The 576,716-nt window shown below is 38.6% G+C and overlaps 12 protein-coding genes and 1 non-coding gene across 17 annotated transcripts; 4 read left to right on the forward strand and 9 right to left on the reverse strand.

Annotated features, from left to right (window-relative positions):
- Positions 1 to 9,369: 9,369 nt before the first annotated feature.
- Positions 9,370 to 12,469, reverse strand: daw1 (dynein assembly factor with WDR repeat domains 1). The gene is made up of 13 exons (XM_020940474.2): positions 12,301 to 12,469; positions 12,055 to 12,127; positions 11,811 to 11,955; positions 11,484 to 11,539; positions 11,251 to 11,373; positions 11,064 to 11,163; positions 10,869 to 10,976; positions 10,600 to 10,706; positions 10,418 to 10,520; positions 10,156 to 10,270; positions 9,988 to 10,064; positions 9,588 to 9,750; positions 9,370 to 9,404 (listed from the first exon to the last, which is right to left on the reverse strand). The coding sequence occupies exons 1-13, from the start codon at positions 12,338 to 12,340 to the stop codon at positions 9,370 to 9,372; spliced, it is 1,245 nt and encodes a 414-aa protein (XP_020796133.2). The 5' UTR covers positions 12,341 to 12,469.
- A 1,822-nt stretch (positions 12,470 to 14,291) lies between these two features.
- slc19a3b (solute carrier family 19 member 3b) lies at positions 14,292 to 16,923 on the forward strand. The gene is made up of 8 exons (XM_020940573.1): positions 14,292 to 14,441; positions 14,558 to 14,737; positions 14,942 to 15,107; positions 15,179 to 15,413; positions 15,493 to 15,644; positions 15,937 to 16,129; positions 16,193 to 16,334; positions 16,783 to 16,923. The coding sequence occupies exons 1-8, from the start codon at positions 14,292 to 14,294 to the stop codon at positions 16,921 to 16,923; spliced, it is 1,359 nt and encodes a 452-aa protein (XP_020796232.1).
- Positions 16,924 to 17,388: 465 nt separating this feature from the next.
- slc19a3a (solute carrier family 19 member 3a) lies at positions 17,389 to 20,693 on the forward strand. Its single transcript, XM_020940575.2, has 7 exons — positions 17,389 to 17,544; positions 18,176 to 18,411; positions 19,034 to 19,487; positions 19,880 to 19,958; positions 20,020 to 20,212; positions 20,356 to 20,497; positions 20,577 to 20,693. The coding sequence occupies exons 1-7, from the start codon at positions 17,389 to 17,391 to the stop codon at positions 20,691 to 20,693; spliced, it is 1,377 nt and encodes a 458-aa protein (XP_020796234.2).
- Positions 20,694 to 20,816: 123 nt separating this feature from the next.
- agfg1a (ArfGAP with FG repeats 1a) lies at positions 20,817 to 34,718 on the reverse strand. Of its 3 annotated transcripts, XM_020940345.2 has the most exons (14): positions 34,429 to 34,718; positions 30,444 to 30,537; positions 28,117 to 28,232; positions 26,979 to 27,144; positions 26,481 to 26,643; positions 25,934 to 26,050; positions 24,991 to 25,062; positions 24,367 to 24,579; positions 23,895 to 24,054; positions 22,950 to 23,029; positions 22,727 to 22,831; positions 21,963 to 22,115; positions 21,776 to 21,867; positions 20,817 to 21,569 (listed from the first exon to the last, which is right to left on the reverse strand). In XM_020940345.2, the coding sequence occupies exons 1-14, from the start codon at positions 34,593 to 34,595 to the stop codon at positions 21,510 to 21,512; spliced, it is 1,758 nt and encodes a 585-aa protein (XP_020796004.1). In that variant the 5' UTR covers positions 34,596 to 34,718; the 3' UTR covers positions 20,817 to 21,509. The 3 variants fall into 3 exon arrangements, with proteins under 3 accessions (XP_020796004.1, XP_020796005.1, XP_020796006.1); XM_020940346.2 differs by lacking the exon at positions 24,991 to 25,062; XM_020940347.2 differs by lacking the exons at positions 24,367 to 24,579; positions 24,991 to 25,062.
- A 1,077-nt stretch (positions 34,719 to 35,795) lies between these two features.
- On the reverse strand, positions 35,796 to 37,694 carry mrpl44 (mitochondrial ribosomal protein L44). Its single transcript, XM_020940478.2, has 4 exons — positions 37,371 to 37,694; positions 36,463 to 36,931; positions 36,192 to 36,370; positions 35,796 to 36,093 (listed from the first exon to the last, which is right to left on the reverse strand). Exons 1-4 carry the CDS (start codon positions 37,544 to 37,546, stop codon positions 35,922 to 35,924), a joined length of 996 nt encoding a protein of 331 aa, XP_020796137.2. The 5' UTR covers positions 37,547 to 37,694; the 3' UTR covers positions 35,796 to 35,921.
- Positions 37,695 to 37,709: 15 nt separating this feature from the next.
- dnaaf1 (dynein axonemal assembly factor 1) lies at positions 37,710 to 40,093 on the forward strand. The gene is given in 3 exon segments (XM_020940576.2): positions 37,710 to 38,292; positions 38,295 to 38,663; positions 39,162 to 40,093. Coding segments are annotated over 3 exon segments (1,776 nt in total). The 5' UTR covers positions 37,710 to 37,724; the 3' UTR covers positions 40,001 to 40,093.
- A 97-nt stretch (positions 40,094 to 40,190) lies between these two features.
- mffa (mitochondrial fission factor a) lies at positions 40,191 to 43,779 on the reverse strand. Of its 2 annotated transcripts, XM_020940409.2 has the most exons (8): positions 43,570 to 43,779; positions 42,740 to 42,961; positions 42,369 to 42,538; positions 42,212 to 42,300; positions 41,726 to 41,893; positions 41,447 to 41,506; positions 41,233 to 41,317; positions 40,191 to 40,653 (listed from the first exon to the last, which is right to left on the reverse strand). In XM_020940409.2, exons 2-8 carry the CDS (start codon positions 42,954 to 42,956, stop codon positions 40,522 to 40,524), a joined length of 921 nt encoding a protein of 306 aa, XP_020796068.1. In that variant the 5' UTR covers positions 42,957 to 42,961; positions 43,570 to 43,779; the 3' UTR covers positions 40,191 to 40,521. The 2 variants fall into 2 exon arrangements, with proteins under 2 accessions (XP_020796068.1, XP_055003792.1); XM_055147817.1 differs by lacking the exons at positions 41,447 to 41,506; positions 41,726 to 41,893.
- Positions 43,780 to 44,424: 645 nt separating this feature from the next.
- On the forward strand, positions 44,425 to 131,987 carry megf6 (multiple EGF like domains 6). The gene is given in 39 exon segments (XM_055166957.1): positions 44,425 to 44,507; positions 45,364 to 45,498; positions 45,581 to 45,690; positions 46,288 to 46,392; positions 66,783 to 66,905; positions 77,883 to 78,005; positions 81,519 to 81,644; positions 82,564 to 82,686; positions 84,882 to 85,004; positions 85,532 to 85,669; positions 87,382 to 87,504; positions 88,640 to 88,762; positions 89,369 to 89,593; positions 90,106 to 90,234; positions 93,305 to 93,399; positions 93,401 to 93,434; positions 95,276 to 95,404; positions 101,855 to 101,989; positions 103,595 to 103,729; positions 105,514 to 105,639; positions 105,818 to 105,949; positions 106,032 to 106,160; positions 106,777 to 106,908; positions 107,002 to 107,130; positions 115,666 to 115,794; positions 116,869 to 116,997; positions 117,888 to 118,016; positions 118,122 to 118,250; positions 118,608 to 118,736; positions 118,817 to 118,945; positions 122,539 to 122,670; positions 122,754 to 122,882; positions 123,076 to 123,204; positions 124,539 to 124,667; positions 125,992 to 126,120; positions 127,050 to 127,178; positions 128,435 to 128,563; positions 129,074 to 129,202; positions 130,349 to 131,987. Coding segments are annotated over 39 exon segments (4,860 nt in total). The 3' UTR covers positions 130,435 to 131,987.
- LOC129407231 (EH domain-containing protein 2-like) lies at positions 96,124 to 100,023 on the reverse strand. The gene is made up of 6 exons (XM_055147805.1): positions 99,803 to 100,023; positions 99,550 to 99,726; positions 99,343 to 99,440; positions 98,150 to 98,562; positions 97,422 to 97,586; positions 96,124 to 96,684 (listed from the first exon to the last, which is right to left on the reverse strand). Exons 1-6 carry the CDS (start codon positions 100,021 to 100,023, stop codon positions 96,124 to 96,126), a joined length of 1,635 nt encoding a protein of 544 aa, XP_055003780.1.
- Positions 131,988 to 144,632: 12,645 nt separating the features above from the next.
- Positions 144,633 to 388,176, reverse strand: mecom (MDS1 and EVI1 complex locus). Of its 2 annotated transcripts, XM_055147905.1 has the most exons (18): positions 387,992 to 388,176; positions 304,971 to 305,317; positions 185,130 to 185,264; positions 173,095 to 173,197; positions 172,897 to 173,010; positions 171,540 to 171,651; positions 171,278 to 171,425; positions 170,205 to 170,385; positions 165,400 to 166,735; positions 165,197 to 165,284; positions 163,964 to 163,990; positions 158,144 to 158,310; positions 157,754 to 157,831; positions 154,534 to 154,703; positions 152,082 to 152,226; positions 147,779 to 148,024; positions 147,297 to 147,483; positions 144,633 to 146,552 (listed from the first exon to the last, which is right to left on the reverse strand). In XM_055147905.1, the coding sequence occupies exons 1-18, from the start codon at positions 388,026 to 388,028 to the stop codon at positions 146,418 to 146,420; spliced, it is 3,756 nt and encodes a 1,251-aa protein (XP_055003880.1). In that variant the 5' UTR covers positions 388,029 to 388,176; the 3' UTR covers positions 144,633 to 146,417. The 2 variants fall into 2 exon arrangements, with proteins under 2 accessions (XP_055003880.1, XP_055003881.1); XM_055147906.1 differs by lacking the exons at positions 304,971 to 305,317; positions 387,992 to 388,176 and adding an exon at positions 186,351 to 186,705 and having other exon boundaries at positions 165,197 to 165,287.
- A 13,962-nt stretch (positions 388,177 to 402,138) lies between these two features.
- LOC110174476 (sodium channel subunit beta-4-like) lies at positions 402,139 to 416,765 on the reverse strand. The gene is made up of 5 exons (XM_020940579.2): positions 416,672 to 416,765; positions 406,640 to 406,791; positions 406,016 to 406,235; positions 405,411 to 405,540; positions 402,139 to 402,229 (listed from the first exon to the last, which is right to left on the reverse strand). The coding sequence occupies exons 1-5, from the start codon at positions 416,763 to 416,765 to the stop codon at positions 402,139 to 402,141; spliced, it is 687 nt and encodes a 228-aa protein (XP_020796238.2).
- Positions 416,766 to 434,341: 17,576 nt separating this feature from the next.
- Positions 434,342 to 442,900, reverse strand: scn2b (sodium channel, voltage-gated, type II, beta). The gene is made up of 5 exons (XM_055166700.1): positions 442,895 to 442,900; positions 441,369 to 441,423; positions 437,627 to 437,790; positions 436,519 to 436,735; positions 434,342 to 434,538 (listed from the first exon to the last, which is right to left on the reverse strand). Exons 1-5 carry the CDS (start codon positions 442,898 to 442,900, stop codon positions 434,342 to 434,344), a joined length of 639 nt encoding a protein of 212 aa, XP_055022675.1.
- Positions 442,901 to 448,035: 5,135 nt separating this feature from the next.
- On the reverse strand, positions 448,036 to 448,109 carry trnat-agu (transfer RNA threonine (anticodon AGU)). Its single transcript has one exon. It is a non-coding gene; the product is annotated as a tRNA-Thr (tRNA).
- Positions 448,110 to 576,716: the final 128,607 nt, after the last annotated feature.

Genomic DNA, 576,716 nt, shown 5'->3' on the forward strand with positions numbered 1-576,716 from the left:
GTTGACCGGATAGTGGAGCTGGTCAGTTGCTTCAATAGTGATGTTGTATGTTGCCTCACCTTGAAATGGAGCAGACCATAACTCACAAGACCCGTTAGCTATGGAGAACATGTTCATTGGGGCACTTTTTATTGTACATGTAAAAGTGTCTGACTGATCAGGATCTTCAGGTTGGACATTTCCAATCATGCCTCCTTGAAAAGAACTCCCAAAGTACTTTACCTCAATGACAATATTTCTACCAATGGGAGGGTTGTCGTTTTCATCCAGAGTGTTAATTTGAAACATAGTTGTTGATGTCATTGCTGGAATGCCTGAATCTTTAGACGCCACCAAAACCTGATGAACTGAAATCTTCTCCCGATCAAGAGGCCTTGTTGTGAATAAAATTCCATCAGGAGTCAGTGAGAAAGCACTGTCCCTCAAAGGATTAACCAACCAGTATGTAAATGGGCCTTGGTTTGGTGGCAAATCAGAATCAATCGCAGTTAATTTTCCGACTAATGATCCTTGAGGTAGGTTTTCCTTTATGTCTGTCTCAGTAACAGTCAGTAGTGGTGCATTGTCATTCACATCACCAATTGTGACGATAACGTTGGTGGTCCCAGTAGCTGGTGGAAAGCCAAAGTCTGTAGCTGTTAAAGTGAGGTTATAAAGGGGCCATTGCTCCCGATCAAGAGGGGTATTGACCAAAATAATACCATTTGAAGGGTTGACAGAAAATGAAAAGTGGGTATTTCCATCTTGAATACTGTAAAATAAATTATTGAGTGGAGAGTCTTGGTCCAGAGCTGTAATTGTTGTCACATATGTCCCAACTGGACTGTCTTCAGTAATGTTCACAAAGTATTCCATGAAGGTGAATCTCGGTGCATCATTGGTATTGATCACACTGACTACAACCAAAGCCTCATCCACCTCTGTCCCAGTAATAACCCCAGGATTTTTGGCAAGAACCTTTAAAACAACGTTAGTGTTTCCTTGCTTTCTCAAACTGCCCATGGTGTAAATTTCTCCTGTGTTTTGATGGATGTCAAAGCCCAGGTATTTGTTTTGTCCAAACATCACATAAACCACTTCACCCTCTGGTCCCAGATCACCATCTGTGGCTTCAACTTTACCAACTCTGGTTCCAACTGGGACACTTTTGGGAACTGAAAAGTAGAATTCATTTTCTTTAAAACTTGGGATAAAATCATTAACATCAACTAATTGAATGGAAACATGGGCCAAGCTAAATAAGGAATGGCTACCAGGGTTTGCAGCCTTTATAGTTAAATCAAAAGTTGTCTGATGTTGTTCATAATCAAAAATATCCAAAGTAGTGATTGTTCCATTTCGAGAGTCAATTGCAAATTTGTCCACTTGACCAGCAGCTATAGAGTAGACAATTTGTCCATAGCTACCCAAATCTGCATCACTTGCATTCACAATGAGAACAACAGTTCCTTTTTCAGAGTTTTCGGGTAGAAAAGCAAAAAACTCTGAAACATCAAAGACTGGTTCATTGTCATTGACATCTATAACTTCTACTGATACATTCAACACAGAAGTTCTTGATTCCCAGCCTCCATCTTTGGCTGTAACCTGGAGTTCATAAAGTCTTTCATTTTCAAAGTCAAGCCTGTCTGTAAGAGTAATCAGTCCAGTCATTTTGCCTATAGAAAACGGAAAGTTATGTTTGTGGAGATAATACATAATATGTCCATTTGAACCAGTATCCCCATCCTCTGCTTGACATTTCCCGATGACAGATCCTTCAGGCAAGTCTTCAGGGACAGAGAATGATGTATGATTTTCTTGAAAGCTTGGAGAAAATATATTCTTGCCAGTAATTTCCAAAATTATGCTTGTTTCTGAAAATAATTGTGGAAGTCCATTATCTTTTGCTACGACTGACAAACTGAGGAAAGAATTAAGACTATGGGGCAAACTGTGAATTAATATGAGTTGTCCGTTGTTTGGGTGGATGTCAAAAAAATCTGTTCCATTACCTTGATTCAAAACATACTGAACATTTGTGCTACTGTTATTTTCATCCTGGTCTACAGCAGTAAACTGAAAGACTTCCATTCCTTCAGGCAGTTCATATGGTACTGCAATCAAAGACGGTAAAGGCAAAAATACTGGTGGATAGTAATTATGCTTCTGGACTCTGACAGCCACCGTAACATTGCTGTACAACGGAGCTTTGCCACAATCATATGCAATGACTTGAAAGGAATATTCAGTATTTTTCTGGCTCATGGGCTGTTTTGTAAAAATCTCCCCATTTGTCATATTGATCCAGAACTCTTCACTTGGTGGTTCTATAACATACAGAATTTGACCATTGAGTCCCAGATCAGCATCGGTTGCATCTACTTGTCCAACAAATACATTTGTGTCAATGGTTTCTGGAAAAGGTATTATATAGAGATGTTCAGAAAATACTGGACTATTGTCATTAACATCTGTAATACTTATAGTGACATCAGTGCTTGTACTCCATACAGAATCATTAGCACTCACTTTTATGTTGTAGTTATCTTGAAATTCCCTGTCCAGATATCCATTAACTGTGATATAGCCAGTTACAAAATCAATGTCAAATGGAAAATTACTACTTTTGTCAATTATCAAATAAGTAATCTCCGAATTGGCATTTTCATCGTCATCCACTGAGGTAACACGCAAGCAGGTGTGTCCAACAGGTGAATCTTCTGACACCTCAGCAAAAAAACCCTGTGTAAATCGTGGTGCGTTATCGTTTCTGTCCAAGACGGTAACTATGACCGTAGCTCTGTCCATATTATTTGGATTGTACCACTCCACAGCTTCAACAGTTAAATTGAATTCCGAGCTGTTCTCTCGATCTAAATATATTGTAGTGCTCAAGAAACCATTTTCAGGGTTGATCATAAAAAAGTAGCCAGAGTTTCCTTCTGTTATGTTGTACTGGACCATTCCATACAATTCCGAATCTGCATCAATGGCGAAAACATCACAAACTAAAGTCGGTGGAGAATTTTCAAAAACTTCACATGTGTATTCTATTTGCGTAAACTGTGGGATATTGTCATTGACATCAGTTATGTTAATGTAGATTTCTTCAAAGATTGAGAAAGGAGGAGAGCCAGAGTCTCGAGCTTCTATTAACAGGGTGAAGTCTTTTTTCATTTCAAAATCTAGGCTTTTTTGCAAAGTAAGAATGCCATATTGTTCATTCATTTGAAACACCTCCTCAGTGTTTCCTGATGCCAGATAAAACATAACAGGGTCAACTCTGGAACTGAAACCAGTGACCATTGCCACCACTGACCCCACCTGCTCGTCTTCAGGTAGGGAAGGACTGATAATGTCCACATGCATTACAGGAAAATCAGAGACATTTCGAAACCGAATCGTAATCGTAGTTGTGTCAAAATGTGGATTTTCCCCTGAATCTTCCACATGAATGTTTAGAGTTATTTCTTCAGTTGCTATAAGAGGAGCTGACATGAACACTGTTCCACGGTGAGCGTCAATGGAAAATGCATCTGTAACATGTTGATGTAAAGAATAACGAAGCTCTGCATTCATGTCCGTGTCTGCATCTTGTGCTGAGGCAACACAGACCACCGTGCCTGTAAATGCAAATGAGATAAATTGTTAATGATGTGGTTAAATAGGTTATCACCATTGTTAGTGTGCACTTTGAGAACCAATATTATGTAGCCATTCAACTAAACAAAAAGTTAATAAAACACATATCACTGTACCTGATTTTACAGTGTAAAAATCTGAAAAACCGAATCAGTTTGCAACAACTATGATGCTAAGTGTGCACTCCCTGTTTCTTAGGTAATATAAGGCTTTATATATAAATGCAGACAGTACACTGAGGACTTATTTTGACTTCTAGTAGTATAGAATATAATTTAAAAATGTTGACTAAAATTCTGCAGATGTTCTACAAAACATTTTCTAACCTTAAATTAATAGACAGGGCTTTGGAGAAAAAAGCAATAACAACAACAACAATAACAAAGAAAACAAAAACATCAGAAGAGCAATACACATTGTAGATTCTCTGTGTATGGAAATAGTAGATAGTAAAATGTCTAACCTTGTTCCAGCTCAGTGGGCATGTAGACCACATATGGACTGTTAACAAATTGGGGCCGGTTGTCATTAATGTCAGCGATCAGCACCGTCACCAGCACTGAGCTGGACAGAGGCTCTGTAGGATGCTGGTCTATGGCGATCACAGTAAGTCTGTACTCTGCCATAACCTCTCTGTCCAGGGCATCTGTGGTAAAGAGCTCCCCAGTTTCTTCTTCTATAGAAAAGGGCACATCTAGGCTCTCCACTGAATACCTGGTCAAGAAAAATAACTATATTCATTTCTAAGCTCATAGCCATAGCTTATTTGTTGACAAATGTATTATTTTATTGCAAAATATGTTTTAGGGTATTCCTTTGCAATGACCCCTATTGATTAAATACTATACACTTTTGCAGTGGGAGTCTACCACCTCCTTGTTTCCATAGATATTTTTGCTTTGAGTGGTTACCTCTCCACAGATCTGACCTGTAACTTGACCTGCCAGTGTCACCTGCTTATCACCATAGCGACAGATAGGTTTCATGTTATACTATGAAACATTTCAGGGAAAGCAGCAAGATCTCCATGGATATAAGCAGGTGGTGGATCCTCCACAAAAAAAAGCCACATTAGTTTTAAATGAGCATGACATTTAATTGACAAATCAAACATAGCTCACAACAGTGTGAACCATGAAATAGCATTAATACATATAACATACAGTAGATTTCTTTACCTTATCTTACCATTCTCGCCATCATCTTTGTCTGAGGCTGTGATTATGGCAAACACAGTTCCTTTTGCAGTGTCCTCGGACACAATAGTGTGGTAGGACTCTATAGTAAACTCTGGAGCATTATCATTTACATCATTCACTAACACATGTATAGTCAGAGTGCCAGTCAGAGGTGAGGTACCTTCAAATGAGAAGTTAAATTAGTGTTAAATTATGTGAGAAGAAAAAAAAAAAAAAAAAAACACAAACAGCTCAAGTATATTTAGTTGTAGTATTTACCTGAATCTACAGCAGTGATGATTATACTGTAGAAGGACTCTTTCTCTCTGTCTAAGCTGTTTGAAATCAGAAGCACCCCACTGGGGCCAATGGAAAACAGGTCTGTGTTACCTGCTTGTATAAAGTAAGTCAATTCACTGTTACGGCCTATATCCTCATCCAAGGCAGAAATCTAGTGACAAAACAGAAAGTCATTAATCACATGTTTAAAGGAGGACAAGAATGTGCAAACAATGGTAATTTGTTGGACAATCACAGAAACAAGACTATTAGTAGGGAAGGGATGGCAAATAAAACTCATTGCCATTCTACCAAGTCATGGAATCAATTGCAGACAAAAATAAATGAGTACTTACGTAAATACATAGTACATAGTAAACAAACATTTTGGTAAGCTTTCAAGTGGTGCACATAAAAATAAGTTCTCACTGTTATATGTTAATTTATATTAAATTCTTTAATGTAATAAAATAAATGCAAGATATATACTGTATATTAGTAACAGTATATATATATATAGCTGAAAAGTTACATAGTGCACCTTTATTATTATTATTATTATTACCCAAACTGTATATGCTTGCAATAAAGGGCCTATATTACACTATGCTCTGATCTATGTTATACTGTAATGTTGTTTCCTCATCAAAAATATACCTGGAGTTGGACCCTGCATATTTAGGCTGAGTTCTCCTCTCAAACAGAAAACACTCCACCTGGTGGTGTCTTGTGATAATAGAAGAAGTGCTCGATTGTGATTTAAAACTCCATACACCTCGACTAGTGCCATCTCTGAAATTGCCAATCTCCACTGAACAAAAGGTAAAGGGTATCTGTTAACTTCAAAGTGGAGCAGACCATTTTGAGCTTTGGAGATGTAGACTAACTAATTAAAAGAGTTGCTTCAAAATGTGTGAATGTAACAAAGTATCAACAAGCTCACAAGAATCAATTTTGTGTAATACCGGACTTTTAAGAACTGTCATTACCTCATATAGTAGTTGAGTTGTATTTCCATTCTCCATCACCTGCATAGTCACTATATTTGGTGAAAACACTGGTGTAAAGTCATTAACATCCAAAATTGTAATATTGAGCATAGTGGTTGCCTCCCTGGGCGGGTTTCCTTGATCCAAAGCTTTTAGAATGAACATGTAGTTTGATGTAATTTCTCTGTCAAGTTGAGCCATTACTGTGATGTCACCTTTGACTGAATCCACAACAAATGGGCCTGAATTATCAAAAGTGTACCTCACTTGTCCATTCTTTCCAATGTCCCGGTCATGAGCTTGTACTTGAAAGATACTTGTTCCTGGCACTACATCTTCCATAATATCAAGACTATAAGTACTTTGTGTGAAAACAGGCGTGTGGTCATTGGAATCTTCTACAATTATCGTGATGTCAATTGTGGAACTTAAGGGTGGAGTTCCTTGATCCACAGCTGTAACAGAAACTACAAACCTGTCTATGTTCTCTCGATCCACTTTTTCTTGAAGATAAATTGTCCCAGTGTGATTGTCAATGCTAAAAATGCCATCAGAACTATTTGTCAAGTAATACCAAACTTCTCCATTTAAGCCACTGTCTGGGTCTTGAGCATGTGCGATCATTACAGTAGCATTAAGGTCACTGTCCTCTGATATACTAACTGTAGGAGAGTAAGAAGCAAACCTCGGTGGATTGTCATTGATGTCTTCCACTGTTATGGTGACGAATGTGGTACTGGTGAATTGTAAAGATGGTGGTTGGGCACAGTCATTGGCAGTTATAGTCAGATTGTAAAAGGATAGTCTCTCTCGGTCCAAATCTGACTTCAGGCATAAATTTCCAGAAGGATTAATGAAGAATATTTCATTGTCATCTCTACTGAGAATTTTCAGGTTTAATTCTCCATTTGTACCTGTGAAAAAAGAGACAGGTACAATGCAGTTATTTGAAATATACAAATATACCACAGCAGTCATGCAAAGCAGAAATAAATAATTTTATTTATTTTTTTTTTAATTAAGCATTGCATTATATAGATTAAAGGAACAGTAGCCTGCACACATTTTTAGGGGGACTACTTGAGACTTGAAAACTAAAAGACTAAGCTATAATATAACCAAATTGGTCACATCCAGTGTTTTTGTAATTTGTAAAGAATAAATTAGTATTACAACTGTTATCAGTTAAAAGCTACATTTGATTTGGACATGTTTACCTTGTATCTGGAGACACAGATAGGTAACATTTATGAAATTTTAAATCAAAACATTACAATTTAATTCCCATTTTTACAGTGCATGTGAGTAATGGCATACACTTGTAATATCCATGGGTCCAGAATGATGAAAAATTAGGACTGCTGACTCAATTTATAAAACAATACTATATTATCTGAATGGGAAAAAGTCTTCAAAATTAAATTATGATTTTTGACTTGATGTTTTAAAAAGCAAAGCAAAATAGATAATAGCATGGTTAGCCTGATAATACCAGATATTTATGATAATTATGTTGTATCAATTTATAAAAACAGAACACATCTGCCATTATATATTTCAGGGTAATATGATTAATCCTAACCATGTGTGAAGACTGTGAATAACCAGACATCATTAGTATTTTCTTGGTAATAATATACAAAATGAACTCTGTATATAATTTACCATGCTATTAATGTGCTATGACATAGAGAAGTGTCATTGTTGTTTCAGTCATTGTATTCAAGACATACCCTCATCTTTATCAGACACATTCAGTGCAAGGAAACAGGCTCCAGTCCACATGTTTTCCTGGAGTGACAGTGAAATGGCCTCCTGGCTGAAGACAGGGGGATTATCATTGACATCCAGCACGTTAAAGTACACACGGATACTGGAGACCAAGTCGTGCCCTATCTGTGCCCCCACACTCAGGATGAATAAACTCTGTGTTTCAAAATCCAGGCCACGGGACAAAAGGAACTCCCCAGAGAGAGGGCTGAGAAGGAATAGGTTCTGGCCATCGTCCTCCAGCACTGAGAATGTGATAGGTGTGGGACTGGTCACTGGCAGCTCCAGTTTTCCCACTACAGTTCCTGACCAAGCAGAAGAAACAGGCAGCCAGGGTTAGTCAAATGCATTACCTGATAATTATTACTCTTCAAGTACATATTTATAAGTACTTAAGGGTTTAAAGAGACAATCAATAATTATGCACTGAATACGTAGACACCTTCCAAGACATCCAAAGCACTTTACATTACATAACATTTATTTTGAAGATATCAATGTTTCAGTGTTTATTTTGTTAACTACACCATTTTGTTGAACCTAAAGATATTCATAAAGTTCAGTATGATAAAATTCCAGGATAAATGATTACATTTTTGGATGGTCAAAAAGGCATTCATTACAGGACAAAGATGAGTGACCAAACCCCATGAATAAATTGCTCTGATGTGTTACGCTAGACTTTCTACAAAATGTAAAATGTTTAATTAGGACACATAACTTACCTGGTAATGTGTCTTCATTGATTGTAAATGAAAATATCTTTGGTGAGCTCAGTTTGTTCAGGGATGGTGGGTCCACAGGGTCACGCTCATACAGTGCAGTGGGGGAGTATGAGGAGGGAGGCTTGTGTCCTTGGGCAGGCTCTGAAAACCTCCCCATAGTGTTTGCATTCAGAAAGACAATCTGTGTAGAATACATCTTCAGAACAACATACCACAAATACATTAACAAACGAATAAATAAATAAAAACACACATACAGTACACATTTACACTTACCAGAAAGGTGTATTTAACATGTGTGTATCTCCGCCAATTTCTTAAAGACTCCATTGTCAATAGCAAATTTAGTTAAACTCCAACTACTATATAAGACTCTACAGGAAAAAGATTGCATCTTACTCCAACCACCTCTACAACCTTGTGGTCAGACTTGGGGTGTGAGCTAAGGGTGGGGCTAAACCTGGTGGACCATGGCAAGGGTAGTTTTCTGGGCACTGCAATAACACTTACACTTGTGTTTCAGATCCCCTCTTTGGTGAAGAGTAAAATATTTCACAAAAGTTACATTTGTTAGGTTCTTTATTTGAAACTATACTATCATTTTAGAAAGCATTTACACGACATCTGCATTTCATTATTACTTCTATAGTTTACAATTCAAAGCATCATAGAATTTCAGTTGTATAAAAAGTATTCAGTCAGAAAAAAAATACTGCAAGACATTTTTGTATTGACACATATGCCAGTTTATTAGCAAAACTATATTTTGCATATTTCCTGTTCCTTCAGTGGTTTGATGAGAGACTAGTACCAAATGCGACATGTGTTATCCTTGCTACCTGTAAAAGAGCATAGAACTTTATTGTAGTAAATATGCACACTAGGTATAGTTGAAAATCATGGATTCTTCTATCATTCTGCATTAACATAATGCCCAATGAGTCTGTGAAGAAGGTACCATAATAATGTGATTGATGCTGTGCTGTGCTTTGAACATTCCTATGTTTACTTCATGTGCGTACCTGTAATAATGGTGTCTCCCTCGTAGTTGAAAGCACAGGAGAATATCTCATCAGTGTGACCACTTAATATTTGAACACACTCTCCAGTCTTAATGTCCCATAGACGAGCCGTCCGATCAGAGCTGGCAGTCAGCAGTCGAGTACTTTGGGGGTTGAAGCAGACCTGCCAAAGCAAACCAAATCAGATAATAGATACATATACAACTAAGGATCAGTGCATTTCAAGCAATCGTTAATAAAAATGTGCTTGAGTAAGTTGACTGCAGTTTGGCAAAAAAATTAAAAAGTTTAAATGTAAATAGTATGTACCTATGCCATTTTATTAGACCTGACATGCTAAGGCTATGTTTTTACATGCACAAATGTCTCTAAAGGTCTTAGAGCATACCCATAAACTTACCTTGGAGATCTCACCCTCATGGCCCTTCAGGGTTAAAACATGTTCATGTGTTACTGCACTAAATACTTGCGCTGTGCCTGGGGCAAAAATGACATAACATTAACATTACATTTACGTTACTCACTCACTAACAATGCAATAATGGTGCATCAATGCAATAAGACTCACAATCTGCAGAGGCTGTAGCCACCAAGTGTCCAGTTAAATCAAAGCATGCATCCAGCAGCTCCTCTTTGTGTCCTTCTAGTGTGGCCACACATTTCCCACTGGATGCCTCCCACAACTGCAAAGACAAACAGGCCTGAGTGACATTTGAACATTCAATTTTTGTTTGCTTAATTTGAGGAAACAGGAAAGAGGAGTGAGTTAGATCATTTTTAATCATTGGTGTCATCTAACTGCAGACTTAGAACACAGTAGGATTGCTGACCTTGCAGGTATGGTCCATAGAGGCTGAAACAATAAGTGAGCAATCCCAGTTAAACTGCACATTGCTTATCTCCCCAAGATGACCGCGCAGAGTGTGGACAAGGCTTAGGGGAAGATGCAGATAACCATGTTATTTAGTAAAAGACCTTTTTGCCCTTATGCAATATGCTTTATGTGTCTGACCTTCCAGAAGGAACATCCCATATAGCCATTGCGTGGTCAAAGGAGCCAGTGATTAGCTGGCTTCCCACTGTATTAAAGCATAAACAAAGAATCTCTTCTTTATGAGCCTAAAACACAACGAAACGGAATGTAAGATGGAATACAACATGTTATCAAAAAAAATCTAGAACTGAGCAATTCAGAAGAGCCCAATATCACACAGTTCATCATCTTCATACATACAATAAAACAGTTAAACAGCGTTTGTATAAATAAAGTGTAATACTCACGGACAGTGTGGCCACCTCCTCACCACTCTCTACATCCCACAGTTTGGCAGTAGTATCCATGCTTCCTGTCGCCACTAACGTACTCTGAGGGTTGAATGCCAAGCAAATCTGCAACACACAAATTTGTCAAGAACTTGGTTTCTCCAACAGTGGTGAACGTGAACATCAAGGCAAAAATTACATACAAATACATACTATTTCTGCTGTATGTCCTCTAAATGTATGGAAACACTTGCCCGTCTCAGCACACCACAGTTTGCATGTTTTATCAAAAGAACTAGTGGCAATCTTGTCGCTGAAAGAGAGAAATTAAAAGTTGTACATATGGCTGACTGATTATTGTTTTATATTCACAGGTGGGAAAATACATCATGATGTTTACCCAAAAGGATTGTTGAAGGCAATCGCGTAGACCACACTTTGATGAGATTCTAGTGTAAGAAGGCATGTGCCAGACGCTGTGTCCCATACTCTACATGTTCTGTCATAGCTCCCTGTTATGAACCTGCAGAGAAACAAGAAAACATATAAATAATATATATCTCTAAAGACATGTAGAAAATGTAATGAAATGAAAATGAAATGAAAATTAATTCATTAGATTGGTGCACTTACTTCGATCCAGATTTGTTAAAAGCAACATTTGTCAGTGGTAGTAAGAAATTAATAACCTGTGGATGTGACATTAAATTCAGTTTGACATTTTTAAATATCTTTTCTGAAATTACAAATAGAGAAAATGAAAAAATAAATACCATTACAAATATGTCATTGTAATTAAGTCAATTTTTCAGGTATATGGATTTTTTGAGTCAAATTTTAAACATGCAATCAAGAAATTCTAATGTTCCTCATCATACGAATATTTTTATGCATACATTATACTGTTACACATTTGGCAGCACTACTTGTACTTGTAATTGAGTGCATTTTTATACACACCTTGACAAAGCAGAACTTGTGATGATTTTGCTGAGTTTTCTTCTGTTGAAGGCAGATGATCATTTCTTTAAGCAGATCAGCCCAGTGCTCTATGATCAAAGGCTCTGATTCTACTATCTCTGTCACCAGCTCATCTGGATCTGTCCTGCAAAGATATTTCATACATCGATGGTCACAGTCTACACATAAAAAGGAACCACAATAAACATAATAAAATTTGATTTAAAAAAATAAACTCACGCACTCTGTTGATAATTCCAGAAGGTCTATTGACTTTGTCCTTAGCTGTTCCCCTTTTTCATATTCTATTATAATACCTGTTTGAAGAAGAGTTTAAAATAAGTTAGCTTCCATATTGTGAAATGTGCATTACTGAAGCGTTGTTAGCCAATTGAAACTAGCTAAAAGTAGCTAAGGCCAGTGGCTGAAAGTACGTCATAACATTAAGGTGGTAATAATAATAATAATAATTGCATGGTGAATGATTTACCTGGTGGGTAATATCTGAGACAGAAGCGCTTTATTTTCATTTTGTCAAAGTTAGGTCCCCGCCACAGACAATGGTCTCCGCGGATCTCAGATCCCCGTCAACATTTAGTTGCTATAGAGATGACGCATGCGCAAAGGAATGTAAACAAAGACGAGTCTGAAGCACGCGCAACCCAGGAGTGCGTATACATGCACGTCAGTATACCGATTATGAGCCATATCCCGGTTATGGCAGTATTCGGGATACTGCGTATACATGCACCATGAAGAAACCGGGATACTCAACAAAAAAAAACAAAAAAAAAAAAAAAACGATCATAACCGGGATACTGATGTGCATGTATACGCACTGTCTATGGCGCAACCCTGGGTACAATACAATGGATCTTCCATGGGCCATAACTAGTAAGTATTTACATTTACGAATACATTTTTACCTCAAGTTTAATTACAAGAAATACATTAAGTAACGTTATGGTGTTGCTCACATGTTATTGTTATGGGGTCGCCAAAAATGTGGCATTAATCTACCCCTCTACTATCATGCATTTATTTATTTCAAATACATTCTTAAATTTAGAAGATCTGACCTGTAGTTTGGCTTGTAATGTCACCTGCGTGTCTCCAAGGCGATAGATGGACGATAGATAGGCCATACTGTGGAAAATCAAGCACATCGTAGGAGACAAGAGACAAGCAGGTGGCGTACCCAGGGGCAGCGCCAGACAGTTTTACTTTACATGTATAATTTTAACTTTTAACAATGGAGTGCACCCTTCATTGCCTACCATGTTTGCTTTGCTGTTTTAATGTAGTTAGCACTGTGTAATGAGTCACACTTTGTGGTTGCCACACTGAAAAATCTAATAAGTACAGCCACTTGGAAAAAAACAAAAAACAAAAAAAACAAGGAAACCGATCTGACTAAAATTTGACTAAAATGGACTGTCAATCTAAAGCTGAGCTTACAAGTAATTCCTCAGTGTAGTGTACATTAAATCCCTCTTTCATCTTACTAGGCACAGCAAGTTAAGTGTACTTAAGATTTCCTTCATAGAACTCATGTTGTGAAGCTGTGCCAACTAATCAGTCAGTTCCTCAAATCTGAAATATGTAGTAACCTTTACTTTAAGAGTAAGAGTAAGTTCATCTTACTTGGTAAAACCATGGAAACCAGTTGCCTTGAATTGAGCAAGTAATTGTTACTTATATACACATGTTACAGTAAAAATAGGTTCTGTTCTAAAATACCATTTAGATCTGCATCAGGTACACAAGGATTTGAATATTTATTAGTCTTTGAAAAAAAGGTAGCAAAACTTTTGTTCTGCTTAAGTTCAAAACACATAGTAACATGTGTAACAATAATAATAGCTTGGTCATTCCATGTCAACTCAACCAAGTAATCGAGCACAGACTGAATGAACAGAGGGAGTATAGAGTAGAGTATAGAGGGAATATCGTTAGGGAATGATTGGCAGCTGTAGGTTAAACAGGGAGGTGGCAAAAGAAGGATCTGAACAGACGGAAATGGAGCTGGACACTTGCCAATAATACGCCACTGTTGAAGTTACTCATCTCATTCAAGTTGACCTTAGTCTAAACACAAGTAATCTGCTTTTTTGCCCTGAAAGTAACTGATACTTTACCACAATCATTAAGATCCACAAATTCGTAGCTGTGAGTAAAGTAAATCAGCTGAATGCAAGTTAACCCTAGTGTGAGATTAATGTACAGTTAGTGTTAGATACAGTGCATTTGAACATTTTCAGTCGAGATTGCAAGGCCTATGTTTGGGGGGAGCATTCTAGAGGGTACTAGTGCCCCAAACCTTTTCCCCTTTCACCGCACCTGGGCTTCACTAGAAAATTGTCAAGAGGGCAAAGTCCTCTACTGCTGATAGGGTCGTAAATATTTGCTACTGAAACATAAGAAAACTCAACAGCTCTGACAGATAACCTGAGATTACCTGGACAGGTACAGGATCCAGGGATGAGTTGTTGGAACAAAGTAAAGTCCTCCACTTGGGCTTATCCTACTGCAATTTTGTGTCTCTATGGATTTTTTTGTTCCAGTAGAGTAGCAGAGCCCTTCTTGACACCATACCTGATTGGACCTTACAAGAATATTTCCGAAGAAGTGGTAAGTGGTAGGTCTACTCTCTAGAGGCGAGAAATGAATACCAACCCTAACAAAAAAAAAATAGGGTAATACGCCTTGAGTGTTAGAGGTTACCAGTGTTTGTCCTTGTTTTTCAGGTGACCAATTATCTGTTTCCCATATGGACATACTCATACTTGTGTTTCCTTTTCCCTGTATTTCTGCTGACCGACTTTTTAAAACACAAGCCTGTCATTGTAGTTCAAGGACTCTTCCTCGTCTCCAACTATGTGTTGCTCTGCTTTGTTCCAGGTTTAGCAGCAATGGTCTTTTTACAGGTGAGGTACTATTATTAAACTGTAAACTATTGTCAAACACACCAGTTAACACATTTATGTTCTTCGAAAATAAATAATTAAATAAATGTAATCAATAAATAAATCTATTCACATGTTTGTTTGTGTGTGCTAAACAATGCAATCATTTGTTTTTAGTATTGCAACACAATCATTTCTTACAACATCTTTCCAATTCATCCACAGGTTAACTATGCAGTGGTGACATCAACAGAAGTGGCTTATTTTTCATACATATACAGTGTAATACCCATTGAGAATTACCAAAGAGCAACGGGATACCTGCGTGGTGCTTTGCTGATTGGATACACATTTGGAGCATCTCTTGGCCAGTTGCTTGTCTCTGTGGCTGGTAGGCCAAAATATCTCAAATTAATGTTTTTCACTGCAAAAGGACCACAATTTCAATTTTGTGACAAACAGGTCTGGATTACTTCTACCTCAATGCCATCACCCTTGGACTAGAAATAGTGGCTTTTCTCATCTCTTTATGTTTGCCAATGCCCAAGACAAGTTTATTCTTCAAAGGGGGACAGGCCTCTCCGACAGAGAAAGACAGTGTGAGACACAGGGCTGAGATTCGGTGGTGTAGCAGAGAAAATATAACAAGAGCAGGCCGTTTACTTTTCCAAAGTTTTAAGGAGTGCTACTCTTCAAGGTAAGGCCTTATTCATGTAGTTGTATTAGTATACTACCTGCCATAATTGTGCTTTTGTTTTGTTTTGTTTTGCATATAGTAAGTTAATCTGCTGGTCACTGTGGTGGGCTTTGGCCACTGCAGGCTACATTCAGATTTTCAACTATGTCCAGTTAATGTGGAACCACATTGAGCCATCAGGAGCATCATCGACATACAACGGTGGTGTTGAGGCTGTCAGCTGTCTTGCAGGTAAATCTCAAAATGCACTCAAAATCTTTTTCTTTTTTATATTTTTTTTTAGCTGAAAAGATTCATATAAGTAATTATCTGATTTTCGGATGTATGGACATCCTGGTGATCTGCAGCACACAACAAAAACAGGATACAGAGTTAAGAAATGGTCGTAAAAAATTTTTCCACTGCACAATATATATAACTTTAAAAACGTAGGCATGACATGATAGACTCTTGCTAATATGCATAGGAGTAATAATGCACCAGCACAACGTGTATATTACTTATACTTGCTTCTCTTATCCAGGTGCAGCAGCTGCTTTCTGTGTGGGTCATGTTAAGGTGACCTGGGTAGTGTGGGGTGAGCTGACCCTAGGATTCTTCTCAGCTGCAGGGGCTGGGGCAATTTTTCTTATGGCACTGACCAGTAATATTTGGGCCTGCTATGCTGGTTATGTTCTTTTCAAATCATGCTACATGCTACTCATTACCATTGCTGTGTAAGTTGGAAAAATGTAAATCTCTGTTTTTACACTGTTCACAATTCCTAAATTAATTTTCAGATTTCAGATTGCATCAAACCTGTCCATGGAGTGTTACGCCCTGACGTTTGGCATCAACACATTTGTGGCCCTGTTGCTACAAACCATTGTGACTTTTATAGTTGTGGATGAAACTGCTTTGGGACTGGACATAGTCACACAGGTACCATTGTGTGCATTAGTGTATTTTAATTGAGTCTTTGTGAAAAGAAGAAAAGCTGCTAACTTGCTGGTAGTTGTTGTTGTAATATTGTTAATAATAGTGGTTAAAGAGTTAAAGACTGAAGAGTTAAATTAGTTTAGTCAGTGGCAATAGCAGCAAATAAGCGGTACTAGCAGCAAATAATATCTAATTTGCAGTCGTAACTGTTGATAAATCTCGTACTGAGCTCCAATACTCACATCAGTAGAGTGAGCAGAGAGAGACATCTAGTGGGCATACGCCTATCAATTTAGACTGAGTATGGTTCCACAATTCCATAAGATATTCTTCAAAAAACGTTTCAAATAAACATAGTAGGGAAAACATCACTGAAATGATCAATTTCCATCCACACTTGAAAACTAAAACTTTAATTATTAAAGCATTGATTTATAATGGTTCTTTGCAGTTCATTATCTATGGAAGCTACTACGCAGTCATCTCAGTGCTGTTCCTGATTCGAGGGATGCACACAGCCTGCACCTATCAAAACCATTCTGAAGAAAACGACTCTAGGAAGGTGACGGTGATCAACGAAGAGCAGTTTTAAGCATGGTCAATAAAGATAATATGATGATACGAAGACAAGTTATATTTTGTTTCATAGAGAAATGTGTACATTAATTTGTTTAGCATAAAATTACTATAATATAACTCAAAACGTAACCCAAACATTGAAAATCCCAAAACATATTGTGTTCTGTGTATGTCTAAAACTTTACTCTCACTTTAAAACTATTGATAATATTTTGAAAGTAATAAATATTAATAATATGCTAAGTTATTACTATTCACTGGGAAATAATTTTACTAAATTTCAGGAAAAGGGGCCTAGAATGTTTGAAAACATGATGATTATTTTGACCTTATTCCATGCCACGAGTGCAGCTGTCTGAACCATGATCAGAACTGGTTATTGATTGACTAATGGAATTTAACACAGGAAGGAAGACAAGTGTATGCAAACTAAACTCCTTTCGTGTTTGGGACAGGTTAAGAACTAATTGTGGTTTAGATGGAACTAGTTAGGCAATGGAAAAACTGGAAATCAGGTTGGAGGTATGCCACTATACTGTTGGGCATTTACGGATTTTTCAGCACTGTCAAGCCACTGGAGCCTTTTCTTATACCATTCTTGAGTGGTTTGGACAAGAATTTAACAGCAGAGCAGGTAATTACTATCAGAAATGAATTAAAACTTAAAGTATACTTTTCTGATTCAGGGTCTGTGACCAAACTTATCACCACGTAGAGGTAATTACCAGGAATGTTCTATAGTATGGCATTAAACTTCTCCATTCCCTATGGTGACAAGCAGGTAGCACCATCAGTCAAAGTTACAGGTTAGATCTGTGCAGAATACAGTAACAATGCATGTACAGGTGCTCTGTGGAGGTTGAAATCTCAGCAGAATGTGGCCCTTACTAGAAAAAATGGCAAGGTACAAACCTGAGGCACACAGACTGAAAATATTAAAAGTTCTTTATTGCATGGGGAGGGACGCCAAGATGTTTCGATAAGCTAGATGGTCTTTGTCAGGGCATAAAGGTGAAACAGGGCACACACTAAATACAATTACACTGGATAATGTGACATAGCCATGTGAACACAAGGAACACAGGTTTGTACGTTGTGTATTTCTGAGCAATAAAATCACTTGTAGGGATATAAATACTAGATAACCTTTATGCCATACTGTAAAATATTCTAAGCATTAACATCTCCACTGAGAAAAAAAACTGATGAACCCTTCATTAGGAAAGTTAAATGGTGAGATGTAATCCTTGTTCTGGTTATGCCAGGTAAACAATGAGATTCTCCCAGTCTGGACATACTCCTACATGTCCGTGCTGGTGCCAGTCTTCCTGCTCACAGATTGGTTGCGTTACAAGCCTGTGATTTTCTTCCAAAGTGTTGCTCTTTTTGTCGTAACTGCATTACTCTACTGGACCAAAAGTGTGCCCACCATGCAGACCACACAGTTCTTCTACGGGGTGGTGACGGCATGTGATGTGGCATATTTTTCATACATTTACAGGTATGGATGTCAAATTTTCTCCTAGTTTAGTGTTATAGGGATTCTTAGTAAGGTTTGTTCATGACATTTAAATTGTGCATAGTAACACAAGCCTTGTGTTGTAGCTCTCGACATAAACATCACAGGTTGAGCGGTCAGATCCATTGACCCACAGGTTGACTGGTGTGATTCCAGCTCCCACAGATGAATGCTGTCATTGTGTCCTTGGGCAAGACACTTAACCCACCTTGCCCACAGTGTCTGCGTACACTGATGTGTGAATGTGTGTGTGAATGGGTGAGTGGTTCCTTGTTGTAAAGCGCTTTGAGTGCCTTGAAGGTGGAAAAGCGCTATAGAAAAATGTGACCATTTACCATTTAGTAACTCATTGATGGTGGTGGTGACTGTAGTGGGGCATACTAACTGAACCATGGCTGCCATTCTGTGCCAATGTCTTATGTACCACCATTAAACACGCTATAAGATTCATACTGACAAAATGTGAAGTTTTTTGTAGTATGAACTATAAATGAGGGATTTGAACAACAAACTCAGCACAATCTATTCCAGAGTGTAAAATAACAGAAAAACATTGAATAGTCTAGGATACTTTAGATTTGATCAATTTTTTTTTTACTTGCAGTGTGATAGAAGTGAAGTGGTACAAGAAAGCCACCTCTTTCATCCGCAGCGTGCAGCTTTTAGGGTACACGGTGGGGGCGGTCCTGGGGCAGCTCTTGGTCAGTTTTAATCTGATGTCATTCATGAACATCCTGGTATTCACTATGATCCTTACTGCTCTGGCCATGGTTACGTCCTGCCTTCTACCAATGCCAAAAAAGAGCTTGTTCTTCCACCGTAAAAAACCTGATGATCGAGAGGATGTAATTGAGGACATAGATAGGGGGTCTACAAGAGAAATGCCAGGAGAAGATGTGAAAGAAAACAACTACACTGGAAAAGGAAGTCTTGGTAAAGTACTTTGGCTTGTGAAGAAAGATTTGGCTGAGTGCTACTCATCTAGAAACCTCCTCTTTTGGTCTATTTGGTGGGCTATGGCTACCTGTGGCTATAACCAGACAGTCAACTACGTGCAGGTCAGTTGATAAAAATTATAACTATAGGCCAACATATCAGTTAAAGATGCACTGTGTAACTTTTCTGTTTGAGACTATACCTGGAATGTTTCACAGTATGGCAATTCCGTAGAAAACAAGTAGGTGGCGACCAACTCACAGTACGAATGCATGTTTTTTGAAGCAATAAAAACATTTGTAATGAAATTAAAACTAGACATTTAAGGAGACAAGGAGTCCATGGAGACAAGCAAGCAGTGTATTCCCCACTAGAAAAGTTACACAGTGAGTGGACCTTTAACATTTTTTTTTAAATCATGTTTTATAATGTGTATAGTACCAAATTTTTATAGGATGGTATCAATAGAAGCTAAAAGGAAAAAGAACACATGTAACTTCCATTCTTATTTCAGGTGCTATGGGAACATGTTGAGCCCTCCCAGAACTCCAGCATCTACAATGGCGGAGTGGAAGCTGTCTCTAACCTCCTGAGTATGACTATAGCCCATAATATTTGTTTTATATTAAAACTTTACACATGCCTCCCCTGTAGGTGCAGTTACAGCATATGGTGTAGGCTTCACTGAGGTGAGATGGGAGCACTGGGGAGAGCTGGCTTTGGGTGGATTCTCTGGTCTGGGGTGCGCCTCCCTCTTTCTCATGTCCTTTATAGACAACATCTGGCTGTGTTACGCAGGATATGTGGTCTTCAAATGTATGTACATGATGCTGATAACAATAGCCATGTAAGTATTGAGTTATAGTAAGAAATAATGAATTATAGTGATTATTTAGGTATCAAATAAGAAAAAAAAAAAAAAAATCAATAACTTTATGACATTGCATGTATCAGATTGGCTACGTGACTGATTATAGTACGGGTGCTTAGGTTTCAGATTGCGGCTGGTCTGTCAATGGAGAGATACGCACTAGTGTTTGGAGTGAATACTTTTTCAGCATTGGTCCTGCAGACAATACTTGTGGCAGTGGTCGTTGACACTAATGGATTGGGTCTAAGCATCATTCCACAGGTGAATCTGCAATATTGTATTATTTTATAAAAAAAATATATTAAAGAACCTTTGGATTTGTTACATTTCTTTTTTTCAGTTTATAATATATGCAAGCTATTTTGCAGTCATTGCCATTGTTTTCACTCTACGAGGCCTTTATATCATATGGACATTCCGACGTGAAAGGCCAAGCTCTCAAGAGATCAGATTATAAAATTCTTTTACTCATTCAATCTGTGTACTGTAGTATTAAATTACTGACAACAGCACAATGCATATAAAGCTCTCTTTTTTTATAGAAAACAATGATACAAGATCTCACACATCAATGTAAATGAACAGTTTGGTCAACTTTTACTTAAAATTCATTTTAATATATATACTGTATATATATTTACACATTAACTTAAAATTTCATAATGAAAGTGGTTTTCAGTTCATAAGCAATTCCCGTTATCCACCTGAGTGTGGTTGGACTGTAGTTAAGAACCATACAATTCACAATGAAGGGAGTCACCTGCCCCTCCAAAGCAGTCTCACAGCTTTCACCTTTACAATAAGCAGTCTTTTTCTCAAGTGAGCACAGCTTTAAAAATTGTTTTTTTTTTTTTAACAAATACATTAACTGGCAGTTCCTGTTAGCTCTTAAGAGGCAAAAATCTTACCATTCTGGTTTGAATACAAATACTGATATGCACAAAGGATTTTTTCTTGCAAAATATGTACAGAAATGCAGCATAATGGATAGGATGTACTGTATGCAATAACTTAAAATTCAGCCTTTGAGATTATACATTGTGGCTCAGTGGAAGCCAGTTCACAGGTTAAATAGAGAGGAGGGGATCAACCTCTCCCTCAGCACACAACGTCACTTTGTCTTGTAGCCGTAGCCCCTTGCACACGCTCATGTCATAGAAAATACAAATCCTTACAAACATTGTTTTTTTAAAGCTACTCGTAAAACAAAACAGTGCAATAGGTGCAAGCGTGCCATTTTTGACCCTGTAGTGAAGCATGTCCGCGTGGGTCACTATAAGAAGGGATTTGTTGAGGAACCTCCAGCCGGATACTGCATAGATGGCCCAGCACCCTGAAGATGACAATGCAAAAAATGTCAAGTGACAAAAAGTATGTGGAGTTTAACGAAAACAAAATAGCTCTTTTAAGAGCTTTATAATGCTTTTCCATTAATCATGACCATACAGTGTTGTAGTTTGACTGCACCACGATTGAGTAATCCTGCATATGAAGCTTGACTTTAGGGGTTATGTCTTATGCATTTGCAAGGGTACTTACAAGGAATGGATTACTGGAAACCATTGGTCCAGCCATTGTCTGCCCAAAAGGAGTCATTACAGGCTTTGCTTGACCGAACCCTGGATATCCACCTAAAAATAAAAAAGGACATGTTAAACACTATTTTAAAAATGAAGCAATAAATGAGTGTGTGTACATAGTGTAGTAGATAGACATAAGTGCTAACCATTGGGCTGTTGTGGGTATGCGGGAGGCTGAGGAAAAGGAGCTTGACCAGGAAACTGTTGCTGAAAAGTCCCACTAAAACTGGTTGGGAGGTTGAAACCAGCAGCATTTCCAAATCCAGATGGCATACTCATGGACGCAGTGCCAAAAGAAGCTACAACACAGCACAAAAACTGTTAGCACCGAACAGCTGCTCTATGGATGTGATAATTGTGCTACAAAATGCAAACCAATGAAAATGCAAACCAACATCTGTTAGGTAAATGCCACACCATAAACATTACCAAATCATCTACAACCTCTTTAAGAACAGCACAAGTTACACATCAAGTGGGGTCAACATAATGCATCCAGATAAACAAATGCTGTTTATAAGTTTACAGTAGTAATGGGTTATATGTGCAGTTAGAAGTGGGAGATATTTTTGACAAAAAGTATGAAATACTGTTAGATTATCATCAGGATAATCTCATAAAATTATTGAGACATTTTTGCCGATATCACCCACCCCTATTTGCAGTTTGGTGTAAAATTGTTATATCTGAAAGCATTCATACAAAATGTATGCTTTTTGGGGGGCAGAGTACACCATGGACCTACCCAGGTGGGGTGGAACTGCCTGCCCCTGAAGAAACCCCATCAAGCCTGTCCAGTGTGCCAACAACAATGAGACAAATATAAAATAAAAATAACTGCTCAGCTGCTCAGTACTAGCATGTAGCTTTTGTCAGTACTAGCATCTAGCCTTTAGGATACTTGACATACCGGCTGCTGCCGCCACATTAGCTGCTCGACTGTTGCTCTGAAATGGGTTGGTGGGTGCTGCAGAAGGGCCAATGCCAGCAGCCACAAAAGGATTCGTTGATGGAGCTGTAGGATAATAGAAAGTTGAGAACAGAGGCTCACCCTGAGTACAAGTCATTCTATACACTAAATGCATTTTAGGATTTAAGTCATTACACATTTGAGAAAAAAATTGTTCACTAACCTCCAAATCCAGGAGCCACAGCGGGCATAGTCTGTGGTGGTTGTGCTGATGGTGCTCCACCGTCTGATGCAAACACACTGCTGCAGTAAAACAAACAGCAGTATGTAAGAGATAGCCATACAGACTGAATACTATGTATGTCAGAACTAGGGATGGGCACGATTAATTGATTAATCGATAACTGATCATTAAGAATTTCATCGATTACGTTCATTTTAATCAACAAACCGAATGTAGGTTGCTGTGCGTAGCGTGACCAAATGGGGGTCCGTACATGTAGCTCTCTGCACTCAGAAGGAGCGAGCAAACAGAAACATTCGGTCAGTCTGCAACGTACCGAATGCGTATTTAACGATGACTTGAATAAGAAATTCCATGCTTTCCGTTCTGGTCGGGACAAGTGTGAGGCCATGTGCACAGTGAACAAAGCAGCACATATTTTTCGGTGTCCAGTGGGAAAAAGTTTTGCCAGGTGAGAGTCGCGCAATGTCGATGACGAGTCCCCACTTCCCACCCCCCGTACAGTGTCCTGGTTTTGACAAACGCAAATCTGGTCACACTAACCTGTATTCCACAGAGTCATGTCTTTTAATCCAACAGAAATTGACCTCATCAGCGCACAAGAGCTGTAGTTTTATCTTCGCTTAGTTTATGCAAATTAGCGATGCGGTTTTAAGTTTCGTTTCTGTGAGAGTTGTGCAAAACAGAATTAAACACATTATAATCTCAAACGGATTGATGTGGCTCTAGAGTGGTTACGGTTTATATGTCGTAAAGTTGAATTTATTTATGCAGATTAGTAGTGCAAATAGTAATAATAATGATGATCATTTTAAAATAAAAACGTTAATGATTAATCGATAATCGATCATTAATTCTTCCGACGATCGATTAAGAAAATTTCATCGAATGCCCATCCCTAGTCAGAACACATTCAGAGCTCACCCATGTGAGGTGCTGGTGGTGTTGTAGACACTAGTGGGCGCCGAGGTGCTGAACACGGTGTCCAGTTCAGCCAAAGCAGCATAACGGTCTCCTCCAGTTGCAGGGACCTGGGCCACATGAGCTGTTGCTGCTGTGCTCGTTCCACTGGGAACACCACCTCCTAAAGAAAAAACACAGTCACAGATGGGAAAGTAAAGAGGGTCCCAAGGTGGCTGTCTTTTTCAACCTACTAAAATGACAATAGTTTAATAGTTAGAAATTTACATATCCAATAATAAAATATATGACCATTCATGTTTGAATTTTATATAAAGACTGAATAATACCCTCTCTTTTACACTGCTACTCTGAGGGACATTGTAGTTGACATATTTTGTCCATCTTTTCAATAGAACGAAAACAGAACTGAGAGAATTTGGAGTTGTGTTCTTCTATTGGCCATTTCTAAAACAGGCTAGGCAGGAGAGTTTACCTGGCTCCGTTTTGCCAGAGCTAAACATGTTATCCAGGTCAGCCAGCGCTGCGTATCTATCAGCAGGGGCACTACTCTGTGCAGCTTCTCTGCCAGCTCCTGTGGAGTTACTCTGGGAGGAGGAACTGAAGGATCCAAAGTCAGCACTACACGATTTGGGGAAGTTGTCAAAATTTGCAAAATTGGCATTTCCTAGTCCCCCTGAGGTGCTACCTGTGTAAAAAAGAGAAATTAAAAATCATAAAAGGGGGCATGACTTTTATGTCCTGAATAAAACAAAAAATAAATTTTGAGGGACAGAAGAAGCTGCGACCAAGAGTTAATAAGCAAAGGGCAGGCATACTGAGTACAGGCTACCCGTTTTAAAGAAGGTAACGCACGAAAGACTGATGACTGTTAGTCATAGGAAATTCACCAATTCACTGAGCCCAAACCAATTCTGAAATGCTCTGCAGCCTGCTAGTCTGTGCTTACACATGATTCTGATATTTAGATGGTTTAAATTATCACACAGCATTGTGAAGGAAAGCTGTAAATTTCAGGAGCTGACACAGCCACATGCCACACACAAACAGTGAGGAAACGTCCACTATACAGTGGGACAAAGCAAGAGGTACCACTTACTGTGTGCTGCCTGGAGAGGCAGTGCAGTACCAAACTCACCCATACTGCGACTGGATGAGAGCACAGTGAAGGCTGGCAGCCAAAATCAAAAGGGACAGAAAAAAATGAAGCAATGAGGCATCTCAGGTAAAGTGGACAGGCAAATGAAAAATGATTTACAAGCAGTGGTAAAGAAAATAGAAGGAACATTAATGCAAATGACTGGATTACACAGACAACAGTGGTTCTTAACTGGGTTGGGTTGTTCCTCTCAATGAACAAATGTCAGATTTTCAAGTTCAATTTTATTGCACAAATTAAAGAGTAATTTCACCCCAGTATCTTGGAGCCACTGATAAAGATAAGATGTGAGCTTTTAAAATACGATTTATTATAAATTCAGCTCAATGCATTATCCTCCAGAAAGGGGGCGCTCCATGCATGTCACAGAAGGGGGAGAAAGGACAGTTTGCTTTGAAAAGTGCAGACATCAAGAGCTTTAGCTGGATTCAGTGATAGGAAAGGCAAATGAGAAATACAGAAATATGGATTTTAGATAAAAAATTTAGGAAAACCATCCAGTAAACATATTTACAGACAAAATGTTGGAGAATATATGCTATTTAGTATAGGGCTGCAATTAACCTTTTTTTTAAAAGTTTTTTTTTCTATTGTGCCAAATATAGAGGCTTCTTAATAAATTTTAGTTAAACAACAATCCAAAAATATACATTCTTCTTGTGTATTTTTGGTTTTGTGTGGTAAAACCCGTTTTCCTAGCAAACCGTAATGCTATAGTCTATGCAGTTTGTGGTCCAGGCATTCATTTAAATAGTAACATAATAGTAGTAAATTATTTTTAGTAAATTACTGAGTCCGATTAATCATTGCAGCCCTAAACTTGAGAAAGCCATTGACTCATTCAAAGATGTTTCTTTACACTACAGCTGTTTGCAGATTATACCTGTATTTGTAGGTTGAAATGAAGCAGGGGCAGAAGGGAAACCACCTGATGAGGCAGCAGTGGTCCCAAATGTGTCAAAGTTAGCAAAGTCTGCATTTGCACTGGTGGTCTGAGGTGCTGGGGATGGATGGAGTGACAGAACAAAACACACAATCAGACAACAGGATAAACAATGAGGGGAAATGTCAGGCAGTCGCTGGCGACATATGACACAACTATGGAAAAACAACAAATATTTGGTCGTAAAAACTGAGAAATGGAATGAAATAGATGAGATACACAAATGCTATACTTATATGCTTATATCGCTGGAATGCCACAACGGGAAGTTTTTTGATTCTTTAAAGAGGAAATGAGAGGGCATTATACTGCATGGAGAAAGGAAAGCCTAATAGCCAGATGAGGATCTGGCATTCCTCTCCTGATAATTACACCAACAAGCTTTGCATTTGTGGTTGTAACACAAGCAAATGGAGTAGTATCCAGGTAGCAAAAAATCCCCCATGTATCATAATATGATCTCAGTATGACTGGAACAGTTTCTTACTTGTGTGACTGTTGAAATGTGCAAAGTTGGCAAAACTGGAATTGGCGCCAGCATTGATGTTTGGTGGTCCTGCAAAGATGTCTCCCCCCAGGTCGCTGAGAAGGTCAAACTTCTTCTCATGGAACTGCTGCGGATGGGATTGTCCACGGCTCACGACTGGTGACTGTTAAAACATTGATTTAGATGAGAAAACTCCAAAAGAATAAGCACAGACATTTCATAATCAATTCAAAACTCTTGGAAACGAGGAGGTCTGTTAGAATCATGCTGCTGATAGTGATGATGCATATTTGCTATATAAACATGGTTCCTAAGCCCTTTGTTACCAGCCAAGGGCGACAAATATTAATCCAATTAACATTTGCTGTATATTATATGATTATAACCAGGAAAAACAAGCTTGTGTGTCTGTCTATCCCAAAGAATTAACAAACTACCTGAATCACGCCTATTATGGGACTTAAAAACAGTGAAATATAAAGGAAGCATTTTGCTTACCTGGTTGGGTGGGGTATTCCTGTTGAGGTGTAGCGATGGCGCAGACTCTCCTAACAGTGTCTTGAGTGGTCTGACCTCTGGAGTACTGCTCGTGCTGCTGTTGGATGAGCCAGAGATGGAAGCATGGACTGAAGCAACAACCTTGGCCTGTTCTGGAGGTACCCACCTGGAAACCAAAACAAAAGGTCGATACCCAATGCAGATACCAAAACCACATCTTTATTTAGACAACATAAAAGAAAGTACTATGATTTAATGTTGAAAATCACATTCTGTTACAATGTGGCCTTGTATCTGTGAAATCTCTCATTCAACCAAGTTGGTTCTACAGTGGTCCATGGTCATATACTATGTGGTTTATGTGGTTTCATACTTGATCAGAAACAGCTCAAGATCATTCAAAAGCTATTCAGGAGGTTCATTTCTATTCTGTGAATGATACTTGCTGAAGTGAATATCTAGTTTTGATAATAGTTCGATTAGTATTCTACTCTCTCTTCTCTTCTCTAATACTTTTGATAAGCCTAGTTTGAGTTGAGGTTCATTTATTGCACATGTTGGAATTGACTTAAAAAATTTAAATGCAGACATAATCTCAACTTTGAAAGTTTACATTTCCAAATTACAACAATTCAGTATCATCTGGCAGACGTATGTCAGAGACCTCTAATTTGCTATATTAAATCTCTCAAAAATTTGCACCCTAAAATTGACCAATTATAGCAAAAAGAAAACACATATACAATTACTGCACTGTCAGACTATAAGTTTTAAGTAGAAAACCCCATGCAGCTGAGAATTTCTACAGCAAGTAGTGACAAGTCGAGGCAGAGACCAAAGCCATCTCCATTTTCGACTGCAAAATGAAAAGCTAAGAGTCACAGTACACAACATAATTATTTTGAACTTTAAGAGTATTCAAAAACACACCTTAAACAAGAATAGCTTATTTAAATTCTGTACAGTTTGTCTATGATGACCTACATTTAGAGAATAGTGTTTAGCTGCTTGAGGCTAAATGCTAGGAGCTGTGTGAGACATTCCAAGGCACAGGGGAAAAACAACAGCAGACAAAGCTACGCACACATGGCTGAAGCATCTCTTAGTTTGCACTGGGGGCTCCTCGAACAATGCTCACCATCTTTTCTTCTCATATTTCTCTTGAAGGAAGTCTTTCACTTTCTGTGGTTCTCTGAAGTCTGGTATGGATGAGGTTCTGTCGTCATACAGGCCCAGCCAAATCTGTTTACATACCTGAGAAGAAATCGTCATTCTGTCAGATCAGGAAAAATGTCAGTTCATTTATTTGTCAAATTGCTGTATATTTATTGTTAATATATCTGTAATTATCAATGAGACTTAAATTAAATTCATTAACTTCATTAAATTTCACAACATAAATACATTCGGACAATATATTTCACTATAGTGTCAAAACTGGCAGTATTATTCAATTACTGTTTTGGAGATAAAACATAATAATAACACTAGTCCTCCATCGTTTAGACAAAAACAAATAAAATGTGAAAAAAAGTGAACATAAACCTATTAAACTGGTGCACATGGGAAATGGTTTAGAAGAGGGCGTATCTGCATTATAGGTTACAGCGTTGCTCATAGACGAGTGGGAAGTTTCAGCTACTGCGGTCTTTGTGGTTAAATTGAAAGTCAACTTCACTTTTAACTTCTCAGTCCTCGCCTTTTCCAGTCTAGTCTGCATCTCTTTTCAGGTGTGAAATGGAAACATGAGCGCTGCAGAATTCATATAGCAGCTTTGGATGCATGCGGCAGTTTCAACCTTGAGTCTTTCCCGGTGCTGTTTCGACATTGCCACGGCTTATAATAGACTTTGCTTCCCAGGTGGCATTGCTCTATTCTGTGCTCCATTTACTAGAAACGGTTGAGTGATGCTTATAACAAAAATATGTGACTTCCTGTAATTATGATAAGAGACGAATAGTCAATATACTTATAAAAATAAAGGGCCCATATTACGCTATTTTCTGACCTATGTTGTAATGTTTCCTCAACAAAAAAAAACAAAACAAAACAAAACTGAAGTTGTCTTTTGTTTCATTCACACATGTTTAAACATGCATATTTAGGCTCAGTTCATCTCTCAAACAAAAAACAATTATACTTTATGATGTCATGTGACAATACAGGAAGTGCCCCACTGTGTTTTTAAACCCCATACACCTATACTAAATCATTTGGATAATTTCAGCCCTGTAATTTCCACAACTAAACAAAAGGTAAATGGTAGCTGTTAATTTGAAAACTACAGCTTCATGACAAGAAGTAACAGAGCTTTTTGAGTTTTAGAGATGTAGACAGAATAATAAAAAGGTTATTCAAACATGCGTGAATGAAACAAAACACAACTCCGGGTATGTTTTGGCAACAACAATCTAACGTGTCTTAAAGCTCCCAAGCGTGAAGTTTGTGTAATATGGGACCTTTAAATGAGACGTGATGCAGTTTGTGATTTCAGAATGTCAGAAATTATTTAGGTAACAATGGTTTCAGCAAACAACAAAATATCCTGGCTTTAATGGAAAAGAACTATAGTTTAGAAATGCATGGCATTCTTGTAATATACAAGCACATAAGTCCTGTGTTCAGGTCTCTGCACTGGCTCCTGCGGCTCAGAGAATGAACTTTAAAGTGGCTCTGCTTGTGGTCAAGTCTCTCCATGACCTAGCACCAAAGTACGTTACATCTCTGACATGTTAGTGCCATATGAACCATCTCGCACTCTGAGAACCTCAGGGACCTCAGACTCCTGCTGGTGCCCAGGGTCAAAACTAAAAACATGAAGAGTCAGTCTTTCAATTTTATGCAGCTAAAACCTGTAAGTCTTCCTGAACATGTGAAACAGGCCTCTACTCTGACCCTGTTTAACTCCAGACTCAAAACAGTTCTCTTTAGCTGAGCATATGATTGAAAGGTTTTCATTCCACACTTAATTTTATGATGATTATTTATGTTTTCATTTGTTTGTAATGTGATTTTAACATATTTCTTATTCTGTAAAGCAAACTGTGCTATACAAATAAACTTCCCTTGCCTAATTTGTTAGCAGTTGAACCTTTCAGACTTCTCTCAAATGCAATGCTCCTGAATATGTACTCTGAACAGAATCACGATTTGACAATGTGATCACATTTGTCAAACTCAGAGTATTAAGGGGTAAAATATGTGGTAAAATAAAACATAGGCTTGGTATCATTCGCATTTTTTTAGCATTCATTGCCAAAGTTTGAGTCATCTCCATCTGTCCATTTAATGAGATGTCACTATGTGTTAGGGAGAGCGCATGCAAATCCATACCCAATAGATTGTAGTCCACTTCACTCTCGCTGTCAGACAATCATTAACCAGTGTACAGTGTGTCTTGCCCAAAAACAGCACGAAGGCAAACATTTCACTTGTCAAAATTATATTGGAATAATGAGCACCCACCTCGTTGCCATGTTTCTGTAGGAACTCGATTTCAGATTGCGTGAAGGTCGTCATAGAGATGGACTTGACTCTGTGGGGTGGATTAAGTCCTCGTCTGTTGACAAAGAGGAGGAGAAGAGAGAGGTCAGTGTGGTGAGGGCAATGCGTGTGACAGTAGTGGGACATGATCATTTACCGCAATCAAATACACTGGCCTTCAACAGTGTAGATGATAAAAGACAAAAAAGACAGACAGAACTGTGAATAGTGATGGGTGCAGAAGTGTTGTCAGAGTACAAAAATTTCAAAGTCGATTTCAGTACTAAGGAATAAACTCAATACTCAATACTGATACTGCAATAATTATAACACTCTTCCTTTAGACAACAAAATGTGATTTTTAACAATAAATAGTATTGTTTTCATATTACCAAGTGTCTTATCTAGATCATTGTAAAGCTATTCAGGAAAGTTTCATTTCTGTCCTGTGAATCTGACTTTTTTAGTATCGATACTTGCTGAAATTAGTATTAAAAAAAGTGCTGAACAACATTTACAGTGGAACAAAACGTACAATAAGCAAAACAAACATAATCATAACAATAATAATAATAAAAAAAGAATAATAATAACAGCAAGTCGCCATTATTAGTTTTAATATTGAGTATCTGATTTTCAATACTTTTGACAAGCCTAGATGGGTGTAGTAATAGTAAGATTCATGAGCCAACACAAGTTATGCTGCTGGGGAGGGAAGTTCCCTGGGTTCAAAATGGCCGTCAATTGTAATAGGTCAAAGACAGCCTTCAGTGGTTTTTATATTAAGCTTGTAGAGTGCTTGACTGTTTATTCTTGATGTATGAGTAAGCAGAAACTAATGGTTGCAAGGTCGCAATGAATTTAGAATCAAGGTCAGTATTTATTTAGTCTACTTCATCTGTAATCAGTATTAATAGTCTATAAAAAGTTGTACTTTTCTCCCAAACACAAAAGGTCTTATTTCAACACATTTTGCCTTTCTGTAACCTTAAAAGCGCAACAACACAGTTAGCAAATATTTACTTATGCAAATTAGCAAACACATCAGAGCATGAGATCTTTGGAATCAGACATGGAAAATATGTTAGGATATTATATTACTACTTTTAGCTTTTGTTGGCACCTAAGAAAGAATACATTTAAAATAACATTTAAAATAATTACAAAAAAGAAAAGAAACATTCTGACATTTCCCAAGTTGAAAAATAGTCTTAAAAACATTGTGCTATTCAACAATGGGAAGCAAAAATGGCCCCATCAATTTGTTGTGGTAAAGTCATTTTAATATGTTTCAGCTTGTTTGGGAACCAACAGAACTCTATAGAACTCAAAGTATGTTGAACATATGGGTGCTGGTTTAAAGTGTAATACTAAACCTGCCTGCTAAATTATTCACCATTTCCCTGTACAAAACTTGTTCTTGTGTCCACCCACTCTTTACACTTTTGGCTTTTCTTTTTGTAAATAGGAACCATCATTCACATCATAAGTCATAAGTACAAGTTCTTTACATATTCGTTGTCAATTTCACTTGGGAGTAAGCTGTTTGAGTGGCCTGGGGCGGCTGCCCGATCTCATCCTTGTCACATAAAATCAAACTAGGTCAGGTAGGAAAACATCAACAGCCCCAAACATCTTTGAATGGAGCACTTCAAAACATGTGTCAAAATATGGGAAAAAATAAATAAATAAAATGTTTTGCACCTCAGGTCATTGGTTTTGAATAGGACATTTATTTGGTAAAACTGGGTATTATCTGCCTGTTCATGGACGACTGAGGGATTTTACACACATTTTGAGACAGATTGAATTTCTCTTTTTGTCATGCCTGTTCATGCGTTTGATTTATCTGAAGGAATCCATTGCTTAATTGTTTATTGGATTTTTTATTTTTTTTTTTTTTTTTAAAAGACTCTTTCCCTTCATGTTGTTATATTGTTGTAAGAATATGAAAACACATGCTAATTAAAATGTCTATAATCCAATAAATCAGTGGGATTTTAAATGCTGGAGCATGACAAAATATTAAGTTTGAATCTGACTCTGAGCTATATTATTATTGGCTATAATAATAATAATCCTTCATGCTGTCAAAAAGTCATGTCAATTGTAAAATCGTATTGCCCTTTCTCACATCACTATTCATTCATATTATGACATCTAAACTCTCCAGTAAACAATGGAAGAGCTATTTTGAGCTATCATCAATGCTTGTCAGCTCAGTACAGTCAGTGACAGTGACTTCCCATGTGAGCAGCTGACAGAGTGGAGTGACTTCCTGCCAGTAAGGAGTTCTCCTCACAGACACATTGTGAGCTGGGTTCCTCTTGGGAAAGCCTCCACCTTGATGAGGAATGTGTTTACATAGCAGATTCCAGCTCCACCCATTTAGCAACCACAACTATAAGTGCAGATTTTCTGTAATGACGTAGAGGACCTCTTATTGCCCCCCCCAAAAAAGACTTGTCCACAATTTGACAAAAAGTATAAACTATTTATCATCTATACATTTAATATATTAAACGGTTTGCTTTTTTGCAAGGAATTTCACATGCAATTGCAAATTATAAAATGCTGCAACCACCACAGTGTGAAAGTGTGAAATTAGAAAAGAAGTAAGCAAAATACAACAAAAAGTTGCATTTCAGTAGCAGAATGTTGAAAGAGACAATACTTTCATAATTTCCTTTTTGAGTCATGTTAAAAAAATCACATGTTGCTGATGTAGCTGCTGTGAGGCCATGGCACTTCCTGAGCTTACAATCACAACAGGTTTCCAGCGTAGATAATCCATAGACACTGGTACTACAAATCCTCACTTTAGCCAATGTCTCACCGATGTCATCCATGGATATGCTGAAAATAAACCTATAAAACATATGTTTATTCTAGTCTCTAACTGGATGAGTCCTAAAACTTTTTTTTTTTTTATTAAATATGAGTGATGGCCTAAATATGTCTGCAAAAGCAGGGCCAATTATAAGATTGTTTGCAGTAAGAGGTAAAACGTGAAAGTGATGCCAAGGTTTTCACTGATTAGCTTGTAGCTGCACAGCAAATAATTACCACATTTAAACCTAAAATGGAGTAATAACTAACCTGTGGAATGCATGCCCTTTGGTGTTAATAGTTGTGTAGATATGTTGAATCAATTTGAGCCTTTTTGTTTAGATAATGGTGTTCCTTTATCCCAAAGACATGTTTTATTTTATACGGCTGTACGTTTGCTGCCATCTGTTAATGCAAAGTCATTTTAATAGTGTCACTGTAAGTGCCATGAGGCCTGGTTTACAGTTTAATGGAGGGGGGGTTATCTTTAGGTGAACAAGGAATGCAATGCTTCACTAATCCTCAGTCCTGAGCTACATTATGCTTGATGATTACACAACTGCACTTCCAGAGATCAAGTAATAGCTATATAATGTTATCTAAGTGTTATGAGTTCAATTCTGATATCGTTTTGTTAAATTTGATAATGGCTTCTTAATTTTTTAACTTGTTGCATAGCAGACATTAGACTATTATTATAATTATTCATGGACTCTTGCAGCACTATATATTTGATACTCCTGGTTTATTGTGTTGGAGATAAAATCTTCATTTTAACAGCTACTAGAAGTATCAGTATGGGCAGGCACTTGGCTTATCTCAAGGCGAGTAGTAAGTGACAGTAAGTTGGTTCACTCTCTAGCACTGGGAGCTAAAGTTAGCCACTGACTGATCAGTAATAATTTCAATGCAGTTGACTCTAAAATCCTAATCTGCCCGCACACAATAATGCATGAAACAATGACACAACAGATTAAGACCACACTGACACAGATTGTGATAAGGATCCAACGTTAGCTAGCTCCCATATGCTAACTTGAGATGGTTGACGCACATTGCAGCGGTTGAAGGGTATCAAAACGTTGTGCCGTGTGCGCCATGTCTAAACTAAGGTCACTGAATAAATGAGAGTACTTACAGGATGCCAGAGCAGGAGGTGCACACGAACGAGCCCACAGTCATGTTGGCATAGGTTGGGCCCCGCTGATCGCAGTCAAAGCACTTTCTATTGGGAGGCAAACTCGTCATTTCTCTAAGCATCTTCAGGTGTTTCTCCTCCTGTTTTCGCTTCGCACTCGCCGCCATGGTTAAGATCTGTGTAGCACCAATAAATATACAGTAGGACCAGGTTTCAGAGGAAAGAGGGACTTGTGCTTTTTCACGCCTGCCGCCCGGCTGTGCAGAGAGGCTGGAGCTGTGGTGAGGGCGGCCTCGGGCGGCCTCGCGTCTTCTCGAACAAGGAGTTTGAGCACAGAGGCTCTGCCGAGGAGCGCAGGGGGCGAGATGGTGCGGACCACACACTTCCGCATTCGTTTTAATCCCGTTATGTGTGCTTTATTGATACCGGACTGGGTTACATGATTAATTAGATAATATCAAATATCAAAATCAAATATCAAAAACAAAATTGCAAACCTACCCTAACTGAACATTATAAAAGGCACTTTAGTAATGTGTGTTTGTGTTGCCATTTGTGTTTACAAGACCACATGCTATTTACAAATTATGAAATTCAGCCAAACAACTGCATTTAATGGCGCCTTAATGTTTGAAGAATTAATATCCATCTACAACTATCTTGACTCTAGTCATCGAAATCTCTTTGGCTGCTGTCAAGCGTTATCAATTTTTAACATAGACTGTATGGTTTCAAAGAAAACAGTGCCACTGTGTGGTTAATTGATAGTACTGCATTACTTTAAAATACTGTGCAGCAAGTGAATTTCCATATTAAATGACAGTCAATTAGGACATGGATAAGGTGGTGTCAGTGTCATTTTCAAAATTGAACCTCTTTAAATTCCGAGGGCCTATGTACTTTTTCTTAATTTATTTCTGCGTGTAAATTATCTAATAAAAGGGAGCTCTCAATCTCAATGACTTGTAAAACTGTCAAATAAAGCACTGAGAAGAATCAGTTAGGACCAGTTTGAACTACAAAACCAAAATAAAATAATAACCAAAAAATCCACAGAAAATGGACTGGACTTTTGCTTAATTACGAGTCCTAAAGCCTAATTTTTGGGGAGATATGCTTCATACATAGGAATTGTCAAGACCCAACAACTGCTCAATCTGCTGTCTATCAGATCATCCTCAGGGACACCAGTTATACTTATTCTTATATTTACCCTCTGACTTTAGAGCCTGTTCCCACTTAGAGTAGATCAGGCAGCAGAGCACAGCCATTTGTCTGTGCTCCAAAGTGTTCAGAAACAAATTCAGCATGAATTGAGTCATTTTAGTCAGACATTTTAGGAAAAATAGTAAATAGTAAAGTCCAAATGATTACCATGACATTTTTATTTTCTATTTACATCAGAAAATCCTTAAAGTATTTACACAGTGCATGGGAGGTATGGATTAAATATACCAAGAAGTCAGACAAAAACTGTTATAGAAAATAAAATCTTAATTGCTACTGATTGCCTGAACTGTTGTCTGCTGCTCTTTTTGAGGAGAGAAGTTAATAGGTTTCCGGTTTTCACTGAAGCCGTATATCTTCCTCAGAGCCACTCGAGCGGCCTCCTCTTCAGCTGCAGCTAACGTCTCTCCAGGACCCTGAGCCAAAAGCTTCTTCTCACTGAATCGATGAATAGAAATAAAAAAGTGCATTATGATCACAATAATATTTTGTCATACACATGAAAATGTGCATGTCTCAAAAAGGGAGACACATACCTGTACAAGCCAACAAAGTACAGAGGAAGGACTGTGCTGGCTCCTGCAGACCTAATCAGACGGGGCTCAGGAAGAGGAATATTTCTTTTTGTTAGCTCCTCTGTCAGAAGGCCCATAGGATTCACAACAGTCCATAAATCAAACAAGTCCCTTCCAATCATCTGAGTAACTAGGAAATCCTATAAACAGGGAAAGCAGTAACATGAGTCAATATTTAAAGCATACAAGTTTGTAAGTGTAAATAAATAGTGATTGTCATTGAAATACTTACCCTGAGAAAAAAGCCTGCACGTTCTGCACCGCTGCTCTCCTGTAGTGCTCCTATCACTGCCATGAAAGTAGAATAGAGGACCTCATCTGGAATAGGAAATTCTGCACTCATGGTGAGGTCTTCAATTCCTAGTCTTCTGGCAACGTAGGTGACAGTGCGTACACCAGTGAGATGATCTACAACACTCTGCACCCCTTCATTGGGCAGGCTGGGGAAGCTGGCCCTGCACCAGTCAGCGGCAAACACTTTGGCGAATGCTTCTCCTTTGGCACTAAGCTCAATATTATCTTCTAGCGTAAGAGCGGTCAACTCAGTGTCCACACCCAATCCTTGTCTTCTTTCACTCTCAGCCTTCAAATAACACGGATTGACAAAAGCCCTTTTAAGAAGCTCCAATGAGAAATTCTCATGAAGGCGGGTTTGGAAAGCATTGACCTCTGCATGGTAATCCCAGTTAGGCTTCTGTGAGCTGCAAGACAAAAAAAAAAAAAAAGTAAACACAACATACACTGATATTTACTGTTCATTATTTCACAATTCACATTATCTCTCTATTATTATCTCTCTACTGTAACTCTATTACTATTTTTAAATGTTTATATGCGTGTAACCATATAAAAATACTATTATGTATAAAATATAATGCAAATAAACAGAATATTCCTTGACAATGGTCTTCCTCTTAATAAAAAAATAGGAAAGCTCAACCCCAAACCTTTCGTGATGATGCTGATCTCGTAACTTTTATCTTTGGAGCCTTACTAAGTTCGATCACATTTGTCAAAGCAGAAATATAACATGAGTCCATGACAATATAAGAATAATATATGTAGACTGACAATAAAACCACTGTTTCATGCAGCAATGGCCTTGAAATGATCTCTCTGCTAAGTAGTCTGTTAGCATACCGTGGTTTAGGCGGCGGAGGTCCTTCAAGCCTTAGCTTTTTCGCCATCAGATATACATAAGCTTTCATCCATCGCTTTTTCCCTCTCACTTGGGTCAAAGTGACATTCCTGCACACATTTTGACAGTGGACTCCCAACGTTTGTGCAGCACGATTGAGCAAAAATCCTGTAGCCATGTTGCTCACTGACAACGGTGTGCAACAGCTAAAAGTGTCCGACTGGCAACAAGACCCCTAGGCGTTTAGTCCGAGTTGGGGTAACCATAGCAACAGGTAACAACTGAAACTAACGAACTCGGCTGACGGAAGTGTAAAAGACGCAAGGAATATTATTTAGCCTTTTACATTTAAGAAAATGGGAGACGAAATTGAAGTAAAACCTCAAACAGAAGAAGTGGATTTAAAATTACAATCTATTTCGGATCAAAATACAGCCAACCCGGCACAAAAGAACAATGAAGATAACACAGCAAAACAACAGCAAAGTATGAACCAAGAAAAGAAGAAGGAAGAATCTGGACCGCGGATCACCAAAAAATTCCTCAAGGATCATTGTAGGCAACACAAACTTTACTTCACACCTTACCTGAATGACACATTATACTTGCACTTCAAGGGCTTTTCAACCATTGAGAACTTGGAGGAATACACTGGACTGAAGTGTCTTTGGTTGCAGAGCAATGGTCTGCAACGCATTGAGAACTTGGATGCCCAGACTGACCTGCGCAGCCTCTTCCTTCAGCAGAACCTCATCTACAAATTGGAAAACCTGGATCACCTCAAGAAACTCTGCACTTTGAATGTTTCCAACAACTTCATTCAGACCATAGAGAACATCTCCTCTCTTCCAGACCTCAGCACGCTTCAGATAGCCCACAACAAGCTTGGATCTGTGAAGGACATAGATCACCTCAGTGAATGCCTGCCATCAGCATGCTGGACATGTCTCACAACTTGTTAAACGACCCTGAGATTCTCACAGTGCTGGAGACAATGCCAGATCTCAGAGTGTTGAATCTTATAGGGAATGAGGTTGTGAGGAAAATCCCAAATTATAGGAAGACCCTGATTGTGCGTTTGAAACATCTCACCTTTCTGGATGATCGTCCTGTATTTCCCAAGGACAGGGCTTGTGCTGAAGCTTGGGCGTCAGGGGGCTTGGAAGCAGAGCGCATGGAGAGGGAGCAGTGGGAGTCCAGAGAAAGGAGGAAAATTCAGGAAAGCTTGGATGGAATGGTGCTGATACGGCAGAGGGCCTTGGAGAGAAAACGCCAACGTGAGCAACAAGAAGCAGGTATGGTGTATTAAAATGACAGCTTGATAGGTTGATGGAAGCTGTTTCAGAAGGAGGGTTGTGATGTGTACTAGGGCTGAACGATTTAGGAAAAATATCTAACTGCGATTTTTTCTGACAAGCATTGCAATTTTAATAGGACTCTGTTTCTATTCACATTTTCAAATAAACACGTCCAGATGAACTGACAGTAGACTGAAATATGAAACTAATACAGGAATCACATTTACAGATCTAAACTACAGGGTTAGCAGTTTTTAGAGAATAAAACAGGATATTTTGTTGTTTGAGGAGGAATTTATAGTACTTTTTAAATTGCAGTTCTGATGTGATTGCGATTAATCTTGCTGACCTAGTGTGTACTGTATAAGGGGAGAATAAAGTAGGGGAGAAAAACAATATTTATGACTAGCTGATTGGTTGAGAGAAACAAAACACTGTGGGTAACTAGAGTAAAATAAATGGTCAATTAATTTAACAACATCTTATTTTTTTCAGGGGATACTCTTGATGATGTGGATGGAGAAGAGAACCCACATGAGAATCTGCCACTGAGCTCGGAGAAAAATGAAAAACTAGAGGCATTTGTGCAAGGCAGCCTGGACGCCCATGAAGAGTTTTTACAGAGTCAGGAAGACAACCAGCAAAACATGAAACAATCTGAAGCTGAAGATAAATTACAAGTAAGAATGGACATCAATGAAGACCAGATGGAGAACGATAGCAAAGGCCAGTTGGATAGCCTGATAGAAGAAGTGAACACTGAGAATTTGGCACAAAACGAAAAGTTGGACGCTGAAAAGTTGGAGACTGAAAAGTTAAAAGCCGAAAATGTCATCAAATGTCAGTCAATCAATATGGAAGGGGAAGGATATGAAGAGAAAAATGTGAAGATGCAGCCTCTTCAGACCAAGGACCATCACAGTAAATCTGATGGAGTTATGTCACTAAACCTCCCAGGGCATTTAGTCACAACAATGGAAAACATTGATGATCTTGAAACCATCCACCTTACCATGGACCAGCGACTGTCCATAGACGATCTGCCAGATTTGGAGGAAGCAGAGCCTGAAGATTTCATGGCAGCGTTCTCCTCCTCACAGCCTGTGTCCAAACCAAAAATAGTGATGCTGTCCGATACGGAGGATGAAAAGTTTGGACCAGTTGCCAGTTTTGAGCCGAGAAAAAAAGAATTGCTTGGTGAAACAAAGGAAAAAGCATTCCCACTACTGGAGTTGAAATGTGGAGACACGACTGAACCACTATTGTTGCAACCGAACATGGAACCAATGAAGCAAGCCCCTGCACCACCCTGTCTGATTGAAGAGCTGGACTGAACATTAGAAATTATATTAACTTACTAAAACACACAGTTTTAAGCTGTTTTAAATTAATCAATTAACACATATTTCTTACAACACGTGTGGTACATTGTTACTTCTTGTAGTCTTGATTTTTAATTTATAAATACAACAATTTAACATAAGATAAAAAAACCTAAATGAATTAACAGACAAGGCAACAGTGTTTGTGTTTGAGTTTACTAAATGGTATGACTTCCCCCATTAAACGTACAGTCCTGCAATAAATACATTTGTAGATAATCACATTGCAGCTCCATAACTGTAATAGGGTATATTGTATAGCTTTATTGTTCTTGTGACTAAGTTCTTCCTGAAGCGGAGTGTCTCAACGCAAATATTTACAATTCACACCTAGCCCAGAGCAAAGAATAGTATACATGTATAAAAAATAAAACAGGAATCAACAGAATAAACAAAAGGGAGTAAAAAAATAAAACTGTACATTTTAAATAAATTTGGATGTTTGGTGTGATACGGTCTGCTCACAAAGGGCATTAGCGCCGTAGCCACACCCAGGTATTGACGAGCCAGAAAGCAACTGTGATGGAGTACAGAATCATCTCTCTCTTCACGCGCTCCTTGTTCTCCTCTTCTAACAGCTGAAGTCTCCGGTTCAACTTGATGAGCTGTAAATAATAAATGTGTTTACTTAGACTTAGTTTTTGATTAGAATGCATATTAAAGTACAAACAAAGTAGTATAGTATCTTATTCTTTTCTGTTTTTTTTGTAGTTGTACTGCAATTGTCCTTGTCTATTTGATGTGTGTGTAGAGTACTTTGGCCAGCAGTAAAGTTTTTAAAGTGCTTTATAAATAAAGTTGGTATGGTATGAGATTGGACTAAACAACACTAGTATGGTCCATTTATGAGATTGATATCCAAACATGCAGCAATTTTCAATTAAAATGAACTCCAGAATTTGCGTTTTGTTCAGTTTGTAAAAGTACAATTTTCTCCACCAAGAATGTAGTGTTTTTGCATTGTAGCATGAATTTTATTTAGCGAATCAATTATTCTTAAATGCTCAGCTGATTGAACTGAAGTTAAAAAAAAAAATGCAGGTCTGGGCATCATTCTTTATTATTTTATCATTTTATTAGAATCCCCTTATGATGATGAAGGTTGAGACTTTCTGTCTTTTGTGATTCGTCAGTAGTTTTTTCATTAATTAAGATTCAATAGTTATTTTTGAGCAATAACTGACCTGTCTGCGTAGTGTTGCTGCATCCACCATAGTCAAGTCATCAGCACCGGTGTCAAAAGAAGCTTCGTAAGTGGACAATGCAAGCCTGAGAAAAAGCAAAGCAACAGGGGTTAAAATTTCATGTTCAACAAAAGCAATACTACTGAGAATTGGACTGAGACAAGAATGAAATGTAAGACAGGATCAGGGGTAGAATTAAGTCCGGGGAAGTTACCTGGAGTCATGCAGGGGGTTGGAGCCTGAAGCTGCACCCCCTCGCAGTAAAGGTGGTTGGCTGAAGAGGTGAGAGGAAGGGAAATACAGAGTGGGGAGAAGTGAAGACAGGACACTGGAAAATGCTTAGCGCTAATATAGTCCTACACTGTAAGACTTAATTTCTGATGACTCAAAGTTGGCTCTAAAACACAGCTGTCTCATAAATAATTAATCGTATACTAAAAAACAACCAGCCTGTGTTTGAGCTCTGTATAAATGTTGTGATTTGGAAAATCACCTGTGTGGGCTCTCATCCAGGACCTCCAGGACCTGCTGGTAGGCCCGGCGAGTAGTGGATTGGACGAAAGAAAGAACACCACTAGCGCTGTACATGTTGTGCTCTTCATCAGCCATGGTTAGAGGAGGGTTAGAAGGGTCAGTAGTAGCTGAGGAAGAGGAGGCTGGACTGCTTAGAAGCCATGGTTAAGAACAACCAGAGGAAGCCAAAAAAGTGAAAAAAGAAGAGGAGAAAAAGAGGGAGAGGAATAAGGAAACAAATTGCCCTCTGCTTTGAGGATAATTAACATTCAAATTAGAGTAATAAAATGTTTCTAAACAACACCAATGCAAATGAGTTATTTGGTTAATTTATTGCTTTCAATATTAGTCATGACAGGCTGTATTTGAAATCCTCTCCAGTCACAATGATGAGACACAAAACAGGTTTACAGAACACCAATGTGTGAATGAGTATAAAAGAGCACTTGTGCTTAATAATACTTACGCAGAGTCATTGTGTGTTAGTCCACCTGGGCGAATGGAGATGTTTTCACTCGCTGAACGCTCTCGTCTCATTCTTGCTTGAGGACGCATCTAAAAGAATAATGCAGTTTATCACGCTTATTCCATGAATGCATGTGTACCCTTGTATTATTACATACTGTGTCGTCAGTGTCTGGTGCTGCCCGCTGTTCATCCTCGAGGAAGTCTAGGGGTCTGTCACTCAGGGTGAGTACTCTGGGTGGAGTTTTTAGTGACAGGGTGTCAAATGGTGTAGACTGGATGAGGTCCAGGTCTCTGGTGCCAGGAAATGTTTTCTTACCGCTGTCTCCTGGATAATTAAACACATACATGTGAATTGTACTTTGAAATTCCAGTAAGGTACAAAAATTCTAAAATGAATTAATCTTATTATTTTTTGAAGAGACAAAAACAAGAGCAATGTCCTAAGTCCACAATAATAATCTCTAGATGAGTGAGCATATCACAGTTACGTAAGTTATGTGCAATAAAAGTATGACTTCTTGCCTACCAGTGACCACAATCCTATCTGGGACCTGCATGATGACACTGGGGTGGACATCCTGAGGCCCCAGGGTAATGGGGTCATCATGGGCTTGAGGAGCCACTTTGAGCATCTCTGGGACACGCATCCTTTGGCTGATTCCTTCAGTGTAGTCCAGGTCATACTGAATACGATTTATCTCCGCCATCTCTGTCGTGGGGGAAGGGAATGCTGCTCCGTTCATTTGGGCTGAAGAGAGTAATGACAAAATTAACAATAATTACATGAAATGCTGATTAAATAAACTTGAAGTGTTTTTCAGACATACTAGCTCAACATTCATGTTTGTAAACTAGACTACTGATTTTACTTCTACTCAAGGCAATGTTTGTGAATGTAAAAATCTTGTGATCATTTGGTCATAGGATGAGGATAGGGTCTTGTGACTTCAAAAAACACCACAAAAAAAAATGAACAAGACTCATCAACAACAACAGCAACAACAGCTTGTCTCAACTCTCACCACTAAATTCATTACAATTCCACACATTAGGCTACTTGTTTTGATCATTTTGGTTTTAACAGCATTCCTAAAACAAAAGTGAAACCAGTACGGAAGATACTGCAGATTACATGTTTTGATAAAAGTCAACGCAAACAATTCATTACAATTTCACACATTAGGCTACTTGTTTTGATCATTTTGGTTTTAACAGCATTCCTAAAAGAAAAGTGAAACCAGTACGGAAGATACTGCAGGTTACATGTTTTGATAAAAGTCAACGCAAACATTTGATACGCCATTTTAACCTTTTATAAACCACAAAACTGCGCGTTTATCTAGATGCGAATCTTACCGTTTGGGATGCTGTGGCTGCTCAGGGAAGAGATTATCTTTGAATTAAACGGTAACGGGAAGGTAAGGCGACCCAAGAATAATTAAGATATAACGGGGTAATAAATTATGAAGATAGAGCCGTCAAAGAGCTGCCAAAGAGCTAAACATATTCTGATGCCGATGCTGCCCTTTTTGCTTTCTTTCTCTGAACTCTAAACAGGAAGAGGGAAACCGTATACGGAAGTGACGTAACATGACGTAATTTGACGCGTTCAGTTAATTAAAAAAAAATAATAATAATAATAATAAATAAAATAAAATAAAATAAAATAAACAAAATAATAATTATAAGAAAATATCTGACAATGATCCACTTAAAATATACGTTATACAATATGCGTAAAAATACTACAGTGTTCCAAAATTATAATTACTTTCATGGTTGGATATCTTTTTCCAGCATATAAATGTCTTTCTATATTTTAATCTTATTTTTTGACATGTAGAGATTTTTTTATTTTTATTTTTTTTAATTAAAATTCATGATCTTGGTAGAAGGCATAGCCTATATGATTCTAAATTTGCTTGCGTTGCTTGTACCAGTAGCTTGCACACACTGGACGTGGCCGTGGGGGGCTTTGAGCTGGCCCTGGGTAACTGTGGGTGGGTGGTGCGTAAAACTCCAAGCCATTCAAAGTTTGGAGCGATGCAGTTTCCCGGCCAGAGCTTTTACGCACCACGTCTCCTCACAGGATATATCACTGCGCGTTGACTGTCTACTTTCAAGTGATGAATGGGGACCTAATTTACACAATGCTGTTTTTTGACGGACACTGACGAACTGCAACTTGCTGTATCCTTATCTTGTTAAAATATGATCCCACACTTTTCGATTTTGTGTGTGATGACTTTAGGCACTTTGCACGTCGTGTCATCTCTGGAGCTGCAGCCTGGCATGTAAGTAAACCAGTTTTATTTTGCTCTTTTATTTATTCGCGGCTATTCATGATACAATTTGAATGTGCTATGCTAAGTTGTCTAACATGTGAAAATCACTGCATTCATTTTGAATGTTTCCTAAGATCTGCCAATTTCTCATTAACTTTAGCGATTTTAACATTGTCCACTAGGCGTCGTTCTTTCAGATCTCATGCATCCATTTAGCAGTTCCCTTTTGGAATTAACATTAAATTACAATCATATTCAGACAATGGTTTTACATTTTCAGTGCATTTTCCACGGTAATAGAATTCACTTTACTCATTTCCACAGAGAGTACTTGCTCTAATTTACTCCAGGGTTCACTGTATTGAGTCCAGATGCTTGTAAAGAAGGATACCTGCGCTGACAACAAACAGGATGCAGACCCCAAATGCTGTGCAATTGAAAATGCCATGTTATAACACTAAAACATAAGCCAAGGCCTGCCCCAACCATAATGAATCTATACTGCATGCTAAATCATTTCCAATTAAATTAAAGGGCAAAGGCTGTACAATTGTTTCCTTTTAGCTCCATTATTTTTTCTAAATTATAATTGATGTGTGAAGTCATGGCATGGAAATATAAATTGCAAAAGCTGCCAAAAGGTTCTCAGTAGTCTGTCTTACAAAAATCAATACCATGACTAAGGACTGCCAGTGGCACAATGGGTTCAGTATTTGCCCTCTAACTGAAAAAAAAAATGTCACCCCAATACCAGATTCCCGTACATGAGCTGAACCCCCTGCCAAATCATGCTACTGCAACACAATGTTTTGAAGTGAAATTCACCAATACATTGTTATTATCTGCGATAAATGTGTTTGTGCAGGCCAAATGTATGTGCCGACCAGGAGGTGTCTATGGTGGGCACCCAGCAGCCTTGTGTTCAGGCTTATACCCGGTTGGTCAAAGTGTGGAAGCAGGGGTGCACTGGACATCAGTGGTGTGTGGGATACGAAAGGAGGTGAGATCAATATTCTATTGGTACTTTTATGCAAAATTATTGATTATGCTTTAAAATTTTGACTTAAACATGTCTTTTTCAGGACGATATACTACACAGGATATAGGCAGGTGTACAATATGAATGCCCACACAGTATATAAGTGTTGCCCTGGCTGGAACCGGAAGGGTGATGAAATGGGTTGCCTGCACAGTAAGTAATGTTACATAAAATGAGCCATGCATTCAGCAAATCTGTATCTAAACTATAGACTCCACCAGTAATGCCTGCCAGTAACAGTTTTGATGAGTATTAAAGCTGCACTGTGTTATGTTTCACATTGGTTGGGGGTCCATCACCTTGTTGTTTCTATGGGTAAGTCATTGTTCTGTCTGGAATGTTCCGTAGTACAACACTATAACAGTTCTACCATACCTTTATACAATAACAGGTGCTTTTATTGCTCAAAAAATACCTAGAAAAACAAGCACTCTACTGTCAGCGTGTAACTTGGTCTGGTTTGGTCTCCCTGAAGACAAAAAGTTTTAAAGCCATACTGTGAAACATTCCAGACAAAGCAATAACATCTCCTTGAAGAAAAGCATTTGACAGGCCCTCCACTAGGAAAAGTTACACAATGCGCTTTTAACAGTAAGAGTAAACAAAAACAAGCTTATAATTATTATTATTGATTACTTTTATTCAGTCACACGTGTTGACTATGAGCTATGCTACCACTACTGCTACTGTTACTACTGCTGCTACGACTACTGCTACCATTTAACTTGTACTTTTTTCTTTTTTTTGCAGGAGAATGTGACTCCCATACATGCTTCAATGGAGGACGCTGCACAGACAGTGGGGACCAGATCTGTCAATGTCCAGATGGGTTCAAAGGAGCACAATGCCAGTATGGTGAGTTTGCATTACAAGTCATTTTGCAAATTATATCAATCTGCCTTGCATTAAATTTGATTGACTTTAGTGCACTGGTTTAGACAACAATTGCCCCAAAGGAATGAACTGAATGTATATTCTTTGTAAAGATCTGCGTTTGGGCATTCATTGTTCAAAAGTAGAGTAGCCTTGCTGTTGTGGCTGGGCGAAGTTTCCCAGTGGGGGTCTTTGGGTTGTTAAAATGCTCTCTCCGGGGGAAACTCTGCTTTGAAGGCTGAAGTCACGAGAGTGTTGTGGCTAAGTATGCACTCTGTAAAACTATATGGTAATTAGGGCTACGGGCTGCGTTGACATCATATGGTAGGCATATAAAAGTTTGGTAAGATGCACGGGCTATATAGCTTCAATATGTTTCTGGAAAGACTTGAGACCAATGTTTTGTTTCTATATGTTTTAATTTAAATTATGGTGCGACATTATTGGCAATTTGTAGGGGTGTAAAAATATGGGGAAATTTGAGAATGAAAATGTTGGGAATCTAAATCAATGTAAGTCTGCTTTCTCTCTTTACTTTTGCCTGTTAGATCCAATGGTTGTAGTTTTAGTGGTAATGCAATGCTCAAAACACTTAAATCAAACAAAACAATTAAGTCGATGTAAGTATCCCCTGCTAATGATAGCCTTCCAAGAACGAGGGAGAAAAAAATCATAATATTGTCAACATAAAGCTTTTGTCACTATGGACTTACTCAGAGTGGGAAGTGGAATCAAAACTTTTCCTAAAAAAAAAAAAAAAAAAATGAGAATGAAAACGTTGGAAATCTAAGTGAATGTAAGTCTGCCTTTCCATTTTACCTTTGCCTGTTAGATCCAGTGTTTGAATTTGTAGTTGTAATTGATATAAATATTGATAATATTTATATTTAACTGATTAAAGTGTAAATGAGTAAATGTCACTGAGTACTACCTACGTCTGGAGAAGACATTTGGCACATAGGCCTTTGCATGCACTGTTTCAGAAGGAGCATCTAGCCAGGCCAAAGCTTTCTAAACAAGACTTTTCACAGGGACATGCTATTGTTTGTTAGTGGTAGCTCTGTCTCTTTCCTGGGAGTGTGTTTTGACATGGGCCTGTTTGGTTTTCACACATGGAGGTGGCTGATTGTGGAGGCATTGTACATGTGGATCTTTCATTGTTTGTCTGCTTCTCAGCTTTTCTCAGGGAGGGCTCGGATGCTTTTGGTAAAATGTTTTCCTTTCCTTATCTCTGGGGACGACTCTATCCTGTCTTCTCTGGCAGAGTCGTTACACAAGGAGATGTTGGATCAGCTTGCTTCTGTGTTAACTGTATTCAGCATAGGGATTGACTCAGGTAGTTGTAATTTATATTTAAGAGATTATGTTGTTATCTTATATTTGCAACATAGTCTTAAAACTTTGTCACATCACAAAATAGCTCAAATCAATAAACATATAGCTTTGTTTTGATTTTGTGGTAATTACTGAAGAATTATGTTTTCACTTTGATTAATGTACGTATTTAATAGTACTGTATGTAACTTTTCTGGTGGATACTTCTGCTACTTGGTGTGTTCATGCAGATGCTTTGCCTGGAATATCACCAAGTATGGCATAGTTATCTGTAGCTCTCCATGTAGACAAACAAATGGCATTACCAGGCCAAGTTACAGGTCTGATCTGTGGAGAGGCAAGCTTGCTCATGGGAAGTTTACATTGTGTACCTTTAAATTATTACTATTCTGTAGACAAACTTTGGCTACAATATTTAATACTTTGAAGAGAAAGAGATTGGGAATGAGATTGTATGGGAATTATGCCTTCTATCAAGAAAATCAAGATAGATTATTGTCAATTTTTGTTTTACCAGGCAAACCATTAGAATTTGAACTGAAAGCCTTTGTGCACTGCACTTTTTTCCACTCTGTACATTTCAAAGCTTTAATCATATGCATTTCCGGACATGTACATCTAGATATGAGACTACAGGCTTTAGCAGGTTCAATACCAAGATCCCGTGCCTTTGTTGTTTGAGCACTGGAAGCTATGGGTGTATTTTGCTTCATACAACAAAGGAGATGTTGCCATTACTAATGCAAACAACATGCTATTGTAAAGAATCCCGGTGCCGGCCCTCCCAGATGCTTCTCTCTCTCAAAGGCCGTGTGTCCAGTCCAGTTAGCTGAGGGTGACTTGAAGGTGTGGTTTATGTTATGCTATTATATTCTACTTGTTGCTATACCTTAGTTATGTTGTTAGTTTAAGACATCTATTTAAGTCTTGAATTTTTCCATATACCATCATTTAAAGACCTTATAATGCACAAAATTTACTCTTGTGAACTCTAAGCCATGTTATTATGGTGCTACCTCATCAAAACATGTCTGGAGTTATGTTTTGTTTCATTCACACATGTTTTATTATTAGTCTGTTTGCATCTCCAAATCTCATTCAATTCAAGTTAACCACTACCTTTTACCTTTTGTCAGTAGAGTTTCCAATTCTAGTCAATTCTAGAGCTGAAGTGATCCAAATGCTTTAATTGAAAGTGTATGGAGTTAAAAAACACAGTGGAGCACTTCCTGTATTCAAGGTTCCCACGGTCATGGAAATCCTGGAAAAGTCATGGAAATTGAAAATGTCATTTTCCATGCCTGGAAAAGTCATGAAATTTATTAAATTCAATGAAAATTTTGGAAAAGTCTTTTAGTATCTCCTTCACGCAACAGTGTTCTGTTATCATTAGGCTATTATGATTATTTCCGAATGTATGCACCTTTTGTTTAAAAGAGATGACAATAAATGCACTGACAGAATTTTGAATGTTAAAAAACTACAATACCAAACCACAAGGTGAGAGGAAAGGGTTAACATTTAATATTTAGCCCTTAAAGTGTGCTAAATTCCACACATGTAGGGTGCTGTTAAGTGATGGAAAATTCACTTTAGGTCATGAAAAAGTCATGGAAAAGTTTTGAAATTTTGTCACTGAAAAAGTGTGTGAACCCTGTATATTACCACATGACATCATAAGGTGGATCAGAGTGAAAAAAAAATTAAATATGCATTAATTAATGAGGTAATGCCTAAATTTAAAGGTGCATTATCAGAAAAGTTAAAGAGTTCACCTTTAATCTTTAAGATGCATTAGATAGAATTCGCATCATCAGCTTTGCAGAATCAATAAATTTTCTTAAATTTTCTTCATAATTATGTTCCATGTATATCTGGGAACAGCAGACTGGAGCTGGAATGCTGACTTCACCTGCTGTAGGACTGCAGTGGAAGCAGCTGGACTTGTAGTTTCCTCATGAAGATGTTTCACAAGGGTTCTTCTGATTTATGGTTCTGTTTCCCATGAGCTGCAGTTAGCTGTCACTCACACAGGTCAGGGCTCAGTAAATCTTCAGACATATGGATATACTTTTTAGACTCAGCTCAGTATGAAGTTGGGTTTACCCACTTAACTCGACTTCTATGGATGTCTGCTTAATGTATTAGGCTGTTGATTGCAAAATGCTTTTTAAGTCCATTATCTATGAATGCGTTTTAGTGCTTTTAGTAGTTAGTTAGTTATTTCATGGAGATCGATAAACTTAGGCTTGTCATGATAACACATTTTGAAGTGTGATATATTGCTGATGTAAATATAGATAATAAATGATAAAACTGAAACCAAGCCATAAAGCAGAATTATCTCCCAAAAATGACTCTAAATGTACAATATTGTTAAAAAATAAGAGCTGCAATAAATAAATAACAGAATGCAATAGTAGTTTGTATCTACAGTGAGTCAAAATTCAACCTTATATCTTGGAGAGTGTTTGTTCTGGTTGTCATTGAGGTGTGGGAGGTCAAATTTGGAAGGAGTTTGACTGGAAGGTCAAAATTAAGACCCAGCTGAAAACTTTTATTTTGAAATGTAGTTTTAGTGACAAATGATGGAGGAATTGTGGACTTGTGGGTGACCAAATTCACATATTTTGGGACTGCCCCAATATACGATGTTTCTGAATTGATTTTAAAGATGTTCTACAAAATATGTTGGCTGTAGACCTCTTGTTGGACCCAAAGATCTTTTTGGTAGATACATTTCCTGATGGTTTCTCTCATGATCAGTGTTTTCTGTTGCATCTTCAGGGACACCAAACACCAATCACTGATCACGGATATCAAAAATCAGACAAGTTTATACAGTGGAACTGTTCACGGCTCAGCTACAGCTAAAGGTGCCAACTTTTGAAAAGAAGTGGGGTCCAGTTATTGACTTTTTCAAATAAGACATTTATTCTCTAACATGCCTTATTATTTATTTATTTATTTTATCTATTTTTTTTTTTTCTAGAAAGAAGAAGTAAATATATAAATTGTGTGAGGGCCCAGTCTCAGGACACTGTTGATATGAACTGATTTGTGGCAATAAAAAAAAAAAATATATGAATAATAATAATAATTCAACCTTGTATTTTACCATATTATAGAAAAATAACCCAAATGTTCCCATAACGCACAAAAAAAGTATCCATGATAAATACTGACTCAAAAAAAAAGTATTGTTCCATCTATCATGTATTGAACAATAACTCGATTTAGTATTTATCCTGACAGGCATACGCTTAAGGCCATACTGCAGAATATTCCTGGCAAAGCAATAATATCTCCATGGAGACAAGTAGAGAAGTTACAAATGGGACCATTAAGGTTGGTTGTTCTAAATTGTCAGCCAACATTGTGTCAAAAGTCATAAATATTTTTTATTAGCACTTTTAATATGAATAGACCATTTTGAACATCTCCATGGAAACAAGTAGGTGGATGGACCCTCCACCAGCAATGGTACATAGTGCTTAATGGACAAACAAATGGACAAACTGGACTCTTCACATCTCCAATGAGCCTCAAGTTACTCCCTTGGTTTGATGACCACATATAAGCTGCATATTATGTTCCATTAGCTTTGTCCTTTTTGTAACGACAAGAACAGAACACTGGATATAAATTGCTAACTTTTCCACACCTCCCAGCTTTTTACAGCAAAAGAGACAGACGTACAGTATATGTTGAAAGCAGTGCTGAAAAATAGTTCCTACCCAGTCACGGCCGAAGCTTCTCCAAGTACCTCTCTTTCCCTTTCACCACTCAACATCGATCGCCCTCTTGCACACTTTTCTCTTTGGTATTCTCGACAACCCTTATACTATATGTGTCATGCGGCCACCTGCTTCCAATCTCCTATAGAGAACAGCGCTGGTGAGACTGTATGTCAGCTATTGAGATGGTGTTGACACTGCGAGGTCGTCAAGAGCTTGGATGCAGCCGGGACAAAGGAAAGCTGCTGATTTTATTGCTGTTTGGTGAACGCCTCACTGTCTCGCACTATTATGGCGCTGGGATAAGGCTCGATTTGGGTTAAATGGAGCCGTGGGTCTGCATGATATTAGGAAACGCACTACAGAGTGTGAGGACTGAAAGCATGTGGCGAAACTGCAAAAGATGCCTAGTTGTTTTCAAAGCACATTGGACCATGGTAATTATGGACAATGGAAGAGCATGAATGTTGTGTTAGGAGTTGTGTAATTGTACAGCTAACACATATAGAAGTAATAAATAGTAAATTGAATCTATCAAGCAATATAACAGACAAAACCAATACTTATTTGTGTAATAGTGCTTTTTTAGACTCTGTCAGGCACATTTCAGTTTTGTGCTCTTTAACTACAACAGATAACTCTTACACCACATTTATACGGACAAGGTGGGCGTTGTTTCCCTTTGTGTATTGCCCAAGGACAACTATTTCTACAGAATTTGAATCAGAAATAGGATTTGGATGTTAGCATTGTCAAGGATAGCCTTAGTTTTTCAGGCATTATGATATATTTTCTCATGTATTTTCCCATGTAGCTAAGGTTATGTTCTAGTCCATTGTTTCCCAAAGACTGGGTCGTGACCCTCATGTGGGTCGCAAGAGACTGATTTTGATTTGCCTTGTCACGATCTGCATGTAGGTCTGCAATATACAGTTTTGACATGTGAGAATGTGTGTGATTGTATGCTTATTCCTTTCACTACTAATATATATGTGAATTTGGATTTTCTGTGCTCACAAAAATGAAAACAAAGCACAGAAACAGACTGAATGCTGTGCCTCATAAGTGTGTTGAGCTCTTCTCCTTCTACAATGTTGAAATGTTAAGACATGTTTTGTGTAATTTCTAATCTTTTTGTTCTTATGTTATTGACTATTTTGTTCCAATATTGCTGATTCAATTGAATGTTGAAAAAAAATGGGCTACATTTAATGTCCAAATAGATGACTTATGGATACCTTTTATTGATGTTTCAATGACTGTTTTTTGTTGTTTAAAACTTGAGTAATGCTAAATGTTCAGAGAGACAGGATCACTCATTCAACAATAAAATAAATGGTCAAATCGATTTGTGAATAATGTCTATTGACTTGAGTCGCGAACTGTGACTTTAAAAATATAGGTCCCCCCCAAAATGGTCCAATCCCAAGTTACATCCATATCAGAGAGTCCTTTAAAAGACAACCTATATTTCCATTAATAGAACACAGAAGCAAAAAAAGAAGCAAATGTTCACTATTATAGACTATTCATAGTTTTTAGCTCTGCTCAAAGCATTATCAGTTCAAAGTTGTGTTCCATGCATTACCTTCTATCACACACCATAACTCAACGTCCATTAAATTCATGTGAAACAACTTCCAAATGTTATCCAAAATTGCTCTGTAATTCCCTTTTCTTTACAACTAAAAGATATTACCTTATTTGATCCTGAATGTTTTCCCCCTTTTGTTTTTCACGTTTATCATTTTAGTAGATTACTGATTGCGTGTGTGTATGTTAATTCAGTAGACCTTGGGCTATCTCCACCAGCCCCCCTCTGTCTTCCCTGGGCTCATGTCTGGACTGGGTGTCTCTACTTCCTTTTTAAATACAACACACCTGTTTTTGTCTATCACATGTAAACTGTGGTTCAATTCTTGTTTATATTGAGTTTTAGCAGCCATAACATAAACCCACTAACTTTTGTGATATAGTCAACAGCTGCAGCCTTGTGGAGTGAATATTCTTCAAAGCAGAGAGAGTGGGACTTGTTAGTGGTTGTAAGATACGGGAAAGAGGGGGCCCAACAGTAAAAGTTGCTGAGTTGGTGGTTCAGATGTGAAAACCTTGGGGCATTTGGTCTTGTGCCTGTTTGCTAGACACTTCGGCTCCATAATGACCAAGTTCCTTTTCAAAATATGCAAGGTATGGAGTTTGTCATTTAGATCATTCTTTGACTGTTGAAGGTCTCTGTGGTTAGTTTTTAAGAAATTATGTTTTTATATTTTTAACTATTTTAACTAGTTTGCTACGAAGAAACAACTTACAGATTTAGGCTTCATTTTGACCTTAGTACTCAAACTTATACATAAGAAGGTAACACCACTACACCAAGTTACAGATTTGGTCTGTGTAGAGGTGAGCCTGCTCACAGTAAGAATGCAAATCTTATCAAATCAAAAATCCAAGATAGTGTAGTGTAAGTATAATGCCTTATTCAAATCCAGATCCACTTTATTTCTATTGCACAGTTTACAAACTAAGCAGTTTCCAAAGTGCTGCACAGAGATTATAAAATTGAAAAGGTAAATTCAGAAAATTTGGTCATACCAGTCCTAAAGCAATAAAACCATTAAAATTAAAATTAAAGCGAAATCCATAAAAATCATGAAATAGCTGTAAATAAAAAAAAATAAAAAATAAAAAAAGACACAGAGGACCACACAACTCATGCAGTGTTAAAAGCCAGAGAATAAAAGTGGGTTTTAAGACGAGACTTAAAACACTCCACTGTTGGGACTGTTCGGACGTGGGGGGGCAGATCGTTCCAGAGCTCGGGGTCGGCCACAGAGAAGGCCCTGTCTCTCCTGATTTTAAGTCTTAAGCACCACAAGCTGAAACTGGCCCTCAGACGTCAAAGCACTCGTGGGATACGTACTGTGGGGCGAGTTCATTCAAAACTAAAAAAAAAACCTCAACTCTAAAATGAATTGGAACCAGTGCAACAATGCTAAATATACTATATACTAATATATTAATACACTTTAGAACATTCCAGTCAAAGTAATGGCATCTCAAGACAATTCAGTCCCACTGCCAACTTCAGTCACAGCGTGTGATTGGGTGGGCCAGGGCATCTGTTGTAAAAGTCCTACTGATATTGGGTAACTAGCGTGACCCTACCCTGACACACTTTCTGACCGAAAAAATAAAATAAAATAAAATACAACTCCATCCTTTTATTTTTGGTCAGGGATCCATAAGTGTTTTGGGCAAATGTTTGATTTGAGACAAGGGAGCTGATTATACTGCTACTTGACTGTCAATGCAATCACTCACTCAGCTTAAAAAATATCTAAAATTTCCAAGTAGCTCAGTCCATTGATGAAACTAGGTCAGAGAGTTCCTGCTAAGAGAAATACACCTGAACTCTTGAGTGACATTACTCTGTTAAACCACATCTCGGAGCAGGTTTTGCCAACACATGAAAGGCTCTCAATTACACTCAAGTATGGAGCATATAATAGAAGCCATATGCAGGTAATGGCAGCTGAGTCCAAGTTTATTTTGGTCTCATTAAAACGATTACTTTACCAAAACACAGTCCTGTTGGTGGAGTCTCAAGGTGTGAGTGCCATACATTTTTCTAGCTTGCACGGTGCAGGATTCAGCTTCTGGACAAAAGTACAGTTACTGACAATTGTACTTGGAAATACTTTGGGTATCTTTGGTATTGGTTATATAGCACTAGTTTTAATATATGTGATGAGTGCCCTAATGAACTTGCTTTTCATGAAAAGAAAGAAGTTAGAGAAATGTACTTAGTGCTATAATATTTCACTGTTCATTGTGGTTCACTACCATTTTTGTTGTTTTAATATAGTACTTGTATGCTCGTTCACCATTAAGATGCTCAGATGAAGATCTCATAGCCATTCATTCTGGAATAGTAACCTTATAGGGCACATAGGAGAAAAATGGGCATAAAGAAATTGAAAATCAGTATCAGTATCATCAGTTTAGATGTCTGTTGTTTTTCGGAGACAGTGCTATAAGAAGATAATCGGCAGTCCCAACCCAGCTTTGCTAAAAATACTAGTTTAATATGCTGATTATGATTGTTATTATGATATTTATGATTACTGTAAATAAATACAGTTACAATTTGCATGCATTTAATACATCTGACATCCTGTTGGGAGCTATAGCAAATAAGTTTTTAAATCTAAACCTTTGTCCAGTTTATTTCATTTAACCTTATTTTCTCAAAACAATATTATTGTCTGGATTCTCTTTTTTCTTACCACAGGAAAAAAGCAACAAAACTAAATGAAGTTGACCTAATAACAATAATAATGGAAGGATGAGTAAAAAATTTACTTGTGTAGAATTAAAGGGCACACATTACGCTACTTTCTGATCTATGTTATATAATGTTGTTGAGTTGTGTTTTGTTTAATTCTCACATGTTGAACTCACTCACCCTGCATATTTAGGTTAGTTAGTTCTTGTCTCAAACAGAAAACTCTCTGTTCCACCTTGTGATGTCATGTGGTAATACAGGAAGTGTTTGTGAACTCCAAACACCTTCACTAGAATCATTTGGATGATTTCAGCCCTGTAATTACTAATCTCTACTAAACATAAGATAAGAAACTAGCGCTTCATGACATCACAAGGGTGAACAGAGCATTTTGAGCTCTGGACATGTATTAAAGTTTTACTCAAACATGTGTGAATTAAACAAAACACAACTTGTATGTTTCCAATGAGGTGACAGCATTATAACATGACTAAAAGTTCACATGAGTAAATTTTGCACAATATAGGACCTTTAAACTTCTTTTACTATCCAGTTAGAATGACTATACCCAAACCGAGCCTTACCCGCTGACTCTTCCTGTTTTCATTTCTCACTGTTGCTTTCTGTATTGTGTTTTAAAGAAGGCTTCACAACCCACGACCCGCGGCTAAATGTCCTGACAACCTGCTGTTAATGCGAGGAGTAGTCCATGCTATCTGAGGAAGAAGCTCATTAGTCCGTAATGGCTGCCACATGTTAAGGACACTCATAGACTAAGCATGTCTCCATAAGGCTCCATTGTTTACCAGGTTAAATACTAGAGTCTGATGGGCCATGTGCTTGCAGAATTTACAGTAGCAAAGTTAAGGAAAATTTACTCTTCACTGAAATCTTGCTGGCTGTGCACATGGTTAAGACGTGTGGAAATGAGGTCAGCAGGGATCCCTTAGCTGAGTTTTGCAGGCTAATGCCACCACTGAGAATGGTATGTTAAGTAATGTAACACCCTCTTACAGACGTATATTAGTGTAAATTACTTCATTAGGCCATAGCCAAATTGTCTGTCCAAAACGTTAGCAGATTTGAGTGTTTTTAAATTGGCCCAGGTTTATTTTGTATTAACAGTTAAACACACAGACATTACTGGATTGAAAAGAGAGACAGATGCACAGAATGGCAGCCTGGATTGTGGGCTGGGCAATAAGACAAAAAATGAATCACAGTATTTATTTCAGAATTTGATTATTATCATTGTATCTAAAAACGAATAGAATATGAAAATTGTAGCTTCAGGAATATAAACATCCATACCTTTTAAGGTTTAATGTCTGCCAATAAACACAAACACATTTAATCCAAAGTCTGAACTCTGCTCAAAACCACATGCTTTTACTGAAGAAAAACTGGCTGTAGGCCCCATGATGAGTAAAAATACCCAAGCTGATTGACAATAAAAAATGACTGAACAGTGATTTTGATTAATTGCACATCCCTATTTTTCATTATAAAACACAGCCGTCTTATTATTATTATTATTATTATTATTATTATTATTATTACAATTTTATGTACATTTACACATGCCCGAATTACTATATTTACTGATCTGTTATAGTGTTTCCTCATCAAAAACATACTAAGAGTTGTATTTTGTTTCATTCACACATGCGGAACTCACAAACCCTGCATATTTAGGCTGTGTTCTTCTTCTTCTCAAACAGAAAACACTCGTCCCACCTTGTGATGTCATGTGGTAATACAGGAAGTGCTCCACTGTGTTTTAAACCCTGTATGCCTTCAATAGAATCATCTGGATAATTTCAACCCTGGAACTGCCCATCTCTACTGAACAAAAAGGTAAAAGGTAGCTAGTTAACATGAAAACTATCCATTCATGACATCACAAGGTGGAATAGAGAATTGTGAGGCTTTGGAGATGTACTAATAATGCAGGATTATTCAAATGTGTGAATGAAACAGAAATACAACTCCAGTTATGTTTTTGATTTTCTTTTTGACATTCTAAAATGGCTTAAAGCTCACAAGAGACAATTTTGCATAATATATGATCTTTAAACCTGATTTAGACCTGATTACTCGGAAAGCTAAATCTTTTCTTCGGTGGTACTTCGTGTGAAAAGTTTGAAAACCACTGCTATGCAGATGCAGGCATGTTTGAATTCCTGTCAAAACAACCACTCCATTTTTCAAGTCATCTATGGTTTTGTTTATGTTGAGTTTCAGTGGCATACATTAAATCACTAAAATCAGTTTTCATGACTGATCCTGATCAATCATTCACTCAAATTGTAAATCGTGGATATTCTTTCGAAACCTTCCAGAGTGTCTTCCCTTTGCAGATGCCAAGCATTTGCATAGTGCTGAACATAAGGCACATAACTCCACTCTGACATCTCTGTCCGTCTGCTCCAGCCATTCACTCTCCTTCTGTCTTTCGGAAACACATCACAGTTACTTTAGCAGATGTGCGAGGTAACTACTGGTCATATGCGAGTAAATACTGCACTGTGCAATATTTTGGTCATTTTTATTGTTTATTTCTATCTGCACAACATAATTTGGAAGAACATTTGAACAAACAGAACAATTAACAAACTATAAACAATAAACAGCAGATATAAATGATTTGAGGATGGAAGAAATTTTGTATTCCCCGCAGACCATCATCCATCACAAAACATCACAACAATTATACACAAGAAAACAATAACACCATTCATCAAGCTGAGAGCAATACAACCTTTGGGTAAGATTTCATTTTTAATCAACCCAATCTACAAAATATTGAAATTCAGGCATGTTTTTATCTTTGATTGCAAAAGTGACAGCTATTATTTAAGGGATTTGTGAATGGCTGGATTTCATCATTCTGCAATGTTCAATATGATGGATGGAACAATAATTTTTTGGATCAGTATTTATTGTGTGCACCTTTTCTTTGTACTAGTGGGAACATTTTGGCTATATTTTTGGCAATATGATAAGATTTGAGCTGAAGAAGGTTGATTTATGCACTAAAATTAAAACCAAATTACTTATGTGTTGTATTCAGCCATTTATTTATTGCAGCTCAACAATATTTAGAAATGTTGAGAGAAATGCTCATTTACATACTAGTAGTCAGTTGGTAAAGTTATAAAAAAAAAATGTGACCATTTACCATATTTTCAAATATTTTTATTGTGACAAGACTAAGGGCCTGTTTACACGAGAATGCTGGAGCGTAAAAACTACAAAATATTTTATTGGAAGTGCCTTTTGTTTAGACGGTGACTGCGTTTTTGGGGCTTAAAAAAGCAAAAACCTGAAACCACCCTCCAGAGTAGAAAAGTTGAATACACTCCACCGTAGCATTTCCGTCTACACTGCCCAAGACGCTAAACTCTGATCAGATCTGCTCACGCCGCATATGCGTTTACATCACATACATCACCACCTAGCCGCCTGGCATGCAATCAGATTCTACACACTTTTGCGTCACCATATGTATGCAGTTTTCCTCCCGAAAACGCTCGTCTAAACATGGAATAAAAACTGAAAATGTGACGCCACTTTTGCGTGTTCTGTTCAGACCGTCATCATATAAACGTTGCCTAATACAAAGATGTTGGTATATTCCCCATGCAGGTCAACTTGTTCCAATATGTTACATTTTGAACAGTATTATATATTTAAAAGTCATGATTGATAGGGTTTGATGAAATATATGTCCATTTACTCTTACGGAAACACTTGGAAAATGGTTTCTTAGCTGAAAGTTGATGGTCTGTTTCCTTCGTGTGACAGATACCCACTGAATTAGTTCACTGTGTACATTTTTGCTGCACAATTCACACTGGTTAACCGGACAATGAGCTCTGAACACAGTGGCGCAGTGGACTGTCAGAAAGCAGAGACTGGGTTCAATTCCCAGACTGAGCTTATATGTGGATTTCAGAAGTTTCCTCCAGGTGGTTTTCCCTTATTTCAAAATAAATGCAAGTTCGGTTTTTTTGCACAAGAATTTTCCAAGAATCATACATTTTTCAGTTAAAATATTGCCATACTACTACCGACAGCCTGGTCCTGGTGAGCTTGAACTGTATGGGGTCAAGTTGCTCTGAATTATATTTTCAGTATCATTTACATCTGCATTTCCTACTTGTTAATATTTCCTCCATAAGAGATCAATAATTGACTTGATTGATTTACCGCCTGTGGATTCCTAATAGCCTTTTAGGGACAGGAAAAAATGTACTGGCCTTCTGACATGTTTGAAAATGGACCTACTTTTTGTCAATAACGAGAACCGCAGAAACTGTACTTTGGCCTGTGGAAAACGCAAGGTCATCCAAGCTAATAATAATCTTTGTTTTCAATTTGAATTGCAATGTACCATATAAAACTGAATTAACTTATGCAACATTCATTGAGGTAGGTCATACGTGGAGTGTGATGTGAACTTTCATGCTGTATAGAGGAAAAGATGATTGATTGGCCAAAAGTCAAAAGGAGCCTTATTGCTTGGAATGAACTGAACTTCACCTCAAAATGATGTACTTGGATCACATATTCTTAACAGACAGATTTAGCCTGGAAACTATCACTCAGAAGTCCATATTCACAGACATGTCGAGAGCTTTCATCTTCTCCAAGGTTGTTTATTGTCCCTTATAGACAAGAGGCTAGGGTGATATTGCGCAGATCCAAGCTTATAAGCTATGTGTGCATGGATAGCGTTGTCCGTCTTGTGCAGGTCATGGTAACAGGTGAAGGAGTGGGCAGAAGTGGAGAGATGCGAGGGGAGTGCGGAGTGGTAGATGTAATGATGCATGGGCAGTTAATAAAGAAAAGAAACACTGAAGGTTATGCAGCTTATGTGAGAATGGACACATCTGGATATATTTACGACTCTGGTGGATGAAACAGGCTGTAGAGGTGCAGTTGGCAGTTGACATGTCATTAGGTTGTATTGTAAATGACCTTCCAAGCAGGTTAAAGATCCTATATTACACAACACAACTCCAGCATTTTTTTTTTTTTTTTTTTTATGTACCATCATATTCTACACTTTTTATCTTATTCTTCATAAAAACAGATAACTCTGTGGTTTAGATCTAGTCAAACGTGTGCTGAAAGAAACATGATTATTGTACTAGTGCAGTGTTTCCCAAACTTTTTTTCTGGGGACCTATATTTTAAGTCACAAATCTTCACGACATCAATAGACATTATTTGTAAATCACAAAATAAAGGTGCATTTGACCATTATTGAACATTAATAAGGATATTTTATTGTTGACTGAGTGATCGTGTCTCTCTGAACAAATAGTATTACGGTACAGTGGTCCCTCGTTTATCGCGGGGGTTACATTCTAAAAATAACCCCCAATAGGCGAAATCCGTAGTCTGCTTTATATTTTACAGTTATTATATATGTTTTAAGGCTGTAAAACCTCTGACCACACACTTTATACACTTTTCTCAGACAGAACAGTTACAACCCTTTTTGCATCCTTCTTAAAACTTATTTCTGCTATGACCTTATGTTATCTTCCTCCTTCTTTATGTAAAGAACAGAAGATTAATTTATTCCACAGAGTCCTGCATGGGTCCATTTTTGGAGACCCGCACCCGCCCAGTATACAAAAAGCATGCAAAATTGAAAACAAAACAGCTAGGCTGCGAAAGGTGAACCACGTTATAGTGAAGGACAACTGTACTCAAGTTTTAAACAATGGAAAACTGAACCAGCAATAAAAAGGATCAATAAATCACCTATTTGGACATTAAATGTAGCCCATTTCTTTTTCTTTTCAACATTCAGTTGAACCAGCAATATTGGAACAAAATAGTCAATAAAATAATTAAAAAAGACTATAAATTATACAAGACCTGTCTTAACATTTCACCATTTCTAATGAGATAAGTGGGCCTGTCTGCATTTTTGGAGTGATGTAGTGAAAAGTGAAATTTGAAAATCTCTTGCAACCCACCTGAGGGTCCCAAGGCAACCCAGTCTTTGGGAAACAATGTATTTGTGTGTCAGATATTTTTCCTAATCGTAAATCTCTAATATTTTTCCCTAGTTAGCCATAGCCAAAACATGTAAATAACAATAAATACAGGTCTATGTTTCATTTAATCTGAAGGGGTCATTTTCTAATCAGAGTAAATTAATCAAACACAGACAGAATGTAACAATAGGTGATGGTAAAATATTCCTGGAATGAGCATTTTTGTCTATAAAATGTCAAATAAAAACTTAAAAGCACCATAATGCAATTTTATTACTATCTTCAACATGTTTGGACTGACCCACACCCTGGGAGATACAACCGATGTCACGGTTGCACTCTTTTCCATTTCTACCCACTCTCTTGAATTTGGTGAAAATCAATTTGGCTGTATTACTTGAAGCAATGGTTTCTTGTTATTTACACATCCCAAAAGAACAATAATTGTCTTTGTTTTGTCTTACTATTTCACATATAATATATTATCAAATCCAGTGGGAGTCGTCGGCTGTTCATACACCATATTCCTGTAAGGCATTTATCCTTTCTGCTTCTTGTTATAAATCAGTCTTATGCTTATTAGATGATGTAGTGTTGCATAGAGACACCTGAAAGGGTCCATATGATGCTATTTTTTGATATGTTATAATGTTGTTTCCTCATCAAAAACATACCCCGAGATGTGTTTTGTTTCATTCATGCACATTTAACGCACAAACCCTGCATATTTAGGCTGAGTACTTCTCACAAACACTAATACAGGAAGTGCTCCACTAGAATCATTTAGATAATTTCAGCCCTGGAATTCTTTATCTCTTCTGAACTAAAGGTAAAAATGTATCTGTTAACTTGAAAATTACAGCTTCATGACATCACAAGGTGGAGCATTTTGAGCTTTGGAGATGTAGATAATAATAAAGGGTTACTCAAACATGTGTGAATGAAACATAACGTAACTGTAGGGATATTTTTGAGGAAGTAACAGCACAAAACTCACCAGAGTCAATTTTGCATAATATAGGACCTTTAAGGAATAAACTCTAGAAGAATCCTTATGGAATCTTGTACCATGAAGAATGTTGCGGATGTTTTTCCAGCTGCATGGAGATGGGAGGTACATTATAATCAGTACATCACAGACACCTTCTTTACTGCAGGAATTGTCTCTTGCTTTCTAAAGGGAAAAGTAAAGTGTTAATGCATCAGCTTAGTGCCCTGATGTTGATGCCTAGTGACCATAAGCTGATATGGAGAGTTCATTAGGGCAGTGGAGATCAGAGGGAAGAAGTGTAGGGGGCAGGGCACTGGGAGCAAAATCCTGTGACACCTTTTTATGAGTAAATGAAAAATACTAGTACAACCACGTCTCTGGTGAGTAACTATTTAAGTATATCAGTATTTCTACTCTGATGTTTACTGTATAGACATTAGTGAAGAGAAGAACATGGAGAGAGGTTGATGTGGCTGATGGTTATGCCGCTATGGGGTGGAGGTGGGTTTGCATGTATCAGAAGTTATTATTGGATTAGAGAGAGAATGATATAAATAAAGCAGCAAGGTTAGCAGGCATTGGCTGACAGTGACAGTCATGTGACAGCAGGTAAGGACACTTCATTTGCTGCTGTAGATGAGATGCCAAAGCCAACGTGACCTGCATTACCTTTGAAACCAAGTGTGGGTGTGGCCTGTGTCATGATTATGGCGACCCATCCTTAGTTTCTGAGGACATGTGGATTGTTCATCTAGTGTCTTTCTCTAACCTGTACATTCAGGTTGCTTGGTATCAGTACTGTTTGTTAACTTTACCCACAATAGTTTTGAATAATAGCTTTACAAATGCTTGTTTTTTACATCTTAAATCAAAACATCTTAAAACTCAAAACTGTACTCATACAGTTAGACAGGTAGAATCCATAGCAAAGGAGAAATTCAATTTTGTCAACTGGACAAAAGTCGATCAAAAACTTTTGTCCAGTTGACAGAATTGAATTTCTCCATTGCTGTGTACTCATATGGGATACACAGTGCACTGAAACATTATAAAAGGAGAATTCTCATTTGACAAAAGAGAGCTATGCAGCCACTGCCGGGGGTCCAGCATACAGTTGTTCACTACTCTATGATCATCTGGTCATGGTTGTATCTCTCCAATGTCTGATGGCCGTGATTGACAGGCGAATTAACCAATTGGGGGCATGCACGGTCCGAATCAAAACGAACATGACTTCTTATATGGAAAAAAAAAAGGAAAAAAATTATTAAAAACTCACAGAAGACTGAAATACATCATAGACTTCTGTAGAATCAATGAGTGAAGCACTAAAACTTTGTAATTTTACTTTGTTCAAAATTATGGCTGACCAATTACCTATTTTTTTCATATAGATATATATTATCTAGGTAAGTTAAAATTACTTAAATTAAGATAACTGTACTTTATTTGAGTAGATTCAACATGACAAGTAAAATTATCTGCCAATGGAATAAGTGTGTTTTTTTAAATTCAAGCAACATTAGATTTTGTTTTTTATTTAAAGTGCAAAAAGTTGTTTTTCTTATTTTAAGTGTAGCAAGATGTATTTTCATATTTTAAGTACATAAAGTCTTGTTCCACTGGCAAATAATTTTACTTGTCAAGTGAAATGTACTCAAATCATGATAAAACTTTCTTAATTCAGGCCAATTCATCATTGGCTAGATTTATTTATTTTTTTGCATTGCATTGCATTGCATCACTGGACTAAACAAATTATGGTACTGTCTGAATGTGGCTTGAGAAGTCATTCAGTTGACTTATGTTTGTCTTATCTAAAAAACATATTAGACTCTTCATATTGCCATAAATATTTGGCAAAAAGAAACAAAACTGCACAACTGAAGTCCTAATGGTTCTTGTTCTACCTTTAACCTTTGTTTAAATACCAAAACACCGGGAGGTTGGGGAAGACTTTGTGTTAAAATTCTATACTACTGTGATTAAAAAGCTTAGGGTGAAGTTGAAACTTAATTACAAGCCAAGTAATGACCAGATGCCTTTATTTATAGACTTACCGAGGTTTTATGGAGGCTATCACTGAAACTAGTGCTGTTCGGCATGCAACACATTCCTTGTTTTCCTCCTATCACCTATCCTTTTTCCACTAAGTTCTCCATGTGAAATCTCCAGGTGATTGCCAAAGCTGAGAGGTCCTATTAAATACTTTTTACAGATGGGGACAGAGCAGTGGAGTTCACTTTCATTTCCTCTGTTTCGTCCCCGATGATCAGGAAGTGCCAGCATAAGTGATTCATTTTGTGTTAAAATCTGTAGGGCTTTGTGGTCCACTGTGGCGATATCTGCATTTTATATCCTTAATCTGATATAGATAATAGTGTTCAAAGGGAAGTCTTAAATAATAATAGCATGGGAAAGAAACAGTTTGTGCCAAGGAAAGTAAGACAACACAGGCTTTAGATCGAGCTGAACTAATGTTGTTGAACTGCTGCTATGGACCAGTGATTCCCAACCATTTTGTCACAGTCTGAGTAAACCCCAACTCAGATAGTAGGTAAATAAATCAGTTTACTTTAATAGTAAGCTATATTATCAATTGTTACTGTTTTCTTGTCCAATATTTCGCAAAATTGAGCTTTAAGCCATGTTCAAATGTTGTTATCTCATCAAAAACATATCTAGTGTTGTTTTGTTTCATTCATAACAAAGCTCTGTTCCACCTTGTGATGTCATGAAGCAGTAGTTTCCAAGTATATGCTATAGTGCAATCCAAGTGCTACCTTTTGCCTTTTGTTCAGTAGAGATCTGCAATTTCAGGGATGAAATTATCCAAATGTTTCTATTGAAGGTGTATGCAGTTTAAAAACACAGTGGAGCACTTGGTGTATTACCATATGGCATCACAAGTGTTTTCAGTATGGGAAAAACACACTAAATATGCAGGGTTTGTCTGTTAATCATCTGTGAATGGAGCAAAACACAACTCCAGTTTCAGTTTTTGGAAGGATGTGAAATGAACTACAAGGAACATTTTGTATTCTTCTTTTAAAATGTGATGCCATTCCAAGTATTCCTTCTGGTAACTGCTTGCATACATGTGTACTACTGGTTAGGAAACACTGGACTGAACAGGTGTAATTATCATTAACAAAAAATATAGACTGAATGAAAATCAACACTTTATCAGGAACAACTTAAAGGTGCACTGTGTATCTTTTTGGTTGGGGGTCTGTCACCTGCTTGCTTCCATGGTAATGTCATGGTAATGTCATTGCTCTGCCTGGAATGTCCCACAGTATGGCATTAAACAGCTCTAGCTTACATTTATTCAATTATAATTGATTTTATAGCTAAAAAATATCTAGAAAAACATGCATTCAAATGATTTTCCTCATGGAGATGGTATTGCTTTGTCTGGAATGTTTCACGGTACAGCTTTAAACCTTCCTCATGGAGACCAAACCAGACCAGGTTAGACCAGAATGCCTGTTTTTCTAGGTATTAAATGTAAGGTAGAGCTGTTTAATGCCATACTGTGGAACATTCCAGGCAGAGCAATGGCATATTCATATAAACAAGCAGGTGATGGACTCCCAACCAAAAAGTTACATATTGCACCCTTAAGAAAATTTTAACAGTCGTGTCTACAACAACAATCGTATTTGTGTTTTTTCATACCACAAAAAATCTATAGACTTACCTTGTGAATGTGATATCCCTGGTTTCAATTCAAATATCCTGCACTTTCGCTTAAAGATTTTCACTATAATTTAAACTCGCAATGACAGATTGTGAGAATGGCGAGGGAGAGAGTGAAAGTACCCTCCCACACAATTCTCTCCTTTAAGATGTAAATAAAACTTCAGGACGGAACCCCGCGAGGATTAAGAAAGCGGAGCTCAAAAGAGTCAAATGTCCGCTGTCTTGTCGCACATGATTGAGCTGCTGTTTTGTGCACTGTGCATTGTGTTGGTTCAGTCGGCTCCATAATGCTTTTCTTTCAGATGTTAACGAATGTGAAGTGGACCAAGGCGGCTGTGAGGGCTACTGCTGTAACGTCATCGGGAGCTACTACTGCAAGTGTCCGGAGGGGAGCAGACTGGGCCCTGATGGCAAGTCTTGTCAAGGTAAGATGGCCGTACTGTAACATGCAGACTTGTCACAATAATTACTATATCAACTTCAATATAAGAAAGCGGGGGTCAATATTTATCATGTGTACATTTTCTTTGCACTAGGTAGATATTTATTATTTTTTGGCTCTAAGATAAGATAAGATTTATACTATAGAAAGTTCTGTGACATCTACTAAAGTGTTTCATTCTTCTGTTTGTTTATTGCAGCTCATGGTTTGAAAATATTGGACATTTTGTAGTTTTTGTGACTTGGGTGATTGTGTCAATGGTATGAATTAGTTTAAATATTATCGATTATTATTTATATTTACAGAAATATATTGAACTTCAGAATTTGTTATCGTGACAGGCCCATTAAAATTTCAGATAGTTAGTGCTTCTCATCTCAGCAATCCCAACCTTTGTGGTACAGCACAACAGTAAACGAAGCAGTCGACATGGATGTAAACAAAGCCATACATTTTATGTTGGCAACGATTCCCGAGATCAAGGATTTAAATCCGGAACAAGGAGAATGTTTGGTGAATTTTATTAAGGGGGAAGACGTTATTGTCCTTCTTCCTACGGGATTTGGCACATTACATACGTCACCACCACATAGCAGTGATTTGTTAAATAAAAAAAAGTACCTGCCTAATCTCAAGTGCACAAATCCTAATGCTGTGAGGTCACAAGGTTTCCACAAAGTGAAACCGGCTGATTAATCAGTCTATGTTCTCACTGGGTCTGAATAGGTTTACTCCAGGCATTCTCCTTTGTTGCATCAGCCTACAAAACTCACAGTTGGTGAATTCTCAAGCTAAGTATTTTCAGAGATCTCCTATCCCAGTACTAACCAGGCTTCTGAGTTGATACAAAATTTGGCATTCTCAAGGTGGTAGATAATCGATGTAATATTATTCTGAGTTTTTAGGGTCCTGGACAAAGTCCTCAGACACAACTCAACAGAACTAAGATTGTTTAAAGCTTCTCTGTGTAACTTTTTTGCTTGTCTCCATGGAGATGTTACAGCTTTGCCTGAATGTTCCACTGTGTTGCATTAAACTTATCTGCATTTTATTTAATTACATGTGTTTCTATTATTCAAAAATCCATTCAAAACATGCATTTTCACACATCAGGCTTATAACTTGACCAAGTGGCGCAACCTATATGTGTCCGTGAAGATAAATATAATTAATGTCATACTCACCACCGTGGAGACAAACAGGTGGCGTATCCTCCACTAGAAAAGTTACACAGTGCACATTTAATCTGAGATATCAAAAACATTTTTTACATTAGACGATCTTTGCTTCTTGTTTCCTCTTTAGTCACACCATTTTTAGTGGAAATGCTACAGGCTGCTCCCACACAAAGTACAGCATAGTGGGCTAAATTACTAGCTACAACATAAACTGCAGAAAATCCATTATGAAGAGACATGGTTTACATTAGACCCATTGTCCTCAAGTTTCAACAAACATCTTGAATACATTTTTCATTATCATAAACCTTTCTGTCTTACTCTTACAATAAAATCTCTGCCTTGGTTTGTTTACGTATTAATTTCTATTTAATCTATTTAATAAATCATACATGCTTTCTATATTAACAATAGAATTAGATCATAGCATGTGTTTTAGGGCTACATAATAAATCAGATTTCCCTCTTACAGTATAACATCAAAAATCTGGACACTAGGGCTGAAACGGGTTAATCACTTAATTGCAACTTATTGATTATTGGAATAATTGTCATCTTCTTTTAGTAATTGAATAATCGGTAACCCTGGACAGTACATAGACTCCAAATTATGCCATGTACTGAGGTTTTACTGAGAACTGATACTTGATATTGAATTTATACTTTGCAGCGAGATCACACTGGGGGTGTTCTACATGTATCTCTATTGACGGAATGTTCAGCAATTACCCTGGTGACACAATCCATACATGAGCAGACAGTAACAAATAGATTTAAAAACACCAAGAAAAAATCCATCCATCCATCCATTTTCTTCCGCTTATCCGGAGACGGGTCACGGGGGCAGCAGTCTAAGCAGGGACTCTCAGACTTCCCTCACCCCAGACACATCCTCCAGTTCCTCCGGGGGAACCCCAAGGTGTTCCCAGGCCAGCCGAAAGACATAGTCCCTCCAGCATGTCCTGGGTCTTCCCCGGGGCCTCCTTCCGGTGGGACATGTCCAGAACCATGCCCAAGAGGCATCCGGAACAGATGCCCGAGCCACCTCAGCTGGCTCCTCTCGATGTCAAGGAGCAGTGGCTCTACTCCGAGCTCTTCCCATGTGTCTTAGGGTTAAATCGAGAGCTTCGCCTTTTGGCTCAGCTCCCTCTTCACCAACGGTCCGCTACAGCGACCGCATCACTGCCGACGCTGCACCGATCCGCCTGTCAATCTCACGTTCCGTCCCCCCCTCACTCATGAACAAGACCCGAGATACTTGAACTCCTCCAATTGAGGCAAGGACTCTCCACCCACCCGGAGAGGGCAAGCCACCTTTTTCCAGTCGAGAACCATGGCCTTGGACTTAGAGCAGCTGATCTTCATCCCAGCCACTTCACACTCGGCTGCAAACCGCCCCAGTGCACATTGCAGGTCCTGGTTTGATGGAGCCAACAAGACAACATCATTTATGATTAATGAACAGTAGAGATGATCCTGTGGTCCCCAAACCGGACCCCCTCCGACCCCTGACTGCGCCTAGAAATTCTGTTCATAAATACAATGAGCAGAACTGGTGACAAAGGGCAGCCGTGGTGGAGTCCAACATGCACCGGGAACAGGTCTGACTCACAGCCGGCAATGTGAACAGGGACCGGACAGCCCTTAGCAAAGGGCCCCAGACCCCGTACTCCCAGAGCACCCCCCAGAGGACACCACGAGGGACATGGTCAAAAGCCTTCTCCAGATCCACAAAGCACATGTGGACTGGTTGGGCAAACTCCCATGAACCCTCGAGCAGCCGATGGAGAGTGTAGAGCTGGTCCAGTGTTCCACGGCCAGGACGAAAACCACACTGATCCAGGAAGAGCAGAAAGAATACAAAATGGATTTAAATAACACATGTTCAGGAGCCTGTGATCAATACGAGCGTTCATGGTCCTGTTTAGGTCTGATTTTCAACAAAAATGTGATAGTGACTGTAATTTTATGTGTTTATGTGTCTGCAAATCAGCTCACCTGTTGTATTTCTAACCAAGTCAGCTCTTTCTAGTCAGATTGAGTTAAAATAAAGCTCAGATATTAAGTCTAACTTGAGCATCAGGTGCAAAGTATCAATAGGTTTTATCACTTCTTGTGTATGTTTGCAGCATGCGGGAAGCACTAGTCCTTGCTTTGATCCAGATTTAGATGAATTAAGTTGCGATTTTGGCATTATAAATAGTATTTTTTGTTTAATTTCTCTGAGCATTTTGAATATTACAGTATTCTGTGCAGCCCCAATTTAAAGACTTTCAATAGGATCATAGCATGCATTTCCACAATTATATTAGTTTGGATTATATGTCAGAGAGGTTAGGATTTAGCTCAAGCCGGTCTGGGTCAGTAGAAATACCAGGCAGGCTGACTAAGCTAGCCTGTCTAGACTCTGTTGTAAAAAAGTGTTGTGCCAGTCCAAAAACAGTGCAGTCTCTTACAGCCATGTGTGGAGATAGTAGCAAACTCTGAGGTCCATTTGTTTTTGCAGAGCTACAGGTGCGAACAAGCTGCTGTGACCTTCAACCTCATAGACAGGAAATAGTCACTCTGTAATCATTTAGAGACTTACTGGGAAAGCAGCTGTCGGCTTCTTCCTAATGTGTGGTCAATATTTATGAGAAAACTGTTTTTTGTACACGTAAACAGTAAGCTCTTTTGAATTTAACGATAACTCATAAAATTGTGAAGTTACTCTGGTAAATGTCATTCTGTTATGTCATTTTGTGTTGACAAGTTCTGTTCATTTTTACTTCTTTCTTTCTTTCTTTTTCTTTTTTTTTTTTAACCAAACATTTAAAAACAGTTAATGCCATTTACTTCCCCAGCAGCTATCTTATCTTACTTTAGTCTTCACCACTTGTCAAAACCTGTTTCCAAAAAGGCAAACAGAGGTCCATCACGGGCATATTATTATATTACATGCTAATTTCACAGGTAAACAACATTGTCTGTTTACTGTACAAATTAAACATTTATTCATCTATAACTTATTGGGATGTAACAATAACCGAAGTATTGTGATATTGTATCGTCAAAGTTCTCACAATAATATCGTAGACCATCACTAATTACAAGTCTCTTGGCTTAAATTAAAAGTTATGGTACAGCAATAGCTAAAAAAGACAGAGGGAACTACATAGACCATCATTCTTTGCTCCATTTTAGTGCAGACTACAAGAAGAAATAACAGTTCTAAACACTTTTAAATCTTAGTTCTTTGGAACAAATATCGCAATAAATATCTTGAGAAGTATATTGTGAAAATATCGTACAAAGATTTGTATATTGTTACATCCCGAATCGTGAGCCTCCCCACCATATCATGAGCATTACCATGATATCGCAATATATATTGTACCGTGAGGTTCATACCATGATGATATCGTATCGTGAGACTTGGATATCATTACACAACTAATAACTTATGACTCAAAGTACTCATAAATGGCTGTAAATTGCAGTACTCCACACATACTATCAAATATTAAAAAAACAAAACAATTAAAGGCAGCAGCTCAAGTGTTTATCCACTGATCCAAAGGCTGGCAGTTCAAATCCTGCTTTCAACATAAATATCATTGGTTGAGTGGTTAGATTAACAGATTTACAGGTTAAGGTGTGATGCCAGCACCCACAGGTGATGAATGCCATTGTGGTGTCCTTTTGCAAGACACTTAACCCACCTTGCCCCCATTCTCTTTGCACACTGGTGTAAGAATGTGTGTATGAATGTGTGAGTGACTGGGTGAATGGTTATTTGATTAAATCACGTTGAGTAAGTGGAAAAGCGCTGTATAAAAATGTGACCATTAACCATTTAACCATAGACTGTGTATACTATTAAAATACTGTACACATAGTATTAAAATGAGAGTTTAAGATTAAGATATTCTGGAACAGACCATCTCATTACCTGATACCGTCTCATTATATGATTTATTGAAATTAATTGAACTACGAACGTCTTAAGATTAGAATCTTTTTTGGAGTGGAGTCCTGGTCCTAGAAGTGAAAATCTCTTGCCAGAGAGCACAGCAGCAGTATGCACTTGGTCGAGTGAGAAGCAAATTAACAACCCACCGTCAGGGGGGGGGGCAACACTCCTAAACCTCTGCACCACTTTATTTGGTTTCATAAACATTTCTTAGTTTTTATGAAGTCTGTGGTTGCACCTACCTTATTAGCAGACGTCACATTTTAATTTTACAATCATAGTGAAAAGGAAGATAAAAAGTATGACTATTCACAGGAACAAACACATTTTCAATCACCCTAAAAGATAAGAAACTTTCTGAATGTTAAAGTATTAAATTAAAATTAAAATGTTGAAACACTCCTAAACCTCTGCACCACTTTATTTGGTTTCATTAACATATCTTAGTTTTTATGAAGTCTGTGAGGGATGTCTAGTTTACAAAATGGCCCTTACTATTCTAATACGTTTTGACTGCTTGAGTGGACGTTTTTGTCAAAGAACAGAAACAAAGTCACCACATTTCAACCACAATAGTTTTTTATGGCCAAAGCAAACTCTTCATGTCATATCCTTTTAGTCTATTCCGTGATCCTGCCCGGCTCCCAAAGACCACCTGTTGATTGTCTGGCTGTTTGGCAAGGTACAGCCTGTATCTCTGTGCACACTCAGATGCTTGGTCAGCTCAGTTTATTGCAGAGACCTTCAGCCCTATGACCCCTGACACTGGCTTCACCTCAGCCAATGCTGCCCTTACTGCTACACAGACAACACTCAGGCTATTGTCTGCTCCGCTGAAATCCTTTCATGCAACAAATGAGTGTTAACTTTGACAAATCCTTTGCAAAAGTGTGGAAGAACAAAAGAGGCCAGACAGAAAGTGTAATACAAATAGTTTGTTTTGGATACAGATGCAGAGTGGATGGGGTAAGAATTCAACAAATGAAAATCAATTCTAATCTAAAAATATGCTTTGTATTTTGGAAGTAGCCATTGGATCTACAGTTGTCTAAAGGGGACAGTGGAGTAAAACTTCAAAAGCACTTTTTACTATCTCTGTATGGCCATGTATGTGACACAAACTGCACTCTCAAGACTACAACCACACAGGAGTTCATGCAAAAAAACTACAGGAAAGTAGGAAACAGGCCATTTATATGTAAAAGCAGATTAAAATCATGATTAACTCCCAAATCTTCAGCCATCTATGTCTACGCCTTCTCATTTCTGCAGTTTCTTATTCTCAATTCTTAACTAATTTAAATTGTGGCTGACTAATATGCCACTGGCTGACTGAAGGACTAAAGGCCATCAGCCCTAATAGTTATGAGGTCAGAGGGGTTGTTCCAGTGGATTTGCACAAGTGCCTTTCTTGATGTTGAAGTGAACCACCTGACACAAGCATTTAAGAAGTTGTAAAGTTGCATTAACCTACATACCATTCCAAAATGTTACTACCATTTAACAGTTTCTTTACATAATCTGTTATTTGACCATTCTTGATTTAAGACTCTTCATACTCAAAAATCCAAAAAAGACAGTGAATGATCTTTATCTTTGCCTTTCTAAACTGATCTTTGTCATCTACGTTCAGCTATATTCAAATAAACTGACCTTTTAGGACAATTTTGTGAACAGTTGTCATGTTGAAATCAGATCTAGCTTTTACTGATAACATTTTGGATTGCAGATTTATTCTTGATTAAAAAACACTGGATATACTTTATGAGTCTGCCAAGGGCTGCCAGTTCAATGCTGAAATTCATTTGGTTTAATCTAAAATGCCTCTCTTTGATATGAACCCTCACTACTTAAACCCCAGAACCTGCAGCCAATCTTCAATGCTAGTACAGCCTCTGATTGAATTCTGATGAACTCTGTCTGTTTATGCACTGGCAAACCAGATTCAGTTATAATTATAGCACATTTAAAAAAAAAAAAACAGCAAGGGCGCCGGCAACATATTTAAACAAATATTAAATAAGACTTAATGCTACATACATGTGGACAATAACAGTATTGTATTTGTTAACAGCAGACTGCAGTACAAGGTCTTTGCAATTAGTTGTTACAGCCCTATAATTATTGTTCATCTGGTACAACAACTCTGCTTTGTTACTCAGCCACACAAACACACAGCATTGTATTTGTAAATTTTCAGCCATTACCTGTAGGTGTAAAATGCTTTGACCTTCAGAAACCATAAGTGCTGGTTTTGCATGTAAACCAAACCACATGTTCCTAATGTTAGCCCAGTGTATTCTGCTCTGGCTCTGCACACTCACTTTGTCATCAGTACAGTGCAGTGAAACAGGCAGGACAAGCAGCTGATGCCTTGTCCAGATGTGCAGTTATAGGCTGTATTTGTCCTTGAGTAGAGCATGTTCAGGTATGCGAGGGGCTCCTGTCTGCAGAATACAACCTCTGCCCGGGAATTCACGGCAATATTCTGGAAACTAATTGATTGCGTGCACACTGCTTGGACTGCACGTTAAACCATTCATCATTCACTCCATTACATTATACTTGTAGATACTGGATGGTCCCCAGAGGTGTCCAGAGTGATTGTGTTGGCGTGAGGCTATTTATGGTCAAAATGGAAAGCAGAAAATAAATATGTATATCATTTCTCAGACAGCTAGAGTTGTAATGAACGTAATGAAAGTATTGTTACCCAGATATTGATAAAAGTACTGTATTTTCCAGACTATAAGTCACTCAGGAGTATAAGCCACACCAGCCAAAAAATGCGTAATGAAGAAGAAAAAACATGTATAAGTTGCACCGGACTATAAGTTGCACTTTTTTGGGAATTTGTATTTTATAAAATCAGAGACCAGAAACTGACATTTCATCTTGAAAGGCAAGTTACAGTCATAACAACAGAACAGAGAACAACAGGCTGAATAGACGTTAATATGTTAATGTAACATATGAACAGTTATTCAGATAATTATAGCATAAACCACATAACATACGTTTATCAAACCCCCAATCTCACTCCACATCACTAAATCCATTGAATTCTTCATCCTCTGTGTCACTTCTGAGCAACTCCGCGACCTCTGGAGGTAAACAGAGCGCCACTTCCCCTTCTGTGTAGCTGTTGTGAGACTCAGCATCAGTTCCAGTTAGAATTAGGCCTTTCTGAATCCAGACAGGAGGTTCTCACTGAAGTCCACGCTTTGCTGATCCATCCAATGACTTCCAGGAAAGTTGCATGGCGCACCCTCCCGCTTACTGTGAAGCTTGTTTTCTCCAGCCCCACTTTCTGCCTGTCCCTCACAAGTTTCTTGGTCACTCCAAACTTCCTTTCTGCTGCTCGATTACCATTTACAGCTGCATATTTCACTACTTGCAGAAGGACAGCAGCTTTTTCTGCAGGAGACATGTGCAACTGAGTGCGAAGTGAGAGTAGTACTGGAGTAATAGGAGCAGCAGATACTGGCACAGAAGCCTAGAGCGCTCTCTCGAGGCTGTCAGTGTGAAAATTTTAATATATAAATCGCAACAGAGTATAAGTCGCAGGACCACCCAAACCATGAAAAAAGTGCAACTTCTAGTCTGAAAAATACAGTAGTATCAAAAGTAGATACTCATTTGAAGTGCAGTAAAAAATAACATTAAATACACACTGTCAGACCTTACCTGAATAGTTTTAAAGATCCGGATCTATATAATAATTAGTTTAAGATCACATGTTATTATGACTAAATACTATTTGTGTTGAAAAAGATTCTATTTTATTATTTTATTATAGCTTTGTGGTATCAAAATTAAAGAAGAGAGCCCTTTCCTGGTTTCAAAATGTTTGCATCGTGACAATGCTAGATGCTACACTGAAAGTTATAAGATGCTTTAAATAGAAATTGAAGAAAGTAACTCTATAATTGTCTTCCCAGTTAAAGTGATGCTCCTTGTTGCACCAATCATTCCCATATGCCTCTAAATGAAAGATCATTGATTATACTTTGCACTTACAAGGTCTCAGCTAATGTTATCCCAACCTTAAAAACTTCATCCTCATGAGAGCCATTAAGTCACGATAACAATAGAAGGATTATGTTTGACCTTCTCTGCCTCCTCCTGACAGTGTACAGGTCCAGTCTTTCAAAAGAGAGTGGTTGCAGATACCTGATTAAAATGTGACATCACTGGTCTGCTAATTTTACAATCATTGTGAGAAGGAACATAAAAAGTATTTGCAGTCACCCTAAAAGATAAGAAACTCCCTGAATGTGAAAGTAGAGGTAATTTGAAATAAACATCATGTGGGAAAGTGACCCTTTATTCCTTTAAACTCACATTAATTTGTTTAATTTGGCACTTTTGTTAAGTTACCATATCCAACTGAACTATTTGTTATACAACCCAGTTTATTTATTTAATTATCACACATGCATTGTTAATGTAAATATACTTTATTTGTTAATTAATTTCAGTTACACATTCACAAACTTGCCTTGTTCTTCCACATGGTCTGGAGACTAAAGAGGGGGCATGTACCAGGTCAGCCATTTTTAAAACCTCTGGGGGAGGCTGTGGGCCAGACCATGTGGAGGGGAGAATTAGTTGGAGTTCCTTTTTTGTTTCATTGTTTGTGTATTTGGTTTATGTATTTTTGTGCTTATTTTACACACTGTTTAAAGGGACTTCGGCCTTCATAAAGTAACCAGCTAGATTTTGGTGTATTGCTACAGTTGAATCTGAATCATTATCTGTTGAAGGAAATGGTACTTACCTGGGGGCAGGTCCTTCCTGCCGAGGACTGTATAAAAGGTAGTGTGGTTTAATGAATTTGGGATGATGTTTGTGTAGTTCGGTAAACATGGTTGATGCATTGCATTTACTTTACATTACTTATTCTCTTAATTAGTTTGAACGGTTTATTTGTGACTAAGTTATTTCACATTTACAACTGAGGTCTGTTTTAATACGTTTTTGTCTGCTAAGACACATTTTTATTGTTAAGTCTGCCTCCTACTTGATGTGCCAGTTTCACCACACAACCAAATAAAAGGTTAGGTTTACAATAGGTGGAAGTGAAATGACCAACTTTGGCTTTTAATGTTACAATTTTTTTTAGTTCCTACGATTATAATTGCCATTGTTGCCACATCCCTAACATCTCATCAGTATCTGAAAAGACACAGTACTGAATTTGATACTGCAAGGAAGACAAAACACCCCTGCTTTTATACTCCACTAGAAAAGTTACACAGTACACCTTTAATTTAAGTGTGAACTAGTTCAATCTAGTTTTACATCAAAGTACTGAACATCATCATGCTACCCTTATGGGTCTGTACACATACATATTTCCAACTTGTCTGTGACTGAACTTTGTTTTAGAAGCCACTTCTTAAATCTGCTCCTTTAAATCACAAACAGTTGGATTGACTTTGCTCTTTCCAAAACAAGATGGGCAACAGAAAAAGACATAGCATATGGCATATTTACTACTAATTGCACGGTTATTATGAACAATGCGGTTCTGTTTTGGCTCAGTGAAAAGAATTAGGCAGCTATAAAAATTGATGGTAGCATTAAACAGAACACTGTAAATGTTTGTATGTGAATATAGTAAAAAATTCCCACAGCTGCCAGTGTATTGCTCCATTGCTAAGACAAAGCCTATTCCAGCATTTACTGGTCTTTCTGCTGAAGTGTGCTTGCTCCGTACACTAATTGACATTCCTAGTTGTCACTTTGATGTTTGCCGCTCATGGTTCTTGTAGATTTTACTGGAATTCTTTGGTGTAATAGAGGTCATGGGTGTTTGTTTCTGTAGATGTGGACGAATGCGAGGAGATGAATGGAGGATGCCAGCAGACCTGTGTCAACACCCCCGGCTCTTACCACTGCGAGTGCAGTGAGGGCTTCCGCATGCACACTGATGGACGCACTTGTATTGGTGAGTACTGCATTGATACAAGGAGATTTGTGTTGCCCATCTGCATGTTCTGAAATGTGTTATGTTGGTATATTGTATAAATCTGGCCCAATCCCATACAGTTGTGTACAGATAATATCCATGAGTTTCAAGATGAGGGCAATTTAGGACTTTTACCATAGTAATTAACAACTTTAGGACTATTGCCATAGTGATTAACAACTTAAAACTAAATATTATGTGTTTTGAATAGTAAAAAGCAGTTATTAATACCTCACTGGTAAAAAAGTTCTCAAAATGTTGCCTATCCATGAGTTTAAGGATGATGGCAATTTAGGACTGTTGTCAAAAACATGAGCACATTACCCCGATTTTAGCATTGTTGCACTGGTCCCAGTTCGTTTTAGAGTTGATTTTAAGATTTTATTGTTTGTTTCTAAAGCTTTGAATGGACTGGCCCCACAGTACATTTCGGACCTCATCCAAATTTACACACCACATGCATTTTGAGGTCCAAGGCCCAGCTCCAGCTCATGGTGCCTAAGAAGACTTAAAACCAGGGGGGACAGGGTCTTCTCTGTGACCTGCTCCAAACTCTGGAACAATCTATTTTAAGTCTCACCTCAAGACCCACTTTTATTCTCTGGCTTTTAACACCACATGTGTTGTTTGGTCCTCTGTGTCTTTTATTTATTTGATTTATTTTACTCATTCACTGCTTTTTATGGTTTTGCTTTTATTTTGATTTAACTGTTTTCTATTGTTTTAGGACTGGTATGACCAAACTTTAGCAATTGACCTTTTTAGTTGTCTTCATTTTATGATCTCTGTGGAGCACTTTGGAAAATTGCTTTGTTTGTAAAATGTGCTATAGAAATAAAGTGTAATAAATAAAATTTTGATTTGGATAGTTATTAACAATTTAAAAGAAAACATTTAAAACAAAAAGTTGCTTAAAACACAAGGCTGAAACTAATTAATACAGGCCGATATACATGGTGATATTGATATATATGTTGGTTATCTTTTTCCAGCTATTGTTCTTGTACTTGGTCATTGCAACATTGGAATGTCCCCACTGTGAAACAAAGAAAATAGAAGTATAAACCACATTATGCAAATACATTAAGCACTGATAGAACATTCCATGTAGCACAGTCATTTATAATGCTTGCTGCACTGCATATTTTTGTCTAGTCTGGGTTGTCCCAATTTTTATTTACTATTCAAACACTAGTAATGTTGTGTTTACAGCTATTTTCTTTTCCTACTAGCAGTGTCACCCCCGTGGTTTTACAAGCTGACCCCTGGCTCTTGACAACTTATAAAAGTACAACAACAGCGTATGAATGAGTGCGATAACACAGGAGACCTTACAGGAGGGATTTATTAAGGTGATTTAAACTAGGGAAACAATAGATGTCTGTGTCCTTTTAGTCCCTACAACATCTACTATAACATTCATCCTCTAGCATTCATCCTCTCTCTCCATTTTAAGTATCTTTGTCATATTTGAGCATGCATTCTTCTTACCCAGTCTTCTCCATATAGCGTCAGGTAGCATGGCAGCTAATTGGGTCTGTTTTGGTCATTACCGCTGAAAGCTGCCGGTCTCTCACTTTTACAGCCTGTCTGTGTCCTTGTGTCTGCGTTTAGAGCACCCACAAGGCACACCGCTGATATCCATATTTGGCACATCATTAAATCACAGGACTAATGGAATGGAAAGCTCATTACAAACTTACCAGGCGTACCACTGGGCCCGGCTTGTTATATCAATGTCAATTTTCCAGCTTTCCACAACTGCAAAGCTGCCATATAGATTTAAGGTGTGAAAACCACTTTATATTGCCAACATATCAAATTGTATTGGTTGTTATTAATCTTGTAATTAAATAGCTATTTTCTTTCTGGTTAGGTTATATTAAATTAGACAGCGCAGTATGTGAAAATGTCATTGAAAACTACGCTAAATGTCATCCCTAACAATACTGCTTTGTTAAAGGTGCAGCATGTAACTTTTCTGTTGGAGGTACATATCTTTTTTATTACTTTGTATTTCATCTTTTTATAACTTGAAAAAACATCTTTGTGATTGGGGTCTCAGTATGACTTAATGCCGTACTGTGGAACATCCCAGGCAAAACAATAGCATCTACATGGTGACATACAATCAGAACTTAAACAATTACAAGGCTGAATCAGATCTAACGTTGAGAACATCATGACTAAATGGGACCTTTTGAATTTCTTAAGTCTTTTAGTTCAATATGAAAAAGTGACATTCTTTGAAAGTCACTACTTTATACATGTTAACTTTTCTGCCCTACAAAAGCAGAATGCCGTAACATAATTTTTTGTCAAAAATGAGTTCATGTCATTTTGGGCAGATTTGAGACCTCCTTTATCATGTGAATAAATATTGTGAAAAATGTTGAGCTAAAATTAAGCTTTCACCCTTATTTGTCAGTTCCTGTACTCTGGCTTTGTTTCATGTGCCAAAAGTAAAGAGTCTTGCAAAGGCAAAAGGCAGTAACAGTGTATGTTTTGTTTGTGATTTAGTTAATAAATATATTTTATTTTAAAATCCAACCTCTCGCCTCCTTTTTGTTGCGACATTGGCACAGGGTCTTAAAACATTAAATAAATGCTCCTTTGTATTCAGTTATTATTATGTGAAAGTATTTGGTGTGTTTATTCATACTGCAAAGCAACTTGTCTGTAAAACTGTTTAACTGTGTAAGTGTTTACATTAGTGCAAATAGGAAATACGAAGCTCTTCTATATCATTTCAAACAAACACCACGATGACTTGTCCTTGGTGAGGTGTTCTTATAATGGATGGAAGTCTGGTGAAAATCAAGCAAATAATGATAATGTCAGTTACTGCCTTTTGCCTTTGCTTGACTCCTTATTTTTGGCCCAAGATACAAAGGCAGAGGAGAGGAACTGCCAAATAAGGGCCCAAGGTCAATATTGAGCTCAATATTTTTCGCATACAAATATTTCTTCATTATAGCAACTAGTCGTCAAATTTTGGGAGTCCTGCCTATTATACTTTTGTCTGGACAAAACTGAACCTTTGAAGTCATTTTTGTCAGTTTCATACTTTGGCGAGTTAAGGTCTTTTGCCTTTGTAGGGTAATATTGACTGTATAAAGAAGTGGATTAAGGGATTGCCAAATAGCGTTCGAATCCATTCAAGATTCTAGCGGTTATAGTGGTGAATTTAAAGCCAAGATCTTTATTAAGAATAGGAATTTATTAAAAAGGGTAGAATCATTTTAAGACCAAAATGCCAAGACTCACTGCAGCAGTTACAGTGAAAGGCGTGACAATATTCCAATTAGGTCAATGGGAGTGAGGGTCAGAAGGAGCCAGAAACCCCATGCTAACTTCCTATTTGGAAAGCAACTGCAAGTGCGTTAACTCTGTCTATTTAGAGAATGTATACAGTCTATGCTATTGACACATAATAACAGGAATTTCGCAGACATATACATGCTTCTTAACTGTCTGTATTTTTGTTTTTAGCACTGAATTCCTGCTCCGTCTTGAATGGCGGCTGTGAACACAAGTGCGTGGACTTGGGGAATAATCAGTACAAGTGCGAGTGCCGAAAGAACTACCAGCTGAAAAGAGATGGGCGCCACTGTGAATGTAAGTGAACAGATGTTTTCAGAATCTAAGAGCCGAGCCTGTCATTTGTCAAGCAGAGGATGAAGATATTACAATGTGGCTGCGGCAGTGCTGAGTGCTGGACATTTGAGAGATGATGAGGTGATTGTGTGTAACTGTATTTGGCTGTTCGGTCTCACATGCTCACAATAAGCAAGAATACTTTTTGTTTCTACTATCAAGGCTAGAAATAAAATGAAGATGGACGGGTGGGGCATCTGACGTAAAAATAGAGACATGGTTTGAAACAGGGATGATTATATTTGACCATAAATATTGGAATAGATAAAGTAGGCTATTGTCAACCTCAAAACTTGCATTTAAGTTTTGGTATCTAACTCTTATTTGTCACTTGTTACATTGCTTACTTTTTGATGTAAGCGTTTTTTTGCTACGTAGATTAAAGGACCACAGTGTAACTTTTCTGGTGGCTTTAAATGTATCTCCTCTAAAATAAGCATGTGGTAAGATTTCTAGTTTTCCAAGCAATTTTTGAGCAATAAACACACAATTAATAAAATAAATATAGACATATACTATAGATGTATTTAATGCCATACTGTGAAACATTTGACTCAAAACCTTTTCCAAATCCATATTCAAAGAAACTTTTATGCAGCAACTCGTGAGGTAGAATAAAAATAATAAAGACTGTTTAAATGTTTTCTTAGTATCATATTGAGCAAGTTCACAGTAGCTGCCATTCCAAACATTAAAATCCACTGTTCAAATTTATATGCAAAAATCCCAGCAGCGTACTTGAGTTACCTGCCAAAGCTGAAAAACACCCTTATTTGGCAGGCAGTGAAAAGCTGCTGTTAAGTGACCCTCCAACAACTCAGCACAAAGTTTAAACAATTTCCTTTGGAGCTAAACATGAGTTTGCATTTGTGTGTGCTAGTGAGGGACCCCTGCTCAGAGAGGAACGGAGGCTGTGCCCAAACCTGCCACTCGGATGAGGGGCGGATAGAGTGCAGCTGCAGACTTGGCTTCACCCTGGCCGCAGATGGCAAGAACTGCAATGGTGAGAAGGGATGGGCGATATATTGGTGTCAGTATTGATATGAGCTGATAATGATTGTGTTCTTTCTGATATCGGTATCGGCCAATGTCAGTATTCAATACCACCATTCAATATTGATATTTTTTGGCGCTTCCCCCATATATTAACCAAGCTCAGCAAGATGGATTCTCGCGATATTTATGAGTTCACAAACTTTCAAGAATCCATCTTGAGGTGCTCAAGATGGATTCTTGAAACACATTATATATATTATATATACAATATATGGCCTACACATAGCAAAACAAACATGGTGGTACAGGCGGACTGTGATGGTGCTTATAATGCCCTTAATGTGCAAATTTGTATTGCACAAACAGCAACATTTGTTTATCGGCAGCTTCCCTCTCCAGTATGACACCTGTTTTGGTTTTACCTGGTGCAAGTTGGATACATCATTTTGACAGGTATGGCGTGACTGGCTTAAAAGAAACTGGGGGGTGGCCACTTTGGGGTGGTTCACTCAGGGAGCTTGAGACATTTTGCTGCAAGTCCCTCCTTTTTCTAAACGCTTTCAGTGAGAGCCGTTCCAGATGGATAATTTGTAGAACTCAGTTTGGAGTGATGCGCTTATCAATCTGCCGTGAGCCAGGTTACTGGCTTCTGTGTGCCCATATGTCATTCTCAATTTGTCCTTTGTGCATTGAATGTGTCTTTCTGAAAAGATTAGTGAATAAAAATAGAAATAGAAAAGTGTTATATGGCATTTTAAATCATCATCACAACTAATTCCTTTATATCCAAGGTAAATACACTTTGTTATTATTTATACAAAAACGAAAAGTTAGTTTGATCTTTACTTGAACATAAGAAAAATCTGTGGTTCTTGTTATGGATTTTAAAAAACGAAATATTTGCATCTGCAAATATCCGTTATCATCCACAACAGTAAGCCAAATATCAGATATCGGTATTGGCTTTAAACATCCAAAACACCTCATGTCTAATGGTGAGAATAGAATGTGTCCAGACTGTTTTTTTTACAGTGTATAAAAATATTTCCTTCTCCTGTCTCCACTACCTTCTTTGCTTACCTCCCTTTAAAATGTGAGCCAAACATAAAGATAATTCTATTAATTCTGATGGTTGATTTTGGAAAGACTTCATCCCACCAGCTTCCCATGCTTCAGTGCAAAGAAATCTGAGAGCTGACAAAGCTTTCCTGTTTGGAAAGAGTTTTCAAGCATTGTTGGACATTTGTTTCATGTTTCCTACCAAATATTCCAAGTTCAATAGAATTAAAAGCAATGCAAACCTACTTATGATCTATGGTAAAACAATGTCCGTATTTTACACAACTTAATTATGCAGAAAATCACAGAAAATTACAATTATTTAGGTACGATTATGAATCATAGTGATTTATAACAATTTCATATTTTTCATGTACTAAGAAATAGTTTTTATATTATTATATTATATTATATATTATATTATATAAATGTTTTTTGTTTTGTTTTGTTTTATATTTTAAAAGTTGATGTAGCTAAGACTGTGCTCCAGGTTTTGTAAATTGAAGCAGTAATTGAATATTTGCTCAGCCTTTTTATTAGCCAAAAATACACATATGTATATTGTTACCTCATTTAAAACATATCCAGACTTGTATTCTGCATCATTCATGCTGCTCCTTCATAGACAGTCCTTTGTCTCTGAGCCTCACAAAACACTCAGTTGAAATTTCCTGGGACTGTGACGTCATAGATAGAAGCTCTGTGCTGTGTTTAAGTCCGTAAACCATCGCCACACTAATTTAAACTATTCATGCCATCAGATCTGGCTCCTGCGTGCTCACATGTCCAGACACGTTCCTTATTATTTAGTTAAAATGCTTTCTCTGTAGTACTTATCTCTGCTACCAATAGAGGGCAAGCTGCACCAAATCAGAATATATTGACCACTGAGGCTTTGAAATGTCGTTTGTTAATATTATTAATGCAAAATATGTGTTCTTTAACTTTTTACCTTCACTCATTTTATTATTTTTCTTATTTAATGAAACCGAACCCAAACACAGGTAAATTCCATGTGTGATATCCATGTGTCTTGCATATTTAGCTGTTGTCTACTGTATAATCTGAATCCTCTAAACACTATTAAGGGAGTTTACTCGTGTATTGACCCCACATGCGTCTTTGCTTTTGCCTGTCCTGCAGATGTGGACGAGTGCACCTCCGGCCGGGCGAAATGCTCTCATGGCTGCGTGAATATACCGGGCTCCTTCAGCTGCATGTGCAACCCTGGCTTTGAGCTCGGAGCTGACGGGAAACAATGTTATCGTGAGTAAAGACCTGATGGAGAGTTTATATGGAAAGAGTTATTAAATGTTTTTGTTGTTTGATTCAAAAAGTAATTTATGATGGGAAGGTCTGCTAAACTGCTACTGTGTCTGCAGATAATTGGCTCAAATACTAACGTAAGATTGAGTAGCTTTTGAAAAATGACGTGGCAAAGTGAAAAGACCTTAATGCATCTCAATTATAAACAATATTAATCCAAGAAACAATAAAAATGAATGATTATTCCAGTAGTGTAATAAAATATGATGTAGATTTTCCGTTGTTAGAAGAAAGCTTTTATCAATTTGACTTTTGATAAATCATAACGTGCCAGAAATTCTGCCAAAAACTTCAAAATGCAGCATAAACTACAGACTATTCCAAAAACTATGCAAACGACTGGAAAGGAAGAAAAATAATAGATCACCAGTTTGCACAATATGATAAAAACAAATTTGACTAATATATTGAGTAACATTTTGTTCCGCATATGATCCTTAATAGATAAATCCTACCTTCCTCTCCAGGCATTGAGATGGAGATTATAAACAGCTGTGAGAAGAACAATGGCGGTTGTTCTCATCACTGTGAACACACCACCAATGGGCCCCACTGCTCCTGCAACCAAGGCTTCCAGCTCGCAGAGGACCTCAAGACTTGCATTGGTAAAACCTACTATCACTTGCCAAACATGTATTTTAAAGGGACCTTATTATGCTATTTTCTGAGCCCTGGAATTGCCAATCTCTACTGACCCAAATGTAAAAAGTAGCTGTTAACTTGACAACTACCGCTTCACGACATCACAAGGTAGAACGAAGCATTTTGAGCTTCGGAGATATAGACAGACTAGTAATAAAGGATTGCTCAAATATGTGTGAATGAAACAAAACACAACTGTAAGTATGTTTTTGATAAGGTAACAAGATTATAACACAACTTAAAGCTCAAAAGAATCCATTTTGTGTAATATAAGACCTTTAAGTGACTGGTATCTGTAGACTGTTAATGGTTAATGGTATAACTTGGCAGAATAAGACAAATCAGCAATAACTAGTGACCAGTGATAGGCTTCTTTTAGGTGTAGGCCTGTCATGATAACAAATTTTGAAGCACGATATATTGCTACAGTGAAATTTAACAATAAATGATAATATTGAAACTACTTTAAACCACTGATGCAAAGTAGGATAAACCCAGTAAACCAATTTTTAAATAGACAGTATCATTAAAAGTCAATCTGCAATAATGGCAAATGAACCAGTAATTAGTTAATAAGGTCTTTATTCTTAGCCTGATTCATCAGCTGTTTTTTTTATTACTTAAAAAAAAAAAGTATATATATATAAATTGCTGCTATTTGGTTGTGACATATGTAATGTGCCGGTATATTAAGCTTTTCGCAAATCCCGTAGGAAGAAGGGCAGCAACGTCTTTCCCCTTGATAAAATTCACCAAACATTGTCTTTGTTCTGGCTTTAAATCCTCGATCTCTGGAATTGTTGCCAACACAGAAGTATGCTTCTTCACTGATTGGCTGCTGCATGGATTCCTGACCTAGTCACTGGAGAGAAATGAAATTGAGTGGAGGCACTAGGTGGCACCAGCCTGACAAATTTATTCTACCTTCTACGCTTAAATCTTATCACAATACAGAAAAATGGCAAAAATCTCCCTACTATTGCAAAGAAATAATATACACGATAAATAATGAGTCCCAAAAATGATTGGCCTGCTCTTTTCTCTTGGTGACATAAACAGTGGGAGTAATGGCTGCCATATATGTTTTTATTAGCTATGATAATCACAGAAAAAAGTGTAGATTGCTGGGTTTCAGATGACATCACAATAGACCAATAACATTTCTTTAACACCAGTAGGCCTGTCACGATAATTACTCTATCAACTTATAGTTTAATATATGAAAACTGGAAGAATATAGTGGGGTGAAATATTTATTGTGTGCATAGTGGAGAGTTTTCTGCCATTTTTAGTGTATTCAGTGTATTTTCAATGGCATAAAGTAGTTTTAATATTATGGTTTACTGTGGTATTCCTTTGTACCAATATATCATAGCTAAAAAATATCGTGACAGGCCTATAGAATTTGCCTCTAGCAAATTCTACCGTCTAGTCACTAATAGAAATTAATATTTGTGAATTTATTTTATGGATAATTCATGGCAACAGAAGTTCAATGTAATCAGTATGAAAAACTGTCTCTTGCTTTCCATCTGGGAGTATGACATCATCACATTTGAGACTCTGAAAAATATATCAATATGTTAATCAGCAATCAACATTTGGCAAATTTTGCATGCTATTTCCAAATCTGTTATGTTATTTCATGAAACCTGTTTTCTATTTTGCTCCTCAGACAGTGACGAGTGCTCCAGCGGGCAGGCCTGTTGCAGTCACTTCTGTAGGAACTACCCCGGTGGTTATGAATGCAGCTGCCGAGCGGGACACACTCTGAACCCAGATGGCTGTGGCTGCGATGGTAGGCCTTTGGGATTATTACCAGGATAACTGTGGTGACTGTGGACTGTGTTGTGGTGCAGTTACTGGTGAAACAAATGCCCAGAGCCCTGATTGCTCTGAAATGAGGCTTTTCAAGGTATTTTTAAGTTCAGCAAAAACAGGAATCCTCATGAGAACCACTAGTATATTAGGAAAGAACTACTGTGGTTACATCCAAAGAATTCATTTGCAGTTAAATAGTTGTGTAATTATCTGTACTATACTATGTTCTCAAGCTTATATGTTCATTGTGGCTCTTCCAAACCTGTTAAATGGAGCCTTTGTTTTATGCAAAAGAAAAGTGAAAAAAGAAAGTTAAATTGGGTTGTTTCTTAGTTCTTTTTTATATATTTTGGGACCACAGTGACCTTGGTAGATTTGATTAATATAAATAATAATAATTTTCTTGTGGATCCATAGTTAATCTAAGTCTAAGTGTCTCATAACCATATATTTAGTGTCTCACTCCTAGCTCTGATCTCAGAGCTCAGTGCATTATATTGTTGTGCCATGGAGCAAGACACTTTCTGTACTATTCTGTATTAATGTCATATGATTAAGTGACAGTGCACATTTACACCAGTCCTATTCAGCTTTGGCTACAGTAGTCTTTAGGTTTCTCAAAGACCAATGTAAAGTCATTACTATTATAGTAATTATGAAGTTACATTACTATGAATAATATAATGTGTAATACACTTTTGTTTATATTAAAAGTCAAATGATGGCTGCAGTTACAGTGTTTATGATAGGTTGGACAACACATTTCACCAAAACACAGTTAATCATCATACCTGTCTTTTCTCAATTTAGCCATTTTTTTAGGTTTAAATTTTGACTTCCTGGTTAGAAATCACACTAGGGAGTACACAGAAATTATATTTGATTAATAAAAACACAAGAAAACACCTTTATTTTGTTGAAAGTAACAGAAAAAAACTGATTATTGCATGTCAATTCTGCTGAATTCTCCCTTGTGTGATGTCACTTCCTGTAATTTTCAACTTTTCTTCACTATTTGCTTCTTGATATGTGTAAACATATAATTTATATTTACAACAGGTAGAAAATTAAGTAGTCATACGCACTGTAAATGTATGCATTTGTTTTTGCAGATGTTGATGAGTGTCTGACAGAGACCTCAGGATGTGAACATTACTGTGTCAACACTCTGGGCACGTACGAGTGCTTCTGTCGACAAGGCTTCCGCTTGGACCAGGACCAGCACTCCTGCATCTGTGGGTTTACTGTAGGAAACCAGTGTGAAGAACAATTAGTATCCTGTGAATGCAATAATTTAAAAATAAAAAAGTTAAAAATTTATTTGCAACCTTTCTGACAAGTGTTGCAATCATGATTAGATTTGTATGTTTTTAAACCAGGATTTTAGTTTATAACAATTTTAAGTCACAACTGTGTACACTTAATTAAGGCGCTGCGTAGGCCATTTTAATTTTTAATAATTTAATTTTAATTTTATTTTATTTTTGTAAATCCATTCAGATATGACAGTAGCGGTTGCACAAAATGCTCCCCAAGAAAAAAACAAGTTAAAGGGGCTGTACCTGCTTTTTTTTAAACATTATAAAGTAAAGTTTTTGCAGATAATAAATGGTAAAAGCAGCTCTTAGGCTCAAAATAAGACAAGATGATGACCAAACTCTGCTTATTGTACTTAATATTCAAGATGCTAAGCAAGTGTTATTAAAGAGAGGAATGACTTTGCACCACTGCTGTTTAAAATAAACCAGGTTTGACTGTAAGACTAAAAATAAGGTACAGCACCTTCAAAAGTGTGTGGATTTTACTTCATCTATATTCAGGACTATCTCTTTTGGTTTTAGCTCTTTATGCAGAACTGGATGAAGAAGAAGAGGATGAAGAGGAGGATGAGGGCCAGGTGCCAGCACTACCAGACCTACTGTTTCGAAATCCTCCCCGGCTCCTGCATTACACTGCGGCTTTACACACTGGATACAGCAATGACCAGAGCGACTACAGCGATGAAGAGGAGGAGAGAGAAGCCCAACGAGAACGACGCGGGGAACTGAGACTCAACAGCCAAATAGGTATAGACCAGAAATTCTCAAACAATACTGAATTTATTTAGTGGTCATAAGAATCAGGCTTGCTTGCTCTGCTTTAAAGTTACACTACGTCACCTTCTCGTCTTCCTGGAGATGTTATTGCACTGCCTAGAATATTGCGCAGTGTAAATTACAGGTCAGATCTGTGGAAAGGCAATCCCACTCACAATACTAATACATGTCTTTCAGACAAACAAAACAAAACCTGAAATAAAAGTAATACTGTGGAGCTTTCCAGGTAAAAGAATAGATCTTCCTGAAGACGAGCAAGTTGCAGACCCCCACAGGAAAAGTTATATATAGTTCACCTTTAAAGTTTGGACTAGTCTTGATTTAGATCTGTTCAGACCTGTAGTCCTGGTTTTACTTCTGCAGTCATGTTTTAGTACTTAGAAAAACGTATATTTCTGTTTCATTGCTTGACTGTAACATATATTTACTGCAGCCATAATAGTAAGCTAAATTAAAGTTTATGTGTGTGTACTTGTTTTCAGTTTGTCTCGAGGGCTCGTTTGGGGATGACTGCACTCTGAGCTGTGAAGATTGTCTGAATGGAGAATGCAGTGAGAACAAAGATCGATGTGACTGCTCTCCTGGCTGGACCGGGAGCATCTGTAATCAAAGTAAGTATGACCAATTCGAGGCAGAGGGACTGGCAACCAAATGAGACTCACATGAGGATAATTCTGCCTTAAGTTTGGATAATCAGTTCCAAACCAAAACATTAACAACCTGACCATCGTGTAGAATATGTTTGTAATTATGAAAATCCACTTTTGTGTTTACTAAAATCAATATTTGATTGATTTGAACATGTTTACCTCGTATGGGACAAAGATAGGTCATGTTTATACCATTTTAAATACAAAATCTACTTACTCTATTTTAATGTATGTATTTATATATTTAGTACTGTTAGACAATTCAGAACCTTTTGCATACAGTTTTGGGCCTGGCTACTCTTGGTGCTGTTAACAGAGACCCAGAGTAACTAAATCATGTTACCAGATTTTGTGCTATACTGCCACCTCTTGTGTTAAGCAGTAACTACTCCTTTCTTATCAAAAATGTTTCTTTCTTTTCATGCAGTCTTGTGGAGGTTGTTGTATTGTCAGACATTTCAAGACAAAAATATTTTATATTTCTTTGATATTACTATGTAGTCTTAGTTCTGATATTGGTCAAGTCCAGTTTTGTCCTATTTTTACTTCATGTTCAAATAAGTATCTTGTCCCCATACTAGTTTTAGAATCATTTAGTGTCAGACTAGGACAATAAACTGCATTACATGTATCTGTTAGTAGAATTCTTTCATAGCCCTGGTCATATTACAATATAAAGGAGTAAAATTACACATTTCTCATGACTATAATTTGTCATAGTTCTAACTTTCCTTGTAGATTTAAACAAGTCAGACTGAATTATGTTTGGGCCCATCCCTGTAATATATATTAACCCAGGGCCCTCATGCATACAGCAAGGTACTCAGGTTTTTCCCACTGGGCACATATTCTCCCAGATCCCTCCAGCAATGTGGTCCGGTCTGTGATGAGATAGCTCCCCACATGCGTGCATCCATCCTGGGGCCATGTATCAAAGCCTGTCAGCCTTCCCTGTGCGCGTCTGCCTTGTTTATGGTCCACCCAGCCCGTAGCATCAGGGGAACCAATCTGTCTTCTGATGGAGCCCGGCCAGAACCCCAAGCATGTGTAGAGCCCCTGGCCAAGGATGTCCACTGTCCACAAAGCAAGTCTACCCATTGTTCCCTTACACTGCTGTGATCTATGTGTCTGCCCTGGCTCGTAATCATAGTAAAAAGAGCCATGTGGGATGAGGCAATATGTCACCCAAATAAAGGCTATAGTAGTGGTAAGGTGGTACTGTTGAGATGCATGGCCTGAAGGGGGTGCTTGAACTAGGGAGCAGTCATCGTAGTTGTAGGTGAGAATGTAGGTAGAATGTCCCAAATACACATCGAATTTCAGATGATATTTGGTGGCGTGCAGTAATGTTGTTTGTCTACTTTATTACATTTCATAGTAGAGACAGGATATATAAACAAAAGCATGGATATCCTGTATGCATTCTGTTTCATGTTACCTCTGTACAGTGGTATAAAGTTGCGTTTTGCGTCACGTGTGAATGGACCTAATGTACATAATGTGTCTTTGGACTTTGACACCCCTTACAAGTACAAGTACAGGCTATTTATTGTATCTCTACATAAATGGAATGTGCATTAAGTGGTGTAGTGGGTTGTTTACTCACCAACAAGAGAGTAACTGATTCAAGTCTTGCTCAAAGTGGTGTTGTTGTTTCCTTGGCAAAAATGACAAAACCTACAAAAACAAATTCTCAACGCTGATGTCTATTAAGTAAAGGCATTAGATGAATGGTACAAAAGACTATGGATGTAACAATAAGCAAAATATCAAGACATCGTATTGTCAAAGTTCTCACAATAATATCGTGAACCATCACAATATATCGAATTATAAGTCTCTTTGCTTAAATTAAGAGTTATGGTGCAGCAATAGCTAAAAAAAGACAGAGGGAACTACATAGACCATGATCCTTTGCTCCATTTCAGTGTAGACTACAAGAAGAAATAACAGTTCTAAGCACTTTTAAGTCTTAGTTCTTTGGATTAAGTCTTGTCAAGGCATTTTAAGAGGAAAAAGTAGTATATTAACAGTTTTGTTAGCCTCCACAAAATATCACAATAAATATCGTATTGAGATATCGTGAAAATATCGGGCTGAGAGATTTGAATATTGTTACATCCCTAATCATGAGCCTCCCCATCATATCGTGAGCTTTCCTACGATATTGCAATAAATATCGTACCGTGAGGTTTATACCGTGACGATATTGTATCGTGAGACTTGGATATCATTACATTAAGTATTTATTAAAATGTGAAAACCATAAACAACTATAAACACTGTTAAATAGAGCTGCACAACATATTGCAATCGGATTGAAATCGCAATATGAGCTGGACCAGTAATTAAATGAGAAAAGTTGCAAGTATCTAGATAATAGAACGTCCTCTGCAAAGAACAAAATATATTTTTATAGATTTATTTTTGTAGCTGCAGTTTAGATCTCTACAAGAAACTGATGTATAAACTTTCTGATAGTTTTGTATTACTTCGTCAGTTCATATTTCAGTCTTCTCTCAAATATTAATACCACTGTAGAGAATCCTACTTTTTAAATATATGCTGTACAGCCCTGTTGCTAACATTATTGCCAATATCATTTTACAGAACTGCTATCTATTGTATTTGTTATAAAAACATAAAGAAAAATACTACAAAACCGCATGGGATTTGCTACTTTATTTTCCTTCTGTTAACTTTAAGCTGTCATGAGTGACGTGTGATGTAGAGGGAGTGCAGAGGCAGCCTAACACTTTAACAGATCTTAAACAGCCAGCTGGTTCCTGCCGTTCTCACTAACAAGGCCAAGAAGATTAGAAAAGCCAGCAGGGCACATGACAAAGAGGGAAAGCACAAGTGATGACGGATTCCTGACCTCCAGTGCACAACCCCGATTTAACATATAATTTGTCATCTCCAATTTGGGAGGATTTAAACTGATGTAATGTGCTATAGCAAAACACCACAATTGTTAAAGGGTCAGTAGGTCTTTCTATTGCAATTGCTTTTAATTCTAATGTCTTCGCAGCTTGCCCATTGGGGACTTATGGGAAGGCATGCAACAGTCTGTGCCGCTGTCAGAATGGAGGCTCGTGTGACCCTGTGACCGGGACGTGTGTCTGCCCCCCCCGGAGTTCAGGGCCAGTTCTGTGAAGACGGTGGGTCAATACATTCTTTACAGCTCCATACATGAACTCTTATTTGTAACCTGACAGCAACAATCAATGTCAAATGTGAAGTGAAATTTTCCACTGGCTGGCATCTGTGGAAATAATATAATAATAATAAAATTTTCCAGCAGGTTTCGATATTATTCATCTTTCCTTCTTAATGAAATTCATAGTTAGTGTGTTATTTTTGACATGTCAGTAATCAAATTTAATTACAGTGCATGACAATGTGTAATCTAAAATAAAAACACAGAGGATTTGATTTGAGGCTCAAAAGCTATCATAAAGTGAAGATGACCAAACTTGTAATGTAAAAAAAACTTATTGTGAAAAGTAAAAAACAGTCAAAAAGTCCAAGATACTCTGTTGGAATTAGAATAAAAGTCATTTAATAGTTACATGGGGCCACTTTTTACTTTTTCACAGCAGGTTTTTACATTACAAGCTTGGTCATCTTCAGTATATGTGTAATCTAAAATATTTGCTTTTGGCCCAAAACATTACATAGAGAATCTAAATTTTTCTATTGTTTTAATTAGTGCAGTCATGCGATTAAAAAAATTGAGAGATTAATTAATTATGATCTGTAATTAATTAATCAAATTAATCTCTTTTTAATCTCATCTAAAAATTGCTGAGAAAAGCCTTCAATTTTAGGTATTTTAATTTAAATTCATTATTACATTATTGTGACAGATCAAAAGACTGATATAGAACAAAAACAAAGTGACTTTATAAAGTCATTTATTGTTTAACAAATCTCTCCAAATTGGTTGTTGAGCCCAAGTCTCCATGAATAAGAAACTGTTTGCTGTAAAGTAGCAAAGACGAGGAAATCTGAACATAATAACTTTTGTCTACTTAAAGACAATAAAAAGTCCAGTCTTTCCTTAACCATATTAAAAATATTATTGATAGAGAAATGCTTTATATATGAGATCACTGGTTTTAGTCCTTGTTTTAGTCCTGGTTTAGACCTGCTTTAGTCCTACTTTAGTCCTAGTTTAGTCCTGGAATGGGTTAGTCCTGGTTTTAGTCCTGGTGTTAGTTCTGGTTTTAGTTCTGGTTTAGACCTGGTTTAGACCTGGTTTTAGTTCTGGTTTTAGTTCTGGTTTAGTCCTGGTTTAGTCCTGATTTAGACCTGGTTTAGTCCTGGTTTAGTCCTGACTGGGTTAGTCCCGGTTTTAGTCTTGGTGTTAGTTCTAGTTTAGAGTTGCACAGGAGGAAGCGCGGTTTACGCAGCGTACGCGAGAAAACGCAGTAACTACGGAAGGAAACGTGGTCCGCGCGTTCTCAGGTTAATGACGATGATGAAGGTGTGTGTTTGTGTTTTTGTGTGTTTGTGTGTGTTTGTGTGCGTGTCCCCTCATGTGGCAGGTCACTATAGGACAGTAGTGCAGACATCATGAGCCTATGCAGGTTGTTTTCACCGGTGACATTTAAGCTGTAGGCGATTTTATATTTGTTATTTTCTTTTATATTTCACGTCGGGAGAATAATTTCCAAGACACAAATGTGTTTTTACCTGTGCACTGCTGCCTCTGTTCTACTGGCTCTTCGACCTCGTCCATTGTGCGACTGATGCCGCCAACGTGAACATGATGTTTACATCGCAATTTATCCAGTTATTCATATAGTAATGAAACACAACACAATGATAAAAGACAACAATTTATTCTGCCTGAGTAAATCAACAATATGACTTACATTTTGATAAAACATAATTTTAACATTTGTAAGTGTACACTTTACAATAAAACTTACACAAACAGCATCTGTGTGAGTCAAAAATGTTCTCCAGACTTACTCAGAGTTGTTTCTGTTTGCAGGCTGTCCAAGAGGGTACTTTGGAAGACACTGCAATAGAAAGTGTAATTGCCCTAACAGTGGACATTGTCATCGGCTGCTGGGGGCGTGTCTCTGCTCTCCTGGTTTATACGGCCGCTTCTGTCATCTTCGTGAGTACAGTAGCCTACCAACTCAACGTTAAATGTATGTGCTCTTTAATTCCGAATAAGGTATTGTTTTAATCTTCAACAATTTTAATTATTGAGTTAGACTTAGTTCATAACATAATAATATATAATAATAATATTTCACTTTAGTAGCAAGGTCTAAAAAACATAATAGTAGTGCATTTTGTAACTTTTGGTTCACCACCTGCTTGTCACCATGACGATGTAATTTTTTTTGGAATCTTCCACATTGTGGTAATAAGTGTATCTGTCTGAATGGATACAATTAGGGGGACACAACCAGGTCAGGTTACAAGACAGATCTGTGGAAAGGCAACCTCACTCACAGTAAGAATGCATGTTTTACAGTAACACCTGTAACTGAATAAATAGATAGTTTAATGCAACATTATGTAACGTTCCAGAAAAAATTATAAGATCTCAGTGTAGAAAAACAGGTAGCAGACCCCCTACCAAAAAAGTTACAGAGTGCACATTTAAAATACACCAAAAGTTTGGGCTCACATGAAACTTTAGTTTTGTGAGCATTCTCAGGTATTCTTGCCTAATGCATCTGTATCTAAATCTGAGGGAGAAAGGGAGTATTTATACTTTGTTGTATATTTTTGAAAGTAAAAAAGTATATACACAAGTTAATCTATTGACTATTTACAAATTCTATACAAAATATGTAAAATGAACAGTTTTTTCAAGAGCATTTGTTACTCCTCCTGGCTTGGTGCGCTGATCTTCTTTGACGGGGGCACCAGGTGCGAAGGGAGCTCTCTGGGCAGGTAGTAGCCGTCCAGTTTCCCTTCTATGAGATGAACCGCTACTGCAAACTCCTCATTGTCCAACATCCCGTCCCCGTCCACGTCCGAGAGCCTCCAGATCTGAGCCAGCACTGAGTTGGGTAGCAGGGTACCCGTCATCCACTCTCGAACTTTAGTACCACTGAGTTTGCCTTCACTTGGGTTCAAATTGTAGAAGATCTCGTCATACTTTGGCTTGTACTTCTCTACCGCCCATTCGTCAAAGTCTTCGTCACTGCCCTCTTCTTCCCTGGGAATTTCCTTAAAGGGGTCTCGTCTGTAATGCTCTGGCTTAAACGTTCCCAGAAAATCGGCGTCTAGCACACCTGGGAGGGATTTCTTTGATAGCTCTTGTATTTTGAGCAGAGGGACCAGCTTGGCAATGTCGATGGTGAGAAGTTTGTCCAAGGAGGCCATCAGACTTGGTTTGAGGGTCTTGAACTTTGAAAAATCTTGGCCCAGAAGTTTCTCCTGAATTAGAAAAATCATTTGAAAAATTAGTATGGGAAACACACTTTATTGTAGAGCTGAGTGATTAAAATGTATTTGTGGTCTGAAAACACAAACCCCTGCACATTTAGGCTAAGTTATTCTATTAAACAGTGAACTCCATACACACCTTCTCTAGAGTAATTTGGATGATTTCAAGCCCTGGAATTGAAAGTTTCTACTGAACAAAAGGGGAAAGGTAGATGCTAACTTGAAAACTACCCCTTCATGACTTCATAAGGTGTAATAGAGCATTTTGAACTTTGGAGATGTAGACAGCCTAATAATGCTGAATTACTCAAATATGTGTGAATGAAACAACCCCAAGTATGTTTTTGAAGAAATAGCAGCACTAACATGGCTTAAAGTTCACAAGAGTCAATTTTCGTAATATAGGACCTTCAATGTAGCCCTATGCTTAAAAACAGGCCCTTTTTTCCACCATCTTCTATTGTTCAGCCTTTGTCAAGCTGTGAGTGACAAGTTGATTTAACCAATTACAGTGAAGTGTGAAGTCTCAGAAGAAGAAAATTGCTTTAGTTACCTCCTAAAACTATTTTTACATAAATCATTATAAAATCCAAATTGCAATCTAGGCTGAGAACTTGTCATATCTCCCACCTTTACTTGGTTTGTTATTTATGAATCATAAAAATAGATATGGTTTGTTATTGTGAGCAGATCAGAAACAGGTGGGGTTTCCAGAAATACATTTTCACCTGCATTTTGGTACAATCCGGGAAGTCTCCCGCTGGCACACGCTGTTGTTGCTGGATCTTGCGGAAGATTTCTGGAAGATCATAGATGAGGTTGTGCTTTTTGGTTTCTTTGCAGAAGATAGTGGGCATCTCCTTCTTCAGATGGCCAATAATGTGAGCATGAGCCTGTGTGGGAAGAGCAAATTAACATTCATGCACAGTTACAGCAGTTACACTATATGTGGCACTATATATATTTTTTGTAAACAATGTACCAAAGTAACATTTATGAAGTTATATGTTTCACTGACTAGTTTAGACTCTGATTCATATGATTAAACTTTTTGCCATTTATGCCATCATAGTATGAGTTTAAATATGTTCTCTGGATCTGTAGTCATTTCTAATGCTTAAAGGTACATCATGTAACATTTCTGGAGGAGGATCTGCCACCTGCCATGGTGTTTAACTTTTTATTTATTTTTCACTTATATAAGGGGTTTTTATCTCTCAAAATAACTTGAAAAACATGCATTAGCGCAAGCTGGATCGCCTTTTCATAGATCTTGCCTGCACCTGCTTGTCACCACGGCGAAGTGTATATATAATGAAACAAAGCGGTACCATCTATGGAGACAAACAGGGACAGGCCCCCTCCAGAAAAGCTGTATAATGAACCTTTAATTCAATTGCAATATTTAGTTTGTTTACAAATAATGTGACACCATCTTTAGTAACTACTTGCTTACCCTCACTAATCTGGCCCTTTTAACCAGATCATTCAGCTTCCTTAAGGCAGCATTGCGTGGCAGGTTCCTTATATCCGTGAGCAGATCCTCCTCCTCCAGCTCGATCAGCTCGTAGTGGTCACACTTCTGCCTGGGCTCAGACCAGAACGACCCGATGTACACCTTCAGAATCTCGGGGGTTTTGAACACTTTCCCCAGCGACCACATGAGGGCGCCATACACCCTCATCAGCTGCTGGGAATCCACTGTGTCTGCCTTGTTGAGCACCACCCGCAGTTTGTCCTCATGGCCACACAGAGCCCCAAAAGCCCGGGTTAGCTCATCCGAGAACTCCAGCTTGTGTGCGTCAAACAGCAGGATGATCCGGTCTACTCTCTCGGCGAACCAACGCAACACCGCCGGAAAGTCATAGCCTGCAGAGAGGGGGAGGAGGAGGGGGAGAAAGAAAGGATAACACAGGGTTTTCATTAGTGGCGTGTGTGTATTGTGGCAAGACTGCGCTGTCTCAAAGCCTGGAGGAATGTGTAAGATATCCCAGCGGCCCTTGTTGATGTTGAGCCACTTCAGTTACACCCATGGATTAATGGTGCTATTAAACACAGCATAGCCAGAGGTGACTGACTGCACGGATCCTCCCAACTTCATGCTCTTTCTGTGCTTCTGGCTGCTCAAGATTGCAATAATGATAATAAAGTTTGTTGACAAAACTTTATTTGATACAACAACATCTTATAGCTACTGTTAAGTGTCAAAAATTAATGTATAGTAGTTGTCATTGCAAAAGAAAATGTAAGGCTTTCATTTTGAATCTTGACAATAGAATTGATTCAGAATTCACTTGACAGAATTACATTTTCTTTTGCAGTTTATTGAGGGATTGCATGGACACCTATAGTAGTAAAATAATTACAAAGGCGCTTGTTCAGTATACTGTAAACCTCATGATATTTCGTATTAGTATGACATTGTTGACACTACCTAATCAGCCAAAGTACTAGTTTGTATACTTTCATACTCACTATAGGACAATGGTGTAAACTCATGAGTTTACAAATAACTGATCAAGATTTCCAGTGATAGCCTCCACAGCAAGAACATTTAGATGTCTTATGTAAGCTTGCAAACCAACAACAAAATAAGACATGACAAAAAGTAACATTTGCATAACAATAACAATTGATAACCCCACATACCTCGACTTAGTCTCCGCCTTGCAGCAGTTAATATCCCTGGTGTGTCTATAATACTGATATTTTCAAGCACCGGATTTGGCATTTGAACACACTGGAATCTGTAAAGAAAACAACAATAGTGCATGAAAACGTGCATGGCAATCAAAACATTCAAATAACTACTTTAATATTAACAGCTATAAAAGTACTGTGAGTTTTTGTTGGTACCTGTTCAAAAAAGTATTCCCAAAAGGATCCAAGTTTCGGAATGGTTTCTTGGGGTCCATCGTCAAAGCATTTCCCGGTATTATTCCCTCTACATCTCCATACATGAGCGCAGTGAAGCAATCTGTGGTTGGCTCTGGACCAACTCTGCCTCCTAAAAAGTCTTGTTCTATAAGATACCTATAACCACATAATAACTTTACCAAAATGTATAGATATATACATGAATATTACTGCAATTATGTAATTCAAGTACCTTATAAAAGTGGTCTTCCCTGTCGAGTACTGCCCCATCACTAGAATCATCGGCTTGTTGTCAAAATCTGCATCCTCATAGCTGGGCGAATGAAAATGATGGAACGAATAATGTTTTTCAATTGGCAGCAGTCTTTTGTAATACAGATTTTTCAGCTCCTCTGTCACCAAATTGACATCTCCGATAGTTTTTCGGTTGCTTCTTAGCCTGCGAAGTGACATGGTTCAAAGTGTATGAGCCAAAGATAAAGGGGGGACTATAGAGCTGCTCCGGCTGGCTCCCCTCTCCAAGCAAACTAAAAGATGGAGGAATGCACACAAGCGGTATTATCAGTTTTTCTTCTCACAGCTGTCGGAGTCGTGGTGCACGCTGGACATTAGGAGGGTGGGGAGGGTGTAACTAGAGCCTGCAGCTGTACCTAACTTGAAGACAGCGTCAGGCGGGACAGGGTGGAGTGGAGAGGCGATAGCTTTTGGGGCTGGAAGGGGAGAATCTTGGCAAAAGGTCCGAGCTTTGATGGAAGCTGAATTGGGAATCTGGCATTAGATTTATAGCACAACATCAGTCTATGCAAATAAGGGTGTTTTTCTTTAAAGTTACCGATTAGATAATGAAAGGCTGGGCGGCCGACGTCATTGAACCCTCTTTCTCTTCTGGATCAACTCTGTAACAATGCAGGGTTGCCAAAGCATGCTGTAGTCACACCCTTATGTTGCATCTTGTAACTTCAGTGAACATTCAGTGTGTCTTGCCTGCAGACACAACAACATGCACTCATCAGGCAAACTTTGAACTTCAGTACCCTATTATTGGAGACTACTTGAACTATTTTGTTACTTATACAGTATAAAGAGAGGAACAAGCAACAAGGAAGAGAGGTTTGAACACAGTTTTATGAACATGTTTTGGTCCATTCTAGTCCTGGTTTTGTTCTGGTGGAGTCCAGGCTGAGTTCTGGGTTCAGTCAGTTATGTGTATTTGTATGTGGTATATTTGCAACCTTAGATTTCGTTTGCTTGATGGTAGGCGGATACTTTTTATCATTTAAACAATCGCTGCTATTTGGTCATGACGTATGTAATGCGCTGCTAACAGGGTTAACTGGTATATTAAGCTTTTCCCAAATCCCATAGGAAGAAGGACAATAACGTCTTTCCCCCTTGATGAAATTCACCAAACATTCTCTGTATTCCGGCTTTAAATCCTCGATCTCGAGAATCGTTGACAACACTGAATATATGGCTCTTTGCTGATTGGCTGGTGCCCGAACTTGCACTTCCTGGCTTTTTGCAAACCGTCAATTGCATTTTGATTCCTGACCTAGTTGCTGGAAAGAAATGAAATTGAGTGCAGGCACTAGGTGGCACCAGCCTGGCTAGTTTAAATGTCTTTATTACACAAAATTGAGCTTTAGTGTTAGTTAGTAGAATGTTACCTCATTAAAAAATATACCGGTAGTTGTGTTTTGTTTTATTCACACATTTGAGTAACATTTTATTTCATTTTTCTACATGTCCATAGCTCAAAATGTTCTGTTTTACCTTGTAATGTCATCTTGTCATCATCTACTTTGTACCGTTTGATTAATAGAGTTCGGCAGTTCTGGGGCTGAAATTATCCAATTGATTCCAACGAAGGTGTATGGAATTCAAAAACACAGTGGAGTGTTTTCAGTTTGAAAGAAGAACACATTTTAAATATGCAGGATTAGTGCATTAAACAAAACACAACTCTGGGCAACAGCATAATATGGGCCCTTTAAAGCACACATTTGTAACCTTTCAGAATGTATATATCCTTACTTTTATGGACACAAGGAACCTAATGTTGATGTAACTGAGAAGAAGGGCTTGTCTCTCAGTAAACCTATAATATATTGAAGTAGTGGTGCAAGTATGTAATGATGTCATGCTTTTGTCCTCTTATAGATTCACTTCACTCAACTTCTCAGTGCTGCTCTTGTGTTCATAATTTTGCATTTTAAATAACAAAACCCACGTGACACAATCTCATGTCTAATGTTTGCTCCTTTTGTTTTCTTCCGGCTCCCAGCATGCCCCAGGTGGACTCACGGCCCAGGCTGCTCCAGAGAATGTGACTGTGTCCAAGAATATTCCAGCGGCTGTGACCCCAAAACTGGGCGCTGTGTCTGTAAGGCTGCATTCCACGGGGCACACTGCGAGAGAGGTACTGGAATCAGAACATGCATTGATTAATAGTTTTGTGGATTGTTTGTTGCTACCCCACTTAAAGGTCCAATGCCAACGTGTCTGCATAGATCTGTGTTCCCTGATCAAAAACATGACTGAAGTTTATTTGTGTATGTTTGAGTAATCCAGCATATTCAATCCCTCCCTTTGAGACCTCAACATGTTAGTATAAATGTTATACTTTATTTTACTTTCATCACCCGACTCATTCTGATCATGTTTGTGCTCCGGTTTCACTCAGCAAATAACCAATGGAACAGGCAAAAGCTCTATAGCAAAACATTTGAGAATACTAGTAAACAGCATATTCATCAGTGAAAAGGCAGATTTCTGATTTCATTCCAGCTAACTTACTCCATAGTTTCTTCTTTCTGGTTCTTTGTATAAAGTTACTTTATAATCCTAATAAAATAATTAGGGATGTAACAATATCATGATATCTTATCGTCAAAAGTCTCACAATAATACTGTGGGCTGTCACAGTATATCGAATTACAAGTTCCTTTTCTTAAATCCATTATTTTATAGTAGCAACATCTTATAAACATAGGGAACTACATATCCCATGACTCATTTCAGTGCAGACAACATGAAGAAATATGTTTTTTACTTGAATTCTTGGGATTATGACGGAAATAATTCACACTAAAATCTTGTCAAGGTATTTCAAAAGCAAAAAAGTGTCCCATGTACAATTATGTCAGCCTCTTCAAAATATTACAATAAATATCGTACTGTGAGATGCATATCCTGATAATATAGAGGTTCAGATATCGTTACATCCCTAAAAATAATTAGTTGCAACAAAACATTGACAAAACCATCACTTCTCAAACCGTTGGAGACCAGGAACCGTCAAGGACCCCTAACGGTCTCCAAAATGGCATAATAAAATTTAGAAGTTCAACAAGTATGTTCTCATAGTCTTTATTTAATGGGTCTAGTTCTTTCCATCAATGGCATTATAAACACATGGCCCAGAGAACCCCAGGACTACAGCTCTAGTCAGCATTAGTAGCTATTTTTATCCTGATTAAACAGATTCACTCAAGGAGATAGCAATTGGAGTGCTTGACCCCCTGCTGGCTTTCTGTATATAAGACAATTTTAAGTTAAACTGTGTATGTTAAAGATTATGCTCATTACTTTCTAGAACCTCCTTGAGATGAGTAATCAAACCCAAGTGTTTTCATTTCCTACAAGATTACGTCTAGTCTTGGTGACCACATATGATTTCCAAGTCGGCACACTTAATAGGTGGAGAGCCAAATCATTAAAGACAATTATCCTCTATCACCATGTTCATAAAATGTAAAACTATTTTAAAAAGCTTTGCAATAAACCAACCACTGTGCTTATAATCCATTTAGTCCATGGATGGGAAAGTCTCCAGGTTGACTTCACTTGGCTAAGGAAGCTAATGGTGTCTGGCCAGCTACTATTCAGTATACGCCAATTTTCTTTTCCCACAAACTTAGATTTCAGATTAAAATATTTCCATCTATTAACAAAAAATATGCAAACTTGTAATAAGTCATTTTTATAGAAGGTCTGGCTTTAGCATTTCTGTGTGTGTCTCTAGAATGTGAGTCAGGATTCTTTGGCCCTGGCTGTGAGACGAGATGTGAGTGTCCAGGAGGAGTGTCATGTGACCCCAGGACTGGACAGTGCACCCACACATGCCCTGCAGGTTTCCATGGAGACAAGTGTCAACATGGTGAGCAAAAAATCTCATAATAATTTGCAGTGAAGTAAAATATAGATGCATTATTTTGTGTGATATTTAGTCATTTTTAAGAGATTTAAGCAACTGTTAGGGTTGAAAGATATGATAAAAAATTTATCGCTCATAGAAACAGGTTTCAATATTACACTAAACATACTTCTACAAGACATAGTTTTAATAATTGCCGCAAAAAAGTCAAATTTCTTATTCCAAAGTCTGAACTCTTTTGCTTACATAGCCTTTCAAACCTACTCTTCTCCTCAAAATAATACAAAGTTACTCAAAACAAAAGTATGTAAAAGTAAAAAAAACAAAAGAATCAGTGGACTGCTTCAAAATGTTCATGTATTTCTTGTTACCTCAGGGGATTGAGTGCAAAATACCATTTCAAAATCCTTTCTTTGCTGCTCTCTTGTGGCTAAAACCTCCATTACAACCCCAGTGTTTCTCCATTGCAGTCCCAACATGACTTGGCAGCTTGTTTGCATTCTCCAGGTGTGAATGTGTGCCCTTTTTGATAATGCCATAGACAAAACGCACTGTTATTGATGACTTTGTGAAACTCTCCATGTTTGGCCCTACCTTATATTTGACATGTGAATCACCCATAATCCATTTCTCTATTGTTGATAATGCTATTGATGGATTTGGTGTCAGATGGCTATTGAAATGGCTTGCTCAAGTGCAGGTGCTGTGTGTATTATTAGATGCCTGTAAAAAGTGCATGTAGTTCCCCACTGCTCCAGCTATTTACTCTGGCCAGTTGATGCGAAGTTCATACTCGAGCTGTGACCTAAAATGATACTTGAAGGAGGTTAGCAGCTTGGGCTAAAATGGAGGCTCTGTGTAGCGTCTTTGCGGGGGACTAGATAAACATGGGTATAATGTGTCAGCCATCCAGGACTCGGCCCGCTGGGGTTGTCAAAGCACAATTCAGAAAGAGCACGTTTTTGGAGGGTTTGGGTTACAGACTGGTTCATGACAGGGCTGATTGACTTAAGTTACTACTGCCGAGACCACTGGCAGACATAGAATAAATAAACACAATTTGATGAGTATTGCTTCTGTTAAGTTTTGTAGCACTGTGCAATGCTGCTTTGGCCCTTGGGTTGTGAAGGTTGTCTGTACTGGCTGTTTCTCTACCACATTTTTAGAAGGTACATAGATAGGAGATCATTTAAGTTGACAATATAATGAATTATTGCACTCAATGTTGTTTTGAAGATAGGCAAAATTGTAACATTGGGTAAATAATTTATAGTAGTATAATCTCAAAATGCTGCAAAAATAGCAGAGATCATAATCTTTCAAACCAGGATTTAGTAAAAAAAACAAAAAAAACCCCCCCCCCTCAGATTATAGATTAATTATTGTGAATATCACCCACTCCTTGTGCAACCAATTCAGTTAACCTCTACTGTTTTTATTAGAATTAACAATTTTGTGTCACAATGTTATAATATCAAAAGTCACATTAGGATAGCCATTTAGAGAGATCATATATATATATAGTATAAAAAAAAAAAAAAAAATAACACTGACCACTAATGTACAGTGTAATACATTTTTTAACAATGGTGATTGCTTTGACTGAAGGTATACAATATTGTGAGCCCCCTCTATAAGGCTATAACAATAAGTAACCAACTATGAGGTTTGTATTTTTCTTAATAATACATAGGCAAAAATGTATTTCACAGAAAGGAACTATTAATCCTGAGTTATATTTTAGTGATTGGGTTAAGAGCAGATATTTGTGTTTTATATTTTTAAAGCTTGTAGTAATGGGTCCTATGGAGAGAACTGCCATCTGACCTGTAAGTGTGGAGGAGCACCATGTGACCCCAAAAGTGGACAGTGCATCTGCCCTGCTGGAAAGACTGGAATCTCCTGTCAGGAAGGTAGCAGAGCAAATATTATAAAAACATAAAATTCTCTGGTGGTTCATAGTTTTTGGACTTTCTGATGCAAAGAGTGGACAATAGCAAAACAAGTAATGACTTATCTGTACATCATTATAGAAATAGAAATGCAGTACAGTTAGTATTATAAGTAATCGATTTCATGTTTGGCCTATAGACTGCCCTGATGGATTCTGGGGTTTGAAGTGTACCTCAGTGTGCCCCTCCTGTCACAATGGAGCGTCCTGCAACAAAGTGACTGGAGCTTGTGACTGTACACCGGGCTTCACTGGGAATCACTGTCAGCATAGTATGTCATCCCATTGTCTTTGTTTGAAAAATAATAAAAGTCAAAGGAAGTATATTTTGTGTAATCTTACATGTGTGTTTAGAATGCCTCGATGGCTATTATGGACCAGGCTGCTTGTCCCAGTGCTCCTGTCCTCCTGATGTCAGCTGTGACCCCCAAACTGGACGTTGTGTCTGCCCCCCTGGAAGGAGAGGACATGACTGTACAGCGTGTAAGAGCATTTTATTACGTTATAACTTTGTGTGTCGTACTAATATTTGTACCTCCTGGATATTTGTCCCACTAAATGTGCTTTGGGAAATGATTCTTATTCTTTACATGGTTAAATTTTCCCAGTGTTGCAATCCTGGTTGAAATAATTCTTGTTTTTTGAGTTTTTATCTTGGAAAATAGTATATTCTTTATGCAAAACTGAGTAACAAAATTGGTATAATATTTTAAGGTTACACAAAATTGATTCTTTTGAACTTTAAGCCATGCTATAATGTTGTTACTTCATCAAAAACATATCTGGAGTTGTGTATTATTTCATTCACACATGTTTATTATTAGTCTGGCTACATTTTCAAAGCTCAAAATGCTCTATTCCAACTTGTGATATAATTTTAGGGGTATAGTTTTAAGGTTAACAGTTACCTTTTACTTTTAGTTCAGTAGAGATTGGCAATTCCAGAGCTGAAATCATCCAAATGCATCTAGTGATCTACCTTTCAATATATAAAACTATAATGTTTACAATTATTACAAATACATTTTTACTGTACCAGTATGAATATGTAAGTGAACCTTTGATGAAAAACAAAACAGCACTTTGTTTTTCTTTACAGCTTGTGAGTCTGGATATTGGGGCGAGGGCTGCCTCTCTAAATGTCAGTGTGGCGACAGCTCTTTGGGCTGTGACACAGTGACAGGTCAGTGTCTCTGTGAGGATGGATTCACTGGATGGCACTGTCAACAGAGTGAGTACTTCCAACATTATTAAATGAAAGCTGTCATCCCATTTCAAATCCACAGTGCCTTTGTGTAATATAATAATGTGTGTTTATTTTCAGAGTGTGTAAATGGCACTTATGGCCCAGGCTGTGCCCACCGGTGTCAGTGTGAGAATGCAGCTCTGTGTGACCATGTGAGTGGGGCTTGCACCTGCGCTCCTGGATACGCCGGGACACACTGTGAAAAAAGTAAGTTTAGTCAAATTTTGTGTTTCTTTTTCTTAAGAGTTTTGGATTAACATCAGTCACTAGCCAAACGTTGAAGATTTTATGTAGTTATAATAATAACAAACCAAAACATAACACTAAAACAGTCATAAACAACAAAAACCAAAAGAGCATAAACAGTAGAGATGGACAGATGTGGGTTTTTTCATGGCCAATGCTGACCAATTTTTTAGCAACCAATGGTTGATAAATTCTGCAGATTTATTATTTTAGATTTTTTTATGTGTCGTGTATGGATATAGCAGTAAAAGTAATTGGAATACTATTTTGAAGATCAAGTTGTACATTTCTTGCAAAATTAAAAGTAAAATAAAAAAAACACAAGTATATACTACATTTCCTTGTAATCTGATGACTTCTCTGTTGCGCTCCTTCAAGATTAACATATTTGGCTCCACTAGAGGGCAGTACAAGCCAGGTTATGTTTGAGCGTTTGTTTTCTGTCACTTACTTGCCATGATCTTAACTTAATGATTAACATAACACGCAATAACATTAAAAAGATTACAAAAAAGACTAAAAAAAAAAACCCAAAACAAAATCAGGCTAATTTTTATTGACACTGACCAATTTAGAGATTATTGGCAATATGTTACTCAGAAAAAGGCAAGCTGAACGTATCCGGAAACCTTGTCATTACAAAGTTATTCCTTCCTGATTTGTTGGGCATACCATCAGTCCGACTGTCTCAACAACGTAATGAATCCTGCTTTGATTATAGTCTTTTAGCTGAAGTGATCCTTTGTTATTGCAATGTCTAAGATTTACAGTAGTTAGCCAGGCGTCATAAATCACAACCGTGTCACTCTAGACGTGAGCTCTCCGTCCCTAGCCATAACAGTCTAATGGCCGCAGTCTCCCTGATTGGACATCGTCGTGGAAACCGGGCCATCACTCCTGTCCCCGACTTGTTTTCCGTAGGCGCTTTTTCTTAAAACAGAGGTGTCCTGTTTCTCCATCTTCTGCTGGGCCTCTTCCTCGAGGAGAAGTCAGGAAGCAGGCTCCTCTGTGAGAAGGTCCAGATCGCTCATGTTCATCAGGAATTCAAACGAAATGACTCCTACGAAGATAGATTGGTCTCATGTTGTATTCAAGAAAAATAGTTGGCCCTTCTTCGGTTATGGGATATGTTTGGAAAATCCTAAATCCTGAAGTAATTAGAATAAAAATGACAAATTTACCAGTATACCAATAATGTATTTTAAAATAGCTGTGTTTCAGTTTCATCATAAAAATGTGGAAATTAGTACAAAATGTTATGCCTTGGGTTACGCCTTCAAAGCAAAATAAACTAGAAATGATACCAGATTTTATTGTTCATCATAATACAGTTTTAACCTTTATTTGTAAAGGCCTAAACTGTGCAATATTTACTTATAATTTAAAGTACATGTATTTTCTTGTGTAAAGTTGGAATTATTAACTTTTAATTAGGGAGTTAGTTCGGAAAACACCATGAACTTTATCAATCAATTTTTATTTTTATTTAATAAAATTTTTTTGCTATAAACCGTTTAATATTTTCTCAACCTTTGTGGTAACCTTTTGCGTACTTAGTTTGTTTAACCGTGGTCAGTGATCAGTTGTGTTTTGATTCTGACATCCTTAAAACCTGACTAGAAGTTTTTTATTTTTCGTGATAGGAATTCAATAATTGACATTTATAAATATGAATAAGTTTTTAAATAATTTAGATACTACCGATGTTTGAATTTGTGCGCTTTACACCAGCGTTTGTCTTCATTGTGTGAGTTTGACAGTGTTTTGGTAATGTTCCCATTCGCCATCGACAAGTTGAAAAGCTATTGTTACATCGCCACTTTGTGAGGAAGGATTGTCCACAGTGATCCTGAAGGCCTTTGAGATGAATAGCTCAGTCTGGACTCACTTTGAAGATGGCATCAAACCATTTGCTCTTTCACAGCCGAAAAAGAACCACTGGTCTGATTGGCACCGGACATCCGTATCATTGCTCGTTTCTTGTTTAGTTCTTGTTGTGTTGTCCTTTTTACTTCATAGACTTGGAGCAGGAAGTTGTATTGGAGGTGGTTCTCTCATCCGCCCTGCTCTCTCCCTCTCCTCTCCCCGGTTGTGTGGTCCTTCTCCCTGCTTTATGGGCTGACAGCAGTGGCTCTTACACAAGCCGGGATCTGGAAATAATCCGTCTGTCTTAAAGTGCTCATTTAGAGGAGGGATGGGGTCTCTGGGCGATGCATGGCACAGCGTGTGTGGTGCTGCCGGCCTACATTCTCGGTGCCTACCTATAAACAAAGAGGAGGAGAAGACTCTGGACTTTAAACACAGACAGGCAGAGTGGTAATGGTACATGACTGATTATTAACTGTACTGGAGGGAATGAAAGGAGACATTGCACCCCCTGCTGGCATGAGTAAATATTATACTTCACGGTAACGCTTTATGATAACTACATCTTAATTAGCCTTAATTACGCAGACGTAATCCATAATGAACAAATGGCTTATTAAGAATGATTCATGATTCAATGGTTCAATAACTATTTAAACACTCTACCTCAGTCTGAATCATTCTAACGTGTATTGACTGAATTCCAATGGGATTTTGGCACTTTCATCAGGTTCTTGTTTGTAATGAAAAAAACTGTGAAAAGAAACTGTGAGATAATGGTTCAGTTATTCTAATTATATATTATATTTAATTATGATTTTAATTATTTTAATTTATTTCATTTAAAATGCATTCAAAATTCACACTGTGCTGAGGTGAATTTATAGGCCTGCTAAAACTATCTATGCTTGACACACATTTGAGCAGACGTCGTGTTAAAATAATAATAATATTTAGAAAATTGCATTATACCAAAGCATGCATGAGCTGACTACATTAAATACAAAGTGTATTTTTCATTGTTATTATGAGTTTTATGCTTTAATCAAGCAGTGAAATCAAACTGGATTTTTTTTTTTTTTCTATTGTCACAAGTTTACTGTCATTTTCAGACATAACATTGCTACTTACGTCTGTTTTTTAACATGTACAAATTTTGTTAACAATTTTATCCCCACTATCTTCTTTCCCAAGCTTGAGATAAACAAGTCTAAATCCCCCGATTGTTCCAACACAACAGCAAAACCATCTTGTTGCCATGACGTTTAGCAAATGCTTTAAAATCAACACCAGACAGTGAAGCACCACAGGCCCAGAGTACAGCTGCGTAATGACTTTACCCTGACTGGGCCAGCTTTAATAACAATGCAGTTTAACCACTAAAGAAGCAGGCAAGGAGCTGCCTGCTGTCAGCGTGGGAACACACAGATGACCAGGCCTCAAGATGGATACTCAAGACAGTCTAGTTTGAGTACACAAGCAACGTAGATGTACCATTGCTTTAATTAATCTTACTTATGCAGAAATAAAAATAGTGACATATTTTCTCAGCAAATATGTATTTCGTGAACAGGCTATTCAAATAACTGTCTCAGTACTACTCTTCAAGTTCCTAATTTATTCCCATGTATTTGAGCAAAAATTGTCTTGCCCCAGTACAGATATACTGTAGCCTTTGAGGTCAAAATACGGTAACTGTGTATTGCGTGCATTTAATTTGAAAGCATTTTATTGTTTTATTGTAATAATCAGGAAGTGCACGTTAGCATGCTAGTTGTTGTTAGCTTTACCGTCATGGGTTATAAACTTACCGTGGTGAATAATTAGTTTGGAATGGATAATGTAAGTGAGGAACAACTTTGGACCACTGCAAACTATTCAAAATGGAACTAGTTCAGTTTTTCAAATTTTAAGAAAGTAAAATCAGGTGCAGTGTGTCTTTAAATTTATCTTATTTATGTAGAAGTTATAAAGCAATACACCAAATACTTTCTTAAGTAACCGTAAAGCAAGAAATCATGCCCAAATTCTAGTATTTCTGAACACTTTTAGCACTTATTTATGGGTTTCAGATTCCTGTTATCTGCATCATTTTGAGGACTTTTCCCATCCACAAAGATTTAATGTTTTGTTTTAAATCATTTGTTAATTACTATGGCAGTGGTTCTAATTTTTCATCATTATCACATCCATGGATAGATCGTAGTTGGAAGAGTATCAACTATTACTGCAGGAAAATATCCATCAAGTAGCAGTATAGAAGAGTAAGTATAGTACAATTTCTTCACAAAAGTACTCAAGTAAATCTAACTTATGTACTACCCACCTCTGTTTTGAAAAGGGTAAAATAAGTAGACTGCATCATCATTTGAAGTTAGGAGGAGAACTGTGGGTTTTGCAAAAACAGCCAACCACCAAGTTACACATCGCCCTTACGCTTCAATTTGTGGCTTCCTTTGGTATCATGGTCCACTGATTTGCCCATAAAACAAAGACGTAGTGGATAAATGCAACGCTGAGATAATTAGGAGAGCACTTTTTACTATGCAGATGTCGGGCCCACTCCCAAAACAGCGCTCAATGGCTATATATTTTTGTGAATATTATTTGGAAATCAGAACACATGCTAATCATTGAAGACATCTGGCAGAGAAATGGCGTCATGGTGTACATATGGGATCTAGTCAACTGTCCGGTGACAAATTGAGCCATCAGAAATAGGGCAGTGACTAAACGGAGCAGTTCTTGCCTTGCGTAGTGAAGTCATGCATACAGACAATATTTACAGTCCACTTATGGAAAGGGCTCATTCATCTCGTGGGCTCTGGCTTGGTTCATGTGGACTGGGAAGCATTCTGTGTTTACTGAGCACCACTGTCAATGTATTTTGCATGCTCGCTGACATGTTTAGGAGTATGGGACAGGTATCGAGGGCCTCAGGAAGCGTGGAGTTGTGTATGAACCCTGCTTATCATCAAATTGTGTAGTAGTGAGTGAATAATGGTGTCATTGAAATGGAATAGTTAAGTATCTCAATTATTTATAATGTAATGTAATAATTCACTTTTTTCACCACTTTTTTGTTTTCATAGAGGTATTTGGTTTGTTTTGCCAGGAATTTAAAAACTACATATCAATAACTAGCTAAAGGTAAAATGCATAAGTATACTTAATTACATCTTTGTTACTATTTATAAAGTACTGTCAATGCATTTTTGTCTAAGGCTGTATTTTGCAGGTACTATATTATTAACCACTTTCTTACCATTAAAGTTGTGGGGATTACAAGAGATGTTTTGTACATACACTGAAATCTTAATAAGCCAGTTTGATAAATACCAACTAATAGCTAAGTAACAGCTTAGCATACCAATTATCACTTAGTAAGCAATTATTATGTGTTCCCTAAACTTAAGTCTCACCCATTTAAGGCATCTCCACTGAGTGAAGCAGGTGACGCCACCCAACCAAGTGACAGGTTTTCTCACAGCAAGATATATATATGTTTTAGTGGTGTTCCCAAATGTTCCATACTGTGGAACATTTCAGGCAAAGAAATATACCGTATTTTTTGGACTATAAGTTGCTCCAGAGTATAAGTCGCACCAGCCAAAAAATGTGTAATGAAGAAGAAAAAAATATATATGAGTCCGGACTACAAGCCACACTTTTGAGGGGAAATTTATTTTATAAAATCAGAGAACCAACATTTCATCTTGAAAGGCAAGTTATAGTAATAAGAGTAGAATAGAGAACGACAGTCTGTTAACGTCACATATGAACAGTTATTCAGATAACTACAGCATAAACAACATAACAACAAGTTTACTAAACTCTTGATCTCACTCCAAATCACAAAATCCATTGAAATCTTTATCCTCGGTGTCACTTCTGAGCAACTCCACCATCTCCAGAGGTAAACGGAGCGTCGCTTCCTCTTCTGCGTAGCTGTCATCAAACTCAGCATCAGTTCCAGTTAGAATTGTTCCGGCCTTTCTGAATCCTGGCAGGATGCTTTCAGTTGTCTTTATGTTTGTTTAAATTTTAAATTGTCAGTGATACAGAAGTAATGGTGCAATTGACTGACATGATACCAGACAGGACAGTGGCTCTTTCTCTTTCTTTTGTAGCCGATATGCGCAGTAGAGCGAAGTGACAGTGGTACAGGAGTACACAAGCCTAGAGCGCCCTCTTGCAACTGTCAGTCTGAAAATTTTAACGTATAAGTTGTAATGGAGTATAAGTCGCAGGAACTCCCAAACCATGAAAAAAGTACAGCTTATAGTCTGAAAAATAAGGTACATCTCCTTGGAGATGAAGAAAAGGGAGATGTTTCACCAAAAAACTTACATAGTTGTACTTTATAGAATGGTAGTACTACAAGTAGGCTTTCTAGTTTTGGGGTTTTTATTTTTTTGTAGTAGCAATAGTAGTTAATCTTCTTTTTTCATTATTTTGTTCAATACTGTTTTCACACCACCAGAGTGCTTCTTTCTCTAGAGCAAACCATTTACACTTGACTGGGAGACTTGCAGTACTACAAGACGTCCCATTGGCCACTTTCTGAAACCCTTGTTGCTATGGAACACGCCTGTATGACATACTGCTCAGTTGGTTTTCATTGCGTCTCAGAAAACCCCATAAAAGTCTATCTATTTAATCACTTTGTCATCACTTTCCATCTGTTCTTTATTTGCTTGTTTCTATCTTACACTGCGCAGCCCTGCCGTGCTTAAGTGTATCTTTCGGGAGGGCCAAATAACCAGTCTTGTTTCGGCATTTACAAGTGCGGCCTGTGGACCCAGCAGGTGCCCTAATTACCCACTCTTTGTGCAACCTCCACCCCACAACTCTACCGCCCCATGCCCCATGCTTTCTGCAGCTTTGAAGTGGCCCAGATCTTCCGCACATGTGGGCCCAGCGCAGACGAATGGGTAGATATAACCTTCAAGAGGCACTCCATTTCAAGATTCCATGACATAGAACAATTAAAATTTTTGTACTACAGTAAATAGGTTGAAGACTGTGGAGTAGACTCAAAAAGGGATCTGGAACTATGCCCGGTAAATTTAAAGCAACAGTACGCAACCTGTCAGGCATAAATAGATTAAAATATAAGCTTGTTCCTCAATTTGATTATTTATTGCATTTAAAAACTTGTATTCTTACATTGAACGGGCTTGCATCTCCACAAACCTGACTCTTACCTAGAGAATATTCTGAGATATGGTATTAACTTTAAATTTAATTTGCAATCATGCAGGTGACATGCCACATTCACAACCTGCTCCTTCACATTCAGGTACAGAGGCAAAGAACTCACTAGATAAAGAAATGTTTTTACACAATTACACACTAACTATATTTGTTGAACTCATACAATGCACATTTTCAATGGTAACTGTAAATTCAAAATTAAATATTACCTATGGCAGTTATGTTTATGCTAAATATCAAATAGTAATATGATTATTATTTTGCATGGGTAATAGGGCTTCAAGTTTAATCACAATCAAGTGGAAACTGCAACTTGAATGAACACAATTAGCAAAACAAAAATACTGCAGCTTTTGAACTACCATAATTTCCTCCACAAACCACAAAACATCACACAATATTATTCTGGATAAAAACTGCTAAGCTCATAGTTTAGATGTGTACAAGCGTGTTCTGAAATGTGATTCTTTATTAGTTTGTCAGTTCATATATGTCAGTTATCAAATCTTCTGGAAGACGAGTCCTATTATTAAAACAGAAATTGTAAATCCAATCGCAATGCATGTCAGAAAAATCACAATTACATATTTTTACCAATTTGTTCAGCTCTAGTGACGGGATGTCCTCTGATTATGTGGACATAGAGTAATACTTTATGAAAAATTCTAAAAATTAGTTGCGGGTAGGTTTAAATAAGTTTCAGTGTCTTCGTAACCCTAACCCTTAAAGGTCCTATATATTCAAAATTTACTCTTTTGAGCTTTTAGCCATGTTAGAACATTGTTACCTCATCAAAAACATACTTGGAGTTTTGTTTTGTTACTCAAACATATGAATGAATCACAAGTTTGAGTTTATTAATCTGTCTATATCTCCAAAGCTCAAAATGCTCTGTTCCACCTTGTGATGTCATGTAGTGGTAGTTTTCAAATTTACGTTTACCTTTTACCTTTAGTTCAGTAGAAATGGGCAATTCCAAGGCTGGAGTCATCCAAATGATTCTAGTGAAAGTGTAAGAATTTTCTTTTTTTTTCTTCCGTCTAAGAGAACTCATCCTACGCAGGGTTTGTGTGTTAAACATGTGTGAATGAAACAAAACAAAACTCCAGGTACAGTATATTTGTTATAACATAGATCAGAAAACTGTGTAATATAGCCGCTTTAACCTTTCTCTTTGTCTTTCTTCATTATATTGTGTATTTTTAGTGTGTTTTCATGTTATGTTATTAATTAAGTGTTAAGTAATCAATCAGTCAGACACCATTTTCAAATGCCGTCATGCAATCTGCCACAGTATTTCGGGCTGGCGGTGAGTCAGAGGAGTGAAAGGCCAGAGGATTATAAGCTTATTGGTGAGCCATAGCCTTCTTGATGCCAGTTCTGACCGTAGCCACGTTTTATCTGTGCCCGCAGTGTGCCCGGACGGCTTTTACGGTCTTGACTGTGGCCAGATGTGCGAGTGCAGGAACGGTGCCCGCTGCCACCACATCACAGGAGCCTGCCTGTGCACCGCGGGCTGGGCAGGACCACACTGCATTCAGGGTAATATAAGCGACATCATTAAAAGAGGGTGTGAGGGAGGTCTCTTTGAGCTATGCAGGCCATCTTGAGATCCTCTCCTGGAATACGCCTAGGATATGCGAATGATTAGGCTATCTCAGTAATCGGAGATGGGCAAATGGTGGGTACGAGACAGGGGTGCCCTCAAGCATATGGTTTAATTCATTTAAAGCGCATATAACAGATTAGACTTCACATTTTTATTAATACAGTTACTTAAGAACCATAATGTAAACAAAAGCCAAAACTTGTCTACCCTACCCTGTACTACAGATATAATTAAACTAACAAAAACAACACATTTATTTTGTTGACTTTGATTCAACTGTCAAAAAAATACCTTATTAAAGACAGTTTTCTGATTTTTACTGTCTTGAAAACATGAACAGCACAACTAGTTCATTTTAAATCGTCTGTAGAGGTCCAAAGTTAGTCCTCACTTACCTTAAGCACCCTAGTGATTAAGAGTGTTTCATAAATTTCAGAGGCCAGATCGCAATTTTGCTATCACAATAATGCCGACATCAACTAGCATGCTAACAACGCACTTCCTGATTCTCGTTAGAAAAACAGTCACATTCTTTATAATCTGATGCAGAAAGCACGCCACGATCTCATTTCTACCTTCTACCAGCTGCACAGAAAAAAAATCGTGTACATCCACATTAGCAAACAGAGAGAGCTTTTAGTAGCTAACCAATCCGCGTTCCCATGCAAAACTTTTTCTAGAGAATTTCATGCCGTTGTTTTAATGAATCCAATGAAATGCCCACTAAAACGGCTTACTCTGTCATTCTCCAGCCTTATTCGGGGCTCTCCTCTCGCCACAGATATTTTGTGGTCTCAACTTCCAAAGCCCAACCAGCCACCAGCGTGACTTAACGATGCATCTCTATCATTAGTGTATTTTCCCATTTTTCTCTGCAAATGTCAGATGGGTTCATTAGGAAAAGTTTACGAAGTTTTGCCGTGTCTAAAAATAATGCCATTTCTTTTAACTAAGCGCTATGCTATATTTGTGTGTGCTATAGTGAAAGTTTGTGTTGTGTGTGGTAGAATGTCCGGAGGGTCTTTTTGGGGAGCGGTGCAATCAAACCTGTGAATGTCAGAACGGAGCCAAGTGTGACCATGTGAGCGGCCAGTGCAGATGTGAGCCAGGCTGGACTGGAATCAGCTGTGCAGAGTGTGAGTAGCTTTTCACCTCCACAATCTCTTAGCAAACTGTTACATAACTTTTATTTAACTGGGAGACACTTTCACAGATAAATCATTTGTTGGTTTAGTCTACTTTGGTGCTTAGATCCTGGAAAGCTCTTATGTTGGGAAGGCCTATAGAGATTAGGAATAAAATTCATTCAGACTAATGTTAAATTTACTAATGCAGATTTTAAGAATGACTTAATAAATAAGTAAATAAATAAATGCTGAATTCAACATTCCGTAATAATGTTCTAACATGAATGCATTGATTCTGCTGCTTTGTGTGATTTAAAGCCGGAACAAAGAGAATGTTTGGTGAATTTTATCAAGGGGAAAGACGTTATTGCCCATCTTGGGAAAAGCTTAATATACCAGTTAGCCCTGTTAGCATTACATAAGTCACAACCAAATAGCAACGATTGGTTAAATGAAAAAAAAAGTATCTGCGTACCGTCGAGTGAACACATTCTAATGTTGTGAGGTCAGACGGTTTCTACAAAGTGAAACCGGCTGATGAATCAGGCTACAAAGCTGTAACTTCAGCTGCAACTTCTTCCAAAAAAAAAAAGGCACAGGGAATGTATTTATATTAATGGCTTGAGGTTAAAAACACAGACTGTTGATACTAGTACTACTTGATTTCAGAAAAAGAAACACAAAATCTTTCATTTTGACATATTGTTACACAACTGAACATAGTAAATGAAAGCAAAACAATTGTGGCAATGTGACGGGTCCTACTCAATACTGTGGCCACAAAGAAGCATAACAATATAAAAATTATGAAAATATGTTTTATTCAACCACAGTGTTGTAAGCAATAACTTTCACATAGTTTTTATTTTTGTTCCTAAATGTCTCTGTGTGTGGTTTAGCCTGTCCTTCAGGTCTCTATGGGGACCACTGCTCTGGCCAGTGTCTCTGTCAGAATGGAGGCTCCTGCGAATCTGTGAGTGGGCTCTGCTCCTGCCCACCCGGGTGGACTGGGGCGGCCTGCGAGCTTGGTCAGTCACACTCTATTACTACATATGATCTTTTATTACACTGCTGTTTTTACTATTTAAGGCCTACAAAGATCTCGAAAGTGTTTCTCTCTTGTTCTGTTGAAGAGTGTGAGGAGGGGTACTTTGGACTGAACTGCTCACAGACCTGCAGATGTGTAAACAGAGGGAGATGTGACAGGGTGACTGGAGCTTGTGCCTGTTTATCCGGATGGACTGGAGATCTTTGTCAAACAGGTGAACGCGGAACATAGATCTGGACATGTACAGGGGAAGGATAGTGAGAATGAATGCTAACATTCGGTTTGACAAGTAAGAGAAAGATGAAATACAGAAAAAGGTCTTTTCTAATTTTCTATTTTCTGATTCTAACTTTTAAATTGTGACATAGATTCAGTTATCATGAGTATATATTTTTTTGCATATAAAGTCAACAATCACCATATTAGCGACACTATCAAAACTATGTACTTATTTGTTTTCAAAAGAACTGCATAAAAAACACACCACTTGCATAGTGCAAAGCAAGCACATTATTCAAGATTAATTTGAATTGCAAATTTGCATCTAAAAAGAAAATGTGTCTCTTCATAGCTTGTTCTAAGGGCTTCTTTGGAGTGGCATGTGAACAGCGCTGTGACTGTGCTCGTAGTACCAGCTGCCACCACACGACAGGGCGCTGTGAGTGTGAGCCAGGCTGGAGGGGTGCCAGGTGTGACAAACGTAAGTATCTATGGATCAGGGGAAATCACAGGTCATTGTATGTGAAAAAATATTGAACATCGTTGTCGTATGCCCCTCAGCATGTCTCCCGGGGTGGTTTGGTCCTTCCTGTAGCCAGCAATGTCAGTGCCAGCGTGGAGTGTCCTGCCATCACCAGACCGGGAGCTGTGGGTGCCCCGCTGGATTTACAGGCCCAGGATGTGAGAAAAGTAAGATAAGAGTTTATTACTATATGTAGGATGGAATAGTAGAAATGTAGAAATAGTAGAAATAGGAAAATGTAAATGGAATAGTAGAAATACAAATATAGTCACATTAATAATAAAAGACTACACCAACATGTGTGAATGAAACAAAACACAACTTCTGGTATGTTTTTGATGAGGTAACAACATTACAACATGGCTTAAACCTCAAAAGAGTGAATTTTGTGTAATATTGGACCTTTAAAAATCATAATTGTATAATCTGATCTATAGTCATGCTTACTTTGTCCCATGGCCTTAAAATCTCTCTTGACTTTTAGTTTTTATTGCTAGAACTGTATACCTTCAAACACATTTTCACTGTGAGCAAGCTCGTCTATACACAGACCTAAACCAGATCGTCACCAGATGTGTCACATGAAATAGATAGGTTGAATTAGGACCCGTACTGTGGAACATTTCAGGTAATATAATCTATATGAAGACAAACAGGTGGCGGACACGTCTATCAGAAGATAGTAAACCCTTCCAGTTGCAAATAGCCTCATCTATTTGTGCTTGGTATGGGCAATGTGAGTGAAGTGCTTTGCTCAACAACACAAGACAAGGTTTGGTCTGGCAATTGTCTGATACTGATGCTTATTTGGCAATAGGTTTGAATCAAACATCAGCTACTAGTAAGTGGGAGTTGAAAAAAATCACAATAGGAAAAGATGATGATTCTGATCTGCATGGTAATTCCTTTCATGATAACAAATTTTGAAATGTGATATTTTGCTGAAATATAGAGGATAATATTGAACCCAAACCATAAAGCAGAATAATCCATGAAGAGTATTCTAAATGACATATATTGTTAAATATTGTGGAGCTGTATAAATAAATAGCAGAATGTAACACTTAAAAGTGCACTGTGTAAATTTTCTGGTGGAGGGTCCGTCACCTGCTTCTCTCCATGGAGATGTTGCCTAGATTGTTACAGTATGGCATTACACTTATTTATCGTGGCCATACCGTCTTGGCAAAGCCTGATCTCGTCAGATCTCAGAAGCTAAGCAAGGCCAGGTCTGGTTAGTACTTGGATGGGAGACCACAGGGTGCCACCATGGGGCACCAGTTGGAAAAACTGTCGTTGGTGTCCTTAGGCAAGACACTTCACCTACATTACCTAGTAAGAAAGTGGTGTGTGCATGACTGATGGTGGTAGTCAGATGGGCCGATGGTGTAGATTGGCAGCCTCACTCAGTCTGCCCCAGGGCAGCTGTGGCTACAGTAGTAGCTTACCACCACTGAGTGTTGAGTGAATGAATAATGAACTGTAAAGAGCTTTGAGTATCTTGAAAGGTGCTATATAAATGCAATGATTAATCTCTATGGAGACAGCAGTTGACGCCGTAGGGCCAAGTTATATGTCAATAAATGTTATTTAGTAACCAAACAATGCAATAACATCTCCATGGAGACAAGCATGTGGCAGAGCCTCCACCAGAAAAATGTGTATAATTTTAGTTCATAATTCAATCTATCAAACTCAAATTTTATCATATTGCAGAAAAATAACCCAAAATATCCCACTATTACAAAGAAGACGTACCACGATAAATATTGATCCCCAGAAAGCATTCTTTCATTTATATTGTGTTGAACTATAAGTCGATATAGTAATTACTGTGACATGCCTACATACATGTTTTCAAGAAATCAGTAGCAGTTATCCCACCCCTACCCATTACCTCCACTCTCCCTCTCACAGGAAGCTCCATCGTACCTTCCATTGCTTCGCTCCATGGCCTCTTCAGAGATCTGTCCACGGCCTCAGCTCTCCGCCCCTCTCCCCCTCCCTTCCTCTCTTCACACACTCCCCAGACATCTGATAAATGTTACACAGCGTCTGCCAAGCAAAACATTAGGCATTGTTTTTGTCTCCTCCACAGCGGATAAGGGCTTTTGCAAGGCAGACATGCATAATGACAGCCCCGTAATTACCTCTTTAGTCTGGAGCTCTGTGCTTATCTGTTCCCTTATGCCGCTAGCCTGTTTGCTGCTACAGTTGTTGTTGTGGTGTGGTGGACTCGAAATCCCAAGAACTAATCCCAACTAAGTACAATGTTTCATCTCCTGCCCTGTGACTGATGGTCCATGGGCTTCATTAGTTTTGGTGATGTACATTGGGTAAACAGACAGACTGTGTGAAAGAATGCCCTGGCTGATGGGAGTTTTGCAGAAGTCACCAGTCGTTAGTGAAAGTAGCAGCGTTTTCACAGAGGAATATTTGGAGGACTGGAGAGGCGAATGGGTGTTTTCTCATGGTTTGTGAAGGTATCATTGCCATCTTGATTGGCCTAAAGGGTGTAGACAGATTTTCTGGGCCTTGGGTAGAAACCATGCATGATTTTGAGGATTTTTCCCATTCAAAACAATATTTTGCTGTGAATTCTTTATAACTATGGCAGCTGTCCTAATTTCTCATTATTCTGAAACTCATGAATAGGAAATGCACATTGCACCCTTTTTGAGGGCTCTCTCCTGCATTGGGTCATGGGTAAACCAGTACCCTTTAAAGCCCCACACCAAAACCTCTGGCCTGGTTTAGTCTACATATTCGACTAATCTTATATTGGATTTACTCTGTACTGAGAACGTGGTTGTTATGTAGACTTTTCAAGTAGGACCAGGACAAAACTGTATGTAAAATAGTAGGAATGTAATGATATCCAAATCTCTTGGTACCATATTATGATGATATGCATCACACAGTACGATATTTATTGCAATATTTTGAAGAAGCTAATATAATAGTAGATGGGACACCTTTTTGCTTTTGAAATACCTTGACAAGATTTCGGTGTGGATTATTTCTGTCATAATCCCAAGAATTCAAGTAAAATCCATATCTTCATGTTGTGTGCTCTGCAATGAATCATGGGATATGTAGTTTCCGATGTTCATAAGCTATTGCTACTATAAAACCATACATTTAAGCAAAGGAACTTGTAATTCAATATATTGTGACAGCCCATGATATTAGTGTGAGACTTTTGATGATACGATATCACAATATTTCAGTTATTGGTACATCCCTATAAAACAGGCATTATGTTCACTAAGTACAGTTAAACACATTTAATACAACATCATACAATTTCCAACACAAATATTAGTACCGTAGTTTCTTTTATATTATCATGTGGCCTTATAGACTACTAGGTTTGCTCATGACAACTCTAAAACTTTTTTTTTTTTTCACCATTATAGATATTTGTTCATTTGAGTGTCTAGTTTTGACCCTAATGACATATGTGTTAAAGATCCTATATTCATATTGAGCAAAATCAACTCCTGTGAGCCAGAATGTACATACCCGGAGTTGACCTTTGTTTCATTCTTACATGTTTGAGTAACCTTTTATAGTTAGTCTACAGCTCCAAAGCTCAAAATGCTCTGATTCCACCTCATGATGTCATGAAGCAGTAATCTTCAAGTTAACCGTTTTTTTACATGTTTATTTATTATATAGATCAGAAACTTTGGGGCCCTTTACAACTATAGATAAAACAGAATGATATTTTGCTCTTAAAATAATCTTTTCTTTGTAGCTTGTCCTGACGGTATGTACGGCCAAAACTGCAGCCAGATCTGCAAGTGCTCCGGGGACCAGGAACAGTGCCATCCCGTGACCGGCAAGTGCAGCTGCCTACCTGGTTACCATGGGGCACGCTGCAACCTACGTACGAATTTTGTGCTTTTATTCATCCACATCCATTTCCTCCGCAGTATTCTCCTCACTTTCTACTTTGTCTCTTGTCTCCAGGATGTCGACCGGGCACTTTTGGACCCAACTGCAAATCACGGTGCAGCTGTGTGAATGGGGGGCGCTGTGACTTCAGAACCGGGGCCTGCCATTGTCTGCCTGGCTACATAGGAGCTAACTGCAGTTCAAGTAAGACAAGCATGCACCTGTCCCCACTCAATGTTTTTTGTCTGTCTGTTTTCTTTTCAAAATCAAGTGGCGCTTTCGACGTAGGCTCTTAAAACTGCAGATAAAAGTGAATTCTTAAAACCAGGCCCCATTCGCTTTTGACTTTTTGAGTATTGTATTTGACTGTGCGTTGAAGCTATGTTGACTTGTTTAGGTTGTCCAAACGGCTATTATGGGAAGGACTGTGCAAAGCTGTGCTCTTGTGGAGAGGGAGGACAGTGCCATCCGGTCACTGGGAAGTGTGTCTGTGCACCTGGTTGGATTGGTCCTTCCTGCCAACAAGGTAATGCCAAAGCTTTTATTGAAGAATTTAAAAGTAGAAGTGTTTAAAGGCATTGCACCTGTTTTTTAAAGTTTGAAAAATCTGAAAAGACAGAACTAGAAGTAACATTTTTAACTATTTGTAATGGTTCAAAGCTGTTTCTCTTTTAACCCTAATTCTTCAACACAATGAATTTATAAATGCTTTCACAATTCTCAGAAACCCGTGCTGAGGTTTGCCATAACAGTTATCATGATGATTTTTATTTTATTTTTGGTTAGTATTTTTCAGTAATTCAGTTTGCATAATTTACAGCATTTAAACACACAAATTATCTGACAATTTGTTTTCTTTTATTATCTGTAGACCTACTGGGGCAAGACACATTTTGCTCGAACACATGGGAAAAAATCCAGTACAGGGCCGTTAAATGCTAATATTGTCCATTGGCTTATTGTAAATGTCCATTTTGGTATTAAAAATATGTGTATGCATGGATTATATGTAGTCATTCAAATTATATAAGCCATCTAGCTATTATTAATGCTAACCTCTATCTACTATTTTGATTGGTCTTGAATAGTTTAATATTTAGCAGGAAACTGTTAGATGTTTTTCATAGTGTGTACATCATAAAAAATGTCCTTAGTTAATCAGGCCATTATTGCAAAAAACTAATACAATAAGCATGACAGTTTGGTCTACATCTGTTGAATATCATCACAATATTCAACATTTATTATCATCACACATGGTATCTCTTCACATTTTGCAATGGGAACTATCAGCCCTAACCTCAAAAGAAATAAAAAGTCAATACTACAATTTCCATAACAACCCTAATAACCAGGGTGTACTTATGTCTATTAAGAAACAACTGGCCCATTTCCTCTTTGTGAGTCCTCTGATGATCACAGCATGTTTTTCCAGGGAAACAGGGGCCAAGTGGGGTTGTCTAATCTTCTTTATCAACGGGGCTTTCCATTCTCGCCTATGCTGAAATCTTCTGCACATATTTGGATGCACCACTTTTAAAATTCCCCATGTTCAATGTTTACACAAAACGATCCATAAGTAGCCTGCACTGTGTTCCATGCTGCTGAATTTGGCTAAGAAGCAAATAAACAAACTGAAAAATCAAAGACATCTTGCTTTTTGTTTCCCCGATTCAAATTACCCATAGAAACATAATTATTCTTTTATATCTGCGCCAAACAAGACTAGCTTAGTATCTCTTAATGAAGTGTAGCTTGAATAAACAAGGCGGTTAGTGCGTATCAGGCAGTTTATTGACTGTCTGGTTTTGATGTGATTGTAATTGTGCAGTTTCTGATGCTCTCTCCATGTTTGCACAGCGTGTCCGAGGGGCCGATTTGGGCTTCAGTGCAGAAGCTCATGCAGCTGTAAGAATGGAGCGCCATGTGATCCCTTAGATGGCTCCTGCAAGTGTGGCCCGGGCTGGATGGGGTCACAGTGTCAAACAGGTGAGGAGGAGAAAATAAAAAAAAAAAAAAAACGTTTATTACAGCATGGCTACTGACATAAAATACACACCAACCAGCTTTTTTGGCTAGAATGGGCTTCCTCAGGTTGCAAACTGATTTTTTAAGCTTTGAAACATGTTTTAACACTGTTCCCTCACCCAAAACATACCTGACATTGTATTTCCCTTTATTCACTCTTGTTTCATTTACTCCGTTTATAGGGTCATTTGCTTTATGCCTCAGAAATCACTTTTTTCAGTTTTCCCTGATGTGTGACATTAAAAGTAGAAATCCTTTTCAGTCCATGAGCTTTCTCAGGTTGCAAATAGATTATTTTCATTAATACATGTGTGGGTGTGTGTTTTATAACATTCATACACACTTCATGGACCGCCTTAAATTGTATTTGTATCCTGTTAAAAACACATTTTAACATGTAAACTAAAGGTCGTGGTATTTTTTAGGTCCCTCTCTGTCATTGGAGGCACATATACTTGTATACCTGTGTACCTGAGGAAGGCCCACTTGCTGCCACGGCTTAAAAAAAAATAAAAAATCACGCTAAAAATGTGTCAGTTTTTGAATATGAATTGTGAGTTCATGTCAATAGCTATGTTGTAATAAAAAAAAATAAAAAAAAAAAAAACTATAAAGTTTGCTACATAGTTTTAACCAAAATGGAGAACTACATTCATGACTTGTTATGAGTGCTGTGCTTTTAATCATCTAACAGTGTAATCGTGGTGTACAATGGATATATTCATCCTCCTTAACCATTTTCATATGACACACTTTTTTCCGTTTACATTATGCCATTACATATTAAACAAAAAAGACGTTCAGTGACATTTTGGTCTATCATTTTCCATTTGCAAGTACAACTTTAGATTCCTTAACACTTTCAAACACACCAGCAATAAACTTACCACAACTTGAAAGTATCTAATGAAAGTGCTTGTTAAGTTCTTGATGTTGACCATGAAAATGTCTACAAAGTTTAGTTTACTCAAAGTTAAGAAAACATGTTTTTTTCTGCCTCTCTGAACAATATCATGAGATAAAATCAGATTTCCTTTCATTATACTTTACATGCGCTCAATCCAGCCATTAGCAGTTTATGATAGTTTCTTTAAAAAGTCACATTTGACATATGCCTTTTATTGCTGACAGATGCAATCAAGTAACATTCAGTGACTTGCTTTGTAGCGGTTTTAGCCAAAGCGTCTCCACATGGACCATATGCCCAATAAATTCTCGAGATTGCTACTAAGCTATGTTGAAACCACTGCTCAGAAATGTTGTGTTTGTGTATTTTTGTTTGCAGCCTGTCCAATGGGAAAGTATGGCCCGGGCTGTGCTCACGAGTGTCAATGTCTTCATAATGCAACATGTAACTCTGCAACAGGAGCCTGTAAATGTAGTGCGGGTTACTACGGCCATGCCTGTCAGCACAGTAAGTTAACAGTTCTATTACGTAACTGCACTAAGCGTTGAAATTAAAGGAGACATATTATGCTAAATGGACTTTTTGGGATTTTAAGCATGTTATAACATTATTTCCTCAGCCAAAACATATCTGGAGTTGTATTTAGCTTCATTCACGCTTATTTCATTAATGATGTTTACGAGGTCGTCTTGCTCTATGCCTCAGAAATCACTCCTTTTCAATTTTTCCTGATTTGTGATGTCAAAAGTAGAAATCCTGAGCAGTTTTCAAGTCCATAATTTGAGGCTACGTTTATATGATGAAGGTCTGAAGAGAAAGTGCAAAAGTGGCACCACATCTTCACTTTTTATTCCGCGTTAGTTGAGTGTTTTCAGGAGGAAATCTGCATGCATACGGTGTTGCAAAAGTGTGTGGAATTCGATTGGGTATGCATGCCAGGCAACTAGGTGGTGACGCTAGGTGATGATGTCTGTGACGTAAACGCGTACACAGCGTGAGCAGATCTGAACAGAGTTTTTTGTCTTGGGCAGTGTTGACGGAAACTCTACAGTGTGCGTGAGTGTATTCAAATTTTCCACTCTGGAGGGGGGTTTCAGATTTTTGCATTTTTAAGCCCCAAAAACGCCATCACCGTCTAAACAAAAGGCGCTTCTTATAAAATATTTAGTTTTTTACCTGCAAGCGTTCCCATGTAAACAGGTCTTAACACCACACTCATTTAGATAATTTCTGTTGGCCAATTGCCTTCTTTACAACTGCGTGCTGATATTAGCATTGATTGATTGAGTTGCTTAAATTATTAGCTTTTGTTTTTTCATGGTTCATCCCCATGCCAAATTCTAGTATAGGTAGACTGAAACGTACTTACTGACTTACTTGAAATGAGTCCTTTAACACCCAAAATCAAATGACACTGTTTCTTATGCATTTCTCAGGTTGTCCACCAGGGTTCTTTGGAGCAGACTGTGCTCAGACATGTGACTGCAGAGTGGGACAAATGTGTGACCACCAGACTGGGAAGTGTATATGTCCACCAGGCTACTATGGGCTGCTGTGTCAAAGACGTGAGTAAAACTAGACAATAGATTGAGTTCAAGTGACATGACAATATTCAAGAATCCCTTTAGTTTTAAACTGAGCTGGACCGGTCAGAATTCTATTGTGGATCTTCAGCACAAATAAACAAAATTATTTTCACAATAGATTTAGTGGTTACAGTAACAAGTGGTTACATAACTTAACCTCAAAGACTATTGTTGTCAGTTAAAAGGACTTCAAGTTTTTGGAAGCTTATCCCTTACAAATAATAATAGGTTCAACATTTGTGAATCATAAACTTGGACATTTTGTGTCAAAACAGTGGTCTCTTCATCTAAAATTATGAGTGATTGATTATATAGTACAGTTCTATAAAGTGAATGCAATTGTAACATTCTTTATGTTAATAATAAATAAAAATGTATGAATTACCATGGAATGCAACACATTGCTCAAATGAATAACACTTGGAAGATAAGAAATATTAAAGAAATGATTTGTAAATTTAGAACACAAATTTGCTAACCCCCCCTTTTTTTTTTTTTTTACTGGATATTGGGTTAACCAGGTCAGTCCAATATATGAACAAACTGAAAAAAAAAAAAAACCAATAACATAATAATACAGATAAAATATATCACATTTTCTATTCATGCTAGATTTATTAGATGTGTTTCCTTTAAAGTTAAACAGGCTGAGTATGCTGGTTTACCTGTAAAAGCTCTAACAGAACAGTGTGAGTGTAGTGCTGGCATTCAAACAGGCCAGTGCAGTAGGTGGGCAGGCAGGCGGCCGGGTACATGATGAGAGACAGGTGCTTCCTGACTGGTTAATGCATTCCTGTTACATCCCTGTGCCCTCCTCCTGCTCTGGGGCTCGCCGTCGCAGTAGGGGCACATAAATGGCCACTTCAGACCCAGCGGGAGAGATGAGGAGGCTGGGCAGGGCAGCAGCTGGGAGGCAGGCCTAGTTTAAGTGAGGAAGTCCGTGTCTGTCAAAGGGAATGGTCATTTTCTTATTACTGGATCAACCTCTCTGTGGTTTGATGCTTCCACTGAACTCATTATTATACATATTAAACAGAACTCAGTGAAATATTTTTCTTCTGGCTATGTCCATTAGCATCTAGACAAAAAGCTACATATTTATTCTTTATTTATTTATGGACACTAGCTGAAGAGAATTTTGTGGATACGTTTTGTCTATACATTTTTAACTATTGTTGGGTTTCAGATAACATCACTACATTCTATTATTTAATACATTATTTTTATTTATACAGGTTGTGAAGCGGGCACTTTTGGAGCTGGCTGCACAGAGTCATGTGACTGTGCAGGTGACGCCCTATGTGACCCCATATCAGGGCGCTGTCTCTGCCCTCCAGGACGGACAGGCCAGAGATGTGGAAAAGGTGGGTACTGACTTGACTCTCTTTACATTTAGTACATTAGCTGATATGCTGAGTAGAAATAGTTTGAGCACATGCACAGATATCAATAATAACACGTTAAAGTGCATTGTGTAACTTTTCTGCTGGAGGGTCTGTTACCTGTATACCGGTATGTAATTTCTCTGCCTGGAAAGTTACATAGTATGACATTAAAAAGCTACCTTACATTTATTCAATTACAGGTGGATATATAGCTTGAAAAATAATTACAAAAACAAGCATTTAGACTGTGGACAGAGTTACCTATTCATAGATCTGACCAGTAACTTGCTCTGGTTTGGTGTCCATGAAGATAGAAAGGTTTAATACCATACTGTGAAACATCCAAAGAAAGGATAGAGAAATGGATTTGACAGGCCCTCCACTACAAAAGTTTGCACAGTGCACCTTGTGAATACTATGTGAGTCCATCTGCCATTTACCTTTGAAAATATATGAAAGGATGAATTCATTCTATGTCTTTCTCTGCAGACTGCGGAGGAGCAAGGTTTGGGCCAGACTGCTCCCTGACGTGCCACTGTTCACAGGGGGCACAGTGTGATGGGTTGAGTGGGCGATGTCTGTGCCCACTTACCTGGCTGGGGCCAACCTGTAGTGAAGGTAACGTTATACCCAAATATCAGATATCCATTTATTATGATTGTTATTTTTATTTGTGCCAAAGTGATGAGATGGGACCATAGACTGTATAAAGTTCAAGTATAAGCGTTCGGCTCCACTGAAATGAAGCTCACTGAGGCTAGCAGTTATGGGGTGAATTTGTTCCATATTAGGAATGAGAATTGATTTATGGACAAAATAACAAAATAAAAACACCAGGAGAGTAGAGTGGATTAATTTGAACATTTTAAGACCAAACTGAAAAGCCTGACAGCAGCAATTACACATGTATATCCATTTATATGGACAGTCTACGGATGGGACAGTTAAAAAGTTACAGGTACATTTTGTAAGTTTTCTGTTGGAGGATTCGTCATCTGCTAGTCTCGTGAAAATGTTACTGATATGCCTATAGAATATTCCACAGTATGGTATAAACATATCTATCTTTAATTTATTTAAATATGCTCCTCTCCATGGAGATTGCTTAGTTTTATGCCATTTTGTGGAACATTCCAAGGAAGAGAACAGTTTCTCCATGGACAGTAGAAGGTTTCAGACTCTACACTTAAAAACTTACACAGTGTCCCTTCAGTTTATACAGATTATGTGGTGTGATTGTAAAGACACCAACATATTTGATCAAATATAAGGTCTTACATTTGTGAAGTTACCCACAATATTTCTCATGAAAATATAATTTAATGGATGGCCACTGCCTTACCATCTGAGAGCACTCATCACCAATGGCACTCTAGTGTTTGAAAACTTCAAATAAAACATCGCAAAAAACATTCCTCTCATCACATTCAACATGGATATCTTTTTTCCCTTCATACTTTAAGTACAGTCACAGATCCTGTCAGACAAGACCCGGGGCGTCAAACCTGAGGCAGCTTTAGTGAAACCCTGTCATGAAGTGTGAGAGGCAGAGGCCCATCACTGTCCGCCCCAATCGCCGCTCCTGCCTCCTGACACTTATTTTAATGTGAACACAGCATGGAGCCAGGCACGGGGCTGTCTCTACTTTACCCCCTCAAAGCACAGCCCGCGGGGGACTACATGCTCTTAACTTACCCAGGAACATTTGCTTTTCATTTCCAAATAGTGCTGATGTCTTCTTGTCTTTTTTTCCCCTCTTTTCAGCGCTGCCTCACCAACTCCCAGAGCAGCAGAGCCTCTCTGTGTCTCAAAGGAGGAAGAGGAGGAGGACAGGCAGCAAAAGCACATAAAATACAAGTCAGAATGGAAGGTTAGACAGCAGAACTCTGACACGAAGCATTCACATCCTCCGGGTAAAAAAAGGATGTCATAAATGGCAGACTTCTCACATGTCTAAGAGGGAGCCTCCACAGGGACTGGACAGTAGCGTTTACTGCACATGGGACTGGCACCAGAAGGACAGACGAAGACAAATCAACTTAAAAACTGAGATGTGTAAAGATGTAAACTGAATTTGAGTAGTATCTTCTTGTATGTAGTTGTAAAGTTGTGTTATTTATTGTAGTGTAAGAGATCAAAGCATAGTAATGCAAATAGAGAGCACATACTACGAAAACTGTGCACATAGAATGCAATTACTTACTTAAAAGTGCTCTATGTAACTTTTCTGGTGGTGGGTCTACTACCTCTTTCCATGGAGATAGTATTTTTTTGCCTAGAATGTTCCATGGTATGGCATTGAACTTATCAGTCTCAATAGAGTCGGTCAGGTCAGATCATCAATCAAACCAATCAATCAAACTTTATTTATGAAGCGCTTTTCATACAAAAATGTAACACAAAGTGCTTTACAGTGATTAAAAACAATCCTACATTTCCATCCACCCACCCACTTACCCAACCCCCACACCTGCCCGACTCCACACAACCAAACAACCTAGACACGCACACACACGCGCACACACACATAAAATCACCTATAGTAAAATGTGAGGCTGAATACAGGCGAACCAGTTGAGGAGGCACCATCAGAGGAGCCGTCTACATCAGGAGCAGAGAGACGTCCACCACCACCAGGAACCGCCACAGGGCCCAGGGGAAAGATGAGGCCCAAGCACCAACCCTCCACCAGGAGCCCACGGGACAGAACCCGGCAGCCACAGCCGACCTCCGCTCCTGATGCAGAGGGCTCCTACAGAGGAAACACTGGAAATCCTAAAAAAATATGCCTAAAATAAATAAATATAATAAAATGTGTACAATAGAAACAGGTAAAAGTATAAGAATTGCTGAAAAATCATGCTTCCAGTAAGAATGCATGCTGTTAAGGATTTCTTTAGCAATAAAAACATCCGTGATTGAATAAATGTATGATAAATAAGTTAAATACATACTGTAACATATTCCAGACAAGGCCATAATATCTCTATGGAAACAAGCAGATGGTGGACCACCTATCTGAAAAGTTACATAGTACACTTAAAAATCATTATTAGCTATTTATCCGCCATTATTTAAATGACTTTAAATGTATACTGGAAGCAAATAGATACATCAACCCTACAGTAAATGGGCAATATTTAAGCCATTGTCAAAAAACAAAACTAAATCAGTGTACGAGTTCGTGTACATTTAGAGCAGCTCCATAAATATCCTTGTTTTGATTTAACTACTGTATATATACATTTTACAGGATTAAGTGGCATTTTTGATAGCACAATGCAGCTAATCATCATCATCATAATAATAATAATTATAATAAGAATATCAGTCTTTTCTTTTTTGCATTATAGGGGTCTTGAAGTAGAAACTTTTTGGAGTACTGTACATCCAAGGTCTTGTATTATATTGACACCTTTGTGAATGTAACAACATCTATGAGTTACTTGGTCTTATGCTACCGTCCACTAGGCTGGTCGCAAACTCCTTCAAACTTGCATGTGTTGCACTTGTTTGTTAATAATGTAAATAATTCGGAAATATCTGACTTATGAAATATTGAAATGGTTTGCTTATGTTTTTGCTGCTTTACTTTACAGTACTATGAAGCAATTTTACTAGTTTACATAATACCACTTAAATTAACCAAAATACAGACAGATGTTTGATATTAGTAGAAATGAATTGTATTTATAACTATATTTTATCTCAGGTTGCATATCATTACAATAATTCAGTGGTGCTATTTTTGTTTGTATAGAATATTTGCCGTTCCTTATTTGTTTGATAAATGTTTGTGCTTACCAGGAGGCTGCAAATAAAACTATTAACAATGTATTGAGAAGTACATTTTGCATTTGTGAAATTATCAAGGATATTTAGCTTAGAATTAATTGTCTTTTATAATCTTTACCTTTCAGATTGCTTACTTTCATGTAGACATGTTTTCTCTATTTAAACATGTTTACCACAGCAACCCAGCCATACAGTAACTGAGAATAATCAGATAAACCAATAATTAGATTTGATTTTAGGTGTTGGTTTTTATTGGTAATACAGGAAGTGCTCCACAGCGGTTTTTAAACTGTACACTTACACAGAATTGCCCTTTATTGACATCACAAGGTGAAACAGAGCATTTTAAGCTCTAAAGATGCAGACAGACTAAAAATAAATAGTTACTTTAAACATATGTGAATGAAACAAACACAACTCCATGAATGTTTTTGAGGAGGACAATGTTCTAACATGACAAAGCTCACAAGAATCAGTTTTGTGTTCTATAGGACCTTTAACATTTTCATTTTCTTTCTTGCCTTTTCCACATTGGTTTGCACTTTTTTGCATATCTTCCATTGTCAAAACATATCCATTGTCTTGCCAGTTGGAAAAATCTTCCTATTGAACCACTGTTACCTATTTTCACTTCATTTTCAAAATATACTAAATAAAATGGGAAAAACTAGAAATCAAAAGAATACAACCATTTAATCACACACTGACCTTGAAAAGAGCTTAAATGGGACTTGTTTTTGCTCTGATGGTTGACAGACAGGAGCAGGACAGGAGTGAGGGGCCTGTCATGAAGACGTATTGGAGCGTGTGCGCGCGTGTGTGTGTGCGCATATATGTCTGTGTCGCCTTTTGTTGGCCGCCCCGGGTCAAGAGCCAGGGCCACGTGAGGTGTGTGACGCCCGCTGTCCTGCACCCATTTCTCAAGACCACTGGACCATTCCCTCCATCATCCATCGGTCAAAGGCATGTCTAAAAATGTAAAGTGGTTTTGGATAGTATCTATAGTTATGTAGTTATTTATATATGTGTAAGAAACATCAAATACCATGAATGTACCATGGGTTGAAGATGATCTACATAAACGTATTGCTTTGTTTGGAATGTTCCACTGTATAGCATTAAAGACGCTGTACAGATTTTTACTGTCTTAATGTGAAAAAAGTAGAACAAAATGGTTTGCAGTGGTCCGAAGTTATTTCTCACTTACCTTATGCATTTCAAGCATAAGGTATGTGAGACTAAATTGGAGTTTTGGTCCAACTAGTACGCCAACCATGCACTTCCAGATTATCGGACATTAAAATGCTTAATGAGATGCAGACAGTGCACAGCTGACTTATTTTGACCTCAAAAACTGTTTATACGATATACTTTATCCAGTGGTGGCGTTAGCAATTTTGGGGGCCCTAGGCGAACTTAAGCCCTCACTATAATCCACCGTTTTTCTGTTTTGTCATGTTTTTTATTGTTCTTGAAACATGCACCTCTCTATTTATTTGAATTATTGTGGATTGGAAATGTGTCTTATTAGTTAGGTCATCTACTACATAACCAGAATTGAAAGTAGTTTTTTTTTTTTTTTGCTAGTCCAGTTGCATTTTTGATTACATCCATTACATATGATTTATATTATTTTTCTTATGTTTATTGTTTAAAAGTAAACTACTCTCATTTAATGTTATATTGAGAAAATCAAATTTTTTCTAATTGGTTGGGGGCCCTCCAGGTTTGGGGGCCCTAGGCAGCCGCCTACTTCTGCCTAATGATAGCACCACCTCTGACTTTATTTCTACTGGGGACAATTCTGCTCAAATACATGAAAAAATGTGTTCTATATTATGCAAAATTGACTCTTTTGAGCTTTAAGCCATGTAAGACTGCTGTTATCACATCAAAAACATACCCGGAGTTGTGTTTTGTTTCATTCACACATGTCTGAGTAAACGTTATTAGTCTTTCTATATCTCCAAAGCTCAAAATGCTCTGTTCCACTTTGTGATGTCATGAAACGGCAGTTTTTCAGGATAACCTTTTACAATTAGTTCATTAGAGATTGGCAATTGCAGAGCTGAAAATATCCAAATGATTCTAGTGAAGGTGTGTGGACTTTCAAAACACAGTGGAGCACAAGGTGGAAGAGAGTGTTTTCAGTTTGAGAGAAGAACCCAGGGTGGATTAGCAGGATTGTTAAAGATGTGTGAATGTAACAACACACAACTCCAGGTATGTTTTTTATGAGGAAACAACATTATAACAGATCAGAAAATGGCACAATATGGGCCCTTTAAACTATGGCATTAAACTAGCCCGCTGTCCTGCTCCCATTTCTCAAAACCACTGGACCATTCCCCCCATCCTCCATCGGTCAAAGGCAGCCTGCTCTGGTCTGGCATCTGCAGACAGGTGCTTGGACCCTTCTTTCTCTCTCTCTTTTTTTCCTCTTTCTCTCCCTCCCGCTCTCTTCTCTGGTAGATCTGATGGATGGGGGGGCCACAGCAGCTCGCCCCGTTGTTGTGACAAGCGGCAGATGTTTTCCAATAATGTTTACGGCCCAAGCCTTCATCCCCGGACGGCATACACCTGTTTCCAGTCAAATGGGAGCTAAGAGGCAATCCATCCAGCCAGAGAGAGGGAGGGAGAGAGAAGGAGAGATAGAGGAGGAGGTGGGTGGTCAGTGCGCTGTTAACTGTAGAGGTGTGAACAACATATCCACTAATGTGTAGTTATTAGACAGCTGTGATGTGTAGTAGTGATAATCTGCTAATATTTACACAAGAGAGAGCTTTTTGGATGTGGCGAGGAGAGAGGCTAAATGTACTTATATCGCAACAAATTACAACAAAAAACAAGAAATAGACATATATAATTGCTATTTTTTATGATTCAATACACAAAATTATGGAATTTAAATGTTAAAGATCCTATCCTGTTATGAAAATTTGACTCTTACGAACTTTAAGCCATGTTATAATGCTGCTACCTCATCAAAAACATACCCAGAGTTGTGTTTTATTTCATTCACGCATGTTTCAGTAATCCTTTATTATTAGTCTGTCTGCATCTCCAAAGATCAAAATGCTCCACCTTGTGAAGCAGTAGTTTTCAAGTTAACAGCTACATAAATAGGCAATTCCAGGGCTGAAATTATCCAAATGAGTCTAGTGACGGTTTATGGAGTTTAAAAACACAGTGGAGCGCTCAGCCTAAATATGCAGGGTTTGTGAGTTAAACATGCGTGATTAAAACAAAACACAACCCTGAGTATGTTTTTGATGAGGAGCCATGTAATAGCCCTGACAGCAACTTAAGCAGTGTAAGAGGGACAGAGTTGAGTTGAGCCGATTTTTTGTGCAGACCCAAAGTGCATTTATTCCACAACCACAAAAAAAAAAAAAAAAGAAAAATATTTACAAAAAGTAGAAAAGTTAAAAACAAGAATACCCATAACCTGCACCCACACATAGCACCTCCTCTCGACACAGGTGAGGTTGGCTCCTTTTATAGGGAACCTTATGTAGAACCTCTCTTTATTGGGTGAGCTCATCTTAAACTAAAGGTAAGTACAGGTCATTTCAATTCAGTGTTTAAAAGTTAGCAGTATCAAAAACAGTGGCAAGACAAGACAAGGCAAGTTTATTTGTATAGCACAATTTGTACACAAAGTAATTCAAAGTGCTTTATAGAATAAGAAATATATTACATACATTTTTACCACAATAAAAACAAATCAAAACATAAATAACCATCATAAAATTAAAGATTAAAATAAAAAAATTTAAAAAGAGAGAGACATTAATTACATAAATTAAAGAGAAGAGTGCGGAATGAAAACCTTTCAGTCGTATGCACAGCTAAAGTGCTCAAATCTTCAATTACATCTTCAATTATATCTAAATACAAAAATATATATATCTTTATTAATCTAACAGTGTTTTATTAATTATATAAAAATACTACATAGAAAAGAGTTTAAATATCTGTACACCCGTCCTCCTAACAAAATGGTTGCCTGCCCCGGAACCTTCTTAAGGTTCTCTTGCTGCCTGAGGACTCTTTTAACTGGAACACCTGAGCAGACAACAAGAGGTACAACTTATTTTACTCACAGTTACTTAAATAAATGTACTTCTATTTGCTTGTTAAATTTTCTTTTACAGGCCACTTCACTCAAACATTTTGAATCAATTACTCAATAAACATTTTTAAAACTTTGCATTTTGTCCTTATATCACCTGGCTAGGCACTAGGCCCATAATGGACTAGCTGTATTACAAGTCATTATAACATAAATGAGAAAATAATGTAATATGTAAGTGTTAAGTTCTCTGGTGCCATCTTCAGACCTCCCCACTGAAAACACACTTGATACTTGATACACATAAACCTGGGTAATATTTTACTATACTTGCCGTATGCCTTATAGTGTAATGTATTTCGCAATCTTGTCAAGCCGTCTTTTTCTTTTCTTTTTTTTGGATCCAATTTACATACTTGGTGGTAATATACTTCCCTATGTATCCCTGACTCATCACATTCACATAATGGAAAGGAGGTCAGACTTAGACTTAGACAAACTTTATTGATCCACAAGGAAAATGACTTGGACACAGTAGCTCACACGTCACAATATATTATAACAAAGAGAAAACGTATAAATGATAATAATCAATTCTAAATTCTAGGTTGAAGTGTCTTGCCCAAGGACACAATGTTAATATGCACTGGTTGATTGCAATTTGGCAATGAGTGTCGAGACAGTATACAGTTTGACTTGAGAAGTGATTTATTGAGACGCAAAATGAGCAGAATATCATATTTGTAGGTTATAGAATTCCAACATGTTAAATCTGTGGTGTTTCTTGGCGTAGGCAGAGTGTACAAATGTCCAGGACCCCATGCCACGAGGGAGGCCACAACAGATGAACGTTCACTGCTTAGTCTCACTTTTGTACAGAATATGAATGGAACAGGCTGTGCTAATGCTTTGTTTTATTTTGGTGAAAAAAGATGATGAATAAATATGAAATAATAATCTTAAAATGTATTCTAGCACATGGTCCAGTCAGAGTACTGTATTCTGAAAACTTATAAACAGCTTTATATTTGTTTCACAGCATTTAATTATCACTGATCAGAGAAGGAAAAATCACACTTCCATGCACCAGTGTGATTTATAATGTTTTATATTTTTCTTAATAATTCTGTGAAGTTTAAAGCCTAAATTGTGATGAAGTAATGCCAGATATTTCTTAGATTTTTTAGTTTTTCAAATACCACCAAATGAAAAAATAACTGTAAAACTGTCCTCGAAATTAGTCTTGAGATTACATATTCTCTGTACATGTATTTAGTTACTTCCCAACTCTGAATATTGCCTATAATCAACTGAAAATATGGTAAAAACATCTCAATTTTGACAAACAGAGGGCCTCCTAAATATACTTCCCACAGCTATAGAAATAACCTTGTGTTAAATTTAAATAAAATCTGCAATCTTTTTCAGCTGTCTGGACACATGTAACATTTTGGAGCTCTGGTAATGATTTGGCTAAGTTATATTTACATTTTACTATAACCATAGACCAATTTCTGCTGATTTCTGCAAAACCTAAATCATGCTTTTGTTGCTTATCGCTGCAGAGTGAGAACAGCGCGGGGGTGAAATCGTCCATGAAGCTCCGATTTGGATCTGGGGTACTTTTTCACTGTAATTAAGCATACGCCACTCTTCGCCTACCGATTCTATCACCACTGTGTATCACTTGATCATTTGGACTCCACCTCCCAGAAGGCCACAGTGTTTTGAACTGGAGCTGACAAAGTTGTTAGCGCAGATAAAAGGATTGCAACACGTCCTGGTCCATTTGTTTGGCTTGGTGCTTGGATAAATAAATACTAAAAGTCGAGCCTAAGCAAAGATGGATATCGAGGAACTCTCCCACAGTTATTACTAAGTTGAAGGGTATTTTTGTTAGGTGAGGTAGGAATAAATGCCATGCAAAATTAGACGGTGGAGCTGAACCATCCTCCAGTAAAGACCCAATTCATAGACATAGTGAGCACATAGGAGTTAACTAGAAAACTACAGAATTGCATGACTTTTTCTTCAGTTTAGTTTAAAACTTAGGGCATTTTACATCACTAATTTTATTTTATTATGAGAAAAAAATCTAATAAAGCATTGCAAAAGTCACTGCCTGACAAGTCCAGAATGATATATCTCTGTATTTTAAATAGATACCAGCCAGACTCTCAATGTCACACCTCATCCAGATTCAGATACTGCTCAATCAGATTAGTTTATTTCAGTGATGCATGTAGACAGAAAAGATCACTGGTCACCCTTCATTTTGAACAAAACAAAATTTCTCTCACCTCAGATTAACACAGAAAACTGCAATGTTTTTCAGTTCCTTGTGATTTTTTCACTTTTTTCTCTTCACTTCACTTTTTTTCCCTAAAAGACATTAGCAAAATCTTCAAATTAAAAAAAACGTCTGCTTCCCACATGTCAACCAAGAAACAAAATACTAGCCAAAATTATTAAATGCTATCTGTCAACCTGCTAATTTAGACCAGCGTTTCTCAAACTTTCTTTCTGGGAACCCATATTTTAAAAGTCACAAACCTTTGTGATCCAAGTCAAGAGACATTATTAGTAATTCACAAAATAAAGGTGGATTTGACCATTATTGAACATTTCTGCTCAACCATTTGGTAGATCACATTTTGAGTCACTATATCTTATTAGGAAATGTGGGGGTGAGGTGAAAGGAGGATATTTTATTGTTGACTGAGTAATCGTGTCTCTCTGAACAGTTAGTATTACTCAAGTTTTAAACTATGAAAAACAGTCATTGAACCAGCAATTATAGGATCCATAAGTTGCCTATTTGGACATTAAATGTAGCCCATTTCTTTTTCTTTTCAACATTCAATTGAACTAGAAATATTGGAACAAAATAGTTAGAAATTATACAAAAGGTGACTTAACATTTCAGCCTTCATGCAGATCGTGACAAGGCGACCCAAAATTTTTTTCTTGCAACCCACCTGAGGGTCACGACCCAGTCTTTGGGAAACAATGATTTAGACCCATACTAAATACAGTTCTCTCCACTATATTACTATCAAGGCTCCAAGTCCAAAGATTGTGTTAGTGTTTTTTGTGTAATTATATTTGCTGACAGAAAGAAAGAATGAAAGAAAAGCTAAATACCTTTACATATACATTTCGATGTTAAGGTTCCAGTGGCTTGAAGGACATCTGTGTAATCCCTCAGTTTTAGAGTAAAGAAGTAACTTAAAGGTGGTGAAACATCTTCCCTCTAAAACATGTGTCATCCTGACAGAATTGTGTTTTATTTTGCAATATTAAGGTGGCCCACAGATATCTATGGTTCACTGTAATGGTCATGAAGTCTCCAAAGCTACTGTGTATTGCATTGTTTTAAAATTGGAATTATTAGCACATTGGATTTCAGGACTTAAACAGTAGCCTTCTCATAGTCTTTGGGCATTGAATGGGCTTCCGTACCACGCACCAATTATGACAGACAGATGTTATTCCATTTTTAACCACAAGGGGGACCTAAGTGTGACAGTGTGTGCAGACCAATCAGAGCAAAGTTCAGCTTGATTACAGTGGCCATATTATACTACTATGTGTGTGTATGTGTGTGAGTGTGTGTTATGTCTCCTGCTCTCTGTAGACATGCCGAGGGCCCATCCATAACACTAATGACCCATATCCTCCTGATGAAAAACTAACTATGTTTATTGAAACCACACGACAGCACAGACTTAAGAAAGACACACGGGAGGAGAGAGGCAGACTGATGCTCTTCTGGTGAGTCTCAAGTACAAACTACCAGGCCCACGCTGGGGTCTCAGCTTCCTGTTTATCCATCGGTTTCAGAGTGATGACAATCCTGCACCGTTGCCATAGCAATTAGCAATTCAAAACTAAATATTATTTCTTTTGTGTGGATAAAAGTTCTTATGATATCAACAGGAAGCTGCAACCCTTGACTAAGTGATGTTTTGAATGGTTTTGACCATTTTGTTTTGAAGTGTAATTGCTATGTAAGTGATATTTTTGCATACTAAAACACATCCTATCCATATCATTCATAGTAGCATTTGACTAGCAGGCAGCAGATTTTTACTGGCTATGTGACATTTTTTACGTATGCATGACTCTGAATCAGATTTTTTTCAATAATTGCAAGTAAATACAAGGCAGTGGGTGGAGCTGGGGGGTAGGTGAGGCACTCAAGCCTCATGCGCAGAGCAATTCAGGACAATGCAATGGATTTGTCAGTGGAAATACAACTTGTGTAAACTAATGATGCGTGAGCTGTTGTGGTTAAAACCTAATAACAGCCAGTTTTGCATAATAGGTTTAAAGAGCCCACATTACACTATTTTCTGATGTACTGTTTGTTACAATTTTGTTTGCTCATCAGAAACATACCAGAAGTAGTTTTGTTTCATAAACATATTCAACACACAAACCCTACATATTTAGGCTTCAGTTACAGTTCTTCTCTCTAACTGAAAACACTTTGTGATGTCATGTGCTAATACAGGAAGTGCAGCATTATATTTTCAAACTCCACATGATTTCACTCTTGTATCTCTTGGATAATTTCATCCATGGAATTGCTTATCTGAATACTATACCACTTCATGACATCAGACGGTGAAACAACACAATATGAGCTTTGGAGATGTAGACAGACTAATAATAGAGGGTGAGAATGAGACAAAGCATGACTCCAGGTATAATTTTTTATAACATATTCCAAACTGATGAAAAGCTCACACCTTTCAATTTAGCATAATATAAGACTTTTAAGGATTTATTTTATTATGTTTAATTATTAGCTATTGGCGTATTATTTTTAAATAATTTAATTATTGTCCACTTTTATTCTCTGGCTTTTAACACTGTATGAGTTGTGGGGTCCTCTGTCTTTTATTTATTTTACTTATATACTGCTATTTTATGATTTGTATGGATTTTGAATTTATTTTGATTTTACTGGTTTTATTTTTTTAGGACAGGTATGACCAAATTTTAGCAATTTACCTTTTTGTTGTCTTCATTTTATGATCTCCGTGTAGCACTTTGGAAACTGTGCTGTTTATAAAATGTGCTGTAGACATGAAGTGGATTTGGATTTGACTAATCCTATTGGGGCTTTGATCATTTCTTTTTAGGATTATGTTTTGATTCACAAAATGTCTCACTTTTTTTTTTTTTTACAACAGCTTTATCTGCTGTAAGTGATACATATTTGTTTGAAGCCCTTCCAGTCGAGTACATTGCTGATACAGAATAATATTGACATGATGATTGGTGCAGCTGCCATTACCTAACACACATTCATTCTTGTGCCAACTGTACCCACTCTCACTCCCTCCCCTCCTTATGCCCCAAAATGTCTCCCCGGACACCTCGAGTCAGCAGCTCTGCCAAGGCAATCAAAGAGAGAGGTGCCAGCTGCGATGCCACCCTCTGCCCTCAGAACGGGAGGGGCGTGATGTATGCTCTATACTGTACCAAGGCATTACACTCTGGATGGATGGGTGGGCGCATGGATGGATGGGTGGGTGCAAAGGTGGCACAAAGGAATGGGCTGGGCTGGTCAGAGCAGAGGAGGTGGTCGAGAACACTTGTATTGGGGCCTGTCCTGAAGCGGTGCCAGCCACACCATTAGTGCAATGATCAAAGCAACAGGACAGACATGGCCGCTTGGGGATAGGATATATTCCCTATGCAGTACTATGTATACCATATATTTAAATACAAGGTACAAAGGAAAATGTATGATGGGAGGTCCTCATACCAAGATGTGTCTTATGGTTTTTTCAATGGGAAATAGTATTTCATTAAGCAATTTTATTTGTCATTAACAAAAAATAAAGTGGCAATATTATCATCAATATCATATCATATTTATTATTTATTATTTTGATATTTATTTTGACAATAAAGTTTGTGACACCAGTTGGGAACAAAGACTAAAGGTTTACTTGACTGAGTTGAGCTGTGAGTTTTCCTGTGTTGCTTTATTCTCTTGGTTAACATGTTCCTGACTTAAGCTTTTGCTGAGGCTGAATGTGTGATTAACGACATTTATGAATGGTCAAAAATGGCTTTTGCCCATGTCCACTCTGTCTCTGACAAACAAAATGCGTCTGCGTAGGCTTAAATGAGTGTGCAATAAAACAGGTGGCTAAACTCCTGAACAGCGCGAGGACCACTCCATTATATGTGCATTATACGTCCAGGCTGCAGCAGCACTGGCTCCGCTGACCTCATCAAAGCTGGACGACCCTCCTGACCTCATCAACACCGCCTGACCCCCCATGACCTCATCAAAGCAGGACGCCCTGCCGAGCGCCCAGGGCTGACAACAGGCCCTAAGAAAACAGCCCATCCATTAGGGTGCCAAGACCACTGTAAACGCGGAGTGTCAGCCATCTTTACTGTCATGCCCAATCCAGCAGCCCCCTTAGAGCAGCCCGCTGGACAATGGGACATGCACAATGTCCGCCCACGTCGGCTGGCAGCGGGGTGAGGCGAGGGGGTGAGGGGGTCTGGTGAGGAGGCCTCCTGCATGATGGGACTGTTATTGAAGGTTTGAGCGATGAGCCAGGTCATCACATCTACCCACACACTGGCTCTGATTTAGATTTAGCTCTAATGTCATTTGGCCTGTTTGTACAACGCTTTCAGACCACTTACAGGCGCAGTCACTGATTCACTGACGCTACAGAGTAATAAAATACATATAAACAGTCTATTTTATGTTATTTTCGCACAAAATGGGAATACATGAAAGATGTGAATGTCCTTCTGAATTCATTTTTCTGGTCCAGCATTCAAGTACCATTGGCCTTTAATTCAGGCCTCTCATAACAACAATAACATACTGGAGGATTTCAACTATATCTGAAAAAGACCAGTATTGCCAAACAAATATAGTCAATACAAGTACAACTGACAAAAATATTACTAAAGTCCTCAAACCACTGTTAAATTTGAACACTTAAAATTAAGGTGTTTTCAAAAGAACTACAATAAACCTAATGGACTAAATCGCAGAAGACTTTCTCTAACTTATACAATTAAAATGGCAGAAAACCCTTCCTAAAACCATAAAAAAGTCCATACACCACAACTATTAACAAGTGATGTAGCTTATTAACTGGCAAAACATGGTTTGGCCATGAATAACCGTCCTATAGCTTCACAAATGCACAATGAGCTACAATGCAATACTTACGTTTAAAACTACATCATACATCTTTACATTTTTGATATTTAAAACCAATTCTCGAATGAATGGCTGGTTTGAAGATTACCATGGACCCACTGTCACACGAGCTGAGGAGCGTGGAGGAGTGGGGGTCCGGATGGAAGGGGGGGCCTCTGCAGAACTCTTATTGAGCGTTTGAGCGATGAGCCAGGTCATCACATCTCCAAACCTCATCCATCATGCCCCACAAACGGACACAAATACAGGGGACACATTCCTGCCTCCGCTCCCACTACCACATTCAGGCCCTGTCTCCAAGCATGTCCCCAGGCCCAGAGCCAGCCAAAAGCCCCCAGAGAAAAGAGCCGCAAAGGGGTTCACAGAGTGCCCAGCGCCGCTCCTGGGGGCCATGGGAGAGCCAGGCCCCTAACGCCAGGTGGTTCTCTGACTCCTGTCCCACACAACTGATCTTTGTGAGGCGTTCAGGCACCAAACGATTGGTGGCCAGCAGCGGAGCAGCGGGATTGAGAAGACACGAGACAAAGGCAATAATGGTTCATGGTCAAGTATTTACATAAAAAAATGGGTAAAAATCAAAGGCTTTAGGAAAATTATTATTATTATTATTATTAATTCATAAATTGTTTTCAAAGGTGCCCCACAAAGTTCAACTATAGTTCCGACTGAGTTTTTAATTTATGCTCCTTACATTTTAATGTAGAAGCTAAATTGATCTCATAGGTACTGCAGTGTGTGCTTTTAGCTAAAGGCCTAACCTATAAATGCTCTAAATGTGTTCCAACCTGGGAAATGCAATTCCAGTAAGTGTTCCGGTGTCTGAATAAAACTTTATCAGCTCATTCTACAAATAAAATGTATATGACAATAGCTATTTAATTTGAGACTCAAGAAAAAAAAAAAAAAATCGAATATAGAAATAAACGTGAAGCCAAGCACATGTAAGTCCACATTGTATTCTTTTATTATTTAGTTGTTCCTCCCACAGTACTGAATTGAAATGCATACAGTTACATTGTAGAAAGCATTAAAACAAAGTACCTCAACTTGCTGATTATGTTTTAAAATTGATTATAAACAAAATGAAAAAAAAAAAAAAAATCTGGTCCCTCAAAACGGGAGAATAAATGAACTTCTCATTGTTTGGCACAAAGGATTAACATGAACCCAACGTCACACGAGCAGACAACCGTAGAAAAGATCTGACTGACCAATCATGCGTCTATGAGCAAATTAGACCCGCTGCTTCATTCTTTATGTTTGTAATTTTTACAAATGATTCATAGGAAAACCTAAGTCATATCTATTTGTCAACCAGTTAGAAAGAATAAGAGTGAATTGTATGTTTAATACTATCTGGCACTCAAATGTATAATCTACAATCCCCATGTAGGTCTGGGAAAGGCCCAGGGAGGACATTGGCCTCCACCTGGGCTAAGAGCAGTGCTATTCAGTAAACAAACTACAGTTTGCCAAGAAATAAATACAATTCTCAACATACAACAGTAAATATTAACAACAACACCAACAAAAATGGAAACAAAATCATGATTGTCTAAAAATGAAAGACACACAAGCATGGAGAAGCTAACGACTAGCATTCAGGCTATTCAGTGGTACTGTTGGCCGACGACGATGAGTTCAAGGTTTTGAGAAAGATCTGTCTGTTACAAAACCTGCTCCATCACTGCCCATGGGGAAAGCAAAACAAACAGAATGGATCAACAAAAGCCTTCTTCTTTCCACTAGAGGCAGTCTTCCGTAGTGTGACAGCGCAGGGGGCACGAGGAGTGACAGCAGTGTGATGATTGTGCCCACACACGCAGCATGGCAAGGCACCACCAAACTGCTCTGCCCTGCTCCTCTGGAATCTTTACATGTCCAAGTCTGAGCACACAGACCTCTGCTGTTCACAATCAAATCAAATGAGTCTATGCAACATTCCAGAAACATAGAAAAGACATTCAGGAGAAACAAGGACATGTCATATTTACAATTAACATACAGTTTTCAGTTATGGGTTTCCATGTTTGTGTAGAAATCACATTGGAACTTTTATAGAAGAACTGTTGCTTGGAGGCTTGGATGTTACTTTATTCACACAACAAAACAAATAACCAATAAATTCTAGGAACATCCAGAGCCATGTTGTAAACTTTGTCACTAGTGAGAATAGCCTGGGTTTCACATCAGATTTACAGACCCCATTATTTTCCGTTTAAAAAGAGCTTTCATCCAATCCATTTTAAAATTGTCTGTTTAATGTATAGATTATATCAAATTGTGTGTCACTGTGTTCCGATATGGCATCCACTGACATGTAACATATAAGGGAATCATTAGGTTATTTTTTAATGCACAAACCTCCGCGGCTCAAACGTTTTTGCCTTTAAGACACATACAAACTAACAATAAAACAGGAGCACATCCATCTGTATGCCCGCCAGCTGCCCGTGCTGTGCAAAACAGACAAACTCAGCAGAATAAATACAGCTATTATTATTTCAGCTTCATTTTTTGACACAGAATCACAATCCCTTTCGCCAGGAGTCCGATTTGGGTGTGTTTATTTCACTCATAGGTGTGTCCGGGCTGTAGACCCTGTGTGGTCCGCAGTCACATGGGCCGTGGTTCTTCAGCAGTCACTTAGTAGACAATCAGGGGCCCACTTGCTCCAGTCTGGGACCCCAAAGTTCCTGTCTAAAGGTACAGGGGGGAGTTGTGGGGTTGGGTAGGCAGGGCGGGGGTCATCATACATGGCTGAGGGACTGGATAGCGCTGGACTCGGCAGCGGCACGGGCCAGGCTGTGCCACATGGAGGCGGGGCTGTGGGAGGATGGGTGCAGGGAGTCCTTGTCAGCCAGAGACAGCATCATGGCATAGGCCTGAGAGGGGGAATAAGAACAGGTGAATATAAACAGTATATGTAAGAAAAAATACAGTAAATTGAAAGTAATAAATAAAGTATAAAGCAGAGAAACAAAATGGCATAAGTGACATTCTGGTAATTTTAACATAGATAATAAACAATCCCCATTAATACACAAATTTGTCCTTAATCATGTAAGCTTTAAACCATGTTATAATGTTGTTATAATGTTGTTACCTCATCAAAAAGGTACCTGAAGTTGTTTAATTTTTTTGCTTCATTCACACGTTTCAGTGACCCTACATTTTTAGTCTTTTAGTCATCTCCAGAGCTGAAAATGCACTGTGTCAAGCCATAGTTTTCAAATTGACAGCTACCCTTTCCCATTTTTGTTCAGTAGAGATGCAATTTTAGAGCTGAAATGGTCCAAATGATTCTAGTGAAGGTATATGAAATTTAAAAACACAGTGGGGAACTTTCTCTATCACCACAAGTGTCCTGTCCGAGAGAAGAACTCAGAGTAAATATGCAGGATTTGTGTGTTAAACATATGTGAATAGAACAAAACACAACTCCAGATATGTTTGTGATGAGGAAACACAATTATAACATAGATCGGAAAATAACGTGATATGGGTCGTTTAAACTTGAACCGCCAATAATACATATTTGATCGAGATTGTTACATATCCCCCAAAATGTCACTTTCACTATGTACATTACTCTTCCTGTGTGTAAATGTATGTATGTATGTATGTACCTGAGACTTGGACTTCCTAAACAGGGGCTGCTTGACGGCCTCAGAGAGGGTCGGAGAGCTGAAGGAGCCTTCGTCCTCGTCTCCCTCACTCAGCTCGCTCTCCTCCAGCTTCCTCAGGTCAGAGAAGTGATGCATGTGCTCCAGAGCAGAGAACGCACTCTCACACTCCTCTGGCTCCTCTTTATACCTGCAGGACAACACAGGTATAAGCTACTGATCTACCTATATAACTTAGACTTAGACAAACTTTATTCATTTACAAGGGAAATTATGTGGACAAAGAAGCTCACACATCACAATATAATATAATAATTAAGAGAAACATAAATGGTAATAATAAATTCTAAATAAGTAGCAAAAATATCAAGAAATATAAATGTATATGTACAAATAAAAATTAAATAAAACATAAATAAGTAACAAAAATATCTCATCAGTATATAAGGTTTACATTAGTTTGTCACATGAAAAAAACTCTCTACCTCCGTGGTGAGGTTTTGCAGTTGAGGTTCAAGTCATCACTCTGACTGAAGTTCATTTCCTCCTGCGTGCCGTCATCACTGAGATTCCCGCGAGGTGATTGGCTGTCAGGTTTCCCAGGAGACTCTTTAGGCTCCTCGCCCTCGTCTTCCTCAGCACCAAGATCTTCAGCTTCCTCATCCTCGAGGTCATGTGACCCACGGCTGGACATCAGAGGCTTCTCTTCTTCGAATGGACCGCCATTCATCCTGCACAAAGTGGACATTGTTGGTCAGTACAAGATAATATTAAAAAAAATTGCATTAAAAATTATACATTATCACAATTATATTTTTTTGTCATAAAAACATAAATTGCTTTACAATATTCATTAAAATTCTGTCTGCATTGCAATATTTATGTATCTATTTTAATATCAAAATCCATTGTAAAATTTATTAAAGGTGCACTGAATGTTCCACAGTATGGCATTAAACATTAAACATCTGGCATTTACTCAATTAGGTGATTTAATTTCTCCAAAAAAAAAAAACAAAAACAAGCAAACAAAAAACTGCATATCTTGTCATTCCATTATCTCAAGTCAAGCTTAAAAGGCAAACTTTCAAAATGTGTACTTAAAGATGTATTGTGTAACTTTTCTAATGGAAGGTTCATCAAATACTTTTAGCCATAGACATGTTACTGCTTTGTCTGGAATGTTTCACAATATGGCATTAAACCTTTCTATCTTCATGGAGACCAAACCAGACAAAGTTACAGGACAGATCTGTGGAGAGGCAGCACTACTCACGGTCAGAATGCCTGTTTTTCTAGATATTTTTGAGGTATAAAACCACCCATAATTAAATAAATGTAAGGTTGAGGTGTTCAGTGTCATACTGTAGAACATTACAGGCATTTCAATGACATATCCACAGAAACAAGCAGGTGACGGACCCCCAACCAAAAAGTTACATAGTGTACCTTTAACAGAATCATGAAATAAAACCGAAACAAATGCATATATACTATGCATGTATGTTGAATATGGAAGTGGATATGAGGTTTGCAGCTGGGAGTGAGCAGAACAGGAATCCCGTTTGTCATCATGGCTCTTGAGGCCGTCTGGGCACCAAGGCTCAGCTCTGATTCTTGGAGCACTTAGCCGGAGTGCTCTGTCTCCCGCCTTGTTTATTTTCCTTCTATCTCAGATTCATCTAATAGGCAAAATATTTAGCTGACAGGCCCATTTGGTGCAGAATTATGAGAGCTCTGCCAACCGGCCCATTCCTCTCCCCTGTCAGTGAGAGCAGTGAGGCTATCCAAACGGCCTAATCTATCCCTGGCTTCTCCGCGCCACAGGAAACCCACTTTTGGTAAATCATCTGGAACCACATTAAGACTGATTCTCTAATTATGCTTTGGGTCATCTGTCGTCAGCTAAGAAAAATGTCACTTCTTGCACAAAGGCCTCAAAGATAGCATACAGAAATAGTGAGATGTAAGGGACAAAGTGGTCACAGGACTGCACCACATAATGAAACATGGAAATAAGTTGTATTAGTGCTTCAAATATTACATGTTAAACCTAATGCCCTCCCTGATTCAAATATTACATTTTAAACTGGATGCTCTCCCTGATTCGTCTCCTTTCTCTATTTGGATCTGGTCTGATTCATCAGCTGGTTTTACTTCGTAGAAACTGTCTGACCTCGCAGCGTTAGAATTCGTTCACTCAACGATAGGCGGGTACTTTTTTTCATTTAATCAATCGCTGCTATTTGGTCATGATGTACGTAATGCGCCATTAATGGGGTTAACTGGTATATTAAGATTTTCCCAAATCCCATAGAAAGGAGAGCAATAACGTCTTTCCCCTTGATAAAATTCACCAATGAAAAATTAAATTGAGCGGAGGCACTAGGTGGCACCAGCTAATGGCTCATTTGGAACAGGCAACAAAGGATTATACTTCGTCCCACTGTCCACCGCTAAATATTATCGGAGACATTGGAAGTGCATTTTGTTATTGTATCCTTAGGCAAGACACCACTTGCACTCACACTTTTGGAGTCTTGAATGTCACTATATAAATCCAATGCATTATCATGAACAACTGCAAAAATCCAGAAATAATGAAACTTATGTGTCAGGGACGATCCTAGTGTTGTTTACCAGACTGCCTAATCCAAATTAACAATGTTAATTACAGAATCTACTGCAAAATCTTCAAAGAAATTCATTAAAGCTGTTAAAAAATCAGTGATTTTTTTCAAAAACTACTCCCTGGACCCACTTCTTTGTGTTGTGATGCCGGCCTTTGGGGTACCCCTACACTCCAAGCTCTCTCATCTTCAAAAGTGTCAACAACCCAAATCAGCAACCCTATCAATCAAACAAATCCAAACAGCCATGGTGGGTAGAGTGTCTTGCCCAAGGACACAACGGAAGATTACCTCAAGTTCGTTCCGCGCGCTCTCATGTTTCATATTTGTTTCCCTTCTGTCTGCCGCTGATAATGTTGTATTCTCGCGGGGATGGGGAGCGCGGGTTGACAGAGTGCTGTTTGTGCTAAACCTAGGCCGAAGACAGGCTCCAGAGGCCGAGCGCGAGAGCTTGGGTGATTAAGAAAACAGATTCGCTAATTACGCTTTCAAACGTGGTAATTTGCTGGGGATAAAGTATCTATCAGGAGTCGTCAGGAGCCAGGCACTTTGAAAGGAAACACGGCACGACCCCTGACCCCTCCTCCTCTACCCTCTTCCTGTAAGGCACACATGTTGTTACCAGATGTGCTAAAGGCTAACTATGCTACTTCTTCTCGCCCTCTTTCTCGAGTTCTTCTCTCTCTTTCTCTCCTCATCATCAACAATCATACTTCGCAGTGTGCTAGATCTCTATCAGAAAATTGCCCCCCCATCACACCACTGGGAGGTACTCAAAACATATCCAAAACCTAAGCATCTCCGGAGTGGTATCAAAACTGGGACAAATTATTTAAATAATGTGTGTATAGTATTTACATAGGATTGGATTACTCTAAAACAATCTCACATTTTTATTTCTTTTTTTCCTTTTCACTCACATTAAATACTTTGGTTGTCAGCATAAATGTCTTTGTCCTATATAGACAAAAAAGTAATTAACTCTATAGTAACTAGTAGCAATAGTGATGGATGGATCGATATCTATCTGTATGTTCGTTTCAGAGTGGATTTTAAAATACTTTTATTTGTTTTTAAATGCCTAAATGGCCTTGCCCCACAATACCTTACTGACCTGCTGGTGCCACACTCTCCAATGCACTCCCTCAGATCTGCTGACCAGACTCTGCTTGTGGTTCCTCAGTCCAGGAGGAAGCTCAGAGGAGACAGAGCATTTTCTGTTGTTGGGCCTAAATTATGGAGAGTTGCCTATTCACTTAAGACGAGCTGACTCTCTTCTCTTAAATCACTTCTTAAACATACTATTTTTCTTTGGCTTTTAACTAGTTTTGAGGTCTTTTACTGTTCAATAATTGTTATATATATTTTTTTCATTGTATTATACTTATGTTTTTATCTTTGTGTACAGCACTTCGGTTTGTTGTTTTTAATAGAGCTTTATAAATAAACTGGATTTGGATATCAATACTGACAGAGGTATCAAAAAGTATTGATTCTTGTGCAAAAAATATGAGTGCTTAAAATGTCATAACAAAGAATTTACTTTTAAATGACCCCCCCCCCCCAAAAAAAAAAAAAAAAAAAGTCTTTATATTTTAGTTTATCTTTATATATATTTAATTTTTAGATCACTTCAAACAAGTGTGGGGCAAACATAATGATATCCTTGATACGCTATTTAAAAGGATTTATAGAAGAGGAGTTTTAATGCTTTTTAATACAAAACTCATGGTATGGGTATCAGATCAATATCGTATGGCCATAATGTTACTTGAAACACAAATCACTCAACACTATGTACAACACTATGTTCAACCTTCGCAATTCATTACTGGCAATATCTGAAATCATTTTATTCATCAAATAGCTGGTGTGACTTTGGCAGTAAAAGCAATTGACCAAATAGTGTGAGTATTTTCCACCTTTTTCAGCATCTGTGTTGTACTTGATGAACCCGGCTGGGTGGTTTGCTATGTAAAATCTAAATGGGCCATAAAAACTGACTTAGTATCTCACCATCCAGGCCCTGCGTCATGGTGCAAGAGTTCACTTCCCAGCCATACAAATGCTATTACCTGCTATTTACCGTAATGAGAGGTTTTTGGACTGCACATGTTTATTACTAGGGGCTATTAGAACAACACAACAGGAGGCTCACCCTTCCTCGGATGGGTCTGGAGAGGTCTGGTTGTGCCCAGCGTTGCTGATGAAGTTTCGGATCTCGTTGAAGTAGGAGTCCTCTTTGTCGTCCAATATGGCGCTTCCACTGTCCAGTTCAGACTGAGGGGAGGACATGGCAGTGCCTATGGGGGAGAGGGGACAGGGATACAATTGTTAGTTAAAGGGTTGGATTAACATTGGATTTATATATTCTTTCACGACTCCCAAAAGCACTTTACATTGTTTAATTGATTCACTTCATACTTACTGTATTTTTCGGACTATAAGGCACACTTAAAATCCTTAAATTTTCTGAAAAATCAACAGTGCGCCTTATGTATTAATTCTGGTTGTGCTTACTGACCTCGAACCTCGTAGTACATGGCACTCAAAAAATGTTTTAGTACTTTAGACTTTGGTAAGCTACGAAGCCGCACCGCTTGATGGATTGTCAGAGCATTTCGGCTACTGTAGTCAGGAGCCTCACGGAGTAAGAGCGAGCAAGCTGTTTTTTTCAGTGCTTATAGTTTATGCAAATTAGTCATATGGTTTTAAATTTCATTCCTGTAAAACACAGACAAATGTGCACAAAGCTGCATTAAACACATTATTACTCAATGTATATTTGAGCCCTCCTTGTTGGAAAAAAACAAACAAACTTAAATTACTTAAGTTACGCCACGATCTGCCAGTGGATTGTGGACGCCTAGGCTAAGGGATCAGTCTCAAGTGTCGTCTGTTTGTTTTGCTTAATGCACCATATTATTCGGTGCACCTTATGTACAAAAAAAGACAAGAGAGTTCAACATTATTGATAATGCTCCTTATAATCTGGTGCGCCTTATAGTCAGAAAAATACGGTAATTGTAATAAGATACTATTGTAGTCACAGCTGCCCTGGGGGAGACTCACAAAAGCAAGGCTGCCAATCTGTGTCATCAGACCCCTAATAACAACCAATCACTTGCTCACACACTCATAATAGGAAAGGTGGGTGAAGTGTCTTTCCCAAAGACACATCAACAGTATGCTATAGAGTCCCACTGTAGCGCCTGTGTGGTAATCCCAGTGCTCTCTATCCAAATTCTAACCAAGCCCAACCAGCTTCTGAGATCAGATGAGATAAGGCAGTATGGCCAGTTGAAATGACATTGAGAAGAATCTTTCCCTAAATGGTAGTCAAAAGTAGGGAGGATTCAGTGGACAATCTGAAAAAAAAGTAAAAATTATCTTTAATGAAAAATCTCACAAAATGCTCACTTGGCTTAATAAACTTCTAACATAAATTCATGTTTTTCATTTCTGAATTTTCGAGCTAGTCAGAAGATAAAAAGCTGAGTTGCATTTGGCTTGAGTCCATTTGTCAAATATCAAACATATCCATCAGGGAATGCTAATCATCAAAACTTCAAGAATTATTTTAGCTATTACAGAGATTTATTATCGGTGGAGTTAGGTTCTCTGATCCAGCATTACATCAAGCATTGCTAAGTGGATTCCATAAATACATTGTGAGGATCAGAATGTCACACAGTTATAAAGTGCAATTCCTCTACAGAAAATATTCCAATAGACAGTAATACTGGCCACTTTATGCCACTGACACAATAATGTAAAGCCTTTTCTAAAAAAAATAAAATAAACTGCAATCTAAATGCAATAAATACATTGAATGAAACACTTTAGTAGTTCGTTTGAATCTAAAATTAGTCATAGGAGATATTTGTTCAACCGTCTACGGCTCAAATCTTATCGCAGTACAGAAAAATAACAAAAAACTTCCCTACTAGTACAAAGAAAAAGTACCAAGCCCAAAATGATTGCTCCATCTAGGCCTGTCACGATAACAAATTTTGAAACATGATACATTTCTCCGGAGAGATATTGCGATAAAAGATAATACTGAAACTACTTTAAGCCGATGACTCAATAACAATAACGCAAGATAATCACAAGGTACCATTTTAAATTAGACAGTATCTTAAAAAGCCATGAGCTGCTACAAATAAATAACAGAATGAACCTATAAATAGTGATTGAAGTTACTTACTCAACCTGCAACAGCTCAAATCTTAATGTAATACAACAAAAATCCCCCAAATCTCCCTGTTTTTGAAAATAAATTTTACACATGATAAATATTGAGCCACAAAATATCAACCAATAAGGCAGAGAAAGTTACAGGTCATATCTATGGAGAGGCAGCCCCACTCACAGTCAGAATGCCTGTGTTTCTGAGCTATAAAACTACCTGTAATTTGATAAATGTAGATAAATCTAGGTGGAGCTGTTTAATGTCATACTGTGGAACATTCCAGGCAGAGCAGTGACATATCCATAGAAACAAGAACGTGACGGACCCCTATTCTTACATAGTGCACCTTGAATTCGCTATAGTAATTACAGCCATAGTAACAGACAGTAATTGTAGATCGAGCATTTCCTGGTACCTGAGAGGTTTCCGTTCTCGTGCTTCTTGAGGTGGCGGTCCAGGTTGGTCTGCTGGCCGAAGCAGCGGTCACACAGGGTACATTTGAAGGGCTTCTCTTTGTTGTGGATGTTACGGATGTGTCTCTGGAGGTTGGACGAGATGCTAAACGAGCGGTCACAGTACTTACACCTGCAAGCACAAGACAGTGAAGGATTTAATTTAAATTTTTATTTGGTAATGGGTTGTGCAGTTGGGGAATTTTGGGGGTTGTGGAAGAAAAAGTAATATTTCAATATTGATAGCGAAAGAGAAATTCAACTCTGTCAACTGGACAAAAGTTTTTTTTTTTTTTTTTTATCGTTTCACAGCTCATACAAGTTCCAGAATTGAAGAAGCAGTGAAACGTGTTTGATTAAAAAACTTCTGTCCACTTTTGTCCAAAGAAAAAAAAAAACATTATTATTGCTTTGTCTGGAATGTTTCACAGCAGAGGTGGGACCAAGTCTTTGTTTTGCAAGTCTCAAGTAAGTCTCAAGTCTTTAACCTCGAATCTGAGTCAAGTCCCAAGTTAAATACAGGCAAGTCCAAGTCAAGTCTCGAGTCACTGGCCCATAAGTCCAAGTCAAGTCCAAGTCGTCTGCTTTGAGCTTCAAGTCTTTTAAACCAAAATACCAAATATAGCTTAGATTTTTCGCCATTTATTTGACTTTTAAGATAAATTGTACTTAAAAAAAATCATAGTATATTTATATGTGAGTGTTTATAGAGTATATAAGAGTTGTAGAAATTAATTTTTCCTTTTTAAATGTCTTAACAAAATCTTAGTGTGAATCATTATGGTCAGAATAGAAAGAATTCAGAAGTCTTCTCAAGTCACAGGCTTCAAGTCCAAGTCAAGTCCCAAGTCACTGACCTCCAAGTCCAAGTCGAGTCCATTTTATCAAGTCAAGTCTCAAGTCCTAAAAATAGTGACTTGAGTCTGATTTGAGTCCCCACCTCTGTTTCACAATATGGCATTAAACCTTTCAATCTTCATGGAGACCAAATCAAAGCAAGTTACAGGTCAAATCTGTGGAAAAGAAACCCTGCTCACAGCCAGAATGCCTGTTTTTTCTATGTATTTTTGCGCTATAAAACCACCTATAATTGAATAAATGTACACTAGAACTGTTTCATGTCATACTGTCGAACATGCCAGACACATCCATTGAAACAAGTGGTGATGGACCCTCCAAGAGAAAGTTACATAGTGCACCTTTAATACATTTCCATAACATTTTATCAGTAAATACAAGGTACATGGACCATACAGAATACAAGCCCTACACCACTATAAAACTGTCCAACTTCACTCCAAAAGTGTTTGTTTGAAAGTTAGTCAGCCATTGCCACGTGCTGTCCCTCCCTTCTGACACTTACACAACGCAGCCTTACCAACAGCTAAGTGCCCTGGCAGCCGTACAATGTAATGAATGCGCCTGTGTGTTCTATAGGAAAAATAATGGTCCATATAACGCACTGTACATCCACTCGCAGACAGTCCCAGCAGTCCCCACGCAGCCTGGGCCCTTGTGATGGAGTAGCCTGTTTTAGGTAGACCAGCTCTGCCTCTTATCTGCAGCCAGAGCAATAAAAGTGCATTCTTCTCTCACTAAACAAGCACGCGAAATTAGAGCCCGCTGCCAAGTTTCTCCATGCAAAATTATACGAGAAGATTACATCGTTTCTTCTGCTGGAATTAGCTTGCACGTTTGGCCCTCCCTCAGGAACCCCCTTGGTTATCTCTACAAAAAATTACAATAAATAGGGTAGGTCTTTAATGGTATGCCAGGCCAGAGCTGGGGCAGTGGAGGTTGGGGTCTTCAGTTGGTCTCCCCTGTGGTCCTCAAACCTCCTGTATGGTCCAGCCAACATTCCATTGGCTTAGAGACTGCGAAGTGTGAGGGGACCAGCCAAGGTTTGTTCATAATCAAAATACGAGCAAATACAAGTGTGAGTTGGACATGCGCTCTATAGACTGCAAGTGCAAGTGCGATGTACAAAGAAGACCCCAAGGAGGGACCGGTGCCAAGTCCTCTAATACAAAGACAGTGATAATTCTTGCATGGAATATTGTTATAATGTTGTTTCTTCATCAAAAACATACCCGGAGTTGCGTTTTGTTTCACTCACACATGTCTAACAGACAAATCCTGCATATTTCTTCTCTTAAACAGAAAACACTCACCATGGGATGTCATGTGGTAATACTTGACATGCTACACTGTGTTTTTAAACTCCATATACCTTCACTAAAATCATCTGGATGACTTCAGACCTGGAATTACCAATCTTTACTGAACAAAAGGTAAAAGATAGCTGTTAAACTGAAGAGATGTAAATAGACTAATAATAAAGGATTACTCAGACATTGGTGAATGAAACAAAACACAACTCCAGGTATGTTCTGAAATGGTAACGACATTATAACATGGCTCAAAACTCGCTCAAGAGTGAATATGATGTAGTATAGGACCTGAATTCATACTGCAAATTGGTGGGGCATAATTTTACAGCTTACAGGGGTGCCCTAACGCAACCTTCAAACCAGTTTTTGTTGGCTCGCAGGCTTATTGCTGAATTGGCCTAAATGATCATGGGCAGCACTTAATACAGTTCTCCCACTCTAATTTCAATACCATCACATTAAATTGTTTGTAATATAGACCTAAAATTACTCGTATGGCATGCTAAATACAGAAAACAGAAACTTAATTTGTTTATTCACGCGTGTCAAGATGAACAATGAAAATAGAGAAAATTGTGCATGAAATTGAGAAAGGTTTTAGCGCCAGAGGGACAAAATCTGACAATTTTGGAAATATAAATACAGTTGGTGTCTTGTGTTTTCCGTAACTGTCCTGGTTTGGTCCATAGGAGAGCTAAGGCCACAGCTGTTGGACTGGACATCTGCCCGCTCCCCTCATCAGCCCCATCCCTCACCCCGCTTCCTCCCGTCCCCCTCCGCCCACCCACCCCTCTCCTGTCACCGCGGCGACGGACACCATTCCTCACCAACCAAATGACTTAATTATTCCAGCCTTTTACAGCATGAGAAAACATACACGAACTATGCGCTAACTGTGGACAGGATTTGCCTGGGAAAAGCTTCATGTACTGTGAACAGATGAGCTGGGTGGATGTACTATGGTATACAATATAATGATGGGAAAATGGTGATAAAGAATTGGGGCTGTTACCGATAGGGTTGCTCTCCTGTGTGTGTCCGGAGGTGGCGGGTCAGGTTGGCAGAGCGGGGGAAAATTTTGCCACAATATCTGCATAAAAACACAAAATAATATTGTTACGCTTCTTTGTAATGTATTTTTTTGAGATGACAAGGCAAAAGTTATGAAGAAATTTCTTTTTTTCAAGTCAAAATCATGCTTGATCATTTGAATCTAGATGTACGTAATCAAACATCCTGCAAAACAAGATCTTAGTTACATATGCATGGGCTACATATATATATATATATATATATATATATGTGGCCCCATATTGCAAATTGAACAAATTGAACCCCCACTAAATAGTGTCTTTCTTGTGTTTGCTGCAGTTTCAGAGCAGGAGAGTAGGTGGGGCTGTACCTGCAGGTGTAGCGCTCCTTGCCCTTTCGTAGCAGTGTCTCGGGGAGGGCAGTGGGCGGAGCTCTGAAATCAAACATGGAGGGGACAGAACGCAGCAGGTCACCAGTGTCCGGCTTTAAAGAACCGAACGTCTCCAACTTCTCCGCCATATTTTCAATCGCAGACATCTGAGGAGACAGAGACGCAAAGATATGTTATACCATTATAAAAAGAAATAAACCCAAAAAACAAGGCCAAACAAAACAACTTTATACAACATGCATACGACTTTAACAGCGTATTGTTGTTGGATTGTTGCTTTTTTTAGGGTCTTTTCTTTTTTAGATAAAGTGGGATTTTCTAATAAAACCAGCATAATTAGCATCATTAGCATAATTATTATCATCTGTTCCATTAAAGGCTTTGTGCTTGATTAGAGGCTCTTAAAAACTTGAAAAACAGAACGAGTTCATTTTAAAAGGATTGCAGTGGTCCACATGGATTCCTCGCTTTTCTAACTGATTTAAGCATCCAAATGATTCACCTCGAAACTTTTCATAGAGTCTAGATCGGAGTTTTGTCGCCACGCTAATGCTAACAACAACAACTTCCATTGGCACGGTTCGCTTGGGGCCACCTTGGAGTGAGGAGAGGGGTTTGGTACTATATCAGCTCATTTTGACTCTATAAGAACCACTTTTACAATTTATTTCTGCTGACATAGACAGAAAATATGTGCATCAGCCTGATTCATCAGCTGGTTTCACTTCATGGAAACCTTCTGACCTCACAACATTAGGATTTGTTCGCTCGACAGCAGGCAGGTACTTTTAAAAAAATTTTAACCAATCTCTGCTTTTTGGTCATGACGTATGTAATGCGTCGCTAACAGGACTAACTGGTATATTAAGCTTTTCCCAAATCCCGTAGGAAGAAGGGCAATAATGTCTTTCCCCTTGATAAAATTCACCAAATTCACTGGCTGGTGCCTGGACTCACACCGAACTCACATTACTTGGGTTCATAAAAACCGTCTAGTGTATTCTGATTCCTGACCTAATCGTTGGAGAGAAATGAAACTGAGCGGAGGCAGTAGGTGGCACCAGCCTGGTTATATATGTTTACCCCCTTTAAGACATTTAGGTCAATAAAAAAATAAGTGATACAGATAGAGAACGCTAGAATTCCAATTAAGGAATAACACATGTGATACATTTAATGAATTGTTGGATAATTTTGCACCCTCTTTTCCGATTACTCTGTTCTCCATTAAAGCCCTCAATACAAGTTGGATCGCAGCAGCCATAACTTACATTATGTTAAACAATTTACTTCCAAGTTTGAAAAGGGAAGATTTAATTGACCAAAATTAATGTTAATTATATGTCAGTTACCAACTTTGTCTCTCAACAATAACTTCTCAAACCATTCCTGTGAACACCCTCTCTCTCCCTTGATGATTAATTTAACTTTCAACTTTTAACTTTTAAGTGTCAAACATAGAGTAAACATACAATACAATGCAATACTAGACATAATCACACTTCTTTATTTGCCAGAGACCATGTAAAATTATGATCTATCTATCGATCTATCTATTTATCTATCTATCTGCAATCCAATCTACTAATGAACTTTTGCATACACTATACACAAAACTGCTCATGGCCTAAGACATGTCAATACCAGATCGACCCAGTGGTGGCCAAGTTTGATTCATCCCCTTTGGCGAAAATATATGGGTGAAGAATGTTTTCGTAATGTAACGTCGAGCATGTCTTTTTTCCCTTAACCAGTGCATGTGTAGCTATATGTGTAGGCTACGTGTGTGTGTGTGTATGCGTGCGTGTGTGTGTGTGTGGCAGAGGAGTGATTCATGTCCACTGGCGGGGCTGTAAACCATTCCGTGCACAATGCAGCCAGACAGCACATTCGTCAATATGAAAGATGTTGACATTACTGATCAAGGGCCAGACACGGGTAATAATGATATCGCTGCGCTGAGAGGGGCGGGACGGGACAGGGGAGGGGAGAGGGAGGAGGGGGGGGTGCAGTTAGGGGAGTGGAGGGGTGTGGAGAAACAGAGAAAGAGAGAGGGTGTCCCAGTAGACTTCTGCATTTTGTGTTCCTCTATAAAAGATTTGCATGGGTTTTGGATTTTGAAATGATGTAGCTTTACCCTTAGTATTCTTACAGCATTACTCGTATATTTTTGTACGCATAATCCATGAAACTGTTACTGCTACCTCCTGTAATCTGTCAATCACAGCCACCTTTGCCTCTGAGACAATCCCATTTCAAGCCACACCCTAATTTTAACGCAGCAGCCGAAAATATTCCTCTCCAACCTCTCAATCTCCTTCACGTGACCATAAAACCAATGTCTAGTCCTAAATGAATCATATTCTCTTATTTGTTGCATTTCTGATTTCTTACTTTATACAAAGTATATTCAAAGTATCTCACTCTGTCAACTTTTCTGGTTAATGTCTTTGCTAAAAATAAATAAATGCATAAATTAAAATCAGTTTTCTTTACCTCATCCTCTCCTCTTATTGGCCAGCTTCGGAAGTAAAGTAAACTCTTTCAAGAAGCAGAAAGTTTTAATTGTCTTCTACGACATAATAAACAAAATTAAAGTAAACCATGATAGGCTATAAAGCAAAAAAGCAAAAGAAAAAAAGCAACTTTGTCAGCTCAGCTCCCCTATTTCAACACAATTTACGACTCCCTCCAGTTTTAACCAATGAAACTTTCCATTATTTGTCCATACACTGAATTTCCACACCCATCTCTTATTCAAATTTCAACAACAAATCAATTGTGATCCAAGTCGTCCACTATAGCACCCTGACATTCCATCTCCGTCTGTCCAACATTTGAGAAATAGAGAAGGAGCATCTCATAAGACACGGGAGGAGAGAAGGGTGCGACTAGAGGAGAGAGGGATGAATAAAGAGTGGTGTAATGCATAGCGGCAGGTTAGGCTGTTAGGAGCTAGTGATTAGGATTGACGTGCGGAGTGTAAAGTTCTTGCAGAGGGAGGATGTGGAGTGTCAGGTCCGTTTGATTATGAATATGGCAATGCTGCACGCCATGAATCAAACGCGAGGCAGCTCCAAAGAGAGGAGGGGGAGAGAGAAAGCGAGGGAGGGGGAGGATGTAAGAAGAAGTGGTTACGGGAAAGAGGGAGAGAAAGGCTTTCATATTTCTCTTCGGTGTGCACTGTGAGTTTGGTTGAGGCGAGCGTTGAGTGAGGGGATAAATCTGGGGAGAGTTAGCGTGCTAAAGTTGTCAGGTGGATTGAGGGACTGATAAGATGCCTCAGTGGAACAATGGCTGCACACAAGTGGTGACATTTTGGATGGAGTTGGTTAGTAGTTATTTTACCTGTACCCCATGAGTATGTTTTAGAGGTAGACAGACAAGTTAGAAGTATGCAAAACAACTGTATTATAACGTGTGATATAAAAAAAAGTCATTAATTGTTGTTATATTGTTTATATTTCCTTAAGATTGTGCAATCAAATCAAATTTTTATCACGATTTCGATTTGTGTGTCAAACGATTTCCAAATTCATATAATCGAAATGAAACGATTAAAGCTTATCAAAGTTTATTCTGGGATATTTTTTATATAAGTATATTTATTTTATCTTTTAAATATAGAGATTGTAGAAGAGCTGGACTGGATTGGGTTCATGAATACATTTATGTTTTTCTATGTTTTATTTCATATTCAAAGTATATTTTATTCATTTTTGATTTATACATCGCAAAACTGTTCTAAAGGTTCATATTTGTAGCCTATATTTATTTTCAGTTTGAAACTTTTGCTTAAATTATCAATAACAAAATGTTTTTTTTGGGGTTTTTTTTTGAGAGAGAGAGAGACACATGCTGAATAAATGCATCGTGCGACTAAAAAATAATCTTTGAATAATCGTGATTTCAATATTGACCAAAATAATCATGATAATGATTTTTTTTCCATAATTGAGGAGCCCTATGTTTCCTTATATCTTACTCCAGATTTTTTTGTTTTTCACAACAGGCTGCTGACAAAAAAGATGTTCTCAATATATATATATATATTTTTCCTAAATATAATTTTACTTAAAAACATAAAAGTGTTATCCAATGTATTCTTAACAGAGCAGTCTTCTCAATAGCAAAATGTAAGCACGAAAATAAATATTATATATAAGTAAATTCACATCTTAAAAAAATTAAAATAAAAACTTCAAATTGCTTGTTTCTAAAATATGATAAATCATTTGGATTTGGTGACATTTTTGTTTTTTTCAATGAGTTTTAGTTACTTACTGTGCTCGATAGTTTTTTTTTTTTTTAAGCATTTAGTATAGACACAATTAGACCATAAACTGTATTGAGTATTATAACCTTAGCAGTAAAACTTGTGTATTTCCAGTGGAAGCCTCTCAAGGTGCTGTCAAACAATTAAGCACCCATAAAACCTCCAATGGCTTTTGTAGTTGAGCGGTAAATGATTTTTATATAAACTCTGGTCATTATTTATATGAATGTGGTTATCAGCCTGCTGCGGATCACACTTCAAAAACCCCTGTGTTTTTATGGGACGATGAATCAGGGTCATTATCCACTGTTTGCCCTGCACAATGTTACACTTAAACAATTTCAAGTCATTTTTCAAAGCTTTTATATAGCCTTTTGTAGAGGGACCCCCCACACCCGCGCTCGCCTCCCCTCTCTTCAGTCTCCCCCCCTCGGGCGCTGTGTCTGTGGACTTGCTTGTTGCTGTAGCGCCGCACTGGGACCGGCTGTTGATTGGCTATCTTCAGATGTCAGTGATGCTGCGAGGGCCTTAATTAGCGGGATGCATTCTCAATTGTTGATCTTTATCGGGAACCAGATGTTTGGAGGGGAGGAACCGGGCCCCCCATAACCCAGCCCAGAACCCCCCACACCCCCTCGCCAGTGTCCCAGAGAGACTGTTACCCCGGCGCTGATAGAAAGCAGCCCACCACTCGGCAGCTCCGCCATGCCCATTTGAAGGAGCGCATGGTTGTTCTACAAATAAGCAATGTTTAACGGTGGAGATAGACAAGATGAAGTAGGAGAAGTGGAAATCCCCATCAAAAGGCTTTTATGAGAAGGGAGCAGAGGATGTGGCCTAATTAGTCCCAAAACGGGTTGAAATCGAGCCAATCTAGACATCATTCACACTCACACAAGAATGGCATTCTTAAGATCACATTTCACTTTTCCCTAATTGTTTCAAAATCAAATCCAAGATAAAAAATTGATGTACATTTGTGGTTCTTTTTTCCATGTTTATGTAAGTTATATACCATTTTCTTATTAAATGTGACTTAAGACTTTTGCCAGAAATTATGTTTGCATGATCAGACTAAAACTAATCTTAAAATAATCAAAAATCACTTGTGAACTTTTACAGACTGTCCTTTCTCAAATTTGTGCAATGTTTATATATTTGAGTGCACACAGCACTACTGCACATTGAAATTAACCGTAACATTTTCAAAGCTTTCTTCCACTAAGCTAATGAAAATCTCATCATGCTGCTTTTTCTCAATGACGTCAATAAACAGCAGAAGTCATAGTGCTCAAAACTGGTGCATACAACCAGAATCGCTGAAGCCATGCAGAATTAAATGTATATGAATATATTTATACACTTCTGAACACATATAAACTGGACATTTCTCATCGACTCCAAATGATAGCTCTCTAGTTCACCATACAAGCCATGCGGATGGAAGGGTGGTGCCAGTTGATATCTTGCCCATGCATTATGTGGGATACAGGTACAAATTTGTGTCACAAAGAGGAACTTACCCAAGTCCTCTGATCTGGCAAACGAAACTGAGGGGAGGAGACAGAGGGACAGAGGAGGCAGTCAAGACCAGGAAGTAGCCAATGAATCAACACCTTCTGATTGGACACATGTGCATTTTTTGAGCAAAGGCTTGTGGTCCGCATTATTAACTCTAAATGAGCAATGAGCTAGCTATCTGCAGTATTATGGCGTTCAGGTTGCCTCTAATAGTTCCCAACACTTCCTAGTCTTTAATAAACTCATTATAACTGGCTATGAATGTGATTCCTCTATGTAACCTTAGCCGGTATAGCTTGGCAGTAAAAACCTCCTGCCAGGAAATAAAAAGCTGAATCACTAGTTAAAAAAAAAAAAAAAGTTTGTAGCCTACTTCTCGATTCCCCAAAACTGAGTCAAGAGAACCCCTATACAAAGAGAAGGGGCCCCAGTTCGGTCTGGTCTGCTCTGGCTGTTTCTGGGAATGATTTGTGTGTCCAGACATCATAAAGTCATAAAGATGGCCTAAGCACTCTGTTAGTGTTTCTACTGATAGGACACCTCATTAAGGCCTGTGGGATGGCCATGTGGCTGCTGCCGGCCCGGACCCATGCGGCAGTCTGGACAAGGGACATAAATCAGACAAATGAAACAGCCTGTAAAAACCAGACCTGAAACGACCAGAGAACGAAAGAACGAAAAAAAGAATGGTACGCTTGAGAAAGTGGTGTTTTCACTTTCCCGACGACCCGTTCTCACCCGCAGGCTAAGAGCGGACAAATGAACGTCAATGCAACACTTCATAGCACAGACACTTGAGCACACGCTACTTAGCTCAAAACACGACAGCCAACCCGGGGGCAGATACAAGGGGTTTAAAAGCGTATCATTTTTTATATTGCAATCATACACACATAACGTGAAGACATGCCACACTGTGCCCCTTTCTTGCTGCCACATCTGTTTTACATAGCGCCAATGGTCTTAACAGGCAAAGACCGGAGCCACATAGTAATACCCATTAATGCTGTATGGTCAACCCCGAAAAGCCATTTTGAGTTACTGCTCCCTATAGAGAGAAATGTGTAATATCTAGACTGGTTACGCTGTCGTAAAACTTATAACTATGGAACGGCCGGCGAATGTGGACAAGCAAGCCATAAAATTACAAAGTATACTCATTTTATATTCATATTAATCATAACTGTGCAAACATACTCAGTAATTGTGCAATCTCCCATAAGATAGAGGCTCACCTGGGGATGGAAGAGGAACCCTGGAGCTGGCCGCATGTACTTGTCCTTCAGCGTCTCAAATGGATCACTCATTCTCCTCTTCTCAACCCTGCTAATGGGACATTTCTATCAGCTCTTAACACACACTGAACTGCATATAGATTTCATGAGAGAAATTATGAACAATCACAAACAGGTGAGTGACTGTTGAGTTAAGGCCATACCTGTAGATTGGGTCCATGAAGAAGGGAGTGGGCCGGGCGTGCTGTAAAGAGGTGTCAGCTTTGGGGACCTCCAGCACGGACTTGCCTTCATCATAAATCTTCTTGGACTCTTCTTCTTTCCCACTGCGTCCTCGTGCCCGTGGTCCCAGGCTCAGGTCCAGAGGCTGGTCCTGGTTGTTCTGTGAGGACTCTGGTTTGGAGGGGACTAGCACCTCACACTTTTCCTCCTTACGCTTGGTTGTGAGGTCAAAAGGTGACTCTGTTTTCACCTTTTTGGAGTCTTCCCCAGGAGACTGGGGCTGACCTTTCAGGCCTGGAGGTTTGAGGTCTTTATCTTGGAATGGGTAAACTGGAGGAGAAAATCCAGGGAAGAAAGGCAGTGGGAACATTGAGGGGTAGGGCAGAGAGCCCACTTTCTTGTCTTGAAGGCCGGCTAGTCCCGTTGAACCAAAGTACTTCTCTGCAATAGAGGCAATAGCCTTAATAGAGTCATTGACAGCCCCTGTGACGGCTGTGTGCTCGTCCAGCGAGGAGGGCATCAAAGAGGGGCCCGGAAAGTCTTTAGCAGCACTGTTGCCCAGCAGTTTGGGGCTGTGGGAGCTTCCCTCACTGGCCTTACGTTTGGACACTTTACCATTCTCTCGCGCAGCCCCTCGCTCCCTCTCACTGTCCATGTCACTCTCCAGCTCAGAGCCCGATGTGCTCTCTAGGTCACTGCCACTGGGAGTGCTGACATCATCCAGATCGCTGCTCTCTGATTGGTCGCTTGGCTTGATTCGCTTTGAGGAGGTGTGAAAATCAGCAGCGGTCATCTGGGTACGAGGAGAGCCTCCGTCTTTACGCAGAGCCTTGAGCAGCTCTTGAGAATCTTGGACCCCAGGGCTAGAAGGGAGCAGCTCTGGCCCTGACCCCGGTGTGTGGTGCGGCTGTCGGACCGGGGAGGTGGTGGCCGGGATGAGAGGGGGCCGGTGGTACAGTCCAGAGGGGAACAGGCCAGGAAAACTGAAGGGAAACGCAGGAGCTGCAGGAAAGGTGAGCCCACCGTGGTGGCGGCTCGCACCAAAGTAGTCAGCCAGTCCAGCACTGCTGTGGCCCATGCCCAGGGCAGATTTGTCCAAACCAGGAGCACCAGGCAGGGGCATGCCCTGGGCAAACAAGCCCCCAGCAGTGAAATGGTTCTTCCCCTCACAGAAGCGCCGGTGCTTGTTGAGAGAGGATGTCGTGCTGAACATCTGCCCACAGTCTTTACACTTGATCTGCGTGCGGCAGTCTGCGTGCATGCGCTTGTGACGACACAGGTTAGAGAACTGTGTGTAGGACTTGTGACAGACCTCACCTGCACAAACATGAAGACAGAGGAGCAGTGTGTTAGTCCAGCGCATTCACAAATGAATGTCACATTATATTATAGGTTTATGTTCCACCATTAGTACAGATCAGCTAATCAGAGATACTAAAGGTTCCCATTTTTTGTCTAAACAGTGTCAGTTGTGCTCAGCAGAAGGAGCGCAAACTAATAGTGATTGTGTTGATCCGATTTGTGACCCAAATCTTTAACGGTTTGGTGGAAAACAGACCTATGACACAATAAAAACACTTGAGGCTAGAAAGGCAAATCACCGGAAATACAGCATATGAATGATGCATGTGTTCCCATCAGAAGTTTCCAAGCAAAATGGGAGTAGGTGTGTCCAGATCCTGGCATTGTCAGAGGAACTGTTTGGTTGACAGTGTGAGTCAGTGACTACCACTCATCACCTGCACATCAAACCCAATTCCCATGCATGTCCAGCCCCATTGTCCTCCCAGGGACGCTCCCAGGGACTTCGTAAACAATCACACACAGACACAGGGGACAAGGCGGCACATTCGCACTGAGAAACTGATAGACACACACAACACTGCAGACATAACCTTCCACACACACACATTCTCAGCCGCGCTCAGTACAATGGCGCTATTTTAAGTTTGCGAAGGAAGCCAAGTTGAATGAATCCTATCCTGGAGTCCGGTTCCCAGGGACAGGTCTCACGTCCTCTCCCCTCGGCTGTCCACCCCTCAGCCCCCTTCACCTTGTTCAGATAGCTGTCCCTCTGTCTCCCAACGTTAGTTCACCTTCCCACACCCAGCCCACCGTGTCTCTATGTGACCCTGCCTGACCCTGTCCCTTGTACCGTGGCACCAGACAAAGCTATGGCCATTATTTGTCTGTCAAAATTATCTAGTACCACCATTTCCGAATCACAAAGAGCAGTATAGAGGCCAAGTACATATTGTTTTCTCATGCTAGCTTGATCGACTATGCTAATAAAAGTCAAGAATGCATTGGAAGACGTCTCGGTTGTTGTTGTTATTGCACTATAAGCTCCAAGAGACATTTCGCAGATCGGATACAATACAGCTGACACATCAATGGTACTTTGATCATCTCCTAATGGTAGAAAGCGGTTCGAACCAGAGCACCATGATTGATTTCACTCACATTGTTATTAGATCTACAAAATGAGGATAAGGAAGTGGTTAGGATCTCGGTGTGATTACACTTCTGCATACTTTGGATGACTTCCAGACACAAGGTGCACAAAAAGCGATTTGAGGGAATGGGGAGGAAGAGCTAAGGGGGAAAGTGCAGAGAGCGCCAAATGTTGCAGCCAACTTTGGATGTTATGTTCTATAACATATACTGTAATGTTTAAGTTAATTGATACGAGTTGAATTTGTGGCTTTGGTGTGGTTGACGTAATCAGGGGAGAATGAAGACAAAGCATTTTGGAGTAAATAATGCATTCTTTTTGTTCCAATTGCACACTGTGGGGTATGAAACGTAGTAGTAGATTTATGAAACAGGTACATTACAACAGTACATTTTCATAGTATTTAGAGACGTCCAATTAGCTGTAAACATGTCAACAATATTTCAAGATAAATTATTAAACAGTGATCAATGTCTGTGAGTGTGTGTGAGCAGGTTCCATTACTGTGTACAATTCTGCAGCCTAAGGATACAAAATAAAGTCCATTATAATTGAAATCATTGTGACTCATCGTGGAGCCAAGTTGTGAATGAATAAATAAATAAACAAACAAATACGTTTTCTAATGTGGTGTGAACATTTTGAGATTCAAAATTCTAGCACACATCTGTAAGCCAAGAGAAGATTTGATAATTAATAAACTGTTTTGAATTTATTTCTTCCACAATACTGCAACTTGAGATTTGGATTGTAGAGTGCATTTGTGTGCTCGTCCAAAATCTGCAAATGAACAAATTGTGTTTTGAATTTTCATTTCCGACAATAATGCAATCCAAACATTGTCAATCATCGATCTCTCCCAGGCACCATGTTTCAGGCCTTCCCCTCTGTTTTTTTCACACCCCCATTAGCTGTTTTAAAACTTGCATATTTTCTGCTGATTACACCAAATGGACTCTTTTTGAATGTGCACACTGGAGAGGCCATGTGGTTGCCATTTGGGAGGAATGGTGCATCGTGCGGTGTAAGCTAGTATCTGCACTCATTTTCTATGTGTGTGAACGCTGCCAGCTTTCTCCCAGCTCTGAGTTAGCAGAGGTCAGGCGGAGACACAAGGGCGAAAGGTCGGGAGTGAAGGTCATAATGCTTTAGGCTGCGAGGTGGCGGAGGGGTCAGGGGTCGAAGTGTGTTTAGGACTTGAAGTTGGCGGTTAGCATAAGAAGACAAATCTGAAACTGTTAATGGTAGTGCAAAGTTTAGCAAAAGCAGGTCAGGGAAGGTCAATAAAATGGAAAGGTTTGCTTAAATTTCACGTGGGAGTGGGAGATTGACGTGCTAGCCTAAAGGCTAGAGATGCAGTTTCAGCAGTGGTGATGCTGATTCAGATGTGGCCTTTGTTTTGAAGAAATCGAGCTTCCAGTTGACACGTTGCAATAATACTAATCCCAAATGTCATTCTTATAGAGTGACCAGCCGTATGTCCCTACATTGCCTTGCAGGAGTTTCACAACTATCCCCGCAAAGAAGCAATCAACTTATTATGATGTCATAAGTCTGCGCCCTGTGTCAGAATGCTTGTTTTTATACAAACATTAAGGCGATAGTATAGGGCTGGGTTTAAGCATCAAATACATTAGTTTACCATGAGATAATTAAATTGAATTTTTACAATAAAATTATACCAAATGCCTAGGGATCCATCTCGAGATTTTGAGCTACTCTTGTCAGGATAGAGTCATAGAGTACATGCTCTGGATTCTTATATATTGCTTTTCCAGATGTCAAAGTTGCTTTACAGTTTTGTGCATTATTCATTCATTCTAGTCCGGTTGTGGTAAGATATCATTACAGCCACAGTCGCCCTGATGTGACTTAAGTGTCTTGCCTTAGGACACAACTAAAGTTTTGCCACCGGTGCTGCTACATGCTACATGTACATGCTACTTTGATTGATGGAGGGAAACCCACCCAGCCACAAGGAGTCCACGTAACCTCCAAACCAAAAGGCCTCATGTGGTCCTTAAATTAAACTGGGCACCTTCTAGTTACTGTGAGGCGTGAGCTCTGGCCACTAAGCCACTGTGCCTCTACAAACAAACAGTTACTTTTGAATGCAAATACTGTATGTCAGAATGAGCTCACATAACACAAACTTATGACATCATATATGTAGCTGTATTTCTTCAGGGATCAACCTGTTGACTTTACCACCCCCTGTAAAGCAACATGCACAATCAAGTCTACCACGTACAAGCTGAAATGGTTAATAGGTTCTACCATAGATTACATCAACATAGTGAAAGTATGGTTATGATTTGAGGTCAGACTTACATAGGTAGGGTCTTAGTGACTTACACATGAAGGGCTTGACACTGCTGTGGATGTGCTTGTGCTGCTTGAGGCCTGACGAAGTGGCGAAGGTCTTTCCGCACTCGGAGCAGGCGTGTGCCCGGGCGCCCACGTGCTGTGAGCGGATGTGCCTCTGCAGGTTACTGGGGTCTGTGAACACCTGCTGGGGGAGGGAGCGCACACACAGGACCAAAGTTACGATCAGGTAACATCAACTTAAGGGAGTGGCTATATGAAATGCAAAATAGACAAATAAGCTTGGTTGGCTTTGTTTTGTTGTGCAGCCAAACTACAACTGCTCCCACACAAATGAAGCAAAGCAATAAGATACATTTAAAAAAGTTAAAAACAACAAATGGTAAATCAGATGTTTAGTGTTTCAGGATGAATAAAGAAAAAAGCTGGGAAGAGGTTAAACAGCTAAGGATATTGAGGTTATCACAAAGTACTAAAAGTTCAATTATGAAACTAAGAAAAAGGCTCAATACTAGGCATCAATTTTGATTTGCAAATAATAATAATTACTTATAATAATAAGTAATAAATTGCTTTCTTTTCTTTATCTACACAGCATTTATACATGTTTAAGTAAGCATTCATTAATCATGTACTAATCATTTACTAATTTTCAACACAAAAATAGTTTCTTTAATATTATCATGTGATCTTCTCTAGCTCTGATAAAACTGTTCACAAAAGGTTCAGTTTTGTTTATTTTTTAGTAATTTCTTGTTCAGATGAGTATGTTGTTGCGATACTAGATTTAGTATTACTTAGTATCAGGTAATGATACTTGTAAAAACAATTTCAAATCAATGAGAATAAACTACATTAGAATTACCAAATCAAACAGCTGGAGGTAAATTGTTGTTAAAAAAAAAAAAAAAGACTAATATTTGGGGGTTTTATCTTGAGGTCTGCAATGTCCACATGTTCCACAAATAAGAGGGATCCCCCATCTACCTTGTACATTTCTACTGTCTGCAGCCTTGTGATTTACTCAGATGATAAATGCTTCCAGAAAATGTTTGGATCACATTGTGTCATGACTTTACCTTTGAGCAGTTTTCACATTCGTAGTGCTTGCCGCTGTCATGTGACATCTGATGGCGAATCAGGTTGGACTTCCAGTTGAAGGCCTTGGGGCACTGGTCACACTTGTACTCCCTCTCCTCAGAGTGGGACAGGATGTGGGCTTCCAGACTAGACACAAAACAAACAGGCTGTCAATTTTAGTCCATTTGTCCATTGTCACATCTCGTAATTCATTCAGCTGATGTCACTGAAGCTAAAACAAGTCGCAAAAAGATTCCATACCTCTGGATATCAGGGAAGGCCTGGTCGCACTCCTTGCACTCGTGAAACCCTTGGGACAGGTGCAGTGGTCGGAGGTCTTCAGGCTCCTGGGCTTTCAGATCATTGTCTCCTCCTGAGGGTTGGGTTAGACACAAATATAAAACCTGAACGGAGATTCTAATCATATAAATTTAAATTATAGTAGTGGACAAAAGCAGTTGCAGTTAAATCTCTGCTGCTGAAAATGCATAGTGCACTCGTGTTATTGGGCAGAAGATGATGCTCATTGTTTTTAATATGTATGTGCATGTGTATGTATTTATTTATTTATTTATTTATTTATTTATATACTATACATAAAATATAGTTAATCAATTTCAATTCAATACCAATTTAATGAAATGTGACTTTACTATTAGCTGAACCTAAGCCTGGGTGATAAAAATCTGATTGTGATCTCATCCGTGTGACTATCTGCTCTTTTGGTGAAACCATCATAATGTGATTCAACTTTTCTGCATAATGCAGCTGTCTGCTCAAACACAGACTTTCAGAGGAAGCAAATGAATCCGTGTATTATTTGTTCATTAATTTTTCAAAAAAAAAAAAAAAAAAAAAAAAAAGAACATTAAAAAACAACAATTTTCTTCATCATTTGTCTCCAAAACCAAAATGAAAACATGGATAACGTTTTTTTTTCTTTTTTTTTTTCCCAGTTTTTCGATTTTGTGTTTAAATAAATAATGGAAAAAGCGTTTCATCCAATTTTAACATGTACAGACTGAACCAGGTCCGAACCAGAACTAATCTTGGACTTGATAGAGAGAGGGAGAACCCCGAACCCACCGAGCAGGGTGTCTGCAAAGCATAATCGGGTGTAGGCTGCACTGGTCCTGTCGCCTGCGGTCACCGAACGGTCTACACGGGTGCAGCTCCGGAACTGTTTCGAAACTCAGTCCTGATTTAATTCTGGTTTAATTCTGATTTGACCTGGTGTAGTCCTGGTTTAGTCCTGTTTTAGTCCTCGTTCGGTCCTGTTTTAGTCCTACTTCAGTCCATATGTGACGCATCACAGTTTAAGTCACAAAAATGGGAAATGGCCATTATCTGTTTTCCCATTATTCATTTAAACACTAAATGGAAAAAAAATAAAATAAAATGATCCTTTTTTTAAAATTTTGGTTTTGGAGACAAATAATGAAGACATTTTTTTTTGTTTGTTTGTTTTCTTATTTTTGATTTTATTTTGAAAAAAAGAATGAACGAAAAAGTGTAAATAGAATCTAAATCATCATCTTCATTTTGCCGTATCACATGCCACGAATTGAGCCTTATTTTTATTTTTATTTTTTTATTACTGCCAATTTTTGAGCCATACCTGGGTTGAGGAAGGAGACCGGGGGCATCCCACACGGCTGCTTCTGGTGGTCCAAGAGCTGGGAGCGAGACTCAAAGTGCTGGTCGCAGTCCTCACAGCGATACTGCCTCTCCTCTGCACACAGATGAAGGAAGAATAGGTAAACATCAACATTAGCAGCTAGCATAACAATGAAACATCTCCATGAGGGAAACCAACCGTGGATATCTGGGGCCATACTGTCACATGAATACTCCTCAGCCTTCATGAAAAGTAACAGCTCCTCACCGGGGAAGATCTCGCGAGTGACTTTGTAGAAGATCTGCAAAACAAGAGAAATATGTTATGTTTGTGTTTATGCAAGTTTTGAATAGTGAGGCTTGTCCAAATATGCAAAATTGTAGACACATAAATCAATCGAGCTGTCAACGCTTTATTCAAATAGCAGAGGGGAGAGGAATCTGCACTGAAGGAAATGGTTCTTAGCAGATTGTCTACCATTTTTATGATCAAAAGTAACTCTTACCGATTTAATGTTTGTTCCTAGAACTGCACTATGGCTACCAATACTACTGATACTGATGCTACTACTATAATATCCAGCACTACAAGTACTATTACAACAATTATGTGTCTTACTACTTTATTTCTTCTATTTCTACAAATTACTTAAACAAAAATATACTACTACTGTTCATGCTATTATATTACAGTACTACAACTATTGCAACTACTACCATCATCACTACTACTGCTACTGCAACTACTATGCTTATTGCCAGGACTACAACTACTACAGTTAGGCTTATTACTACTTACTATTTTGAGTATTTCTAACAGAAATATACTACTTCTGTTGATGCTATTAAAGGAGTACTACTATAAGCATTGCAAATACTACTACTACTACCATCACTACCACATTTTTACTACTGCTAATACTGCTGCTACTGCTGCTACTACTTCTACTACTACTACTACTACTACTACTAATACTACTACTATTACTGCTGCTGCTACTACTACTACTACTTCTACTACTACTACTGTTACTGCTGCTGCTACTACTACTACTACTACTACTACTATTAATGCTACTGCTACTACTACTGCTACTACTACAACTACTAATACTAATACTACTGCTACTACTACTACTACTACTGAAAATAATTAAACTTAAAATTCTGAAGCTAATCAAAATGTGAAACCAAAACTTCCTCTTAAACAAATGACAACATATGTATTTTGAAAGTTCAGTTGTGTTGATGGATCAGCTGACAGAGCAGGGCATTGTGGGATTTCCCGGGCCCACACAATGGCCTTTCTCTGTGAAACAATCATGTCCGAGTTATTTCTGTCGATACAGCGCCTTCCTCCTGTGTGGACGTGATAGCAAATGCAAGGAATTTATTAGAAATGCAAAACGGAAGTGTTCTGGGAAAGGCACAGATGACAAGTATGCTGCGCTCATTGAGAGAATTCCTGGCCGGTATTCCCAAGAGCATTCCCAAATCTGGATGGAGGAATGTAGTGTACTCAAGTGGCGAGTCTATTATTTTAGTTTGAGTAACATTGTTCTGTAACTTGACAAATCATTATGAGCTATATTTGTCCTATAATGAGGTACAAACAGTCCTTGTGAAGAGTCTGTTGTTTGAGATGGGAGGTGTTACACAAGAAGTTAATTTATCAACAATGAAATCATTTTTGTTCTTTTCAATAAATGTACTTTTTAATTTTTTTTTATTTTACTGATAATTTATTGAGAAATCTCAGAAGATAATTTAATCATTTATGGATATTAGAGCTAATACAATGACACTAATTCCAGCTATCAGAAGTCAGTAAATTCTCATATTTTTGGTTGGTCTGAACCACAGTATGGCACATATACTGCCATTGTGCCCATGAGCAAGACACTTCACACACTTTGAATTTATTTCAGTGATTATGGTGGTCCAATGAGCAAAACGGTAGCCAAACCTCCCTCTACCCCAGGGCAACTGCGACCATAGAGGTGTGACAGGGGTAAAGGAATAAAAGTAATCAAAATGTAATGGGGCTTGGGTCAATCTTTTTTGGAGATTTTGTGACATTAAATCTTTAATCTGAAAGTATTTCTGCAAAATATAATACAATTTTTCACCTAATAACTCTAGGCATGTCTACTGAGTTAAAACAATAAAATTCAACTTTATTTAAACCTTCTATTTAAAAGGTCCTGTTTTGTAGCAGTGGAAACTTGATGGCTCCATAACGTCATGACTCACTGTATTGTGTTTGTGTTTTTCCTGTTGCTGTCACCCCTGTACAACACTGTATAATACTGTTGTCCTTTAGAGACAGTCTGTGTTTCTGTAACTGTTCCGCTTTATGTGGATGGTGCGGAGGATTGGGCTGAACAATTAATCACATTTCAGTTGAGATCAAGGTTAAGTCATTACTACTACTACAACTACTACTACTACTACTACTACTACTACTACTGCAACTACAACTGCTACTGCAACTACTACTACAACTACTACTACTACTACTACTACTACTACTACTACTACTACTACTACTACTACTACTGCAACTACAACTGCTACTGCAACTACTACTACAACTACTACTGCAACTATAAAGACTACTGCATTTTTTACTGCAACTATAACTGCTACAACTACAACTACTACTGCAACTGCAGCTACTACTACTACATCTACTACATCTACTACTGCAACTACAACTGCTGCAACTACAAATACTACTGCAATTACAACTACTACAGCAACTACAGCTACTACTACAACTACGGCTACTACTGCAACTACAACTACTACTACTGCAATTACAACTACTACTGCAACTACAACTACAACTACAGCTACTAATGCAACTACAACCAGTACTGTAACCACAACTAGTACTACTGCAATTACAACTGATACAACTACTACTACTGCAACTACAACTACTACTGCAACTACCACTGCTACAACTACTACTGCAACTACAACTACAACCACTACTGCAACAACTACTACAGCAACTACAACACTACTACTAGTGCTACTATTACAACTATAATTACTACTGCAACTATTACTGCTACTACTACTAGTACTACTTCTACTATGATTGCAACTACTACTACTACTACTACTACTACTACTACTGCTACTAAAACTATTTGAATTGAAGGTCAACAGCCAGTCAGTGGCCTGTTTGCAAAAGAATGTGGAGCAGAGTTCAGAAAAAAATGACATTTTTTTGTGTCAGCAATGATTAAAGTTATGTCTTGTTCATAATAATGGGAAGTTAGGATTGGAAAAAAAATAAAAAATCTGAAATTGTAATTAATCACCATAAGAAGAAAAATCACCCAAATATTGCCCAATCCTAATGGGGACACAAGCACATTTCTGAAAACTTTACAGTAGTCTAAATGAAAAGAATTCCTCAAATAAAACTGAAAATCCTGTAATACCTCTATTGCTGGCGCCCACATCATCGCACGGTTTTCAATTGTGCACCTAAGAAGCCTAAACCTGCAAGATTAACATTACAGTAGCATGCAATAAGCTAGCTGGTCTATGTTTTGGAAAATCTCGGCCTCCACTCTGCTAATTCCATGTAATAGCGTAATCCTGGAATGCCTTTATTGCCCCGTAGGCCGTATAATGAGAGCGGCGGTGCAGTTGTGTGGTCAGGCCCCAGCACACGAGCGGGCACGGGAGAATATGGAGGGGATTTCCAAACACGTTCCCCCAGGACTAGCTAGTGCGCATAAACATATACAAACAAACCAGGCTACGACTTAAGAGCTAGCTTTGATTACCGTGTCACTGCTAGCACACACACACACATATATATGCTCACATGCTCTGGCCAAAACAGTGGCTCAAAATAGCAAGTTAGTCTTTGGAGATAGCAGGCTGACCTCAGTCGTTACAAGGTCCGGTTTTATTGCGCGTAGAAAAACTGAAAACAGGACCTTGGGTTAATCTGAGTAGGAAGATATGTCTGGGTTTACATAAGGCAAATCTACTGCAAATATACAAATCTTTGGAGGGTAAAGGGTAGGGCTGGGTATCATTAAGAAGTTGCCGATACGATACAGACCTCGATACATAGGCCACGATACGATACATATCTTGATACAGTGCACTTCTGGTTCGATATGAAATATTTCTAATCGATTCGATGTGGTGCAATAAAAAATAACAGCTAAATGAGGTCTGTGACACTAAAAGTCTTTGTTAAACCACTTCTTGTGCAAGGTTAATATAAAAAACACCCATTTTAATCATCAAAACTGTGAAAATGCAAAATGTGTCACATAAACGAGTTTCCTTCCTCCAAACAAACAAACAACAAAAAATACTCTTGGTGATATATTAAACGATATATCAATAGTTCGATATTTTTGAGCAGACCTAGTAAAGGGTAAGATAAAGGTGCACTGAGTAACTTTTCCTGGTGGTGAGATGTCTCCATGGAGATGTTACCGTTTTGTCTGGAATGTTATCCAGTATGGCGTTTAATGCATCAATCTTGCAGGTATTTCACTGTAGGCGTTTGCTTTTTTTTGGTACAAATAGTGGGCTCGCCTCTCCACATCTGACCTATAATTTGACCTGGTGTTTGTCTCAACGGGGTCAGCCCTATGTTCCCACAGCTCTGTGTTCCCTCATTTCTAAGATTTTTCTTATTTCTAAGATTTTTCTCAAAATTAAACTCTAAATCAAGCCATTTTTATTGTATAATTATTGTATATATATATATATATATATATATATATATGTGCCATGACCTCTACATTACATCTTTAGTCAAATGCTACTGGATAATAGGTTCGGTGTAACTGATAACCAAACTGAGAGAAATGGGTTAAAATCTGATGCAAATTGATGATAAAAGGAGATGTGGGAACATAAGGCCTAATTAAAAAAATAAAATAAAGCAACCTTAGAAATGAGGGAAGATAAGGCTCAATGGAAAGATAAGTTGGATTCCATACTGCGGCACATTCTAGCAATAACATCTCCATGGAGACAACAAGTAGAACCCCATCAAAAAAGTTACCCAGTGCACCTTTAATTTTACATCAGTATTGTCATATTCTTTGAAAAGATATCCTTATACGCTTCATTTTGCATTATTTTTTAAGATTTTTTGGCTTCAAATTATGTGGATGCAAACAAAGAAAGATTTCGTTCGCATTTCAGGGCATACAAAACTCTTTTCCAATAGAACTTGCCCTATAACTGGCCCAATGACGTGTCACATGTACAAAATTCCCAACAAATTTACATAATAAAGAAACACACAAAGAAATAAATTAACACACACAATGATTTCACCTAAAATCTGGAGTTCTTTGTGTTTCAAGTTCTATTCTGTTTTGTGATGCACCATGGTGGTTCTTTACTCTTTACTCTATACAGTACATGCAAAGGACAAAAGGACACGTTAAAGCCTTTGATTCTACCTGTTTTGGATCGGACTAGCACAAAAAGGTCATGACCCCAGCCAGAGCGTTACCTTGACACCATTAGTTATTAGCAATGTAAACAAGGTCACACCCGATTGGCCAAGCCCTCCACTGCACACTGAAGCTCATTCCACAGGTATGACACTCACAGATATGGCCACTAGGTTACTCAGTATAGACATGTTATTTATTCTGATGTTTTTTGTTTTATTATTTATTTTTTGTGGTTTGATTTGACACCTGATTTACTTTACGGATTCAGGTGACAGGCTGTGGGATTTTTAGAGGAATTTGAACAAACAAAATAAGAGAAAAATATTAAATAAATATTGAATGACAGTCAGTTTCAGGTAACTGAACTTTTGGAGCCATTCCAATTCTAGATAAAACAGGATTATCTCAACACGTCAGTCAAGTGTCAAATCAATCAAATGAAAGTCCAAACACAAGTATGATTTAATGTTGTAACCTTAGGAGTATTATTTCACTCGTTCTTTGTGCAATGTAGTAATAAATAAATAAAAAATGTAAAAAAGCATTTAAAGTCACAGTATGTAACTCAAATTTTGTAGTATTTTGAGTCAAATAATAGTCTAAAATCAAACCATGTTTTTAATAATTTTGGTTGCATTTTTTGCGCTGAAAAACAGAAAATCATTAATCCTCACAATGGGCGGGCTTGCATCCTCACAAACCTGACTCCTTTTTGGCCTGCTCTTTTCCAGGCAAGTTTTTTTTTTATTTTTTTTATTTTTTTTTATTTGGCTATAATATTCCATAATGTGGCATCAAATATCTCTATTTTGATGCCATGAGGCTGATGCCACAGAATAAGGCTGGGTATCATTAAGAAGTTGGCGATATGATACATACCTCGATACATAGACCACAAAATGATACATATCTCGATACAGTAAGCTTTCGATTCGATATTATTCAATACGATGTTTGACAAATTTGATTCAGATTTGACACGATTCAATAAAAATAATTTCTAAATCATGGCTGTGATACTAAAAATCTTTGTTAAATAATTTCTTGTGCGAAGTTCATATGAAACACAAACATTTTAATCAAAACAGTGAATATGTCAAATGTGTAGCGCTGTAACAAAATAACTGAGTAAAATATAACAAAAAATACTCTTGGTGATATATTGATAAATCAGCCCATGATATCGATTCTGTATCATCAAATTAAGCGATATTTTTGATATTTTTGTACACCCCTAATGGAGAATGTATCAAAGTGTGGTTTTAATTTTCTGTTTCCATGGAATCAGGTGACACACCACCTCCAGAAAGTTACTTGGAAATAAATCTACAAATTGTGTGGCAAATATGAGCTTCTTTCATTCCAACTCTTTAACTTCTGATGCTTATACAGCAATTCGTATTTTCTTTTTTTACATATTTACAGCAATTTGGAGGTATTTGGAGCAATATATTAAGTCAGATGCCCTTCCTGGTTTGGCCTAAGGCTTTAACATCTAACCTTACGATCGTTTGTTTCCACATTTGGGTTTGTCATTCAAACAATCGGATAAATTGTTGAAAATCCCAGTTAATTACATGCACTTACAATAAACTCCCATATTTCCTTCACAATTGAATCTCACATCTGCAGTTAGCTCGCGTCTCAGTGCACATCATATTTTCCGCTGCAGAGAGGTTGTAATATGCTGCTTAACCTCTTTATCCCATTTAGACAGAAGGAGTCAATAGTGGTTAGCAGATTAGCGTCATCTCCTCTGCACTGTCTCATATGAAAAGCTCTCGAGGGCCCTTCCGGATGATGTTAATTACACGCGGAATCCATTTTGTCTTCAATTGAACAGGCAGAGTGGAGGGTGTCGTGGAGCTAATTGGCGCTAATTATCTCAACGACAAAACACAACGATGATTATGCGGGGATCAATGCGGCCGGCACTTAGACCGGGTTTGGAGAGGAGACGCAAACAGTGCACAGACAATGACGGGGGTGTAAAAGAGGTTAACATCATTGTTGTTGTCAATGAGTTTAAACTGTAAATTGGTTTTCAAGTAGCCTGATTACTACAATGGGAGCAGAAATACTAACAAGAACTGCATGATTGGATTATTAGTGTAAGTGTATTGATTCAGAATGGGAAACTGGATTGCTTTGAGCTGTTTTAAAGCACAATTAAATAATGGATTTCAATATAAAAATACATTAGACTAAGAATATGCTACCAAAACTTTCCCATTACTTAATTTTGGACTGCAACTGACTAAAAAAAGAGATTTTATTTGGGATTTCATTTTGAATAGTTGAAAATGCACCTAGTTTCTTGTTATAAAATACACTATAATGAGATATAAGCAAAAGGTTAGGGTCTATTTTATACACTACTACAACAAAATGTTTATGTTAATTGAAAATAAAAGTTTTAAGTAAATTGAATACTAATTTGACTAATTTGCATAAACAGTTATATTAAAAAACACAATATATTTAATGCAAGTTTGAATTTCATAGTGTTTTACAAAACATAAGCACTACAAACTAGATCTACCTTTTTTTTTTTGCACCCTCTGGTAACTCATTCACTCCTGCCCTCCCCTCTTTCTCTATCCCTCTCTCTCTTTCTCTCTTTTTCCCTTCCCTCTCACTCTCCCCTCTTGCAATCGCTCATAAACTTTTACGATAAACAGAACTGGGTCAGAAATAAGAGGTTATATTCTCGCACTAAACCCATGCTACGAAAAAAGTACCTCACAAGTGAACTGCGCTGCTTACAACTGGCTCTCCGAATAAATCACCAATAACGCCAGGGGCCAGAACCTAGCATTGGAACTGCGATATTTCTTTCCAATTTCTTACTTCTTAGCCTGATGTTGTGCAGAAGGTAGTTTTGGCCAGGCTGGTGTGATGGTGGGACACACGGAGAGGGGGGAGAGGTGGAGAGGAGGGAGGGCTGGGTATTATGTGTGGTTGGAGAGTAGCAATAAAAGGCGTTGGAAGCAGGTAGCGTGTATTTTAGCTTTGCACATTTGAATGAGGAGCACGGGGAGTCATCAGAACCGCAAAAAGTTATCTGGAACAAGTCTATGTAAAAGAGAATTACAGGTGTGCAGGATTGGTTGAGCAAATTTTGTAATAAATGTTTGATAATAAATATATTAAATGAAGGCTAATAGTATTTCTGATTAAAGCCAAGTCAGTAATAGTAGATGTAAAGTAGCAGCATGAGATACACGAGAGTCGTAGTGGTGTTGGTACTAGTAGTAGTGATACAAGTAGGATTGGTACAATGGTAGTGATACATGCAGTAGAATTAAAACTTGTGCAGTAGTAGCAGTAATAGTAAGATCATTCTATAATTCTAATGGAGTTGCAGTAGTGGTATTTGAAGTGCCATATCAGTACTTATTGTTTGTATTATTATTATTATTATTATTATTATTATTATTATTATTATTATTATTATTATTATTATTATTATATTATTTATTTATTTTCTTCAATTAAGTAAGGCCTTGACCATATTTTATTATATACTATACTATGAGGTACATTGGAAGTTTATTGTAGTGACTCAAGATGGAGAAGTAGTAGAAGTATTTGAAGTGCCATATCAGTACTTACTGTTTGTAGTTTTTTTTTTTTTTTTTTTTTCAATTAAGTAAGGCCCTGACCATTTTTTGTTATATACTATATTATGAAGTACATTGCAAGTTTATAGTAGTGACTCAAGAGGAAGAAAAAGTAGAAGAAGTGCACCTTCTTTACGTTTAATAGTAGAGTAGTAGTGTCAGTAAGTAAAAGTAGCTTAATAGTAGTAATTACTGCACTAGAAGTACTCAATATTTGTAGTTGTATGCACAGTCAACACTTGAGTAATGCCTTTACTATATTTTATTCTATTTGATACAGTACTTTTGGTGCTTACAAGTACATTCTTCTACTTCACTACTGCACTTAAAGCAATACACAATTTCACAGGCTCATGCAAGTCAACTCACATTTGTAAACTCAATAAAAAGTAACAAAAAATAAATAAAAATGTCTACAACTGGTGCAAGAGGCTGACTGATTTTGTCTTTCCAGGACCCCCCCCATTCGGTCCCGTTCACTGCAGAGCACAGACGGTCATTGTGGAGCATGTAGTCCGTGTGTGCTCCGGAAGGCTTGAGGACGCTACATATGCTGCTGTTGTGACAGTGTGAATGAGAGAGGAACAATCATCTCATCACAGTCATGTCCGAGCGCTATCTGAGGCATAGAGCGCCACCCGAGCAGAACCGAGGCGCTGACAGAGAATCGCACCCACAACCCCCGTCCCCCCTTCCTCCTCTATAACCACAATACAGACACAGCTACCGATGTGGAATTTATTAGGGAGGTTTTCTTATATGTTTGGAGGTTTTAAATCTGAAATGAGTAACAGCTACAACATAATTAGTCTTAGAAAAGCATGGAGATTTAACTCATAATGGTGAAATTGTTTAGTAAGAATGACTCAGCGACCTTTTTACCTACACCCCTTCATTCTTAATACATTGTTTGCTCATTAGTGTTTCTTCAGGCTTTTAAAAGGCTGTAAATTATATTATTATTATAAAGTGTTATCAAAATACCTTGACATTTATTATTAGGAACATATGAAGTTGCATTGAGGACATGTAAAACAAAAAGAAAGTATGATTCAGAGGCTTAAAATTGTAGATTTTTTTTTTTTTCTTTAAATGTGTTTATAAAGATGACATTCACACACATTTTGGCCATATGGATTGTTTTAAATCAGTTATAAGGTTATTCATGACTGCATATATAATCAGAATGTACACAGAGCATGCAACAATTTTTGGTAAATGAAATCATATTATTTCTATTTACCTAAACTGGACCAGGTAATTAAGTAGTAAGACATGCTGCTTTAATGATGCAAACCAGTTCTTCTTTGCATTTCTAAAATTGATTTTAAATAGGGATTTTATATCTTATTTCATACTTTGAGATAGTTCACAATTGTTTGGGTAAAAAAAAAAAGGGGAAAAAAAATCACACTTGTTGCATATTGCTCATAGATTGCATGCATCCACATCTGCAAACACACACTACATCAAAACTAAACTAAGAAAAAACTGGACTAAACCAGAACTAAACCAGGACTGAAAATGGAACTGAATCAGGACTAGACCAGGATCCAAACCAAAACAAGTGTAAACACAAGCATAGCATGTCTCAATATTTTCTAGCAACCACACTACCAATAATACAATCTTCCATCTTTCTCTTATACCTGAACGATAGGGGCCAGAAAACAACACTTGTAGCAAGCCCGGCAACCACTTTTTTTTTCTAGATACCATCAACCACTTCTTCTTCCTAATCACAGCCGCCATCTTCATAAAGACCCAACAGGTACAATCAAGATGGACCACCAGCGCGCGGAGACAAACAGCTAACTCACATCCTACTTGGGTCAGACTAGACTGCACGCGTCATTGTCGGATGAGCTGTATTTGCTTCCATGCATTTGTATAGGAGCCAGGTGAGGCGCATTCCTGGCGTGGCATCTGATTTTTTATGTGCAAGTGCGTGGAACTATCGGCGCGGTGGAGATGTGTGATCTAAGCCTGTGGTCTACGTGCACGGAACTACCAAAATAAAAGCAGTGTGGAGGTAGTGGAGCGATGTGAGGTGTGGGAGGGGCTACTTGGGGCGTGAGGGAGGGAACAGGGGACGAGGAGGGGAGGGGCTGTCTAATTATTCAAAGATGGGGTAGAGAATCTTTTTAAAGGGGAATTTAAAGGTGCATCGCAGAACTTTTCTTCCGTCAGCTGCTTGTCTCTGTTGAGATGTTATTGCTTTGCCTGGAAAGCTTCATGGTATCAAATTAAACACATCTATCTAGCATTTATTCATTACGGGTGTTTCTAAAGCTCAAAATACAATAATTCTCTTTGTGAATAGGCTTGCATCTCCACAGATCTAACCTGTAATGTAGCCTATAGTGGTCTCCCTAGAGATTGATAGGTTTAATAGGCAAATCAATAACATCTCTATGAAGACAAGCAGGTGACGGACCCCTGAATAGAAAAGTTGTGCAATGCAGCTGTAACTATTTTGAGAAATTCTTAATTTTTTTTTCTTCTAAAAACAGAATGAGCTATATACAAGTTGATACAATTTACATTTGTTTGAATCTGGAAACATTTTAGAGAGGTGTGAAAATGCACTGAGGTTTATAAGACATTTTATATTCTGAAATTTTGTAACAAATGAAAATCATTGTATAAACTGTGCATTATGTTCTGTTTTGAGACAAACTTAACAGAACAATTTTGTTAGATTTGTTAAAATTTGCTATCATTTTGACATATTTGGGATATTTCAACTCCAACATTTGATTTGGAGACAACATTTTTACCATTATGAGATAGAAAAATCTTAAATTTTGTTCAATTTTGTATACTTTTGTCATATTGATTGATGCGTGTGTTAAATCCAAGGGAGTGTCACAATTGTGTCCACTACAATAGGCCGAAATCTATCCAGCACACGAAATTACTCATCTGAAAAATTACTAATAAATCATTACAAAAATTTGCAATCAGAATCAGAGAATTTTAAAATCTGACCTAGATGTGTTTTTTAATAATTGTAACCCATAACACGAGCACTTTTAGAGGATTGTAAGAGTAGTAAAGTCAAGAGTTCAAGCACCACCTGAAGATGAGACAGCACAGAAATTCTCTTATATTTTTACATGTTTAATCTAAAGAAAAGTTCCTCGTCTTACCTGATCATCTATCTGGCACGCCGTCAGGTTGTGTTGCTCGGACACAGGGGTAAACTGGACGTGCTTGAGCCAGCTCCCGATATCAGGCTTGCTGGCATCCACGCAGAATTTTACATGGCCAGAGCTGTCCAAGATCTGCACCGAAGAAGAGCGAGAAAAGAAGAGAAGAAAGAAGAGAAAAAAAGAAAGAGAGAGAGAGGAGAGAAGAGTCTTTGATCAGTATCAGTCCAGGTAACTGTGTCCAAACAGTGACTACAGCGCATACCTCCCACTGAGAGTGAACACATGTTTGACACACGCAAGCAGAGAAAAAACATTATGTGAGGAGGAGTGTCTCTGGGATTTATGGGGATTTAGTGGAGACAATATGAAAAATTATTACCATGACCATATTTGTAAAACCTCTAAATGAAAACTAAATATGTAGAAATTGCAGGAAAATGTGTAAAATAATTCAAACCCAATTTAACAGCCATGTAACAGAAATAAAAAGGTACAATGAATAATTGAAAAACTATATATAAAAAAAATAAATGTGTAAAAAAATCTATTTTAAAAAGTGTTAAGTGTTAAAAATAGAAACACAAATAAAAGGCCTTTATAGTGGCCTCAACCATATAAATACAAAGACAATTAAAAGCTCAATAAACTGTTTAAAAAACGCACTGTAAAATTACAATAATAAGTAATAAAATGTGTATTTTGTCCCGTTGTTACAAAAGTGACATTTTTCAAAATAAACAAAAACAATTGTTGTATCAGCCATCTCAATTAATATGGATACGAATGACTTAAAATTCGTTTCTAAAAAAAAAAATCGTAATAATAATAATAATAATAATAATAATAATAATAATAATAATAATAATAATAATAATAATTTGAACTAAATTAAAATAAAATAAAAGCAGTTACAATATATAGTGATTGTTGACGAAACAATGTTTACACAAAACACTGTAAATTAAAAACAATAAAATAAAAGCTATAAAATTTCAATTCAGATAAATGGGCTACTTTAAAACGCATTATCAATGGATCACTTCAAACTGAAAACCAGGTTGTCGCTTTGTGCCTTTGTCCAACTTGTCACTGAATAAATATTTTGCCCGTTTTGATCCCTTTGTCCGGGCTCGTGCGCTTTTACGCAGATGAACATGAAAGTTGTTTGAGATCCGCAAATGTCGAGTTTTATTGGATTTATTTTTTTTATTCCCTTACCTTGGTGTTTTATTGTTGCACATCCGATCTCCTGGGTAAAAACACACTACGGTGCAAACTCCACGAAAACGTAAAAAGTCCCGGTTACAGCGTTTCTCTTGTCTTTCCCCCGAAGTTACGCACGGGACAGTTGTGTTCTCGTCCTGTCGTATCTTCCTCTCCTCGCTGTCCCGTGCGGTTAAATCCTCATAGACAGATAGCGCTCTAGTGCAGTAGCTGACCGTCGCTCTCTCAACTTTTCGCCGTGATGTGCCGCGCGTCTCCGCTCGGTCTCTTGTCACTGTCGTCCCGTCCAGGTGTCCTCCGCTCGTAGCCATTCAACTTAGTTCCCTTTGCGCTTCCTCCTCCTCCCTCCTCCTGCTGCTCGGGATGTGTCGTGTCCGTATGACAGCCGAGAGCTTCGCGAGGAGAGGAGGGAGGGGTGGGAGAGCGCGCGGAGGAGGAGGAGGAGGAGAAGGAGGAGGAGGGTAGCGCGCGCCACAGCAGTTCAAGCAACCCCTTATTGCATCTTCTTTTCGGTCTTCACTCCCGACTTTGTCTCGCAGCGAAACGAAACCCCATCCCACGAGCTAATAGAGATCCAGACTTAAACTGGACCTCATAGCGCCGGGTGCCCCCTCTCTCCGCCGCAGTAAATAGTGCAAGTGTCAAGGGGGGCTCCGGGGGTTGGAGAGGGTGAGAGTGGGGGTCAGCCAGAGGTCGGCGGGACGGGGTTTCTGTGCCATTATAGGGTGAAATACGCGCGAGCACGGATCGGGCGTCAAAAGCTTGATCCACAACTTTTACGCACGACTAGTTAAATTTTGTTGAACTAATACACACGCAGCAAACCTATTTCAACGTTCAAAATATTTTTTATTCTCAAATAGGTGCACTTTAAACGCGGTTGCAAGTGGTGTATTAACTAGAAGTCGATTATGAAAAATCGAAACATATTTTATTCAATATACAAGTAGCTAGATTTGCATTTTGAAATTACGTGGCGCTCCCATTCATCAAAAGCCTGACATGACAGAACGAACCGCCTAATTTATTGACTCCATAATTTGTGTTTGCGCATTCACTGATGGCGCACTAACTGCCAAAAATCCTGCTCAAAAGCACACATGTGCTTTTTTCTTATTTTTCCCCTTAGAGTGTTTTAACAAAAGTGTTGACTGCAAAGGTCAATAGCAAATTTGTCAGTCTTGAACTCCAAGAACAAACACTTGTACTGCGGATTGTTTGCCTTTCCTTCCTTCCATTTCAGCAGAATAAACCTTTTATTGGCCACTCTCGCTCTGGATCCAGGATAAAGACGCCCTCGTCCCTGTCAATACGCACTTTATTAGGCAGCTCATAAAGCCGGAGTGCGGCGTTTTCCCCTTGTTTGGCTGATGAGAGCAGATGATGATGGATAACGCTTTGTGACATTGACCTTCCATCCCAGATAATGGCCATTGTTTAACGAAAAGCGCCGGGCGAAATGTGCAGGAAGGACAGGAAAAATCATGTGTAAATAAGGCAGGACCCGGGCGCTCGTTCCCATCGTGTCGCGCTCCTTGTGAGAACCGCACTGAGACCCCGGTCCGGCCGCGCATTGATTTCCTGCCTCTCCTCGACTTGTCCATTGTTGGAAGCCTTTTTAATTTAGCCATAAATTGGGAAAGCTCAAGCCGAATGAGCTGTTCTATTTTCTTCCTGTCAGGATGAGGGATTTGTTTTATGATGCATTGTGTATTAAATACGAGTAATCTGGGAAAGTGATTGCTCCTCGGCCTCGCGGAGTCTGATGGAGGATCCCGATAGAGAGAGAGACAGACACGGGGTTCTGAAAAGGAGTGAATTTGTGAGAGAAAACCAGGATAAACACGCGGGTTTGTGGGTTGTGTCTCGCGGGGGGTGAAGTGGGCGACAGGAGCGCGCAAAGTGACCAGAGGCTGCGTGTGTTTCTTTGCCCTTCCAGAAGATGGCGCGCTCAACTGGAGCTCTCAGCTCTCAGCGCCTGCTTCACCTCACATGTCCAACAGAGCTGCTCTGGTTGTTATGTCAAAGTGCACACCTGTAACGTCGTAAAAATGTAACTCTTCAGACACAGTTTTATAGGCCTAGAATGTCATTTGGGCATTGGGAACTATTTATTATCTTGAACCAGAATATATATCCACATAAAAATGCTTCGTAATTGTACCTTAATGTTATACAGTAGACCTACTTAAATATGACTTCATTTTAATACATGTTTTCACCTATATATATTCACATCAAGAGATTGAATAAACCGGGACCAAATCTAGGAAATTTGACCCTTTTGACCTCTTCAAAATAATTTATACACGTACATACAAGCATAAAAGTGTCACATGAAAATACCGTTTAGTTATGAAGGCATGAACATTACGCACACACATAAAGCATTACAATTGAACTGGAACGAATGCGGGCTGTTTACTTGATACTACGAGTGTGATTTGCCAGGCTTGTTTCCCAAAGATATTTATTAGATGTGAGGCAAAGCAAATAACGTTGAGATGTGCGCAGATGAAACGCGTTTTATCTGAATTGTGCCACGCTGTTGTCATAATAATCACAACATGACGAACGCAGGCGTGAAAAATAGCTGTTTATCAACGAATTACAAACCAAACCAGCTTCGGGGCACGTTGGGCGAGACTATATCACCGCACTCTTGAGTTTCTTTCTTGTTTGGAGTAAAGTAGCGATGCTTTAAAGCGCTGTGAAATTCTTAAACCGCTTTTTTATCGCGTAAATAAATTTGCCCCGTGGCTGTCTTGTTTGTTTATGAAGATCACTCACGGGCATTGGAGGCAGTAGAGTGATTCTTAGCGTTAAATCTGGCCTATTTCTCTTTTGAATGAAGTCGAAGTATTGTTCTCTCTAGAAGTCATTTTGGATTTCGCTGCTCAGTCCCACGTGAAGCGCGATGGCACAGAAGGGGGGGATTCCCGAGTGGCAGCCGGAGAGGAGGCAGCCAGGGCGGGCGCATGGACTGGTGTACTGCAGGCCTGTGGAGCGGAGCGCATTCCAGTACATCCTCCCTCCTCAGCCAGAGAGCGAGGGAGAAGTGGAGGAGAGAGAAAGAAGCAAGACAAATTCGCGTAAAATAGTTTCTACGAGTTTACGCACGAAACCAGAATTACGCACCGCGATTAACGGAGAAAATATACACAAAACATAATATTAGCTAAATAAATTGTCAACTGCTCACTGGAAAGATTAGGATGCATTCACACTGATACAATCAACAAATTATAAAACTTATGAATACATCTGGACCATGAACTAAACCAGGACTGAATATTCACATCAACTTTGGACTAAAACTCGTCTATTTTTGGTTAATGTTAAAATGTTTGCTTAAAATGTTTCACTAAGTAAATACAATAGACTATAAAAGAAAATATCGACATGAGATTTTGTCTAATTTTAGCAACACCTATAGTACTAGTTCAGATGACTACCTTTTAAAACTTTTTACTGTTGTGAATCCTATCCAAATGCACTTCATGCTTTATAATTGCAGCCTTAAATACTTGTGTAGGCCTCTGAAATGGCTGTAGTTCTATAGAAAAGTAGGCAGTAGGTAGGCTCCAGCACAGCAGTGATACCAAGCAATCAGCATTGACTCCCAAGCAGAGGAAATGAAGGGGGAACATGTAAATACAAAATTTCCTCGCGTCTGGGAAGTGGGCCCGTTGTGCGCCCGGCGTGTTAATCTCCACCTCAGTAATTTGGTTCTGCGGGAGGAGACAGAATCCCCCGCTGCTGTGCCCTACACTTCATAAATCACTGCTTTATGTGGACAAGGTCAGCTCCCCCCCTCTCCTCCCTTCACCCCTCCCCTCCCTCCTCTCCCCCCTCCGCGCGCTCCTCCAGGCCCCTCCCACGTGACCAGACCCGGCCTCACTTCTAATTACTTTGGATTATTTTCATTTGCCGGAGGTCAGCCAGGCATTCCGACACACACACACACACACACACACACACGCACACACGCACACACACACACACACACACACACACACACACACACACACACACACACACTGGGAAGAATAGAGGAAAGAGAGAAAAAATGGAGAGATGATTTCTTGACAAATCCAAGGGCCCGTGAGGAGAAGGCCCTGTGTGTTATGCTGAGGTAGCGCTGTCTGTCTGTCACTGGGACTGGCACAGTGTCTGTATGACAGCAGGCTTCAGGCAGGGCCACTGCAGTTGAGTGATGGTAATGTCCACTGTCATGAATTTTAGCTGTGTATGTGATTTAAGATGTTATGGGTTACCTGTTTAATGATTGCATAGAGGTCTATAGAACGCAAGTGTCTCAAGTGTCTATCAAAAATTTGTCCATTTCTTTAGCTAGGAATGTCATAATCTTACATATAATTTAATGATTATTGATTTGTCTTGATGCCTTTAAATGTAACATTGCCACATAAACAAAAAAAAAAAAAAACTTTTTAATGTTCAGTTTCCTTTAAAATGTTTTACTGACCCAGAGCCAAATGTCACTAGATTAACATTTTGCAAAAATAAGCACTTCTTCATTTACATTATGTGCCAAATAAATTAAAAAATATATATTATTATAATTAATGCCTTAATTGAACTAGACGACATAGAAATTTAACACAACAAAACATTAAAGTTGAGGTACCTGATTTTCAAATGGTGAAAAATGAGGTATGTATTAATAGATAACTAGTCCCTTGCATTCACACATGAGTTTTCAGACACATGCATGAGTTTTCAGACAAATGCATGGGTTTTCAGACACATGCATACATTTTCAGGCACATGCATGAGTTTTCAGACACATGCATTAATTTTCAGATACATGCATGGGTTTTTGGACAGATACATAGCTTTAGAATTGCTTTTTGAGACAGAAAAGTGAAAAGGGGGGAACCAGCTCTCCTTCCAAAGCATCACATAGTGACTTTCATGGCTCATGGCTCAAGTTTGCAATAAATAAAATTTTATAATAAATGAAAACAGTGTCTACCATCTGATTTTGGTTACAAAGTTCTGCTTTTACGCTACACTAAAGTTTGCTCAGCAGTAACTTCCGCCATTTAAATAAATTGATGTCTTTAATGTCCAACATAAAACATTCTGAATGTGAGTGCAATGCCAGGCTACATTAAAGCATATTACAAAGTTCAAACTGATATTAGCAAATAATAATGCCAAATCTGCCTTTATGCTTTGTGAAAAACTAAAACTAGCCTGTGGAATGCGGCTGGAGTAGGTTATGGGGGTCACATCGGCAGGAGAGAGGTGCGAATAGCTTTAGATGTACACAATATACTACAGGACCACTCTTCCTCTGACTCACCCCACCAGGCCACACTGTATGCGGGCTATAGGGTACCATAAAACCCCCTGAAGGTCAAAGTTCACGTTTGTGAAGCATAAATTCAACGGGCACACAGCTCCTATGCCTCGCGGGACATCTTGGAAACTTCAACATCCCACTCCAAAAAAGAAAAAAAAGGTAGGTAATTAGAGCATGTTGAGGGGTTGCCACAGGGTGAACAAATTGGTTGGTAGATATCATCTTTAAAAGGCCGTTTTAAGTATGAGAGGCTAGAGGCTTAAAAACAAGGATAAGGATACGGAGACAATGCGCTCTTCATAGACTGTGTCCAATTGGAAGGCTAATATTTTAATGTAGGCGGATATCAGAGGTGGGCACATGCCGGAAAGAAAGGCTGTCATGTTAGATATGGTGAGGTATCACAGAGCAAACCGGAAATCAAAGCTGTGCAAATGCAATGAAGCAGGGGTAAAGGGGTCCTAGAAGATAATATTAGTACTTCAAAATACACGCACGTAAATGTAGATGTTGAATATCAGTAGAAAGTGTTTCATGTGTTATATTCTGCAATCTAAACAGAAACAAGTCATTTTATCTTGTACTGGAAAGATGCAAAGTAGTGGGAACTGGGGCGAGCACTGAGGTTTAACAAACAAAAATTGGAATCAAAGCTATTATAATCCTGAAAAAAATGAAAATACATTAATACTTATTGTCAATAAACCAATTTTTATTCACCGTCCACCATAAAAAGTGGTTCAGTCCACACAATTGAATTTGCATTTTGAAATATTGCCCGTTGGAGTGTCCTTGGGCAAAGCACTTTATGCCTTGTCTGTGTACTTCAAGATTTACCTTTAAGGCTTTAGCGATTACCACCAAAACTACTATTATTGCTACTACTTTTATCGCTTCAACAACTGCTACTAATACAACTACCACTACTATTACTTCTACAACTACTACTACTATTACTACTACTTCTATTGTATTATTACTACTAATTATAACTTTATCACTTCATCAAAGTTATCCAAGTTCCATTGTGCTATTCTAACTTTAATTGCTAATTTTTACCACCAAAATGTAAAAAAAAAGTAGGACGTACACAAAATACGTCAATACTTCAAAAGAACAATTGAGAAAAAGTATGTAAAGATTTAGCAAAGAACAGAAACACCACAGTGCTGATGTGTTGAGTTTGCGTTTATGGAGTGTTATGGGCCAGATGAAAGGAAAACTTACACCGTTTTTACCGAATATAAACCACATACGGACATGACAAGTGAAACGAATGGCCATTTCGCATCCAAAATTTACAAGTGGTCCACGCTGCAATGGGAGAAAGTGAGGAAATGTCTTTGAGTAAGTGCAAAGTGTAAGCAGATTGTCTAACACAGAACCCCCCCCTCCTCGCCACCCCCGTGCTCCCTCACCCCTCCCATACACTCCCCATAACCCCTCCCGCCTCCACCGGAATACATTGTACAGGTCTTCTTCGTGTTTGTGGCTGTGATTAAAGTCAGCATTAAGCAGGCAAACAACAAATCAGATGCAACTGCCTTAGACCGGGGAAAGGGCGGCCGCACAGCTCACACATAACCCAGTGTATTCTAAGTGAGGACCATTAAAGGCTTCACTGGTTTTCAGGAGCATCAAAGAGGCCCCAGTTAGAATGCATTAGACTTAACCAACCTGCGGGAGGACTGAATGCAGAGCTGGTTTACGCTCTGGCAGCTGAAATAAAACTGGTGAATTTTAATATAAATTTATGAGGCAAGAAAAAACTTGACGTGAACTGACATAATTCATAAAAAATAACAACAAAAAACAACAACAAAAGTTCAACAGTTAAGTTTGCTCAGATTCTGAAAGTTATTTTGCTCTTCATATATGTTTTAATTTAAAGTTTGGATGAGCACTATGTAACTTTTTCGGTTGGGGGTCCATCACCTGCTTGTTTCCATGGATATGTCATTGCTCTGTCTGGAATGTTCCGCAGTGTGACATTAAACAGCTCTACCTTACATTTACTCAATTAGAGCTGGTTTTATAGCTCAAAAATACCTAGAAAAGCTGGCGTTCACCTCTAAGCAGGGTCACCTCTCCATAGATCTGACCTGTAACTTGGTCTAATTTGGTCTCCATGAAGATAGAAAGGTTTAATGTGAAACATTTCATGCAAAGCAATAGCATCTAAATGAAGAAAAAACATTTGATGGACTCTCCACCAGAAAAGTTACGCAATGGGTTAACTAGCTATGTGGGCATTAATATCTGTATTGAAACTGTTTTATATTGTGTTCATCCAGCCTGTTAGAGGGCGCTACTCACAATAGTTTTAATATATTTAGCCGGTAGGTGGCCAAAAAGAAACAACTACCTTAATGAATGTCAGTCAGTCCATGATGTGTTTTGTAGTTAGATCTGAAACCATCTTCTCATTTCCAACCCTCTGAGTGGCAATATGAGTAAGTTTTTATGTTAAAAATGAATGCTGACAAGTATATTTGTAGCATTTTGTTGAAGTTTGTAACAATTTATAGATGTTATTTGAGATGTTCCAGTAGCGGTAATGGAGCCTATTTGAGTTATGTGTATTACTTCTCAGCTAACATTAACCGTTTAATTGTCTATATAGTGTAACTTTGATGTACACTGTTGATTTTACTGCTTTCTGAATACTTCTTTGTATTTTTGGATCATTGCAGTTTCACACTTTTTTGCATTAAATCCTGATCAAACACAACACCTGTTCCTTGGAGAAAATAATGCAAGGGCAAATTTAGCTGGCTGTGAATCTCAATTAGGACATGGGGTGACATTGGGTGCAAAGGTACAATATCCATGACCCCATTATTTTTTGTCCCTAATTATATATAAAAACTTAAAATGAAGCGAAATGACATTCTAAAATTGTGGTTCATAAAGATTCAGGGATATGTTAACAATTAAATTCTGTCTGCTGCGGTCATTAGTTACAACTAGCTGATTAGCCCAGGGTAAGATTTCAAACTGGATATATTATTTTTAAAAAGTCTATGGGGAAAATTAACAATAATTTTACTAGCATAACCCAAAAGGATGGAAAGACTGTTGAACTCAATTTTTGCCACAGCTGCCTTAGAACTAATGGAAACATGGATGCCAATCTCTGCCAATGGCCTTTCCAAACACCAATCACAACACTTTTATTGGTGAAGAGAGACTACAAAACCCTTTATACCTGTGTGACTTCTTGTGACTTGTAAAACCTCTATTTTATGTTTCAGAGTTTAAAGTTAACTCAAAGATTTTACAAGCAAGTAATTCATTAATGCATATGTTCCAAAATGCATGAACGATCTACATACTTATCTGCTGTTATCATTTCTTCATAGACCAGCTCTTGAGACTCAATAACACCTTTTCAGCTTTGCCCATTCCTACTATCCGCCTTGATTCGAGCCATCAGACATCTCCACGACTCTTGGTTCAATTCCCAACCCATCATTCCTTTGTCGCACACTTTTGGGTTAATATTCTAACCGTGAGGCAGCCGGCCAGGTTGAGATAAATCAGCTTTTATGATGGGCTGTTATGGTTTTTACGGCGCTGGGTAGAGACCGACTGATTTAGGGATCAATCACGCTCAGGTGTCTGCCCGGGGCCGAGCTGCCGCAGTGGGGATCGATTGGAGCCGGGGTCCCTTACACTGGAGGTCTGTCTGCTGGGAGATGATGGAGGTGAATGAGAGTGCTCCACAGACAGAGAGGAGATATATCTAAGGCTGCAGCGCTGGTGAGGAACTGTTGGACTATGACCGGACCATCTCTCTCTCCACGCACTCCTTTATTCTCCTGATGGCACTTTGGAAAATCTCATTGTCACACAACATTTAACAAAGACAAAAGTTGGAGAACGGCAGTGGTGGTGATGAGTGGGGTGACAGAGGAGAAGGTGCAGCGAGGTTGGGAGGTAGAAGTGGTTGACTGAAGTGGAAATTGGTTTAATGCAAAGATAATTACTTTACAATTTAAATGTGCAATGTGTAACTTTCCCGGTGGACGGTCCGTCATCTGCTTGTCTCATGTAATTCGCCTGGGATGTCCCACAGTATGGCAGTAAACTAATATATCTTGTATTTATTCATTTGCAGATTTTTATTTCTCAAAACTACCACATTCTTACTGTGACTGGGCCTACTTCTCCACAGATCTGACCTGTAATTTGGCCTAAAGATGTGGCCTACTTGTCTCCATGGAGAACATTTCAGGAAAAAAACAATAATGTTTGCATGGAGTCAAGCTTGCGGTGAACCCTTTACCAGAAAAGTTACACAGTGCATCTTTAAATAATTTCAACAACTAGAGAAGAGAGTTCCTAGGTATAATGTTTTCTGTATAGAGTTTGCATTAAATTCACACTTGGAAATACCAACATATTCATCAACCACTGTACCTTAATAGTGAGGACGCATCTTAATCGTCATCATTTTATAATAGAAACTTGTAACCATGGCCTACTGTTGCTGTGTCCTTGGGCAAAGTGTCTAACCTATAGAATAAGGGGTATGAAGCTTCTTGAACCTGACCCTTACCAGTTTGCTTATTGCAGCAAAAGGAGCACAGAGGTTATGATCTCGCAGTATGTACTATCACACTTGGACAGTACTAATGCACATGCAAGAATATTGTTTGTGTTTTCAGTTCAGCATTCAATACTGTCATCTCAGCTAAATAAATCAACACACTTGTACAACTGGGCATCAAACCCTCACTTTGCAATGTCAATTGTCGACTTTCTTACCAACAAGCCACAAAATACAAAACCACCTGTTCAACTGCCATTAAAACCAACACTGGAGTTCCACAGGGGTGTGTTACTTGGCCTCTTCCTGTATTCCCACTTCATGTCTGCAAAACAGACTCCATTTCCATCATTAACTTTGCAGATGACACTGCTGTTTCACCCACAACAGAGATGAGGATGCAGAGAGTGAATAATGCAAAGTGGGTAGAGCAATGGTCCCTCAACTCCAAGGTCTGAGTATCAATTCCCACTCGGACCAAGTTCTGCTATGTCCCGAGGCAAGACATTTCACCTGCACTGCATCATTATTATTTATTAACCAAGCAAACATGGCAGCAGCAGACCAAAGCCCAGTTGGTCACAGTCAAAGCATTAGTGTCACCCCCTCTCTCTCTTTGTGCCCACTCCCTGGATTCACTGTTTATGCACTTTCAACATCTCCCCTGGCCATCGGGACGGCTGCTTCCTCTGTGCTGTCAGCGCGCCCCGTCCCAAACAAAAGAGGCGGAGAGCGGACCCTCTGCGCTCAATCACAGGAAGTAGGTGCTGATTATGCTGCCCCAACAAGAAGCATTCCAATCCTGTTAACCAGCCACATAGCCAGTCGCAGCTCCAGAAATATTCACAGGTCACATGGACACCTTACACTTTAAATATACTCGGGTGTCTTGTCCATGGCTTCCTCCTAAGTCATTTGTAAAGAACCTGATATCTCCTCGCTGTAGGTAGATGTTTCAAAGACGTGATTTGTCTTCATTGGCTCTCACACTCATGCACTGCAGTGTAGAGAAAGCTTATAGAGAAAGTCAAGCTATATTAATTATGCTGGGTTGATTTCCTTAGTCATTAGTTGTCATTAGTTGTAATAATGTCCATTTACTAGTGCATAAAACCAATCCCAAAACTGCAATTACAAAACACGCAAATACTATCACCTTTTCATCTTTAAAGCCATAGTATGAACCTTTTATTCCTTAAAATAGCGTAAAATAAAACCATGTAATTTCTTTGTTGATTGGGCTATAATCTTCCACTGTAGGGCGTAAAACTGATCTATCTCCATGGAAAATGTTTCGAAGTATGGTTTATTTCAATGTCCTATTTCCATGGTCATGCAGTTGCCTTTCCGCCTTCTGAAAGTTTCATACTATCACTTTAAACACCTTTAAATACTTGCACAATAAGAGCTTAGACCACAGATAACGTTCTTTATCATAAAAAGAAATGGGAGTATCAAGGCATTGAAGTCAAACAAGTGCCAGATTTAAATGTGGGTAAGTAACTACTCTGACCTATCCCTGTATTTAACATCAGATATGAATAGAACTATTAGATCAACAAAATAGTCACAGAGAACAAAGCTTTTACAATAGGTAGGTCATTATCGGATAAAGAGGAGGTGAGTGCACGAAACCTATACCAATCCATTACGCAGTTATTGAGTCACCGGTATCAAAAGGTGGCTTTATCTTGAAGGGTAAATTATGATGAATACGTTTTGATTTTTAAAAATTAAACCAAAATGTGCAAATTCCACAAATAAATACCGCACATGGACTATGAGTTTAAATGAGAGTTAATTTCATAAAGTATTTTCATTCTTAACATGGCACTAGCTCCTGAAATTCTGAAATCTAACACGTATCCTGTCAATTAATCATTACACATCATAAAAGCAAGGTATGATGTGGCGACAAAGGAGAAAGTAACTAGACAGAATACTTTCATCTTAATAATACCAAACTGAATGATGTATTACTGTGCCTATTAAAAGCCTTAACTATAATCTGTAACCCATGCAGTCTGTAATGGTCCAGGGACATTCCACCTTCTTCACACCCTCACTTCTCTCTCCTATGACAAATGCCTCCACTCTCCACTTGTTTACGAGATGAAGAGCCCCTCTCATAATCAAGTACCCATAGTATGTACACAGCGCGGACATCTCAATACAACGCTGCGTATTATATTTCTGTTTGTTTGACAGTAATGCCGTCCCTCTCCTTCGCCATGACAGGAAGACCCTCATCCATCTCACTGGGGGGCACTAGCAGAGCCTGCAGCCCTCTCAAGTGCTAACACATATTAAGTAAATGAAGAGGCAGGAGAGACAGCTGTTAGATAAATTGACTCCTGAATGGTTGGAGGAGTGGAGGAGTGTTTACTGCGCTGGATGGTCCCTGTCTAAGTGTGTATATAATGGAGATAGAGATGGTTCAGTTGGAGTCAGGTCCTTCTGTGTCTCTGTTTCTCAAAATGTAAACAGTGGCTACATAAAGCTTTGTAAATTTAAAATATTATATGCTTTCAGTGTGGATGTCTAAGGCTATATTCAACCAAGGATATTGCATTTGGGAAGGAAAGATGAGTCGTTATTGTCACAGCTGGGAAATTTATCTTCTGCATTTGACCCATCCTTCAATCCTGATGGGAAAACCTGGAGCAGTGTAGTGCATGTAGACCCATCTTTAGATCTTGAGTTTGGTGTAGTCAGGGCTAACTTAGCTGGAGGATTTTACCTATTTTACATGTTTTGGGTAGCCAGGCTGGCGCCACTTAATGCCTCCGCTTAATTTAATTTCTCTCCAGTGACTGTCAGGAATGGGAATACACTAGATGGTTTGCAAGAACCCTGGAAGTTGTAGACTGTGCACGGGCCAATCAGTGAAGAGCTGTGAAGTCATGACGTCAAACTCAAGCGCCTGTCTAGTCCCTTTTGTGGTGCAGCACAACAGTAAACAAAGCGGTCAAGATGGATGTAGATGAAGCCATACATTCTGTGTTGGCAATGATTCCCGAGATTGAGGATTTAAAGCCGGAACAATGAGAATGTTTGGTGAATTTTATCAAAGGGGAAGATGTTATTGCCCTTCTTCCTACAGGATTTGGCACATTACATACGTCACGACCAAATAGCAGTGATTGGATAAATTTTAAATAAGTACCCGCCTACCATCCAGCAGACGAATCCTAATACTGCAAGGTCAGATGGTTTCCACAAAGTGAAACTGACTGATGAATCAGGCTAAGTTTTGGATTGACAGTTAGCAAAAAAAATTGAAAACTTCAGGCTGAATGAATATTAAAACAAAAAATTTTGATGCATAGATCTCAGCAGGTAAAGACATCACTGGAAACAACTCTGGGTAGTGAGTATCTTGCGCTCAGAAAGGTTCCAGGTTCGACTTCGGACCTGCGCAGTTTGCACGTTCTCCCATGCCTGGATGTTTCTTCTGGGCACTTTAGTTTCATAATAATCATAATTTAATAGAGCCTTTTTAATACTTGGTGGTGGTAAACTAATTCCATCGCTGCCCTGGTACGGTGAATTTGGGCCAACTGCAATGTTAAAAATCACTTTTAGTTATACTGAATGGCTTCTGTTGTGCAAGCACCGTAACAGCAGTGTCACTTTACACCTCGACCACTTTCTCCCATACACTGGTCTACTCTCATTCCTCTGTAACACCTCTCCTTCTGTCAGTTCCTCTTTTTTGCCACTCTCCCATTCTCCCCTTTAGTGATTATTGTCGTTCCCACTGTTGTACGAGAAAGCAACCACTACAGCTGGGAAGTGTACAAAAACACAAGCTGAGGGGGAGGAAGGTGGCTTGATTGGACAGAAAGAGGGGGGGTGGGTTCTTCCAGACCCCATACATACAGCCTTGCTCCGGGGCCCTTCTTGCGCTCAGCTCCGGGGGTTGCCTCTCCTTTAGGTGTACTCTGGTGTAATCTCGCTGCTGAATAGACGCAAGCTCTTAATAGAATCCCGTCGTCCGGCTGCCACTGCGAGAAACAAGAGCCGTAATGGATGGGTTCGGCTCTGGCCCCCCCCTCCTCCCTCCCCTCAGTGCTCGCTACCCCCTACCCACCATGACCCCTGCGTTGGTCAGAAGTAAGAGCTAAAGAAGCATTGTAGCCCCGGGCCTGATTGAATGGGGAGGGAGGGGGGAGCGGGTTGGTTGGCTGGTTGGTACTAAGACGGGGAGGCGGTGGTGGGGGGTTGGAGGTGCTGTAGCTGATAGACCAATTTCCCAGTACTGCAAGCGCCACGGACTTGATTGATGAGGGCCAGAGCTGCGGAGAGGAGGCCCATCACATGCGATCACATAAATACTTACTCAGCTCCAATTGGGTCCGACAAGCCTTAAGACAAGCTTCAGATATCGTCGCGCGAACGGAACAAAACGCTCTATTAATCTCGCGTAATTAACTTTTCCGAAGAGACAAAGTCCGACTTGGAAGCGCCAATCGGAAAATGCGCATTGTCTCCGAGCAAGATCTTTACCGGGCGATTTCGTTTGTGCAGGAAACAGCTTCATTAGTATTGGTTTAGGGGTCTAATAACCTCAATACGCAGCTTCCACTCTGCAACCCAGCCGTGCTCAGGAACCTTACAATGCAATATCCTGGCCATAATGTGCTCTGTTTGAAGTCGGGAGCAAGGGCCCATTGGAAAGGCTGCCACTAGTTAACTACTTTGACCCCCTCCGTAGAGTAGTGAAAGTCAGAGAGACCTGGAGAGCGCCGTGTTTTCATTGGAGGAAAGGTGGGGGTCTCATGGGAGTCAACTGGACCAGAGCCCTTTTTGTTTTAGAGCAACAGACCAAATGATGTGTGGTGGTGGGGTGTATTAAAGCGGCATACACATACATGTACAAGGGGAGAGTACATTGAAAGTCTGATCAGCATTCCTCGCTCAGCACGGCCCACCTGCAAGAAAACAGAGCCCCAAACAACCGCTGACAAAGGGCTACTGAAAGCAACATTAGAAGAGAAAGGGAAGGAGGAAAAGACTGTGAAAGAATTTGAATATGTGTTTGATGTATTGGTACGTTAAGCTGATAGTATTGTTGGTATTGACACATGGTGCAAGTTGTGATATAAACATTGACGCATGTAACTTAGACCTAGACAAACTTTATTGATCCACAAGAGAAATTACTTGGTCACAGTAACTTACACATGACAATATATGATAATAACAAAGAGTAAAAAAAAAACACTGCTGTCAAATAAAGCCAAATTCTAGAAATGTATATGCACAACTAAAAGAGGTCATGAGGACAAACAGTGCAAAGATGATACTTGACATGACAAGGGTGAGTTGTTCTACATTTGTATGGAGTATAGTATGAATGTAGTTCTGTATCTCTCACTGTTTGAGCGGAGCTGTAGGAGCCTGTGAATGAGCTCCTCAATAAATAAATTAAATAAATTGTCCTCACGTATTGTTACTTCAAAATATCAAATGAAAACAGAAAATGCACACCAAAGTACTTGTAGAGGTGTAAATGTAAAGGAACACACTGTCCAAAGTAAGAAAAAATCTAACGAAGGCTTTTTTTTGCCGAAACGTTATTGAAAAATAAAAAAAAATCTTTTGGACATTGGCCATGTGTTATGTGTGTGCTATGTATTTTTTCACTTTTACTTCAAAATATAATACATATAAATCATGCATAGGTGCTCTACCAGATGATTTTAAAGCACTACAAAGTTATTATTCACTTTCTTAAAGTCTTTGGAGCATCCTAATTACTCACCGCAGTGAGTTTATATGTGCTTTTCACAATATTCAGAGGTCAGGGCATAGATTTGCAGTCACAGGAATGCTAACAACAACTAGCATGCTAACAGTGCACCACCAATATGATATATAATTGTAAATGTCTCCAATATAACAGACATGCACAGCTGGGGCCTTGTTGTGGAAGTGAAGTGCAAAGTCTGAAGCTGAAATGAACAACAACAACAAAAAAATGTTTATCTTCTATAGAAAAATGACAAGATAAAGATTTTCAGCCATGAATGAGTAACACAGAGGTGGTTGCTTTCTGCTTTCCCTTTCCTCTGAACAGGTCATCCATTCACTCCACATTTATGGTTTCATGAATAACACAGCACCTCAGACAGGATGTGACACCAGTTTGTCCAGTGAGCCAGCAGTGGTCAAATAAAGAAGAACATACTAGACCACACGTATTCACTCACGTGTTTTAGATGGTCATTTCCTCCAACTGCAGCTGCAAGTCCACTCATTTCCTCTATGTTAATTAAGGGAAAAGAAGACACCACTTAGCCTGGTAAAGTTTGGTTGGACGTATGCGAACAGTACTCTAATAAAGTGTACCACAACTGCTAGTTAGGCTATTTAAATCTGCTATGTCAAGTGTGACTGCACAAGGCATTGCCATAACAACAGTTAAAAGTTTGTGTGGGATTTGTACCCTCTATTTTCTGGTTGGTAAGGAAAATCTTGCACCTGGAGTAAAACAACATTGGCCTTGTTCACATGCACACCAAAATCTGATTAAAATCCGATTTCTGGATCTTTAAAATTACATAAACATCATGCAAACTGCTCAATCTGATGTGCATACCTATAGGCTGATCTTAGAGAAATCTGATAGCTTTGCTTTTTCATCTTTGCTTAAAATTTGAGACGATCCTTTTTTTTTAAATAACTTAGAAATCATTACATTAAAGGTGCACTTTTTAGGTTGGGAGATGCTACTGGTTTGCCTATAATGTTCCAAAATATGGCATTAAACTTAAATATGATGCATTTATTCAGTTATGGGTGTTTTTATTACTCGAAAATGCTTTTAAAGGCATGCATTCTGTCTGAGTGGCCTCTTCACAGATCTCACCTGTAAATTAGCCTGGCCTCTATGGAGAAAGTTACATAGTGCACCTTTAAGGCAGATAGCAAATAGATCCCATCACACAAGCTAATCTAAGACGGCTAGACTGACTCTCTTTCAGACTTCAAGAAACACAAAATGAACCCTCGCAATCTATAGACAGACTTCCCTCATTTTAAGTCTATTGAACCCCAATTCAATTATTTTCCTGCAAATCCCTATAAGATCCCGGCTACGAAGACAGGTGGTATATCGGACCACACGCATATGAGAAGGACACAAGTGAAGGACACAAGAGGACAAGGGAGCGAGTGGAGTGGAAGAGTGATAGAGAGAAAAGGAAAGGGCAGGGGTCAAGTGCATCCAAACCACACACTTTGACTTACGTGTAGAGAAAGACAACAATGAGAGCCCAGATGACAAAACACCTCTTCATCTTTGTAAGGGCCAGGCTTCAGATAAACCAGTGAGGCAAAACCAGATCTGAAACAATGTTGGTAAACCTGGGGGCATCTTTTGCATTCCACAATTTTTTTTTTCTATATTGAATGTACCAGTAAACTGTGTAGATTAACAAGAAAAATAATGAAAGCGAAAATATTTAAAGCTGCACTATGGTTGGTGGTTGGCTATCTAATTGGTATAATATCTGGAATGTCCCACAGTATGGCATTAAACATTAGCCTGATTCGTCAACTGATTTCACTTTGTTGAAACCATCTGACCTCGCAGCATTAGGATTAGTTAGCTCGATGGTACATGAGTACTTTTTTATTTAAACAATTGCTGCTATTTGGTGGTGACTTATGTAATGTGCCACATCCCATAGGAAGAACATCTTTCCCCTTGATAAAATTCACCAAACATTCTCTTTGTTCCAGCTTTAAATCCTTGATCTCGGGAAGCGTTGCCAACACAGAATGTTTGGCTTCATCTACATCCATCTTGGCTGTTCACTGTTGTGCTGTACCACAAAAGGGACCTAGACAGGTGCTTGAGTTTGATGTCATGGCATCTCAGGTCTTCGCTGATTGTTCTTGCAAACCATCTAATAATTCCTGACCTAGTCCTTGGAGAGAAATAAAATTGAGCGGAGGAACTAGGTAGTGCCAGCCTGGCTAATTAAACATGTCACTGGTGAGACAAGAGGATGGCACCACCAAGACCATGTTACAGATCAAAGTAAGTCAAAGTAAGTCAATGTAAGAATGCATGTTTCTAAAAAAATAAAAATAATAATAATAACAACACCTGTAACTGAATAGATGCAAGATAGACTAACCAAAAACGTTACATTGCCCCTTTAAAGAAATATATTAAATCACTTTTCATGTAGATAACCAAATGTTAAAATAAGAACACAGATTTTAATGGATCACCAAAATCTGAATTAAATTTCTTTTTAAGCCCCAGAATTGCCAAATGAGATTTATTGGGTCTAATCTTCAGACCTCATGAACCTATTCAAAAGTTTTCCTTTGGTTCCACATGTCACAACTCTATAACATAATCCATACGTTTGCATTACACCCTGACTCACATCTACCAGTGCTGACAACTCCTCTGCAGTCATTGCCTAAGAATTACTTCATTACAGTTGGATAAAGTATGTCATCACTGTTCATTTTGCTTCATCAGAGAATCTTTGTAGGTTCATCCTCTTTAGCCTTCAATAGCAGCGTCTCAACACCTGAAGGTTGATTTTCTTTAACTTCAGCAGGATTGACCAGTTAAAGCTAAAATAAAATTAATCTGTGAATGTGGATCCAGTTTGAAGAAGTACTACTTGGCCTTGAAGATGGCTGTCATCAACCTGCCACCAAAGCACCCTTACTAAGAGTTTGGCCTCATGCACTGGCTCTGAGACTGCTCCAATAACATGCTAAAGTTTTATATCTTATTGAGAGTCCATGTAAAAGTACTAATGTGGATAATATTTGTCATCGCCACTTTGCCCGGAACAATATGGTCAATTTGCTGGGTCTCCAGACAGTGCCAAACACAGCAGGCTCCTTATGTTTTAGTGAGTACAAAACCTCTTAATGTGATAAGTTCATCCCTCATTCAACTGAGAACAAATTTAGAAATGTTTTGCTGAGATATTGCAGATAGTAGGGACAGCAAAACCAGTGATTTTTGTTTCAATCTGATACCAAGTAATACTATAATACTAAATATTGATATTGATATGGAATTAAAACGCGTTGGACTACTATTATACCCCTATACTATTAAAACAAATCATATGGCATGTATTTGCATTCCACCCAGCTTAAATAAATTGAATATATGCAGATAAACTAACATATAAACAATGAATTTCAAGAAAATTATGAAATAATCTTTTAAAACTGCATTTTAAAATACATTTTACATGTATATTTTTTGCATGCAGATCAATACTTTTCAGTACTTCAGTAAGTATCGATCCACACATCCCAAGCAGACAGGATGACACTAAATATTGCTGTCATCCATGAAGTAAAAATACCTAAAAGAATTTCCAAAAACACATAAAACATGACATTTCTAAGACCAATGTGGACAGACTAGACTAGACTAGTAAGAGCTTTAGGTGGATAACATGTGTCATCACTATCCATTTGAGTTCAACAGAGACTCTTTGTTGGAGTCCCATGTCGAGCCAAACCAACCAGTGTCCAGAAGTCAAGCTGATGCTAGCCCTCAGCAGCACGTTAAATGCTAAAAGAGGAAGAGGGAGTGAAGGGAGGTGAAATAAGACTGCCTTCTCGCTTAAGAAAAGGCCTCAGTGTTAATCAGAGATTTCCCAGAAGAACCAGAGTCATCGCCTTAAGCCAGAGAGAGAGAGAGAGAGTGGAGGGTACGGCCGCAGAGGTGAGGAAACGAGAGAGCACTTGAAGGAGAGATAGATGAAGAGAGGAAGGAGACGGGCGAGCGAACGAAGCAGGCCGCATTCCTGTGGCCACAGCTGCGGGAGCTGCAATCACTGAAATGCGGCGCTGTCTCTGAGCTGGCGATTTCTGGACTGCTTACAAATGAAATAAAACAGCACGACATGTCTGTTTTTCCAATCAAACAAGAGACTATAATCAACATGCTGGCCTCAACGCTACCCTCCTGTCCTCCCGAGCTTGCCCCATCCATCCATCCTCCTGTCTGGCCCACTGTCATTCCCACCACAGCGAGGATGACCCCTTCTATGTGTCTATATTTGCCCCTCTTTGTTGAGCAGTGGCCAGTCAGGGCAGGCATCCCAGACCCGGACCATCGATCACGGGGCTGACAGCGGGCCCCAGGCGGAGACGGCCCTGTTATTTGGACTCCGTGATGACTTCCTCAAACAGGGGCCCCTCCTTCTCGCAAGGGCCTGGCATGGCTGAGGTTTGGTTTGGAGCCTCTATACCTTCCATGTACTGTATGTCCACACACGAGAAAGCACAGCCGATTCTCTGGCCGCATGTTCAGGTCACGCTAGGGTGAGCAAGGCAGATCAGACTGGACTGGGCTAGGATGAGTGAGTGAGCGAAAACTTGTGGTTGTGGAAGTTCTAAGTAGGATTTTTAATGGGAGACAGCGGAGGAGAGATTGATGGTAAGAGGGATGCCCAAAAAAGGCACTACATGACAAGCAAAATGATCTATGATTGTCATTTCATAAGTGGATTTGCTGAAAGAAAAATAGTCATGTTGCTGTAAGTAAATGACATGTGTTGGTTCTCACTGAAGATTGGGTATCACAGCTGGTTGCATAAACCAAAGGTGGTACTTACAAGAACTCAGAGATGATTGTATGCTTATTATAATATTGTGCAACATGATCATCATAATTTTGAGCATGGTTTGTTCTATTAAGCTGTGTGGTGGCACAAGAGCATTACTAATACTACTAATCAGTCACCAAGAAGAGAGAAATTTGAAGTTGCGTGTTGCATGTACAAGTTTTTTAAGCTTTGTGAACTATTTATATAACTTTCCTTTAACTTTTGTTGGATCTAAATTTAATCTAATCTAGTTCAGGGTTAATGCTTTCTCACATAAAACACCATTTCCTTGTGACATTATAACTTTTTTCCTGAAATTACATCAGTCTTCCTTATTCTCGTTAAAAAAACATTCAGTTGTTCTGTATATTTAAAATCTCCAAAACTGCTCACAGAAACCCTTTTGGCAAAGCTTTAGGAGAAACCCGCCTAACAAAGGGTGCACACACTTGATTAGCACTGTCCGTGAGAACCGTGGAATCTTAACACATGGAATCACTCCTCATCTGCCTGCTCGGGCTACTGCTGTGCGGGGCCTGGACTTGCTCGCGCCCAAATCCTCTCTTTTCCCTTCCCCGTTTGTTCATATGCAAAATCCACCGAAAGAGGAGACACAAAGCATGGAAGATAGGGTTACAAACTGTCTTTACATCCACAGGTGCGAAACCACTAAACCCTTGAAAACATTGTCCGAAGCTCTCCGCCCAGTGCAACCACCTGTGGCATAACGGGTACAAGGGGATGGACTAACGATTAGGAAAATTCATGCATGCGTTGGTTTAAGAATAGAAAGACATAATAGTCAAGCTGGTAGTGAATATATCCATTCCTCTACTCTGTCTCAGCTGCTATCTCACATTGCATCACGCCACTCTGCACCCTCACACTAGCATTTGCCTTTGCTCTTTCCGCCGCGCTCTGGTTCAATAGCATCAAATGGTTCTGTTTTGGACAAAGGAGAGGAGGGAGTTGTGCCAGCTGCCCCATGAGGTCATTCCCACACGGGCTACAGAGTCTACCGGCGCTGGCTATGAACGTGGCCTTGACCCGGGCCTATTTAAAACAATCTCCTGGTTCTAAATGGGAGACACAAAGCAAATTGTCTTTAAGCGATTTGCTGCTAAAAGAATTAAATAGATAGAGCTACTTCAGAAGGCCCAAAAGGCGTAGGAACACTTCATACGCAGCCAAATGTTCATGAAGTTGCTGTAGAACATAGATAGAAGAAAGTAAGGATCTATTCATGCTTTTCAGGCAAAAGATTCCTTCCTAATTTGAGGGGTTTTGTTTGGACTTTTCACCATTTAAACGATATATTTTGATTATAATTTCACTTTGTCTACAACAATGAAGGATCGTTGCCATGACAAATGCCTCAAATCAGGGGGGAATCCTTCTGCCTGATATTCACGAGTAAATGGAGTCAAGAAAATTATACCATCTTTAACTAATCCAGATTTTCTTCAACAACAACAGCCAAACCTAACAAAATTACACGAGGTTAAGAATTATGTTTATAACAATGATAGGTTTTGCGAAGGTTTTGCAACCACAACACATAGAATTGTATGTAAAAAAATAAAAATAAAAAATCTGAATGGAAACAAACTCGAATATTAAACTGTTTAACACCATTAAAAAAAAAAGAAAATTTTTTCACTTTCCATCATATGATTGGATGCAAAAAATTCTGAATGGAAACCAATTTGAGTACTAAAGAAAATTGAAAAAAGGGAGTCCCACAAGGCTCCACCATAGGCCCCTTTTGTTTTACTTTCCGTCATATGCTTTTTAGATAATACATACCTCAGTCATCTTTCTACCACTAAATCTCAGATGTTTTCCATCCATCTATCTGTTCTCACTGCACCGCCACATTTGTCTTCACAGTTAGTGGGATGTTTAATATGATGAGTCCGCTGGGCAGCAGTAGGTCCCTGTCTTTCGCCATATCGTCCGTCATCACTCACGCCTATTGGTCCCCGGGGCTGTCACAGAGCTTGTAGAAAGGCACTAATTGGCAAATGGGGACAGCTTTCTCTTATTGTGAAAAACGTGCTGTCACTGAAATGTTTTATTTCAATGTGTATTTGAAATTTAATGCATTTAGGCTACATATGAGACTCATGCTGTGTTTGAATTAAGTGTAAGTGAGTATGCATGTGTCAATTTTCAGAACTAAGATGTGTAAATGTAAAAATAGTGAATGCTATGAATCATAAATGTTAGTATAGCAAATTAAATTGGAAGCCTTATATGCACACTATGTAACTTTTCTGGTGGATGGTGTATAAACTGTTTAAGAAGTTTCCATGGAGATGTGTTGCTTTGCCAGGGATTTTCCTCAGCATTAAATAGCTCATATTACAGTATTTTTACACTATTTTCTGATCTAATGTTGTTTCTTCATACCTAGAGTTGTGTTTTGTTTCATTCACACATGCTTAACACACAAACCCTGAGTTCTTTTCTCAAACAGAAAACAGCTTGTTTCCCCTTGTGATGTCATGTGGTGATACAGAAAATATTCCAATGTGTTTTTAAGCTTTATACATGTTCATTAGAATCATGTGGATAATTTCAACCCTGGAACTGCCAGCTCTACTGAACAAAAAATATCCAAAAACTTAATAAGATCAGCCATTTACCAGAGAGACAACAAGAATAAAGCTGTGATTTTATATTTTAATTTAATCTAATCTAATTTAATCATTGCATTTATATAGCACCATTCAAGATACCCAAAGCACTTTACAGTTCATTATTCATTCACTCAACACTCAGTGGAGGTAAGCTACTACTGTAGCCAGCTGCCCTGGGGCAAACTGACGGAAGCAAGGCTGCCAATCTACACCATCGGCCCCTCCGACCACCACCATCTCTCACACACACCACTTCCATACTAGGCAATGTGGGTGAATTGCCTTGCCTAAGGACACAATGTCAGTTTTTGCCACTGGTGCCCCACTGTGGTGCCTGGAATTCCCTGCGATCTCCTACTCATCTGTTTATTTTATTACTTATCATTCTATTTTATTTTGACTTGTACATTTACATTTATATAATATTTACATTTATATAATATATTTTGTCTTATTTGACACTCTCTTGCTCTTTTTTTCTACTTATTTAGAATTTATTATTACCACTTAAAGTTTCGCTCTTTGTTATTATATTATATTGTGATGTGTGAGTTACTGTGTCTAAATAATTTCCCTTGTGGATCAATAAAGTTTGTATAAGCCTAAGTCTATGTATTACCTTTTCAAAAGTTACATCCAAGCTTTTCTTTAAAAGAAATGACATGCACTGTTTCTAATATGAAAACTCACCAAACTCACTGCACATAATGAAGGCCACAGTTGATCCCACCTGTGTTCCCCTCCACTAGGTCACTAAGTACATATCTCTCTAAAGTAGTGTGAAGTGCAGGTGAATCACTGTCAAATATTGTCCCAGGATTTTCCTCCTCTTTTTGTGTCTGCTCCACTCAAACACTTTTTATCTCTCTGCATGAAGGCCCCTTTGTGCCCCACTCATATCTGAAGAGACTAGAAGAAAGCAGTCTGATGCATTCAACGGACAGAACAATGAAACTCCGTCCCCATCCGTGCCTTGTGTACATTCCACAAACTTGAACAATAACTTATCAGAGGTGAAAGCAGGAAGTGCAGAGGAATGATAGCTCCTCGGAATGAATGGGTAAGGAGTAGAATGTGTGGAGATAGGGGTAAAGGTGAGGAGGTCGTCTGTGTGTATTGGAGATCACTCATGTTTGCTTCCTCAAGGATGCTCTGATACAGAGGTCACAGAAGGGTTAGGGGTATTGAATGAAATTCTGTAGAAATGTTGTATTAGATCTGTTAGCTGACGTTCTCTTTAAAATGATGAAAATGTTGAAAGTTGGTGGAAAGTCCATCAGAGACATTGTATGGAAGTATGGCAACTTTAAAGGTACATTACATAAATTTATGGTGGTGCCACGACAACTGCCTCATTCCATAGAAAATAAAAGTTGGAACATTCTCCATGGGGAAATAGAAATGTGATATGCCATACTCTGGAATATTATAGCCAAAGAAACAAACAGGGCAAGACGTAACCTGATTCATGTGGAAACCGTCTGACCTTAGGATTTGTTTGCTCAACGGTAGGTGGGTACTTTTTTTTATTTAACCAATCTCTGCTATTTGGTGGTGACGTATATAATGCACCGGAATGCTCAGTGATGTCCAAGTAATTGCAGGCACAACAGCAAACAAAGCAGAGAGTGAACATGTCCGTCAATGATAATTTCTGCGAGATAAACTTCCGCATTAAAAGTGCAATTAAAAAATGCAAAGTTTATATTTGACAAAGGAAGTTCAAAGGAGGATAGCATATGCAGTCTGCTATCGCAACTCGGGTTGGTTCAGCTATTTGCTGATTGGCCGGTGTGCGGTCTACAACTTTTGGGGTTCTTGCAAACCGTCTAGTGTATTCCAATTCCTGACCTAGTCGCTGGAGAGAAATGAAATTGAGAGGAGGCACTAGGTGACGCCAGCCTGGCTAGACAAGACCCCCCTTCTGGCGAAATAAGAGTCGGGTTTGTGCAGATGCAAGCCCGCTCGTAAGTATGTTTTTCAGTGCAAACACAACCAAAATAAACAAAAAAAGACATTTCACTTTTATTTTAGGAAAAAGTTACATACTGTTGCTTTAAGATGAAATATGTATTTCTTTCACAAAGATAATATATAAAATATAAATGTGTACTATAAGTAGTTGAAAATCTGTTTTTGAATTTGATTGAAGATGCTGTGTACACAAGATTTTGCAGATTCCTATAGTGATTCAAACAAAGTCTGTCATATTTCTCTTCTTTGAAACACAATATGCTAAGTACGCCTGTTATTCCAAAATCAGATGGCTAAAATACGCAAGTTCAGGGACTGAATTTCAACTCATCACACGCTAGTAACAAAAAACTTGATGCTTTTATGCTAATCTTATTCAAATTGGTGGTTAGGTTAATTCAATTTCAATGATTGTCTGCACTAAACAAACATATGTACGCCATTTCAGACTTTCCTGAGAAAACCACACGTCTACAAACTTGGGCAATAAATCCACCAAACCCACACGCAACCTTATCTGAAAGTAGATCTTGTCAGCAAACTTGATAGTACAATTTAAGGCAGCGTCTGTTGGGTTGCAGTTCAAAAGAGATTAGGTATGCCCTGTTTAGTCATGCAGCTTTTGGGGCGGATTCAGCGGTGAGGGTGATCTGTCCGGAGGAAACAGGATCTGTGGTGAGCTGATCCAGATCTGAGAGCAACTCGTAAAACTGTCTGCCCTAATGGATCACCTCATCGGGACATAGGGCTGCGGCACACGTGTATGCATGTGGCCAGCCCGCTACACAGACATGTCCAGTCACACTTAAACAAATGTACATCAGATTAGGTTCAAACACTTGACTTTTAGCATGTGCACACTGTGTTTGCTTTGATTTTTAACTCAGCATTTTTCGTGTGTATTAAAATGTAAAATATCTGGTTAAAGGTGCTCTATGTAACTTTTCTGATGGAGGGTGTGTGTTCTTCTTTCCTTGACATTATTACATTGCCTTTATGATTCACAATACGAACATAAAATGTCTGTTTCAATGGAGACAAGCAGGCCAACCGAGGCACACACAAAGTTCTTTTCAAGGTAATTTTTCACAATAGAAACACCTATAATTGAATAAATGCAAGATAAGATTAAAATCAAACTGTGGACCTATCTGCAAAGCAATACTATTTCCATTTGACAAACAGAAGGCATTTAAATTATAGTATCTAGAAACCTAATTGTGTTGTGAAGTATCTCTAGGAAAAGAGGTACAGCACTTCACTGGATCATAAAAAAGTAAAAAATATAGCAGGGTTAAACTTGTATTCTTAACAGAAATTTACCCTTACTGAAAAATGTAAAAGTGGGCAAGGTACAAACCCAAGACACTCTGATGAGGACGATCTTTTGCTGGTCGAAACGCATTGGTGTCCCTTCATGTGGTAAAGGACTTTTAATATATTCAGTCGGAGCTCACTTTTACATTTTTCAGTAAGGGTAATTATCTGTTAAGTTCACCGTGTATTCCTTTGATTTTAGAAAAATAACTTTATTCTGAAAACGTCCAAATGAAAAAAGTAACTGTACCAGAAAACAGGTACTCAAAATTTGTATTCTGAATGTGTATTCTGTTACTACCCAAAATTGTATTTATCAGACTAATTATAAAGCCCTCTACCCCTTCACCTTCAGCATGTGCACACGTTCTCACCCTTTCATCACCACAGCTGTCCCGACCAGAGAACCAAGCCCAGACGCTCAGATCTAACTTTGTGAATCCATAATACCCAGCTTCATGTAAACAGTTTGCCCTAGCGTGTTCTATTTACATGTGTGCCTTGGTGCAAGCAGAGCAGCCATCAGTGCGTCTGTGATGTGGACTCGGACTCTCAGGAGAGCACACAAACGCACCATAACCCAGCCCCGAGCCTGACCCCTCCGTGTCACTCAATCCACCCCGCCATGTTTGCTTTCGTCATCATAAATATTAAATATGCGCATGGGTAAATATTTGGCTTTGGCGACCTCGAAGTGGTAAATGAATTAATGTATTCAGAAGGCCAGAGGAGTGGTGCAGGGGTGTCCACACTCACACTCGTGTTCTTGTTAGGGACTTCTTTGGTTTACGGTAAGAACTGTCAGTGTGGAAGCAGAGAGAGATGTAACTATGGACAGATGGCAACAAAATGCTTGTTTTAAGATGAGTTCAGTGTGTAATTGCAATGCCAATGTTGTACAGACAAAGGTAGAAGGAAAATGTGTGATACATCAATCATTCTATCAAGAGGTTGTTTATATGAAAATGGATTTTAAAGGTATTAGACAAAATTGGTTCTTGTGAGCTTGAAGCCATGGTATAATATTACATCATCAAAAACATACTTAGAGTTGTGTTTTGTTTCATTCACATATGTTTGAGTAATACTGGTTTATTAGGCTGTCTACATCTCCAAAGCTCAAAATGCTCTGTACCACCGTGTGATGTCATGTAGAGATAGTTAACAGCTACCTATTATCTTTTGCTCAGTCGAGATTGACAATTCCAGGGCTGAAATCATCCAAATGATTCTAATGAAGGTGTATGGAGTTTAAAAACACAGCGGAGTTTAGTGTTTTCTGTTTGAGAGAAGAATTCATCTTAAATATGCAGGGTTTGTGTGAATGAAACAAAACACAACTCCAGGTACTGTATGTTTTTGATGAGCAACAAAATAACATAGATCAGAAAATAAATAGTGCAATGTGGGCTCTTAAAGGATCCAATGTGTGCAATATGTGTACTGTTAGTGGCCTTTTAACATGCTCTTGAGTACCTTGGCTTTGGTATTTCATGTTTTAGAACTTAAAATAATGTAGAAAACACATTATTTTGCATAATATGTCCTCTTCTGCTTGAATTTGATGTTAGCACACCATCTGCTAATAGTTGTAATGAACACAACTTGACAACAGAACTGCTCAAATCAAAATCTGTGGAACACTGAAACAGAGTGATGTTTTAGGCTCAGAGTAAGATTACCTCATAGACAGAATTAATGAACCCCGAGTGAATAAAAAAATTGAGGTATGTTTGAAATGTGTTTTTTGTTTTTACAACTGGTCCCACAAAGAAACCAAACTTTAAATGACAACTATATTATTTAGATGTAAAGATAAACTTCAGACATGTCCAAATCAAAAGCTATAGACTTAGACAAAGTTAATTAATCCTTAAGGGAAATTATTTGGACACAGTAGCTCACACATCACAATATATTATAATAACAAAGATTAAAAAAAAATGTAATAATAATCCAAAATAAGTAGCAGAAATAACAAAAGACAGATGTAAAATAAGGCTCAGTAGTAGAAATATATCTCTCTATATCTCTCTCATACTTTGAGTGGTACGTAAGATGGCCTTCAACATTTAAATTTAACTTTGTGTTATGAAATATTTTGTTTTTAATGCAAGACTACTTTAAATTTTGGGTAGATTAGTCTGCAGAAACGTTTATGAGTACCTATCCGGCATCAGAACATCACATGTGTTTGAGCCGTGGTTATCTGAGTGATCAGTGTTCCTCTGTGTAAGTTGGGGGAGCAGGGCATCATGGGTAAACTGAGAAGATCTGGAGAAAGGCAATCCAAAGCTGACCCTGGCCTGTGTGTATAATTGTGCCCTCTGACCTGGTGGACATCCTAAATCACAAATCCAAACAGAGCGCCCCCCGGTGAAATACCCAGGGACACCGTTCTGCTCTGCTGCCTCTGGTTCTCAGGACACCCTCCCTCCTCTTTCTCCCTCTCTCCCCCCTCTTTCCATCTCTCCATCCCTCCATCCAAACCCTCCACCAGTATGGCCGCAGGCACCGAACTGACCTTTGGGGAGAGTAGATGAGTGATGGGTTCTCACTGCATATGATTGTTCACATGGATGGATGATCTCAGCATTTTTACCACACCGAGTCTAGACCTTGTAATATTTTGGTCATGTCAAACCGCAAATGTATGTAGTGTACTTTGAAACTGTCCACACATCTGTAATACCATTTGGAGCTGATACAATTTCAAATGATGGAATAATTGGACAATGAAAAGCTGACCTGCAGGATAGCACGTCTTTGTTGTTTTTACGTCATATAAAATTCAAGATAATTCATTCACATTGACGACACGTGCTTTGAATTAGTTCTTTAATCTTGGACTATTAATCCAGAAATAACAGTCTTTTCATAATTAGAAACGCTTGAGACTGCAGATACTGTTGGTTTGATGAAAAACAATATATTAGGTCAGTCAACAGTGTGTTACAGTGAATATTGTGAAAGCCAATAGATAATTATTTCATTTTTTCAAAAAATACTGTTCTGTTGCATTCACGGTGCGTTTACATTTGCACGTCGCACTATGACAAAATTTGGACTACACTGGGACTCAATCCAGAACTAAACCTGGACTAGACCAGGACTAATTCAGGGCTAAACCAGGACCAAACCAAGTCCACAAAACTAAACCAGTGTGAATGCGCTCAATACCGCAGAGGCACAGTTGACAAAATATTCCAAACCCAAAGTATTGGTATCAAATTCTCATCCATTGCTTTACTTTCTTTTAAGCCTGGATACGAGATGTTTGAACTTTATAATAAACAGTACAGTTATAATGCTTTACTTCTTGGTTTGAAATGAGTTCTAGTCTTTTCTGCAGAAGCAGTAGACACGTACATAAGTGCAGGTTTCTTTCTGTAATATCAAAATAAAACTATAGGACCTATAGTATTCTATTTTCTGATCTACAATATAAAGTTATAATGTCATTTCCTCATCAAAAACATATATGCATGAGGCGTTTTGTTTCATTCACACATGTTTAACACAAAAAACCTGCAAATTTAGGCTGAGTTCTTCTCTCAAACCTAAAACATCTTGTGGTAATACAGGAAGTGCTCCACTGTATTTTTAAACTCCATACACCTTCACTAGAATGATTTGAATGATTTCATCCCTGGAAATGGAAAAGGTAAAAGGTAAATATTAACTCAAAAACTACCATAACATCACAAAACCCAACTCTAGGTATGTTTTCGATGAGGTAACAACATTATAACATGTCTTAAAGCTCATAAGAATCTATTTTGTGTAATATAAATGCCTTTACTCCACCATTTGTATTGTATATATGAAAGACTGCCAAGACAAAGTATCCAAAACATGAGTTCCACTGAAGCCTAACCTTGACACACACAAAGCTTGGGGACACCGTGCCCTAGTTGCTCTACACCCTTGACAGTAGAGGATGGTATAGCTGGATGAGGAGGGATTTGAAAAGTTTGGGGTCTTAAGTAATGGACCTCCTGGGGTTGTGGACAAAGAAACCCCACAACAGAAAGATCCACTGCATCAAACCAGGAGGACATGAGGGGTTCAAAAAGCGCTCTCCCCCACGGCCCTTGAGCCTGGCATCCCTGTACCCATCCCAGCGGGAAATCGGCCCCTCGCACAGGCACACGGAGGATGAGCGGATGGGATGGGAAGAGGGACAATAGAGGGAAGCTCTGGAGGATAGTGAGAGAGGGAGAAGACATCGGGGTCTGAATACTTGGGGCATTGTACTGGGAGCGTCCATGTCACCAACTGATAATGGTCCGAGCAGCTGCCACAGAGGTCATGCAGTTTAAGGGTTAACCAATCACACACATTCCCATACTGGCGTTCTGGTTTCATTTGGGTCACTCTGCCTTAAGCGCTGTATGAATAATTAATATAGCGTATTCATCCACCATGGTATTTTTTTGTAGTACTGGTTTACTCACAGAACTGCAATATTATTTAAAGACAATGGAATTTTCAACACAAAATCATTTTAAGACTACTCAAAAAGGATCCAACTTTGTCCTTTTTAAGTATATTTTTTTCTGCTCAAATGGGGATGTAGTTTTGATACTAGTTTAAGTAGCGTATCAGTGGCTATCCATTCATTTCACCACTTTTATTTGGAGACTTATAAATCTGTTTATAGCCTTTTACTAGGAGAACATAAGTATGCGGTTAAGTCATTATTTAGTAAACAGACTTAACCCTAACCTCTTCTACATGGAACAGTGCCATTGTGTCCGTATGCAAAACGCTCAATGCACCTTGATTATACAAAGTACATTGGTAGTTGCTGGCTTTGTAATGCAATTGTAAATTGCATTACAAAAAGATAAATTAATGATTATACAGATGTTCTATACCTTATTTTTTCAAACCCAACTGGTTGAAGTAATGATTACTTGAAAGTAAGACATAAGCTTTCCCATTTCAAAGCTCCTGTTTGTGGTGGATTTTGAAGTGGCAAATTTGTTTGTGGCTCAGATTCCAGGAGAAAAGTACACTGTTACTCTTGGTGACAGGTGGGGTTCATAAATGCCACAGGTAACAGCTTTCAGGTCGCCAGCATTAAAATTAGATTTAAAATTCAATATTGATAGACTTGCCAGCCTTTGCAGTGCCAAACCAAGCTGCCCTATGCCAAACCAAAAAGTGCCCACGTTGTAAACCTCTCTGGCAGGCCAAGGAAGAGCAGAATGTGTCCCAAGTCCAGGCTCTCCTTGTGGGTGCCAAAAAGAACTCAGGGCTGCCCACTGAAGGAGAGCCAGTGCACCGTGAATAAGCTCAAAGAAAACCCATAAAACAACAGTGTCATTGTGGCATCGCACAGAGCAGACAGAGCACGAAGGACCTTGTAGTGCATATGACTTACCCACTCAATTAGATGGTGTGCTTTACATGCTTGTACGTATCCAAAAATACACCCGGACATGATATCCACAAATATGGACTTTGGTTAAGTTTATGTTGTTTATCTGTGCCACAAAGAACTGCAGTCGTGCTCTTTTAAAGTCAGTGCTCATAACTAAAACAGTATAACATTACTAGACCAATAAAGCCTGATGTCATTCATATACACTTGCTCAGAGCAGTGGAGGCTATAGGCTGCTAAATGTGGTGTAGTCTTTAGTAGTATGCATGCTCAAAGTTACTCTGCTTCAAACTACATGAACGTAAAATGTCTTAAACTTAAAGGTCCTATAGTACACAAAATTTAGCAAAAAATTGGCCATGTTACCTCATCAAAAACATACCTGGAGCTGTGTTTTGTTTCATTCACGCATGTTTTATCCACATGGTACAAGTAAAGGTGCACAGAGTTTAAAAACACAGTGGAGATCTTTCTGCATTACAGCATGAGTCATGACATCGCATTAAACAGAGTATTTTCCGTTTGAGAGAAAAACTCAGCCTAAATATGCGAGGTTTGTGTGTTAAACATGTGTGAATGAAACAAAACAAAACTCCAGCTATGTTTGTGTTGAGGAAAAAAACATAATAACACTGATCAGAAAATAACGTAATATGGGCCCTTTAAAAACTGTACTATGTAACTTTTCTTTTGGAGGGTAGAGTTATTGTTTGTCTGCTGGAATGTTCTACAGTATGGCATTAAACTCATCTATCGCCATGGAGACAAGCAGATAATAATGAAATCAGGCCAAGTTCACGTCAGTTCCTTGGAGAGGTTCCTCTGCTCACATTAGGAAAGCATGTTTTTCTGTGTTTCTCAACAACAATAAAAAGCTGTATAATTACACGAATAAATACAAAAATGGTAAGTGTAAAGTCAAGCTGTGCAACCATTTGGCAAAACAATAATATCGCTATGGAGACAAGCAGCATACCTTCCCACATTTTTTTTTTCATTTTTTTGGAGAGTCATCACATATTTGTCAAACTGAAATAAACTTGATGTACAGAATCCCATGTTTTTCACTCACGTTGTCACTCTTTTAGTGAGATGAATACTGTGTACTTCAGGTTTGTTGGGGCTGACTTCAGACGGGCTTGTCACGTCCGCGTGTTTGGGGCGGATGTGATCGATTTCATGCACGATTCATCAAACAGTGTCGGTACAAATATGGACAAAGACCTCACCTGAACCACAGCCACTTCTGTAACAATTACTCAGAGAGAGAGGGAGGGAAGGAAGGGAAGGAGAGAGAGAGAGAGAGAGAGAGAGAGAGAGAGAGAGAGAGAGAGAGAGAGAGAGAGAGAGAAAGAAAGAGCAGGAAGAAGAGAGAGGGAAAAAGAAAGAGAGGGAAGGAGAGGAAGAAAACAGAGAAAGAGAAGGGGGGAGAAAAAAAGAGAGAGAAAGACAGAGAGAGAGAGAGAGAGAGGGTGTGAGAGAAAGAGAGAGAAATATATAAAGGGGGGGAAGCAGAGAGAGAGAGGGAAGGAGAGGGAGAAAAGAGAGAGATAGAGAAAGAGAGGGGGAGGCAGAGAAAGAAAGGGGGAGGGGGAGCAGAGAGAGAGAGAGAGAGAGAGAAGACAGAGGAAGACAGAGAGAAAGTGAGAGAGAGAGAGAGAGAGAGAGAGAGAGAGAGTGGGAAGGAGATAGAGAGTGGTAGAGAGACAGGGGAGGAGGAGAGAGAGGTAGGGAGAAGGAGAAAAGAGAAAGAAAGAGAGAAATGGGGGAGAGAACGAGAGGGGGGGCAGAGAGAAAAAAGAGAGATAGAGAGGGAGAGAGAGAGAAAAACAAGAAGGAGAAAGAGAGAAACACAGGGAAATAAGAGAGACAGAAAGCAAGAGCAAGCAAGGGATACAGATAGAGAAAAGTGAGAGAGAGTTATAGGGAAGAGGGAGAAAGAGGGATCAAGAAACGCAGAGAGAAAGAGAGACAGAACGAGAGAGAAAAAGAGGAATGGGAAGTGGAGTGCAAGTGTTAAAACTTCTCAAAGCCGACAGCCTTTTAGGGAAACACATTGACTTGTTGTTTTAATAGAAACATTTAATTAAGCAAAACGCTCCTAACAGAATGCAGCTGCTCCCTGCTTGTGTGTGGACCTTTATTGCGTGTGGGGAATCCATTTCCACTTTATTTGGGGCTTGCCTCAGATTTATGGATCTTACAATTGTCTCTGCATACACTCAGCACTTCCTCACTCTTGTGTCCTGTGCTAGTTTATGCCTGGGGAAACTCAGACTTGGACTTAGACAGACTTTATTGATCCACAAGGGAAATTACTTGGACAAAGTAGCTCACACATAAAAATATATTATAATAACAAAGAGGAAAAATATAAATGGTAATAATAACATCTAAATAAGTAGCAAAAATAGCAAGAGACTAGTGTCAAATAAGGAATAATTACATAAATGTAAATGTAAAAGTCAAACTAAAATAAAATAGAAATACGTATTAAAAATATCTTAGCTATACTTGACAGAACAGTATAAACTGTGAACTTGTTTAGGCATAACTACACTGAGATATGAAATCTTATGTCTAGGGATATGTACTGAACATTATTGTGGGGAAATGATGCAAAACAATGGAATATAATGTTAACTTTTTTTTAATATAAGATTTTTTAAGACAGTACAGTAAGAGATGTATTAACCTTGTTGACATATATTATGCAAAAATGATTCTTGTGAGTTTTAGGCCATGTTAAAATGTTGTTACCTCCTTAAAAACATAAAAACCGAGAGTTGTGTTTGTGTTGTTTGAGTTGTGCCATGAAGCGACCTAAATCTGCAGGGTTTGTGTGTTAAACATGTGCAAATGAAACTAAATAAAACTCCAGCTAAGTTTGGGATATCAGAGATGGCAAAATAGCGTAATATGGGCCCTTTAAATAGAAAACAAAATGCAGAATGTATAATTTGGACCAGTTATAATTTAGTTAGTTTAGTGTTTGTAGTTTTGTCATCATTGATAAGTGTTCAGAAACAAGGGGCACTGAAAATTTTTTTTTTAAAAATTTACTCCAGAGTTGGGAGACATAGTTTGAATTCAGGCATGGCCTAGTCTTACATTATACTAGTGTTTTAGTCAAGACACACTAATCGAGACCAAGACCTGTTTGAGACCAAAGGACAAGACCAAGACCTCTGAGCATCGAGACAGAGACAAGACCAACACTTTTAAAGGCCGAGACTGAGACAATATAGAGACCAAGGCCTATTGAGACCAAATCAAGACCATCTTTGTGATTTTCAACATTTATTTGTGTTTTACAGTCATTTTGGCCCATATATATTGATGTTTTTTATAAATCTATCTCCATTTTATCACTCGAGTCCGACAAGAAAAAGTTAAAACGTGGCTGAGCCCGAGACGAGGCCAATATCGCCCAAAAAATGGTCTTGGGGCAGATCTCGAGACCAAGATCGATCTCGAGTACTACGACATTACATTATACCATTTCACAGAGGTGGGGACATGCAAGTTGTGACTTGGACTCGAGTCAGACTTGAGTCACTATTTCTAGGACTTGAGACTTGACTTGATAAAATGACTAAGACTTGGGGCTCGACTTGGACTTGAAGCTCAACAACTTGGGATTTGACTCGGACTTTAGGCCTGTGACTTGAGAAGGCTTGATGCTTCTCCAAAAAAAATACTTTTCTCTTTACAGTTGATGTGGCGCTTAATTTTACAGGAACAAATTGGAACATGTCCCTTTCACTTCTGTTTGTTACTTTGGATGTAACTAAAGTACTGTGATGTGGTCTCTTCAAATGTACTACAGTAATATACAGTACAATACAGTAAAACAAAGGGAACTACAAAGAACATGATCCTTCTATTTGCATTTTTAAATCTTAATTCTTTCTTTTATGACTGTAATGATTTGTGTTTTTATCAAGACATTTACAAAGGAAAAAATAGCATATGTATATGTAGATATGCAATGATTTTTTCAGTACAATTTCGTCTAAAAGTCATATAAATCGCTAAAATGTAAGCTATATTTGGTACTTTGGTTTAAAGCCTTGAAATGACTTGAAGCTCTAAGCAGACGACTTGGACTTGACTTGGAATTATGGGCCAGTGACTCGAGATTCGCCTTGGACTTGGCTCTCTTTGACTTGGGACTTGTCTCGGACTTGAGGTCAAAGACTTACTTGAGACTTGCAAAACAACTTGGTCCCACCTCTGCCATTTTACATTGACAGACTCTTCTATTTTTATCACCTCATTGCACATAATACTGAGTCACTCACATAACAATTACATGTATTTACTGAACCAGCTTTCCAATAAGCCAAATTCACCACCCTGTTTGTAGATCTAGTTTTAATCTCACACCCAACCCGGCAATATGTTTCCAATCACAACACACTTCTGTCCCCTCACACTACACTCACATAGACATGCACTAACCCAGAGATTCGCCATAGCCCGAGCCTGCAAGCCTGATGGCAGTAATTGAGAGTTAATGACGCAGTTGGATCTGTTCTTGACTTCATATTAAACAGAGCCTGCTGGTGCGGCCGGCTGTAAAAGCACTACACCTCCCTTCACTGTTCTCCGCTCCCTCGTGTTCAGCAGTGCTCTGAAGCCAGCTGGGACTTTGTTTACATGATGCTAGGAAAAGCTATGTTGTTGTTGATGTTTTAGTCGGACTATGTTGAATTAGTGAGATGCTTATTGGTCGCCTTGAGGACTTGAGGAACGACTTCAATCTGACCTAAATGACTCAGGGGTTAGAGCACCTGGACACAAACTAATGATGTGAGGTTCCATTGCTCAGATCATTTGTACTGTTGTTGTGTTCTTGGGCAAAACACCCACCCACCTTGCCTATCATCAATGCGGTGTGTGTGTGTGAGTGATTTGGGTGGTTGAAACTTCAAATTAATAATATAAAATTGCTAAATAAATGATAACAAAAACATTATGGTGATTTTAGATAATGAAATTTAAACCAATAATTATTAAATGACATGAGAATTCTGCCTGATCAAAAAACTTAAAAGGGGGTCAAGAAATTATAGGTACAATAAAATACTCTGAAAACATGTTTGGATAAAGTTATGATTATTATGATTATTATTTTAATTAATTATTGCATTTATATAGTGCCTTTCAAGACATCCAAAGTGCTTTACAGTACATTGTTTATTCACTCCACATTTGGAGTTTTATGATGATTATTATTATTTTGTAATTATGATTTACACTGGGTCACCTCAAGGAAAAAAAAAAGAAAAAAAAGCAAATAACAGCCAGCATACTAATGGTGTAGATTAGCAGCCTTGTTTCTGTCAGTCTACCCCAGGGCAGCTATGGTTAAGGTGCAAAAAAGTTACATTATAAAGTTTTTATATTACACAAAATTGACTATTGTGAACTTTAAGTCAACTTATAATGTCGTTACCTAATCGAAAACATACCTGAAATTGTGATTTGTTTCATTCACACATGTTTGAGTAATCCTTTATTATTAATCTGTCTGCATTTCCAAAGCTCAAAATGCTCTGTTCCACCTTGGGATGTCAAAGTAACAGCTAACTTTTACCTTTTGTTTAGTAGAGATTTGCAATTGAGGGCTAAAATCATCCAAATTATTCAAGTGAAGGTGTGTGGAGTTTAAAAACACAGTGGAAGTGGAACAGAGTGTATTCCGTTTGAGAGAAGAACTCAGTCTAAATATACAGGGTTTGTGTGTTCAACATGTGCAAATGAAACAAAACACAACCCCAGGTATGTTTTTGATGAGGAAACAATATTATAACAGAGATCATATCATAATTTGGGTCCTTTAAGCTGAAAGAAAGAACGAAACAATATAAAGTCAAGATCTGAATATCTAATCTGGAATTTTATACAATGCAATGCTACAGTGAAAGAGCCAATCCATTTGAACTTTAACATTTTACTTTCCATATTTTTATGTCCATCTTCAAAAACAGATTTAATGTTACGGTGTCCTCAACTGGCCTGTGTAGTTCAGAAGATGTAGCTAATAATTATTGTTGAAATTTGAGCAGAAACTACAATAAGTCTTTAGACTGTGCACTTACATTGACCCCAACCCAATTAGTCCATTCACCCACCATTTCCCCAGCCTACTTACATGTTTCCTTTAACTTGTTCATAATTGGCCGCCACATCCCTCTGCTAATGCATCTGCCGTGTATAGCCTCTACTGTCTGATCTCGTCCACTGCAAAACCGCCAATTTTGCCCCAACCGCCCCGGCCCTCTCCGAGCCTGACCATTCGAACAAAGAACCCTATGTCCAACTGCACCGACTTGACTTCTGGCACTGCCCACTCGCCCGCTACCTGATAACACATCAACCACTCTTCTGAAGCAAGAGACACTGGCAACCGGTGGGCAGAATCACACCCTCCTAAATCTCCAAAAAGAGGGGTGGAGGGGGGAAAGCGGCGGTGATGGGGCGTTTTGCGACTAACTGGCGCCAAGAACGGTGAGCTGCCCACAGTGCGCGAGTCGCTCTGGGCCCTGCTATTCCGCCTATCGTTGACCGGAGCAGGGAGAGGATGGGATGGGGAAGGGAAGGCAGACGGAGGGGTAGGGGTTGAAGGAGGGTTTATGTTGGGGCAATTGGAGCGATGGTAGAAAGAGAGAGGAGAGGAGAGGAGGAGAGAGAAAACAAACAGGACAGAGGCTGCACTGTGTCAGGTCAGCGGGGAGTTTCAGAATGTTGGCTCCTGAAGGGTTATCTGCTCCCGTCCGCTGTCATTTATCATCAAAAAGGAGAGGGGAGCCATGGCCACCTTCTGAGCAGATGTTCAGCAGGGACAATGGGAATAGATAGTTGAAAGAAGGTTAAAGATATACTGTAGAAATAAGAGTTCAAGTGTACTTCGTGCCAATTTCAAGATGGTGTAAATGGAGAGTTTTGCATTAGAAATTATTTGCCATGTTAATGGAAAGGAACAGATTTATAGAATTCAATAATGCACCAGGTTTAAATAACATCCGAACTTGACACAGCAGATCTCAAAGTTGTTCCAGATTAGTTGTAGACCAAGTTCTTTCAATTTTTTGCAATTGTCATCTAAGTCTTTGGTCTCAAGTCTAAGTCAAGTCCTTTCAGGTCTGGATACCAAACTGCAGAATATACTTTAGAATTTTGGATTGTTACTATTTGTAATAAAATAAAACAAAATAAAATATAAAGTTACAATCACATGTTTCAGTTTCTGCTGTAAAATGAAGCACTGAAAGTACATCTATCAACTCTATAGTTATAGTTAAATTTATAGTTATAGTTTCTGAGCACATTTAGCTTTGAGTTTCAAGTTAAGTCCCAAGTCTTTGTATATCTGACTCAAGTCTGACTCAAGTCCAAGTCACAAGTTGCAAGTCCACACCTCTGAGTAGTCTATTAGTCAGTTTATCATTAACAACTGTGAAAGGTAGTGTTTTATCTGTATTGAATGGAGGTACTCTTATCTTATTATAATTTGCATAGTGGTGATTAACAAACCATAAAGTCTGCAATCTCATCCACAAAAAAAAAAAAAAAAAAAAAAAAAAAAATGACATGCAGTTCTTGTAGTTCAGCTGTTTGAATTTGAATATCTGGATATAAATTACAAAAAATAAAAAATAAAAATCACAAGACATGTCTGAAATGGCAAAAATATACATATTATATATATTTTTCAAAGCCCTATTTTCTTGTAACCAAAATACCAGTCGTATCAACAGTAGCAGAGACACCAAGACAAGACCCGTGAAGAGTCGTAAAGTTGAGTGGAATGATCTACGGGCTCATGAGCCTATGCAAACAGCACTGATGGCCAGGACCTCCCTGTGCTCCCCTTATAGACCAACTGTATCCTAATGTGCTCTATCACTCCCAAATGTGCAACCATTAAACTGGAACGTACCACATTATTTGTCCATTGACATATTTTTTAATCTGTTTCTTATTTTGTCGACTCAAAATTAAATTATCTTTGTTGAGAATATGCAGAGAATATGTTTGACTACATAAGCAACTGAAAAAGCTTCATGAACTTGTTCTGATAACCTGACCACTTATATTGATGCATCTAAAGGCAAAGTTATGACTCCCCACTAATAACAACTATGACTGAAATGTTTTTGTGTATTTTACTTTCAAAAGTGGTGAAGAAATTTGTGTTATATATTTACTCTCCAGTGATATCAATTACTGCATCAGCCAATTTTGGGATATCCACATTTTTTGTGATGTATTGTGCAGCCCTAGTTCTCAAGTCATAACTTTGAGTCTTCTTCTCCCATCTTGTTTTTTCTTGGGGAGGCACTATTGCTCTTGTCATCCACCGTGAAGCTCTCCCAGAGGTGTTGGTCGGCCCCTGATTTGTGAGCTCCACTGTCCTAAACCTCCGCTCTTTATCTGTCTCCTCTGGTCTTTTCTCTCAGCAGGCACGGCTTGCATAACCATCTATTTTCACCATTTTTTTCTTTTCCTTTCTCTCAACGCCTGAAAGGGTTTAATTACACACATAGACAACCCCTATAAACTTCTATTCTGGGGAACTTTTTATTGACTTTTGAGCCATGCATGCAGGCAATCCTCCGGCATTTCAATTAGCAATTTATGTACATGAAAAAGGATAGCAATTAGATTAATAAAAACTTTCTCTAAAACGTCACCCACTAAAACTTAAAAGTGCACATGGCAGGTTTTCAAGTTTATTTAATTTTGAGACAGCGTAATCCTTCGTTCATTCAGGACTTTCAACAGTGATAGTGAAATTTTTCTAATTATTACTTTGTTAGTGAGACAGTACCTGTGGTAAATATTTATCACTGTTTACACCCAGAGGTGGTGCTACCATTAGGCAACAGTAGGTGGCCGCCTAGTGCCCCCGAACCTGGATGGGCCCCCAACTAATTGCCCTCAGTGCCACTAATGGTCGAGGCCTCAGAGCAATTTGATTTTCTCTCAATATGACTTTAAATGCAAGTAGTTTATTTTTAAACAAGAAAACACCAGCAAAAATATTATCTGATTGTCAAATCTATTTTACCTGTCAAAGCATTCCCCCTTTCATATTAGAATGGACAAACTTGACCCTGATTTGAAAATAATCATAGCGTAATCATAATAATAATCACATGGACTAGATGCAAACAAAAATTTAATTGTACTAGGAACAAACTTTCAGCTCTGATTATCTAGTAGGTAACTAAACTAATAAGGCAAGTTTCCAATCCACCCAAATTCAAACAGAGATGTGTGTGTCTCAAGAACACTGGGGGAAAACAGACAATAAATAAATAAATAAATTACAAATAAAACAACGAAACAGTGCATTATAGTGAGGGCCTAAAACTCAAGTTCACCTAGGGCCCCCAAATTGCTAACTCCACCACTGTTTACACCAGCCAAGTGGCAGCCTGTGGGAAAAGCCATGTTATCAACACCAAAAATGACACCCAAATTGCACAGTAGCAGTATTTCTTTAACAACATAGAGGTGTTGTCATTCATTTTTATTAGTTTAATCATATATTGTACAACTCTTATATTTTAGCCCTTGTTAACAACGTGGTAAATGGTTAACCAGTACATCTACATATGTCATATCTGCTGCCTATGTCCAACCGGGAAGTAAAATGAAAAATTTCACCCATATTAGGAAAAAAAAGATCTTAAATTTAGTCAAGTAAAAGGCCTCATATTACAGTAGATGCTAACTTGAAAACTAAAGCTTCATGACATCACAAGATGGAGTGGAGCGTTTTGAGCTTCAGAGATGTTGATAGACTAATAAAGGCTTTCTCAAACATGTGTGAATGAAACAAAACACAACTCCAGATATATGTATATTTTTTTTGTAGAATAGAAGACCTTTAACCATGTTTTAGTGAAATGTGTAGTGTAACTTGTCGTGTGTACTTTAAATGAGGCTATTTGCAATCCAGCTGTGCGGAAGGTGAATGTAAGATAGATATATAGGCAACTGGACGGGGTGCAATGGCTGACCGCAAGGCAATCTAACGCTGACCCCGCTAATTACATGTTGTGAAACTTTAGGCGGCTTGTGCGCTCGTCTGGCTGAACAGGGGCCTCCCGGAGCAATGGACAGAGACAGAAATTACAACGCTATTACATACAGGCTTAAAAGATGAAGAGGAGGGGGGAGGAAGAGGGGGAAGAGGGTGAGAATAAAGTAACAAAGCATGAGAGGGCTCCTTTGTGAGTGGTTGACAGTATTTTTACAGGCCGCTAAGATCTGTGCGCATGTAACAATGTGGGTACACAGAAGCCGGCAGGGGGTCTGGAGTGAAATATGCCCCCCTCCTTATACTCTCCCTCCAGCCATTGCATGTACTATATGTAACGGGGGGAAAAATATTGAGTGTTGTTTTGAGTAGTTTTAGATCTCTACCTCATACTATGTCTGCAGGAGCCAGTAATTCTGTAAAAAATCTAAACTATTGTCATACAAAACATTATAAAAGAAAACTCACAACTGATCATCACTATGCATGTTTATTATAATTCTTAAACATCTTATTTCCATATCTAGCAAAGAAATTATCATGGTGATGTCGTCTATTTTCCCTCCTGTAACTTTGTAAGAGGTGATGTGTAAAAAGAGATCTTAAAGTAATGTAATAAATAAATTCATAAAAATCTGAATTTTTCGGAATAATTAAGGAGGAAAATTTTCAACTATAACACTGCAAAAAATAAAATCTAGTGAAGTTAAGAGGACTTGGATTAAGAAAGTTTTATCATGATTTGAGTAAATTTTACTTGACAAGTAAAATTATCTGCCAATGGAATAAGACTTTTTGTACTTAACATATGAAAATACATCTGGCTAGACTTAAAATAAGAAAATCAACAAGTTCTTGCACTTGAACAAAAAAAAGAAGAAGAAACAAAATCGAATGTTGCTTGAATTAAGAGAAACACACTTAGGTCATTTTACTTGTCAAGCTGAATCTACTCAAAGTAAAATGTTCTTAATTTAAGTCACTTTAACTTACCTAGATATTGTTTTTTTTTTTTTTTTTTTTTCCAGTGTAAATGTATTTGCTTAAATATATTGTATGTTTTTTTTTTTTTGTTTTTTTTTTAAGTCTAACCAAATCAAATCAAATGCAAATAGACATACTACCATTATACTTGCTGTCACCTCTGTCGTCACAAACCTCCAATACATAACTTAACATAAACATAACAAAACTTCTTTCTGATCCCTGATTTGTAAGCACTGTACGGACTGAATACTTGAGTCTATTTTTGCACATAGAGGTGACTTACAGTAACCTGAGGTCTATGATCATGAGGCTGCATTAAACAAGGCCCATAAGCCAGGGCCCTTGGGCATTTCCAACTGTAACATATTCAACTACGTCTATGTCTTACCCACAACCACCTCATAGCTCTGTCAGTCTGCTCTCGCTCGCGGTTTCAAAAGATGACATCTGGGTCTCGCATTTGCTCAAGCTTTCTCCTCGCCCTCCCTCCATCCTCCCCCAACACCCAATGTGCACCCAATATAAGACCTTCATTGTTTTGGTCTGCCTATAAAGACCTTATCATTGCAGGATGGGGTGAGGTGGAGCTGGGGTACTTTAGGTGGGCCCTAGGGTGCAGAGGTGGGAATTCCAGCGGACGGTGGAGAAGCATCGGGGGGTTGAAACCGGAGAAGTGAAGTGCAGATTTTCACTTTTATTGGTTCAGTGTGCTGTCAGCGTCGGGCCGCGCACACACCTCAGTGGCACCACACGCGCTCAAGCACATATGGGTTTTAGTGCTGTTGGTATTTCTTTTTATATTTGTTTTCATAAATTTTATTGTTTGTTGGTTTTATAGGGGTTCACATGCAGCGACAAGTGGCTGAGAAAGAAACGCCCTCTTTCTTTGGTTTACTCTCGCATTTACACTTCACACTTAGACTTGCAGAATACATGAATGTTCCACAGTATGGCATTGAACATATATATAATGGTGCTTTTCAGATTTCTAGAATGTGATAATTTTTGCCATTGCTTACTTTGTACTTTGCCGTGAAATATCCACAGGGTCAATTCAAAAATGTTAAATGTGATCATTTCTATTTATGACTAGACACAAGAACTCAAATACTTTTTCAAAAACGTTAATTTCAGATACCCCCCATTTGTTTTAAATATTATTGGCCTATGAAATGATGCGATGTCATCTGAAACCCAGCAATTTGGAAACAAGCAGTCCAATTAGAGATCAGATCTATGGAGATGCGATCCTGTTCACAGTAATAAAATTTTTTGAACCAAATAAAACACAGTGAACAGTAATTGAATAAATGCAAGATCGATTGGCACTGGGAAAGCGAGGCAATAACTAATCTCCATGGAGACAAGCAAATTAAGTTCTACCTGGGAAGTTACACAGTGGATCTTTAATGGGCTGTCAGATTCAGAAAGGCATGGCATGTTTTACAATGAGCAGAGTTCGTTGAGAGACCAATATAAAGCATGTTCTGGAGCAGACGTTTCTGTCTTGCCTTGCTGTCCAGAACCGTTTTCCCATAACATCCCACAAATCTAGTAAGTTTGCAGTAATTCAGTGACACATATACACTGGCTTCAATAAGTAGATTACTGAACATTTCACAGATGTATTGGCTAATCATGGCAGAATAGAAGACAACATATCAGTGCAAAAAACTAAATCTAGTCAAGTTAAGATGACAAGAGAGTTTTATCATCACTTGAGTAAATTTCACTTGACAAGTAAAATTATCTGCCAGTGGAATAAGATTTTTGTACTTAAAATATGAAAATACATCTCGCTACACTTAAAATAACAAAAACAACAACTTTTTGCACTTAAAATAAGAAACAAAATCGAATATTGCTTGATTTAAGAAAAATACTCTTATTCCATTGGTAGATAATTTTACTTCTCAAGTTGAATCGACTCAAATAAAGTGACCTGTTCTTAATTTAAATCATTTTAACTTACCTAGATATTGTTTTTTTTTCCAGTGCTTGAAGGTGCACTATCTAACTTTATGATTGACGGTCCATCCATGCTTGTTTATATGGAAATAACACTGCCTGTAAAGTTCCACAGTAGTTTAAGTATTATAAAAACACAGGCATTCTGACTGTGAGCGGGGTCGCTTCTCCACAAATGTGACCTATAACATGGTCTGGTTTGGTCTCCATGAGGGTTGAAAGGTTCAATACCATAGTGTGAAACTTTTCAAATAAATAAATAAATGAATGCTAATAAAAAATGTATTATTGTTCATTTATTTGTAACAATAAATGAAAAGTACATGGAGAAATTTCACAGAATGTTACCCAACTGACATGCTAAAATCACTATCACTAAAATGTAACTATTCACATACTAAACATCAAGAGCCATGTAGTAGCACACCACATTCATCTCACGCTAATCTCCCATAATCTAGACCTCCGACAATGTAGCGGTGAAGGCTCCATGACTGTGCATTGATTAACCCAGGGCAGCTTGCACTCATTTCCTCCTATTAATTGTCAGTGGGGTCGGGGTATAGCTCCTTATCTTTGGTCCCATCGGCTGTCCACGCACTGACCAAAGAGAAACCACGAGTGAAGCCATCAAGACACAAAAGCCAGTGGAGTGGGGCAGGACGACTACACTGTAAAAAATAAAATCTAGCCAAGTTACGATGACTGGAATCAAGAAAGTTTTGATGCGAAGTAAAACTATCTGACTATGGAACAAGACTTTTGTACTTGCAATATGAAAATACATCTTGCTAGACTTAAAGGTGCACTGTGTAACTTTAGGCTGCTTGTTTCTATGGATATGTCACTGCTCTGCTTGCAAATGTTCCACAGTGTGTCATTAGACAGTTGTACGTTACATTTATTCAATAACAGGTGGTTTTACAGCTCACAAATACCTCAAAAACTAGGCATTCTGATGGTGGTTGGGGTCGCCTCTCCACAGATCTGACATGTAACTTGGTCTGGTTTGATCTCCATGAAGATAGAAAGGTTTAACAGAATTCTGGTGGAGGGTCCATGGAGACGTTATTGTTTTGTCTGCAGTGCTTCAAAGTAAAGTTACACTACTTTGCACTTAAAATAAGAAACAAAATCTAATGTTGCTTGAATTAAGAAAAACACACTTATTCCACTGGTTGATAATTTTACTTGTCAAGTTAAATCGACTCATATAAAGTGAAATATTCTTAATTTAAGTCATTTTAACTTACACAGATATTGCTTTTTGCAGCGTATATCTATCTGTGATCAATCTTAGGCTGAAGTAGTGGACACCACGAGAGGGAAGTGGGGTTGACCTCTCTGCACCCCCGCCTGTGTCTCTAGTCGAGCACTGCTACAGCCACCCCACTCCACCCCACGTCACCCCTCCTCTCTCCGCTCCCATGGGTGGTTGGCTAAGCCCCGGGGGTAGAACACGGTGCGGAGCAAGCAGACAATTTTCAGGCCGACTGCTTTTACTTTCGGGCCCTAAAAACAAACTGACAAAACAAAGGACAGCAAATTAATGACCCGTGCCCCCCCCCCAACCACCACCACCTCCTCCCCTCCACCAGCTCTACCCCTCAGGCTCTGCACTCACCCTCACCCCCCACCGCCACCGAAGCCCCCACAAGATCAGACCTCAACCCCTGACAATTGACTCCTGGTTGGGCATGGACTTTACCCTTTCTATTCCCTGGTTGATTTTTTTGGATTTTTATTGCCCAAAGGCTATCCACAAAAAGTCACATTTCAAAAGATGTGATTTATAGTGTTTCTGTTACCTAATTTGGAGATTAAATGTGTTTCTTTGCTCAGTTATGTCTTCTTTAATAGATATTTTCTGTCAGTAAATGTCATTCTGCACCTTTGATTAAAAATAAATAAATAAATAATAATAATAATAATAATAATAATAATAATAATAGTAATAATAATATGTTGCGAATAATCATAAAGACAAATTAAAAATAAAAAAAAGCTGGACATGTTCTGTTAGTATGCTAATAGTTAGAGTAGATGAAAGTTTTTTGTTTTTTTTTAAAGTGCTTATAAACTCATCTTGGTAAATAATTATGATGTTGTTTGGACCTCCTTTAAACAGTAAATGAACTAAAAAACATAAATTAAAAACAAATCTTGTTGGGAAAAATTATAAAGATGAATAAAAACACCAGCAATTTATAATTTACTGGCTAAAATGTAATATTAATATTTACCAAACTTTTAAAAGATATGTTGCTGGATACAAATTATTAAAATGTGGTATTATTTTCTGAATATTAAAGGTAGAATATATACCTTTCATGGTGGAGTGTCTGCCAGAATGTGCTCAATGTACGTTTTAACTATAGAAAAACTTATAATTGTATAAATGCAAGGCAGATATATTTAATGCCATACAGTGGGACATTCCAGGCAAAGCAAAACAACAACTTCTAAGAGAAAACCAACAGAAAAAACATAGTGCACCTTTAATACAAACTTTATATTTTTAATTTTCATCCTGATTTGTAATTGAGTATAATGTAATAAGACAAGAAAACTACCGTCTTCAGCATGTTTCACACATTTCAAATCTATACTGAAGAAAATATGGCTTAATAACCATAATGAATAGCAGAGATGTGCGGACATTACCTTACAGACTCACACACTTAACTACCACCATCACCTCTCCTCCTTAACTCGGTGACCCGGGGCATCTGGTTTAGATTGTCACAGGAAGAGGCCAGCCCGAGCCATCCAGAGGGAGAGAGAAAGAGAGCGGGAGGTGAGTGTGAGCGGACGGGCGAGGGTAGCCTGGACCCTCATTATCATGTGTTAATATTAATGCAATTTGAAAAAGAAACAGACATTGAGACAGGGCTGTTACAGGCCCGGAGTGTGCATGCTATGCTCTCACAGTCCAGACATGCTCCCCGACCACAAGTCTCGTGCTCCGCTCCTCCACCACTGTCACTTCACCGCAAGAACGCAATCTATTACAACCACGCTAGCGATCTGACAACAGCTATAGCTATCATGTCACCCAAGTCTTGACTTATTTATTCAACATGAGTCCCAACTGTTTTTTTATGTTTTGTGGAGTTAAACCAATTTTTTTTTTCAGTCTAAAAATCATGAAAGACCGAATTTAAATGTTTTTTGCAGTGGTCCAAAGTTATTCATCCCTTACCTTATACATTCTGCTCATCCCTATTAATTAATTAGTGTGATGAGTTTATAAATCAGTGGTCACCAACCCGTAGATCACGATCAACAGTTTGATCTTTGCCATGTCCCCAGTAGATCTCCAGCTTAAATCAACAATTTGTGATACTAAATGTGCATTGAAAGTGAGTCCTTACTTTGGTTCAACTTATCTGTGTGAGGTGACCTTTTCACAAATGACTGATAGGCATCTCACAGATTGTGTCATATGAGGTGTCTGCAACTGTAAACCAAACTTCAAAACATTATACAAGGAAATTCAGTCTCAGCCATCACACTGAGTTTGATAATATTAGAACTTCTCTCATTAACCCTTTTGATACACTGTTAATGATGTCAAATTTGCACTATTTTGTTTTAGTCCCCATTCTGTAATGAGTGTTCCTTAAGTTAAAATAAAACGGTCTGGAACTATAAACATGATCAGTTTTGTTATTGTTAAATACGTTCATGTTGGTTGATCTTGCTCTTTTCTCGGACCAAGGATGCAGATCTTTGGATGAAAAAGGTTGGTGACCACTGTTATAAATGCTTTTCACAACTCTCAGAACAATTTTGCCAACAACTAGAATGTGAGCGCACTTGCTGATTATCAGACAATAAAATGCTTTAGAATTAGCAGCTGACATACTAGTATTTTGACCTCACGAGCTGCTAATACAACATGTGCGTACGGGGGGAAGACACATTTTTGCTCAAATATGGGAAAATGGAAAGATGCACTATGCAACTTTCCTGGTGGAAGATTTTGTCCCCTGTTCCTCCGTTATTGTCTCCATGGAGATGTCATTGCTCTGTTTACAATGTCCCACAACATGGTGTTAAATGTATCTATCTACCACGGAGCAGATGACTTAACCAGGCCAAGTTACACGTCATATCTGTGGAGAGGCGAATCCGCTCACAGTAAGAATTCTCATATATTTTTGAACACCTACGACTGAATAAATGTGAGATGGATAGTTTAATGCCATATTGTGGAACACTGCAGACAAAGCAATAACATCTCCATGGAGACAATAATGGAGAAATGGAGCAACGGAGAAATGTTACACAGGGCACCTTTAATAGAGCTATATCACCTGCGGTCCATGTTATGAAATGCTATGATTGCCTTTTATATATTTAATTTGACACAATACCTCAAAATGTCTGCTATAACCACTCTAGAAATGTGTTCTTCAGGTTTCCATAATTATTACAAACCAATTTAATCAACGGATACATAAATATGGAGCACTTGAGGTTTGCAAGACTGAAACACTGGAATCTTTAATAGTTTTAGGAAGAGATGGTTTTGAAATCACTTGTGCGTAGCCATCCAAGACATACAGACAAACACGCAAGAATTACAAGAATCAAAGAGCAATTGGTGTGTTTAGATACGAGTGTGGGGGTAGGATTTTTGAGTTGCGTGAGTGACATGTGGAGAACATTTAGTTGGAGAGGCTGGAGGGTATTCTCTGGGCTCACCGGAGCACAACTGCAGTCAGGGTGCCAAGGTCAGCCTGTCTGCTCAAAGCTCCACTCCCTTCTGTCAACACAACCTGACCCCCAAATCAAGAAGCACACACAATCAGTCAAACTTTTCATACTTTTCAACCTCCAACACTGTGTGACTCCTTGAAACTATAGGAACTGGTCTATAAAGGGGCATCATCTGAATATGGATCATGCACATTTTCACAGGTTTTTCTCATGGGACCTTCATAAACAAAATAGGTGCCAATCAAAAATAATTATTGCTTATATGCTGATATGGAAAACCGTCATAATTATTGATTTATACATCAGATAGTATTGGTGTATTGATGGAGTATTTAGGCAAGGCAATGTAAGTGGACAGACTGGTTCTAAATGCAAATGAAGGAGGAGATATTGTCATTATTGGTTCACACACACACACACACACACACAAAACGATCATGAGAAGTGACAAACAATTGCACAGAAAGTTGCAAATCTAAAAAAAAAAAAAAAAAGAGTAAAGTTTTAGTGACCTGGAGCCATAATATAATGTTACAACACTGCGCAAATTTTCTGGTGGAGGGTCACTACCTGCTTGTCTCCATGGAGATACCATTTCTTTCACTAGAATGTTTATTACATGTGTTTCTATTACTTAAAAATACAATTATTTATTCTGTGAATATGATCGACTCTCCACAGAGCTGAATTGTAATATATTATAGTTCTGTAACCTGCTTGTGTCCCTTGTGATAGATAGGTTTAATGTGTACTGCGGAACTTTCTAGACAAAGCAATAACATTTCCATGGTGACAAACAGGTAGCGGACAATCCACTAGTAAAAGGTGCGTTTCAAAAATCTTTTTAGGTTTGCATCTTTGTGTGTAATTGTTTGGCACTTCTCATGATTGTTTGTGCAAAGCAATAATGACAATATCTCCTCTTTCATTTGCATTTAGAACCAGTCTGTCCACTTACATTGCCTTGCCTAAATAGTCCATCAATACACAAATAGTGTCACCTTCTTTAGTTGCTGAGGTTTCTAAGCATTACAAATAAATAAAGGCAATCCATGAGACAAAAGCTTCATTGCCTACAGGGTATTTCATCTTCGCTCACTCCCTGTTCGTTGGGGATTGAGGAACTTGATAAAATGTCTACATTGCAAGGTTTACACTTGTTCCCGTAGGGAAATATGTCTGCATTTGACCCATCCTTCAGCACTGCTGGGGCTACCAGACAGGAGCAGTGGGTGCCACAGTCACTACACATGACATGTAGTCACTCAAATAAATCAAAAAGTACAGTCTCTCCATCGGACACCCACTGAGCTTCGTTTAGCTCTACTGTGTCACTTTAAAGTGAAAATGAAACATACCAGCACTTCAGTATAGGCTGTTTGTGCTGCAAATAACTACCTAGCATGTCTGAAAATAAAATGTGTAATGTAAATAAGAAATCTATTTCTGCCAAAAATGTGGTTATACATATGATAACCATTTTTAGTAGTAATTATAGCTGCAAAGTTTTAGTGCTATAGATAAATTACTACAAACACCTGAAAGCCTCATAGCCTCCGTTTGCACCTATTCGGTGCTTGAACCTGCATGTAAACTGGGTCAAGAGTGGTCTGACTGGTTTTGGGTCAAAGACAATTTGAATTTGGCTGGTAAGCACACTCAGATTTCTCTGTGCACGTGAACATACTGAGTGCAGTATCTGGGCAGTCAGCGGATCTTGAGCTCAGCTTGGTTAGGACTTTTTTAGCTGGAGAAAATTTTGTATGTTTTGGGTAAAATAGTTTGGAATGATGTTCCTAATTCATTATATCATATAGCATGTGCAAGACATAAGAAAATGTTATAAGTTTATGGCAAGATGAACAACAATTTCATATCATGCAAAATTATATTTGGGGACAAGACACCTTTGGAACAGAATACGTTGAGTAGAGAAACATGTCAACAGGCCTGCAGCAGGTGACAAAGGATGTTGGAGAGCAGAGTATACACACCCACATGCATTCCACAGGGATTAAGCCAAAGTCTATGAGCATTTCATCAAGTGGTTCCCATTCAAACGGACTGAGAAGCAAATCCTTGAGAAAGCCCGGGTCACCGCCCTGGCTTCTGAGCTAGCTTAATGTTTAAACTGGGATCGCGAAGGACTCAAAGTGAGCTCTATCAGTCATCATTGTGTTCATAAGAGAGGACAGTTCTATCTGTCATATAAAACAGGACGTTGGCTTATTATTTCTACACCAGATAGATAGCTAGATAGATAGCTTTTTAAAGAACTGGTTTAAAATAATATTGATGTTATACTACATATTATCTTCTGTATTTATTTTGCAGATTATTCTACTGGGTGTCAGGAGTCAAGATGTAAAATCAACACTGTTTTGGCATTAGGCCTTTTGTTGCCAAATTTAAAGGTGCAACTTTTCGGTTGGGATACCGTCACCTTCTGGTTTTTATGAAGATATTATTGCTTTGCTTAGAACTTTTTACAGTATGATATTAAATAGGTCTACATTACATTTATTCAGTTACAGGTGGTTTCAATGCTCAGAAATACCTAGAAAAACAGGTAATCTGACAGTGAGCGGGGTCGCCTCTCCATAGAGCTGACCTGTAGCTGGGTCTGGTTTGGTCTCCATGAAGATAGAAAGGTTTAATGCCATACTGTGAAAAATTACAGACAAAACAATAACATTTCAATGGAGAAAAGCATTTGACTGACCCTCCACTAGAAGTAGGTAGCGTTCATGTTCTCAAATTTCACAACGTCATGATTTCACATGGCGGGCAGGGGCCTGTATAACTCTATGGATTCACTGCTTTTCAAAACTTATGATGAACCTTTGTTGTTATTTGTTATGGGGATAAGCTCCACAAACTTGACATACTAATCTCCTGGCTTATGGGCCATTCAACTGACAATAATCACGTCTTTGGGCATGAATAATGGCACCACTTGAAAGAAGACGTCAAACTCTGTGCCGGTCTTTGTTTAATGCGGATAGGCCCTGTAAATCCAGAGATATTAACCACAAAACGGGTCAACAAGTTTGCAATCTGCCTCTTCCAGACATTTAAATTGTTGTTGCTATGGGCTTCCCTACTCTGCCCTTCAGTCTATACACTTGATTGCCCACTAAAGCATGAGGTAACTAGCCCGGGTTGCCAGATTTATTGTTAATCAGTGCATATCGGCAGAAGTCTGCTATGGACTTGCTACTATGGCTAACTTTAGAACATTACCACACACAGATCAGTGATGTCAGCGAGGAGAGGAGATCTAGGAAGAAAAACAAGCTAACAAGGACAGAGGAAAGGAAAGATTAAAGGAAGCAGAGAAGGTGATAAGGAGGGGAATGGTCTGTGCCCCCCTCTTTGTGTGCCATTAGACCCCTTTCTCATTACTCAGAGCTTGTCGCGGACGCATCGACATCTTCTGCCATCTCTTATAGAGCTATTGATTCCTCACACTACTCACATACGCAATTCAAATCAGCACAAATACATCTTAGTTACTGGCTTAGCGTATGGACTTGCATTTGAATGTGGTGGCGATCTGGAGCTTGTTGTTTATTATGGGAATGTCCGAACTGTAATGTATCAGTTAAATGTATTGACACGTGCTGATATATCTGTCAATAGTATGGGTTAGAGACGGAGAATGAGGTCAAAGCTGTTGCCAAGGCGAGTTCACTGACCTCACCGGCCATTCGATAAGAGGACAAGGAGCAACTTCATTCGGACATTGATTTTGTAATGGGAATAGTACGGAATGTCAAAGAGCACAGAAGTTTGACCAGGGTGAAAGAAACTGGTCAAATTATTTAATGAAGTGTAATGTATCTTGTTAAAATTTTCCAAATAAGTTGACATAATGAACTAACTAAGGTCATGTTTACACTGAAACAAATCGCCTTATCACTGTATTAGAAACAATTTGCATCCACACAAGTTGTTTCTGTTTCCACAATCAAAGCCTTCCCTTTCCACACAGTAACACGAAGCCGCCTGAAACGCTAGTAGCATGACTAAGCTGGCGTCACATCATCACGATGTCATGTGGGCGATGAAACCAAGGAAGTGGAGCACTGTGTCTGAAGTTGCAGCAGCTGATTTCGAGCTGAGGAAGATGGCAAGCATGAAAGTCTTTTCGTGGAACGACGAAGAGATTCAGTTGTTACTGAATGTAACACTGGATTTTAAGACGAGCATCGTAGTTCTTGCTACACTGTTTCCCGTTTATCTAAAGTTTGTTTCAACTGTTTTCCGTAGTAGCGTTGTGACCGATGTCACAAACCCAGCAAATCAGGAAGGTGCAAGTCACAGTGACGTGGTCCAATAAGGACGGCAATCACAGCTCCTACGTCAGCGTATCAATGTTTTCATGTGTCCACACAGTGCCAGATCAGACCCATACTCAGATGAATTTGTGGGAGCTGGCAGCACCAGATCGTTTCCATCGTATTAGTGTGGACAAACACTACATCCAAAACAAAAACGACTCGAATATGTAGTAGTGTGGATGGGGTCTAACCTAGTACAAGGAAAAAAAATTAAAAATAAAATAAAAAATCTTTGCAGTGTCTTTTGATTAAGTTTTTAGAATATTTCAGTGCTAGCTTACACTGTTCTAGTAACTTGCATGCTTTGCAGTGGTCATTTCATTTAAGTGAAAGATGATATTTACAGTCTAATACTGATACATTCTATTTACATTTAAATAGTTTCTTCATGTAGGTCTCTGTATTAAAGCTACCATCTGTACTTTTGTCAGATTTATTTTGTTGATAAGGTACTATCTGCAGTAAGAGATAAATACAAATGGTAGCTTTAACCAACAGTGGATCTATCCATCGTGTATCCAACCTAAGAAGCATAGTATCTACCACTTAAAAACAGCACCTATTCTATCCATTGAATAATTACAATCACATTTTTTCTTACTGGTTTTTATAAATAACTTCTATGGTCAAAAATATATATGTATATTTTAAAAAATCAAGTCCTCAAAGATCTACTTTCTGCAAACCTAAACCAGTAACAGCTGGCCTATCCATCTTTTCACCAAAGCAGCATATACCACTTATGCTAATGCCCAAATACTTAACATACCTATGTATTTCTTCTGGTGGGCTAGCACTGAACATCACTGACACCTTCTAGGATCAGGTTCACCTCAGCATATTTGTATCTTAAGCTCCATGTCTGCTGTCGGAACAAACCGCAAGCATGCAGTCACAGACGGATTCACCCGGCACCGCGACAGAGCAGCCCATGACCACGCTCCATCAGCCTCCATCACCACATAACAACCGGCTAACCGCAGAAGAAGAACTGGAGTGAGGGGGGACGCAGGGGAACCAGACACCGCTATGAAGGCTAATTGGAAAAGTATGGGGAGGAGAAGGTATGATATGGCTGTATTAGAAGTGGCATAGGATTTCTACACCTATCACATTTTGGGATTCCCAAATGTAAATGAAGAGTGGATTTGGTGTTTAACTTTATAGGAAAGTCACAGTTAGGCAAAAAAATAAAAATAAAATAAAACTTTCATAAACTAAATTCGTGTTGGCCTATCTAAAAAGCACATTTCAGATACATTGTAAAAGCAGTTCTTAGGATCAAAATGAAACTACAGTGTTTTGTTTTTATTGGCAATGAACCAGAAAGCAATGCCAGTGCTTGTTTTGTAAAGTGCATTGTTAAATTTTAGGTTCATGTGTATGTATGGTTAAGGATTGCGTGAATTATGTGAATGCTCAATTTCATAATTGATGCCATTCTAAAAAAAAATAAAATAAAATAAAATAAAAAATGACAAGGCTAGCCAGGCTGGCGCCACCTAGTGCCTCTGCTCAATTTCATTTCTCTCCACCAACTAGGTGAGGAATTGGAATACACTAGACAGTTTTTAAGAACCCCAGCATTGCGAGTCCAGGCACCAGCCAATCAGCAAAGAGCCAGACATTCTGTGTTGGCAACGATTCTCGAGATCGAGGATTTAAAGCCGGATCAAAGAGGATTTGGGAAAAGCTTAATATACCAGTTAGCCCCATTAGCGTTAGACCAAACAACAGTGATTGGTTAAATTAAAAAGTACCCGCCTACCATCGAGCAAACGAATTCTAATGCTGCAAGGTCAGATGGTTTCCATGAAGTGAAATCAGCTGATAAATCAGGCTAAGGCAGGGCCATATCGAAATATAATTTACTCAGAGGTTTGATGAAAATGCATTTAGTAATCAAACAAAGACTACTAGAGGCATGTTTAAATTTTGTCATTCACATCAGTAATGTATTTCAAATAAAAACTAAATTTGATGATATACGCCATATGTTATAATTTTCCCAACAACCTTATGCAAATTAACCAAATAATGGACATCACTACTTAAGAACAGCCAATGAAACTGCTCCAAAGAAGATACAGGCCTTAGATTAAGATCCCCACATTCACTAAGCGTACTAGACAAGTAGACTTATTATCACCTTTGATTTTTGTCCAAGCCACTTCTCCCTTCAACTGTGATCTGCCCCCCTTCGCCCCCTCCTCCGCCTCTTGGCTCAATTGCCTGTAATGGACATGCTTTATCTAGGCTGACCTAACCATTGTCCCAGGGAGCAGAATTTGCGAGCTTGTGGAGTGGGTATAGAGAGACATAGACTTCCCTATAGGGTGGGGGTGAGTGGGGAAAGAGGGTCAGATTGAGAAAGGGGGAGTGGGTGGGGGGGTCATGGGTGCTAAGTTGGCAAGTGTCCATGCATGCACTCTCCTCGGGGCCACTTTGTTAGCTGTCCACCCGTCCTCCCCGCCTATGCAAATTGGGGGGTGGAGGTAGTTAAATTGTTGAATGAGGATGGAGTGAGATATGAGCTGTGTAAACTCATCGGCTGAAAGGACAGGCCAGACGACAGATGCACATACACAAGTTTTATGTGCCACTACGTTTTATATACTTGGCTTTATATACAGGCACCATGACTTTTATAACATGGTTCAAAACCTAAGGAGGAAAACAGAAATGAATTGAAGTAAAGACAGTTTGGAAGTGTGCAAAATGAAAATGGCTTTTAATTTCAAATATGTTTCATTTTGTTTGGGGTGTGGCTGTTTCTTATTATACTGTGGTGAAGTTTGAGTCTAAAGTATGACTCAAGGGGATGTGTCTTGCCCAAGGACAAACTAATAGCAGTCTGTACTTGATAGAACTGGATTCAAACTACCAGCTTTGTTATGTTTTGTCCTGTCACAATTAACTTTCTTTGACGTAGAAGTTTGGGTATTGCCGAACACTACTTCAGGTGCTTTATAACCCTACCATTCCAGTCTATATTTCTGACAACAACAATTCAATTCAAACTGAATCTGGTTCTGAACAATTTGGAGCAAAGACAAATGGCTGGGCTCTTTATGAAGATGAGGCTCTGTAGTTTTGGCCTCTGTCTGATCTTCTCTCATTTTAAGTGGGAACAAGCTCTTTAAGTGCCTGGATTATTTGGATAAATATAAAAACTGGTGTCCCTGGAGATGATCTGATAGACACCAGATTGAGCATTTGTTGGGTCTTGACAATACCCATGTCAAAGCTGAAAAATTTGATTTAGGGACTTGTAATTAGACAAAAAGTCCAGGTGGAATTCATATAAAAGTCCTTTTGAATTTTTGGGTTATTTTTTTATTTGTGGGTTTGGCGTACAACTGGTCCAGAGCTTCTCAGAATGGTTGATTTGACCGAAAATAAGGTTACAAATTCTGATTCCTGTTTTACTTATGTATGAGACTGACAGTTCCCTTTTATAAGAAGATTGATTAACAGAAATGAATTATAGAGTTCCCATTCTTTTTCAAAATGTTTTCATGACCTAAAGTGAATTTTTCATGACATTATGGCACCCTACATGTGTAGAATTTAGTTTTTAGGGCTAAATATGAAATGTTAACCCTTTCCACTCACCTTATGGTTTGGTATTATAGTTTTTTAACATTCAAAATACTGTCAATGCACAATAATCATGATAGTCTAATGATACCTTAACAGAATGCTGTAGTTGTGTGAAAGAAATACTAAAATATCTTGACTTTTACAAAACTTTCAAGAAACATATTTGATTCTAGTGAAGGTGTATGGAATTAAGAAAAAGTACAATGGCCCACACATGATCCCTTAGAATGATATATAACATGGTTAAAAAAGGGCAGGGGAAATGTAAAAATATATATATAACTATACTGTGAAAAAAATTGTGTGAGGAGTGAAGAAGTGTGAAGAATGAAAGTTTTCACGTGTCTTACAAACGCTGCAATCTGATATAACCACTTAAAAAGAACTCCACATAAAAATAGCTGAGAAACTGGAGCAGGTTTTGCATTGAGTGCCAGACTGAAGGCACTAATCTGTGGACACGGCCAACACAGGTGCTCAAACAATCACACAATAAATCACACAAGCACACAGGCAAAGAGGAACTGAATATTAATGTTGTTTTCAATTTGAGGATGTAAAAATGTTAAGAAAAGATAAGTTAATGATTAGCTGCAGAAACTCATTGTAAACAGAAAAAAGCTGCTTAATATTCTGTATCTACTATTCACAGCCTGTTCAAATCTAGAGACTGATGTAGTTACTTTATAGTGCATGGCTTTGGTTAAAGGTCCTATATTACACAAAATTGTCTCTTGTGAGCTTTAAGTCATGTTATAATACTGTTACCTCATCCAAAACATACCTGGAATTGTGTTTTGTTTAATTTACACGTTTGCACAATCCTTATTAGTCTGTCTACATCTTCAAATCTCAAAGCAATCTGTTCCACCTTGTGATCAAGTGATAGTTTTCAAGTTAACAGCCATGTTTTACCTTTATTCCAGTGGAGATTGGCAATTCCAGGGCTAAAATCACCCAAATGATTCTAGTGAAGGTGTGTGTGTGGAGCATTTTCTGTATTACCATATGACATCACAAGGTGGAACAGAGTGTTTTCAGTGTGAGAGAAGAACTCCGCCTAAATATGCATATGCAGTTTGTGTGTTAAACCTGTGAATGAAACAAACACAACTCAGGGTATGTTTTTGATGAGGAAACAACATTATAACATAGATCAGAAAACCTTTAGACACAAGTAGAACATGCAAACAAAGCAACCCCAGTGATAAAACCTATAGGAGTCACTTAATATCACTTTAAATTCACCATATTTTCAATTCATCTTGGTTGTTCAAAAAGTGCAATGTCATACAAGAAGATATTGCTTATTATTTCTTAGTGACTTAGACCAGCATCCAGGGATATTTTTTATCCAGTTACAGATTCCAAAAATAACAAATATACACTCTTTCTGCAGCTTTCTTTTCTTAAACATTATAGACCAGTGGGATCTTATAATGCCATCAGCAACAGAGTTTTACAAGACCCAGATAAAGACATAGAGGATCAGATTCCCCACTCCTGCCCTCACCTTTGCTTTTATGTGACAGCAGTGGAGCACATGAAAAAAGTGCACTGTCATACATCTCAATAAATATGCAGAAGGGTGAAGCATGGCTAAGATTCAAACATGCACTCTGGTGAATAGGTAATGGTGTGATCATGACAGAACATGTGTCTATTTGGGTGTTTCCTTTGTGGCACAATCTTCCCTTTTGGTAATTATTTGGCAAAGATTTTGTTATTGCATTTTCATGAAGTGAAGTTTTTGGATCAGATGGTTTGTTTAGATCAGAGAATAGATTTTAATAAACAGAAACATCTTCAAATATTTTACATTTTGCATCAGTTTTGTCAATATAGAGTTCACAGTAATACAGAGTACACACATGTTCATAGCAGTATAAGTATATGGAATGACAATAATATGTGATCAATACCAGGGGTCTCCAAACTTTTTCCTTTGCTGAGCTACTTTTAAGAAAACTGAAATGCCAGAGAGCAAGAAATTGAGAAAGTATGACAACTATGGCAAGCTCTGGACAGGGTACAGTTAGATGCCTGTTATTATAAAACATAAACCATTATCCATTTATTAGTGCGCAAGTTAGACATCAAAATTAGGATAGGACCAGGTATTCAGAATTAAAAACTACGGCACACCCGAGTTGGGATGGCTGGCAATAGTGAAACTGCGAAAAGACGCTAAACATTGTCCTTTCTCGACTCACGTGAGTGTGTCAGTATTTAATCTGAGGGACTTCTGTTGTTGTATTTTTTTTCTTATGCCTATTTCCATGCATAGTTTTGTGTATTTTAGCTGAAAAAGGGATAATACATTGGCCCCTGTACTGTTGATCGGTGACAAATTGGTCAAAATAGAAAAAAAAAAAAAAAGTATACAACTGGGACAAATCAGTGTTTCTTTGTTTCTGTTTTTGTTTTTAATCTGCTGGGACAGGGGACACAGGGCTCAAAACTGGGATTGTCCTGGGTAAACAGGAACATCTGGTCACCATAATCAAAATGACACATTCACAATAGTAATTAATCAGATTTAATTATTAAGAGCAATATATATTTCAGAAATCCTTCAGCGACCTACTTGGAAGGGGGTGGAGAGGGGTATCTCCCGAGCTACAGGCTAGAGATCCCTGGTCTATACATTTGTTTGAATTTGTACATCAGATGCCCTTCCATCGATCTAGGGATACTTTATTTGCTATAATATGCTATTCTAATTGTTCTCAACCTTTGTTTTTGTTCTACCTCAGATGCGTATTCGGGCTTGTGAAGAAAACCGTATAATCCTCTACTGTCTTGTCTTGCCCTAGTGAGCTGGTGATTGAATTTGACACGTGCTGTCTGGAAGCACATCACGTTTAATAGTCCCTTTAAAGACCTCGGATTTAACATGGCGTTTGACATATGTAGCTCTCATCCCACATTACGCAGGCATAACTGTCAGAGCTTATCCTCCTTGTCTCCATAACATGACAGTAAATGACATCAACCTATAGACAAAGCACAACCCAGAGTATTACACACCCCATTCAAATACTATTCAAGTAACACAAAACCTATTAAGGTGGAGTAACTTAATCACTATATTTACACAGTGGGAGTGGACTATTGTGAAGATACTAAAATTACAAACTTTATTTCAATACTAAGAAATTCACTCAATACTCGATACCTGTGAATGTGACTTATTTGAGCAAGTATCAATACTAAAAGCGTATCTAGTTTTGATACTAGTTTTAGACAGTGGTGGAAAGTAACAAAGTACAATACTTAAGTACAAATTTTAGGTATCTGCACTTCACTTAAGTGCATTTTACAGTGGATACTTTTTACCTTTACTTCACTACATTTGAAAACATGTATCTCCGCTTTGTACTCCACTACATTTTAGATCTGGACTGAAAAATAAAAAGTACGTTGAAATGGCAGAGACTTTTTTTTTTTTTTTAGCACACTTTATTTGAGTTTCTCTCCAAACTTTAAGCTAACCAAATACACAAAAACAGCTAGAAAAATGAAATCAGCTGAATCACTTAAATACCGGTAATCTAAATTCTTTATCAAAATCACTTCATTTCATCTTTTAATTGTTCTAAAAATCCCAGCATGATACTTTTACTTTTTACTCTTTATGTACATTTTTAGGCACTTTAATAATTTTACTTAAGTCGATTTTTTTCATTTCATACTTTTACTTTTACTTCAGTAACCTTTTGCCCCTGTATTTGTACTTTTACTTAAGTAACACAATTGAGTACGTCATCCACGACTGGTTTTAGTATCGATTAGTATCTGTTTTTTGATACTTATGACAACCCCAGAGTGAATAATAAAGTAATCTTTAGTCCTTACTTGTACTTGGGCTTATTTGACAAACTTTGCATTTCAATTCCCCACTTAACCGAATTGACATACTGAAAATTGCAGCATTGCGTGTTACTGTATAATGACCCTACCAATCACCATGCATCAAGTTAGAATTTTTAAAACACAATTGATCTCCTTCAATATTTTGATTGATTACAGCCTTATCGCCATTTCTCAGCGCTGTGAAAGAGATTGTTTGTTACACAGGGGGTCTTCCCATAGGACCCCTCCCCACCTGTCCATCCATTCTATGCGCACACGTATACACAAACATAAGAACAGTGCACGATTTGCCTCCAGGCCCGGCTTCGTAATGGGATCCTCACTGTTATTTCTGCTGAATCAAATAAATCCTGCTAATTAACATGTTAACATGATTGATGGGGCTGGGTTCTGCAGGGAGCGAGTGGGGAGCGTCTGTCCGCACTCAGAGCTGCTGCTGCTGCTGCCGCTGTCGGCTCCAGCACAAAGGAAGCAGACACGCTGATGAGAAGTTTGCATGAGGATTTGAGGAGAAAAATAATACTGTATTTAGAATGGGTTAAATGACTTCAGTGCTGATCATGGTCTTGAAAGAAGAAAATGTAGTCTATGTAAAAGTGAAATATTTAAAATCGAAAAAATGCAGATCATTATTGCCACATGGTTACAAAAGCCTTGTTGCAAAAGCTCATACAGAATCTGTAAACTTGTTTTGGCCTTTTTCTTATCAGTTGTAATCAGTAGAACACACAACCACGTGAATTTAAAGATGCACTATGTAACTTTTCTAGTCCCACCTGCTCATCGCCATCAAAATGTTCTTGCTATTTGATGAGATACCTTTTTCAGACAAAGGTATAGTTTGTTTACCTGACACCTAGTAAGCAAATGAAAAAAAAATGAAAAAAGAAAAGAAATCTAAAGAAAAAAATTATCAGAAGACCAAACTGACCTCATTGGACTAAAATGTTCTTGCTTTTGACGGTTATGTTCCACAGTATGGCTTTTTTCTCTCAGTAGAATACAGTATATATATTTCAAAGCAATAAAATACCTGAATAAATGCAAGAGTTTAATGTTATACTCTGGAATATTTCTGGTAAAATATCTTTGGGTGAGTAGGGTCCATAGCAAAAGAAAATGTTTTTAAATATCTGAATATGTAAAGCCGTGCTATTGGATAAGTGAAATGTATTTACTCCGAAAATATGTTGAGAGAATAAAAATGTCTTTTGCGTTCCAAATATTTTATTAAATTTTCCAAAAAACAAAACATGATTCTAAAAAAAAAAAAAAAAAAAAAAAGGTTCTCCTCCATGTGGGGCACTTCTTGGTCAAGCTAAGTAAAGGAGAGGAAGGAGCTGATCATCTTTCAGACTGTGTGTGTAGGTTGTTTACTCTGATGTGCAGTGGTGCAAGGACAACACAGCAAACAGCCTGTTATAGGAGAAGCATGAGAATGGCCTGAGTGAACTGATACTGGCCACAGACAATGTTCAGTCTGAGAAACAAACCAGGAAGTTTGAAATAGGAATTTGTCCAGGAATACAACACAAGAAGTTTCACAAAACAATCACACCTTTAGCTGTCTTTAAATACGTATTGTGGACCTGATAAAGAGACTGAAAATACGTAATTTCGCAATCTCTGTATGAAGAATGAAAATGTTTTGCATAACACTCATAGTAATAACTTTCCAGTCTCAAACATAGATTGTTTTCTGACAATGTGTGAACCCACACCACAAAAATAAAATACAAATCACTACACTAACAGCTACAAAAATAAAGGATTTCTGCTCAATACTGTAAGATAAACATTTTGTATTCCTAGAAGATTTGGTCATAATCACAGTCCAAACAATTCAATACTGAGGAAAAAGCCTGATACTAAATACAGATATGAAAAGTTTCAGTTTTTTCTGTATCAGTGTCAGTCAAATGGATATATAAAGTGTGTCCAAACTTTTGACTGGAAGTGTCTCAGAATCTTTTTTGCCAACCCCATTCACATGCTATTTTTTTATTTGTTTTTAATCTCTTTTTTCCACTGCTTGTTTACTTCTTACACACCATGACTTGTTCACTGTACTTTCTTCTTGTAATTTCAAAGGTGTGTTGAGGTGTGGGTCTGCGCCCGCTGCACCAGCCTTGTTCTTTATGAATGAATTAATCAATACTGACACAGCCCTACATGATTTTCCTTCCTCATTATTCTAATTAGCCGTTTGTACAGACACCCCCTCACACCTATTTTGCATACCATTAATACATTAACACGCACTTGACAAACACAGCAAGGACGCAGACATGAGGGCACTTTGTAGTCTCATGGTCTACTGTTCTCTGTGGACAATCTTCTCTGTCTCAACTTCAAAAAGTTAACAATTGTCAGTAGTAATTAAAGTAACACCGTGTAACTTTTAGGGTTGTAGCAATAACTGAAATATCATGATATTGAAACATCAAAAGTCTCGCAATAGTATCGTGGGCCATCACAATCGCAAGTCTTTTTGCTTAAATTTTTTGTTACGGTGTAACATTAGCTAAATAAACCGAGAGAACTACATAGACCATGATCATTTCAGTATAGACAACATGAAGAAATTATGTTATAGATCTTATTTGTTTGGATAATGACAGAACCAAAGGACTCTCAAGGAATTTTAAAAAGAAAAGTAGCATTTTCACAATTTGATTAGCCTCCACAAAGTATCACAATAACTATCATAAAACTCGGAGTAGAGTCGCTGCTCCTCCATGTAGACAGGAGCCAACTGAGGTGGCTCGGGCATCTGTTCTGGATGTCTGCTGGGCGCCTCCCTCGGGAGGCATGTCCCACTGGGAGGAGGCCCTGGGGAAGACACGCTGGAGGGACTATGTCGCTCAGCTGGCCTGGGAACACCTGGGGGTCCCCCTGGAGGAGCTGGAGGAAGTGTCCAGGTGAAAGAAGTCTGGGAGTCCCTGCTTAGACTGCTGCTCCCGCAACCTGGCCCCGGATAAGCAGAAGAAAATGGATGGATGGATGGGCAAATATCGTACCGTGGCATGAATATGGTGAAAATATCTTATTGAGGGATTTGGATTTTGTTACATTGCTAGTTTTTTCCTTCATGAATCTGTGGAAAAACAAAGACACATTTTGGAATGAACTTTTATGCCATACTGTGGAATACTATAGCCAAAGGAATGCAGATAGAGACATTCAAGTGGAGCCCCTCTTTCAGGCCAAGTAAGAGTCAGGTTTGTGGAGATGCAAGCCTTGTCACATTTAGAACACATGTCTTTCATGTTTTTCAGTGCACTAAAATCATTCAATATGTGTTGGTATTTTTTTGGCTAAGTAATTTTCCAGTGGAGCTTAGTATAAGAGTGTGATAAAAGATGGTTCTGTTATTGTTAACTGTGCAAAAATGATAACTTTACTATTCATGAATTCATCAACAATGTGGCTCTTTGAATTTCTTTGACTTAAATACATATATCAAATAAAGCATAGCAATGTAATGATAAAAAAAAAAAATAAAATAAAAATACATTAATCCCACCTTTTAATGTTTTTGCCTAACTTAACTTAATGTATCTGAATTCTCAAGTTACTCCACTTTTCTTTTTTGTTTTTATTGTTATTCAATTTGTCCAATGATTTAATAAATGTAGTCCTTACCAAAATATATTTCCTATACATTTTAAACACTTTGGCACAGTACTTGATGTGTGCGATTTGTGTCTATTACCCCTCCATCACCCTCTCCCGCATACGACAGCATGGGAAAAAAGCACAACAGAACATAAACAAAAATCCCACCTTTCCAAATTAGCGTTAGCCTTTAGCAGCTGTTCCAATGAATGACAGGGCGTGCTTTATTCAAGTGTGAGCGAGTGCGCGACGGAGACCTGCTAGCGGCTAACGCGCTGTGCCACGCTGATGAAGTGCGAATGATGAAGCCCATTCCCTTAAAAAAACACCAGCATGTGCGTCTCATATGTTGGATCTTTGTTAAGAAAAGCTCATCAAAACCCCGACGTGGCCCCTCCCCTTCCCTCCAGCCTGCGGGCACAAAGTGACTGACAGGATCCAGATTGCCAGATTCGCATCGGCGCGGAGAAATGACATCACGCTCATTACACGGCCTAAATATAAACAGTGGTGCTACTTGACGGACGGCGAGGTATACATGTGCCGGTGTGTGCGTGTGCGTGTGGAGCTGGCTGTGTGGGGGCAGGAGTGTTTGTGTGTGGACAAAACAAAATGGGCTTTGAGATGGGGCGGTTGTGAAGTTGTGTTTAGAGATATCAGTCATTTGGGACAAGCTAGTGATCCGGAGAGAAGGGGGATAGCAAAGAGGGTTAGCATGAGAAGCAACAAGTTTATTTATTTGGTGCTCTAGTTTTTTTGCTAACCAAGCCTGGAGGAACGAAGAGGGTTGAGGCTCTCTTGAGCAGATGCGTATATTTCTGCGCAGGTGTGTGGGGAGTAGGGGTGTGCAAAAATATTGAAATATCAATATATCGTATAATTTAATTTGATGATACAGTATTGATATCGTGGGCTGCTGTATCGATATATCGCCAAGGCTGTTTTTTTCGTATATTTTAATAAATTATTTTGTGAAAGAGCTACAACTGTGTTGCATGTTTGGAGAAAGGAAACTTGTTTATGCAGTACATTAGACATACTGACAGTTTTGAGTAAAATGGGCATTTTTCATTAGCCAGGCTGGCGCCACCTAATGTCTCCTCTCAATTTCATTTCTCTCTAGCGGCTAGGTCAGGAATATGAATAAACTAGACGGTTCGCAAAAACCCCAGAAGTGTGAGTCCGTGCACCAGCCAATCAGCAAAGAGCCATACATTCTGTGTTGGCAATGATTCCCGAGATTAAGGATTTAAAGCCGGAACAAAGAGAATGTTTGGTGAATTTTATCAAGGGGATTAAAGGGACGTTATTGCCCTTCTTCCTACAGGATTTGGAAAAAGCTTAATATACCAGTTAGCTCCATTACCAGTGCATTACATATGTCATGACCAAACAGCAGCAATTGGTTAAATGAAAAAAAGCACCCGTCTACCGTCGAGGGAATGAATTCTAACACTGTGAGGTCAGACGGTTTCTACGAAGTGAAACCGTCTGATGAATCAGGCTAATTTTTCATATTAACTTTGTACAAACTTAGTGGTCTAATAAAGACTTTTAATATCACAGCAATGATATAGCCTTGTTTTTTTGCTGAACCCTATTGGATTGATTTGAAATACATCATATCGATTCGTACTGAATCGAAAGTGCACTGTATTATAAAATGTATTGTATCGTGGCCTATGTATCGAGATATGTATCGTATCGGCAACTTCTCAGTGTTATCTGGCTCCAGTGGGGAGGGAGAAACAATATAAAATTAAAGTTGATCTTGTTGGTATTTTGAAAATCTGTTGTAAGATTTACTTTTTAAAAATCTACTTAAGTAAATCAACTTTTATCTTTACTGTTTTGTTATGATTTTTTGTAATATTTAGGTATGGTAACTGGGTGTCAAATCAAACAAAAACGCACACTTCAGTTTCTTTTAAAGGTGCAAACGCAAAGAACATAAACTAAACAAATAAAAATGCATATTACACTGATAGATGATCGATGTCCAAAACTTTATTTTTTTTTTTGGTAATGTTTCTGCAAAAAGCCTTCATCAGATCGTGAAGAGTTTTCTTATTTCTTGCTTGGTGTGGTCCAAAAGCAAAAACCATAGTCTTTTTTTCTCTTTTTTTTCGAATTGTGTGCCAAAACCATTACTATATAGTGGTAGTGAGCAAGCTGGCAAGCATCGCACATTATAGGACCAATTTATGATCAAAGCTGACTCAAACAAACTTAAAACAAAGAAAAATAAACAAAAAAGCTGTGTTGAAGAGTAGACATTATCCAGCCACAAGAGCTGACGCAGAGCATTCTTTATCAATATGAACTTCATCAGACCTTGAGAGAAGTATGTACATGTCAAAACTTTAAGCCAAATTACTTGTAAACAGAGAAACAGAAAGTTAATACAAGTTGATTGTATCTAGAGCTGCACAACACATTGCGACTGAACAGAAATTGTAATTTGACTTGGTGCAATTATGATAAAGCATCCTCATCTTTTCTAGAAATATCTACCACCTACAGTTTAAACGTCTACAAATATGTTCTGAAATTCATGGTATTCTTGTGTTGTTCAGTCGTCTCTCAAATGTCCATTTTCCTAGAGTTGTTTACAATGTGCACTCTCAACAGAATCCTCCATTTTCCACATAAATCCCAAACCTAATCACAATCCCAACACTTATTTCCAAAATGGTGCAGCCCTTAACTGCAGCTATGTCCAGAGCAGCAGCAGCAGAGGCCCATGTAACCCCACACACCAGCACATGTTCCCAGGCTGTGCAGACTGCGGAGGAGATGAAGGCCCCTGGCTCGTCTGGCTCGCACATTGTAATTTACAAGCGCTCAGTGTCACGTTGAGATCTCAATTAAGCAGCCCGGCTCTGGAGCATGGGGCCTCGGGGCAGAGCTGGGGCGGCCCAACTGTGTGCCTCCTCACGGGGCCAAAGCACACTGCAGAGCTCCTCTCCAGACCCACAAGCTGAGGTGATAGAGTCGCCTAAACATTTACTCAAGTCAGGTTACTTCAAAATAATATTACTTCAGTAGAAGTCCAAACTAATGGTCCAAGAAAATACTAAGTAAGCGTAAAACAGTATTTGGGAAAACTACTACACAAGTGTGAATGTAATGTGAAGTACAAAACATTAAATCATGCACAAAATCTAATCATTTCAAAGGACAGACACAAAAATGAGCCAAACTAAATCATATCTGAAGCAGCGCTGCAAGAAACACAAATGTTCACATCATTTCATATTGTCAACATAAAGCTTTTGTCACTTGTATACTCACAAGTCACCAAAACCTTTACTCAAGACTACTGTTACTTCAATAAACATATGACTCAAGTAGGAATACAATTACGAGGCTAGAAAAATACTCTACTAAGCAAAACGACTCAAGTAAATCTAACTACTAAGTACCCACCACTGTCCGCAAGACTACACCATCGGTAAATATTTGAAGTTTGACTGAGACAAAGAGGAGAGGGGATTCGTTTAAAGCTCCTCAAAACATGACAGCGCGATATTGGAAGAAAGACTACAAAAGCTTTATGGTTGAGCTTGTCGGGGCTTATGGGCATTACACGTAGAAGTATGCAAATCTCTCAAAGGTGAGTAATGCAAGCACAGTTGACACAATGAGGGTTCAATTGAGGCCAGGGTTCAAAAGTGCAGAGATATAGGACAATAGAAAGGTAGTACGCATGGTTGGAAAGATAAGCAATTCATGTATTCAACTAGGGCAAAGTAGGGCAAGGTAGGGCGTTTAATGTGGAGTGTGCGGGTTCAAACTGAAACAAAAACTTGCTGCAAATAAACAAGATGGTGGGTTAGTCTTGGGCCCTTGAAAGTAAACCAGAGAACTCCAAAAACGATCTATGCAGACAAAAGTGCAACATGCAAACGCCACATAGTCCAGTCCAAGAATGGAACCTAGGATCTTTTCGTTGTAAGGCTAGAGGCTTGACCATTGCAACATCGTAGATCTTTAAAATGTCTATAGGTTTAAGTTCTCATTTTACTAAAATGCATTTAAAGGCGCACTATGTAACTTTTCTGTTAGGGGTCCGTCACCTTCTTGTTTCTATGGATATGTCATTGCGCTGCTTCAAAACAGAGCTACACTTATTCAATTACAGGTGGTTTGAAATATCAGAAGTAAAGAAAGAAAAAAAAGTCATTCTAACTGTGAGCGGGGTCACCTCTCCACAGATCTAACCAGTAACTTGGCCTGGTTTGGTCTCCATAATCATAGAAAGGTTTAATGTCATACTGTGTAATATTCTAGACAAAGCAGTAACAGCTCCATTGAGAAAAGCATTTGACGGACCCTCCACAAGGAAAGTTACACGATGCACCTTTACATTTTTGCCATTTATCATACTTGTTTTCCCAATTTGGCCGTTTTTTTGTAGGTTTAAAATTAAACTTCCCGGTAAGAAATTGTGACGTCACACTAGGAAATTTTATAACTGTTACCAAGCAAAACTCCTATAATGTCCACAGAAATTATTATCTGACAAATGCAAATATAAGAAAACGCCTTTATTTTATTGAAATCGTGCTTAAAGTATCTGAAAAAAATAGTTTCTTGCATGCAAATTGTGACAATTTTTAGACAGAATTCTCCTTTACAAAATGTCATCAGTATGTTTAAAACTCTCTACTTTCTGTAATTTCTGGCTTTTCTTCAGAAATTGCTGCTTGGTTGGTGTAAAACTATAATTTATATTTACAACAAGTATTACCCCACCTAATTAACGTACAAATTGGTCCGATGCACTTTAAACCAGAAAACAGACTTGATTAAGCTGCTAGAGTTGATGGATAGTAGATACTGATATTCATAATCAAACAAACATCGGTGACTCATTGGTGAACCTATTACCCAAAGACCTTTAAAGAACAAGATCAGACATTGTTCGTAACATTGCAAAGTCATAGTTTCGGATGGGGTGATACAGTGAGTTAATCACTTGTCTGTCTACCGTAAGGAAGTCAATTCAAACCTTTTTGCATACTCATACTCTTATTGTGTATGACTTGTGTCAATAAAGGTGCCGTATGTGATTTTTACCATCTTAAAAAAAGAAAAACAGAACTAGTTCATCTGAAAAAGTTTGCCAAATGTTTCTCTCATTTAGATAATGCATTCTGAGTATCTGAATTATTCTCCGTGATGAGTTTATGAGCCCTTTCCACAACTTTCAGAGAGAAGTTCTGCCCTCACAATAAATCTAATGACAACTAGCATGTTAATAGCGCACTTCCTGATGGTGAGACATGTGAAACACTTTATAATTAGGTGAAGATGAAGTATACAGCAGACTAACTCTCACCTCAAGAGTTGTTTATAGAATATATCTTCTGTACTGAGGTCCTTAAAGGTTAAAACATTGTTTCCCAAACTTTTTTTCCAAGGACCCATATGTGAAAAGTCACAAACCTTCGTGACCCAAGTCAGTATACATTATTCGCAAAATAAAGGTGGATTTGTTGAGTATAGAACATTAATGAGGATATTTTATTGTGGACTGAGTGATTGTGTCTCTCTGAACAATTAGTATTACTCAAGTTTTAAACAATGAAAAACAGCATTTGAATCAGCAATAAAAGGACCCATAAGTTGCCTATTTGTACATTAAATGTAGCCCATTGCTTTTTCTTTTCAACTTTCAATTGAACCAGCAATATTAGAACAAAATCATCAATAAAATTATTACAAAAATATTAGAAATTATACCAAACATTTCAACGTACATGTAGATCGTGACAAAGCGACCCCCCCAAAAAATCCCAGTCTTTGGGAAACAATGGGTTAAAGGGTCCGTCACCTGCTTGTTTCTGTGGATGTCATTACTCTTTTTGGAATGTTCCACAGTATGACATTAAACAGCTTTACCTTACATTTATTCTATTACAGGTGGTTTATAGCTCAAAAATACCTAGAAAAACAGGGATTCTGACTGTGAGTGGGGTTGCCTCTCCACAGATCTGACCAGCCCCACTGTTAAACACTGAAAATCAATAACATCTCCATGTAGATAAGCATTCGATGGATCCTTCACCGGAAAAGTTACATAATGCACCTTTAAACTTCACTCAAAAGGTGCAGCATTGGCATTAAATTCCATTATCTCGCATTCCAAATTGGTCATTACGTTACTGATTTACCCTTGTTTAGTCATCCACAAACGGATCAAAGAGTTAAAACAAACCCCCTCGCGCCCATAATCCCATCTGCTACATTAACCAAGAACCACTAAGGACCAGAGCCGGACCAGAGCACCCAAAGCCCATAAGCCACCACTACTGTTTTGTGATCAGACCCAGATGGACCCTGCCTGGCCCTCCACCGCCACCACCACCTGCCTCCCACATTCCCCAGCACCTAACAAGCCAGCCAGCCTCCCTCTCGTCTCACACACGTTTTACAAGCGGCCATATTGACGGCTATTGAGCAAGAGTGCCATTTAGCGCACCAGAAATCCTAAATTACACACTAGTACTACTACCATGTGCTCTTCGCCTCTCATGTGCAGCCCCCGCAAAAGGATAAAGGCTCACATCCAAGCAGCTCCCAGTCCTGCACAGTTACGACTGCGTGGCGAGGTACCAAGTTTTAAAACGTGAAATATGGCCGTCCAGAATGCAAATGTTTCGTCCAACTCTGGGGTAAGATACTGTATAATTTGGTTGTTCAAAGGATGGATTACTTGACCGCAATATGACGAAGTTGAGAGAAATGCATACCGTTTGCTTTGGCAGTCACACTGAAGCAAAAAAGATATTTCATTTGAGGAATATTCAAAATTACAAGTGGCAGATAGGTGCAGTTGTGCCATTTTGAGAACACCTGTTGCAGTGTTTTTGCATGGAAGCATATGGCGGCATTAGGGTTAGAATAGTTTTGGTTTTCGCCAAATTGTTTACACCACAACCTAATAGTTATAAGACCACAACAGACGGGATTGGTAAACACTTTGTTACCCATATGTTTGGACGGTCTTGCCAAATGTGCATGGATTTTCAAAATTAGAAAAATGTGCAAGAGACATTAAGAATTTGCATGTTTTGGAAATTCTGGTGTTAAGCTTGTCATTTGTGGCAGTAGTAAGAGTGAGTAACTACTACTATTACTACTACTACTACTACTACTACTATTTCTACTAGCACTACTACCACTACTACTGGTACTACTACTTATTACTACTACTGCTGCTGCTGCTGCTGCTGCTACTGCTACTATTACTACAACCACCAACACCACTGCTACTACTGGTACTACTACTGCTGGTACTACTACTACACTACTACTACTACTACTACTACTACTACTACTACTACTGCTACTGCTACTGCTACTGCTGTTACTACTGTTACTGCTTTCTCTACTACTACTACGACTACTACCATTACTACCATTACTACTACTACTACTACTACTACTACTACTACCACCACCACCACACTACTACTACTACTACTACCACCACTACTACTACTGCTACCACCACTACTGGTATTACTACTTACTACTGCTACCGCTACTACTGCTGCTACTACCACTACTACTGCTACTTCTACTACTACTCTTACTAATACTACTGCTACTGCTGTCACTACTGTTAATGCTTTCTCTGCTACTACTACTACTGCAGCTACTACTACTACTACCATTACTACTACTACTACTACTACAATTCTATAAATTACAACACTTTACTTTTTATATTACACCATGTATTAACCCTACTACTGTTACTACTGTTACTTCTACTACTGCTGCTACTACTACTGCAGCTACTACTGTTGCTACTACTATTGCGCTCTACTTATACCACTACTACTACTACTACTACTACTAAAATTCTGTAAATTGTAACACTTTACTTTTTATATTATACCATGTATTAACCCACAGAGCAAAGCAGTTATGATATTATTAATAATGTAAGTATCATTTATAAAGTGCAATGTAAAATGAAGTCTGACCGTCAAAGCTGCATTGTTCTACCATTCCGACTTATTGTTGTTTCTACTGTTCCAGCCCATTGGTCACACATTGCATGGGCCAAAGCTCCTGATTGGCATTAGTCTAACAAGCTACAATTACAGCCCTGAGAAGCACTCTCTACTCTACGGGCAGTGTCTTTAACAAGGGAGCCATCACACGCAGGCCACAATTATCATCAGCAGTACTATTTAACGGGATGGGTACAGCCTGCAAAACACTCACACATGTGGGAGACTGCATTCTTCTGCCCTGGACACTACACAGACAACGGGATACGAGATACTACCAGTCAAATGTTTGGGCACACTTTTTTATTGAGGTTTGTGATTATTTACATTGTATATTCTCACTGAATGTATCTCAAGTATTAATGGACACATATGGGACAAAGTGATAAATAAATAAATAAACTTGAAATAACGCAAAACTTTGCTTTGATCACTGTTTTGGAGACGCCTTGACCCTGACAAAACCATTTCAGGGGACTTTATCATGAAACTCAATTAGAGAAGGCCAAGAGAAAGTTTGTAGGGCTGACGACAAAGCAAAAGGCGGCTACTTTGAGTAATAAAAAGCAGTTCATTTTTTTCTCTTTTTTTTTTTCTTACTTCATATATTTGATATCTTCTCTATATACAGTATATATAACATTTAGAAAGTAAACATGAGGAAAAAACCCACATTGAATAAGATGATGCTTCCAAACATTGACTGGTAGTATAGCAGTTTTTGTTTTGTTTTTGATGTAAACATAATATTATGCAAATTAGTTTAATGGTCTATTTTGTGATTAAGGCTTGACCAAAAAGAATTTGCAAGTTCAACATTTGTTTATACTTTTTGTGTACTTTTTGTGTTTTTGGTAATCTTTTTTAAAGCTTTTTAAGGGTCAAATTCAAGTCCATAATTGCTTTAAAAGAGATTGTTAACTGCAATGTAAAAATGTAGAGGTATCAGTCAAGCCAGCATCAAATACTGTTTCTCTTAGAATTTAGAAGCATGCTGTAGTAGTTGTGTACTATACTGTAATTCAATATCCTTTTAAAAACATATATGTGTGTGTATATGAACATCGACATGTATTGTGTATGTGTGTATACCTAAAGAATTAAGTACAAATTCTTTCCGGCACTCATAAAAGATGAGTTTTGTGTTGTTTTCTGTAAATAGTTCTGCCGTCTTGTATCCTGTTCTATATGTGAATAGAGTTAATAATAATAGAGTGAATAAGTGTTAAAACTTCAACCTAAACCCCTTCAGTCTGTAGAATAACTTTAGTTATATGGATAATTTCTGTGTTAAATCATTATAATATGAGGTTTGATTAACTGACCGAAGAAAATAAACCAAACTAAACTAACATGCTTTTTCAGGGTACTTCTGGCAACACCTCCACAAACTGAAGAGCTGCCCTGAAGAAACACATGTACCACTACTACAGTTTGAGAAACACTGCTATATAGTATAATTGTATAGTACAGTTTAGCATAGTGGTAGTATAAAACACCATGATATAGTTCAGTATTTGACTATTTGTAGTAATTGCCCAAAAAGCAATACCTCAAAAAATGCTTTGTGTGGCTGTGAATACATTTCTTTCCACCATTAATACTACATTACACCCTCATACTTTGTTCACCTATTAAAAGACCAGTCCAAATTCCTGTGCCCTACATTTTTACAGCCTCACCTGGTGTAGTAGTAAAGGGGGTTTTATGCACCTCATCAGTGTCACAGAGCCCATGTTAAGCTCTGTACAAGTGAATCGGACACACTTGTTTCTCATGTTACCTTTCAGCACAAGCCCTTTTCTACTCAAGTGTCTGCAGACTCAAGTAAGTGACAGAACTCTGGCACTTTTATGGACGTGTATGGAACTTCGGCAAGAGGCTGCTCCCTGGTGGGCAAATTCCAATATGGGATAGTCGGGTTAGGAACGTTTTTGTAAAAGCTTAGTGATTTTTTCAATGTTGTTTTTGTTTCAATGTTGTTTGTAACTGTTATTTTAAAGCTGCATTATGTAACTTTTTTGTTTAGGGGTCCGTCACCTGCTTGTTTCTATGGATATATCATTGCTCTGTCTGGAATGTTCCACAGTATGACATTGTATATCAATAAACAGCTTCACCTCACATTTATTCAATTATAGGTGGTTTTATAAATCAAAAATAGCTTGAAAAAGAAAAACAAAACAAAAAAGCTTGGAAAACAAAACACTGACTATGAGGGGGGTGGCCTCTCCACAGATCTGACCTACAACTTGGTCTGGTTTGGTCTCCATGAAGATAGAATGCTTTAATGCCCTACTGTGAAACATTCCAGACAAAGCAATAACATATCCATGGACAAAAGCATTTGACAGACCTTCCACCATCAAAGTTACACAATGCTCCTTTAAAGATGTAACTTTTTCTGGTCAAGGGTTTGCTACCTACTTGTCTCCATGGAGATGTTATTGCTTTGCTGAAAATGTTCCACAATAAGACATGCAAGTGATAGCAACAGGGCAGATCTGTTGAGACAAGGTTGCTTAAAGTAAGAATGCCTACTTTTAAAGATATCGTTTAGCAATAAAAACACCTAAATGCAAATTATACTGTATTTATGTTAATAGGTTCTTTTTTCAGACCAATAGTTTGGTTTCATACCTCACATGAAGTTTCTGTGACGTGTCTGGTCAGCTGATTTACACAGGTTTTGGCACTGTCTTCCTACCGATGGATAATAAACCGGGATATAATAAACCCGGACAAGGGGGCTTTTTTACTCTTACACACCTGGGATACTGTCCTGAGGAAGTCGGACTGCAGATGGTGCTGTCATCCTGCCTCCACCGGTAGGAAAACAGGGCCAAAATGTGTAAAAATCAGCTGGCCGGACACATCACAGCAACATCACGTGACCACTCTGAAGAAGACGTGACCAGTCAAAATTGTCAGGTATCAAAACAAACTCTTGGTCTGAAAAGAGAACCTACTAACATAAATTATCAAAACACCAAATAAACCTCATTGGACTTTTCTGAATGTATATGCTACACTGTTGAACATTCCAAAAAATAAGCAAAATAACATCACCATGGATACCAATCTTCCAAAAAAAAGTACATAGTCTACCTTTAAGCCTGGGAATAATCAGAGCTGTAAGACCACATCACACACAAGTAAAATAAACCAATCAGCTACCAGTTATTGAATCTGTTGACTAGACTTGTGTTTTCTGTTTGCGAGAAGAACTCAGCGTAAATGTGCAGGTTTTGTGTGTTAAGCATGTGTGAATGAATCAAAACTCTCAGTGAAGTTATGTTTTTGATGAGGAAACAATATTATAACATAGATCAGAAAATAGTGTAATATGGGCCCTTTAAGCCCAAATGTCTAGGAACCGATCAAACCTCACCAAATTATTGCATTTTCAGAAGAATCTACATAGCAAATTCTCCTCCTTTTTACACCAGATGCTCTACCTGACACAATACTCTCCATAAATCCATTCTTAGCACATGTGCAGCTTGCAGCACCTTATAAATGGACTTGTCTGAAACTTTTCCATTGACAAAAAACATAACGCACAAATAGTAATCGTAACTGCAATCGACACTGACAGCAAAACCGCTAAATTGAGCAGCGTTCAGATGTGTTTCGGGAAAGATTTGATTTGAATATGGGAAAAGTGGGACCTTTGCCTCCTTAGCTGCAGCACAAGGCAATGAAAGAGCTCTCCTCGCAGACTTGGGCCCAGACAGAAAAGAGTCTTGTAAATGAAGCACTCACTATGACAACATACGCCACAACATTTAGCCATTTGTTCACTTACTGGCATGGGCCTCGTGCATGAAAGAACCGCAAGTGGTCCAGGGATGGGGCTGACTGAGTGTGTGTGTATGTGAGAGTTTCAAGAGGAGCCAAGTTGAAATGTATGCAGGTATTAGAGTTAGATATAGTTTGTAAAAAGCCAAAAATTTTAATAAATAAATAAATAAAAAATAAATAAAATACATAATAAATAAAATAAATAAATAAAATGCTAAATAAATAAATAAAATAAATAATAAAAATAGAAATAAAATAAATACATAAATGCATAAATAAAAAAAAAAAAATAAAAACAAAAATAAGATAAAAATGGAAATCAAAATGCAAATCAAAAGAAGTTATTGCTGTGCTTAAAATGTTCCACAGTATTGCATTAAACAATATTACTTGGATTTGTTCAATTATAGTGCTTTTTAAAGTCTTGAAAAATATGCATTCTTACTGTGAGCAGAGCGACTTATCCACAGATCTGACCTGTAACTTGACCTAGTAGCTTCACCTGCTTGACTCCATGGAGACACACGTTTAATGCCATACTACGGGACATTTCAGTAAGAATTTACACCTTACCAACAACTTGGTACAAAATTTTAATAATGATTATTCAAATTTTTGTGTTATTTTCTTATTTGATAGATTTCATTCTTTACACCAACTAGAATACTAATAAAGCAACAACACTATAATACGAGTTTGGCAGGACTTGAACTGGCAACCTTACTCTTCATTGACAAAAAATATACTCCAACACATTTCTCTCATTTTTACATTAACAGCAGACATTTGATCACAATATTTCACAGATAAACAACACTCCAACATTTTCTGTGTTTAGTCATTAGCGTTGTTTGCCTCATTGCACACAGAGCCAGCAGTGTGCCTGTTGCACTATTGGGGACGACTGTGGAGTTTGGCATCGGCCCCGGACAGACCGGAGAGTAGAAGACATGCAGTGGTGCTAGCTCCGTGGGGAGGTGCTGGGCGTTTGGCAGGACCCAGGGGCCAAGGCTATAGGCCCAGACTGAGACCAGACTAAGGACACGGGGGAGGTGCCAAGAAGAAAGTGGAGAGAGGCCAGCCACTCCGAACTAAACTGTGCCAAAGAGAGAAGTAGTTAGACCGCCCTTACAGCCAAATGATTAAGCTAAGGATTTTATGAAGCTTGTTTATGGTGAGATGTTGAAAGATGTAATGGGGGAGTGATAGGCGTCTTGGTATATGTATATTTAAATGATTCTTCTTTGGATGCAATCACAGTTGACTTCAGTTTTGGCGTCAGAAGATTGCGGTCCCGTTTGGCAAGTTTTGAAATAAAATGAAACAATATGAGCAATTTTTCAACTATGATTAGGGGGTCATAATTCAGTGCATTTTTGGGTCAGATTTGTTTTATTTTCCATATTTTCTTTATTCCCATTATAGCACTATCTGTGTCATTTCTTCCACTCTTTTTAGTTTAGTTTAGGCCAGCACTGGGGTAGTGATGAGCAGGATCACCCACCAACCTGAAGGTCATAGGTCTTCAATCTTCAGTCAATGCTAGTGTTGTGTCCTTGGGCAAGACACGCCACTCTCCTTGCCTATATATGTGTGTATATGTTATGCATGTTCATCTAAACCAGGGCTGTTATGGAAAAAAAAGACTGAACTGAACTTGTCAATCTTGTAAAATGGTAATTTAAACATGTATTGAGTGACTTTTCTAGTGAAGGGTCCTTTACCTAGCCAGGCTTGAGCCACCTAGTGCCTCCGCTCAATTTAATTTCTCTCCAGTGACTAGGTCAGAAATCGGAATACACTAGACGGTTTGCAAGAACCCCAGACACCAGCCAATCAGCGAAGAGCCATACATTCTGTGTTGGCAACGATTCCCAAGATTGAGGATTTAAAGCCGGAACAAAGTTCAACAATGTTTGTTGAATTTTGTCAAGAGGGAAAGACGTTATTGCCCTTCTTTGGGATTTGGGAAAAACTTAATATACCAGTTAGCCCCGTTAGCGGCGCATTACATACGTCACGACCAAATAGCAGCGATTGGTTAAATAAAAAAAGTACCCACCTACCGTCGAGTGAACAAATTCTAACATTGCGAGGTCAGATGATTTCCATGAAGTGAAACCAGCTGATGAATCAGGCAATCTTTTACCGGCTTCTGCTTTATTGTCTCTATGAAGTTGTTCTTACTCTGGCCATAATGGTCCACGGATCTGACCTGTAACATGGAGTGGTGAAGTTGCTTGCCTCCATGGAGATAGGTGTTTACATGCCATATTGTGAAACATTCCAGGCGCTATCATAAATTTTTATCTTAATTTCATATTGATCGCCATTGCTTTAAAGGTGCATTGTGTAACTTTTCTGGTGGAGGGTCAGTCAGATGCTTTTTTTTCATGGAGATGTTAGTGGTTTGTTTGTTTGGAATTATTCACAGTGCGGCATTAAACCTTTCTATCATCATGGAGACTGAACCACACCAAGTAACAGGTCAGATCTGTGGAGAGGCTAACAGTCAGAATGCCTGTTTTTTGGAGTATTTTTGAGCTCTGAAACCACCTGTAATTGAATGTGTCAAAGTGTAAGGTAGAGCTGTTTAATGTCATACTGTGGAACATTCCAGGCAGAGCAATCACATCTCTATACAAACAAGCAGGTGACAAACCCCCAACCAAAAAGTTACTCAATGCACCTTTAATAAAAGTACTCTCTATTCGCTTTTTTCACGTTTAAAAAAATCCATTGTTATACCTCTTACAACTTTACCAAAACAACACTACCTTTTCAAACACACAACAGGATTTAGGATCCACAGTGCATGCTCAATCTCGCTGTTTTCGCCAGTAATCATTGCCGCGAACCAGGCGAGACTTGAAGAATAAGCAGGTGAATTGGAGCCGGAGTGACTTTTTAAACCAGTCTAGATGCCCTTGTGTGTGTGTATGTGTGTGTGGGTGTGTGTGTGAGTGGGCGCTTGTGTGTAATTCTGTGCTAAAGCGAGCCTGGCCTGCCAAATGGGTGATTCTTGGTCACAGTGTATTTTGTCAAGATTGTGATTAATGACAGGACCATCATGATAACAGTGGAGGTCTCAGACTCATTCACCCACACAAAGGCGCTCCCCCCCGGGCCCTCTCTGCCTCCCTCTCTCCCCTCTCTCCCCTCTGCCACCTCATCACAGCCTGGCCCTGGCTCTGGACCTTTAGCCCCTCCCCTCTACTATAACCTACGCTGGCACTGACCCTCCCTCTTCACTTTGTTGTTTTGGTAAAGTTGCAGTTTCTTTCATGGGAGAATTGTTGTTTTATTGTGAGTGTGTCAAGATGTGCTCCTAAAGTCTTTCATATTTCTGTATGTTAATTTACTTTCTCATAGCAAAGTCTGCTAGATCAAATTACATAAATACATGTTTTTTGTTGGGAAGACAAAATATTTAGACCATACACTTGATTTAAAGGTGCATGACATTTTTTCTGATGGATTGTCTTCCACCTCCTACTTTCCATGGTGATGTTATTGCTTTGTCTGGAATGTAACATATCTACTTCACATTTATTCAATTATAGGTAAATATCTTCAAAAAAAAAAAAAAAAAAGTATTTATGAGTGTGGCTCCTTCTCCATAGATCCTACCTGTAATTGCCAACTAGTGCCTCCATTTGATTTCATTTCTCTCCAGTGACTAGGTCAGGCATCAGAATACACAATAGACGGTTCACAAAAATCCCTGAAGTGTGAGTTTGGGCACCAGTCAATCATTCTGTGTTGGCAATGATTCCTAAGATTGAGGATTTAAAGCCGGAACAAAGAGAATGTTTGGTGAATTTTATCAAAGGAAAGACGTTATTGCCCTTCTTCCTACGGGATTTGGGAAAAGCTTAATATACCGTCAGAACCAAATAGCAGCAATTGGTTAAAAAAAAAAAAAATTACCCGCCCACCATCGAGCAAACAAATGCTGTGAGGTCAGACAGTTTCTACGAAGTGAAACCGGCTGATGAATCAGGCTAACCTGTAATGTCATCATTACATCATTTCATTATCCATGGAGATTAGTTTAGTTTCTATTAGTTCATTGCATTAGTTTGGTTTTCTTATTGTTTGTATTGTTTGTAAAGTGTCTTGGAGTGCTATATAAGTCCAATGTATTATAATAATAATAATAATAATAATAATAATAATTAATTATTATTATTATTATTATTATTAGTAGTAGTAGTAGTAGTAGTCGTAATCTAGAACATTGTTTCCCAAAGACTGGTCCGCAACCCTCGGGTGGGTCGCAAGAGATTTTTTTGGGTCGCTCGGTTCTGACGCCTGAGAGAGCTAGTGAGTCAGTGAATCCTATCTGCCTGCCCTGAACCAGTGTTCCTGCAGCTCAAGTTGAGAAATGCTTGCTTTGTTTGTCCAAAAAGAAAGGTGATAAATCAGCAAAGGTCAGTGCACTTCAGGATAATTATGGATACCTTTTATTGTTGGTTCAATTAAAGTTTTTCATTGTTTAAAACTTGAGTAATACTAATTGTTCAGAGAGACACTGTCACTCAGTCAACAATAAAATATCCTCATTAATTTAAAAAAAATGGTCAAATTCATCTTTATTTTCTGATTTATGAATAATGTCACGAAGGTTTGTGACTTTTAAAATATGGGTCCCAGAAAAAAGTTGAAATACTGGTTTAGAACATAACAGGCAAACCCATATCATCTCCATAGTGAGTAGTGGCATTGTGCATCTACTACAACTACTACTACTACTTTTTTTTTGTGATTTATATGTTTGTGTGTTATGTGTGTGTGTGTGTGTATTATGTGTGCATTTTCTTACAACAAAAACAGGACAAAGGAGGTCACAGATTAAAATACATTCTACCAAAATTGTGAAACCTTCCAAAGTCATATTTAACATGAAAGTATTTATATTTTGAAAGTGACAGTACACTTTGAATGAGCCGATTTCTTCATATATTTTCATGAGTTTCTATTATTTTACATAACATAGCATTTTATTTTTACACATCTAAAATAGTGTCTGAACTTTATTTGAAACACGATTTTTATTACCAGTGAGACACCAAATATTATTTCAACTTGTCTCTTCTGTTTTCAGTTCTCCCGGTTTCTTCTCGCTCCGTCTTCTCTTCTCTGCATTCAGCACTGTAACCCATCTCCCTCTCCCTCACACACAGCCCATACATGACACTAAACCAGCTCGCGTCCTCTGATTAATGACCGCCATTTGTCAAGGGGAGGCGGATAAAACAGTGAATATTATCTTAGCGCTAAGGGCCGTAGCAGCTTGCAGTCCCGCGCTCCTGTCTCGCTAAAGTGGCTGAGCAGACACGTGGACAGGCCGACCGCTAGCGTAGATTCATCCTCATTAGTGCTCTATTAGAACATCAACTTCCACTGATCACGCCCTACATCTTTATCCTGACACCCGCCAAGGAGGCAAGGAGACAGAGGAGGGCGCGAGGAAAGGGAGGAGGAAGCACAGGAGGAGTTTTTTTCATTTTTAAATAGGAAAAGTGACGTTTGAAATATGTGATTAATATAAGGTCTGAACGGTTGGTCTGTATCTTCAATCAGTGCTGTTGCTGTGTCCTTGGGCAAGACAGTTCACCCTCCTTGCCTACGTATAAAGATTACAATTAAGACTACAATTAAAGAACAATGATTGTGCTTGTGTCTGTTATATAGTTATAATCTATGATACCTGTGGATCATTATGTTATAATTTGTACATTTTAAATCACAATATTCAACTAAAACTAATTAATAAAAGAAAGAAATCCACTATCTGCCCAGTGGGGGCCGGCATCATTGGAAAACTGTGTAGCTGTTAGCCCCTCCTATGGATATCTGCACATCACACTTTTTTACATTTGTACCAAAATGTCTACACGCTGAATCCTACACTAGAAAAAAGTAAAAAAAGTAAAGTTAAAATGGGTCGATTCAACTTGACAAGTAAAATTATCTACCAATGGAATAAGTCTGTTTTTTTTTAATTCAAGCAACATTCAATTTTGTTTCTTATTTTAAGTGAAAAAAATGGTTGTTTTTCTCTTTTTAAGTGTAGCAAGATGTATTTTCATATTTTAACTAGGGATGTAACATAAACTAAAATATCGTGATATCGTATCGTCAAAGTTCTCACAATAATATTGTGGACCAACACAATATATCGAATTACAGGTCTCTTTGCTTAAATTAAGAGTTATGGTGCAGCATTAGCTAAAAAAAGACAGAGGGAACTACATAGACCATGATCCTTTGCTCCATTTCAGTGTAAACTACATGAAGAAATAACAGTTCTAAACACTTTTAACTCTTAGTTCTTTGGATTAAGTCTCATCAAGGCATTTTAAGAGCATATTTAAAATTTTGTTAGCCTCCACAAAATATTGCAATAAATATTGTACCGTGAAATGTAATGTAAAATATTGTACTGAGAGATATGGATATCGTTCCATCCCGAATTGTGAGCCCACCATATCATGAGCTTTCCCCTCCATATTGCAATAAATATCGTACTGTGAGGTTTATACTGTGACGATATCGTATAGTGAGACTTGGCTATTGTTACACCTCTAATTTTAAGTACAAAAAGTCTTATTCCACTAGCAGATAATTTTACTTGACAAGTGAAGTTGCTTCAAATCATGATAAAACTTTCTTAATACAAGTCATCTTGACTTTTTGCAATGTACTCATGTCGCTGAGGAAATAAAATTGGAAAAAAGTAGCATGAAAATTTGAATGGGCATAATGTAACTTTCATGACCTGTTTGTTCCTTTATTGAATTTAAATCAATGACAGGCTTGCATTTCCACAGATCTGACACCCACCAAGGAGGGAAGGAAACATGGGACGAAGCAAGGAAGGGAAGGAGAAAGTATATGAGGAGTTGAGAATCTAATCTTTCCATATGTGAATTAATATAGGGTCTGAAAGTCTGAATTCTTTTTGTGGAGTCATGGTTGTTGTCCATATCTTTAAACAATGCTGTTGTGTTCTCGGGCAAGACACTTCACCCTCCTTGCCTACATATGAAGATTACGATAAAGAGTGAAGTTATTTAAAGGTGCATTATGGAAATGTTCTGCTGTTGTTACTGTCTGTTTCGGAATTAAACTTAAAATTTATCTAGCATTTAGAACAATTACAAGTGTTTTTATTGCCTTGAAACATGTTTGTGCATTTCCACAGATCTGACCTGACACCCGCCAAGTAGGCAAGGAGACAGGCTAGAGCGCAAGGATCTTAAGGATGTGGGAAGCGTAAGAGGAGTCGAGAAAGTGAGTCATTTTTAAACAGGAAAAAGTGACGTTTGAAATATGTGATTAATATAGGTCTGAATGGTCCTATTTGTGGAGTGGTGGTGCAGCGCTCCCATGCTAAATTGCATTTATCTGCCCTTATGCTGTCCTTCAATGGGAGATTAGCAGATTTTGGGTGCAGATTATTCATGGGAACTTGACCTTAAGCATCAAATGGAGCACCGAGACAAGGGCAGCCATGTAAACACGATATTTCTTCTTTGAAATGACAAAGAATGCAATGAGAAAAGTTCAAGATAGGGATAAGGTCCTGGTCATTTTTAAGAGTCATACGTGGTCCTTGATATTGAGGATAAAACTTTTAACACTGCAAACAATGTGAAGCATGTGAATTGATAAAAGAACAAGCTAATATTTGATGTTCCCACAGTCAAGTAGATAGACTGGGACACATTAGTGATAATGGTAAGGGTTGGAAAAATGTTAAGGAGGCTGTACACAGTATGACATTTAACTTATCTTTGATTTGTGAAATTACATGTGCATTTTTACTGTCAAAGGGCCCTCTCTCAAAAAGGTTGATTGATTGAATAATTGTGTTGTACTGAACAGAAGTAGAGCTATTGTTATTTAGATTTTGATTATCATGATTATTTGTATATTTTTGTTACTTTGTGGTGTTTTTGTTCTGTTTTGTTTTCATTGTTGGTGTGAATGTGGTGCATGTACATCCTAAATAAAAATGCATTTGTGGTCTGACACGAACCCCAGGAAGAAAAGTTGCTGTCTTTCAGTGGCTAATGAGGATCTAAATAACAAACAACAAACCTATAACTTGGCCTCTATGCAGGTGGCAGACTGGACCGTCCACAAGAAAAGTTACAAAGTGCAGAGATTATGGAAAGACATCTGACACATGGGGAGAGAGGAGTATGGAAGGGCATCTGACACACAGGGAAGCACAGTAGGAGAAGAGAGGGCATCTGACACATTAAGAGATACACAATTACATAATAAAAGGAAGAAAGTTTTCTCCAGAGAAATTGTAAATACAACTTTAAATGTATCGAAGAGTTACTGACTTATTCATGTTTTGCATAGTTTATAAATGGCACAAGAACACTGCCAAGAATTCAGTTTAACAGAAGCATGTCTTGAGGGAAAGCTGTGATAAACTTCAAAGCCACCGCAGCAGCAATGTCATCCTCCTCCTCAGCTATTCCATCCTCTCTAAAAGCATTTTCCATAACAAATCTACAGTATTTATGTCATATCTGTTGTCTTTACAGAGCGCCGAAGTTTTCCATTATCCATTATCTGTTATTATCTTGTCTCCTCTGCACCAACCATTCCGGGACAAGCCCTGTTTCCCTTCTACCCATCCGTTTCGTGCACCTGACTGTTGTAAATCACTATGGCGGCGGCATCCCATCTTCATGCTGCACATTTAATGAACTACTGCGGGGCTTTTTATGTCTCCCGAGGCTGGCCGAGTGACCACTTTGGAGTTGTTCAGAAGAGAAGGGACGCTAAATCTTCTCCGTGCCACCGAGGATAAAATCTCCCTTTATTCATGGGCTATTTACCAGATCTGGATTTATTACATAGACTAGTCACACAAAGGAGGGAGGGACAAGAAGACTGGAGGATCTCTATAGAAGGGACAGATAGATAGAAAAGGCCAGACGCATCCTTTTTGGCTTGGTTTAGTGATGGGTAATAGCAAAGAGGGGGCGTTTTATGTGGACTCTATAGAGTGCATTATAAAGGTCTTAATGTGCCCTCTTTATAAACTGCCATATGTTAAATAGTGGCCAGGTGTAAACATGATTTCCCACGTTTTAAATGTTAAAGTATTTCTTGATGAGTTGCAGTGTAAAAAAGGATTTTAATGTGCACTAACTTTTCGGTTGGGGTCTGTCACTGTTTTGTTTCTATCGATATGTCATTGCTCGGCTTCAAATGTTCCACAGTATAGCATTAAACAGCTCTACCTCACATTTATTCAATTACAGGTGGTTTTATTGCTCAAAAATACCTACAAAAACAGGTTTACTGACCGTGCCTCTCCACCGACCTGACCCGTAACTTGGTCTGGTTTGGTCTCCATGAAGATAGAAAGGTATAATACCATGCTGTGAAACATTACAAACAAAGCGATAAGTTGAAAGGTCAAATAGATGCTTATAGACATGTGATCTCTTTTTGTTAAAAATCTAAAATTTCCAAATAAATATTCACAAATAATTTCAAAATCATAGCTATATCAGTAGTAGAATGGTAATGGTCTTTTTGGAGATCATATTTATTTGTAGTATCATAAATACTAAAGTAACACCATGTAACTTTTTGAGGTAGCAATCTACATGATTTCATGACAATAGAAAGTTAAAATCATACTTCAGAACATTCTCAATGAAGACAGATACATTTTAGGCCATACTATAGAACATCATTAGCCAGGCTGGTGCCACCTTAGTGCCTGCGCTCAATTTCATTTCTCTCCAGTGACTAGGACAGGAATCAGAATACACTGGCCGGTGCGCGGTCTACAACCTCCGGGATTATTTGCAAGAGTTCAGACAGTCAGCGAAGAGCTGTGAAGCCATGACGTCAAACTCAAGTGCCTGTCTGGGTCCCTTTTGTGGTACAGCACAACAGTAAACAAAGCGGTTGAGATGGATGTAGACAAATCCATACATTCTGTGTTGGCAAAGATTCCAAGAGATCGAGGATATAAAGCCTGGAACAAAGAGAAGATGTTATTGCCCTTCTTCCTACGGGATTTGGTGCATTACATAAATCCTGACCATATAGCAGTGATTGGTTAATTAAAAAAAGTACCCGCCTACCATCGAGTGAGCAAATCGTAATGCTGCAAGGTCAGACGGTTTCCACGAAGTGAAAGCGGCTGATGAATCAGGCTAGAACATTATATGCAAAGGAACAAAATTTGCAAGGCCCTCATGCATGCCAAGTAAGATGCTTCTATTTCACTCTTTACTCATTACTTGGTTAAAAAGTTGCTCATGTTTGCTGCATGCTTTTAAAATTTTCACAGACAACAACAGAACTATATTATTCTAAGAAGCAATGAATAATGTTTACTCACAATCACTATAAACTAAAATAAATACACTTCTTTTTAGTAAAACCACTATTTATACATGAGGACTATTCCATAATGTCGCTTCAGATTTTCAGGTTTTCAAGTCCTTTTTCCACCTCTAGCTGAAAATGAACTTCTTGACCTCGCTCCACAAGTCAGTAAGCTAATGATGCTAACCGCAGCCTGGCACGACGCTCGCTCCATTCTGCTCACAGTGTACACACAAAGCGGGCGGGCTGAGGGTGACGGGGGGAGCAAGGAGCGGGTACCTCCCTATCACACAGAGGAGGAGGAGGAGGAGGAGGAGGAGGACAGGGGGGAGGAGGGTGGCAGCTCTTATTCACTGGGAACATGGAGACACAATGCAGCCGGGTCAGCGCTGGGTCAGAGAAGTGCATGAACTGTGCGCTCACTCGCGGTGCAAGTGCAGACAGGCAGCAGTCAAATGTACAGGGACACGGATAACGCACAGGTGAAGGGGCTGATGGGAGGTGAATGGAAGATTAATGCTCAGATAGATGTTACGTCACCGCTCGCTTGTCAAACTTATGTACGATCTTTCGGCTTCTTTCTACTGGCTTAGGAAACAAGCGCCTCGGTGATTTCCAGTGAATTGGAGGAAGTGTCTTGCCCATGGGCACAACGAACATTACGCAACTAAGGCAAGGCTTGAAAACACCGGCTTTCCTGGTGGCTATGCAGTGAACCTTCTGTGCTGCCAGCAGGTTATTTAGTAATTAGTTCAATAGTTAATAATAGTTATTTTGTCGAGCTGGACCAAAATGTTTAGAACGCAGAGAAACCCACGGCCAATAAGCTCTGCCAATATTTTTTGGGTCGATATAGATTATTTTCCTCAAATTAGGTAATTTAAATTCAGTAAACACTCACCCACAACCCCTTTTCAACCACAAACCTATAAGAGAGCTGTGTAGTCATGTTTTGTGCAGTTATTTTTTCACACTTAAGTATTCAAATAACTTTTTATGCATAATCTTTAGGTAGAGAGTCAGCCAAAATGAAATATTGGCCTGTGTTGGAGATTTAAGGCCGATAGCAAAAGTGCAAATAAAGGCCTGACCAATCATTGATCTATCTCAATTATGTTGTGTACAGTTATAAAGCACAATTATAAAATGTATTTTTATCAATTATTAATGGTTGAGTGGAAGTAAAGCTTTTGAAATACTATTCTATAGTTTTTTCCTCAACCTGCAGAAATTGAGAATTGGCTCTGTAAACCTACACATCACTTTTTTTTGGTCTGCATTGTCACATAAATAATCAAAATAAACACATTTCAGATGCACTTATGTTGCCTTGTTTCTGGAGGAGAAAAGCTAGACTGAGGCATTGTCGTGATTGCGTTTCTTTTCAATAAAAAAAAAAAAAACAATTCAAAATACAAGCAAGTTAAAAAGGGGTTATAGTGTGTAGCAATCATGCATAAAGAAGTATAAGGAAAGAGAAGTATGTATGCACAAAAATATGACATTAATATGGAACCTCGCTTTGGAGTAGTAGAAACTGATAGCAAGTAAACACTTTTTTGTCATTAAATCACCTGGCCACTTAATGCATACACTTTCCAAAAAGTCCAAAAAGATGCTAAAGTTCAGCTACTAGATGCAACGAGGAACTGTAATCTGGGGCCCATGTTGGAGAACTTGGCACAAGTCCACGCTGTTTGCCTGGCCCCTTGGAACATTATTGTGAATATTAGTACAGAACTTTTGGCATCCTTCCAGCTCGCAGACTCGGCTCTTGCAGGCAGACTGGGTTTTAAGCAGCAGGGTTCAAACTCCATCACACACACACATCCCATAATATTAACCGCCACCACCCCCAATCTCCACATTCAACTGTAGACAAGAAAGGCAAGCACAACAACGTGACTACAGCCCTGCCCATTCCTGATAACAAGTCCCAGCTTTTCCCCAATACGCAAACACATGTGGCTGTTTGATGTCCATCTTATCTTTGCTAACTTTCAATACATGAGTTTCTCTAGCGACTTCAAATTCCTCCATTAATCTGCGTGGCGTTTTATGAATTATTATTGAGGGAGAAGTTGTGCCGAACTCAAAGGCGGCAGAGGCGTTTGAGTGTGTACCAATGGAGTTTACTGAGGAGTGCTTTTATGTTGTTAATAGATGTGTCAAGAGGGAAAGTCTATATAAGGACTTGGTTTGAAAAAATAATAATAATAAAAAAATGCTTTGGCCAGTTTAAGTTGATTAGCGTACTTTAATAAGAAAAAAGTAAACTGCAAAATACTATTGTTATGTCATCACTTTAGACTATGAGGTGTGGGTTATAGAAAAATATATGAGTGTACTGATTTTCAATGTATTATAATAGTACTACGACTACAACAATAGGTCATACTTTTCTAAGATGTTCATACATTTTAAACATATGTGAAACATTTATATGATTGGGTTCTGTTGTGATTGAAATATAAGGTTTAACTTCATGATACGCAACATTTAACCTCCTCTGAGCAACCCTAAAGTAAAGCAACACTATGTTACCTTTCTGGTGGAGGGTCTGCCACTTGCTTGTCTCCACGGAATGTTATTGCTGCGTAGAATGTTCCAATGTATGGCATTAAACTGATCTATATTCGTGAACTCAAAAGGCCAAGTAAAAGGTCACATCTACGGAGAGGCAAGCCTGCTCACAGTAAATTTTTTTGTACTAAATATATGAAAAGTGGTGTAAAGTCAACCAGAGTTTCAAAGTGCTCCTTTATTGCCCACAACCAACAAATGACACTTTGAGATTTGCAGTGACATCACACTGGGAGTGTTCAACGTATATCTCTGTAGACCTTTTTGACAATGGCCGGAAGTGTTGTGATGTAGGTTAAACGTCACTTTCAGTTAAGTTTCTGAGGAAATGTCTTGCGTATTTTCCACCAGATTCATAAATCTGAATACCCCATCATCGCCAAAAGATCGACAAAGGACATATTCTGTCCATTAGGAATTTATCCACAACTACCAAGGTATGAAAGACGAATGCTTAAAGATGAAGAACGACTGGCATTAGTGAACTACTCCTGAACAAAACTAAACTTATGGTCAGGAATAAAACAAAAGTAACTTGTTCACTCAGACTGATTCTACAATTAAAATTAAAAAGCGATTTCATGATGTCGATATTACAACAGACAGAGAGATTTGTGCAGTTTAAATGCTAGACATGTAACCTGTGACTGAAGAACATCTGTTGCATTTGAACTGCACAAATTTAAATCATGAAATCGATTTTTGAGTTTTCTGAATTCACAAGTTACTTATTAAAAGATTGCTTATTACTTATATTTTATTCATTACCATAATGTTAGTTTTGCTCAGGAGGAGTTCACTAATGCTAGTCGTTGGTTGCCTTTAAATTTTGGTCTTTCTTACCTTGATAGTTGTGAATAAATTCTTCATGGACAGAATATGTCCTTTGTTGACTTTGTTGAATGAAGATTTGATGATGGGTCAGATTTATGAAGCTGGTGGAAAATACGTGAGACATTTCCACAGATATTTTTCCATAGAAAAGCATTAACTGGACGTGATGTTTACCATACATCGCAGCACTTCCTGCCATTGTAAAAAAAGATCTATTGGTGGGTTTTTCAGCAGTTAGGCTGGCATGGTGACACAATGCACATATTAGCAAAGGCAGCCAAAAAAAGCTTTAAGCTAATGTGAAAACGCATGAAAAAATACAAAACAGATTTAAACAGCACATTTGCATGACCCTGTGATCCATATGAGTGGTCATGGTCTTGGTTAGGTGTTTGATTTTCAACAACCAAGTCAGCTTTTTCTGGTCAGATCATGTTAAAATAAAGTGCAGATTAAGTCTAACTTTAGTAACAGAGCTTCTAACAAAGCAGTGCTTTCAGTTAGCTTCACACTCTTAGGGAAAGTGGATGAAATCAGCTGCAAAGTATCAATAAAATACCACTGTAATTCTAAATATCATTCATTTCAATGCTTTTCGGTCATTCATGGTCAACTTGCATCCACCAAAGTAAAAAAGGATAATAATACTCCATTATATTACTATGATTATGAGACATTAGTCATTTCTGCCCTGTTCAACATTCATTCCAATTACTGTTTTACTTTCATGGTGTGACTGCTGCCTCTTATCATTAATGTGATTGAGTGGTGTTTAACACATGTTGTCACGGGCTCCATTTGGTAACAAGAAAAAGCCCAGCCCTGTTATAATTGATGAGTGCAGTTAGAGCAAATGAGTGGTGACTATCCAGACTGTATGTGTTGTGTTAAGTATTCACATATGACTGCATAGGCTGCCAGAAGTCACTACGGTCATATGGTCCCTACCAAGTCAGTCAGTGCACTTTTGTTTTGTTTTATGGTAAAACGTGTTCATCATTGCTCTATAGTTCAGAAACTCTTATACCTATCAGCAAAAGGAAATATAAACTTTGAGATGAAGTGACAAAGAAACGAATATCTGTGTAATCATCCAGGTAAGTTCTATTTAAAAAAAGAAAATATAATTCTGGACAACATTTTTAAGAGTTTATGTGTCTCACCACTCACACACAAGAAGCTGAAAATAACACACCTAGTTGTTTACAGTAAGGAGCATCTGTTCAATGTACGTAACAAATACCAGATGCTACTTACTGCAAACAACTACGGTGTGTTAGTTTTTGTGTATTTAGAGTTTCCCTTCAGACGCCTGTCCATAGTCCCTTGTTTGTCCAGGTAGGATCCTTAGCAAAAGAAAGACAAAATAGAACTTGCAAGCATGCATCTTCATCTCAGAGTCACTAACCACACCTTTGAGGATAGTAAGGTACAGTTCTTAGCCAGAGAAAAGAAACAGTTTGAGAGCTGAGAGGCTATTTTTGTTAGGAAAGATAATCCATCTTTGAACAAGAATGGGGATTTTAGACATCATCTATCTCCTATTTACAATTCCATCCACAGACCTAAATAAAACAGGGTAAACAATAGCAATGGAGAAATTCAATTTGTTAACTGGACAAAAGTTTATTTAGGTTTAATACATTTCGCAACTCATCCAAGCCGCTTCTTCAGTTCTGGGAAATAAATAAACTTTTGTCCAGTTCACAAAATTGATTCTTTCTTCTTCCTTCAGACAGATACAAGGCATTGGCTTTACAGAAACCAATCGGAACTGAGGAAGCAACTTGGATGCAAAACATGCTTACAATGTTGACTGTTGACCACAATGGGAAAGCCAATGTTTAGGTCCAACTAAGATATAATTTGCCTATTGTATTTATTTATACCATGCATGTATAGGGTGATGAAGAATCTTTGGGGAAACCTAATCAAACACAAATAAAAGAAACTCCACCAATAACACTTCTACTAGTATAAGTTCTGGGATTGGTAATCAAACCTTGGACTTTCTTGTCACTGGGCACAGGTTCTAACCACTGTACCACCACATTGCCACACATACAGTGGGATTTTATAGCTGTAGTTAATGACAACATGAAGTTAGTTGGTTGGAGCGTGGCAAGAGTGGATAGGGTAAGAAATGTCTCTGCAATTGCAAGTCCCAACTGTCCGACTTCCTAAATCTCATCTAAGGTTACAACTCCCAAAATGCCTATTTGAAAATCACCTTCCATGCTCTTCTACACAACAATCCATCTTCTCTGGTTCATCTCCGCACATTTTATGAACACCACAAAACGTACTTGTCCCTGTCTATACGTCCTACATGCGTCTTCCTATGTATTTGTTATAGGTACACTTATATTAGCTCCTCCACCGCTCTTCCGATTGCCCCATTAACGCCAAAATACATCATATCCCGAAGAACAGATGATGCTGTCACCCCAGAACCTCCTTTGTAGCCTTACCGTTGAGAATCACAATAAATAACCATGACATCATCCCATTCTTATCTATGGGACGGTATGCGCTGATCGATAGCCAGGCACCCGTAGTGTAAATAGCTCCTAATGTCCCATCTTCCCTTTCAAATAGGTCTACATTATTTACGATGGCTGTTAGGTTACCAGCCCGGGACACAATTTATTTCACAGCTACCCCTTTGGTCCTATTATACCACTGCTTTTGAGGGTTGATGGGAGATGGGGCGCCAAGGTGGAGTGTGTGGAATTTGTTGTTAAAAAAAAAAAAAAAAAGAAAAAAGAAAAAGAAAAAAAAAAAAGGAAAAGAAAAGGAAAAAAAATGTCATAGCCTTTCATGTATGACATTGTTACTGACATAATTTCAGATAGAGGCAGGCCTGTTTAAGTCTATGGGGAATTTACTTTTTTGAAAGAAATCTCCAAACAGAAAATATGTGGTAATATTACAGTGGAATACTTTGATCTGTACTTTATAATGGTGGATAGTTTTTACTTTTACGTTACAACATTTGAGAGCAGGTCAGCATCTGCATTTTTTTTTTTTTTTTTTACTGGAATCAGAAGCACCTAGTTTAGTTTTAATCAAGTTCATGCTACCATCCTGGTGCCACCTAGTGCCTCCGCTCAATTTCTCTCCACCAACTAGGTCAGGAATCGGAATACACTAGATGGTTCGTAAAAACCCTGGAAGTGCGAGTTCAGGCACCAGCCGATCAGCGAACAGCCATACATTCTGTGTTGGCAACAAGATCGAGAATTTAAAGCCAGAACAAAGACAATGTTTGGTGAATTTTATCAAGGGGAAAGACGTTATTGTCCTTCTTCCTACGGGATTTGGGAAAAGCTTAATATACCAGTTAGCCCCGTTAGCGGCGCATTACATATGTCACGACCAAATAGCAGCGACTGGTTAAATGAAAAGAAGTACCCGCCTACTGTCAAGCAAACGAAATCTAACGCTGCAAGGTCAGACGATTTCCACGAAGTGAAAGCGGCTGATGAATCAGACTACTACTTAGAGTGTAAAATATAAATAAAAAATTCCAAGAGAATTAAAGAAATCAATTCAGACGCTTCAGTAGACCAAAAAAAGTCCCAACAATGTACTTCATTCACTATACTGGAAGTTAGAATACTTTTACTTTTTTAGTGTTAAAGTATATTTTAGATACGGATATGGGCATACTTTTTGGCATATATTTGTTTTTTTTTTTTTTCTCTTGTAACTGCGCTGCACGAAAAAACAAAACTGAGTACTTTTTCCACCACAGCAGAAAATTGAGGTTTAATCTTTTAATTCATCATGCATTTGTGCTGACAGATAAGACACAAAACTTATTACCAGTTTTATTCTGATCCAGTAATTACATTAACTATAAACCAGGACACGATATCTGCATATTGACATTTAAAAACCAAATTCTACCAAACAATTCTCAACAACCTTATTCCTCGAAACCCACGCCCAAACACATATCCAAAAATATTATACCCGGAATGAGGGGGGAGAGGGGAGCAAGAGTGAATCCCCCAAGTCCCCGCCCCATGATAGCGTTGGGACATCCGTTACCGCGACGACAGTGAGAGTGGCAGGCCTATTTGCGAGGTTGCTAGCGTGCTGTGAAGGATTGGACAGACTGAGCGCTTTGCCGACTGCGTGCAACTGACAGGCAGCATTTTCATTTGGGTGAAAAATCTGGCGCACGTAGCCTTATGTGGTCTGGTGAGTATAATAGGCCCAATAAGCTATCCTGAAGTCTGCTTAGAGTTGAGGTGAAGGTGTGTCTACTGCTTGGTCTGGCAAGTTAATGTGTAGATCTACGACAATAGAGCGTCTTTGAACCTTGGACAAAATTAGGATAAAGGTTTGTCTATTGGTGTCAATCAAAAATGATCCACACCTAAATGACTCACAAAGAAGAATGGTAGCAGTCATGTAACAGGCTATCGGATAATAGTTTGATAAATGAGCATTGTCAACAGCCCATCATCAGGGATAGTATGGATTTCAGCCAGTAATACCGATATCCGATAAATGACTTACTGTTGACGACAACAGACTTTTGCTAACATCAACATCAACTGATGACAAGGCCCACAAATGGAAGCAAAAGCTGTGGTTACATTCACGCATGAAAAGACTCATATTATGCTATTTTCTGATTTGTTTTAGTGTTGTTTCATCAAAACCATACCTGGAGTTTTGGTTTGTTTCATGCACATATGTTTAACACACAAACCCTGCATATTTAAAATGAGCTGACTTACTGTTCCACCTGTCATGTGGCAATACTGGAAGTGCTCCACTGTGTTTTTAAACTCCATACACCTTCACAAGAATCATTTGGATGATTTCAGTCCTGGAATTGCCAAACTCTGCTGAACAAAATGTAAAAACTAGCTGTTAATTTTATAACGTCACAAGGTGGAACAGAGCATTTTGAGCCTTGGAGATGTTGACAGACTAATAATAAAGGGTTACACAAAAATGTGTGTATGAAACAAAACAACTCCAGGTATATGTTTTTGATGACATAGCTTAAACTTCACATGAGTCAATTTTGCATAACACCTTCAGTTTCTCAATAGAATGTATATACCGACTCCATGACTACAAGTAAAGACAAATACTTTTTTTTTTTTTTTTTTGGACACCAAGCAACCAGCCATCTTCTGAAAACAATTAAAACATTTTTGGGTTCGAAGACCACAGAAGAACCAACCAATCTACCAATAGACACACAGTGCAAGTATTTTCGTAGCAAACCCCCAAGTGTGAGAAAAGGTCTTAGGAATGTCCACCCTCACGCCTCATTGCTGCTCTCATCGCGGTGAACACATCGGCCAGTGGAGACGGCACAGTGGAGATTTACTGGAGGTGTCAGAGGCTTCACTTCTCCCAACCTCCAGGGCCCATTTGGCTGTCCTGATCCGGGCCTGAAGAAAAACAGCCGTCCCTCACAGGCTGACAGCACAGAGAAGACATCCAAACACACACGGAGCACGGGGGACGACCAGAGACAAAGTATGTAGTGAAGAGACAGGCCACCAGCGGAGAGGAGAGGGGTTGTGGTATATCTTATTCCGGGATGAAGATATTAACTTTGGGACATGCTGGTAATGGTATTAAAAGGGCACTATGTAACTTTTTGGTTGGGGGTCCGTCACCTGCTTGTATCTATAGATATGTCATTGTGCTGCCTGGAATGTTGTACAGTATGACTATAAACAGCTCTAGCTTACATTTGTTCAATCAGTGTTTTTCAGTGGTTTTATAGCTGAAAAATATCTATATCTTTTGAATGTGTAAGAACATGCTATGTGCTGTATATTCGAATTATATAGCTTTTTTCTCCTTGCACTTTGGTTTCACTCATCAACCCAAAACATGAATAATAGGTACATGACCCTGCAGCACCTACTGCTCTTTGGCAGATTGTCCCAGCAAAACTGAAGGACGGGTCAAATGCAGAATATACAATTAAGTGTGTCTTATTGCACAAAATTGATTCTTTTGAGCTTTAAGTCATGTTAGAATGTTGTTACTACATCAAAAACATATCTGGAGTTGTGTTTTGTTTGTTTGTTTGAGTAATCCTGGATTATTAGTCACTCTACCGCTACAAAACTCAGTTGGTCTGTTCGACCTTGTGATGCCTTTACTTTAACAACTTTCACAATTCCAGAGCTGAAATTATCCAAATGATTCTAGTGAAGGTGTATGGAGTTTAAAACAGAGTGGAGCACTTCCCGTATGACATGACATCACAAGGTGGAACAAAGTGTTTGCTGTTTGAACAAAGAACTCAGTGTAAATATGTAGGATTTGTGTGTGAAACATGTGTGAATGAAACGAACGACAACTCCAGGTATGTGTTTTTCAGGAGGTAACAGCATTATAACATAGGTTAGAAATAGTGGAATATGGGCCCTTTAAAAACAAGTAAACCAAAATATGAAAACTTGCTCAACAAACTTCTCAGTGAGCGGTTTCCATGACAACACATGTAAACAAACAGTGACAAACCTGCTTACATGCTGCTGTTTAACAGGTGGTTACACCGAGGGGATGTTGGCACAGCACTTTTTAATATACCCACTAACTCATAAAGAGAGAAAAACATCGTAAACCTACAGGTCCTCAAAGTGTGCACAAGACTGAGCTGGCAGAACCCACAAAGAGCTTTTTGTCCCCCACAGGAGCTGGTAGCAGTTCAGGAAGTGCAGTCCGGAGCCAGCAGGATGATTTATGGCTCTGTGTCCGTGTGGAGTTGGACATGATCCCACTGTCACTCAGGGCAGGAGAGAAAAGATGGGCACTGCCCTACTGGGCTAATGTTTTGAGCTGTTACTTGAGTACAGTTTTTGGCAACACTACTTTCTGTTCTCGTGATACAATATTAGTAAATGTCTTTATATCATATTTGACAAGATAAGTGGGGTTGATGGTCTATAGTTGGTTAGTTGATTAATCAGCCTATGGTGTCATAGGCAACCAAAATGAGAATTAGTCGATCTTTTATATTCATTGTACAAAGATTATACAGATTATAAGGATTTAAATGCACCACAGGAGAAAGGAGTTAGTGAGTGAGTGATCTTTAGAGGGATTAAACTCGTGATTCACAAGTTTAATCTGTCTTTATATAAATACATTGTTTCCTCAATAGGTGTAGTCTTGTGAGTGCAGTTTGGATCAGCTACGTAATAATTTTAAGATTTTTTTTTGCCACGCCTCCTTTTTAGTTGACTAAATGATTGACAGGACATGTCTCTGGTTGAACACATTTTTTTTTTTTTTTTATTGATTTCTTTTTATTCCAGCTACAGCCAGATCAGTACATGTTATGTTTATCTTGAATCAGAACCAAAAACAACATAGAAAAGATGATGCCATGACCTTTTGTTTTTGAAAACCATTTGTGTCATGAATTCATATTACATCATTGCTGGCAAAAGAAAAGTGCTAGGTTTGGTGCTTCAGTTCCCAACTTGATCAAGAGCATTATCAGGTCTGGTTGCTAAATTATCCAGCTTCAATATGAACCAATACGCCCTTTTAAATAATAAAATAATAATAGTGTGTTGCAAATGTAATGAGCTTTACAGACTTGTCAAAGCCTTTCAAAGTGCTATATTCATTCACTCCATACTCTGTGGTGGTAAGCGACAATCTGTGTCATCGGCCCCCTCCAACCACCACCAATCATTTGCACACACACCACTTTCATATTAGGCAATGCAAGTGAAGTGTTGCCTAAGGACACAACAACAGAACTTTGTCCGAGCTGGAATCCATCCTCCAACCTTCAGGATGGGGAACCACTGCTCTAACCACTGTTTCCCCTGTTAATCCTTAAAGCTGCATTATGTAACTTGGTAGAGGGCCTTTCCTGAAGGTCTCCATGGCGACAAGCAACTGAAAGGTGTATCCACAAAGTTTCATGACAAAACCTCCTAGACTGTTAACATCTTTTTTGTTGCAGATGAAAATGTAAAAATCTTAATTCTTGACAAATATTCATAGAGTAAACCCTTGATGACTGAGCACTGCTGACAGTTCAGGCTGGCGAGGAGGGTGCAGAGGACTCCCATACCTCCTTGTTTCATGGATGAAGCTTTGGGCTGCATTAGCCTTTATCTGCTAGCTTCTACTACCCGCAGTATCACAGAAAATCCTATTACCGTCTATGGGGGCACATTTACGTACATTCCACCGGGAAATCTGTATCCCTCGGCACGTAGCACGCCCTGAAACATCCAATTCTCTATCCAAATTCAGGGCTCTGCCACCCAGCCTGATGGATCTCTCTGGTTTGTACTCTTCTTCCACTGCTGAACCGTCTTTGCCTCTCCTCTACCTCATCGATCACAGTTGTGGTGGGCCCTGTCTGAGTGTCTAGTTGTGTCTCTTCTATCTTCTCAAACGATGGACCTCATGTCACTGCGCAGAGAAGTGGGTTAGGAGCCCTGTTTCGTCTGGTCCAGGGGGAATGAACACTATCTGTTTTATTCCACTGTGGGACTCACTGTGGGGTATATCTATCTTTGGGTTTAACACTGCTGTTTATTTGGGCTCTAGCAAGTCGAGTCTTATTCAAGTGTTGGACCTTAGGATTGTAACTTCAGTGTACATTAAAGGTCTACTTAGTAACTTTTTGGTGGGGTATGTAACTTGCTTTTCTCAAAGGAATGTCTTGAACATTCTATTATCACATTAACTTTATCTACCAACATGGAGGGGATGTCACCATGTGTAGTTACATGTCAGATCTGTGGAGTGGTATTCTTTGTTACTAGCCTGATTGATCAGCCGGTTTCACTTCGTGGAAACCGTCTGACCTCACAGCGTTAGCATTTGTTTGCTTGACAGTAGGCGGATACTGTTTTATTTGTTGAATTGTTGCTATTTGGTCGTGAAGTATGTAATGTGCCTGAACGCTCAGTGGTGTCCAAGTAATTTCCAGCACAACAGCAAACAAAGCAGAGAGTAAACATGTCTGTCAACAATCACTGTTGTTTCTGCATGAACTTGTGAATTAAAGGTGCAATAAAAAAAATGCAAAGTTTGTATTTGACAAAGGGAGTCCAAAGGAAGATAGCGTACGCAGTCTGCTATCACAACTCGGGTTGGTTCAGATCTTCACTGATTGGCCGGTGCGTGGTCTACAACTTCCAGAGTCCTTGCAAATCATCTAATGTATTCTGATTCCTGACCTAGTTGCTGGAGAGAAATTAAATTGAGTGGAGGCACTAGGTGGTGCCAGCCTGGCTACCTGCCAACAGTAAGAATGCATGTTTGATGAAATGAAAGAATGAAATGAAAGAACATCTCATCTCATGACTTTAAGATAGAACTGTATGGATCTTACAGTGGAGAAATTCTCATGTCAAACTACAGGCAAGTCTTGCAAATAGACACAACAGAAGTATGCATTATCAGGTAAGCAAGACCAATAGTATCGCTACTACTGCTACTGCTGCTGCTACTACTACTGCTGCTACTACCGTTACTACCACCACTACCACCACTACTACTACTGCTACTACCACTACTACTACTACTACTACTACTACTACTACTACTACTACTACTATGACTTCTACTACGTCTCTTATTGATATCTCGATAAAATATTCTCTTTATTTGTCACGCTGTGCTTCATTGCCAATTGCTCCATGTCTAATGTACAACACAAAACAGATGAACGTATATAGAGTGTTGTCAGTGTCTAATTCAATATATCCAACATGGCGTTACGTTTTATTGACCAATTTACCTTTTAAAACAACGGACAATGCTCGGTATGAAAAACGATATGTCGCTTATGCAGCTGAGCACGAGAACATTCTTGGAATTACTGTAAAATCCAAACACATAATGGAGCTAACCAAAACACATGAGACTTTATATAGAACACATATGTTGCTAGTAAAGATGTTTGGAGAAATTCTGGTTTTAAAATAATCTTTCTGCAAAATGGCTTTTTATTTAAGTCAAACCATTTTTGTCTTGTTTAAAAGCTACTGTGTGTTGAATTAAACATTACTATCATACGTACATAGTGACAAGAACAGATGGTTGTGTTTTTGTTGTTTGTAACCTGGGCAATTACAAAACAATTATTGACCATGAAGTCACGCTGGCTCATTACGATGGTAATTAACACAATTAAATACAAGAAGTGAGCTCATTTATAAATGTGATCTCCTGACATGAGATTAACAAACACATTAGTAGTTAACAAACTGCTGTGGAGTGAATGGATGGGTGATACATGGCTTGTTTGTCCACTATTCACCTGGTTGTATTATTTTGCATTGTCAGTGTTGGGAAGTAACTGAATACATGTAAATGGTAATATTTTGCGCTTTTCCACCTTTATGGCACTCAAAGCACTTTATATCAAGGAACTACTCAGACACTGGACACTGGTCACAAAGCTGGTTAAATGTCTTGATGTTGAAGTTTATATTGAGAGCAGGATTTGAACCGCGAACCTTCAGATCGGGGGACAAATACTCTTCCAGCTGAGCAGAATACAGTTCTAAAAAAAAAAAAAAAACATTTTGGTTTTTGATCATGGCTCTGCTGTTGTGGTGAGTGCAAGTGTGATTTTTCCATCTCCAGTCATGAGAAATGCTTTAGAAATGCTGAAACAAATATAAAGCTGTTATTAATACTATGTTTCATCTTTACACTATAATTTAAATGCAACTCGATGTAAAAAATATTCTAAGTATTCAGAATACGGTACTTTGATTGAACCAGGTATCAGAATATGTTTCAAAATATATTAAAATGCAGATTTTCAGAACTCTAAGTACAGTATTCCTCCCATCACTGTACATGGGGTTGCCACTCTTGACTGCAAATCTATATCTATATCTATATCTATATCTATATCTATATCTATATCTATATGGACTGTAAAGCTGTTTTGAAGCCTCTCAGAAACTTTGCAGTGTTAACTTGGTACACATGAACACTGAACATTTTAGAAAGTTTATTTTTTTTCAAATTTATCATTTAAATTAATGTGATCTCCGCTGAACCGGAAGCGGCACCACAAGAAAGCACGGTTTAGAAGCATTTAGAGACAAAAGTGGGAGGGGCGGAAGAAGATGAAAAGAAAAGCGGATTATGACCCACTTGATGCCATTGTGTTTACAAGTTTGATGGATTGAAGTTTTGCAATAAGAGTTTTTGCACAAAGCCAACTGACTTTCTGGGACTTTTAATTTACATTGTACTTTTGTCACCACAGTATTGCTAACAAGAAGTAGTTGTTAACAAATTGCTGTGGATTAAATAGATGGGTGATACATGGCTTATTTGTCCTTTTTTTTTTAAAAAGAGGATTATGATTCGCTTGATGCCATTGTGTTTACAAGTTTGATGGATTGTTGTTTTTTACAGTGACACAGCTGATTTTTGTCTGTGACTTTTGGGTCAAACACTCTGCCCTAGCCAGCATCTTATTTGATATTCATTTACAAAGCAGTTTTTTTCAGCATAGTATTGCTAACAACAGGCATTCCTTCAGCATTACTTTCTCGTTTGCGACTGATAGAACAATTTCAAATTAGATTCAGACAGTATATCACAACCCTGTGTTGATTAATTAAATACAGGGAGTGAACCCGTTGTTGTTAATGTGATCTCGTGACATGATATCCATAAACATATTAGTAACTAACAAACTGCTGCAGTGTGAATGGATGGATGATACATGGCTTATTTGACCATTATAAAAAGGAGGATTATGATCCGCTTGATGCCATTGTATTTGCAAGTTTGATGGATTGTTGTTTTGCAATAAGAGTTTTTACAGTGAACAAACTGATTTTTCTGGGACTTTCGGGTCAAATCTTCTGCCTTAGCCAGCATATTTGACATTTATTTTCATTGTATTCTCGCCACCACAGCATTGCTAACAACAGGAATACCTACAGTGCACCAGCATTAGTTTCTGGTTTGCAGATGATAGAACAATTTCAGGAACAAATTCAGACAGCATTTGACGATCCTTTGCTGATTAATTAAATACAGGAAGCTTCTTTATAAAGAAGAAATATGTCTATATTTGTGATCTCGTGACATGATATCCACAAAATACATTAGTAGCTAACAGACTGCTGCAGTGTGAATGGATGGGTGATGTATGTTGTTTTTTTTTTCCTCCATTATAAAAAAGAGGATTATGATTCCCTTGATGTCATTGTGTTCACAAGTTTGATGGATTGAAGTTTTGCAATAAGAGTTTTTACAGTGAACCAACTGATTTTTGTCTGGGACTTTTGGGTCAAATCCTCTGCTCTAGTTAGCAATGATATTTGATTTTCATTTAAAATGCAGTTTTTCCGCAATAGTACTGCTAAAAACAACTAGTAGCTAAAAACTGCTGGGGATAAATGGATGGATGAAACTAATTTTATTTGTCCATTATAAAAAGAGGATTATGATCTACTTGAGTTCATTGTGTTTACACGTTTGATGGATTGTTGTTTTGCCATAAGAAGTTTCACAGTGAAACTAACTTTTTTTTTGTTTTTGTCTAGGACTTTTGGGTCAAATCCTCTACCATATGCTGATCCTATTTTGATTAATTTAATACAAGAAGTGAGCTCATTTATAAATCTCGTGATCTCGTGAAAGGATATCCACAAAACTAGGAACTAACAAACTGCTGTGGAGTGAGTGAATGAACAATTTAAAATTTGATCTAAACAGCATAGGACAATCCTGTTTTGATGAATTAAATATAAGTAGCTCGTTTATAAATGTGATGTCGTGACATGAGCTTAACTAACACATAGTTAAGTAGTTAACAAACTGCTGGGGAGTGTATGGACAGATGATACATGACTTATATGTCCATTATAGAAAATGATCCTCTTGATGCCATTGTGTTTGATGGATTGCTGTTTAGCAATAAGTATTTTTACAGTGAACCAAATGATTTTTGTCTGGGACTTTTGGGTCAAATCCTCTGCCCCAGTCAGCATGATATTTGATATTCATTTACATTTCAGTTTTGCAGCCACAGTATTATGAACAACAGCCCTACAGAGCACCAGCATTACTTTCTAGTTTACAGATGATAGAAGTATTCCAAATTAGATTCAGACAGCATATGACGATCCTATTTTGATTAATTAAATGCAAGCAGTGAGCTCATTTATAATTGTGATCTCGTGACATGACATCCACAAACACATTAGTAACTAACAAACTGCTGCAGTGTGAATGGATGGATGATACATGGCTTATTAGACCATTATTAAAAAAAAAAAAAAAAAAAAAAAAAAAAAGGGGGGATTATACTCCATTGTTGTTTTGTAAAATGGATTTAAAATTTTTTCTAGGACTTTACAGTCAAATCCTTTGCCCTAGACAGCATGCTATTTCATATTAATTTAGAGTGTAGATTTGCCGTCATGGTATTGGTAACAAGCATCCTCAAAGCACACCTGAGTTATGGTTTGCGGATGATAGAACAATTTCAGATTTGAGTCAGACAGCATATGACGAACCTATTTTGATGAATTATATACAAGAAGCTCGTTTATAAATGTCATCTCGTGACAAGAGATTAACCAACACATATTTAAGTAGTTAACAAACTGCTGGGGAGTGAATGGATGGATGATACATGGGTTATTTGTCCATTACAGACAATTATCTGCTTGATGCCATTGTGTTTGATGAATTGCCGTTTAGCAATAAGTATTTTTACCATGAACCAAACTGTTTTTGTCTGTGACTTGTTCAAATCCTTTGCCCTACTTACAATTTATTGATATTCATTTACACTGTATTTTTGCCAACATAGTATTGCTAACAACAGGCCTACAGTGCACCAGCATTACTTTTTGGTTTGCAGCTGATAAAACAATTTCATAATTATATTCAAACAGTATATGACAATCCTATTTTGATGAATTAAATATAGGAAGTGAGATCTTTTTATAATTGTGATCTCGTGACAGGATATCAACAAACATATTAGTAACTAACAAACTGCTGTGGAGTGAATAGCTGCGTGATACTAATGATTTATTTATCCATTGTAAAAAAGAGGATTATAATCTACTCAGGTCCATTGTGTTCACAAGTTTGATGCATTGTTGTTTTGATATTAGGATTTTAACAGTGATCCTAATGATTATTGTATTGTATTGTATTGTACAGTATTGCTAACAACAAACATGCCGACAGTGCACCAACATGACTTTCTGGTTTGCAGATGATAGAACAATTTCAAATTAGATTTATTTATATATCTATTTAAATTTTTTTACCAGCTGACTTAAAAGACGCATATTACACAATTTCTGTATCTATGTTGTTTCCTTTTCAAACATACCTGGAGTTTTTTTAGTTTCACTCACACATTAACCTCCGTTTCTCAGATGGAAATCATTCTTTTCCACCTTGTGATATCATGTGGTAATACAAGAAGTGCTCCATTGTGTTTTTAAAGTCCATACACCTTCACTGGAATCATTTGGATAATTTCATCCCTGGTATTGCCGATCTCTGCTGACCTAAATGTAAAAGGTGGCTGTTAACTAGAAAACCACCACGACATGACATCACAAGGTGGAACAGAGCATTTTGAGCTTTGGAGATGTAGACAGACTAATAATAAAGGGTTAGTCAAAAGTCAAAGGAAACAAAATACAACTTTAGGTGAGTTTTTGAAGAAGTCACAGCATTATAAAATGTCTTAAAACGTACAAGTATCCATTTTGTGTGATATAGGACGTAATACAGGAAGTTAATCTCACACAACGCACCTGCTACTACAGTATTTGCATTGTAATCCTACATGCATAAGCACAAAATGAAAATATCCTTCCTTTTCTTTACTCTCTGTTTGTAATTAAGTTAATTGCTGTGTCCAATACATCATCATGGTCAGTCTGTAAAATCGCACATAAAATCAACAGCAATGACTAAGTATCCATGTTATGGTTTACACTATCCCCCATCGATCCTATGTATAATTATCACATTTATACCCATTGATTCATCTGCCATTTGTTTGACTGATGACTTATTTCCCGGGCTCATATAAAGACAATGGCAGCTAATCATTTCTGTTTTAATCTACTCTTATCACTTCTTTTATTGACCATCTCTCTCCCCCTTTCTATGTGTCAATCATTTTAATTATTTTTTTTTACCTCACGGCATTGTCCACAGACTTCTATGACAACACCACAGGGCCAAAGACAGGGCAACCTCGCAAATATTGACTTTCCAGTAACACAGGAGAGTGCGCAGAGGCTGAGGGTATGGCTCAAATTAAAGTATTATTCCCTAATAGAGCCGAGTCAGGGTTAGGACCTTGTTACTGCCACCCGGGGTCTCTGTTTTCTCTCTCTCGGCACAGTCCTGGGAGTTGTGGCATTTTTGGAACGTGCACTGTTCTAATTGGAGGCACACTATGCAATAATTGGAGTCTGCAACATGTGGTTTCAAACAGCATTAAGCGGTAATAAGCTTTCCAAGCAAGTGTGCCATTCTATTACCCTTTTGAACCAAAGTGCAATGACAAGACTGAACCATCTCCAGGGACACACAAATACATACAACATACAGGAGCTTACACCAATATATGCAGCCTTGACAAAATGTGTAGCATAGGTGAAAAAAGCCAGAGGGTCTGTCACCTGCTCGTTACCATGGAGATCATATTGCTTTGTCTATAAGCTCCACAGTGGCATTAAAGGTCCTGTATTACACACATTTGAATCCTGTGAGCTTTTACCCATGTTAGGATGTTGTTATCTCGTCAAAAACATACCTGGTGTAGTGTTTTGTTTCGCTCACACATTTGGGTAATTCTTTATTATTAGACTGTCCAAAGCTCTAAATGCTCTGTTCCACCTTGTGATGTCATGCGCTAGTTTTCAACAGCTTTGTTTACCTTTAGTTCAGTAGAGATTGGGGATTGTAGGGCTGAAATGATCCAAATGATTCAAGTAAAGGCATGTGGAGTTTAAAAACACAGTGGAGCACTTACTGTATTACCACATGACATCACTAGGTGGAATGGAGTGTTTTCTTTTTGAGAGAACAGCCAGCCTAAAAATGCAGAGTTTGTGTGTTAAACATGTTTGAATGAAGGACAAAAACACAACTGCAGGTGTGTTTGTGAAGAAACAGCATTATAACACAGATCAGAAATTATAACATGGGCCCATTAAATGTACAGTATCTACCATACATGTATTCAATTACACAACAATTCAAAGCAGACATTTGAATTGCCATGAAAAATATATAATTTAAACACATGTCAAGAGCACAGTTCCAGTTAGCCTGAATCATCAGCTGGTTTCACTTCATGGAAACCGTCTGACCTCGCAGCATTAGGATTTGTTCGCTCTACGGTAGGCGGGTACTTTTCTTATTTAACCAATTGCTACTATTTCATCACAACGTATGTAATGCGCCAAATCCCGAAGGAAGAAGGGCAATAACATATTTCCCCTTGATAAGATTCACCAAACATTCTCTTTACTCAGGCTTTTAATCCTCAATCTCGGGAATAGTTGCCAACACAGAATGTATGTCTTCATCTACATCCATCTCGCTTTGTTTACTGTTGTGCTGTACCACAAAAGGGACCCAGTCATGGATTCACAGCTCTTCACTGATTGGCTGGTGCGCGGTCTACAACTTCCGGGATTCTTACAAACTGTCTAGTGTATTCCGATTTCTGACCTAGTCGCAGTAGAGAAATGAAATTGAGCAGAGGCACTAGGTTCCAGTAGCATAAAAATCAAAATTTAAAAACTAAAGGAGAACTTGAAAGTTAGTTGGATCCTGATATCTATATGGATTTTTTTTTTTTTTTTTTTTTGGAGGATACATTATTTATGCTTACATTTACTGTGGAGTTAGCAGAATCTGACTGTCAGTTACAACCCAAACTGCAACATCGAGACATGGACACCACTGCTGTTCCCTTTTGCATTCCCCAATAAAATGTCTGCACCTCTCCACTTTTGGACGACATTTGGAAACAATCAGTAGCCTGTTTTAAAAGCAGGTTCTTCCCCCTATCAATCCCCCATAGATAAGGTATCTACGGAGCCCACGGCACAAGGAACTCATCACCCTGACTTCCTGTGTGGCGTTTAGGGTCCCCTCATTTTCACCCCTGTCTGAGGAGAGCAGGGGCTAGACGCTCTAGTGTGGAGTGGTAGAGCCTGGGGGCTAACTGTGCACTGACAGGCAGGTTTTGGATATACACTGAAGGAGTTCAAACTATGGCCTAGATTTTGTGGTCCTGACTTCTTTATTGCTTAAAACATTAAAAGCTTCAAGTGACTGATTAAAATCTGTTGAGCCACTATGGACAATTTGATGTTAAGGTAAAAGACATTGTATACTTCTGGTGTATCACTGAACAAAATCCTTTTTTTATTGGGCTAGACACCATTTTTAAGTATGTTTGTTGTCACTGTAGCACACATTTTTGGAACTATTTTCTCAAGAAATGTAACTCGTTAGCACTTAATCCCCTTTTTGTCCAACGCAAATGTCAACACAAAAGAAATATGTGCACAATCTTGTGGATATTTCGTCTTGCGAGATCTTGCCACATTCCTATTTTCTAGTACTGAGCGTATCAAGCATCTCTTCTGAGGTTTTAACCTGTGAACATCTGATCCAGGGGCAGATTCTCCACCACCACACTAAGTAGAAGACGTCACAGTTCACAGGGTAGATGAATGACTTCAGAAGGTAAGAGTATGGTATGGGTATTATCCTTCATTATGATACAGGGGAGGATCTGCACACATCCCACGACCATGGAGGACATACCTGTATACCACACTACACTTCCTGGTTTGGAACATAGTGATCCCATTGGCCACTGGACACCAGATGACCTGGTTTTACAAACTTGTGGTTTAGCACGTCTTCTAGTTCAACCAAAAAGCATGTACTGTATGTGCTGAAGGAAATTATATACTATAGACATTCCTCAATAGGTCATGCCTCTTGAAAGTGCTTAGATCACACATTTTACTGGAACACTGTGAAGATTTTTTCAAAAAACAAAAAAACCAAAAAAAAAAACCATATCACACTTGTTTTGCGAATTTGTCATTGTTTTAGGTTCAAAACAAAATTGTACTTACTGACTGGAAATTGTGACATCAACATCACAACAGGGATTTTTATAACTGTAACCTAACAAAACTGCTCTAATCTACACAGAAATGATTATCTGACGAATACAAACATAAGAAAAGCCTTTTATTTTGTTGAAGTAATGATCAATAATCAATCAATATGTTTTGAAGTCTCTACTTACTGTAATTTTTAACACATTTTTCAACTTTTCTGTGTAAATTGCTTCTTCATTGGTGTAAAACTATATTTTTTTAATATTAACAAAAGATATAATTCCACTAAATTAAATCAAAATTAGCTAATCTTAAAAATCTGCCATATGCATTTTAACAGGAAGTCCATGGACATGTTTCTGCGATACATACATATGCGTTATAGTTTATTCCTTCTTTAAACAGATCCTTCTTGTAACATACCATCACTGCCCTTGTATTCCATCATAACCCCGCACATCCCACGAGAGAAGGTGACCACTCCTCCAGCCTGTACCTATACGTCCCTGTCCCTATAACAGCGCTGTATAAATGATGTAAATGTGAATTACAAGTCTGCTGCTCCTGAGCCAATGCACCTTATAAAGTCTATTTGCCTTTGCTGTCTAGACATGTGTCATTGTGTTATTGGCTTATGGCATTCAGCATGTGGTTCCAATCAGATCAGCCCACTACTCTTTCCATGATGCTGTGAAGTCCCATTGTCTACGTATCTGTCTGCATTCCTGACAGTTGGGGTGTTGAACAGGTGGACTCCTTCTTCCTCTCATTTCTCAATCAAATCTGTTCTTTTATTCTCCCCGGGTGACCTTTGACCGTGTTTCGGTTGGAGAGCCCCCCTCACCTGGTATTGTGCGGCGGGCAACACCTTCCGATTGGAACTGGCCCCCGCTCGCGAAAGCTTTTGTCCCCAGCGCGATTCGGGCTGACTTTGTTCACTTAGTTAACGTAGCTTCCTCCCCCTGCTGGGAACTCAGGCAGAGGGAGGAGGGAGTGTGTGGGAGAAGAGAGGGAGGGGGGCAATGTTCAGGAATGAAGGGGTATTGGGAATCAGCTAATTTGGTAGCAAGGATTTACAATGTTAAATTTTAAAACAGTTTACTTTTTGAACAATTCCAGTTATCATTATAACCTTTTGTTTAATCATGGTAACTACTAGGGACTCTCATGGGTTTCAACTGAAGTGAAATAGCAATTAAAGGTGAACTGTAACTTTTCTGGTGGAGATTTATTACCTTTTTGTTTCCATGCAGAGATTATGGCATTGAACATATCTTCCATTTAGTTATTTACAGGTGTTTTTGTTGCATTCTCACAGTGAGTGGGCTCGGCTCTACATAGATCTGACCTATAACTCGGGCTGTTTGCACTACCTGCTTTTCTCCACGGAGATGACTAGATTTCATGCTATACTGTGGAACATACAAAGCAAAGCAATAACCTCACCATGGAAACAAGCAGGTATGAACCTACTACAAGATAAGACTTTTAATAATAAAAAAAAAAAATATATATTTTTGAGAAAAAAATAGTTCTACAAATGGCATCTATAACAAGAAAACTTAATGTGATTGAAACCCATTTATTGTCTTAGAACTCATAATTGCAACAGATTCTTGAATAGGGCTGGGTATCATTAATAAGTTGCCGATACGATACTTACTTCGATACATAGGCCACAGTACGATATATGTCTTGATAGAGTGCACTTTCGATTCAATACAATATATTTCAAATTGATTTGATACGGTACAATAAAAAATAATAATACTAAAAAGTCTTTGTTAAACAACTTCTTGTGTGCAAAGTGAATATGAAACACACCTATTTTAATTTATTATAATTATCAAAACTGTGAAAATGTCAAATGTGTCACATAAACAAGTTTCCTTCCTTTAAGCACACAACAAAACTGTAGCTCTGTAACACAATAATTTAGTAAAATATTCTTGGCGATATATATCAATACAGCAGCCTGCAATATCGATACTGTATCATCACATTAAACAATACGATATATCGATATTATGATATTTTTGCACACCTCTACTCTTGAATCCACAATGTTGATCTTTAAAAACAAAGAAACAAACAAAAATCATGCTAATTTGTTTGTAATTGACTTGAACCAACTTGAGTCTTGTTTGAATTCTATCAGACAGGGAGATGGGAGCACCAGAAATGAAAAACTATTCTCAACCAATTAAGACTGTCTTCCTTGTTGTGACTCTCAAACAATGCCCCACTTTCACTTTCTTGTCCAAACTCTCACAGACAAACAAAACAGATTAGCTCCAGGACAGGGATTACCCATCACCAGGAGGAAGCCGACCAGACCCCCAGCAGGTGAAGGCCTTTCTCTGGGTACAATGGACAGCACTCCCCTCTCATACTACCAGGCTCCGGTTACACTGCATTCACAACTCATCTCCTCTAAAGACAACAGAGCAGACTCCCAACAAAAGGGTGAATTAGTCAGGAAGAATTGGTCGCTCAGAGAAGACTGGGACATTGGACATCTGAAAGGGTTAGGAGACAAAAGGAGAAGGGCTTTATTTGACTACTGTCTGAAATATGTCAAAGGCATATTCTGCTGAACTCACATAACATTTTTCTGTTAGCGTTTTTTTTTTTTTTTTTTTTCCAATTGATTCTTTATTACTGTTCATTAGCATTATGGATGAATGCTTTTGTACATAAACTATTATCATACATTGCATTATTAAAGGTGCACTACGTAACTTTTCTGGTAGAGGTTCTGGCACCTCGTTGCAGACATAGGGATTGTATCACTTAGGTTAGGTTTCTTCTTCAAAATGGTGACATTTGTATTCGTTTTGGCATTTCGCCCACACACAGCCGGCGTTTCAGGTGGGCAAAAACTGTGTTTTTTGAAAATGGGTTCCAGAGTGGAGAAATCTGAAAACGTCGGCATTGCGTTATCGTGTGGAGAAGCAAACCGCAGCTTTTGGAAAACTATGACTTCGCAACGCCGTCATCGCCACGTGTGTTTGTTTGTTGAGGAAAAGGAAGGATTCTTTGTAGTATTGTGTGTCCAGTGGCTCTGATTGTATCCTGTTTACAGCGCCACATAGAGGTGTGGCATATGTATTACATAATTTTCACTCAGTGCTCCGTTGTCATCTAGTCGTGAATATTTATTAATTGGACACATGTGTGAACACAATTCTTATATTCTTATCTCTGTGACAACAAGCAGGTAAGAACACTAAGCCAAGATACAGATTAGATTTTTAGGAGATATAAGAAGCGATATCACTCACTGTGAGAATGCCAGGGATGTTTTTTAGAAATTAAACATTGTCATTTAATAAATGCAATATAGAAAACTTTAAAGCCCTACTGCGGAATATTCAAGGTAAGCAGGTAGCAGACACCATAAAAGTTAGTGTACTGTAGTGTGCTTTATAAATGCTAACTAATAGTTTAATAACAACCAACTAACAGACCAATTAACACTTACTTAGCAATCAAGGACAAAACCTCATAAGAGATTTCCACCTAACATATCCAATTCAAATCGCTGTATTGTTCTCCTCTTTACATTTCATTAAGCACTAATTAAACCCCCAGCTCTGTGGTCGAACGCAGGGCTCATCTGGTGTAGGCGAAAACAGATGACGACTAATGCTGTCCCACAATGCACTGACAACAGCCATTCACATCGCCTTCCCAAACGCTGGATTTAACCGCTTTGAATTTCAAATAAAGTATAGACCTATATCTGTGAGAAAAACGTGAAGATGTGTGCCCATTGAGCGGAGCATGAGTGACAGAAAGGTCCATCCCAAGAGCCTGCACAGTGACAGAGGAGGAGATGAGGCAGGCGCGAGGATTAGGGGCTTTGGACAGGGCTCTCCGCTGCTTCTTTCTGCGGGTGACAGAGAGAGGTGACGGCCCATAGAGTACAGGGGACAGGCCACAGGCACCAGGGACATCTGCATTCATTCAGACAGGGCTTATGGAGGACAGGGACACGCCCTCCGGAGACGCCCTCCCAGCACACTCTCACACTTGGGGCTAAACGGCGAGGTGTGCATGGAGAGACAAAGATTGGGACTGATCTTTGTGAATTTGTATAATGTATTTATTTGATTCTTTCAAACATAAAACTCAAGAAAAAAGTTTGGATTAAAATGAATTAAGTCTGACTATGCGATCTGAGTATTAAAATCAGATTTAGGCTTTTAACAAATGTTTTGATTAAATTTGATTTAATCCTCATGTGTATTTCTACAGTAACATTTTGATTCGTGAATGGAGTTCAAATGTCCCATCCACTTAGAAACCCAAACCATTTCACGAAGTCTAGTCCCAATAAATTTCAAAAAAAATTTAAATATTAAGAGTTTAAAGGCACCATGGAGGCTAACCAACTATGTGGTAACTAATAAGTTTTGTTTTAAGTCCAAAAGGCACTTTCAAAATGTGAAATTCAGCTAATTGTTTTAATAACTTAGCAATGTTTCAGATTTTTTATAAAATTATAGGTCTTGTGGTCATTAGATAGAGCAAGCTTTCAAAATTTGAAGGTTATTTTTTTCTGAAAGTCTATGGGGAAAAAATGAATGTGAAATTTACTTGACAAACCAGGGGTGGGTGGTCACTGTTGAGCTCCATATGGTTACTCAGTAAATCGATGGCATATGAGTCTTGGTCAATTAAAATGTTTAAACTGACATTTTTTGTAGAATTTTCATTTACAATAACTATGCTCCATGCTTCCATACTCCAACCCTACTCCTGATTACATGGCATTACAGGTTGTTTCATAATATGTAATGACATTACATGCAACCAAATTTTCCCTTGAAACTTCACAATGTAGCTCTCTTGGCAGGTTACTGGAAACATCTTTTTACTGGACCAATCTGCAAATCAAAATCTGGCAGAGTGTTTGAACAAAACCAATTGCCCCAAGCTCAAAGTTCCTTCACTGCTGCTTCTCCTCTCCAAACCCTCATGTGTCAACTTTGAAAGCCAAGTGCTCCGGTTTCCGTCATGATGGACCCGCTGACTACTCTTTGGCCTTGGGAATGGCTGCTTTAGCACTGACAGCGCTTTGACTGATGGGTCTATGCGATGCTTATGTGAACAAAACCAGCCCAGACACCTGCCTCTCCTCCTCCTATCATCCAGCCCCTCATGAGGAGCCCCGGAGAAAGACCCTACCCAGCCCGCTATAATCCCCACTCCCATTCACCATCAGCGCTAATCTCCGGGCACCACCTCCCCGCGGCCACCTCAACCTCCCCACTCAAGAGGTGCACAAAAGCCCGCTCGCACCCCTGCCCCTCCCGGCACCCCTAACCTGCTCCGCCCATCGCCCCGACAGCAGGAGGTACCCAGCTTTCTAAGTCCCAAGGAGCGTAATCCGGAGGGGCTGGGATTCGGAGCAAACCCCAAAGGCTCATTGAGTGTTGGATAACTCTCTCGGCGATCCTAAGTCGTGCTGGCATTGTTGGCGGTGCTGAGAAGAGGACAGACACAAATGGAGTTGGAATTTCAATGTGCATAATGATTGAGAGAAAGAGACAGCGGAATATGGAGTGGTGGTCATCCAGGCGTTACAGGGACTGCCGAGGCGGAGGTAAAGGAGGAACTATACATGCAAATGCTATGGAAGAGTAGTCATTTTCTCTCAACTGTGCCACAATGGACAGACTGTTCGGAAGTGTGCAAACAGGTGGTTGTAACCTCATGTAACAAAAACATTTATTTAATGTTTAGAAGAAAACAATCATTTTCCAATAATGCACAAGGTTGCATTACACTACATTCAAACTAGACAGTGGGTGAAATGTCTTGCCAAAGGTCACAACAACACTTTGCACTAGAACTCACTGCTACCCAATCCCTGTATCATTCGTTCATTCATTTTTCAAAACAAAACCAAAAATAAGAAAACAATAAAACAACTATTTTCTTTATTATTTGTCCCCAAAACCAAAAAAAAAAAAAAAAAAAAAAATCATAATAACGAATAATGATTCTGAGTGAGACCAGTCCAGTCTCAGTCCTGGTCCCAGTTCTGGTCTCGGTCCTGGTCTCAGTTCTGGTCTCGGTCCCAGTCTGGGCCCAGTTTTAGTCCCGGTCTGGTCCCAGTCCCAGTTCCGATCTCAGTTCCGATCTCAGTCCCGGTCTCAGTCCCAGTCTCAGTCTCAGTCTGGTCCCGGTCTGGTCCTGGTCTCACTCCTGATCACCCGATAGTCTACATGGGCGTACCTCTGGGCCCGTCTTGATACTCAGTCTTGGTTTAGTCCTGTTTTAGTCCTGGTTCAGTCCGGCATCGCAGTTTAAGTCACGGAAATGGGAAACTGTTATCTGTTTTTGTCCATTATTAGTTTAAACACAAAATCGAAAACTGAAAAAACTAATTATTATCCATTTTGGTTTTGAAGACAAATAATGAAGAAATGTTAATAATAATATGTTTTCATTTTCTTATTTTAGGTTTTATTTTGAAAAGAAATGAAGGAATGATACTTGGATTCTACCCCACTACGGTAGCAGGTACTCCCAGCTGTCTCCCATCAAAGTACTAACCAGACCAAACCCTGCTTAGCTTCCAAGATCAGACAAGCACTGACAGCCAAGATGCCTGATTACTGATTCTAAAGAGGTTTCACAGAAAATAAATACACAGATCGACATGTGGACATTGATGAATGGACAGATAGCACAGATAATAGAGAGACCCCTTGACTGAAGTTGAAAAACACTAGGACATATGTGTTACAGCCTTTGGTTGGCCTTTGATTCAGTCATCGGTGGACAGCCTTACCATTTCAGGATCTAATTATTTTACCTCATTACTAATATGGAAGGAAAATAAATAAATAAATAAATAAAGATAGGTCTTAAGTATGTAGTTGCTAACCTATATGAAATTTGGCAGTGCTTTGGAGTTATTATCAAAAGTTGTTGGCATATGGAAATCCAAAAAAGGCTGGGCAGTGATTGTGAGCCTGAGAGATGAGGGGTTTTTTTTTGTTTTTTTTTGTCAGACACTACAATAAATTATTTAAAAAATAAATAAATCATACAACAGTAAACAGAGACTTTATCCCATGTTCCACTCTCAACTCCAACACAGTCAATGTTCTACCAGCCTCTTTCCTCACCACTCTGAAGATGCTTAGCCTCCTCCTCCTCCTCTTCCTCCTTTCTACTGTACATCTTATTTACCGGAGCGCTCCTTCCCATAACTCTCCATTCCTGTACCCATAAACCATTGCGAGTCTCATATCTCACTCTCCCCCTCTTATGAATAAAGTCCTGAAATTTATTGTGATGGCATTGAAGAGTAGTGCCCCCCCTCTAGGTGACAAACTCCCCCGGGCTCGTCAGCTTGTGGCGGTCCCCGGTCCACTCCGCACCCTCCATCACGGCCGTCCAGATGGGAGCACCCACTTTATCGCTCCCTGGTCGGTGACATCACCCCGCCCGCCGCATTGCATCGTGGGATTGATGATGAAAGCAAACATATCTATCTTAACTCAAATCAATTTTATTTTTACAGACCCCCAGCTCGCCGGTCTTATTGGCATATTGACGGTGCGTACGGGAGGGGCGGCGGGGGGTAGAGAGTGTTTTTTTTTTCGATGGCGTTTACCATATTTAATGCAAAAGGGATGTCATCACTGAATATCCGTTCTGAATAATGTGGCGTTTCATCATAAATTCTTTACAACTTATTTACTTAATGGAAAGACTTATGGCGGGCTGTCAGGGCGGTAATTAAACATGGTGATACAGTGCTGCGTCGCTAGCATCTCATCTCGGGCCCTGCTCCTCAACCCCCATACCCCCCCTCCCCAAACACACACACATATACACACATACACCCCCCCGCCACCCCCCATCTATCCGTCTGGCCCGGGACAACACACACTCCCACCTTTTTAAATACATATTATTATTATCCAAGACTCATAAATTACAGACAGATTGAAATTCATGATAATACGTCTTATTTTATTTTCTTCTATGGGAAAATAAGAAGAATATTGAGATCGTCCAGCTGCTTGTAAATCTCGTCTTTTGGTAAATGAATATTTGCTTTAAAATACTGCGCCATGTTATAGAGAAAGGCACATCAAAGAAAGAGTTTATTGAAAATATGTGGAAACTGAATTCCAATGATTTAATGATATACACTTAAGAGAATATTTACAGTTTTTATCCTATTTTTCCAGGCAATGATCTGTATTTCAAAGAGCAAATTCCACTAAACAAAATTTCGTATTGTTATCTGTGGTCTTTTGTGATGTGTGTTTGCTTTCAAATGCGAAAAACAGAGAAAATTAGTCAACTGGACTAAGTTAGAGAAGTTGAAAAACATCCCAAAGACGTTCTCAGTTCTGAAGCCAAACTGCAGGGGACTACATTTCCAACTATTAGTCAAGTCTTCCAAACTCAGCCTAGTTGCCTAATTCTAAAATTTTGCTAAAGGCTGCTGGATACTTGTGACTTTTTGCATTCATATTTTGACATTTCAAATTTTATGCAACAAAGACAAACAATTTTGGCCTGAGATTGTCTGAGATCCACAGTTACTTGTCCAGTCACTGTTGAAAAAAACACAAACAAACAAAAAAAACACAGAGAGACATAGAGATATCACCTAATTCTGAATTTGACAGGCAGCATTAGTTGAACTGCCATGGCCAAAAAATGAGAATTAGAAGTTAACGTCTTCTTGGCTTTCTCATAAACCTAAAACTGGTTCATTTTCACTCTTTTATTTGTTGAGCACACAACTTAATGAATCTCATATGCCCACAAAGGAACAATGTGCTGAGAGTGAAGAGTTAATTCCAGCCCTCCAAATTAGGGAGGACCCATTTGAGCAGAGTAAATGAGGCGGATTGTCTGTCTCCTGCTCCATAAAAGCTGAGCCACTGACACTGACGGAGGCCACACCCGACCTTTGACCTTGTCCTGTGACCCCGGCTTCGATCCCTTTATGTCGCTGACCAATATGTGATTTGCCAATGGCCGCTCGGGGTCCCTAACCGTGCTGAGAGAGGGATTTATGGCTTTTCATTTTAATTGAGTTAAGAGCAAGAAGCATGTCTGTTTTCTTTCAACTCCACGGGCCTGGCCTGACGTTACATCACTGGACAACAGCAAAATATACACGGAGAGTCCTGGTAGGTTAAATGTTGGATTGAGGGCAAAAGGGAATAAAAATGTTTGAAAGCTGGAAGACAGTTTTGCTCATCCAATACCTTGCATCAGAAACCTGACAGACGTTTGTTTGACAATTTTACAATGACACGCATCTTCATCCAGTTGTAATGATTGAATTGAAGTACTGAATTATTTGTTGGCCTATGTCCACAAACAACGAACTTTTAGTGTTGGGAATTTCAGAGACGTGTCAGAGAAATGAGAAGCGTGAAAGTTTATGTGTTTTCAGTCCACTTTTAGTAAGAATTCTGCATGAAGTTTTATAAATGAGACTCCTGTTTCCATAACAAACACTGGATCAAATAAAAAAAAAACTTGAAGAATTGAAGATGTTTTGCCTCATTGATTCTATTTTGAAGCTCAATAAGGGCTTCAAACTAGTTCCAGTTCAAAACCTGGATAACCACTTGCAAGATAAACCACTAAAACACAATTTGATTTGTTTTAGTTAAAAAAAGAAGAATTAATTAGGATTGTTTGATAAGGACTATAGTCGACAATACCTCTGCTGCTAAATGTGCTGTAATAGGGCATTATACATTTTCCACACATGATAAATATATGCAACAAAGATGCACAAAAGCACTTCGAAATACCATAATAAATGGCATTCTAACAGCTTTAAGTGTCCTACCTCCCAGCCTTGAGTGCGATCCAGAAGACACGACGTCTGCTCTCCGATATACGGTCCAAATCTTTCTCCAACCTCTACCTTTCTGTGAGTCCAGACACCCAACGCAGACCCCGAAACTGAAGACTCTCTCAGCTCAAAGTCCTCAGGAACGCTCAAGTCCTCCTGAGTCCAAACCAGGCCGTGTGAGTGGAGCTGGAAAGATGGTGAGATGTCTTCTTCAGACAGAGCAGGAGATGGCTGGTCTTCTGTGAGCGAGGAGAAGTGAGATGGTTGGACGTTGCCATTGGAGACACATGCATCGTCCAAGAGCTCGGCCGGATACAGGGCGAAGTTCTCATCTCCGTCACCTGGAAGAAAAAACAGAGAAGACTCCAAGTGAGGGAGATGTATGGTGGGTATATAGTAGAAACATTTTGCAAAAGTCCAAGGAGCAATACATGAAGTTCTTGGAAGTGAAGCAACACACTCGGTTGAAAATAAAAACATTTGGTTGAGAATAGAGCCCGACCTGATATGGATTTTGCTGTGGCCGATATGAAACCGATATAATGGGAGTTGGAGCTGCCGATAGCCGATATAATCGCCGATATATTTAGTGACGTAAAAATTCACTGTAAATGTTGAATTGTTTAAAAAACTTAGGTTTGGCTCTGGTGGATTTTAAATTGGGTTTATTTAGGCAACATTTATTGTTATTCTGCCTCTTTACATCATATTTACAGACAGTAGGTTGGTTTAATGGCATTTTTGCATCACATTCTAGACACTCGTGATGGGTATTCCAGTTCTTTTTAGAGAACTGGCTCTTTTGGCTCGGCTCACTAAAAGCTGCTGGTTCTTTTGGCTCCCAAGCGGCTCTTCAGATTGTTTTGTTGCAAGCAGGTCTAAAGCACGTCTAAAGCAGGACTGAACCAGGTCTAAACCAGGACTGAAAAAGGACTAAACCGGGACTTATTTATTTTATGCTAAACTACAGCCAAATATGCTCCTTTTTTTATCCTATGCACACGCAAATTTCTCAAAGTTTCGTTTTCAGCCGCTGCTGCTGTCAAACTACCACGAGTCTGCACACGGCGTGAAGAGAAAAAAAGTGAGAGAAAGAGAAAACACGACTCCCAGTAAGGATCAGGCTCCCGTCGTTCGCTTCAAAGAGTCGGCTCTAAGAGTCATTTCGTTCGCGACCGACCCATAACTAGTAAAGAAACAATCGCTATTAGCCTTTAGCCGTAAATACGTGCGCGCCGCGGTAATTAATTATATGCGCAAATGTCATAATTCACACGTCTATTCACAGCTCATTTACATATCAATGCAGGTCCAGTAACAAATATACGGCCAATATAGTCACTTTACAATATGCCAATAGAAAACAGCCTGTTTATGTGCGGGAGCTACAGCAGCTAACCCATACAAATGACCAAAACTAGCTTCAAAGTCGACATATTTCCAACACTCACCGCTCACACAGGCTCCTCCTCACATCACAAATCTGCACTAATAAATGTCCTTTTAATCCAGACTCAAACCGATTGTCCGTAAAAAGAAAATAATCTCAGTGTTGCGCACCGCTGCGGGTGTGAAAAAACGCACGTGAATGACGCGACTCTGTGGTGTGTTCAGGGACAGTATGGACACACACAGACAAATTACTCTGTAGATAAATACTGATGCGGAGCCACATATTAGGACTTTTATCTGTCTGTAAATTGGATTAAATGAACAGAATGTAGAGAGTCTAAGATTTTTAACGATGTATCACATGCCCACGTGAAATATCGGCCCCTATCAGCAAGCATATCGGCCGATAGCCGATATGCCTTCAGGTGCCCATATCAGCCGATAATATCGGCCAACCGATATATCGGTCGGGCTCTAGTTGAGAATAATAAATCTACCTTGAAAATTTCATCATCTTTTTTTTTTTTTTTTTTTTTTTAATTCAATCATGGTTCATAAAAAAAGGACTTCCAATAAACGACTTCCTTTTTGCTGCTTGCTGTAACTCCATTCACCTTCATTCACACTTCATCAGAATCATTTGGATAATTTCAGCTCCAGAACAAAAAGGTAAAAAGTAACTGTTAAAGCTTCATGACATCACAAGGTGGCCTTTTAAAATGTCATGTGAAGCCACCAGGACAATTTACAAGTCCAATTTGTGGAGAAGCAATTCTGCTAAATGACATTTTTCAAGTTATTTTTGAGCAATATAAACACCTGTTGAATACATAGATACATTAAATACATAATAGGTAGGCTTAATGCCACACTCTGGAATATTATGGGCAAAGCAATCATCATCTTTACAATGATTACGATAAAAGTGAAATTAAAAGCCATAAAACAATTTTTCTACTACAATAAAAGAGCTCATTGATTTATAGGCCCATATTATATAACTCGTATGTAGCTGGCAGCAAGTTTAGAGCGAACCATTAGAACACAATGGAATCAAGATGATACTCGCATGCACTAACCACAGAATATATATTATAAGATAATAATAAAGTATCAAAGCATATTCACATTTCATAGTTATGTTAAGAAGAAATATTGAGAGTCATTTAAATCTAGTTATAGAATGTAAAGTGTCCCATAAATACCAGATACCAGTCCACATAGCATTGCCACACAACTGTAATACAAATGTAATTGCAATCTGAGACGCAGCTTGTTTTCCCATTCATGTTCTACAACAATGACAAAGCCCACAAAGCAGCCCCTTGACCCTCATCCTATTTGAAATGGAAACACGAAGTTAGTGAAGCGTACCATGTCTTCTCGCAATAAAGATCCGTTCAAATAAACATCACAGGAAGAGCTTTTCAAACAAGAGTGTTTATCACGTGTTAAAACAATTTCTTTTTATTGATCGTGTCATGAAAGGCTGTAGATCACCACTTTCTTCTCAGGCCAGACATGCACTAGAAACTCAGAGAGCTCGCAGAAAAAAGCCATCTGAAGTTAAGTTGCGTTTCTACATTGTATGATATGGCTAAAGCGCAACAGCACAGTCTACACACTCAGTAAAACATCTTGGAGGCCATTTACTGTTAGCAGGCTTGCATCTCCACAAACTCGACTTTTACTTGGCCTGAAGGAGAGTCTCCATTTGTTTTGTTTCTTTTACTTGTGCCTCCACTCAATTTCATTTCTCTCCAGTGACTAGGTCAGGCAATACACTAGACAGTTTGCAAAAACCCCGGAAGTGCAAGTTCAGGCACCAGACAATCAGCGAAGAGCCATACATTCTGTGTTGGCAATGATTCCTGAGATTGAGGATTTAAAGCCGGAACAAAGAGAATGTTTGGTGAATTTTATCAAGGAGAAAGATGTTATTGCCCTTCTTCTTCTGGGATTTGGGAAAAGCTTAATATACCAGTTACCCCCGTTAGCGGTGCATTACATACATCACAACCAAATAGCAGTGATTAGTTAAATGAAAAAAAGTACCTGCCTACTGTTGAGCAAACAAATTCTAATGCTGAGAGGTCAGATGGTTTCTATGAAGTGAAACCAGCTGATGAATCAGGCTAGAAGGCATGAGCCACCTCTAAACGTTCTCTCAAAAAGTTTCATCTGTCACCTGTCTTTTACCAGCTCTACCTCTCAACCAGTCACAACCCTGTTTACTAAATTTCCATGTTAAATTTTCATGATCTTGTCATAGTATTGTGATATTACTGCGGTCTGTATACCAAATCATGAGGGACATCTGTAATTCCCAACCCTACTTCAAACATTGCTATAAAGCTTTCACCCAAGACCATACCATAATCACATAAGCTAAACCACATTGGTCTAACACCCTTCCCAATGTTCAACTGCACAACGTCCACATTATTGAATTGCATGTCCTGTCCGAGTATTTTCTCTCCGTAGCTGTACCTGACCGCTCTGTGAAACTATTGTGTTTGACACTCTCTGTGTGGGCCTGGCTGTTTGAGAAAGACTCTTAAAGGCTATGGAGATCCTGAAACCTGAAAGCGCGTAATGATTTTCAGCACTGAGACTGTGTAACGTGGTTAGAGTCCTGAACCAAGGGCTGGCCATATGGTGAGGGGACGAGAGCTTTTAAAGGTAACTGTATCCATCCATTGCCATTTCCCCTCTCACGCTGCTCTCCAAGTTTATATTTGATTTAGCGCAGAAATTCCCCCGCTTCACTGGACTCAACAAGCGCATTTCAGCTCATAAACATATACGTTTCTATAAGGTAAACTCCAGCCAAAAGCAAATATGCGATGTGCAGGGTTTTAAAAATTGTGGTTTCTTAGTGCAGTTGATGGATACGTCAAAGAGCGTGGCAGTGCTTGGACCGCGGGGTGGCCCAGTGAAGAGAATGCAGGCTAGTGTGCATGCTATGAGTGTGGGCATACTTAAAGCTCTGTTTATTTGTGCGGTAATGGACATGACTTCATCAGTGCGAGCTGACGCCCTTCATCAAAGAGGCCGCGAGGGCACTTGAGTGGGCAGAGAGGGGGGAACTCCGGCTGGGATCAGAGGATAAACTGCAAGGTTATCACAAAACACTGATAAGACAAGATGATTAGCGGATACTTTGATGTAGGCAAAGACAACAAAGAAAGAAAAAATGCACTGGCTTCCAATTTTATTTTATTCACTCCCCACACTTGGTACTACAATGTGGACACAGCTACCCAAGGACTGACATAGACATTGTTTCCATTATGTTTTTGACGACCCCCGATCACAGTCCTGACCAAGCCCAGCTCAAGATCTGCAGAAGGGTCCCACTCATCATGACAGGTTGGGGGATGGGTCAAATGCAGAATTTCTACTGAACATTTTGAGAATCTGAGAATTTCTACTAATGCTACTGAGACAACATCCTGTAGTACACCATATCTCACAGACTCAGACATTCATACTTTGACAAAGTAGAAGTTAGGTATCTTGGCCAACTGCATGACTGCAGTATATTCAATAGTCAAATCTGGGATGGAACAGCTGCACGTGCTGTTATTTGTGGGTTTCTGAATGAGGAAAAAATTGGTCCATTAGCAACCTTAGCAATCACTTAAAACATAAAATAGTACGCCTTTTGAATGGTAAAGTCCTCAATCAATGTGGCATGCAACAGGGAGCTGAAACGCGTGAATACGGCCAGCACAAGTACTAGAGTCACCTTTGAAAAAAAAAAATCTATCAGTTTTTCAGTTTCTTTATTACCATACACAGGGTACAATGTTATGTCTTTAATTTAATATAAATTTGAGCCCATAACTCCACTGACTTGACGTGCAATTGTAAATGACATTAGTCTTTTACTAAGGCACAAGACCTTCAAAGCACTTCACGGTTTAGTGCAATTACTTTAATTTACTTTTAAACATAGATATTATGTGTGTCTTTGTCTATGTATTAAAGGGCCAATCTCATGCTATTTACTGATCTAAGTTATAATGTTGTTTCCACATCAGAAACATACCTGAAGTTGTGTTTTATTTCATTCACAGGTTTAACACATAAACCCTGCATTTCAAACCGAAAAGACTCGTTCCACCTTTTGATGTCATGAGGTAATACAGAAAATACTCCGCTGTGTTTTTAAACTTTCACAAGAATCATTTGGATAATTTCAGAACTGGAATTTACAATCTCTGCTAAACTAAAAGGTAAAAAGTAGGTGCTAATTTGAAAACTGCATGGCTTTTGGAGATGTAGCCAGACCAATAATGCAAGGTTACTCAAACATGTGTAAATGAAACAAAACACAACTCCACGTATGATTTTGATGAGGAAACAACATTCTAACATGGTTTAAAACTCACAAAAGTTCATTTAGCATAATATAAACCTTTAATACCACAATGTAAATGCATTCAAATTCTTATTCTCAATACCAAATTCATTAATTCCTATTAGGAGTGAATAGATTTTTGTGCGGTGCTGTTATCTGCATGGGTAGAATGCTCCTCACCTCTGCCACAAGGTGTTGGATGGAGCCATACATCACAAGATTACCGCGAGCAGCGAGCAGGCCCCAGTCATCAGGGAGTGAATTAAACATGATAGAAAGAGCTATTCATCACAGTGACAAAGCCCCTAATGGAGGAGTGACCCAGGCCCCACCGAAGGGACGCACCCACGGGACAAACTGATACACATGTTTACAAAGAGCAATAACGTACCTGTGGACAGAGGCTTCCCCAGTGTCAGGACAGGGACCGGTGAGTAAAGGCTGGCTAATAAGTCATCATAGTTATCTTGTCATTTGACTTATAATGTAGTGATTTATTAATATGCATGACTGCACCCAAAAATGAAAATTATTATTGTTACTGTAAACATTATGTAAAATATCTTAGGATTTCTCATAATTTTACATCATAAGTACAACTAAAACAGAAAATAAATAAATAAATAATAGTAAATAAATAAATAAATAAATAAATAAAAATACAAATAAGAATTGTTGATTTGTAGAAAATATTCCTAACTGGCAACATAAAAAAAAAAAAAAAAAAAAAAAAAAAAGATAAATAAATAAAAATGTAATTATCAAGTATCCGAATAAACATATTGTTATTATTTTCCAAAAGAAAGTTGAAAAAAAAATAAAATAAAATAAGCAAATAAAATAATTTCACTAAACTATGAACTCATGTGCTCCTGTTCCTTCAACACAAGATGAAACATGATGCTCCACAAGACAAACGTGTCATATTGGGTTTTAAATTGTGAACAAATAACAAAATTAAACCAAAAATATTCCCACATTTGTTCAGAGTGACATGACAAATCAACAGTGCGCACCCTCAGCTCCCCACTGTATAAAGAGTGGGACGTGCTCATTTATCACCGGGCAAAGGAGGACCCAATGCACTGATCACTTCATCACCGCAGATTCAGGAGGCTAACGCTACACTGATGGGGCTTTAGACGGGGAAATATGGAGATGGACTTTCACCTCCACATGACCGGGGGGCACTCATGTATCCGTGTCTGGCTCATGTGCGCCGTGTGATAACGGCCCGAGGGGTGAGTGGGAGGGGGGGTGGTAGAGGGTGATGGAGGGAGGGGGTGTCTGGAGGTACGGGTCAAACATAACCACACATGATCCCCCGCATTAGTCTTCATTCAAAATGTGAAACTGCACTATTCATCATACGCTCTTTAGACTGGTATCTTTTTCTGTATCTTTACAGCAATAAAGGATTGTAAATTAAATTGCTGTTGGAGTATTTTTGTTTTTGTTTGTTTGTTTTTACATTCTATTCAGCAGCATCTCAAAGCATCAACAAAGACTTAAAACTAATAAACTAATATTTTATTAAGAATGATTCAGGGTGAATAAGTACTTAAAAGTACACTGTGTAATTTTCTGGTGGAGGGTCCGCCACTTGCTTATCTTGCCATGGAAATGTTATTGGTTTGTCCAGAATGTTGATCAGTATTAGCCAGGCTGGCACGACCTAGTGCCTCCGCTCAATTTCATTTATCTCCAGCGACTAGGTCAGGAATTGGAATACACTAGATGGTTTGCGAGAACCTCGGAAGTTGTAAACCGTGCACCTGCCAATCAGGGAAGAGCTGTGAAGCCATGACGTCAAACTCAAGCGCCTGTCTGGGTCCCTTTTGTGGTCCAGCACAACAGTAAACAAAGCATCGAGATGGATGTAGACGAAGCCATACATTCTGTGTTGGCAACAATTCTTGAGATTGAGGATTTAAAGTCAGAACAAAGAGAAGGTTTGGTGAATTTTATCAAGGGGAAAGATATTATTGTCCTTCTGCTTACAGGATTTGGCGCATTACATACATCATGACCAAACAGCAGCGATTGGTTAAAAAAAGTACCCGCCTACCGTCAAACGAACGAATCCTTATGCTGCGAGGTCAGATGGTTTCCATGAAGTGAAACCGGCTGATGAATCAGGCTAGATCAGTATGGCAATAAACTACAATAATTCCCATGGAGACAAGCCTGCAGTGCCTCTAGGACAAGTACAGGTCAGATCTGTGATGAGGCAAGCTCACTCACTGTTGGAATGGATGTTTTTCATAGTATTTTTGAGCAGTGATTTTTGAACCTGTAATTGAAAAAAAAGAAAAGAAACATAGATAACTACTGTGAATCCTTTCAGGCAAAACTATAATATCTCCATGGAAACAAGTTTGTGGTGAACCCCCTATCACAGAAAATATTATTTGCTAAGTCTGAATCATTCTTAATAAACTCTTTATTAAGGCAAATTAAGGTTTATTATAAAGTGGTTGTGTGGTAACAGGATAATCAAGGGCCAATCTCCACTGGTCTAACTATGATTTATTTCATTTTGCTTACAAACTGAAGCACATTCAGTGTAAGTAGGGTCTTTAGTTTTTACAGTGTTGGCATGGCAATCAAAATGCACAATTGTCCAAGCCAGTATAGCTCCATTCACTGCAAGGAATCTTTTGGTCTGGAGTACTGGCATGCCTTTGGGGTGAGACGGCTCATTGTGGCTTTCCCCAAAAACAAACAATAATTAATTATCTTCACATTGGATTCATTTAAATGCTTTTGTGGCTCCTGGCGGATATAAAATGGCGGTGGTTGATATGCTAAGCGCCGTTAATTACAGTGCATCCATTGGTCCCTGAGCTGAGTCTATAGCCGTGTGTGTGGACCCCTCAGGAGGGCCAATAAGCTTCCTCATTAACTCTGCCATTGTGTTAAACAGAGCCTGAGCCGGGCTTTGGGGGGCTTGTTTGGTCTAGGGGTTGACTTGGAGAAACAAGGGGAATGGCTGATACAAACTGCTGTAGCTATGGAAGAGGGAGGAAAAAAAAAACTGAATATTTTTGTTTGTCTCTCATACCAACTTTTAGAATATTTGCTTTGGATTAAACTCAACTAATACGAACTTTGTAATACAGTAATAATTAATTTGGATAGTGGCTGGACAAAATAAGACATGGTGTAGAACTTTAAAGAAGTTGTCATCTGTGAACCTTTGCTGTGAGGTACCCCAAGGATCATGTTTGGGACCTTTATTTTTCTCACTGCACATGATTTCCTTATTTTCCATTATCAATAATATATATCTTTTTTCCCATACAGTCACTGCAAGAGCCATGTTTTTTTTTTTTGTTTTTTTTTTCAGTAATACTGCGCAGTTCAAAGCCAAAATTACATGATGAACTATAGCCATGTATTCCTTTTAGAAAAGTAACTGTAGTACCAAATAAAAAAGTAACACTAGCCATTTAGATACTGTGTCAGAATCCATGTATCATTCGTTAGTTTGTTTTTTTCCAAAACAAAACCAAAAATAAGAAAATGAAAAAAAACAACTATTTGCTTCATTATGTGTCTCCAAAACCAAACTGAAAAAATGGATGATGATTCATTTTTTTTCAGTTTTCGATTTTGTGTTTAAATGAATAATGAAAAAAAAAAAAAAAAAACAAAAAAAAACAAAAAAAAACAGATAACGGCTGCTTCCTGTTTTTACAACTTAGACTGCAATGCCGTACTTTTGTGCTACATATGAACTGAACCAGGTCTGAACCAGGACTAAACCAGGACTAAACTGGTCGCCGTCCTGGTCGCAGTCCTGGTCTGGTCCCGGTCTTGGTCTGGTCCCAGTCTGGTCCTGTTCTCAGTCCTGGTCTGGTCCTAGTTTTAGTCCCGGTCTCCATCCTGGTCTGGTCCCGGTCTCAGTTCTGATCACCCAACAGTCTAAGTGGGTGCACCTTCGGGCCTGCCCCGACACTCAGTCCTGGTTCAGTCCTGACATGGTTTAGGCCTGGGTGAGTCCTGTTTTAATCCTGTTTTAGTCCTGGTTCACTGATGTTCAGTCCTTATGCTGCGCAAAAGTCCAGCATCACAGTTTAAGTCATGGAAACAGAAAACGGCCGTTATCTGTTTTTTCCATTATTCATTTAAACACAAAATCAAAAACTGAGAAAAACAAATCCTTATCTGTTTTTTTCATTTTGGTTTTGGGGACAAATAATGAAGAAAATAGCAGGTTTTTTTCATTTTCTTATTTTTGGTTTTATTTTGAAAAACGAATGAACGAATGATACACTGATTGTATCTAACTAATACCCATATATTTTCTATCAACGCTCACCTAGGCAACCTCTAATGAACCAAGCATCACCCTAGGAACCCCTGCTCTAAACAACCTCTTAATTAACGACCTCATATTGTCTTGTGTTTTTCACTGCAGTGTTAGTCAACTACACCGATCCAAATGGAAAACAGTCCATTAGGGAGCTCTGGGCCCAGTTATCCAATTAACACTGCACAACAAGCTGCAACTTTAAGCCACTGCCACATGCACACACACACACACACACACACACACACACACACACACAAGGACATCTCATTAATTAGCATTAGCGTTGATTAATAATTGTGGTAAATGGGCAGCTCGGATGGTAGCGGCGGCGCACAACAAAGACGTGAGTGGATTTATGGGGGGATTTTAACATGTTCCTCACAGGCCTGACAAATGGCCTATTAATTATCTAATGTTGTCTGACAAGAGCCACTTGATAAAGATGTATGTTTGGACAGGGCCAGGAGGGGACGGGGCCGCAGCGGAGAATGGGGTGAGAGAAGGAGAGAGGTGGAGGATGAGAAGAGGAAAAAACAGATGGAAGGACTATCTGCATATTTTGTGACTGTAATAGAGACGTCTAGCAATGTTTGAATATGAATTTCAGTGACTTGAACTGAAAATTATGAAGTAATAACAAAAAAGCAATGACTTTTAATAAAATGTTATGCAAATATTAAACCAAAAAGTTGCAGTTCAGGGTTATCATCAACATTATGAGACTTTTCTGGGTCTTATTACATCAGTTTAAAAGTTCAACTATGATCTGGGCTGAACCGATATTAGGAAGCTGATATCTGATCCAGAAAATGTGTCAGTATCAGATCCGTGCAGCCCTAATGGAGATGTTAATGCTTTACCCAGGTATGATGTACAATATGCCACTGAACTATATACGTTTATAGAGACAAGCAGTGGTGTAATGGGGATTGTTCAAGTGACTGAACCAGGACTTAATGAGGACTAAACCAGGAATAAACCAGGAATACACCAGGACTAAACCAGGACTGAACCAGGTCTAAATCAGGACTAAACCAGGACTCGGATTTGAGAGAGAACCCCGAGCCCATGGAGCAGGGTGTCCGCAAAGTGCGATCAGGCGACCTGTCCTTTCACCTGCAGTTACCCGACAGTCTGTGTGGGCACATCTCTGGGCCCAACACTCAGTCAGTCAGTCAATAGCTCCGGTTTGACATTTAAGTTGTAGCTATTTTATATTTGTTAGTTTTGTTTTATATCTCACGTCGGAAGAAATGGGTGGATGGCGTACTCCTGCGTACCACGCCCACCACACCCCTGGAGACAAGCATGTAAAGTCAGATCTGCGTAAGTCAGATAAGTGGAGATTCAAGCCCTTTCACAGTAAGAATCCTTGTTTTTAAGCAAATTTAAGGTGAAAAATACCATTAATGAAATAAATTCTAGATAGATTTCAGGTAAACAATAGCAGCAAAAAAGCAAGTAGCATTTCTGCCGCCAAAAAGATGTGTGTCTTTAACTTAATATAATGATACAATACATTGCATTTAAAGGTCATATATTACACAAAATTGTGAGCTTTTAGTTCATGTTAAAATGGTGTTGGCTCATAAAAACATACCTGGAGTTGTGTTCTGTTTCATTCAAACATGTTGAGTAATCCTTTATTACTGCTCTGTCTACATCTCCAAATCTTAAAATTCTCAGTTTCACCTTGTGATGTCATGATGTGGTAGTTTTCAGCTATCTTTTATCTTTTATTCAGTAGAGATAAGCAATTCCAGGGCTGAAGTTATCCAAATAATTCCAGTGAAGAAGTATGGAGTTTGCTTCCTGTATTACCACTAGGGGTGTGCAAAATTATCAAAATATCAATATATACTGTATCGCTTAATGTGATGATACAGTATCGAAATCATGGACTGCTGTATCGATATATTGCCAAGTGTATTTTTTGGTATATTTTACTCAATTATTTTGTTACAGTGCTACAGTTTTGTTTTTCGTTTAGAGGAAGGGAACTCGTTTATGTGACACATTTGACATTTTCACTGTTTTGATGAGTGAAATGGGTGTGTTTTATGCAAACTTTGCACAAGAAGTGGTTTAACAAAGACTTTTAGTATCACAGCCACGATTTAGCCTTTATTTGTACTGAACCGTATCGAATTGTGGCCTGTGTATTGAGGTATGTATTGTATCGGCAACTTCTTAATGATACCCAGCCCTAATTACCACGTGACATCACTCCTGAACTCCTGAATATGCAGAGTTTGTGGGTTAAACGTGTGACTGAAATAAAACTCAACTCCAGGTACGTTTTTGATGAGGAAACATTATTACATGATCAGAAAATAGCATAATATGGTAAAATAATACAATACAAAACATTTAGTTTTTGAATCATGTATACAGCTCCTCACATTTCATTACTCCTCCTACTTTGTATGTGCACGCAATGGTCAGACAGCACACAGCAGAACTCACTTTTCATCCAGCCTCTTCTACATTTGTATCCAAGATGAATCACCAGGCTTTTACGTGTGTGCTTGTTTGGGACATAATCAATATGGAGGATTTATAAAGCACATTTGTTGCTAATGAAATGCAAATGAATGAGGCCATAGTGATCTGACAGAACGTAACACACACACACACACACACACACACACATACTTTACAGTGCATGCTAAACCACAATCAATATCATCAACCAAAGCCTTCCTCTGCCACTTCATATCATTACCCCATAACAGCATATGGGCCGTCCAGTCCCAGTGCTGAGTCTAATATTCCGAGTTTATCTTCCCTTCACATGTTGACAGGTGTTCCAAAGTGGGATGCCAGTTGCCAAAGGATTTTTATGATGGTTTTAACCCCACATTTGGTCTAATGAGATGAGGATCCCAGTCGGATGCTAACTCAAGCCTGTCAGAAGAAGAAGTGAACGCAAATGCAAGCGCCATTCGTACTGTTAAAGGTGCACTAACTTTTTGGTTGGGGATCTGTCACCTGCTTGTTTCTATGGAGATGTCATTGCTCTGCCTGGAATGTTCCACAGTATGACATTAAACAGCTTAACCCTCTCCAGGCAGGCGTTGCAGATTTGCAACAGCTAAATTCCAATTACCTACTTACTCCACATCCATATTTTATGAGCTTTTTTTACTCAGGAGCCTTTTCTCCCATCCATGCTGATAAACGTGGACGATGCAGACTGTGCAAGAACGGCTCCACGCAAACGGCCTGCCAGAAGTGCAAAATACTTTTTTTGTTCACAAAAGTTAAAAAAAGTCAGGATTGTATATTACTACCCCATATTATAATTTTCCCCAAATATCAGATTTTTCCTGATACTAAAAATTTATTTGAGCCTGAGAGGGTTAAAACTACCTACAAAAACAGGCATTCTGACTGTGAGTGGGGTTGCCTCTCCACAGATCTCACCTGTAACTTTGTCTGGTTTGGTCTTTATGATGATAAATAGTTTTAATAGCATACTGTGAAACCAAACAAAGCAAAACAAAGACTATCCACCTAAAAAGTTACACAATACACCTTTAAAGCATGTGTAGTCAGCACGTCAAACTTGCCCACACACTGTACATATCACATTGGAATTGGGCTTAAACACAACTAAAATAAAGTAATTCTACCATCAGGACTAAACTGGGCTTAAAGGGTCATTGTGCAACTTTTCTGGTGGAGGGTCCATCACCTGCTTGTCTCCAGGGAGATGCTATTGCTTAGCCTGGAATTTTCCATGGTATGACATTAAACATACACACAGGATTTATTCATCACGGATGTTTCTGTTGCTCAAAAAGACAATCATTCTTAATGTGAATAGGGACGACTCTCCACAGATCTGAACTGTAATGTAGTGTAGTGCTGTGACCTGCTTGTCTTCCTTGTGATAGATAGATTTAATTTATACTATAGAACATTCAAGACAAAGCAATAATATTTCCCAAGCTGGTGGCGGACCCTGAACTAGAAAAGTTACACAGGGCACCTTTTAATTATGATCAGAAAATTTGAATATACTACTACAGATTTTTTTCTTTGTTTATTATTTTGCAATAACCTGTAGCCTTTTAAGTACAGTTCACAGTTTTAGTACATAATTTCTTAAAAAATTACTTCTACCATGGATTTTAAAACAATTAAAATGGCATATTTAACTGTCAGTCAAACCTTTTTTAATTTTAATCTTCATGATTATTTATGTTTTGATTTGTTTTTATTATGATTTTAATGTATTTCTTATTCTGTAAAGCACTTTGAATTACTTTGTGTACGAATTGTGCTATACAAATAAACTTGCCTTGCCTTGCCTTGCCTCAACAGAAACGGTTTAATAACTTAGCCATTTATGAAGATCCAGAAACTGATTTTAAATAAAATTATAGGTCTTGTGGTCATTAGTTACCACGTAATTGATTAAACCTTATCAGAGGCTTATCAGAAAGGCTATGGGAAAAAATAATGGGAAATGTACCCATAAATGTATGTTTTGGAACCAGGAGCGGGCTGTCACTGCTGAACACGGACACAGTTAACCTTACTAAATATGAATTAAAATCATCACATTTTGTTTGACTAGTTTGTTCACACTGTTTGCCAACCAGGGAAATAATAAGGTTACAAATGACAAATAAAAGCTCCTCATATTCTACTACCTGATTTCTTTGAACAACATAGGAGAATAAATACAAATGATTCATCTTCAACTCTTCATATTTTTGGTTTGCTGATACATTCTTTATTACTTTTTATAAGTGCATATATGTGTTCATTTTTAACCTGAAGAAAGTCTGACCTAGCCAAACCTATAACTTAAATTCACACGACCCTGCCATGGCTACGTCTAATTACCAAAGAAAATAACGTATTGAACTCAAAGATGTAACATTAGTGCTATTAAACCGTATTTCCTTTTCCTCTTTAGTCTTCCACCTTTTTCTCTCCATGTCGTGGCTAACTGCCATAGGGCCCTAATATAATTACGGCTCACAGTTGTGCACATTTGAGAAATTGATTCCTTTGATGAGATGTGAGCAGAGGAAGGCCTGGGCAGAGGGGAGAGAGCGCTGGCTGCCAGGACCCCCCTCCCTCCTCTCTTCCTCCCCCGCCTCTGTCTACGGCCCCCTGGGTACCAAACCACCGATTCAGCCCGGCCTGGTCGTTAAAAGAAATGATAGCATATGTGCTTTGTTTAACTTTGATGTCTTCATAATGCATTACACAATTAGATTGATTTGACAATTTCCATTATACTTGATAAAATATTTATGCAGCGCGAGGATGGGAGTTCTTATCACAGGCTGCGGCACAGATGGAGCAGAGGCAAAGGAGCCATCAGTCACTTACAGGCTTCTGGGCAATATTACCTGGCTGCTTAGATGTAATTCACCACATAAAAAGTGTATTTGTGAGAGTGCATTGGAGCATGCTAAAACACTTGTTTACTTTGTGGTAATCACGAGTGAGTGTATTTAGACTGGAGACTTCTACCAGTGCTACTGGCTCAATCAGCTGCATTCTTGTTCCCAAAGAATATTTAGGCAGCCTTACACTTGGCAGAGGAAATTCAGCTACATTAAAGACTGTACTAAAGGGCCTGTACCCAATTTCTTCCATGTACACTGCCAGTCAAAAGTGTGGGCACACTTTTTCAAGTATGTTTTTCCTTTATTTTTATTTTATTTACATCCTGGCATTTCTTGACCCTAACATGGCACAGCTGTGAAGTGAAAACCAATTCAGGAGACTTCATTAAGAAGCTCAATGAGAGAAGGCCAAGGGTTTGGAGCACTGTCAACAAAACCAAGGATTTTTTTTTTTACTACATAATTCCACATAATCTTGTATCATAAATTTTATGTCTTCCATATACAAAATTTAGAAAGTAGTAAACATAAAGAAAATGCAATTGTTTAAAAAGAATATGTGTCCTGCAACTTAGAAAGTTTTTTGTTGGACACTAATCAGGTAGTGTATCGTTAGCATGCTAGTTGTCATTAGCATTGCATGACAGCAAACACTTCTCTCTGGTGTCTGAAAAGCCTCACAGTGGTGAATAGGATGTTTGGAATGCATAAGGTACAAGTGAGGAGTAGCTCTGGACCACTGCAAACTGTTTAAAATGAACTAGTTCTGTTTTTCATGTTTTAAGACAGTAAAAAACTATCTAGAGCAGTTATTTTGCTCAAGATGAATGTACAGTTTTAATACAGGCATTTCTTATTTGTTTGATCCTGTTACAGGTGGCTGCGACTTAAGCAGGACTTAAGCCATAGTGACAAGTTCCACTATTCACCCACACAGTCATGTAGCAAATGGGCAATTCAGAGTCAGCATTTCAAGTTGGATGCATTGGCTCCCACATCACATTTTGTGCCTGCTGTATTAGACCAGGCCTGGCTCATTTATGATCTCCTAATTGTATTACTCCTTTTGTGAATAAAACAGTAGAATGCCAATAAACCATTTGAGACTCCTGAGTTTCCTCTCTCACACCCAGGACATGGCCCGGTGTCCCCCTTTCCTCCCTCACCCTCTCCCCTCACCCTCCCTGTGCACAGCCGCCCCACATCCATCACAGCGCAGAAATGTAAGGAGCCAAATTGGCCTCATCTGTCTCAATGTTGGATGCAGATGGAGTTTGTTGAGCTCGGGGAGGTGCAGTTAGTCACCCCTGCTGCCCCCGCCCCTTCAATCTAAAGGCTTAAGCCGCGCCTGGACGTGCCCGCCTCGCCACTCTGCGCTGCATTACAGGGCCAGGCCCGGGATGAAAGGGCCCTGCCGGCGAACTGACCACTGCACTGGCCACTGCACTGACCACTCTCCCTGTTTCAGTCACTGTTACTACACTGGTGTTTTTCATCTTTGTTTGTGGCTCTCCTTCTCAGCTGTGATCATACTCCTCTGTCCACAGCAGTGGTCACAGCGCAGACCACAGCCTGCTACAGACAGGCCGCTCAGAGCCAGCTCATTAATAAAGGGCCTAAATAGTCTCCATGCATAAAACATGAAGCGCCGTGCCACTGCGTAATGAACTGCTGCTCCATAATTGCATCTCAGAGCCGTAAAATGAAGACAAAATATTTGAAGAGGGATTCTGTCACCTCTCTGCAGATGCAACACTAATCATAGGCGTTCGCCAGGGCCCTCGGGGTCTCCCCCTGACAGAGAGCAGGGGCTAAACGCCCAGGGCGGCCGCACGGCTACACCCTCCTGCTAATGGGACATAATTGAATAATTGCTGATTAGAAAATGGAGGAGTGAGAGCTAATAGTACAACAGTGTCCAGTGTGTTATCTGGAATGATCCCACTGGGAGTCAGGAGAGGGCAACCACAAGGGGAAAGGGAGGACAACATTTCATCAGATCACACATTCATACAAAGTTATTAGTCTGGAACTAAACAAACAAACAAAGCAATACATTATTTGTCCATTATATTCCAGTTTCCTCTCCATGCAGTGTAATGAAATGCCTATCAAAATAATGTATATACATGTAACATTATGTAATATTGATGCACCTAAACAACAGGGATGAAATCTCAGCTAGAGGCTATAGGTAAAGACAGCGCACCCCCACACAGACAGCAGACAGATGCACATTACACACAGTGTGACAGCTCCACAGACAGCAGGCCTCTGGATGAGAGATTGGAGTCCCACCCAGGGGTGTCACCCAGACAGTTAGAGAGTGGCCGCAGTGACAGGGTGCTGCGCTGACATAATGAAGGTGCTGTGGCTGACAGGGGGGTCACTTGTGATCACACTGGCCGCTGGGGGGTACACGGACATGTATAATGAATCCCACCAATGACAAATGGCCCTGAGCGGTGGACGCAGGCATCTGACAAACTCAACTCATCTCATGGACACCTCACACACGGTCAAAGATGAGATACGATTGGACAAGGGCTACACCTGATCAGTATTGAAGCAAACTTTTTTTTTTTTCTTCTACTTATTCCTTAAGTCAGTGGGGTCTGTCCTGTCAAAGTGTATTTTTCAGACTGTGACTTGAGAGGATTTTATCCTGAACGCCCTTCCTGTTGCAACCTGCCACATCCTGTGAACAGTTTATTTATTTATTTATTTTGCTACTTATTTAGAATTTATTATTACCATTTATATTTTTGCTCTTTGTTATTATATTATATTGTGATGTGTGAGCTACTGTGTCTGTTTATGGATAAACAATAAAATTTGTCTCAGTGTAAGTTATCAATTTTGATGAAGTCCTGGGTTTGATTTTTAGGCCTAACAGAGTTTAATTGGGGTCACTATAAAACGTACACAATTCACAAAATCCCACAGCAAAGACAGTCTCATGTCTTGCTAAAGATCCGTGGGTGCCCATGCTCCTGACAGGTAGACCCAGCAGCATTGTAGGATGGGTTAAATGGAAAAATGTAGCTATGGTCTTTTTGGAGGGCTGTCATAGAGCTCAGGGTTGAACCATTATTGAGAAAAACCTGAGATTAGCAGTGCAAAATGTCTATGTAAATGCATTAGCTGAAACAATATAACAAAGTAAACAAAAGAGCCATGGAACATAAGCAGTATGGGTCACTAACATAGACTGTATATGGAAATGGACACAGCTAACACTCCCTTGTCCACGTCTTTATACGGTCTATGGTCACTTCTGGGAAATACAGTGTCAGAATACTTTGCATTAGCTTACATGAAAATTCAGTGTATGACGACACAATCCTGAAGTGATCTAAAAATATGCAAATCAAATACAAATATGCAGGCCTATGTTCACAGTAACCAGCATTATAAAAATCCAGCAATTCAATGAAATCATATATCAAACTTTATTACACCCTGGATAACAGACATTTGGGTTTAGACATAAGACATTTGCCAGAAAAAATCCTTATTTCTGCATTCAATCAACACCTCACTCTTTTGCAACAGAAAAAATACAGTGAAAAGACCATTGACCACCTACATCTAACCTGACATTTCTTATTTAATATTTATGGATTTGAATCTAATTTGTCCGAGTGTTGCTTTTCCACTGTCGGGGTCTATGGGCCAATTCCACCTTCACTTTGTAACTCCACTTGTTACTTACAATAAAACGGTGAACTGCAGACACTTTCCAAAGCATGAGACGACATGTGGAACGGACTGGGACATGTGAGGGCCCGGACAGGATGTTTGTTTAGTGATTGTAGGAGGGCCAGAGCTGAGCCGTGTACCCAAGCAGGAGAAATCCCCCTCTGAGAAGTGAGACTGTTTATGTTATTTGTTATGCATGTCAATTTCCATGGATTTAGGAGGTGATTTGGGCAGACAATACATAGAGCTGGCGATGTTGTACGAAATGAGCAGATGTATATGGAAGTGAGATATAAACATTGAGGGCCATTGTGAGAAAGCAGTGTGAGACTAGAAAGTGTTGATGTAGTGCATATAGGTGTATCAAGGCTAGATGGTAATTCCCAGCAGTGCCATAGGAAATCATCTCCTGTGACTGAATGGAACTTTTGAATCAGTGTTATTAAGAATTAGCCATTTTAAACTCATATAAATCACTATAAACAAGCTGCTCATTTACTATTTAACCTATTAAAATAAGTTTGCTTAAACTATAGGTTTTGTGATCATTTTTTTTTTTTTTTACACTTCAAATTTATGTTCAATAGAAGGTGTACTTAAAGCAACACTCTGTAACTTTTTGGAGGCAGCATCATCTGTCTGATTACATGGAAACAGAAAAGTAAAACCCTACTTTGGAACATTCTCTGTGGACATATATATAACTGATCGCATGATGTAGAATATAATTAGTCAGGCTGGTGCCACCTAGTGCCTTCGCTCAATTTCATTTCTCTCCAGCGACTAAGTCAGGAGTTGTAGACCGCGCACTGGCCAATCAGCGAAGAGCTCTGAAGGCATGACGCCAAACTCAAGCGCCTGTCTGGGTCCCTTTTGTGGTACAGCACAACAGTAAACAAAGTGCTCGAGATGGATGTAGACAGTACAAACTTTGCATTTTTTATTGCACATTTAATTCGCAAGTTCATCTCGCAGAAACGACTATGATCATTGACAGACATGTTTATTCTCTGCTTTGTTTGCTGTTGTGCCAGCAATTACTTGGACACCACTGAGTGTTCCGGCGCATTACATATGCCACGACCAAATGGCAGCGATTGGTTAAATTAAAAAAGTATCCGCCTACCGTTGAGCGAACAAATCTTAATGCTGCAAGGTCAGATTGTTTCCATGAATTGAAACTGGCTGATGAATCAGGCTAGAACATAATAGCCAAAGGAGACAAACAGTTGGAGGAGTTCAAGTCAGGTTTGTGAAAATGCAAGCCGGCTCACAATAAGGACATGTTTTCCTCTATTTTTCAGTGACTTTTATTATAGGCTGTTTCCTGGCAAAAAAAAAAAAAAAATGGTGGGGCTTTAAATGGTTGAAAATTTCTCACTTATACTGACATATTTCTATAAATGACAAAATATCATTATCAAATTCATGATTACACTTTTAAACAAATCTTGAGTAATTGAGTTGAAAAAAAAAAGCATGAATCCAATCCACATAGAAATAAATGAATGCAATTTAACAGGCCTTAAGAAAATCCTGGCTCTTTGCTTGTATAATTCATCTTCTGCTGAACGTGTAAAATCAACATTGCCTCTACAATATGATTTGATCAGACATGCCCACGTTAGAAAACTGCTCGTATACCTGTAAGTCTGCCTTTATCTGTGTGAGTGTGCAGAGGGGCTCGGGCTTGAGATGTAAATAAAGAGTGACATCTGCCAAATGACAGTGAGATTGAGGAGGGAAAGCACCACGGCAGCACCACGGCAACAAAGGTAAGAAGGGGTACATGACATAACAGCAGCTCAGATTAAAGTCACATACACACGTTCACACGCACTCTCACATGCACACGCACACACAAATGCACCAATGGGGGTCGATCATGGGAAAGCTCAGAAATCCCCATAGTTTCTTCTCTCTAATTTAAACAAACAGGAGTCTAAGCAGAGCCACATGGTCTCTCCTAATGACTGACATTTTGTTTAAGAACGTCCATAATGATCTGGTTTGACTTTATGTACACTGTTTATATTGTAGAGCCAATATTCACCGATGCAATAGTGCTTTTTACAATTTGGCACGGTGTGAGTCATGAGTTGATGACAAATTTCCGGAATATAGTATAATCATGTTAAGCATAAAATCTCAAGCACAATTTCAATTTCAGACTAGTGCATGCAGTCAGAGTATTTGGGCAACGCACTTGAGCCTTGTCTATGAATGAATGAACGGGGTGTGAGTGATTAGTGGTGGAGCAGATTGGAAGTCTTGCCTTAACCACAGTCTCCATGATTTCTGACGGGCGTGATTGACAGGCGGATTAACCAATAACAAGTAACACATGGTTCATTTTATGTCAAAACAATCATGGCGACTAACAAGTAAAAAAGAAAAAAAAAATAACAATAACATATCTGGTTAGTGATGGCATGAATGTTGTTTAAAAAGAGTTTGAGGAAATGTTTGATATTTCATGATCATGTTGATAATTATTCAATTGTGGGATGTTTCATTGTATTTTAATCCATGTTTGAATCACATGTATTTAATCTAATGGGTGTAAATGCAATTTTTTTTAGTAATGGACAGCTTCAATGTTCAGTTTTAATGTATTCATAAGGTGGGGGCCTCTTCAAACCCCTACTTTTATATCTAGTGGGATTTTTTTATTGTTATATGTTACATACGTGCAAAACAAAAAATTAGGGATGTGACAATAACTGGAACATCGTGATATCATATCGTCAAAAGTCATCACAATATATGGAACAACAAATCTGTTTTCTTAAATTCATTGTTATGGTGAAGCATCATCTATAACTACATAGACCATGATGCTTTGCTCCATTTCGGCAGAGCAGCATGAAGAAATTCCATTTTTTAACACTTTTAAATGTTTAAATGTAGAATATTCACAACTCAGTTAACCTCAACAAAATATCGCAATCAATATCGGATCGTGAGATGCATATCGTGAAAATATCATATCGTGAGATTTGAATATCGTTACACCCCTATAAATAAATACATAAATAAAAAAAAAAAAAGAGGACTAAGGAAAAGAGCAGATTTCTAAGGACTCAAAAAGCAAAGCACTAAGCCAGAGGTGTCCAAACTTTTTTCATCAAGGGCCACATATCTAAACACAGACGAAGCAGAGGGCCGAGACTGGTGCTCAATATAGTGAATAACTGAAATATGTGCATGTTTAACACGTTAGAGTGAGCCATAAGTCTTTATTCATGCTAAGATCTTACACTAAATATTAAATTTTAGCCTTATCAAAGTAGATTTTCAAAAATATTGCAGTAAAAAGTACATTTTAATTGATGCAAGGTAATTTGGGCCAATTCGCCTGGAAGCCTGAGGGCCACGAAACATTTGTCTGAGGGCTGCATTTTGCCCACGGGCCATAGTTTGAACATGCCTGCACTAAGCTCTTATTTGAGGTAAGTTCTATATGTTTAGGATAGAAAAGGACGGCTACCTGATGCGCTCTACGGTCTAGTACCAGAGCTTCTTGCGTTTGAACTGTAAGTAGGAGAGTCTGACTTGTCAATCACGAAAAGAACTGACTCCTGCTTCATTATTGTTGCTGCATAACCCAAAACCCTAATTCTATTAAGGTGATGTGTCCAGCATAGGCCCTGATGCAATCGCATGTAATTTGCTTGTTCATACCAAACAGCAATATAATTTACAGCACATATACGATAGGCACTTGTACAACCGCGTAAAGAGAAAACATTTTTAACGAGAAGCGTATTGACCAGGGAAATAAAGCAATTAAAACTCACAACAGCTTCAAGATTAAACTTCTGAACCACTTGATGCATTGACTATCCAGTAAAGAGAGGCTGGCCGGACCGCATCCCCCATAGACATTACATCGTTCAGCCAATTATTAATCACTGCATTTGAACCTTGCAAGCGCGCTCTTGCCCAGCCCAAAATCAATCAGCCTGTACTTTTTCTCATATTGACGGACGGCGGCAAGTGAAAGAACGCAAACTCCGAACCAACAAAAGAGTGCTCGCGGAGATGGGAATCAATTGTAATTAAAAGTGTACAAGTGTTCTTCTATTATGTGCTCAAAGAGTGGAGCGGTCATTAAATACATTTTCATCAGTTATCAGTTCAAGCTTTTAAACAAAGTCCATTAGCTCCTACCTCCTCTGGGACTGGCTTTCGATGCTTGCGTTGCCAATTCAGCTCTGCTTGCTTTGCAATCAAAACACGCGGAAATTAACTATCAAACGATTCAGTGTTACGTGTCACTCTCCTAAACAATCTGCATTAGAGGTACTTAATTAAGCTAGCACATTTGGATGGCCTAATCAGTTGGCAGCAGAATTCTTGCTTGTTTGCGTCACTTGAAACACACGGTTGGCTAGTTTATGCGGCCCACTGCCTGCATATTAACACAAAGGTTCCATTTGCATTTCCGTACAGTTTTAATATCACTTTTTCTGTTCGGACATCAATCACGTCCAACTGAATGTGCTACAAAACAAATACTACAACCCCATGCTAATTCGGAGATCAAATAACCACTTGTCCATTTTACACAGAATGAAGGAGGAGAGCGCACTTCTGAAGAGTCTTATAATTACCAGCTGTTAATTGCGCACTCACTTTTAATTAAACGTAGCGTCTCGTTGTGGCACGATAAGCGGCCGGTGGAGAGGCGGAGGTTTAATCAACAAAGCCAGAGGAATTTGAGTTTGCCGTGTCCAACCGCGATGGGGGAAATCTTCAGTAACCCGGGGAGATTAAAGGTGTCCATTAGGAGCAGTCAGGTTTATTCAGGGTGGCAGAGGCGAGGTGCATTTGAAGTGGTCCCGCCGCGCTGCACCGGCCTGGGCCAGGAGCGGCCGGGGGTGAGTCCCTAATCAACCGAGCGCTCAACTGGACAAATCGGACTCTGCTGGAAGTGTGGAGGAGGAAAACTGGGAGTTAGGGCTGTAGTCAACTAAAGAAATTCTCAATCGGTTAATTGACTGAAATGAGGTGTGGTAAAAGCTCTCAAAATGACAAAATTCTTAAAAACTACTATAAATACTTAAGGACTGTAACTATAACCAAAAAATCTTGAGATCACACTGTCAAAAGCCTCACAATAATATCGATACTTGTCACAATTATCAAATTATAAGCTTCTTTGCTTACATTTGTTGTTATGGTGCAGCAACAGCTAAAAAACAGGGGATCTTTTGTTCCTTTTTTGACCATATGAAATGAACTTTTCTATATTAATTCAGTAATACAACAGTAATATAGCATCAAAGGCTTGTGAAGGCTTTTTTAAAAGGAAAAAGTAGCATTTCTTCAATTCTGTTAGCATCTCTAAAATATTGCAATAAATATGGTATCATGAAATGAATATTGTGACAATATTGTGCCTTGAGATATAGTTGAGATATAGTTACAGCCCTCTAACTACATGTAGTACTGCTAAACAGCATAAGCAGTGGTGAAAAAGCAGTTTTAGGTGTCCAGTCACTCCTAAAACTCCAGCTAACTCACTCTGGGAGTGTGCCTATGTTCCCACAGCCCTATGTTCCCACAGCCTTATGTTTCCTAATTTCTAAGTCAGAATGTATCCCCATTGCTCCCAATTTGGTAGTCATTTACACCCAACCTATTATCCAGCAGCTGTTGACTACAGATGTAATGTAGAGGTCATGGTGCAAAGGATCCTAGGTTGAAATGCCTCTGAATCATCCCTTTAAATGCAGTATAAAAATAAAAATGATGTGAATTAGAGTTTAATTTGAGACAAATTCTTAGAAATAAGAACAATCTTAGAAACGAGGGAACATAGGGCTGACCCTACCTCACTCCATTCCTTCTCCTTTCTGATGTTGCGCTCATAAATTCTGTAGAATCCCAATTAGTCGACTAATAATGAAAATAAAAAAGGGTCGACTAAGGCTGCACTCTCACTAGGCCACAGCCCGAACTGAACTGAGCCACAGCCCAGTGAAGTCATTGTGAGGGGCTGTTTGTTTACAACGGACGCTGAAGTGCTAATGCTCTAGTAGAGAAATTAAACCCAAGGCATGAAATATCTCATCACACAACATCATGAAGCAGAAGAAAGATAAGTCCTATAACATCTAGGAGTCAAACCCATGACATTTTTGACATGAGGCAAGTACATTAACAATTATGCTCTACGTCATTCTACCATTCACCTGAAATTCATTCATTAGGGGCCATTTAGAGCAACCAGTCAAAGTCACAATGTGGAGAAGAACCAATTAAAATATGATGTAGCGTACGCTCTAGCCAGCTTAGCTTCAAATCCACTGCATCCTTGTTAGTCGTCAAGAGAACTCACCACTGGTTCCTTATCTTTCACTTTCTCCCTTCCTGCAATGGGACTTTTTGTTTGTAACTTTTTGGAGACCGAGCCAAGAAGCGATCCGTGTGTGTTTGCGTAATATCAGTACAGGATGTGTCACTGCCCTTAGACAATACCCAAACAAGCTCGGAGAAACCCCTTCCACCTCTTAAATGAACTATTGAACTACACCAGCCAAATGTACAAGAGAAGAAAATAACCAAGTACTGTAATCGCAACATGCAGCTATCCTTCAAAGCCTGTGTATATGTAGGCGACAGGTCTCTTGGTCAGCGTTTATGGGGTGCGAGTTGGCTCGGTGCACTGGTGTTATGCCGTACCTGATGTGTGATAACCTCGCCCCCTCAGTCCGACCTCCGCGGGCTCTCTCTGATAAAACTGTCTGCCAGGAAGTGTCCTTTGCAAAACTCCTGCTCAATCAGCACCTGTCACCACGGCTACGCTGCTGTGTTGTTCTATTATTCTTTTGGCCTGATAATTTTTTACATTTGTTGCATTAGAGGGAGATTTTTTTAAAGAGATTGCTGGTATTTATAAGATATTGTTATCAAGTTGCTTATAGAGCTAGACAGTAGAAAATATTGTTTAGCTTTAGTTCCCATTAGACTTGGACTTATTTTGACCAACTTTATTCATCCACAAGGGAAATTATTTGGACACAGTAGCTCACACATCACAATATAATATAATAACAAAGAGCAAAAATATGAGGTATAATCATGTATAAATTAAATAAAAAAATACAGTCATATAAATATATCTCAGCACTCTTTCTCCTTATGACCCCGGCCATGACAGAAGGTTGTCTTTTACATAAGGGTAAAATGTTGCACAGTTGTATGGAGTATAGTGTGAATGTAGTACTGTATCTCTCACTGACCATGTTGTGACTATTTTGTTATACCAACATTCATAAAGGCAGTGTCAACAGTCAATAAATTATGGCCTAGGGGTTAGGTCAGTGCACAAAAGCAAAGCACTTTGCGTTATCCTAAAGTTGCACCTCCAAGTCACGAGTGTGGATAGTTTTTTTGACTAAAGTGAATTTGCTTTGGGACAAATTAAAGTGTCAAAAGTTGTGGTTTCATTGCACATCGCAGATTCTCGACTCAAAGGATGTGCTAAATGTCTCTCTCGAATTTTTCATTACCTTCTGTTATGTCTACATGTAGGCTAAGGCTACGTTTATATGATGATGGTCTGAACAGAAGACGCAAAAGTGGCGTCACGTCTTCACTTTTTATTCTGTGTTTAGGCAAGCGTTTTCGGGAGGAAATGTGCGTACATACGGTGAGGCAAGTGTGTGTGGAATTCAATTGGGTATGCATGCCAGGCAGCTCGGTGGTGACGCCAGGTGGTGATGTATGTGACTTAAACGTGTACATGACGTGAGCAGATCTGACCAGAGTTTTGCGTCTTGGGCAGTGTAGATGGAAACGCTACGGCGAAGCGTAGTCAACTTTTCCATTCTGGAGGGTGGTTTCAGTTTTTGTGTTTTTAAGCCTCTAAAATACCGTCACCGTCTAAACGAAAAGCACTTCTGATAAAATATTTTGTTGTTTTTACCTGCAAGCGTTCTCGTGTAAACAGTCCCTAAACTAAACAAATAAATTAATCCATTAATAAAATAATATTAATGAATTTTTGTATGTATTATTCTTATTGCATGCGCTGCCATAAAGTGTTACAAATTGCAGTCAATTTAAACTACCAACTTAAATCAAATCATAGTTCATAACAGTGTTTTAATTATTCTCTCTCCAAAGATCTCCTCATGCAACTTGGTCTGGTTTGGACTCCATGACAATAGAAAAGGTTAATATCATACTGTGAAACATTCAAGACAAAGCAACATCTTTTTTTCTCATTTGACGGACCCCCACCAGTTACTCAGCGCATAAGTTATAGGAGCTATAGGAGATAAAACAACATCTACATTCATAACTCAGTACGACTGTCACATTCTCTATCTTCCACTTGAAGATGGTTACATCATACACAATTAAAACTCCCAGTAGTAGCTCAAACTTCTCTGCATAATCCTATCTGGAGTCTAGTATAACATGCAGATACACAAGAAGCAATAACAGGAGCGCTAGGGGCTTCCCAGACCCCCCTGCAAGCCCCCGCGCTCAGATAAAGAGCTATGGGTTTATCTAAGGAAACAGTGGCCGAGGCGAGGATGGTCTGGCCTCTCTGACAGATTAGTCCAGCTCCACTCTGCTTCCTGCCCGCTGTGGACACTAATTACAAGGAAGGCCTCACACCACAATGAGAGCTGACAGTCCAGTGCACTTAGCTGCGTATTAGCAACGCAACCACGCCAAGACACAAATTTCATCACATTAGCCCGCACTTATCTGATGTGACGAAGCTAACCTGGTGATGTTTGGACTGAAAGGGCAGTTCGGGAGAGTGGCGTGAGGGTGCGGAGTTATCAGTGGAAGAATTTGAAGCGTGTGATTTGAAATGTTATCATAACCAATGGACCGCACCTCGTCTCCGCTCCGTATTCGCTGGCCCCTTGCGTACTCGAGTTGGACAAAAGTCATTGTGAGATGTGGTCGGTTCCCAGTGTAAATGACATCCTGTTTACAAACACTGCCAAGAGGTCATGGCCACTTACAAGTCAGCACTCTGGGTTTCTGTCTGGGGCTTCTATCTTATCGCACTATTTAAATGACCTCTGACCTAACAGCGCATTTAACAAGACAGCCACTGAGGAAATGTGGACAGTATTGGACAAGCTGTTCCAGACAGATACTGCGAGGGTCTGATATCGCCATACACTCTACAAGGGACTTTTTATAGGTAACATTATACTTACTGAGGGCTCTTAAAGGTGCATTGTGTAACTTTTCTGGTGGAGGGTCGGTCAAATGCTTTTCTCCATGGATGTTATTGTTTTATCTGGAAGGTTCTACAGTGTGGTATTAAACCTTTTTAACTTCATGGAGACCAAACCAAAGTTACAGGTCAGAGAGAGAGGCAACCCACAGTCAGAATGCCTGTTTTTCCAAGTATTTTTGAGCTATAAAACCACCTGTAATTCGATACGTGAAAGAGTGGTTTAATGTCATACTGTGGAACATTCTAGACAGAGCAGTGATACTGTATATTCATAGAAACAAGCAGGTGAGGGACCCCCCCAACCAAAAGTTACATAGTGCACTTTTAAACATACTTCTAGATATGTTTGCAGATGGACAATGTTATTTAAAGAAGGTAGACTTCTTTTAAAGAGGCTTGGGTTAGATGTGGGTTGCACTGCACCTGCAAACAGTATGGAGAGAAAGCAGAAGAATATTTAGCAACAAGATACTAACTTGTAATGAAGAGCCATTCATTCATACATATATACTTTTCAGTTAGACGGTTCACCACTTGTCTCCAGGGAAATGTTACTGTATTACCTAGAACAGCGTTCTCCGATCTGTAGCTCGGGAGCTACCAGTAGCTCTCCACCCCGTTCCAAGTAGCTCGCCAAAGGATTTCTGAATTACGTATTATACTGAAAAACTCAAATTTGATTAATTACGGTTGTAAATGTGTTATTTTGAACTTTGTACACTAATAAATGGATAATGATTTCAGGGTTCCCACTCTTTTTCACTACCAGAATTTCAAAACTTTCCCATGACTTTTTCATGACCTAAAGTGAATTTTCCATGATTTTACGGCACCTACATGTGTAGAATTTCGCTTTTAGGGCTAAATATGAAATGTTAACCTTTTCCACTCATCTTATGGTTTGGTATTATAGTTTTTTTTAGTTTTTTTTTTACATTCAAAATACTGTCAGTGCATGTATTGTCGTCTCTCTTAAACAAGAGGCGCATATGTTCAGAAATAATCATAATAGCCTAATGATAACTTAACAGAATGCTGTTGTGTCAAAGAGATAGTAAAATAATGACTTTTCCAAAACTTTCATTAAATTTAGAAAAATTCCATGACTTCTCCAGGTCTGGAAAATGCCATTTTCAATTTCCATGACTTTTCCAGGATTTGCAAGACTGTGGGAACCCTCTGGTTTTGTGTTTTAAAGATAACTGTACAACATCTAAGGCTTGCCCTCTTATATCCACTCAATCTGTTGCAGTCGCTAAAATGAGCAGCTCTCTGGCATTTTTGTTTTCCAAAGGTAGCTCACTAGATGCAAAAGGTTGGAGATCCCTAACCTAGAATGTTCCAGGATATTACATTAAACGTACCTGTCTCCATAGGCAGTTGACGCCAACAGGCCAAGTTACAGTTCAGAATAAGAATACATGTTTCAAGGTGTTTTTTGTTGTTGTTGATGTTTTTAGCAATAAAAACAACAGTAATTGGAAAAGTGCAAGATTACATTGAATGCCATACTGTGGAAAACTCAAGGCAAGACAATAACATCTCCAAGACAACAAGCAAATGACGTACCCTCCACCAGTAAAGTTACAAAATCCACTCCAATAAAGACAATCAAACAAAACTATGCATATTTTTTATAACATCCAACTGACTACACTTTGTAATATTCTGAGAGCCTACTTTCAACACTGTTTTGCAAGAATTCATGTATTTCAATTGTATTAAATGTTTTATAGCACGGCAGCACTATGATGCAAACACCCTCGCCATAACTCTCCCCATCTCTCCCCTGCTGCCTGTAGCTGTAACCAGGCGGGCATTTGGTCTGTCCCTCTGTGGTGGTGCCAGCGGGCGGATCGGGCACACCACCGCCGGGCCCAGTGCCACAATGCTCCTGTCAGTGCACGGGACATCCCAGAGGAGGGCAAAAGGCAGCCAACCTCCAACCTGCCCCATCCATCATCATGACACCAGCCTCTGCAGCCATGGGAACGCCATCACCCCACCGCTGGCCCATCCTAACCCGAGTAAATCTGCCGTGCCCGGGGGGAGAGGGTCCGACGGGGAAGGGGGGCACCGGAGCAGCCAGGCATCTCGGACACATTGTTTGGTTTATTATAACTAGTTAATGAGGTTGAAGTGAAGACTGCGTTTCTTTGTGTTTAAAAGTCTTCCAGAGGGGATAAGGGGAGGTGGAGAAACGCGTAAGTCTTGGCGGTTTTATAATGGTTGTGTATGGGTTTTATGGGCCTACAGTTGGCCATGTTAAGAGCGGGATTCGGGGTACTTGTAAAATGAATACGTTTTAGGGCTCTGCTCCATGTGCGCGCTGTAGTCGGAGTGTTGTAATGCCCTCTCCTCTCCAAGTGTCTTTACCACATGGAGGTTTTATGACATTTGGGTTACATTTGTGCCCATAGATGGATTTTTACCAACGTCATCTTTTCAGTCAAAAGTTAGGAAAAAAAAAGGTGTATTATGGGAATATTCAACTTTTCTCTTTTGACTTTAGTTTAGCAATTTGTGCCATATTGTAATGTTGCTAAAAGGTCAGTCACATCAGTCAGCAACATTCAAACATCATTCAGTGTTTCAGAATAAATACATAGGATTTTATTTAATTGAACTGAAGTGAATTCAAATGGAATGAAATGGTATTTAGTAGGGATGTAACAATAACCGAAATATCGTGATATCGTGTCATCAAAGTTCTCACAATATATCGAATTACAAGTCTCTTTGCTTAAATTAAGAGTTATGGTGCAGCAATAGCTAAAAAAAAGAAAGAGTGAAGAAAAAATACCAGTACTTTTAAGTCTTAGTTCTTTTGATTAAGTCTTGTCAAGGCATTTTAAAAGGAAAAAACTGTTTTGTTAGCCTCCACAAAATATCACAAATACCGTACTGTGAGATGTATATCGTGAAAATATCATACCAAGAGATTTGGATATTGTAACATCCCTAACCGTGAGCCTCCCCACCATATCGTGAGTGTTCCCACGATATACTGACATACCAAATCTGAGTTTAAAGCCATGTTGTAATGTTGTTGCCCCATCAAAAACATCACAGGAGTTGCTTTTTGTTTCATTCAAAATGCTCTGTTCCACCTTGTGATGTCATGAAGCAGTAGTTTTCAGGTTAACAGCTGCCTTTTACCTTTAGTTCAGCAGAGATTGAAAATTCAAGGTCTGAAATCATCCAAATGGTTCTAGTGAAGGTATATGGAGTTTAAGAACACAGTGGAGCATTTCTGTATTACCACAAGACGTCACGAGATGGAACAGGGTGTCTTCTGTTTGAAATAAGAATCCAGCTTAAATATGCAGGGCAATATGCAAACAAAACATGACTCCAGGTATGTTTGTGATGAGGAAACAACATTATACCATAGATCAGAACATAGAGTAATGAGCCCTTTAATCATAACTCTAACAGCACTATAACACACGCCTTCTTCTCAATCTCTAGCCACCATAACATGACATTACCGCTCATGTTGTTTGGGAATTCCTCTGATCCCTGTATAAACTATATATGAGAAACCACAGCTTTAAAAGTAGAAAGTCACTTGGTAGAGCAGCATCAGCAGACCCGATCCCCAGCCTCCTCCTTTCTCCTCCTCTGGACATGTGTGAGAGAGGGCCCCCTCCCTGTCCCACCACAGCAGGACCAGAGCTGCCCACTGACATGCCTGCTCCAAACCACTCACACTATGGCTCAGGATACTAACTGTCACATATGATCTTTCACAGTAGCAGACGTGGTCCATGAAAAATACTAAGATTTGGGAACTTGTATAGCGTGTCGAAACATCAACATTGTGATTGCTTGTTTAAAGTGGCTTATATAATACTACTACTACTACTTGTCTCCAAGGAGATGTTATCACTTTGCCTGGAATTGCCTCAAACATATCGAATTTGCAGTTAATTCAATTACACATGTTTTTACTGTTCAAAAATGCTTTTCATTTATCATTTTATTTATATTAAAAGGCATGCACATTAGACTCTCAAACAAAAACAAGAAAAAAAAAATAAAATAATGCAAAAACATATCAGCAGAAGGTCTAGAAATGGGGCCAGACTAGTATACAGTTACTTTTTAAATTAGTTTTTCATTTGTAAATCCTTTTGTTACCGTCTTAGTATGATCTTCTCCAATGTATTTGAGAACATGTTCCCAGACTCGAAAATATTCATTTATATCTCCTTTAAGTATCAAAGTAAGTCTTTCCAATGGGAATAGATAGAATACATTTTTAACCAACCAGTTAAGTTTGGTTTTGTTTCATCATCAAAAATGCTTTTAAAACATAAATTCTTACTGTGAGTGGGGTTACTTTTCCACAGATCTAACTGGACACTTGGCCTAACCTGCTTGTCCACATAGGATGAGGTAGGTGTAATTCTACTCTGTGGGATATGATATTCCAAAAAAAGTTACATAGTGCAGCTTTAGTGTCTCTATAACAACTAATTAAATGTAAATAGCCTGTCGAGCAACATAACCAGAAAAGTCATTATATGTTGCCTATTACTTTCTTTCTTGGACCAATATAGACTGTGAAACTTGTAAAACGTTATCAAGATGTTTAGATATCAACAAATATTTTCCACATCACATGACAACACCTAGCCAGGCTGGTGCCACCTAGTGCCTCTACTTAATCTCATTTCTCTCCAGTGACTAGGTCAGGAATCAGAATACACTAGACAGTTTACGAGAACCCTGGAAGTGGGAGTCTGGGCATCAACCAATCAGGGAAGAACCATACATTCTGTGTTGGCAACAGTTCCCGAGATCGAGGATTTAAAGCCGGAACAAAGAGAATGTTTGGTGAATTTTATCAAGGGGAAAGACATTAATGCCCTTCTTCCTACCGGATTTGGGAAAAGCTTAATGTACCAGTTACCGCCGTCAGCACCACATTACAAATGTCACAACCAAATATCAGCGACTGGTTAAATTTAAAAAAGTACCCGCCTAACATTGAGCGAATGAATCCTAATGCTGCAAGGTCAGACAGTTTTCAATTTATAAAAAAAAAAAAAAACATTTAAAGATGCACTGTGTAACTTTTCTGGTGGAGGGTTCATCAAACGCTTTTCTCCATGTAAATGTTATTGCTTTGTCTGAAATGTTTCACAGCCTTTCTATCTTTATGAATACCAAACCAGACCAAGTTACAGGTCAGATCTGAGAGGCAACTTTTCTAGGTGTTTTTGAGCTATAAAACCACCTGTAATTTAATAAATGTAACGTGAAGTTGTTTAATGTCATGTCTATGGAACATTCCAGTCAAAGCAATGACATATCCATAGAAGAAAGAAGATGACAGACCCACCAAAAAGTTAAATAGTGCACCTTTAAAACCCCAAAAGTATTTAGGGAAGTACTTTTCTGTACTGGGGCTTCACATTGGCACTCTAGGTTATATTTAGTGGCAGTAAAACACACGCTAATCCGCCAAAGATATGTAGTATTGCTCTCACCACACTGTGCTGGCTATGACAAGTTCACATAGGCCAACAGATACACCACACATACTGACAACGCATTCTTTACCGAGACGATTGTCAGCTCGCCGAATGGACACGCTCTGGGACCCCACCCACAAGTTGACCGCTAGCCACCCGTCAGTCAGCGCGAGCACCCCACACCGCCAGCTGTTTTCTTTAGGAAGGCGGCGCGTAGCCAATTAAAACACACTTACAGCAGTGTCCGACCCGTGTTTGGAAAGATAATATGTGCGTCCAGTAGTCCAGTCAACACAGGCGAGCAGGGGGAGAGAGAAACATTCGGTATCATTGTCTCAGAATGTGCCAGTGTCACTATCGCAACGGCAAGATCTTGCAGTGGTGAAATACAGTGCAAACTTTTCCTGGAGGAATAATATTATGGCTGATTGCAAAGGTTACTTTAAATGTTGTCCCAGAGTCAAAAATAGCTGCTAAGTTTTAAGTGACCTATTGTGAACTAAAGAAATTTCACAAAATTTCTGGGTTAAAAAAGTCCTATATTATGTGAAATTGTCTCTTGTGAGCTTTAGGCCATGTTATAATGTTGTTAAGTCATCAAAAACATACCTGGATTTGTGTTTTGTTTCTTTCATGTTGGCTGTCTACATCTCCAAAGCTCAAAATGCTCAGTTCCACCTTGTGACATCATGAAACAGTAGTCGGCTGGAGTGTAATACATGTGTGAATGAAACAAAACACAGCTCCAGGTATGTTTTTGATGAAGAAACAACATTATAACAGATCAGAAATTATTGTAATATGGGCCCTTTAAGGTCACACGTTAAGGATACAGAAATGCTTTTAGGATGCTTGTGTAATTGCTTTGACTCAGCTGTAACACTGATTATATTACACTATTTTCGGATGTATTTTATAATGTTGTCTCCACATCACATCACATTGGATACACCCTCCGCTCCTCCAGTCAAAACCTGTTGGTGGTCCTAAAAATAAGGTTTAAAACACGGGGGGGCGGGCTGTCCTTTCAGGCTCTGGTCCTTTCTCTCAGTGTGGCTGACTCTGTGGATTCTTTTTAAAATGCAGCTGAAGACACTCCTGTTTAGAAAAGCTTTTCGTTGATCCTATTGCCTTATTGTTTACTTATTGTTGTTTTATAGTGTACCTACTCTCTGTAAAGCTCTTTGTGATTTTTATCAGTGTTAAGCTCTACATAAATAAAGCTTACTTACATTACTGTCTTTACTTTACTTACTTACTTACAGTTACTTACTGTACTTACAATAACATCTCCACAGAGACAAGAAGGTAGCATTTAGCCTGATTCATCAGCTGGTTTCACTTCACTCAACGGCAGGCAGGTACTCTTTTTATTTAACCAATTGCTGCTATTTGGTCGTGGCGTATGTAATGGGCCAAATCCCGTAGGAAGAAGGGTGATAATGTCGATAACCCCTTGATAAAATTCACCAAACATTCTTGTTGTTCCAGCTTTAAATCCTCGATCATAGGAATCGTTGCCATCACAGAACATATGGCTTCATCTGCATCCATCTCGACTGCTTTGTTTACTGTTGTGCTGCACCACAAAAGGGATCCAGAGAGGCGCTTGAGTTTGATGTCATGGCTTAACAGCTCTTCGCTGATTGGCTGGCGTGTGGTCTACAACTTCCAGGGTTCTTGCAAACAGTCTAGTGTATTCCAATTCCTGACCTAGTCGCTGCAGAAAAATGAAATTGAGCGCACGCACTAGGTGGCGCCAGCTTGGCTAGGTAACATTACCCTCAACCAGAAAAGACCTGTCAGTGCCATTTGAAACCACTTGTAGCTCAAATTCAGTAACGCTAACATAACTGGTTATAGTGTGAATTTTGAAACTTGAGTACAGTGAATGTATTAAACATCATAGTGTAAACTCTAGATTAGCCACACATGTCTGGCAGAAGGCTTAAAAGAAACCACCTTATCGCTGTCAGCCAAAGTGTCTAAATAGGATCAGTGCCATTTAATAGCTGTTATTCCTGCTCAGGTCTGTAAAAACAAGACTCAAAGTGTGACTGAAAACATTAATCATCAAAAATTAGCGGCCTAATGCACAAATCTGAACCACATGGAGGGCTTTCAAACATGGAGGGACAGCGTGCAGGGGCGGGAGACACATGCAGGGGGCAGAGGAGGTGCGGAGACACAGGAGCTGGTCTGGTCCCTGTGTTTTAAGAGGCTTTAAATGAGCCAAAAGTCACTTATGGTTTCCAGATGGGGGCGGGTTTGATCGGCATCATCGTGACAGGCCAGACTTTGATGTGCTCCTGCCTATTACTGACATTACGGGGAGACAGGCAGATTTCTACCCTAATCACTTCCAACTCCTCCACACCAGGACCAGGACTGCACTGAGCTGGTCACATGGAGGAGACCTATGTGCCGAAATCTACTGTAAAGTGTTTGATTCTAATATTACTGCATGGCATAATGGATCGCTCCTATTTAACCACTATACCAGATGATAACAACTAAGGCAAAATGTAGCCATGGGAAGGTAGATGGTTTAATTTGGGTTTTTTTGTATTCTGCCTTACTAGACTCTGAGAAACTTTCTTGGTCCATACGGGAAAGTACTTGGTGTCTGATTTCTTTGCTATCTGCATACAGGCTTCTTCTGGTTGGGGTCAGCAGTTCTGTCTATTTATTTTAAAGGGAAAATTAAAGGTCCTGCATTATGCACAATTGACTCTTGGCTCTAAGCCATGTTAGAATGTTGTGAGCTCTTCAAAAACAGACCTGGAGTTGTGTTTTGATTCATACATGTTTGATTAACCCTTTATTATTAGTCGGTCTACATTTCCAAAGCTTAAAATGCTCTGTTCCACCTTGTCATGTCATGAAGTGTCAAGTTTACCTCCTTTTACTTTTAGTTCAGTAGAGAGTGGCATTTCCACACCTGAATTTATTCAACTGTTTCTAGTAGTGTGAGTAGTGCGAGACCAAGACCTGTCAGAGACCACAGGGTCCCAAGACTGAGACAAGACCAAGACCAAAGCCCGTCAAGACCAAATAGAGACCATCTTTGTCATTTTCCACATTTATTTGTATTTTACAGTTATTTTGCCACATATATGTTATATTTTTTTTTTTCTTTTTTTTTTTTTTTTTATGTAAATCTATCTCCATTTTATCTAATAAATGTTAATTTAAGAATTAAATAAGCCAAAGAAACTGTACTGCACTTAAACCCTCTGTGCCCTTCTTTTGGACCCTCACCCACAGTTTAAGAACCCCTGGGAAGGATGTTAAAACCTGTTTTTTCATGTTACTAACTGGAGTTAGACCTCGAGTCTGTGACAAGACTGAATCCAGACGCCTTCAAGGCTGAGACAACACCGAGTCCAAATGAGGTCAAGTCTAAAATGAGACCAAGCCCATTAAAAACGGTCTTGAGGCCGGTCTCGAGACCAAAACCGGTCTTGAGTACTAAAAACTAGTATCTAGTGAAGGTGTAAGAAGTTTAAAACACAATGAAGCACTTCCTGTATTACCACATAACATCACAAGGTGGAACAAAGTGTTTGTGAGAAGAACTCAGCCTTAATATTCAGGATTTGTGTGTCAAACCTGTGAGAATGAAGCAAAACAAAATTCCAGGTATGTTTGTGATGAGGAAATAACAGAGATCAGAAAAACAGAGTAATATGAGTCCTTTAATGGTTAGTTTGAGGTTCTAATGGTGGTAAGCTGCTGCAGTAGCCACAACTGCCTCACTAAACTAACTAATAAGCCTTCTCTCTAACAACACTTTAATAAAGTGGGTAATGGTAAATGGTCATGGTCACATTTTTATGTAGTTCTTTTCCACCTTCAAGCCACTCGAAGTGCTTTACAACAAGGAACCACTCACCCATGCACACACATTCATACACTGGTGTACACAGACACTGGGGACAAGGTAGGTTTTGCTCAAGGACACAACAACAGTTTTCATTCAACTGCTGCCCCCTACTGTGGCACCTGGTATTCCCAGTGACCTCCCATTCAACTACTAACCAGGGCCAACTCTGCTCAACTTAGTTTATCAGATATTTACAAGGTATGGCCAGGTATCACACTAGTTGAATCCTAATTACTATTTCAAGTGGGAATTTTGAAAAGCACAAATCATTATCTGTAAAGCTGAATAAATGTTAACAATTTAAAAATCAACAGTTTGAAAATATCTGAATTTAAAAATATCTGAATTGATCCATACATTATTTATTTATTTATTTTCAGTTTCAGTTTTTGTTGACTGAGGGAGGAAAGTTAATTTGCTTCCACTCAGTATCTTTCTTGTAAAAACAATTTACTCTTCCAAGCTCTATCCATTCATTCATTGTAGAGTCCTGATCACAAACTAGCCGGCCTGTGTCCAGCCTGTGTTTTTCTTTGAGTTTAACCCAATCTGCTGTGGGACGGGAGCATAATGGCTTCATTTAGGTTAGCTGAGAACTCCCTCTTGTCCATCCATCTTGTCAGTGTGGTTAAATATAGTCCAGACAGAGCCAACAGACAACCAGGAGGGAATCATTCTGCACTTCCTCCTCCACCCACTCTTCTCCTCTGTCAGACCACTGCACTGCAAAAAGCTAACAAGAGCTTAAGTTAGAAATACCTAGTTATAATTTTGATTTCGTTAGTGTAGATTCTTGTAATACTTTCTATGTTTTTCTTGACTGACATGAAGACAAATCCAATTCAGTCCAAATGACTTCTAAGATGTTCAAATATTACACTGAAATAAGAGAAGGTCCAAATATCTGCTGTAGTAAAATTAAAGCAACATAAATTTCGACTTCTCATGGGTAGAGTAACTGTTTTAGTATAATTGAAATATGTCATACACAGCAATAATAAATACACTTTTGTATAATTTGAACAGAAAATACATGTTTAAATGATTTAATATTGTCAACATAAAGATTTTGTCACTTATAGACTTACTCGCAGTAGGTGAGGAACGTCTCACTACTGTGCTCTGCCAGACCAACACTACCAGCTCAGCCATTGTTATTTTGTAAACTTTTCAAAGGTATAATACTCCCTCCAACTGAAACAGATTTGAAGGAACAATACGATCGCTACTTGAACTACTTCTACAACACCAAGAAGAGTCACCACAACATAAAGGCACTGTTCCTGATTTGAAACGATCCAAAGTTATTCCCAACTTACCTTGTGCATTCAGAGCAAACGAATTATTCACAGCAATGAGTTTATAAGTGTTTCAACAACTTTCAGAGGCTAGAGCAGACTTTACAACTACAGCTACCATGTAAGGGTATCGTTACACTGTAAACGCGAAAGACTGTTCAAAGTAATTCATCAGATTAAGTTGTGTATACTCAATGTTTAGAAATAGTCCTACTAACATAATTATGTCAAGTTGCTGTGACATGTTCTTCTTTTTTTGAATAATTTTAACTAATATTTTTTATTAAAGGGAACTAATGTAGGTTTAATGAGCATAACTTAAAAACATAAATGAGGTACAACTCATTCAAGTTAAAAAGTAGTTAAAAAAATAATATGTAATGTGTGTATAGTGTACTATGTGTATTCTATAATGTGTAATGTATGTAAGTATGTATGTATGTATTATTAAACTATAGACATATTATATTGATTAGACTGGTAAAATCCCTTGACATGAGCGACCCAGGTATAAATCCCCCTCCTACAATGTGTCTATATGTATACTACAGTAAATATAGCTGAATATACTGGATTGTATGTACAATGTGTGTACAAAAATCATGGATTACATATGAAACTGAAAATTAATTAAATTACTCCAGTGGTCTGAAAACTCTAACTGTAAATATTTGAGTTGAGCTAAATGACTTTAATTCATCTTTTATCAAAAAGTACAAGTAGCAAGCCATCTGACATTTTAAGTTCTGGAAGATTGTGACTTTTAAGTTCATCAGCTTAAAATAATTGACGCAATCGACTATGACAGTGTAGCTTAATAAAAATATTAGTGGATATAACAGGATGATACAAAGTTGTCTCAGTGCATCACTCAAGTTACTGAGGAAATGTAACTGACAAGCACCCACCTTTAAAACTAAGCAACTTGCATGACCCCATAAGACCACCCCTACACCCCTGGCCGGTCCCCTCTCCGCTCTATTGGGAGCTTTTGGAGTAGGAGGGTTGAATCAAGCCCTTCTTTTTTATCTAGGGAATGCCAAGAGGTTTTGCAAAGCTTTGGAATCTGCCCGGTTTTGTCTGCCTCCCTGGTCCTGGTTAGCATCCACTTGGAGGAGCACAGTGAGGCAATTCAGGGGCCAAATCTGGAGGGCCCTTCAGGGGACAATGGCGCGGCCCCGGGGACAAAACGGGTGCTTGATGGAGGGATGTGGAGAGGTGCAGGTGTCTGAGGTGAAGGGGGACTCTCCAAGCGCTAACCTACTTATCAATGGCAATGCTAAACTGGCTTGCTATACTAAACTGGTGAAATGGTGAAACAGGAGTATATGTGCAAAAATGTAAAGTCATGAGATGGATGGCAGTGTGAAGAGAAGAGGTGAACAAAAGTTGAAGGAAGGTTTAAATTAGGCTGTGAGTGGTGATGTTTATAAGTGATTGTCTATAAGTCAATGAGAACTAATTTGCAAAAACACTGAAAATGAATAGAATATATAACTACAAAAAAGTTTCTTAAAAGTATTGCACTTGATTATGTGTGCCTTACAAAGCAGGGACCAAAACCATGTCAAGACAAAACAAAACAAAACAAAAAAACAAAGACAAAAGTATATATTTACATTGTTCAAGAATGAAGAAATGCAGGAGCAAATTAGTAGCCTGATTCATCAGTCAGTTTCATTTTATGGAAACCGTCTGACCTCGCAGCATTGGGATTCATTCGCTTGACGGTAGGTGGATACTTTTTTATTTAACCAATCGCTGCTATTTGGTTGTGAAGTATGTAATGTGCCAAATCCTGTAGAAGAATAAGAAGGGCAATAACGTCTTTCCCGTTGATAAAATTCACCAAACATTCTCTTTGTTCCAGCTTTAAATCCTCAATCTTGAGAATAGTTGCCAACACAGAATGTATGGCTTCGTTTACATCCATCTCGACCTTGTTTTTCTGTTGTGCTGTACCACAAAAGGGACCCAGACACGTGCTTGAGTTTGACGTCATGGCTTCACAGCTCTTCGCTGATTGGCCGGTGTGTGGTCTACAACTCCCGGGGTTTTTGCAAATGGTCTAGTGTATTCCGATTCCTAACCTGGTCACTGAAGAGAAATGAAATTTAGCAGAATTACAGAATCTGCAGTATTCAAGAACCCAAAATCAAGTAAAATCAGGCACTACAGAAATATAATACAAAGGCTGCATAGGTAATTCAACAGAAGTATGTATTTTTTGATATATGTTGTTTGTATGAGATGAAAAGCATTGTTTTGTACAGTAATGTTTTGCTATGATGACAATAACAGCTTTGAAGATATACATCCTGTAATGTCTCTCTCAAATGTCTGGTGTAGGCACCATTAAATTGTTAATAGCTATGACAACAGTGCTGTTTTTATGACTGTGAAACCCCATCATAATGAGCATACTAGATTACTTTATACATTCAAACATTTCAGTGTCCATTTATTTAACTTATCTAACAGTTCCGCTTTCAAATAAACTACAACTCTATATTTTTGGAGTCTATAACATTCTTTAAACCAGTGGAACACAGAACAAAGACATGTTCATTCACTGACTTAAATTGTATATAGTAGTTTCAAACGGCTTCTTTCTCGTGACTACTACACTGACAGCGTAGATGTGCCCTGCTTCTGGACACCGCAGAAGCCTGTCTAAACCAAATGTACATCACCATAAGTAGAGAGAGACACTGGTGTATTCATGGTTACTGGGGAGGCAGACAGGAAAAGGCCCTTTTAACCCCACCGCTTCACTCCACATTCCTGGTAATTGCAGTCCATCATAGTTTGTGCCGTAAAAAGAAAACATCTAAATAAACCCTGTCAGGCCACGCTGTCCATCTGCCACGATAAGACGGAGCAAATAAGTCTACTTCCATAAACAAAAACACTGATGATCACAAATCAGTGGTCACAGTCACCACATAACCATACATTCACTTTGGGACCATTTTTAGCCTTGTGTCTGTCAGGAAGAGAGAGAGAAACAGGACAACCCGCTCTTTAAAAACTCATCTCTGCTGCGACTCTGGTCTGGAGATACAATCTATACATGCTCTGGGAAGAAAGATGTGACCACTGAAATGTTGTGTGCAAGAGGGCAGAGGGCTTTAAAGATATTTCCAACATGAAAAGTTTGGTCAAACAATGGACTTTTATGGAAGCCTTCAAAGTGACTTGTAGTGTGCCTGTTTAGGTTTACAGATGATACAGTTGATAGAAAAGGCCTTCTAAATGGTAGTTTTGAAGTAGCAGTGGATGGCTGCATCTGCAGGATAATGCATGAGCCCTCAGAGTTGGTAATGCCCGTCTTCTCTATTACACAGGGAGGAGCCTGTGGGACCACATTACCTTTGTACAGCACCAACAGCACATGACAAATTGACAAGAAAGCAGTGTAGACTCCCATATGGAATAATCCCATTCAAACTCTGCTCAGAACACACCCAGCCTGATGCGTGCATATTCTGACCAGATTTATCTTATTTTCCAACTTATTTTCATATCTATTTCCTTTCTCTTTGTGAATTAGGCAGCAAATAAAGCTGTGAAACCTGGTGCACAGTGGAATCAGCTCGAATTGGCAAATTAAAGAATGCAGGCGAGGTGCAGGCCCAGCTATCCTCCTGGATTTGGCCAAATTCAGCTGATGCAAAACAAGGAATTAATTTGAGGGGAGCGGCGTGCGTGCGGAGCTTGGCGCTCTGACAAAGATGAATGGCATCATTCCAAGCGAATGGTAATTTCACTTTTTGTGACAGTGCTTTAGAGCTAAAGCGACTGGGGACGCACAAAGCATTTGCAATCCCATTGAGAGCCCTTGGTACCTGCCTATCAGACACTGCACATTGTTTACCAATCATCTGATATTGATTGGATTCACACACAAGTTTGAAGATGAATTAGAGGGAGAAGGTTAAGTCCTAACCTTGAAAGATTCAGTGTCTATTCATGCCGGTGTAGGACTCTCATTGAATAGGGGGTGGGAGACACAAAACGTGTCACATTCACCGAGTGAATCCACTGGAAGAAACACAGAAGAACACCCAAAAAGCATAATCTGTCTCTGAGTTGATAGAAATGGTAATTGCATGTGTGGGATAATACTTTGAAGCCAAGGCCTCGGTCAGGCAGACCGCCTATTTAGGTTCAAAAAGGCCCAACAAAACAGGCCCTTCTTAAGGCCTTTGTCCACTGCTCCACTCTTTTAAATGTTTACTGAAAAAGGAGCTTCAAATCCTCTCCGCGCCTCCTCACAATGTGGCACCTATCACTCCTGGGTGCATGGGCACATTGTCCGCAGTGAATCGCTGATATGTAACAATCATTCCCATGAATCATTTTGTATTTAACATTCACATTCTCCCAATCCGATTTTCATCCTCTTGAAACAGACAAAGACATTGTGCTGCTGTTGTTTAAAGAGATCATTTCAATATGAATAACTGCAATATGTATATGAAATGATGATTGTTAAACACACATGGCTGCAGTGAACTAAGTGAAGTCTGTTGTCTGTCTGACCGTGGCAGTGCACCACAGGACACTGCAGAACACATGGAGACAGAACTCTAAAATGATGTCCTCGCTATTTCTCATTCATATTTGGACATTTGAACAGAACTCTGGGACTTGTGACATGTTGTTGGGATGTACCATGTCTCAGCATGGGGCACACTATTCAAATGGACATCTGAGTCGCTCCTCACAGCAAGCGCACTTCACTTAACTCTTTTCCCTCCAGTCCCTCCCTCTATCTGTCTGCCCTGGCTCTGGTCTGGCTCTGGTCTGGATCTGCCACCTCGGACAAAAGGCTTGTGGTTTAAAAGCAGGGCAGCAACCAGAGATCATTTACAGTCGACTAGTGAGCATTTATTTCTGCAACTCAAAGTCTGCCTAATCACAGCTAATACCAGGCCATAAACCCTTTCAGAAAAACTGTAAAACAGTTCAATAGTTTTAGAGAAGGATAATATGAAATCATTAAGTGTGCATATATCCGTCAGGGTGGTGGAATTTCAAAGTTTTTGATTGAAGTAACAGGTATTTTTTGATTATGTAAGAGTTTGGCATGTAATCCCAGCTGCTGTTTTTATGTTCTATGTCAGGAACTTTGCACTACTGCATTTAGGAAGTAGATAAGAAGGGTGCTTAGGACACAGGTGTGACCATTGAGACAATAACATGAACATTCTAAATCACCAAGACTGTTGTTACCCAACAGCAGAACTGAACTGGCAACCATTTGGTCACAGAGCAAACATTTACTCACTCAGTTCGGTTGGGGAAAATATTAGACAATTCATATCTATGTATCCACGGGTCTCAAAATGATCAAAAGTTAATACAGTTGCCAGAGTTAGCAATTCAAAACTAGATATTATATCTTTTGAATGATCAACGGTCCTCAAAATGGTGTCATAACAGGAAACTGAAAGTCATGAACAGAATAAAAACAATGTCAGTAAAATTTGTGCATTTCTTGGAACACTCCCTTCATTTGGATCAAATAATCACACATGGGGTTTTAGATTCTTGACATTGTATTATACACTGCAAAAACCTACACATAGTCAGTTTTTTAATATTCTTAGGAAACCATTATGTATTTGCAATTGTGACATTTTGTAGTATTTTACTAATGTTAATAATGTTAAGTTAGTATTGTAGTATTGTAGATGGAAAGTAACAGAAGCTAAATCTGGTAAGGATCATCTTTTCTTAGTATGTAATGAATGAATTTAGACATGGCCCCTGACAAATAAAGAATAAGCTAATCTAAACAATAATAATGGCTTATACATAAACATTGTCAGTTGGATGTTGGCGGTTTATCTGCAGCCCTCCCCGTCTTGGACAGCCCTCAGCCCTGAATGTGCTCACCACTTAAACTTTCCCCTTTTCAAACAACAGCGCACAAAGAGAGGAGCTCATGAGGGAGCCTGCTGCTGATCATCCCCATACAGGCTTCTGGTCCCCGGGCACGTCCCACGCATAATGTCGCCTATACCATGGACCCTCCCCTCCCTCCCCCTTCCCCCTCCCTCCCATCCTGTTTCTATCATGGTACCTTCAAATGATTCATAGCAAAAGAATAGAGCTCCAGCTTGAATAGTCATGATAATGCAATTTCCTTTTTACAACGAAATGTTTTATGTACAAACTGATAAAACTCTAATGCATGGGTTTTTGTATAAGTTCAGCAATGATTTTTTTCTCAAAAGTGAAAAAGTAAAACAGAAATATTCTTTTTTTTCTTTTTTTTTTCATTAATCTAACTATTCATGTATATAAGCTCAAATGACAAGGTTATAAAAGGTCAGGCTAGCCAATATTGTACTTAAAATAATAGCAAAACTAGTAAAATTAGAATATCTTTTGCATGGTCTATAATTACTGTCATATTGTCTACTCAAAAATTCTTGAGAAAAATAATTGTAACTTTCAAACAAGGGCATTTTGCTCATTAAAGCTTAAAAACAAACAAAACTAGTTCATTTTGCAAAGTTATTCCTCACTTACCTTATGCATTCTGAGCACAGGTAGTCTCTGTTATGAGTTTATAAGTGTTTTTTAACACTCTCAGAGGCCAGAGTGGAAGTTAACAACAACTAGCATGCAAACGGTACACAGCTGACTTATTTCAAGACAGTAATCTATACTGGGACAAGATACACTTTAAAAAATTGGATGCAGGCCCTTGTGCAATACTGAAAGCTTAACCAGCACATTTACACATTTCTGATTTCAAAATATGATGTGATTATCATTATTAGGAGAACACAAAAATCTTGAGAAATATTTTTTTGTCTTCTGTCCGCCACAATTACCTCCCCACCTTCCTCGCCTCCCCGACCAGCAGCAGGTCCCTACCCCACCGAGAGGAGGGCAAAAAACACGCTTGATTACGCCCTGTGTCCGCTCAGCAGCCAGGGGTCTTTCAGCACAGATAAGCCTCTTAGACGTGAAGTATAGGGCCCGGTGCTGCGTTTGAGTGACAGCAGGAAGGTGGGACTGTTCGCCGCTGTCAGACAATACGCCACATTCTCGGGCTTTAATCTAGGAGGCGGACAATGATCTGTTTTTAAGGCCTCATCTCCTCTGGGTTTCCCACCAGCGCCAGGGAAAGTTGGGTAGTACATAGGCAAGGTGAGAGGAGAAAGGGAGGGAGGAGGAGCAGGCAGTAGAGAGTGGAAGTGATGGGTAGTAATGACACAGTGCAGAATACTTTCATGATGTCATATTTTTGCAACACATTCTTAATTGTGTTATTATTGTGTAAGTGACAAAAGCTAGAAGTTAAAATAGATTTGAAAGTTTGTGTTAATGTTGCTTTTTGTCTCATACAGTTTTTTTCTTCATTCAAATTTCCTGTTCTTTAGAAATATCTGAATTTGTACATAATTTATTTGGATCTCACATACAACCTGGCTGTCACTCAGGTAATTTTACTTTACCCTGCAATTTGTACCACTAGTTTTTACTTATACTGAAGTAAAGCTGGAAAACACAATTATTTTACCCGACTGGTCAGTAAGTCATTTTTCTATTTTAAATTTTGATTTTTGAAACACATTCATAGCACACCATCTTACTTGCAAAATGTGAGATTTATTAGGACATACAGTACTACATCTGTATGTCCTAAGTCTCACATTTTCAAGTAAGAAGGTGTACAGAATTTTTCTTTATGAATATGTGTTTCAAAAATCAAACTCACCCATCTCAAGTAATTGATGTGTGAAGTTCTCATTCTTTTAAAAGACATATTAATAAAGAACGTGTATTATTGATGAAAATTCTGAAATTATTATTATTATTATTATTATTTATTTATTTATTTATTTTTAACTTTTGGGTCTTTCTCTATCTGTTTAGAGTCTGTAAAGTCCAGTACAGCTAATTATGTTGAGAAAACAAGATGCAAAGTAGCAACAGTATCAATCTCCCACACACACATGCACACATGCACGCGCACACACACAAACACACAGTCAAACACTCATGGCCCTGAACAATCATGGCGTGATGGTTGAGTGCTCCTGGGTGAGAGACGGACAGGTGAGGGGCCCGGAGGTGACAGGGCTTAGTGTAGGCCCTTTGTCGTTCTTATCTGGACTCACCACGGACATCTATCCCTCCACCGGCCATTGTGCGCTCTTTATGTGATGCATGTATACATACGCTAATGTGCCGCCAGGCCTCGAGCGGGCTTAAGAGGGGAGATAGGGTGAGAAGATAGACCAGTACAATGGGTTTGGGGTTATGATACAGTGACAATGTGATCTGAGTCCCATAGACAAGATATAAAAGAGCGGTAGGCCTCTGCAAGAAGGTATTGGATTGGAAACTCATAAAAGCAGTTGTTTATGTACACTAACTTCTATTCATGTAAATAAAACACCCTTTGTAAATTTGGTCATTGTAACGAAATACAAGAAAGCAGTGAATGCATCAGGTCCTCCATGAGATTCAGACTGATGGAAATCAAGGACCGTTGTCATGGCAACAATTCAAAACTGAATATTATATTTTTTGAATAGGCAAAAGTCGTCAATACATCACTTATAAGCAGGAAGCTGAAAGTCATGAATAGAGCAAGAGTAGCATCTGGAGCAGTTGACATATTCAAATGTTTTCCTGTGGGTCAATGTGGATAGGGCAATGCAAATGGTTTAATTGGAAGAAAAAAAAAAAACTCTATTGTGAACATATAGCAACTATATATATATATATATATATATATATATATATATATATATATATATATATATATATATATATATATATATATATATATATATATATATATATATATATATATATATATATATATATATAAAATGTGTTTCTCACCTTCCACGGTGGTAGGTCTCTCTCACCCTCATTCAGCTCGGGTCCTCTACCAGAGGCCTGGGAGCTTGAGAGTTCTGCGCAGTATCTTTGCTGTTCCCAGTACTGCACTTTTCTGGACTGAGATGTCCATTGTTTTTCCCGGTATCTGTTGTAGCCACTCTTCCAGTTTGGGGGTTACAGCCCCGAGTGCTCCGATCACCACAGGCACCACTGATGCCTTTACTTTCCAGGCTCTCTCCAGCTCTTCCTTGAGCCCCTGGTATTTCTCTAGCTTCTCGTGTTCCTTTTTCCTGATATTACCATCGCTTGGTATTGCGATGTCAACCACCACGGCTCTGCTCTGTTTCTTATCCACCACCACTATGTCTGGTTGGTTCGCCATCACCATCCTGTCAGTCTGTATCTGGAAGTCCCACAGGATCTTGGCTCGGTCATTCTCCACAACCTTTGGAGGTGTTTCCCACCTTGATCCTGGGGTTTCCAGCCCGTACTCTGCACAGATGTTTCTGTACACTATGCCCGCCACTTGGTTATGTCGCTCCATGTATGCTTTCCCTGCCAGCATCTTACACCCTGCAGTTATGTGCTGGACTGTCTCAGGAGCCTCTTTGCACAGTCTACACCGTGGGTCTTGGTCTGGTGTGGTAGATCTGGGCCTCTATTGCTCGAGTGCCCAGGGCCTGCTCCTGAGCAGCCAGGATCAGTGCCTCTGTGCTGTCCTTCAGACCAGCCCTCTCAAGCCATTGGTAGGATTTCTTGATATCAGCCACTTCAGTTATGTTCCGGTGGTACGCCCCATGTAGGGGTTTGTCCTGCCATGATGGTCCCTCCAGCACCTCTTCCTCTGGACCCCACTGTCTGAGACATTCTCTGAGCACCTCATCTGCCGGGGCCTTGTCCTTGATGTACTCAAGGAGTACATATATATATATATATATATATATATATATATATATATATGGTGGTACAGCACAACAGTAAATGGATGGATGTAGACGAAGACATTTATTCTGTGTTGGCAACGATTCCCGAGATCGAGGATTTAAAGCCAGAACAAAGAGATTTGGTGAATTTTATCAAGAGGAAAGACTTTATTGCCCTTCTTCTTACAGGATTTGGCACATTACATATGTCACGACCATATAGCAGCGATTGGTTAAATTAAAAAGTACCACTGACATAACACAAAATTCCTGCGATTCAAAAACCATACTAAACATATGGCTTAGTTCAGATCAGAAAGTTACCAGTCAATTTATCAAGCTGTAAAGCAGCATAATAGGGACTCCACATCTTTCCAGTTTCTTGTGTTCCCCAGCGTTCTACATTGATTTACACTTGTTAACACTATTACCCAATAATTTCTACCATCTCCTATTATCAAGCAGCCAAGCTAAACCATTTATTTAGTCTGGGGGGAGACATAAACCACCAGGACCACTCTGCACTCTTAAGTGAGTTTTAAGTGCAAAATGAACAAATAGTGGAAGAGGCCGCCACAGTGTTGAAGTGCTAAAATGCCAAAGGATTATTTTAGAATCAGCTCGCACTTCAGCTCCGTTTGTTTGGCTTCAAGAAGACTGCAAACATTCACATCTCATCTACAATAAACAGACTACTGAGGGAGGGAGAGACATAAGGCTTTCAGTGTGTGCCAATAACAGCAGAGACGTCCATCAGGAGCTATAGGGGCCATTATATGACATGTTCACTCTTTACACGTCTTTATGACTCAGCTTCAAATTCATTAAAAAGATATGGAAACAAAAAGAGATATTTCTAAAATACTCATATTGCAATTTGACTGGAATTTGATGAATGGAACAGCTCTAAGTTTATTCAAATACAGGTGGTTTTATAGCTCAGAAATACCTAGAAAAACAGGTATTCTGACTGTCATTGGGGTCGTCTCTTTGCAGATCTGACCTGTAACTTGGTCTGGTTTGGTCTCCATGAAGATAGAAAGGTTTAATACCATACTGTGAAACATTCCAGTGAAAGCAATTTGAATGGAGAAAAGCATTTAGTGAACCCTTCACCAGAAAAGTTACACAATGTACTATAAAGGAATTTGGGACTAATAAACAAAACATTACTCATTTTTATTTAATAACCAATTTAGGTTTAAATTGGATAAACCTTTTGCACGCCTGACTGGACAACAGATGAGCAGGACTGGAGGCACTTTGCAGAAAACTATAAGAAGACTCCTGATTAGTGCAGGGTATCATTAAGAAGTTGCAGATACAATACACATCTCGATACATAGGCCACGATACGTTACATATCTCGATACAGTGAGCTTTCAGTTCAATATGATATATTTCAAATTTATTTGATACGGTTCAATAAAAATAAAGGCTAAATCATGGCTATGATACTAAAAGTCTTGTTAAAACTTGAAACATACACATTTTACTCATCAAAACAGTGAAATTGTTAAATGTGCTGCACAAATGAGTTTCGTTCCACTAAACAAGCAACAAAACTGTAGTGCTGTAACAAAATAATTTAGTAAAATATACCAAAAAAAATACTCTTGGCAATATATCAATACAGCAGCCCACAATATCTACACTGTATCATCACATTAAATATATGTGATGATATTTCAATATTTTTGCACACTCCTACTCCTGATGACATTATTTAATAATGTATAGGGATGTAACAATAACTGAAATATCGTGATCTTGTATATTCAAAGTTCTCACAATAATATCGTGGACCATCACAATATATAGAATTTGTCTTTTTGCTTAAATTAAGAGTTATGGTGCAGCAATAACTAAAAAAAGACAGAGGGAACTACATTTGACGATGATGCTTTGTTCCGTTTTGGTGCAAAATACATAAAGAAATAACAGTTCTCAGCACTTTTAAGTCTTAGTTCTTTGGGTTAAGTCTTGTCAAGGCATTTTCATTGTAAAAAAAAAAAAAAAAAGTTTTGTTAGCTTCCACAAAATATCACAATATCGTACTGTGAGATGTATATTGTGAAAATATCATACAGAGAGATTTGAATATTGTTACACCCTTAATAATTTATTTTAGTTATTATAAGATACATTTTTGTGTCGCCATAGGGAATTTCCCCTGTAAATTTTATCCACCCAGTGACCACAGTACAGCACTTGAAAGCCCTTCTCTAGACACTGAGCTACTGGACTACCTGACAGGAAGAGTATCATATATTTTTTGGCTGAGAGACGAAAACTACACACATGGAGAACATTCAAACCCCACACAGAGGCCTTTTTGCTTTCAGGTATGAGCACAGACCTTGGTTTTCATCATACATCATAATAACAATACACAATCAGAAACCCTAATGAACTGTCCTGTCATGCCATAAAAAAATATGATCATCAAAAGGAAAACATTGGTTCCTTGAAAACTGAATGAACATTTTTGGGCCAAGAAAACTCAGCTCACAACATATGGAAATCGGTTCTATTGCACACGCATATAAAACAGCCATTCTTTTCCCACTATATTAATATGGTGTGTAGCATAACTGTTGACTCCATCTCAGCCCATGACCCAGGTGTGAACATGACTGCAGACCTGCCTTACAATGACTTTCCACTGTCGGCACATGTACGTAGACTCTCTGTGGGCTACTGTTGTAAATGTGCACGGACTTCGGAGTCGGCCATCTTGAATGTCGCCGGCACCTCTCTCACTCTGCCCTCCCATTAGTCTCCCACACCTCATCATTACAGCCCCACCTCAGACCCCAAGATCTCATATCCTCTGCACACCTCCAGCTCCTCTGGGGACTCCACAACAGAGCACAAATCGGCCTAACTAATAACATACTGTTTAGGGTCATTAGCACACCCGCCAGTATACAAGGAGGCTGGAAATATTAAAATTACTTTACTTTGGGGAGATTTAACAGCCACTAAGTAACTTTTCAGGTGGATGGTCTGGCTAGGGGTGTGCAAAACTATCACAATATCAATATATCGTATTGTTTAATGTGATGAATACAGTAACGATATTGGGGACTGCTGTATCAATATATCGCCAAGAGTATTTTTTTGGCATATTTTACAAAATAATTTTGTTACAGCGCCAGTTTTATTGCTTGTTTAGTAGAAGGAAACGTGTTTATGCAGCATATTTGGCATTTTCACTGTTTTTATGATTAAAATGTTTTTGTTTCATATTTGCACAAGAAGTGGCTTGACAAAAACTTTTAGTATCACAGCCACGGTATGAACTTTATTTTTTATTGAATCATATCGAATTGATTTGAAATATATCATATCCAACTGAACGTGCACTGTATCGAGGTATGTATCACATCGGCAACTTCTTATTGATACCCACACCTGCTTGTTTCCATGGAGATGTTATACATGTGCTGTTCATGTTCATTTGCTCGCCTGCCTACAAAGGAGCTGGAAGTATTACAAAACATCTAGCATCGATTTGGTGTTAAACTGTTGCCAAAATTACTATAAGGGATATTAAAGGTGTACTAGGTAACTTTGCGGGTGGAAGGCGTGACACTTGTTTCCATGGAGATGTTGTCCTATTTGTTTTTCAAGACAGGAGCCCACCAAAGCAAATCATATGTCAGATATGTGAAAATGACTTGTTTTTCCAAGGTAAGTTTAAACAATAAATTCACACTTAATTGTATAAATGCTGGATATGTTTAATTATATACTGTGGAAATTACTAAAAAACAGTGCGGCAAATTGTACAGCCACTTAGTAGACTAGCTTTTTTTGGGCAGGTGGTGTATTTACCATAATTTCCATACTTGAGTGCACCTGAATATAAGCCGTATCAACTAAAGTTTAGCTAAATTTTAAAACTGTACACATACAGGCTGAATATAAGCCACAGGTGTCCACGTCTTTAAGAATGTTTTTAAGTTTGTGCCATCTGCTTTTATCCTCTCCAAAGCTTTTGTCGTCTTTTTGCATTGAGTCAGTTTGTCACACTGCCGTCGGCAAAATCTCACCATTTACTCATTGATGCCAAGCTCACGAGCAGCAGCTTTATTTCTTTCTTCTACAGCCACATCAATCGCCGTTAACTTAAAAGCTGCATCATCTGCATTTCTTCGTGTGTTTTATATGAGGAGGGTCGAGGGTGTCTGCATGAAGCGCAAAATAACTGTTCAAAACACAATCACTCTCCTGTGCATGTCTCCTGCAGAAAGTCAGTGTTTTGTAAAATTTCAGCAGATTTCAGACTCTCCCGGGGTCTAGGCTCATTGTGTCAATCAGGTATGAGTGGATGTCCGGCTACTGAACTTTGAGACATTTCTTCTCGTCATTTACACATACAGGTAAGATGTATCCCCCTCACTAAAGTCCACTTAGCATCATAACTTATTTTATCACACATATAAACTATTTAGTGCTAGCTAGTGCTGCAACTTCATGATCTGAGTGTTAGCCGCAAAGACAGCAGCGCTTTCTGTACTCAGGCTGCTGTGTTGCCAAACCATACACCGTATATATGAATGGACAATGTGCCAAACAAAGAATCCGTCCATTTATTAGCCGCATTGTTGTATAAGATGCAAGGTTCAAAGACTGAGAAAAAAAAAAGTCTTATACTACAATTTATACTATTTCAACTTGCAAAACTACCCACACAATAGTTTTAACCGTACTTTTGAAGGCATAGCTTGCCACTTTGTCCAGTGTGCCATGCACCATTTCCTCAAGTGTCTAGGGCTCAGTGGAAAAGGTGAGGGAGTCAGACACACAGAGGACGGGACAGACACGCAGACACATGGGGGGACAGATTGGACAATTAGACAAGCTGCACACATGTTAAACCATTCCATTGCATATACCCCCACCACACAGACACACACACACACATATGCACACACATATCCTGGCATGGAGGAGCACAATGGACCCCTTCACCGTCGACCTGAGTGTTTATGTCCCCTGTCAGTCCGGATCAGCACTGTCCCAATGACTGGTGCCAGCTGACGGGACCCCCAACCTACCCCCACCTTACCCCCACCTCACCCTCATGCACGCACGCACCCCACTCCGCCTCCCCTACCCCAAAAGCCCCCCTCCCCGAACACCTCTGCTTTGCTTTCTGTCACATGTCAGTGAGCGGAGGAAGAGCGAATGAATGGTCTTCTGTTTGGAACGCGGTTTAATGACTTTATTTAAACATGTTTTGGGTTCATGTCAGACAACACCCGATGGTCATGTGTATGTGTCTGTGTGTGTGTGTGTGTGTGTGTGTGTACGCTGGGTGAACTATTAACAGTGTCATAACCCCTGGACTAACCATCGCTTCCTTGTGTCTAACTAGGATATTATGTTTGCTAAAAGGTGGGGACGTTGAGATGGACTAACTGCTAGACTGGCTCGTGTGTAAGTTTAAGTACAAATGTTTTCTTAATAAACAAAAACTTCTTGAGAAAACAGAATTAGAATAGATTTGCTGGCCTATTGTTTGACAGTCAAAAGTATTAGTCACATAAACACAGATACAGTTAAAGCCTGTACTGAATGATGCCTTTACATTTTAAAAGGCAATTTGCCATACAGGAGTAACCACTGGGGACAGACACATTTATCCAATCAGAGACAAAGTTGGAAGAGAACCAAGTAGAAATAACTGCCAGATAATTGTTTCACTTGAATAGGCACTCAAACTTCACAACAAGAAGGCGGCAAGTTTGACTCCCGGCAGGATTGGGACTTATAAATGGATATAGCTAAGAGGAAGTGACCGTGAGCACGCTTTCGGCTCCACCCACTCTGGCTTTGGTTCACTTTTTTCCCATTTTGGTCTTAAAATACTCAAATTAACCCACTCTACATGACCCTGGTGTTTTTATATTTCATTATTTTGTCCATAAATCAATTCCTCTTCCTAATCTTTAACTCAGCTTCAAATTTACTCTTTGCAATCCTCAGTGAGCTTCATTTGACTGGATCCAAATGCTATGGGTAACATCACACTCTCTTAATCCACTTTTATACATCTTATGTTTGACACTTAATAAATGTCAAAAAAATTACTCCACAAACTGAAGTAATCTACATATTAAAACTAAAACAGGGGGTAGTTTTTATGTTAATTAATTTAAATTTTAATAGGTTGTTTATTTATTTATTTATGTTTACACTTTTAATAACATTCAGCTTTGATTTTGAGACACAGTAAACTAACTAACATGGTGCTGTGCAAATAACCTATTTATTTTTAGTAACAACTTGTGCAGTAGGAGAACTAAGTCCACAAATGTGATGAGGGCAACACTACTTTAATAAATGTGCTTCTTGAGTTCAACTTCTGTGTAAATACTTGTCGCAATTCCCATATTTTTTCCATAATTATCGTCCTCTACTCTGCCCCCCGTTCAGGTATTGCACGGCATAAAACAGCCCAAAAAGTTAGCGCTGGAGCCAGGTAATGAGCTCGGCCTTTGACCTTGACTTGATGACTTCCATACCTGAGCGTGTGCAAGAAAAAAGTGGGATTTCTTTCTGTGGGTTTGTGCTGGGGAGCGCCTGCAGCTGGACCCTGACAGCCACATGACTAATGAAGGTCTGGGACAGAAATAATAGGTGCGAATTATAACACAAAAAGGGTCCTGGCAAAAAGGAGAAGAAAAGGAAGGACATTGGAGAGGGAGAGATAAAGGGCTGGAGTGATTAGGAAGATGAAATGATTGGGTGAAACAGCAGGTCAGTGGTAAAGAGTTGTGATTTTAATGCAAGGGAATGATGTTGTCACTCGCTTGTATGACACCAACTTGAACAAAGTCATTTCAGTATTATAAAAAAAACCTTACCCACTAATATTTGCACTCTTGAACAATTAAAACTATAATACTGCATATATTTTGTCTTGTTTTGTCAAACAAAAATTTGTCAATGTTCAATTACCATAGATTCACACAGACAAAATATTTTAAGTATTATTAAGTTTTACATTTTAGGGATGTAACTATAACTACTAATATTACTTTGAATGTTCTACAGTATGGCATTAAACTTCATCTCCATAAAGACAAGTAGTGACACCATGAGGGCATGTTAGGTAAAATCTGTGGAGAGGCAACCCCCTCAGTAAATATGTATTTTTCAATGCCATGCACGTAAAGTATTAAGATCTCCATGGAAAGAAGCAGGTGACAGCAAGTGCCCATCAAAGTCACATACTTTATCTTTATCTTTGTCTTTAACGTGAAGATTTTGCAACATGGGTAATTATTTAAAGAAGTTATAATAAAAATTGTTATTATTCAAGCTTTAGCATAGCTTTATTTCACATTTTACAGCTTATAAAAACATATTCAAGAAAAACAAGTGGCACAATTGCACAAAAAACTTACTAACGAGTGAAGTAATTCAAGCAAAGGCTAATAATAGTAGCCCATATATCGTCAGTGTTGACCTAAGTGTAGGCAATTTCATGGCAAGTTATGAAAAGGGAAACCTTAAGCATGTTAATAATTACGCTCTTGTTGTTATGGTTTCACAGTTTTGTAAGACATGTTGAGGAGACTTTACTCATGACTGTTTAGTTGTCTTACTTATACTAACTGCATGAAGTTTAATGAAGAGTGTGTTTGTGCAGGCGTGCAGAGGGGCACTGTTTTGATGTGAGCGTCTGGCAGCAGCAGCCTGCACTCGTCACTCTCAGGGTCAAAGGTCGTCATGTGCAGACAGAACAGAACTTCCTAATTATACATGATAAATGTAATTACATGGAAGTGTTCCTCTCACAGTTTACAGGCTTAACCCTGTCAGATGACCCGGGCTGCTCCTGGACCAGGGAGTTATGGCTGTTCTCTAACACACACTTGTGCTGTTCCAGACAATGCTCCACTACTAACATATTTACCTTCTGCCAGAGCAAATCTGACAGTCAGGATCAGGATTCAAGTTAAGATGGAGGATAGTATTTGTAAAGTTACACATTGTAAAAAAAAAAAGAAAAATGGAAGTTACAATTTCAAAGAATACGCAGTACATTTGTATCATATTAATTTGGGTACATCCTCAAAAATATTTTTTTTTTAGAAATAGTCAAATGTTGCGTCACGGTAGGTAAAAGGAGTAGAAGAATCTACATTTTAATTTCAATGAGTGTAGATTTCCTATATTAATTTACACTATTTTCAGATCTATGTTAAAATGTTGTTTCCTCATCACAAACACATACCTGGAGTTGTGTTTTATTTCATTCATATTCATGTTTAATACACAAACCTGCATATTTTACTTGTCTCAAACTGAAAAATGTTCAGTGTTGTTGTTATGTGGTGATACAAGAAAAGCTCCACTCCACAAAAGGTAAAATATGGCTGTCAAATTGAAAACTACTACTACATGACATCACAAGGTGGAATTTTGAGCTTTGGAAATGTAGACAGACTGATTATAAAAGGTTACTCAGCCATGTGTGAAAGAAACAAAACACAACGTCAGGTATATTGTTGACGTGGTAACAATGTTTTAACATGATTTAAATCTCACGAGAATCAACTTTGTGTAATATAGTGCCTTTAAATACATGGGAAAAAAGTTTTAACGCTTCCAGACACAACACGAAACACAACATCTAAATAAACTGAAAACATCTATCCAAACCACTAAACCCAACGACCCCAAAAACACCTCCAAAAACATGGGGGCCACTCAGACAAACCTGCAGACCACATCCTGTCTTTAAGCCCAAATAGATACAACAATTAAAGCAGTTCTGGTCATTTTCACTGCACGGCTTTTGAACCCTCAACTCCCACACGCGTGAGGAGACAAATCACCTCTGCGGTCAGACGTGGCATGGGCTCCAGTGCTTGGGGACATGCGAAGGGTGGGACAGAGGGACATAAATCATACCTGTATTTGATCTGGGAGTCTCAGAGCTGACTGACCATGTGACACCCAGCCCACCCGATGTCGCCCGGCACCCAAATGGAGCGAGAAGGGTCAGTAGGTTTGTAAGGCCTGGGTGGTCGTGCGTAAAAGGTGTGGGCGAGTGCATGTGGTAGTTTTGACTTAAGATGTTAGTGACAATCTTGAGCACAATAAAATGACTTAATTGGCAGATTAAATGATCCAGCAAACCCCCACATCCCATTAAGTGGTGTTTTAAGATCTAAGCTATTTCAGGATTACAAGTTGTTCAAGCGTAGTAAAGAGCCCGTGTTATGCTATGTTCTGATCTATCTTATAAAGTTTCCTCATCAAACATACCTTTGGCGTTGTTTTGTTTCATTCACACATACTTAATACACAAAACCTGCATATTTAGACTCCTCTCAAACTGAAAATGAAGTGCTCCTCTGTGTTTTTAAATTCCATACACCTTCACTAGAATAATTTGGATAATTTCAGGTCTAGAAATGTCCATCTCTACTGAATTAAAGGTAAAAGGTTGCTTCATGGCAGACTAATAAATAAACTTAAATGTGCATGAATGAAAAATAACACAAGTACATTTGAGCATGTAACAGCATCATAACATGGCTTAAAGTTTACAATAGTCAGTTTTGCATAATATAGGACATTTAATGGCTCTAGAAGGTCAAAAATATGTATATATTTGTTTATCATGGCAAGACTAATACTGCCTTGAAGTATATACTGTAACTTTGCATACTGACATAGTGGCTTAGCCTGACTCATCAGCCGGTTTCACTTCATGGAAACTGTCTGGCCACACAGCATTAGGATTCGTTTGCTAGACAATAGACAGGTACTTTTTTTAATTTAACCAATCACTGCTATTTGGTCATGACGTATGTAATGAGCCGATAATGGAGCTAACTGGTATATTAAGCCATTCCCAAATCCTGTAGGAAGAAGGGCAATAACATCTTTCCCCTTGAGAAAAATTCACCAAACATTCTCTTTGTTCCGGCTTTAAATCCTCAATCTCTGGAATCGTTGCCAACACAGAATGTATGGCTTCGTCTACATCCATCTCAACCGCTTTGTTTATTGTTGTGCTGTACCACAAAAGGGACCCAGTCATGACTGCACAGCTCTTTGCTGATTGGCCAGTGCATTGTCTGCAACTTCCAGGGTTCTTGCAAACCATCTAGAATATTCCAATTCTTGATCTAGTCGCTGGAGAGAAATGAAATTAAGCGGAGGCACTAAGGTGGCACCGGCCTGGCTAATAGTGGCTAACAAAAAAAAAAAATATATGTCTGTTGTTTTTCTGTTAGAGGGGTTAGTATGTGGTACAATCTGAGTGATGACTTCAAAAAAATGTAACACTGTAGAAGCCTTTTTTTTTTTTTTAAAGAGTATAAAGCATTATGTTTTGAAAGATATAGAGCTCTGGAATGAATTATGAATTAATTTTGTTTGTTTTAATTTATATTTTGTCTCTTATATAAACAGTAAGTGAAATTGTAAATGCAAACTTGCTTTTCATACAATGTTTTCTTTCTTTCTTGAAATTCTGTCATTGTTTTATAGGGTTAGACATTAAAAGTACTTTTTACTTGAGCCTAAACCCTTTTGATCATGAGCCATGGGGTTGTAGTCTATGTTTTGTTTTGTAGTGCTGCAAAATGACGGAATAAAAAACTACTACTACTCTCACTTCACAACAAGAAGATTCTGTATTTTTCCTTGTGGAATGCATGTTTCTCTCCATTTTGGTTTCCTCTGAGCACTCCCTGTCAACCCAAAACAGACACAATAGGTACAATCCTCCACCTAAAGTATTTGTGATTTGACAGGCTACTTCAGCTACCTTTTTGCATAGGTCAAATGCAGAGGACAAACTTCCTTATGGGCACAATAAATGTGGACCTTACCTTAACTCATAGAAATGTGCAGGAAATTATAACATTGCTCTTCAATATACTCAGAAATATAAAGGTCAGAGACAGAAGTGATACCTGATATTTAATAAATGCCATTATGTTCTTTGGCCACAGCTCCACTTCCCAGTCTCTAGTTACAGCTTTGTTTCTTCATGTTCTACAACTTGTTCCTCGAGTCCCCAAAACAATGTAACTGTCATTTACTGAACTCGCGCCAACACTATAACAAGCATCAACACTGCACACAAAATACTTATTTGACAAAAACAACACTCAGATTTTTACTCCGGGTGCCACCATCACATCTGAAGTACCTTACAAACTTTCCAATACTACAAGTAAACAGTCTTGTTCCTTTTCAGACTAGTTTAAATCCCCATAGATGACTAGTTTCCAGGCAAGGCAGTATCACAATTGTATTAACAGTCGTTTTATCAGGGGCTGTGTGGAAAACCTGTAATACACTTTTGTAGTTTCTTTTGTATTGGAGGTTTACATGCACCGCGGAGTGTGAGCTGAGTGGGCTAATCAAATCACACCAAACAAATCACATTTGTCCAGACAGGGATCAAATGGCAGCAGCTCAACAAACATATTAGCAGTGAATACCCTGGTGGAACGCACCGATTGGATTAACACAATGGGAGAATGTCTGTGCAGAAATCTAAGCCGACAATGTTTTTCTCTTTTGAGGTGTGGAGGTGCCAAAGAATCTGAATAATGGTGTATGGGAAACGGGATATACTATATAGGAAATAACACATCGCTGTAAGATAAGCTGGTGCATATGGCAATGATACTTTGTATTTAATGTCATATATTTTTCCCTGGGGGTGTGATGCTAACTGTAAGCATGCTCTGTCTGAGGATTTGTGAGAGTTTAATCTGATTTTTTTTTTTTTTATTTTAATAAGGAAAAAAATGTATATGCGTAATTTACGTTGCTTAATATAGAAGCCGATTTTGCATGTTTTAGGTGAACTACTAAGAATTTTGAAAGCTGTGGCCAAAAACATTTGACTGAGAGAAAAGCAGAAGTTAAACCTGCTGTTTAACTTCTGCTTTTCCCTTTTAGTGATTTAGTGATTTTTGTAACACCTACAGTTAGTATAATATTCCACACAGACGTTTCACAAATTGATCTTGAAAAGACGAAGATTCACAAGACACTCTTTGTCTAGGAGTGTTTTCAAAAGCAGAATATGTTCGTTCAATAAAATTATTATTCCGTCTCTCAAATTATTAATGATCTAGACGATGCCATGAAAAAAAAAAAAAAAACAACTGACAAATCGAAAAGCAGATGTCTGAATTTGAAATACGACTTCATTTTCACAGATTTCCTTTGATTTGCAAAATCCACAGAAATGGGTAATAAACTTTTCCATCTTACGAAGTTCTCAGACAGGACACTTAGACTCCTATCTGCAGACAGAACATAACTTTACATGTGAACATTTGGGAAAAGGGGGTCATTTCTTCGATTGTTTTTAAAATAAACAGGGCTGGAGATGTCTGGGATGAACTGGTGTGTGAAACTCGGCGCAGAGGGAGGCAGTCTGACAGATAGGCGGCCGGATGGACAGGAACTTGGCATTAGGGAATATGATTCTGCCACGGAATGATCTATAAAGACAGGGGAGGTCGGAGGTCGGCCGCTCCATAATGGGTCATCATCACTCAGTGGTGTCCGCACTGGAATGGGCTCTGTGTGAATGTGTGTGTCACCAGGCACATTTTCATTACGCTGTGGGGACTAAAGTCAGTAGGGCTTTACAATATGGAGCAGAAATTTGGATTCCACAGTATTGGCTGATGCAATAATCGACATTGCATGAAAATCACAACAATACAAAGTTTGGTAGAAATGTACTGTAAAATGTTTTTTTATTTTTTTTTATGATTTTCCTCAATATATTTGGAATGCTCTTGGCTTAGTCTCTAAATATTATATTTTATTTTGACACAGTTTGAAATAATACAAAAAAATAGTATACTGAAATATTTCAGGAATATTGTTATCGCACTGCAAAAGACTACACTCTCATAGTGGAGACCTTGCTTCTTTTTTCAGACAAAATTTGACACAAATCCTTTATAATCAATAACATTAAAAAGTAGGGGTGCGCAAAAATATTTAAATTTCAGTATATCATGTCATTTAATCTGGTGATAGAGTATCAATATTGTGGGCTTCTGGATCACTATATTGCGAGTATTTTTAGGTATAATTTACAAAATTATTTTGTTTGTGCAGCTTGTTCAGAGGAAGGAAACTCGTTGGTTGTTTAACAAAGACTTATATTGTCAGAGCCATGATTTGCCCTGTATTTTTTATTGATTTGAAATATATCGTATTGAATCGTACTGAAATGTAAGCGCACTGTATTAAGATATGTATCATATCGTGACCTGTGTATCGGCCACTTCTGAATGATACCCAGCCCTATTAAAAAGTAGCTTAAGTTTAGAGCTCGGGGTAATGTGTAGTGACTATGAAAATGAATGTAAGTCAATGTTGTGTCTCCAAAAAGCATGCAAAGCCAACATGAGTGTGTGTTGAGTGTGTGTGGGGCTGCAGGAGCAGGAGACGGTGCACGATAAATGTCCACCTCTCCACATCTCTGGAGTAAAAGGGAGCTCTCCATGTTGTTTTAGAAGAACCCTGGCCAAATACAGTCACTCATAATGGAGATGTATACTTGTGTAGACCTCCTTGAATCTGAAATAAAGCGCGACTGATAGACTTGAAAAATATTTGAATCATGTTATACTGCTGCAGTTGTATTTTGATTACTTTTAATGATGCTGTTAAATGAGGTTGTAGTCCAAATAGCCAGATTCAGTTTACAAGGTCAGCTCTGTCATATATGAAATGGCTTTCGTCTATATCATTTTGGAGAAGGACGGACTGTCAGCAGTTTTAGCCAATCACAGCAGCCTGTGACATGTTTCAATAATATTTTTTTTTTTACACTTGCTATCTTGTTAGCAATTATCATCATTTCTGGACTATTAAGCACACCTGAATATAATCCACATCAACTAATTTTTAACTACATTTAAAAATTGTACATACAAGCCACACCTGAATATAAGCTGTAGGTGTCCACGTTTTCAAGAACGTTTTCAAGTTCGGGCCATCTGTTTTTCTTGTGTTACTGTACAATCAAATGAGCATCTTCCTCAGTGCATCACCTCCGTCTCTCCCCATGCTCTACTGCTCATGTCTCCTGCAGAAAGAGCTGCTGTTCTGTCTGTATCATGTCAGTGTCTTGTAGGATTTCAGCAGATTTCAGGATCTCTCAGGGCGGCATTTAATGGGTAAGCCTTTGTGTTAACCCTAGATCTATGTGTTAACTGCTCAGACATCAACTCTTTCTGTACTCAGGCTGCGTGCATCCGCTGTGTGCAAACCATAGACTGTATATATGAATGGACAATGTGCCAAACAAATAATCCGTACATATATTAGCAGCATTGTTGTATAAGCCACAGGGTTCAAAGTGTGAGAAAAAAAGTAGTGGCTTATAGTGCAGAAATTACAGTATTGCCCAAATGTTTTGGTCATAGAAACGATATGCATTCTCCTTTGCCATATGTAATACATAGGTTTTGTTTTGAGATACTGTCCTGAAGAAGTCAAACTTCCTCTATAGCTGTAGGAAGAGGGGAACAAAAGCTGTGTAAATTAGCTTACACACTGCAACATCTCATGATCTCTCTGAAGAAGACTACTGGGGACGAGTCATAAAAACAAATAATAATGAAAATGCTTTACTGTTTGAACATGAACTGGCATCACAAAACTTCATCAATGCCAAGTCAGAAGATTCACACATAGCACCATCACACTTTAAGAGAGCATATTTTTAGACTTTATAGACTTTCTTGACAGCACCAATCCGTATTTGCCTTTTTGGTTTTGAATAAACACGAGTGCGGACCACATTGTGCTTATACTGTTCCCGTGGCAACACAGTGGGCAGCGAGGGCGGGGCCACAGAGGACTTGTGGCATTTTCATGAACTGCTTTTTTCCTTATTCATGGTCGCTCTTTACTTTTATTACAGCGGCCCCTCAAACTGACCACTAAAAGACCGCTGCAGAGTGCCAACACCTTGTATATGGAATTCATAAAACAATGCTTCACACTACATTCAGCTAGCTTCGCGCACTTTTATGTGTATGTACTAAAGCAGAGGCCATATTTTTTGTTGTTGGATGGATCTCTTCATTTGGGCGAGCCTGACAGCCTGTTTGTCATCGCCACAACTGACCTTCAGCCCACCTATCTCCCCCTCCTGTGGGCCTACACCTCCATCGGCATTGCTGACCTGCTCCCTCCCTCCCTTTCTCCCTTTCTCCAACTGATTCGCACCCTCTCCTTTTTCATCTCTTTCTCTTCTTTCTCTCTCCTCTTCTCTACTCCTCTCATTGCTCTTTATTCCGATCTCTGTGCCCCTATCACTCCATCCTCTCTTTTTCTCCCTCTCTCGATCCAGGTTCATGTCTCTCCCATACCTCTGCCTTTTCTCTCTCTCTCTCTCTCCTTTCACTCTCATCCTTTCCCACCTTCTACAGCTCTCTCTCCCCTTCTGTTGTTTGTCTCTCCATTTCCTCCTCCTCATTTTGTTTCTCATATCTTTTCCTCTCTCTGCTTCTCTTTTCCTCCCTCTCACTTTCACAGTTTGCTCACTTTCTATCTCACTCTTTCTTTCCCTGTCCCTCTCACTCCAACATCCCTCTATCATCCCTCTCTCTTACCTTCACAATTTTATTCTCTCTCTTTTTCCCCTTTTCTCCCTCACCTCCACTTCTTCACATCCTTCATTCTCTACCCTTCTATCTCCTCTCTCTCTCTCCCTCTCTCTATGTCTTCCCTCCATCTCTCTCCCTCTCTTTCTCTTCCCTCCCTCTCATTGATCGCCGATCCGATTGGCTGCTTCCACGCCGCGTATAATGACTTGCCGTGGTAACCAGCCGGCTCTCCTCGGCCCCTTGTAGATTGAACTGTCACATGGCAGCGATTAATGGCAAGGCGGGGGAGATGTGGTGGTCGCACCTGCCCGGGTCCGCCCCTGCCTGCCCCCGCGTGGTACCACTGAGCTGGGGGTATGCTGACAGGTGTGTGGTGCGGGTGCTGAAGTCAGGAGCAAAATGGAATCTGACATGTCTCATATGTTTACACCTGCATATAAATCATAAGTTTAATACCTGTGGTGGGCCTGAGGGTATGCAAAGCTCCTGTAGTGGCTGATCGGAGGATGGAGTGAAAAGGAGCAATGCTGAGGTCACGCTGAAGACAGACAGCAGAGCTTTTCATGGGACATATTTTTGATAGTGGCTAGTCAGAGGGAAATACATTGACAGACAACAGTTATATTTTGACATACAATTCTGTAAATCTCGCCAGAGTGTGAAACTGAGAAAAATTACTTCAAAGTTTCTGTTTCGTTCAGACAAAAGTGCAATAGATAGGACTCCCAAAATTTGACGACTAGTTGCTATAATGAAGAATATTTGTATGCGAGAAATACTGAGCTCAAATTTGACTTTTGACCCTTGGCCAAAAGTAAGGAGTCGTGCAAAGGCAAAAGGCAGTAACTGACATGATCATTATTTGCTTGAGTTTCAACAAACTTCCATCCATTATAAGAACATCTGACCAAGGTCGAGTCATCATGGTCTTTGTCTGAAATGATATAGAAAACCTTTAGATCTACTGTTTAGTGCTGATCAGGATTGTGTGGCGACACTTACACAGTGAAACAGTTTGACAGACAACTTAATTTGCAGTATAGTATGTACAGTATGAAGACATATATGAAAAAACGTTCACATTAAAGATAATTTAAGTATAACTGAATACAAAGGTGTATTTATTTAATGTGTTAAGACCTTGTGCCAAGGCCGCAACAAAAAGGAGGTGAGAGATTGGATTTTAAAATATATTTATGAACTAAATCACAAACAAAACATACACTGTTACTGCCTTTTGCCTTTTCAGGACTCCTTATTTTTGGCACATGATACAAAGGTAGTAAAGGTAGTAATTTGCCAGTAACAGCCAAATAAGGGACAAAGGATCAATTCAGAGCTCAGTATTTTTCACAATCTGTATTCACATGACAAAGGAGGTCTCAAAAACCCACAAAATGACATGAACTTATTTTTGACCAAACATGATGTTACGGCGTTCTGCCTTTGTAAGGCAGAATTACGGTCATTAAAGCAGATCTACTATGCAAATTCTACTTCAGAGCTTTTAAACGTTTTATAACTTGAAATATGACTCTTTCATTTACCCTCTAAAAGTTGGATTTGCGTTGATTCTTGCATGTTTAAACAATCTTTAATCGCTTATTTTCACAACAAATTTGCAGATCAACCCTCGTTTTCACCACCACCGACATACGGCCACTGCTCTGTACTTACTTCGTTCTCCAATTTTATTTTCTTAATTGGTAATAAACATGGGATTCGACACCGCCACGAAGTCATTTTGGTACAAATGAAAAAAATACACTACTCGCTAGCGTGACCTGCAGCTATCCATCAGAGGAAAGGAAACTGTTTACCCAGAGCCCAGCGCAGGGAGGGGCCCACGAAGATGATTTGTACCCAGGGTCTGAAATTTGGTGCTACGCCCTTGCTCCAAAATACATGCAAAAACGTGCACTCTTACTGTGACTGAAATCCCCACGAAGGAGAACCAAGAAATAATGCTGGTGCGCCATTAGCATGCTAGTTATTGCCAAAGAAACTCTACTCTGCTCACTTAAAGTTGTGACAAGTGCTAGACAGTAAAAATCAGGTGCAGCAAATTTAATGTCATATTGTGGAACATTCCAGACAAATCAGTCTTCTCCACAGACACAAGCAGATGACGGATCCCACCAGAAAAGTTACTCAGACCAACTTTAAGGGTAAAATAAACTGTTACAGAGATTAGCAGTTACGCCTATTTTCAACTCAACCACATTTTATCATGTTACAGAGCATGCCCCATTACCAACTAGGACACTTGAAATTTAGGTTAGTGAGTCTCGTGGCTACAGACAGAGAAGAGCCCTTGTTTTCTCTTCTACCATTGCTTTTACTTTTGGAGCGAGGGAACGACAGCTTTGGAAAAGGTCTGGAAATGTCCCATTCATCAGTGAAAGAAGATACTGCGCTGACAGTTAGCAGTGGTGTGGCCAAGTATAACACGAAGGGAGCGACTGCGTGGGCCTATACAGACAGACCAAACAACCCCCTCATCTGAGCGCGGGGAATACATGTGTTAGCATTTTAGTCATTTATTGGGATTCTCTACACTCCCCATAAGTGCAAACAGTAGGGTAAGTGAATGATTACAGGTGGAATCATAACTAATATGGTAATAAAGGGGAGCTGTGAAGGGTCTCAGTGAAGTAATGGTTACAGGGTGATGGGAAGAGGGAAGAGTGGTCAGACATAGTAGATTGTTTTGCATGTTATTTGAGTTTGGTGTCATTGAAATTGTGATTTTGATTTGATTGCGATAAATCTTTCAGCCCTATAATACTAGAAATATCTTTATGTCAAGAAGCCATGTGTTTTTAGCTGCTTAAATATTGTAATATGTGGAATGGTTGAAGTAACAAGAGGCTAATTCGATGAAAAAGATGTAGGAAAATAAGTGGTTTGGACTGAAGACTTATCCTGGTTTAGTCCTGTTTAGTGCAGATGTAGATCCAATTTGTGCAAATTTTGTCTTGGTTTAGTCCTCATTTTGTGTTTAACTATGAAAAAAAAAAAAAATCAAATATTTTCATGAGAGCATTTGTCCTCTGCATTTGACTCATTAGCAAATGCCGCCAGGCATCGCCTCAGGAGCAGTGGGACCCGTCTCCAGATCTTGAGCTAGTCTTGGTCAGCACATCCTTAGCTGGAGGATTATATAAGGTGCATGTTTTGGCTTGATGGGGAAAACAGGAGTGCCCAGAGGAAACCCACCCAGCCACGGCACAGCACAATACTGATCATTGAATCTTGAATAATCTAGTGTAATTACTCCTTCAGATTATTGATTAGTTGTTTACATTGTGAAAGCGATGCCAATGTGGAACTGTACTCAGTATATTTAAATTGGTTAATCATCAAAACACTAAATGCTCATGTTTATGTGGCTTTTTCAAGTGCCTCTCCACCTGAGTCACAAAACCTCCACTATTACATATGGAGTCTGTATACTCCAGATAACAGTTACATAGTTACTCAATTAGTTTATGACAATTTATCGTTGATCAGTTGTGAGTCAGTAGTAGTTTACCTGCCTGATTCATCAGCCAGTTACACTTTGTGGAAACTGTCTGACCTTGCAGCATTTGGATTCGTTCGCTGAACGGTAGGTGGGTACTTTTTTATTTAGCCAATCGCTGCTTTTTGGTCATGACATATGTAATGTGCCAAATCCTGTAGGAAGAGGGGCAATAATATCTTTCTCCTTGATAAAATTCACCAAATATTCTCTTCGCTCCGGTTTTAAATCCTCGATCACTGGAATCGTTACCAACACAGAATATCTGTTTTTGTCTGCATCCATCTTGACCGCTTTGTTTACTGTGCTGTACCACAAAAGGGACCGAGACAGGCACTTGAGTTTGACGTCATGGCTTCACAGCTCTTCGCTGATTGGCCGGTGTGCAGTCTACAACTTCTGGTGTTCTTGCAAACCATCTAGTGTATTCCGATTCCTGACCTAATCGCTGGAGTGAAATGAAATTGCGCGGAGGCACTACGTGGCACCAGCCTGGCTAGTAGTTTGCATCATAGTCACAATTCCTGCATTAACGCATATTCACAGATGAGCTAACATGTCATGACAGTTTGGTCCATTACAGAGCACAGTCCACAAGTGTCAAAAATTCTTGGAGAGCATGATCTGAAATAAGCCAAGAAGATGGAAGCAGACCAGCTTTGAACCGGAGCACATGCATATCCGGTCAGCGGGGGTCCGGTAAAGTGTGCGAAACACAGATAAAATCGATTAGCTTGTCCACTGACCCGGTAAGCAGCAGGGGCCTCCCACTGGCCAACCCTGCTCTAGCCCTGCCAACAGCCTGACAGAGACATCCAGACCGGGGTCCCTAGGGTCCCCTGTGGACACTGGGGTGAACAAAGTGGAGCTCTCCTGTCAAGACTAAAGCCCCGGAGCAGCGGAGGAACAACAAACCAGCCCGAGCCGCTCCACTAACTCCTGATTCCACCAGAGACACAGGCAGAGACTCAGGCAGGAGGACACGCCAGCACTGCATAGTTTACTGCTATAGTCCACATATAGAGAGGACCAATGTCAGCCAAAGGGAAATTAAGAGCAGAGTAGAGAAAATATTTACTTCTGAGTTTGCTAATGTTCTTACTAAGTTGGTCTTCAGTTCATAGGCATTAGCATGTTCCTTTCTGTATCTGGGTGGTTCCATCGAGCACTCTGGTTTTCCCCACATGCACAATAGATAAAATCCCCAAGCTAAGGTTCAGACCAAGAGTATTACTCAAGATCTGGAGCTGGGTCCCTGGATGTGGCATTGTGATGGCCAATGCATCAGAAATTTGCCCGTTTTGAATGGATCAAATGCAGAGAACAAATTTCCTTAAGGGGACAATGACGTGCACCGTGACCTTGACTGGTGATTAAGGAAAGCACTTTCCACTCATTGTCTTATCATGGAGTTTGAAGTACCCCTAATCTATAGGAGTATTTCCCAAAGACTGAGTCATGACCTTAAGGTGGGTCGCAAACGATTTTTTGGGGGGTCGCCTTGTCACGATCTGCCTGTAGGTCTGCAACATACAGTTCTGCCCATACGCCTGATAGGCATTTTGCACTCTCCTCCTGCACCCCAGACTGGAAGGTGCTACAAAAACGCAGACAGGGCCACCTAGCTCATCTTTTTGTAATTATTTTATTGAGTGTTTGTTCCAGTATTTCTGGTTCAATTAAATGTTGAAAAGAAAAGGAAATGGGCTACATTTAATGTCCAAACAGGCGACTTATGGATCCTTTTATTGCTGATTCAATGACTGTTTTTCATTGTTTAAAACTTGAGTGAACTTGAATTGTTCAGAGAGACACAATCGCTCAGTCAACAATAAAATATCCTCATTAATGTTCAATAGTGGTCAAATCCACCGTTATTTTGTGAATTACAAATATAAATTGGGTCGTGAAGGTGTGTGACTTTTAAAATATGGGTCCCCAGTAAAAAAAAAAAAAGTCTGGGAAACACAGGTCTATAGAACATAAATGCTGACCTTATTTACAGATCACCTTTATCATTACGGTAAATAGGATCAAGAAAATTCCCGCACACTGTCTCACTCCTGGTTTTCTTTTACTGATACGACTAATTCTACCACATATTGCTATGTTTTTTATGTAAAGGTGTATTTAATTTTTCTGTTAACTTTTCTCTCGTCGACCGTACACATTCACGAACACCTATCATTATAGCGAAGTTGCCATTTTCCATCTAGGCAACGCAGTGCAGCACAGAAATACCACAGATTCTTGCCTCACGTACATAAAGACGTCATACTTTGCCTTATCTCAGCTGTACTTATACTGATGACATCCCATGAACACAAACACTCCACATTGTTCATGCACTCCTGACACTCGCACCTGTTAGCATAACGCGACTTTCCCTCTCGGTAGCTCCCTTTGTTTTCCTTACAAGACTTCCTGCTTCGTATATCGTGGGTGAGAAGCACTCTTTGATTCCTGCTCATTGTGCTAGATCTGACCCGGCAGGCCAGCTCTTCTGCCGCGCTACAATAATATTTCGACGACGGCGCTTTAAGGATGCTAACGCTAATCAAAACAGGACATCCTGACGAGAAAGGCCCCGCGCTAGCTCTCCTGCTCGCTGACCGCTTCATGTTTTTGTGTTTGCGGACAAGTGACAATCCCAGGAAACCGCGTCGAGGGTTCATCAAAGCTCGGAGCAGGGGGCCCGGAGAGCTGGATCATCGGAATGCACGATGGAAAAGAATCTCTACTGTCCTATTGTTCACTTGTTTCCTCCGGTCTCATCACATGTCCAGTTCACTTACAGGTAAAGGAGCGCTAATCAGGGCCGCATTCCATTCCGGCCGGCAAAAATTCTTTCCTCCTTCGTGGCGGTGACCTCGGCGGACCAAGCTCACCAGTGTGCTCACTCAACATGCAAACTGTCAGAGATAAGACATAATGTTGGATATTGTGAGAAGAGATGATTCATAATAAGTGGACGCCCGATTTCAGATACAATTTGAGAGTTGAAAAACTTTAAAATGATACTCACTTGGTCACTGAACTACACTGAAGTCCATAATTATGGTACTTTTGAAGACGTTTGTGAAGGCAACAAACTAGTAATAAATAAATGATAATATTGTGATTTCAACCCTCCTCTCCCCTGTTCCTCCTCTTCCTCTCCATCCTCTTCCACCTCTCCTTTTTTTTCTTTGGCAGGATCAAGAAAATTCCCGCACAGTCTCACTCCTGGTTTTCTTTTACTGATACGACTAATTCTAAGACATATTGCTGTGGTTTTTGTAAAGGTGTATTTAACTTTTCTGATGCCGTCAAATGCTTTTATCCATAGATTTTTCCTTTGTCTGGAATGTTTCACACTCTGGTCTCTATCTTCTTGGAGACCAGACCAAGTTACAAGTCAGATCTGTGCAAAGGCAACCCCGCTCACAGTCAGAATGCATGTTTTTCTACTTTTTTGAGCTATAGAACCTGTAATTTAATAAATGTTATCTAGAACTGTTTGATGTCATACTGTGGAACATTCCTAAAAAGTAGTGCACCTTTATTGGGTTGGCTATACGGGCAATGAATGCCACGTAGATCTGAATGATTTGCATGCAAAATGTGCAATGTGCTTGTTTCCATGGGCTTTGCATAGAATGTTCCATGTTAAAGTCTGTCAACTGGGAGACAGGGGCTCAGTTGGTAGAGCGTTTGTCCAGTGATGTTGACCGTTCAAATCTCACTCTCAACATAAACATCATTGGTGAGCGGTCAGATCCACTGACCCACAGGTTGGCTGGTGTGATTCCAACTCCCACAGATGAATGCTTTCGTGTCCATGGGCAAGACACTTAACCCACCTCTGCGTACGATGGTGTATGAATGTGGGTGTGAATGGGTGAGTGTTTCCTTGTTGTAAAGAGCCCTGATTGAAATATGACCATTTACCAATCAGCAATTATAAATGACATTCGAGGCATGTCAGAAATGTTATGGAGTGCATCTTCAACTGCATAGTTTAAAGGGCCGATATTACTCTATTCTGTGATCTATTGCAGTGTTTCCCAAAGACTGGGTCGCGACCCTCAGGTGGGTTGCAAGAGGGGTTTTTTTTGGGTTGCCTTGTCACAATCTGCATGCATCTCCAGTATACATTGCTACATTTAATGTCCAAATATGCGACTTACGGATCCCTTTTATTGCTGGTTCATTTACAGTTTTTCATTGCTAAAATCTGAGCAGTACTATTTGTTCAGAGTGACACAATCACTCAGTCAACAATAAAATATGCTCATTAATGTTCAGTAATGGTCAAATCCACCTTTATTTTGTGTTTTACGAATAATGTCTATTGACTTGGGTTGCGAAGGTTTGTGACTTTTAAAATATGGGTCCCCAGAAAAAAAAAAAAAAAAGTTTGGGAAATACTGATTTACTGGATGTTATGTTTTTGAGGAGGTAACAGCATTATAACATGGCTTAAAGCTCAGAAGAGTCAATTTTGCATATTATTGGACATTTAAAGTTGGAGGCACTTACTGGTACTCCATGTGGTGAAATCATTATTGTTTTATTTCCTTTGCTGCACATAATACAAGACATTAATGATTATAACTCAATTAACGTGTATATAAGATCATAAAAAACTCTTCTTTAATCACCGAATTATGCACTTGAGATAGAAAAAGACAATATGAATTACAGACGCCACTTGTTTAAACATGGGAGCTTCCTGATCCTTTTGGGAGATATGATTGTTCATGTCTTATCTTTGGTGTTTTGGCTGTCCGTCCTTGACTTCTGAAGTGTGGGACGGGACATCCAATCAGGTGGGTGTGCTGCGGCCCATCAGGAAGGCTCTGCACTTTGATCACCCCCCCCTCCGCCCCTCGCCCTCCCCATCCTGCAGGGGTCGGAGGTCATCGCTTAATGAGCTTCGGGGAGAGATGAAAGTTGGTCTGGAATCATCGCGTGCACACACAAACACTCTCTGGCCCGCCGGCATGCAAACACACTGATGAGTTTGAGACAATGCAACATACTTTTATGCAATTTTTTATGTAACTTTTTAAAATAGATTTTAAGCCCCTTTACTGTTTTTTGGTTGCTTTTGTTCAGTTTATTTTTTGCATTTGACCCACACTTAAATGTCACGGGGACATCCTCAAGAGCCTTCTGCAGATTTTGACTGGAGTTCATGGTTAAGAGTACAAAACAATGTTATATATTATACAAATTGGTTTGGGAAAACACTAAAGGAATTCTAACCAGATTGCTAGAAATTGCAAACTCCATTGCAACTTTGGGAATTGAGCCAGCGAACTCCTTGATGTGTGGTGAAACTGGAAAATGGTCAGCTTTATATACAGTATAGCTCTTTATCACTTTCAAGACGCTCAAGACGATTTACATTCGCACACACTTTCACACACCAGTGTACGCAGACCAGGGACGAGATGGATTTAGTGTCTTGCCGAACAACACAGCAACAGCATTCATCTGTAGGAACTGGAATCGCACTGTCAACTTGTGGACCACTGATGTTTATGTCGAGAGCGGGATTCGAACCGGCAACCTTCAGATCGGAAGACGAACACTACTGAAATGAGGCGTAGAAATAGTTTGAGTGTTTTTGAGTAAGATGAGTGACTTTTGGCTGAATTTTAACCAATCACAGCAGCCATGACTTAAAACGATACTGTTTTTTTGGCTAAATTGTTTCATAGCAGGGGTCACCAAACTTTTTTTCTCTGGGGGCCACATTATCGCTTCTGATTTTGATGAGGGGCTGGGGTCAGGTAGGCTCTATAACAGAATTGTATGATTCTGAAGACACAGATTATATTCTTTGAAAAACGCCACATATCAGATAAACTGCACGGTCCTTAAAATGAACAAAAAAATAATCAGTCATCCACTGTTCTTTGAAAACTTTGCACTCTCTGTCAACTTTTCGTACTTTAACACGAGTTATTTTGCTGTCCTTAATTGCACTACAGAACTCTGCACCTGCGTTGACTGTCACTGTTTGATCTCAAGCTTGTCAGGTGATGAAAATTTGACGGCAAATTCAGCGGCAAATGGAAATACATCATATAATGATTTAAATATAAATACTTAATATAAATATCATTTTTAATTGAAAAAAAAATCAACAAAATACAAGATGCAGATGTGCTATTAATTGCCAATCAGTAAATTTAAAAAAGGCCAACTTTTGAGGATTGCCTCACTGGGGCAGTTCAAGTGGCAGAGGGGCTGGGGGGCCGAAGTCAGCCCGTGGGCCTTAGTTTGATGACCCCTGATTTATAGCATCATACCGTTTTTAGCCTTTTTAACTTGTTATTATTAATCAAATGTTTTGGTTGTGTGCAAATCAACGGGAGATGTACAAAATGACTTCCCATGAATTTAAAAACTTAAACTTTGAGACAATCCAGGTTGGAGTATAAGGTTAACACAGCTCCCATAAATTACACAGTGTAGAGGCAGTTTAACAAATGAAAAACATGTGCACTATGTCAACTGATGTCCTGATGCAGCAAAAATCAAACTGTGAAGAGACAAGATTTCAATTCACTTGTAGACACAAAATCTATTGTTCAAAATTAGACTAGCCAAGCAGTCCATCCACACTGCTGTTGTGCTTTCTAATGCACAGCAGCGTCAACACACAAAACCAAAGAAAATATCACTGTCAAATGCAAAAGAATTTTCAGTATGGTGAATGATTGTAACGCAGTGGCGGAGTTAGCAATTTGGGGGCCCTAGGTGAACTTGAATTTGGGGCCCTCACTATAATGCAACATTTTTCTGTTTTGTTTTGTTTTTTAAATATATTTGTTGTCTCTTTTTTCCCCATTGTTCTTGAGGCACACACATCTCTATTTATTTGAATTATAGTGGATTGGAAACTTGTCTTATTAGTTAAGTAGGCTACTACATAACAAGTAAAGTAGTAGTGAAAGTAGTTTTATTTTATTTTTTTGCTAGTACAATTACATTTTTGTTTACATCAGTTACATATGATTATTATTATTTTTCTTATATATTGAGAGAAAGTCTAATTGCTCTGAGGCCTCGGCCATTAGTGGCACTGAGGGCAATTGGTTGGGGGCCCCTCCAGGTTTGGGGGCCCTAGGCAGTCGCTTACTTTTGCCTATTGGTAACACCGCCTCTGTGTTCTGGAGAAATCTGGAGACAATACTTGCTTAAAAAATTTACTATTGTGAACTTTACGTCATAATGCTGTCACCTTCTCAAAAACATACCTGGAGGAATGTTTTATTTCATTCACACATGTTTAACCCTTTATTATTAGTCTGTCTACATCTTTAAAGCTTAAAATGCTCTTTACCCTTGCACATTATCATGTCATGAAGTGTTAGTTTTCAAGTTCAACGGCCACCTTTTACCTTTGTTCAGTAGAGACGAACAAATCCAAAACTAAAATTATCCAAATGATTCTAGCGAAGGTGTATGGGGATTTAAAAACACAATGGAGCACTTCCTGTATCACCACATGACATCACAAGGTGCAGGTGCCGCAAATGTGTTTTTCAGTCTGAGAGAAGAACTCATCTTAAATATGCAGGGTCTGTGTGTGAAAAAAAAAACATGTCCAGGTATATTTATGATGAGGAAACAAAATTAAAACATAGATCAGAAAAAAAGCGTAATATGAGCTCTTTAAGCATGTTTTAAAGCTGTACATTGGAACTATGTATTTGTCCTTCCTCCTTTGACTCTCACTCATGATTGACAGCTTATATGAGTGATATCATAGCAGGCATATTGTTCCGGACGTCCATATAAAACCCCTAAACAATGCCATAAACTAGTTAGCTGATATGAAACACGAGGCCACTGTGCCAGGCCTGTTTCTCCCACTGACTCGACGTAATTGATTGGAGTATAAAGTGATTGAGTTTCTTTAATTAGCTAACAGACATCTTTTTTTTCTCCCCCTCTCTCTCTCTCTCTGGGCGCGTTTGTTAATAGCTGCTATAGCGAAATGCGGCCGTCAGCAATCTGTTGACTCTACACCTCTGCAGACATCATAAGCTCTCACAAATCACACTGATGACTGACGAAACTTTGGTGGGGCTCAGCAAAGTGCCATTTATCCACCAACGTTTTGAGATGCGGAGGGCTGGCATTGACGAGTCCGCAGTAAACTCAGCTTTTGTTTTTTGTTTTTTTTTTTGCTTCACATGGACACTGTACGCTGTGTGTGTGTTTGTGTGTGTGCGTGTGCTTCTTGAGGACATTAAACCGACTTGCATTCATTACCTGGACACAGATTCTTACCATAAAGGGCCCATTTTATTACGCCATTTTCCGATCTACAGTGTGTTATGTTGTTTCCTCATCAAAACATACCTGGAGTTGCGTTTTGTTTCATTTACAAGTGAAAAAATGCACGCAAACCCTGCATGTTTAGGCTGTTTAGAAGTTCTTTTCTCAAACGGAAAACACTCTGCTACACTTTGCAATGCAATGTCTTGTATACAGGAAGTGGTTCACTGTGTTTTTAAACCTCATACACCTACACTAGAGTCATTTGGATCATTTTTAGCCCTGGATTTGCTGAGCTCTACTGGACTAAAGGGTAAAAAGTAGCTGTTAATTTTAAAACTACCACTACATGACCTTTAAACATTGTCACTGCTTGCCTAAACTTAAAGAAAATGCATTAAAATCTCCATGGATAAAAGCATTTGACACATCCTCCATCAGAAAAGCTACACAATGCACCTTTAAATCATGTTGTTCTAATAATAAAAGACTTAGATCACTTGGAACTGAGTGTGTACACAGATTGTAGTCCTTTACAACGTTATAAATACCCACCCACAAACACGAGACACGACACGAGTCCACACTGTAAGTATATTATTAGCTTGGGGACCGTGCCTTTGATAATGACCTAAGTCTTGGCACAGTGGACGAGACTAGAGGCCCTCGTGATGTGCACGCTCCCTGTCTCTGTCTTACTCTGTGACCTTTACAACGAAATGGACTGTTCTTATTTGGAAGGGCCAATTCAGGATCATTGTTCTGTCTTGGTGTGGTGGTCCCTGTAGTAAACACGCACACGTTCCCATGGCTATAGCCGTGTCTGCCTCCCTCCCTCCTCCTCCTCCTCCTCCACGCTCCAGAAGTTGTTGAGTTCAATCATGTCCCCCTACAAAACAATACACACTCGCGATGATTCCGCTGCTACAAACTGATACGGCTGCTTTAGTGGTAAAATATGAGGTGATGAATATGACTTTGTTTACAGATCAGAATTGCAAAACTCACAAACTCACTTCCACAGTTCTGCAGAAGTGATTCTTGGACATTTGTGGGCCATTTGTGGGAGTAGGCCTGTCACAATAACACATTTTGAAGCATGATATACGTATTATGACAGAAGAAAATCACTATAAACTATACTGAAACTACTTTAGGCCACTGACACAATACAAATATAACAGGTTAAACTTTTTTTTTTTTTTTTAAACAGTATTGTTAAAAAAGCATGAGCTACAACAAATAAATAGTAAAGCTCCAGAAATAATAAGTCCTGGCAGTTACTTTTTCATCTCTCTACAGCTCAGATCTTTCCATATTACATAAATAATTGTAGAAATCTTCCCACTATTGCAACAAAAATATGCACAGGATAAATACTGAGCCCCAAAATAGTTGATAAATAAGTTGATGTATCGTGACAGGCCTAGTCAAGAGAACACTTGGAACATATTTTCTGGCAAAAACTATTATCAAAATCATATTTTTTGGAACACTTTTGACAATACGCCAAATTGTAAGGCCATTTTCGCTCATAGTACACATCTTAGTTACATGTACGCAACTGTTCGATGCCGTGTTGATAATGTCATAGTAAAAAAAAAAAATTTAATTACAGTTTACAGGTACATTTTGTAGAGAGGTGGGCCGCTTACAGTAGAATGCATATTTTTCAAGGTGTTGTTTTGTTGTAAAAACACCCATAATTCATTCATAAGAAGGTTTAATGCCATACTTTAGTACATTTCAGCAAAAGCAATCCTTCTAGTATATTTCATTGGACACAACCAGGTGCTGGACTCTTACCAGAAAAGTTACACAGTGCACCTTTAACCAATATAAGTTCAGGAATTAAAAAAAACAAAAATAAAAAAAATTCCACTTGTTCAAATGTCACAAAACCACTAGTGGGCAACCTAGTACTGCAGCCACCACTGGGCAGGAGAACTTTTAATAAGAGCACTAAAATGTACTCTGAAATAAGTAATGATCTAATTCTAAACCTAGAACAACAGAACAAAAATCCACTCTCGACAACAACTTTTTTTTTTTTTTTCAAAATGTGCAAACTCCAGATAACGTATCCCATAAATCATCATAAAATCAAAGGAAGTCATCTTTTGGAAACCCTCCACATTTAATAAAGAGGAGTTTAGACCATGCTGAAAAGCGGATCCCCCCCTGAGCTGGGACCTTTCTGTCAGGACCCATGGGAGACCAGCCCCCCACCCTCCCTCACCCCTCCTAACCCGGGACAGGCCCATCCTTCAAGTGGATGACAACAGTGCATAAACAAACCACTAACCTCATCAGCTCTGTTAACAGCCCTGAGACCCCAAAATCCAGGACCACTCATTAACATCCCAGACCCCCCCCCCCCCCCCCTCCGCGCTCCCTCTCTCTCTCGTCACAGTAGAGGAGGACAGAAGTGGATACGTGTCAGACGGGAGGGGGCGTTGATCGATGAGAGGGTTCTGGCTGGTATACAACCTGCCACAAACGCCCCCAAAACAACAAAGACATATTTTGTTTTCTGAATTCAAGCATGTAAAGCACGAAACTTACGAGACTGTGTGATTTTTGTGGTACTTGTAGAATTCCCGGACACACCTAAGCCACACTGGACTTAAAGTTGCATTGTGTAACTTTTTCTTATGAAGGGTGCGCCACCTTCTTGTCTCCATGAAGATGCTATGAATTTTATTTTGCTTTTTATTGAATTACAGATGTTTTTACTGCCTCGAAAAACACGCATACTAACACGGAGCAGGCTCACCTCTCCACAGATGTGACCTATAACTTTGTATGGTAGTGGCAGTTGTTTGTCTTTATAAAGTTTAAAGCCAAAATGTGGAATATTCTTGGCAAAGCATTATGATCTCCACATTAACGGACCGGTCACCATGAAGTTACACAGTGCACCACATAACAATTTGCTCATTCAGGATGCTAAAATTGTACAAAAAAACTATCCGCTGTATTTGAGATTAACAGCAACCACCAATTTTGTTTCTTTTTTTTTTATCTTTAAGCATGTTACAGCTCAAACAACTGGCCGAATATTTTCCAAAACAATAAAATAAATAAATACAATATGTGTTTGGACAAGTATAATTAGTGATTATGTAACTACAACTTTTTCTTACACTGAGTAAAAATTCTTGTGACTTTATATAAAGTACTGAGGTGAAAGTGTTTAGCATCCTGATTCTAGTTCTAAATGTATTTAGAGTACAATTCATAGTAATAGTAATTCAAATTGCCTTATATAACACATTTGGTGAATATTATATGGAATAAAATTAAAATAAAATAGTGTGGAGTGCTGATAAAAAAAAAAAAAAAAAGCAATGGGCTTATCTTCAAGGGGCATTACTGAAAACTCGTACAGAAGGAATAAATATTGTAGCTATTACAAAGAAAGTAATATATAAAAGTAAAGTAAATATGTAAGTAAATATGCCAACAAAATATTTCGGAACATATCGTTAAACAAACAAACAAACAAACAAACAACAAACAAAAAACGATGATGTAGCAGGGGTGGGTATCCAGTTACATTTACTCAGTTACATTTACTTAAGTAGCTTTTTGAAGAAATTGTACTGTACATATTTTAAGAGGGTTTTTTTTTTTCTTCTTCTTCTAGTAGCATACTTTTACTTCTACTTCTACTATGTATTTATTTTTATTTTTTTATTAATTTATTTATTATGTTTAATTGAAGTAACAGTACTTTTACTTGAGTAAAAGTGTTGTTTCTTCTTCCCACTGTGTGTAAGTTTACAAGTGACAAAACCTTTATGTTACAATATTAAATGATTTGAACATTTGTGTTTCGTGGCTTGCTGCTTCATGATTTATTTATATTTTCTCATTTTTCTGTCTGTCTGTGAAAAATAAATAAAGTATCCTTTGAAAATACCAGATTTGTGCATTTGTTGATGTTTTGCTCTTCAAATTACATTCACTTCAAATTATAAATCAGATGTTAGATCCTGCAGTTATTCTTTAATTTAGCCTTACTTGAGTTGTACTTTTCCAAATACTTTTTACTCATAACTGAATAATTTCTTGGACCACTACTTTGTACTTCTAGTTGAGTAATATTATTTTGAAGTAAAGTTACTCATACTGGAGGATACACTTTGGCTACCCACTTCTGCCTAAAAGAAATACACACTTTATGATGTTTTTTCAGGACTTCTGTCAAAAATTACTCTTAGACTTACACAGCTACTAACAAAAAAGGTGCACCGAAGTAAACGCCACACGTGCATGCACAAACTGCTTGTGGCACCAGGACGCACGCGGGCAGAGAGCGCCACTGCACGCACGTTTCCTGGAACAGTGTCTCCATTTCAGTCCCTCGCGCCTGCCCGCTCCCTCTCACCTTTTAAACGGCCCAATCTATTAAGAGCTTTAATGAGGTCCACCGCTGCCAGACGAACGCGAGTCAGACGCACGGCTCGCTGCACAATACCGCGACACACCACCACCGTGCACTTCTGGACACGAGGAGAGAAGGGCGCAAAGAAATTCGACTGTTACTTTAAACAAACCACAAAAGACTATTCTGATCAATTGTATTCTCTTTGTGGTCAATTCTAATTAAAGGGCCCGTAGGTCGCGATATTACTCTTCGCGGATCAGCGTGCTTCAGATTAATTGTGACTTTAATTACGCCTTACAAATTATTAAAGGGCTCATTATATCGGAGGGGTTTTATTGGCGCGAGTTTACGTTAAGTGGCTCTTTAATTAGGCCTTACCCAAGTTCGTTCGGATCTTCAAAGCGCCCTCCCTCCCTCCTCCTCCTCCCTGAGCTGTGTCGTATCCCACAATCCGGCACGGGCGCACGGGGTTTAAAACTTTTTTGGGCTTTTTTTTTTTTTTTTTTTTTTCTCCATTCTCCACCGAGTTACATCTGGATGCTAATTAGTGCACCTCCATCAATCACTGCTTAGATGTAGGGTGACCACCTGTCCTTATATTTTGTCCTATAGCCACTATATCTCGTCCTACTAATTTGGAGAACGCCCTAATTTGTTTTTTGCAGCCTGAGTTATTTAAAGTAAGATTTATGCCTAAAACGTGATCATATTCTGTTTTCCACGCAAAGAAATCAAGATTTTTTGGATGTCTTGGCGCTGGCATCCACTCCTTTTCCAATCTTTTGCGTTACGAATGAGAAAATTTAAAAACCATGTGGTGATGTTGCAGTTATTACGCGAGCTCCAACTCCTTGCCCCTCTTTTTGGACAAGTTTGAGGTGGTCACTATAACCCATGCGCACACCACCTTCTCCACCTCTGTAGCGCAGCATCCGCCCATTCGCCTGCCCCCAGTTTTTAGCCAGGTCGTGTTCAACGTTACACACAGAGAGAGAGACACACACACACACACACACTGAATGCATTTAGCCCTTATGAGAGGTCTGGGAATTTGAATATTCACTGGTGACATTGTGCAGAGCTGGCTGGGGGCCACAGACACCCGCTGTATCTCAGAGGCGAGGACCACCTCCCCTTCTGGGCCCTGCACTGGGAGAAAGCTCCTTACGGCTTTAATGCATTTGGATATTCAATTAAAGAAAGTGGAATAGAAGCCTGTTGCGCTTCCAGGCCCGAGCGTACAGTATATCAGTGATGCGTAAACTTCCTGGTCATTCCAATCGCCAGCCAGTATTTGACACTGACAAGACTGGCTTAAAATGCAATTAACACTGACTTTTTTGAATAATACAATAGGTTATTCATTTTTGTAGATAAAAATCAGCAATCCAAACCATCATCCAAGTGCTGATGATTTTCTGTTTTGAATGAAAGACTGTTTAAATTGTGTAAATGTGAAAACTATAAATGCATTATAATAGAAACCAGGTTCCACTTATGAAATCCCAATAAAAGAAAGCAATTGTGTTGTATTCCGTTGTACTACGTAACCGAGGAAGATTTCACATTAAGACAAATTTCTGCACTCCAAAAATACTTGCAACTCATGAAGTCAACGCAGGTTGTCAAATAAAACCAATGACTAACTCCATTTAAGTAGCCTACATTGTTCGACATGTTGCACTATAATTATCAAAATTATTACTACAATAAACTAAATACACACTAATTAGCTAAGCATTGCAATTTGATCTCAAACAAATAGCTTAAGCGTTAAATCAACAACTTAAAAATATCTGCTGGACAATTACGCGTGCCAAACTTGAAGCGCTCCTTGCTCCGTTTTCAAAAAGCCACCATGCCACTCTACATCCTCATCTTCTCGTAATTTCTCGTCACTATTCGGTCTAAAACGAGAAAAAAAAAGTCCCTCTCTCTGTCCGTTCCATCGCCGTTCGCCGTGGAGCAGCAGCGGCGAGCAGCATTACGCACTCAACAAACCCTTTTGGAGCAGCGATCGCTATAAGCAATAACTGCCGCTCAGCAAGACCTGGCATTTGAACCCAACCGCACTCACACACACACACGCACGCACCGCTTTTACACTACAGCGCCCACTACATGCAACCGCCTATTGTAATGCCAGAGGTCTTACACAAAGTTCTCCCCATCGCTTCACTCAACTTTAAAGTTTTGATCGTGGCAGTGGTCGACTTTATTCGCGCTTTCCGGCACTTAACCGTACGGAGCGATGGACCAAACTATGGACACAGGCATTGATAACAGCGATAGGTACAGAAGATGGCATGTCCGAAAGGCAAATAGAAAGTGATGTTGCACCTACTCGTGGCCAGTTTCCGTGCCCTGCTTTTCGACCTCATGGTGCCGGTAGTCGATGGCTTTGGATTTTTTCTCCTCGTATCTCTTTTTTTCTTTTTTTTTTTTTCTTCTTGTCCTTTTTTCACGGGAGTTTTCTCAATCCAAAACGCGCTATCTCTCCAGCATTGTCAGTCGTGGGACACCTTCGCACATGCGCACATACCCCCCCTCCACGCCGCTGCCACCTCCACCGCCAATACCACTTCGCCAAAAAGTCCGCCGGTGTTGAGAAAGGAAAAAAAAAAAAAAAAAAAAGTTAGCAGCAGTTGTATGACTTCGGTACGGTTCCGTAAAGAGGGCAGGAGACGCGAACCGAGCGCATACCTCTCCGCTGCGCTTGCATGTCCAAAGGAGCGCGGAGAGAGAAAGTGGGACAAGCTGCGAAGAGTGCTCCGACCTTGTACTGATATCAAGTCGTGTGCGCTCCAAAGCAGGCGAAAGTTTGTGACTGGAAATAGAGGTGCGAGCAAAAATGACGAGTTTGAAAACAGCCCTAGCAAAATTAATACGACCATTGCGCAACAGTTTATTTGTTAAATTTAACAGTTTTATGAGTTATCGTTTAGGACAGAATTAATTATCAATACTTATTTCAAGTTTGGGTATAAAAGAGTGTGAGGGAGACACAGAACCACAATGGCTCAAATGTATTTTAATCACATTTGAAAAGCCACGTGTAACTTTTACGCACGGGGAATACTTTATTAATAATTTATGCTTTTTATAGCTGCACGTCACACACACGCTCTCTCTCTCTCTTTCTTTATGTTACAGTAGACTTTTTGGCATGTGACAATCCCCTCCCCCTTTAACCCATAAAGAAAGAAAGATTTTTTTCTCAATATAAAGTATTTGAACTGGAACAATGAATGGGGGAAGAAGTTAAAGTAATCATTTTTAGAGCCACATCATTGAACCTTATTCAGTGTGTTCAAGATATTTTGCCATAATGACTCAAAATTACGACTTCATTCTGCATTTTATATTTTTGTGATTCGAATAATTGTAAAGATTAACCAATAAATAAATAAATAAACGTTTCCTCCTCTCGCCACATGCCCATTCGAGTGCTCAGTCCATTGCGTTTTTATTTTGATTTCTTTTTTCTGTCGCTGACTGTTATTAATACGTTAAGTGCCCAGTATTAATGCCTCCCTGCGTGAGACGTCGGCGCGTAATTTTCAACACTCGGTAATAGCAGCGGCTTTGAAAAGGATGTTTTTGCTCGACGAGTCCAAGTAAATGTCTGAGAAGAGGAGAAAGAGGAGTTGGTTTCATCTCGGTGGGTGGAACACTGTTGAAATATACTCTTCCTGCCGTTTGAATGGAAAATGCCACATTTCATAAAAGCGGGCACAGCGAAGTCAATAAAAACCCTGTGAGTCTGTTGGTATGACATAAACATTTTATGAAGGAATGTTGAGAAAGTGATTCAAGAACTTCCAACAGCTAATGGACTTTTTTCTTTCCTTTTACATTTTCCTCTTAAATGTTAAGTCTAGCAAGTCAGAATCCAAGACATATACGACACTGTTTACGCAAATAAACAACGGCTTTTCAACGACGTTTTTTTCAACAGTCGAGGGGGTAGTTACGTTAATTGGCAGGTAATTAGAGACGAATGAGATCACGACGCAATAAATCATACTATTGTGAACCTGAGCTATCGATTATCGGTGCGTTCAAGGTGATTACATTTGTGACTTCATCCCGTCATTAACGAAAAAGTGTTCTCTGATAGGCCAACGTCAGTCGAGACTTTTACGCACGACGTAAACCAGGAGAGGCCTAATTACCCTGGATACTACCTGTACTTTTTAGGCCTGTATTAACAACATCTTGTAGGCCTACGCATTTTTACACGTTATTTTTTTGCCCACGACCCTTATAATTAGCCTAATTCACTTTTATTACTCTGGTTTGATTATCATTGCGTCCAGCTTTTACGCAGGCCTATGCCATCAGCCTAACCTAACCTAAAAATCCGATAATGACGCAAGGCAACCACAACTTCAGTCAACTTGAACCACCAGCAGATGATCAATACATCAATTACACAAAACGTAGAAAGGACCCAAATTTATGTTTACGCTTTTTGAGACATTACTGGAGACTTGGAAGTATTGATAACCTCTCTGACCTATGCAAATTGACAACAGTCTAGTAAATATAGTTATAGACATTAAAGATTGGTTCATTTATTTATTTTTATGTAGCCTAATTTCAGATACGAGGCCTATCTGTGTTCGATTTGACGGCGTGGCTTAGCCCATAATACCCATTCAATACTGTAAACGATACACTTCGCACCTCCTCTCCACCGGCTTCTATTTATAAAAGGATCAAATCTAAATCTAAACTAATGCGCGCTCTGTTTAAACGTGGCCCCGTCGGAAAGGTTAATACTGATAGGCTCCTTTATTGCGGTTGTATAGCACACTTCTACCTCTGCGGTAATGGCATAAACGCTGCTATTAAGTGGGTTCAGCGCGCAGCTCGTAAGCAAAAAGACTCCCAACTCTCGCGCTGTACACGGAGGGAGAGGGTGGGTCCAGGCGGTATACGCTCAATTAGCCTAAATGGAAACAGTTCTATTCAATGCAATAACTCAAGCGTGCGCGCCGCTGCATAATATCGCACTCTCTCAGTCAATACATATTTTATTTATGATGATACAATGGACCCGGTGACGAGGCGGAGCGTGCGCGCACATGACCATAACCACAGGGCTGTAATTATCCAGAATTAATTGAATCTGAACCCACATGTGAGTGAACAAACCTGCCCACGTCTTTACAGATTATTATTATTATTATTAAAATGCTTTTTATTTTACATTACAGTTATCTTCATTTGTATCCATTCCTCGTCACGTGTCTCGTAAAGCGCAGTGTTTCAGTAGTGTGGTGCGCAGCTGTTAAAGGGTTAAATAAAATAACATAATCTGTATTAGTGGGGCGGCATAGACGAAAAGCGAAAAGAAAGCCTCGAGCAAAAAGGAAATTACCCGCGCCCGCGTGACCTTTGAGCAAAGTAATCAATCAAGTGATCAGCGGGGATATTTATCACGCCTTCTACAAACCAACCGCCTCGCGACCAAAGCGCACACGGACCGGGACAGTCCACTAGAAGAAAATAGGTCATATATAAAGAAATATAAATATACTACTACTACTACTACTACTACTACTACTACTACTACTACTACTACTACTACTATAATAATAATAATAATAATAATAATAATAATAATAATCGTCGGTCATTTCCGGTTTGCGGATTTTACGCACAGTGCCAATTTCATCCAAAACTAAACTGAACCCAGAAATCCCATAATAAAACCTTGCCTGCTTTTCTCTCTTCATGTTTGAATGATTTGGGGTTGGAGAGCATTTGTTAGGCCCATACGGTCAGTGTGTGCTGCCCCTTTGTGGAGAATTATTGACCCAATCAAGCGCGTTAAACGCCTCCAATGAAAAGTCCATTCAGTGTAATAACAATTACGCGAACGAATCTGTTCTTCAACTTGAAAATATTAAGAGTCCTGATTATTATTGAAGTCGGCTGGCCTAAATTGCCTTTTGGATTAGATTAAATGTCGTAGTTAATTCACCAGGAAATATTCGTTAAGTTTTGTTGAAAATATAACTATAGCCTATTAATATCCCGATTCACTTTATGGCATTTGAAACTAGATATCCATAGGCCTGCACATCTTGGCAAAAATGTTACTGCAAACTAAACACAACAAGGTCGTGAAGTCTATTTACAATTTCTTGAATAAAACGAACCAACTATTATATAAACTTTGTTTTTTACAGCCATGTCATTAAAGGGAAACAGAAGTGGCACCCCTCGCATGACATGTTCCTTGTTAAAAAGAGCGAACTGGATAAGTTTCCACTTATTCAATAAAACACACACAAACACGCGCGCACACACACAAACACGCACATGCACACGCGCGCACTAATACAAATTCAATCATTTCTGTCTCCGGGAAAAAAGATCATGATGACCAGTGCACGACTCTTGTTCTTCTGCGGGAAACAAAAGTCACTTGCGGAGCTTTTACGCGAGACGAGCCTTATGTGAATATTGCTGAGGCTCTACCGCCATCTTGTGGGCTTACCTCAAATGTTCCATTAAAACGGGACTAAACTGTTCGTGAAAAATAACACTTTTTAACGAGACTATTTACTCGGTTGTGGCTTGCCCTGGGTCTGGAAATAAACTGCACTCAACACAAAGAAAAAGCCTTGAATTCAGATTATGACACATTTCCTCTCGGAATAAACATAAGAAACATAAAGATAAACTGATTGGTCAAACAAACAATATTAAATCATATGCAGTCCCTTTTCATTTGAAACTATCGCCAAGTGTTCTCAGGTATTTAAATCCAAACGTATAATTATAGTTTAAACCATTTTAAAAGATCCACAATGTAATGTTTCGGGTGGAGGGCCTGCGACTTTCTGGTGCCCATTGAGATGTTATTGCTTCACCTGGAATGTTCCGTAATATGGCATTAATCTTTTCCAAGTTCACAAAGACCAGCATGAGACACCGTCAGGGCAAGTTACAGGTATTTTGAGCAATAAAAACACCTGTAATTCAGTGTTGTAGTTGCAAGATTATTTCAATTGTGGAGCATTCAAAGCAGTAACATCTCCATGGAGACAAGCAAGTGGCAGACCGTCCACAAAGTTACACTGCGCACCTTTAACTGATCTAGATATAATTTAGCTGCAGTGTAAAACATGAAGAAACCACGCTGATTGATTGATCGACGTATATAGTGACATGTTTAAAAGCAAAGTGAGTTTTAACTGTATTTGGAACGGGAAAGAGATTACAATGCCCCCTGGAGACAATTTGTGGAATGGCTATTGATAGCTTTAGTGTAAACAGCGGACATATTTATCTGTGAGAAGAGCTGGGCCCGAGATGCGCGACCGAACAAGGCCATTCATCACGCTCACTGGTCTCCTCCTCCTCTCGCTCCTCTCGCTCCTCTCACTGAAAAGATGAGACAGCTACTCAATAAGACACTTTATTTATCTGTGCTTCCAGTAACAGGAGACAGGGGAGATCCTTGTCAAGTTCCCGGTTGTGGGATAGATAGAATAGGAAGATAGAAAGAAAAAAAAAGGTCAATAAAAGGTAAAGACAGAAGCAAAGAGGATCATGGGTAGTTGTGAATGTTTTATATTTTAAAGAGCCAATATTATGGTGCTTTCTGAGCTGTTTCCTCATCAAAACTTACCCGGGGTTGTGTTTTGTTTCATTCACACAGTTTAACACACAAGTCTTGCATATTTAGGATAATCTCTTCTCTCAAACTGAAAATACTCTGTACCACCTTGTAATGTGTGGCAATACAAAAGGTGCTTCACTGTGTTTTTCAACTCCATACAACTTCACTTGAATCATTTGGATCATTTCAGGCTTGGCATTTTGTTTTGCACAAAACAAAACATAAAAAGTAGCTGTTAACTTCCTTTAACATGTGTGAATGAAACAAAACACAACACCGTGCATGTTTTTGGTGATGTTTTTGCTCGTTTTTTATTGATGAAAACTGCTTAAGGGGTACAGTAAAATCAGCATAAAGTTGCTCCAGTATTATTTGTTGTATTTTCTTAAGTTTCTTCAAAATGTGTTATCATGACGACAGGAATAGTTGTGTGTTGTGTTGCGTGGTTTAATCTCTAATGGCAGTTTGTGACAGGAGGGGATGGAGAGGGTGAGGAGGCTGAGAGTTCTGCTGCTGCGGTGAACCTGAGGCAAAGGAGGATTGTAAAGAAACAAAGAAAGAAGAAGAAAGTACGAGATCTCACTAACGTGGATTGAATCTTTAGCTTAATTTTAGACTGATATATTGGGTCCATATTTACAATAATACAATTGATAAAAGAAATAATAGAGCTATGCATGGTAGAGAAACAAGAAAAAACAAACAAACAAACAAACAAAAAAACTGATGAAGCAGATATAGAACAAGCTGTGAAGTTATCCGTTGTGTCTGATTGTGTATTTGTGAGACCAATCTTTTTTCAAGCAGCCCAGACTAGAGTTGTATTTCTGTTTTGTTTGTTCGATATGGTCAATCTCCAAAACAACTGACGGATCGTTAATAAGAGAAGATGTATTTATTTATTTATTTATATAGAAATTACTGAGAGAACCAAGAAATCTGGAACACTGGCACACAACAGTTGAAACTATGGATGATGAAAAAAAAAAAAGTAAAACAAGAAATAAACTTGCAAAATTAGCTTCACAGAGCTCTCCACAGTAGAAGACATGCCAAAGCCACATCGTTGGCTGCATCTCAATTCTCTTTCCTCGTTTCCTTCTCCTCGATTCCTCTCCTCGATCCTCCATTTTTCAGCTGTCAATCAAATGCACCATGTTAGGTGGAAAAGGAAGGAAACCACAGAGGAAACATGAGGAAGGTTCAGGAGGCAGACATCAATTAAAATAATCAAACTGGATTTTTGTCACAGTGAGGAGTTTGTATTGTTGCAACTACACAAGTACATGAGTACGGGCCAGCAGCAAAGGGTGTTTGACATGTTACACAATCCTTCATTTGACAGTAAAACATTCCACTGGTAGTTTTACTTGTTAAGTTGAATTGACTCAAATAAAGTGAAATTTTAACTTACACAGATATTGCTTTTTGCAGCGAACACGTTTGAACAAAGTGTTTTTCTTAATTCAAGCAACATTAGATTTTGTTTAGAGTTGTTGTTTGTCTTATCTTGTCTTAAGTGTTGCAAGATGTAATTTCATATTTTAAGTACAAAAAGTCTTGTTACATTGGTAAATCATTTTACTTGTCAAGTGAAATTTACTCAAATCATGATGGACCTTTCTCAGTCATCTTAACTTGGCTAGATTTTAGTTTTTGCAGTGTTTATCTGAAACCAGACAGGTTGATCTGACATTGATGTAAAAGTCCTTCTAATTCTACCTCACTACAGACTCATTGCTTTGTTCCTTTCTCCTCCCTGGCTGCGTCTCATTTCTCTTTCCTCGCTTCCTTCTCCTTGATTCCTCTGCCTGATTCTGGAGGAAATGGGTGAGGAAGTCCCACCCACAGAGGAGACACAGAGAGGAGAGAGGAAATAAACACTGAGACTGATAAAAGATTTTTTTTAAATCTGATGTCTGCTCCTGAAGCCTCCCTCATTTTTACTCCTTCACTCCGTGTTTTTCTTTGGGACTCCACTTAATATGACACATTTGATTGACAGCTGAAAAACTGAGGGTCAAGAAGAGAAATAAAGGAGAAGGAAACGAGTAAAGAGAAATGAGACAAGGCCTAAGTGTCCTTCCTGAGTGAACCACTGATTATCTACTGCAGAGGTACAAATATTTATGTACCGTTGTCTCCCTCTAGTGGAGAGAAAAAGAAATGCCTTTTGTGTCAGCGCAGGGAAAGGACAATCCAATCCATCAGGCAGCAGATTTAATTCAGATTGAGGCACTTGAGAAAACTGTGCATATATATATATATATATATATATATATATATACTATATATATATATAATATATAATTTAAAAAAAAGTATTCTTACAGTGAATGGAGTCGCCTTTCCACAGATTTGACCTGTTACTTGGACAAAGTCAAATGCCATATTGCAAAACCTTCCAGTTTTTTGTTTTTTTTTTCTTTTGGGGGTGTTTACCTCAAATTAAACATATTCCACCTTTAGTTTATATAATTGGACATTATTTTAACATTTTCGATTATCAAATGAACTTACCTTGTTGTGCTGTTTGTTCAGATACCTGTGTGATCTGATGTGGGAGGGGTCGCACACACACTTCCTGGTTTTGAAAAAAAAAAAAAAAGATTGGTGATGTCATCAATGATCACTGGATTCAAAACAGATGCACTCTTCATCACCAAAGCACTCTTCATCAGAATTATGGTTACGACATCAAACGGGAAAGGTGAGCTCACTGATGGGTCAGTAAATGTGAGGCAGGAGCTCTTCCAGTGATTCAAGGTGCAAGATACTTAAATACAAAAAAAAAAAAAAAAAAAAGAAGAGGAGAGAGGAGGAATTCTAACTTACAACCCAAGTCTTATTGTTGATTCTGTCTATAGAAGATCCAGACATGGCTGAATCGCAGTATGACCTGGTTAGCCAGTTCTACTACTCCTATTTTGAGTTTATTAATACTACATATTAAGCCAAGGTTCATGAACTGATGCTAAAATCTCAGTGCATAAGAGGCAGAGTGTATACTGACATACTGACATAGGTGTGACGAGGAGAGAATAACATTTGTAACTCCATTTCCAAGTGAAAAACTTTTATACTCTTCATGATCTTTTATACCAATGTAAAATAATACACTGTTTAGTTGTTATAAACCAGGGGTCTCCAACCTGTAGTTCGGGAGCTACCCCTTCAGAATTACATGTGTTGTGCTGAATAACAAAGCACTGATTTTACATGCCTATTATTATTGTGTCATCTTGAAGCCTTTAATACTAACTAATAAATGGACAATGGTTTGTGTTTTATAGGCATCTAACTGTACCCAAAGCCTCTCCCTCTTTATTATAATCATCTCAATTTCGTAAAGGTAGCTCACTGGAGGAAAAAGGTTGAAGACCCTTGTTGTAAACTCAATAAAGGTCCTATATTATGCAAAATTGACACTTTTTAGCTTTAAGCCGTGGTAGAATGTTGATACCTCCTCAAAAGCATACCTGGAGTTGTGTTTTGTTTCATTCATGCATGTTTGAACAATCCTTTATCAGTCTGTCTACATCTCCAAAGCTCAAAGTTCCACCTTGTGATGCCATGAAGCGGTAAGTTAACAGCTTCTTTTACAATTTGTTCAGCAGAGACTGGCAATGCAAGATCTGAAATCATCCAAATGATTCTAGAGAAGGTGTATTGAGTTTAAAAACACAGTGGAGCACTTCAGACACACAAGGCGATGCAACAGTGTTTTCTGTTTGAGAGAAGAACTCAGCCTAAATATGCAGGGTTTGTGTGTTAAATGTGTGAAACAAAACACAACTCCAGGTATGTTTGTGATGAGGAAACAACATTATAACATAAATTAGAAAATATAGCAATATAGGCCTTTTAACATTCACTGTTATGGGAAAAAATAATATGAAAAATAAATAAATAAATCTCCACACAGTGAGACTGAAGATGTATTTGCTTTTATTTCCAGGATGTGTTTAACAAGTCAGGGTTCTGGTGCATAGTCATGAAGGAAGCATGAGTTACATGGATACAGACATGGACATTAACATTCAGAGGGAGTGCATCAGGAAAATAATACTCTTTATTCTTGTTTTCAAAATGGACAGTTGACTCATTGAGAGCTTGGTGTCTGAAATCTTTTATCACAGGGGGTGAATCAATATTTGTCAAAAACGTGAGATGTATTAGAAAGTTAATCTGTGCTTGCTTTGGAAATCGAGTCGTCTAAAATGTACATCTTTTGATAGTTAGAGGCAGTTCTGATTTCGTGTACCGCTGTTTGGACTATGGTGAGGTTAGCTTTTCTGTTGGTCTGTGGAATGTGGTGGAACTCTTTTGGCAGTGTGAGGGTTGGACAGGACAGTTCAAGTGAAGTTATGCATCACAATACAGGCCCATAGGAGATACTGTAGACCTATGGAGCAGGCCTACAGAGGAGAGGAAGAGTCTTTTTAATCAGGAGTGCTCAGTAGTACTAGTAAAAGGATGGGCCTATAAATAGAATAGATTAGTGTCTGTTAGGCCAGTTGAGTGCAGTGAGTGTATATCAGGCCTACAGAGTAATACTAGTATAAGAATGGACATATTGGTTAGAGTATAGGGTGAGTAGTGAGTATGTATCAGCCGTACAGTGTAGTACTAGTACACTGTAGGGTCTTTTGGTCAGAGTATGTTGGATATGTGGAGTATAGTAGGACTGTGTAAGACCAGCAGACATGAGACTCTTGGATTGGCAGTGTGAGTTTCAGCCGCTCTGGCAGTAGTCTAAGATCAATTGGAGCTTCTATTTTCTCAAAAATGATTCCTACATTTATATTTTTCTTAATCACAATTGGTCATTTTGAAAAATGTTCCATCAAATAAGACATATATTTGAATATGTTTGTTACAAACTTAGAACTACACATCAAATATACACTGGATTCAATTGGAAAGTCATTTCTAACACTATAGCGGCTTAACACTGCAAGCATGAGATGCCATTTACAATAATTAGTATTATTAGGTTTGGCAAAAGCTTTGTCTAGCTCTAGCATTGCTTTTGATACTGCATATAAATGATGTATACATTTTGTATGTCCCATTACTTGGTGACAACGGTGGCTGCCACTGCAAGCATCAAATGTAGCCACTAGGTGGCAGTAATACATTTTGCCTGTGCTATACTGCACCACTGCAGAGGAGCACAGAGCAGACTACTGCAGTATCCACTGCAAACAGAAGTACGACTGAGGAACCATGTGAGAATATGACAGCTGATTCATATAAAGGACATTTTGTGTTCATAGTTATGAGTAAACCACTGCACAAGGAGGTGAACTAAACAGCAATCTTCATTATATGTAAATTAAGAGTAGCCCTAAATAAACAGACTTGTACCCAGCCCTATGAGCCCTCCTGACTGATGTTGTGCTTACCCTGACCATGAAACATGAGCTAAAGCTCCTCTCGCTCTGTGCAGCAGGATACACTGCACTCCAAACTGTGGCCACAGAGTATGTCTATATCCCAGACTAAACATACTTGTCATGATATTGCTTTTCTCTAAAGGAAGACTTGAGATATGTGCCCTCTTCACAGAGGAATAACATGGACAAACAGTGTTTGAGAGGAGCCTCCTCATAACATTCACAGCATCGAGTTAACAGTGCCATTCAGAACAAGTATACAAATACAGACAAGCCCTCTTAACCCAAGTAACAGAGAGGTCCACACAATCACCATGGTTCATAATCTCCCAAAGAGAAGTCTAAACTTATTGTCAGTGTTATCAGAACAGAAATGATAGTGGAAATAATGCACAAACAAATATCTGAGCAACACTATACAACAGATACCACAATGGACATTCCACCAGAGCCAGTCCACACACATTTATAAAGTGCCATAAAACAGTTATTGCATAATCTGATGTCTGGTTTATTGCTTCCATTGAAAGCAAAAAAGGAAATGCACTCCAGAATGAGAGCAGTAGGCTGATTGGGTACAAAACAAACCACGTAATAGCTACAGTATATTCAGGAGAGACTGATCATATTACCGGGTAACAGAGGCTAACTTAAACTATCATGGCTTCAAAGATATATTTTCTCTTTGCTTGGGTCAGAGTAAAGTGCTGCTATGCTAGTATGCAGGACCAGTGCACAACTCTGGGCTCTTGATACATAAGTATGTGTAGCATGTGGACATGTTAGTGGAGCCATCCCTGCTATGTGAGAGCACGAGAGCCTGCTTCACCAGTCACATTCAGGGACACTGACAAAGTCCCAGTGAAAACAAATACAGATGTTCTTGTTATTATTCTGAAACTGATTAAAATGTGCAAAAATATAATTATCACTTATACTTCATAATAGCTATACCTTAGTCTTAACAAAGCACAAATGAGCAAATTAAGTTAAGAATGACTCAGGCTTAGTAACTACTTAAGGTGAATGGGTTGAGAGTATGAATTAAATGACAAATATATGCATTGTTTTGTATTGTTGTTTTCCTTTATGCTTTAGTACCTTTGCTTTGAAATTTCATGTTTTAGAACGTACATTCATCATCGCTATCTTCAGACAATAGACACCATGTTTCTGCAAATGCCCTTATCATTAGTGAGAACTGTGGTTAAGACGCCATCTACTGACAGCAAAGGGAATTACTATTGAATAATCAAACAACAACTAGGGTTAACAATGTCTTCCGACATTCTAACAGAAGGGGAATACAGTTGTAATGAACACAATTCTGTCTGGCAATAATGTATGGATTTAAAAAAACAGCACGGGAGACCTCCAGACTTTTACCTATGATGTAACAATCTTTAGAAATTGTCAGTAGCTTGTTTTGTGACTGCTTAGAGTTACTGGACTAATCATCAAGTGTCAAAGAAGAAAAATACAACTGTGGGAATGAGGGAAAAATGTTCACAACATGGTAAAAGCTCAAAAAAGTTAATTTTGCTTAATATGAGTCCTTTAAGAGTTAGTTACTCAGCCTGAGTTATTCTTATGAAACAATGTCTTCATTATTCATAAAGTCTTTCTTCATACTTTATCAAGGCTAATTCAGTGTAGTCATTATTATAAAGTGTTACCAAATTATCTGTAGCATGAAGTGCGTTTAGTAAAAGTGCTTTGACCAACTGGACAGATAATGCATAACCTTTGTCACATTCATATCAGTGATAACTAAAATATTTTTCCTTCACATATAGACTCTATAATATACTCTTTCTGTTCCTGCTTCAAATAGTAACAATTATTCATCAAAACGGTTTGCTATTACAGCAATATCAACTTGAAAAAAATAGCAACAGACTTGTTTGTCAAATGTGAGTAATGGTCTAAAAGGAGTTAAAGGGTGTGTTTACAAGCTTATGTTTCATTCACCCGATGCAGTAGTGAGGAGTGCATGGTAACATGGGCTCTTATGAGGGCATTCAGGCATGTGTGGGGTTCATAATGCTACACAAAGTATTCTTCGTACATGTCCTTATATAAAACGCGCACATGCTAAAATGCATTGGTTATTAGTCAGAAGCAGCATGGATAAATTCATTCCTTTCTATAGAGAGCTAAGGGTCTGCTTGGGGGATTGTCATTGAGGGTTTGGGTTCTTTTTTATACATTTCTCCTGTGTATTCATCCTCCCACCAGCAGAGGGAGCAAAAGCAAAAACAGGCACCTGTGTTTTATCTAAAGCAATCGAAAAGCGTGCGAGGGCTGGATCAGTTAAACACATTTAGTCACTTTTGGCAACTGTTACCATGTTTTGGAAACTTCTACCAAATGAGTCAAAAATGTTCCACACATAGTAAACATGAAACTCCTGTAGACTGGATTGGCAGTAAGAATGATCAGGACTAACAAAAACTACAAAATAATTACCCCTGTTCAGGTTATTTTTATTTTATGACATATTTTCAAGTACAAATATGATCATTATTATTAAATTACTAAATTCTAGTTTGGAATACAAATGGTTAAAATAGCCTTCTTCATTTATTTTCATTGTAAAACAGCTTTATGTAAATTGCTCTTTCGTTGCAGTTAAAAGTCAAAACTCGCGCGCAGTTTGTGCTGTTCCTCAGTCGATAATATGGCAGTTCAGAGATTATGGCAATCCATTATGGCATCAAAATGTTTACTCCCAGCTCAAAGCTTTGTTCTGGTTCAGATTTGACAACATTTGTAGAAGTAAAAATCCAACGAAGCTTGGCTCACAACAGTCCCATATTACACTTTAAGATATGTTATAATGTTATTATCTCATCACAAACCGGAGTTGTGTTTTTGTTTCATTCACACACATTTGATTGGTCCTTTATCATTAGTTTGTCTACATCTCCAAAGCTCAAAATGCTTTGCTCCACCTTGTGATGAACTCGTAGTTTTGAAATTAACAGCTACCTTTTATCTTTAAATTAGTTCAGTAGAGATGGGTGAATTACAAGGCTAAAATTATCCAAATAAGTGACCGTTTATGGAGTTTAAAAACACTGTGGAGCACTTCTTGCATTACCGCATGGCATCACAAGGTGCAACTGAGTGTTTTCCATAGGAGAGAATAAATATTCATGTAAATAAAACAAAACAAAACTCCAGGTATGATTTTGATGAGGAAACAACATTATAAAACAGATCAGAAAATTGTGTAAAAAGGACCTTTTAAAATACTGAAGACATTTTTTTAGTATGTGTTTAAGTGATCCAGCCTACGCACGTAGTATTACACTTCAAGCATGATTAAAAAATAAATAAGTATTCACATGTATTTGTTAGCCTATTGGATAAAACAGTCCTCTGATAACAGCATTGTACATTTGTCTAACATATATACAATCATAGAGCCGTACTGGCCTCTGCTGGGGCTCAGGCTTTTGGTGTCCCTTGTTTTTCTCCTTTGGCTCCTGAAAGTCCATTCTCTGTGTTGTCGTTCCCTGAGCTCACCAGGCACTCTTTACTGTGGACAGAGAGGCAGCAGAGGTTAGGGTATACTCTTGTACCATCAGACACATCCTTCAGTGTCACTGCGGCAACCTGTCTGGAGCACTGAGTGAACACAGAGCAGCTACAGACCTATGCTCAAAGTCAGTCGTAAATAGGTCTAGCCTCAGTCTGTGGTTGCTACTAGGGATGGCACAATATCTCATGCCGTAAGATGTCATGAGACAAATTGTAAAATTGCGCACACGCTGAAAATGAACTTTGCATTGGATAAAAAAAAGTTAAAGGGACAGTCCGGAATTTTGGACATAGGACCTCATTTCCTAGTTAGCCATAATGTTGGAGATGTGCGAAGACACTTAAACACTAAAATATTCCATCAGTCTTTGTATTTGCAGAGGTCGCTGGTGCTAGGCTAGTGCATGTCAATGGCCATAGTTATCCTGCCACTAAAAACAGTCTTACCCACTCCCCAAAACACTTGAAGCATTTCTTACCAGACTATCAGTGTAAATGTCTGTGTTGATAGAATAATGTTTGAAATAAACCTAACCTTGCATGGCATGAATCGCTGCACTTTGAGGGACTATTTTCTCAGCAGCAGCAGAATTTTACTTTGCCGGTAAGATAGGTACTAGGTGATATCAGTCCGCCCCTGCCAAGCTTTCTATCAGGAAGTACAACTCGCTGCTGCTGCTCAGACATAAATCCTTCAAATGCAAAGTTGGTTTTACTTCTAAAATTATTATATTGACGCAGACATTCACATCGATACTATGGCGTAAAAACAGATTTGCCGCAGGTGTTTTGTGGAGTGGGTAAGACTGTTTTTAGTGGCAGGATAACTATGGCCATTGACATGCACTAGCCTAGCACCAGTGACCTCTGCAAATACAAGGACTGGATGGAATATTTCAAAAAGTGTCTTCACACATCTCCAACACTCTGACTAACTAGAAAATGTCCAAAATTCCAGACTGTACTGGCAAGATGCATTTTTTGAGAAGTTGTAGTCACGTAAAGCAGTGCTACAGAAAAAATAAAAAAAAATAAGAAAGAAAGTAAATTCAAAATTGTGAGATTCAAACTGGGAACTGGATTACACAATTTAATAAGAGTAAAATATTGTCAAAATCTCATCTGACCTCATTCTTGTACATCCAGTCTCGTGTCTCGTTTTGTGGAAACTGTTTCCCACCCCTAGTTGTTACATAGACTATTGTACATAGGGAAGCTGAGACAATGTGGTTGAAGTACGAGAAAATTATAACAAAAAGTGTCTGACAAAACACCTGACAAAATGGATTAAAAGATTACTTTGGCTGTGCATGTAAAATAACACCATTACAAAATAAGTAAGAAAATATGTAACTTAAATTAGCTATAACATAACCACGTGCACACAACTACACAGAAAGTCCCCAAAACTTAAATCAAAATACAGGCACCTAGAAAAACACAAATGACTCCAGACAGTTTACTCCTCCACAAGATCTGGCCCATGACCCTAACCTATGCTTATAAAAAGGAGAGTTATTTAATTGTGTATGCTCTATGGTATTAGTATGGTATAATTAAGAACATAAAAAAGAAGTGGCAAATTAAAAAAAAAAAATAAAAATGGGATGAAGTAACCACAAAACCCACTTTGTCACAGACTAGGATAGGGAATTTTTCACAGCACTGTCATATCAAGGACATCTACTGCTAGGTCCTTGTTGACGTTTCTGTACAGATATTCCTATCTATGATCACAGGTCATAATGCACCTACAAGAAAAGTATGTCAGAAAGACAATTCTGTCAAGAGGACAAAAGATTTTAAGACAGAATATGTTCTGTCTCTCATCCAAGCAGCTTCTTCAGTTCTGAGTGACAAAACATATCCATTCCTAAAAAAACAGCTAATGCAAAAATTGTCCCGTTGAAAGAATTTCCGTAATTTCCGGACTATAAGCCACAAGTTTTTTCTCACACTTTGAACCCTAATAAAACGATGCGGCTAATATATTGATGGATTCTTTGTTTGGCACATTGTCCATTCATACATATACGGTCTGTGGTTTGGCAACACAGCAGACAGCCAGAAAGCATCGCTGTCTGTGCGGGTAACACAGCGGATCTATAGATCTAGGGATAACATGAAGATGAAGCACACTCAAATAGTTTAGCGCTGTGTGATAAAATAAGTTATGATTCTAAAAAAGTTTAGTTAGAGGGATATGTCTTATCAGTATGTGTAAATGAAAAGAAGAAACGTCTCAAACTTCAGTATCCGGATATCCACTTGATAGATAGAACTAACCCCGTCCCTGAGAGAGGCTGAAATGTGCTGAAATCCTATGAGACACTGACATGATACAGACAGGACAAAGACTCTTTCTGCAGGAGACATGCGCAGTAGAGTGCGGGAAGAGACGAGGGTGGAAGATGCTTGTTTGATTGTGTTTTGAACAGTTATTTTGCACTTCAAACACACACCCTCCTCATGGAAAACACACAAAGACGTATGCTTATGATGCAGCTTTTAAGTTAACGGTATTGATGTGGCTGTGGAAGAAGGAAACAGAGCTGCTGTACGTGAGCTCGGCATCAATGAGTCACTGGTGAGATTTTGGCGATGGAAGCGTGACGAACTGACTCAATGCAAAAAGACGACAAAAGCTTTCAGAGGCGATAAAAGCAGATGGCCCAAACTTTATAACGTTCTTGAAGACGTGGACACCTGCGGCTTATATTCAGGTGTGGCTTATATATGTACAATTTAAAAATTTTGTTAAAATTTTGTTGATGCGGCTTATCTTCAGGTGCACCCAATAAGTCCATAAAATACATTTTTTTTGCGATTGAACATACCTGGACAACTGGATTATACCGACACTACCATAATGTGTTGATTGTTCAAGTCTATGGATTCTGAGCTTGCTTTACAATTGTAGGGCTGCTTGAAATACTGTATGTTGATAGTCAGTGCCTCTCCCCATGACTATCTGACACCACTAACCTTAACGACGTACTGGCATGAACTATTTCTGTGAACTATTAGCAAAGGTGGTCCAAGGATGTCAGCAGGTCTAAATAAAAATACATTCTTTCTCTCAGTGACTCTGGACTATCGGATTTCAATACAATAACTGTGATAAAGCAAATAAACTGTATTCCACAATGGCATAACTTCAATAATAACAGTTGACTTACTTCTTCTCGTCGCCCTTGCACAGGAAGCGGACCACCAAAGCCTTTATGACCATGATGAGGATAACTAAGCCAATGACTCCACCCAGCACTGACACTATGATCACTGTCAGTGTGTTGTCAACCTCCTTCACTGAAAAGAAATATTAAAGTTCAGAATACTTTGCAGGATTAAGAGCAGTTCATTTATGTTTTTTCTGACTTATCTCCTTAAAACTCCTGAAGCTGTATAAAACACAGCACATTTTCATTTTGTCTACTTTCACAGCTCTTATCACAAAACATATTTGTAATTCAATATCAAATTTGGAAGATATTTCAAACTATTTCAAAGTTGTAATGTTAAAGTTCTATTTGAAACAAGCCCTAGAGTGTGTGTTCACAATAGTCCTGGTTTGTTCCTGGTTTAGGTCCGTTCTAGTCTGGGTTAGTCCTGATCTAATCTTGATTTAGTTCAGAGTTTAGTCCCAGTTTAACACCAAGTTGAAAGCACCTTTTACCGTGCCTTCTACTTAAAAGAGATTTCAATCTAAATTAAAAAGTCTTTTGGCAATCTAGAGTATCTTCAGTAGCAGTCGTCAGCCAGAGTTGTCCGGTTAGTGACATACCTTGGTCCACTACTATCAAGGTGAAGATTGCACTGTGGTTTCGGTTTTTCTCCTTTGGGTTCTTGGCGAAGCAAACATACTCCCCTTCATCTTCAAAGGTGATGTTCCACAGCAGGATGGAAATGTTGTTGGATTTGGAGGAGCCCACAAACTCCACACGCTCATGAAACACGGACACTTTAGGTTCTACTCCCTCAATAGGAATCACAGCCTCACAGAGCTGCAACGGAACACACACAATATGAACATTTGTACTTGAGTAAAGGTACAGTTACATATTTGTGCTTAACTTAAAGAACTTCCAAAATTAAAAAAGTTTATTCAAAGTACTACTTTTTTTATGCAGTTTTAGTAACATTTTAGATTAGTGTTTTATACTGAACTTGAGTAATTCAACAGATTTCCGCTGAGTTCAACCCCAATCCGCATATTCCATTATGAGTGTTTGACATAAGCAGAGAGACATCAGTGCTTATGGACGATTGGGACTTGTGCTGTTTTCTGTAATTCCGATGCTTTTTAATGTAGCTAACATTACAAAGTTATTTTCTTTTTAGTCATTAGTTATTTTCCATGCTTCTTATGGTTTGATCTCTTGGAATAATATTCATAAAAGTGCAGGACCATGGTTCCATTTTTGGTCCAGTTGAAGTAGAGGTTCTTGATGCCGATGCAGGAGGAGTAGGTACATGGCAGCAGCACTGTGGAGCCGTTCATGGCTTCCAGCGTGGACACTTTTCCTGTGGAGACCTCTAATCCAGCAACACTCCAGATACCTGAAAACACATGATACACACATGACACATGAAGATATTATAACCAACTCTGACTTTACAAGAACATTAATGATCTTTGCACTATGGACTTCTAAGACTTTTAATGATGAACAGGGGGCATTTATGGAAACTAGTGTGTTTGACGAGCATGCACTGCATGTCTGAATGATGAAGTTCATTCACACAAAACACCATTCATGAATAAAGTCTGCTTTGTCAAATTTTATTTTTATATAATGATGCTGGAATCAGTGGGGAATCGCACTCATTTCCTGGAAAATTTGGTCCATGTTTACTGTTATTGCTCATTCAGTCCATACTGAGTGGTGATAAGATACTATTGTATTGTATATGTAGATTGTATATGTATTGTAGACTGATGGGAAGCAGTGCTTCCATTCTGCACCATGGGTCATGTTGTTCAGCCTCTTTTTAACACTACATTAACAACACATTTCTAAAAGGGCACATGCTACACTATTTTCTGATCTATGTTATGTTGTATATAATGTATAATATCACAAACATACCCACAGTTTTATTTTGTTCCATTCACACATGTTTGAAAGCCAAACCCCCCATATTTAGGCTGAGTTTTTCTTAGCTCCACTGTGTTTTTAAACTCTATACACTTATACTATCTTTGGGTAATATCAGCTCTGGAATTGCCAATCTCTACTGAACTAAATGTAAAAGGTAGCTGCTGAAAAATAACACTACATGACATCACAAGGTGGAACAGAGCATTTTGAGATTCGGAGATGTAGACAGACTAATAACAAAAGGTTGGACATTTGTGAATGAAACAAAAAACAACTCCAGGTATGTTTTTGAGGAGTTAACAACATTCTAACACGTCTTAAAGCTCACAAAAGTAAATTTTCTGTAATATAGAAATGTGTATTATTTTAGTACTTCACTGTGCATTCAACATAAAATGTAAGCTCTCACGAAACCTTGGACAGTATTTGCCTGCACAATTTAAAAGTCACATCCAAGTCCATTGCACGCCGACCTTGTAGCCTGACAGGGATGAGGGGTCTCGTGTTTCGGGGCGGTGGGTTCTGCCCATGTTTTGAACTAACAGCTGGTGTAAGTGTCACACACTGGGGACCTATTTTTAAAGCTCATCACACACAGATCTGCTTGAGATCACATTTCACTTTTACATGTGTCTGAGCACTTGGATGACTCTGTGGCTCTGAAGGAAGTGCAGCAATGCAGGGAATCTAACCCGCGACCTATTTACTGATGTTTACTTGTAAAATATATGCTAAAAAAATGTAACACTTTATAATAACTACAGCTTAATTGACCTACATCATACACAAATAGTTTAATTACAAATGGTTTAGCAACTATCCTAACTCCTAACCCCTGAATAATTCTTAACAAACTATTTGTGCATTAGGCTTATAGTCATTATAAAGTGGCATCTAAGCGGCTTTAAAGATGATTGTGCTTGTACTAAAGGCCATACTGTGGAATATTCCAAACACAGCAATAATACCTCCATGAAAACAAGCAAGTTGCAGACTAACTCCACCAGAAGTTAGACTGTGCTCCTTTAATAACCAGGGAATTTCCCCTTTGTATGAATGACCTCAGTGTAAGTTCAAAGTTACAATATAATAGAGTGTAAATCTCCACTGCCTTAATCATATCCTTTTAAACATAATGATTAATACTACAAGCTTTGTTAAAATTAAAGCAGCAGTAAAGTACAGTTTAAAAAAAAAAAAAAAGTTAAGATACTACTGGTAGGACACTTTTTTATGATTATGATCAATACTTGAAAAGGTATTGAAAAATATACCAGTGCAGAAAACCAGTACTGGTACCCTAAAAAATATAAAAACAGAATACAAACAGACATATTTAATTGTCTTTTAATTAAAAAAATATATATATTTTCACATACTATGAAATAATCTTTGTATTTAATTAGACATTAGCAAAAGTAGATTGCTAGTTAGAATTTATTCAACCTTTCTTGTGTGTATTTGGAAATACAATATTTGAAAATTAAATCAATTAACTTTGTCTGAAATTTATATGAAAATTGCTGTTAAATATTTCCTGGGCATTCACTGGATGTGTCTCCTGTTTCAGGTCGTGTATCACTTCATGCATTTCGAGATTGTTCCATTGCGGATGCTTTTAAACCTGTGCTCTGCTGAGGCAGACTAACTAAATAAGTGCATAGATTCAAGGCATTGGATTGCATTACGTCAAATCTTTCTCCCAAAATCTAGAATTACATTGCATCCTAATGGAAAAGGTGACCCTATAAGAACTATGTGTAGAGACCATTTGACAGTGATGGGAAATTGACAGTTGTTTACAAGACTGCACCTATTTCTGGATCCAGTTTATGACATGGTTAATGTAATGTGCTGCACTGAATGCTGTCTTTGTATATTATTAATAGTGAGTTAATAATAATAATAAAATAATAAGGCCTCAGTTTTATATAGGGCTTTTCTGGACACTCAAAGACACTTTACAGAGCATTATTCATTCACTCCTCCCTCGGTGGTAAACTACTACTGTATTGTAACCACAGCTGTCCTGGGTCACACTGATGGTAGCAAGTCTGCCAATCTGTGCCATTGTCCCCTCCAACCACCACCATCACTCACGCACACACCACTTTCATACAAGGCAATGTGGGTAAAGTGCCTTGCATAAGGACACAATGACGGTTTTTGCAACTGACAGTTTTGGCGACAAGCCAGTATAACCACTCCATTTTAATTCAAGTAATGAGACGAGATCATGGATATAACGATTTTTAATCAATCAATCAATCAAAAACATAAAGTTGTCACACTCTGCAACAAAGAACTAAAATGCAGCATTGACCTGTGTGTTTTTGGGTGGGGGCATCATCCGAACAGCCAAGAACCTTCCCTTATACAGTTGGAGACAGTGCATGGACATGGATTTGTACATCAGTCATGAATGGCAGGGAATTCTTGTCCATATAAGTTTGGTGAATCAATTGTTGCCAGTGACATTATATACTGTGTATACTATATACATTGTGCTCTTGGGCAACCTAGGCTTCAGCAAACTGTGTGAATATGTGGAAAACAAATAATGGGCATCACAATACTATAAATTAGGGGGAAAAAAGTAAATCGATCTTGATTTCTGATTATTATTATGATTTATCTTTTTGAAAAACAAAGAAACAAAATGGTCTTTAGTATTTATTTCATTAACATAAACATAATTAGATAGGTAGATAGATACATAGATACATATCCAAATACATAAATTAATACTTAAATAAATAAAATCATCAATCAAATCAAAACAATTTGAAACGACTCGATCTTGAAGTGATTAATATTGAAAGTGCCTATGACAGGTTGAACAAGTAATTTTACTTAAACACAATTAAGATCATTATATTTAAGATTTTATTAAAAATATGAAGAAAAAAAACCCATCAGAGTTTGGCCATTTTTTAGGTTTAAAATTTCACTTCCGTGTTGGCAAATTTATTACGAAATTACATTATACTACGAAATTGCATAACTGTTACCTAGTAACCATGTGGTACACTGGGCCCAAACTCCTTAAAAGTACTCAGAGATCATTATTTGACAGATGAAAATATCAGAAAACGCTTTTATTTTGATTAAATAATGTTTAGATGTTTGAGAAAAAAGTGTGTTTTTTGTGTAAATTGTGCAAAACTTTTGGATTAAATTCTCCCTAGAGTGACATCATCAATATGAGACTCTCTAAAACAGAACTCTCCTCTTCCTGTAATTTATTTTTCAAGTTTTCTTCACAAATTGCGCTTTGATTTGTGTAAAATTACCATTTATATTTCCACCAGGTATTATCCCTCCAGATTATATTAAAATTTGAGAATCATCAAAAGCTGTCATACACACTTTAAAGGACCAGCCCAGTGACTTTATTAAAAACAATTCATTGCACTAACATATTTTCACGATTCACTGGCTGGGCAAACCATCAGAGCCCTCCTACAATGATGGGTAGAATCCTTGTAATAAGCACCTCCTTTAGAATCCAGAAATAAACTTCACACCTCCTCCTCCTGCTCCCTTGTTCTACGCCCCCGTTTTACTATCACTCCACTTCCCTGTCATTCATCTCGTTCCCCCTGCACCAGTCGCAGCAGCGGCGGCAGCAGCAGCAGCTATCAGTGCGGGCCCCAGTGCACGTGTGTGTCCATATCATGTGTGGCGTAGTACATGGTATTTTTAGCCCCACTATCAAGTATCTCTCCATGTCCCAAATGGGAAACATCAATATCTGAATCGGGAATCCTAATGGAGCCAAAGACATCTGCCTGTCCGCATGTGTTCCAGTGGGCAGCGAATTATCACATTGTGGGAACGACTCAAAACTCTATACATGTGGGGACATGCCTCCTTCTTGGAATCCTTTAAATTCTCTATGATTAGATTAGCAACATGGTTAAAAAAAAAAAAAAAAAAAAAAAAAAAACATACACGGAGTCATATAAAGCTTGTTTACTTAATCAGTTACTTGAAAGTCATCTTCTCTGAGCACTCTTTTTTTTTTTTTCATTTTGCCTAGATTGTTGCATCATAGGTAAAAATCTGAGCCTGCCCTACATAATTTCATTCCCGCTCACAGTCAGAATACCTGTTTTTCTAGGTATTTTTGAGCTATAAAGCCACCTATAATTTAATAAGTGCAGGGTAGAGCTGGTTAACGTCACACTGTGGACCTTCCAGACAGAGCAATGACATATCCATAGAAACAAGCAGGTCTATATGTAAAGAAGAAATTGTTTAAATTAGTTACAGTCTTATGTCTTTTCAAAAAGGTCTGAAAATCTTGTCAACATTAAAAGTGTTCTGTTTTGAAATGCCTATTCTTTCATCAATGAATCTTAAGAGCCTTTGGACAAAATTCACCTTGAAAACTGTAGTCTAATAAATTTTTTTATTATTACATTAGCAACATGGTTTAAAGGTTTCCTTCATAAAAAAATAAAAAAAAAAAAAAAAACATACATGGAGTTGTATAGCACTTGTTTAATTAATCAATTACTCCAAAGCCATCTTCTTAAGCACTCGTTTCTCACTCAACTCACACTTTTTTTTTTTTTTTTATTTTGCCTAGATTGTTGTTGTATATAGGTAAAAATCTGAACATGTACTGCATACTCACAGAATACCTGTTTTTCTAGATTTTTTGAGCTACAAATCCACCTATAATTTAATAAATGCAGTAATGTCACACTGTGGACCTTCCAGGCAGAGCAATGGCATATCCATAGAAACAAGCAGGTCTATATATAAAGAAGAAATTGTTTAAATTAGTTGCAAACAGTTTTATGTCATTGGAAAAAAGTCTGAAAATCTTGGCAATATTAAGTGTTCTGTTTTGAAATGAATATTCTCTCATCAGTGAACCTTAAAACTTTGTAGACAAAATTGACCTTGAAAACTGTAGTCTGATAAATTCTTTATTATTAGCCCAGCAACCTGGTTTAAAAGTTTCCTCCGTTGAAAAAAAACAACAAAAAAACATAAAATAATCAGTTACTCCAAAGTCGTCTTCTCTGAGCATTCATTTATTTATTTTCTATTATTATTATTATTATTATTATTATTTCATTTTTTTCATTGTGCCTAGATTGTTGTGTCATAGGTAAAAATCTGAGCACGTCCTGTGTAATTTTAAAGTCCATAAACCATCCGTGATCAAACTGTGTTCACAGCAAACACATGGCTCTCTTAGCATAGCACCCATATTGCTTAGTGGCTTTATTTGTTTCTTTTCTAATTGCTCAATCGTGTTGCTGACAACAGAGGACGCTGTAATGCCTAAAAGCTTCAATGGAAGGTTAGGCAAATAATGACTATGGTTAGGGTTAGTATCAGTCTCCAAGAAATGTAAGTAAATCCATGTAATGTAAGAAACATGGAAGCCCAACATGCGTGTAGATATGTGTGTGTGTGTGTGTCCTTGGTCGACTGTCAAGGTGAGTTGTTTTTTCTTTTTATATGAAGTAGTCCAGGGATGATAGGGTTAATGTATTTTCAGTGTAAACCCATGGAGACATCTTGAGGACAGGATCACCTCTTACATTGATCTAAGGAGAACAAGGGGGTAGAGACAGAAAAAAAGACTTATGGAGGCGCTGGTATATATAGGTTATGGATGGTTATAATGGTGACAGCATGGGAGCTAGAGGTCAGCTGAGTGCGAGTCATCTTCAAGGTGAATGGCTAGAGCTGGTAATTAGTGAAATTAACAGCTGTGGATGTCAGTGAATAAACGGCGTGGTAATAAAAGCAGCACGTTAATAGTAGAAAACCGCGCTGGCTGGTTCATGCTTTTCGTTCTATTCTATAACCTCCACTGGCCTAGTTTCCCTGTTCCGTTTTCATGGACATTTCATACCATTTCCCAGTGGGCACAAAGCTACGTTCACATTGGTGCAAAAACATGGCCCAGATTTGACGGTAAGGATTCTATGTGATTTTGACACCAGCTGCAGTTATTTTACAGTACATATATATCGTTAACCTGGGCCTGTTATAAGTTTTTGCAGGAAAAGCAAGAAAGACCAAGAAAGACAGGCCCGCTTGACCAAATCGCTGAGCTGAGTAGGTGTTTTCATTTTGCTGTGGCTGCAGACTTAAAGGGCTGTAAATCAGTTTACTTCCATAAAAATGGTGATGTAGCAGTTGGAATATAATTCGATATGTCATTTAATAATTCCAGTGTCCAAAAACTATGACTAATTCACAGGAAAAGCAATAGCAGGAGATTACTTTTCTTTATGGCCCGGGGTGAAACATTCAACATAATCTCAATAGAAGAGTATATAAATATGGATATATCATATGGTTAAATGTGATGATACAGTATCGATATCGTGGGCTGCTGTATCGATTTATCACCAACAGTATTTTTTGGTATATTTTACTAATTATTTTGTTATAGAGCTACAGTTTTGTTGCTTGTTTAGAGGAAGGAAACTCATTTATGCAACACATTTGACATTTTCACTGTTTTGATGAGTAAAATGGGTGTGTTTCATGTGTTTCATATTAACTTTGCACAAGAAGTCATTTAACAAAGACTTTTAGTATCACAGCCATGATTTAGATTTATTTTTATTGGACCTTATCGAATTGATTTGAAATATATCAAAACAAAAGTGCACTGTATCGAGATATGTATCATATCATGGCCTACGTATCGAGGTATGTATCGTATCATGGCCTACGTATCGAGGTATGTATCGTATCATGGCCTACGTATCGAGGTATGTATCGTATCATGGCCTACGTATCGAGGTATGTATCGTATCATGGCCTACGTATCGAGGTATGTATCGTATCATGGCCTACGTATCGAGGTATGTATCGTATCATGGCCTACGTATCGAGGTATGTATCGTATGTGCAACTTCTTAATGATACCCAGCCCTAATGAAGAGTACAGTGTTTGTTATATATAGTTTTCATGCTTAAATGTGCACTTTGTAACTTTTTCTGGGGAAGGATCCACCCCCGTCTCCATGGAGATGTTATTGCTTTACCTGGAATGCTACACAGTATGGCATTTACATTTTCTTATATCCATGGAGACAAGCAAGTGATGCCACATGATCAAGTTACAGGTCAGATCTTTGGAGACCTCATGGCAACCCCATGCATACAGAGAATGGATGTTTTATATGTAATTCAATATGGATAATCTAAGTGTCATATTTCCAACGAGACAGGCTGTTCATTTTCTTTCTTCACGTTTGGTCAGTGGGTCATTTTCTGAATAAATGTAATGTAATTTAAATGTTACATAAAGCAATTTAAACTAGTAAATGCTCACAATTCCAGCAGTTAATATACATTTTATATGAACCACATCTCTTATTCATTTTCCTTCATGATAACTAATTCCTACCCCTCTTTTTCAGGGTCATCATAGCAAAGCATTGTAATTGCATTGTGTTACTTTTCTGGTGGAGGGTCTGTCAAATGCTTTTCCCCATGGAGATGAACCTTTCTTTGTTCATGGAGACCAAACTTGGAGTTACAGGTCAGATCTGTAGAGAGGCATCACCGCTCACAGTCAGAATGCTTGTTTCTCTAGGTATTTTTGAGCTATAAAGCCACCTAAAATTTAATAAATAGAGTGTAGAGCTGTTTAATGTCATACTGTGGAGCTTATAGGCAGAAACAAGCAGGTCTTTATATGAAGAAGAAATAGTTTTAATTAGTTGCAAAGAAATTTTAAAAAGGCCATTTGAAAAAGGTCTGAAAATCTTGACAGCATTAAAAGTGTTCTGTTTTGAAATGCCTATTGTCTCATCAATGAACCTTAAAACTCTTTAGACAAAATTGACCTTGAAACCTGTAGTCCGTAATCTGCCCTGTAAAAAAAATAAAAAAATAAAAACAGCATCGCAAATGTTGAGCCAGCATTAGGCCATGATGAAAATCCACACACCTTGCGTTGAGTCATCAGACCAATAAAGTACAGTACAAATAGTAGCCTATAAATACAGCGCTTGTAAATCACGACCTCTTTCATTGTCCTTGTTCTTTTTTCCAACCACCTGGTGTGAGCTTCCAGGTGCACAGACAGGCCTACGGAGCTGGGAAAGAGGACATAACTGTATTTCGTATGCAAATGTTTTCAGATATCTGTGCCTTTTGTGGTTATGAAAGCTGTATGCGTTCCCTGTTTTATGATACACTTTCTGAAGAAATGCTGATTCGATTTTTAGAATTTTGAGAGCCAAAGTTTTTCAGCTGAAAGAGAATCCAACCTGCACTGACCCCAACTTGAAATCAATGGCGTGAAATACTATATTTTCTTCATCTCCCTGGCTATTTTGAGTTGCGAGTTGAGATATGATTTAGCAATTTTTGAAAGCAGACTGTTCTTCCAATATGCAACCAGCCGTAATCCTGAGATAGGAGTCAATGTCAGTCAAGTGCCTTGCCCAAGGACACATTTTAACATTATGTGTTCAGATAAGGTTTGAACCAGCTACTCTGTTGTTGGTGGATGATTGTTTAACTCCACCCTTAGGAGGAGAGACAAAAATGGAAGAAGGGAGTAGCCCTATAGTCATCCACATGTGTTCCAAACCCTTTTCTTTAAATTACACATCTATACTATTATAATGACACAGTCTGAATTATGTTGAGTAGTTTTGAAATGATTGAAATTACATGGATTAACAAAGTACACGGACGATAGCTAAACTATTGTTAAAACCATTCGTCCGTCAGATCTTCCATATACAGTTAGGTAATGAGGACTACTGTAAGTTTGGTTTATAATGCAGTGATACGTGTACTTCCATATTACTGCTTATAGAAAGTAGGTGGATTAGCGAAGTACACTGACAATAACTACCAAAACTACAGAGAAAACCATTCATCCGTCAGATCTTCAATGTACAATTAGGTAACGGGACATCTGTAAGGTCAGTTTATACAACAGTGAGTAACAGCACAATCACGCAATATTTAAGCAAGTCACCACTGCACCACTGTACGTCACTTTCGGTCAAAATACTGCTCCGAACCAGCTCTGTCCGCTTCCAAAGAATCTGAAACCTCTACCAAACTCCTAGAAGTGATGACTAATGCCTTTTCCATCCCCATATTATTGATCGGTCTCCACACCTTAGCGCGAACCTTGACTACACTCCGAAAGCTCCCATTTCAATCCGTGTTCAAGTGAAGTTTTTCAGTCGTAATTGTCTTTAAAGCAACAAGTAACCCTACCTAAGCCTCGTCAAAGTTGGTTAGTTGTACGCTGACATAAACTGATCATTCTACCACTGCGTGCTGTTGTTACGCAGTATGGAAGAGGCATTGGAAGTTACACTCACCCAGTAACAGTGCCACTGCCAAGCCAGCGTGAAGTAGGTCCCCCGATCTCTGCCGACTAGAGACATTTGAACCAGTGCTGTCCGCCATCACCATCGACAACACCTATCTCTCTGGCACTATGTCAATAATTCCTTCTCTTGTCAATTTTTCCAGTTTGCAGGTTGCGGTCTTTGCAGCAGCAGCTCTGAATGTGTTGGGACGCTAAACTGCACCGCCAAAGTCCTCCACCCTCCCTCTCTTCTTCTCCTCCTCCTCCTCTGCACTCTGTCCCAGCAATGAACGGACAGGAATTCTTGAATGGGGCTTTCCCTCCTCTCCTGTCCAGGCTTTGCAGGTTTCTTGGCAAAAGGCAAGTAACACAAAATGCTGCATCCGATTTTATGTTGCTGTCCGATGATCATCCGGTAATGCAAAAAATTAAGCAGGGTACAGCAGCAGTTGCAGGCAGGCAGGCAGGCAAGCAGGCTGGCTGGCTGGTGGGTTGGTTGTTGCGGTCCCCCCCCCACCACACTGGGAGACACTGACGGATCGAGGCACGTAATAAGATGCTATAAAGCCCCAGCAGCAGTTAGCGGAGAGGCACGGAGTCTCTAGCCGGCACGGGGAGAAGCGAGCTACTGCAGAGGTGGGAGAGAGGGAGAGGAGCAGGGAGGGGAGAGGGGGTAGAGAGGGTGGGGGGGTGATAGAAGTGCTGCCACACACACATACAGTACAGCTGAGTCAGCCTTACTCGAGACAGCCTCATGGTCAGACGTTGGTCGGAGCTATTGCATTCTACATATCACAAGCGCAGGTTCAAACCGGTGAGAGAGACTGGGGGGTGAATGGACACTTAAGCTAGAGTCATTATTTGACTCTGACTTTGTTGACATCATCAGAAAGAAATCTCGCTGTAATTGTTTTTGTGGTGCGTGTGTTTTATGGACCAGAAGATTCAAGTATTGATCTTGTTAATGTGCACCAAAGCCATTGCGTGTTAAGAACTATATTGGGATTAGGGAACACATGGGTTTGTACCATGAACATACGCATGCAGAATTTCTTTGTTAATGTAAATAATATATTTTGTTGAGCCTTAACACCCAAGAAACCTTCGAGTCCAAACTAGAAAACTTGCCATATTGAGTCTACCAATTTTAATGGTTTTAACATTCTGAAGGTGGAATATGTATCATTTCTGATGGAAGGTTGACAGGGGCTTGTCTCTAAATTGTATTGCTTGGCAGGAAATGTTCCACAGTACGACTTTAAACTTACATTGCTCCATGAAGAAAAGAAGGTTACCCCATAAGGCATTATAGGTCAGATATGTGGAGAGGTGATGCAGTTTTTTTTTTTTTTTTTTTTTTTTTTATAGTAATAATCCAAATATAACTGGACAAATCCCAGTCAGATCAGTTTAATAACATACTGTGGATATTTTCAGGTAAATAATTATAATAATAATGCATCAGTTTTATATAGCGCTTTTCTGGACACTCAAAGACATTTCACAGAATATTCTTCATTCACTCCAAACTACTATTGTAGTCACAGCTACCCTGGGGCAGACTGATGGAAGCGAGGCTATCAATCTGCGCCATCGGCCCCTCTGACCACCACCATCACTCACGCACGCACCACTTTCATACTAGGCAGTGTGGGTGAAGTGCCTTGCCTAAGGACACAACTAGCGCCCCACTGTGGCAACAGATATTCCTAAGCAATACAACAAGTAAATGGCGGAGCCTGCAGTAAAAGTTACATAAGCAACTTTACTCTCCATCTATAGAAATTTCACCATCTTATGTAAGGCTAAAATTTATTATATTTAATTAATGTATATAATTTAAAGGGAAACACAATGCTCATCATTCATTTGATCTTTGCACTTCATTTGCACTTTTAAAGAACAAAGATGTGTGTGTGTGTGTTTTTTTTTCTCAATGTAAATATGTTTTATTAATAGCATTGTGCAATGACTTAAAGGTCCTATATGATACAAAATGGACTCTTGTGAGATTTTAGCCATGTTAGAATGTTGTTAGCCCATGAAACATACCCTAAGTTGTGTTTTATTTCATTCACACATGTTACTATTAATCTACATCCCCAAAGCTCAAAATGCTCTTTTCCAACTTGTGATGTCATGTAGTGGTAGTTTCCAAGCTCCTTTAGCCTTTTGTTCAACAGAATGTGAATAAAAAAAAAAAAAAAAAAAAAAAAAAAAAAACTGCAGGTATGTTTTTGATGAGAAAACAACATTACAACATAGTTTTTGAAGGGCAAATACACATTATGTTACAGTAACATGCTTAAATACAAATCTAGTATGATGCACTTTCCAAGTTTTCAGCCCTCTACGAACCTGAAGTGAATATTTAAGCAACTTCTGTAACTGCATGCTTGTGTATTTGTCAACCATGATTTAAATAAACCACTTCCTGATCCATTTTGTCTGTATTTTCTCTGAGTATGTCTTCATTGTATCTAAAGGAAACCTAATATCCCCGCACCAGTACAGTGTATGAACTATACTGTGACCAGAGTGAGGACAGAATCTTAAGCATCCTTCTCGACACAGTGTAATAACATGTCCTTCACACCTGAGAGAAAAATGCCTTAGCCTCTGCACTTTAGTCAAGCATCGCGTACATTTTATGGTCCATCCTAGCCTTCACATGGGACCGGGCTGTGAGGGATTGACAAAGTTCACAAACTCAATGCTCAGACTGACCCTCACGAGATTCATGTGTTCTTCCGCACTCCGCTACTGTCACCACACATCACCTCGTACATGTACAATAACTACACTATAACCAGCTACATGAATTGAATTTAAAATCTGTGTGGAAATTTCTGCAAACAAATAAATTCCGAGATAGTTTCTGTGACTGCGCATGTACAATTTCAAGGTGCCAGAGTCAGAAGATCTTAGACTGGAGTGAATCTTTTATTTGAAAGGAGAAAGAAATGTAAATATGGCAACAGTTAAAACTTTCATATTTAAATAGTAAATAATAGTTGCAAAATGATGAGTACAAATTAATATAAGATACTAGGCTCCATATGCTGACTATTTGTATATTCTGTATATTCTATTAAGGTATCCAGTAGAGCATTGTTTCCCAAAGACCCTCAGATGGGTCGTGAGAGATTTTTTGGGGGTTTACCTTGTCGTGACCTGCATGTAGTTCTACAGTATACGGTTCTGACACATGTTGAAATATTAAGACATGTTTTGTATAATTTCTAATCTTTTGGTAATTATGTCATTGACTATTTTGTTCCAATATTGCTGGTTCAATTGAATGCTGAAAAGAAAAAGAAATGGACTACATTTAATGTCCTAATAGGCGATTTATGGATACCTTTTATTGCTGGTTCAATGACTGTTTTTCATCGTGTAAAACTTGAGTAATACTATTTGTTCAGAGAGACACAATCACTCAGTCAACAAGAAAATATCCTCATTAATGTTTAATAATGGTCAAATCCACCTTTATTTTGTGATTTACAAAGAATGACTATTGACTTGGGTTGCAAAGGTTTGTGACTTTTAAAATATGGGTCCCCAGAAGTTTGGGAAACACTGCAGTAGAGGGAGAATGTTCACTGAAGTCAATGGTTATTTTTTTTGGAATCTATCTATCTATCTATCTATCTATCTATCTGTCTGTCTGTCTGTCTAAGAATTAGAGATCTCATAAGTAATCAATCAGTCCACATGTGAAGTGTTTTGAATACCTGTGTTTTGTCAAATAAACAAAATTAAATATATTATTATGAGTAATAAAAACATTTGTTTCTATAATAGTTAATCCACCAACACAAGGTCTCCAAAGTGCTGCACAGAGTAGGCACAATATGAATTAACACATTCAATAAAATAAAGCATAAAATGAATAAACAACAAGTCAATAAAAAAACATAAAGAATACTAAAATTCATGCTTGTCCACCCACTGGAGAGTAGCTGGTATACATATATTTGATTATCTGTTGATTTCAGATTATCACAATATGGAGGGAGAAAAAAACTATTAAAGTAAATAATAGTGGAGTAAATTGGTGGACTTTAAATTATGGATGCGACACTTCGTATTTTGTTTCGCAAATATGACACAACGCAGAAACAAACCAAAGCAAACAAATATGAATCCAACTATTGTGTTTTGAATGTTGTAACAATATTCCAGCAACGCATAAAGTTTGAGTTTTCCATATGTTTCTCTCCACACATAATTATATCAATTTGTTGATCCTACGCACAGATAAGACCGCTGTTTCTTGCTTTTACTCATGATTAATTGATGCCACACTTTCTTTTGACAACTTGGCATACTGTACCTACCTTTTCTGGCACCACTCGGCTCCCTGGGGCTTTGGCACAATTTGCATGGAATCACTTCTAGTCCACGACATCTCCAGTGGGACCCAGCTAGTTTTCCGAACAATACCTTGAACAAAACTCAAATATATGCGATATTATTGTTATTATTTACATCGTGTTTTTTTCCTGCTTTTCCATCTCAGCGATGATGGATGCACGACCTGATCAACATTCACGCTAACACACGTGGCGGCCACATGCGCGCACAGCTACACATGTTGTCAGGTGATCCGTCTCCCATTACTGGATGTCATTTCAAGGTTCAACTCGTGGGTGTGTTGGGGCCGTGGACCAGATAGTGCGCCACATATGGTGAAGGCAAAACCGGCAGATTAGAAATGGGACATGTAGCTGAGCGGTAATCGGGCTATTAGAGGAGGCGGATCCGGCGAGGTAAACGTGTTGCGCGCGTGTACGAAGGCGCTGTTGGGATATGCATACCAAACAAGCGCACACACCTGCCCTTCAGTGGTGACCTTGGTGATATGTGTGTGTGTGGGTGTGAGGGAAGGGGGCGGGGCTTAAGAGGACATTACACTGATGAGAGGAGGATGTTAGGGACCAGGGTTGGAGAGGAGGAGGAGGAGGGGGAGGGATGAAGTGTTATGGGGATGGGGAATATGGGGGTGGGGGGTGGACAGGAAAGAGAAGGTCAAGAGAAGGAAAGATGCGATAGGGATGGGGTAAGTACAGAAAAGTATTGACTTGAGTGGAGTGATGGACGTTATGGTATGATGTCGTAAAATGTTTAGTACACTTTCGACCTTTGAACCTTTGTTTACTTTTACAGTCCATAATATTGGAAAGATACAGAACACATGTTTTTTCTTCAGTTACTAAGCAGTGGACCCAGTTTTATGTAGTTGCCGTGAAGGTAACTGACATAAGATGATTGAATTTGAAGCTAGGTAGGTAAGTAGTAGTAAAAGCAATTTATTTATATATAATTGTAATATTACTTTTCTTTCATTAAAATGTTTACAAGTTTGATCAAAACATGACAGCAATAAAAACATCAAATAATACAAACATTGAGTTTCTTAACTGTTTACCTTCTCCTTAGCCATTATCCTTATACTTGTCTACTGGTTTTGTTGATCTTATGTTTGTTTGTAACCTGTCTCTGAATAGAAATGCTGTATCTTCACTAGGGGCAGAGGCGGTGCAACCATTAGGCAAAAGTAGGCGGCTGCCTAGGGCCCCAAACCGGGAGGGGCCCCCAACTGTCTTCAGTGCCACTAATGGCTGAGGCCTCAGAACAATTTTATTTTCTCTCAATGTGATATTAAATGAGAGTAGTTTATCTTTAAACATTAATCATAGGAAAAATAATAATAATCATATCTATTGGATGTAAACAAAAATATAACTGCACTACAGTTCTAGTTATCTAGTAGATGACCTAAGTAATAAGACAAGCTTCCAATCCACCATAATTCAAATAAGTAGAGATGTGCATGTCTCAAGAACAATGGGGAAAAATAGACAATACATAAATTAAAAAGAAAACACAAAAATGGTGCATTATAGTGAGGGCCCCAAACTCAAGTTCGCCTAGGGCCCCCAAATTGCTAATTCCGCCCTTGACTATGGGTGTACAAAAATATTTAAATATCGATATATTGTATCGCTTTATGTGATGACACAGTATTGATATCGTGGGTTGCTGTATCGATATATCGCCAAGAGTATTTTTTGGTATATTTTACTAAATTATTTTGTTACAGTCCGACATTTTTGTTGCTTGTTTAGTGGAAGGAAACACATTTGACATTTTCACTGTTTTGATGATTAAATTGTTTGTGTTTCATATTCACTTGGCACAAGAAGTGGTTTAACAAAGACTTTCAGTGTCACAGCCATGATTTAGCCTTTATTTTTATTGAACTGTATCGAATTGATTAGAATTATGCCGTATTGAATCAAAAGTGCTCTGTATCGAGATAAATACCGTATCATGGCCTATGTATCGAGGTATGTATCGTATCGGCAACTTCTTAATGATACCCAGCCCTAATCTTCACTGCACTGACTCAGGGTTAGTTAGGCTTTATGTCTGTGTAGTGTTATAGATAAATTCACCTTAAAACATTACAACTCTTACAGTTTACTCTTTAAGTGTTTTATGTAGAAATTCCATAGCAACTGTAAAAGTAAAAATTTGCTTAAAAAACAGCAGTTCTGAATGCTGATCCAGGCTTAGAGTGGGAGGGGGCGGGGGGACTCTGGATGAAGCGATCTGTTTGCAGGACAGTCCCGGGTCCTTTTAGCTGGTCCAGTGATCTATACCTATCCTGAAATGGGACCACTAATAGTCACACCTGCCTCTCCTCGCTCCCTCCCCCTGTTAACCTTTTGTGTCCCCACCAACATCACCGCCACCTCCACGCTTCTTCCATCTGCTCTCTCTCTCTCTCTCCTCCCCCCGCTCGCCATCCCCTCCCTCCCTCCATCTCTCCCTCCCTCTCTCCCTCCCTCTCTCTGCAGCAGCTCTGTGAGTGAGCACATTTCACAGAGCATCCCGGCCGGTGCGGGACAGGACAGCGGCCTTTTTTCCATCCTGACAGATTTTTTTGGAATGTCATTGTGCTCTTTCCCGTCTTTAATTTTTGCTTTAATTGTAATTGCTTGAGTTGAGTTATTTCATTTTTTCTATATTTCCCCTGCTTACGTCTTGTCTCGTGTCTGGCCATCTGTCCCGTCCCAAGTTGTGTTGCGCCCTTATTTTTGCGTTTTCTGGGGTCCGTGAAGATGCTGAAGAATCTTCGAAAAGGTAAGTCACTTCTAAAGTTCAACCCAGATGCAGTTCGAGTAGTTTGGTTGCTGATTACAAAGTTGTGTGCATACAAACTGGCAGATTGTGAAGAAGTTTGGGCTTTTTATATCGTTGGTGGATGTATTTCAGTGTTTCTTGTCTTATGGCCTATTCACATTTGACCCCAGCATGCATAGATTCAGATACATTATTATGAGCTACATTTAATTATATATACCACAAAGCCAGGTCAGCCATTGCTCACGGCGCCTCCAGTCACAGTTTTATGCCTGGTTAAACTTGTGAAAGGAAGGGCATCCAGTGTAATAGAAAGGAAAAATAATAAAATCACCGTTGGCAAATTAGAGCAGTTGAAAGACAACGTACTGTATATTTAAGTGGTTTACAGAAAGTCACATACAGTACCAACAGTTTTGCAATCTTTTTACGCCGGATGCCATTGCTGACTCCACAATTTCTCTGTTCTTGTTGTGTTATAGAAGTAACTATATTTTATCTTTGGGGTACAGTACCGAGTAGGGACTATATTCATGTATTCCTGCTTCTCTTGTAAAGCCCCCTTACTTCAAATGAGCCATTCATCAAACTAAAACTATATATTTTGTGCACTGAAACACTATGTCAGCGTAGTTTAAGTTAACTGATTTCCCTTCCCGTTTTTATCAATACTTGCTTTCATTTCTTATATAAATACCATTCATTTATCCATGATCATACACATTTTACAACTATAACATGTTTAAGTAAGTAATAATTAAGTAATTTTGGTAATTGCAGTATTTTTTAAACTTCAGTGCATTCTTTGTGCCACCTTGACCAAATGACCGAATGAAGGCAGAAAATATATATGAGCACAAAGTCACCTCGGCTGGTCCTCAGTGCAGCTTTATTCCCTGGTGGATGTGGCTAATTTCTGGATCTACTCACAGTGGGCTATGGCTATTTGCTGGACATGTTGGTTGTGCCATAAGGGAGCGTGTGCGATGCAGCAGGATGTTAGCAAAGTCACTGTGAATTGATAAACAGCCTGGAATGCGATACCCCCCTATGCACTGCCCCTTTCCATCTAAGTATAGCAAAGACAAGAGACGTGAATCCATACCATGGAAATATGAGGCCAACGTCATTGACTATGAAGAATGGTTATGTTGTATACTCAATGTATTTATCAAATATATTTTTAAAAACGTACCAAACATTAATAATGTATTTAAAATGAATATTATATATTTAAAGGTGCACTATGTAACTTGCCTGGGATTCAGAAAACACACTTCTTCAATCTCCCAGAGTTCTGAGGAGTGTGATTGACAGGTGGGTTGGCCAATCAGGGACATGGATTGTCTGTCTGTTAAAATAAAGATGGCTGCTTACACATGGATCTATAATAAAAACTGGATAAGACATTCCCCCGTTTCCCGGCTCGAGACGGACTAGTGGCCACACCATTGGTACTGCAGCTAAAAGGAGCTTGGGCCCAGAAATAATTCTCCCATAGAAGCAAAATGCATTTTTTGAGAATTCAACTGCTCGTGTTTGGTTGACAGGGCATCGACAACTTTCCCAAAGGTCAGATTTTATAGGGATTCTTTTCTATTGTCACAACTTAAACTTAAAAATAAAAAATAAAAATAAATAAATAAATAAAAATAAATAAATAAATCCTCAAAGTGCCTAAAAGATAACTTTGTAAAAGTTAACATAGTCCCTCTCTGAGCCCGTTCTAGCTTTGCTCAAGCAGCTATTGAGGATGTAAATGCAGAAGTGAAAATCACAGGGGACAGAATCAATGAACAAAGCACTGAGCTCAAAACTGGTGAGAGAAATGTGAGTTTTCTTCAAAATTATGTGACCAATGAGCTCCTTTGTTTCACATGTGTGTATCTGCAAGGCAACTATGTATGTCTTTGGTTCAAGGACTATTTCTGGTCATGGAGATGTTATTGGTTTATCTGGAATGTTTCACAGTATAGCAACCAACATATCAATGCAGTGGTGCCTCTTGCTTGTCTCTATAGCAACTTTATTGTCCTAGTGTGGAACAAATCTATGGACACTAGTAAAAAATAAAATAAAATAAAATAAATATGTGCACCAAAAAGAAATTCCTCAATAATTATAATTTTTTAGTTCATTTGTTTCTGTATGCAGCCCCTTATACAATAGTGACTCATCAAATATACAGACCACAAAACACAGCCATAAGTTCATTCTAGATCATCTTTATTTAAAATAGAGAATGTTATGATTGCTGCTTTGGAAGATGCAGCACAGTGCAACCATTGGTCAGGTGTTAGCTTTTACAAGAGGAGTAAGAGTGACCATTCAGGGCAAACTTGTGATTGCTTAAACTTGTATTATTGAACTTGAATTTGACTCTTGGAATAAAGTAGTCATAGCTTCATATTTTGCAGTATATCTGTTCACAGTATTCTATTGTTAAAACTGATATATTTGCCCTAAAATGGTCAAACTTGTAACAGAAACATGCATGCTCACAGAGACAGGAAAACAAGAGAATTTTTCAAAACGCTTTATAATTTATGTGCACAGCAAAATCACCAATATATGTTAAAATGCAAGGTTTTCTTATTTTCTTATTATTGTATTGTATTTTGTGAAAGTGTGTCCATAGAAATGTTGTTTCTTGTCAGAGGACCAACCACAGTCAGGGGGAGGGTTTTTGCAACATAGCATATCCAGTGTTAAAGGTTCACTATGGCTACGTTCAGACTGCAGGACTTAATGCTCAATTTAGATTTTTTTGTGAAATTCTAATTTTTTGCAAGTTCATTCACATGTGTGATCTCCAGTTTGAACTTTATACGCCCCAAAAGTGTCCCGCATGCGCATTCGAGTAGCCTAAACATGGACGCGAGCATTAAGCACCTGGAGATTTTAAAGTTACTGTGGTACCGGAGCCAGAACATGTAAAGTTTATTTGTTTTAAAGAGGAGATTGAGAAGGAGAAGGACGAGGATTTTAGCCGTGGTGTTTTGTGGGACAGTGGCAGAAACGTCTGTAGAAAGGAACGTGTGGGTGTGGCATTGCAGCCAAGAGTGGTAAGACTGATATGTGCTTCACTGCTTCACTCACGGAGTTCATACACAATTTTCCTATGAGGAGAAGAACATTTGTGTACATTTGTGAGTGCCTACTTGTACCACTCTCACGGCAGGAAACGGGATGAATGCGACCTGGCCGTTCAGACTGAAATCACATGTCAAAAGATCGGATATGTATTGGTTTTAGGACCATATATCAAAGTGTCCTGGGTCGCATTTGAACAAATCAAATCTGTGTCGTTCAGACAGTCATTAAAAGATCAGATACAGGATGCATAGGGGTGAAAACATCTGATTTGGGTCACTTCAAGCTGCAGTCTGAATGTAGCATAAGTAACCTTTTAGTTTGGGGTCCGTCACCTGCTTGTTTCTTGGATATGGATATGTCATTTCTCTGCCTGGAATATTCCACAGTATGACATTAAACAGCTCTAGCTTTCATAAAATACCTAGAAAAACATTCTGACTGTGAGCGGGGTTCCCACTCCACAGATTTGACCTGTAACTTGGTCTGGCTTGGTCCCCATGAAGATAGAAAGGTTTAATACCATACTGTGAAACATTTCAGACAAAGCTATAATAGCTTCACGGAGAAAAGTATTTGACGGACCCTTCACCACAATGCACCTTTAAGACTGCCATATTTGGGTTGTATCCAAGTTCTCTATTCTATTTGGTTATATTTGTCATCATGCTGGCTTATTTTTCTTTGTCCCAACTTGAAGTTACACTTGAATAAAACTTAAAGGTGCTGTACCTGATTTTTACTGCCAAACAAAACTAGTTCATGTTAAACTGTTAGCAGTGGTCACTAAAGCTTTCCTAGCATCCTAATTTTTCACCACGATGAGTTCATGTGCGCTTTTCACAACTTTTCTGCAAAGCTAAAAACAACAAGCATGCCAACAGTGCACCTTCTGGTCTGCAAAACAATAAAAATAAATAAAAATAAACGTAGACAGCACACAGCAGCCTTATTTTGACCATAAGAGCTTTTACTATACATCTGAGCTGTGTGAACTGAAGTTAAATTTGCACAACTACAAAAATCAGGTACAGCACGGAAAAAAAAAAAGTATAGTCAGATGCTCTAACTGTTGACCTTGTCTTGCCCAGAGACACATAGTAACATAGTAAAAGTTTGAACTGGTTACTTTCTGGATGTTATCTCAGCTCAAAATTGCACAATTCTCCCTGTTTTATTGATTTAACTGAAGATTTTGCTGTGCACTTTTGATACTAATCACTTTACATGGCAGTTCACTTGGCAGTACGATCATTAGAAATGATTACAAGCTTAAAACACAGCGCTACACAGTCCAAATCGGATGTATAGCGAAATCTACTCATTGCCAAATGTGTGCTTTTGGAAATTCAAGAAATAGTTGAACATTTTCCCTTAATATTTTGTAAACCAGAAACCGTAAAAACACGTTAACAAGTAAAGACCATTGTAGGTAGTAGGCCTCCACACAGACCTATACAGAGTAAGTTACAAAACCTGGCATTTGGATTAAAGGAGACATATTATGCAAGAGTGTCTGTTTGGACTTTAAACCATGATAACATTTAGTTTACATCTGAAAAGTATCGGAGTAGTAATATAAAAAAAAATAAAAAATTGTTTTTAAATGTACCATATTTTCAACCATGAGTGAAAAACATGTTTATGAATGACCTCTTAGCCCCGCCCACTCAGCCCTTTCTCTAAAACTGATCTAAGAATTGAAATTTCAGTTCTGTTTTTGAATTTTTCACGCATTTAAGATGACTGGAACATAATAATATAGGCTGGGAAAGTCATAAGCCGTTGTTTCCATGGTTCCTTATGTTGTTCATTAGATGAAATACCTTTAATACGCATAGGCGATATCATTTTCAGTCTGTTCCTTTATCCCATATAGCTGCTTTCACATTATACTGTATGGTGTAAAAGGCATTTACCTGAACTACTTACCTGAAGAAATAAACGTGTGGTACAGGCCTTTTAATGTCCTGGTGGCGAAGGCTAAATAGCTACTCTCTAGTGATATCTAGCGATATACAACCATAGGAAGTTCCTCTAGCTACAATAACATGCTCCTAACCTCGTGAAATAACTTAGGGCAGGGGTCTCCAACCTTTTTCCTCCGGTGAGCTACCTATAAAACAAATGCCAGAGAGCTAGTTGCAAGAAATTGAGTATATGCGTAAGCAGTAAGCCGTACAGTTAAATACCTATAAAACATAAACCATTATCCATTTATTAATGCATGAAATTAGACAGCAAAATGATAGATTTACAGTGGTAACTAATACAATTGTCCTTATTCAACAAAATACATATAATTAAGGCGAGCTACTTTGAAAGGGGTGGAGAGCTATAGGTTGGAGACTCCTGACTTAGGGAATGCTTTGTAAGAGTGTAGTTAATTTATGAAAAAAACAAAACAAAAACAAACTGCTTTTTAAGTTTTAAAATTGTATGTCCTGGTTGAAAATAATAACATCATGCTAGGGAATTCCAAAACTGTTGCCTAACAATGCCTCAGAGTAGGTTAAAACTTGTTAAATGTGTATGGAAATTATTATTTTACAAATAAAAATATAAGAAAAACGTGTTTCTGACGTCTGTGCCTTTTTGGACAGAATTCTCCCTATGTATGATGTTATCAGTATGGGACTCTAAAATGAAACTCTCTACTTCCTGTAATTTTCAACATATTTTTCAACTTTTCTTTGCAAATCGGTTGGTATAAAACTATAATTTATATTTACAGGTATTCTCGCAGGTAATTAAGTCAAAATTAAAGCCACTTTAAATAATGATGATAAACAAATATATTTTCCCAACATATACCTAGGTTTACATCATGACATGAAAGAGCAATGTAAAAGTAGGGATGTAACAATAATATTGTGCACCATTACAATATATTGAATTACAGGTCTCTCTGTTTAAATTCATTGTTTTGGTGCAACAATAGCTAAAAAAACAGAAGGAACTACATAGACCATGATCCTTTGCTCTGTTTTCAGTGCAGACTACATGAAGAAAAAAGTTATAAGCACTTTTAAATCTTAATTTTTTGTATTATTTGTGTAGGAAATTGCACCATGTTTACAATTTTGTTCCAGTGAAAATATTGTAGCGAGAGATTTGGATATTGTTACATCCCAGAAAAAGTAAAAATCCCAGAAACCATTTCAAATTTCGAAAGACAGGATAAAGCATATATGTCTCCTTTAACGAAACCAACTAGAGCCAAATGAGGCAAGGTTTTTAAAGACATCAAGTGGTGACAGCTCACATCACAGTACATTCAGATTAACAAAGCTTTAAACATGCTAGTGTCAAATGAACTCATGTGGTCACTTTAACATTCAAAAGGTGCTCAGAATATGTTTTGAAATAAATATATCATCGTATATGTCCCATTTGACCATATAGGCTCCATGCCACACATTCAGTATATACCATTTGGACGGCATGCTCTCACTTCGAATAGAATAAAATGTTCTATGGTGTGCAAAATTATGTCACTTTAAAATGTCTATGCTGAGGTAAAGGCATGACTTTGGAGAAACAGCTAACATAACACACTACACTGGTTCTAGTTCAAACACTCTAGTTACAGAAGTCAAGGTGCAAAGTGATGTTGTTTAAGTTTTCAGAATAACTATGAAAATACATTAAAAATAAAAGCCTCATTCTAATTGTAAAAGAAAAAAAAAAGTTCACATACTTCTTCCGTGCCGGTTCAGAATGGCTTACTTGAAGTGATTGTTTTGTGTTTAAGAACATGCGTGTATTGCAACAAAATTTGTGCCATGCGTCGAGTTAAAAAAAAATGCATGCTGTTTTCCAAGATTTGAAGAATAAAAAATAATCATAATAGAATAAATTTAAAGACACTTTGTTTTATAAAGGTATATTAATTTCTTATGACAATATGTACACATGCACGTCAATAAATCAGAATATTGTGGAAAAGAATACGATATTTCATGCATTCATTTAAAGGTGCGTTGTGTAACTTTTGTGGTAGATCGGCTGTCACCTAACCAGGCTGGCACCACCTAGTGTCTCCGCTCAGTTTCCTTTCTCTCCAGCGATTAGGTCAGGAATTGGAATACACTAAACGGTTTGTAAGAACCCCAGAAGTTGTAGACCGTGCTCTGACCAATCAGCAAAAAGCCATACATTCTGTGTTGGCAACGATTCCCGAGATCGAGGATTTAAAGCCAAAACAAAGAGAATGTTTGGTGAATTTTATCAAGGGGAAAGACGTTATTGCCCTTCTTCCTACAGGATTTGGGAAAAGCTTAATGTATCAGTTACCCCTGTTAGCGGTGCATTACATACGTTACAAACAAATAGCAGCGATTTGTTAAATAAAAAAGTAGCCGCCTACCGTTGAGCGAACGAATCCTAATGCTGTGAGGTCAGACAGTTTCCACGAAGTGAAACCGGTTGATGAATCAGGCTAGCTGTCACCTGCTTTTCCCCATGGAGATGTTCCACAGTATGGCATTACATGTATGTCTCCCACAGGAACAAGTTATTTGTCAGATATATGGCGAGGCGAGCCCGTTTGCAGTAAAAATTGACGTTTTTTTTAGCTCAATTAAAACTTATGTTGTTGAGCAAAGTAGTAGAAGATGTATAAGTATAAGATGTTCAATGCCGTACCGAGACATTTAAGACAAGGCTATATCATCTCCATGGAGACAAGCAGATGGCAGACTCTCCACCAATAAAGTTACGCAGTGCACCTTTAAATCAAAAAATAAGTTTTTGGTATCCACTGGGTCTAGTAAATAACACATAGATGCTTTAAAAAGTATTTCATGTGTACATAATATACATTTACTAAAGGTTCACTATGTAACTTTTTTCTAGTGGAGGGTCCATCAGCACATTTTTTAGCCACATTTTCCCTGGGATATTCCACAATACGGTATTAAACTTATCTATCTCCATAGAGACAAGCCTGTCATCCCACCACCACAGTACTGAATTAAGTCAGTACTGATAAGTTTAATGCCATACTGTGGAACATTCCAGGGAAAGCAATACCATCTTGATTCCGATAAGCAGGCGTACACCCACCAGAAAAGTTACACAGTGCACCTTTAATCATACATTTTCCACAATATGCTAATTACTTCATAAAGTACATGTATAAAGGACATTGTATTTAACATTACTGTGACTTTGTGTTTGGAGTTAAAAGCTGTCTCCTTATGAACGGCAATGGCCCCAAATAATTTCTAAACATAAGATGATTGACAGTAGCATACCTCTGAAATATTACTAATAAACTTCTTTATATTTATACTTATAACAGTGGATGCCTTTCTGTATCACAACCTGTTAGGACTACGAACATTATATCAAAACTAGAAACTGTGGCGTTGTGATATTGCTAACTCTTCCTCTCTGGCTCTGTCTGATGTGCAGCACCTAATCTAACTGCGTGTACTTATTTGCACAAGTGGTCCCTGGCCTGTGTTAGAAAAGACATTAGACTTGTTCTATAGAAATGCACAGTTGAGTTCCCCCACACACACACTTATGGAAGCACACTGGTGACTGACAGACATGCTAATGGCTCTATGGTCGCTGATAGGAGGCTCAAGCAGTGGGTACTAAACAGCTTCAGGGAGAGGAGCTGGAAAAGAGAAATAACATTAAGACACATTTCTATGACTCCAACGTCTTTTCAGGATGTTTTTGTTCATAATCTGTTTAAAGGCCGTATACCTGATGCTGAACCATGAGTGAAGAACATGTTTCAGAATGATCAACGTAAGCCTTTACTCAAGTGAGGTGCATGGTCCATTTTAAACCTTCTCTACCATGGCTCTACCCACTCAGTCCCTCCTTTCACTCTAATGTTGGACCATGATGAAGAAACAACTGTCTGTGAGACTTAAAGAGAGTTGTTTCTACATGAACGTCTCTGATTGGATTTTATTGTCCTAAGCTTCTCTTCTAAATACAGTCGTCCCTCACTATAACGCGGTTCAACTTTTGCGGTCTCGCTGTTTCTCAGATTTTTTGAATCCTGATTGGCTAAGGGACTGTAGACCATTGTCAATCAATCTCCTCCGTGCCGTTCTCCTATACAGCACAGAATGTGTTCAGCTTTCAAATGTACGTAAATGTTCGATCCCGAGCAAATGTTTGATTCTGAAATGCGACAAAACCCACAATGTTGACGAAACGCTCTGCACCAACAAAGGCTCCCGCGGTCGCACCCAAAAGGCAGAGGAAGATGCAAACCATCGCACAAAAAGTTGGACTTCTGAACATGCTGAAGGGAGAGAAGTTACGCAGTTGTAGGAGCCATTACAGAATAAATAAATTTTCGGTTTGTTACATAAAGAAGGAGGAAAATAACATAAGGATGACAGCAGCTATAAGTTTTAAGAATGATGAAAAAGGGTTGTAGCTGTCCTATCTGAGAAAAGTGTTTAAAGTATGTGCTGAAGGGTTTTACAGCCTTTAAACAGATATAATAATAAAGTTGACTACTTTGCAGACTTCGCCTGTTGCGGGTTATTTTTAGAACGTAACCCCTGCGATAAACGAGGGACCACTGTAAACACTTTTTAGGCTGTCGACACTATCATATTCACATTATACTGTATGTGTTTAAGTTTTTTATTGACGTTACCATATCCAGACGACAAATATTTTTTATTGCAACATAGAATATGGGTTGTTAACAGTAATCTTCAAACAAAAATGCACATACCAGGTTGGGAGGTTTGGTCATCCATAGGCCATTGGCTCAGCCTGGCACTGTTAAGGCTGCCTAAATACAAAAAAAATCAACAGACAATCAAAATAATATATTCAAAATATACAGAGATATTATAATTATTATAAAATCCAGAGTTGTTTAAAGACTTTTCCAGAATGTCATTAAATGTTGTTTTTGATCATGGAGATTGGAACTTACCCATTTAAAATAATAAACACTAGGAATGTAACAATAACCGAAATATCGATAACCAATATATCGAATTACAAGATCCTTTGCTTAAATGCATGGTTTTATAGTAGCAACAGCTTATGAATATCGGAAACTACATATCCCATGATTCATTTCAGAGCAGACAACATGAAGAAATGTGTTTTTTACTTGAATTCTTGAGATTATAACGGAAATAATTCACACCAAATTCTTGTCAGGGTATTTTAAAAGCAAGAGTGTCCTTAACCTCTCCAAAATATCATACTGTTGAGATGCATATCATGATAATATCATATCAAGAGATTTGGATATCGTAACACCCCTAATAAACACATTTTATGTACATAAAAATTCAATTATAAAAAACATCTAAAATGTGTATCAGGTTTAAAATGTTCAGTTAATGTATTCTATCTATTTATGTATTCAGCAATTGTATTTAAAAGCCCAAAAATGTTGTTATGTGCTAGCTGAGCAATTATATATAGCTCCTTACTTGGTCTCCTCCTCTGCCACCCCCTCTGCTTCTAGCTTGCCCTCCTCCTCCATCTTCTCCTCCGATATCAGCTCCTGTTTGCGGTGTCGGCGCAGACATTTCACCACCACCATGGACAGTATGAGCAGCGCTAATGCCCCGCCCACTGACGCTCCTATGGCAACGGCTATGGTCGAGTCTCTGGGAGGGGGAACTGGACAAAGTAAAATAAAAAAGTATTCAGGTTAGAGTTAAACAAAACATGGAGACTAGTGGGGTCCATTTGGAGCGATGTGGTGTAATGGAAGTGGAGCTGAGTAAGTCCAGTGGCGTCAGAGATGTGCTGAGAGACTAAGTTTGACCTTTAGATGGTCATTAATAAGTAACAAGCTAACTCATCAGCATCTGTAAGTCTGCACGCTGGTGAAAGACGCATTTACGCACTTGCAGCATATTCTATAGGGTCTATACAGTGCTGTACCTCCTTTATTTCTGTATAATTGCACAAAATTATATCATATTCGAGGCGCTTAATGGTGCACTATGTAACATTTTGGTTGGGCATCCATCACCTGCTTGTTCCTATAACATTGCTCTACCTGGAATATTCCACAGTTTGATATTAAACAGCTCTACCTTACACTTATTCAATTATAGCACATATATATCTCCATAGATCTGACCTGTAACTTGGTATGGTTTGAAGGTAAAGATTTAATGCGACACTACTGGTCAAAAGTTTTAGAACACCCTAATTTTTTCAGTCATTTATTGCAATTTAAGTCGTGCAAGTCCAATGTAGAGCTTGAAATGGTACAAAGGTAAGAACTGAACAGACAGGTTAAAACAGATAAAAGATAACAAAACACAAGTCCAAGCTCTGCTGAAACTACCTCAGAAAAAAGAACAAGATGGTGAGCTTTAAAACATGAAGTGTCCAGCACAGTCTCCAGACTTAAACCGGCTCGAGCTGGTTTGGGATAAGCTGGACAGAAGAGTGAAAGCCAAACAACCTACAAGTGCCACACATTTATGGGAACTTCTGCAACAGACTTGGGAAGAACTTTCTGAAGAATATTTGATTTCTATTGTAAAAAGAATGAGCCACGGGTGTGTTCAGCTGTTATATCTGCCAAAGGTGGACACTTTGATGGATCAAAAGCTTAGAATATGTTTTGGTTAACAGTAAACAGTAAAAAACTGGAAAAAGTGTGGTGTTCTAAAACTTTTCACTGTTAGTTTATACTGTGAAACATTCCAGACAAAGAAATAACATCTACATGGAGAAAAACATTTGATGGACCCTTCACTAGTAAAGTTACACAATGCACCTTTAGAGCAGAATTGAGACTGTTGTGTGCTGACAGTTATAAAGCGTTTTATCCTCCATTAATCAGAAAGTGCCCTGTTAGCATGTTAGTTGTAGTTAGCACTACAGTAATGGCAAAACGATCTGATCCAGCCTCTGAAAATTGTGAAATACGCTTATAACTCATTGTGGTGAATAATTAGACTGCCAGGAATGTATAAAGTAAGTGTAGAAGAACAGAAGAAATTGTGAGAAGTGTGAAAAAGTGTCTTTAATGAATATATGTTTATTATTGTAGACAATTTTAGTTACTTTGAAAGCTTGGTTGTAGCAAGTTGTCGAAAATAGAATTACTATTATTCTGTCTAACTCACTAAAAATATTTCTTTGGGGAAGTAGTAGCTGATAATGCTGCCATATCGTCTGCTCTGAAGAAGATGTAGTAGTAGTAGTAGTAGTAGTAGTAGTAGTAGTAGTAACAGTGGCTTCAGAGTCAACTCACCACCAATGAGTGTGACCGTGACAGTTTAGAAGAATGTAACTTTTCCATGGAGATTGATTTGTCCAGATTGTATAGCATTGAACATATCTGTTTTGTATTTACTCAGATATAATACCACTACATGACATCACAAAGTGGAACAGAGCTTTGAGGATGCAGACAGACGAATAATAAAAATACTGAAACATGTGTGAATGAAACAAAACTCAAGTCCGGGTGTGTTTTTGAGAAGAGCACAGCGTTGTAACATGTCTTAAGAGTCAAGTCTGTGTAATATAGGACCTTTAATGCCATAACAAGTAACATTTCCCAACAGAAGAGTCACCTTTATATGAATTAAAACCATACATGTGAACTAAAATCAACCATGTGAATCTGCTTACGCTCAGTGACCACAGTGAGCTTGATGACCCCCTGACCCTGGATGCGGTCAGGAGGGTTTCGGACGTAGCAGTTGTAGATGCCCTCGTCCTCCAGTTGGACGTCTGATAGTGTGATGGACAGATCATTCTTGTCCAGGTTCCCCGCAAATATCACTCGGTCCCCAAAGCGGTCCGAGCGCAGCGCCACCATGCCCTTCTTCCTGTAGTACGTCATGAACTGCACACAGGTAGATGATAAAAGAGATTTAGATTAGAAATGAAAAAGAGGGATGGTTTGATATGGATATTTTGTAAAAGGATGCCCATATTTGCTGGACTAATAATAATAATGATGTTGATATTACTATTCTGAAGTCTGTGCAGTAGTGGTGGAAGAAGTATTCAGTTTTGTTAAAAGAACCAATACCAGAGCAAAACACAAAAACAAAAAAACAAAAAAAAACTATTAAAATACCAGTTTCAAAATGTACTTAAAGAGTTAAAAGTAAATGTTGTGCAGAGATTGAGATCAAATAAAAGCTTCAAATGTAGTGATTTTGATTAAAAAATAAAAATAAAAAACAAAGTGCTGAATTTTGTTCAATAGAAACAATTGAATCAGACTACTTGTTTTTAATTTTTTGCATATTTCTGTTTGTTCAAAGTATGAACTTGATAAGTGTCAGCCTCTTCCTCCGGTCTGAGACAATAATAAAAAATACTTTTCAGTCCTGTTCAAAAACTTCAGAAACTACTTTTACTTCATTGCGTTTTTTTTTTTTTTTTACTTTTTTACTTCTTTATGTTCCACCACTGCAGTACAGACAAATAAAATATGATACATACAAGTACATACATACATACAATGATACATCTATGTACTGTCTGTATCTTATTGTAAAGTGTCTTATGGTCGGTAAATCAGAAAGTGTGCTGTTTACATGATAGTTGTTGGCATTACTGAATAAGCAGGATGCTGGGAATGCATTAGGAAAGATTATCAACACTATATTGTCAATCCTCAAGACTCAAAATGTAATCAAAAGTCACTGTTTAGATGATGTAATTTCACCAACGAGGGGGGAGTCAGATCAAATTCTGAAAAACAGATCAGGGACGTCCACATTACCATCTCCTCTGTGTCGTTGAGCGTCTCTTGGTAGGTCCAGTTCATGGCGAATTTGGTGATGTCCATTTTGTAACAGGAAGTGAAAGTGCAAGGGATTTTGACGGTGGTCCCGTTGAGCGCGTTGATGTTAGTGGGCACGATCACGTCCATACTGGAGCAACCTGCAAAGCACCATGGGATTTTAAAACAGGCCTTTATTTGTTTAACAGTGAGGAACTGAAGTACTACATCATCATTATGTTTCTGTCTGGTGGAGGGTCTGTCAAATGCTTTTCTCCATGGAGATATGATGTGCTTTGTCTAGAATATTTCACAGTATGGTATTCAACTTTTCTGTCGTCATGACCAAACCAGATCAAGTTACAGGTCAGATCTGTGGAGTGGCAATACGCTCACAGTCAGAATGCCTGTTTTTCATGGTATTTTGAGCTATAAAACCATCTGTAATTTCATAAATGTGAGGTAGAACTGTTTATTGTCGTACTGTGGAACATTCTAGGCAGAGAAATGATATATCCATAGAAACAAGCAGGCGATGGACCCCCCACAATTTTTGTTTAATATGTCGAATCATATCATGGCCCTTGGAAATATTATTGTTGCTAGGTTACTGTTATGAATTACCACCATTCTTCATTTTCTGTTGTTGTGTCCTTGGGCAAGACTATATACCAACAATGTGTTCACTGTGTAATTGCGGGTGGTTGGAAAGGTCACATAAGCACAGATGTAAGAACGAAGGGGCAGCAGAAGATAAAGAGGCCTGACCAGTGCTGTAGTTGTGTCCTTGGGCTAGACACTTCACAACACACATGTCCAAAAATACTAAGCGATATTAAACCACATTATAATTCACTCAGGTTAGGCCTGTCACTAGGACATATATTGAGGAAAACTCACTGCTGGAGAGAATAGAGACAATAAACGATAAAGAGACTATTCTAAATTTACAGTAAAAAAAAAAAAAAGTACAAGATGCAATGATGCTCTATAACGAGTCAGTTATTTAGTCCACTCTCTTAAACTGAAATTAATTTAAGTACAGAAAATTTACAAGAATAATCCTACTACTACAAAGAGAAAATGCCCATGAGAAATATTGACCCTATAAAAAAGTGATTCATTTATTGAGCGATAAGTCGATACAGTGATTATAATGACAGACCTAAGTCAGGTATGATTCTAAGTTTGCTCATCACATCTCGCCTCTACCAGCTTCCCTTCTTTCCTCCCTCTCTTTCTCCCTCTTCTTCTCTCCCTCTCTCCCCCTTTCTCTCTCCTTCACTCCATCTCGCTTTCCTTCACTCCCACTCTCTCTCAATCTCTCTCCTAACCCTCTCTTTCTCCTTCCCTCCCCTTATCCCTATCCCACTCTCTCCCTCCTCTTCTCTCTCTTGCTCCCTCTCCTTCCTTTGCTCTCTCTTCTTCCCTCTCTCTCTCTCTCTCTCTCTCTCTCCTCTCCCCTTAACCCCCCCCCTCTCTTGCTACCTCTCCTTCCCTTGCTCTCTCTCTTCTACCCTCTCTCTTTCTGTGTCTCCTAACCCCCCTCTCTCTCCATCCTTCTCTCGCTGTCTCTCTCCTACCCCCTCTCTCCCTCTCCTTTCCTCCCCCTATCCTCTCTCTCTCTCTCCTCTCTCTTTTCTCTTTTTTCTCTCTCCTTCCTTCCCCTTATCCCTCCCTTTCTCTCCCCCCTCTATCTCTCCCTTTCTTTTTCTTTATCTCTTCTTTCTTTTTCTTGCCCCCTATCCCACCCGCCGTCCCTCTCTACCTCTCCCTCCCCTCCTCCTCCCTCCTCCCTCTCTCTCTCCCTCTCCTAACCTTCCTTTCTCCCTCTCTTTCTCTCTCTCCTTCCCTCCCCTTTCGCCCTCTCTTTCTCTATCTCCCCCTCTATCTCTCGCTCTCTCTCTTTCTTTCTCTCTCCTTTCTCTTTCCTTCCCCCTATCCCACCGTCCATCTCTCTCTCTACCTCTCCCTCCCTGCCTCCCTCCCTCTCCCCAGACACAATCATTGCTGCTCTGTGCCGGGACTCTGCAGTAGTCTCCTCTGCAGTCCTCTCTTTTTTCCTGGCTCTGTTCCCACTGCCGCTGCACCAACCCCAGCCTCAGAAAGACCCACCAGCCTCACCACCACCACCACCACCACCACCACCAGCCCCCACCACCAGCCCCTCCACCACCTCCACCAGCCCCTCCACCACCAGCCCCTCCACCACCTCCACCAGCCCCGACCAGCAGCAGGCCTCCTCATGCAGCATCCCCTCACCTCTGCATGCACCGCTGCAGCTCGCCCTCCCGCCCTCCCTCCGTTCATATCTATAATTCACACAGACGGTACACGGCGTCCGCAGAAGCTCCTATATAAACGCATGAGTCAGGGGCCCGTCCTGCACCTGCTTATTTGTCCTTTTGTGAGAAACCGCGAGTGCTCCGTCAGCATGTGAGCTAACGTGGCTACTGGTGCTACGTCAATGTCACCGTTAGCGCTGACCTGTCTGTTTGCGACGTTAGAAACGCAAGGACACTCGGCACGTACTCAAGAGCGCGAATACAGGTGCATTATGGGAGGTATTGATCGAGTGATTAGCGTGATGATTTTTAGGTTAGTCTTAAAGTGGCTGAACTAGAGTGGCTGTCTAGTTGAGAAAAATTAGTTTTAACCCAGGAGTGTCTGAGAATTGGGAAGTGCACTGTTAGCATGCTAGTTGTTCTAAGCATTACCGTGATGGCAAAACTCCAATCTGGTCCTTGAGAGTTCTGAAAAGTGCTAATCAACTCAGTGCAGTGAATAATTAGGATGAGAGGGATGGCTACGTGTTTTAAAGAAGGTACAAAATCAGATACAGTGCCCGAATCTGTGTATCATTCCTTCATTCATTTTTCAAAATAAAACCAAATATAAGAAAATGAAAAAAGCTATTATTTTCTTCATTATTTGTCTCCAACGACTCGGTTTAGTTTTTGATTTTGTGTTTAAATGAATAATGGCAAAAATGTATAACAGCTGTTTCCTGCTTAATTCCATGACTTAAACTGTGATGCCGCATACAGACCGAACCAGGACTAAACCAGGACTAAACAAGTCTCAGTCCTGGTCTTAGGCCCAATCTCAGTCCTGGTCTGGTCCTGGTCTCAGTCCCAGTCTGGCCCCGGTTTCAGTCTCAGTCCTGGTCCTGGTCCTATTCTCAGTCTTGGTCTGGTCCTGGTCTGGTCCTGGTCTCAGTTATGATCAACCAGGTTCAGTCCAGGGATCAGTCCTGGTTCAGTCCGGACGCGTCACGGAAACGGGAAACCATTTTTTTCCATTATTCATTTAAACACAAAATCCTAAACTGAAAAATTTTATTTATGTTTTTTTCTTATTTTTGGTTTTATTTTGAAAAAGGAATGAACAAATAATACATGAATTCACCTTTAATCAGGCCATTATAACTGTGCATACAATGTTTTATTGTAGAAGAATGAGATGGTACTGAAAAGTGTTTATAGTTAATCTGGATCAAGCAATAGCACTATAACAAATAGCCCAAACTATCTAAGCAACTGACAATTGTCATGGTGCATGGATTTTAGAAATATTGCACAGCTTTTTATATTATAACTTACTAATGCATACAATTGGGGTTGGCCATTTTTGTAGGTGTCAGAGAGGGAGAGTCAACATTCTTATCATTTAAATATGTATAAATGAAGATAAATAAATACAACCTGACATAATGATTCAAAACAAAAAAATGTAACCCAATATATAACCAAAAGCAAAAGAACTAAAAACTGAAACAGGATCTGAAAAAACTGAAACTAAAAAACAAAAAACTGAAAGTGCTGGAAAAACAAACAAAAACAAAAAACAAAAAAAAAAACTCTTCACTTTATAAGCTTTATAACTATAACTTTATAAAAATCACTTTATAAGCTTTAAAAAATATCTGTATATTTTGATTTAAAGATGCATTGTGTAGCTTTTTCTCACTTCAGTATCTCACTTTCTCACTCTGCCTGGAATGTTCCACAGTATTGAAAAGCTCTATCTTACATTTATTCAATCACAGGTGGTTTTATAGCTCAAAAATCTACAAAACAGGCATTCTGACTGCGAGCACCTTGCAGTCAGAATACCTGTACCTTGATCTGGTTTGGTGTCCATGAAGATAGAAAGGTTTAATGCCAAGCTGTGAAACAGACAAAGCAAGTTACACAATGCACCTTTAAATGATTCCAATGTTCTAATTTTGCATCTCTTCCAAACAATATTTATATCTGTCTGTAGTAGCCCGCCTCAGTACAGTTATGTTTCACAGCGTCCCGTATACGTTAAGACTGTGAGGAATGGTGCGATGCTGTCTCGTGCTGACTAAGCGCTCCCGTGGAGAGAGAAAGAGAGAGAGAAACTGGCCGGGCAAACTCGCAGAGGAGGTACTGCAGAGGAGAGGCCCCATGCCACCACTGCCCCTCCCTGTCTCCCTGTGTCTGTCCACAGAAAGCAACACAACACTAACGATGGAGCAATAATCGAAATATCGTGATATCGTATTGTCAAAGGTCTCATAATAATAACATGACCATCACAATATATCAAACTACAAGACTCTTCACTTAAATTAATGGCTATGGTGCAGCAATAGCTAAAAAAAAAAACAGAGGGAACTACATAGACCATGATCCTTTGCTCCATTCCACTGCAGACTACATGAAATAACAGTTCTAAACACTTTTAAATCTTAGTTCTTTGGATTAAATCTCAAGGCATTTTAAGAAGAAAAAGTAGCTTATTCACAGTTCTGCCTCCACAAAATAAATAAATATCGTATCGTGAGATGCATATCGAGAAAATATCATACAGAGAGATTGTTGCATCCTTACACAAGACCTCAGAGACAGTGGGGAGATTACAGGCAAGAGAAACAGGCAAGAGAAATTGCTACAACTGCATTGTCTTATGTCCAAAGTAGTGTTGTTACGATACTAACATTTCAAACTTGATTTCTATTAGGGCTGAGTGATCTATCATTATGGACCAAAAATTCCAGTCTGAGAAAACATAATTTTGGGAGCGTTAAAGTTTTTTGTAGTGCTCCTAAAGCCCAGTTTTAAGGGCAAAGTTTAGTTCTGCATCAACTCAACACACACTGCCTTTTCGGTGTTTTTGATTTATGGGTCTGTGTCAAGGTCTATGCGCCACGAAGTAATTCACCACCAAAATGCAAGGAAGCAAGGATTTAAACCTGGCGTTCGTGTAAAGTTCAACAAGAACATCTCCAACACGACTCACCAGCATCAGCACGTCCTCTGTCACATGAAGAACACTCTTATTCTACTGAGTTGTGTCCTTTAGTCCGACAGAAGCTGACTGCCTCAGTGCGCAAGGAGTGAGCTGTTTTTTTGGTGCTTATAGTTTATGCAAATTAGCCATGTGGTTTTAAGTTTTATTTATGTAAAACGTAAACAAATGTGCGCAAATTGTCCAGCATCAAGAGGGAGATTCAACAGTGCCCTGAATCACATCTTCATACAATATTGGAGAAAAGCGTATTGTGTAATCGAGGCAAGAAAATTGGCTTATACAACAAGATTGTAGCACTTCAGAAATAGCAAATATTTGAATATATTAGCTTCCACTCAGGTCTCAACTCTACTAATTTTGCAGATGTGCAGATGTGTCTCCTAAATGAAGATTGAGAGGTGGACACCATGAGGCTCAGGTAAGACTCTTATAACTCTTATATAACTCTTTGCACGTATTCATTTTCAATCATAATACAATTAATCAAAACTTGAAGGTCTTATATATTACACACAATTGACTCTTATGAGGTTTAAGCCATGTTATAATGCTGTTACCTCACCAAAAACATGCCTGGAGTTGTGTTTTGTTTTATGTTGTTTACACATGTTTGAGTAATCCCGCATTATTAGTCTGTCTGCATCTCCAAAGCTCAAAATGCTCTGTCCCACCTTGTAGCTTTCATGTTAAGAGCTTCCTTTTACCTTTTGTTCAGTAGAATTTGGAAATTCTAGTGCTGAAATTAGTGAAGGTGTACAGAGGTTAAAAACAAAGTGGAGCTCTTCCTGTATGACATCACAAGGTGGAACAGTACAACTCTGGGTATGTTTGTGATGAGTAAGCAACATTATAACATAAATAAGAAACAAATATAATATGGGTCCTTTAACATGAACTTGTTGTAGATCATGGTGGGCTCTTTTTTTTTCTTTTTTTACAAGCCGCTGGTCCATGATTCAAATGTGTTTGTATGTTGTGGGGACAGACAATAACTAGACAATACATTTAGACATTTCTGTCACTATATTTGTATATTTGGTACCACAATCATAGCAAGAAACAGATGGAAAATATGACATCATAACATACTCTGGAGGCCTCTAATCCTCTGTCTAGCCAATATATACCAGCATTAGGCCAGTTATTGTTATTATCAAGAACTAAAAATAATAAAATACAACCAATATAACCACAATATTATGAATTTAACTTATTGTATAGATAATAAGGCAAATCTCCCACTAATCACACATATATTCAGCCTGTTTATAGTCTAAAGTCTGTTCTGTCTCTGTGCAATTAATTGAATTTTGATCGCAATTTCGATTTGTATGTCAAACGATCTCCAAACTCATATAATCGAATTGAAACGAAAGCTTAGCAAAGTTCATTTTGGGATATTTTTTATACAAATAAGAACATTTATTTAATTTTTTCAAATATAGAGATTGTAGAACAGCTGGATATATAGTTTATTTTGGATATACTAATGTTTTTTCTATGCCTTATTTTATGCTCAAAGTATATTTTATTCATATTATGTTTTATACATTGCACTGCTCTAAGGTACATATTTATAGACTAATTTAAAATTTTAATTTATTTATTCTTTTTTTTTTTTTTTTTTTGAGAGAGAGATAAAATGCTGAATAAATCATGTAACTAGAAAAATAATCATTTGAATAAAGTCCCCTTCCCACTTTTCGGTGAGAAGGGCTGGCGCATTTAACAACCTCAATCAAATCCAGATTCGCTCCTGTAACTGTTAGCGTTGGGAGCTTCATATGAGTGGAGCTGAACACTGTGGGTGACATCACACTTGCTCAGTCCACTTCTTTATGCAGTCTGTGTCTCAAACTCAGTTCCACCTTGTGATGTCATGTGGTCACACAGGAACGGCTCCACTGTGTTTTAAACTCCAGACACCTTCACTAGAAACATTTAAGTCATTTCATCCCTGGAATTTCCTATCTTAACTAAATAAAATATACATTAGTGGCTGTTGACTTGAAAACTATCGCTTTATTCATTACATCACAAAATATTTATAGCTTTGGAGATGTAGACAGACTAATAATAAAGGGTTACTCAGATGTGTGAATGAAAGAAAACACAACTCCGGGTATGTTTTCAAGCAGGAAACAACAGTATAACATGACTTAAAGCTCATAAGAGTCCATTTTGCATAATACAGGGCCCACGGTCTTGATCAAGCTGCACATAATTTTGTTCCTTGGCTCATACATTCCCACACATTGCGAATAGTGCAGTGTAATACTAGGCCTATCTCTCATGCCCTCTGCTTGATCTGTTTAATACAACTGCAGCACTCAGAGCACAGGCCGGCCTGACACACTGCGGCATCAAATGGGATATCGTATCAGGTGTTTCCCAGAATCCCTCATCCTGCTGGATATTACATAATTGAATCGTGGATCACTCACTGTAAGACCAAACCCATTCAAATCCACTGGGAAAGGCTATGACTCGGCACAAGTGATTTATAAGGAATTTTATCAGGCAGTAATGTTAGATTTACTCAGTTATGTTTACCTTTCAATACCCAATTTTGATACTAATTATGAGTTACTTATAGGTTTTCTATGTAGGGTTGGCCAAACTATTGAAAATCACATATTATTATAATCGATAGTAAAACTTAGGGGTGTAACGATATCCAAGTCTCACGATACAATATCGTCACAGTATGAACCTCGCAGCACGGTATTTATTGAGCAATAGTGGGAAAGCTCACAATATGGTGCGGAGGCTCACGATTAGGGATGTAACAATATCCAAATTTCTCTGTACGATATTTTCACGATATGTTTATGTTTATTTATTTATTTCGGACAGTAATACATAGAACATAAATAAAAAAAAAACAAAATAAAAAAAAAACAAAAACGTAAATACATAGATATAACACAAAAAGTAACTATTCCTATTCTATAATAACAGGCAAAATAAATGTTACGCAGAATTTTCCTTGTGTCCGAAAAAGGAGTGGGAGGAAGTAAATACTTATTTAACCCCACCCCTTTTTTCTACAGTCCCAAATTAACGAAGAACAAATACAGACTTCTCATTTCCTGTACATTATAAGCAATAATTGCACAGTACCTCCATTGCATTACAATCTAACAGACAACAACAAATATATGTATATTTGTTTTGTTTTGATATACATCTCATGGTACGATATTTATTACAATATTTTGTGGAGGTTATTATGCTACTTTTTCCTCTTAAAATGCCTTGACAAGACTCCAAAGAACTAAGACTCAAAAGTGCTTGGAACTGTTATGTCTTCTTATAGTCTACACACTAAAATGGAGAAAAGGATCATGGTCTATATAGTTCCCTCTGTGTTTTTTTAGCAATTACTGCAACGTAACTCTTAAATTGAGCAAAATGACTTGCAATTCGATATATTATGATGGTCCACGATATTATTGGGAGAACTCTGACAATACAATATCACAATATTTTGGTTATTGTTACATCCCTAGTAAAACTAGTACCAAAAGTAGATACTGATTTGAGCGAGTATCGATACTAAAGAAGTCACATTCACAGCACAGAAATTAACCTTTTGAAAAAGCTTTACAATGAGCTTAAGCTGTATCTGAACAAGTATAAGAGCACATAGACTAGTATATGTCCTCAGACCACTATGGAGCCTACCTGGACCACTGAGGGAGTACACAGATATGAGACCATGTGGTAATATAAAAGAAAGTACAATGATTTAATGTGGAAATTTATATTCTACTGTTTAAATAAAGTGTTTTTATGTATCATTCTCATATCAGAATCAGTATTAGTATAAAGTTTATTCCTTAGTATTGCGTTTTAGTATCATGACAATGCTAGTTCTATGTAACCTTTCTGATGGAGGGTCCAACACCTGCTTGTCTCCATGGAGATGTTGTTGTCTTGCCTGGAATGTTCCACAATATGATGATATGAAGTAATTTAACCTGCATTTATATATCAGAGATAATTTTAACAATACTTTGGAAGTACATGCATAAATACTTTAAGTAAGGCCTCCAAAGATCTGACCTGTCATTTGGCCTGGTAAGAGACTTTAATGCCATATTGTAGAACATTCTAACCAAAGCAATAACTTATCCATGGGAAATATAAAGCAGCAGAACCTCAAGTAAAACTGAAAATTGTCTGTGTGGTAAATATGCAACTAGAGTTTTTACAATAGAACAAACAGGCCTCCTTTTTGTGTTTGTTTGACCTTTTTCCTCATTATACCATTTGAAAACTGTAAAATATGCACATTATTTTGCATAATTTAAACTATATCACTTTACACAATGGATTAGAAGATGCCCAAATAGTTGTTACTCTTTTCAAGTCTCACTTCAAATGACAATTTTTATCTCTACTAATACATTTAAACTTACTATATACTAATTTTCCAGTGCATTTTAGTTTAAAAAAAAAATTAATTGAAGGGCCCATTTAGAGCTACTTAGTTACCCTAAATATAGTAAAAATGAGATGTCCCACTTACACAAGGATGGTTGTGATCTACATTTTTTTCTTGAATCATATTGTTAGATTCCTGATGACCTGTAACCCCAATTCAAATGAACTGGACCTTATTTATGTTTGTATCTATATTCAGTCAAAGTGCTTCTGTTTTTACTTTTCACCTTATTTAATGCATGACTTTTCATTTTTATGATATTTTACTATTAGTATACATTTGTTTTACAATGCACCTTATCACGAAGCATATTCCTAGCTTGTACATTGAAATCCTGCTGGTGCCCAGAGTCAGGACTAAACAAGGGCAGTCAGCGTTTCAGGTTCACGCAGCTAAAACCTGGAACAGTCTGAACATGTGAGACAGACTCTTCTTTGACGCTGTTTAAATCCAGGCTCAAACATTTCTGTTTAACTGTGCATATGACTGAAAGGTTTTCATTCCGTACTCTTCTCTCTAATTGATTTCTCTCTTTTTATGATTATTTATGTTTTGATTTGTTTTTATTATGATTTTAATGTATTTCTTATTCTGTAAAGCAGTTTGAATTACTTTGTGTACGAATTGTGCTATACACATAAACCTGCCTTGCCTTGCCTTACATTTTAACTCCACAAAAAGGCACTGCTGGGATTCGAACCCAGGATCTCCTGTTTACTAGACAGGCGCTTTAACCAACTAAGCCACAGCGCCACTGAGCAACGCACTTTTGTGAGCTCTTCTGGCAGGTGTCAGATAACATCATGTCTAGACCGGGCACAGTACACCCATAGAGTTCGAACCGCTCTGGGAATATGACACATGTATCTGGACTGGTGTGGCTGACAAGTGTTGAACTTTGCTCTTTCAGATGGAGATAGGAGCCATCTCTGGTTCCTCTGGATGCTGCTGCCCTCTGGTGGACAGATGTCGTAAGTGTAAAAAGAAGAAAATGCTCAAAACACTCCTTGATTGAGCTAAATCAGCTACAGCATGCCTTTACACAGCCAATACCTAACATTAATGCAATTTTACTTGCACCCATCATTACTTAATTATTAGAATAATTTGGGACAAAAAGCAATTAAAGGTGCATTATGCAACTTTTTCAGGCAGGGGGAGGTTCCACCACCTGCTTGCTTTCATGGATTTTGCTTTGCCTGTACACCATTAAACATATCTTGTATTCATTCAGTTTCTGATTAGTAAACATGCATTCTTACTAAACTGACTCTCCTCTCCACAGTTCTGACCTATAACTTTTTTTTTTTTTTTTTTTTTTTAGATTACAGCCATATTGTGAAACATTCCAGGCAAACCAATACGCCTATACATGTAAACAAGCAAATATGAGATCCTCCACCAGAAAGGTTACATAGTGCACCTTTAACAATATCCAGGCAGATACTTTTTTCATGTAGGCTTATCCATATTTTAGTTTTTAAAATGTAGTGCAGAATTTAACCTAGATTATTTGGATCTGTCCATAATCTAGACTGTCTACAGTAAAGATTGTCAAAACGCTAATCTCACGGCGTTGCTCGAGCCACAGCTGGGTGTCACGTGATCAGGGAGGCCTATCTAATTGGAGCAGGCATCCACAACATATCTATTATCCTGACATATGGTATCAATCAAACGCAAATGAGTGTGGGACTTATAACGAGGCTGATCGATAAAGCATCAATATTTTGTGGAAACGAAGCTGTTAGAATTACGCACTAGATCCGGCATTATTAGATATTTGTACACGTAATTTTAATCATAAATCTGTGAGAATTAAAAGCTAAGGGTGCTCAAATAATGTAAGATTTTCAATAACACTTAACACATTTGTCAGAGAAACGCTATATGCTTGTTTGGACACATTATAATAGGCCAATTACGCACCATCAGTCAACATAAGGCCCTCTGCAGTTTACAGTAGAGCACAATATGACGGTGCACATTGCAGTCAGTGTTTATTTTCGTGTAGGGCATCATCATTTATCCTGGAGGATATGAAGCGCCACGCCACTAATTCGTCTGTCAACAAGGGCTGAATAGAGCGCCAATTGAGCCGTCTCATCAGAAAAACGCGCCATAAAAGCAAATGTGGCCGAGGCGAAACCACGATAATGCAATTCTAATGGAGGCCCTTTAAAACTGGGGGAAATGCAAGGCTTTTAACCGATACCGTCTCTCTCTCTCGTCTCTCCGTTACGCACAAGCAAAATCGTTGCGGTTTGGGTTTGAGTGGAGTTTGCAAAAGCGTAAAGCGTGCATCCAGCTAATAACTGTTGATCGGGCGTATCAGAGCATCAGAGCATCGTAGGGGAGTGTTGTGGTTCTTACCGGAGAGCGAAAGCAAGAGCAAGAGCCCGCCGAGCAGCCCAGCGCCACATCTTCTGTCCACGGCCACCGCTGGAGAGCACATGCTTCTGCTGCCAGTGTATAAAAATGTGTAAAAATGTGTGGCGACACAAAGAGCAGCACGTGTGCCCTTAGTATGTGCGTTGAAATGCGATTAAAAACAGTGATAATTTAGAGGCAGGACATGGCTGGCAGTGTCTGTAGCCTTATGGTGGTTGGTCTTACGGTTGGGGATAAACGTCACGGTGGGGTGGGCGGGTGGAGAGGCAATCACAGAGTAAATGAATTGCAAGCCTCTGCAAATGCATGGGAAAATAATCAAGTAGGCTATAGTAAGTTAAGATCAGTTGTTTAAAGCAGTTCTGTGGTTGCTACAGTATGGCATTGCACAGTATTTTCTACGCTATAATGCAATAAAATAATAAATAAACTAACAAATTAATACTACTACTACAACAACTACTACTACTACTATTTTTATAATTGTTTTGATGATGATGATAATAATAATAATAATAATAATTATTATTATTATTATTATTATTATTACCTATTTATGAGATGGATAAGGCTACTAGGCAAGGCATGTTTACTTGTATATCACAATTTGTACACAAAGTAATTCTAAGTTCTTTACAGAATAAAAAAAAAAAATCTGTTAAAATCGCAATACAAACATCAAAACGTAAATATTCATCATAAAATTAAACAGAGAGAGAGAGAGACATTAAATGAGAGAGGACAGTGAGGAATAAGATAAGATAATCCTTTATTGCCTCCCATGAAAAACAGGACAACACAACACAAAGCACAACATAAACGCCACCATAGAACAAAAATAGATACAAGACCAAGTATGACCACGGGTGATGCACCAACAGGATTTTAAATCATTCTTTACAGGCAAGCCCTTTGCATTCTTGTATTTTGTTAATAATTGCACACTCCCTAAGCCAACGAATGAAAAATGAAAACCTTTCAGACATATGCACAGCTAAACAGAACTGTTCCGAGTCTGGATTTAAACAGCGTCAAAGTGGCGCTACTACTATCACCACCTGCCATGCATAATACCCAACACTGCACCTTTAACCTGAGCATTCACAATGTTCTTTTACTTCTCTGCTTTGCTTTGCTTTATCTTATTTTATTTTTACACCAGGTGCCCTTCCTGCCAATACCAGGCACATATATTGTGATTTGTGGATTGAGTGGAATCCATACAGTGTCTTGCTATGGAACAAAATCACTGCATCAAGTGATCCAGACACCATCAGGTTGCTGGGTGAAGGTTTAACCCACTGTCCCACTATTACTCAATAAAATTCCATTAATAATAAGAATAAAGTAAACAGTAGCCAATGTTTTCCATATCCTTAATATAAATAAAATCATCAGCGTGGACAACAACCCAAAAATTAAAAGTGGTCCTCGCAGCCTCCTTTCATCCTTCTCTCCACATTTTTCCTGGTGAGAGGCAGCAGAAAAGCATACTGGGAAATCAAGTCTGCTTATGTCACTACAAAGATGCACAGGCTATTCTTTATTTATTTAAAGGAGACCTACTAACACTTAAAGGGGCTGGTCAAGAAGGAAGAATAGTGGAGAGATGCTATTAAGAAAAGTCTCTAGGGACCTATAAGGAAGTGGTTTGAAGACATTACAGTGAGCCATTAGGATGAAAGAGTGGGGAGGATCAAGATGCAGGCCTAAGAATCTAACATCTTCCAAGGCAAACTCTTCCTGAAATGCACTGTATTCCATTTAATAAGGCGTATAATTGAAGTTTAAGAGCTCTTTAATGTATTAACAGTGTCCCTTCTTTATAAGCTTACTTTGAAATCTATTTTGCCAATGTTGTCGTGTATTCGAGGCTTAAATGCTCTGAAAATCTGACTTTTCTCCCATCCCCTAGCCCCTCCCACTTTCCCTTTTCTTAGAATCTGTTATAAAGTTAAATTCTAAATATCAAAACAACAGTCTTATTTAATTTAAGTCAGCCGTCTGGTTAAAGGTGGCCTATGCAACTTTCTGTTTGGGGGTCTGTTAAATAAATACTTTTGCTTTGCCTGCAGTATTCATAACATAACAACAAACCTTGCATTTATCCACAGATCTGACCTGGAACTGGATCTGGTGTCACCAGCAGCTATACTCTCTCAAAGGTTCATGTTATTATCATTTTAGTTTAATTTTAAAATTGATAAAAAGAGTCCAATATCAACCATCGCTATAAAAGTATGTTGTTTAAATGTTACGTTGAAGCTGCAAATATTGCAGATGTTTTTTCTTGTAACTTTTTGATGTAACGCACTTGGCTTGAAATAGACTAATAATTAATTCATCTTTCATAATTAAACATTTGTAGTATATACGGTTTCAAGTATTTTCTCAATCCTATGTGTTTTCCAGACCTGGCCTGTAAATTGTCTTCATGGCGATAGATAAGTTTATTTATCTTCCACCATAAAAGTTACATAGTGCACCTGTAAGAATTAAAGGCCCTATATCCTCCTGAGATCCGGCCCATTCATTTGTGTCGTTTATAGTGGACACTGAGTTAACCAGTCTATCTTGTTGTTTTGTGAAGTGTTTTGAGCGAGACTCTTAATGGGCAGACTTGGTTCCTCTGCCTAAATAGGGCTGGGGGATTATAGGGTACTAACATGTCCAAGATAAAAAAAAATAAAAATGAACTCAATAGGAGCTAGTTAGTGGCTCCAATTATGATTTAAAAAAAAAAGAAAGAAATTAAAAGGGAGTCTAAAAACTTTTGGAGGCAGCTGTAGAAGCTTGTCAGAAATGTTGGTCATCAAAACAGTTTTTGTTTGTTTCACATGGATTTAAAACCAAAATGTCCCCAGCGTCCATTACAGAGGACATCTTACAAAATCTAAATGCTAAGGTGTTCATTTACCTCCAAATAGAGAGAAAATCACACAAAAAAAAAGTATTGCAATACACTTTGTTTCTTCAGGTCCCAGGAGGATATTAGATGAAACTGAATTTTGTGACATGTTACACTGTTGTTACCTCATCACAAACATACCGGAGTTATGTTTTGTTTCATTCGCACATGTTTGAGTAATCCTGCATCACTGGGCTGTCTATCTGCTCAGAATGCTCAGTTCCACTTTGTGATGTCATGAAGAGGTACTTTTCAAGTTAACAGCTCCCATTTATCTTTATTTTATTAAAGATTGACAATTCCAGGGCTGAAGTGATCCAAATGGTTCTAGTGAAGGAGTATGGAATTTAAAAAACACAGTGGAGCACTTCCTGTATTACCACATGACATCAGAAGGTGGAACAGAGTGTTTTCAGTCTGAGAGAGGAGCTCAGATTAAATATTCTGGGTTGAAATGAAACAAAACACAACTCCAGGTATGTTTTTAATGAGGAAACAACATTATAACATAAGAAAATAGTGTAATAAGGGCCTTTTAAGAAGATTATTGGATTTATTATGAGATTATGGTATTTTGTTGAGAATTAGTACAAACACATTGCCTACAAAATGTACCGTTTATGTATTCAGCGCATGTTCCAGTTCCAGATTGGGCACGATTTCCATTTCTTCCATAAGAGGGTGCTGTGACTCCACTGCTACACCTTCCGATCAATAAACATTATTTTTTCTCCTCCGTCTGTACACCTCTTCACCGGCTGCTATTAGGCACGAGTATTAGCATTCAAGCCAGATATAATGGTCTCATAAAAAGTTTCTCACAGCCAGTTATGGTGGATTTCATTTACTGTCGCTCCGAGGCATTTTATTAATACATGCACTTTCCGTCAACTCCTTTTCAAATACTTCTGCGTGAACTTAAGAATAAAACATTATACTCTTGTTAGGGAATGCATCAATCTCAAAGCATATTATTTTTTAAAGACAAAGTCCAATGAATTGTAAACTATCTTATAATTACCTGTGTTTTTTTTTCATATTAATACAATTTTAATACCTAGATTCTGTTTGATCATCTGATTTTTAACTTGCTGAATTAAAAAAAAAAAAAAAAAGTACTATGTAGTGGTCCAAGAGGAGATTGCTCAAGTAAACGTAACCTAAAGGGTAAATTTTGGATGTAACAGAGACCAATTGGAAAGACAAAACAATGAATAATGCACAACATCTGTTTTTTTTTTTTTTTTTCTTTAAGCATAGACACAAAATAACTTCGTACATCAGTTTCTTGAAACAGGTGCATTAAAGGAGGAGAGGGAGCAGCTCAAAAACATGAACACAGAAGAATCGTGCACAGGAATTAAGACTCGAGTAAAGTAAAAGCACTGTTACATCAATAAAAAATATTACTCAAGTAGGAGCAAATTTCTTTACCATTTCTTTAAAGAGCTACTCAAGTACATTTAACTGAGTAGTACCCACTTCTGATTATAGGTATTCCTTAACAACATCCTGGTTCCGGTTACTGCGCTCTCATAATCCACGGCTCCAGACAGGCAGCCCCGGCATCATAAGAAGATGTGTTTTGCAGGCGACACAGTATTTTCCCCGCACAAGAAGGTAACTTTGTGTTATTTCTGATTCGCCTGGACTGTAAGATTTATTGTATTTCCTCAATATTCTTTACAGCTTCAAATAAATATTTAAATCCTGGTGTCTGTCTCTTCCTCTCACTGCTATAATCATGACTGATACTTTGGTGTGACATTACACTGGGGGTGTTCTACATGTATGTACGTATAGTGGGTAATAAACATGGTCAGAAATGTTTTTTTTTTTTAAAAATACAAAATGGATCTAAACAACACATAGAAAAATAACTTGTAGACTTAGACTTAGAAGTTTATTGATCCACAAGGGAAATTATTTGGACACAGTAGCTCACACATCATCATAACATAATAACAAAAAGAAAAAACAGAAATGGTAACATCTATATAAGTAGCAAAAAAGAGAGCAAGAGACAATAGGTGTCAAATAAGACAAGTTTATATAAATCTAAATGTACAAATTAAAATATATTAAAAAAATAAATAAATAAATAAAATAAAATAGAAAGATAACTACCGTATTTTCCGGGCTATTAGGCGCTCTGGATTATAAGATGCACTGTCATTAAATGGTCTATTTTCGAACTTTTTTCACAAATATACTGCACCGGACTTTAAACGAAACACAATAATTCGATGGGTCAGTCAGACTTTGTTTGGGGCGTTCACTGTGACTCTCGGCTTTGTTCAACTGTGGCTTGTAGGGAGGGTGCTGTCTGGGACCGCTGGATAGTTGGCGTGTTTGCAGTGACTCAGTTGTTCAGTTGTGGCTCAGAGAGGGACATTGCACTCGTTTTTTTCAGTTCGTTCCTCCGTTCCTCGTCCATGTGGAGTGAAGAGTGTGGCTGCGGGTGTGTTTCGCTGCACGGTTGCTGTCTGCTCCGTGTGTGTTTGCGTGCGCTGTGGTACATATAAAACATATGTATAGGGCACTCTGGATTGCAGTTGTTTTTTGATGGGGTTAGATGCTTAAGAGCACGTCTAATAGCCCGGAAAATATGGTAATAAAATATAAAATCACAGCTTTTTACCTCCGCCAAGGAGGTTATGTTTTTGCCGGCGTTTGTCTGTTTGTTTGTTTGTTTGTTTGTTTGTTTGTTTGTTTGCCTGTTAGCAACATAACTCAAAAAGTTATGGACCGATTTTGATGAAATTTTCAGGATTTGTTGGAAATGTGAAAAGGAAGAACTGATTTCATTTTGGGGGTGATCCGGAAGAAATCCTGGATTCTGGATCACTTTGAAATTTTAGTTAACATTGTGGTAAATGGGGCCAAAAATTTTGTTTCTCAATATCTCGGTTAATTATTGACCAAACCCCATGAAATTTGACTCAGGGATGGACAATGGGATCCTCTTTCATATTCCAAAGGCTGATCCGGATCTGATCCAGAAGACTGATTTTATCGCAATTTATATAAAAAATGGGGGTAGTCCTTGGCGGAGGTCTGCGCTCTCTGAGTGCTTTTCTAGTTACAAGAGGTGATAGGAAGACAGTGCAACAATGATATGATGATTGACAGGACATAGGGTTAACCATTACATAAAGCTGAGTTGATATACATCTGTATGTAGTATATGAATGTAGTCCTGTTGGAGTGGAGCTGTAGAAGCCTGCTGGAGAATGAGCTCCTCTGTTTAAACACTCCATTTAAGCAATTTTCTAATCTATGTTATAATGTTGTTTCTTCATCAAAAAATATGTCTGTTCCACTTTGTGATGTTATGTGGTAACAGAGCAAGCGCTCAACTGTGCTTTTAAACTGCATACATTTTCACTAGAATCATTGGGTTAATTCCAGCTCTGGAATTGCCAATCTCTACTGATGGTAAAGGTAAAAAGTAGCTATTAACTTGAAAACTACCACTACATTACATCACATGGTGGAACAGAACATTTTAACTTGTTGTGTAATGTAGGGCCGAAAAGAGTTTCCTTTGACTACCAGAGGGAGACAGACATACTGTATATAACACATGTACCATCAGCTTTGACCACCAGAGGGAGACAGAGCCATAGATACACAAATGTAGCCCCCTGCTACATATGCAGTGAGTAGTCCATGTCCAGGCTTGAGTATACATTTACTTATTTTAATAATAATGATCATAATACATAATACATAATACAAAAATGTATTATGTGGGTCAGGGTGTGTATGACCCCTCCATGGGGAGTGGAGCGGGAGATGGGGGAGAAATGTGAGGTCTATATGGCCCAGGGAGGGTAATGTGAGAGATTTATACAAACTTTGGCTCTTGTTTGCTTTGTGGTTTCTAGATCATGGAATTACCTCTACACATCTGCTTCCCATGTCCAATCAGGAAATAAATTATAAATTATTAACAAACTTTCCAAACGAGGGAAAACCAAATATAATTTTGAACAACATTTTAAATACCTCCTTACTTCTGTAATTTTTCATAACTCTTGTCAAGAACACGGCTTATCTTCCATTTGAAGGTTATCTTTCATTTGTCATCTTGGGATTTGTCATTGATAATCCTGAGTAATACTCTTATGGATTGCTTTAACTTTAGAGTTTCCTTTCATGGTTTGAATGTTAAATAACTTGAGCAGTTATTTAACTTAAATGACTGAGCCATATCTAGGCTTATGTGTCAGTATCTGTACTGTCATGCTCTACTGCACACTCCTGCAGAAAGAGCTGCTGTCCTGTCTGTCATGATTGCATTGCTCTAACTTTAAAACAAACATATAAAAATTGAAAACAACTTTACAACTGATAAAGCTGCAAATGAAATTTGTAAATTCCCTTTGAAGTGATTGGATGGATCGACAAAGCCTGGACTTCAGTGACAACTGAAACATCCTGTCTGGATTCAGAAAGGCCGGAATAATTCTAATTGGAACTGATGCTGAGTCTGACGACAGCTACACAGAAGAGGAAGTGGTGCTCCGTTTGCCTACAGAGGTCACGAAGTTGCTCAAAAGTGACACCGAGGATGAACAATTCAATGGATTTAGTGATTTGGAGTGAGATGGAGAGTTTGGTAAACTTGTTCTGTTGTTTATGTTATAGTTTATCTGAAGAACTGTTCATATGTGACGTTAACAGCCTGTTGTTCTCTGTTCTATTGTTATTACTATAACTTGCCTTTCAAGATGAAATGTCTGTTCCTGATTTCTGATTTCATAAAATAAATTTCCCCTAAAAAGTGTGACTTATAGTTCAGTGTGACTTATATGTATATGTTTTTTTCTTCTTCATTTTGCATTTTTTGGCTGGTGAGCGACTTATACTCCAATAAATACAGTACTACATGCAGGATAGGTGTAAACTTTTCAGAGTTCTAACATACTTTTCACAAAATCACAAGGCTGCCATTTTGTGACCATGTCTTGCCACTTGTTTCCTCTCTATCCATTAACAAGACTGGGTCAAAATGCTTGTCTTCTGACCTTCAGCTTGTACCAGCAAAGATGTGAGGGCCAAGGACAGACGACAAGCTTAACAGGACAAACTAATCCTGTTGCCTTTTTTTTTTCTTTTTTTTCTGATGTTTGGAGCCAGAACGACTGCGATGTTATGGAGTCTTATTTATTCACAGATATATTTATTTATTTCCACACAAGAAGATGCCATATGCTGCTCTGTACTGCTAGCACATGTCACTGTTCCTATCTGCATGCACTGATAAGCACCCAAGGCCAAATGAGGGGAGAGAATCAACAGATTTCACCAGGAGCTTATGTTCTGCACTCAAAAGTAAACACTGCTGTCTTGCATAAATAAATACAATGTCTAATATTTAGTTTTGGCCCCCACAGCAGAACCAATGAGCCGAAGCATTTGGATTATAGTGTTGTTTTTGTTTGGTAAAATACATTTCCGTTAGACAATAAATAGTTTGACAGTGTGCGTTGAAATCACTTTTTGAAGTTTCTTTGATGATCGCTTGTGAGGTATTATGTGAAACTATATGAAAATGGATGGGAAAAAGTTACCTAGATGCAGTGGAAACAGAGTAATCAACCTTGCACTTTCATCTGTTCAGAAGGAGACGACCTCAGTGAACATCGGAGGAGAGGCGACCAAGCTCAGAGTAAGAATGCATGCATTTAAAGGTCCTATTGTGAGCTTTTAATTAACTTCCTCAAAAACATACCAAGAGTTGTTCACGAAACGCTAAAAAAGTCAGAAGAGTTGCGTTTTGTTTTATTCACACGTTTGATCTCCAAAGCTCAAAATGCTCTGTTCCGATGCCATGAAGCAATAGTTTTCAACCTTTTACTTTTAGATCAGTAGCAGAGATTGGCAATTCCAGAGCTGAGATTATCCAGAATTTTCTAGTGAACATAACTGAACATTTCCTTTATTACCACATGACATCACAAGGGAGTATAAAGTGTTTTTTTTTTTTTTTTTTCTCTGTTTGAGAGAAGAAGAAGGTCCGTGTGTTAAAAATGTGAATGAAACAAAACACAACTCTGGGCGTGTTTGCGAACATAAATAACATAATAACATGAGAAAATAGCATAATACAAGCCCATTAAAGGTATTTTTGAGCAATTAATACCCATGTAATTTAATAGCTCTGTATATGGGGTCTGTGTGAAGATGATACATTGATTGATCTGGTGTGGTTCACGTGGGGGGTAGGCACAAAAGCGTGGGAAAGAGATGTGTACGAAGAAGAAGAAAAGTGTGTGTGAGTGAGTGAGTTGTGGTGGTGTGTATGGGGATGTTTACTGTCAAAATTCAATGAAAGAGGTGATCATCACTTTTATATGTTCATAGTCTGGAGGATATCCTAAGGCCTTGAGGCAATCAGATGTAAAACTTAATATTTATGAGTGTTTTAAATCGTAAATCAGTCAGATTTGACCCGAACACGATAGGAAGGTTAAAGGGGGGACAGGTTGAGGGCCTGTTTACACGAGAACGCTTGCAGGTAAAAACGCCAAAATAATTTATTGGAAGTGCCTTTCGATTAGATGGTGATGGCCTTTTGGGGGCTTAAAAACACAAAAATTTGAAGCCACCCTCCAGAGTGGAAAAACTTGAATACACTCCGCTGTAGCGTTTCCGTCTACACTGCCCAAGACGCAAAACTCTGGTCAGATCTGCTCACGCCGTGTACATGTTTACGTCACATACATCACCATCTAGCGTCACCACCTTGCCGCCTTGCATGCATACTCAATTCCTTTCCAATTCTCAACACTTTTGCGTCATTTTAAACACAACAGAATTCAGGCACTCCAAAGAAGTAAAAATTGTACAAGGAAAAATATATAGTTAAAAAGCTTTTATTTATATGGCCAAAGCCAGCATGTTTTGTTTTAACTGGTCTTCATCAGGGCTTAGATTTAGGGCTTTTGTCTCATTGTATGCATGCAGATGTCCTCCCGAAAACGCGGAATGAAAAGTCTTCTGTTCAGACCGTCGTCCTATAAACGTAACCTGAGTAATCTTGGGATCTCTCCCTGTGATCTGTGATAGTGCTCTGAAGGGGGAGTGACTTAGCGCATGAAGCAAAGACAGGGGGGACTTATTGTCAAAATCCTTATAGTACTTTCAAAGCAATAAAAGGTACCACGGTGGTCTAAATATGTTATGAGTGAGCAATGAATAAAATACGACATAGAAGTGCAAGATCCGCTCTTTAAGGTAAGCTGAAAATGCATTCTTATTTTAAACTTTTGTTCAACCTGACCTGGATGAATCACTTAACCATAGCAAGCACTGACTAAACAGGGTACTTTTATCACAGTAAAGTACACATTTTTAAACACAGTATTAGCTTAAAAAGTTGACGTCTTCCGATCATACCTGACATTTTTGCAGCGTTTTCCATTGTTGACTTTATTTGACGACCTCAGTCAAGCTCTCAGTGTGCGGTGGGTATTCCGGTGTAATTTAGATGTACACCATGTTATTCTTGTTGTGTCCCAGAGCCCGGTCAAGTCTAGACTAAAACCTTATAAATGATTCTGTCTGATCACAAGCTATGAATTATGAATGGAGATCCCACCAACACATGTGTAATGAATATATGTGTGAGCAGGCAAGTGAGATTAGAGTGACATACAGGGACACAGACAGAGAGAGACACAGAGAAAGAGAGAGAGAGAAAAAGGCAGAACAAAGCCTGATCAGGATTAATGAGTTATGATAATGACAACAGATATTTTCACTTGAGAGAAGGAGCAGAGGAAAATTGTTCTCTGTGCTTTCTTTGCTCAGAGAGAGTTCTTTTAGTTCTGTGCTCTGTTCAGATCTGAGCACTTATTGTTTATAGGAGTGAGCTGATGTGTCTAATTACACTTGTAAAATGTGGACACCTGCAGATTTAGCAGAACAAATATTTAGCCTGTCATGTATTACAATTTGTGTAGTACAAGTAAGTCCAAAGAAATCCGGGAAACAATTTACGATATGCACTTTCTTCTCGTATTATGGGTTTCAGAATGATGCAGAGTTAGGGGCATTATCAATAGCAATTATCAGTTCAAAACAGCAACATTCTGACTTGACAGCGATCTTCAAAATTGCACCTTAAAACAAGAAACTAAAGTCTTTGAACAGGCTACACAATTTGAATTTATAAAGTTCAACCAATAGAGATTTCAAAATGTACCCACCCATCCATCCATTTTCTTCCGCTTATCTGGGGCCAGCAGCAGTCTAAGCAGGGACTTCCAGACTTCCTTCACCACGGACACTTCCTCCAGCTCCTCCAGGGGGACGCCAAGGTGTTCCCAGGCTAGCCAAGAGACATAGTCCTTCCAGCGTGTCCTGGGTATTTCCCAGGGCCTCCTCCCGGTAGGACTTGTCCAGAACACCTCCTTAAAATGTAAAAAAATAAAATAAATATGAAATTGTCTCTTGTGAGCTTTTAACAATGTTAGAATGTTGTTACCTTATCAAAAATGTACCCAGAGTTGTGTTTTGTTTCATTCATGTTTGAGTAATGCTTTATTAAGAGTCTGTCTAAATCTCCAAAGTTCAAAATGCTCAAAAATGTTCCACCCTGTGATGTCATGAGGCGGTAGTAGAAGTGGGACCAAGTCGTTATTTTGCCCGTCTCAAGTAAGTATCAAGTCTTTGACCTCAAGTCCGAGTCAAGTTCCAAGTCAAAGACAGTCAAGACCAAGTTGAGTCCCATGTCATTGGCCCATAAATCCAGGCCAAGTCCAGGTCGTCTGCTTTGAGCTTCAAGTCATTTCAAGTTTTTAAACCATAACTCTAGCTTAGACTTTTGCAATTTATATGAATTTTAAGCTAAACTGTACATAAAAAGTCATGGTATATTTATATATAAGTATTTATATAAGAGGTGTCGAAATGTTAATTTTTCCTTTTTAAATGTCTTTACAAGATCTTAGTGTGAATAATTATGGTGAGAATAGAAAGAATTCAGATTTAACAGTGCTAAATAATAGTTATTTTTTCATGTAGTCTGGACTGAAATGGAAGGATCATGTTCTATGTATTTCCCTCTGTTTTACTGTATTGTTCTGTATATTACTGTATATAACTGTAGTACATTTGAGGATACCATCTCACAGTACTTCAGTTACACCCAAAGTAACAACCAAAGAAGTGGGACATGTTCCAGTTTGTTCCTGTAAAATTAAGCACCGCATTTATCAACTGTAAAGAAATGTAAAAGAAAAGTATTTTATAAAAACATATCTTTTTTAGGGAAAGTACAGAGTCTTCTCAAGTCACATGCCTCAAGTCCGAGTCAAGTCACAAGTCAATGGCCTTCAAGTCTGAGTCGAGTCTCAAGGCTTAGTTAATTTTATCAAGTCAAGTCTCAAGGCCTAAAAATAGTCACTACCTCTGTGTGGTAGTATTCAAGTCAACAGCTACCAGAGAAAATGATTCAAATGACTCTAGTGAAGGTGTATAGAATTTAAAAACACAGTGGAGCATTTACTTTATTACCATGTCATGACTGTTTTCTATTTGAGAGAAGAACTCAACCTAAATATACAAGGTTTGTGTGTTAAACCTGTGTGAATAAAACAAAACACAACTCCAGGTATGTTTATGATGAGGAAACATTATAATATAGACCGGTACATTTCAAGTTTAATTTGTTTTAATTTTTGTTTTTTAATATTATTATTTATTGTATCACCTATGACAGTATTCATTAGTTCAGCTTCTTTTTATACAGTTTTCAAGATTTGAAGATTTTTTATTTTTTTTCCAATGAAAGAGATATAACATCTGGTTGTAAATTGTTAATCACTATGGCAACGGTCCTCACTTGTCATCATTCTGAAGCCCATAGAGCGTCACCAGCCTGTCCTTCAGTGCTTCTTGAATGACCCTTTAAAGACGGTAGTGTTTAGTGAACTCTTGCTTCTCGTCGGTGCTGCTCTCGGGTAATGATCATGCACATGCTAACCCTTTGAAAGTCGTGCCCGCGTGCCGTTGAGCCAAGGCCCGTCTCCTCCCGCACACCTGGATGGCCACCTGCTCCACACACGCCGATGGTTTGATGAGTGTGGAACATCATGAGCAGTGCAGTTCAGTGAGAAGAGGGACTGGCCCACCGTCTGTTCAACTTTCAGGAGCAGTACTGATGTCCCTTTTCTTGTCTCCATCAGCTGTTGTTGTCATTAAAGCTCCCATATTATTGTTAGATTCCTCATTTTTAACACACAAATCCTGCAAATTTAGGCTGAGTTCTTCCCTCAAACTGAAAACACTCTGTTCCACCTTGTAGTAAATGCTCCACTGTGTTTTTTTAAGCTCCATACACTTTCACTAGAATTATTTGGATATTTTCAGCCCTGGAATTGCCAAGCTCTACTGAACAAAAGACAAAAGGTAACTTGAAAACTATCGCTTCATGACATCACAAGGTGGAACAGAGCATTTTGAGTTTCGGAGATGCACACAGTCAAATAATCAAGAGCTACTCAAACATGTGTGAATGAAACAAACACAACTCTGGGTATGTTTTTGATGAGATAACAATGTTTTAAAGGGACAGTCTGGAATTTTGGACATAGGACCAGAAGTGTTGGAGACGTGTGAAGACACTTTTTAAAATATTCCATCCAGTCCTTGTATCTGTAGAGGTCGCTGGTGCTAGGCTAGTGCATGTCAATGGCCATAGTTAGCATGCCACTAAAAACAGTCTTACTCACTCCACAAAGCACCCGAAGGAAATCTATTATCGATGTAAATGTCTGTGTTTGAAATTAAACTAACCTTGCATCGCATGAATCGTCGCATGTTGAGGGACTAGTTTCTCAGAGAAAGATAAGTGCTAGATGATATCAGTCCGCCGCTGCCAAGCTATCAGGAAGTACAACTGCTGCTGCTGCTCAGACATAAACCTTTCAAATGCAAGGTTGGTTTTACTTCTAAAATTATTCTGTCAACACAGACATTTACATCGATAGTCTGGTGTAATAATAGATTTGCTTCGGGTGTTTTGTGGAGTGGGTAACTGGAGGCAGAAACAAGCAGCAATACCCTATCCACTTATTTTAATAGATCCATGCACTGAAGGCCCTGCAGGTGTTTCATTAGTTATTCTTTAATCATCTAGAAATTATTACTAGTGTAGTGTTTATTACTCACTGAATAAAAAATATAGAAAAAATATATTAGTAGTATAAAAATCCATTCAATATTGTTTCTTGGGCCTTCACTGAATACCTTGAAGGTTCCAAACTTTCTTTCTGCTCTTCGATTACCGTTTAAAAATTTCAGAAGTGTTGGTGTGATGGACTGACATGATACAGACAGGACAGTGGCTCTTTCTGCTGGAGACATGCGCAGTGACAGTGGTACAGGAGAAATGAGAGCAGCAGATACTGACACACAAGCCCAGAGCCTAGAGCCTCTCACAACTTATCTTTGCTAAAGTAGCCATCTAGCTAGTGTATTTAGTATTTATCTATCTAGTAGTACTACGTAGTAGTGTATTTAGTACTTTGTGCATAGTTCAAATGTTCCATGTGGGTTTACTTTTTGGATTCTTTTGATTTATTTTTTGTTAGAAGTTCTAAGTTTGGAAATACACCGTGACTTTTTTTGGTCCCTGGAAACACTGTAAATTTGGTAATAAGTAGACCTTTTGAGTTTGTAATTGAGTGGCCCTGCTTTATGATTTAGAACACTGCTTAAAAGCCTGTAATAAATCATGAATATTATTTTAATTAACTAGCATATTATTTTCTTAACCCCATGAGGACCTCTGTCTCGCATTATATATACAATAATACAGTATGCTAATATATTATGATTATAACATATTATTATACTAATTCTGATCAAGTGTAGCCTATAATTAATATGTGTGTGTGTGTGTGTGTGTGTGTGTGTGTGTGTGTGTAGACTGATTTTATAACTTCTGCCCCTCCTCCAATTGAGTTTGAGAGCCCTGGACTAGAGGGTCACTTTCTCTTTAAATTCTAAATATTCTTAGGTCCAAAGAAACTTTGTTTAGGACTGCAAGCTTAAGAAGGAGGAGAAAATGGCCAAAGAAAAGGCCTTGGAGTTCACTAATGCTCTTCAGAGGAAGGACAAAGAATTCTAAGAGTTATTTATTGCACATAAGGACATCCGGTACCTGTTTAATTCTGACTTGGAGTTGCAAAGACTCACTGATACTCCTCAGAAGAAGGGAAAGCAACTACAAGACCTAGAGAACACACATAAGGAGATCCAGTACGTGTATAATTCTAAAATACAGGAAAATGTGCAATTAAAACAAGAGCTTGCCAACTCCAAAAGATTCACAGAAAAGATGAATGAAAAAGACTTGGAGTTGAAAGAGCTCAAGCTAACCTTCTGAAAAAAGAGAAAGAGCTGGAAAACCAAATTAGTGTGCACAAAGAGATGAGGTATCTGTATAACAAGACAGCTCAAACAAGAGGCCAACACCAGGAAAGCCTACGCGAAGTTGACAGAGGAACTTAAAGAACCTACAATGGAGATTCAAACCACTCAAACCACTTGTAATGATGTTGAGAAACTGTCCAGGAAGGTGCAGGAGCCGTCTTCTGAACCCTTCACAGCACGAGAGGAGCTGCATTTCCCAAAGTTTCACTGTGAATGTCAAAGGTCACAGCGATCAGCCGCCCAAAAGTGGCTGTAGTGGAGCAGCAGTGGAAGGGGCCCAGGCGTTAACTGCGGTAAACACCTCCAAACATTACCCTTTATAAGCATTAATGAAAATTTAAAAAATGTAAATGTATGCTTTGGTCTTTATTTAGTACTTATTCATGTTTATTGATTTTTTCCATTGTTTAATTCACAAGCCAGCCACATAGCATACTGCGGTGGCTTGCTATTTATGCAGAAATGTGTAAAGTGAATATACAAAAAATAAAATAATACATGATAAAAGAAAGCAAACGATTAAAATGGCAATGTGAAGGTTTGATTTTTTTCCCCTCTAAACTTTGATTTATTGTCTGTTAGAATCAAATATAATGAGAGAGAGAGGAAGGGCTGAACAATATATCTTTATTGCCAATAATCAATAATGACAAAAATAAAAATACAATACAAAGTTCTCCATATGAAAAGAAATGAGAGTTTGGAAAATAGATGCAAACATGGCAGATTTTATCCCTTTTTGTGTACTCCTTTAACCCAGTTTGGTCTTGGTATAAGTTTTAGTTTTACTTATTGCATCAAAAAATGTAAATACCAGTATTGCTACGATATAGTCTGCAATACAACATATACTTATCAAATATCTTTATCTCATATCATGCGGCAGTTTATTCTCTGTGAGGCTGCATGATAGTTTAGTGATCATACATAAAACGTTATATAATATGCAGCCCCTGACCAACGCTGATTTTATAACTTTGGCCCTACTCCAGTTGAGTTTGAGACCCCGTTTTACACTATTTAGCCTGGCACATCAGTCACATACATTGAAATAAGTAGTCTTGGTATGGTAACCCTATAGTAACCCTTAAGTAAGTATAAATTCTATAGCAAGTTTGTACATAAGAAGGTCAGAATAAGTTTGCCTGAGTGTACTTCACTATCTGGCATGTACAAGATATACTATGAATGACCTTAGGAATTGATGACTGAAGTCCGTGTGCTGTGACTGTAATGGCACTTTTTCATTATATGTTATAAAGCCTCAGCATGGCACTGAATCTGTCACCTAAAGTGGATGGAAAAATCATGGAGAGCATCATTCATGTGGCTCTGAACATAGAATTGCAATGAGTTGTGTGTGCCCTGAAAGTAATATCAGCAAAGTTCAAACTAGACCAATGGTTCCCAAGTTTTTTACATGATCCTGTTTCCTTTTTCTGACTTTAAAGGTCCTAGAACACGTGAAATTGACTCTTGTGAGTTTTAAGCCATGTTAAAATGATTTTTACCTCATCAAAAACATACCCAGAGTTGTTTCATTCACACATGTTTGAATTACCCTGGATTAGTCTGTCTACATCTCCAAAGGTGAGAATGCTCGGTTCCATCTTGTGATGTCATGACAACAACAACTTTATAACATAGATCAGAAAATAGTGTTAGATTGGCCATTTAAACCTTGAATTAGACCTGGTCAGTCCTGATTTTCTGATCTTGTTTTGGTCATGTTTGGTACTTGGTGCAAAATAGAGCAGAAATTTTGGTCTATCATGACGTGCATGTGTATGTGTCAAGTAAGCCACCAGAGTAGTCAGTATAATCCAGAGGTTCTTAACCTTTTCAATCTTGGAGCCCGACTTTTTTCTGAACAAAGTAACCTAGGGCCCTATCTCACATTAAATGTTGTATATTGTGTATTGTAATATTGTACTGATTGTGGGGCCCACAAGGAGGTGGTCCCGCCCCTTCTTTGGGCCCCTATTACACAAAACTGACTCTTGTGATGCAGCCGAGTGGGAAGCAGCTGGGATGAAGATCAGCTCCTCCAAATCCGAGACCATGGTTCTCGACCAGAAAAAGGTGGCTTGCCCTCTCCGGGTGAGTGGAGAGTCCTTGCCTCAAGTGGAGGAGTTCAAGTATCTCGGGGTCTTGTTCACAAGTGAGGGGAGGATGGAGCATGAGATTGACAGGTGGATTGGTCTAGCAGTGATGCGGTCACTGTATTGGACCATTGTGGTGAAGAGGGAGCCAAGTCAAAATGCAAAGCTCCTACCCTTACCTATGATCGTGAGCTTTGCGTAATGGCTGAAAGGACAAGATCACGGATGCAAGCGGTTGAAATGAGTTTCCTCTGCAGGGTGGCTGGGCACTCCTTTAGAGATAGGGTGAGGAGGTCAGCCACACAGGTGGAGCTTGGAGTAGAGCCGCTGCTCCTCCACGTCGGGAGGACCCAGCTGTGGTGGCTCAGGCATCTGTTCCGGATGTCTCCTGGGTGCCTCCCTCAGGAGGTATTCCAGGCATGTCCCACTGGACTGGACTGGAGGCCCCAGAGAAGATCCAAGATACGCTAGAGGGACTATGTCTCTCAGTTGGCCTGGGAAGTCTGGGATTTCCTGCTTAGACTGCTGCCCTCGTGACCCGGCCCCACATAAGCGTAAGGAAATGGATGGATGGATGGTCCATGTGGTCTTCAAGCCATGTTATGTAATGTCGTTTTCTCCTCAAAAACATACCAGGAGTTGAGTTTTGTGTCATTCACACATGTTTGAGTAACATCTCTTATTATGAATCTGTCTACATCTCCAAAGCTCACAATGCTCTGTTCAACCTTGTGATATAACAAAGTGGCTGAATGAAATTAATAACTACCTTTGGCCTTTTTTTAGTGGAGATTGGTAATTCCAGGATTAAAATTTTCCAAATTATTCTAGTGAAGGTGTATGGAGTTTAAAAACACAGCGGAGCCCTTCCTGTATTAGCACATTACTTCACAAGGTGGAACACAAGGTGGAAGTATTTTCCACTTGAGAGACCAACTCGGCCTAAATATGCAGTATGTTTTTTAAACATGTATGAATGAAACGAAACACAACTCCAGTTATGTTTGTGAAGAGGCGACATTATAACATACATCCGAAAATGGGCCCTTTAACCTGGCAGAAGAAGCCATATTGAAATGTGTAGCAGTCATCTCTTACACTGTCTGGGATCTCCATGAAAGTGACTGTGAAAAGATGGAATGTTCAGATATCCTTTAAACTGATCCTGCAAAGCATCGCAACAACAAAACAAGCAGAGAAATCAAATTAAATCCACCTCTGAGAAAAGCCCAGATGTCTGTCCCACAAAAGCACAAAGCGCCTCTCTTTGCATGTTTTTCAATACCAAATAGTCCGTACTTCTGCTCACATTTGCCTATTTACGCCCCTCGGCATCAACACGTTTGTTTTGGTTTGTCTTTGGCTTTCTTCTAAACCACACTGTTGCTCTGATTGGACTGGGCATATAGTGTCCAAGCCAAGTTCAGGCATGGGAGATCTTCAAGGTGGAATCTCATGAGTTTGGAAATTCTTAATGTTCAATATCAAGCAGTTTGTGTTGCATTTTGTGTATGAAAAGCACTCTATAAATGAAGTTTGATTGATTGACTGAATATTGTTCAATAATATACCTTCACTGTACAATGTTTTCATGATGGATGCAGTTACATGTACACACAAATCTGATTCTCACATTGGATTTTGCAGTTTGCATGTTTCATTAAACAATCTTAAATATTCAGAAATCAAGATGATGACCAGATTTTGATTTGATTTGTGAACAAAGTCTGTGAAGTAAAGGTCCTGTATTACACAAAACTGACTCTTGTGAGCTTTAAGCCATGTTAGAATGTTGTTACCTCATCAAAAACATACGGAGAGTTGTTTTGTTTCATTCACGCTTGCTTGAGTAACCCTTTATTATTAGTCTGTCTATGTCTCCAAAGCTCAAAATGCTCTGTTCCACCTTGTGATGTCATGAAGTGGTAGTTTTCAAGTTATCTATCAGGTCTATATTTTGCAATTTGTTCAGCGGAGATTGGCAATTCCAGGGCTAAAATTATCCAAATAAGTCTAGTGGAGGTGTAGAGTGTTTTCTACGTCTAAATATGCAGAGTTTGTGTGTTAAACGTGTGAATGAAACAGAACACAACTCTGGGTATGTTTTTGATGATGAAATAATGCTATAACATAGATCAGAAAATAGTGTAATATGGATTTGATATCATGATGCCCCATGTTGCCAACAGAGGGCAACCATTATTCAAGTCATTGTTGTTAATACAAGACCGGTCAAAAGTTTTAGCACACTCTAATTTTTCCAGTTTTTTATTGCAATTCGGTCATGCAAGTCCAATGAAAAGCTTAAAATGGTACAAAGGTAAGTACTAAACAGCCAGAAGTTTAAAAAAAAAAGATAAAAGATAACAAAACACAAGTCCAAGCTCTGCCAAAACTACCTCAGGAAAGAAGAACAAGATGATGAGCTTGAAAACACGGAGTGTCCAGCACAGTGTCCAGACTTAAACCCCATCGGGCTGGTTTTGGGATGAACTGGACAGAAGAGTGAAAGCCAAGAAACCTACAAGTGCCACACATTTATGGGAACTTCTGCAACAGACTTGGGAAGAACTTTCTAAAGAATATTTATTGTAAAAAGAATGCCACGAGTGTGTTCAGCTGTTATATGTGCCAAAGGTGGACACTTTAATGAATCAAAAGTTTAGAATACATTTTGGTCAACAGTGAACAGTAAAAAAAAAATGGAAAAAGTGTGGTGTTCTAAAACTTTTGACCAGTAGTGTAGATAATCTTAAGTAATATTCTGCTGGAGGGCCTGCAACCTGCTTTTCTCCATGGAGATGTTATTGCCTCATCAGAAGTGTTTCACAGTGTGGCATTAAATCTTGCTATCATCATGGAGACCAAACCAGGCCAAGTTACAGGTCAGATCTGTGGAATGCAACCCCGGTCACAGTCAGAATGCCTGTTTTTCTAGGCATTTTTGAGCTATAAAACCACCTGTAATTGAATAAATGTAAAGTAGAACAGTTTAATGTCACACTGTGGAACATTCCAAGCAGAGCAATGACATTTCCATAGAAACAACCCCCAACCAAAAACTTACATAATGCACCTTTAAGTAAACTCAATTAGTATTATTTTTAGTAAAGCAGAAGCATTACCTCAGTCGTCTCAATTGTTGTGATGCTTTCAAATGAAACAACGTTACTGAAGTCACTGTGCGTTGTCACTGACTTGTCAAGCTGACAGCTAAACTCACAATCACCATTCTCATTTCAAACAAAATAGTGCCTAAAGCGCTTCCTGACAGTCTGCACACCATCAAACACAGCAGTCTTCACCTTTTGGAGAGTATAATAATAATATCTGCATTAATAATATGTGGTATTCTCTGTGAGCCACATGTCAGATACTTAAAACAACTGTTATTGATTTTCTGACAAAGTTCTAACGCTTTAAAACCAGCGATAAGTTGGAAAAAGTCAGTCTGTGGGCGGCGTCTCTCTACTAAAAGCTCCAATTAAGCAACTTCTTTATGAGGTGAAGATCGGAAAAGAGGAAAAAAATACCCAGAGAGGCAAATGTCACGCGCAGTCTATGAAAATCAACGGAAAGATGGCGGTGCAGTAATAAAGTGCACAAAGATACCCAAATACCATGCACTAATTATGATACTGCATATGCTCCAACTTCAAAGTGAAGTTTTCATTAGCAGTCTTGCCCTTTAGCTCAGTTTATATTTAAAAGGTAAAAGTTTACTTCACACAGAGATAGTAGAGTACCATAATTTCGAAATAATATTACTCAAGTAGAAGTACAAAGAGGTGAGAGAACAACTGCTAAACTGCCTTGACGTAACATGTTATTTAGAATTTGAAGTTTATGTTAAAGGTGCACTGCATTTATAGTGGAGGGTCCGCCATCTGTTGTCGCCATGGAAATGTTGCTTCGTCTAGAGCAGACATGTCTGACTCAGGCTACAGATATACAAATACAGATAGGTTATAAAGACATTATTTATTTAAAATTGTGTTATTATTTTATATTATGCTTGTTCTGGATTCAATGTTTAAGCGAAACTATTATTAAACATTTAATAAAAGGTTAGACATCACACATCTCGAACGAAGAGAAAACATGCAGATGCTGTTGAAATTTTTAAATAAATATTTAGTTTGGCCCACGACTTAGTCCCAGTTTTTAATTTTGGCCCTCTGTGAATTTGAGTTTGACACCCCTGGTCTAGAATGTTCCACAGTACAGATTAAAACTACCCTCTAATGAATGAATATGTTATGTTTATATTGATTTGTTTAGTGTTATTACATGGGACATTCCAGGTAAAGCAATAACATCTCCATGGAGACAAGTATGCAGCCGACCCTCCATCAGAAAAGTTGCGCTGTTCACCTTTAAACATTGCCTAATATTGCGTTGTAATTCTATCATAAAGCTTTTGTCATTTGCTCAGGTAAGTAACCAAAACTTTTATTGAAGTTAACACTGTAAAATATGACTCAAGTCAGAGTATAGGTGTGGTGTACAAAACTAGTCAATTCAAAGGTTATATTTGAAGATATAAGGATAGAAAGAGTTTACTCTGCATTTTGGGAGGTCAAATTCTGAGGTGGTAAAACCATTATATTTAATAAAGTGTAAAGCTGTTAAAATATGTTCTTAAAAATCTCATTTCAAGCTCCAATAAAGTGTTTCAAAGACATACAGTGTAAATCCTACAGTAATATTATATCTGAATCCTCACTAGACCAGAGGAGGTGAAAGTCAGGTAAAGGACACTCAGGCTGGAGCTCTCGAAGGACTGCCTGCTTTTCAAAAGGGCAAATTGCAAAAGATTTTACACTGGCACCTCACTGTTCTTGAATCAGCACAAATGTACACACAAATGACAAAACACAAACAGTTTTTAATATGTCTATATGGCATCAGTAAGCAAATGCATGTATGAAATCCATTGTCTTGTAAAATCATTGTAGGTATAACAAACATTTTTCACCAGGTCTTTAAATAATAATGCAATAGTCCTATAACCTACAAAGATTTTCCAGATGCTCAAGTTACTGTAAAAGTACACTGTGTAACTTTCCAGGTGAATGGTATGTTACCATGGAGATGTTTTTGCTTTGCCTGGAATTTTTCACAGTATGATATTAAACATGTCTATTTCCATGGAGACAATCACAGTGTCAGTTTACAGGTCTGAAGAGATATTGCCAACTCCCAACTCACTACTACTACTACTTATACTACTACTACTACTACTTACCTTAAGAAATCAGAGAGTATTGAACACTGGCAAGTAGGGTTGTGCAAAAATATTGAAATATCGATATATCGTGTCGCTTTATGTGATGATACAGTATCAATATCGTTGGCTGCTGTATTGATATATCGCCAAGAGTATTTTTTGGTGTATTTTACTCAATTATTTTGTTACAGTGCTACAGTTTTGTTGTTTGTTTAGTGAAAGGAAACTCGTTTATGCAACATATTTGACATTTTCACTGTTTTGATGATGAAAATGTGTGGGTTTCATATGAACTTTGCACAAGAAGTGGTTTGGCAAAGACTTTTAGTATCACAGCCACAATTTAGTCTTTATTTTTATTGAACTGTATCGAATTGATTTGAAATATATCATATTGAATCGAAAGTGCACTATATCAAGATATGTGTCATATCATGGCCTATGTATCGAGATATGTATCGTATCTGCAACGTCTTGATGATACCCAGCCCTGTTGGCAAGGAGGTATGGTGACAAATACATAAATGTAAATATCTATCACCAGTTTTTTAACACTGTAATTTGTTAATTTATACTCCCAGAAGAAAAAAAATGATTTAATATATAATGTAAATGTATTAAAATGTTTTGGCTGAAGATGACCTCTCACATGCTTCCATCTGTTATGACTTTTACTTGTTTGCCTGTTAACAATGAATAAATAGTCCAAATATTCCAGTTTCAGAGCTGTAACTGCTGTTCGCACCTGCAGTAAGAGTAATGCTGCTGGTCTCCACTGGAGGGCGCCCTTGCACTGCGACAGAGGGCCCTGCTGGCTGGGGGCAGGAGCAGCACGGGGCTGTCAGAGCGGCGCTTGTGTGTGTGACTGCTGTGGATAAAGGTCACATTCCAAAGGTACAGCTCCTGCACAGCTTTTTAAACAAACCATTGAGCAGTGTCTACACAAAGAGATAAGAGAGAGGGATTTATGAATGAACAAAATCTAGTTCTTTGTTGGATTTTTGTCTGGGTGTGTGAAGAGCTTGTATCAATTAAATCAAGGAATGCACATTAATTAAAGCTAATGTAACTTTTAGCCAGAAAACAGACTAAAATATAGGCATGTTTTTTTCTGTTTATTGTACTGAAAAACAGGCATACTTACTCTGAGCGGGCTTGCATCTCCACAAACCTGACTCTTATTTGGCCTGTGAGAGGGACTTTTCCTGCTTTTTTTCATGGGAATGTTGTTCCTTTGGCTTTAATCTCCCACAGTATGGCATAAAACTAGCTAGAAAGTATGGTTTTAACTTTCTATTTACATGAAATTAAGCAGATAATGTGCCACCTTCAGAAAGTTACATACTGTACTGTACTGTACTGTACTGATAATTTACTTACATTTTCCCACAAAACTGTACTGTTACTTTTAGATGGTGGTAGGTGGGACTTTCTTTATGTGATCTGAAAGCACTGTCTTCTCAACATACCAAATATTTATGTAATGCCAAAGTTAAAGTTGCACTTTTTAACATTTTTGCAACAGACAAGATTCATAAAGACAAGACGACAAGGCCCTACCAGTCGCAACCTCTATGTCCAAATTTGGGTTTTGCGGATTTTAGTTTGACTTTCTGCGGATACAGACTAAATTTCTTTCTTTCTTATTTTGGTATATATACAGCCAATATTGTATTTTGGTTCCATGCTGGTACCCATATATAGGTGGAAGAACTGAAGATAATAACTCATTCCAACAGGCAATATAGACACAATGCCTTTCCCATGGAATCAAACTGGAAATCTTCAGGTTAGAGGGCGAACATCTCCACCAACAGAGCTACTAGCCCCACTCCCATCTTCTTTTAAATAGTTTTTTAGGCTTGCCCATCTGAACATGATGAATTAATACCTAATTGTGTTAAGACAGATGCAACATCAGTCGTAACCTTATCTGCATATGCAGTTTGGGTTTTGCAGATTTAAGTTTGACTTTCTGAGAGGATATAGAGTAGATTTCTAATACTTTTTGGACTATAAGTCACACATTCTTTCGTGGTTTGGGTGTTCCTGCCCCTTATACTCTGGTGCGACGTATGTATTAAAATTTTCACACTGACAGCTGCAAGAGGGTGGTGTAGGCTTGTATGTCAGTATCTGCTGCTCCTGTTACTCCTGTACTACTTTCACTTCAATCTACTGTGCATGTCTCCTGCAAAAAAGAGCCTCTGTCCTGTCTGGTTTCATTCACCATTACTTCTGTACCACAGAGAAAAAAAGAAAGAAAAGAAAGATCATCAAAAAGAAAATCATATTTTGCAGATTACAAGCTGCAAGTAGCGAAATTTGCAGAGGAAAACGGTAATCAATTAACAGAAAAAAGTATGGAATGAGCGAGAAACTTGTGACACCGGGAGGGTGCACCATGCAACTTTCCCAGAAGTCAATGGATGAATCGTCAAAGCCTGGACTTCAGTGACAACCAAAACCATCCTGTCGGGATTCAGAAAGGCAGGAATAATTGTAACTGGAACTGATGCTGAGTCTGACGACAGCTACACAGAAGAGGAAGTGATTCTCCATTTACCTCCGGAGGTCGCGGAGTTGCTCAGAAGTGACACCGAGGATGAAGAATTCAATGGATTTAGTGATTTGGAGTGAGAGGGAGAGTTTGTTATGTTCTGTTGTTTATTCTATAGTTACCTGAAGACCTGTTCATATGTAACGTTAACAGCATGTTGTGAATTACAGTCCAGTGCAACTTATATATGTTTTTTTCTTCTTCATTACACATTTTTTGGCTGGTGCGACTTATACTCTGGAGCGACTTATAGTCTGAAAAATATGGTACATACAGACAATATTGTATTTTGGTTCCATGCTGGTACCCATATATAGCTGAAAGAATAGAGGATAATAACTCATTCCAACAGGCAATATAGAGACAGTGCCTTTCCCAAGGAATCAAACTGGTAATCTTCAGGTTATGAGTGAATATGTCCACCAACAAAGCTACCAACCCCACTCCCATCTTCTTTTAAACACTTTTTTTTTAGGCTTGCCCACCCCACCACCATCTGAACATGATGAATTAATACCTATTCCTGCAACCCAAGAGCTTAATTTATGCCATGATAAAAATAGCAATCATTTTAGCTACTGTGTCAAGGTGAAATGGATTATTAAATGAAAGCTTTTATATTTGACATCTAGGCACTGACCTCATCACTCCCTCAGAGGAAAGCGCCAGCTCAGCACAGCAGGGAGCACAGAGGATGTCATAATATTAATAATAATAATAATGTTAGCTGCAGGGGTTGGTAAACTGAGGGTGTCTGAGGCGAAAGAGAGGGAACATGGGGACAAACAGCACCAGCAAATGTGGCAGATAGGTCAAAACAGGACTGAGCAAGAAATACAAAATAAATATATTGCTTTTTTTTTTCTCCAGCATTGAAAGATCTTGAGTTTTGTGTTTGATTTTGTCCAAAAATGGATGTAGTGGAAAAAAGACTATGCAAATACTATGCAGTGACATCACGCTGGGGGTGATCTACACGTATCTCTACGGTGGAATGTTCAGAAGTTACCATGAAGACGCAATCTCCAAATTAGCAAGTACCGTATAGTTTGAGGTTGATGGTGAATCCGTGTATCATTCGTTCATATGTTTTTCTAAATAAAACCAAAAAGAAGAAAACAAAAAGAACAACTATTTTCTTCATAACTGGTCTCCAAAACCAAACTGAAAAAACAGATAACGTTTTTTTTGGATTTTGTGTTTAAATTAATAATGGAAAAAACTGATAATGGACGTTTCCCGTTTCCGTGACTTGAAATGCGATGCCGGACTTTTGCGCCGTATACGGACTGAACCAGAACTGAACCAGGACTGATCCCAGGACTGAACCAGGACTAAATCAGGACTAAAACAGGACAAAACCGGGACTGAACCAGGACTGAACCAGGAGTGTCAGGACGTGCCCGGACTGGGACCAGACCAGGATCAGACAGGACCAGGACCAGGACTGAGACCGGTTTAGTCCCGTTTTAAGTCCTTGTTCATTCCTGTGATCAGTCCTGGTTCAGTCCATATGCGGTGCAAAAGTCCAGCAAAAAAAAACTGTTGTTAGCCGTTTGTTTTTTTTTTTTTTTTTTTATCATTTTGGTTTTGGAGACAAATAATTAAGAAAACTGTTGTTTTTTTCATTTTCTTATTTTTGGTTTTATTTTGAAAAACTAATGAATGATACAAGGATCATGGTGTATTATGGAAATCTCAACTCAGATCTCAGAATGACTTCATATTTAAGGGTGCATTGTGTAACTTTTCTGCTGGAGGATGTGTCAAATGCTTTTCTCATTGGAGACGTTATTGCTTGGTCTGGAATGTTTCACAGTATGGTATTAAAGTATGCATCATGGAGACAAAGCCAGGAGTTACAGGTCAGATCTGTAGTGAGGCAAATCCATTCACAGTCAGAATCAGAAATGTTTTTCTAGATAGTCTTTTAATTGAATAAAAGTAACGGAAGAGAACATTTCAGGCACAGCAGTTGCATATCCATAGAAACAAGCAAGCGACATAGTGCACCTTTAAGTTAAGCATCGGATCTGAATTCCAGTTGAATTCAAGGAAAAAACAAACAAAAACGGCTGCTGTATCAGAGTGAATTATGTATGAAAACAAGGAAAGTACTCAAATCAGCAAAAACGTGGATCCAATTTAGCAGCCAGGACAGTCAAAAAAGCAAAGTCCGAGAATGAATTTCAGTTTTTGTTGACATTAGCTCCGTGTACACATTACCGCCATTTTTTATTTTCACCAAACGCTGGGCTCAGAAATGTGGTCAGAGAAATTCACGGGGCATTTCAGATGTCACGTAGCATACAAATCGTAACTTGAAAATCTGACCTCAAAGAACGACTGGAACGCACCATGATTCCCTTATCTGTCCAGCCAGAACCACGCGCTTTGACAAAACTTCACAAAGACGAGTGGATCTGGAGCCGTATCCTGTCTAGCTGATTTCAAAGGAAGTGATTGACAGGTGGACTAACCAATCAGAGAGACGCATGATCTGTTTGCATCATAAACAAACACACAAAAAAGAAGACAAATCTATTGCTTATTTCAGGTAAAAGAAGTTACATATTTTTTTCTGAAAAAATTAGACAAAAGATTTGACCCTTCTGGATTTGACCAGAATGGAGAAGGGACTGAGTGGGCAAATAATTCCCCCCACTGACAGCAGAGGTCTTCATGAGATCACATCTGTTACTTATGATGATAGTTTGCTCACTTAAAGGTGCACTGCGCAACTTTTTCTGGTAGAACGTCCATCAAATGCTTGTCTCCATAGAGATGTTATTGCTTTGCCTGGAATGCTCCATGGTTTGACATTAAACACATCTAACCAACTATCTAACCAACTTTAATTAATTACGGGTGTTTCTATAGCTCATCATTACAATAATTATGTCTGTGAATAGGTTTGCCTCTCTACTAACCCTAACCCTTGAGATAGATAGGTTTAATCTCTTCTGCGGAACATTCTAGATCAGTGTTTCCCAAACCTTTTTTCTATTTTAAAAGATAGAAACCTTTGTGACCCAAGTCAATTAAGACATTATCCGTAAATCACAAAATAAAGGTGGATTTGACCATTACTGAACATTAATGCAGATATTTTATTGTTGACTGAGTGATTGTGTCTCTCTGAACAATTAGTATTATTCAAGTTTTAAACAATGAAAAACAGGCATTGAACCAGCAATATTGGATATCCATAGTCGCCTATTTGCACATTAAATGTAGCCCTTTTTTTTTTCTTTTCAGCATTCAATTGAACCAGCAATACTGGAACAAAACAGTCAATACAATAATTACAAAAAGGTTAGAAATTATACAAAACATGTCTTAACATTTCAACATTTCTAATGAGATAGGTGGACCTGTCTGTGTTTTTGTCACGTGTTCCAGTCCAGGTGCAGGAGAGTGCAACACACATCAGGCAGACAGGCAGAACTGTATATCACAGACCTACATGCAGATCGTGACAAGGCGACCCAAAAAAAAAAAAAAATCTCTTCCGACCCACCTGAGGGTCACAACCCAGTCTTTGGGAAACAATGTTCTAGACAAAACAATAACATCTCCATGAAGACAAGCAGGTAGCAAACCTGCCACAAGAAAGTTATGCAGATTAAGTTGATTCAGTTTTCACAAAAAAAAATAATAATAATAATAATTACAAAAATAGAAACATGAAAAACATATAACTAACTAATAATTCTGTAGCTGTCTACTGCATTATCATTCATGACGTATGAAAACAATTTGCAACATTAAATGAAGTGAAAAGCATGTGTACTTTTCCATAAATTCCATGTTTTGCTCAGCTTGTGTTCTCTTTGGATAAAACTCTGAACAGATACTCTGAAATACCTACAAGCTACAGTTGGATTTGGCTCATGTATAATTGAATAGAGAGACAATACGACTGGGGGCTCACTCCTGACCCAAGCGGCAGTCTGATGTGAGATCTGAGCACAAACTAGGTCAGTACTTTTAGAGGAGGCTGCCGACACAGGAAGCTCACCCGTGGCTTTGAGCTCCGTATTTTGACAATAGTTCAAAAAGATCTCCAAAGCTGAACAACACCCTCTCAGCAGGAGTCTGTCCCTGCTGTACAGAGCCAGGACCCAGCCATCTGTGAAGGCTAGCTGTCTGTGGAGATGCTAACACTATTACTTCCTCCCTAAAAATGATCATAAGCTAGCAACAAGTTCAGGGTTTTTTATTTGGATATGGAAAATAGTCTTTTCCTGGACCTACAGTATGATTTGACATTTTTCAGTGGTCTAATCAATGTGTGTACACTCCTGTACATGGTCACATTTTTATATAGCGCTTTACATCAAGGAACCACTCACCCATTCATACACCAGTGTGCACAGACACTGGAGTAGAGGTGCGTCAAGTGTCTTGCCCAAGGGCATTCACCTGTGGAAGAGGTGGGGACTTGCAAGTCATGACTTGGACTCGAGTCAGACTTGAGTCGCTATTTTTAGGACTTGAGACTTGACTGGATAATATGGACTAAGACTTGGAACTCGACTTGGACTTGAAGGTCAATGACTTGGGACTTAACTCAGACTTGAGCCCTGTGACTTGAGAAGACTTGATGCCTCTGCTAAAAAATATATGCTTTTTGAAAATACTTTTCTCTTTACAGTTGATAAATGTGGTGATTCATTTTACAGGAACAAACTGGAACATGTCCCTCCCACTTCTCTGTTTGTTACTGAAGTACTGTGCTACGGTGTCCTCAAATGTACTACAGTAATACACAGTGCAATACAGTAAAACAGACACATGACAAAATAACTGTTATTAAGCACTTTTAAATCTGAATTATTTCTGTTCTGGCCGTAATGATTCACACCGAGATCTTGTCAAGACATTTAAAACGGAAAAAATTGCATTTCCATAACTCTTATATAAACACTCATGCATAAATATACCATGACTTTGTAAGTGCAAATTGGTTTAAAATTCATAAGACTTGAAGCTCAAAGCAGATGACTTGGACTTGACTTGGACTTATGGGCCAGTGACTTGAGACTCGACTTGGACTTGGCTGTAATTGACTCAGACTTGAGGTCAAAGATTTGAGACTTACTTGAGACTTGCAAAACACCAACTTGGTCCCACCTCTGATCTGTGGGACCTGGAACTGCGCAACCAACCTGTGGTTCAGTGGATCTATCAGTGATCATTATCACCTTAGTCATCAAGTCGTAACTGGGATTTGAACCACCAACCTTAAGATCAATGGGCAAGCACTCTACCAACTGAGATACTGTTGTTCAACGTGCATATTTCACTCAGTTTCACTCAGGTGGGTTACTTTGACTTTTCAGCATGTCTATTCACTGTTCTCACATCACTGAATTCAATATATACCAACACTTCCTTTGCATAATTTCATATATAGATAATTGTTTACATTACATATTCATAATCCATACATAGATGAAAGAATAAAACTTAAATAAGGAGTTACAAGTGTCATCTGAAGTGCATACTAGTGTAGAGGGAAATTTTAAAAAAGAGAAGTTTTATTTCTAATTGATCATTAAATTCTGATTATATTAGTTTAGCCTTCTATAAAGCCTTTGACACTGCTCTGGACATCATTTTCTATTCAAGTCAGGTTGTTATTTTGGTTCAGGTCCCATTTTTGTTGCAACAATAGTCGCCAAATATCAATTCTAGATTTCCACTAACAAGTTCGATTCGCCAGGTTTGTCCGATCTCCCCATTTCTGTTTTCATTGAACTCCATCTGAACTCCACTATTCACATCAAAAACCTCTGATTAAAGATACAATTTTTGACAAAGGAATTAAAATCACTCAACTTGATAGATTCTAACACTATGATATCCCACTGGTGCGATAATGGATAAAACATATTCCCAGTGACACAGCTGTGGTTCAAACCCGGAAACTTTAAGGGAAGACGCCTGGTGATGTGGGCTGGGGACTGGAGACAGAATGGCAGAGAGATTGTGGCAGATTAGAATGGGGAATATATGCCATAAAACGACCCGCGATGGAACGTGAGAGCAGAGACGCGCAGAGGGAGAGATAGAAATGAAAGATAAGAGAAACGGCGTGTGCATTAGCATGTCGGCTGAGAGCACCGTGACATTGAGTGGGGGTGACACTGAGGGATCTGTGCTAGTTTGCTAAAGCACAATCACATCCTCCCCGGTCTCTCCAGCTCTTCGTCTGTCTGGCCCACTCTGTCACTCTTCCTCTTCTCACGACCGCGAGTCTTCCCATGTGTTGCCGCGGCGATTGTCTGTCGTTCTTGTGTTTTACTTATATGCTCTGCTCCAGTCCATTAGCTGAGAGCGTGACCTCTCGTAAACATAGCGTGTGCTGGGGTTCTCCAGAGTGAATTCCAACTCCATGTTCAAGACTTGCAGAGGTCTTTGGAAGGGTTTTTTTGTTTGGAAGTTTTTTTGTTTTTTTTTTAGGGATATTTCCTGTCTGTCTACATGTCTTTCCCAGGTCAATATAATTCTTACTTTTCACAAATCTTCTCAATTTTACTTTTTTTTTCTTCATATATTTTATTTTTTATTCATATATCAAGCAGCAGCAATGAAGCATAATGGCCTTTGAGATCGTACATGTACCAACATAACAGTGAACAGTGTTGGGAAGGTTACTTTTAAAATGTATTCCCCTACAGATTACAGATTACATACCCCAAAATGTAGTTAGGAACGTAACCCATTAAATTACTTAAAGTGAGTAACGTAATCTGAATACTTTAGATTACTTGATTTGCTGTAGAGAAGCAAAGTCTAGGATGGTTTTAGACCTGGTTTAGACCTTTTTTAGACCTAGTTTAGATGTGGTTTTAGTCCTGATTGTTTAGTTTAGTCCTGGTTTAGTCCTGGTTTAGGCCTAGTTTTAGACCTGGTTTACACCTGGTTTAGTGACAATGAGTGGAATTATGGAAAAAAAAAAAAAGAAAGAAAAGGGAGATTTAGCCCAATTACGTAACTCCGGTACATGTAATCTGTTATTTCCCAACACTGACAGTGAACCAGGACATAGGGGACATATCAACTGTCTCATACCTGAACTATTATTCTATCAGTAACCATAAAAAAAAACAAAAAAACGTTTCAATTTGCCTATTGGGTATTGAGTTGCATATAATGTGCAGATAAAGTTTGAGTTTATCTGCACAGTTTGTAAAGTTTAAAAAACAAACGTTGGATGTGTTTCAATCTTTGTTTTTATTGAATGAGAATTGTTTGTTCATTCAAATTCAGAAACTTTATTCATATTATACTTCAAAATAAGCTGACCACAGAGCCGAGTAAGACTAACAGTAAAAGCCACACAAAAGTAATGTAGTAAATGATTACTTAAATGTTAAACAAATTCCACCTAGCCTTAAATACTCATCAAATACCAATGCTGATAACCAAGAGATGACACCAGCCTTAAGGAACAAACAGCTTACATGCCAGCAAAAACATATGAGCAATGACAGAAATGTGCCCTTTTCCTGCTGGTTTTGAATGTGGTGCAGAGCAGAGTAACAAACTGATGACCAGGCTCCTGGAGAGCATAAATATGATGTACGAGTGACAAGCTGGAGGAGCCTATTATAGACGCACGGGGTTAATGGTGCAGGTTTCTATCAATGGATCAATAGCTCTGTAGGCAACAAGCCCAGCTAATATCCCCCAAAATGCATCTCTCACCCAAGTGCTCATATTGCACAATTTGACCATTAAAAAGTAAATAAATAAAATTAGGGCTGGGTATCATTAAGAAGTTGCCGATACGATACATACGTGATACTTACTGTAATGATGGTTGTGATACTAAAAGTCTTTATTAAACCAAAGTTAATATCTTGTGCAAAGTTCATATGAAACACACCCATTTTAATCACCAAAACTGTGAAAATGTGAAATGTGTTGCATAAATGAGTTTTCTTCCTCTAAACAAGCAACTAAACTGTAGTGCTTTAACAAAATAATTTAGTAAAATACCAATTGGCAATATATCAATACAGCAGTCCCTGATATCAAGATTATATCATCATATTAAACAATTTGATACATCAATATTTCAATATTTTTGCACACCCCTAATAATAATAATAATAATAATAATAATAATAATAATAATAATAATAATTATTATTATTATTATTATTATTATTATTATTATTATTTATTTATTTTTTGAGTGCCGACAAGAATCCACAGTAACATAGCTTGATCATTGAAACTACAACCTCAACAACTCCACTAAGCCCCAAAAGAGATTATTTTATTTTTAATTATTATATATTTTTTTATGTTTATATATTCAGTATCTCAGGAGAGTAGTGGTATTAGTTATTATAGTGGTAGGAGCAGTAGTTGTTGTTTATAAAACATTGCACAGCAGTAGTAGCTTGTGGAAATATTAGTGCCAAAGTTATTTCCAAGAGTTTTCCTTTGTGCCAAAAGGTTACAGCAAAGTTGTGAGAGTGTGAGTTAAGAAGAAGTTTGTTGGATGGATTTCATTCACTTTTCCCTCCCTTGTTTTCTGTCTAGTCTTCTCTACAGCTGGCAACGCAAATGTCAACAAGGTGTTAATTGCTGCCTTCTTCTATCTCAAGACTGGAGGTGTCAGAACATGCAAGATGCAGAGTCTAGTCACTTTAAAGTGGAAGTCCAAATGAACTGATAAATTGGACAGTGCCTGGAGGACTAGAGGAGAAAGTGACGGGGGTGGGGACGGGGTCTGGATCGAGTATCAGGTTTATAATATTGGTTAAACAGATATCTAGTTGAGCCTTTTATTGGATGTAATGTAAAGACTATTTACAGGCTGATGATAAAAAATGAGGCTGTAGTGAAGATGTGCTTTTGGTTATTATACTTCAGCAGGAGACCCCCCTCCAGGCAAAATAAGACTCAGGTTTGTGGAGATTCAAGCCCCCACATAAAATTGTTCTGTTTTTCAGTGCAATATTTTGACAAAAAATTGGCAGAGGAGCTTTAAAAAGTAATATACAAGAAGCGAATATTTAATGAATTCGTCAGAAAAGGGATGTCGATTTTGTCTCAGTGTACTATCAGGAGCTCTGACACCCATACATTCACAGGATCCAGTACTTGAGAAGTTATTTACATGTTGGGGTTAGAGAAGGTCTCAAACTCAAACACCGCCCCATCTGAGTGCAATCATCAGCCCTTTCATATAGCGAGAGACTGAAAACAGCAAGCTGCTACTCTTTCTCATGCTATCTCCATATCCACTTGTTAGACTAAATCAATTAGCGCTGTGGACCCCAGTGGCTGTAGTGCAGTCCCATGGGCCGTCCTCTGAGGCAGCAGCCAAAACCAGTGGAGTATGGCTCCTGCTGCTCCACAACCCTCCCACACACTGTTAATCAGACAGGCTGCAGCCACTCACATCGCGCTCACTGGGCTGGTAATCACCGTACAGTGCTGTGCTGATGTCAAACAGGGACGGCCGGGGAATAAGAAGCTGATTTGTTTTGGTCAGAGAGAGATGAGAGAAAAGAGAATACAAAATGAGGCAGACATGGGCAAATAATAATGTTTCTTTAAAAAATGGTTAACTTTCAGCTCAGCAGCAAAAACATCAGCCCCCTAAGATGTTTGATCTCCTCTTCTTGACATGATTCATCTATTTATAATCCTGCATTTTTCGAACTATACGTCGCTCCAGAGTATAAGTCTCACCAGCCAAAAAATGCATAATGAAGTCACACCAGACTATAAATTGCACTTTTGGGGGGAAATTTATTTTTTATAAAATCAGAGACCAGGAACCAACATTTCATCTTGAAAGGCAACTTATAGTAATAACAATAGAATAGAGAACAGACTGTTAACGTCACATATGAACAGTTCTTCAGATAACTATAGCATAAACAACAGAACAAGTTTACCAAACTCTCCATCTCACTCCAAATCACTAAATTCATTGAATTCTTCATCCTCAGTGTCACTTCTGAGCAACTCCGTAACCTCTGGAGGTAAACGGAGCACTGCTTCCTCTTCTGCGTAGCTGTCATCAGATTCAGCTTCAGTTCCAGTTAGAATTATTGCGGCCTTTCTGAATTCCATCAGGATGGTTTCAGTTGTCACTGAAAGTCCAGGCTTTGTCGATCCATCCAATGACTTCCAGGAAAGTTGCATGGTGCACCCTCCCAGTGTCACAAGTTTCTCGCTCACTCCAACCTTTCTTTCTGCTGCTTGATTACCACTATACTGGTCTATCATAAATAATGTGAATATCATGAAAAAAGTCATTTCAGAAAGTCAAACCCTTATATTATACAGACTCATGACAAATAGAGTGACATAGAGTATTTCAAGAGTTTATTACTTGATTTTTTATGATTGTGACTTATAGATAATGAAAAAAATAAAATAAAATTCTGTCTTTCAGAAAATATTAAATAAGATAAATACATTTTAAAAAAGAAGAAAAAAATACACATTTTAAAGAGAAATGTCAGGCTTTTGAAAAGTATGTTCATTTCAAGTCACTCAGTACTTGATTGGGCCTCCTTTGGCATCAGTGCGCCGTGGCATGGAGGTGATCACCCTGTGGCACTGCTCAGGTGTAATGGCAGCCCAGGTTGTTTTGATAACACTCTTCAGGTCATGTGCATTGCTGGGTATGGTGTCTCTCATCTTCCTCTTGACCATACCCCAGAGATTCTCTATGGACTCATTTTAAAAGAACAACCAGTAACCCCCCCACCACCTCTGTTTTTTTTTTTTTCCACCAATCAACAACTCAGAATTTTGTAAAATAATTAGTAAATACATTGTTGGAAAAATGTAGGAATGAGAACACAATGAAGACACTTTTCCAGAATGTACGAAAACATGGACATAATGCTATTCAGCCCCTATCTCCCCTCTCCTTTTTCAGTTGTTTACTTTGTGTTATTCTCTGACTGCATGTGCTGATATGAGTGATTGTGGGTTTACGTCTGCTTCATTCACACCTACACTAAAAGACAAACAGAGACAAGATTCAGCTCTGGTACAAAACATGTTCTCCGAATGTGTTATGCACATTGTCAGCAGAAGAGAGAAGAAGTCAATATATTTTAGGAGAAAATATGTAGTGAAGGCTTGTGCTAGTTGAGAAAAAACTTTTTAGTCACTCATAGTATTTACATTCTTATTGTTCGGCTTAATAAATAAAGCTTTTTTGTCAACGAGATAGATACATATATATATATCCTGTGGGACTTCCAGATACAGACGGACAGAATGGTGATGGCGAACCAACCAGACATAGTGGTGGTGGATAAGAAACAGTGCAGAGCCGTGGTGGTGGACATCGCAATACCAACTGATGGTAATATCAGGAAAAAGAAACACGAGAAACTACAGAAATACTAGGGGCTCAAGGAGGAGCTGGAGAAAGCCTGGAAAGTGAAGGCATCATTGGTGCCTGTGGTGATTTATCACTGAACTATCCCAGATCTGGCATTAGCTGTTGTGTCTTTTACTAATAAGCAGTGAAGGACCCTTCTCTGTTTCTTGAGACAGAATCCAGGTCAAGAGAATCTATTTAAACATTTTAGTACCTTGTGTAATGCATGTAGACTCATGAGATCTAATTGTGCGCAGCAGGGATATTGTGAGCTCAAAATCTCTATTTTCAACGACTTCTGTTGCTGCATTGTGCTTGGGGTGGAAATTAAAGAAGAAGCATCTAAATGAACCAAAAAAAAAAAAAAAAAAGAAAGAAAAGAAAACAACAACAACAACAACATGACAGCCTTGATGCATGTTGCATCATCACTTTCAACAAGACCAATCTCAGACTGACAGAACAAGACATGTATCAATCTTGCCTTTGACCCATGTGTAGAAAACTTCATTTTGTCTTGTGTCCTCAGATCAAAATGGGGAAGCTTGTCATATTAGATTTTCTCTTTTTTTCTTTTCTTTTTTTTTTTTTTAATCCCATCACCAAGTTGTGCTGAGCAAAACACACATCAACAAAAGGCAGACACTCCCTCAAGAAGGAGCACTAACAAGACCCATATATGCAAACAGGGGTCAAGAGTGGAAGCATTGTTGTATCTCTCAGTTAAAAACATACTTCATCTGTCTATTTTACCATGTCTAGTCCCCTCATACAGCTCGCAGTGTTCTTCAGCAGCTTGTCCTGACGATGAGGTGAGGCAGAGACAGCCCACCCAGCTTGTTGTCTGAGTTCTATTTCCATGTCAGCGATTCTTGTCCCTCTTTTTCCTCTCTCTGTCTTAGCGTTGTTTTTGTTTTCCGACACTTACAGATAAGGAACTTTGCCCCCTCCGGATCTGTTCCACTTCCATTCTCCCAGTTTGCTCATCAGTGTGTGTGAGTAATTTACTGTATATGAGTGGGGTAGCAGAGAGAGAAGCCGCACTCAGGAAATCTCCTAAGTATAACATCAAGAGCCTTGCATCTGGCTTTAGCGGCTCTGTGAATAGATGGGTTAACATGGAGCCATCTCAGTGTAAATAGGGCTTAGTGCAATTAAAAATTCACATGCTTTTATGTATGTTACACACATGGAGTATTGAATCATTCATTTCTCAGGGAGGAAATATGCCAACTCTGACATATTGAAAGGAATCTTTGGCTTTGTACTATCAGGTAATTGTGAACAGATGGTAGAACAAAATGTATGGTAGCATGAAGCCGTAGTGCACATATGTTGCAGGCTATACAGGGTAGTGGGGATACTTGAGGAATGTTTTCTTTTCTTTTATTGGTTTGTCCAGAATTTGACTGACAATTCTATGAGTTTTATGCCACTTTAAATGCAAAAGAAAATAAAAAATACTGTCAACTGGACAAAAGTTTTAGAGTGAAGACCTTTTGCCACTCATCTAAGTGTCTTCTTCACTTTTAGTCAGGTGGTCGAACACTGTCTTATATCTGTCTGAAAAGAGGAGCTAACCACACTCAAACATACCTATCTGAAGAATCCACTTGGATGAGTGATGAAACTTTTGTCCAGTTGAGAAAATTGATTTTTTTGTCAGATGGATGACTGGACGACTGAGGGATCACACACACACATCTTATGCCATTGAATTAAAAAGGAATAAGCAAATACCAAAAACAGGAATATCATATAATAGATTGTCAGTAATAGAGAACTGTGAGTTTCTTGTGTTTCCTAGAATTATATGTTTGGTCTTCTACTGCATGTTTGCATTGGGCTTGACAGTGACTGGGACTTAGGAACTTTTGGTCTCACTGAATAAAAGTATGAATGGATGTGTGTCTAAATACAATTGACTGCAGGGAGGACATGATGCATTGACCAAGAGATTTTCTACCACCTAGTGCCTCCACTCACATTCATTTCAACTAGGTCAGGAATTGGAATACAGTAGACGGCTTGCAAGAACCCCAGAAGTTGTAGGCTGTGCACCGGCCAATCAACAAAGAGCTGTGAAGCCATGACATCAAACTCAAGCGCCTTTCTGGGTCCCTTTTGTGATACAGCACAACAGTAAACAAAGCGGTCGAGACGGATGTAGACGAAGACATATATTCTGTGTTGGCAACGATTCCCGAGATCAAGGATTTAAAGCCGGAACAAAGAGAATGTTTGATGAATTTTATCAAGGGGAAAGATGTTATTGCCCTTCTTCCTACGGGATTTCGCGCATTACATACGTCACGACCAAATAGCAGCGATTGGTTAAATCATTGCTACCATCTACCTTCGAGTGAACGAATCCTAATGCTGCTCAGTCAGATGGTTCCCACGAAGTGAAACCGGCTGATGAATCAGGCTAAGGAGTAACATCAGCAGCAGTGTGGTTTGCCACACAAAAATACAGACGTTACCCCACAAATGCCATCAACCACCACCACCCTAAATACACACCAAATAGGGCATCTGCCTGGATTCTAGAAGGGGGCACCCTACATGGGGCCTGAAGTGCACTGGGCAGCTGCCATCAACCACCACCCGCTCCAGATAACACCTTTAACACTGTCAACAGGTAATAACGCATAAAGACAGGTTCTAAAAACACACTCTCGCCACTTACATGCACTGCTTCCACTAACCACCTAAAGCCCTGACTGCCACCATATGACGTGCGCACCCTTTTTCTAATCAGTCATCAGTGAGGACCCAAGCATGGCAACGCAAAGGTGGATGCATTCTCGGACGCATTACAGTGGGAAAATATAGTTCCTGCTAACCACCTGGTTACATTTGCATAGGCCATACATGAGTCCAAATAAGGTCTTACACTGTGGTCACTGCTCTTGACAGGTCTCATATCCTAATCTTTTCAAATTATGAAGCCGATTACTGTCAATGAACCAGGAAGTGTGCAGTTAGAATGCTCGTTCAGGAATATTGTTACATCCCTCTACCGTGTTAACTATTCACCACATTGAAAAGTGTGCTTTTTTTTTGTTACTGGTGTGGAGCCTGTATTACATTGTGAATGACTGGGAGTTGAATTGACACTGTTGAATTTGCTGTGTAAGAAAAACCAAAAAAAAAAAAAATACTATGGAATTTTAATATCAGACAGCACATGAAGAGCCCAAATCAGAACAATCCATTTCTGGCTTAGTCCAACAGAACCCCAGCCAACCGTGGAGGTTTTTGGCTCCCACGGCCGAAACTCTTCATTGACGGAATCATGTTAAATTAATCCACCCTTTCCCAGGCATGGAACCCTGCCCTGAGTTGAGTGCCTCCTTTGATCAGTATCTCTGAAAATAGTACCAAAAATGAATGAAGATAGATTACATTGGTCTGGCATACCTCTTGTGTGTACTTTCAGACAAGGCAACCTGAAGCACAGATTTCACGAGCATCTCAAACAGCTGTAAATCTTGTATGAAACTAGTATAAACAATTCCATTTATGCATTTCTTCAACACGTGGATCAAAACACTAGCTTTTCCATCCCTAACCTCAAATGAGTCAATTAGAAGAAGGTATACTCAAAACACTGGTATGAAGATGGTACGAGACACGCTAATGTAGTCTTGAAGGAATGCAGTTTGGTTTTGAAATATTATACAGAAACAAGGTCATAGCGCTATATCAGTTAATAAGCCAAGGCCAATGCAGCTGCTTAGCAAAAATAAAATTCAAAAAGATATGGAAAAAATGAGGAGGTAGAGAGGTTACTGTAAAATATACTGTGAAACTTGTGCATCCAATATAAAAAGTCTCACAAATACTGTCCTCTGACTACTATATAATGGCACTGAACTGAAGTACCCTGTGAAAGTGCATCATCTTGGTTTCCACTGACTGAGATACTGTAAAAGTTATGCATTTTTAAAACATTGTCTCATGGGTGTAATTTTAACCCTGGACTCAACTCAACACCACTCACAACAGATATAACTATTACTGACAAGAGAGCCATAAGCACACTTACTATGGCCATGGTTTTACAAACACCAAAAAGCAATTAATTAAACAAGGCTTTCCCATACATCCCACACTTGTCTGCATTACTCTTTTTGACATTTCTGTGGTTCATTCAGTTTTTGCGGCATAACACACATAACTATATACCGAATTTGTGTTTTTCGGACTATATAAGTCGCACTTTTTTTCATGGTTTGGGTGGTCCTGTGACTTATACTCCGGTGCGACTTATATATTAAAATTTTCACACTGACAGTGGCTCTAGGCTCTAGGCTAGTGTATCAGTATCTGCTACTCCTGTACAACTGTCACTTCACTCTACTGTGCATGTCTCCTGCAGAAAGAGCCACTGTCCTCTCTGGTATTATGTCAGTCGATCGCACTATTACTTCTGTACCACAGATTTTATTATTATTATTATGACAATTGAGAAGACTGAACACAAATGCCCCCAAAAAGAAAATCATACTTTTCATATTACAAGCTGCAAGTTCCAAAATATGCAGCTGAAAACAGTATTCGAGCAGCAGAAAGAAAGTTTGGAGTGAGCAAGAAACTTGTGACACTGGGAGGGTGCGCAATGCAATTTTCCTGGAAGTCACTAGATGGATTGACAAAGTCTATATTTAATTTTATGTGAGATTTGTTTTAAGCATCAAACATTGAGAACACATCAACAAAGTGATCACTGGAGATTTAATTAAAATCTAAATTAAAAGCAGAGTTGGCTCCGGCCAAATGCATGCCCATTGTGTCCTTGAGCAAGACACCCACCTTGTTTAGAATGATGCGTATGTGTCGGTGGTGGTCTGATGGTGCTGATTGGCAGCCTTGCTTCTGCCAGTCTGTCTCAGGGCTGCTGTGGCCACATAAGTATAGCACCAAGTGTGTATCCATCCATTTTTACATTTCCACATATAGCATTTTGCACTGCCCTAGCTCTGAATTAAGACAGAAAGAACATTTTAAAGTGTACACTTAAAGGCACTGTACCTGGAAATGCTCCAACATGCTCCGGTACAGAAGTGCTGTATAAGTAGCTCTCGAGGTCCAAACATGTATACTGCGAGCTCTCTGCATTTAATTATAAAGCATTTCATTGTCCGATAATCATGAAGGGCGCGTTTGGATGCTAAGTGGGATGCGTCATGGTAATTTTTTGCACATTCTGAGAATTATGAAAAGCACTTGTAAACTCATCACAGTGAATAATTATAATGTTTGGAATGCATGAAGTATGGGGGACATTTGAAATGCACTAGTTTTGTTTTTCATGTTTTTAAGACAATAAAAATCAGGTATGTGGGCTCAGTAGTGTTTGTATTCAACTATCACCACACAATCTCAATTACTCGCACTGGTGAACAGAACAACATTGTGGTTTGGTCACGATTGCCACCACTGACATCTCAGCCTGCGTGGGACCAGTCTATTGTGAAAATGCTTGTAGTCGTGCTGTTTGGTTGTTTAGTTAAAGGTTTAAAAGAACGATTCCGTGCTTGAATGAAGGCTGAATTACAAAGAGAATCAAGGCTGCGAGGTGTAAGAAATGCTCTGGAGATAAAGGAAACAAGATGGCCGACGTAAAAGAGGTAAGTAATAAGAACCCACAAGGGGCCGATGCAATGAGCAGAGAATGTGTTGATATCAAGTATTTATTCTAACTCAATGGGTAAGAGAGACACATTTGGATAAACGAAATACTATAAGGCAAGGTTCAACTGTATGTGCCTACTACCTGTTATTGCTGTTCTGTAATGGTACATTGAAACACTGTAATTTAACCATTGTAGGACAAATAAAGGATCTCTTATCTCCATTTCCCCATGGAGACAAGTGGCAGGTGACACCAGATATACCAGATAAAGTCACAAGTTTGATCCGTGGAGAGGTGATATTGTATATTGTGTATATTTTTCCTTTTTTGTGTTCGTATTTTTCCTCTGAATGCTAGTTAATCAACTTTATTTATAGAGCGCTTTTCATATTAAAAAAATGCTAAATTTACAGTGATTAAAAACTATCTGTGACATAATTATCTTCTTTTTTTTGCTTCAACTAACTATCTGGAATCTGGAAACATAGGCTACGTTCAGACTGCAGGGCTTAATGTTCAATTCTGATTTTTTTGTGAAATCCGATGTTTTTGCACATTTCCAATTAAATGCGACTTGTATGTGAACTCCAGTGTGAACAGTAAACGGCCCAAAAGTGTTCCGCATGCGCAATGGAGGACACGATGACGTCAACCACAGCGAGCGTGCTCTGTGTTTACGGAAGTTGTCCAAACATGGACGCGAGCATTGAGCACCTGGAGATTTTAAAGTTCCTCTCATACCGGAGCCAGAACATGAACAACTTACTTGTTTTAAGGAGGAGATTGAGAAAGAGAAGGACGAGGTTTTTGGCTGTGGCGTTTTGTGGGACAGCGGCAGCGACGTCTGTTGAAAGGAACGTGTGGATGCGCAGAGCGGTGAGTGGTGATGTGCTTCGCTTCAGTGACACGGAGTTCATTAACAATTTTCACCTACTTCAGCGCAGAATAGTGATGTTTGTGGCTTGTTGATAACGTGTAGGTCGGATGAATGCACTTTAACTGTTCAGACTGAAGTCGCATGTCAAAAGATTGGATATGTAATGGTTTCAGGACCACATATCAAAGTGGCCTGGGTCGCATTTGAAAAAATTGGATCTGTGTCGTTCAGACTGTCATTAAAAGATCAGATACAGGTCACATAGGGGCCAAAAAATCGGATGTGGGTCACTTCAGGCTGCAGTCTGAACGCAGCCTTATACTAACTGTCTGGAACCAGAACATAAAGAAAACATCAACATCAGCACATACAACAAAAATACAATACAGACATAATGGACAAAGACTAGTAACCGGGGAGAAGAGGAATTGGAATTTGAAGTGTAGTAGTAGTAGTTAAGTATATTTCCATTTCAGACAAGGCAATGATATGGACACGCGAGACCAGCCTTGAAGTTACCTAGTGCACCTTTAAGTTGACAGTAGCTCAGTCAGTAGTGGAGTTGGAGTATTTGACCGCTGATCTGAAGGTTGGCAGTTTGAATCCCGCTTTCCACATAAACATCATTGGTTGAGCTGTCGGTTCCACTGACTCACACTTTGGCAATGTGATTCCAGCTCCCACAGATGAATGCTGCTTGTGTCCTTGGGCAAAACACTTACCCACCTCAACTTCTAGTGTCTGTGTATGGATATGTGTATGAAAGGGTGAAGTACTTTGAGTAAGGTGGAAAAGCGCTATATAAAACATTTATCATTTAAGGCACCTAAAACAAAAGAGGTTTAAATGACAACCTTATCACCTTCTGTTTGGATTTGAAGATATCATCATCTTACAGCAGTCAAAAGATGGCACTAGCATCACATCTAGATCCTTTTTATCATGTTTCACAGGCAGAACACCATGAGACGGTGCAAGGCGGGGGCAAAAACTAAACTAAAAGCTTGCACAAGGTAGACGCCGTGTGCAGTTTGCGTAAGCGCCTGTTTTAGAAGCCACTGTAATTGATTTAGAATAGCAGAGTGAGCTAAACCTGCTCATTGCTCAGGCGGGGGGCAGGAACTAATCTTCTAGCGCCGGTGGGAAGAGAGGGATCATTTTACAGCGCCGTACCCTCTGGCCTCCTCCCAGAAAATGTGATGTGACTCAGAGTCCTCTTGTGGGGTAGTCAAAGCGGACACACTCCTGCTGGGCACAGACCTGTCTATATCACTCACTTGTGCAGTGGCTGGTGGAGGACAGTGAGAGGGGATGGAGATGTAGTTAGGACAGATGGAGATCCTGATTGGTTTGTCCCCAATGTGCTTTTCTTTTTTATTTATTTAACTTTATTATAAATGTATATATGTTTTAATTTATTCAATTTTTTGTTTGTTTTTGTGGTGAGTGGATGTAGTGTTGTTGCAATACTGAAATTTCAAACTTGATGATTGGTCTTGTAGAATGACCAATCTGCAGTGCTGGTAAGATTTGTCTCAATTTCTTTATCTAATAAACACTCTTACCTTGTACAGCAAGACGGAATTTCATGATATTTGTGAGTTCCCAAACTCACAAGAATCCAACTTGGCGGTGCGATAGGGCCCAACAGATGGAGGGCGACCAATCGCATTGAAGTTTCAGCTTGTTCCGCTGATGTGATGCTTCGATCAATCCGATTCAAATAGTCTCCATGGTGTTCTTCATTTTCCTAACGCTTTCAGTGAGAGCCATCTAAGGCCATGTTTATATGATGACGATCTGAACACAAGACACAAAAGAGGCGTCACATCTTCACTTTTAATTGATGAGCATTTTCGGGAGGAAATCTGTGTGCATGCGGTGACACAAAAGTGTGTGCAATTCGATTGTGTATGCATGCCAGGCGGCTCGGTGGTGACGCTAGATGGTGATGTATGTGACATAAATGCGTACGCGAAGTGAGCAGATCTGACCAGAGTTTTGTGTCTTGGGCAGTGTAGACGGAAACTCTACGGTGGAGTGTATTCAACTTTTCCACTCTGGAGGGTGGTTTCAGATTTTTCAGTTTTTAAGCCCCCAAAACGCTGTCACCGTCTAAATGAAAGGCACGTCTGATAAAATATTTCATAATTTTTATTCGCAAGCGTTCTCGTGTAAACAGACCCTAAGATATATAATGTGTAGAACTCAATTCAGAGTGCTACATATGTCAAGGTTACAATCTTGTCCCTGCTGGCAACACCCGTTTTACTTCATCTACGTTTTTTTTTTTCAATTACACTTTTTTCTTTATATTTTGCTTCTGTGTTACTTCACCTGTGTAATTTGCCTTGTGAAAACATAAGAATATAAACCCACACCACCAAAAAACACCCTCCTCTCCTAACAATGAGAACCATTTGTAAGAGAGAGCTCCTCTCCATCTGTGTTCAGTCCTCGTTTGGCCTTTGCTTCGGTGTTGCTTGGAGCACACTTTAACCACTAAGCTTGGAGTGTGTTATTTCCACCCTTCTTGTTTCTACTCAAGCCCAGATCACTGCCCGAGTCCATTTCCTGATATCGTACACTTGTCTGCTTCAGCTATTTGAGTCACTCCTCTAAACCTAGCCTTGCAATTCACTGCTTTCTTGCCTACATGAAGATTATTGCCTGGCTTGTAATGTTCCAAAATATGACCTTAAATGTATGTAACAAGCATTTTTATTTATTTATTTTTGACAGGTTTATAATTCAAAAATACCTTGAAAAACGCATATTCTCACTGTGAGGGGGGTCGCCTTTGAACAGATAAGTAAGTAAGTCTTTATTTATATAGCGCTTTCACAGACATTTTCTGTCCCCAAAGTCACTTTACACAGCATTATTCATTCACTCTATACCCTGGTGATGGTAAGCTACTATTGCACACACGCACACGCACACACACACACACACACACACACACACACCTTGAAACTTGCCTGCATGGAGGTAGACAAGTTTTATGCAGTACTCTGTTGATCTCCACGGTGTTAAGTTGTCGGCGCAGCAAGAACCATCTCTGTGATCTTAGAGAGGACTACTTTAACTGAATGATTTGATTAATTTAGGCTTTTTGGCTTTAAAAAGCTTCAGGGAAGATGTTAAAAAAAATCCAGAAGGGCTACTCTGAGCAAAGGTTGTGGCTGAATGATTAGTGTCAGCGCCATCTTCTGGTGATTTGAGGAAGTCAAGTTAGAGAAAACGTAAGAATAAGACAAAAAGGGGCCCATTTAAATAATACATGCTAACAGATATGCTAAGGAGAGAAATCCATTTACAGTGAACAGAAGAAATCTGAACCTTGCTCTCTGCATATGACCCATACTTCAGTGCCACTGGGGTAACCTGTCTGCTGGTTTTAAAGACTGAACCAAAGTACTGTTTTTGGTGAGGGAGGAACTGTCTTCTTTAAACCTGTTTGTATGGATGGTCGGTATTTTCAGGAGCAGTCCATGCCAAGTTGTTCAGCTGTGGAGTGCAGTGCGCAGTCACCATAGCATGAAAATGATTAGGGAACACAATTTCTTCAACAAAGTGAAGTGAGTTAAGTGAAACAAATAAGTGGCATCTGTTTTTGTGAAGTTATTAATGAGAGTTTAATGAGTGTGATAATTATAATCCACTTTGATGACATGTTTACTTCTGTCTGCAGGGATCGTCTTTCTTGAGTTTTATGATGAAAAGTTGTGAGTGCTATATACTCTGTGCATTTTTATCATCCACACAAAATAAGTTAAACAGTAGATACTCTGACTTCATCTAAAAATAAATAATATATTTTTATATAAGTGATACAATTTTATATCCCAAAAGATGGTTCCCCAAAGATCATCCCACAGGTGAATTTCAAAGGTGATCACAAATGAAAGACACTTGACAAGGTAATACTTTGTCAGTGATTTTACTACTTTCAGACTTATCCTATAAGTGATCAATTGATGCGTTGCAGTGATGGCATGCTGGGGGTGTTCTACATGGATTTCTATAGTGGAATGTTTATGTAGTTCGCATGGTGACACAATGCACACATTAGCAAACAAAAAAGCCCCCAAAAAGTTTTTAGATATTCTGATAACATATACAGAATATACATATACAAAGTGGATTTAAACAACACATTTTCATGAACCTGTGATCAGTTTAAGAGTTTTATTCGCAACCAAAAAGGTGAGAGTGTTAGCTAAGGTTGCTTTATTCATACTCGTAGGTAAATTTGTTTTGCAGTTTTGAGAAGCAGGTCCTGCATTTCACATTTCATTCATCCACATTATACACATATAAAACCACAATTACACATAAAGTGTTGCAGTGCTCCAGTGCAGAATGGTTTTGTTCCATAAATAATTAATTCATTCATCACACTTGGCTAAAAAATCACAATAAATATTAAACATATAAAAAAATGTCCAAGACAGTGTACTAAAATCGATAGATGAATAGATTACAATTTATTTATAAGTATTAGAGCAGCTGCAACAAAGCTCCTTTTAGAATGATTATTTCTAGATTTTGGGACAAAAAGCCTCTGACCAGAGGGAAGCAGCTGACACTGAGTTTTGAGGAGGTTGCACATGACCAGGTTAACTAAAAAAAAAAAAAAAAAACAGTCATACAGTTGGCTTATGCTAACTAGATTGTGACTGTAATGTTATTTGAGAGGGAATTTAAGATCACTTGTTGTAGTTTAAACTAAGCTCTTTTTGGCAAAATTGTGTTGAAATAAAGCTCACATTAAAGTCTAAAAAAGCCTCAGAACATGCCTAAAAGTTAACATCACACCCCTGTGAAGGCTAAATGAAGGCTGTGTTCTAGAAACTGACAATTGTATTACATTTTACAATATAAAACTGAATTATACTTTGAATATTTTAACAGATGCCCAAAAAGATCAATGTCAGATGGAGGGCTGGAGCCAATAAAACTAAACAGAGAAGATAATGCTTAAAACCAAATTATAATTTCTAAGAAGTTGATCTTTTCACCTGTCAACAACCACATCAATTTATTTTCCTCAAATTGTTACGTCATAGAAGTTTCCTGCACAGACAAGGCCATAAATCATGACTGGAGTCAGAGCCTGCACTCAAATCAGCGTGACAACTAATTGGCTTAATGAGGAGCTCTGACACAAATCTGTTCATTTAGAAAAAGAACCTTTTCCTTAAAGTGAGTGTTTCAAGCGTAAGTGCTTTAGTCAAGGTGAGTAACAGTACATAATGGACAAATTACGTCATATGTCCAAGCTCTGTTTTTAGTTCAAGATTCCAATATCTTGCTTTTCAGAGCTGCAAATCATGTGTGAATAAAGCAGCATGGATTCTATTCTAAGCAGTACTAAGAGAAAAAATACCAATGCCATAGAGTTCAAAGTATAAAAAAGCCTATACATAATATATTATAATCCCAACTAATGCAAATGTAAGGCAACTCTAAATAATGTGCAACTGGAAATAAAGCTAAACTCTACAAAATGTACTGCTATAATTGAAAGTAAATTTTGAGCTGCTGCTACCATTTTTCCGTCATTAAGTCACTTACCATAATATCGCGGAGAGGTCACGGCGAGGTCAAAGTTCAAATTCCAACTTGCTTTATGCATAACATATTTAAGTACCAAGCTGAGTTAACTCTAAACAATATACAGCCTAAAATGACAAAGCAAAACTCCAACTTGCCATACGCATAATTTATTAAAAAGAAAAACAGACTCTTGTGAGATTTAAGCCATGTTAGAATGTTGTTACCTCATCAAAATTATACCTGGAGTTGTGTTTTGTTTCATTCACATATTTTTGAGTAATCCTTCATTATTTGTCTGTCTGTCACCTTGTGTTGTCATCAAGTGGTAGTTTTCAAGTTAACAACTAACTTTTATCCTTTTTGCAACAGAGAATTAGACAATTATCAGGTCTGAAATTATCCAAATGATTCTGGTAAAGGTGTGTAGTTTAAAACACAGTGGAGCACTTCCTGTATTACCACATGACATCACAAAGTGGAACAGAGTGTTTTCTGTTTGAGAGAGAACTCTGCCTAAATATGTAGGATGTGTGTTAAACATGTGTGAATGAAACAAAACACAACTACAAGTATGTTTTTAACAATGAAACATTATAACACAGATCAGAAAATATAGCAATAGGAGCCCCTTAAGTGATTTAAGTCAGCTCTAAATAAAATACAACCTAAAATGACAAAGCAAAACTCCATGAAACTTGTTGCCGTATTTCGAACCTTAATTGGAAGTTGCTACAAATATTGTTCCGTGATTTCCAGGCAGGTCACAGTGAGGTCAAAGTCAAACTCTCCTTATACATAATATATTTGAGTTTCCAACTAATGCAACTTTAAACACAATATGCACCGAAAATGACAAAGCAAAACTCCATAAAACTTCCTGCCATATTTGAAAACTTCATTTTGAGTTGCTGCAACCAATGTTCCGTTACTCTCACAGAGTCGCAGTTAGGTCAAAGTGCAAATTCCAACTTGCCCTTTCATCACACAGGGCCAGACGTACAGTACATTTTTCCTATTGTTTGCGAAGCCTATCTTTGTTTTTCTCCTCTTCTTTGCGTCGGCAGTGTCTTCACGGGAGACTTTGATGGATGCGCCGCTCCACCAGACTGAGACCAGGTTAGGATCTCTGCTCCCTGGCCCCATCCACCTTATCAAACCAACCAATGATAGCTTGTATTATTTCTTTAAAATCCAATACGGACTCTCTCAGATGTCCATATTGTCGATCGTAGAAAATGTTTTATGTTGCTTTGCGCAGGCTTGATTTTTCGTGGAGATTGTTGTAGCTGTCAAAATAATGATTGCGCCATTCTTCAGTTGCTTGATGCTCTAACAGTGAAGAAAATCAATACACATATCCACTCATACACATAAGCGGAAACAAGCCGGCGTGCTTGCTTTCTCCATTTGAAGCTTGGGTATTGATTGGTCAGCTTTTGAAAGTAGCGAAGATGGTTTTGCTCATTGACCTGCTATCAAGTTCAACCCCTGTGTTTCTTTGGGCACTTGGGAATAGCGTTCAAAACAAAACAGGTACAAGTGTATGAAATCTATTGGTGCGAAAGTCAGAGGTGCAGGTTGTGTGAGTCAGTTGTTGTGATACAAAAATACGAGTGTACTTGAGAAAACACTGGAATTAATAGTATCTGATAGGGGAGGGATAAGACACTTTTATTTAAAGGTACATTAGTGCAAGGGTCTGAATCCATGTATCATTTGTTCATTCGTTTTTCAAAATAAAACTAAAAACAAGAAAAAGAAAAAACAACAATTTTCTTCATTATTTGTCTCCAAAACCAAAATGAAAAAACGGATAATGATTTTTTTTTTTTTTTTAGTTTCCAATTTTGGGTTTAAATGAATAATGGAAAAAACTGATAACGGCCGTTTCCAGTGTCCGTGACTTAAACTGTGATGCCGGACTTTTGCGCTGCATACAGACTGAACCAGGACTAATACAGGGCTAAACCAGGACTAAACCAGGTCTACACCAGGTCTAAACCAGAACTAATCCAGGTCTAAACCAGGACTTAATCAGGACTGACTGTTGGGACGGGCCTGGAGGTGCACCCCCGTAGACTGCTGGGTGACCAGGACTGAGAATGGGACCAGACTGGGACTGAGACCAGGACTGAGACCAGGCCTGAGACCAGGACCAGGACTGAAACTAGGACTGAGACCAGGACCAGACTGGGACTAAGACTGGAACCAGACTGGGACTGACACCAGTTATCCACTGTAATCAATATAAAAAATAATTTCATTATTCATTTAAACCCAAAGCCAAACACTTAAAAAACTTTTTTTTTTTCATTTTGGTTTTGGAGACAAATAATGAATAATTTTTTATTTTTTCTTTGTTTTGTTTTCTTATTTTTGTTTTTATTAAAAAAAAAAACGAATTATGTTACCTACTTCTTTCTATGGATATATCATTGCTCTGCCTAGAATGTTCCACAGTATGACATTAAACAGCTCTACCTTACATTCATGCAATTACAGCTTAAAAATATCTATTAAAAAAAAAAAAAAAAATGTATTCTGACCTGACCTGTAACTTGGTCCTACCTGGTCTCCATGATAATACAAAATCTTAATACCATACTGTGACACATTTCAGACAAAGCAATGACATTTCCATGGAGAAAAGCATTTGACAAACCCTCGACCAGAAAAGTTACACAAAAAAATTATACATAGCATGTCATAAAAGTGTAAAGTACAGGCAAAGATGTTCCCTAGGAGTAATTTATAATATTTTAGAACAAGCTGAATTTTAGATGTCTTTATAAAGTTTGGAAAATCTAAAAAACACACATGACTCAATGAATCATGCATACTTTTCATAGATGAAAACTTTCAGTGAACAATTCAGAATACCATACAATGCACTGGAGCATCAGTATAGAATTTACAATAACGTTGGCAAATGAATGTTGTTGTGTATACAAGTATACAGTAGTATTCTTGAGCTAGAAACTTTTACACAAGGACATACACACAAAACTTTACCTTGACCTTCCAATCTGTCCAGACAGGAAAATGTTTTGGTATATTTTGTTGTTAGTTTGTAAGTTGACCAAAAGTAAGTTGAAACTTTTAATAATAATAATAGCAATAGTAATAGTAATAGTAAAGAAGGAAAACAAGGTAAAAAGACAAAATATAGACATTAAAAGCAGTTCTGAAGAGATGGGTTTTCAGCAGTTTCTTGAAGGTGGAGAGTTCGAGCCATTTCAGTTGCCCATGTGATTACTTAGAACAGTGTTTCCCAAACCAAAAAAAAGAGTCAATAGACATTATTCATAAATCAGAAAATACATTTGTGATCATTACTGAACATTAATGAGGATATTTTGTTGTTGACTAAGCGATCGCGTCTCTCTGAACAAATAGTACTACCATATTTTTCGAACTTGTTGAATTGTCTCGTCTATTTTCATACATAAGGGGCATAAATTGAAACAAATGGACAACACTTGATACTTGAGACTTTTTAATTTCCTATTTGTTTTCATTTTACAGAAATGAAACTTAAAACCACATGGCTAATTTGCATAAACTATATGTGATTTAAAAAAAAAACAAAAACGGCTTGCTCCTTGTGCGCTGATGAGAAAATTAAAAGATTTTAAGTGCACCTTATAGTCCGAAAAATACAGTACTCAAGTTTTAAACATGGGAAAACAGCAATCAGTGTTTCCCACAGAAAATTGGTTAGGCAAGGCTGTGTTGCCGAAAAAGTGAGGAGCATTGGTACACAGAGATTCCATGCATGAAGAAAAAGTGAGGAGTGGGGGTGCGCAGAGATTCTGTGCGTGGATATTGCAGACCTACATGCAGTCTGTGACAAGGCGACCCCAAAAAAATTTTATGCGACCCACCTGAGGGTCACGACCTAGTTTTAGGGAAGCAGTGACTTAGAATCTAAACTCCTAATTTCTATTTGTATTAATTGGTTCAAAACAATCAGTGAGAGACTGTGTAGAAAAAGTTTTGACTTGGTAGTATAGACTGAAGTAAGCAGTTTTTAGATTTCTTCGTGTTCACAGTGCAGTCTTTTTCAATGTGGCCTCAGCTGGCAGTGCTCCTTTTGCTATGTTCCAGATCTCGTCAGGTCATCTACTCTTTTTAACCCTGCACATTGGGTCCAAAAAGGTCTGTTAAGGGTTATACAAGTTTAACTATCACTCTGCAGCTATTGCCACTTTGCATCCTGGCCTTTTACACAGAAAAGTATTCTTCTATGCCAGTTAAGTGTTTGAATAGTGCACAGCATCAGAGGAGCGAATATTTCTGTAGAGTGTCTGTGGAGGTTTGGCTCCCCACCGCCTTTATGTAATTCCATTAGCTCTTTGATACGGGTTATGAAGTGAATATGAAGGAGAGAGTTTGAACAGATGACTTTGGAGACTAGCACACAGTTGGAAACAAGTCTATATCAGTAAAAATCTAACCCAAAATGGTGAAGACGTAACAGACACCAAATATAGGTGAATGGTTGTATTATAATTTGGTATGCGGTCTCTACATGTGTCCGCAGTGTGTCCTGCTGACTCCAGGAAATTGACAATATAAATCACACTTTGTCTTTGTATCTAGACAAATGGAGTCCAGAGGTGCCAACCTTTATTGAAACCATTGCATAATTTGAAGCCTGGTGAGCAAGACTAACTATTGTATACATAGACAATAGATAAGAGTCTGGATCCAAGAGTAATGGAGTAGTGGACTGATGGAAGGATAAACCAATCAGAGAAATATGGTTTATACTAGTGATGTAATGTTCATGAATGAGTCTGCTCTTTTGAACGGTTCCTTAAAGGTGACTTGTGTAACTTTTCTCCATGGAGATGTTATTACAGTAGCGCATTAAACCTTTCTATCTTAATGGAGACCAAATCAGACCAGGTTACAGGTCAGATCTGTGGAGAGACAACCCCACTCACAGTCAGAATGCCTGTTTACATGAGAAAGGTTTTGGGGGTAAGAACAACAAAATATTTGATCAGAAGTGCCTTTAGTTTAGACAGTGATGGTGTTTTTGGGGCTTAAAAATCTGAAACCACCCTCCAGAGTGGAAAAGTTGTAGCATTTACGTCTACATTGCCCAAGACACAAAACTCTGGTCAGATCTGCTCACATCGCATACGTGTTTACGTCACATACATACAGTACACAGAAACATGTCCATGTGTCGGACCTTTAAGCTGCTCTTGCAACTTTAATAAACTTACAGGAGGCATCCCAACAAATGTACAGAATATGCAGAGATACTAGATACACGTAGATATGCGCAGATGAGAAGAAGGAATATTCACCATACGCACGCAAATTTCCTCCTGAAAATGCCTGTCTAAACGGTGAATAAAACGTGAAGGTGCAATACCACATTTTATACTGATTTATAGTAGAGGAGGCAGCAAGAGTGAGAACTTGTTACACAAGAAATATTTGACATCATAATAAGTTTTTTTTTTTTTTTTTTTCTTTTAAATAATAATTGTTATAGTGCACCATCTTTTTTAGATTATGCGTAATTTGAATGGGTAAACACACTCCCACTCTCAGTTTAAACCATTTAAACAAATCTGTCATTACTCTCTGCGCTTAGTTTATTCTTAAAATAATATTACTCACATTGGCTTCTGTCATATAAATAAAATGACAGTCTTGTGAATGGCTCTTTGAAATTAATTGATTCACAAGAATCAGATCCCATCAACGAGTCAATAGTCCAATCATTAGTTCATAGTACATCAAACTAAACAGGATAGTTAAAATTTGAGAGCTTTTGTCCACAATAACGACGGTGATTGTGAATATCAATGCATTTTTCCACACCTCCTCTACTGAATACATAGATCGACTTCTTGTCAAGTTCTTGTAGTTGTGATTTCATCTTGTAAACTATTGTTAAAGATGTATAAGATGTAAAGAATTTATAAAAGATTGGAAAAGTAAACATAGGAATAGGGATTGAATGCTTGGGGGTTTTTTTTATGGGAAAATGTAGTTTTTTCTGCACATAGATGGAACACTTTGTGACAAAATCTGACTCAGACAGAATTTTCACTGCACTTCTCAGTCTTCTTTGTCTCTCAGTCAAAGGTCTCAGTGGATCTTAACAGAAGGACTGGTCAGCTAGGGTCAGCAGATCATTTGTCAGGGTAGTTTGAGGAGAATAACAGCCCTCAGGACAAAAGTGTCACTCCACTGTGTCCTGCAGCCAAGCCATCACAGCCAGCATCTCGGGGGAGCCACACAGGGAAGTATTAGACTAGCAATGTGGATTAGTGAGAAATTTTAACAAGTTACACAGGTTATAGTAAAAAAAAAAAAAAATCTGTTTTCCATGTTTTAAACCCAGATTTAAACCTTTGAAACCACTGCTATTCTTGTTTCTTGGTGAATAATGCTCTAAATATACACTGCAAAAACAATATCTGGGTAAGTTAAAATTACTTAAATTAAAGATATTTTACTTTATTTGAGTAGATTCAACTACAAAGTACAGACTACAACTTTATTCAAGTGACATTAGATTTTCTTGTTTGTTATTAGTGTAGCAAGATGTATTTTCATAGTCTTCATTTATTGGTAGATCATTGTACACAAGTGAAAGTTACTCATATCATAATAAAACTTTCTTAATTAAAGTAATCTTATCTCATCTGGATTCGTTTTTGCAGAGTACCCTTCTTTCTTTTACTGATCAGCTATATTTGGGGTCATTATATCACTTTTTTTCAAATTAGCAGGATTCTCAAGTTTACAGGGAGTATCACTATGACTCATTGTAAGACATATTAGGCATGCAGTGAACAGCAGAGGAGGCCAGCTGCTCCAGGTTTGTTTCCAGCCTCTGTGTGTGCACCGGTCTGTTCTGTACCAGGTTTGAAGCATGCACAATGTGAGCCCACGTCCCCACAGCGAGAAGTCAGCCTCACAAGGTTTTCAGTAGAGGCACAGCGTGTGTCTGAGTGGCCCTGCTTTTATTTTAGGTACAGTGAGTGAGCTGGCCATTTCTTTCTGGAACTGTTATGCATATAAAGAACAGACTGAGTGAAAAGCACAGAACTTTTCAGCGATTTTATGGCATATTATCAGCAGTAACCAAATATTTGTCATGATTTTGCACGTAGAATACAAGAGGTGTAAATATGCCAAATTTTAGACTATATTTTTGATTAAATATCTCATTCACAAGAACAAATAAAAGAGACAGGACACCCCAGCACAACAGTGGAAATCAAGAATAAACCTGCAATGCTTATAGACAGGCTGGCTCCACCTAGTGCCTCTGCTCAATTTTATTTCTCTCCAGTGATTAAGTCAGGAATTGGAATTCACTAGATGGTTTGCAAGAACCCCGGAAGTTGTAGACCACACACCGACCAATCAGCGAAGAGCTGTGAAACCATGACGTCAAACGCAAGCGCCTGTCTGGGTCTCTTTTGTGGTACAGCACAACAGTAAACAAAGCAGTCGAGATGGATGTAAACAAATCCATACATTCTGTGCTAGCAACGATTCCTGAGATCGAGGATTTAAAGCGGAAACAAAGAGAATGTCTGGTGAATTTTATCAAGGGGAAAGACGATATTACCCTTCTCCCTACGGGATTTGGCGCATTACATACGTCACGACCAAACAGCAGCACTTGGTTAAATAAAAAAATTACCCGCCTACCGTTGAGCGAACGAATCCTAATGCTGCAAGGTCAGACGGTTTCCACAAAATGAAACTGGCAGATGAATCAGGTTACAATGCTTAGGGTTAGTAGGTAAATTCTCTGAAAACCAAATATAAACGGCAGCTTTAAAGATTAAAAAAAAAAAAAAAAACTCACTTCAGTTCAAAAAGTTGATAATTCATAATTTAGATTCTCTAGAGAGTTAGGAGTGGTCAAACATTGTTTCCAGCCAATAATGATATCCGATATCCAATACCCTATGCATATTTTATATAGTGACACTGTAATTCAGTCTGTTTGATACTTTGGAAAAACTGGAAATGACATATAGACACAAAGACTGGGGCAGTATATGAAATAGTATGAAATATTGAAGCTGAACTTTGGGGATTTTTTAAAATATTGGACTCATACTGTAGTGCTATATGGAAAAAAAAAAGTTAACTTCCTTACTTCATTTGGCCCCACACATACAAAGCCCTCCCCTGACCTTTTTAAAAACCATATCATGCACCAAACCTCCGTCCCAGCGCGCAAAGATGGAGAATAAAGATAGCACTGTTCTATTCTAGTATTTGCAGTGCTTCCTTGTGTCTTGCCTGCGCTCGTGTGATGAGCTCAGCAGTTGTTGATTCAGCTAAATGTTTGATCCCGAGAACTCTCCGCTCTGCTTCAATCATTAATGAGACACACATTTTTCACATACGCACACACACGTACCCCAACGCAAACACACACACAGACACACACATGCAAATACGCACACAGACACACAGACGGATATACGAGACACAGTCACCAAATTGTGCCGACCTGCCAATCAAACCGAACAGAAGTGGAAGTGTTTTACGGCATATTCAGTTGAGGTGTGGGGAGGAAAGGCTTGCAGTGTAAAAAGTCAAAGTTCAGAGTTGAGCAGGTTAGAAGTGTGTTGTTTTCTATTTAGTCAGTGTAAATTACAGGATTACTGCTAACATTTGTTGGAGTTAACAGGAATTAAGTGTCCTCTATAATAACGCTAAACTGACTCTTATGAGCTTTAAGCCATGTTAGAATGTTGTTACCTCTTCAAAAACTTATCTAGAGTTGTGTTTTGTTTCATTCACACATGACCCTGTATTATTAGTTTGTCTATATCTCCAAAGCTCGGGGTACAACCCTTATTTCGACATACAGCCACTCTGACAGACCCCCACACCGGCATTCCATTATTCCTCCAACCCTCCATTCCAACATGCCCCCATTCGGACACTTTTTGATGTCACCATTCCAACGCCTTTTATGTCCCCATTCTGACAACCTACTCATAGTTTGGAGCGTCACTGTTTTTGCCGTGGACCACGCCTCCTCCCGTACGCCGCATGTGCCGTGTACCAGAACTAAAACTAGGACTAAACCAGGACTAAAATCAGGAGTAAAATCAGGATTAAAACCAGGTCTAAATTATGTCTAAACCAGGACTATACCAGGTCTAAACTAGGTCTAAACCAGGACTAAAATCAGGACTAAAACCAGGTCTAAACCAAGTCTAAACCAGGACTAAATTCAGGACTAAAACCAGGTCTAAATCAGGTCTAAACCACACCTAAACCAGGATTAAACCAGGACTAAAACCACATCTAAACTAGTACTAAAATCAGGACTAAAACCAGGTCTAAACCAGATCTAAACCAGGACTAAACCATGTCTAGACCAGGATTAAACCAGGACTAAAACCAAATCTAAACCAGTTCTAAACCATATCTAAACCAGGACTAAAATCAGGTCTAAACCAGGATTTAACCAGGACTAAATCAAATGCAAATATTGTCCCAAAAAGAGTGTCACCATAACTTAATAATTACTCCAACCAAGTGAAAAGAAAAATGAAAAATGAAATGAAAAGAAAAAATGGAAATGCTGCCACTCCAACAATTAGACGTCAATGTCAGAGTGGCGGTATGAAACCCCAAAGCTCAAAATGTTCTGTTCCAACTTGTGGTGCCATGAAACTGTAGTTAACAACTAACTTTTACCTTTTGTTCAGGGGAGATGAGCAATTCCATGTTTTTTTAATATTTATTTTTACATTCTTTTTGCTAGCATTCTCCCAGCATCACAAGCATTCCAATAGTTTCAGTCATATCCAGTATCGGACTTTCACTGCGTAACTGATCTGGGCATCTCACAAATCTATTCTTTCTATTCTTATTCCTTTTTTTCTCTCATTCATTTTCATCTGCCTCTCCACCCCTATGTTCTCCATTGTGCTCCTTTCATCTGCCCATCTCTGTGTCTCTCCATCCCTCCGTCTCTCCCTCACCGGGCAGCGTTCCAGGCAGATCCTATGTGCCACTGTCCACTGCTCTAATTCACTGTGACAGGGCATTCATCATTACTCACAATCCTAATACTGCAACCGCGTTAGGGCCTCTGCTTCTCCTCCACCGCTAATCTCAGGGCTGTAAGTTTGAGAGCAAAAAAACTATAAAGGAATTTTGTTTGTTTTAGAGGAAGCAGACGTTTTGTAATGAGAGTACAGTGGTTAAGAAAAGCGGTTAAAAAAAGCTGGCCCTGGTCTCGAAAAAAATAACAACAGAACTAGTGCAATTTTTTTTTCTGTGGTCCAAAGTTGTTTCTCATTTACTTTATACATTCTGAGCTTTCTAATTATTCACAAGTGTGGAGTCTTGCTGTCATGGTAAAGCTTGCAGCAACTAGCATGCTAACAGTGCACTTCCTGATACTCCAAACCTAAAACACTTTGTGATTAGGTACAAACAGCATGCAGTGGGCATGTTTTGACCTCAAGAGCTGCTTATGTAATATATCTGTACTACGGCAGGACAAATTTCACTGAAATATTTGTAAATAAAATCAGGAACAGGGCCTTTAAATATTCCCATATTTCCATTAAACAGAAGTTCATGGTTTATTTGCAAATTACATGTTGTTTTCGCTTTTGATTAACTGAGATACAGCTTTATCACAGACTCCAATGAAGGCCTCAAATATCGGCACATGTCAAACTACACATTGGACATGTTTAACCCTTCCAGACTGACGGTATCATATACGATACTTGTGAATATGTTTTTGTGTAACTGTGCATAACCTTCCAACTATAATAGATAGAAGATAGAAGATGAAGATAGAAACTTACTTTTTTAACTTGAAAAGCTGAGACTTGTTAGCCAGGCTGGCGCCATCTAGTGTCTCCGTTCAAATTCATTTCCCTCCAGTGACTAGGTCAGGAATCAGAATACACTAGACGGTTTGCAAGAACCCCAGAAGTGCGAGTCCGGGCACCAGCCAATCAGTGAAGTGCCATACATTCTGTGTTGGCAACGATTCCCGAGATCAAGTATTTAAAGCCGGAACAAACAAAATGTTGTGTAAATTTTACCAAAGGGAAAGACATGATTGCCCTTCTTCCTACAGGATTTGGGAACATTTTTATATACCAGTTAGCTCCGTTAGCGGCGCATTATATATGTCACAACCAAATAGCAGCGATTGGTTAAATAAAAAAGTACCCGCCTACCGTCGAGCGAACAAATTCTAATGCTGCAAGGTCAGACGGAAGTGAAACCGGCGGATGAATTAGCCTAGAGACTTCTGGCTTTCCGAGCAAATTTTCTGCATTATCTGTCACACACACGCTGCATGATGACGTACGAAAAACAAGTGTCCAATAGAAACTTTACGCCAAACGCATGCCCTCCATCCATTTTCATTGGCCAAAACTTTACCAAAGACTGCAGTGAGTCAAAATAGTTGATTACTCTGAACGTCTATGTTCGTAACAATTGAAAAAGTCAGTCTCAGTGCAGTTATTTCTCAAACGAATGGCAAATTAGTCATATTGGTCTGCTTAATTATGTAAGTCCCTTGCGATTTTTATTTGAAAGGTTTATTATACATGGCACCAGTAAAGTAATGGGGCAGTTGCACTCTTTTTTGTTTTGAGGGCAATAAGAATATGGAACATTCCAGACAGAACAATGACATATCCATAGAAACAAGCAGGTGATGGACCTTCACCAGAAAAGTTAGACAATGCACCTTTAATTCACAAAGAACTTTGATTTTATGTTTTAAAGTTGTTCCTTTTGTTCTCTTCCTTCTCTGAATAATTCAATTTGGCTTCTTATAATCTATACAGGCACTTGATGGTAAAGCTTAGCTGAGGGGCTTTGTTTTTGCCAGATGGTACAGATTACACAGTGCTTTCATTTGATCCAACTGTTTGATTGAATAAAACATCACGCATATTTTGACTCCAGCTTGACTGAGACGTATTCGGAAATTAAACAACTTATGATTGACGTACTTTTGCAGATTTCCTTTATTTTTTCGTGGTACTTTGTCAAGAGTTCACCAGCAAGATTTAAGTCTATCAGAAGTGGCTGCACGGCGCTTCTGTCTGGAGCCTGGAGTTGTGGATGTGCACTGGCTGCTGCCTTGTTTGTCTCCTTGACGATTATTCACAGTAGAATTCTGCGTCTTGAAGCCTAATTAATTCATGGGGAATATTCGGTTGCCAAGTTTAGGATTTTGCACACACACAAAAGCAGAGCGAGTAGAGCCATGAAAAAGTGAATTGCAAAATAGTAAACTAAATACACAGAACATTTACACGTGCTCCTACATAACCTTATGGAATAATGGAGGATATAAGCCGACACTACGAGTCTAAGTTCCAACATTGCCTTAGGTTATAGAGACAATGAGCAAACACCATTGATTATTAAACAGATGGGTTTTTTTCAGTTGTCCTCATTTACAAATGGACATGATGTAAATATTATTATTATATTTCTATTACAATGCAGTTTTTGCGCAACTTTATTTGAATTTTTATGTATTGCAAATAATGCCTCAAATGTTCCACAGTATGGTATTATATAATTAACATTTATTGAGTATGTTATCGTGAATAACATTCATTGTCTCTGTGACCAGGGGTGCTCTCACAGATCCTACCTGTAACTTTGACTGATGGCGCCACCTGCTTGTATTCATGAAATGACTATGCCACACTGTCCAATCATGGCAAAAGAATAACATTTCCATGGTGACAAGCTGGTGACTGATAGCCTGATTCATCACCCGGTTTCATTTCGTGGAAACTGTCTGACCTTGCAGTGTTAGAATTCATTTGCTTGATGGTAGGTGGGTACTTTTTTATTTAACCAATCGCTGCTATTTTGTCGTGACGTATGTAATGCGCTGCTAACGAGGCTAACTGGTATATTGAGTTTTTCCCAAATCTCATAGGAAGAAGGGCAATAACGTCTTTCCCCTTGATAAAATTCACCAAACATTCTCTATGTTCCGACTTTAAATCCTCGATCTCGGGAATCGTTGCCAACACAGAATATATGGCTCTTCACTGATTGGCTGGTGCCCGAACTCACACTTCTGGGGTTTTTGCGAACCATCTAGTGTATTCTGATTCCTGACCTAGTTGTTGGAGAGAAATGAAATTGAGCAGAGGCACTAGGTGGCACCAGCCTTGGTAGGTGACTGACCCTCCACCAGAAAAGTTCAAATAATACATTTACATCATGCTAATCTAGACTAGAGATCGACCGATAGGCCGATAAGTTCATCTGATATTTAGGAACGATGTTTGATGATTTTCCCCAAATTATCTGATTTGAATTTGAACTCATCCATGACATTGTTTTCCTACAAACTGAAAAGCGAGCTGTAGTCACAAATGTACTCAAATACAACTTTTTTTAGGCATCTGCCCAAACAAAATATCGGCCTCTACAGGAGATTTAAAGGTGCACTGCATAACTTTTCAGGTTGGGGATTGCACACTATGGCAATGCTTTGCCTGTAATGTTCCACAATATTCCTTTAAAGATATGCATTCCAATTGAGTGGGGTCACCTCTTCACAGATCTCACCTATAAATTGGCCTGTTGCTGTCTCCTGCTTGTCTTTATGGAGATTGTTGTTGAAGTTTAATGCTATACCTTCGAGCAATAATCATCTACATGGAAAAAAGCAACTGGTGGGCCCTTTATCAGAAAAGTTACATACATGTTAAGGTCAGTAACTAAAAAGCGAAAATATCATCCCGATTATCTTGACTAAGTTTTGAAGTTTACACAGAAAAGTTGCAGTTTACCATTGCTGTGTCCTTAGTCAATACATTTAAACTCCTTGCCTGTATAAATGGCTCCTTGATGCAAAAAGCGCTGTTAGACTCCAATGGAGGTAGAAATTTTGTAATGAATGTTAAAGAAAGAAAAGTGAAAACAATTATTTGAAAACAATTTGATTAAGCAGCTTGAAAAATTACCAATGGGACAAAGATCTAAAAAAAAACATGCGGTTGTGAATTTAAATGAGGCTGAATAAAATCATCCTAACATTTTGAGACATATTACACTTTGGACACTACACACTTTTTCTCTTACCAATTCCGGTGCTGGCTGTGTGCAGCTGTGTCAGACGAGGACCATTTGACCACTGGCTGCCCACTCCTGATTGCAATTTAGAGTGAAGATGGACTACGTCTGTCAGCCACCTGCCCAGCACCACCGGTACACACTGCGCACGCTGGACTGCTCTGAAGTGTGCTGCTTTAATGCAAGAAAATATCGCCAGGACTGATAGGCAGGCAGTGTTACTACGGCGATGGACAATTTTCCGAGTCCACCTTGTAATGAAATACCAAAAGGAGTATAACTAAAGTGAGACTGCAAGTTTCCAAGTGAGTAATATAAGATTGCAAAGCCATGGTGACACTTGTGTGAATGGTGATTGTCAGAGAAGATTAATCAGACATTTGCGAAGTAGGTTGGGAAAAGGTTACGTTGTTATGGACAACATTTTTATTGTCCGTGTGGGTTTAAACCCCACTCCTGGTACCAAGATTTGAAGCTAGGATTATAGAGCACTAGCCAGGCTGGTGCCACCTAGTGCTTTCACTCAATTAAATTTCTCTTCAGCGACTAGGTAAGTAATTGGAATAACAGGAGATGGTTTGCAAGAACCCCAGAAGTTGAGGACTGCGCACCGGCCAATCAGCAAAGAGCTGTGAAGCCATGACATCAAACTCAAGCACCTGTCTAGGTCCCTTTTGTGGTACAGCACAAGAGTAAACAAAGTGGTCGAGATGGATATAGACGAAGCCAAACATTCTGTGTTGGCAACAATTCCCGAGATCAAGGATTTAAAGCCGGAACAAAGAGAATGTTTGGTGAATTTTATCAAGGGGAAAGACGTTATTGCCCTTCTTCCTATGGGATTTGGAAAAAGCTTACCAGTTAGCCCCCTGTTTGCGGTGCATTATATACGTCACGATCAAATAGCAGCGATTGGTTAAATTTTTAAAAAGTACAGAACGAACTAATCCTAATCCTGCAAGGTCCACAAAGTGAAAACGGCTGATGAATCAGACTAGTAGAGCACATAGTACTTCAAATTTAGGGTTGTTTATTTCTCTTTTTGTTTTCTCCGTACTAGTTAAGAAACAGAACCAGGTGTTATTACATTGTTATCATTCAATTACACAAAACATCCACAAAACGGCAGTGGCATCTCTGAAAGAAGATAAAAATAAACATGTTCCACTACTAATTCATAAAACACATAAACAATAAACAGTATCTCATTGTACAGCTGATATTGTTGAGTATGAACTTGTGTGGCCTAAACAGATCTTTCTCCAGCAAAGTGCGTGAGACTATTATATTAACACTCACATAAAGGGATGCAGCACTACAGCCCCACTGTGCAGGCAAAACAGGTACTGCAATGAACAAACAAAAAATGAATAAGAATACAAACAGGATTTATATTACAATCTACAATTTTTCATGAGCCCCATTTTTCACCTGGTTACACAAGTACTAATTATAAGCAATTCTTCCTGACTTTAATCATTTTAAAAACAGTTGCGTCTTTACACTAATACAGACATGTTTAATAAAATGCAATGTTCCTTTTGCATGTTGCTATCGGGGAAAAACCAATGTGAGTTCAGAAAATTCCTTGTTTTTTCAACCTAAAACAAGCACAAAAGGCCAAATATTCCAGGTAAGGTACTCCAAGTCAAACCTAGCTCAAGACCTTAGATGGGTCCTGGGTACACTGCTCCTGACAGGCTTAGACACCTTGTAGGATGGGTTAAATTCAAAGTACAAATTTCCCTGGGATAATCAACTATACCTCAACCTTAATACCTTATTGCAGTTTTCTTTGTTTTTTGTTTTAAATAAATAATAACCAAGACACGTGTAGCCTTTTTTTTTTAAACCCAATTGTTACAAAATTACATATTCTGTTTCATTACCTATTAAAAAAGCTGTAGATTAACTGAACAACATGACATTCACTAAATAATAGACTGTTCTTCTCACCAAAATGAAATGGCAAATATTGTTCAGTTCAGTTCTCAAATATAATAGAAATACACTGAAAATACATACAATATAACCTAGGGTGACTACAGGATAAGAAGGTGCAAAAACATACAGTTGAAATACACTGTTCAGACGTTAAAGCATTTGTCAATGGTTGAATGAGACACCTGAGAGACAAACACTGGAAGAAGTGATGGCAGTGTGTAGTGACAGGTGTAGTGACAGGTGTCAGGGGTGGTGTTGCGCCTGACAGTGATGATGCTCTAGGTACATGCAGTCTGAAGGCCGTGCTACCGGTCCATGTGAGCTCTGTGTTCACATCTGGGACGCTGGCTCCTAACAGCTACAGAGCGAACATGTAAACAGTAAGGCTGCATAGATGAATCACAATACTCATGACTAACAAGTGAAATAATCATGACTGTAATTGTTATTTCAATCATTAAGGGACATTAACAGAAACATGCCATCTGCTTGGTAAACTTGCATTTGGTATCTGTCCACTAAAAGGCTTCCGATTGACGCACTGCACTACAACACAGAAATAGCTTAATCTGACTTCCTGTTTACAGCTTTGGAGTAACACTTCTGCGTTTGTTTTAGTTTTCCAATTTCTTGTATAGATGGACAGTCACCGAGAGAACCGGTTTATCCAATATACCGACTCCAGTCCCCGAATAGGTGACCTCTTCTTGTATTCACTTAGGAGCTTTATGTCGATTAAACAGATGCCAGTCCAGGAATTTAACAAAAAGCCACTGTGGTGTAATTAGCCCCTGAAATGTGCCCCTATACATTCTCAGTGGTACTTAAATAGTTTGGAACAGTAGCCCTTGAAGAGGATGTCAAGGACGCAAAGCAGTGGTGAAACGACTGTCCTGAAATTTTGAAAAGTCATGACAATATCTGCTCTTAATATCTACTAATATAACTTCATCAACAGCAATTAAAAAAAAAAAAAAAAAAGTACTTATTTAAGTGTACTCAAACAATTCCCCACTTGGGCAGGTGTTTTTGTTCTTTTTGTCAAAGTGACCCATTGCTTTTTATTGCACAGGAAACTACTATACACAGCACATCCAGTAATGTAATATTTTCCATTATATTGTTTTATGTAAGAATTTGTATAGTGGAAAAAGATTGTGGCCAGCAATAGAAAATCTTCAATAATCCTTATGACGCACACTATTGCTGGTCAGTTGGAGGAAACAATCCAATATAATAGAGAAACTGCTCAGGTAGAATAAAGTAGCCTCAGAGGGAGTAGACTATTTGCGTCAAGCTGTTGAAGATTTTTAGTCTTGCGTAATCTCAGTAAGGTCCACTTTATAGCACTTTTCATTTAGGAGAGAGAGAAAAGTGTGAGCATGACAAGTGAAAACAGAGGCTTTTCAACCTCATCAAAGCAAAAAGCTTAAAAGTTTATTTGTAAAATAAATGACCAAACAATAATGTTAACACAATTGTAGAGATGACGAACTTGTAGGGTTGTAGGGTAGTATTGAAACTAGATATCGAGTTTAGCAAGTATTGATACTAAAAAAAAAAGTTACATTCACAGGACAGTAATTAACTTTTCTATCCTGATTCATCAGCTGGTTTCGCTTCATTTCACTTCATAGAAACTGTCTGACCTCGCAGTGTTAGAATTTGTTCGGTCGAAGGAAGGCAGGTACTTTTTTTCATTTAACCAATCGCTATTTGGTCGTCACATATGTAATGCGCCGCTAACCAGGCTAACTGGTATATTAAGCTTTTCCCAAATCCCGTAAAAAGAAGTGCAATAACGTCTTTCCCCTTGATGAAATTCTTCAAACATTCTCTTTATTCTGGCTTTAAATCCTCGATCTCGGGAATCGTTGACAACACTAAATATACGGCTCTTCGCTGACTGGCAGGTGCCCGAACTCACACTTCTGGGGTTTTTGCGAACCGTCTATTGTATTTTGATTCCTGACCTAGTCGCTGGAGAGAAATGAAATTGAGCGGAGGCACTAGGTGGCACCAGCCTGGCTATAACTTTTCCTGGATAACTTGAGAAAGATATTGAGAACTCTAAGTTAAGTTAAGTTGCATAGACTAGAATAGGCCCACGGACCCAATGGAGCCTACCTGGACCACTGAACAGGATTTACATTACAATCTACAATTTTTTTTACATGTACCCCATTTTTCAGCTGATTACACAAGTATTAATTATAAGCAAATTTTCCTGACTTCAATCATTTAAAAACAATTATGTCTTAACACTAATACAGACATACTTCACGAAATGCAATGTTCCTTTTGCATGTCGGTACAAACAAAAAGTTACATTCACAGGACAGTAATTAACTTTTCCTGAATAACTTGAGAATGATCTTGAGAACTCTAAGTTAAGGTAAGTTGCATAGAACAGTATAGGCGATGGACTCAGTGGAACCTACCTGCACCACTGAGGGATTACACATAAAAAAACACATGTTATTTAATGTTGAAAATCACATTCCTTTGCCTAAAGAAAGGATGTGTCCTTCGTATCGAAATTGAGTTTGAAATTTTTGTATTGTGAAAGCACTATAGGCTTCTACTGTAAATTATAATCCTAAATCCAATTCAGACTTTGAAAGTCTTTCATCGAAGGACACTGGCCTCAGAGATCACTGGCCACACATTTTTCAGTCTCAACATTTAACTTAAAGAAAGTTTTTCTTTTTTTTTAGTAAGTAGATTTTTTTATACAGTGTGAGACTTTTGCAGGTCTAGTGTTGAGGGAGCTGACTGAATGAATCATTAATCAATAAATCTATGGCCCAGATATTTGAAACCACAAGTACCTGATTTTCAGACTGTAAAAGGAGGAAGCTGGTGTTTAAACTGTTAAGCATTGGTCTAACTCTTTCTCCACGTTTGTGATCCATAAAATGTTTTATTGATACAAATCACTGATAATGCACCTAAATAATTGATACTCAGATATTCTAGCTTTAAGACTTATTCAGGTCATTACGCCACATGGCACTATTTTTTACAATAGTCAGCAATTTGACTACCTCAACGCTAGCGCAGAAATGACACTTTGATAATATTAGCAGGAACATGTTATAGATAAAGCACATAATTGAATTGATTGTAGAACTCATCAACAGTCAACACTGAGACAACGATGACAAGATTGATGGTCTCTTGAGTACACTGTGCTTATCCATGTGCAACGCTCCAGCTAACAAGATAAGCTACATTAGCAACAGCAACCACCAGCTATACCAGTATGAGAACCTTGTCTGAAGCTCAAAATGTGGCGCCAGCTAATTAAAACATAAGTAAATCAGGCCCTAATGAGTTGTAATTGTAGATAATTGCAGAGTTGTTGATGTATCATGTCTAATTGGCTTGCATTGCTGAGATAATGAGAAAAGTTTGATTACTTTATGCTAAGCGTGTTAGCGAGGTAGCAGGTGCTGTTCCGGCGAGGTGTCACAAGCAATCCCCAACCACACATCTCAATCTCACCCCTCTGTCTAAACTGAGAGACAGCCAGCGGACTCTACCCCACCGTGTATCCAGAGTGTCCAATTATTCACAAAAGCTAATGTGATTGTCTCTGTGATTTCCCCATTTCCTGGTTAATTTTGATCATCACAAGGCCAAAGTGTGAAGCTGCTATTTCAACTACTTAGCTGCCATTTTTGAGACATGTCAGGCTTTCTTTTTTAAATGAAGGTAAGGTGACTCAAGTGCACTTTTCTTTCTCTTTTCTTTCCAGGTAGGCTGCGTCATGCTTGTCTGCAACTCCCTCCAGTACAAAAACTGAAGACATGATGGAGTCAACAGGACAATATCATGAGCAAAAAGAAATAAATGAGATCCTGTGGTCCCAAATCCCAGCTAAGTCCCGGATGTACCTATAAATTCTGTCCTTATAGGCAATGAACAAAAATGGGGACAAAGGGCAGCCCTGACGGATCCCAATGTGATCCCAAACCAAGAGATATAAAGAACTTTTGGTGTGGAGCAGAAAGTTTAGTTAAAAGAAAATAAAAATCATGTATTAATAACTCATTGCAAAAACAAGGTAGCAAGTGTAGATAAATGTAGGCATGATATTACACATTATTTAAGGAAAATATTATATTCATATTGTAGCAACATCAGCTAATTTGCTTACCTGATTTGTTAAAACTCAGCTGAAAGATCCTCCTCTTCCCAAATAATTTCACCATGCACAATACTAGATCGATATATAGAGCTGACCAGGTTACCAGGGATCCAAGTGTGCTTACAATCTGAACGCCAACTTTAAAAATGGTGATATTTATTTGATATTTATTTTAAACAGAAATATATTTTACTTAAATATCTATTGTTCACATCACAGGGACTGTGTAGGTCCAGGTGTCTTTAAGTCTGTCTCCTGTAAAAATGTAGAAATTTGCCTTATAGCAGGGGTCAATTAGCCTGACTTATCAGCCAGTTTCACTTCATGGAAACCATCTGACCTCACAGCATTAGGATTCGTTCATTTGACGGTAGGTGGGTACTTTTTTATTTAACCAATCGCTGCTATTTTGTCGTGACGTATGTAATGTGCCGCTAACGGGGCTAACTGGTATATTAAGCTTTTCCCAAATCTTGTAGAAAGAAGGGCAATAACGTCTTTCCCCCTTGATAAACTTCACCAAACATTCTCTTTGTCCCGGATTTAAATCCTGGATCTCAGGAATCGTTGCCAGCACAGAATATATGGCTCTTCGCTGATTGGCTGGTGCCTGGACTCGCACTTCCGGGGTTCTTGCAAACTGTCTAGAACATTCCGATTCCTGACCTAATTATATTTAGCGGAGGCACTAGGTGGCGCTGTCCTGGCTTAGGGGTCAGTAGCATGACCATACAGACTGACATGGCATAAGATAACCAAGGACAAAAAACATGCAATGCAGGACAATGTATAATCACTCAAGCTTCACTGCATAATCAATCTATGTTTTAATACTGTTTATAGATGAGTATGAACAAGTTTTTATACATGTTACTTTTACATAACTCGATCTCTCCTCCAAGACCGTAGGAGCTCATACTGTGTGTTGAGCACATGAGAGGGCTCTCCAATGATCTTCACAGCTGACTGTTCAAAGACGCTGTGTGGAGCTGTCAGAGTGGACACGCTACATACCCAATTAATGCAGTAAAAGCAGACGTGAAATCAGCAACTGGACAAGGTGGTGTTGAGTCCTAGACAAATTTATACTGTTAGTGATCAGGCTTTTTGTAGTCAGACCCACAACCCACAACCCATCATGGATCATATTAGAGTGACTGCTCACTTTTGATAAAACACATCTGAAATCTGACCTATGCAACACACAGATAAGATTAATGATAGATTTGTACAACGTTCAGAAGACAGATTTCCCTTGATTGCAAGAGTAATTAAAAATGTTTATGTACTTATCAACTGAAGATCAAAAAGTTGTAGAGCACAGAAGACTTTGAATTTTGATAGAAACAAAATCCGAGTACTATTCGTTCATTTGCTTTTCAAAATAAAACCAAAAATAAGAAAGTCTTGGTTTAGTCCTGTTTTAGTCCTAGTTCACTCCCGGTTTAGTCCTCCTGGTTCAGTTCTGGGATCAGTCCTGGTTCAGTTACAGAAATGGGAAACGGCTGTTATCCATTTTGTCCATAATTCATTTAAACACAGAATCAAAACCTGAAAAAAACAAATCGTTAACCTTTTTTTTTTTTTTTTTTTTTTTTTTTTTTTTTCTTTTCCGGTTTCGTTTTGGAGATAAATAATGAAGAAAATAGTTTTTTCATTTTGTTATTTTTTGGTTTTATTTTGAAACTAGTAGAGCAGTGACATAAAATTAAGTACAAAATTGGTATGTCATGGAAGCAAGCCACAACATGACAATTTTTCAGTTTTTTGCACACCTTTTCACACTCTGTCCCCTCTCTGTCCCCTCTCTTGCCTCCCCGCCTGCTTGGGTAATTGGATTTCAGTGGTGAGCCAAGGGCCTGCTCTCTTCGAACTTTCTGGAAGGTCAGAGGTGGCGGGGCAATACTGTGTCACAGCTAATCTGTCCCTGGACGGCTCCGGGTAAGTCAGGAGAAATGACATGGTGGTCTGTGTGTGTGCATGTGTGTGTGCATTACAAAGACAGTAGGCATAAGTTTGTGTGTGGATGTGGGTGGCAGGCAGGGTCAGACTCCTTGCGTGGTTCCGTACGGTGGAGGGGTGGGAAGGAAGAGTAGAAACACATATTCTGTCTGAGTCATTTAAGAAGAGGTGACCCTGAAGCCACGGCCCTCCCCTTACTGCACAAGGCAGTGGAGAGGAAAGATGTATTCCCTGACATGCATTATCCACACTTAAGTTATTCCCAGATAACAGGCGATACATACTGTGCCACGCTATATGACACACTGCAAAAGTGCCCTTGACAAATCCTCTTAAACAGAATTTTATCATAAGATTAAAGTAGTTTGAAATGTTGAATAAATTGCTGCTATAGTCTCAATCAGCCACCAAACCTTACCCAAGTGCTTAATGTTGTTGTACCTTTGGACAAGTTGCGGGCTGCCCACTAGGGTATGATTCCTGGGTTGGCTAGAATTGTGGGTACTAGGGATGGGCATTCGATTACATTTTCTCAATCGATCGTCAGAAGAGTTAACAATCGATTATCGATTAATCATTAATGTTTTTTATATTAAAATGATCATCATTATTATTACTATCTGCACTACTAATCTGCATAAATAATTTCAACTTTACGACATATAAACCGTAACCACTCTAGAACCACATCAGCCCGTTTGACATAATAATATAATGTTTAATGCAGCTTTGCACAACTCTCACAAAAACAGAACTTAAAACCGCCTTGGCTAATTTGCATAAACTAAAAAAAAAAAAAAACAGCTTTTGTGCGCTGATGTGGCACGACTCAGTGGAATACAGGTTAGAGTGACCATATTTGCGTTTGTCAAAACCAGGACACCGTACGGGGGGTGAGAGGTGGGGCCTCGTCATCGACATTGCGCTACTCTCACCTTGCAAAGATTTTTCATATTTTCGGTGTCCTGGTGAGGTTTTTCCCACTGGACACCGAAACATATGTGCCTGCTTTCTACACTGTGCATTTCTTGTACAAGTCATCGTTAAATACGCATTTGCACTTCGGCACGTTGCAGACTGACCGACTGTTTGTGTTTGCTCGCTCCTTCTGAGTGCAGAGAGCTACATGTACGAACCAATTTGTCACCATACGCTACGCACAGCAACCTACATCCGGTTTGTCAATTAAAATGAACGTAATCGATGAAATTCTTAATGATCAATTATCAATTAATCCACTAATCATGCCCATCCCTACTATTAACAGGCTAGTTTGAGTTTCCTGATGCATTATGTAACTTAAAGGTGCACTGTGTAATTTTTCTGACCCATTATCTGATTGTCTCCATGGAAATGTTGTTGCTTTGTCTAGAAAGTCCCAATAAGGTTTTAAATGTATCCATCTTGCCTTTTAAACAACTAAACAAGCTCAATGCCATGCTGTGGAACATTCCAGGTGACATCTCCATGGACCCTCCGCCAGAAAAGTTACACAGTGTACCTTTAAGCATTCATTCAGTTCCATGTGTTTCAATATAAAAAAATAATAAATAAATATATCTCTCCACAGATCTGACCTGATACTTGGCCTAATGTCATCGCTTGTGAAATGTATTAAAGCCATGCTGTGGAACACACAAGGCAAAATACAAACATCTGTATAGAGACAAGCAGATGACTCACCACCCAAAAGGATATATTCAGTACAATTGCACATAAATACTGTTTTCTGTAACAAAAAAGAAAGTGTATATCTGTGCAAAGTCCAATGTCCATCACATCTCTGGCCTTTAGAAAGCTCCCTGTTTGCATTAGACTGAGATTCATTTCAACGTAATGGGGTCACTCCAGGTATTCCCATCCATATCACAGCGCAGAGGGATTCTCCAATGACAGGACGACAGACATGTACATGACTTCTCGGCCTGAGCTTTTAGCGTTGCGGTTGCCGGGGGAAAATATGTGTGGAGACATATGGTCTGACATTGACTAATCTGTTAAAGAACCACTCAGGGGAGATGTTGCTGCCTTGTCAGTAAAGTCTCTCCTGTGAAAGAGACAGAATAGAGACAGTGTAGAGACGGACTATTTATTTAACTGAAAAATAGCAAAAATTTTGAAAAAAGTTGAAGTTCCAAACATCAAAAACATCTTTAATTAATTTTTATGTTAAACAAATGTCTAACCTTCCTTTAGTTTGTTTACTTTCATTGAGACGTTCCTGCCACCTGCTTATCTTCACAGAGTTTGTATTGTATTTCCTGGAATATTCCACAGTTTGGTATAAAAGTAATATATCTCCCGGAAGACAAGACGGTCACAAACAAGGCCAAGTTATAGGTCAGATATGTGGAGAAGTGACCCCACTCAGAGAAAGAATGCATGCTGGTCTATTCACTGTATTTTTGGTCAAAAGAAAAAAAAAATGTAATTGAATAAATTCATGTTAGATGTGTTTAAGACCATGCTGTGATGCTGTGGAATATTCCAGGTAAAGCAATAACATTTCCACTCCCTTACATAAAAGTTACTCATGTTCATAATACTGGTTACTAGAGGTGTAACGATATCCAAGTCTCATATTACAATATGTGTGACAATACGATATTGTCACAGTTTGAACTTCATGGTATGATATCTTGGGAAAGCTCACGATATGATGGGGAGGCTCACGATTCGGGATGTAATAATATCCAAATCTCTCAAAACTATTTTCTCACGATATACATCTCACGATACAATATTTATTGCGATATTTTGTGGAGACAAACTAAATGTTAATATGCTATTTTTCCTCTTAAAATGCCTTGCCAAGACTTAATCCAAAGACTTAAAAGTGCTTAGAACTTTTATTACTTTTACAATGTCTACACTGAAATGGAGCAAGGGATCATGGTCGATGTAGTTCCCTCTGTCTTTTTTAGCTATTGCTGCACCATAACTCTTAAATTAAGCCAAGAGACTTGTAATTTCATATATTATGATGGTCCACGGTATTATTGTGAGCATTTTGATGATACAATATCACGATATTTTGATTATTGTTACATCCCTAGTGGTTACAACAAAAATCAGAAAAGTCAACTGCTCTTATTCTTGAATGTTGGATTGAATAATTGAATACTGAAGTCTAAAAATGTACCTACAAAACTTGTACCGAACGTTGACTTCCTTTACAAGTACACTAAATGAATGCATAAACATCTTATTTTTTTACATATTGCCGCCAGGTTTGTTTTGGTACTGTATGTGTATTCTCATTAGCAAGTGAGCCGAATATTTAGTAGTGCCTGAGAGATTTATCATCCTAATGAACACTATCCAGAGGCAAAGAGACAAAATTATAGACAAGATTAGTGCGATGGACGAGAGAGGGGCTGCGGATTATCAGAAGATATGGCTGTTTACTCTAAGTTAGGCTAAATCATGAGGCACTTTGGAGCATTAGGTAGTGTACTGACGTCATACATTTATGTTAACCACTTTGCTTATCATTACATGTTCTTAGAGATACTGGCCAGCGCTCTGCTTTGTATGGACCTGGTGTCTTACGGTCTCTATGGAAGCGATAAAGCTAACATCCCTGCCGTACACACAATGTTAAACTTGTCCTGCAAAAGATACTCACCGAGATCTGAACTCTCGGGACATAAACAATACACTCAAGAGCCAACATGGAGACAGGACGTTATGCTTCTGTTGTAAATTTAAAAGCCAGAAGTGGATAAAATAAAGATGACAAGTAGTTGAAGGGCGCAGTCACTGAGTCTGCATTCATTCTGACTGATTGCACCGTGGCTACGATTGTTCACAGTTGCAGTGGCTTTTTGCGCGCCAGGCAACAATATGAGGGATTGTTTATACTCCAGTGCAAAAAAGAAAAGACGGAGCGTGGACATGTGTTACCGTTCCAAATACGCTACGCTCACTTCAGACACGCACACTGTTTGTCACACTATACCAGATGCACCGGAGCACATCGCAACATGAGCAAAAGGGAAAAGGCTGCAGAAAAGCACAGAGATGGAAAGGCTATTTAGGGCTGAGATGAGTTGCCTTTAAATGGCCTTGTATAGTGCTTACCTGGCTTTTTGGAGCGTTTAATCATGTTATTGTATTGCATCCTCATTAAGAACACTCCTGCAGCTATGTTTTGTTACATTTGTCACTTGTTTCACTGACTTCATTACACAATTAACTATTTATAGCTACACTTGTTTGTATCTTTATACAAACATTTGGGTTTGTGGCTGACTTACTAAGCCACTAAAGCCCAAGAATGGATTTAGTAATTACAAGGTGTCCCCAAAGTAGTTAAAAAGCATGGATAAAATGCATATAGGCACAGGAGAGGTAAAAGAAATAGTCCAGTCGTACAATAGGTCACACAGGCCCTATTAGAACTACAGTTTTGCTTGCCTGGCATATCCAGAATGATATCTCTCTGTATTTTTTACACAGATTGATATCAGTCTGGTCCCCACGCCTTTCGTCACATCTCAAGAGATAGATCAGGCTGCAGACCTTTGCAAAGGGAACCCTCAAACAGCAGCCGTGCCAAAAGGCCACCAGAGTCAGCTGTTTCCTGGCTGCTGTTTTCAATGTAAAGTAACAAAAGCTGACCTTTTTCTTTTTTTTTTTTACAACCCTCTGCAACACATTCACTGATCCAACGACTTTCACTAGCAAGGACCACGCCACAACAATGGAATATGATAAAGGTGTTTCTTGATGGCAGATAGATGTGATGGCTGGGGGGAAACTTGCAGGGAGCGGTGCAGGTACAGTCTCCAATCCAAAATGGTCATCCAGTTGAATTGGAACCCCCTTTCCTTGAAGATGACGTCTTCAGACTGAAGGATGGTGAAAGACACTGGAGGGGGTCGAGAGAGTTGACGCCAACTGCGTTGTCAGGATACGCAGTATAAATAAGGTTTCTGGGTAATTGAAGGCGGGTTGAGATAAGCTGTGGTTGGCTGGAGAGGAGGTTGAGGTGTGGTCTGCCTCCTGAATCTTAGTTAATCATATAAACTCCATATATGTATGCAAGCAGACTAGAGCTGAGACTTGTATGACACAAGTTTAATGAAACTGGAAATTACATCTATTGGTGATTAAATGACTAAAGTGCCTCAAGCTGAACAAATTGAAATGAGCTTTATCACCTTTAATAGACGATGAACTAACACAACAACTGACAGAACTTCTAATGAAGTCATTTATAATGTAACTAATGAAAATGGCAGGGGTGTGTATGGGTGGATATCTGCGGGGTAGGGTCCTGTGGACAGACGTCAGCAGACCAGACCCTATTGCATCTCAAGTCAGAAGAGAACATCAGACTTGTTTTTTTTTTCACTGACACATGTAAAACAAAGGAGCTCATTGGTCATCTATAATATCATCCCTTTTTTTTTCCTTACTGTAACCACTGATATTTGTTTGATGTGGATGAACCATGCCTTTTCCTGACTGCCTAATCCACCTGTCAGTCTTGCCCGTCTGAAATCAAGGAGATGCGTGCTGAAGAACTGTGTATTTGGATCCCAGACAACAGTATCACCATTTTGTTTTTGTATTTTTTGGCTCTTATACATCAGCGTGTTTGGAAATTGGACTCTTTTTCTTGACTCAACAGAGTAAAACATTTGTTAGCAACTAGAGCTGATCATAGGCTTTAGTTTGAAAATCTAACATTTTGTCCTGAAATGTCACTTGCACCCTTGAGATTCTCATCCTCTCAATATGAACACTTTTGAAAAATAAAATAAAAGCTCCGAGCAGACACGGGGCATCTTGGGATAGCACACGGAGGTATGATATAACTTATTGCTGACCTGGCTCTAACTGGAGTGTGGCTTTCACTGTGGCGTTGGTGGATTCTCATACGAGCTTGAGTCATTGCACACAAATCAGAGTGGCAGGGGCGAGCGGAGTGACGGGGCGCTTACAAAGACAAATCTGACACAATCTGGCACGGAAAAGCATTTGTCACAGCGAGGCAGCACGGGCACAGACGACGGACAGAGTAAGATACAGCCCTACAAGTGCATTTGACACGTGCAGTAAAAATTGCAACGAGCGAGAGCCACCAATCTTCAGTAAAGACTCTGAAATTGAATGAGAGGTTAAAGACTAGACTGTGGAAAGGCTTTTTGCGGTTTCAAATTCAGTTATATTTTTCAAGTTGACATCTAAAGCTATGGCAACCAGGCTCTTACATGTATTAATACTGCAAACCGTCAGGCTTGCGGTGATCCAAAATAGTTCCTCACTTATCTTATGCTTTCTGACCATCGTTTTTGATTCACCACGATGGGTTTATAAGGCCGTTTCACAGCTGTCAGAGGCCAGTGGGGATTTTACTGTCATGACACTGCTAACAACAACTAGCATGCTAACAGTGCACCATTGTTTCTTCCTGGTTTGTGGACCATTCATCATAGTGAGGTTGCCCAAGTACAGTTGATAGACAGAAGAAGTTACAACCAACCAGGGTCTTACAAGTAATAATGTAAACAAATACAAACATTTGCTTTGTAACTGTAGCCCAGCGGTTTTCAGTAGGTGAGGCCGGACTCCTCTGGGGGACACCAAAGAGCCACTGGGGAGGCGCGACACACACGTGAAGAAAAAATAACGGTCCACATCTGTAGCAGTATTGATATTGGTAATTGTGTGTGCGTGTATTAGCTGCTAAATTATGTCGCCATTTGGACAACCTACTCATAGTTTGGAGCGCCACCTCACGTACACTGCACGTACTGAGTCTGCTCGCGTACACTGTGTGGGCCTCTAAACCAGAACTAAAACCAGGACAAAAATCAGGACCAAAATCAGGTCTAAACCAGGTCTAAAATCAGAACTAAAACTGATAGACCGTATATGTGAGCGGATATAGCTAACGTGCTAGCTGCCACATGCCAAATAGGAAGTTCGCCAAGATGCTTCTTCTGACCCTGGCTCCATTGGACTTACATCGGGATCTTGTAACTGTAAACATCGTGAGCCTCATTTGAGCGGCGCTGAATGCTGTGGTGACGTCACACTCGCTTAGTCCACTTCTTATGCAGTCTATGCTCAAAGCAAGTCTAAACCAGGACTAAACCATGCCGCACGCATCGCTCCTCCTATAGGGCCAGTCCATGCAAATATTGTCCCAAAAAGAGCGCCACCGCAACTTAATAATTACCTTGTGTACCAGAATACAATATTACAAAATTTATATTATCAGTTGTCACTGAAACTCAACATTGCCAGGAAAACAAAAGATGCATTAACTTCAAAGGCCTCTGTGGGGTAGGGCAGACGGATAGGATTTTTTTTTTTTTTTTTTTTTGCTTGGCTGTCTTTACCTAATCTAAGGGGAGGCTCACATTCATCAATTTAAAAATCCCTGCTGTAGCCTACCTTTTACTGTTAAGTACTGTCATGAAAAGACTAGCTCATTATAAATGGTTTGCAGTGGTTCAAAGTTACTTCTCACTTACATTATGCATTCAAAACATCCTAATTATTTTCCACGATGATTTAATAAGAGAGTTTTACAACTTTCTAAGGCCAGAGCAGAGTTTTGCAGATTTCACTGATCTTTATTGAAGATGTTAAAGACTGTTAAATTGAATAAGAGGTTAAAAACTTGGCTGCAGTTGAAAGGCCTTTTGCTGTTTCAAGTTATCTTTTTTTAGAGTTCAATTGACATCTAACGCTATGACAACCAGGGCACTTTTTTGACTTTTTGTGAGTGTTGAGTATATCAGGTATTTGGTAGATTTATTTTAGTACGATAGCTCAAGTTAGAGGAATTAAGGTGAGAAACTGCAGGCTCTCAAAGGAGCACAAGCAGAAAAAATAAAAAATAAAAATTCTGATAGCTGTACATATGGTAAATTTATAGTTCTGTTTTTTGTTTTTTTGTTTTTTTAATTGCATCATCTAAATATTTCAGCAATCAGGCACGTTGCAACACAAAGCAGATCAGATCATTATGTTTATTTATTTTTATTAGATTACATTTAATGTTCCAATTACTAAATAATGAATCAAAATAAATTAATTTGTAAAAATTGGCTGCCCCAAAGCTTGGAGTTAGTTTTTTGGAAGCTAAGTTGAAAATTGGCTTATAAATCAAAACATTAAGGAATTTGACATTTTAATTTAGAAGATTTTTATTTTTATTTTTTTAGATGCCTTAAATAACTTTATCTAGAAGAATCGGAAAGGAAACATCTCAACTCACCCTTGCAAAGTCTCCTCAGTATCTACCCATCACTCTGTCAATCTCTGACCTCAGTATACCTTTACCCATCTATCCTGCCAGCACCTATGGTTTCATAACACTTTTTTCCTCCCTTTGGCACCTTCCATTTTTATCGATGTTATTTGTCAAAAATCTACCACCCAACCATCCGTCATGTTAATTAGGTTCAGCGTCACTGTGCTCATCATCTTTCACATGTCTATCATTGATCTCACTCCGATGTAGTCGAGGATGTGTGATTGCTTCCATCCATTATCAGGTTGAATAGAGAAGATCATTTACATGTGGTAGTTTACATAGACAAAACCTCACTAAAGGGACATGGTAGATGCTACTGTCTCGGTAGGTACATTTGTTCTTTGTATGTCAGCTGGAGTGACTTGTAAAGAGCAGTGGCCAACTTTAGATCTTGAGCTACAGCAGTCCTTCTCAAATAATTTTGGCGTACTAGATTAAAGTGTAATTGCACATCCACTACAGTAGTTGGCAGTGGTGCTCTCATTGTCAGAGTGTGCGCAGGGAGTATTAGTGCTATAGTGTCGTGTCACACACAGCACAGAGCAGGAGATATGAAGTGCAGAGAACAAACTGTGTGTAAAGCGTATGTAGCGCTCGGCTTCACTGTGACTACAGCGGGAAATGAGGAAAGACCGCTGTGTTTACTGTGTCTAAAAATATTGGCAGCGGACAGCATGAAGCCAAATAAATTACGTTGTTGCTTAAAGACATCACATCCCAATCACGCTGATAAGCCGCTCTAGTTTTTTCAGTGAAAACGTGATGAATATTGCCAACAATTATCCCGCTTTGTGAATGCCACTTCAGTAAAAAACTGCACTGTTAGAGTCATATAAGATGGTGTAAGAAATGGCAGAGGAGCTGACACTGACGAACTATAACATGGACATCACCTTTAAAGACAAGGAGGACACAGGAGCGGACCACCTCATGAAGCAGGTGAGTGCAGCATGGAATACAGACGGACACATGCTGCGTGTGTCCCGGGAGTTGCTTTGGAGACGTGACTAAAACATTTGCTCTTGTATGTAGGCGAGGTGAGGGTGCGATTTGTCCATGCTTGGTCGTGGTTTTATGGAGCGGGGGGGGGCGCAAAATGTTTTCTTCTTCCTGGGGGGTGTGACAGAAAATAACTGAGAAGCACTGAGCTATAGCAATTTCAACAGGAGTAGTGTGAGAAAAGCCCATACACTAAGTTTTCTTTTTGTTTGTTTTGAGACAATGCGCAGCCAATGGTATAATGGGCAAGGAATTGGACTTGAGTACTGAAGATGAGGTCCAAATCCTGCTCAGAACATGATCTCTTAACTCTTAACAGGTTTTATAGAGTTATTCACAGGTTAGCTTGATAGTAGATAGCTAGATAGTACAGAAACCATCCTGAAACCAATAGCCCCAAATGCATTTTGTCACTATGCACCATTGTCACATTTTTTATTTTTATTTTTTTGTCCATGCAACCCACTGCAATGTTCTTTCTCTTTGTATGGCATTCAGTTTCATACTAGTTTCAGGACAGGGTTTAGCATCTACAAAAATACATTATTATGATGATGATACTTAGCCAGGCTAGTGCCTCTGCTTAATTTGATTTCTCTCCAGCAATTAGGTTAACCATCGGAATACACTCGACGGTTTGCAAGAACCCCGGAAGTTGTAGACCACGCACCGGCCAATCAGTGAAGAGCTGAAACAACCCGAGTTGTGATAGCAGACTGCATATGCTATCCTCCTTTGGACTTCCTTTGTCAAATATAAACTTTTATTGCCCCTTTAATTTCCAAGTTCATCTTGCAGAAACAACAATGATTGTTGACAGACATGTTCACTCTCTGCTTTGTTTGCTGTTGTGCTGGCAATGACTTGGACACCATGTTCCGGCGCATTACATACGTCACGACCAAAATAGCAGCGATTGGTTTAATAAAAAAGTTCACGCCTACTGTCGAGTGAATAAATGCTAATACTGTGAGGTCAGATGGTTTCCACAAAGTGAAATCAGGCTAGGTGATACTTATGTAAAAGACCAACTAAAACCGAACTCATAACTCTTTTTACAATCTAATAAATACAAATAATAATTCGCACATTCACTACCTGGGTCTTGAATTTCCATTATAACAACCCAGTAATACCATGACAAGTTTGTACGAAGTTGATTTAAAGTTTGCTTTTAGATTCTTGTACTCTGATACTTTTGTTTCTCAAACTTTTTCTTGTGAATGAAATGGAAGGTGCCACTTTGTAACACTTCCCCTTTCTCACTTTCACACAGTACAGTGGAACCACCTGATTTGGCTGCTATTCAAAGTTCTCTGAATCAGGAGCAAAAGTTTCCAAAAAAATAAATACAAACTTTTGAACATTCTTTTTGCCTGCGTTGTCTTGTTTCCACCCCTGCTTGAGGTTGGGAATGTGATGTTTTCTTTCTTGCCTCATAGAACAAGCTTGGACTGACTGTACATTAGCTGCTGTTCTCTGCCTGCGTTCAAAACAAATACAGTTGCATTGGGAATTATGCAAACTTTTACTCTTTTTTTGTTTGTTTGTTTGTTTGTTTTCTTTTTTTTTTGCAGTTAGTTATGCAAATTAAGAAAAAAACATGAAACACACAGTGAGCGTGCATTCATTATAAATTGATGGAATTAGTGCAGAGCTGATTTGACCTTAATCAGTCCAATTTACATGTCCAGGTCAGATCTGTGGAAAGGCAACCCCGCCCAGCAATAATTCATTTGATAAATATAAAACACTTTACGACATCAGACAGCAACTTTACAAGACCAGCTTTTAAAGGAGAAGGAGTGTGGTGCAGACAACCAAAGTTAAATGGTGAGTATCTTAATTAATGCGAGCAGCACAGATACGGCTCGTTATCGCTGCAACGCACCGTCTCTCTTGTTGTCATCTTTTGTTTTGTGATTTAAAGCATAATTCATCCAATCAACAATGAATACATAAGCAATCTAAAAAGTTTAGTGTTTAAACATTAGAATATACAGAGGCTGATGTAAATTCCGGGTTAGTAGTCCATCACGAGTCATTCCCAGAACGAGTGTTTACGTGACTGTAGTGGTTTTAGAGAATGTATTTTTGAAATAGCATCAGAAGATTATTTTGACACCACATGCTTATGTCCTGTTTTTCCCCTGATAAAAAGCCTGGAGATGCTCTGTTGACACTGAAAAATTAGAACTCCAACCTAATTTGAGCAACGTTAACACTGCTGGTGTAAACTGTCTGACTGTTTTTTTTTTAAAAAAAAAAGAAAAAAGCAATACCTGAGCGTATGCTGTGCTGCTGTAGCCAGGCTGGTGCCACCTAGTGCCTCCGCTCAGTCACATTTCTCTCTAGCGACTAGGTCAGGAATCGGAATACACTATTTTCCGGTTTGCCCCAGAAGTGTGACTTCGGGCACCAGCCATTTAATGAAGAGCCATACATTCTGGTTTGGCAATGATTCCCGAGATTGAGGATTTAAAGCTGGAACAAAGAGAATTTTTGGTGAATTTTATCAAGGGGAAAGATGTTATTGTCCTTCCTACTGGATTTTGGAAAAGCTTAGTATACCACTTAGTCCCGTTAGTGGCGCATTACATACGTCACGACCAAATAGCAACGATTGGTTAAATTTTTTTTTTTAAAGTACCTGCCTACCATCAAGCAAACAAATTCTAATGCTGGGTCAAAGGTCAAATGGTTTCTACAAAGTAAAAAAACGGCTGATGAATCAGGCTAGTACTGCTGCTGTTACGCTCTGTTACTGCTTTGGTGTAAACTGGGGGTAATAATGTTGTTTCCTCATCAAAAACATACCTGGAGTTGTGCTTTGTTTCATTTACACATCTTTAACACACGAGCGGTGCATATTTAGGCAAACTGCTCCACTTATTAAACTTCATACACCTTCACTAGAATCTTTTGGATAATTTCAGCTCTGGAGTTGTTAATCTCTATTAAACAAAAATATATATGTTAACTTGAAAACTACCACTATATGACATCATAAGGTGGAACAGAGCAACACAAGTCACAGTATGTTTTTGATGAGGTAAAAACATTATAACATGGCTTAAAGCTATCAAGAATTCATTGTGTGTAATATAGTACCATTAAACCAGAAAAAAAAACTAAAACATGACTTGAATGCCTGTTTACTAACCAAGGTCCTATCAGGAAGCCAGAAGATGCACCATAAATAACAGAAATACTTTTTGCATCTTTTATATTGACACACACTCATTCATCTACCTGCATGCACATTTTAAACAAGACATTTGCTGTAAACACTGACACGAACATGATGATAATATGACACCTTCTCTGCAGTTATGGATTGACTGTCTGAAATTACCATCCATCACTGCAGAGCCACGTGAACAGGAAGCCACAATAAATCAACACTGGAGCTGTTGCGTTGCCCGACTTCATGTTTTCCTTATCTGAGCATGTTGTGTGTTATAAATCTAGTTGGGAGATAGTGTTGGCAGTTAAAGGGCCCATATTATGCTATTTTCTGATCTATGTTATAATGTTTTTTCCTCATCAAAAATATACCCAGAGATGTGTTGAGATGGCTGTGAATGTGATTTCATCTTGTGCAGTGGCTTTTTCAATTCTAAAATGTTTCACTGAAAAATCCTTTTGTGAGGATTAAAGAATGGGTCATACTCCAATGCCAAATTTTAATGTCAGTTGAAGTCTCTGATTTGACAGTCCCAATGATGACATAACACCAAACTGGAGTTTTTAGTTATAGGTCCTATATTATACATAAAATTGACTCTTGTGTGAGCTTTAAACCATGTTGTAATGATGTTACCTCCTCAAAACATACCTGAAGTTATGTTTTGTTTCATTCACACATATTTAAGTAACCCTTTATTATTACTAAGTCTTCACCTCCAAAGCTCAAAATGCTCTGTTCCACCTTGAGATGTCATGTAGTGGCAGTTTTCAAGTTAACAGCTGCTTGTAGCTTTAGTTCAGAAGAGACTGGCAGTTCCAGGACTGTGGATTTAAAAACACAGGGGAGCACTTCCTGTATTACCACATGGCATCAGAAGGTGGAACAAAGTGTTTTCCATTTGAGAGAAGAGCTCAGGCTAAATACAGTATTTTTCGGACTATAAGTCACACTTTTTTTACCGTTTGGGTGGTCCTGTGACTTATACTCCGGTTTGACTTATATATTAAAATTTTAACACTGACACCCGCAAGAGGCTCTAGTCTTGTGTGTCAGTATCTGCTACTCCTATTACTCCTGTACCACTCTCACTTCACTCTACTGTACATGTCTCCTGCAGAAAGAGCTGCTCTCCTGTCATGGGTGCGCCATGCAACTTTCCTGGAGGTCATTTGATAGACCAGGCCTGGACTTCAGTGACAACTAAAACCATCCTGTCGGAATTCAGAAAGGCCGGAATAATTCTATCCTGCTCTGGAGGTTGCGGAGTTGCTCAGAAGGGACACTGGGGATGAAAATTCAATAGATTTTCATGATTTGGAGTGAAATCAAGAGTTTGGTAAACTTGTTTTGTTGTTCATGCTATAGTTACCTCCGCCAAGGAGGTTATGTTTTTGCCGGCGTTTGTCTGTTTGTTTGTTTGTTTGTCTTTTAGCAACATAACTCAAAAAGTTATGGACCGATTTTGATGAAATTTTCAGGATTTGTTGGAAATGTGAAAAGGAAGAACTGATTTCATTTTGGGGGTGATCCGGAAGAAATCCTGGATTCTGGATCACTTTGAAATTTTAGTTAACATTGTGGTAAATGAGGCCAAAAATTTTGTTTCTCAATATCTCGGTTAATTATTAACCAAACCCCATGAAATCTGACTCAGGGATGGACAATGGGATCCTCTTTCATATCCCAAAGGCTGATCCGGATCTGATCCAGAAGACTGATTTTATCGCAGTTTATATAAAAAATGGGGGTAGTCCTTGGCGGAGGTCTGCGCTCTCTGAGTGCTTTTCTAGTTATCTGAAGAACTGTTCATATGTTAACACCCTGTGGTCTCTGTTCTATTGTTATTACTATAACTTGCCGTTCAAGATGAAATGTTGATTCCTGGCCTCTGATTTTATAAAATATATTATTTATTCTTCATTATGCATTTTTTGGCTGGTGCGACTCATACTCCGGAGCAACTTATAGTCCGAAAAATATGGTATGCAGGGCTTGTGTGTTAAATAATGTGTGAATGAAACACAATACAACTCTGGGTATGTTTTTGATGAGGAAATTTGAATATTTGAACATAGATGATCAAACACAGCATATTATGGGCCTTTTAAGGACTAAACCTGGATATAAACCTGGACTAGAACAAGATCAAATTAAGTCTACATTAAGACAAAACAAATCTCAAAGCAGGACCTAACCAAAAGGAGAAAAACCTGCCGCTCTAGCAGTCCCACAATATAGATCCTCACTCTGTCATATGCACATCTCAAACAATCAGAGCCCTCAGACTCCATCTATTCCATTGGCTTTGTTTTGGTGCCTCTAACTTCTCCCTCTCTCCTCAGTCTGGAGCTGTGATGGATGAGAAGTGACTGTTTTCTCTCCAGGTGTCATAGACGGGGTGAGGACTCTGCTAAATGGACAGCCTGGAGCGCTCCTCATCTGCATTCCAATTCTCCTCTTGTTTTCGTGCGTCAGAGTTTGGGGACTTTGGTTGCATGCCTAATTCATAGATCACATTACAATTACAAGTGTAGTCTGAGATGATGTGGCTTGTATAAGTGCTTGTTTGTGGTGTTTTAATTGATTACGGGTTTGGTGCTGTTATGCTAAGTCAATTTGTATTTTGTTTCATCCACGCATAGGTAATCCCATTTGATGAAGTCCTCTTTATCTCAGTAATTTCCCTGTGGAAACCAGGAGGTGTACATGTATCTTTCTTTACTGACCATTTTAACCCACTGCATTTCTGCACCTAAACAGCATTTTCTACATAGCATCTACATATATCTTGATAATGACATTAGCTGTGCTGCTCATTATTCAATTCTAAAGGATTCACTTTTCAGTATTGCCAGCAGAAGGGATCAGACACTTCATCCAAACATATGTTCCATACAGATACTGCACATTAGGTTAATTACCATTCTGGCCTATTTTTTGTGAAAAGTCTGACTAAAATTACGTTCATTTCAAAATGAATCTATTTTGAACCCTTTGGAGCACAAAAAAATGGTCTGTTATTGTTAGGGTATGACCCCATAGGGAAATGTGTCCTCTGCATCTGAGCCATCCTCCAATGTCACTGGGGCAAATGGTCAGGAGCAGTCAGGACAAGAGGTTCAGTCCCGTTCCTGCCAGCACTCACATTGTACACTCTCAGTCCCGCTCCCGCAAAGAATTGTAATTTTCATTCCTGCTCCTGCCTGCACCTGCAATATTTTGTCCCGCTCACACCCGCAAATCCCACAAGATGGGAACATTCTTAAGCTCTATCAAACACAGAGAACTGTCTGAAATGTGTGCAAGATTAGACACAGCCACAAAATTATGCTGCTTAAAATGTTTTACTCATGCCAAATAAAAATATCCAGCAAAAATGATGTATGATAGGCATACATTAATCATTTGTATGTTTTACTTAAAACTCATATTTAGTTTGCGGGAGTACAGTTTATCATCCACCCCACCCGCTCCCGGATTGTGCGGTCCTGCTCCTGCCCACACCTGCAATGAGATTTGAAAATCCCCTGCTGCAAAACAGTGCGGCAGGGCTCTAGTTGGGACCCAGCTCCAGATCTTAAGATAGGCTTGGTCAGGATCACCTTCACTTTACTTTTTGTGCATGTTTTGGGTTAATGGAGGAAACCAGAGTGCCCGGAGGAAACCCACCAACAGGAAGAAACATGCAAATCCTTCACATAATTTACTTGGATACATTATGTTGGCCCAAACATGTAGTCTAATATTGATAACACTGATCTCAGCATAAAAACATGGTGGTAAGGTAAAAAAGCCCCCATGGGACTACAAACTGGGACGAGGGGGCTTTTTACTCTCACACATCTGGGATACTGTCCTGAGGACTGCGGGAGTCGGACTGCAGATGGCTGTCATCCTGCCTCCATCGGTAGGAAGACAGCTCCAAAATCTGTCTGACGCGCCAAAATCTGACACCCCACAGCAACATCACGTGACCACTTTGAGGAAGACCGCCTGTGAGCAGTTAGTTATGAAAACAAACTCATGATCTGAAAAAATAACCTAATGGTGACCAAAAACACACTTAAAAAAAATAAAAATAAAAGTGTACATGTAACTTTTTTGGTGGAGGGTGTACCTGTTTGTCTCCTTAAAGATTTCATTGCTTTGCCTCTAATATTTGACAGTAGGGCATTAAACCTACCTTGCATATTTTGTATTTATTTTTGCTACAACATCTTGGAAAAATTCTAATTTAGTTGCCTTTCCAGTGATCTGATCTGCAACTTAGCCTGGTTGCATCACATATTTGTCTCCATGGCGATAAATAAGTTTAATGCCATAGTCTTTAACATTTCAGACAGGGCTATAACATGAGATGCACCTTCTGCCATAAAAGTTACACCATGCACCTTTAATTAAATAAACCCTGTAGAAATGTTAAGAGCTACTCATATACATGAAAGACAGCTAATATTATGTTATCATCAAATATTCCATATGTCTTACACTTGATACTTTTTTCATATTCTACCATTTATGTATGCTCATTTTGTAGCCGAAATTTAATACTACAGTGACAAACTTGTGTGTGTTACCGTGTGTGTGTGTGTGTGTATCAGTAATAAAGAGCCATTTAATGAAGGCTCCTATATTCTCGCCGCCAGGAAATAATTACCACACGTGTGAACCCATTCTCCGTCTGCACCAGGCACCCCAGCTTCCTTTTTTTTTTTTTTTTTTTTTTTTTCCCTCACTCATCAGACGCAGAGACTGATAAAGCGCCCTACTCCCCCCACACCTGTGTAAACCGGTTTAGGAATAATAAATAAGTAAATGTGAGGATAAATGAAAAGGCAGATGGTGTACAGGAATTGCCAAATTGTGGTTTTAAATAGCTTTTTCATAAATTGATAAATTGTAGAGTTTATTTTTAAGCTTTTATTTGGTCTGTAAATGGCTGTAAATGGTATTTTTAGACTATACAAAGATGTTAATGAAGGAATTAAAAGGATAGAATGTGATTAGAAATCTATGATTTGCATACTGTGCATATACTTAACAAAAAGTAACAGTTTTATTTTTTCATTCATTAAGCACTTATTTAAAAAATAAAATAAAATAAAATTCATAGAAACGGGTAAAACAACCAAAGAGTAGAAATGCATATGTATAATGTACAGTGATGTGCCGTGGTGTAGAGGGGATTTTTTAAGTGAGTGTATGATTCGTGAGGTCTTCGAGGTGACCCCCCTCCCCAAACAAACATAAAGGTGTCAGCCCAGTAAAAATCAGTAACATTTGATTTTTTTTTTTTTTTTTACTCAAAATGATGTGGAATGATGTTATTAACATTAATGCCATTCATAATCACCTACAGAACATAAATCATAGGCTACAACACATGAACCAGGACTGAACCAGGACTAAACCAGAATTAAACCAGGACTAAACCACATCTAAACCATGTCTAAACCAGGACTAAGTGAGAGAGAACCTGGAGCCTCGTGGGCTCCAGGCGACGGCTGCACTTAGTCCCATGCGATTTCACCTGCGATCACCCAAGGGTCTATGCGGTGCACCTCCGGGCCCGTCCCAACACTCAATCCTAGTTCACTTCTGGTTTAGACCTGGTTTAGTCCTGTTTTAGTCCTGGTTCATTCCTGGGATCAGTCCTGGTCCCTCATGTCTCAGGTCACTATGGGACAGTATTGGAGATATCATGAGCCTGTGCAGGTTGTTTTCGTCAGTGCCAATCGCTCTGGTTTGACATTTAAGTTGTGGGCAGTTTTTTTAAGAACAGTGGGTGGACGGTGTACCTCCGCGTACCAGGCCACTACACCTCTGGTTATGTGTAAGGGAGTGGTAGAAGCCAAAAAAGCTTTTGAAGACACTGCTCCCAGAAAATAAAACCATTTTTCTCACCATCAAAGGTCAGGATCAAAGATAAAAAGTAAAAAGACAAATGTTTCTACACATTACACTATCACTTTAATTAAATTGAATATGATGACCTCTCAAATATTGTGTCATAAGTTTGCATTTTAATTTAGATTTGTGCATCGATAGTGACATTGCCGTCTCAAGGTCTGTATGAGAGTTTCATAATTATGAAATTTTTATACTGAATTGAAAATTGCTTTCGAAAATTACTTGTTCCTTTTCCTTTCTTTGGTATTTCCATTCCATTTTTTAATTTTCCATTTTTGGATTGGTTCTTTGGTCAAATATTGGAATATGTTTGCAATTCATAAAGCTTGCAATCTTGGAAGTGCTGGTTTTAATTGCTAGACGCTTGATTTTTTGATAATAATGGAAAGATTATAATTCAACCATAAAGGGCACAATACAACAAATGATGTGTGCAAAATGTTAAATGTTGTCGAGGTTAAACGGGACATAGTCACATCCTAAATCACCTTTTAAGAACTTACAGCCATAAATTTAGATTGATTTAGTTTTTAACAGTCAATTACCCCATTTTAGTTTTACATTTGTAGTCTACAATGAACAAAATGTAAAATAATTATCTACATATATTATATTTTCATACCAAACACCAGAAAAAAGCAGCATTTGTCTTCTCTAACCTGAACCAGCACAACTCAAAACGCCATTAGGTTATGTTTTATTCCAGAGTAAATGTTAATATTTTGTCTATGCCTACACTCTTAACTCCTTATACATAAGTCATCTCTTCTTCAGTTTCCTTCTTCCCTTTGAGAGCCACTTCCCCCTCGTCTTCTTTTAGGAACTGTTATTCTTAGCCGGTGGAGGATTTGATTACACATTTGATCTCCTCGTGTGATCCCACAGTACTTTAGCACTCCACCATAATAAGTGCAGAAAAACACAGGAGACCGCAGAGAGACAGATGAGCTGAGCCGAGGAAATATCACACAATTTTTCTCTGATTATTGTGACTCGGGTCTCACATTTAAACTCGTTCTAGTTGATCCAGAGATGCTCCCTGTTAAAATACGTTTTTTTGGAAGGAATTTCTTGTTTTTTCTGAGTATGGAAAGAAAACACGGACACAGACGCAACTGGAGCAAACTGGATGTCAGTCTTAAAGGTGCACTGCTTAACATTTCAAGTGGAGGGTCCGGCTTCTTCCCGTTTCCATGGAAATGTGAGGTTTTGTCTGAAATGTTCCACAGTATAGTTTAAACCTTTCACAAGGGAGACAAACAGGTTACAGCACTATGCTACATTACAATTCAGATCTGTGGAGCATCATCTCTGTTCACAGTATTTTTGAGCAATAGAAACACCCGTAATGGAAAAATGCTAGATGGATATGTTTAATGTCATACCATGGAACATTCCAAGCAAAACAATAACATCTCCATGGAGACAAGGAGCAGACTCTCCACCAGAACAGCTACACAGTGCACCTTTAAAACTGTAATTATAACTTTAGCTTCTCCTCGAAATGGACAAAACTTTATAAAGTAATGTAAAAAATGCTTTTGTTGAAAGGTGTCCTTGTGTCTTGAAAGGTGGCATCAGATGAAATGAATTATTGTTAATTGGGATCTGCAGAAAAAGTTTGAAAAAGCTACACATTCAGGCAATATCAGACTGTTTCAATCCAACTTCTTCTCTTTGTTGCTGTTTAAAGGGCACAGGTTACACTATTTTCTGATCTACGTTATAATGTTTCCTCATCATAAACATACCTGGAGTTGTGTTTTGTTTCATTCACACATGTTTAACACACAAGCTCTTCATATTTGTGCTCCAACTGAAAACACTGTTCCACCTTGTGACGTAATGCAGTAATACAGGAAGTGCTCCAATGGTGTTTTAAACTCCATAACAGCATATGAATCTGTCACAGGTTTGTACAAACTAAATGGAAAAAAAAAAAAAGATGGCTCTGCTTCACAGAATGTCAATGAAAGAAAAGCTAAAAGGTCATTGTTAATTTGAAAATTATCACTTAATGCCATCACAAGGTTGAACTGAGAGTTTTCAATTTGAAGAAAGCATTACTCAAATATGTATGCATGAAATAAAAACATTGTACCGTGACTCAGAAGAGTACATTTATAATAAAGGACCTTGTGTGTATGTATTTGCCTTTAGACAAGTGAACATCTTATTTGTGTGTGTGTGTTGTTTTTTTTGTGCTGTTATCTACTTGACAGAGGTGGGACTTGCAAGTCGTGACTTGGACTCAAGTCAGACGTGACACACTATTTTTAGGATTTGAGACGTCTTGACGCTTCTCCTAAAATATGTACATGTTTTAAGAAAATACCTCTCTTTACAGTTGATAAATGTGGTGCTTAATTTTACAGGAACAAACGGGAACATGCCCCTTTCACTTATCTATATGTTTATATGTAACTGAAGTACTGTTGTATCCTTAAATGTACTACAGTAATATACAGTACAACAGAGGGAACATGATCCTTCCATTTCAGTGCAGAAATACATTGATTAAAATACTCTTAAATCTTTTTTTTTTTTCTATTCTGACCATAATAATTCACAGTATGATTTTGAAAAAACTGCATTTCTACAACTCTTATATAAATACTCATATATAAATATGCCATGACATTTTAAGTTCAGTTTAGCTTAAAATTCATATAAATGGCAAAACTCTAACCTATATTTGGTACTTTTTTAGTTTAAAGACTTGAAGTGACTTGAAGCTCTAAGCAGACGACTTGGACTTGACTTGGAGTTATGGGCCAGTGACTTGAGACTTGACTTGGACTTGCCTGTAATTGACTTTGGATTTGATTCGGACTTGAGGTCAAAGACTTGGTCCTACCTCTGCTACAACATATTCAGTACCAGATGTTTTTATTAGTACAATCATGTAATACAGTACTGGCATCTGGCATTTATTTATTTATTTTTTTTACTTATTTTAAAATCTAATTTGTCCAAATGTTGACTTACTTCGCTTCATGTAATTTTTCACCTGGAAAGTTTGTATTTCCTTCTATTGCAGCTTTACAAACAAAGCCAACAGGTCCCACATACAACTCCTATGATTTAGTGGATTTGAAGGGGTCCCTGGTGGAGGCACTGAGGTGTAGATTGTGTCCCTAGTTCAAACTCAGCCTTCCCGTATTCCATCATTTATCACTTCATTTTTCTCTCCTCTTTTGTTCCCACTCTTCATTATTTATTTCTGACCTTGCCCTGCAATGCGGAGCCTGCAAAATCCACTCTCTTTCAGCCATGCACCTTATTCTTTTTTTTTTCTTTTTTTTTCTCCATGACTTTGCTTTGTGTCCAGCTATTTAAATTTTCTCCTCGCTGTTTCTTGTCAGTGTAAATCAGTGTTTACAGTAGTGTGCAGGTGTACCTCTTGTTCATTTGTATTATTCCTTATCACAAACATACCTGGAGTTGTGTTATGTTTCATTCACATGTTTAGTACACAAACCCTGCATATTTAGGCTGCGTTTCAACACTCTGTTCCACCTTGTGATGTCATGTGGCAATATAGGAAGTGCTCTTGAGAAGCAGCATGAAATCACTCCTGTGGTTCTTCTTATTTTCAGGTGGGGCTTATCAAAAGTTTTACACCTATTGTACATTGTTAAAACATATATCTGCTGGAATAACATGTTGAAATGAGACTAGTAAAATGTTTTATTGCTTTGTTTTGACATGAATAAGGCCTGCCTTTTTTTGTTTGTTTGTTTTTACATTGTGGACTTGTACTTCACCCTTGTGTCCACAGAAGCTTATAAGCCACATCTAAAATACTGTTGATACTGTTTATATTTCATTGTATTAAACGTCTGCATGAGAGAAGCAGCATGAAATCACTCCTATGGGTCTTATTATTTTACAGTGGGCTCCGGTACCAGGCCGTGGGCTAACCATCCCTCACTGGTGCCTGAACAGACCATCCTCCCGTACAACACGACGCCGCCGCGGACGCAGACCGTCCCCTCCTGCCAGACATCGTACGGACCGTCCCTCGTCCAGAACCAGAACTAAACCAGAACTAAAACAGGACTAAACAAGGTCTAAACCAGGTCTAAAACAGGACTAAAACAGGATTTGGCCAGGACTCAACCATGCCGCGCCTCCTCCCATATGCCTCCCATACGCCCTCTCCCTGTCCCCACTGGTCCGCGAAATATTGTCGGATATAAAACCGGTCCGTGGCACAACAAAAGGTTGGGGACCACTGCAGTACGACATTCCCCATTCCAGAGGTGCAACACTCCATTGCGTTTTTAAACTCCACACACTTTCACTAGAATCATTTGGATAATTTCAGCTCTGGAATTGCCCATCTCGACTGAACTAAAGGTAAAACATAGCTGGTAACTCAAAAACGTCCTGACATCACAAGGTGGGACAGAGCATTCTGAGCTTTGGTGATGTAAACAGGCTAATAATAAAGGTTTACTCAAATATGTGTGAATGAAACAAAACACAACTCCGGGTATGTTTTTGAGGAGGTAACAACATTATGACTAAAAGCTCACAAGAGTCCATTTTGCATAATATAGGATGTTTAATATAATTTAATGTTATATTTCTTTGCTGGGGATACAACATTATAACTTGATTAGCTAAATAGGTCAGTTTAGCAGAACATGGCCCCTTTAATTTTAGTCAAATGCAGCTCTTTTCATGCTGTTTCCACCATAACCATCCCACCAAAGTCTCTTATGGCTACCACCCACAGCACAACATGCCTCGGCACATGTCCACGAAGCTTTCCACCAAACCGGAGCCCAGGGGACCGCTGGAGAGGGAGGTCCACGTGGTAGATGGATGCTAGTTTGAGTCTGTGTGCACGTGTAGGTGTTCGCAATCCTGTTTTAGCTCATGATTAATGGTGTGCCTCCATACAACTGCTTGTACACAAGGCCCAGAGAAGAAATAGGTACAGTTACAGTGGATGGAGTTCGGAAAATATGGTTCAATTATAGTTTTCTGGAAGGCAATTTCAGTGTGGAGCAAATATACATGAAAATATAGTAATTTGAATAAACCAGCTCTCATGGACTTTTAAGAGAACGTTATTTGTCTCATAATTAAAAGAAAAGTTTAAGAATAGCACAGAAAAAATATAGTTCAAACAGAGCCCAAGTAATACAAATACAAAACTGACTCTTGTGAGCTTTAAAGGTTGTATGGAGGATTTTTTTTTGTTTCAAATTGTCAATGATAGCATTATAGAGGTGCAGTAGCCTTGTAATTATGATGACCAAAAAAAAGAGAATAAAAATTCATCAACTCTGGACGTGGTGGGGCTAAACATTTGCCAATAGACGACACTGCCTCGTTATCTGTTAGCTGACAGGCTGTCAATCAATCTCCCTACGTTTCTAGCGTAACTGACTTGCCTGCGCGCCGCCGGTACGTGGTTTACGTACGCCTGTCACGCAGTCCACAGACGCACAGACGCAAGACGCAAAGACGCTGTTTACTCCACCAACGCAACAGTTCTTAGCGGCTTTTTTTTACCTATATCTTCCTCGCAGTTCGCACAAAGTTTGTTGCAATGATAGACAAGAATCCAGGAGCAGTTTGCCGCAAAAGAAAGTCCGTTTTTGAGGTCGCTGAAAGAAGAAGACAAGGGGAAAAGCAGCGAAGCCAAACTAAGGTGATTCTTATAGATTCATTCCAGCGATGGCGCGACTGAAGCAGACGCAGGGTCTAAAGACTGACGCACTGGTCGCCAAATTACTCCTGGACAGGTCACTTCTGCTTATTATGAAAACGTACTTTATTTCCAAGAGCTAGTCAAACATTTTTCAGGACACGAAAGCGATATCCTATGTCTGAAAACGTAATTTTCAAGGCAAAGAAAGAGTCCGCTTGCTGCTGCGTGTTGTAGCTAGTTCATTCGCACTGAATCTCCGCGCAACCTTCTCTGCTCCCCTTTCCTGCTCCTGTCCCCGCTGCCCGTTCCGCTCTTCCCCCTGCTCCTCACTTCTCCGGGCACGGAATCTCCACGCACCGCTCCCCTCTCCTTTCTCCTCTCCTCTCCCTGCTCCACTCTTCTCCCTGCTCCTCACTTCTCGTCCGCGAACGAAATGTCCGCACACCCGCTCCCCCCGCTCCTCACTTCTCCGTCTTGCCTAACCAACACTGTAGTTAGTTGTTTACAAGTCATGTGCAGCGCACCGGCTGTAAACAAACCTGTTTCTGGCGTAAAGAGGAGGCGGAAGGAGGCGTTTCTACGTAGGGAGCTGTAGGGGAGGGGGGGGGTGGTTTCACGCATGCGCAACATTTGAAAAAGGACAAACAGTCGCTGGATTTCTCGTTCCTTGGAAAATCCTCTATACAACCTTTAAGTCATGTTATAATGTGGTTCCCTTCTCAAAAACATACCTGCACTTGTGTTTCGTTCCATTCACACGTTTGAGTAATTCTTTATTATTAGTCTGTCTACATCTACAAAGCTCAAAATGCTGTGTTCCACCTTGTGATGTCATGAACTTTTCAAGTTACCTGCTATGTTTTACCTTTAGTTCAGTAGAGATTGTCAATTCCAGGGCTGAAATTATCCAAATGATTCTAGTGAAGGTGTATGGAGTTTAAAAACACTGTAGAGAAGAGATCTGTGCTGGACAGAATTTTTAGTCCCACTTCCGCCCGCACCCACATTGTGCATTCCCACTCCCACAAAGAATTGTCATTTTCAGTTCCAGTAGTTTTCACGTTAACAGTTCCTTTTAGTTTTTGTTCGGTAGAGATTGGCAATTCTATAGCTGAAATTATATACATGACTCTAGTGACAATGTGTGGAGTTTAAAACAACATTGCAGCACGTCCTGTATTATCACATGACATCACAAGGTGGAATTTAATGTTTTCTGTCTGAGAAAAGAACTCAACAATAAACAACTCCAGGTATGTTGTTGATGAAGAAACATTATAGATCAGAAAATAGTGTATAGGCAATTTGTAAAAAACAAAAAAAAAAGAAGCCCCCTGCTGTAGCTGTATGCAGTCAGTAGTGCAAGCACAAAAGCGAGACACAGCTGTACACAAGCCCAAGTAGTGATTCAACTGGAGCTCGCAACCAAGTTAAGGCTGTGACGCACAGAATCTTTAAGAGAAAAATTTAAAAGGCCCCCCTTTAAGAAATACTGTAGTATGAGACCTTTAACCAATTTAACCTAATTTAACCTAGCCTAATAAATATACTTTCAGGTAGTTCTTTATAGTATTTATGGAGAGGAGAAAATTCAGTTTGTCGACTGGACAAAAGTTAGTTTGTTTGAAGACGTTTCGCAGCTCATCCAAGCTGCTCCTTCAGTTCTGGTCAGACGCTGGTGGACACTTCCTTATATCTGCAGGGAGGAGCTAACTAACTGAAACTAACACACCTACTTGTTTACAGTTTCTGTTAGTTCAGCCTATTGACCTGTACAGGGTGTGGGGTCTAATTAGCATAACAATTAAAGGCCATAATGGAGCTTCCACACCTCTGGACCTGACCTGTCTACACCTATTGTTCTCTTGTTTGTTTTGATTTAGGTTTGAGGATGGAGTTGTAAATAGGAGATAGATGGTGTCTGAGGCCTCCATTTCTGTTTAGAGAAGGATTCTCTTTTTTCACAAAAATGGCTTCTTTCACTTTCTTTCACTTTTATAGTATTTATTCAAACATGATCAGACACATGTGAAAGAAAGGAGCTCATTGGTCACCTGCTATTTTGAATAAAATGACATTTCTCTCACCTCAGATTAACAGAGTTTAGTGCTTTGGTCATCACTTCTGTAGAAATCTGCAATGTTGAAAATAATATCCTAGTCAAAAATGTGAATACAAAAATAGAATGCATCTTCTTTCTGTCATATTTCTTATTATGCGCTCTGTCATGCTAATAGTAATTGAACCATTTGGTATTTTGCAGCAATATGGTGAAATGGATGTGCCTCTTGTTTGCATGAAAAAATGTGGATGAAATGTCTTGCTCAGTGACACAACAACAATACACGCCTGTGAGACTGGACCCAAAAATCATAGGATGTACCAGTATCGTATAAATAAATAAATAAATAAATGAACACTATAACTTCATTAATTCTTGCCAGAAATTTGTGTTTCAACTTTTTCCCCAAATGCCATCACATAGCAATTAAATAATACATAAAAAGGACAAAGCCACAAAATACCTGAATCATTTCTACAGTGGGCAATTAAAATCCAGTTTGAAGAGAGAAAGTACTGCAGGACCCTTGAATTACATGGAGTTCAATCAATACCATCTTTGCATGACTGTTCCCTTTGATAAGTCTTTGTTTCTTGTCATTTTAACACACTGCTCTAATCTCTCCCATCTGTTAGCCCCAGGAAAATCCAATTTGTTAGCAATCAATTGTTCATTTTGCGAGTGACACAAAATGAGATCAATGGAAGGTCATAGGTCACCGGTTGCTCTTAGGAACTGGGTCAGCGAGTTCAACCCCCCTTAAGGTGAATCTGCTTGGTTTTCAAACTGTATCAAATAAAAATGGTTAATTATCTTATTCTTGATGCTAATTCAACACCAGCAGAGGGCTCGCGGGCTCAGGCTTTCGGCAAACTGAAAATTGAAATGCTTTTAATCAGGCTGGTACCTGCTACTTGTCGAAATTGGTTAGCGGTGTTGTGAATTTGCCTAATTAGTCGATCCCTTCTACATCCCTTCTATGAATTTTAAAAACACAGAGGACAACTTTTGGTATTACCAAGACATTACAAGGTGGAATAGAGTGCCTTATTTTTTAAGAACTCACCTTAAATATGCAGGGTTTGTGTGCTAAACATGTAAATGAAACACAACCTGAAGTATGTTTTTGAACTGACAACTGACAAGTGAAACGCTTTTAATCAGGCTGGTAGCTGCTACATGTCAAAATTGGTTAGTGGTGTTGTGAATTTGCCTAACCAGCCAATCCAAACACTCCTACAGTTTACATTCTATCCATAACGGACCACAGACTCCTAATTTGTTTCTCAAATGTGGAAGACCTCTCCTATTGTATTCTTGTATAATTCAGAACAAATTATATCACTCTTTTGCCTGAGATCATTTTACGAGTTTGATGCTTTGTTTTGACAAAGGAGCATTCATCTCCCTGGTTGGTTAATCTGCCTGTCAATCAAACCCTCTGAAATAACTGCCTGATCAGCCAGTCGCTTCTACACTCTGAATCCAAAAAGTATCAGAGCCGGACAATAGAGCGTAAACATTTTCTGTTTTAACTAGTGATGATCCAACAACAACGGCTAATCTCCATCCATTTTCTTCCTCTTATCCGGGGCCGGGTCACGGGGGCAGCAGTCGAAGCAGGGACTCTCAGACTTCCTCACCCCAGACACTTCGTCCAGCTCCTCTGGGGGGACCCCGAGGCATTCCCAGGTCAGCCGAGAGACATAGTCCCTCCAGCGTGTCCTCAGTCTTCCTCCATTGACATGCCCAGAACACCTTAGGGAGGCTCCCAGGAGGCATCTGGAGCAGATGCACGAGCCACCTCAGCTGGCTCCTCTCAATGTGGAGGAGCAGCAGCTCTACTCTGAGCTCCACCTGTGTGACCGAGCTCCTCACCCTATATCTAAGGGAGCGCCCAGCCACTCTGCCGAGGAACCTCATTTTGACCACTTGTATCTGTGATCTTATCCCTTCGGTCATTATCACCTAATCTCCTCTCGAAAATTCTCTTTTCATTCAGAAGAAAATATATAACTTTTTTTACCTGAGATAAGTTATACTTTGGGTTTTGATTGTCTTTTGATGAGAATGTTGTAATGAGTATGTTTTTTGATGCCAATGGACCATGCATCTCTCTGACTGGTTAATCCACCTGTCAATAAAACTCTCAAATCGAGAAGACAGGATATGTTTCCAGATACACTTGTCTTTGTAAAGTTTTGTTTGACTTGTGAAATATTGTGAATATGGGGAACAGGGATATACCAGTGTCACACCATCAACATTTGTATTCCTCAGCCCATTTTCCTCACACAAAACGTTTTAGCCTGCTGGCATCTATAGCTGTATTGGCTAAATGGTGAAAAAGCTATTCAGTGAAGTGCATATACTGACCATTGTACCTCAGAGCACCACACATAAAGGACATGCCCAAGTAAGGTCCATTATCTGTCCAATGATTTACACTAACCTTTAGCAGGTGTTATTGTCTGCTTTGCTCAGAAGGTTCAAGAGTGCCCAGTCCCATCTTGATAGAAACATACTTTTATACATTTTCTCTTGAAATCCAAGTACACAGTTTGAAAATTATAGGTGTATTGTGTAACTTTTTTGGTGGAGGGTCCATCAAATGCTTTTCTCCGTGGAGATGTTATTGCTTTGTTTGGAATGTTTCACACATTTACATGGAAATAATAATTGCAAGTTGAGGTTTACATGGAAAACATGTTAAATCTCCTTTATTTAATTCCGCTCAGCGTCTGGGGGTTGGGAAAGGTTCTGATTGGACAGGGGGTGCACAAATGTATTTACGTCTACTGAAAGAAAACACACTTCAGCTGCTTCAGGCTTTTTTGTCATCTTGGTTTGTCGTTAAGCCACAGACACAAACATGATACAAACTTTTTCGCGGTCATTCCAATGATAATTAAGCAGCACCTCGAGAATTCTCTCATCACGCTTTATGTATGTCAGCTGAGGAGAAGAAAGGAGGAAGAAGACAAACAGACAGTGGCTGCTCTACCTCAGCACACTCCCCCATCCTGCTCGCATATCCAAAGAGCAGTGAATGAAAGTCCGAAGCCAGGACTGGTGGAGCCAGATTGTCCGGATCGTGTCAGAAGGGCGACCCAGCGACCATGCACTGAACGATCGGAATTATTTTTAAGAAGAATAAACGTTTACATGATCTAGGAATAAATTAAATTTGGCTTTAAAATCATAATAAACCATCCACTTACTTCGAAAATAAGTTTAATTCCGAATAATTATTTTCATTAGGAATTAAGTGTTTACATGGTCTTTCTAAAGCAGAATACATTTTTATTCAGAATTAAATTACTTTTATTCAGAATTAGAGCTCTCATGTAAACATGGCAAGTATGATATTACACCTTTCTATCATCACAGAGACTAAACCAGACCAGAGGCAACCCCGCTCACACTCAGAATGCCTGTTTTTCTAGGTATTTTCTAGCTATAAAACAGTAAATGAAAAAAAATTAAAGTAGAGCAATAACATATCCATAGAAACAAGCAGGTGATGGACCTCCAACTAAAAAGTTACACACAGCAGCTTTAAACTAAATATCACAGAATAAAATTACACAGTCATCATTGTAAAAGTCTAAACAGGCAATTTGGATACACAATATACTGTAACTTGTCAAAGGCTCAGATTACAGCATTTCATTAAGACAAATTATCTCCCTCTTACTCTTTCATTCAGTGTCTCTTTTTCAATAGTGGATCCAATGTCCCTTTTAAAACACATTTTAGTATTCTAGTCCCATTTGTGTTTTATTAGTCCGTTTAACCAGCAAGAAATTCTCAAATTGGCAACAGAGTGAGAACGAGGAAATGCTTTGAAAGAGTACTCACATTCAATAGGCACTGACCAATTACTGACAATGTAATGTGGACTCTAGCGTTGGAAGCTGCCTGTGCTAACCTAACTGTCCATTTAAAGACAAGACTCTATTGAACTGGACGGTAATACTTGTCTGGAAGCATCAAGTTGTCAGTTAAAGCAGCGCTATGTAGTTTTTGTTTTTTTTCCCTCTGGGAGGGATCACTCACCTGCTTGTCTCCATGGTGATATACAGTAACTTTCCTGGAATTGTCCACAGTATGCCTTTCAAGGTGGGAGCAAACACCTAAACTTCACCTACAAACACTTTTCAAAGCTACAGAACAAGCTGTATTCACACTTACTTCACAAACCAGGAAGACGCTCGGAAAGATGCGATTACAACTTCCCAGGCCCAAGTTCTTCATCTAAATGTCACTGCATTCTGTTACGTTCGGCTAATCAACAATAACAATCATACCTCATTTTCATTTCAATTTCCTCACTGACACACAACTCTGAGCATATTGGGTACATGCGATTAGAAGAGACGAGGGCGCCAAATTCAAGATTATTACAAACAGCAGCCCAGTGTCTGGAACTACACGGGAAGTTGTAATCGCATGTTTCCAAAAGTCTTCCTGGTTTGTGATGTAAGTGTGAATAGAGGGTATTGGGAAGTGCTTGTGAACTGAAGAAAAGAATGAGGGTGGAGGAGGGGCAGGGTCAGGATGTATGATGATCACTGTGATTGGTCAAACAGGTTTCCACACTTCAAACTCTGCCCCGTGCAGTCTTGTGTGCTGTCACGAACTACCTGAAATTGCAGAGGCCACTGAAGGCAGCACAAACTTTGAACCGTTTTGGTATGGGACATTCGGCTCGGTGTAGGGCTGTGCATGAGTGAGTTTGCACAATTCGTGTGTGTTTACATTCCGCCACTACATGTGCAGCTACACGAAAGGAACTCGTCTGTGATTGGGGTAGCAGTGTTTCCCGCAGCGCTTTATTGTTCGGGGGCCCCCACCTTGACCACGTGAATCCTCGCAAAACTACGGTCGTTGCACCCCTTCCCTCACTTTCACCTTTCGTCAGCATGGAATCTCCGCATGACCTCAAAACTGATGTACGTACTGAACCATGATTTTTGTGTACCGTTCCACTCCTAGTAGATCATGATATGATATTTAAAACATCATGTACACAGTCAAGTAGAGAAAAAAAGAAAGGGTTTAGTGTTCCTTTCCACTTAAACTTCTTCACAGAAAAAAGCAGGTCAAGTCACAGGTCAGATCAGGTTAGAATGCATATTTTTCAAGGTATTATTTTCACCATAAAAGTACCTAATCGAGTAATGCTTGACGGATATGTTTATTGTCATACTGTGGAACATTCCGGGCAAAGCAAATACATCTCCATGGAGAGCAGAGAAGTTTCATAGTGCACCTTTAAGTGAATCAAGCCCGTTATTATTACATTGCATGGACTTTTAGTTGAGCTGTCAAACATCATATGCTAATGTTCACTATGAGTCACAGTGTGTTTGAATCATCTGATATTATAGTCAACATATTTCTATTGGGATAGGGTAGATTAGAATGCTGATATACTGTTGAGAGAATTTGATCAAATTTAAACCAAAAAGGATTTTATCATCTTAAATCTCAAAGGAAAAACTTGAAAACACAATCCATCAATGTCACTGCACTTTGATAGAAAAATGTTAGCTTATCGTGTAGAATCGCCCATGTAAAATATACGATCAGCAGAAAGCCTTATATAACCTAAACACTATTTTGTAGCTTTACCAAACTTTTGCCACTCAAAGTCCTTTCATTCTGTTTGTGAGTTTGATAATGCCAGCTCTATTAGTGTTTGGAGATGTGTACCATCATCCCATATAATAAAGCGCGACAAACCTTCATTCAAACTTGAGAAGGTCTAACCACAGCCGCTTATTTGTAGCTCGTGTCTCTCAAATATAGAAAATATTGCCTCTTGTAAATTCTTGTATCAAATTATATCACTTATTTTGCCCGAGTTTGGGGCTTCGATTGTTGATTCTGCATAAATCTGTGTTGTTTCTCAGTTTTATGTTTGTTTTTCACTTTTTTTTAAAACTTGTATGCCGCCATGTTTGTTTTGACACAAATGGAGCATGAGTCTCTCTGATTGGTTAATATGCCTGTCAGTCACACTCTCTGAAATCAAGGAGACCGGATACAGCGCCACACCCACTTGTCTTCATAAAGTTTTGTCAAAGTGTGTGGTTCTAGCCAGGCTGGCCCATCTAGTGCCTCCGCTCAATTTTATTTCTCGCGACTAGGTCAGGAATTGGAATACACTAGACGGTTTGCAAGAACCCCAGAAGTTGTAGACCGGCCAATCAGCGAAGAGCTGTGAAGCCATGACTGGGTCCCTTTTTGTGGTACAGCACAACAGTAAACAAAGAGGTCAAGATGGATGTAAACATAGCTATACATTCTATGTTGGCAGCGATTCCCGAGACCGAGGATTTAAAGCTGGAACAAAGAGAATGTTTGGTGAATTTATCACGGGGGAAGACGTTATTGCCCTTCTTTCTACGGGATTTGGCACATTACATACGTCATGACCAGATAGCAGCGATTGGTTAGATATAAAAAAGTACCAGTCTACCGCCGAGTGAACAAATCCTAAAGCTGCAAGGTCAGACAGTTTCCACGAAGAGAAACCAGCTGATGAATCAGGCTTGTGTGGTTCTGGCTGGACAGGTAAATTATGAATGTATCAAAATGTTTAAACTACTAACATCATGAGCTGAAAAAGCGATTCAGTGAAAGATCCAAACTTAAACCTCAGAGGTCCAGACGTGAAGGACATGTCTACGTAAAGCCCATTCTTTGTCCAACGATTTACCCTGACTTTTAACACACGTTATTGTCTGCTTTGCTCAAGACTTTTGCTTATCACATAGAATCGCCCATGTAAAATATATAGTCAACAAAAAGCCTTATATAACCTAAACACCGTTTTGTTGCTTTACCAAACTTTCGCCACTCAAAGTCCTTCCATTCTATTTGTGAGTTTGATAATGCTGGCTCTATTAGCGCTTGGAGATGTGCATTTTAATCAGTGGCTAAGAGCTACTTGAAGTAAATAACTAAATTAAATTTTCGAACTGCGAGGACATTTTCATTAAAAAATGTTTGAAATATATCCCTTATAGGAGAGCGGGTTACAACAGCATTGCACTTAGAGAAGAGAGAGGACCATGGGCGGGCAGACTGGATATTTATCTAAGTTTTCTGTTTTTAATTCTAGCCTTAACAGACACTTTAAGGGCCGAGATGATTATGTACAACATGAAGCCCCTCATTATCTGGCCGCAAATGGGAAATGCAAACTAATACAAATGGAAGCGAGTCTTAAAATATTCAATTTGGATGGAAGGTTGTAATAGGGACTTGTTATTCATGGGGAAGAGGAGGGTAGCTGCAGCTGGTCGAAATGCGTTTTGCTTGTAGGAGCTGTTTTGGTGCCAAATAATTGAATTGATTGGGTTATTTGTAATTGGGGACACTTTTGATTTGATGAATACATAATTTTTGTGCTTTGTCAACTTGTTCAGACTTTGTACTTATTGGCAAACACAAAATATTTGGAAGCTTAATGTTTTTTTTGTTTTTGTTTTTTCATGTTGAATTAGAGTAACAGTCACTCTAAGGATTAATGCAGAGTTGATCATTATTTAGAACTGTATATGTTTAGTGCTTGTTCCTGTATGTGTGTTTTAAAGTACATATATTGCACTATTTTTCTGACCTATGTTATAATATTGTTGCGTCATCACAAACATACCTGGAGTTGTGTTTTGTTTCATTCACACATGTTTAACACACAAACCCTGAGTTCCTCTCTCAAATGGAAATCACTCTGTTCCACCTTGCGATGTCATGTGGTAATACAGGAAGCGCTCCACTGTGTTTTTAAACTCCATACATATTCACAAGGATCTTTTGGATAATTTCAGCCCTGGAATTGCCCAATCTCTACTGAACAAAAAGTAAAAGGTAGTTCTTGACTTGAACTTGAAGTACTGCTTCATGACAAGGTGGAACAGAGCATTGTGAGCTCTGGAGTAAAACCCTGCACACCTGCAGGACCTGCGGGAATGACCCAAAACAGAGCGGCGTGACACATTTTGAAAGCTCACTGCAGGCGGGAGCAGGACTGCACAATGCGGGAGCAGGAGGTTGGGATGATAAACTGCAGTCCTGCAAACTAAATATGAGTGTAAAGTAAAATATAAAAATGATTCATGTATGCCTGTCACACATCATTTATGCTGGATATTTTAATTGGCATTAATATAGACATTAGGCAGCCTAAATTTGTGGACATGGTCTAATCTTGCGCACATTTTAGACAATCCCTTTCTGCTTCTCCGTGTTTGATAGAGCTTAAGCAAGTAAACATTCCCATCTTGTGGGAATTGCAAGCGGGACGCTGGTGGGAACTGGAATGTAAATTACAATTCTTTGCGGGTGCGGGCGGGAGCAGGACTGAAAATTCTGTTATGAACACACCTCTAATTTGGAGATGTAGACAGATTAACTACACAAACTACGCAGGATTACTCAAACATGTGAATGAAACAAAACACAACTCCAGGTTTGATTTTGAGGAGGTAACAACATTATAACATGTAAAAGCTCACAGGAACCAATTTTTTGAATGCTATGCTTACTTTGGACTATGTGTTCTCTGGTTGGCCAATCTGTTTGTGAACCACACCTATTTGTACTTGTCTCATAAAACCATACAAGTATCCTACTTCACACAGCACACATCACCATCAAACTTCAAGGCTCTGATTCTCTTTTCTTCTCTTCTCTTCTGATTCTCTTCCTGATTCTCCAAGTATAAAACCAGATCCAGACAGAACACACTGGTCTCATTTCTACCTTTCTAAGAGCAGCTTAATACAATATATCTGTACTGGGGCAAGACAAATATTTCACATCTATACAGAAAAAAATGCACTTTGAGCAACTCCTGTCTGACCTAAAGAATCCGTTTAAAAGTTGAGTCCTGAATGCAGAGTTATGATGTTTGTCATTGTACAAACTATGATAAAACATTTTTCTGTTTAAAGTTGTGCCTTCAAATTCAGTATTGATTGGTTTAGTAAGTTATAACATAAAAAGTGAAAGTGTGACTCATGCTTAAACCCAAGTTTGTCTCATTTTCTATTTGTGTCCCGTTCTCGCAAGCAATCAATGTCTGTGTTTGCAATCCAAATCACAATGTCTCTATGAATAAATATAACTGTGATTCTGAACCATTTTGTAGATATCTCAGTCTGCTTTTCATGAGTATTCATTTCGAAACGTATTACCTGCAGAAATATGCTGTGTTGAAAATCCCGTGTTTTGTTTAATGCTTAATACAGGAAGTGCTCCTCTGTGTTTTTAATGATCGATCATTTGGATGATTTCAGTCCTGGAATTGCCAATTGTTACTGAAATAAAGGTAAAAGGTAATGGTAAAGGTAAATTAATAGCTGTTATATAGCACTACGTGACATCACAAGGTGGCACAGAGCATAATAGTCCAATGAGGTTAATTTTGTCTTCCGATAATTTATGTTATTAGGTTCTTATTTTGGACACATTATGGACTGGGACAAAGCAAACATCATTGGGACAGAGGAAAACAAACACCCTCGCTGGATTAAAGAGGCAATTGAAATACGGAAACGTGCCCATGGGACGATAAACCGGGATGAGGGGGCTTTTTTACTCTTACACACCTGGGATACTGTCCAGAGGAAGTCGGACTGCAGATGGCGCTGTCATCCTGCCTCCACCGATAGGAAGACAGAGCCAAAGCCTGTATAAATCAGCTGATCAGACACGTCACAGCAACATCACTTGACCACTCTGAGGAAAACCACGAGTGACTGTCAGGTATGAAAACAAATTCTTGGTCTGAAAAAAGAACCTAATAACATAAATGTGTCACAGAGCATTTTTAGCATTTGAGAGTTGGACAGACTAATAATAAAGTATTGCCCAAACATGTGTGAATGAAACAAAACAGTCCAACAACTCCATTTATGTTCTTGATGAGGTGACAACATTTTAACATGACTTACAGCTCACAAGAGTCAATTTTATGTAATATAGGACCTTTTCTAGAAGATTAAAACATATTGAAAGGTGAAGATACATGACAACAACTGGAAATCATTTGGACTTAAATGGTAGGGGTTGGTTTCAATAAATCTGCGAGTGAGCCTCTAGGCATAGCAGCACTTATCAATATTTCATGTTTCAAATAATGCAGTGAATTATAAGCGGGTGCAATCGAACAACATATAAATGCGTATCGACCCAGTTTACAACAAAGAAATAGAAAGGAAGGTGCATCAGTAATCAGGTATAAAAGAGAAATTTATTGTCAAGCGCTTATCCTTTTAAGGTGCACTGCGCAACTTTCCTGGTGGAGGGTCTGCTACTTGTCTCCATGGAGGTGTTATTGCTTTCCCTGGGATGTTCCGTGGTGTCACATTAAACATTTTAATCTAGCATTTATTCATTACGGGTGTTTTTGTTGCTTAAAAATACTACAATTCCTTCTGTGAATAGCGGCGGCTCTCCACCGATCTGAATTGTAATATAGCATAGTGCTGTTTGTTTTTTGGTTTAATCTGTACTGTGGAACATTCTAGACTAAAAGCAATAACATTTTCATAGAGACAAGCAGGTGGCAGACCCTCCACTAGAAATGTTACGCAGTGCACCTTTATCTTAAAGGCCCTGTACCTGATTAAAAATGTGAAAAACAGAACTGGTTCATCTGTAATTGTTTGTCGTGGTCCATAGTTACCCCTTACATACTTTATGTAACCCAAGCTTTCTAATTATTCATGTGATGAGTTTATAAACGCTTTTTACAACTCTCAGCAGGTAAAGCTAACACTAACTAACATGTTAACACACACTTCCTGATCATCGGATAATAGATGGTTCAGAATTAGATGTAGACTTATTTTGACGTCAAAACCTGCTTAAATCATGTATCTGCACTGGAGCAAGACAAATTTTTAGCGTTGTAGTCAAGACCGCAGTAGACCTGTCCAAGATCACAGGGTCCCGAGACCAGGACAACACCAAGACCCCTGAGAGTCAAGACCGAGACAAGACCAAGACTACGGCCCACTGAGACCAAATTGAGACCATCTTTGTCATTTCCCATATTTATTTGTATTTTACAATTATTTTGGCACATATATATCAATGTTTTATAATTCTATCTCCTTTTGATCTGATTAATGTTCATTTAGACCTAAAACAGGCCAAGCGAACTGTACTGCACTGAAAGACTTTCTTTAATCCCACTTCCACTGGCACAACTTCAGAGTTAATTCAGTGGGTTTTTTTTTCAAGTTCATAACATGTACAGTTACATTATGTTACTTGGTTTTGCAGTAATATTTAGCAGCCTCTGAATATTGACCATCCGTAATGAAATATGAACATACTTGTTGACTAATAGAACTCGAGGCTGAGACAACACCGAGACCAAGCGCCATCAAGATCGAGACAAGACCGAGTCCAAATGCGGTGGGTCTGAGATGAGACCAAGACCATCAAAAAGCGGTCTCGAGTAAAACAAAAAAATAATAATTATTCAACTTTGGTGTTAGCTTTTGTGCTCGCTAAATTGCAGCTCTGAAATGGCAAAGTGGATGGAACCTAAGGGTAAATAAAGGATAGAGAGGAGAGTTTTCATTAGCACCTTTCACTGCCACTGTTCCTATTCCAATTTACCCTGTCACGGCGGTTAGATTGGATTTGCCATTCCCTGTGTTCCTAAATTAACTTAACTGTATTTTCTCTGCGACTGAAGCCGTGTGTAAGATAAACATTCATTATAGAGCCCACAGGTTATTAGCAGCCTTAATTAGACATAATCATTCTCTGATTAAAGGAGGTTCTTATTAAAAAGAATGGTTTATTTATAGACAAGTGGACATGGTCTGCAGCTTTGAACAGTGTGATGGGAAACTTGAAATAGGTCTGGAACTGGTATTTCGTTTTTTAGATTTTTAAAAATTATTATTATTGTTTGAGTTAAAATTTTGTAATATCTGCATACTAATTATAAATTCATGCACAAAGGTATTTAGATTTTGTATATACACATTTTGCAAAAGTAAATAACATATAAAAATAAAATGGGAAAATTTTTTATCATTTTTAAATTTGTATTTCTAATAATAATAATAATAATGGATTTGATTTATATATTGCTTTTTTGGACCCTAAAAAACACTTTGCTTTACAGTGCATTATTCATTCACTCTCAAATGGAAATCACTCTGTTCCACCTTGCAATTTCATATGGTAATATAGAAGTGCTCCACTGTGTTTTTAAACTCCATACGCTTTCACTGGGATGTTTTGGATCATTTCAGCCCTGGAACTGCCAATCTCTACTGAACAAAAAATAAAAGGTAGCTGTTGACTTGAACTTGAACTACCGCTGGAACAGAGCATTTTGAGCTTTGGAGATGTTTTTGAGGAGGTAACAACATTATAACATGACTTTTTTGGGACACTCAAAGACACTTTGCTTTACAGTGCATTAGTCATTGGCTCCACAATCTGTGATGTAAGCTTATATTGTAGCCAAAGCTGCCCTGGGGTAGATGGACAGAAGTGAGGCTGCTGATCTGTGCCATCGGGTTCTCCAACTTCCACTGACATTCACGCAAATTATACACACACCTCTCCGCAGATTTGACCTGTAACTTGGCCTGCTCCTGTCAGCTGCGTCTCTCCGTGACGATAGATAGGTTTAATGCCATTTAATGCCAGAACATTCTAGGCAAAACAATGGCTTTTCCATCAGGACAAGCAGGCTGTGGAAAAGTTACATAAATGCATCTTTAATACTTCAGGTCATGCAGTCCATTTCGTGTTCATTGTTTCTTGAACATTGCAGGCAATATTTACTTTGTTTTATTCGCCAATTCCCCAGATAAAGAATCAACATCGCAATCATATCAACTCAGTACCATAGCGCTGAATTGAGCCAAGAAAGCTTTACTTCTCCCCTTGCTGCCAACTCTAATAGACTGGCATACATCTCACTGCACGAAAGACATTTGAAGCATAGTCATTCCCAAAGACAGCTGACTACATGAAGCAGTAGTCTCATCTCCACTCCCCGGATCCACCAATGACGTCCTCAACGCGTACATACATATACCAGTACTACACACATGCAAACCCGCTTTTATTAAACATTGAAGGTTCAGCCAGGGGACAGCTGAATTATTGGAGAGAAAGAGCCCAAGAAGAACTTTTGCTGGCTCTGACAACTAATAACTATCCGCGCTTTGTTTACCTCTGTCTTCTCCAGGAGCGAGCGCTGTCCTTGGAGCAGAGAGAAAGCAGAAAAGCAAATACTGAATAGACTTTATTTTTGTCATATATTTGAACAAAGTAGTTTCAGCTAAAAGTATAGTGTAATAGTATTGTTTCTGAGAGAGTGATGCTGTTTGACTTCATAGTGTCAGATCACTGCTTTAAAGGTGTATTGTGTAGCTTTTCTAGTTCATTTAATGCTTTTCTTCATGGATAAGTTATGTTATTGTTTGTCTGGAATGCTTCACAATATGGTATAAAACTTTTCTAGCTTCATCGAGACCAAACTTGACCAAGTTATACGTTAAATCTATGGAGAGGTAACCATGCTCACAGTTAAAATTTCAGTTTTTCTAGGTATTTTTGAGCTACAAAACTCGATAAATTTGCATATTTAAGCTGAGTTTTTCTCTCAAAGGGAAAACTGCATTGTGTTTTCAAACTTCATACACTTTCACTAGAATAATTTGAATGATTTCAACTCTGGAATTTCTCATCTCTTCTGAGCAAAAGGTAAAAAGTAGCAGACAACTTGAAAATTACTACTTCATGACATCACAAGGTGGAACTGAGCACGTTGGGCTTTGGAGATGTAGACAGACTAATAACAAAAGGCTACTCAAACATGTGTAAATGAAATGTTTTAAGGAAGGAACAACATTATAACATGGCTAAAAGTTCACAAGAAACAGTTTTGTGTAATATAGGACCTTTAAATGAAAGGCATAACAAAATATGGCATGCGTATATTTCATTTTTGGTTTATTTTATTCATCTGCGGTCAGTGTGCTGAGTTCCCACTGGGGGAGTGGATATTTTTGATGGCAGACGGCAGTTGGTTGACCTCAGCTGACCCCATGCGCTCCTGTTGTGACCCGTACACTCCCACAGCCTATTTCCTCACCTGGACCTGCTGACCTGATTGTTTATCCCTCTGGTCATGTCACTTCCTATTAAGACCTTAGCAGATATTGGCCAAAAAATATTAAAATGGAGTTAAATAACACAGGAGATCTCTGGATTTCTACCTGTGACATAACCATCTGGGTAAACACTGTGCAATGTACCTCTGACCATAATCATGTTTTTGATGAGGGGACAGAGGCTATGTTCTCAGACATGTTCTCGTATACTAATTATTATCTGATTTCTGGACATTTACGATTAAGATTTAAGATATAAACCACAAAATATGATGAGTAATCAGAGAGAACACACATTTGTTTTTGCTGTTTACATGCCATTTTCATCAGCCAATTTCACTTCATGGAAACCGTCTGACCTTGGAGCATTAGAATTTGTTTGTCTGATGGTAGGCAGGTACTTTTTAAAAAATTTGACCAATCGCTGCTATTTGGTTGTGACATATGTAATGCGCCGCTAACAAAGTTAACTGGTATATTAAGCTTTTCTCAAATCCCGTAGGAAGAAGGGCAATAATATATTTCCCCTTGATAAAATTCATCAAACATTCTCTTTAAATCCTCGATCTCGGGAATCATTGCCAACACAGAATGTATGGCTCTTCGCTGATTGGCAAATGCCCGAGCTCACACTTCCGGGGTTCTTGCAAACTGTCTAGTGTTTTCCGATTCCTGACCTAGGTGCGCTAGGTGGCGCCAGCCTGGCTACATTTTTATAGACTTTTAACTTAAAATAAATAAATAAATAATTTTAAAGGGAACCAAATCTTTATCTTTCTCATTTTTATACATTTTTATATTGACTGAACCAACTCAAAAAACAGCATTATTGTAGTGCAATATATATGTTGATTTTCATAATTCCAAAACGCGCTCTCAGTTTTAAACATACTTTTGCCACGGTCATTTCTCTGTGATTAGTTTGTACTTCTCACATTGGCTTCTGTTATATCAATACATGTAAAAAGTTTTTTTGAACAGCTCTTTGAAATGAACAGGTCCAAAAGATTTGGATCCCATAAAGGAGCCAAAACGTAATTACTACCCTAATTCCAAACTCTACCCGCCTAATTAACTTAACCTGACTCATTCTTAACTTGTTTCCTCAATATGAATTAAGTATTTCCTTATGTTTCATTAAGGTTAATTAGGTGTAGTCATTATAAATGTTACCAATGTATGCTTATGTATACTTTTATAAACCCTGTATTGTGCTCATATTTTCAACCTTATAGCTCTAAAATACACAATACAAATCTAAAGGGAGTCCAAAAACATGTTAAAAACCCTGCACGATGAAGGACCATTAAACTACACTGGCACTCATGACTTGTAACTTACCTTTACCTTATTCACCACTGTCTTTCTCAAGGAGCAGACTCTGTCCTTGGATATGAAAAAAGGCGTCAAAACAAACACAAGCCGTGAAAGTGTTTCATGTATCAAAGCTTCTGAAATCCACCTCGACCCAAGTTTGACACAGGCAATCCTTCAAGTTCAAATGACTGCACGGCGCGCTCTACACGTCATTGTCATCACTATCTCTTTCATAATAGCTCTGAATAGTTCTGATTAGACTGGAGACAGCAGCGTCGAAGGGCCTGATCAAAACGCCATTGTTGTTTTCGTCTGTTCCTATCACTTAAGGGTAGTTGTTTGATGTGGAGTTCACTTGCGTCGCATGCAATGATCAAGTTTTCTGTTGACATACTTGCTCTTGATTATAAATGCAGTTTTTGAGACATAAAAGGTGCTTGATGCTCAATTTCACCTTTACAGTCCATTGTATTAAAGAAGGGGTATTATACTTCTACGGCGTATTAATTGTTAATATTTAGATCACCACGTTACCTTGCTCTCCACGCTTAGTCACTCCACTTTCAGAGAGCTAGCACAAAGCAATCGGAATCCATATTGTTCATGAAACTACTGCACGTCGCATCAGGTTTGTGAAATTGCAGTGTATTGTTTTGTGTTATGCTTTTGTATATTTATGGAAAATGGTGGAGAGGGAGCATGGGTGATGTAGGCTTGTGGGCTAAGTCTACGTTTACACATAGCCGGGTATGTTGAGAAATGAATATTTCCCTCCCTGCGTTTTCCACAGTAACATTGTGCACATAGCATCGATTTTAAAAAACTTTACGTTTACATCAGCCCGCATAAATACACCATCGAGCGGCATCATAACTACACCAAGCCTCTGGGCAGCACCTGGATTAGATTCAAAACTGTAGCATTTATTTCATTACAGTTGTAAGTATTACTCAAAAATACCTTGAAAAACGTGCATTACTGAGCGGGCTCGCCTCTCCACAGATCTGTTAAAGAAATGGCAAAATTGCTGACCTCTGAGCCCTCATTTGTCTCTGGTGATCATGATGTATCAGCTGTGTGTGCAAATGCAAACACATGGAAAGTGTTTGCACCAGAAGAAATGTGACATGTGTGTGCAGGACACTTTGCCTCCATTGCTCAATGAGATGTATACTTTGGAGGCTTTGGTGGGATGTTCACGAGTTACCATGGTGACACAATGCACACAGTGGCCAAAAAAGTTTCAAAAAAACACAACATTGAGGAGCATTCATGATCTTGTTTAGGCATCTGATGTTCAGTAAAAAAAGGTGAGAGTGACTAAAAAGCAGTTGGTTAATGTTGTGTGTTTAATGCTGTGATAATCTCTCCTGCTGTAGTTCCGACTAAATCAGCTCTTTCTGGTCAGATTAAAACGAAGCTCAGATAGTCGAATTTGAGTAACAGAGCTACAGACAGAGTAAAGCCTCCAGTTAGCGTCACACCTTCCCGGGGAATACTGATAACACCAGCACCAGAGTGTGTATACATGCACAACAGTATCCCGGTTATGACCCATATCCCGGTTATGGCAGTATTCGGGATACTGTGTATACATGCACCATGACGAAACCGGGATACTCAAAAAACCCGATAACCTGAAAACTGATGTGTATGTAAACGCACTCAGTATGTGGCTGGTTGTGAAGAGTTAGACTGTACCAAATGCCAGATATGTGAGCGGCTGATCTGTAGAAGCCTTGATGAAAAGGTTACCTGAGCACCACTGAAAGAGATCTCAAACACAGTGACCCTGAGTGAGTGCTCGCCCGAGTCTGATCGCAGACAGTGTCTTCTCAATAGCATACAACATAAAGAGCTACTTGCTGTAACCTTAGCAAAGTAGACAAGCATCACAGCTTAAAGTGTCAGTATGAAAAAGCAGTGGTGGATGAAGTACTTTGTTTTGTTACTTAATTAAAATACAGATACCAAAGCCAAGAAATACTCAAGTAAATGTAGATGTATCATATGAAAAAATCAAGTATTCAAGTGCCTGTTTAAAATTGTACTTAAAGAGTAAAAAGTAAATGTATTTTGCACAGATTTTAAGGTCTAATAAAGCTTCAAATGTAGTGATTTTGAGAAAGATACTTGCTGAATTTTGTTCAATAGAAGCAATTGAATTTTTTGTTTTTTCCTAGCTGTTTTTCTTGGCTCAAACTACAGATGTGTTAAAAAATAACTCCTCAGCCTTTTCAGCAGGTCTCAAAGTAACAAAAAATGACTTTTACTTTTCAGTTCTGTTAAAAGTAGCGGAGTAGGAAGTATAGATACCATCTCTCAAATATAGTAAAGTAAAAGTAAAAAGTATCCACTGCCTAAAATGTATACTTAAGTACGGTATATCACTACTTTTACTTTGTTACGATCAGGGATGAACTGGGACTAAAAAATGGCCCTGGACCTGGAGCGTTTACTAGTATCGCCCTCTGCTGCAGATCAGTCAGTGTGTAGTTTCTTTTCTGTAGTTGTAATTATGGCTAGAATAATGGATACTCAGTCTATCTAATGCAATTGACCACATTCACTGCTGCACACCGTATCTGTTTGGTAATCTGCCCGGTCCAAACAGGCCTTCTGTGATGTCATCCATCCACCGTAAAGACTGGAGCCAGCCACCACAAATTACCAAGTTCCTATATTGTGGTAGATTAATGCGTTTGCCGACTGATCAGAACCAAGTTAATTAGTGTGGGGGTTGTCCCAGTGTTTACTTGATGGTTCTTGTTTATTTGTGGTGGAGATTTATCAGCACAGTGAGATGCATCACCGTGGAGATGCAACTGCAGTGATGTGCTTAACTTACAGTTTTTTATTTGTTTTTATTTTTTTCCTTTCTGCAAATGGAAATGACTGTTTGCAGCAAAATGTGTTTATTTTATTGTATTAAAGGTATACTATGTAACTTTTCTCGTGGAGGTTCTGCCGCCTGATTGTTTCCATGGAGATGTTATTGCTTTCTTGCACTTAGTTAATTACAGATGTTTCTGTTACTCCAAAATGCCTTGAAAGACATGCATTTGATGACTTGGTCTAGTGGTTTCCATATAGACCAGGCCTGGGCATTGTCCAGCTCCTGGGACACATACAGCCCTTTATTTGACTATGACCAGCCCGCTTAAGATAATTTGGAATAAAAAAATAAACATATTTTTATTTTACCTCATGCATGGATTAAAGCTGCATTGCTTTTATTTAAGGTGTTTTTTAAATTACTTTTTTCTTTTGTAAGGCAACCTCAGTTTTTCATTGCTTCACAACATAAACTCTCACCAGTCTCACCAGCTTGTCAAAACAATGCTATTTACTGCTTTTTTTTTTTTTTTTTTATAAAGAAATACAATTATTTTTATTCATAATTGAGTCAAGTATTTTGTCCTGGCCCTCCACAATATTTTCTGTTTCTCATGTGGCCCCATTGAAATAATAATTGCCCACCGCTGATATAGACAGTTTATTTGTTTATCAACACAGCAGATGAACACATAACACAAAGAGTGCAGAAAGCGCCGCTGTCTGTGCGGTTAATATGAAGTCGCAGCACTAGCTGGTGATGTTGTCAGCACTAAAACAGTTTATCAGCTTGTGATAAAATAAATGGTGATGCTAGATTAACATTAGTGAGGGGGATACGTCTTAATGACCCCTATGCGTTAAATCTAGGTGAGCGCGTAAATGACGAGAAGGAATGTCTCAAACTTCAGTAGCCTGACATCCACTCATACCTGATCGATACAACTATCCCAGCCCCCGGGAGAGCCTGAAATCTGAAGAAATCCTACAAGACACTGACATGATACAGACAGGACAGCAGCTCTTTCTGCAGGAGTCATGCGCAGTAGAGCAATGTGACTTGTTCTGATAATCGCTGTACAGATAAATAAGTTTAATGTCATATTGTGCAACATTCTAATCGAAGTAATGACATCTCCAATGAGACAAGCAGGTGGCGGATCCTGATTTCTACATTTAATTCAAGGATTCTTTTTTTGTTTTTGTTTTACTATTTCTGTTTTGGTCCATGTTTGAGTCCAGTTTAGTTTTGATGTAGACTTGTTCCTCTTCTAGTTCTGGTTTAACTTGATGTAGTCCTAATTTTGCATGAATATAAACACACAAATGTCCACTACTGCACTAGACTTGCATTCTGCTCAGACATTGTTTCTAGCATTCTTTCACATGTGCAATAGCAACACTGTGGTGACATTAAAGGGCCCATTTTACACTATTTTCTGATCTATGTTATAATGTTGTTTCCACATCACAAACACATCTCTGGGTTTCAGTATGGCTTAAAACTCACAATAGTCAGTTTGCTTAGTATGACCTTTACAGAGAAGGGTCTTTCACGGCCATCTAACCACTTGTGATGAAAATTCGGGGGCAGATCAGGTGGAGATGACGTTTGCTTTGGCTTCTCAAACACCCTCTGTCCCATGCTATCTTCGGCCTGAGCTCCCCTCCTCCTTCTTTCCCCCGGGGCCCTCATCATCCCTCACTCCCCGCTCTTCTGTCCACACCTCCTTCTGACCGACACTTACATCTCACCATCTCCCTCCAGGCTACGTTCTGTCTGAATCTCCCCTCCATGCTTGTCTCCTTCACTTGGCCCCTACACCCTCCCTGGGGCCCTCTGCTTTCTGCTTCAACACCGACGATGAAAGAAGAAACAAATGAAGGGGTGCATGTTAATTTCTGTAAGTTTTAACTGGAGCACGGAGTAATGACGAACATTCACACCATTGAACATTCACGCCATCAGGTACAAATAGTGAAAGGTCATTGAATCTTATTTTGGTCTAAAGTTATACTGTGTAACTTTTGTGTGTTTGATGTCACAGTATTCCAATAGGCTTATATATTTTTGCACGAATGCAATTAGAGATTATTTAATACTGTGGAATACTCCAGGCAAAGCAATAACTCGATGAAAACATACAAATGGTGGAGCCCTACCAGAAGTTACATGTTACTTTTAATATTTGATTATATTTTATTGACATGTAATTACATACGTTTCATATTCAATATCCAGTGCTCATGCAGATTTTAACTAACAATGAAGAAAACTCTAGCTTGGTTTACAAATTGGTGTACAAGTTGCTCTTACCAATCAGCGAGCTCCTTACTAGTTGACTTTTATAGTTGATTTTACAACTAGCTGGGAGAAGCTGGAGGAAACAGATAAGTTAAAAGGAGAAGTTAATCAGAAAAAGTAATACAGTTTCCTCAAAAAAATGTTAAATCTTTTCTCTTACTTACCTATAGTACTAATACTATTTGGTATTAATCAAACTCTTGTCAGTACTTATTAAGATTTCAGTGTATGCACAAAAACATCTATTGTGATCGGCACTACTTTAATGGGAAAAAAATAGTTAATGGGTTAGTACTCGCAAAAAAGCGGCATTAGACAAAAATGCATTGAATGTACTTTATAAATACTAACAAAGATGTAATTAAGCACTTATATGCATTTTACTATTAAGATGTGGTCCCTAATCTAAAGTGTTACCAATACATGTTTTACTAAATCTTCATTTTAAACTCTTTTATGTAAAGTGGTATTAAATATTATGTTTTAATAAATGTATGTGCATATACATTTTCCATATCATATTTAGTTATTATTTAGAAAATTTATTTCAAATCTAAAAGCATTTATTGATGTATGAATTGCATCATCTTTTCTTGCCTTATTCCACGGTTTATAGACTCATTTCATGGCTGTCAGGGTCCTCATAGGAATAATAATTAATAAAATAAGTTTTCTAACATTTAATTTACACTTTCAATAATTCTTTATCCGCATGCCTCTGTGGCCTGTGGTGTGTGTTTTACAGTTTTACACTTGGCTCTGATGCCGACACCTCGTGTGTGAAAACTGTAGGACGTGTGGTCCCACAGTGTAATCTGCAAACGCCTTTGTGCCAGGCTGAGCAGGAGATCTGCACAGGTCATGGGCTATTGTGTTTGGTTTGGAACATAGAACTATAGATCTGTTTTATGGGCTTTAATGTGTTGGACAATGGACATATGAAACAGATTGTTTTAACTTAATTTTTTGCCTGTTAACTTCATTTAGCCAGTATTGATAGTCTCCATAATGTTAGGGGAAAGGCTACCACTTTACCACTGCGCACTTATTCTAAATGTGTGCAAAATCTTTCCTTAGTGATCTGCATGCTCCAGCCAAAGAAGGGGGATTTGCATTAGAAAGAATGTGCAGAGGCGGTGCTATCATTAGGCAAGAGCAGGCAACCGCGAGGGCACCCGAATGTGGAGGGTCTCCCAACCAATTGCCCTCAGTGACACAAATGGGCAAGGCCTCAGAGCAATTAGATTTTCTCTCAATATGACATTTAATGAGAGTAGTTTACTTTTTAAATAAGAAAACATCATTAAAATAGTATCTGATCATCAAATCTATTTTAACTGTCAAATAGAGCCCTGCAGTCCCACAGGACCCAACGCAAAGCAGTGCGGTGTGGGACACATTTTGAAAACTCATTGCGGGCGCAGACAGGAGAGGGACTACACAATGTGGGAGTGGGCCGGTGGCATGATAAACTAAAATCCCGCAAATTAACACGTATGCTGCACAGACTACCTCGCTGTGAAGACCGTCCCCCCTCCCGTACCGTACATCACGCAGGCTGTGCCACTAAACCAGAGCTAAACCAGAACTACACTAGGGCTAAACAGGTCTAAAACAGGATTTAGCCCCCCCCAACTTTGTCTGGTCCGCGAAATATTGTCAGATATAAACCAGTCCGTACCGCAAAAAAGGTTAGGGACCACAGTTTTAGCTAATTCCCTTCTGCTTCTCTGTGTTTGATAGAGTTTAAGAAAGTGTCCCCATCTTGCAGGACTTGCGGGCAGGAGCGGGACAAAATGTCGCAGATGTGGGCAGGAGCGGGACTGAAAATTACAATTCTTTGCGGGAGCTGGAGGAAGCAGGACTGCACAGTGTGGGTGCGGGCGGGAGCGACACTGAAAGTCCCATAATCATAGCATAATAATAATTATATTATATGTAATGGATGTAACAAAAAAATGTAATTATACTAGTGAAAAAATAAAACTACTTTCAGCTCTGGTTAGCTAGTAGGCTACGTATACTAATAAGACAATTTTCCAATCTAACCTAATTCAAATAAAGATGTGCGTGTAGACAATAAATATAAAAAAACAAAAAAAACAAAACAGTGCATTACAATGAGAGCCCCAAACTCAAGTTCACCTAGGGCCCCCAAATTGCTAACTCCGCCACTGCATATGAGTTTTTTGGGGTTTTTTTTTGTTGTTTTTTTTAAGCTGTTGACAACTGACAATTAACTTAGGCCAGAAGCTGCCAAAATGATCTCATAAAATGTCAGTTCCTTCTGCACAATATCAAATCTCTCATATGGTAAACCAAGTATTTTTTTTTTCACCAAATACAAATCAAACCTTTAACCTAGAGCACTTCAAACACCTCGAATCTGGATGTCCGCACTGCACTGAACATTGAGCTGAGAGAGTGGAGTTTTTGGAGGGACTTGAGTCTGTCTAATTGGACCTTTCCTTCTCTGTCTCTCATCAGGTAATCACCGGCAGTGTCCAAAAACTCTCCTCCTCGTCGATGGATGGATTCCTGTAACAAACCTTAAAAGTGCACTTCTTAAGAGCTTCCCTTTGCTCATGTCTCCTTCCCCCTCACGCTCTCCCTCCCCCTGTACCTTCCCCTCTTATCAAAGCCATGCTAGTGAGCCGCTCAACACTGTGACAGTCCCAAAGAGAGTGCCCAAGGAAAAGAGTGGTGTTTTTTCTTCTTTTTTTTCTCACTGCGGTGCACTTCGTTCTTTGGTCGTGCTTTGATTCGCTCCATTTTCTGCATTGTCACATCTCCAGCATTGCGGTGAATGAAAAATACAGCCAGCTATGAAAGCAGAGATCCAGATGGAGAATCGCAGTTGGAAAAGAAAGAGCTAAAAATATGACAAGTTTTGGTTGGGGACAGTCAAAGCAGTGTCTTCGCCCGGCTGTCTGTCACTAGAGCTGACGCCTCAGGACTAATGATGATTCACAGCTCCAAACAGGCTGCTCTTTAGCCCACATTTGGAGGCTATAAAAAGGAATACACTTTTTAATACAACCCTTGACAACATTAGTAATGCTCCAATTGTTTTAATAGCTCTGGGAGGCTCATTAAGGCACTGTGACCAAAACTGTACCACAAAGTGCACCTGTCGTTTCAAGAGAACAGTGCAATGGCGAAACGTGGTATTGTGGCATACAATAAGACTGCCGGGCATGCAATAAAATGTGGTAATTGTGGTATGTGGGTGGGTGGTACTGCATCAGGCGTTTGCTTGAAGTATGTGAGAGTCTTCTGTATTGTTAGTATATACTGTAATTGTCTCTGTTTCCAGGTAGTGATGTCAAGATTATTTGATTAATTGGAATTCACAATATAATCAACGAAAAAAGAGCTAAAAATACAAATTTAGCCTGTCGCGATAACACATTTAGAAGCACGATATATTGGTATAGAGATATTCTGTGATTAACAATAATATTGAAAGCAGTTCATGCCACTGAGACAATAATAAAAAAGCAAAAATAATCTCAGAAACACATTTTTAATGAACTGTATCGGCCTGAGCTGCAACATGTTCAATAATTGGTCTAAAATTAGCCACAGAAGTCATTTATTCAAATTTTTTATATCTCAGATGTTATTGTATTACAACAGAAACACTCCAAATCTCTCTCACTTTTACAAAGAAAATGTACACACAACCAAAAATATTGAGTCACAAAATATATTGTTCCAGCTTTCATATATAGGCAGTGTTGGGAAGGTTACTTTTAAAATGTACTCCCCTACAGATTACAGATTACATACCCCAAAATGTAGTTTGTAATGGAATCCATTAAATTACTTAAGGTGAGTAACGTAATCTGAATACTTTGGATTACTTGATTTGCTGGAGAGAAGCAAAGACGAGGAAATCTTCACATAAGATGTTTTGTCTGTTAAAAGAACATGAAAAGTCCAGACTTTACTTAACCGTTTTAAAAATATTATTGATAGAAGACGAGGAAACACGTCCGCGCAGCATGGTTTAGTCCTGTTAAATCCTGTTTTAGACCTGGTTTAGTCCTGTTAAATCCTGTTTTAGTCCTGGTTTAGCCCTGTTAAATCCTGTTTGAGACATAATTTAGACCTGGCTTTAGCCCTGGTTCAGACCTGGTTTAGATCTGGTTTAGACCTGGTTTTAGACCTGGTTTTAGACCTGCTTTAGGCCTGGTTTGGGCCTTGTTTTAGTCCTTGATTTGTCCTGGTTTAGTCTTGGCTTAGTCCTGGTTTGGCCCTGGTTTAGTCCTGGTTTAGACCTGGTTTTAGACCTTGTTTAGAGTGGAATTACCGAAAAAAAAAAAAAAAAGTGAATACAGGAAAATATCTCTGTGTAATCCATTTATTTCACCCAAGTAACTGTAATCCAATTACCACTCACTTAAACAGTAACTGTAATCGAATACAGTTACTCATAATTTGTATTCTGATTACATAACTCTGGTACATGTAATCCGTTACTCCCCAACACTGTATATAGAATGATAAGTCTGTATAGTATGTATCGTGACAGGTCTTGCTTCAATTCTGTGTACTCCAATAAAGAAAACCTAAATGAAAAGATCTTGTTTGGTTGTTAGTTAGTTATAAAAAGTAGTGGGAAACAACACTTTACAAATAAATGGCAAATGAGTAGTAGTGTCATGGTGTTCATTTTCATTGAACTATTGTGTCATTCTTGATCCGGTTTTATGTTGTATTCCTCTATCCGTGTGCGTGTTTTGATTTTTACTTCCTGATTTTTTAATTGTTTACACCACCCAAATGTGTCTCACCTTTGTCTTATTCATTTATGTGCATATATACCCAGTGTTCTCCTTTGTCTTTTGTTGGTTCATTTCTCATTATCAGTTTCACGTCTGTCTTTGTTTTATTAAACAGCTTCGGAAATGTCGTCTTGCATTTTGGGTCTTCTCTCTGTTTTAAACGTGATAAGTAGTAGTAGTAAATTTCCTGTTTCCCAAAATAGTATAATAAAGCACTATATTAGGATAAAATAAGAGAGCTGTGTGCTGTCTTGTATCACTCGCAAACCTCGAAGTTAAAGTGGAACTAAACAGTAAATCAACAAATCAACTTTCTTTTCCAGTAAAATCTGTATATGGTGTTTTAATAATATTGTGTACTGTTCTTTAGGCAGTTTTAGTGCAAATTCAGCACTTTCACAGCTTTCTGGTGTGTGCTGCCTCCAGTGGCCGTTGCAATTTCAAGTACTATGTGACATCACTCAGGACCTGATTACAGCAAGGTTTTTCTTATTACAAACACCAGGCTTTGGGGGGAGAGTTTGAAGTGTGGATACCTGTTAGACTAATCACGACGTTCCTTATACATCTAAACCCCACCCCTCCTCTGCCTTCACTCTTTTCTTTAGTCCTCCAGGTACTGCTCAACTTACAGCTGCTCTATTTGAAATGAGGTTGTGGGAGGAGTTTAGGTGTTTAGTCCCACTTTAAGAGCCAAAAGCAGTGCTATGATTGAGTGATTGATTGAGTCTTGGCAGTCCACCCACTTCGTCGCCTGAAAAAAAGCTGTTCTAAAGCCACACGCCAGACAATTAATGCATGTGAATATTAAAGATATGCTAAAGGGTTTATGAAAGTTTGGAGCTAGTTGGATAGATTTAAATACATTCACACTTTTTGAAAATCAGGCACCCCAGTTTTATACGTCCTATATTAAAGAAAATTGACTCTTGTGAGCTTTAAGCCATGTTATAATGTTGTTACTTCTTAAATACAGACCTGGAGTTGTGTTTTGTTTCATTCACACGTGTTTGAATAATCTTATTATTAATCTACATCTCCAAAGCTCAATATTCTCTGTTTGACCTTGTGATGTCATGAAGTGATAGTTTTCAAGTTAACAGCTCTTTCAATAGGGAGACTAAACAGACTAAGTTACAGGCAGTGTTGGGAGTAACATGTCATAAAAGTAATGGGTTACTGTAATGCATTGCTTTTTGCTGTAACGCAGTAATGTAAGGCATTACGGGGAAAAAATAAATCACAATATTTTATACATTTTTAACCTGGATTGAAGTGGTGTTTTTTTTTTTGTTTTACTTCATACAAATTTGCTAAATTCATAGCGATATCAGCAACACCAATCGTTGCGGTTTCGAATGTCGGGACTGGCCCAGCGGTGCAGCCACGTAGACCGTCGGGTGACCACTGGTAAAAGGACCGGTGCAGAGCTCCACGCTCCATGGGGCTAATCGCGGCTGATGCCCGATCGCACTTTGCGGACATCCTGCTCCACGGGCTTGGGGCTCTCTCACTGGCGGTCCTAGATTCCCAGTCCTAGTCCAAGATTAGTCCTTGGTTAGTCCTGGTTTAGTCCTGGTCCTGTTTAGTCTTGGTTTAGTCCTGGTTTAGTCCTGGTTTAGTCCTGGTCCTTTAGTCCTGGTTTAGTCCTGGTCCTGGTTAGTCCTGGTTTAGTCCTGGTTCAGTCCTGGTTTAGTCCTGGTTCAGTCCTGGTTTAGTACTGGTTCAGTCCATATACGGCCCAAAAGTTAGGCATATTCACTTGTTGATTATTATTTGGCAATCAGCAACAGTTATTTTGGTGAGAGTAACTTAAAGTAATGCAGTAGTAGAGTAATGCCTTACATTTTAAATGCAGTAATATTGTAATGTAACAAATTACTTTGAAATAACAGTAACAAGTCATAAATAACGTATTACAGTTTTCAAGGGACTTGCCCAACAGTGGTAACAGGTCAGATCTGTGGAGATGCCACCTCGCCTTTCTAGGTATTTTAGAGCTATAAAACCACCTGTAACTGAGTAAATGTAAAGTAGAGTTGATTAATGTCATACTGTGAAACATTCCAGGTAGAGCAATGACATTTCCATAGAAACACTCAGGTGGCGGACCCCCAATCAAAAAGTTACCTAGTGCAGCTTTAACTTTTGCAGTGCAGTTCTCTCTTTCTCTGCGAGAGTAAAAAAGTAAGCCAACATCACTAAACACAAATGCTAAAATAATCGTTTTGTACATGAGAAATATGAAAGAAAGGACACAGCTGTGACATTGGCCGGCCTAGAATCATGTTTGCTTGTTGACGCGCTCACTCGTATTTCCTACTTTGAAAACCTTCAGGAACGAAAGCTTCAGATGTGCTATGTTAAGAATGAGCCCTGCCAAATTCATTGAGTGTTTTATGCTGTGATTTCATCTAAAGTTTCAGAGGAGAAGATAAAAAGCCCAAGAAACACAAACCGAATCGCATGAAGAATTAAAAAGGGTTCCAAGCCTGCGAGGGAAGGCCTGCATACTGAGGCACCAGTGAGAGGAGGAAAGAAAGGCGAAATACATTTAGTTCCCACATTCTTCTTCCAAAATGAGATTAAAGTGGGTTTACAGTCAGCAGCAAAAATAGATTCTCTACAAACGCACGCCTTGTTATTTAAAGCAACAATGGAAACATAAAACTCGCCAGATTCAGAAACGCTGTCTCTTCACGCAATTCGGCTTTAATTGGTAATACAAGGATGCCCAAATTGTGGCAAAAATAGCTGTAGATAAAAACACAAATCCAATAGTGAAGTTGGTACAAGTTTATTAAAGGTGCACTGTGTAACTTTTCTGCAGCGGGGTCAGTCGTTTGCTTATCTTCATATTTATTGTTTTTTGTCTGGAATGTTCCACAGTACGGCATTAAACTGATGTCAGCTTCTTGTTCTACACAACACTTACAACACTTATCCAAATCTAACAGTGTGATATTATCATGATATGCATCTCACTGTACGATATTTATTGCAATATTTTGAAGAGGCGAATATAATTGTAGATGGGACACTTTTTTGCTTTTAATATACCTTGACAAGATTTTGGTGTGAAGTATTACTCATCTACTTATGTACATTTGCAGTTTCAATTTTAATTATAGAATTATAGGATTCTGTTCAAAGCTTTGAATTTTTAAACCTTCAGAAGAATTGACAAATACACTGAAATATGAGCTGACAAACTACAAAATAGAAGAATCACAAGCTTGTATAAATTTAAAGGGCCAGTTCTGAATTTTTGACATAGGACCTTATTTCCAGTGACCAGTGTTGGAGACGTGTGGAGACACTTTTAAAAATATTCCATCCAGTCCTTGTATTTGCAGAGGTCGCTGGTGCTAGGCTAGTGCATGTCAATGGCCACAGTTATCCTGCCACTAAAAACAGTCTTACTCACTCCACAAAGCACCTGAACCAAATCTATTATTACGCCAGACTGTCGATGTAAATGTCTGTGTTGATAGAATAATGTTTCAAATAAAAATAAACTTGCATCGCATGAATCGTCACATGTTGAGGGACTATTTTTTCATATATCAGTCCACCACTGCCAAACTTTCTATCAGGAAGTACAACTCGCTGCTGCTCAGACATAAATCCTTCAAATGCAAGGTTGGTTTTCTAAAATTCTTCTATCGACACAGACATTCACATCGACAGTCATAGATTATAATTATATAGTTATAATAGATTTGCTTCGGGTGCGTTGTGGAGTGGGTAAGACTGTTTGTAGTGGCGGGCTAACTGTGGCCATTGACATGCACTAGCCTAGCACCAGCGACCTCCGCAAATACAAGGACTGGAAGGATTTTATTTTATTTTTTTAATGTGTCCACACGTCTCCAACACTCTGGCTAACTAAGAAATGTGGTCCTATGTCCAAAATTCTGAACTGTCCCTTTAAACTACAAGATTAGCAGAATAAAGTAGAATATTTAGCATTTTGTTGAGGAAATCCTGGCACTTCTAAAACTGTAGCCTTTGCGATTTTCTAATTTCACTATGAAACACTAAACATTTTATCTTTTTTGACCTCACTCTTGTATCCACTTCCCATTATTAGCCAAAGCCAAGTTTCAGATACTGTATTATGCGCTGAGTGAAATATTGTATATATGGTATAGCGCATCTCAACCTTTTATGTCGCCAACTTCACTCACAGTATGAAAATCAATAATTTCATTAGTTACATTATCAACCAGTGTCATAATTACAAATGACAGCAGCCCAATCACTTTTAATACTCAGTCATTTGTGTATTGTCTTTGTAGTGCTTCTGAGGCAACGCGAGCAACAGTATAAAGAACTGGAGAAAAAAAAGGAAAAAAAAATGGATGTGGGATGTTTTAGTTGAAAGACCCGAGATTTCTTTTCAATTTTTTTCTCTTTTTTTTTTCACAAAAGTGCCATCTCTGTCTGAACGCCTCGTCTTTTTATTCAATACTTGCTGTGTGTTTCAATTCTTTCGCATTTTCATAGTGTAGGAAGGTTCAAAACGAGTGACTTTTGTTGACGCGTTTGACCATGTTTTGAAGAAATAGCTGT

The sequence above is a fragment of the Boleophthalmus pectinirostris genome, unplaced genomic scaffold, assembly GCF_026225935.1.
Source record: "Boleophthalmus pectinirostris isolate CB_2022bp ecotype Guang Dong unplaced genomic scaffold, ASM2622593v1 HiC_scaffold_9, whole genome shotgun sequence".
Lineage (NCBI taxonomy): Eukaryota > Metazoa > Chordata > Actinopteri > Gobiiformes > Gobiidae > Boleophthalmus > Boleophthalmus pectinirostris.

Coding starts and splice junctions, on each gene's coding strand:
- daw1 (XM_020940474.2), bottom strand. CDS start 12,340: ATGAAAATAAAGCGCTTCTGTCTCAGATATTACCCACCAG. Junction 11,540..11,810: donor ACAAGTTCTGCTTTGTCAAG/GTGTGTATAAAA, acceptor TCACATCCACAG/GTTATTAATTTCTTACTACC. Junction 10,707..10,868: donor AGGAGGTGGCCACACTGTCC/GTGAGTATTACA, acceptor GTTGTGTTTTAG/GCTCATAAAGAAGAGATTCT.
- slc19a3b (XM_020940573.1), top strand. CDS start 14,292: ATGAGTTGTTGGAACAAAGTAAAGTCCTCCACTTGGGCTTATCCTACT. Junction 16,130..16,192: donor CTACTCATTACCATTGCTGT/GTAAGTTGGAAA, acceptor ATTAATTTTCAG/ATTTCAGATTGCATCAAACC. Junction 16,335..16,782: donor GACTGGACATAGTCACACAG/GTACCATTGTGT, acceptor GGTTCTTTGCAG/TTCATTATCTATGGAAGCTA.
- slc19a3a (XM_020940575.2), top strand. CDS start 17,389: ATGGAACTAGTTAGGCAATGGAAAAACTGGAAATCAGGTTGGAGGTAT. Junction 17,545..18,175: donor AGAATTTAACAGCAGAGCAG/GTAATTACTATC, acceptor TGGTTATGCCAG/GTAAACAATGAGATTCTCCC. Junction 19,488..19,879: donor AGACAGTCAACTACGTGCAG/GTCAGTTGATAA, acceptor TTCTTATTTCAG/GTGCTATGGGAACATGTTGA.
- agfg1a (XM_020940345.2), bottom strand. CDS start 34,595: ATGGCGGCGAGTGCGAAGCGAAAACAGGAGGAGAAACACCTGAAGATG. Junction 28,233..30,443: donor TACAGAAACATGGCAACGAG/GTGGGTGCTCAT, acceptor ATTTCTTCTCAG/GTATGTAAACAGATTTGGCT. Junction 26,644..26,978: donor GGAATACCCCACCCAACCAG/GTAAGCAAAATG, acceptor ATGTTTTAACAG/TCACCAGTCGTGAGCCGTGG.
- mrpl44 (XM_020940478.2), bottom strand. CDS start 37,546: ATGGCTACAGGATTTTTGCTCAATCGTGCTGCACAAACGTTGGGAGTC. Junction 36,932..37,370: donor CCTCCGCCGCCTAAACCACG/GTATGCTAACAG, acceptor TTTGTCTTGCAG/CTCACAGAAGCCTAACTGGG. Junction 36,371..36,462: donor GTGCAGGCTTTTTTCTCAGG/GTAAGTATTTCA, acceptor CCCTGTTTATAG/GATTTCCTAGTTACTCAGAT.
- mffa (XM_020940409.2), bottom strand. CDS start 42,956: ATGAACGGAGCAGCATTCCCTTCCCCCACGACAGAGATGGCGGAGATA. Junction 42,301..42,368: donor CACCAGACACTGACGACACA/GTATGTAATAAT, acceptor TTATTCTTTTAG/ATGCGTCCTCAAGCAAGAAT. Junction 41,507..41,725: donor CTGGATGAGAGCCCACACAG/GTGATTTTCCAA, acceptor TCACCTCTTCAG/CCAACCACCTTTACTGCGAG.
- LOC129407231 (XM_055147805.1), bottom strand. CDS start 100,023: ATGTCACTTCGCAGGCTAAGAAGCAACCGAAAAACTATCGGAGATGTC. Junction 99,727..99,802: donor GGGAAGACCACTTTTATAAG/GTACTTGAATTA, acceptor ATGTGGTTATAG/GTATCTTATAGAACAAGACT. Junction 98,563..99,342: donor AAGGCGGAGACTAAGTCGAG/GTATGTGGGGTT, acceptor CCCTCTCTGCAG/GCTATGACTTTCCGGCGGTG.
- mecom (XM_055147905.1), bottom strand. CDS start 388,028: ATGAGGTCGAAAAGCAGGGCACGGAAACTGGCCACGA. Junction 171,426..171,539: donor GCCTTCCCTGATATCCAGAG/GTATGGAATCTT, acceptor TTTTGTGTCTAG/TCTGGAAGCCCACATCCTGT. Junction 165,285..165,399: donor TTCATGGACCCAATCTACAG/GTATGGCCTTAA, acceptor TCCCATTAGCAG/GGTTGAGAAGAGGAGAATGA.
- LOC110174476 (XM_020940579.2), bottom strand. CDS start 416,765: ATGGTGATGGCGGACAGCACTGGTTCAAATGTCTCTAGTCGGCAGAGA. Junction 406,236..406,639: donor GGACCAAAAATGGAACCATG/GTCCTGCACTTT, acceptor GTTCCGTTGCAG/CTCTGTGAGGCTGTGATTCC. Junction 405,541..406,015: donor CTTGATAGTAGTGGACCAAG/GTATGTCACTAA, acceptor ATTTCTTTTCAG/TGAAGGAGGTTGACAACACA.
- scn2b (XM_055166700.1), bottom strand. Junction 437,791..441,368: donor TCTTTTGCTTTTGGTTATAT/ATTGGGTTACAT, acceptor CATGGTGCTTTG/CAGGTTGCTCCAGTATGGAC. Junction 434,539..436,518: donor GCTCACTGTGGTCACTGAGC/GTAAGCAGATTC, acceptor TACTTTGTCCAG/TTCCCCCTCCCAGAGACTCG.